Raw genomic sequence first — 576716 nt, forward strand, 5'->3', positions numbered from 1 at the left:
ATTGTATGTTCATGTGTTTATTCATTTAACATAGTTTGTGGTATTTGGCATTAAAATTTGGTGTTTTGGTAAATTGATGAAATTGTAATTTAAACAAAAAAAATGCTTGTGTATGTGAAATATATGTACAAGCTACATCATTTATAGGTGTAATTGTCTCTGTATGATCAAGCACTATTATTAGACATACAACATTTTAATCCCCTTGCTGGTATATAATACATCTTATATCTCCTCATTTTCAAAAAGTATAATTCTTACTCAACTTTGTGGCATTGTCCCATAATTTGACCTCTCTAGATCACTGTTTGTTTTAGTTCTGTCCTTAAAAATCTGCTTGCTTAGTTTTGCAGAACAGTATATTCTGTTTTCTCTTTCTTTTACATTTATAAAAATTCAATGATGTTTAGTTGGTTGGTGGATGCCTGGTTAATAGGGAAAAAAATCAAATTAATGAAGTGACGAAAGGTACACATCAGTTCAATGTCTGCAGATATAGTTCAGGCTGGTCACATATGCAACAATACACAGTGCAACATAATGAATTGAGTATCTGTTTTTTTTTTTTTGCTTTAAGTGTGAATATGTTAGCCTTAATGGCATTTATAAACTAGTTTTTCATTGACATTAGTTGTTAATTTACATAAATGTTTAAAAACCTAGTGTCTCATTTCCACCAATATGTATCAACAATTTTTATGCACTTCTGCTTCTTCAGGCTGAGGTAAATTTAAGGCTATTGGCTGTTTTAAGGGGGAAAGGCCACTTATTATATACTTACATAATTAGAAGAATGTACAACACACAATGAGAAAGAAGTGTATAATATAATATAAATATAAAAGTGCTGTTGTTATAGGTGTGTAATGTTCTTTTAATCAGGACCGTCACTAGTGTGGATTTAAATGATAATAGAGAAAAATACAATTTGGTGAAAAAAGTTTTCCAAATATATTCTCCTATTCCCTTCGTTAATTTCGTTTAATCTGATCCGAACGAGTTTTTGAATTATTCAGTTCAGTCAGTAACAAACATCAGAGGTAACCAATGAAATTGTAAGTCCTACCTTCAACTTCTGAACTTAACCAATCAAAGTGAGGCAGCTGCTAAAGCTCGTGACGAAGTTTAAAGTGAACGTATATTTACATTTTATGCATTTTGGCAGATGCTTTTATCCAAAGCGATTTACAGTGCATACAAGGTATACATTTCTGACGTGTAATGATGACCAATGTATGGAAGCCCAATTGGAATTAGACCTGTGAATTTAACCCATACAGTGAGTAGTAAACGCACGCGGGCGCGCACGCACGCACGCACACACACACACACACACACACACACGGAGCAGTATGTTTAGGCAGCCAGCTATCACTGTAGCGCCCGGGGAGTAAAAGGGGGACAGCAAGGTGCTTTGGTGGGACTCGAACCGGGTTACATGCCCGACTAGCTAACCATTAGGCCATGACTGCCCTAAAAGGAAATCTCCCCGTCGGGGAATCGAACCCCGGTCTTCCGCGTGACAGGCGGAGATACTGTCCACTATACTAACGAGGAGTAAAGAACCATAGTAGAGCATGACACTAACTATTACTGACTGAGGGGTGTTGGGAGAGCGGTTGTATCTCAGTCTTTAGCGTTCTATACGATGTTCTTTAACAAGACGTTAAAGACCACTGTCAACATAGTGTATAGTCATATCTTCGCCCGATTTACTTTTGTGGAAACAGGATGACTAAGTTAGCGGGTACCGCTTCCAGTGTTGTCATGTCATTTTCGTGTTTCTGTACAGGTTGTGTCTAAGTCTGTTCCTCTATGTGTTTCTTATAGCGTTTTCATCACGTTAGTTAAAGATCTGAATTGGTTATACTAAAAAAAGTTCCTGTATATATTGCTTACTTTTATCTTTGGTTGCACAACATGGGTTGAGCGTGTCAATTGGTAAATTGTAGGCAGCATCAATCTAGCGTTTCCACTTTTTAAGACGAAAACCATAACTTATCGATTTTCGAAAAAGATGCACACGTCTCGTATCCAGTATTTTGCATTTTAATTACTGAAAACTGTTCTTTTTTAATATTTTAAAAACAATTTCAGTTTAACATCGCAAGAACCCAATTTTAATAGTTCAACTACGAACATGGCACAAAAAAGTGTATAGAGCTTTTAAACTTCTTTTGTTTATAACTGTTTAACTTTCATACATTTTTACATTTCAAGTATTCACAACATATAGTCTTCTTCTAATGACTAAAATTGCATTTCATGTTTTCTTTTTAAATATTTTAAAGATATATAGGCTAAACCGCCTTTGAATTGTACACAACATCCAAACACGACGATCGAAGGTCGCCGCCTAGTGGCAGACGTAATTAAATTTCAGTTTAATCGTAAATCCAAGTCAAGGCAAGAGCCTTTAATCTAAGTATGCATACTTATAAATTTACTTATCAGGAATCAATCGTTTTTAAAGGATTCAAGTGTTACTAATAAAGTTAAACATAAAAGGATTAATAATTTTCACCCTGCACAGTGTTTTAATTGGAAAACACTGAAATGCACCACTTCCGGTCAGCGTGTCAGGCGGTTAGTCGCACAAGTTTATTTTTAATGCATCCAAATGATCCGATAATTACGCACCAGCAGATGGTTGGCTGGCAGCCCATTTCTGACTCTCTTTCCGGTTTATCGGCCGTCATTTGTCATGTACAGTGGAGAGGTAACCACGCTGATTTTGATAAAGATGATTGGAAGACCGCATTAGGCCCGCCAGTTAAATAGCCCTGTTTTCTTGTCCTCTACCTTGTGGCCTTGATTCCACCATCATTTTCCTAACTACACCTGCCACGCCCACTTCCCACCGCTAACTTCATAAGCGCTGCGCAGACCAATCGACCAATGACATCGAATTACCGCGAGAGCTGTGCTTTCGAATTCCTCTCGCGGTACTTTGATGTTATAGGCCGATGAGTGTGTGCAGTCGTAGTAGTAGTGCTAAAGCATAAAGTAGTAATTTTCACGTTAAAACACCGTCCCTGTCGTATCATTAAAAACCTGATTAATAGCAAGTTGGACTGCAATTAATTTTTTTTTTTAATGAAAATATATTAAACATATATTTCCAGTTATGCAATTTACAGTAACATATCAATATCATTCAAATTCTTGAACACAGATTTGAGAACAGAATAACAGTACAACATATATCAGGTCACCGTTTGGCATAAATGCTTTTTCTTTTTTCAACTGGATAAGGTTTTGACTAAATGCACAACAACATGTTGTAATACTTAAAAAGTTTAATAAGTATCATTAAACTACTTTGTCTCACATATTCTTAATTTTAAAATACAACCAACAGGGAGCTAAAAGACAAATGTGAGGCAGGCGATTCAGGCTTATAGTGGGCACTCGGTTCACAACAGCTCTTTAAACAGATAAGTGACTATACCACATAGGCACTGGGTCAATGTAGTGCATCAGAGGAAGAGTTTCTCAGACAAAATGGTTTTCAGGTTTATTTTAAATATGACCACTGAAAGCCTCAGTCTATATGAATGTGAAAGGTAAGTTTCAAAAGGAGGGGAAAAGTTTTTTTTTGAAAGACCTGACCAAAAACTGTACAATAAATTTCCAGGATATACATGAAATCAAGGACCCTGTTGCCACAATGCACCTGTCCAGCAGGTAGTGACGCTATCAGCTTTATGATGAAGGACCGCCCATGACTGAATGTTTCCTCTTTTCTAGAACATAATCAGTTATAAAACAATGCCATAAGAAATGTTTTCAAATTATCGTAGGGCATGCCAAAGTGAAAATGGGAGGAACTGTATTAATTCATTCACTGAGGTTTAAAGCAGACTTCATAACAAAATAAAGTTTTCTTAAACAAGTGTTACAGATTTTTCAAATTCATTTGGATTATTTCTTCTCCACAACTTTAAATAACTTTACATTTGCAAATTCTGGTAAAAAAAAACTCATCTTAACCCAAGCATTAATGAAGCCTTAATAAAGAGAGGTCGGTCTCTTGCCACAATGACAGTCTCATAGTAAATATGAATTTCTATTATGTCTGCCAGTCAGCTTACTCCCAGCATGCCTTATAACCAGCAACAGCAAGAGGATAAACTTCAGCTTCCAGCAGGAACAACTCATTAAAAAAGCCTTCAATGCTGATGCTTGTTGAAAAATGGTTGTACTTTGACATACACGTTTAAAATTTTAAACACCTTTAGTCAACATCTCATAATAATAGGGATGACAATTATAACAATCAAAGCAATAATTACAGTATAGCTATAATAATGCATAATGTCTTAAAACTACTTTTTAGATATTTTCCTTTTTCTTTCTCCTCCCCTGATCAAAACAAAAACAAAAAAACACAAACATTCCTCCACCATCTGTGTTTGCCCATTACAGTATCCCCGACATACAGCAACTTAAATATTTACAATGATTCATTTACAACCAATGGCTCTGCCCATTAACAATTTTTGTCCTTATTGAAACAGGATATGTTTGTCCAAAGAGTTTTAACTGGCTCTGTGCTTGTACTGTCCCATGGCCCGTTCACATGGCCAGTAGCTGATTGAGTGCCATGCGAAACTGTTGGGTGCAGCCTCCAAGTTCCCGCACCCTCTCTGTCATGTCTCTCGCAGCGCCCGGTGAGGGATACTGCAGGGCTGCTGTTTTGGTGCTAACCACAATGTCTTTGAGCTTTTCGCAAAGCGTGTTGCTGTGCTGGGCCACCCTGGTGCGCACCTCGGGAGACTTGGCTTGCCTAGAGAGCGTATCCCCGATGAAAACCAGCTTGTGAGCGCTGAGAATGACGAACTTGCTGTGGGCGACAAAGATTTTGGGAGGCTGGTTGTTGTTGACGGAAGAGTAGAAAGCGTCAATAGCATTGGTGAGTGTGGTGATGTTGGCCTCGCTTTGCTCCATGTAGAAGAGAAGCAGCTGCCGGTCACCCATGCACAGCTTACTGCGTGGTGTCTGTGGGTAGTGAGTGGGCGGAGTCCAGGCTGAAATGTCATTGTTGATTGGCCGGGAGACCTCCTGCTCTAGTCTTTCAAACTGCTTCAGCTGTTTGAAACATGAGAAAACAATATTTAAGTTTTTTTAATAGATGAGTGTATATGTAGCTCAACTGGTAGAGCATTGCATTAGCAGTGTAAAGGTCTTAGGTTCACATACTGAAAATGTAGAGCTAAAAGCACTTTTAAGGGATCATTCACCCAAAAAAAGAAAATTTTGTCATAATTTTCTCATCCTTATGTTGTTCTAAACCTGTATGAATGTCTTATTTCTGATGAACAAAAAAGAAGATATTTTGAGAAATGATGGTATGCACACAGTTGATGGTACCCATTGAATTCCATTGTATTTGTTTTTCCTACTATTGAAGTCAGTGGTTACAATTAGTTGTATGCTTACAATCATTTATCTAAATATCTTCTTTTGTGTTTATTAGAAAAAAGAAATTCATACAGGTTTAAAACAACATGAGGATGAGTAAATGATGACAGAATTTTCATTTTTGGGTGAACTATCCTTTTAAGTTGCTTTGGATAAAAGCATCTGCCAAATGTAAATGTAGATGAGCAGTAATGAAGTATAAATCAACAATCAAATATGAATACTGGTATATTGTTGGTATATAACATTTATAACAGATTACAGATGCTCATGTGAATGTTTTTCCTAAATGTGGTTGCAAAGAAACTTCATTTATGATACCTGTTGCTGTTCCAGCAGGGTTTTTTGTTTGATGCTCCCTTTCTCCAAGAGTTGTCTCTGGTTCTTTTCAAACTCTTCTTTACCCTAAAACAGAAAGTACATCCATATTCAGTATCTTGATTCATTTTTTTATATGTGACCACAAAACATAAGTTGCAAGGGTATATTTGTATCAATAGCAACAATACATTGTATGGGTCAAAATTATTGTTTTTATATGCCAAAAATCATTAGGATATTTAGTGAAGTGTTCCATTAAGATATTTTATACATTTCCTACGTAAATATATAAAAATGTATATAATATTAGTAATATGTTTTGCTAAAAATTTAATTTGGACAACTATAAAGGTGATTTTCTCAATATTTAGATATTTTGCATCCTCAGATTCCAGATTTTCAAATAATTGTGTTGTCAGCCAAATATTGCCCTATCCTAACACACCATTCATCCATGGAAAGTAGGGTGGTCCTTATATTTCAACTTTTAAAAGTTAATGCTCTCACCCCACCAATGTTAGAAAAAAGTAATAAATAAATTGGGCAAAATTTTATCTATATTAATTAATATTTAGAGTTTGCTCAAGACCTTTGACGTTTAACACATTGGCGTATTATGTGATACTTTGTGCTAGCATGTATAATTGTTTAATAATATATACTTATGGCAGCAATGGACTTATTTGACCATGCTCCATGGAATTAAAACTCCTGTTTTAGTTGTGATATGTCTTTCAAAGCAAGAAAGCTTCAATGTGAATAAAGCACAATAGACAATATACACTGAGACAATGGCTGAAGCAATACGAAGCAAGTCCGCTATGGTTACTCGGATCAGAAGAGACTGAAATAACTGAAACAAGTTACCCTCCAAGAAGCAAGTTTTATGTGTGTTTTTAAGTGGTACAGTTTTCGCAAAAATATGTGATTTCAGAAATATTTAAATGCTTTGAGCAACCTCTAGGTATTATAGGAACAATTCATAATTTTGCACAGTGTGTTTTTATTGATATCCTAACACATTTAGGGCGTGAGAATTGAACATTTAAAAAAAATTGACCCCTTATAAGGACCACCATAATGGAAAGCTTATTTATTCAGCTTTAAAATAACGTATAAATCTCAATTTCAAAAAAATCGACCCTTTGTGGTCCAGGACAGTGGTTTTCAATCTTGTCCTAGGGGACCCACAGCTCTGCACATTTTGTATGTCTCCCTTAACTGACACACCCAGTTCTGTTCATGGATCTCTCCCTTAATGAGCTGATGATCTGAATCAGGTGTGTTAGATAAGGGAGACATGCAGGGCAGTGGGTCCCCTAGGACAAGATTGAAAACCACTGGTCCAGGGTCACATTTATCATTTGTACCCCACCTGGCACAATGTTTTTGTCACCCTTTACTATATCTATATTGCATTTTGTGCAGTTTTCCAGTAAGTCCATTAGGGGGCAGTATATCACAGTGGAACCCTTTTTAGCTGGGTAAAAGATTAAGAAATATCTGTGTGACTGAACTGAATTTATCTTAACTGAGTTGTTTTGTGAAAGTTTGACAGTACCACACAGTGAATGTGCAAGAGCTCGTGCCTAAGAAGGATGTATGGAAACTTTAAGGAATAGCAAGCCTAAATGTGCAATTGGAGTGATTGATGATAAAGCCTAAAGCTTGACACAATAGGGATTAAAGACAGAGTCCTAATTGGAAGAGCACAGAGACCATTGATCACACTGATGTTTGAGAAAATACACCTGGTTCCTCTTCTTACCTTTCACAAATGAACCAGATTACAAATGCACGTGTATGTTTTCAGGGGGGTTGCAGGTGTAGTTAGGTTGATCATTGCACTAGTCGACTTAACACAACTCAAAATATTAAATTTATTTTTACTATGTACTCGTGATGTAGACAGCAAAAATAATTCCCATGCAATCCCTCACCTAAAAGTAGTATAATGTTTTATAAATGAAAGCTTTTTAATTTATTGCAATATAGAAGTATTTATTTTTGGTTTCTAGGTGTACTCAATTATAAAATAACTTATCCCTAGAGTAAGAGTGTTTCTTGTACCTGTAAATGCACATAGTCATAGTCCTCCATCCAACCCTCCTCTGTCGTCTCATACGGCCTGTCTGGAGTTTCTTCCTCAGCTGTGAATTTCGGAGGGGAGGGGAGCGGACGACACTGGATGTTAGCCCGTTCGGGTATGCCCGACTGATAGGCTGAGATGTTGTTGTTGTTAGTCAGCTGACCCAGCGTGTCACCAGTGTGCGGTACGGGTGGCAGAGGCAGTTGCTGCTGTTTAGTTGTCCGTTTAAAGAGCAAAGAGGCGTTGCCATGGAGAAATGATGCCAACTGCTTGGTGTCATCAGGTAAGCCACGGGCACACATTACCAACCGGTCCAGGTCATCTCCACCGGTGCCTGCAGGGGCTGCCATCAGAGCTGCCGGGGACCAACCTATGGCGTCCAGTGCCTGATTGTGCTTCACCAGACCTTGAAAGGCCTCCTCCATCTTCTGCAACTGCTTGCCCAGCTTGGTCTGCAACGTGCGGTCGGTGGCCTGGGTGGCGTTGGCCACCGCGCCCCTTGAAAACTCCAGGAGGTCTCTGACGGCCATGCGAATGCGGTCAACGGCTTGTTTGATGGCAGGCAGGTTGGACTCCATCTGAGTGTGGCTACGCCAGTTCCCACTGATGAAAGACATGAGAATGGACACAGAGCTCTCCACAGCCTGCTGCAGACGAGACAACCGTTCCATAGCCTGGTCCAGATCCAGAAGCAGCAGGCGGCCGGGCCCAGTAGAGTCCCGTACCGGCACCATGTCCAGAGAAGATGTGGAAAGGTTACTGCGAGTGCTTCCTGTGCTGGACGCAGACAGTCGTTTAAAGCTGACCGTAAGCTCCTCGGTGGCCGCGGCATCACGCACCACCTGTGGAGGCACGTCGTAAACGTAGTCATTCGAATCTTCTCCCGCCGAGCGTTCACGAGGGAAATCGTACACATCCGCAGAGTGGTGCTCCTGTGGGCCGCCCTTACGCAAGCTGGCCGGAATGTCATAAATCTCCTGGCCTTCAGGCTGACGCTTTCCTGTTAGCTGAGGCGGAGGTACATCATAAACGTCTTCCGGTATGGAAGGCTCCAGACCTCCGGGGATCTGGGACATATAGGGCTGGTTCTGATTCTCAAGGCTCTTCATCTTAGCAAAGTGCGGAGGAACATCATATGTCTCCTCTCTGATTGGACCATCTGGAACATCTTTACTGACAGATGGGGGAATGTCATACACCTGTAAAGAGGAACAATGAGTTTACTTAAAAAAATGAGCCGTGTACATTTATAACAGAACTAGTTTAATTACACCAAAATGAAGACAAAGTTTTAGAGCACTGGAAGAGATTGTCACACATAAAATGTCTCTTATTATCTGATAGCTATAACTGCAATACAAGCTCTGAGAAATAGCATCAGTGTGATATCTGTGTAACAGCCTAAATCTCTTATATGATCTCTCCCTGTGAAACATTTCACACATTTGGGTTTGCTGATTTGTCATCATAGGGGTTTTTGAGAGGGGAGGATTTGGTTGAAGATGTATTTAGCTTTGTAGAAGAATCTGTGATGTTCCTTCAGGAAACGTAGTGCAGATTTCTCTAACCATCATGCTTAATAAAATGATATATATAATTACATATACAATACATAAGATGACAGAGTAATTGATTTTTATCAGTCCTATATGGAGAGACAAAGATAAAGTGTTACCGTTTGTTGGTACAGCAGCTGACTCTTGTCCAAACTTGGTGGCGTGTCATAGATCTCCTGTCCATCTCGGCTGGGCGGGCCTTTCATAGCCATAGGGGGAGTATCATACACCTGTGAGCAAGAGATAAAGTAGGGATAAATCAATAACAGAAACAAACATCTAAATAAATGGATTACAATGTTTCCTACGATCTATAATGTAATAAGTACACATTTAATGCTGTGAGATCTTAACTCTTTAAAAGACTCTTTAAAGGGACACTCCACTTTTTTTGAAAATATGTTCATTTTCCAGCTCCCCTAAAGTTAAACATTTGATTTTTATCGTTTTGGAATCCATTCACCCGATCTCCAGGTCTGGCTGTACCACTTTTAGCATAGCTTAGCATAATCCATTGAATCTAATTAGACCATTAGCATCGCGCTCAAAAATTACTAAAAGAGTTTGGATATTTTTCTCTTGTAGTTACATCGTGTACTAAGACTGACAGAAAATTAAAAGTTGTGATTTTCTAGGCAGATATGCCTAGAAACTATACTCTCATACCTGTGTAATAATTAAGGACTTTGTTGCTGTAACATGGCTGCAGGAGGCGCAATGATATTTCGCAGCAGCCGAAAATAGTCCCCTTAGTATCTTTCAACAGCAGGGGATTTTTTTCTGGCACTACGTAATATCATTAGTACGGTCTTATTACACGATATAACTACAGAAGAGTCAAGTTTTAAATAAAAAAGCGTGATGCTAATGGTCTAATCAGATTCAATGGATTATGCTAAGCTATGCTAAAAGTGCTAACGCCAGACGCGGAGATCAGCTGAATGGATTCTAAAACGGTAAGAATCAAATGTTTAACTCTAGGGAAGCTGGAAAATGAGCATATTTTCAAAACAAATTTAATGTCCCTTTAAATAAGCAGATAATAGCCATCAGCAGTTCTTGGCACTAAATTAAATAATGAAATCTGGATTGATTGTTTGTTTATTCTTTACGCCATTCCACCATCTATTGCTTTATTCATGGCAAGAACCATATACAAGTTAATCCACACAGGTTAACTGAAATCTGGATTAAAATTTGTGTTAGTTAAATGCATTTAACATGGCTACAGCATCGACTCGAGACTGTGCACTTCTTTCTGTTTTTCTATCACAGTTTCATTTATCTTATACTACAGGACTTCTAATTCTTCCCTAATGACCATCTTTTACATATTTTGGTCTTTTTCTCTGCTCATTCCTTCACTTCTGAGCATGTTGGAGCAAAACAGAGCAATTATGGAGACAGATGAATGGGGGTCTCTCTCTCTCACAAACAAACTCAGAGCTATGCATGCATGCTCATCATTTCAGTTTCAGAATGTGCTAAAAATGAGGTGTGACATCCCGTCCCACTGCTCGGATTGACCTGTGACAGATATAAACATCCAAAAGGTCTGCAGCTAAACTGGTACAAGCGAGAACAAAATAACCACTCGTGCTAACAAATACACACGCACAGGGCCAAAGCTTGAGAGATTACAGTAGCACAACCTAAGACAGGAACAGCTTGAGAAGATCAGCAGGGCTCTAGAGATGCTTCCCCTTTACCTCAATCTCCATTTCTTCTCTCTGCTACCTGTCTAACAGCTCATTTAGATGCTAACTACAGGTAAAAGTAAAGGAGGGTCTTCTTTAGTTAAGGTATTTAGTTAGATTTTACCCACACACACACACACACACACACACACACACACACACAGACATTATTAAATAGCCACACTTGCAGTGAAACCAACCAAATTTTCTTTCGTTTCAGAACACGCTATGAATAAAGTGTGACATCCTGTCCCGTTTCTCTGATAAACCCGTGGTTGCTTATATGAATATAATATCACACATAGATACACAACCCACAACACACACACACACAAAGACCCAAAGTTGTGTAAGCTTGAATATTAGCAAAGGATTAAAAGTAAAATCCTATAAATGTTTTACGGTGCTAGCAGTAAAAGCGTAAGTTTTCCACGACTGCATCTTATAGGGGTGAAATGAGGATGAGGAAATTCGGTTTAGACCGCCAGCAAGTCTAAACTTGCATGGCTGTATGTAACTGTGACATGCTTAAGGACTGGTAAATTAAAGTGCATAGTAACAGTTCTTATACATTTATAGTTCAAACCTGTGGTTTTTGAACTGAGGTGTTATGTGGTGTAATGACACAAACTTTATCTCATAGGTGTAGCTGTGAGACAGACTTGTTGAGCTACGTGATATCACAATTTTGGCACAGGAAACAAGCATGAACTATTTTATAAAGTTCAATATAACATACAGTTTTTATACAGTAAAACCTTTTTAATTATTGCAAAGAGCTCACGCTGATGACATCATTGTAAATTATAACAAAAAAAATCCGTTTTCTCATACAAAGCAAATATTTTCACACACAATGCATCTGGTAACTTAATCATTTAAAATGTAGTTATGTCTCTTTTTACACATCTAGATGAGTTAATGGGGTTGTGTGTGTGGTCTCAAACGTTTGTGAATAAACCAGGAGAATTCAACCAGGAGGCATCCAGGGAGGAGATACACGAAAGCCCTGGTTTAATAACCCAAAGTTTAAGTAAAAAAATGCTAAAGCAGCACCCCTAACGTGCACACCCTTAATCTGGCCTGTCTGCTGTTTCACACTTTTATCAGTGCTGCACAAATCACGCACACATATTCTTACACAAACACCCATTAGCATTAATAATGTTGCCCAAACAATGGGTCTCAATCTGTTGTGTATGTCCTCAGGAGAGCCTGCAGTCTGCCAGAGAAGAAGCCATGAATACCAAAATCTCTCATCGAACATCCATGAGGCTCTGTGCCAGGTCTGTCTGGGTGTCTTCATTGTGATGAATATTTTGAGAGATTTTGACGTGAGAAACAGTGGAAAATGCAGTGTGTGTTTTATGTTGAGCTTTTGTGCCTGCGCTGGTACTCTGAATAAATCCCACGCTGCATTGGTTTTGCTGGACACACTACTATATGATTAGTGTTGTGCCTTCACTCACCAGTTAAATTGCAGATTTTCAACCCACTTTGTATTGTTAATGATGTAAATTGTAAGGTAAATAAGAGTAAATAAAGTTTACTCCCTCCACGTTATGAATTTTAATATCTTCTGGTGACATTCTTCGTCCAGGCAATTGTTCACCTACATATACTACTGATAATAAATACAGCACTGTTTTCCATCCTTTTTGGTACCCATCAAGGCTCAAGTACTTTTTCAACGCCAACAAATTTTTATGAACGTGCCAAGATCTGTGCGGCCATGCGTTTCTCTCATTTTATTGCAGTCTTTGTATGGCTGCGCTGCAAGCTATATGTGTGCACTGGAATTGTGATGTCTGGGTATGCATGGCCTTAGTTGTGAGTCAGGCTTTGTCTCTCGCTGCCTTGTGTGGGTATGTGCGTGTACTGCAGTGTGCTACATGGAACGACTTATCTTGCTGACAGTACATTCTCATATATACACAATGCACACACATGCGTGCATACACAGCGTTCTTGGGATATCCAGCTACACACACACACACACACACGCACACACACAGTGCTGACCTTCTTTTTGAAATGCCTCCAGACAGTAAAATATCTACTTCCACTGAAAGAAATGCATGACCTCATCTAAAAATAGGCATGAAATCATGGAGCCAAAAGAAGTTGGAAAAAACTAAAGACAAAGGAAGCAAGCAAGCAAGAAAGAAAGAAGAAATTTTGTGAAGGATTTTAAATAATCATGTCTTCTATTATTAATAAAAGCAGCAGAGGATCGATGACCAGCGTCTAGCAGATTCAAAGATGACCACTTATCACTCACACACATCTCACATTTGCAGACTATCATTAGTCATTATTTTATTCACAAATGACTAGATATCAAACAATCAATCTGCAGGTTCTGATTTGGGTTCAGTTTTGTAAGGTTTATCTTTACCTGTTGGTTGTACTGGGTGCGGGTGGGTGGCACGTCATAGATGTCTTGGTTGGGTGGAAGGTGTCTGGGGACGTCATACTCATCCTGTTCATTTTTCCCTGTATCGTACACATACATCTGGCCAACCCGTGTAGGAACAACCACCTGAGATAAAAAAAAAAGGGAAAGAGAGAGAGGGTAAGATAATTGCATGGGTCTGTTTGAATTAATGACCCATTTTAGATTTGCTCTGGGCATTTTCTGAGATGAGTTAGCTCACAGAGACTATGGAGGCTAAAGACTCTTATTAGGCAAACTAAACTGCTACGATGGCGCCTTTACACCAGGTTAACAAAGCAGACACTTCTGGGGTCCTAAAGGTTCAGCGTGGGAACTTGGGCTGTCCTTTTGTTCGCCTGTTTACCTACTGTCGTACGCTTCGAAGATTGTGTCAACCTCACGAGCATGGGAAATGAAAACAAGCAACGACCCCATATTTATACAATGTCTGAGACATAATACCAATCACAACACACAAATCCATCGCAATGAGAGAAGCTATTCAGGGATGAGGAATGTCTGAACAACAGCGGCATCCTCAACTTTGTTATTGCATTTGCAGCTATAAGTATATTGGTTTCACTGAATTTTGTTTAATATGTGCCTTATGACATATTGTGGTCCAAAATCTAATATTTATTTATTTAAAATAGTGAGAGGTTACATTGAAAATCTGACATTTGTTTTAATAACAAATAAACAAATTGTTAATGAAAAGTATAAAAGAAAGAGAAGTTATGAGCTATTTCAGATTCTGTAATATTTCTAGTTCAATATTCAAATAAGCAAGTTTATGACAGTAACTTTTTTATACTAAAAGGCTGTAAATCATTGTTTCTTAGAAATATCTTGTGGACGGTCCAGATGAAATGTGTTTCAATCACATAGTTTTCATTATACCCTGGATGATGCCTGTAACAGATGATTTCTGGCCTTTACTCATAACACTGGAATAATGAGATTATTTGCCATTCCCATTCTCTCTCCATCAGTTTGCACCAGTCAGTGTCTACAGGAAAGCACCGTGCCAGCCTTCATTCGGGTGTCTTGCATGCTAAACAACAGAAACTCACAGCACGAATACACAATGGTCACAACAGAACGGTCTCTGAGTGTGAATGTTAGAACATGTCTAGGTCATATTTCACCAAAAAAAATCTAAAATAACAAATTACATTTAAGCCAGTTTGAATGAAAATATACTTTTTGCATTATTATTTTAATGACAATTAAATGATGATGGTAAAAAATCTTCTTCTCATTAAATTAATGTAATTTTCTGTCAGAAAAAAAAATGGTCAAAATATGTACCCTATCTGTGACTGGGGCTGTTCCCTTTCAAAAAGTACACATTTGTACTTACTAGTACCTCAGAGGTAGATACCTAAAACGTGCATATTGGTATCTCAAAGATACATATTGGTACCTCAAAGATACATATTAGTACCTCACCGATGCATATTAGTATCTCAAAGATACATATTGGTACATCAAAGATACATATTAGTACCTTACAGATACATATGAGTATCTCAAAGATGCATTTTGGTATCTCAAAGATACATATACTGAGATGCATACTAGTACCTCACAGATACATATTAGTATCTCAAAGATACATATTAGTATCTCAAAGATACATATTAGTATCTCAAAGACACATATTAGTATCTCAAAGACACATTTTGGTATCTCAAAGATACATATTAGTATCTCACCAATACATATTAGTATCTCAAAGATACATATTGGTACCTCAAAGATACATATTAGTACCTCACCGATACATATTAGTATCTCAAAGATACATATTGGTACATCAAAGATACATATTAGTACCTCACAGATACATATGAGTATCTCAAAGATGCATATTGGTATCTCAAAGATACATATACTGAGATGCATACTAGTACCTCAAAGATACATATTAGTACCTCACAGATACATATTAGTATCTCAAAGATACATTTTGGTATCTCAAAGATACATTTTGGTATCTCAAAGATACATATTAGCTCACAGATACATATTAGTATCTCAAAGATACATATTAGTATCTCAAAGACACATTTTGGTATCTCAAAGATACATATTAGTACCTCACAGATACATATTAGTATCTCAAAGATACATATTAGTATCTCAAAGATGCATATTGATACCTCAAAGATACATATTTGTATCTCAAAGATGCATATTTCTATCTAAAAGATACATATTAGTATCTTCAAGATACATATTAGTACCTCACAGATACATATTAGTATCTCAAAGATACATATTTGTACCAAATGTATACATATCCTTACCCAATGGTACATATTACAAACTTTTTAAACTGTACTGAGACATATTTTAATATAAATCATGATACTATGTTTGATTTATTTCAAATTTATGATAAAAAATACAATTTGTATTAATTTCTTTTTGTGATACATGGGATACATTACAGGTTTTCTAGCAGCAGTCATGTGATCTAGCAGCAGTAGATGAGGTCAGAGTCCACTCTCTTCCAAATAAAAATTAAGAGGTGTGCTGTTCACCGCAGGTTTTTAGGAGGGTTTGGATTAAGTCCCTTCCACAACAAAGCAGCACGAGTCTTTACTTATTATATGAGAGGGCAGAGCAGTCTGATTAACCACACAGACTCCAATGGAGCTTTTGATTGTGAAGCCTTGATGCTTTGTTAGATTAAATCTAGTGACTATGGTAACCAGGCACAGAGGCAAGCACAATGGAAAGCGAAAGTGCTCACATATAAATGTTTTTAAAGGAACTGTTCACTCGCCCTATAAGAAAGATGCTATTAAACATCAAGAAAAGACTCAAGATGCTAAGCTCATGCAAATCACAGAGATCCTGTATTAATATTTACTTTCCTACTTACACAGCCTGTCACTTTAGATGTCACGTCCCAGCTAAGATCCAATTAAGCCGTTCTCATTAAAGAAAGGTGGCAATCTGTCACTGTTAATTCTTATCTTTGTCTCTCTGTAACCCTTCCTTTATTCCTCGCTCTTCCTAACCCTCACCTTCTTCCTGAGTCTTGACCATTTTTACAAAGGCAGGGCAAAAATCGATGATAAATTATTTCATATTGGTGGTCTGCGTGGTAAAAGTGTGATATTGGAAAAACCTGTGACACGTCAAACCCTGCAACAGTTTTCTCAGAACATTCCCTCACGACCTTTTTCACAAACATTGCTGTGGTAAATGGGTGCATTCTCCACGCTGCTGTACACTTTCACACACATTAAGACCGCTCTGCAGGTGTTTCATCTGACATATCCACACATACATGACCTCTGCTACCTCTCTCTCTCTCTCTCTCTCTCTCTCTCTCTCTCTCTCTCTCTCTCACACACACACACACACACACACGCACGTTCTGGTTTCCATGTTTTTTGGGGACATTCCATAGACGTAATGCATTTTATTCTGTACAAACTGTATATTCTATTCCCCTTACCTGCCCCATTCCCTAACCCCAACCATCACAGGAAACTGTCTGATACCTTAGATTTTCAAGAAACATCATTCTGTTTGATTTATTAGCTTGTTTCCTCATGGGGACATCAAAATGTCCCCATGAGGTCACAAAAACACTGGTATTCCTATCTTTGTGGGGACAATTGGTCCCCCCAACGTGATAATTACCCGGCCACACACACACACACACACACACACACACACACACACACACACACTTACTCTGCATTATCTCCTAGACTGACAAAAGTGAATCATTGATTTGAATCAATATTTGCATATTCCTTAAACTCAGGGCTGCACATTTACTTTTCTCAGTTTTGCCATTGGTGCTAGTAGGGGTAAAACTTATAAAAATTTATTAATAGATACAAGAGTATGATCAACATGTGACCATGTCTCTGAAAACCCAGCTACTGTAAAGTCAAATTTTTGATTTCCTGTTTTCTACATAAAATCACCATACATAATGTAAAGAATATTTGGTGAAAATATAGCATTGACCCAGCATTAGTTGCATCATTAAGGTACAAACCCTACCTGTTTAATTGTATTTTAACCTATACTGACCCTTTTTAACCTAAACCTAACCCCAAATGCTTTTTTTAAATATGAGCTCAGACTCATTTTGGTTTTGTCCATATTACCCAACCACGAATTTAAACAACCCAAGATATTTTTTAGAGTATGATCTTAAGTAATAGTCACTCCATCGTGCTGAGAGGCTCTGAAGGGCCGGTCGTAAACTACCATCGATCAATGATTTGAATTATCAATGAGGGCTGGCTTGGGGAACAGGGATGGGCACATATGGTGGACTGCCATCATCCAGCCCTCATCAATACAGCTGAAAGCCTTTAGTCATAGAGGTGGGTATGTTGGAGCCTCCAGCTGTCACAGCAATCTCTGGGGGGGCGGGGCTTAATGCCTGTAATGATGATGTCACAAAGAGAAAAACACTCCCTGGTGTTGACGGAAACAATGGGGAGCGGTGACCGTCTGAGTGCATTGCCCTGCGCAATGGCAGCTGGCCAAAAGTCACAATCACAGGACCAACACGGCCATTAGGTTCAGCCCTGAAGAGAGGGCGAGATCGTAAATACCCCTTCACAAAAGCACACGTACCCCCTGCTGCAACGACGAGCTGTGACCTCTTTACCCCAGCTGACACAATGACACATGCCACAACACTAAAGAGCACAGTCGAAGACATTCCAGCCAGGCCTGGATCCCTGGACGATTGATCTTGGTCATTTTAGGCTATAAATGAAGACCTGCTGCTGAGGATCCTGGGAAACCACAGAGGATCTTGATGATATTATTGGCTGCATTATGTATGCTTGACAAAAGCATGAAAGTATGAATAATGTAAATTCTCTATTTTTAAGGTTTCTTCTCAAAGCATTTTGTCTATTTTTGTGCTCGACTATACATGTTTTTGGACCCATGCTTATTAAAACATCATGCTGATATTGTCCTTCAAAGCTCTTTAGAATTCCCTCATAATCTTTTTTCATTCTCACAATTTTTCTTTTGTTTTTGCAAATCTTTGCAGGTCAGAGGCTACCATGCATTACTCCAACTCGGCAGCATGACATTTTTTTTTTGAGTAACACAAAACAGAAATGCAGTGCGATAGGGAATAAGAAATCTGATAAACATAACTCCATCCAGTCTTGCATTCCACACAGGTCATTCATTTTTCTCTTCGAAAGAGCTTTTCAACTTTTTTACAGTGTAGAACAGCAACAGTGTCCAAATGATCCCAGAAATGTTTTGATTCAAGGACGTTTTAGTTTAATAAACTCAGACTTGGTTAAGTTGACCCCAGCTTTGGCTTTGATTAAATGCAGTCTGTCTTATGAATAACTGAGTATCCGTGAGGATTCCACATACTTCACACATACTTGTGTGTACTGTAAGTGGTCATGCATAAGAATGAACCCCCTGTTACTCTCATTTTAGCCATCTGTGAATCAAGATGTCCTCCTCACTGTTTGGGGATGTACATTTTTTAATTGGCTTCAATCAATATATACAAAATCTTTTGAGGGGGCTTTGCTTGGCACTATAATTTTTACATTTATAGTGGGTGAAGTGCCACCATGCAACATATGGGAACATGTGGTCTACCCTTCACCCAAATGGCTTGTTAATGTTAAAAATCTCAGTGCGTTAACCCGCATAGATGCTCATTCAACTGACCAGTCCAGGCTTGCACTTTGCACTTCCTTTGCTAGACCTATGCATCCAATGTGTACCCCCACCCGGTAATTTATTAAAGGGTGGGTCTGTTTCTGCAATAATGCTTTAAATACAGGGCGCTGTCATGTTTGATTTTGCTTCATACATGCCCAGGTAAAAGATGTCCAAGGCATCTCCCCCAGGCTACAGCTGTGAGCTTGTGAAAATGGGATGTGGAGAGCTCAGCTGGGCTCTGTGACTTGATGTTATGCCAGTGGGGCTTCATCTAGGCCAGGGGTGTCAAACTCAAGGCCCGCGGGCCAAATCCGGCCCGCCCCCTCATTTCATCTGGCCCGCAAGAGTTTACAAATTATGTTAATTATGTGGCCCGCGAGAGTTTACAGATTATTTTATTGTTATTATAAGTTTTATTTTTGCAGGTTATTTCCTATATAGATTTTTTTAGCAGCCACAAAAACTAATTTTTGCCCCGCCAAAGTCTTTTTGTAATGTAATTATAGTGATAATATTGATGATTGCATAAGAGAGAACGAGCAGTGCCCCGCACGCGCGCACTACTAGAATGGGCGTGTCTGAATGCGAACGCTGCAGCGTCCGGAGCTCGCATTTCCAGGCTGCATACGTCATCAAGACTGTCTTGTTTCAGAATATTAACAATTATAAAGTTAAATATTATTCTTTGTTTATAGTAAATAGTTGTAATATGCGTATGACTTGCGAATGTAATGGTCAGTTAACTTAAATAAACCAGGCTTGATGACGCTGCCTATGCGACCTCCGCATATGGAAACGGACAGTATTTGCTCGTTCTTTCTCTCCCTCTCTCGCGCCCGCTCACGCGCATCCAGCGAGAAAATGTTTTCCGACTCGTGTACAGAAATGTTTCGCGATGTCCAGCTGGGATTAGTTTACAACGCGTCTATTTCCGCTGAATACGCGAACTAATGACCCATCTGACTCATTAATAAACGATTGAATCTATTGATCTGTAGCCTACAACAATGAACTCATGAGACGTCAGTCAAACAGTCAGACACTCAAAGCCAGGTAAAAAAATCACAGCATTTTTGTAAAGAGGGCAAGAAATGACAAGCGAGGGTAGATGCGTTTAATAAATGCCTAATTTTGTGGTGGAGATGGTAAAACTCTTTATTAGTATCTAAAATCCCTCTCATTTTCTGACCTGCACAATGAAGGATAACATAACATTTTGAGTGTACTGTACTCACATACAACATGTGTTTTTGTCACCACAATTATTTTAAAAATAATATGTAGAATAGTTGTACTCTATACACTTTGTCATTATTTGCCTGGGCTTCTACTTTCAAAGCTAGGTATTAATTGAGTTATTAACAAAACCAATAGTAAGCAAATTAAGAGAAAATTATGCAATATACAGTAATAAAAGAGTTGATAGATTCATACAGTCATTCAAATACAACCGGCCCTTTGAGATTAACCGTAATGCTGATGTGGCCCGGGATGAAATTGAGTTTGACACCACTGATCTAGGCCATGGACACACATATACACACACACTCATGCATGCTATTCCACAGAGAGTAGCCTCCCTTGGGCACATCTGCAGATGTGCTGCATGCATTTTTGCGTAAATCCCTTTGAGTTGGGTTTGAAGGTCCACTTTGAGTTATGTAAAAATTAGTGATCTGGATAAGTTTGACATTGGTTGTTTTTGAGGCTTTTGAGTGGAGTGTTTTATGTGGGGAGTGTACATCTTAAAATGCAGTGCTCTGCTGCAGTGCTGTTCAGAATCAACAGCAGCATGAAAAACTAAAATGATTGTGAATGAAACAATAAGATAATAATAACTTGGTCATTTTGTTTATTTTTTAATTTAGTTGTGATTAAGTGTGATGCAATTATGCAAAACCATAATTCATAATTTATATTTAAATGTATCACAGTGCATTATAAGCCATATATTTATGTGTGTGTTCCCTGGAAATCAAACCCTTGTCCTTTGCATTGCTAACCCACTGTTCTACCAATTAAGCCACATGATGTAAAAAAGTTACAAAGTTGCCTTAAAATTTTAAGTTTTGAACTTACAAAAATTAGTTGATACAATTGTCACACAACTTTTCTTGAGTTAACTAATATTTTTTAATTGAATAAACTCAACATTTTAAGGCAACCAGGTAACTTACTTTTTATGTTGAACCAACAAATCTTTTTTTAAAGTGCAGGAACAATCTGATCTCTTAGATTAGGCCAGATACAATTTTAAACTGCAAGGGTGGCTACCCATTTCAAGTCTTACATACAAAACATTTGCTAAACACCAAGAACCAGTTTGAGGAAGAGAGACATATAGTAGTAGGGGTGGGCGATAAACCGGTAGACAAAATTAACCGGTAGAAATTTGTCAACCGGTAGAGATTTTGGACTATCGTTTCTATCGAGGTTACGTGCCCACGTCACGCTCCTGTGCGTGTGGTCGCGAAAACGTAACGTTTGTACACGTATTTAAGCACTGCAGTTTTAAAACAAGTTATTTTAAGCCATTGAAACACAGACAACAGATCTGTATGCGTGCGTTCTTTCTGTGTGTCAGGAGCGGACAAGTCGCGCAACCGCTGCTCTTTCTGTCTGTGAGGAGCGCTGCGTAATATCTGCTTATTAAGCTCGTGAGCATTTTTCCCGCTTTATTGGCCTTAAATACACATCTGCGTCAAAATTCCCGTCTTTGCAAGCATCATCATAAACACGACCAGTAAGGTCTTAAGAGAAAGTAAACAGCTAAAAGAGAAAGCGCATGTGTAACAGTGTATTGGATCCGGACTTTGGTCTTAAAGGGGAAGTTACCTAATTTTGCTCCTGTCTGTCACTCGTGTTAATCAAACAGCATTGAGAAAAAAATCTCTCACTGCTCCTGATTAAATCACTTTTCTACCTTAAATAAAAATATATATAGGCCTATACATACATGCATGCATAATTATTTATTATCATTCTTATTGACTGTGTATCTTCAGAGAGCTTGAGTTTTGTTTGTTTTTATCTTCTTTCTATGCTTGTATATGTTTTTTGTGAGAATTATGAACATTTCTATGGTATTAAAGATTTAAACCTTATTAAAACATAAAAAACTCTACCGTGATACATATCGTTATCATGATATAAAATTAATCCTATCGTGATAGAAGATTTGTCATATCGCCCACCCCTATATAGTAGGGTGAGAATCATCGGATGTAAAATCAATCAGTCGCTCATTAGCCGCTTGACTGTAAATACACGTTTTGCTGGTTGCCAGTATCATGTGCCATGTGTGAGGGTGTGTTGGGATGGCTGGTGGGGCAGAAAGCCAAAGGGGCTCCTGTGGAGACAGAGAGACCCCTGGTACTAATCCACATAGAGTCTCTGAAAGAGCCCCAACAGCCCCTAACACATACCAAACATTACTGTTGTGATTAAACAGGGCGTGATCTGTCCTACTTTCTACCTTTAAAAGAAATCACTTGTACTACTGTTCTAAATAAAACTACAAAACTCCTGATTGGATTTGATTTCAGCCAATAAGCAAGCGCCTACCAGTAACTTCCTGAGAACACACTAGCAATCACATGGCAGTGCCCTGGTGGCAAGTTGTGCATAGTAGGGACAAGAGAGGTTTACAAGCTTATTATGGTGGGAAACAATTATTTGAACCCATGCCTCATTCATGGGCAGCACCATCAATTTATGAAGTCCAACTAAGGGGCTTTTTACACCTGGTCAATTCATGCGTTTTTCTCTGATTGTAAAAAGACCAGGTGTAAATGCCCTCTGAAACGTTTCCGAGACAGTTTTAAATCGGATCGCTCAAACCACTTTAGGAGGTGGTCTGGGACGCATTTTAGACGAATCTAGTAAGTGTAAATACATCTGGTTAATGGAGCCACATATCTGTCTGTCAGCGCTTTACTCCTCCCAAACGTAAGCATGTCACTCGCAAGTCAGCAAAAAGAGAGCCAAACAAATAAAGACAACATGCTGATTGCCTTATGGAGCGACGATAGTGGATAAAAAAGTGTCTAGAACCAATAAAATAGCTCAATGACAAACTCGATTATATTAAACAAAGAAATAAATTTGAGAGAGCGCTTTGTGAAGCACTTTTCCCCATTATGGTCCTGTCAGTTATCACGCTACTGTTTCACTCTCCTTCTGCTATGCACTGGGCGATCCAGCTCATGCAGAGCAAGGAGACGCACGTCGTCTGCCAAACACACAATAAACATACAGTAACTGCTGCCTCGAGATGCAAAAGCGTCAACTGTAAGGAAAAAAACACTGTTTATCAATATTTTACTATGTTCTTACCTCAACTTAGACAAATTAATACATACCTATCTTTTTTCAATGCGTGCATTTTTAATCTTTGTACAGCGCCTTGTATGTGTGTTAGCATTTAGCCTGGCCCCATTCATTCCTATGGCTCCAAACAGGGATGAATTTAAAAGCCACCAAATACTTCCATGTTTTCCCTATTTACAGACTGTTACATGAGTAGTTACACGAGTAAGTATGGTGGCATAAAATAAAACTTTAGTTTGGAGCCATAGGAATGAATGGGGCTAGGCTAAATGCTACACATTCAAGAAGCGCTGTAAAAAGATTAAAAGTGCATGCATTGAAAAAATATAGGTATGTATTAATTCATCTAAGTATAGGTAAGAACATCGTAAAAAATAGAAAAGCGGTGGTGTTTTTCTTTTAGTTTTTTAAGGCGAAGTAATGATCTGTGTATTTGCATTTTGCGCAGGAGTAGAAGACAGGATTGATATCCGTTTTGCCAACACGCATTTATGTGGCCTAATTTAAATGGAACAGTTTTAACAAATCAGATATCTGCTATCTGATCAGAGAAAACACATGAAGTTACCAGGTGTAAAAATGTCCTAAGATCTAAAATCCACAATAAAAATATAACCATTATTTTCATTGGTTCTGGTGACTGAGCTCATTGATTCATATTTATTGATTTTCATATTTCAGTGATGACCATTCTCAAAAACATAATTCTGTCTCCTCTTTTGGTTTGTTTTACCGTTTGCTGTCCTTCTTTTTTGTTTTTCTTTTTGAACAAACAATTTCCTGTATCATGCTTGAATGCCATTTATTCAAAACAGCTCAGGATATTGTGTCTTTAGGTTTTAGCCTCTTCATTGTCAGTTTCATCTCACTGCTCTTTCCACTTGTTTCTTTCTGATGCTAGTTGCAATGGCATATGTGACACACACACACACACACACACACACACACGCACATTCTGGTTTCCATGTTTTTTGGGGACATTCCATAGACGTAATGCATTTTATTCTGTACAAACTGTATATTCTATTCCCCTTACCTGCCCCATTCCCTAACCCCAACCATCACAGGAAACTGTCTGATACCTTAGATTTTCAAGAAAAATCATTCTGTTTGATTTATTAGCTTGTTTCCTCATGGGGACATCAAAATGTCCCCATGAGGTCACAAAAACACTGGTATTCCTATCTTTGTGGGGACAATTGGTCCCCCCAACGTGATAATTACCCGGCCGCACGCACGCACGCACACACACACACACACACACACACACACACACACACACACACACACACACACACACACACACACACACACACACACACACACACACACACACACACACTCCTCCTCTTCTGGCAACCCAACACTCAGACTGGTCCACAGCACCTATTAATAAGACTGAGATGAATATGTCTCCATGGAGACCACACCATCCCAGTGACCCGTGATCAAAGGTTAGTCAGTGCCTGAGATCACTATGTGTGTTTGAAGAAGTGAAAGACCATTATTCAGCATATTTAGCCATGAAAGTGCATTTCAATATCAGCGATTAGAAATATTAGCATTTACTATGATATCATTTTACTAGCATATTAGAAGTTCCTGTTCCCACTTTAATCTCTAACCTCAGGGAAAGATGGTAAAACTTCACAGAGATGGTTTAAATGGTGAGAGCCGAATTTAGCCTGTGGTGCTGGGGTGAGAGCTTTTACATGAGCCAATTAAAATCCGACACTGGGGTTCCTTTAAACCATCTCATCCACACATATGTGAATATGAATAGAATAATGAACTTGGAAACACACTGTCCCAACTCCTAGTGTGAATTATAAAACATGACAGACTCCTGATGTGAGGGCCATTCCGCAAATTAAATGTGATACACCCCAAAAAACTTAAAGTTTACTTAATGTATCCCAGTATGCACTGCACAGCTCAGCGAAAAGGTGAGAAAAATATTTATAAGTTGACCTAATATTTGTGTTTGCTTTACATACACTTGTTTTATGCATGTTAGATTTGTGGCATGTTAAGATGCTGACCAAGGCAGCTGCCAGACATCTCAATAAGCTTTGAAACAGAGCTAAAGGGAGCAAAGGTCGTATGTACTCCTTAGCAGAAGACATAAGGCGTATGTGTAAAGATGCAGTAAATTAGTTTTGCAGCTCCATTAGGCCTCTGTTCTTTTCTGTGATCTGTGTTGTTTCAGTCCTTTCAACTCCCCACAGTACAAAGTGAACCCTGTGGCCTCCTGTGATATTCCAGCCCTTTGATGAAGGCCACTGGAGCACAAATAAAAGCTCACAGTGGTCGGCTGTTTATGCTGAGGGCCCGTCTCCCCTCCTTTCCCTCAATGTGCTGCTGGCTATGTGGGGACGTTAATGACAGGATACAGTCTGCAGCTCGGCATGAGAATCGAAAACCTCCTCCAGCAGCTCCACCCGCCACTACGGCTTAGGGCCCTATGTCCCCTTTAATTTTGTCATGATGCTCTGTTTCTCTCTCTCACGTTTTCTTCTGTTCACTGCTGCTGTCAATCTCCAGTCCTCTCACTGTCTGAACGGAAGATGAGGGGGAAGCAGGTAATGGAGAAAACTGTGCCAGGAAGACTGTGCCTTTTCTTGTCTTTCTTGAGACATGCACTCTAACCTCCCTCTCTGCTTTCTCTGTTGCTTACTAGCAGCCACTTATGTTTTATCAACAACAGTCTAAAGACTGTGCCGAACAGTGTGGGTTCACGCTAGAAATCAGGTCTGACGTAAAAACATTGTGCTCGGTACATCACACATTAGGTCAGTAGGTGGAGAGTAGGCAGTCTTTTCTGGCTACTCGAACACATTCAACCACATAAACATCTTCACCACAAAAACAATCCAGTCCAATGCATTTTCGAATACCTCTGAAAAACCTCTTGAAAGTGAATGAGCTTAAAATGTTTACACCCTGTTTACATCTATATTTAGCGTCGCCCCATGTGATCCGATCGACCAAAATGCATCTAAATACGAGGTGTAAACAGCCCCAAGATATAACTTTGAGATGATTATGCATTAGTTGTATGTGGCACAAAATGAAGAGATTAAGAAGGAAGCATTACACTTCGAATAGATAAATACGAATAAAATACAAGTAACTACAGACACATTAATTTATATTAATCGAAAACAGTTATGGACAGCAACATCTTCATTACTTATTGCAAGCTAAAAGTTACAGTATTTTGAAATTAGCGGAACTACTTTCAAATGTTTTTCAGTACATTGCTGTGCGTTCACACCAGACATGAATAAAGCAAATAAATTGCGCAATTCATGCGTAGTTGACCCCTTTGAAAATTTGTCGTTCGCACGTGAAATTTGCGTTTTTTCGTGCGTGAAATTCAAACGCAAATATGCTTCATTTGCCGACTTTAGCTAGCTTGTAATCTCAATATTTATATATATATATATCTATAGCTCTAATTGAGTTAAGAGCGTTTTTTTCAACTTACCAGATTGTCTGACCTCCTCACTCACTTTCTTCCGAACAAGATCCTTTTTACTATAAAAGTATGAATATGTGTCTTATAGCTCCAGGTGTCCAAATACAGCGAAGATAGAAAGTTTCTGCCTCAGCCCGCTACGTCGTAATCACGTCACTACTGGAGCTAGTTCCTGATTGGTTAACTTGGCACAATTACCCGCCAAGGTTCAGATTTTTCAACTCTCGCAAATCACATTTACACACGTCAAATGGCCAAAATGATCAATTCGCACGGATTACGGTGTAGGATGTCTAATGGTGTGTTCACACCAGCCGCGGTAGAGGCGGTAAAAACACGCTAAACGTGCGTAGTAGGACGCTTAACCATTTTGAGTTTACACGCTTCGTTTGCGCATGAAATTCTAGTCATTCAAGACATTTACAAGGAAATTCACGTCATGGGAGGGGCTTCTGCAACTCCGCGGAGACTCCGCTCACTTCCTGTAATCACGTCACTACTATAGCAGGTGATTGGTTAACGTGGCGCGAAAATCCGCCGAAGTTCAGATTTTTTATCTTGCGCATTTTACGCGGCAACGCTCAATTTGTGGGAACGCCACAGTATGCCTAATCGACTTAACATGTAAATCACCCGAGCTTGCCGCCTCTACCGTGTCTTGTGTGAACGCCCAGTATCGCATCTTTGCATTGACTCAACATGTAAATCACTTGCGCTTAACGCTTCAATCACACAATAGTTATAGTAATGTACTTCTCAGTTGTAACTCATTTGTTAAAGCATGATGTTAATAGTGCAAATCACGAGGGTTCAATTTCCAGTAAACAAATACTGATAAAAATATTTAACCTTAAATGCACTCTAAATCCACTGGATTAAAGCATGTGCCAAATGTAAACTAAAAAGCGCTCAAAGCACATCGGTGGACCAGATGCACAGTATGCTCAGAGCTGCCCAGTCATCACCATACTTCCTATATCTGCTGCAGCTGCATGGGAAACATAGCATCAGCACGTGTTTTCTTCCTCAAGTCTCCCTATTTATCCACTCATCCGTCAGAGCCACATCACAGGACATCCGCACCCAAACACGCAGTTTATAATGAATGCCATGTTGCCTCCTGACCCGATCGCTGCACATTACTGCGTACAGGAGACTGCTGGTGGATACGTAACGGTTCAGAGTCTGAGTGAAGAGTAATGAGGCTTCGCTAAGACGCAGGGACCCTGCAGCAGCCGATGCCTCACTAAGATGTGCTGCCATCTGAGGCCAACAAGCTCTCAAAGCTCACAAATGCACCATAGCTTGGCCCATAGATACGAACTTTAAGTCTCACAAAAGCACCTGAGGGGAACTAAACAAACATTAAGAGCTCTCTATTTATTATTCAAAGTGAGAAGAAGCAGAGAGGGAGAGAGAGAGAAACAAAGAAAGCTAAGTGTGCCTTTGGCAGGGATGTCCAATTGGTGAATGATTTTTTTCTTCTGATTCAATTGAAGCAAATAGGAAGTGTTTGCGTGCCCGCATTACCACCTCGGGTGTGCATTATTTTCGAATGATTCATGGCCCGTCGTCAATTATTCCTTACAAACAAAATATTGATTTCTTTCTTTTCTTCATACATATTTAAAACCAGGTTACTAGAACTATACTAACCCTCTTAAATGAACACTATTCTTAATGACCGAGAAAGGGTGCTGTAAAGGCAGTGCAGAGTCAAATAGGAGTTACTCTGGAATTCAGGAATGTGATGGGAGAAAGAAGCAGAAGATTACAGTCTTGCCAGTCTGTGAGGGAAATTCCCACAGGATACACACAAGCAACCAGCTGGATTCTCCTTAAAATGAAATTAGTCTGGGACAACACACAGGAGATGTTCAGTTACCATCTGTCCTTTGTTTAGTCTAGACATTAACAGAGCAAAATAGGACAAAAACTCAATAATAATAAAAAAATTGGGAGTAAGTTAAGCCCTAAGTGAGGGTCTTAAGTAAATGCTCTCAGGTTTTTGATGAGTTGCAACCCTGGATCACAAACAGACAACGTACAAATAAGGAAAAGTCTTCAAGGATTACACATTTACTTTCCATTCAGGCACCGTGGCAAAACTACTTCAGAATTTCAATCTACTGCTAGCAATCTTTCCCTCTCTGTTACCCGGCGCACCCTGCTTTAATAAACCCGCGGCTCGCTGTACAGCATACTGAAAGGCTATATTCGAGGCCATTAAAGTGATAAGGCAAGACTCTTTCCAATACCTAGAGGCACACCTACGCAGTTCCTTTATACTTTCATTCTATTGCATCAATAATAGGGCTTAACCTCACACAATACCTGACTCACAAACCCCTATGTGCCAAACATAACACGCTCACATGGCCCTTAACTGGAAAAAACAACCGTATGCTTGAACCTTTTCTCATTCTTCGGTTATATTTACCCTAATGGTCAATGTGCAACTTGAGTTGATAGTGTAAGCTCGGTCTGGTTAATGTGTAAGCAGGACGGCGGGTGAGTCTTAGCAGTGGTGAGTCACAAGTATTTTGAAATCATATTTCAACAAGTGCAAGGGACTGTGGGAAGGTCACATTCGATCGTATTTCGCAAGTCAAATCTACGCAAATAGCTTTCGGCTTGATTGAAACCTGTTGAAGACCCAGTTTCTTAATGGTTATTGATCCCTGGAGTTTTTATTGGTTTGAGTCACTGATTTCAAGTACATGATGACTAATTAAGGCGAGCAAAGGAGGAATTTTACTGAGAATTTCCGCTTGTTGGAGGAGTATGCTGGGCTTTGGGGGCCACATGTTGACCGCATGACGCCACTTATCTTTAATATGACGTTAATTTAAATTGTTCCTGCTGTTTAATCACAAATCTCACTCCTAATTCTGAGCCTGTACAGCCAGACGGTACAATCCCTTCCAATGCTGCCCCAACTGTGCTTTGTTCATGGCTAAGTGAAACCACACCTATCTCCTTAACTCCCTCTCTGCCTGCTCCTCTTCAAAAAAATGGAACCCGATAAGGCTAAGGTTATGCAAGTATAAAACCCATTCATCTTCTCCATAGAGGAAGTGAATTTTAACAATGACCTACAAATCACCATGAGAGCCACCATGAGCTCTGAAGTTGTAAATCTTTGGTATATGGTTCTTTAAAACTTTGTTCAAGGCTTCAAACTTTTAAATGCTTTTTAAATACCTGTGGAGAAAAATGAAATTTAAAGGAAGCCAAAACCAAGGACCCAGCAAAACACACCCAATGCAACTTGTAAAGGATAAAGAATAGTTTTATCATGTGTTAGTCCTGAGAGAATTTGTCAATAGAGTATTTCTGGCCTGAAATACATTCTTTAATATTACTTTATTGCGCGGAACAAGAACATAAAGGTGTTTTTAAGATCTCGGCTATTTGAAATTGTGTGGGTGTTTGGGTGTGTGTCCATCCTCTCTTCTCTCAGTAAAAACTCTTATCTTATAATGAAAAACTGACAGTGATGGAAGAAATGTGGCCACAAGGACAAGTGATCATAATAGAGAGCATTGAGAAAATCATACATCAAAATATCCACAGATAAACCAGAAATAAATGTCTTTTCTATTTTTAGTCTTTTGCTTTGAAATTTCTTTAGCAACAGTGATCACAAATTTCCAGAAATAGCAACAAATTATTCTCAAAGCAGGCATGAGATTGCATTATCTTTGACTTTGACACAACACTAAACCAGGAAGACCGGCATTGATTCACAATGATTTCTTTCCTCTTTCTGCAGTATTCAGGGTGTTTTGTAAGGTCTTGGGTCACTGCCATAAGTATTGATCTCTTAGGTTTCCAGCACAGAAAAGCCTATCAATTTCCCTTAACTGTTTTGGTAGTTGAAGATAGTTTCCAGTCATTCCCGCATTTGGTAACACAGCTAAGAACTTTCTATCTATTGTGAGAGGCTGTGTGATTATTTGGTACTTTTTTGGTTTCTATACTGTCAGAAATAAAACTACAAATGCTGTCACTGGGAGGGTATCCTTTAAAAAATAATATTATTAATATATACCATTTCGGTACATGTGTACCATCCCACCAAGCAAAAACCGAAACAATGAAATGACGACTATTGGCGCTTTTCTATTGCATAGTACCCCACAATTTGGTTTGGTTTTTGCAAAAAAAAAAAAGTGATTTAAACATATACGCATCGTCTATTCTTGGGGTATGGTTAGATGTCTATTAGACTTTCACTGAGAGCCCAAATTTTACCGTGTTTTAGCCAAAATTGCTTTCTGGGTATTAATGTAACTTTTTTGGTACCACTATTAGGCATGGGCCGGTTACCGGTTTCAAGGTATACCGAGGTTTAAAACAGTCAAGGTTTCAAAACCACTAAAATGTTCTGTGATACCGTCTCCAAGGTATGAGCTGTGCTTATACAAAATTCATTAAATCATGAAGTCATGTGATTGATTTGATGTTTACATTTAATATACATTACGAAAATATTATATATGTGTTGAAAGCATATTATAATTTAAAGGCTTTATTGTACATGGCATTTGAAAATAACACATTTTAGTGTTGCAATGGCAATACCGCAACACTGTGAAACCGTGGTATTTTTGCTAAAGGTTATCATACCGCCAGAATCTTATACCGGCCCATGCCTAACCACTATGTATCTTTGACGTACTAATGCACTCTTTAGGTATTAATGTGGAATTTTTAAAATTGAACCACCTCAGTGACAGCATTGTACCTTTATTTCTGAGAGCGTAAAAAAACTACGAATTAATGTGGATACAAATGCAAATGTCCTTGAAACTCAAATGAAATCATTTTATCTGAGCTAAAGCATGTAAAAACTCTAAAAACATTCACATCTTGCAGATATTTTTATGTTTGTATTGACAATCCAAAACCCCAAATCAAACAAGATCTTGTCAGTTCTGTTATCCCTAACAGATAACAAAATATCAAACTAATATATATAGCTAAAGACAATAATAATTTATATTATAATATAAACATTTAATAATAGTTAATAACATGACACTGAATAATTTCTACATCTTTATGACTGGTAGGTCAAGCTGCATTTGTCAAGGGTAAATGGCTAAGAGTCAAAAGCCCTGCACCTGCATCTCTCTTTCCTTCATTCTGCTGCCATCCTCACACTTCATTGCCCTCAACGCTGCGGCAGACTCAGCATATGGCGCGGTGCCCAAAGACCTGCAAGTCACTCTCAGGGGAGCAGCATTGCCCATAGCATTACCTTGTAGTTACAGCTGAAAAAAATATGCTTACTCACCCTCCGCTGTCCACAGACACAGCCATTATCAACCTCTGCATCATTTATGACTGTCTTTCACCCTCTCTATCATACTACATCCTCCCATACTACTGTGTCAACATTCTCCTTTTTCTGTACGATTTCCATGCTGCTCTATTTATCATTTACCTCAACACCAGCCAAATCTGAGTTTTTGAGGTCAATGTAAAACAGCACTTGGTTCTACTTCCATAATGTAACAAATTTCAGAGTAAAACAAGATATTCAGTGAGAAAGTGTGAGGTCATTTCCTCCATCTTGAATCAAGTGGATACATAGTACTGGATTATTGGATAACCCAACTAAAGCCTTTTTTCTATTTAAATGTTTTCTTCAGTAACATGCTACATAATCTTCATATATTTAATATTGACTGAGTAAGGCCTTTAAATTAATGTAAAATCAATGACTGAGATCAAACTTTGATGCTCATAATTAAATTAAGACTTGAACCTGTATTCACATACAGGGTCACATATGTCTAAACAGAACATTCAGTCCTTACCTTCCCCAAGGGTTTAGGAGAGTCCCAGCCCCTCTCTATTGATGGGGGAATTTGGTAAATGTCTTGCGTCTGGTTCACAGAAGGCGGCACCTGGTACACATCTTGTCCGGAACTCGGACCTCCTACTGTGGGTGGCACCTGGTAGATGTCCTGGCCTGGAGCATTAATGGAGGGTGGCACTTGGTAGACATCCTGTGAAGTGGGGGCGTAATGTGCGTGGCTTTGCTTTTGTGCCAAAGCAGGGGCTTTGGGCTGAGGCGGGGGAGGCTGGGGGCCAGTGGGCACCTGGTAGAGGCTTGAAGATGGAGGCAGGCCATGGCTGGGCGGGAGCATATAGACGTTGTCAGGGATGGATGAGTTAGCAGAGCTGGGGGAGGAGAAAGCAGGGTGCATTGCCGTGTACTGGGAGGCAGGGGAAGGCTTGCTGTAGGCACTCTGAGGCAGGTTAAGCTGACTCTGGGTTGGACTGGATTGGGCAGACATCTGCTGTTTATCGTACATGCCCACAAGGATTTTCAGACGGTTGCCAGGGACGATTCCTTGACGCCCGTGCAGTGAACAAAGCCACCAGCCGTCCAATCCCTGCGTGTCCCGCTCCAGAACGGTCATGATGTCCCCCTTACGAAAGGACAGCTCGTCTGGAGACTCCGCCACATTGTCATATAGGGCCTTCGCCAACACATTCTATAGGAGAAGAGAAAAAAGAAAACTTATTTGTATAATCACATCACTTAGTTAGAACTTAACTTGGTTCAACATGTGTTGTAAAAAATGGCTTTTCCTTAATTGCCTATGAATCTGTGCTCAATTGGTTTCTGGTATTTACATTGCCGACACATTAACACAGCATGGACTGCATCTGTTCACTTGTTCACAAAGCCTCCCACAAGTGGGTCTGGTCTTTGACACTTAAACAAATATTTGCAGCCCCTGGACCAGTACCCCCTCCTTCTTTGGCACAGAAATGTTAGAGCCTGGCACAGGTCCAAATGACACGTGTATTACCCCTCGCCGTGCCCTCTTAATGAGACCATAGTGAGCCACTATCACTCCCCTGCAAACAAATTCACAGCGTTTGATTGGCAAATTGTGAGAGGGCGCTTCTTTTTCCATAGTATGAGTAAAACCGTATACAAATGTTAGCAAGCAGGAGAGAGAGAGAGAGAGCAGTTCAGCTTTAATCGGGACAAATCCTCTCCCCTTAGATTCTGTCCTAACCCTCCCTGCACTTTACGGAGTGTCTATTCAGCAGTTGAGAAAAGGAGAAAATGGCCAATTTCCGACGCAGAGCGCTCCATGTCTTCCTTGTACACCGTCTACAGTTCATGCTGGTTTGCGAGAGATTCAAACCCCAGCAAACAGGGAGAGAAAAGCAAAAAGATTGATGCACCACAACAGATAGCCAGCAGGTGTTTGATTACTAGAAGACCTCCGTGTCAGGACACACGCTGCTTTTAAGTCACGTTGGAATCGTCATATTTACAAGATGAGCAAACCACAATGTTTTCATTAGCAGTGGGTGATTTTCGAAGTGAGTCACGACTTTTAGTTTAGGGTATTCATTTAATTCATATTGGTCCTAATTAAGATACTGTGTGTGTCAAGAATTTACACTTCAAAATACATCAAGTTTTGTATGGTTACTTTGTTGCTTAGTTTGTATTCAGTGAATGCTTAATGAGGAATAGCAATAACGCTAAATTGTACTCATTTATCTGCTCATATGAGAATAACAAAATACATAATGCATGAATTACATACCTAATGCAAATAGTTTGAATCACATTGCATTTAGGACTACACTGTACCTTTTGTCACTAAGACGGTACCATTTATACACAGTGGCGGCTCGTGACTGCTCATATGAGCGGCGCTAATTCAAAATAAGTGTTCGGAGTGTCAAGTGTGTTGCTTGCGTTTTCAAAATATTAGGGATGCACCGATTTTTTTGGTCCGATACCGATTTAAACAGACAACTTCTGTCCGTTACCGATGCGGATACAGATTTTAAACACTTGTGTGCAATACTATACAGTTGGTCTATTAGCTAGTTTATTTCTGCATCAAATAATTTTTACTGAGCATGGATTTGATCTAATTAACATTCAACTGACCAACATAATAAGAGAGGCACAAATTAAGCTAAAACAAATATAATAACACAACATGACAACCTTCAAAGGTGGTTTTTGCTATTCAGCATTTATTTTATTAACAACATTAACTCATTTTTTACATATAATGGATTTCTTTATGCAGTTAATTAATAAACAATCTGTATCGGCCTTTCTCGTGCTATTGCCGATATGCCGATGGTTTCAAATTCATCAAAAATCGGCCGATAAATATCGGTGGCCGATAAATATCGGCGGCCGATATATCAGTGCATCACTACAAAATATGTGTTTGTTGCATCATTTAAACCATGTGCATCACGTGTTATGTCAAAATAAGTACCTGCTGCACACACTATGCAGCAGGTACTCTTTTATGATAAAAGAGACGCTCACGTTCACAAAATACATGCAAGACACTCCCTTAGGCTGGGTACACACCAAAAGATTTTTTACATCTTATATGATTTAAAAAATGTGATAGACCACAAACATGAGGATAAAAAATCCTAGATTTAACCGTTTTGCTCCTATAGTGTGTGGTGTCTCGACTGTGAACACAGGAAATCCCACAAAATCTCTAGAGACTTCAGAATAAGCATGGCGGACGATATGCAGGAAGACATTTCAATGATAGTCCTTGGAATAATTTTTACAAGACATGTTGTATAAACATTTGTGCTGTTGCCCCAAATCAACAAGCTGATCCTCCATCTCTGCTGTCCACATCAACTTCACTTTGGCCGTTTCTCAATCCGAAGACTGTAGCCTGCGGAGGTCGCCTATGCAGGCTGCATGCAAGTACTCGTACTCGTATTCCAAAAAAGTGGTATCGGTGCATCCCTACTGCAAACGTCATGAAACCTGGTTTATTCAAGTTAACTGAGCATTACATTCGCAAGTCATAAGTATATTACAACAATACACGATAAACTAGGAATAACTTTTTTATAACTTTTATAACTGTAATCTTACATCAGATACAGTATGGATAGTAAGCGAATTGGGATGCGATAAGCAGCCTGCGGCTACGTTCCCGATTCCTTCACTGTGAGACTAATTACGCACATTATCCTCATTCAGTGCCCACAGCAGTGTGTGTGAACATGATCTCCATAGTTCTGCCGAATGATTCACTGTGTGTTTTAAAGGTCTGTGTGGCAAGTGCCAGTGCTCTGATGAATGATGTCTCTGTGCTCCAGGCTGGAGGAGAGAGAGCAGAGGCTGACAGAGGACATATCGGACCGATGAATGCCACGACTGTGCTGTCCGAGTAGAGGGACAGTCCCCTTACTGTCTCCCTTAAAGCCAGACTAGACTTAGGCTGGACACAATAGCGCCTGAGAGGCTTTATTGCCTGCTAACAGCTGGCTGAGATGTCACCATCCACGGCTGGCACATGCATGCACGCACAACCACACACAGAGCACTGATGTATCACACATAGAGATACATATGTGTGCACACACACGCAGAGGAACGTGCGATTCTTCAATCGCTACTGCATATAGGCACGCATACCTCCACAGCCTCCATTCACACACGCACACAATGGCAAATAATGAGACACTTTCAGGCCAGCTGAGAGAGCTCATTAACTTCACGGGCAGCTAATTTTTCCATACAGACAGTTTAAGCCGTTCTTTGCAGAATAGGGGTCTTTGCAGAGGAATGAGATGTTCAGAGTTACGTCCTACTTTATTGGTTAGATAATAACGAATATGTTAATAAGGTAGGTGATTGATGTCATTAGATTTAAAACATCTGAAAAGAGTTTTGTGCGACTTGCCGTATGTGTCTTAATTCTTTTTTGTCTTATCTCAATTGTCTTGTCTATTCTTCTAAAAAGCAAGAAAATGGCAGCAGGAATGAGTCTTGTATGCTTTGGGCTATTCCATTTTTTCCCGTGAATATTTTCCTGCCATGTAAAAGACTCTAGGGGCCTGATGACATCACAAGCTGTTGAACTTTGCCTCCATTACAGAAACTATGCCAAACTTCTCTTAGCGTCTCGCTCCCACACTTTCCATCAGTCTCTCTCTCTCTCTCTCTTTCTGTCGTTCGGGACACAGGACGTATTTAGGGAGTGATTCACAGAGGTTTTATGTGAGGGTGAGCCGATTACTCTGCGATAAAATGTTTTTTAACTTGTTAGGAATGCACACATATGAATACAAGATGAAGAACAGTGAGACAAAGGTGAGAGAATAAATGAAGAAAAATAAGAGAGCTGGGAATTTTTGGATCAATGACATCTTCCATCTTCAACACTCATAAAATAAAATGTTAAAGTGCTGTGCATTAAACAAAGACAGAAAATGAATCGGTCCCTCAGGGAGTATATCTTCATTTATCAAGCAGCGTTGTTGAGGAAGCAACTACTTTAAAGTAGGGATGCACCGATAGGATTTTTTGGGCCGATACCGATACCAATTTTAACAGACAACTTCTGGCCGATACCGATGCCGATATAAAACACTTGTATACAATACTATACAGTTGGTCGATTAGCTAGTTTATTTCTGCATCATTTTATTTTTACTGAACATGGATTTGATCTAATTAACATTCAACTGACCAACATAATAAGAGAGGCACAAATTAAGCTAAAACAAATATAATAAGACCGCATGACAACCTTCAAAGGTGGTTTTTGCTATTCAGCATTTATTTTATTAACAACATTAACTCATTTTTTTACATATAATGGATTTCTTTATGCAGTTAATTAAGAAACAATCGGTATCGGCCTTTCTCGTGCTATTGCCCATTAGGGCTGTCACTTTTCGTTCGAAAATCGATTGCACAATCGATCGGACCAACCAAAAAAAGTTTCGAAAACGAAAATAGGCAATCGATTTTAACCAAATATGTACACTATTAATTTTAAAAGAATTAAACAGTTAAAAATATAGATGTAACAAAACTCACAAACAAGCAGAAAAAGAAAATAAATAATTCCGAAAGTGCAGTAGGTGTGCGAAAGCTAGACAGAAAATACCCAGCAATTTTACGCACCTATAGTTTCACGCTTTCAATCGCTGCATCTAGTGTTTTGCAAAGAAAATGGAGGACAACGTCAATAAACCTGTGCAACACGAGAGAGCGTCGAAATTGTGACGTTACAGGAGATGAAGGAGTTATGACAAGGAGCCACCCTTGCGAGCTGACAGCAACCCGCTTTTGTGATGGAAGATTGGCAGTACGAAATACGCAGCTGGCAACGAAGTACCCGAGTTTCCCTGGGACATCAGTGCGGTCGGAGTGCATCTTCTCAACAGATGGACATATAGTGAATGAAAAGCGCTCTGCTCTTGACCCCTAAAATGTTGATCGACTTGTTTTCCTGACCAATAATTTGTAATGCCCCTAGCCTTTTTGCGCATTTCATTATGCCTGCCTAGTGCCGCCTAAGTGTTGGTTACGTTTAATAAAAAAAAAAATACACAGCATGTTCTCAACTTCAAGTAAGTCTATTTAAAGTTTCACTTTTGAACAGTTGTTTGAAATGGATCGAATCATTATTTAAAATAGTTTTTTAATTGCCTAAATCATAAAAGCAGCCGGTTGAAGCCTGCAGTAATGTTTTTCATTTATGGCAGCAGTCCACTCTGCATATTTATTTTAGAGAATGTTGCACTACTGTTGCTGTTTTTTATTCTGCACGAAACTTAATGACAATGAATTAGAAATATTGCTGACTTGTGCGTTTCAGGCGCTCTCTTTACTGTTATTTGGCGTTGAAAATGGAAACGTCTTTTTAGACATGGAAAATCGATTTTACAATCGATTCAATGAACACTTATATATTAAAAATCGAAAATGATTTTTCACAAAAGTGACAGCCCTATTGCCCATATGCCGATGGTTTTAAATTAATCAAAAATCGGCCGATAAATATCGGCGGCCGATACATCGGTGCATCACTACTTTAAAGCTTCTAAAATTAAACATAGTTATGATACAGTCACGCTACCATTTTAAAAACTTAGTTAACATATCTGTTTTTCACTACATAAAAGACTATGCAAATTGGCTGACAGAAATGTCTTTACAGGTATTTATTAACATTTCCATTATGCATTTATCCAAAGCATCTTCCAGAGTATTCAAGCTGTATATTGTATCACTGTATTCCCTTAAGCTAGAAGTATAGTCCTGTTTTCATGCATACTCTAGGGTCGCGTACAGTGCACGTGATGCAAATTTTGTTCAGGGTTCCCACACCTTAGTTAACTTCAAATTCAAGGACCTTTCAAGGACTTTCTAGGTCCAATACCCTCAAATTCAAGGTCTTAGTGTGCGGACACATTTCAAGTGAGAGCAAGGTTACATCGAGTTACCTTTTGAGATCCATTGTTACAGTTCCCTTTCAAGGGAACTCGTGCTGCGTCACTGCGGTGACACTTTGGGGACGCTTCCAAGGTAAGTGCGTCTGATTGTGTATATCAAATTCAACCATTGATGAGGCTTAAGACAAAAACAGGGTGACACGGGAGGCAGGAAGTAAATTGCTATCTAAAACATTACCAAAGATGGCGTTACAGGGAAGTATGGCAAGGGAGACGCAGCGTCTCGTTCCCTTCTCAGGGAACAACAATTACATACGTAACCCGAGACGTTTTCATGTGTGAAACACAACTATGCAAAAAAGCATTTAGGTATGAATCAACATTCGCATATAGAAGATATAAGCATTTAAAGCTAACAGTTTAGCATGTGTGCTTAAAAAGTCTAGAATTTTTATGATATTATCCAGGGAATAATATGGATTTTTTTTTTTTCAGAAAACTTCAAGCACTTTCAATGACCTGTATCTATTTAGTATATTTTCAACAACTTCCCAGGGCCTTGAATTATCCACCAGATTCACAAACTTTCAAGAATTTAAAGGACCTGTGGGAACCCTGTTTGTTATAAGAATAGTACTTTGTATGCATCGGTCACGCATGCACGCACAGGAGAGTGTAGTATGTACAGAAGATGCATTGCATTTTGCCGCATTGTGCATGCGTTGAACATCTGTGTACACATAGTACAAGTAAAAAAAAGTACGGTTTGCAATGCTGTGCATTCGTCTGTGCATTCACGTTCGCGTATACATAAAAAACAGACTATACTCCAAGCTTAAGATCAAAGTGAGATACAGGAACTTAATTAAATCATTAAACTCTTCTTATTCACATGAGATGTATCAACAAATGAATTCTCTAAAATGAGGTACCAGCTTAACTTTTGAGACAATATGCTTTTTGCAACTTGTTGGCTCCAGTTTGTTCCTGAAAAGCTACGGTGTTTCAAAAGAGCTACACGTCACAGTATTAGTCCAGTTAGTAACAAAACTAAGTTTAGTGACAAAACTAACTCCTCAACACTGTTTTCAATGTATTGGTTGGGGAAAGTTGTAAAAACCAATGGGTTTTATTAGATAAATGGTTGGCAGGAAAGTTTAGCGTCATTTCACCATGGCGATCATTACCATGGAAATGTCCAGGTCAAACACTTTCCATGAATGTGAAGTGGACAGAGACTAAAGCCTAACTTTTATTATCTCAGGACACTGAGATAATGTGACAGAAGACATAAAGACACTGAGACAAAAAGAATAGATAAAAGAGAGCAAGAAAAAAAAACATTAGCATTCAAAAGGCTCATGCGAACAAGAGCTTCTCATGTCACACATTAAAGGGGTAGTTTACAAAAAAATTCATTTAATTATAGTTATGTCTTTCAACACCCATTATGACTCAGTTGGAACATACAGTATAAAAAGATAAGAGCTTAACAAAATATCAAAGCTGTTGTTTTCAATGGAGGTGAACTGGCCTGGGTCCGCATACAGTAAACACGATTCAAATTTAATCATAATAGTATGCTCGTATTGTACGCGCACCGTCAGATTTTTGTAACCATGCGTATTTTGTATGCATAGGGTGCACATGCGCATACAGGAGAATTTAGTATGTAGCCCAGGAGATGCATTTTGTTTTGCCGCAATGCGCATGTGTGTCTGTGTACATGTACGAGTCAAATAAACTAGGGTTTACAAGGCTGTGCATTTGACCATGTGCATACATTCTTGTACACATAAACAAACAGACTATACTACAGGCTTAAGGAAACACTAATGATTTTTGCTAGACAAAAGCTGTTTAAATTATATGAATCATAAGAAAAAAATATATATATATTTATGTTTTGGGGTGAACTGTCCCTTTAAGAAGTGAAGGCAATGGAGTGAGAAAGAAATGTCCTGAATCAAATACAGTTCGACAGGATGAAGAGGAATGAAAAAAGGATGTGGAGCTGTGCAGCAGAAAGGGAAGGAAGGAAGGGGCATTCACACAGAACCACTGAACAGGAGGTAATGCAGCAGATGCAGGAGCGAGCTATGTACAGCCAGGTCAATGAGTGTGTATGTGTGTGTGTGAGTTTGCATTGTTGTACGGTGAGGTGGAGGGGGTTGAAGTCGAACAGCTTTTGTCTGGTGCCTCTACATGACCCTGTGGGACAAACACTAGTAAAGTTTGTGAGGTGGGGGCAGGTTGTGCTTTTTTGTGGTTGTGCAGACTAGTTTCAAGGACATGAGGGCAGCACAAACTCATAGCAACCTTATAACTCAAACCTAAACACAGCACAGATGCATTTTATCTCATAAGCACACAACATATCACGTTCACAGACTTTAAAATTGATTTAAAAGATAATAACAGGCTCTAAGTATAAAACATTGCAAATCCATCTTGTTCAAATTTGTAGCTAAAATAGATTATGTATACGTTTCAGGTGAATGACTGAGACTGAACAATACAACAGGTTGACATATTGAACGGACTTCTGTGCCTGTTCACATCAAATTAACAATGGCATCTAATCTGACTGAAGTCTATTCTTATCACATTCGCACCTCCTGAGCCCGCTCCTTACCTCATCAAAACCAGAGTCGTATAATAACAGAGTTACGAAACGCTTTGATCTCGCCGCCGCGTGGTCACGTGATTCATGTAACGTTCTACAGTTCCAAACCAAGCAGGGCTGTCAATCTGTTTGCATAGGTTTTCAGCTATTTTAGGTAAATATTAGCTTGTAATGGGAATTGATCACTATACTTACTGTGTTTATAACGTTTTTTTTACTAGGGAGTGATGGAAATACAGTAAATCAGTTAATAAAGATAAACAGTTAATTGTGACCCAAATATAACTGTGGTAATCTATACCAACTACAGCAACACAGTTTATCTTTTATTTTTGTAGCAAAATATGGCTATATAAATGGCTTTCAATCTGCTAAAAACATAATTCCTACACTTTTACTATATTAAAATCACAAAAAAGATCGCCAACGCGGTTATTTGTAACAGTGAAGCATAACATAAACACACTAAATTCATATTTAATTGTATTTATAGTACACACATTAAATGTTAATATAATCATACATGATTTTCTAAGGAAACATCACTCGTATTACTTACCAAACACAATGAAACACATAGCAGCATTGTAAGCAGTGTGACTTTCTTATATAAGGCATTTAGCTTGTCGCGGTTGCACCCTAGTGTTACTCGTAATATATATAAAAGATAAGTATAAAGTAGATGGCCACCAGTAATAAAATATTAAACCATTAAATCTATATTATTCACACATTATACACAACTCATTAAAATATAAAAATTTTACTAGTTATTATTAACGAAAATCATTACCTACAGCAGAGTTCATAAAATATCACTGTTGACTATATTAATGAAATGTCCGAAAATGTAAAGAGAAACGGTAAATTCATCGATTTACCAGCAGGTGCCATTGAAATGAATGGGCTTCAGTGCTGCGTTTGGAACTATGCGTCACTACCGGTCACTACATGAAACGCTGTTACTTCCGCATTCCATTCTTACAACGGACGTCTATGTGAGTGTCGTAACTAGGGATGGGCACGAGTACTCGATTGCTCGAGTACTCGAACGTGGCATCGATGATCGATCAGAAAAACGATGATCATGTGGGTTTATTTATTTATTTATTGTGGATATGGCGGCATTTTGATGTCTGGTTAGCATTACAAGCGCATGTGGTAGTAAAGACTGGGTCTGGAGATGCGTGTTTGACGTCGTGTCAAGCTACGCAGACCGACGTATGACATCAGTAACATTACCATGCGTGATTCAAAAACAAACAGATAATTCCGCGCGACCGCACCGCAGAAACCCGCCGATCCGCGCAATGCGCGGCAACCCGCCAGCCCGCCGATCCCGTGAAGACAGCCACAACTCACATCACTGAGGCACTATGGTTTAAAAGGATGTCGTGATTTTCGGAAATACAGTCAGTCAGGTGCAACATGTACAGCGCCATCCAAAGTTCAATGGATTATCATCTCATATTTAAACATCAAATGTCAAGAGATACCAGAGAGCCATACGAGCATAACATTACATCTTGACTGAGGTAAGAGGACGACACGACACAGCTAAACGCTAAAATGACAGCAAAACACTTAAAGCTGCTTAATGTTATGAAGCTTGAACTTTGACTGGACGTGTTTAAAAGTGCGCTGTTTTAGATGCACATCCACAAAGGGAGTTAAACTTTCTTTTTTTTAGATAACTTAGTTGAAACCTTAGTTGAAGTCTTGCATTTTATGCAGATAGATGGACGTTGTACATTTATGTTGTATAAAGGCTTAATATTATGCAGAGTGCGTCAAATAGAAAGGGCTTCGGTTTGTGTTTATTAACCCTTTAGTTTCACTTCATCACGCAGCTTTTCCTGTTAGAGGTTTCTGTTAAAAACATTTGATTAATTAGGAATCTAGTATGTGTTCATTGTTCTGTCATAGTTTCTTCAAAATTAAGTTTTATTTGAGTGTTTTAATCAAAATATTTTCATTTTCACCATGACGTGTACGTCCCGCCCCTTTGATTGCCCCGCCCCCAGTTAATCGAGTACTCGTTCTTCAGACCTATGGATTAATCGAAATGAAAAAATGACATAAATGCACATCCCTAGTCGTAACTCTATTATTATACGACTCTGATCAAAACCTTTCATTGGTTTGAAAACAGATGGGCGCTTCAAATGAAACCTAGTCATCTTTATTTCATCATGTACATAAGGCACCTGAGCCCAAACAATTAGAAACGAATGCTAAACGTTCAGTCTGTTCTGTCCGAGGTGTGGGAAAACAACATTTTATTTTAAAACTCGAAATGTGGTTTGTAACACATACATACAGTACATGTAGTATAATGCCCAGGTTATTTTTCTGTGGTTAGATTGCTATTCTCAGTGATGTAGGGCTTTCATAAATAGCGGTTTAGCTGGAGTAATTAAAGCAGGTGGAGTTTAGTACGGTAAGACACATTTTCAGACAGGTACACAATGAGCAGACGCTGCATCAGACAGCAGCGATAATCATCAGGCAGAGAGATGTGACTCAGACCGGCAGGCGCGTGCTCGAGCGTTTGTCGTTATCGGTCGTGTCAGTCAGCAGCGTGTGACACACGCTCACGTGGAAAAAACTAACACAGATTTATTAAGAAGATTCCAGTTGTGTGTTAGAGGAACAGTTCACCCCAAAATTCTAATTTGGTTATTGTTTGTTCACCCTAATGTCATTTCAAATATGTATGTTTGTCGTTCCTTAAAGGAATGCAAAAGACATGATTTTGCAAAATATTCATCTTTGTGGTTTTTATACACTGAAAATAGACCAGTGGCTGTCAAGCTTAAAATACAGATTATTTGGGGTACAATGTTTTTTAATTTGAAGCTTGACAGTCTGTTGGTGAATATGTGCTTTTATAGAAAACAGAAGTGTGAACCATCATCACAGTATCTCCATATGTGATGCACAGAAATGACAGTTTTGAAGAACATTAGGATGTGCATATGAACAAAGTACTGTAGTATACTGCAGTATTTACTATAGCAAACTGTAGTGAAAAATTTGTAGTATTTATAAATAACAGTAAAAATAACAGTATTTAATACAGTTTATAATTCACTATAATCACTAATAATTGCTATAATGGACTTCTACTATTTTGTAGTCCATTATAGCAATTATTAGTGCTTATTAGCAATTATTAGTGCTTATTAAAATATTAGGACTTACGTTTTACTTTAAATACTGTGGTATTCTACAGTATTTTCCATGTGGGTGGGTAAATACAGTAATGCATTTTTGAGTGAACTGTTCTTTTAAGACTGAAATACACTGTGTCTATTTCTTAGAAGCAGTGATAACATTCATATATGTGTGAACCGGTTGAATGTTTCTTTAAAAAGAATAAAAGATGTCGGAAGTACACACTGCAAGTGGGGCAGGGGCGAGACCCAAAAATCTTGACAGAAAGTAGACAATAGCAGAATGTTGATGCAAAAGAAAAAACAGTGAGCCAATGGCCTGCTCTATTTTCCCTACAAAGAGTGAATTTACTAAAGACAAGACCAGACTTGAGTACTAACAACAGGCCTGTAGAGAATAAGAGCAAAGGGTGACAGGCACATCATTAATTGTTAGTTTGTGCGTGTGAGTACAAACCTAAGCAAAAAGGAGACAATAACAGATGATAGTCACGGAGAACAGAGATTCAATAATTAAAGGAACACTTCACTTTTTTTGAAAATATGCTCATTTTCCAGCTCCCCTAGAGTTAAACATGTGATTTTTACCGTTTTGGAATCCATTCAGCCGATCTCCGGGTCTGGCTGTACCACTTTTAGCATAGCTTAGCATAATTCATTGAATCCGATTAGACCATTAGCATCGCCCTCAAAAAAAAAAAACCCAAAGAGTTTCGATATTTTTTCTATTTAAAACTTGACTCTTCTGTAGTTACATTGTGTACTAAGACCGACTGAAAATTAAAAGTTACGATTTTCTAGGTATATATATAGTTAGGAACTATACTCTCATTCTGGCGTAATAATGAAGGACTTTGCTGCTGTAACATGGCTGCAGCAGGTGTAGTGATATTACGCAATTCCCAAAAATAGTCCCCATGGTGAATTTCAACTCGTTGGTCATTTTTGAGCGCGATGCTAATGGTCTAATCGGATTCAATAGATTATGCTAAGCTATGCTAAAAGTGGTACCACCAGACCCGGAGATCGGCTGAATGGATTCCAAAATGGTAAAAATCAAATTGTAAACTCTATTTTAAATAAAAGTGGAGTGTCCCTTTAAATATGAAGTAGTGCATACTCAACAGTAAAAATTATTATTTTAGATTTTATTTAATTTTATTGATAAATAAACACATATTTTTTTTCATGTTTTACGGTTCATTGTACGTCCACTTTAGCTAGGTCAGTGTCTGTCTACAGCAAATCTATATAGCATACTCTGTGCAAGTCTAAGCCCGTCCATTCATTCTTAAAACATTCCTTCTACCTAACTCACTCATACAGTATTACCTCACATATACACCCTCGACCCATCTCACAACCCACGACACGCATTATCACACTTCCATATCATACACCTTTCTTTATTTAATACATTCAGTACATTCTATATACAGTACAGTCTCTCGCTACAGTCTCTATATAACTCTCTCACATACGTGACAACACACACACACACGACACGCTCATAAAAATAGATGCCACAGTTTGATCATAGAGGTATCCACTTTAATTTATAGCCTGACAAATCCCGCAATCGCATCGCAATTAGGTTAGCAAATCATATACCCTTTATAAACACATGTAGCAAAGTAGCAAAACTACACTCCTATGTGCACTTTTAAACTCACTCATCCTTCTCACGTTTACTAGAAAAAAAACAAAGAGACATCCTTAGCCCCTCCTTACCTGACAAGGTGGGGTTGCAAAAGCCTCTTTGAAAAAGGCGGCTCTGATTCTTGTAGCTACAGGCTATAACTTAGTGTTGGTTTACTGCCAGTTTTTTTACCACACCTACACAATGCTGATGTGCAATCTTTCCGCTGAGATTACAGAGCTGGATCGGCCAAAAACAGATATACGTGAACATAGCAAGGGCACACAGTGGATATTTGTACAGACATTAGCAGCGTGTGCCATAAACAGTGAAGGACCTTCATCACTACGCAAACATGTACAGAATCTTCTCTATTCCAAACAAACAATCCAGACATAAATGATGTGATTTCTTTTCAGCAACTGCGACCTTAAACTCTCTGTCTGCAAGTACAATAACAGTGATGAGGTCAGAAACTCAAGATGGACTCAGATACAAAGACAAATACAAAGAATGTTTAGAAAATGTGATAATGTTTTTAAGTAAAATCACTGACAGTTGTAAAAGTCAAAAACACATTTCTTAATTGTTTTTGTTGTTTCATGGTTTAACCATTAATGCTGCATTTTTTATTCATATGGGTGTAAGAAAATATCAATACATGTGTGTATCAGGATATTTTGTTTTCCAGATGTTTTGTTTGCTGATACTGTATTGATTCTCGAAAACGAAATATAGATTTTTTTCTTTAAATTAAAATAATCAAAGCATTCGTCTTTTTATCTTTAAACTTTAAGGGTGACTTTAATTAATTATATATTATAATATATGTATTACACTTCATATCCTTCATATAAACTGCTGTCATTCTTTTATGTTTTAAAGATGACTTAATCTTTGTCTAGGAAACAACCCCAAAGAAAGTTAAATCAGAGCTTAAAAATGTAAATAGAAACCTTAAACCGACATAACAGCAACTACTATCCTAATATTTGTTGGAAACGCAATAGTAGCCAGCCAATCAGTGTGTCAATGTCAAATGAATCTTGCCACATGTCAAGTAAACAGAAACAACACATTTTTTTAAAAGAAGTGCATCAAGATTAAAAGCAACTAGTTGCTCCTATAAGGAAATGACAGTGTTCCCAACTCAAAAAGTATGATCAAAGGTCATACATGTCAATGTCTTTGATCCCACCCTAAGCAAACTTCTGTTTTCTCATAGCGTCTGAATTCCTTTGGACTTATGTCTCAATGTGTGGTGTGTCATTTAATGATGATATAATCCAATGCTTTTACACAAATAAATTACACTTGATTATGAAGCCATACATTTTATATACATATCTCTGGGAATGGAACCCGAGACCTTTTTGTCGCTAGCATAATGTTTACCAGTAAGACCAGTAAGAATTACCAGTAAGACCAGCAAGAAATACACTTTTCACCATCATAAAAAGTATCAATCCAACTGGTTTCAGTCAGATCATCATTAGACTTGTGATGACATCCATAATGTTGGATGATTATGAGGATTATGAGGATGAGAAGCATGCCCTGTCCGTCAGACCTCCCAGGAGAGGGTGGGGGGAAATTCCAACCTCCTAAACTTAAGAGGCAAGGGGTGAATCAGATCTGAGTCACGGGCAGTGCTGGGGGGGGGGCTCAGCTGTTCTCCAATAAAGTGTTTTTGTCAACCCTCATATTTAAAAATCCCTTCCCAGGCCCTCACAGTAAACCCAATATGAGTCAATATTCTTAATATTGCGACTGATTCAGTCTGGTTGCCTAATATCAAGAGTGACAAGTGTATACAACGGCCCACTTCCATTAATATGACTACCTAAAAACAGACCAATACAGACATTTCTGTTATAATAACATGATGGCGACATCCCTGTGACTATTGCTTTTCTACTATGCCAATACATTTTTTACAAAGCACTAAACCTAACTCTCAAGTTTGAAACCTTGTCTGACTCTTTATAAATGGTTATAAGTAGAATATAAATCTGACAAATTGCCATAGTATGAAAATTAATCATACAGACCTTTGTAACACTCTTAGAAAAGTTTATGGGATAAGCAACAAGTTATTTTTGAGACACAAACTCTTCACAGACTGAGAACTTGGGCAACCCAGTTATCAACACAAATATTATTTATTTACCTTTTTGTACCAGGAAGTCTCATTGAGATTAAAATCACTCTCACAAGAGAGACCTGGTCAAGGTAGCAGCCATACAATAAGAAAATTTTACAGTAAAACATTATAATTTTACAGTAAGACAATATATTTTTTCAATACAATTATACAGAAAATAAAAAAATTGTATTCTCTTTAATAAACTATTAACTGTCAACCACAATTAGTGTGTAGTTCAAGATGTCTCTATTGTGGTATGGGAATATCCCAGCGTCTACAGGAGGTGAACCCCAGCGTCCAGATTCCTCCCAGACGGAAATACAGCACGACTCTCACGTCCAAATACCAAGGGCTTGTGTCATCCCAACCCTTACAAGCTGAACACGGGCCAACACCTTTAAACAATAGCACATAACGGAGTCTTCGGCCAAAACCAGGGCCCAGTCACTTCTCTCTCTCCTTCATTCCTTTTCTCCCCTTGCTGCTTTCCATAAAACCTTAATCTTTCAGCTTTCTCCTGAGTCAGCAGACAAGCTCACAGCAGCAGGGTTACTTTCCTTTCATTCTTTCCCCACTATGCCTGCTTTCTCACACACTCTCCTAAGCTTTCCAAACTCATCGCTTCTCAAGAAAAGCCCATTTTTCAAAACCTTAGATGGCAAAGTTACATTCTCTGGTCCTCTTTGTGAAGTGTTATTAAAATCAGCCTGTGTGAAAATCATTTTTAAGAGCATTTCTCAGCTCTTAGTGTACAGGCTCCGATCAGTTTCAGTCACACGCACTTTATTAAAATGATAAACTGGTATATAACACTAAAACTTTGTGTACCAAATCTGAGACTGACTTTTGTGTTTCTTCTGTCCACCGAGAAACCAACTTAACTGTTACCTAGCCCAGAGATATAACGCAAAGCCATTTAAGTTAACCAACTTCACCGTTCACACAACAATGAAAACACACACACAAACACTCACCAGATAATTCATTTTAAGTCCTGCTGTGTGAGTCGCTGGGACTCCAGACAGCACTTAACTGCCTGTGATTTGACCCCCGACGAAAACTCAGCTCGGACCGTCCACCTCCGCTTGAAAACCTCTCCGCGTCTCCGTCGGGCAGACAGATCCTAACACATACTCCAATTCAGTGATCTCAGCGTGTAAGAATGACACTATTCCATACAGTTCTCTCTCTTTAACTCTCTCGCTTGCTCGCCGTGTCTGTCCTGTCCTCTTTCTCTTGCTTGCTCGCTCTCTCACTGGCAAAAGGAGGAGGGAAGTATGCATTGAGTAACTCGACACCCTGCCTCTTTCCTTCTGAATCCTGACATTCCCTTTCCTGGCTTCTGATTGGTGGAGAAACCTCTTCTTATGTTAATGAGCTGTACTCTCCTCCTCCCCCTGGCTGTGAGGAATGTTTAGTGAGACTCTCTGCAGACCTGAGGACAGACATTACTTCTTTTTTTTTTATCTTCTGTACCCCTTGCACATACAGACCGCTTGTCACCACAGCTTTGTCTAGAGTCTTTCAGAAAGCCTTAAATATGTTCCTTTTTGCATAATCGGACAGAGCAACAAAAACCAGGCAAATGACCTATCATTCAACTGTAAATGGAGCACTAACCTTAATTGTTTTGAATTGTTTAACCTCTTTTTGATATTTTCAGCATGTATCTGACCTGCAGTAAGTACATTAAAGGGATAGTTCACCTAAAAATAAAAATTCTGTTATTATTATTCACCTTTATGTTCTTCTAAACCTGTTTGAGTTTCTTTATACTGTTGAACACAAAGATATTTTGATAAATTATGTTAACCACAGAGTTGACGGTACCCATTGACTTCCATAGTATTTGTTTTCTCTACTATCAAATATATTCTTTTGTGTTCAACAGAAGAAAGAAACACATACAGGCTAAGAAAAACATGAGCGTGAGTAAATGACAGAATTTTCATTTGATGTAGATGAGATAATTTAATGAATCTCTATTAAAATGAAAAAAAAAAATTATTTTTCTGTAGCTCAATTGGTAGAGCGTTACGTTAGCAGCTCAAAGGTTATGGGTTCATAAAATATGATAAAATGTATACCTTGAATGCAGTGTAAGTCAAATGCATAAATGTAAATGTAATAATAAGGAGATACGGCTAAATAATTTTACAGAAGCATCATTTCCTGCCTTATTTATTTATACATGACAAATTATTACATTATTAAATTATAGCACGGGCTGTTGAATGCTATATTCTGATTGGTTTAGAAATGTACCATTATTTTTAAATAAACGCACATCAAACCTGTTAAATATCTTAAAAAAATCCAACAGAGCAATGTCTTAGCATGTCTATGAAAACTGTGATTGGTATAAGTGGAATAATTGATTTCAGTCCTTTGTTTTATTTGAAAACAATGCACACATACAGCATAACTCCACTTTACACCATGCCGCATTACCACCTTGGGTGTAGGCATGGGCCGGTATGAGATTTTGGCTGTATGATAACCTCAAGCAAAAATACCACGATTTCACGGTGTTGCAGTATTGCCATTGCAACACTAAAATGTGTTACATTCAAAATATCTGCAATACAATAACTTTTCAACTGGACAGGACACAATACATTTTATTTTTAAGCAACATACAACATGTATGCCAGGCAAAAATAAGGCCTTAAATTATAATATTCTTTCAAAAATGTTTAAAAATTGTAACATTTAAAGGTGCATTTTTGCGGTATCTAGTGGTGAGGTTGCGCATTGCAACCAACGGCTCAGTCCACTGCTCCCCCCTCGCTTTAGAAACGGAGAGAGGAGCTACATTAGCCGCCACCAGACAAACATTTCATCGTTGGAGAAAACTTAGTAAAAAAGTTTGTCCGTTAAGGGCTTCTGTAGAAACATGGCGGCACAAAATGGCGACTTCCATGTAAGGGGACCCTCGGCGTATGTAGATAAAAACATCTCATTCTAAGGTAATAAAAACATAACGGTGCATTATGAAAGGTCTTTATACACCCCTGATCATATAGTTTTGTATAATATTTTGCATTTATGTCAAGAGATCCTTCTAAAAATTAAACAACGCACCTTTAAATGTATTCATATTAATAATATTAAATGTAAACATCAAATCAATTACATGACTTAACTTTGAAAACGGTAACACACAAAATTTTAGTGGTTTTGAAACCTTGACTCTTTAAAACCTCGGTATACCTTGAAACCGGTAACCGGCCCATGCCTACTTGGATGTGCATTATTTTCTAACAATTTAACGGCCCATTGTCAATTATTCCTTACATATTTTATCACAATGTTATATTATTTATCTTATTATTAATTTAATATAACTTTTTTAAACTACCGACAATTATTTAGCGCATGCTAGGTAAAGTTATTTTTTACAGTAAATTTACAGTCGTTTTCTATTCAAATAGCCTACTTCTCGAATTTAATTTGAAATAATACTGGGCTACACATGTGTATAGAAACAAATGCATTCTGAATAAATACTTAACATCACTGTTACTACCACAAAATAAATAATCTCTGTCGTTGCCTGCTTGTGGATCAACGAGAAGCCATATCTCCAAGTATGACCTCATACTCCCATCCCATGAGGAATTGACCAGGTCAAGGGGTCAAACTGGGCTCCACATTTAAATCAATGTGGTGAACATAGAAAAGCAATGCGCCCTAATGGGCTGTCTCCTACAATTTACATATAATGGACAGAATATCCTGCCTCAGAAAAGAAAGAAAACAGCAGGGCATACCAAAGCAACTCTGCATACCAAAAGCAGGAATGTTAGGTGACGAGTAGAAGCATGTGACCCTGATACCTCCACAACATCATCCCATGGGCCGGTGCTGAGGTCAGGGGAAAGGTCAGCGAGGTAGCAGACAGCCAGACTCAAGTATTTCACATTCCAGAGAATATGGTCTTATTATGAGCTAAAGCCAGTTTTGTATATGACTTGTAGAAAGATGCTTTGCTATAAAATGCTTAGATCGGGATATGGGAATCTATTATTGTGTGGGATGGAGAAATTAAAAGGAATTAAACAACGCACAAGCAGGAGATTCCTTCAAACCGAAAGTGCCGTATGAATTTTAAGCCATTATATTCACGCTGCGCTTGTCTTTTCAGGACACAAGATGCTGTGTCTGGTCTCCATGACAATTGAGCGCCACTTCATTTCACTCTACGGGGTGACGGCTATCCAAGACAGACTTCACGGTTGAGATGCCATTCGCTCTCTTCAACGAACGTTTTCTGGGACTTTTTGTGTTATTTATTTTCATCGGCTAAGCCTGAGTGACATCGGCGCTGTCATTTAAATTAGCAAGTGCGTGTGGATTTTGTCACCGTAGAGATTAGGCTATCACATCAGACATCATTTCAATTAGCGCCCCACCCCCTCGCTCTTCAACTAATAAGCCCCCCTCCATCAGCGCCCGCTAATAACAATCCTGTTTTATAGCGAAAGAGGAGGATGGTTGCTGGTTTAGAGGTGAGAGGTCTAAATGCCTGTCACGGAGCGCTAGAGAGGTAAAAATGAGCTAATCTCTGCCGTTTGATACAGATCACTGCACCCTCTTGCAGAAAGCCGAAATTGAAACGGTTCTGCATAAAATATTCAATGGAAAATGTATGCATGCTGTGAATTGACGTCTACTGTACCACAGCTTCTGTTTGAGACTATTCATGGGTCTGCGAGTAGAACAGTAGATTCATTGTGGCCGAACAGCCTGGTCTTGGTTCGGTCAGGCTGTTACACCTACGCACAATGTTGTTCAGCTGGCAATGTTTCGGTCCTGAAACCTCGACCACTCGGCTGTGACATCTATAACCCCTGCATGCCGCACGTGTCGTGAGATTTAGCGCGAGCCAAAAAGCATGGATCTGGCAAGTAAGATCAGACCAGACCACCCTAGAACAGACCAAGCATTCAGAACAGCAGATCAGAGAATGTTAATAATGGAAATCCCATTTACGTCCTCAAGTTCAATGTTGTTTAACTTGCTTTTAGTCACTGAACCATTACAAGCCTTGAAATGTCTATATTAGTGGAAAGTAATGCGATAGCTGCGCAAATGTTGTGGGTTTTATTCCCAGGAAACATGCATAATGATAAAATGTATTGATTTGCATGCACTGTACACTAAGTCACTTTGGGGATAAAGAGTCTGCTGAATATAAATGCAATGTAACTTTTTGGCATCAGTTCTCTAAATACCAGAAGAATCTGCTGAAGACTTTCTAGACTTTCTGCCTACGCAACAATATTGTAACATCAACATGATAATGACATTTGAACTTGGTTGGGTCGACCTAGTGCCCTTTCATCTGAGATCAAATTTATAGTTTGTTACTATGAATCATTTCAGAACTCTGGCTAAAAAATAACCAAGTTCACTGTCCAAGTTAAATGAAACACTCGAAGCATTTCCTGTGTCTGAATAAGGGGCTGTGATGGGAGCTGAATTCTTTGTTGCCACATCATCAAAAATTACCAATGCAGCTCTTGAGAACAACAGCAACAGCAGCATCCTGCCCACGATGCACTGCTCCAGTCGCCGCTCAGAAAAAAAACAATGCACATCCTTGTATTGAGACATCCTGCTCCCAGCCAACAGCAATATTCATGCAGCTTTGAAGGACAAAAGAATAAAGAGTTCCTTTCTTTGTTGGGACTGTCAGACCCGCTGCGTATTCTGTCACCAAAGCCTTTTAACTTCTCAAGTGTGGAATCCTCTAATACACACACACACACACACACACACACACAAACACACACGTACGTAAACTTTCTTAAAGGTACATGTATCACAAAACATGCAAACATACTGCACAAAACCAGGACTACTATATTCCCTACACTGTGTCACTGCATCAGACAGTGGCCGGCAGCTTTCCAAAAACCCCCTTTGGAGTTCATGTGGTCTTTCCTTATCCGACAAAAAGAGGATAATCGTCCTGTATCTGTACCAAACAGGAAAAACAAGATCTTCCCCTTACTAAGTCACTGACAATTTTCATCACAAGCCTTGTTTACATGCTTAACACACAACAGGAGTGACAGAGTTGATAAGAACAAAAGCTAAATTAAATTTCCATACATAATAGTATTTGTTTATTGCAGATCTGAGTTCTCATTATTTTCTGTTTTCTTATCAGTCATTGTAATACGTTAAGATGATTAAAAACCACAAAGTGAATCAGTCTCCTCTCTTTTAATCTAAAGTTCATAAATGAGATTTATGGTGTGTGCAAAGCAAGCAAAACAAGCGCGCACACACACACACACACACACACACACACACACACACACACACACACACACACACATATTGAAACATATCAGCAGACTAACACACATTTCTCAGTCTAACTGCAATAAAAGATTAGCATTAATATGAAAGGAAGTAAATGGTATTATGTAGAGCATCAACATGTCTTGCAGCTCTGGGGATATTACTATTCTTCAGCATGTATGTGTGTTTGTGCCTTTTAATCGCCACCCCAATACATACACACACACGCTAAAAGTGGGGGATACAGAAGACAAAAAAAATATATTACATTTGATCTCTGATTAATTAGTGCCTATTTGATTTTTCCATTTCAACCTTATTTGATGCTCTCTGATTTCTACATCATATTATGAAATGCTCTATCTGTCTATCTCTCTCCCTATCTGACACACACATTTGTTTTTCTATCATAGTAAACACCATCCACTGATATCTGTAACATTTCTGCATTTTCATTAAGACATTATTTTCTGCATATGTAACTGGCTGATCCTAATGAGGACCATTAACGTCCACTGTTTTACATGAAGCTAATTATAATGACAATAACCCTAAAGGACATATTTTAACATTGTTTAAATATGCAAAGCATTTTTTGCCTTATGAATTATTTTTTGCACTTAGGGATGTGTCGAAGAGGATGTTCTGTCAGATTTAGATAACTTGTGGGGACAATTCTGCACCCAGCACACAGTATACCTAATAAAACCCCACACAGCACTTAGCAGCAATATGCTTATATAAAAACTTTTAACACAAAAAAGAAACCAAATAGATATGCATAAACACACAAAAACTAGGGATGGGCAATATAAACGATATGCAATATAAACGATAGAAAATTGGCATACGATAGAGATTTTAAATCTATTGCACTATCGCGATAATGCGCGTTGATGACACAATCTACCCGCGAACTTTAGAGCCACGAGCTGCAGCCGAATAAACATGGATGAAAGCGTCAGCGAAACAGAGGAACTCATGAAAAAGACCGATGCAACATCTATTATTTGGATTTAAGCCGTCCAACAAGCAGCAGGAAAATATACTCTGTAGAGCAAGGGTGACACTGTCCAATACGGCAATGCTGGTAGATTGCACATAAGTTAACTGCTGCTCCACGTGCGAAATTGGCATTATGGTCTAGTAATTGTGAAACATGCAGTATATATATGCCAGTATAGTCCTCACAAGCATTTAAAGTGTTTAGTGTTATAAAAATAATTAACTGTGTTTTTAGCAGATAGATCTTGTCGGCTTTATCATTTTAAAAGTAGATCACCACACAAAAAAGTCTGGACACCCCTGCTGTAGAGTGTGTCAGGCAAAAGTTCCAGCTAAGAGAGGTAACAAGACTAATCTGGTCATAACGGTTTACTTTTACTTACTTTTTTTGCAGTTTGGCTTTTCTAAGGGTCTATATAACCTGTTCTGAAACGAGTCTATTGAAATTATTATATCGCAATACATATCGCTATCGCAAGAGGCTGCAATGTATAACGCAATATGGATTTTAGGCCATATTGCCCATCCCTAACAAAAACAATCCAACATGTCTCTAGTAGACGGACACAAACCCAGCAATACCCTGTCTCCCCTCCCCCTGTCAGTGGAATGCAGGAATGCTGTGCTAACCCTAGCAGAATGCCACTCTCCCAAACCATCGCTTTCAGGAATCGGACTATTTTCCCATGGGCTAAGGTTTGTCCAAGAAGCCCATTCTGCTTGAACTCCACCTCATCCATACAAGTGAATCTAATGAGTGTTTCTACAACAATGGCCGTAATTATGCCGCCCCGTCCAAAATTATCTATCTGGAGAACAGCGAAGTAACATTCTGTTCAGATGTTAAATCTGTTATTACACTCTCTTACAGATAGATTCATCATCTGAAAGGTTAATTATTAATTGGTGAAATTTCCCATTTCCATAAATGGGCTTTAAACGATAATAAAACAGCTGTTTAAAGCTATCTGCGGGGAATGTTAAGCATTTGATATCAACTCAATTGTCTGATACAGTGCTTTATTACTTTATTTCTACTCCACTGCATTCCATTAAGTGTATGTTCGTTTCTGTATGGCCATATAAATGTTCGGATGGGATTAGTTTTCAAAAGGATTGTTAACAAAGGATGTCTGCAGTCACTGTAGTTACAGTAAAGGTTAGACTAGAGTATCTATTGTTTGAATGTAGATGTGCTGAATGCATGCATCATTAAACCCACTGAAATGAAAAGGTGTGTGTGTGTAATATAACCACAGCATTGGGTATATGGGTGATTAAATCATTGCGGGTACATTTGGTGTCCAAGGTTTTTACTGCTTTCTTTAAATGGTTATATTTTTGTATAATTATTTTAATAATTTGGTACTCATGGTCATAGATGACAACATTTTACAGGACATAACAATCTAATATTTTCTGTACAAAATGTCTTATAATTGAAAATCAGTTATTGTTAAACTCTGTTACCAAGGTAGAGCAAAAGTGTTGACTATATATAAATAAACAAATGTGAATTAGGTGCATTTCCATCAAGTTGTTCGAGCGAATTATATTGGTAACCTAGTAACCAACAGTAAATAAAACAAGACACGCTTAGAAAATGGAGACGGGACTGCATTTTGTTATGATTTGTAAAGTTATAAATTTACTAGCAGTGCAGCTTGTAAGTCTCAAACTGAATGCTGTGCATTCAGCAAAAGAAAAGCTGTGTCGAACCCCATATACAGGGTTCCCACACCTTAGTTAACTTCAAATTCAAGGACCTTTCAAGGACTTTCCAGGTCGAATACCCTCAAATTCAAAGACCCACACAAATCAAGTAAAAGCAAGGTTACATTGTTACCTTATAAGATACATTGTTACAGTTCCCTTTCAAGGGAACTCGCGCTGCGTTACTGCGGAGACACTTTGGGGACGCCTCCAAGGATAAGTGCGTCTGAATGTGTATATCAAATTCAACCAATGGTGAGGCTTAACGACAAAGACAGGGTGACGCGGGAGCCAGGAAGTATATCGCTATCTGAAATATTGCCAAAGACGGCGTTACAGGGACGCAGGAAGTATGGCAAGGGAGACACAGCGTCTCGTTCCTTCTTAGTGAACAATAGTTACATACTTAACCAAAGTCATTTCATGTGTCAAATACAACTATGCAAAAAAGCATTTTGGTATGACTCAAAATACGCATACAGAAGATATAAGCATTTAAAGCGAACAGTTTAGCACGTGTGCTTAAAGGGCTAGAAATTGTATGATATTATCCTACAATAAACAGGAAATAAAATAGATTTTTTTCCAGAAAACTTACAATAAAATACATTCAAGTACTTTCAATGACCTGTATCTATGTATGTATATTTTTTAAAAAACTTCCCAGGGCCTTGAATTTTTTCCCCACAGATTCACAAAGTAAACTTTCAAGGCCACATCCATATATATTTAAGACAACGACAGCAGAAACGGCTAGACGGTCAGTCTCATAAGTTTAATGTTCGCTACGTCAGAATTTCTTCGGCAAATACGTTTCCATCTCCTATTATTCGCATTTTCTCTTCAACCACCTCAAGCGAGCGTAAAGAGTTAAGGGATTTTTATTCGAAATTTGGCACTTCCATCACTCGTTTCTTGTGCGATACTTCAAAATGTGCATCTAAATGTGCATAATGACATTTGTACGTACTGCTTTTGATATTTTCTGCAAAGTTTTTTCGATTTGCAATGCTAAACGAATTCTATTCTATTCTACGGCAATTTTATAAAAAGGACCGCCCAAGTTAACAAACAGTAGCCAGTTTGCTTTGTTATTTAGATTCTGTTATCTAACTTCCTCAGGATAACCTTATCCTATCTAAATAGTCTTCAAAACTCACACTTTGCACTTAAAAAGAATTAGAGAGAGTGAGAAAGAAAGTCTCAGGTTCTGGGTCCCAGGTGTTGGGATAAGGTAATAACCGGTGGTCTTTGAGAAATGTTGAGATAAGCCCACCACATCCAGACCTGACAGGCCATCAGTAACCGCCATCTAATGTAATCTCATTACCAGTCTCTCCACAGTCTGACTCCTGCCTAATTTCATCTGATTAGCCTTCATGCCACTATTTACTGTCAAATATAGATTTGCAAGATATATTGAGGTATACTGGGGTGATACAGGGTTTGGCAAAAGCCATCACTCTTGTACGCATATATTTTTTATTTCTTGTTTGTTTTCTTGTGGATCTGTTTCGTATTCTCAGAGGAAAAATTGCTTGGCACGCTGGACCGACAAACCACAAAAGCAAAAAATAATAGGAAACTAGTAATAGAATAAGCTTGAGATGAAGGGGCAGAGATCATTTATGAGGTCTGATACTGCGGTCTCAGGTTTCCCGACACACACGATTGCTCTCCTTTCCTAGTTTGTTTAACACCATTATAGCATCTTTTGCTATATTCATAACAAGAACATGACAAGAGGGGGCAATTTGGCATCTCCATTTTACCTAATCTGCATGTTTTGGCCTGTGGGACGAAACGGGAGTACCCGGAGTAAACCCACACTGACACTGACACAGAGGGAACATGCACCACCTGACCTATAGCCGGGACTCGAACGGGGGACCTTATTGCTGTGCCACCCCTCCTTTCCTATATACAGGGTTCTCTCAAAAGCTCAGAGTTTTTCAAAGAAAATTAATAAATATTCAAGTGTAGTTAGTGTTCATATAGGGACCACTGCATATTGTCATTACTTCGGCTATTGGCTCTCTAGTTATTACACTGGCAATTGAGAAACCCATATTGGTAAATTGCAGGTCATTTAACTGACGATATTATCTGAAGCTATTTACAGCACACTTATTAAAGATACAGTACCCCTGGAATAACCTGTGGTTAAGTGCTCAAGCGGGATTTTAACCCACAATTGTTGGGTTTAAACACTACCCACAACTTCCAGAGATAAAGTACACCCAGATGATGCTCCATTGAACTAGCTAACAAACTATGTATGATAAGATCTATGAATTACACCAGGATCTCAAAATGAAGCCTCAAAGAGATGACAAACTTTAAAAAATTTCAAATTAATATCTATAAAGATATCAAACTTCCGAAACCACCAAGATAGACATGAACACACATCAGCCTCACTATCCAGCAATGCTTCAGTAGGGTCAGATAAAATTATTAGCTTTGGTGACCCAAAAATAAACATCACATTCATCTGTGTGAAAATTGGCACGACCCATGGTTTTCTCTATTTAATCATCACCTCATTGACACCATATGAGGAAGAGCATAAACACTCACAAAGACACCGAAATGTCTGGGTCTCAAGGGTTGTGGTGTTGTCACTGGGTCAGGGCAGTGCCAGGGTCGGGCAACCTGACCTCTTCTTCCAGCCACCCCCTGGAGGCACATCCATTTCCCCAGCTCAAGTACAGTGCAGCATGGGGTCACTGACCCCCGTGCACACTGGTGAAATACAACACCCATTTATCAAGGGTTCTGGAATGTAGCTGGGGGGAGAGTAAAAGGGGATGATTGGGTAAAGTCAAATGTCCCCCTGAATACCACGCATTTAACAGCCAAGCAAGCAATTTTGCAAGAGAAATATAGAATTGTGGAATGAAGGCCTTTTCTTGTTCGCTGTTGACATCATCGAGTCATAAGGGTGAGAGGTCACACAGAGCTGGTTCTCATCATGGTGCTAAAGCAGGCTTATTGACATGTATACAGTGCATACACTCCAAAGCTGTGTTTCCAAACCAGTAACACTTGGGATACCTGACACCAATCCAGAAATGTGTATTTCTTTTAACATAAATTATAATGAATGTCGCTTAAAGGATTAGTCCATTTTCAAAAAAAAATCCAGATAATTTACTTACCACCATGTCATCCAAAATGTTGATGTCTTTCTTTGTTCAGTCTAGAAGAAATTATGTTCTTTGAGGAAAACATTCCAGGATTTTTCTTGGACTTTAATGGACCCCAACACTTAACAGTTTTAATGCAGTTTAAAATTGCAGTTTCAAAGGGCTCTAAATGATCCCAAACGAGGCATACGGGTCTTACCTAACAAAATGATTGTCATTTAAACCACAACTTCTCGTCTTCCTCCGGTCCTGTGACGCGCCAGAGCGACCTCACGTAATACGTCATCATGTCAAGTGGTCACGGATGACGAATGCGAAACTACGCCCCAGTGTTTACAAGTGTGGAGAACAGGACCGTTCCAACGTTGTTGTATGTGAAATGATACTTATTAATGTCTTTGTGTCAGTTTATTGTTTAAAATGGTCCGCAAATGTTGCGTTTCATATATGTAACACGTGACCTTTCCACGGCATTACGCAATTACATGAGGTCGCGGTGGCTCGTCACACAGCCGGAGGAAAACTAGAAGTTGTGGTTTAAAAGTGCATATTTTTTACTTTTATTTTCAATAATGACAATCGTTTCGCTAGATAAGCCCGTATGCCTCGTTTGGGATCGTTTAGAGTCCTTTGAAACTCTGTTGAAACTGCAATTTTATACTGCATTAAAACTGTTACGTGTTGGGGTCCATTTAAGTCCATTAGAATGAGAAAAATCCTGGAATATTTTTCTCAAAAAACATAATTTCTTCTTGACTGAACAAAGAAAGACACCAACATTTTGGATGACATGGTGGTGAGTAAATTATCTGGATTTTTTTTTTTAGGAAAATGGACTAATCCTTTAACAAGTAAAGCATGGGACCAAAGCAATGCCAAGGTCATAGGTACACGTAAAGTTATAATGCCTGTTAAAAAGCTAAAGTCATAATGTAAAATATCTTTAATATTGACAAATGTACTAGTAAGGTCATGTCAAATATAGAAATCATATTGAAATCAATCTTTGATGCTTCTAATCTAAGCCTGGATTTCACAGACAGGGTCACAAATGTGGTTTAATATACTCCAAGCCACTTTAAACAGAAATCTGCCACATGCAGAAACGTAATGCAAACATAATTAAGCCATATCATTATATTACTAAATACATATTTAAACAAAAATAGGATACAAAACAGGAAACAGACTTAAAATAAACACACCCAGCAACTCATATTGTGCTAGTCACAGCCTGCATTTCCTTTAAAAAAAGAAATAGAAACATTTAACCTAAGATGAATCACAACTAATTCCTTTTATAATAATTTTAAATCTGTGGACAGCCATATCATAATGTCAGTTTAATAGGTGTAACAAAGCAAAATTGAAATCTCTTCAAGTGCCCCCTGGGGTACACAAACCACTGGTTGGAAATGACTGCTCTGAGTTGTGTTTTTGTGTGTGTGCGTGTGTGTGTGTGGTATGTAAGAATGTAGATATAATGGCCTCTAATAAGCAGATCAGCATCTTTGCTGTTCAGTGATGCTTTGCGTGCCATTAACACCTTATGGGTACTCAGAGATCATCTCAGGCCCATCACTTCCTACACTAATGCCGCCCGAAGCGCTGGAAATAAAGGCCTGACCAGCAGCTAATAACTCATTAGTGACCCACTGAGCTGCTGGTTAGATAAATGTAGAGGAAACAAACATGTCATTCTGCCTGGTGCCAAAACACGCACACACTCCAGTCACCAATTTAACACAGTTATGCCTCCTTATGACCTTGAGCGGTGCCTTGGCTTCAATTTAAAAATACATGGGGCCAAATAAACATGTTTCACACTGTTTTCACACACTGTTTAGACATGAGCTCATGCTGTGATGTGGACTGATCAACTAGATGCGATTGGTGGGCGTGTTATTTAGGAGTTTGATGTGCCAATATACAGCATTCACTGGCCAGCAGGGGGTGCCACTGCCGGCCAAACATCAATCCTTACCAGTGGCTCTGGAAAGAGCAGGTGATGCTCCAGAAGATTGGAAGGTTTTGATGAGGATTTCAGCCGTCTAGATGCTATCTATCAGAGATTTGCAAGAGAAAGAAATTACACTGATCTGGACAGGAGGTCACTGGCAAACTCTCTTTTGGCACACACAGGCCTATGCAGACACACATGTTAGTAATTTTTCATATTCATGCATCTCATCACCTGCTGTTTTATATCATTTTATTCGATCTTGCCAACTCCACACATACGCACTCCCATCTGCTGACAGTGCAAAAGCACATTACAGCTTTATGGAGAATAAAGATCTGTTTAAGGAATGAAGAATGCCCTCGCTGATGGGCTCCTAATTTCGGTTTCATTTAGAGAGGGCGTTTCCTCACAGCCAGGGTTTCGATTAGAGGGGTAACAGGGCAGTGAGAAAAAGATTGCTGGAAAGAACAAGAATTAAGAAAAATCAGCCAGCGGGAAGAGGAGAAAGAAAAGAGAGAAGAGAGAGGGGAAAAGGGTTCAGAAGATGCCACTGCATAGTGCTTAAATGGACAGCCTTCATGTTGTTCCAAATACTTTAGTGGAGCACAAAATGAAAAATTCTGATGAAACCGTGGTCTGCGGCTAGTAAATGATGCAAAAACTCAACTTTAGAGGGACCACACTAAAATGTAAACGATCAACTTCATGCATCACTCTCAAAGAGAACACTGCAAACAAAACAACCAATTCAGACCAGCCAAGCTGTTAGATCTGTTTTAAAACCAGAAATCACATCTCTTAATCTCATACAGTATCTATCCTCCACTCCATGCAGGGTCGTGCTGTTGCTGCTGTACCTACCTCAGCTGATGCTCCCTGCAGGCAGTCAAACATTTTACAGAACACCTAAAAGAAGGGAGGAGATAAGACTGCTATTCAGCTAAAATAAAAGCTATCAAGCCTGATCTAAAAGCACTGTGTGCTTCAAAAACAGCATGCTTGTCTCAAACTCATGACGTCTATGTATATATCTCTTATATATAAGATTCAGACCTTGTGATCTTGTAAATAGTTGTGGCTAAAATTATAAACAATACAGCACGAAACAAAGCGCCTGTTGTTTTGATGAAATAGTTACTATCACATAATAGAGACAATCCACTTTTTGTTATAAAATATGCTAATTTTCCGGTTTCCCTAGAGTTAAATATTTGATTCTTACCGTTTTGGAATTCACTCAGCCGATAGGGTGGCCATTCGTTGCAGTTCTGCCGGACACGTCCTGAACAGGATTTCGGGCGCGTTCTCCGGAAGTCGCGTTGGTCGACCGCATATGTCATCAAGGGTAATATTTCGGATTCAATTTCAGAAAAGAACAGTTACATTTCAAGGTAAGAATGAGACTACAATGATTGTATGTCTTAAAAGAAATAAATCTTAATTTTCTAATGTATTTTAACAGAAATGTGAGAACTTCAATGACGTTTGCGGTCGTATCCGGAGAACGTACCCAAAATCCTGTTTGAGACGTGTCCGGCGCAACTGGCACGAATGGCCACCCTATCAGCCGATCTCCAGGGGCCTCATTTATCAACAGTGCGTAGAAAATGTTCTATATTTGTACCTACGAATGAAATTTAGAATGTGTCTAAGTACAAAAAAATCGAGATTTATCAAACGTGCGCACGGGGTTCGTACGCACATCAGTAAGTAATCCTTAATGATAAATCCCACTTGTTCTTAAGCACCATGTTCGTGCACGTTCATGGTCATTTGCATTCCGAAACGCCTCCAATGAACTATATATGGTGACAACACCTCCCGTTATAAGTCACGTGGTTGTGCTTTTTCCCTCATCGCAATAATGACAAAGAGAGCGTAAAATAGGAACTTTACAGACACAGAAATTGAGTTACTGGTGGATGAGGTTAATAACACATCTGTTTGGTTCACTTAGTACGGGAGGAATGACTAACAAAAGAAAACAAATCTGCATGGGAACATGTTACCAGTGAGTTTAATTCCGTTGGGTATGAGAACACTTCTAAAAATAAAAAAGTGGTTTAACATTAAATTATCAGCCAAAAAAAAAAAAAACGCGTCACAGCACACCGACGTGAAATCTGTAGGAGGACAGACAATGACAGAACTTTCCTTGGACAGCCGCATAACCAGCATCATCGGCGCGATCTCTGAAAACGCGCTCCCGGCGGAATGGATGATTTGCCAAGTCTTCCAATAATGCAAGATAAGCCACTGTTTTAAGCATTTGACAGAGCTTTCTTATATAGGGTTAGACACTTATTTCATTAATTAACTTCAATACTGATTTGCAGTTACTTTATTAACAGTAATCATTTTTAACAGCTGGGTGGATAATAAATAGACAAAGTGTTCACTGGGGATGGACGGTCCTGTGTAGTATCGCTATTCTACCACTAGATGCTCTGCGTACGCATACTCCGAGGTGTGCGTATATTTACAAACATTTCTACGTATAAGTACAATTTGATAAATTCCACACTTTGCGTAAAACTGTTCCTACGCACACTTCTGTTCGTACGCACGCTTGATAAATGAGGCCCCAGGTCTGGCGCTACCACTTTTAGCATAGCTTAGCACAATCCATTGAATCTGATTAGACCATTACCATCGCGCTAAAGAGTTTAGATATTTTTATTTAAAACTTGACTCTTGTAGTTACATCGTGTACTAAGACTGACAGAAAAGTAAAAGTTGTGATTTTCTAGGCAGATATGGCTAGGAACTATACTCTCATTCTGGCGTAATAATTAACTCTTTCGCCGCCATTGACGAGATATCTCGTCAATTAAGAGAAAACGCTTCCCGGCCAATGACGAGTTTATCCGGCTTTCCGCAATACCGCTATTATCCCGCAATACACTTTATACACTTCTGCAACTTATACAACCCGGAAGTAGCACCTCACGTGAAAGAGAAAGAACTCCGTGTATGTTTTAAAGATCGCTCTGCATCTGATCTCTATCAAAAGTCCTTAGCAAAAATGGAATTATCCCAGCTTTTTGTTCAAAATTGGGTGTTTTTGAAGAAACCTACCCATGTTTGAGAGGTGATTACAAAAGAAATTATGAAGGTAGCATGAAACAGTTTTTTTTGTTTGAAAGCAGAGGGTCTGTTCTTTCATCTGATATATTGTTTGTTTATATATTTAAAGAAGAACATTTTCTGGAAGGCATTAAACTTTTGTGAAAATCATGAAAAATGATGGCGCTGGCTGGCAACTTTTTTTTAAAAACGCTGGCGGGGAAAGAGTTAAGGACTTTGCTGCCATAACATGGCTGCAAGAGGCGCAATGATATGACGCAGCAGCCGAAAATAGTCCCCTTAGTAACTTTCAATAGCAGGGGACTATTTTCGGGCATTACGTAATATCATTGGAGAATAAAGATCTGTTTAAGGAATGAAGAATGCCCTCGCTGATGGGCTCCTAATTTTGGTTTCATTTAGAGAGGGCGTTTCCTCACAGCCAATTTCGATTAGAGGGGTAAAAGGGCAGTGAGAAAAAAAATGATGGAAAGAACAAGAGATGGAAAATGAAGAAAAATCATCCAACAGGAAGAGGGGAAAGTAGCTACAGAATATTCAAGTTTTAACTAGGAAATATATCAAAACTTATGTTTGAGCTCGATGTTAATATCAAATTCAATGGATTGTGCTAAGCTATGCTAAAAGTGGTACTGTACCGCCAGACCCGGAGATCAGCTGAATTGATTCCAAAACGGTAAAAATCAGATGTTTAACTCTAGGGGAGCTGGAAAATTAGCATATTTTCAAAAAAGTGGAGCATCCCTTTAAGGATATTTTAATAATACATCCTTCTGTTAAAAAGTATAGTTTCTGCCATGTATACAACATAGTACTCATAATGATATACATATATTAGAATAGTGAACAGGTGTTTTGTGTCATCATCAATGTTATAAACTATAACATCCAGGACCTGTAATAGATTTACGCACAGGATTACCTTGAATTATATATAGCTAGTCAACTAGTCTAATTCTACGAAACTTAGTTAATGTGTGTGTGCAGTATGCAATGTTGTAAATTATTATAAGGCTTTTTGACTCAAATCATCTACTGCTGAGCAATAATGAGGATGCTTTGTAAAAATACATTCATATGCAAATGTATTCAGCGTGTGGCCCAGTGCGCGAGCAAGGTTTCAGTCTGAGGCTTCCCCGCCGCTGTGCCTCATTCCTGACCTGTTGGATCCTGTTTACTGGCTCTCCGGAGGCAGGCTTCACTCAATCTAATAATTGCTACGTGTTTCCATGACTAAATGCGGCACATTCCGCATTCAAATGTTTTTTGTTCCTGTTGTGGAGTTGCGGAAAATACAGGTCTGCGTGTAATATTTGCATTTATATTCTATCCAAAGCGGCTAGTATATTTCCTGGGAATCAAACCCATTACATTTGTGTTGCCACACTTTACTGTATATACACCCTGCAGTCATAAGTAGTTATAGACAAAAGTATGCTACTCAGGATGCTTCCTGTGCTTTCCATGTTTTTCATGCCTCCATGACTTCTATTCTGATTGGTGTTGCTATGGAAACAGGGCGATGGTCCAAACCTGCTCCTGCCCGCACAGGTAAAGCACGCGACGTGGCTTTCATGAAGCAACCTGTTGTTGACACAGCTGCCCGTTCTTTCTCTCCCTCTATCTCTCTTTCTCCGTTCAATAAAAGCCCAAAACAATGTAACCACACAGATGACAGATAAGAGGTTCATATTAAAAGCGTGGTAAATTAACTCATCTCTCAGTATGATAGCATTGGCAGCTAGTTGTCAAAAACTTTCAGGCTGAATGGATGTTTCGTGTGACACCGGTAAAAAACCAAAGGGTTGATATTATGTAGTTTAGACACACTTCCTCATGAATGTCTCACATAAAAACGTTTTGATTTTAATGCATAATCAAACTTAAATGCTTGAAATACGACTTAAAATAAAAAATCCCATATTTCCATTTGACTGAGCTTTAAAACCTGTGATTTTTATTATATAATATTATTCTAAACAACTACTATAACTATTCTAAATAATATAATTTAATATGTAATAATTACAAAATAGTAGGTTTGTCTGAACACTTTACTGGTGTCGGTGCTTAAAGCGTAACTAAACCCCTGGTCAGAGCCTGACTCCACCCACTGGCAATATTTGAAAAACGCAAGAAAAGTGGGCAGATCCCAACGGAGATAGAGGGGATGAACTAAGCTTGTACCAAGTGTGTGGTGAGATAGTAACAAGGGCGTGGTGAGCTTGAACCTGCTTACGTCACAAGTCATTTTTTGGACCCAACATCCAATAGGAAAATTCAACTGCAGTAGCCACCGTTCAACCTGAAGAGGGCAGCACTCAGACGTTTTTACACCATATATTGTAGTATTAAAACACTTTATATCCAAATGTCAAAAAATGGACTAAAATCAATGAACAGCACTAATAAAGCATCATTCTTACAGATCATTAACCAAAAAAAGTTGGTTTAGGGTTTTTGTTACTCTTTAAACACATCGTTTCTTGAAACAGTATAGAGTATATGCTGCTACAGATATATAAAGGGAACCTAGAAAAATAGATACTATTATGAGAATATCCTTAGGGCCAAGACCTAAGTTAAAACCAAGATGACGATCACGAAAAAACTGAAAGTCTTATCTTATTGTACACAGAACATTTTCTATTTCCTTCTCCCCCACACTGCCAGAGGCCTAAGAGCTCAGAGAGCCCAAGCATTTTCCTGATGTCTACATCAAAGCACACAGACATACACTGTCCCACTGATGATGTCACCGGCCCGAGGCCACACTTATGCATCATCAGCATGTGCCACACTTCGTCCAACCTGTCTCCAGAGACCACGAGAGGAAGACTACAAGACCGTAGGAGAGATAAAGAGGAAGAAAGAAAACACAGCTAAAAGCAAGAAGAGACTGAGAGCTCGGGAGAGACAGACAGAAAATGGCTTTAGGACAAATTGATTTGAGGTTTTATAATCTGGAGTATGGTACATGTACTTTAAAGAGCATCAGAGATGCCGTGTCCAGTTTCTAATGGAAGCAAGATCACATAAGATTGTCTTTGACTCAGGGAGGATAAAAACCACAGATGTGTCGAAATTTCCAGTGACTTCCAGTGGTAAAGTGTGCCGCATGCCTGCCACTGCTGAACATTCAGATTTTAGAAATCTACAACCAGAGATGCAGTGTATGACATCACATGAACATTGTGTCTACATGAATAAAACCAGCAGCTAGGAATATCATTGAAAAACACAAAGGCCTGGTTTCACAGACAAGGCTTAGTTAAAACCAGGACTAGATATTTAATAAATCTTTAATAAACATACCGTAAAAAGAGACGTCACTGGTGTGTATCTTAAGACAAATAAGTGGCACTGGCATATTTTAAGATCTGTCAGGGTAAGTTATTATCAATTGAGACAGCTCAAAAATATGTCTAACTGTGCTTTCACACCACCACCGGCGAGAGCGTCACAGTGGCAAGAAGTCATTCATTTTCAATGAGAGCTGGCGGCGAGCACCCGTGGAGCAGCGGCGCGGTGTGTCATGTACGGTGTGAGCGTCGAGTTGAGTTGAAATCAGCTCAACTTTATGGTAATGAGCTATGACGTGGTTCGGCAGCAACCAATCAGAAGGTGGAAACATTCGGCGGAAACCAATCAGAAGGCAGAAACCTCCGCTTGAGAGGATCCCAGAGAATGCAATCGAGCGTCAGAGCGTCCACTACATCTTTTCTTTGGCGTCATTAGTAGGGCAGCCAGAGCTTTTATTGACACCGATGGTGGTGTGAAAGCGCAGTTAGTCTAGGACTAGCCTTAAGCCTTGTCTGTGAAAGCGGGGGCTTGAGTATTTAAGAGATGAAATAGAGACATTAAAACACACTTAACAATAAGAATCACATTATTTACGTTAATGCATTTGGCAAACACTATCCAAAGCAACTTGCAATGCATTCAAGCTGCTAATTTTTTTTTTATAACTATGTGTGCTCCATGGAAATTAAACCCATGAAGTTTGAATTGGTCACCCAATGGTCTACCAATTGAGCTATAGGAATATATAATACCGGTTGATTTCTTAATAGGTTTGGATGCTAAGTAAATAATTACATTTTTTGGTGAACTATCCTTTTAATATGAATATTCCATATCGGACTTTGAATGGAATGCAGCAATATTGTTAACTACTCTATTCGCCACATTCCTACACACGCACTATCTGACACTGGCTACAGGGTCGAAGCCTGTTGCCATGGTTACCAGCCCCAAAGGACAGTGCGGGAGGAGAGCGGCAAAGAGGAGATGGATCAAGTTTGTCCAGTTCCTGTGATAACGGACTTCTGGCGCTGCGTTCCACATTCTCCTGCTGCCATCCATCAGCTCAGGTCACATGCGACACACAGAGCTGATCCCGCATCCGTCCTGACCTCTGAACCTGCTCATCACTCACCCTAACACAACATTTATCTGTGCCACACACACAGGCAGATGTGAAACATTGCTCTTTTCCAACACTCATAGCGAAGCTTTTCATTTTCAGTTAATAATGTTTTAAAGCACTTTATCAGCTGCAGGAAGCTGATGGAAAAGGCCCCGGAGAGGAAAGCTGTTCTTTGGGGGCGAATTAAATGGCTGTTCAGGCTGCCAAAAACAGGCCAGTAAACATGCCTACTCAGCACAGCATGGGCACTCTTTCTCCGATGGCATGCTATAGATTTCTCCCAATTCCAATTAACATTGAGGAAGAAAGATTGAGAGACTGTTTAAAAGTAATTTAATATTTTAGATCACAACACTGTATCACTATTCTTTTCACACTATTGTATTATTATTATATTGCTCCATATATAAGCAAACAAATATTGGTAACCCTTTACAATAAGTTTGTGTTTGTTAATTCACAAGACTTTTTTAAGATGTCAATTAAATATTAGGTGTCCTCAGAGAACGTAACGTTTTAGCTCAAAATACCCCATAGATCATTTATAATAGCATGTTAAAATTGCCGTTTTGTAGGTGTGAGCAAAAATGTGCCGTTTTGGGTGAGTCCTTTAAAATGCAAATGAGCTGATCTCTGCATTAAATGGCAGTGCCGTGGTTGGATAGTGCAGATTAAGGGGTGGTATTTTTTAATAAGATTCCCTCTGACATCACAAGGGGAGCCAAATTTCAATGAGCTATTCACATGCTTACAGAGAATTGTTACCAAAACTAAGTTACTGGGTTGTTCTTTATCACATTTTCTAGGTTGATCACTGGGGACCCAATTATAGCACTTAAACATTGAAAAAGTCAGATTTTCATGATATGTCCCCTTTAACATTTAGTTAATGCATTAGCTAACATCACCTAATAATAAACAATACTTATCCAGCATTTATACATATCTTAGTTCATGTTCATTTTAGGATTTACATAATTGAAATGATTGAAAACTACATGAACAATTGCACTGGGATTAAACAAAGATGATGTTAAAAAAATATATAAAAAAATATATTGCTTATTGTTAGTGCATGTTAGCAAATGGGTGATTCTCACGAAATCCAGACTTAGAAGGTGTCCAGAATCAGATTTTTTAAAAAGCCCTTGAAGTCAATTTTTTTTGCATTTAAGATTAATGTCTGAACTTACTATAACCATTATTTTAAGAGGATTTAAAAATATTTCCTACAGAATTATTTAAATTTTTTAGATTATCATTATCAAAAATTATCATTACCGCATCATGATATTACATTAATTATATGCATTTACAAACTTATGTTTCTGTAATGAGAACTAAAAAGTTGTCTAAGTACTATGACAAAGAAAATGTCAACTTTAATCTGGAGAGAAAAAATAAGAACTGCTTACCTGTTAGCCATCTTAAGTGTCACAGTCAATTATGTCCCTTCCAACAATTTTTTTTTAAAAGTTCCTCGAGGCTTAAACAATGATTGAAAATTGTTGTGGAGGATGAGAAAATTGGTCTTGGACACATTTTTATTCCTTATTATTGTCTCTACATTTACCAATGATCACCAAATACAACATGTTTCTTTAATGTAAATGTGTATAGTATAACATGCACTAAAGCTTTTTATTTTTTAGATTTTTTAATTGTAAATATTTCCATGTCAAAGAACCCAAATCCAGTCATGGACACGTTGCGGTAATGAAAATTTTCCACTTAAATGTGGAAAAAACAACAAAATTGGTTTGTATGATGTCATTTGAAATCATGTGCAAAATAGTACATGAAGAGATGTTTGTAACTGTATGCTTCTTATTTTGATACTCTTACTTTTTTATCAAAATGTTTCATGACACCTCATAAGTCTAATTTCGCGAGAATCACCCTAATGCACTTACTAATGTTATTGAATAAAACATTGATGTAAAGTGTTACCAAAATATTCCTAAAAAACATGCCTGGATTATTTTCAATAATGCTCTGACTGACAAAAAATTGTTAAAAGACTTTGACAATACATACATTTTATAAAAAAATATAAAATTATATTTTTATTGATTTGTGCTAAACACAGACCTACCAAGAATCCATCATATTATGTTCCACACAGTTGATATGATTACTGCTGGACTATAAAATCCTAAAGTCTCGTCAATAACCGAGGTAAAGAAATCTGTCTTGTCCAATCTGACTATTGCACTTCCTTTGAGTCCGTGGCTACAAGACAGTGAGCTCTTCCGGGCAGGTCTGGGGAACAGAGAAAGAAAAGTGCCATGGGCCACTGTGTTGGCCTGTTGTCAGATAGCCTACAAACAAACAAACACACACAGACTGAGAGAGACAGGGAGATAGTCAGTACTCCAGGACATGGAAGCTGACAGCTTAGCTATTTGTTCAACTAACACAGACGAGCCTTCCCTGCGGGCACAAGCACATACAACACGTTAGACTACGAGATCACACAAAAACCGGCAATGAACTTAACAAAACGCAAATACATGAACGGTCATTTTAAGAACATCACGTTGACGCGAACACATTCTATCTCTCACGGACAAACACGTGCTCGCACATACACGTCAGCAGGAATGAGCGTCACTCCGCATGCTGGGAACGGTGAAAAAATGAGGAGATGAGGAACAGTCTTTCCTCCGAGGGAAGATGAGCTTTTAATATACACAGAAGTGGAGTAGGCTAATTAGCAAAGCAGGCCTACTTAAATCATACTAATAACAGCTATGTTACCTCATTCAGCGAGAATGTGCGAGATCTGTATCATGCATAATAATATATACAGCGTCTCATACTATTGCTTTGATCGGGGGTCATCAGTATGGATATGCATTTGTGATTAATGGTGCTTGTAAGCATTCCTTTTTATTACAGCTTACACTTACGGAAAGGGATTTGTGCTACAGACATGAACGGAACCTCAAATCATGCGGCTTGATGAGAAGAGCCATGCATAAAACCATGCTAAAAGCCATTCAAAACACAAGAGAAACCACATAGCTATTGCTTACACACTTGAATTATAAAGTACAAGCAAGCAAATCTCAAAAACGTACAAAAAGCTTAGTATTAAATCATATCCTAGATGGACCACAAATGCTGACCCGGTCAAACACCAGATGGCCAGTTGTTGAGGTTGCGTTTGCGTGTGCATTTAGAAGTAATGGGCATCACTTATGGAATTGGGGTAACACTGATTTAGACTCAGTGTCAATCACCTCTACACACAGCTGCTAGGGTGTGAAAGAAAGAGAGAGATGGAGAGAATAGGGTGAGTTTTCCTAAGGGTGAATCCACCAACAATTTGAAGGTCACCTCCAGTCAGCTTTAAGAGAGACCGACCCTACATCCATCACTTCAAATGCCTGTGGACACTTCACTGACGGACAAGAGAGAGAAAGAGAGAGAGCGGGAGTGAGCGAGAGACTAAAACTAAAGGATTAATACCCTTCCCACGAACCCAAACAAACATCCAGCAGTTCATTTCCTTTGTGCCTGGTATTATGCCACATAAAGCTTGTATTTCCTCCTTGTTTCAATCAGCACTTGGTTGCGGAGCAAATGGTCAGACACGGCTCCCATCACATGCAAGCTGCGGCTTAGTGCAAGCTCAAATCCTTTCCCCCACACGCCAAACACTGTTCGGATGTAAAGAGAATAACATGAAAAATCCCTGGCTGCACAACTTACAAATCTGTGGCTGTGAAGCGAAGCACAGACTGAGCCTCTAGGGACACAATTTCATTATGATTCCATTCACCCATAAAATATTCCATCCAGACATCTCACACATGACGGCTTAACTCCACCCCTTAAACACAACTAGCATTGGGGTATCTACTTGCCAATCTGCTACCCCACATATTTTAAGCTATACAAAGATCAGGTGCGAGGTGAGTAACCTAACATGGTAAATGGACTGCATTTATATAGCGCTTTTAACAGACCTATGGCCATCCAAAGCGCTTTACAATTAGCCTCACATTCACCCATTCACTCACACATTCATACACCGACGGTGTTGTCAGCCATGCAAGGCGCCAGCCAGCTCGTCGGGAGCAGCTGGGGTTAGGTGTCTTGCTCAAGGACACCTCGACACTTGGTCCAGTGGAGCCGGGGATTGAACCACCAACCTACCGGTTTGTAGACAACCTACATGAACCACTACTAGGCCACTGCCGCCCCATCAAGTGCAGCTGTTTTCAGGTTCAGTTCAATACTTAAACTGTTATAATTATTCAATATTCATATAAATTATTACTTTTATAAGCTAGTCAATCTTAGAGATATGTAGTTTTGGTCATCCCTTACAAGCCACCATGCACAATGACTTTCTATCCGCTATTCAGCTGTCGCTGATGGATGTCACCGGGCAGCAATGGGTGCTGTACACTAGCACGCTTCAAGAGCAGGATTGCCTGACCAGCGCTTCCTCAATGGGCTGAATGTTCCTGTCAATCTCACACATATATAAACACCCTCCCATTCATACCCACCAACTATACTGAGAATCAAACTAGAGAGGAGAGGACCAAACCAGGCACTGCACAACACAAGAATAAAGACAAACTCCAGGAATGCACTGCCTACGGCAACATTTCTTTCAGTGTTTGCTTGTTCTGGCCTGTCTGTCGACTGTCACTCTTTGTTGCTCAGCATATACTTACTATGTACCACTTTATATTGCACAATTTGTAGTAAGTGTCACACTGTAGTGCTTAACCTGCAGTGCAATCTGTATCTTTGTGTTAAAAATTTGATAGTGGTGCAGACATGACAAACTTCAGCTTGAAGGCCTAAAATATACTTGCATTTTGTGTTACTAGTAATAATATTACTTAGAAATAATCAAGAGTCTATTTGTAGATTTGTAGTTACTGACATTAAATAACAATAAATATTCTGGTATGAATAGCAGAGCCCAGAGCAAATCACTCATCCAATGAAAAACAACTTGATTTTGCTTGAGTGGACAAAAGACAAAACAGTGGGAGTGGACGACTGGTTTGACCACTAAACACATACACACAGTGGCCCAAAATGTACTTTATCTGGGCCTGGAATCTAGAAATGCTGGGGGTCAAATATAAACTGATTCCGAGGTGATTTTCAGAGGATGCTCAAAAAGGTGCTGTTGTGAGTATTACCACACATGAAATTCATTACATTAACAGTGAACATAGTCTTTAAAGAGCAACTATCGTCTGATTCACGTTTTTACATTTCCTTTGGTGTGTAAATGTGTATTAGTACATGTTAACGATATGCAAAAGGTACATACTCCAAAGTAAACGATGGCGTGAGATATCATCTCCAACTGAAATCTCTTTTCTTACAACAAACAGATGGATTGTAGGCAACAGTTTACTTCCTCTGCTTGTTGACATAGACCGACATTATGATATTTCCTCCCGCTTTGACTCATAGCCTGTAAATTAACTCCTGTTAGCATTGCATTGTGAGCGAATCTTTCAAACATGGTAAGGAGCATCATATTTCCGACTGACGTCAGAGGTATTCAGCCAATCACAACAGATTAGCTGGCCAATCAGGGACACAACGCTTTTCAAATCGATGCATTTTGTACAAAATCAATGCATTTGAGAAAGGCAGGATATCTGGAGCTACAAAAATGTACGGTATGTGAAAAATAATTTGTTTTTAACCATAAACCACGCAAACACATTGTATTATACCAAATACACAAAATAACGTTGATTTTTTTGCAATGAAATAGGTGCTCTTTAAAAAAGGCACTTTGTTTGCTACTCTGTTATATAATGCAAATATATCAATAGCTTTTTATGTGTACAAATACTTTTTAAGGTCACATAGTGATCACACACTCAGGTGAATTTCATCCTATAATCTGGAATCTATATGCAGACATGCTTCACTGACAGCGAAATGGCAGATGAGACCTACTAGCACCATTTTCCCAAATCCACTCAAAGAAAAGCAATGTCTGGATGGTGTGACCACAATCAGAAGAAACCCAATCAAAGCTCATCCACACGGGCGACTCGCCGTCTCATTGCTTTCGATGATGGGCAATCATAGAATAGATGGAAGACAGAACTGTCCAAACTATATCTCACAAGTCCCTGTTTAACCTGCTTCTTTCATTTGATGTGAGGGTATGTGTTAAAGCAGACATTACTATTTGGCTCTAAGTGGGAAGAGTGGGCGAAGTATAAAACGTTAGATGCACGAGACAATCAAAATGACCTACATTTGGATAATGGATTTAGAGGGTTGAATGAAGGCATACACACAAATACATAAACACAAGTGTATAATCTCCCTCTAACTTTCTCTCCTGACATTTTACTATTTAAAAAGCAGACTTCCGTCTTGATGCATTCCTACTGGGGACAATAACATCTCTTCAGTTTGTACATGATGGGTATTCAAGATTTAGGGAGCTATGGAGAAGCCAACACTCAGTTCATCACTCTGAACTACTGTTCATCATAACTTTAAAAAGAAAGAAAAAATTCTCATGATTTATGAGCGAAGAGCACTGAATCGTTTAATGTTTCATTTTTTAAACCAGAAATACTGACATTACAAGTCTAATTATTTAAACAGGCAACATTTAGTGACCTAAATCTTACAATAGAGCAAAAGAGTGTGTTAGTGTAAAGTGTAATAAAAAAACATTTACACTTACTGTACAGTACCATTAAAGTCTACACACTACAAATATGTTGCTGTATTACAAAATTGTAATTTTAACAATCATTATTTTAGATATATTGAATAGCTGTAAAAATTAACTTATTTGTTAAAGTAATACATTATATATTTCAGACAAATACATTTTCAGATATTTTAGAAAATGTTTTAGATCTTTCAGTTAATTAAATGGGAAATTACGGGGTCAACGACCTTCAAGTACAAAAAAAGTGCGTCCATCCTTCACAAAATAAATCAGAAGCTGAACCTGTTAATAAACAGGATGATAAACAAAGGTCTTCTGAGGGTAATCCGCGTGGTGGTGTTGTAGAAATATCCATATTTAAAATTTAATTCACGAAAATAACTACCTTCCTGTAGCGCCGCCATCTTAGACTCCTCTGTATTCAGGAGAGAGCATTAGCGTAGTGTACTCACTTTTCTTAGTGACGTATGACAAATTCGGAGGGCGGGGGCACAGAGCAGCAGCAAAGTAACCTCTGTAAGTTGCGTAAAGCTCTGATATTGAATGCGGACGCGACTAAGATGGCGGCGCTACCGGAAGGTAGTTATTTTCGTTAATAAAGTTTTAAATATGGATATTTCTACAACAACACGGCGCGGATTACCCTCAGAAGACCTTTGTTTATCATCCTGGAGCCGTTTGGATTTATTTTGTGAAGGATGGACGCACTTTTTTGGACTTGAAGGTCGTGGACCCCGTAACTTCCCTTTGAATTAACTTAAAGATCTAAAACATTTTCTAAAATATCCGAAAATGTGTTTGTCTGAAAAACGATGGACATATGCAACTCGGACAGCTTGGGGGTGAGTAAATCATGGGTTTAATATCATTTTTGGCCGAACTATCCCTTTAAGAACATTGAGTGTGTTGTTTTTAAGAGTTTGTAGACTTTGAATTACGCACTGCACATTAGGTGATCTCTATCACTCGCTCTCTCTCATTTTATTTGTTTGTCTAGCTGTGTCCAGGGCACCTTCTTCTCTTCCCGTGTCCATTAGTGAGCATGTGATTTGCATTCCAGCAAAATTCCCTTAATGAGGTTTTGTTCACTATTGAGCACACTAAAGTACACAAACCCACACTTGAATTTGCCTGCAAAAGCCCACACATATTCAGTCTCTCACACGCACACACACAAATAAATGGTACATTTCCTGACCCTGAACACAGATTTGAATGAGCATGCCCAGTGCAGGGCTCTTGGATCCTCACAGGACTTCTGAGAGATGCTGATTATGATGATAAGAAAACTCCCATCATCATCAGGTCTTGTTCTTTAGACTCCTGCTGCAGAAATGTTTGTTATTGGAGGACTCCCGCCAACACTCCTCCAAAACAAAGACATCTTTTATGCCAGTACCATAGTAAATAAATCACAATGTTGAAAGGCATTGTTGACCTACAAAGTACCAACTTGCACCCTACTTGAAAACAATCTGGCACGACAGCTGCGTCTCAACACCTCACTATCAACTTAGGGCGCATGTTGGTAAGGGAGCATAACCCCATAGATAAGCTACAGGAGAGTGCATAATTTCTCAGGGTATCTCAGGGTAGGTCATCATCCCAGTGTTTGTGTTTGTTTTGCACTGCTGTTTCTGCTTTGTCCACAAATGAGCGATGGGCAACCTCTGAGCCATAATCCAGGAGAGGAAGATTTCCCTGTGGGCTCCGCCAAGAAAATCGAAGTTCTGCACAATTGTCAGAGGTCTGTCGGATTCTCTTCTTGAGAATGAGATCAAATCCATCAGGACAGAGAGGGAGAAGATGGGCAGATATTTTGTTAGCCAACAGAAAAGCTCAGATGCAACAACAGGTTCAGCTTCTGAATAAGCTTGGATGAATGTGAAGAATCACAATCAGTAATGATGGCATGAGAAGGTTGCATGATCAGACAAAAAGCTAAAGTAGGGGTGTACATGCAAGGTATGCAGTATATAGCACGGTATGACATTTTGGCTAGAGATCCAAAGAAAATGAATCAGAATGTTAACTAGGATAATCCAGTGAATTAAATACTCCACAGATAAAAGCTACTTGATTTTAAAAATGTTCTCTTTTTTAAATGGAACTTAAAGGGGCGTCTAATAGTATTTTATGCATTCTGATTTATTAACACAGTTAAAGAGTTGAATTCCTCATGCTGAACATGGGCAAAGTTTCAAAGAACGATTTGGACGTATGACAGATTATTTCTGTGCCGAATGCACATCAACAGGGTTTGTACAAGTTTTTTTTTACTACTAATTCTGTTACACAATGAGTGCTGGAAGTCCTTTTATGGGCACCTCTCCCAGAATAGCGCATGCACACACCAACCAAGAGCTGTCACGAAATTAACATCAACAAAAAAGTGTGTTTTTGTTTGTGAGGGAAATTTAAGCTTGTTTAGCTTCCCAAATAACCCAGCATAATAGATGTTGTTTGTTTTTCCATCGTATAAGCGGAGTTGTGCAAGTGTATTTGTTTAACTCTGGATTTCGTTGAAATGGGACAGTGCCAGTCATAAAATATCCAGGTCATGAATCACAGGCGGTAAGTAAAACTGCATCAAATGTCTGCGTTTTGTTGGCAACCGGTGCGTAAGTACATATAATGTAAACGACACAAACGTAGTGAATCATGAGTTTTCCAGAGATAGTGTGATAATGTATTGTGTGTGTTGCGTGCTGGTGACTCGCTCCGCCCATGGTAGCTACGCCTTTAGGTGCTCAGCTTTTTTCTGAAAGTAAAAGTACAGCTAATCTTTCTTTTATAAATCTGATAAAACTCTTTTGAGATACGAAGGATGCAATACTACTCTTAGAGGTTATCTGAAACAGTGTGTTTCGGCAAAATTTGATGCTCCTTACCATGTTCGAAAGATTTGGTCACAATGCAACGCTAACAGGAGTTAACTTACAGGCTGAGTCCGAAGCGGGAGGAATTATGAAAATGTCGGTCTTGTATAGGGCTGCAACTAACGATTATTTTAATAAACGATTAATCTGTCGATTATTTGTCCGATTAATCGATGAATCGTATAAAAAACAAAAAAGCATTAATTTCCAACCCCTTATTCAAAACAGAACTAAAATCTTTAGAAATTGCACAAACATGTTGCTCCTTGAACACACCTGAACTGTTACAATAAAATAAAATAAAATAAAAATGGACTAACACAAAAAAATACACATGTATGCTTTACATCTGCCAAATATATAGACTTTTTTATGATGCATTTCCCATCAATGAGGGGCTTCTTGATGGGAAATGCATCATAAAAAAGTCTATATATCAAAAAGATAGTACACGAGTACACTCTCATAAATAAAAGTACAAAAGTTGTCACTGGACAGTACCCTTTCAAAAAGGTACACCTTTCTACCCCAAAAGTGCATATTAGTACTTCAAAAGTACATATTGTATTTGTACCTAAATGGTACATATTAGGACCTTTTATAAAGGGTACTGCCCCAGTGACCGCTTTGTACCTTATATTTGACTTTATGTGTTTTCAGTGATCGGATAGCTATCTCATTTGTTAAAACTGTTCCATTTACATTTGGTCACATAAATGCATGCGTCTTGTGAAAACGGAAAATGCGTCTTCTACTACCGCGCAAAATGCAAATACACCATTCATTACTTCGCCTTAAAAAATGTAAGACGATGTTTATGCAACAAAAGGCGGCACTTAAGGTATGTTGTACCGTATGTTGGGCCGGGCACGCGCGTCTCCTTGCTCGGCATGAGCTGGAGCGTGCAGTACAGAACAGCAGGAGAGTGACGGCGCGATGATTTAACATACAGGTCCATGACGGGGAAAAGCGTTCATACAACTCTCACTCAAAGCTTTATTTCTTTGTTTAATATCATTGGAGTTGCTAATTGGAGTTTTTTATTCGTTCTAGAAACTTTTTTTACTCGCTGTCGTCGCTCCATAAAGCATAAGCGTTTCGTCTTTGTTTGTTTACCTCTTTGCCGGCTATAACTTCCAGGTGACGCGCTTACGTTTGGGAGGAGTAGGGTTTCTCTCTACCTTTTCTGTTTTTTTATCTTTTCTCCGCCGCCCTGTCATTTCTCCGCCCTGTCTATGAGGTGCCGAACTCTGCAAGCAACAGTGCGCGAGAGAGAACGACGCTCCGTCCCAAACCGCATACTTCCATACTGTATAGTAGGCAAAAAGCACTACTTCTCGTACTCTTTGCCTACTATATAGTATGGAATTAGGCAGTTTTGGACGCAGTGCGAGTGTGTTCACTCCTGAAGTTTTTCTTTTCTTTTTTTTTTATTAAACGTCTCTGCGTCACTCGACACAACGAATCGATTATGAAATTCGTTGCCAACACTTTTAGTAATCGATTTTTATCGATTTAATCGATTCATTGTTGCAGCCCTAGTCTTGTCTACATCACTAATCCCAGGAAGTAAACTGTTGCCTACAATCTGTATGTTTGTTGTTGTCCAAAAAAAGAGATTTACGTTGGAAACCATAACTCAGATCATTGTTTATTTTCAAGCCCTATTTGCACACACTAAAAATACAGGTATAACATAATGGCTAATTCCCAGGATCCTTTCTACTCGACTCACACTGGCCGTTTTCAAACCTTCTTTGATGGTCTCAGTGGCATTGAGAGACCATCAAGAGTGATGACAGGTCTGCTGAAAACAGACAGCGATTCTGAGCCTGCTGCTGCACCTATCCCCAATAAATATTTACAATCCATTTATTTCATCACACATGACAAGGTGTAAAATGGCCAGCTCAGCGACATGGAAGAGGAAACAAGCTAGAGACCAGAACAATACCTCCTTTCCAGCTGATGCCACCACCAGATCCAACGGTTTGTCAACGGCAAGAGGACGTGTGTTTGTGTGTGTGTGAGCCCTAGCACCTTCACTGACAAACACATCAGTCACATGTAAAGCACATCGAAACGCACAACATCAATCTGCCATCAAACAGACATTAGAACACACACAGATCAGTCGGCAAATACAGTTCAATGGCCATGTTCAGCTTGTGAAGCACATCAGAAAGAAACGGCCAATAGCACAAAACCTCTAAATTAAACTTTTTATTACAAGGACATCGGGAGAAAGATAAAAGTACTGACCTCAAAGTCAGTAAAGTACTGCAGTTAAGTTTAACTTTAGTTTAGTTTTAAATGCTATTAGTAAATCACACTGTCCAAGAGTTTTAGAGTATTTTATGAAATTTGCATATTACATATTGTTATATTGGTGCACATAAACAAAAATTACTTCATATCATTCATTGTGTTTATGAAATAAAAACAGTGTCAGTGGCAATAACAGCTGTTCGGTAGAAGGGGTAGTTTTAACCTTAAAGGAATAGTTCACTTAAAAATGAAAATTGTCATCATACTCTCATGTTGTTACAAACTGTATACACTTCTTTGTTCTGATGACCTCAAAAGAAGATATTTTGAGGAATGTCTGTAACCAAACCAATCGTGAGCCCCATTAACTTCCATAGTTTTCTTTTCTCCGACGACAGAAGTCAATGGGGCTTATGATAGGTTTGGTTACAAACATTCCTCAATATATCTTCCTTTGTGGACATCAGAACAAAGAAATGTATACAGGTTTGTAACAACATAAAGGTGAGTCAATGATGACAGAATTTTCATTTTTGGGTGAACTATCCCTTTAACCCTTTAAATCAATAAATAAATTAATAATAAGAGAAACTGTCAAATATTACACATATCAAACATATGACATAATGTCAAAAGGCAGAAAATATTTTTAAAATATCTTTGGTTAATTAACATTAATGGTTAATCTGAAAGCTCTCAATTTCTTTTTCCTTTCTGAGGATGATGAAAATTCTCCTCTCACACATAAGCATGAACGCTGTATCTAATCAATTTGGCAGAACATGTCCTGTAGTGTCAATACACTAGATACAAATCTCAGAGTACACTGTCCAAATTCAGTACAACAGCACAAGCCAAACTCTGGAACAGGCGGTGAAGGGAGACGTGGCCATCTAAGGTAAACGATCCAAAAACAAAAGGAGCCTGGCACATGACGACAATGTTTAACTATGAAATTGTATATACGCCGGCTCAGGTAACTCTGCCACATGCACGGAGTAAAAATATCTCTACTATTCCTCAGGGGTTAAGGGGAGAGGGTATTTTTGTAGTCTGTCTCTGCGAGACGAAGGCGATGTTTCCACAGGAAGTGTTTTAAATGCAAAAACATAACCTGTGTGGCGTGCACACCCCCTCAACTATGTATCTGTCTATCTCTGGACATCTACCAAGGGCATAGCCGAGACAAGCCCTGTTGACTAAAGGATCGTGTTTTTACACTCTGAAAAGACTTTCACAAAATGCCCACAACTGTGTAAACATCTTCGTCCAAGTAAATATTTTCCATATTATTCGCTTTTAATGTGATGTCACTGTGACATTCACATTATCATTTCCAACCATGATAGTAGCACAATTCTTGTAATCTCTGGAAAGATATAATCACATAGTAATAAGATGTTTGTGTTACTGAAATATCATGGAGCTCCCCCCCCAAAAAAAATTCAGTGGACAAAAGCTGATATGTGAAAGAGGAAACTGTTCCATGACACAATAGCTATCCTGAGCTCTATAGACCATGGCATTAGGGGATCTTCTGGATGATAAAATGATGGAGTGTGGAGGTGTGTGTGTATATTAGCAGCAGCAGAGTAGATGTTGACATGACATCGGCCCAGACTTATTTTGGCTGCTGGGAGTTTCCAGGCCCTGCTGAGAGCTCCTGGCCCGGTCTGAAAAAGGAAAAGAAATGGGGGAGAGAGAAAAAATGAAAGAGAGGAAAGGAAGCTCACATTCCAGTGTGGCGGTCCAGAAGTCTGCAAAATAGCTTTAAAACGAATTCAGGCAAAGAACCGACATTCAAAATTATCCCAATGTCGCAAAAATGATGTTCACACTTTTAAAGGTAATGTCAAAGAAATTATACAAAATAATAAACAGCTAATGGCTAAACAGTTCAAAAGGGCAAAGAGCATTTCAGTATAAGAAACTGAATACTGGAAAAACATCTTGGAATCTTAACAGGTGGTAAAATCATCATATTAACAAAGCTTTGTTCTGGACAGGAAATAACAGCTTTAAACTAGACTAATCTGGTCATGCTGGTGAGAACAACTGAACAACCATTTGAACATCACCTTAGCCAGGCTGGGAGACCAACTAAACCAGTTTCTTCCAGCTAAGACCAACCATTATAGGCTCAGCAGTTGGTGTGTATCATTCCCATTTTGAGATTCCTCACAAATACAGATCCTATAGCCAAATGTCACATATATATATTGCGTTACAATATTGCTTCTTTAGTTCTTCTCGCCACAATCTCTCCCCTCTATATATCCTTTCTTTTCCCAAACGCAATCTCTCCTAACTCCTCTCTCATCTCATTCTCTCTCTTTTCCTTTCTATTTTTATGTAATCCATTTTTTTTACTCTTTATCGCCCTCAATCCCTTCCCCCTCTTTTTTCTCATATGCTGAGGAATGGTCTGAGAATGAGCAGTAAATTGCTTGCCCTTCCAGTTCAAACCTAATTCACATCGCAGTTGAGCAGATTACCTGCCCAGTCGACAGGGCACAGGGACATAGGGCACGAACAGGAGATTTCTCCTGGACTCACTGAACACCACAGATTGGCCCACCTGTCCATCAACACTCATATTAATATACTCTTTTGCATATTCTCTCTTTAATGAACATAGTGAATATTAAAGTGTCAAACCACCTGGCAATATCAAGTCCTCGGCCCAAAGTTACAAATAGGGTTTGCATGCTAAATTCATTCTACAAGCCGTAAGAACAGAACAAAATGACATTAATTAATTCAGATTTTCTACTAGTTTAGGTTCGCACATTCACTACAAAACCTAAACACAACATTGTGTTAACACTGCAGAAACGTTTCTAAGGGAGACGCAAAATAACAAACAAGTTAAGAATCAACGGAGGTTTATACACAAGATGAAAAGCATTTAACTGTGCACTATAAAAATCTTTTGTGAGGTAATCAAAGAAAATGTGCTAGCCTAAGTAAGTTAAATTATTTCAAAACCCTTATGACCAATGCTTTGAACCGGTTCACGGAACGAAAACAAAAACCAGAAACTTTTGATGTTTTGCAAGGAACAGAAACGAATCCAGAAACCTTAAAAAAAATATATGTTCCGGAACAGAATCGTTTATAATGGTAACCGGTTAATACAGCAATTTTTTTTCGTTCTTTGACAAGATTTCTGTGCAATATGACTCGAGGAAGTTCACTTCCTGTCGCCGTAGACTCATCGGAGAAATGAGAAGCTTACCACCAGTAGCCTCCTCAAACCCAAGTGTCTAATGCTCAAAAATAGGAGGTAAATATTGTAGGCTACCAAGTATCTCAAGATGTTTTTTTTATACTAATTAGTGGTGTAACGGATCGCAGTTGATCCGTGAACCGTACAGATCACGACCCACAGTTCGACTAGCATGCGATTTTCAGATTAATACGGAAATTTAAATAGGGTGAAAGTTGATCATTTGCACATGTTTCAAAGGCTTGCAAATGTTAACACTTAAGTGATTTTAAACAATTTAACTGCAAAAAAGTGAGCAATTTTCTGTACGCACTAGGGGTGGCACGGTTCACAAAACCCTCGGTTCGGTTCGTGTCACGGTTATATGGTCACGGTTCTCGGTTCAGTACGGTTCTTGTTGTTATTTTTTCTTTAAATTTTTAACACACCAGAAATGTATTATCTTATGAATGTATTAATTATCCATAATTTAGGGTACAGTATTAAAAAAAAGTTATATCATGTAATCATGCACAAACTGAATTTGACTTTAAGCACATTATTGGGACCATCCCTGAGGAAAGCCAGATGAGATTTTGATAGAGCAAGAGGGAAGACATTTATGATTTCAACATGCTTTCATTTATTTGGCAAAAAAGAGAATGTGTGTATTGCCATCTACATGAACTTTATGTGCATTTTTAGCACACAAAGATAACTTGCATTTATTAAAATGCCAACTTCAGTGTAGCTCATAGATTTATCACTGAGGGGCTGCTTTAATACTGAGAGTATATGTGGACGAGAGAGAAACATAACCTTTACACCTGTAATATTTAAATCCGTCTCTTTTGTCCACTTTTGACCACTTCTGTCCTGATTACTTTGAGGGGAAATTTCTGAAATAAGATCGCGCAACTTTCACACGCTAGCAAAATGAAACTACGCGGAAATCAGCCGCTTTAATTTTATCAATGAAAGGCTAAAAATAGCGCTAAAGACGTAAAACAGTGTTCAGTACCTCAGATTTAATAATGGTAGCTGTTCGAGCACATTCAACCCATAGACTGCAGTTCAATCTATTGTTTTATTTCCGCTGTCATCATAGGTAACATGAAATAAAAATATGTTTCCAAAAACCAAACTTATACGACGCTGGCGCATCCTCCAACTGCGGGCAGACCTCCTTTTCTCTCCCACTTGCCATTTCTACACGTAACATAACCTGCAGTACTTATACTCCAAACCAGTCACCTCTTCTGCCGCGCGAAAGGGGAACACGCTATCTGAGGTCACATGCAGGGCATGAGACTACATTGCGCATGCCATGAACCGTTGAACCGTGCGGCACACACGCGATCCGAACCGAGACAAGCGAACCGAACGGTTCGGATTTTTTTCATGGACCGTGCCACCCCTAGTACGCACAGACGCACATGCGGTTGAATGTGCCTGGTCCAACTTCAAACAGGATTATCCCTATGCCCTTAAAAGATCAGAACTCTTGATGTATGAACTTGAAAGAGAGTTGCGCTACTGTGTCTCATACTGTAGTCCATTAAAATACATTTGGCGAATAAAGCACTGAAAAACAACGTAATTATCACTTTATCTGGAACGACTGTTTATGCTGCATCTTCTTCCCGAAGCACCGTTTGGAATTCATCTTCCATCTGTGTGTGTGCGGCGCGCGTGTTTAAGTGGACTCAACAAATGTAGGCATGTCAGAATTACAGTTATGCTGCTTACGTAGCCTTTATTAATGTTTGATGACAAGATATAGACTTAAGGAAAATTATATAGACTAATAATTTAAGTTAAATGACCTAATGATCAGCCTAATTATTTGTATGTCCCAATGCTGACATGGAACGTTATTAACCGGTTCGGGAACTTTATTTTTTGTTCTAACCGGTTCAGGAACATCAATTTTAGGGTTGAACCGAAAAACGTTAACGTTAAAATACTGTTTCTGTTTGGAACTAACCAACTGGGATAAAATCTGGTTCAAAGCCCTGCTTATGACTGAATGAAGAGATTATAGGGATGTGACGAGATCTCGTGCGACGAGATCTCGCGAGATTAAATGTGTATCGCGAGATTAAGTGTGTCTCGCGAGATTTCTTGTGTAGGTGAAATTCTGGCCGTTTCTCAAAAAAAAGGCTGCATCCTTCGGAGGTCGCATTTTTAAACTGCATTTACTTCATAAAGACTGTCTTTTTAGAGACTAACAATTATAAAGTTTACTAATAATTTAGTTAATCGCAAATTGTTGTAATATGCTCACGACTTGCGAATGTAATGCTCAGTTAATGATCTGAAATAAACCTTAATGACGTATGCAGCCTGCATATGCGACCTCCGGAGGAGGCAGTTGCAGGCGCCTTTTTTAAATGATATTCTATGGGCATGGAGCGTTTGCGCGCTGTTTATGCGCGCTGAGCGCCTTGCGGTTTTTGCCGGCGGCCGCAGCACGCGCCTTTGAAGGAACGCTGAGAGCGGAGAAGCGCCCGACGTCATTCGCGTCTTTCCATTGTCCACTCGAATGAGGGGAGATGCGGGCCTTACGTTGTGGTGAGGGAAGTTTACAGTTGCTTTGAAGAACCGGACTCCACTCCCTCACTCTCTCCTGCGTGTTTGTGCACCTCTCACCTTCAAACAAGGTCAGATCAAGCATCCTTTTTTTAAAGTTTCTGCTTATATGACAGTCAACAGCAAAAGAGCGCACGCTTCAATATTTGATTGACAAGACAGCTGACTAGGTGGTTGCCTAGCAATATTAAAAGCCGCGTCGACACGCACTGCTCTTTTTTTTTTTTAAAGGCAGTGCGTCGCGCCTTGCGTTTCCAAGCGTTTAAAGCGTGGTTGGTATAATTAGCCTCTTACAGTGCATGCATTATATTCTGTCTTTTACTGCATTTGCTTTTTTGTTTGGGTTTCCAATAATGTTCGTTTGGGAGCTCGTATGAAGTCTGAGACGTGTTGTGTTTTTCTGTAGATCAGTGTCAGATGTAGGCATGGGCCGATTACCGGTTTCAAGGTATACCGAGGTTTAAAACAGTCAAGGTTTCAAAACCACTAAAATGTTCTGTGATACCGTCTCCAAGGTATGAGCTGTGTTTATACAAAATTCATTAAATCATGAAGTCATGTGATTGATTTGATGTTTACATTTAATATATATTACAAAAATATTATATATGTTTTGAAAGCATATTATAATTTAAAGGCTTTATTGTACCTGGCATTTGAAAATAACACATTTTAGTGTTGCAATGGCAATACCGCAACACCGTGAAACCGTGGTATTTTTGCTAAAGGTTATCATACCGCCAGAATCTTATACCGGCCCATGCCTAGTCAGATGTGAAGTCTCAGCAGATTAAACCATCACAGAGTTTACATGATTTAATGTCTGCATGTTAATTTCTATTGTAAAGAAATGGACGTATATTAAATATTCAAATGGATTTAAACATTGTTTGGCTAAAAAATAAGCGTTTTTTTCCGTCTAAAGTGAAAGTGAAAGTGAAGATAGCATCCGAGACGAGTCTACTATCGCCCCCTGCAGGCATTTGTTATAATATATACATAATGCTATTTATTTATAGACCACAAATGTAATGTGTTTGTTAATGTAATGTTGTTTAATGTAACTTGGTTTTAATACTTTATTTGAACAAATTATTATTGCATCTTCGTTATTATGTAATTTTAAAGGCTACTGCTCACTCTATTTTTATTACCCAAAAATAACAAATTACTTCATTATCAGTTAGTAAAATAATTGTTAGGGGCAGTCCTTGATTAGTTAAAACATTTAAAAATAACATGATTTCAGTTTCTTATTCATTTATTTTATCATCGAGGGTTTCTTAAAAAGTGTAAAAATATCGTCTTGTCTCGTTCTCGTGAACCCAATCTCGTGTCTCGTCTCGTCTCGTGGATTAAGTGTCTCGTCACACCCCTAAGAGATTACATTGTTTACACCAAGCAGGTAACATCTGCTTTACACCACAGTTTACAGTAAAGCTAAAACACTAGAAAAACTGAGGTTTGCGTGCATAAAAACGCACAATAATTATTCCAGATTTCCTGGTCTGGTCTTAAACGCAGCAAACCTCTGGGAAACTAGTAGTCCAGAACCATGTAGCTAAATTCCAACAACAGGAAGAACACAGGTAGGAAGCCCAAATGGCAAATGTTTTGTCATAAATACAAGGCTTTCTTTTACAGATCTGGAATCAGCCAAGCTGGTTACTTTCATTTGTTGCCAAACCCAGCAATCATCCACGAGCCACATGAATGAACACAGGGCTTCCACCTGCTACGTAAATTAAAGACCTTGATAGACGCTGCCTCTACCTGAAACCCATTATTTCCCTGCTCCGGTGCATAGCATGTCCTATCATCCACCTGTGCTGATACACGCTTTGGTCAACCGAGCATGCCCTTACTACCTAAGAAACCTACTCAAATGCAACACAACAATATGAAACCATAGTATGAAAGATGACCATAGCATCGCATATATCTGAAAAATGTCTGTGGTACACATATGCAAGCATAAAAGTTAATAAGAACAACATGCAAAAGAGGCCTGCGAAGACATTATATGCAATAATATGACCAGCAGGTATAGCTATATAAAATTCCAGCTGTGGCGCGGTAATGTTTACTGATGAGTTTGCAATAGCTGTCTGGAAGCGTTCCGGAGACCATGCTGTGATTCTCATACAGCATTCTGAGTGCACTACAGGAAGTACATACTAGGAGTAGCACATAAACAGTCTAATAGCTACCTTCCTCCTGAGACAAACACACACACAAAGACAAACAAGACCTTGTTAAAGAATAAGATCAGCATACATCAAGATTAAATATGTATATATCATCCACAAAAGGATTGCCGCATTATCATAAAAGTGTATCCATTAAACAAAGATGAATAAAAGTCGAAGGAGAAAGTGATTTATATGAAATTAGAAAAGCTGCTGCTTATGTGTGTGTGTGTGTACTGTTTTGAGAGCGTAATAGACATCAATGGTAATCTGCGAAAACTAACAGTGACACAAATTCTAAAAAATCCTGCAGTCGCTGGCGATTCTATAAGAATAAGAGCCACAAAGTTTTGCAAGCCAATCTTCAAAATCAAATTTCTCAAGCTTCTTTGTGATAAAGCTGCATCCTTTTATTATCCTAGGCGAGAGCCACCTGTTCCTGGCACTGAAAAGCCAACTAACTGCTTAAAGGTCGCCCGCCTAGCGTATAAAAGGGAGACGTAGCATTGGGTTAGCAGGACACTGTCACTGATGCGGTTTCAATCCAGGGCGCTGCACTGATTGGGGAGAGGGACAATGGTTTGTTGAAAGGTCACATTATGGCTGCTGTGTGAAATGGAGTCACCCAATTCAACACAATCTCTCTTTATGGCTCGCTCTCCCCTATTTTCCATCACTCTGTCTCTCTCACCTTCCAGTCTTCCACTATCTCTCTCCCCAAATCCCCAATCAAACCTCAACTTCCCATCAGTGGAAAGGTCAACAGGAGGAGCAGGAACACATCTGCAATGACTTCCAATGAGATACATCCTCTGTGAAGACCATGCACAAACGAGTGCAAAGGTGATTATGGAGGTCAAGCAAAATCAAAAAGGGCACGGTAAATCCCACCCCCAATCTATTCCAAGCCAGAGTGAAATAAATTACATTAATTATGCATTGCTGTTTATCAGAGGGAAGCTGATTATAATACCATCAAGCCATGTTTGTCCGCATACACGGCACATTCATATGCATGCCGGAGAAGACCGATGACCCTGCATTCTGCAAAAGGTTGCAAACGGAAACCTGGAATTTAGTTATGAAATGGAGTTCTCCAATTCCAAAGCATACATTACGGCTTTAATTTCGAGAATGTAACGTAGAGAGCAGCAGTAACCTTCACATGGATTAGCAAGACTTCAACCGAGATTACAACCACTTCATGTTGCTGCACTGCGGCTTATGCACATCAAATAAGAGGCTTGCGCACACGCGCATGCACGTCAATGCCGCACGCTCACTCAAGCATCCTCATTAGCATTGAGAGTTCCCATGTGCTAATATGATATCATATTTCATGTGCGCACTCATACACTGACACATACACACATGGCTGTGTTGGTCTGATTAAGGTGCTCTATACAACATGTTCTTAATGAGGATCCAGATGAGGAGGTTCATTAAAACACAGGCGGACGCTGATGATGTCATGCTCATGCACTGCAATGAGGTTCAAGAGTAGAGGACAAACAACATCTCACTAATTCATTTCAACAGAGCAACACACAGACACGGCTGGAAAAGAGGCTTAGTCGATTAAGGGTCACTGTGAAGGAGATGGTGGTGTGTGGAGATACAGGTCGAGTTCCTGTAGCACACCTGGTAAGAAATAACTCTGTATAGCACTTTTCATATTATTGCCTCCGCAAGACAAATTTGTTTGCTGTTTACAAATTTTTTATTTTATTATTATGGAACTCTTGGTGTCTTCTGGATTTCTGTGTTTTCACTCATTTTCTTCTTGTTGACATTCTGCATTTATCCTTCCCTTTCTCGATATTATCTTCCTTTATATGATTTTGTTTCATGTCTAGTTTTTAATTCTAGTCCCGATTTCTTTTTCTCCACCATCCCCCTTTCTCCTGGCTCCAGCTGCTCATCTGACCCTTTCACTTCATCACTCATCACTGCCAAGCCATTCTGCATTTCAGATGGTGATCAATTCACAGACTGCCAGGGTTTAGCTTATCCTAGCTGGAGTGGACTGATGTGGGTTTAGCAGAGTTATTTTGGAGCTGGACTGGAGATGGACAAGTTGGTGGTCTACTGGGTTAAGTTCAGGTTTAAGTAATTAAGTAATAGTCTTTTTCCACCCAAGCACAAACAGCATAATCTCAGACGACCCCATTTGATTGATGAAGCGCCATAACATGAAGCCGTCACACATCAGACAGCAGATTTACAACGATGGGGACAGGATGATTTGGCACAGACAGTGGTAAAACCACAGACACACATTTACAGATGCACCACACACATTACTTGCGTTATCTATAAGCCTTTGACTCTCACAGCTGCAATATAATTAGGATCCACATTGGCTATCGGGCTACAAAGCGCATACCCACAATACACCATTTCTCTCTTATTTTCCAGACGCAATCACTCAACGCGGAATATGAAAAAGCGAGGGCTGCAAATGTTTTATGCATCCACATAATCTCCAGCCACAGACGAACGCGGATATTCCCTCCTCCCCCTTTTAATGCTGACGGGAGAGATTTACAGAGCAATGAAACAAGTGTAGGTTACGCAGAGTTCACATCATCATATGGTGAAAAAGGCCTTCGTTTCATTTGCAACTCAGCACAGCCAAGCCACGTAGACACAAGCACAACAGAAGCATGAACTGCTACTCTAGCTCAACTGGTTGGGCATTGTGTTAACAGCGTATAGGGCATGGGTTTGATACTGGGAACACACGTCACATACTGATGAAATGCATGCTTTGATTGCACTGTACAACGCTTTGGATAAAAACGTAAATGTAAATAAACTGAACCCTAGTGAAAGGCACACTCCTGCTAATAGAAAATCGAAATATTACAGGTTTAATGTGTGGCACACTCGGGTCAAGTGGTCAGGTCGTGTAACCCGTTTAGAAGGGATGTGTTGTTTAAATGACTGTCAGGTCCCATGAGAACCGAGCAGGGTGGGGATGGGGAGCTGAAAGGGGTCGTCTTCTAAGCAAACCACGACAGGTTGAGTAAAACGCGCTAGCTTTTAAAATGAGGGACCTACTTGAATTTCACACTGTGCTTGCCCCCCACTGCTGCAAGTATAAGGTTTGGTTCAGGTTGGTCAGCTCACCTCACTTTGGCTTGGTTAGCTTTGCCATCGAGTTTAGTAACACTTGGGGGTGGGAGGGATTATAGGCGTGTGGTTACATTTGCTGCCTACTGCTTTGACATCATTCATGTGAGAATGTCTTTGTACATTCCCATTCATTCATTTATTTCTCAGTCCACCACAAAATTAAAATTGACCACCACAAATAGATGTTTGCACATTGCGTTAATCACTACCTTTGTCTCACATGACAGTTTCTGTACAAACACCCATGGCATCAGTCGACATGCTCCGCTGAGCCTCATTTAAGTTGCATTTAAGCACAAACTGCAAGTCTGGAAAACACTGTTATGGTGTTTCTGATTCACAACCTGTGAAGCTAGCATGAAGCTAAAGGTAATTTTTTTACATTATAGCGATGACGCTGGTAGTGACGATTCTCTCGATTCAATCAGTGATCTACAGTGTTTTTGCATCGAGTTTTGGTACCAGCTCGGGTCGTTTGGAACCCCAGCTAAGGTGGTACTAAGAAAGTATCGGGTACTACTTACGGCACCCAGTGGAAAAGCCCTCAAAATTAAGCTGACCTGACCCAAACCGTGGGGTACTATGCAACGGAAAAGCGCCAATACTGTAGCCAAAGAGCTTCACTACACAAAAGCAGATACTATGCATAAGGGAGGCCCAAAATTACATAGGTGACCCTATTGGTGAAATTCAAGCTAAAGTGTCATAATGTAATGAGATTAGGAGCATCAAAGAGTGATTTTATCATTGATTTACATCGTTGACAGGGCCTTACTCAGTCGAAATTAAAGGTCCTGTTCTTTCAATGTTTTTGAAGTTTTGATTGTGTTTACAGTGCGCAATATAACATGACACATGTTTTAGTGTAAAAAATGCGGTATTTTTCAATTGACTTATCTCTATACCGCTGTTTTCACTGTCCTAAAAACAGGCTGATGTCTTCCTTGTTCTATGAAGTCCATCCTTCAAAATTACGTACTTTGTGTAGCTTGTTTAGTGTGTTATGATTTGATAGCAGCTTAGCTTCCCGTTAGCATAGCTGGTGACTGATGTATTCCTGTGGGCGGAGTTTAGTCAAAAAACTGTTCTAGTGACGTCATTAAAGCAGGAAGTAGAGGACTGTAGTCCAAACTGGCCGTTCACTGTAGGCTTTAAAAGGCAAATTTTGCTAAAGAAAATATATCGCCTAGCAGTGAATTTTGAGCTTTATCATTTTACAGGTATTATTTATGCTATTATAGCAACATTACACACTAACTAGGGTTTAAATGGGATCAGAAAGAAAGTGACCTTTCAAAGATATCAAGATAACATTTTCACAGAATGTTCTTTATATCATGTAGGATATTTTCACATAAACTGAGTAGAGGACTTTCTGATTAACTGGTCAATTAATAATATTTAGCGTTTTGGATCAGATGCATTTCTTGGGGTGTTTACATAGGAAGCGATCCTGCAGCAAGACAGAGCGCAATGAAATGGAATGCTGTCTTTTAAAAACCTTACTCTTTGGCAGGATGCAAGACGACGGATGGAAAATTGGCCAAAAACGTCCGTATGATTGTGTATGACTGGCACTGCAGTGGAAATCTGAAGAGAAAATGTGAAGCATGTGAAACTTGAGGAAGAAACCAAAGAAAGAGATGGGGAGGACAAATAGGCTGGCAGTATTTAAAGTTTTATTCAGAGAGAGAAAATGAGTATTTAATCTGAGAGATCTGCTTGTTTGCTAGCCCACAGACTTGCACATATTCAGTGCGCACAAAACCACAAATTCCTCACGCTGCATTCTTTTCCCACACTATATCAGCAAGAGATTTTCCTTCACAACCCTAGCACCCCTCCCTCACACGGCTAAATACGTGCACATACACACAGGCACAAACACAAGAATCAACACACACAGAGTGGCATCTGGTGATTGATAGAGATCTGAAGAATGTGAGCCACGTCCACACTTATTCACAATGCTTTTTATACATAGACGCATTTCTCCTTTACGCTAAATTCCTTGAGGATTTTGCAGCTCGAAGGGTAAAACACTGCATGAGCAACATCAAGGTCAAGGGTTCGACTTCGATCCCCAGAGAGCCCACATGTTGGTCTACACTCTTTTATCTGAGGATCTGAGCCTTGAGCTTTTCAATGCCCTGTGCAAATGACAAATAAACTGCAAAAATGTGTGCAATGTACCAAGACATTAAAGGGACAGAGGACTTTTCCAACACTTATCCACTCACGGCATGCATTGCATACTAATAAGTACAGTGTACAGCATTTAATCCATATGGAAATGAAATGTTACTTGTCAAGACTCGTGATCTAAACATTATTATTTACTTTGCTATTCATCATATATACACCTGCAGCAGCTTACGCAAAAAGATTTTACTCGGGAACTCCCAGCAATAAACAAATGAGTGTGTCAGCTAGATTAAAATGCCTCTAGTTTAAGTGTGTGCGTGTGTTCATGAGCAAGTAACAGAACGAATCGCTAAAAACAATGCATCTTCTGGGAGCGGCCAGGCCAAGGAGACTAATGGGTAACTGCATAAGGCAATAATGTCCATTCACTATGCAAGAAGAAATGAAGAAATATTGAAATTCTTCTTTCAAAGCTCTGTTTTCCCATGCATAAGGTATGTCTACCATTATACGTCATCATCAGTGAGCTCTGTCTGTTTACTACAACTCCGCCTGCCAATGAAGCTCATAAGTCAGAGACGTGGCAATCTGGTGGCCTGTAGTTGCCAGGGCAACCCACACAAATAGCAAAAGGTCTGTATCAGATGATTGAAATGCACAGGCTCACCTCAGCTAACAGTACCATCAGTATTAACATGTATGTGAAGTATCATCACAATGACAAGCACCAAATGTCAGGCGACTAAGAGATATCTAGCGAGAACCAGCGAATTTGTTCCCCACCGTCGTCCCGTTTAACCTCTTGCGGTGGCACTCGGCAGAGAAACCAAAGGACAGCAGGGGGGAATAAGCGCACGCTTGATCCCACAGCAGCGCGCACTCTGGAAGCCATCCAGGGGATGTGATAAAGATCTAAAGCCAAGGCAAATGACGTTAACAGCAAGAAATTACAACCCATCAATATGTATGAAGCCGAGCATGTGTAGAACTTATAAATTTTGAATGCAGGTATGGATGCATGCATACATGCTTCAATACATAAATTCATGTGCATTTGAATGCGGATCTTTCCAGACACATCTGTATAGGAAAAAGGGTCAGTGGCTGACAGCTACAAGTGATCTGTTTAAAATCCGTTTAACTCCATTTCAGCTGACTGGCAGGTGACTGTTGCTGCCAAAGTGGGTATTAAAGTACATGTTGATGTAGGGCAGTATTTTATTTATGGCAATGGCTTGTTTAATCAAATAAATATTACAGATTGTATTACCACATTCATTGGCGTCTTTGAATTAAATAGAGATTCAGACAAGAATTAATATTTAATAGGGAAAAAAAAGGAAGAGCAGAACCTTTTATAAAAAATGGACTATGAAAATTTTGATTTTAGAAAGGATGCCTTAAGAATTCTTATATTACTGTTTTCAAGTTGGTTAAGACCATCCGGCAGCCTGTATGTACTAAGTGACGTGGACCATTATTTTTAATTATTATAACAAAGTTATACTTTAAATATTATGACAACCTGAACTGTTGAACAGTGCACAATTGTGACCCAGACTGTTAAAACCGGGTTAGTAATTTTTTGAGGTTTCCCGCTTTCTACAGAAAATCATCCTACATAATGTAACCATTATATTATACTGAAAGACTTAAGCCTGCATTTTAAAGGCAGGGTCACAATTAGTCCTCCTGAAACAAGCCTTAAAAAATAAATGGGGTCATTTCTAAACCAGAGGCGGCTGGTGACTTCTTTTATCGAGGGCGCACGATGCAAAGTTCGTCACAACATGCATGTAGCCCCTCATGTGTGTGATTCGTAAATTCAAAATATGTGTTCGGCGCGTCGAGTGAACCTATGTGCATCACATGTCTTGTCAAAATAAGTGCCTGCTGCAGACGCGTCTAAAGGGGTTATGATAAAAAAGACGCTTGCGTGCGTTTGCCAGATACTCGCATAATCTCATGCGTAATCAGAGTTTACTGTTAGGGGAGTGTCTTGCGTGTATTTTGTGAACGTGAGCGTCTCTTTTATCATAAACGGTTTTAACGCGTGTGCAGCAGGCACTTATTTTGACACAACATGTGATGCACATGTTTCACATGATGCAACGAACACATATTTTGAAAACACGAGCAACACACATGACACTCCGAACACATATTCTGAATTTGCGCCCCTCGGAAGAGCAGTCACCAGCCGCTACTGCCATATAGGTTTTCTACAGAGTGTTCATGATGGAAATAAGCCAGTGCAGACAGAACCTTTACAATTGTTTGTTTTTGCTTTCTAGGTGACATCTGTTGGTCTCAGGTAACGGAATCATACTGGTTGCACAGAGATGAATGATTTCGAGCCAGCCGCATTCTCATCTGCGTGGCAGAACAGCTGTTGCGAACAAGCTCGATCACTCCAGGCAAAAAAACAGCAATCTGGCTTCTGTTTGCTGAAAATGGCATGGGACAGCACAGCAGTGCTGATACAAAGTGGAGTCTGAACAAACTCAGTGGCCAAGTATTTCCCAAAGAGTTTGACATGGCGATCACGAGAATGGACTTCCAAAGATTTCAAGTGCTGTTTTCCTACTCATATTTAAAAACCAAAAGTAATTCATAATTTTATGCATCATTAAGAAGCCACTTCTCATAAACCAAGGAAATGTATGAGTAAACAGCCAAAACATGCAAATCAACCTCATTCCTCCCACAGGATGTGTTATGTTGTTGGTCTGCATCATGTGCATTCACAGCTCTGCATTGAAATCCATAAACTTCCTCATTTAATTTTAGCCACCGAGGGGGAAACATTTAATCTTGTTGCAGAATGTTGAAATAAGATGGCAAAGGCAGCAGGTTGAGACTCGTACAGCTCTGAGCTAGGCTGCTATTTGAAGAAACAGGTACCTGGTGGTGGTGAAAGAACAGATCTTGCCTCAGGGTGACTAAATTTAACCCACCTGAATATATGCAATTTTATAATTTTTGCAATCTAAAGCAAATAAATGCAATTCCGCACTGACTAAACTGAAGTCTACTAGTAAGCTTACTTTTGATATTTAAAGGAGCATTTAACCCGTAGAAACATTAATCTTTATTAAAAGTGGATCATATTTGTAGTCGAAATGTAACATTAATTTAGAATTTGGTGCCTAATTGACCAAGAAAAGGAGTGTTTGTAGTCTGACCCCCTCTACAAAAATATAGGACTTCCTTCTTTCAATGATGCAAAATGATGATTTTTACATCATTGAAAGAAGGAAGTGCAACACTGAAATCTGTATTTCTCCGGTCTCAGCGGCAACTGAGGAAATGATGCACGACCATTCAAAAACATGACTGGGGTTCTAACTATACAAAGCTTAATGCAAATGGGTGAAGTGTCCCTTTAACACCACATACTTTGCATCTTCAACTCAAGTTCATGGACTTCAGGGCTGTTCCCAAATCCGCTGAGGGACCTTCACAGACGTTTTGGGCATCACTGTCGCGTGCAGCATTCTGGGCATGGCTGGAACGCGCCTACTGGACGATGCCCAAATGCTTCACGCGCAACCGTCGGACAACGATGCCGTTTAAGCAGGCAGGTCACTCGTTTCTCAGACACACCGCAAAATTCAGTTTCAAAACAGTACCGAGCAGCTGCTTTATATTCAATAAGCACAAAATGTGCAACGTTACCACTACACCAATATAACCGGAGCAAACACAGTTGTGCAATAAAGCAACCAAAGTCCGTTATAATATGCTAATAAACATGAAATAACATAAGAATATGCCTAGCTGAAGCAACCGGCTGTTCTTTCAAGCCAACATCTGTGTGATAAACGCAATGTATGTTAACTTTATCAAAACACAAGTACAAACTTACCGGTACAGACATCTTCAGCTCCTCTCAATCCACCACGAGCTTGATGCCGATTTTACACGGATGAGTTTCTTTCGCTCTAGCGTTTCTCAGCAGAAAACATCAATTTCTGTCTTGACGTCTTTCTACTCCATGCTGTCTATGAAGGGCGCAATCTGCGCGTGGATCGGGTGTGAAGTTTGATGTAACGTATTAAATGTTTCAGATGTGTGTCCGCCTCGTACGGTCAGTCAGCGCTGCGCAGTTATTTGAAAGCACAGTGTCAGTTAACCTTCACCGCGGATCTGCTGTTAGTCTTCATATAAATAGTTTAGTTTCACTCGTTTTTCCGTATAGAAACGACCTGTTCTCGGTTTGCCTGTATTGTGATGGAATACGCTGACACTTCACCGCACAGCCACAACACGCGTCTCTCTCTCTCTCTCTCGCTCTCTCTCTCTCTCTCTCTCTCTCTCTCTCTCACACACACACCTCTCTCTCATGGAATCATCAAGTTCCGTTTAAAGGGATAGTCGCCTCTTACCTCCGCGTGAATAAACAGTACATAACTTGTGCATAGATTCACAAGATGTTTATTTAAATACTATTTATTGTGGTCTGTGTGTGCTGCATGAGTAGTTTTATCCTTTTCACTTATTGTTCCCTGTTCTGCAATTAAGGAAGAAAATGTATTCCTATTTTATGTCCCCATATTATAAAATAGTGAAGTTTTTATGCATATGAATATGTTAGCCTATGAATATCTATAAACGAATACGCTCTGGAACATTAATAAAATTCACATTTAGAAGATATAAGAATTGAAAACCTACAGTCTCACTTCCACCAGTACGGTTCAGCGATTTTTCTTTGGCTTCTTATTACCGTCCATGCTGTGAGGTAAACTAAAGGCAACCGGCTATTGAAAAAAGCGGGAAACCACTAAATGTGTTCCACCTTAACTTCCTATTTAGTGGAAACTACATAATGCATTGAACGAAGCTGCACAATTCAAAGCACTAAAGGGCTTTAAAGGGACACTCCACTTTTTTAATGACTATACTCTCATTCTGGTGTAATAATTGCTGCTGTAACATATCAACTTTCAATGGCAGGGGACTATTTTCAGGCAGTGCATTACATCACTACGCCTGCTGCAGCCATGTTACAGCAGCAAAGTCCTTGATTATTTTGCTAGAATGAGAGTATAGTTCCAAGCCATTTCTGCCTAGAAATTGCAACTTTTAATTATCTGTCAGTTTTAGTACACAGTGTAACTACAGAAGAGTCAAGTTTTAAAAATAAAATTTTAGCGCAATGCTAATGGTCTAATCAGATTCAATGGATTGTGCTAAGCTATGCTAAAATTGGTAGCGCCAGACCAGGAGATCAGCTGAATGGATAACAAAATGGTAAAAATCAAATGCCGGAAAATTAGAATATTTTCAAAAAAAGTGGAGTGTCCCTTTAAACAATATCCAAAGCACCTTTACTGCCATCCCTACGTTTTTGTTGCTGCTATCCCTGTAAAAATAATATATTGACTCTTGACTTATATTTTAAGAAACACTTATATAACTTTAAACATTACAAGTGCTTACACTATTATTTTTGTTTAATTAATGCTATTCTGATTTAGAAATACTGTATTCTGTTCTGAATTGGAATTGCAGAGAATATTTTTTTTGTATTTATTTAGTTATCAGGGACATTAATAAAACACTTCTGTAAATGCACCTTTAAGGTCTGGGAAGCTTTTACAAAAACACTGTACTACAATTTACAAATGTAAATTCATGCATTTGGCAGACACTTTTATCAGAGCAATTTCAGTGCAAAGGTATACATTTTGGTTTGAACCCATGACCTTTTGTGCTGCTAACACAATGCTCTACCACTGAGCTATACCAGCACATTTTTTTCAAGCAGATTTCAAGTTGTTGGCATTTTCTAGCCATACGATCGGAAAAAACGGTTCTTATGGAAACAAGAATGTCTAAAGATATCTCCCTGACCTGACAACAAAAAGAAATAGTGAATAAAAAAATAGCGATTTTCTATTAACATGATAAACTGTTTATGCTGTCTGCAACCATTCTAGCACTCAGCATTGGCCAATCTGCATGATTAATGGTGTTTCTTTCAAAGGATGCTGATACAAAAAATAAATGTTTGGTCTTATAAACTAGCAGACACTGGGTGATGTTCAAAGGATAAAACATCCAAACAAAGATTTACCACATGTCTTCAAAAACACCTTTAGATGGGAACAACTATTGATTGCGTAGAGATTAAAAGTAAGTTAACAACAAAATCAATAGTATCTCAATTTTAACTTGTCATTTACAAAAAGAACAGTGCGTTATTTGGCAGACAGAAATATGCGTTGCACAGAACAAAGTTAACAAGCAGCTCCATTCCTAATGCACTAACATAAGCACTGTGTACATCTATTAATTATAAGGTCTTTTTCCTTCAGATGTGTGTTAAATTGGTGCCATGACACTCTTTCCCTTCATCTGCCAACTTTATCAGCCAGTGCTGAGTGGGATAAAATAAGGATAGAAGTCCTGGCTAAACTAGTCTGCCACTATAAGATTTTAATTTGCTGTGATTTGCTCTTATGGTCCACAATAGGCTTTATGCCCAGCTGCACTACTTCCTGAACCTCAGCCAGCTCCTTGTTTCCTGTCTGCCATTATTGGACAAACTGATTAATCCAGGTGTGCTTGACCTCAGTAGTCACAAACAAACTGATTAATCCAGGTGTGCCTGACCTCAGTAGTCACAACAACAATAATCAGACACACCTGGATTCATCAGTTTGTCCAATAATGGCAGACAGGAAACAAGTAGCTGGCTGAAGTTCAGGAAGAAGTGCAGCTGGGCATAAAGCCTATTGGACTTAAGCCATGAGCACTGCCATGGAAAGGGCAAATAAGGGACCATTTACTGTAGTGTTTTAACACATCTGCAGCATATCATCTCAAACTTACAATAAACCATCCACTGCAGATGTAAAGCTTTTGAATGCAGCTTTGACGGGATGTAGTAAATGCCCTGCAGAGCTTTAAAGTGTCTCTTTACTATGGCGACCTGGAGGTAGAAGGCATTTGGAACATTTTAGCCATTTGTTATTTAAAGTTCTCATCAAAATGATTGTTTATAATTATCCTCTCAACAGCACTGTCTATTTTTAATGTTTCTGCCCGTTTGAAGTCACACACTTGGTGACAGACAGATACACATGCCTGGAGGTGAAGTTTGTGCTATATATACTACAGGAATTCGGAACGGACACCTAAAGCCTTGTAGCTCTAAAGGTCTTTTTACATCGGATACTGCTAAGGGTCTACATCTCTATCATAGTTTTGGATAAGTGGGCTCTGACGGGAGTATTTCCGGGCTTTTTGCATCTAATGACTGTATTTTCATATGCAGCGCATTTCTCAAATGAAGTGCCCCATGTCTGAATAATAACACCACTATCCAACTATTTGATATCACGGTAAAACCACTGGTTGAAAATGGATCCAATCAGCAAAAGAAAGGCAGACTGAAACCGAAAAGGAGAAGAGGAAAATACAAGACTTTGAAGTGGAAGACAAAGTTGATGATAATGGCAAGGAGACAATTGTAAAAGAGAAAGTGGATGGAAAATCAGACTTATGGGTAAGTGTAATGCAAGATGAAAGCAGGGGGGGTGATGAAGAGATAGGGATGAGGACGTTATTTAGGGAGGTGACAGCAGTGCTCAGACCCAAGAGAGAAAGTAAAATCAAGAGAGGACAGGTGCATTTGAATAAAGATGAGGACGGCAGGCTTCTCTCCACTCAATATCACACACTTACCATTGACTTTGAGTGGAGGGGAGAGGACATGAATAAACAACAGCATTGCTACCGCTGTATAGTCCCACAATCTCTCGACTTTGTCTACAATCACTTGACATGAGTAAATGCATGCAGATTTATATCATGTGCATACAGCTGAGCCAAAGTAATGAGCAAAAACAAACAAACAAACACAAGAATAATAGTAATATGCAAGTAACATTTCAAACATTTTCAATTAGTAAACAAACACATTAAAAGAACAATATATGAACATTCTCAAGAAGATAAGCTTTACATTTTAAATCTACACCGCCAATCCGAAAAGTGCACTAAAATACACTTGGAAAATGTACCATTTTCACACACTAATTTCTTGTATATTAGGATAAACTGAAGAACATCTAAGTGTTCTCAACTGTGCTATTTTGAGACACTATTTATTTCAGTACACTAAAGTATTACTGGTATTCAGTATACTTTTTTAAAATGAACAGAAGTACTACTCAAATAAAACTTGAGTATACTTTTAATTAGTGTATTTGTTGTGCATTACATCGTACCACAAATATACTTGCTGGTATTTAAGTATATTTTTAGTACATTCAAGTACACTTCATTTTTACCTGGATGGCCTGTACAATGTCTGTTCCTGTATGCTCATATGCTGGTGGATCTGTCTGTGCCTGGAAAGACTTTGTGTAATGGTGCAAGGCCCGTTCTGCTATGCGGTTAGGAAAACCACAGAGCACAGCATTGAGAACATTGATTAAGTGAGGGAATTATGCCGGTGCTGTTAAAATTCCCACCTGCAGAGCCCGATTTCCACACAGCACCAATACAGGAAAACATTGGAGCATGGCGCACCTACCCATCTCCATTTGGAGAATAAGAAATGTTTGCAGTACAGAGGCAGGGGACTGCTGTGGAGGTCAGCCATTATAGAAATGTGGAGAGATGTGTGGAACACACACACAACGTCTATCTAAATGCTTGTTGGAAAGCAGGAAATTGCCGTAAATAAACTTTGTACCCATACAGGGCTACACACAGGATGTATATCATGTAAATAAGACCATTATCTTTCAAGTTAAAAGATGATACCACCATCGCACCTGCTATCAAAACACCTGGCTTAAATGTACACATCAAAACAGGGCGCACTGCAAATCAGCTTTAAATATACATGTGCTGCTTGTAAATGTTGACAAACTTGGGCATGTAACTAGTGCTGCACAGTCTATGCCAGAGGGTCAGGAACCACTGAAGTCGCTTTGCTGTTGTGGTGAATGGCACAAAAACAATTAAACCCAAAAAAGTCCAATTAATGACTAGCAGTGACAACGATTTTGATTTGATATAACTTAAATAATTTGATATTTCAATTAAGATTACATTACATTAATAAAATGACAAGGAAAATTAAATATAAAAGAGCTAAAATGTGTATTTTTATTTATCATATTTCCATTTAAAAATATGTTGGTGGGTCCCGATATTTGAGTGGGTCACAAAAAAAAGTTTGGAAATAGCCATTAATGATACATTGTGCAAGCTACTTTAGAAAGGTGTGCTACAATGCTTTTACTTCAGGCAAACAAACTATATAAAACTCTGCAATTACTTAACCTTCATTATTATATTGTTAAAAAAAAAACAATAGCAAACAATATAATTTTGAAAGTGAAATGCTTAAAGGGACCCTCTACTTTTTTGAAAATATGCTAATTTTTTAGCTGCCCTAGAGTTAAACATTTGATTTTTACAGTTTTGGAATCCATTCAGCTGATGTCCGGGTCTGGCGGCACTACCAACAGAAAATTTCTCATTCTGGCATAATAATCAAGGACTTTGCTGCTGTAACATGGCTGCAGCAGGTGTAGAGATATTACGCAGTGCCCGAAAATAGTCCCCTTGGTTACTTCCAATAGCAGGGGACTATTTTCAGGCGCTGCGTAATATCATTGCGCCTCCTGCAGCCATGTTACAGCAGCAAAGTCCTTGATTATTACGCCAGAATGAGAGTAGTTCCTAGCCATATTGGCCTAGAAAATCGCAACTTTTAATTTTCCGTCGGTCTAAGTACACGATGTAACTACAACTCATCAGCCTTATTGGACTACTTTATTATCAAATCGGCATCAAATAAAAATCCATTTAAAATGTGCAGTATCTTGAGAAGCTTTAGGAACAGTTTAGAAACCACTGCATTAGATTATATTTAGGAAACACAGGCCAGAAAGCACTGGGAAAGGCATTACGGGGCCATAAACTGGCATAGAGGGATGAGGGTACGAGTATCAACCCTCAGGGGCGAGGTGAAGCCATTAATTAGCATGTCAAAGTAATTAACAACCAGACACGGCTCATTTAAAATGAAAGTATCCAAACCAAATGACTTGATTTATTTATGTCAAACAGTGAAACACATTGTTTAAAATGACGGAGGGTTAATTACCATACCAAACTCTTACCAAAATAAACCGTCGAGACGTACAGTAGTATGTATATACAAGAAAAAAAACAATGGCGCCCTTTTATGTAACGAAATCATAATAAACGATGTCCCTGAATGTCTCTGTGTAGCCACAGTCATGATAATAAAATGCAGCATTTTTATTTCAAGTGAACACTAGAGACACTAAATGTCAGAATTAGGATGTGAATTATGCACACAAATTCAGTTTTAAAGTTGAAAATCCTCCATGAGTACTTTATCGAACGTTTAGGTGGATAAAATAAGGTTTTCGAAAATACAGAGATAAATGCTACTGAGCTACTTCATTCATGTTTAAGATGTCCTGATAGATGTACACATGCAATACTGGGCTAAGGAAGGAAGTCGAATTCACACGGGTGAATTATGTTGTGATCAGGTACAGTACAATGACAAATGACGTGTTTCTCGTCAAGGTATGAGTGCGGTCTATGAGGAAAATGTCCAAGACATTGCGACGGCAGAGCAGTCGATGATTCAGCATGGGTTTACATGACTAAAGAAATAAAGTGTGTATGCGCAGTGTGTGGAGGTGAGATAGTCTGTGTTGTGATTGATGTATCTGCTCTCTCCTGTTGTCATCGTTTCATGTTGTTGAGACGCACAGACTTCTCCAGCTCAAACTGCCTATGGTCAACTCGCTCCAGGAAGTTCTTTCTCTCCACGTACCTGCAAAAACATTTGACAAAGTTTGAGAGTTTAACATAAAACTATCAACCTTTGACTGTTTATCTTAAATATAGTGCAACGATTTGAGGTGCTGTTTCAAGGGATAAAACTAAAACTACTGTGAAACTTCAAATACTGAAAATAACTAGAACACCACTTGCACACAGCAGGGAGAGCGAGGATGCTGGGTAATGTGCACTCATAAAGGGAAACAAAACTTTCTGTGGTGTCTTCAAGAAAACACCATTGTATGAGCACAAACAAACAATCCTAGGAAAGGAATTACAATGACACAAACTTTGAGCCTGAGTTTGGTTTTGTCTGTGTGGGTTAGGGTTCAATAGCAAAAGAATGAAACTCTATGCGTTATATGTCATTGTTATGGCACACCACGTCTCTAGTGATGCTATTCTGCACTGCTATTATTGCAATCTTTCTTCTGTGTCCTGAAAACAGCACGACACAGCAAGCAAGGCAGCGGGGTGTTGGCAAATGTCGCCCTTTTCAAGGTGCACAAGTGATTTCACATACGTTTTTCATTTTTCAACTAGAAACCTGCATACAGCAGATATGTATGAGCTCCAAAATTCCTAGGTCCATGTATTCAGGATAAGACCTGACATCAGACTGACATCATCGGTGTCTGTGGTTTTCATCATAATAGCTACAATCTAGTTTCAGGTAAAGAGAGTCGGCTGATGACCAGCACAAGAGCATCTCCTACAGAAAGCTTTATATGAAATCTAAATGAATTGTGCTGGAGAGCGGCGCGCACACGAACAAAAGACGTGGAGCAGCTGCCATCTGAGGCTACAGAGCAGAGACAGGAGATTTCATTAGATATCGAATTACGCTGCTGTCAATGATGAAAAGACAGACAGAGAGCAAAAACTGATTGCCTGTGTCTTGTTTGAAGTCCTAATGGGATCTCTCAGGGGAAACACAAGAAGATACAAACATAAATCTTGATAGGAGATGCAACTTAATGCTACATGGTAAGTGAGATCATGTTGAGGTGTTTTTAAATACATTTTTTAAACCAAAAACCTTTCTGAATTGGTTTTTAGCTTTTTTTAAATATGCACATTTTCCATCTCCCTAGAGTTAAACATTTGCTTTTTACCGTTTTGGAATCCATTCAGCTGATCTCCGGGTCTGGCGGTACCACTTTTAGCATAGCTTAGCATAATCCATTGAATCTGATTAGACCATTTGAGCATTGCGCTAAATTTTTAAAAACTTTTTCCTATTTGAAACTTGACTTTTCTGTAGTTACATTGTGTACTAAGACCGACGGAAAATTAAAAGTTGCAATTTTCTAGGGAGATATGGCTAGGAAAAAATAATCTCATTCTGGCGTAATAATCAAGGACTTTGCTAACATAACATGGGTGTAGGAGGCGCAATATGACGCAGTGCCTGAAAATAGTCCCCTGTTATTGAAAGTAACCAAGGGGACTATTTTCGTCTGCTATGTAATATCATTGCGCCTGCTGCAGCCATGTTACGGCAGCAAAGTCCTTGATCATTACCCCAGAATTGGAGTATAGTTCCTAGCCATATCCGCCTAGAAAAACCACAACTTTTAATTTTCCGTCGGTCTAAGTACACAATGTAACTACAGAAGAGTCAAGTTTTAAATAGGAAAAAATATTGAAACTCTTTGGTTATTTTTTTTACGCAATGCTAATGGTCTAATCAGATTCAATGGATTGTGCTAAGCTATGCTAAAAGTGGTACCGCCAGACCCGGAGATCGGCTGAATGGATTCTAAAACGGTAAAAATCAAAATGTTTCACTCTATGGGAGCTGGAAACTAGGCATTTTTATACAAAAAAGTGGAGTGTCCTTTTTCACATTTTAAAAATGTAACCATTTCATTTTAAAAATCAAAAATCTCTGATTTCTCACAATGCGACCCCTTAAAAGCATTGATTTCTCTTAAAGAGCACCAATTATGCTAATAAATTGGCACGTTAGCACGTTATTGCAATATCCCATAGTACATACATGTTATTAAAACTTGAACTAATGCATTGTGAGTCTTATAAATTGCTTACATACCTCACCGATTTCCCACTGTCTGGAAAACGCTCGGTTTAGTTCCTGTCTCCGCCTCCCAAAATGTCTAGTGTAATCGGATTGGTCAGATGACTACTCAACTGTTATTGGTCAGCTGGGTTCGGCTTGTGTTTGAAAGGTTACGCCCCTGACTACGCGTGGGTTGACACAGATTCTGACTGAGAGTCACAGCCTCAGAGGCATCGTAAACAAGCGTTATATTTCTCTATAAACGATGGTGTCTGTACTGCCTTACCACTTCAAGCTCGATCCAGAGAGTTCAGACGGCCGTTTCGATATAAACGATCTCCGTCAATGAACGCGATTGGATTTAACTTTTTTAGGTGTCCTTAGCTCTGCCAGAATGCTAAACGAAGACGAAAATGTGTTGCAAAGACATCCAAAAGGTAATTATAACGTACTACATAACTATATGGAAACACCAAATGTAGCACATAGAAAGTATTTGTTGAAATGATTATAAAACGATTTCACTTGGTAATTTCTACATTATTTTACTCTAGTAAAATTTATTATAAGACTGCTTACATACTGTATTACTGTACAAACTATATGGAAACACCAAATGTAGCACATATAAAGTATTTGTTGAAATGATTATAAAACGATTTCACTTGGTAATTTCTACATTATTTTACTATAGTAAACTTAATTATGAAATACTGCTTACATACTATTTTACTGTGCAAACTATATGGAAACACCAAATGTAGAACAAAAAAAGTATTAATTGAAATGAATGTTAGTTCTACATTATTTTACTATGGTAAACTTTATTATGAAAGACTGTGCTATGTTTTTACTTACTAGGTTTTAAGGAGAATGCAACAGGTTCCAGGGCCTCTTACCTGCGTGATTCATCATCCAGGTTTTGCACAAATTGTCTAAATCCCTACACACAGAACATTTATTGTACCGACTATAAGCCTTTGAGGTGCAGGACTAGAGTAAGTTTTATTACATTTTTAAACCAATAACACTAAAGTATCATTATAGTAACAAAGTACCCAAAAGAACAAAAGATGTAACTTTAAAGAAAATATAAAAGTCAGTCAAAAGTTTATTTATTATAAATATATATTTAAATGTTAAACAATATACAAATAAACATACTTTAGTAACCATATTGTGCTCTTCTTTCAAAAATTGTTCAATTCACTTCTTACAGCTATCTATTCAGATAAATGGCATATCAAAGCTTTGTCAGCTGATGCTATCTAAGATGACACTTTAGGGTTATCATCCTGTCGTGTGTTGTTCTCCAGATACGCTTGGAGCTTCCTGATCGGAATGTTGGCTTCCGACGACCCCTGCACTGAAGATGGCATGCAATCACTTCCTCCTTTGAAGGTCTCTCAAACTGTGATGCCAGGTCCATTGGAATCGGGGTTTCCTTCAGCTTATCTTCAAATACCTCAGCAAACACAAGCCTGATCACATCATCCACATAACTGTACAAATATTGCGGTCAATAAATCTTTTGTTTTGATCATTTATTTCCCTGCTTCATACATTAAGTTTTTAATTATGAATGTATTTGAAATAAAACATTACTGCTTACGGTATGTCATTTGTGTGTTTTGGGAACATAGCCTTGTACTTTCCCTCTCCTGCTTTTGTTACGGCTTGGTGACATTGTAATGGATGGCTGCAAGGTACAACCTGTAAAAATATAAGCAAGCATAAATTTATTGTAAAAGTAAATACTACTTTATTTAACACAGTTACTAAAATACTTAAATACCTGCATAGCATTCCAATAAATGAGAAAATCAAATTTTTTTGCTGCAAATCTGAAATCTCAGGCTACGGACGGCAAAGGCATCCACTGATGATGGTGATGGAAACATTGTGAAACGATGCTACTGTCTGGGTTCCTATGATTATGCAGAGAAAAAAAACTTTGTCATCATCAGTTATACATTTAAGACTGGTATAGTGGTTTCATTAGCTAAATACATCATTTGTGTTAAACACCTTTGCTCCTCATATGCCAGTCTGACTCCTTGTACTGTGTGTTATGATGTTGCATGTTTGCATACAGTGTAGAAGGATGTGTCCAGCTGCGAATCTAAGATATAGACAAATAAAACAAACATGTATTCAGTCAAAAAGAAATATTATAACAACAGAGTACAACGACTATAACTCGTTAGACTATTCATTAAAACGTAAATGTATTACATGTTACATGGCCCAACATTAGCAACACACATTACGTGTTTACTTCGTTTCAAAATCTAAGAAAGCTTCAAGTAAAAACAACAGTAAAATACATATAACTTTAAACAAATCATCTGTACTTAGAGTTTCTTGAGTTTGATCATGAGAACAAATTTTACCGGTAACAGTTTAGCTGGTAACTTAGCAAGTTTGTAAACATGTCTTAACCAACATCGATAAAAAAAACGATAGTCTGCATAATTCAACATACACGTGTGTAAATATGGTACGTTGTTTATGAAATACAGTATTACAACACAAAACAGTTCGCTTGCAAGCTTAGCTCTACACGCACATTATGTTAATCTCCGGTTACCGGTTACGTAATGTACAGTAAAAGGCAAATAATAAACGTGAATACTTACAGCCTGTGATCCAGAAGTGCACAGTAATCCAATATTCAGATGGAGACGTCCAGCTTCGGTTCATGAGAAGCAGTTATTGTGAAAACTCCGTGAACAACTTTTCCGGATTTTTCCGGAACCGTATAAAACATGATGTCCTCTGTGTAAGTTCATAAAGTGCTATTTTGCCCTCGCATCTAAAGAGACAGCGTCTACTCGAGAGATTTAATCGCTTAAACGATGAAACAAGAGTTTGCAAACAGAGTCAAAGCAGGGACTCCCAACCTCCGCCATTTTAGCTCTCTTCTGACTCGGCGCTCCCCACCCTCGTCTTTGAGGGCGTACCCAAGCGAAGCAGAGAGGGCTGAACTATGATAATGTTGGTCTTATCTACGTCACTAATCCCAGGAAGTAAACTGTTGCCTACAATCCGAGTGTTTTTTGTAGTCCTCGAACGTTAGAGACGATAACTCGCGTCATCGTTTTCTTTGAGGTATGTACTTTTTGAATATCGTTAGCATGTACTAATACACACTTACACACAAAATGATGTTTAAAAACGTGTATCCCATAATAGGTGCTCTTTAAATAAACTACAGGAAGTCTTTGTATTTACCTAATTAAGAGCACAATCTGTCTTATGGCTCTTCTGTTCCCCCTAAATCCCAGCAGGGAAGCACTTTTCCCCAGGTTCTCAATCCCAACATGTACTGGAAGCTCTGATATCCAATCAACCATTTACCTCCTGGGACTGAATTTGAACACACTGTCAGAAAATATGATACCTAGCTGTAACTGGAGCAGTACCTTTCAAAAAGTGCACACAAAGAGAGCATACTAGTACATCAGAGGTACATATTTGTATCAAAGAGTGCACATTAGTACCTCAAAAGTGCATATTGGTACCAAATGTATATGTACCTAAATAGTACATATAGCTTATACTCCATTCCAGCTACGATCTCCGGTCTGAAGGTCCTCCACACCCTTCAGCAGCTCTTCTTCTAAACCGCATGCCTCTCAGTGATGCAAAAATATGGAAACAGTGGCAGACCATAATTTCGCCTGTTGGAGAAGTTTTATTTTTAACCCTCCAGGCCATGATTTTAATTTAGTAACTTTTCCACTCTCTACAGCCGTCTGCTTGAGAACAAACATGGCTCTTTTAATGTAAGTGGTAATGAAGAGACGCACAGTGTGTCCGCAATGCCTAGTGAGAGAGTAAAACAAGATAGACATTGCATGCAGAGATGATGTCACTGTACATTACCATCCCCTCGGGACAAGACCCAAAGTCTCCTCCCTCATCTCACTTCTTTTTGTGTTTACGCCAAATGCATCTTGGGAGTGGGGCAACATCATAAAATTGTGGCATTGCATTACCCTAGAGGAATGCCGGGCTCAGAGCCCCAAAACAGGGTGGGTAACTATGGAAACGTGGGGGGTTAAAAGGGGGGTATTCGCAAACCAAAAGAGGGCCAAGTAAACAACAAAACCAATGAGATAACCTACAGCTGTGGCACAAACCCAGAGAGACCTCACATTTACACACTTCTAGAAAGCACCAATCAGCACACATTTGTGAAAAGCCAGAATGGAAACAAACTTAGCCCAAGGATTGACCATCCACCAAATCTTTACATGAATAAAATCTAGGGATGTAAACTATGTGTGTATAGATCTTAATTATGGTCTTGTTTAATTTTTTACCCCTTTTTGAAGTCTAAAAACTGATCTGTAGATTACTGGTACCAAGGTCAGTCTTGACAGGGTAAGTATACTTAATCTATGGACTTTATTTTCAATCCTTTAAACATAATAATTTGTAACATAATGTTGTAATTTGCCAGATAAGACCATCTATTTAGGGTTGTGGCTGCAACCCTGAGGACAAACTGGTTTTGTGCATCCTACCGAGGGACAAATGAGCTCCCTATGTAAAGAAACCCTGAGTAAAAAAAACATACATTTTATAATGCATTCATCTGTGGGTGTACTTACACTTTACAGTAAATCCTATGAATGTTCAATCACAATATGAGAGCATTGTAATTAAAACAATTGTTTTCTTGTAAGCACCATTCCTTATTCGTAGGGAAGCAAGGGAACAGCATTTCTGCTCATATAATTAATTTCTGTTATTACTATAAGGGAACTTAAAAGGAGAATAATGTTTTTTTTTGTTCTGATGAACAAAAGTCACAATTGTTTGTTGAAGTTCTGCTTGTGTGTAAGTGTGTAGGAGAAATGTGGGTGTTGAGTATGTGCCTTTGTACTGCAGGTGTCTACCCACACACATCTGATTGGTCGATGAGCAGCACCCAAACTATGAAGATACATATATGAACATAATCGGTGTGGGGCTTTTAACAGCAGGTATAGTGCACTTAACCCATCATGGTCAACAAATGTTCCCCTTCCTGTGAAACTATAGGTACAAAAGGCTTTACAGATACTAGATGTTATCACAAAAACATCTACAGGCTGACCAAAAAGGTTGTGTTACAGACATTAGATTTTCCCTAGAGTGCTTTCAGCTTTATCGGTAGGATTCAAGTAGCCCTTCACAACCCTTCAAACCAAAAATCTGTTTATTTTAAATTGTACTCCAGTGGGGAACCTTCAGGGCCTTCTACGCCTTCAGAGAAGGCCTAAAGAAATTAACAAAAAGATTTTTTATAATAATAATACAAATAAATAATATAGTATTCAATAAAAATATGTTTTTACATTTTAAAATTTCTATTTAATTCAATTTAATACAATACATGTAATATATTTTCTCTCATCTGTTCTAACGTTAAGCTTACTGTCAGGTTCATGTCATGAAAACATCTAATCCAATCAGAATCGTCTGTCTCTATTAAGGCCCGGTTATCTGGCTCATTCATTGGTTAGGACTTCATGAATCCCAGGGAAGGCCAAGCTATGTGTTTTGGTGTGGAGAGTGACGGGCAAATCGACCAATCACGTTTTGATTTCAAGGGGGCGGGTAAAAAACAAAACATTGTAAGCCTTCATGAAGTCCTAAGCATGCAACAAACTGGATGCGAGCAGCCTTTGAACACCAAAGACGAAGATCATAGACCGTTAATATTAATACAGTCTAGTGCCCCGAATCTCTGCGGTGAGAGTGGTTGAGGTAAATGGCGGAAAACGTGATTGACGTTGTGGTTGGCTTGATAGGGCTGAGGTAAAAACGAAATAACTTAAGCGCGTACTCGTGAAGAGCACAGCCGGGAGAAGCGCGTGCAAAGGAGACTGTGCATATGACGCGAACACGAGTAAAATAAAGGGTTTAATTATACTTTTACTTCCTGACAGTTTCACTTGTTACGTGAGGATAGTATTGACTGACAGACGACGCCGAATTACATACAATATAATTTCCTAACAAAATCTGAGAGAATGCGAAAACATTCAAATATTTTTTTCCCCGCTATACTCAATGGGCAGGGCGGAGATACATTTTGGTAGCCCTCGGGGCTCGGGCTAGAGATTTTGCGAGCCCTGGATATCTTATAACAACAGTTATAAGCCACAAGGAGGTGCACTGAGAACGCAGGGTGCTATATTTCCCCTTATGAAAAAGGCTAACAAGGTATCCTACAGCTAAATATATATTTCCAAAAAAAAAAAAAAAAATTAAAGAACATAATTTAAGCTTGTTAAATGCAAATTTACAGAGCCCCTGACTGTCATTACAGAGCAGCAGAGTCTGTATTTGTGTTTAGCAGTTAGATTAAAGTAATTTTAAACTTTAAAACTGCATTTAAAGGCAGACAATGCCCATTCTGTAATTTAACTTTGCGTGCTCAGAATTTTTACACGTTCACTGTATGATTTAACGAAATACGAATAGCCTAGTATTATGGATGGAGAGGCATTTGGACTTCATTGCATATTTTGAAGGCCCAGCTGAAGTACCCACGGTTCGCCACTGTTGTACTCTATCCTATATATCCTTTAGCGCTATCATTAATCTAGTAAATATCTGATCTCCAGGTCTGGCGCTAGCACTTTTAGCATAGCTTAGCATAATATATTGAATCTGATTAGACCATTAGCAACATACTAAAAAAATTACCAAAGAGTTTCAATATTTTTCCTATTTAAAACTTGACGCTTCTATATTTACATCATGTACTAAGACTGATGAAAAATTAAAGGTTGCAATTTTCTAGGCTGATATGGCTATGAACTATACTCTCATTCTGGCATAATAATCAAGGACTTGACTGCCGTACCATGTCTGCAGGAGGCGCAGTGATGTTACACAGCGCCTGAAAATAGTCCCCTGATATTGAAATATATATTCGAGCACGGCGTAATATCATTGTGCCTTCTGCAGCCATGTTTTTTAATTTTCTGTCGGTCTTATGCTGCGTTCCAGGCAACCGGTAACCCGTAACTCACGAGTTCAAAACCACGACTCACGACTCTGAACTGGGAGTACATCGATCTAGTACGAGTTCACGGGTGGGAAGTCACGGGTTTGACTGCCGTTCCAGTGCACTTTCACCGGTAGAAGGTTGTAAAAACACGAGTTACAGGCTCCCTGGAACGCATAGGGTCGTGAGTCGTGGTTTTGAAGTCGTAACTCACGGGTTTAAAAGCCTGCCTGGAACGCAGCATTAGTACACGATGTAACTACAGAAGAATAGGAAAAATATTAAAACTCTTTGGTTATTTTTTAGCGCAATGCTAATGGTCTAATCAGATTCAATGGATTATGCTAAGCTATGCTAAAAAGTGGTACCCCCAGACCCGGAGATCAGCTAAATGGATTTCAAAATAGTGGAGTGTCCCTTTAATTTAGCCTACTCAGCCTCACAGGTATGTTTTGTATGCTATTGTGTATTGTGTAAATATCTGTTTATGCTACTTTAACATGTACAGATACCTATTCAGCCTGCTGTTCTGTGTTATTGTTTAGTTGAATAACTTGCCTTTCTAGATTAAATGTCTGTTCTTCGGCTTGGATTTTGTGAAATAATTTTCTACATAAACGCAATGTATAGTCCACTATGCCTTATATACGTTTTATCCTCTTCAAAATGCATATTTGACTGATGCAACTTATAGTCCGGAAAATACGGTATTTCACAATAAATACTTTCCATTAATTTTCAGTAAACACACTAAAACAGTTTTGACAATGTTTTGCTGTATAATGCTGTTCCTTAATCAAGTGGTACAGGTTTGCATTACCAGCAGTAAGTCTCATGTTCTGTTCCTCTGTCTGACCCCCGCTACAAGATAGCCATCAAGGCCAAGATAAGCGCTTTAAATGAAGTGCTATTGGCTTAGCTCCCACTGCATTCATCTGCCGCAGTGAGTAACTGAAGACTGATAGCAGACCAGTCTGGAGAGGTTCATCCTGGTCAGGTTTCTGAGACTTTAAATGTTTGCTCTTTGTAAATAACAATACAATCTCAGCAGGCAGTGAATCTTTCTTACGCTGTGATTCGTAACTGAGAAAGTAAGGGACCGTCACAAAATTTGGACCACAGAGAATCTGCTTGTTTTTTCATATGCATTTTTCTATATCAACATGTCTATCAAATGCACATAAAGTATGATTTTACCACATATGTATTCATTTCACTGTTCGTCAAACTTCAGTGCAACGTAATTAATGATTTCTATCATATAATCAAAATTGTGCTGAAATGCAATTTTTCAGCGCCCCCGTCACTTTAAGCACTTTGTACACTTAATGATATTTATTCAGCTCTGATGAAAACCTCTGAAGCTAGTGTGAGACACTAATGGGAGATAATATGATATGATGTGTTTGTCTGGGTCACTAATGAGGCTGAAACATACCCTTCTTTGCCTCGATTATGGATGGCCAGCTCGTCTGCAATGCCCTCTTCTGATTTAAAGGCATCCCAGTCCAGTTTAGACTTCTCCAAAGTGCTCATCTTCTGCTTTTTGGGCCCAATGCGATTCAGGAGGCTCGACATCCCTGCTGGCCTCTTTACACTGGAGGGAAGTACATTAAAGTTATAAGGTCACGTATTGTAAAAAGATGTTTTAACAAAGATGTGCAACGAATAGTTTTTTTTTAAGACACAAAAAGCAAAGTTACATTTTTGTTGGATTTGTTGGAGTGGAAACATAGATAACATGGATCAAAATATTTGGCCAGAAAAATGCAGATTAAAGTAACGAAAAAGAATTTGCGGTTGAGTAACAGTATAACTTTTATATTTGCTAGAAAAAAGGACTGAAAAGAAAAGAAACGATGTATTGAAGTCAAAGGAGGAATAATAATAATCTGAGGATCAGTGGAGGCTGTGATATGACAGTACTGCAACTGGTACGTCTGCATCTCTTGCAATGTGTTGCTGGAACAAAGATGCCAAAGTCATCTTGACACTAGGGTTGCGCTTGGCTGCAGTAATAAAATGTTAAACGATCTGTGGAATGAAGGAGCCAAAGACTCCAGACCAGGGCTCCTCCCTCTTACAAGGGTGCCAAGTGGAGGGAGGACCTGGAGTGTGGAGGGAGAATGGGAAAGGGATGCTGTAGGACCTTGGGGTGCATTAGGGGATGCTGGAGTGTCCAAGGACATATGGTTTCATGCTCAGATGAGTCTTAGGAGAAAGTCTGCCATGAGGAATGAGAAGGAAAATTGTTTGTACATGTGTGTGTGTGCGCAAGTAAAAGGAACAACTGTTTTTAAGGACAAAGAAATTAAGATTTATGGAATGGAAAGTGCCAGAGCACCAGCAAGCGGCATACACAATTCAAATACAGAGAACACAACCCAAACAAAGCATCATTAAATTTTCTTTAGACGAATCAGTTTTTAATGCCTCGTCTCGCTTCAACCTGGATGTATAATGAATGCGGTGTATTACTTCACTGTAGGGTAAAAATACTTCATTAATTTCTTAATGAACTGCAATTACTTCACTGAGATGAAGTCGATTTAGCTGGACTTACAGATCACATACACATGCTTATACAAGCACACATACAAATAAAAAGCCAACCTGCAAATAGACAAACAAGGTCAATGTCCAGAGGTCTTACAAAATGCATCTGCCATCTGTGCTCATGCTGTCAACATTATTCATAGAAGAAAGAATGCTTTTAAAAGAAAAGCAAGATGGAGTAGAGAGTAAATGGGATGCAGACTTTTAATACACAAGCTATCAGGTAATACTGTGCATATATAAGTGGGAAGGACTGTGAATAAGACAGGACCCTTCAGTTTCAGTTGAATTCCTTTATGCACCTAACACAATGCTCTACCAACGGAGTAATACTATTTGGGGTTAAATTGTGGAGAAATAATCTTGGGGTAAAAACAGGTACCAAATAATAGCAATGCTGCAATTATATCGTCTTACAGTTGCATTCACATTTGATCCTTTTAGAGAATGAAAATTCAGCAAATAAATAATAAAACCATCAAATAAAATGGGATCTCTTTTGTTACTCTACATAAATTAACAAAAGCTTACAAGCTACAATTTTAAATATTATGTTGTTTCTGAATTTATAAAATGACTTGTTCATAGCATCATATGTTGGCTTGGCAAGGAATCATTTCAGCACTGCAATTTATTTGAAGCCTTACACACCACTAGGTCTTTTAAAACCTTATTTTGTTTTGTGATAACTTTTAAAGCGGCTTACCGAATCCTTAGGCTGTGCCTGAATTACACTGACTCAATGTGGTTATTGGACCGACAACAAGCAACAAAAGAACAGAGAAAAGGTTGTGAAATGGTATTACTGTTACCTATAGCTTTACAGCTTAGTCAACAGAACCAGTATACACACACACAGGAACAGAGTTTAAACCTATCCTGACAGGGAATCAATATACAATCAGGGTTTAACTGATAGTCAATCCCGTGTGCCATTTGACAGTGTCAATATGAGTGGGAAACACTGGGCCAGGTGCCAACACCATGCACAAATCTGGACAGAATGCTAAACACAGAGCGCCAAGGTGACTGCGTACTGCCTGAGGTATCAGCCTCACCTAAAGTTCCTAAACAGAGAGGATGACTGATAATGTACAGCTACACATTTATATAAGATGCACACTTCACAAGCAAATTCAATTAAAGAGTCTATGGCACACTGCAATATAGGTACTCGAAAGAACAAACTTGTATACACATAAAACCAAATTTGATTCTTAGTTCAGTAGGAAGTGTATACTATTGAATGAGTGAGCCATTTTTAGAGCTGTCCCCCTGTTAAAATCGATCCAGTAGACAAAAAAATTTTTACTTCTAAAAGTTACAGTAAATGCCAGTAAGCATTGGCTGCTTACTATATTTATATGACATAAATTGGTTTCACTACAAATCATTAGCAGATAAGTGCAAATATAAATGATTATATTACTTTCCTTCATAAAAGATTGTTTGTAATTATCTTTAATCCCTATTGTGCTAGACAGTAAAATAACCCTATAAACTTTATAAGAGCTGTTAAAAAATAAAACAATTAAAATATTTATTTTTATTTTTATAAGTATTTTGTGCCTGTTTACTGAATTATAAATTGTGTTCTTATTATGTTTGCTTATTGTCTAGATATGTTTATGCAAATACATATTACTTTGCTAATAAAAATATGTCAATTTTATTTCTTTATGGACACACAGACAACTGTAGCAGTGGGCAGCTATCAATTCAGTGTCTGGGGAGCAATTAGGGGTGGGGAGCAATTAGGGGTAAGCGCATTTGTGGAAATCGGAACCTGCCAGCCAAGAAACTCGAACTCGTCAACTCTTGGGTCTACGACAGGCAGCGCTAGGCTACGACAGGCCCGCGCTAGGCTACGACAGGCCCACGCTAGGCCAGTTAGGCTTTTACGCATTTGTGGAAATCGGAACCTGCCAGCCAAGAGTGTGCTAGGCTACGACGGATGCCGCGCTGGGCTACGACGGACGCCGCGCTGGGCTACGACGGACGCCGCGCTAGGCTACGACGGACGCCGCGCTAGGCTACGACGGACGCGCGCTAGGCTACGACGGACGCGCGCTAGGACAGCTAGGCTTTTCTGCATTTGTGGAAATCAGAACCTGCCAGCCAAGAGCACGCTAGGCTACGACAGACGCGTGGTCGGCTACGACAGACCGCGATAGAAGACGATCATACAGCAATATTGGTAATAAATAGCAAAGGAGCGCCGCCTTGTCTTGCCTACACAAAAGGCACTAAATCACATTCTTGCTCAATTCTCCTACACTACTCCCTGCTGGTGGAATGATCTTCCTATAGGAGTCCGATCAACCACATCTCTTGCTACATTTAAAAATAAAAACTCATATTTTACAAAAATACTTGCCAAATTGATACTGACTGTAGACAAACCTCTTCTATCTTCTGTAGACAAACCTTTTCTATCTAATAATTAATCCTCTTTCTCTCACAACAAGTATTGTTTCAGAATTGTAAAAACTTGTAACTTGATATCAGCACTTCTTGTATTATTGCCTTCCTATGACAAATCGCTTGATTGTTTCCTTATCTTTGTAAGTCGCTTTGGATAAAAGCATCTGCTAAATGCCTAAATGTAAATACCAGCTAGGTTTAAACTCATAATCATTGGTTGGTAACTAATGTTAAGTAGTGCACGAATGTGTTTGGGATGTAGTAAATTACTTTATAGAGAACTGTGGAGCTGAATGAGACACAGCAATAGAGCAGAGTCAGAAAACCTAAGTGTGCTTATCAGCAGTCAGATTTCTCCCATGACTGAAATCTTATTAAGTCTCAACTAAAGGCACAAACAGAGCCACTGTGTCCCAGCATTCTGCGCAGGGGAGGAAAATGTCTGGAACATCATATTCCAACTCTATCCAAGAGAGGAAGTGAATTCCTGCAACTCATTATATCAGTTTATGTCATTGTGAGGTCACAGAGAGGGTGATGAACTCAGCATCAGCTCATAGTTGGTTGACAGTCACTCTTTCTCCCCTCTGAGTAATAACAGTCTTTGTGACATTATAAGAGAGGACATAACAGGGCATCATGGGAGATGGACAGCAGCTAACCCTGGATGTTTAATCTCCATTATCTCAGCCCGGACACGTTTAATGGTCTTTTTCTGCCTGAGGCGCAGACGCTGGCCTAGTTGCTGTTATTTACGAGTCCAGTACAGCAGCAGACCTGTGGACTGGTGGAGCTATAAACCAGCAGCACATCCAATGTGAGACACCAGCCCATGCTCATGACACACATTTACAGGTTCTGCAGAAACGGGAAGACATACAACAGTATAGCTTAAGACAGATATGCCGTCAGCTTTTTGAATGACTTTTATGTACTATGCGTCACTGCCTGCAGGAAATCTGACAATTGTCAAAGTCTCATGTAAATGCAGTTGTCTGCATAGCCGGTTTATTAATTTGCATTTAAACACATGAAAACAATTTTCTATAATAAGCAGATTTTTGATAGTTATCCGCACTCAATGTTTTTCCATCGGTCCTGTCTTCTAGTGCGAACCCATAGTGTACAGCCCAATCTTTAGGCTGTTACTGATAAAACTAAACCGCCTTTTTCATTTTTGTTTCATATTGCGAGCGTGTGCAAGTTGCGTGAGTTTATTTCAAAATTGCTCTGAAATATCTGAGAAAGCTCTTACATGTACAAAATGTTGTGCAGATTGTTACTAACAACACAAGCAGCAATACTCTCACATTATGTTAGTGTGCATCAAATTAAACCCTTCATTTCTCACACTTGTTTTAATAACTCGCTTATAAACCATCAGCCCAAAGTAATTAAGACAGAAGCGGTCAGGTTAAATTAACATGCATCTCTCTCGTCCAATTGTGATCCGATCGACCAAAACGCATCTTAATACCAAGGGAAAACAAGCTCTAAATGATCTATTATTAAAGCTATTAAAAGTTTTATTTTTTACCAGTGGTGCTTTAAAGATTTATTCAGAGCCAAAACATCTTGAGTGTTTTAACTGTTAGTGATCGTTGCACTGCTAAATTCCTTTCAGGGCCGTTTCATGTCTTAAATCATTCAGTTTAAAGCAACGATCAAACAACTGCTTCTGTAACAAATTCACAGCATTTAACAATACATTTCCAGACAATTACCGTCAGACTTCAAATGGCCTGCTGTGAGCTATTTTCCCATTATTATACATAATCCACCGGTCTCCATTTGTTTGTAAAGCCCATTATAGTTTTGCGCTGGCAAATCTTGTAGCTATTTAACTATTTATTTGTCAGTTATCAAATTGAAGTGCTATGCCTAGTGTTTGTATATCACTATCAAACATATTATGATCAGTGCCTGCGAGATAACAGAATGATTAAACAGCGTTTCTGAAGCTCAACTGATAGAGAACTGCATTACCAATGCAAAGATCATGGGTTTGATTCCCATAGCCTGAATTCAATGCAAGTCGCTTTGGATAAGAGCATCTGTCAGATGCTTAAGAGAAAGGCTTCCATAACACTACAATGTTATTCAAATCAACCATCAAACAACTCATTTTGATACATTTGTGACCTTGTCTGTAAAATCCAGGTTAAAGTCACATAACCTGGTAATGAGAAGCATCAAAGTTTAATTTTAATAATTATTTGACATGGCCTTACACATAGTCAATATTACATATATCAAGGTTATATTTTCACAAATGTTTACATAATTTAAGTTAATTTTAATTTTAAGTTATTTTTTCATAAGTTTCAAAATAATTGAATCTGTGATAGAGCAACAAAGTGTGTATTGCAGCATAGAAATTGGATAGGTTTTAAAAAAAGCTAAATCTTACACAACATAAGGCAATTTGTATAATGAACCAGCATACAACATAAACCTTGCTTCAATGCAAATTGCATACTGTCATTTGCAAAAGTCTCTTTTCCTGTGAAGGGCAGTCATACACAAATGAAGTGTTGCCAGTCACCCAGGGCTCTGTCTTGGTGTATGATGTGATCATTTTAAATATGATCTCCTACCTGACCATCCACTCCCCCTTATCATTTCAAATCCCATGTATTTCTACTCTTTTTGATCTTCAAAGACTTGAAGCTTTGAGCGTCTCCACCCCTAATAGGATAAATGACAGATTTACATCCCGAGAACAATTAGGAGCACACCTGCTCATGCATGACTAATGGATGTACATAAACACACCTGCAGTGTTAAGACCTAGAGTTCAAAGACTATATACACTCGGACCCCTTGCCCCTGTGATCAGCCACCTGGACATAGTGACGCAGCACATAATCCCTGATTTGTGTCTCACATATACACAAACACACACATAAAAAACGTGGGTCTCTGTTACCTACACACTCCCATGGGTGTTTCTTTGTTTTCTAAAAATACTTTGTTATTTAATGTTTAATACTTTGTTTTTCACTTATGTTCACTAGTCTAGCAGGCAAATCATTCTGATTGGCTGTTCGGCATAGGGATATAAAGCGCTGCTTTGTTTATGTTTTGTATCCCAGCAGTCACTAGCTCTTCTGCTTTCCCATTTAGTAATGAACACCAACTACTGCTACCTGCTGATACAGATGTTGTCTTGCGAAGGACGGACGTGCAACTTGGCCGCAAACCGGTGTGTTTAGACTCAGACACAGGCAGCACGTGGGCAATATGAACCGACATCTCAGTCTACGCTACTTTGTTGGCATCGGTTTGGCTTGTCCCTACCTTGATGGCTACCATTACTTGTTACAGAAGCGGTTGGAGGGAACAGCTGATGATGCAAATGCTCCTCAGGCTAGATGTCTCATTTCGGTTTCACTGAGATGCAGCTATACTGTGAAATAATAGGAGACTAGAATGCAATGATAAGCTCATTAGCAACAAACAACCAGCAATAAACTGGTGTGCTTTAAATGCTTGCCTCATTAAATATTTATATACTGTGTATAGTTTCAATATCTGAGAGAGAAACCAAACGACTAAAATATTTTCTAAAATGTCCTAGGTCTTTGCCTTCTGTTTTCTTTGTCTGCATCGTATGGTTTAAATATTAATAAATAATTTACATATGAGCTCCACAGATGAACTTTAACCCCACATGAAAATTGTTATTATGCAAACACAAGATTTTTACCCAGAGTTTGCAAACATGGTTTACAAAAAGATCAAGACTGAAGAGCTCAGATGCAAAACCCACTAAATGCATGTGACAAGGTTTCTTAATGGATTCTGCCAATAAACTGGTAAATCTGAATGGCCTAAGGCTGGGATTAAGAGGATTTAAAGTGAAAGTATTTGATGAACGTATAATACGTGCAGAGAGCATTCAGTTAAAGGAACAGTATGTAGGATTGTGGCCAAAACTGGTACTGCAATCACAAAACTTGTGGCTTAAACTGGTACTGCAATCACACAACTGGTGACCAATACACAACATGACAACATAAACATCAGTTGAGGGCTGCAACTCCACTTTTTAAATGAAAATATCCTGGCCGGACCACTGTTGTCAGTGATATAAGTATTTGAAATGAAAATTATTTCTTAATGTCTAGTGACATATCAGGGCCATTTTATGATTAATTGATATACATTTCTTACATACTGTTCCTTTAACTATCATTATTTCATTTTGTGGCGTTTAGAGGCTTTTGGATCTGTGCTAAAAAGTTTTAAGGGACAACACTGAATTCTACAGAGCTCTGCAGGTGTAAAGGGACATGTGAGGATATAAACTCTGATATCGCCAACACACACACAGACAGAGTTCAAATTCACGTTTAATAGATCCTGGGGCAACTGCATGAAAAACATGTGTGGCTTGTCCTTTGAAGGTTCACAGAGATTGTGTGACTTCTGTTTATGCACAAGACCACTCTTGCCTCGGGCCATCAGTAAGGGACCTTTATATTCTGTCTGTGTGTCGTCATATCTGTGTATATACAGTATGTGCATGTGAGGGTTTGCTTATCTCAGACAAGACATGAAGCAGACTCCAAATAATTGGAATGCAGGAAATGCAGAGTCGAGGTTTATACAAAACTCACTGCTGTGGGGATACCGAAGCCGACTGTGATTTAAACAAACTCATTAGATGCCTCAGACGCAGCTTGTGCATTATCATTTCTGTGCTTTCCTACAATTATAACATTTCCACATTTACCCAGCAGGTAACATAAATGAAAATAACAAAATAGATAAACACAAAAGAAAAAAGATGGATTTTTTTACAGACATAACTTGTAAAAGAAAGTGTGCATAGAAAACATGGAAATAAATAATTCATATCAGGCTAACTTTGTGAAATGTAGTGATTATTTTATACTCAAAAGCAGTTTCCTCAAATTCCATAAACACAACTATGTCTTCAGATGGTCTGATAAGACAACATAAAGCCATACAATCAGAGCTTGCCAAATCAAGTTATGTGTCCAACACATATTCGAAGACCATTGGTGGTTTATGGGTGTACTCGTCTGAGTAAACTACACCGTTGCTAACATAGTTCACAAGTAAGAAAATACTCCATTGTTGGTTGAGTCGTCTTTTGTTGAAGATTTTTTGGGACGTACCCACATCACATTCGGTGGTAGCAGCCGGTATCTCACAGTATCCTAAATATATAAATGATACAACAATAATCTGTGACTAAGTGAGTACTGTGTGTGCAATTGAAAACCGGGCTGTCACACTTTGTTCGCTTTACAAGCATCCCAAGTTCCAATCTGTCAGTACATTTCCCATCCTCGGAGCTATACTGCACGTCCCCTGCTCTCCTTCATCTTTCTCATGCACATACTGTTCCAGTCCTCATTCAATTCATTTAATAATTTTACAGTAAATGGCCAGTATGGTAGTTGATACAAACTTTCCCTTAGCTGATTAAGGTCGCATTATATCTGCATAACTGATAAGAGCGAGTTATCATAATCACTTCCATGTACCAAGGCTAATTTCCTTCCCGAAGGGGTTTTCTCTTTGTATCTCAAGGAAAACTGGCAGGGCAGTGAAACAGAGAGACTCTTTGGAGAGCTCTGGAGTGGCCCCCAAGTATAAGAGTCTTGACTTTCCCATCTGTTCTTACAATATCTGACTGGAGGACATCACCCCACTTTCCCCTTCAACATGCAGACTATTCACCGCCTCCACAGCTGCACATCCGCAAGGACGGAAATGCACTTCCTGTCACAAACTGAGGAGCCTTCACAAGCCCTGGTGTTTGAAGACGGTGCCTGTCGAGGGCTGAAGTGGTTTGGTTGTGTCTTATTGACGGATTGAATAGGGGCTGATGGAGCTTTGAGTACCTTCAGAGAAACAGAAGGGTGAAGTGCCTAAACAGCCAGGGCTGATTTGACATTTTAAAAGTGTATGTGAAAACTTTTAGCGCTGTTTTGGATATTGATGTAAACACTTATTTCACAAGCGAGCCTAGATTTAGAGATTACTTTTATTGAAAGTCACGACTTCTATTTAAAACGTTTAAGGAAATATTTAAGAATCAGTTCACCCAACATTTAAAGTCTGAACTGAAAAATAGGATTATGAAAAATTTAGATTCTAAACATCAGGACTAAAAAAACGTCAAAAACTTCATATGACTTTTACTTTGCTTCTCATGTCCCGCAATAAGACTTTAGAAATGTTACACATAGAAGAAATGTTAACATTGGATTCATTTTGTGTGGAATAGTCTTAATATGCAATATGCATCTGCACAGGCAGTCTGTCTGCTAACACACATTCAACACTAGTCTCATGAGACGATTTGCATTTTTTGGCAGGGGAACACACTTACGCTGGCACAGAGAGGAAGCTGTGCTGCCCGCTTTCTTTCAGGCCAAGGCACAATTTTAGATGCCAGAAGGGAGCGAGAAGTGGCCTGGTTTTGTCAGAAACATGAACCAGGAGATGGAGCACACGAATCTGTGCGGTGTCCAGTGTCGAGGGGCATAATATGGAACAATAACCATTATTTAAAACTTAAGGACCGACTGATACTGTATCCAGCTTTTAGGAGACATGCTAACAGGATATTCCAGGTCTGCTAATGAAATTTCCAGAAGTACACATTACCAGTACACGCTTTTGCTCATGGTGACCTCATTATAAGAGGATGGGTGTTGTGGTTATGCCAGGACTGCTAACAGAAAGATGGTATGTATGAAATGATTCATAAGTCATCTCAGTTTCATGCCTCAAGAACTAAAGACTTGCATGGCACAAACATGGAAATGCTGACCTCAGTGCGTTTAAGTTTAACAAGAGTGTAAAGATGTCATCCACTTTTCTAAACATATTGGTATTGTCTACATTAATTTATTTTTATATTATAAGTACTGACAGCATGTCTTAATTTGAGATGTGAACCAAACCAATCAGCTCCTTGTGTAGAGATACTGACTCAATTACACCATTTACAATAGGGAGGATGACATAAGACAGCGAAGATTATGTCATTTGCAAAATGTAATGCAAGTGTGCAGTCCCTGCAGAGCTCATCTTACATGATTTCATTTACCCAATTCGCTGATTGATTGGGTCATTATGGTATCATGGATAGTGTAGTTCTTTAAAGGGCACCTATTTTCCGATTCACAATTTTGCATTTCCTTTAATGTGTAAGTGTGTATTAGTACATGTTAACAATATGCAAAAGGTACATACTCCAAAGTAAACGATGACGCGAGTTATCATCTCCAGCATAAATCTCTTTTCTTGGACTACAACAAACACATAGATTGTAGGCAACAGTTTACTTCCTGGGATTGGCGATGTAGTAAAGGCCGACTCATTATTCCTTCCGCTTTGACTCATTGTAAGTTAACTCTTGTTAGCATTGCGAACAAATATCTTAAACATGGTAAGGAGCGTCACATTTCCGGCTGACATCAGAGGTATTCAGGTCAATCACAACGTACAGATTAACTGGCCAATCAGGGACACAGCGCTTTTCAAAACAATGAGTTTTGTACAAAATCAGTAAGTTTCAGGAAGAGAGTGAAATCTGGAGCTACAAAAATGTACGGTATGTGGAAAATAATGTAGTTTTTGAAACATAAACCACGCAAACACATTGTTTTATACCAAATGCACAAAATTACTTTTTTAGCAATGAAATAGGTGCTCTTTAAAAACATATTTTAAAACACCAATTATTTTATAACTCAAATTAAAGTCAAAGCTGTAGACGATAAATGACCTGCTGGTTAACATGGACTCGAGTTCAAGTTCGATCTCATCTCTCACCCTCTACTCTCCTGCCTACACTTTGCTTTCATATAAATGCTTATGACTTTAACAGAGCTCACTGTAGGTCTGTCTTTAAAGGTTAGAAAGATGTTGTTAAAAACAATTCCCCCATGACAAAACGAATGGGGAACCCAACTGTTATGCTCTATTACTCACTAATCCTCACAGTACAAAAACAACAGTCCTGTGCGTGAGAGATCAAGAACCAGATGGCAGAAATGACAGAAATATGTGGTGGACAAGGTTAAGTTACACTTTGACACATTTATCAACAACAGGCAAACAACACGAACCATTAAAATTATTGCTCAAACTATTCTCACTTTAGCAAAGTGAACTTAAAAGCTTCTCTCCCCGCAGTATTTTTACATATTTATGCACATGTGAATAAGACTTTTTCTCAATAAACTCAGATTTAGCAACAAACATGTTGATCTAGCAATCTAAATAAATACAGTGACCTCTATTGTTTTCCTATGAAGCTATTCTGTAACAATTTATGTTAAACTTGTATTAGGTAACATTAGAATTATTAATCTTTCTTTGTTCATGTCAGTTAATGCCAATACAATTTTTTCCCTAACCCAATCATTCAGTGTTCATTGAATTATGAATCACTGAAATTAACAAATAGAATTACTATTAATAACTGCTATAGTATTGTACATTGTTAGTTCATTAGTTCATGTTAATGCATTTAAGGAACGCGCCCAGATTTTGGGAATTTAGCTTATTCCCCGTATCCCCCAGAGTTAGATAAGTCCATACATACCTTTCTTATCTCCGTGCGTGCTGTAACTCTGTCTGACGCAGCCCCCGCTAGCTTAGCTTAGCACAAAGACTGGAAGTGAATGGCTTCAACTAGCATACTGCTCCCAATAAGTGACAAAATAACGCAAACATTTTCCTATTTATGCACTGCTACTTGGGCGGAGTGATTTGCTCACAGCACCCGAGAAGCCCCTGGTGAGGAGCAGAGAGTTCGGTCAGAGTTGTGCAAATCACTCCGCCCAAGTAGCAGTGCTTCACCTTCTGAGAATATAGTTCCCAGTATGTATAGTGTTAAAAGATAGCGGTGTCTCATATGACCTTGTTATTTGTACACAGTGTGACTATACAAATCACAACACATAAACAGGAAAATGTTCGCGTTATTTTGTCAATTATTTGGAGCAGTATGCTAGCTGAAGCCATTCACTTCTAGGCTAAGCTAGCGGGGGCTGCATCAGACAGAGTTACATCACGCACGGAGATGAGAAAGGTATGTATGGAATTATCTAACTCTGGGGGATAAGGTGAATAAGCTAAATTCCCAAAATCTGGGCGTGTTCCTTTAATGAAGTGCATCTGACATGTTTTTTATCAGACTCTTAAAGGTAAACACCACCGTTTTTCAAACTTTAACTATGTTCTTAGCTCAACTTAGATGAATTAATACATACCTATCTTTTTTCAATGCATGCACTTAATCTTTATACAGCGCGTTGTGAATCTGTTAGCATTTAGCCTAGCCCCATTCATTCCATAGGATCCAAACACTTCAATGTTTTCCCTATTTAAAGACTGTTACGAGTGGTTACACGAGTAAGAATAGTGGCACAAATTAAACGTTGCAATTTCTTAAGCAGATAAAAAATAAAAACTATATTGTCTGGCAGAAGAGCAGTAAGTTTATGTATTAATTAATTAGTCTAAGTTGAGGTAAGAACATGGCAAAATATTGAAAAGCGGTGGTGTTTTCCTTAAATGAATTCTGCCAACAACCAGTATTTCTGAATGGCCTGAGGCAGGGATTAAGCAGATTTCAAGCGTAAGTATTTTGAGGAACGTGTAATATTTGCAGAGAGAGCATTTGGTTAATATCATTATCTCATTTTTACAAAGATGGTGTTTAGAGGCTTTTGCATCTGAGCTCCTTAAATACAACCTTATTGTAAAGTGTAATTGAAAAAATATAGAGAAGTAAACCCACGCAAAGTCTTTTAGTGTTTCTTTTTCCTTAAATAGCATGCATGTGCACGTGCGCACACACACTCGCCCTGACCTGAGTATCAGTCACAGTATGAAGTGTGTAACTGCTCTGTTATAATGGAGGGAGCTGGGCCCTATTTTTAGGGCCCTGGAAACGAGGCTCTATAATTAGAAAAGCAGAGCTGTAACTGGCCCATGTGGAAATCATTACTTTAAACAGACATACATAGGTTTCCCAGAACTGCTGTACGCTGCTACTTACTCACATGCAACAAGCAAAAAGCAAAGCGGAACAGAAACAAAAAGACAGAGGGCAGACTTCCTCCCAATTGCTCTTTGTGAGTGTTAGAGAGTTAACAAACGTAAAAAAGATAGCAGCCGCCTTCTTTGATTTTCTGGTGGGGCCATTACAGCCCATGAAGTGTGCGTACAGGGATCTGTGTGTTTCAGAGAGCTTTGATGGATCTCAGTGTCAGTCAAGTTTTGTGATGAGACCACAGGGACACCAGACAGACAAATCAATCAAGCCATCAGTATAGCTCAGAACAAGCAACAGTAAATGTAGCTGCTCCTCCGATCGATAACACTTAGACGACACAAAATAACGCTGGTCCACACTGTGCAGGTTACATCTGTCTGTGGTGGCCCTACAAACAGTGTCTATCGGTTTTCATTCACACATTTATGCAAACTCAGACAGAGTCCAAAATTAACTTTATGACAGGGCTGGGTGAAATAAATACTAATGAACTAATTCTTGAAATTACATTTTGCATCATTTTTATTACACTTTTAGTTTTGTCTCCATGACAACCAGATCATTGATTCACCTTCACCATTTAGATCATTTTACAGGTCGATTTAAACCATGTAATGTTTCTTATGAAAATACTATTCAACTGGGAGGTAACTACAATTTGTTTACTTGCCAAAGCCAATTTCTACTCGCGTTTGGCACATGGCAAGTGTTAATTTTGGACACTGCTCGCACATAAACAGGCTGCTGGGTAAAATCAACAGATGGAGGAGCCAGGTGAAGTGTGTGTGTGCAGCACAGTGCACATTCCACATAAAAGGCTTTTTGTAAGTCTGCGACAATCAATAAAATAAATATAATTGATAATAAAGAGGTGACAATGAATATTAAGATAAGTCCTGTAACACATTTGAAACTTTTTGCACACATTAGGCTTCATTCATAAATACATAAAACACATTCGTGAAACCATTCTTTTCAGGTATGCTAATATTAAAGTGTTAGACGAAGCACTATTATGCTATAATTTTAAAGAGGTCATATCTTGAATATCTTTTTCTATGTTTAAGTGCTATAATTGTGTTCCCAGTGCTTCTATCAACCTAGAATATGTGAAAAAGAACAACCCAGTAACTTAGTTTTCTCTGCAAGCATGTGAAAAAATAGGTCATTGACATTTCGCTCCCCTTGTCAGAAGGGAATAATACCACCCCTTTATCTGCACTATCCAACCACGGCACTGCCACTTAGCGCAGAGATCAGCTCATTTGCATTTTAAAGGACATACCCAAAAACAGCACATTTTGCGCACTCCTACAAAGTGGCAATTTTAACATGTTATAATAAAGGATCTATATGGTATTTTGATCTAGAACTTCACATATGTACTCCGGGGACACCAAAGATTTATTTGACATCTTAAAAAAATCTTGTGAAATGTCCCCTTTAACTATAATAAACAGTTCTACATTGAGGCGCAGTGGGATAAGTAAATAAAACAGAAACCTTATTTACACAGCATGTTGATTCCAGAAAAGTCCTATAAAATTGCCAACATGCCTTCTGTGTGAATGCAAATTCGTCCCGTAATTGATTCTGGGATCGCTCACATAAAGGGGACCTAATAACCAGGGGCGCCGTAAAGGGGGGAAAAGTTAGGACGATTCTAAGGGCCCATTAACTTTTGAGGGCCCCAGCCAAGGACTGTGCCGCAAACGCAACCCCCTTAAGCTGAGCCCTCTTAGCTCCGCCCCCGTCTTTACTCTGCGTGTTAGCGCCGTCTTCAATCCACGGTCTCACAGTGCGCGTGAACTTCAGAAGAGAACAAGGTGTGTGTATCTACTGCTATTTGCTATGATATCTGCATATGTGCACTTCCTTACTAAAAATGCAGTTTACACAATGTGACGCTGGAGCAATACAATGCAGTTTTCTTTCCACTGTAAAGTCTTCGCTCTGTTCACCGCAGTTTAAAAATAAACAAGGTGATTTACGTTCCCTGTTTTGTGTTATGATTCTAACGCGAAGTCAGCCCTTATAAGCTGTTTAATTAACGTTGCCCGTATAAGCTAATTAACATAAACTAGAAATGCGATCGGTTACACACTTCAATGTTTTGCAACGCAATATGCCAAAGAAGGATTTTTATGCAGTCGTGAATCGAGTTGATTGTGATAAAACTGAAATGCAACTAAGGCTAAACTAGTCCAGTTATGTATATTAAAGCTTCTCACCTTGCAACAGGTTTAAGAAATCAATGGAAATCTATGTTGTAATCTGCTATAGTTGTCATTCATTTCATTTTAGAGCCCCGTTGATTAATAAACAGTCTGAAGAATCATTTAATAACAGTATAGCTGTTTTCTTAAGTTCACGGTTTCAATGATCTGTCGTTATTTTTGCTTTACTGAAGCTGCTGGTGTGTGAAACTTGTTCTTTACCTTATAAATAATGCTAATAATTATAATACAGGCTTTGATCAAGCATTTTTGATCCAGTCTTATTTGAGGCATAAGGTATAGAAAAGATGCATTGTTGTTGTTCGCCATTTTTAAATGTTACAATGTCTTGTGTGTAACAGCTCAAGTATACACTATGTCACTGAGACTGCATGTGAAAATCAGACTAAAGCCTCAAATCTTATTGTGAAATAAAAAGCATCACAGTTTAATTTCAAGCATTAATTTCACTATGATTTCAATCGCTGACATGACATTACTCAGTCAACATTAAATATATCAAGTTCATATTTTCACAAAATGTTCTTTACATTATATAGGATGATTTTATGTGGAAAACAGTAAATCACAAATAAATACTTCAGCTGGGTTTTCACAGGCATGGTCACATTTATCTTTAATCTTTAAGAATGTTGCATTTTCTCTGAATATTCGATTAATGTACTGTATTTTTCAATTAAATTTACATTGAACAATAAATTATCTTAGCTGCAGACATTGTAGGTGTCTATAAATACTGATAATTGTGGTCATAACAATAGCAAAATAAATAGTTCTGTATTATTAAATTACAGACAAAGATTTTGAATAGCTACAGTAGGTTGGATTGGATGTTTGGTGTGAAATGGGTATGGTGGGGGCCTGACCCCCTATTCTTTCATAGGGCCCAAAATTGCTAGCGGCGCCCCTGCTAATAACACTGCCGTAACATTTACGAAATGCACTCTGTGTTAAAGGTCTACTGTATAGATTTTAGCGGCATCTAGGGGTGAGATTGTGAATTGCAACCAACGGCTCAAGTACTCATTTTAGTTGTGCGCAAGTCCTACGGCGTAGCCTCGACACGTCGGTTTTCAAATATACTTCTGCATCACTATCGGCGTCGACAAAATGATGCAATATGGCAACTTTAATGTAAGAGGACCCGTGGTATGTAAGGGATAATGTAGAGGCAGCCTCTACATTATCCCGCTTATTACACGGCTACTTGTCACATAAGAAAAAAAACGGACATGAATATGAATTTGAAACAATTTTATTGGCATATTTGTTTTAAATTAACATTTTTATCCTTCCGCGAAACTTTGCACAGATGCATAAAATGATCGTAATACCTTATTAAGATCCTCTGCTTCATACTTGTCTGTCTCCATTTATTTGAGAAGTTTTAATGCCCATTCTGTATTTTTTTGTGTGTTGGCTTCGTAGCTGTCATGCTCTATTTTGTCAAGTTCAGTCTCAGTAGCTGTCTGTGTTTTGTCGTGGTTGTCCAGTGTTTGTCACAAGATGGCGCCAAACAGTAATCTTTATTGATCTTTATTGGCGCGGAGCGATTTTACTCGTACAAGTAGTACCGGCTATGCGTTATTACTTTGGAGCAGTTATTATTTGAAAAGAACGAACCTGCAAATGTCTCAACTGACCAATCAGAATCAAGCATTCCAGAGAGCCGTGTAATAAATTTAGATAAACAGCTCATTCCAAGGTAATAAAAACAATACAAGTCATTTTGTAGGGTCTTTATACACCTCTAATTATTGCATTTCTGTCAAGAGTTCCTTTTAAAAGTTACACAATGCACCTTTAAAAAAATGGCAGAAACAACGTTCACCTCTCTGACACAAGGTTTTAAATGCTGATTAACATTTACAACGAAACACGTCTGGAAACTGGAATAATCCCGGAGTTCCATCTGTGCTGAAACCGAGATAGTTTGATCAAATCAGAAAATATGTGCATGCGAGTAGTTTGTTGCAAGAGAAATAGCAGATAAAAGAGCTAAATTAAGAGGCTGTGGACAAAATCCACCAAGTGCAAAAATACAAACACGTCACGTGTCTTTCCTGGATATTTACGGGATGTGTGTGAAGTTAACGACCGCACAGATTCCAGAAAATCATTGGCAGTGGGAATGTACCAAAATAAAACAATCGCCGGACAAATCCTGGACATATTTTCCATGTATTTTCCATAATCAATGTGTGAAAAAGGCTAGAGAGACACTGTGTGTGAGAGAAAGTGCGAGAAACAGAGAAATAGAGAGAGAGAAAAAAAGGGCTTTATGAGGTTGAAGTGCTGAATCAACAACACCAATCTCAAATCACACAAGAGTGGCTTAAATGAGGAAAATAAGAGGTGTAAGAAAATATAGAGACAGGTAATGCGTTTTGCTTTTTTGTACATAGTGTAAGCAGCAACCCTACTGTGCTATAGTGTAACACCCATTGCAATATGAAGAGGCCAGATTTAAAGCCACAGAGACTTTAGGGCAACGATACGAGCATTTATCAAAGCCATCAAAATCAAAACCAGACGCGAAGCTCTCGAGTATTTTCAAGCTGGAATTAAAAAGCTACTGTCGTTTGGATGATAAAGGGATGAGAGAGGGGTGGGGTTCAAACTGCTTTCCTGCTGTGTAAGCCAACACCCCTACTGTATATCCTGTGAGGAAAATATGACTTCCTGTTCGGTAAACACTCACAATCTCAGAGGACAGAGAAGATGGTCTGTCCAAATTACCAACATGGCAAAGTTAAGTGAGGAGGAAGAACCTGAAGCCAATGATAACCTCTCCCTTTACCGAACCCTAAATGCAACTTTTGATTTTTTTGCAGAAGTGAAGGGGGGAATTAACTTTTATGCACACATCTGTGCACACTGTGGTTGAAGGATATGTCAGTAATCTCTGGTTATTCCCTAAAGCACACATTAAATTCAATTCTTAAAGTCTTGCTGTCATAGCTGTCAAAGATCATTGATGTCTCACATGACCACTAGTTCAGAACATATACAAATCCTCCCCCACAGATGCATTGATTAATTTACCAACCACAATAGCAACATCAGACGCAAAGGACTAATTACAGTCAAGCATTATTAACTAACACATATCTGAATCAGTAAAACTTAAAATGATAACATAAGAAAACACTCAAGATTGAATGATGGGGTCATACCTGGAACCAGAAGAGGGCAGTATTGAGGGCTCTGGTTTAGAGGATATGGGCTCCTTTTCCTTGTTCTCCTGTGATGTCTCCTCCTCATTCTTGAGAAAACTCTTGGCCTCCCGTGAGTTTGCATCCACTTCTTTAGTGACTCTGTGAAACCATAAGACGGTCATGGTATTTAAAGCTCAAGTCATCATAAGTTTCAGAACCATCAGAAATACAATTACATTCAGTAATATGTTCTTAAAGGGATAGTACAAAAAAATTTAATTCTGTCATTTACTCACCCTCATGTTGTTCTAAACCTGTACGAGTTAGTTTATTCTGCTAAACACAAAAAAATATATTGTGATATTAGATGGTACACACACAGGTGAAGGTACCCATTGACTACCATAGTATTTGTTTTTCATACTATGGAAGTCAGTTGGTACTGTCAACTGTGTGGCTACGGACCCGGTCATTTAAAGATATCTTCTCATGTTCAACAGAATAAAGAAACTCATACAACATGAAGTTGAGTAAATGATGACAGAAATTTCCTTTTTGGTAGACTATCCCTTTAAATTAATGAACAGGTGATTATGTAGATCACACTTGCATGCTTAAGGTCATTTCTGTCATATATCAATCATATATAAATATTATCAAGTAAAATATAGTTGTTCACTGTATACACAGATATTTAATAATTGGTTTATGCAGAAATTACTGCTGAGTGCTTTACATTGTAAAAATGAATCTGCACTGCCACCTGGTGACGGGATAAAAGAATAAAATACTTTTAAGGGATAGTTCACCCAAAACTTAAAATTCTGTCATCAATTACGCACTCATCTGTTGTTACAAACCTGTATACATTTATTTGATCTGATATACACAAAGGAAGATATTTTCAGGATTGTTTGTAACCAAACCGTCTGTGAGCCCCATTCACTTGCATAGTAGGAAAATAGAATACTATGGAAATGAATGGGGCTCATGAGCTCATTTCTCAAAATATCTTCCTTCGTGTACATCAGATCAAATAAATCTATACAGGTTTGTAACAACACGAGAGGGAGTAAATGATGATAGAATATTAATTTTTGACTGAACTATCCCTTTAAATGCCATTAAACTCACCGCACTTCTTCTCCAGCAAAATCAAACACCTGCGTTATTTTGATTTTGGATGATTCTTTGGGTTTAACCTCCTGTTGAGACGCTGTGGAAGGTTTACTGGGCTGATCTATGATGGCTGTGGATGTGGACTATGAAAAATACAAAAAATGTGCATATTAAAATGGAGAGTGTATGCATGCACACAATTATTAAATACAGAGGGACTGTTTGTAACATAGAATAAAATGTAAAACTGAACCATTTTGATACAGGAAAAAACACTTTTTGCACAGTACAGAACCATGGATATGTCCTTAGGACGCTTTGCAATGGATCCACATTAACATTTACAAAATTCTGATTATTATCACTGAATCTGCAAGATGATCACAAAAAATTGTAATGTATGTTTACAGTACTTTTACAATTAACGTTTTGACAAGGCAGGGGAATTAAGTAGGGGAGAGCGGGGCACAACGTTTTTTTGGTTTTGGTTCAATCATTTAAAAAATATTTGAGTTTGATGAATTATTTTTTTACACAAGCAACACACACACATCTTTGCTACAAATGAACATTTGAAGTTTGTTTCTAGTACTTACCATTCTTGGACAATTACACCAAACGTGACAGAAGTGCAAACGTTACAACTTACCCCATAGGTGGGGTTAATTGTAACAGGCAGGGGGTTAGTTGTAACACTTGCTAAAAATTAAGTTTGCACGCAAATGTTTCAATACTATTTTGTCTATGTACTTGAAGTGGATATTATTTATATATCTGTCTATAATAGACAGGTATCCACACTGTATTCATTCATCCAGCCCTTTTCTAACAATAGTTCAATTATAAATGGATACAAATGTCTAAATACATGAGAAAAAGCAGCACAATTATGACAAAACGTTTTTTTTTATATGTGACCCAGTCTGTAATAACCATACTACAGTTTCAAAATCAAATTCTAAGATAATGAGCATCAAAGTCTGATTTAAGCCATTCATTTCATTATCTTTGATGTGACCTTATTCAATCAATATTAAAGATATGAACAAAAATACATTTGACATACAATTTTCAATAAGACAGGCACATTTATTTTGTTGGCAGCCAGCAATCATTCGTGTGTAGCCTGTTTAAAACAATGGCAAGAATTATGCTAACGTTAGCGTTTTTCATATCCTGCTGAGGGGTTAGTTTTAACAGAGCTAATACCCCGCTAGGTCAAAATATTTTTAAGCCCACCAAAAAAAGTTGCTAAGAGCTGCAGACATATTTCAAAACGATGCTATGTTTTAGTCAACAAGACAGTGATTAATATGACATAGCATTGGATTTGGTATCTTACACAACTTAGAAACCGGAAAAAAAAACATATGACGAAAAATTTTATCTAAAAAACTTGTTCATTAATAACTCTCTGGAAAAACAATATATATTTACAATAATTTGAGGGAGATCGTCTTTTGGGAGCATGAAAAAAATACCACAAAAACAAAACGCTCAACCTTGTGCAACAACGTGTTACAACTAACCCTGCGTTAGTTTTTGCCCCACTCTCCCCTTCTAATGCTCAAAAAATGTAAATAAAATGTATTTTTGTTTCTATGACAACGAGATAATTGATTCAACTTGGCTATTTAGATAATTTTACAGTTTGATTAAACCTTGTAATGTTCCTGATGAAGATACTGTCCAACAGTACAATTTATTTACTTGCCAAAGTCACTTTCTACTCCAGTTCGAATTAATTTTAAACACTGCTAGCACATAAACAGGCTGCTGGATAAAATGAACAGTTGGAGGAGGCATGTGAACCGTGTGTGTTCAGCACAGTGTACTTCTTTACCTGTTGAGAGCCTGTGTTTGAAGTTAATGGTGCTTTAGGTCGAGGACCAACATCATTCAAAAAGCTAGCCCAAAGATCATCTGCTTTCTTCTTCTTTTCTTCATTCATCTGCATTGATCTGTCTGTAGAAACATCATCTTTCGTATCATCTTCAACTCCCTGTTGGTCTGCAGCATTTCCCGCAGCACTTCCCTCACCGTCTTCTACAAGTTTGAGGCCTCCTTTTTTCCTTTTTCTTAAAAAATAAAATAACAATGGAGAAATTTTTGTCATTTTATTTAACTTTGCATTCAAATTTGCCCTTTAAGTAATGTACACCATATTACCTCATAGGAATTCCCCCTTTGGTTTTCTTCATTTTCTTCTTTACACATTTTGAGTCCTGCTCATCTTGTTCCTCGCCCTCCAGACCATCTTCCTTCTCACATTCATTCATGTCATCCTCACTTAGATTATCATCTGACCCATAAATAAAAACAAATGAAAATCAACTGTTTTCATTAGAGCCAGACATTATAAACAAAGCTAAAAAAAACTATTCTTCATAATGTTAACCCATTTATTGCTGTCCTTACAAGATCAAGACAGCAGGACAGGGTGATAAAAGACCAGCAGGTGTCTTGGTGAGTTGCATCTTTCTTATCATTCTCACATCCTTAGAAATATCGTTCACAAAGCAGCAGAATATTAATACTCAGTTTAGCTAATCTCATAAAGCATTACAGTTTCTAAATCCAGCCTTTGTTCTGAACACATTAATGGCACTTCTGTAGACGTTAGATATTTCTGTAAGCCCCAAAGGAAAATGCCTTAGTTGCCACGTTTTGTTGTTTTTAATATACTAACATATTATAAAGTATTAAAAAAGAAATGATTTTGGCTAAATGGAGCAATGCACAGATCATTTAGCGACATTTTAGCTTTAGTACAATACATAACGATACAGCATTATGTTGCACAGCAAATGCTAACTTTTGATGCGAAAATATCTCTTACCGGATGGGACATAATCTTCATCCTCATTTGAGGCATAACCATCCGAGTCGTAATCTGAATAATTCATATTTTTCTAAATGAGATGCTGATATAATAGCTGCTAAATCGGATAAACACGCCGAGAACCACACACAGAAACAGTGTAGCTTTTCAGATAGCTTCGAGCATGCGTGTATGCTTTACTGGCTTCCCAACATGTCAGTAATTTGAATTATCTGATATATAAAAGGCCATTGGCGCTATTAAACAACGCTTATTTCTATCAGTATATTTTGCAGATCAGTCCTACGGAAAGCGCGAAGGAACAAAAGTCATGTTTTCTACAGGCCCCCCATAAGCTATTCGCGAATTCGTAGGCGAAAGAAATATGGCGTGTGCGGCGATGCGCAGATTCTTCCACTTATGACATCAAAGTACCGCGAAAGCGACTCTAACGTTGAGCTTCCGAATCGCTCTCGTGGTACTTGGATGTCATGAGGCGATCGGTCTGCGTACCGTCGTGTGATGTCGAACATACTTAATCTCAAGAGCACACAGAGTCTTGGTCGTTTAAACTATACTCGTTTTAGTATTTTTAAACTGTGCTGTATAACACAATTGGATTAGCGCTACGTTTAGTTTAAATAAAACAAACTGGCCTATTCACCCTTCTTTTTCACAGCTAACGCGGACGTTCACGGTTTCACGCGGACGGATGAGCAACTGTGCTAAAAACAAACCCTCACGTCTCGTTTCTAATGTTGTTTCTCGGGTTTGACATTTGCTTCACGCAGTATTGATCAGATGAGAAATGCAGGACTATAACGTGGAAGTAGGATTCGTGAAACAGATCCTCAGTTTGAATTTGGTGCCGAGGAAAAATGTCACCAACTGCGGGAGGAACGACACGTCTCTTTGCGATTTCTCCGGTGAGAATTCACACCACAACAGAGATCAAATATCACGTCAATCGGTTATTATGTTACAATACAATATTTTTGTAATGTATTTAATGCTGTGCAACAAAAGTACGATTGGCTTTTAGGTTACTGATGGGTTAGCTACGGTGTTAGCTTGTCATGCTAAGTTTACATATGTTTAAATGCTTGCGTTCAGATACAGTAGATACAGTTAAAGAGGCTTAACTTAGCTATATTAAGATGTTTAAGCATCTTTTATAAACATTCCTTTGAAAAAGATGTTCAATGGCACTGACATATTTCTAGATCTATCAGTGTACGTTGTTTTCATTGGAGACAGCTCAAACATATGTTTTAGTCTTAAGCCTCATTTGTGAAACTGAGGCTATACTGTTGGCTAATCTTTAGGATCTTTTATTTTGCAGAAATGTGGTATGGTGTGTTCCTGTGGACTGTTGTGTCCTCATTGGTTTTCCACCTGCCTGCTGCCCTCTTGGCTCTCACAACACTCCGGAGACATAAGGTGGCACGATTTTTCCCCATCGGCATCCTGCTAATGGGCATCATAGGCCCATTGTTTGGAGGGGTTCTCACAAGTATGCAGTTTTTATTTTACAACTGAAGTATATATACAATATGCAGACAGTCAGTCCTGATTTGTGTGCAATGTGAACAAAGCTCTATGTGTTTTACTTACAGGTGCAGCCATAGCAGGAGTGTATAAGGCGGCTGGAAAAAGCATGTTCTCTTTGGAGGCCCTTGTGTTTGGAGTGGGACAATCTTTGTGTGTGTTTATCATATCTTTCCTTAGAATTTTGGCTACCCTGTAGCACCAAGACACTGGCACACCAGGCTGCCATCATAAGAACTAACCTGGGCATCATATGCAAAACATGGAGGCCTTACTTTCCAAACAGTCCCAACTACTTGTTTCTTTTGATACGGAAGAATATTATTCTTTTGAAATGGGATTCCCACGAGTGTGTTGTGAAGAGACTGAGTAAAAGGTGACTTTGCATTTGATGATAAAGATGACATAAGAGCTACCTTGATGTCAGTTAGCCGTCGTCATCTTGCACATTTGTTATTTAACTGTAATTTTCTTAACACAAAATTCTTTTAACATCTTTAGATGATTTAAAGACTCTTGTTTGGATTCTGTATGATTTTAGTTATGCTCTGTACATACTAAAGCCCCTTTCAGCTTTCTTTTAAATGATTTGTGGGAGTAACTAAACAAACAAAACCACCTGCATTCTCTTTGCACTGATAATATTAATCTTTTAGGCCAAAGGCTTAAAATTTGTTTTAAGTTTCTCTCTTACTCACAATGTTTTATTTTTTGCCCATAATGTGGGCATATTTCATAGGGATAGTTTGCACAAAACTGAATATTTGCTGTTAGTTTACTGACCCTCAGCCCATCCAGTAAATTACCTTTATCATGTAAGTGCACCTCAATATATTGGGTTTTACTTTTATGTTGCTTGTATCAGTGTATTCGCAAATTTTTTATTTATTGTTTTACTGAAAAAGTCACCAACATGGCCTGAGGTTTAGTAAATAACAGCACATTTTCAATTTTGGCTGAACTGTCTCTTTAAGAGGTTACAGCAAAACACACATGGAGCTACATGTATGTACTGTTATGTGTGTGGATGTAATTTCTTCACAGCATAAGGATTCCTTGCTGAAGTTTAAGTGGCTTTGGTTGCATATTTTGTTATATATTTGTGACTTGTTTTAGCATCTGAGTGATTAAGGATTTGTTTTTGGCTTTGGATTGCTTTTCTGTATATATTAGAGTGATACCTAACTTGCCCATAATATTGTATATGTGGCAGCCTCACCTCTTATGCCTCATATGTGAATGTAAACGAGACTTAAGCTAAATCTATAACAAAATCTCTTATACCTTCACCAAAGAAACGTTAACACTACACTGTTAGTTTAACCTACAGTCATTTTTCTGTAGAAAATTGTTATGTGGAAATAATCAAATTAAATGACAACATACTGTCATTTAAAATGCTAAGAAAAATCAAAGTCAGAACCCCGAGTTTGTGTACAGAAGTATTTAAAATAGGATGCTTAGCTTATCCTCTTATGTGGATGTTTCATTTTCAACAATTTTGTGAACGTAATTAGATGCAAGGCTTAATAGAAACAACTGAAAGTAATTTTTTGGCAAATCTTAGTAGGGTGTAGCAGAATCTTTAAGCACTTATTTGAGAAATTCTCTAACTATATATAAATTGTTAAATTTCTCATTTATTTAATTTTTCGTTCTCCCTTGTTACAAGGCCTCAGGAAGTTCTTGTTTTCTGGAAGTTTCATTTAAACCTTGTATGTCGTGGGTTAATGGGAATCCGGGTGTTTTATGAATGGAGTCGTCTAGAGCTCTTACTTTAGTGGTAATGCTGATGGGTCCCACTGAAAGCTATGCTTTATTCCTCCGAGCCTATGGTCTCTCAATTGCACAAATGGATTTATTTTTGTAAAGTTCAGTCATTGGGGTACAGTGACTGCTCATTGTTCCTGTGGTTGTCTTTGATTGTACAGTCTTCTTGAGAAACGGACACTTTCCACCTATCTTTTTTTTTTTCAGGACAAGTTTAATTTTCTAACTGTATAATATGTGCCAATTGCTAGTATTTTCATGAAATAAAACAGTTTAAATTCTAAGATATATTATATCTTTTTTTACTTTTCCTAGCTTAAATGTTGATTTTGTATTAAAGATTTTCATAACAGTTTTGATGCTAAACCAACCATAAAACCGAAGGTTTTGACATGAACTAAAAGAACTTTAGGTTGCTGTAGTTTGTAGAGGTAATGTTGAAAGAGTTTGGTGCTGCATCTCTGTTCTCCACTCACAGATGGCTCTCCTGCTTTCTATTAACATTCACAAGCCAAATCTGCACAACCATCACATATACTGAAGGGAGTAATATAGTGTTACCAGGGTGTAGAAATGCATGCAGAATGATGACTCAAATCATGTGGGCTTTTCTGCAAACAGTATTGATATTTTAACTGGAATCTTTGTATTACAGAAATATTTTTACAGGTTTGGGAACATTGATTTGTGTCTTAGTGGATACCTCATTATCTCAAAGATGTCATTAAGTCTTGGGTGGTGTTTTTAGGTGATCTAAATGAGCCATCTGATTTTTTAGGTATTACAGTGACATTGTTGGCCACACCCTTTGCTGTTCTGCATCTACAGGGGTTTGAAGCTACTTGGATGTTTTGGTAATTTTGTTACAGGGACACTTTTTTCGAAAATTTGCTCATTTTCCAGCTGCCCTAGAGTAAAACATTAGATTTTGGAATCCATTCAGCTGATCTCCGGGTCTGGCGAAAATAGTCCCCTGCTATTGAAAGTTACCAAGGTCAAATAGGGAGAAAATCTAAATGACCTATTTTTTCACATGCTTGCAGAAAATGGTTTACTAAAACCACTGGGTTTTTCATTATCACATTTTCTAGGTTGATAGAAGCATTGGGAACATAATTATATATAAAGTCTGATTTTCATGAAATGAAATAAATTCCATTTGTGTATTTTTTCTTAACTAATGTAAAAAGATTCATAAGTTATACATGTGTACAACCACTTTGTGTTGGCACTGTAAGTAGATGGGGTCCATTTCCTCAATTATTTTATTTTTACAGGTTTCATTATAGGTAAATGTAACTCAAATTACTAGTTTTTGAGCTGAGTAAGAAAACAGAAATCAGCCATGACTCTTAATGACACAACAAAGTTCACTTTTTAATAATTATTAACAAGTATAGCTATTGTTTTACTCTTTTTTTTTTAAAACGCATTTGTTCATAATCCATTCTTTTGTACATAATCTTACGTGCAAGGCAAAGGTACACATAATCGAAAAATAGATTTGCATGGTCAGTCCATATGTGTCTCAGGTGAGGGGGATTCAGTTCTTTGGTCTGATGTTTCTCCCTGTGTTGTGTGCTGCTCTGTGACTGTCTCCCCCCTCTCCTGGTTGGTCACTTGATCGCTGGACCCGGTTGGGCTCTGCTCGGATTGGTCTGTAAATGTTGTGCTGTCTGTCTCATTGATCTGTCCAGTGCTCTCTTCTCGGTCGCCAGATTTCACTGTGACAAAAATGCAGGTAATGGGCAGATACGCAAGATGAAAAAGTGAAGTTTTCAAAACATTTAGAGTGGAAATAAGTAATGTTATGTGAGACATTTGTTATTCGAATGTTGTATAATATTTTTTTATTAGGGATCAGATCAGTTTTTGCTCACTAGGAGATTTTACTACCCAGTGATTATATCTCAAGTGCATAAGTAATACTGACAAAACTATTCTTAGGAACGGCTAGACAGTCATTTTATAAGTATTCATACAGGGAAAAATGACTTAAGTACTTTTATAATACAGTTTTTGTCTTTTCACACACATTTCCAGACTTATTATTCTCATAATGTAGGAGTGCCACCTCAATGCACAAATCTCTTCGATGTCCACTCACCTTCCTCTCCCTCAGGTAAATCCTCTGAGCAGGGCGTCAGTTCCCCCAGGGTTAAACGTTTCGGCCCAGGTGACCTCTGCCGCCTTGGCAATGCGGCTTTTAGCTCTGAAAGAAGCCATAGTAACAACTTCTATTATTTTAAATTATAATGTGGTGCTGTTTAATGCTTGATATTGATTTGTCAAGGGCGTCATTCTGAGATTTGTTATTCCCATACTGTCATATTGGCTGCTGTTGTTTAATACTTTTTAATTAAATAATTTAAATATGCATAAATAAACGTATATGGGATTTTATTTGCAAATGATTAGTGATTTCGGTTAGAAAAAGAGATCTGATTTTTGTGAATACAGTCAATAGTATCTTCATTGGCACTCGCGCTACAATGTCCTAACACACAAATTTAGAAAAGCTTTTGGGTAAAATTAACCAGTCAATCAGTGGCCATGGGCAGGGCTTTATCATCGTGATGTCACATTAACAAGAGAATAGAAACAGCATGTCCAATGAGACTGTTTTGGGTTAATGGGGATAAAAAAAGGAAGGAGAAGCTTGATTTTTCCATTGTTCAGTCCCTCCAAAAAAACGTGATTATGCAATCGCATGATTCAATGCATAATCAGCCAAAGTCCACATATTTATGCAGGGGAAGCATTTTTTAAATACGCAGCACTTTCGCCGCATAAATTGCAGATTTCTGCTCGCAAAATATGCGGGGCTTGCATGATTTCATAATCCCCGCATTTTCGTAGCAAAAAGTCATATATATCTTTGCAGAAAGTTTACACATGCGCAGCCATGTCCCCTGTTGTCATGGGAATGCTAGGAAGTGACGTAATTATGCGACATGAACATTAATGAAAAGCTGCAAACAGTTTTTGCAATTTTGGCAAGTTCCCGCAATTTCATCGCATAAAATTGCATAAATATCCCGCATATTCGTGCCGCAAGATCAAGGATTTTTGCCCGCAACAATCACAAAAAAACTGTGTTTTTCTGGAAGGACTGGTTGTTGTGTTCGCACACTGCCAACGCACATTTATGTCCAAACACCCTGTAAACGTAGATTTTGCATAATATGCCCTCTACCATATTTAGATTAAAACCTATTATAAACATTTTTTTGAAGTCAGAGGTGGTTTAGGCTCACCGTCAGGGTCAAGCATGGGTGCGTGCTGGAGGAGTGAATCTTCATGGACAGACACGGCACGGCGCTGGGGAGTGGGCTTCACGCGAGGCCTGGGTATAGGGAGGGTTTCTGTAAGAGGAGAGATCTGAGTTTAGTCTGTGTCTTCTCTCACAAAGGACATCACAACAGGGTCATTTAAGATTTAATTTATTTGTGTTTCATGCCTTTCATTTGATAGGACAGTAAATATTGACAGTAGAAATGGGGATAAAAGGTTCATAAAAAGGAACAGACTGTATCTGAACCTGTTAACCCACAGTGACGCTTTAAACCTTTATGGGGCGGTTTCTCTGACAGGCCTTACCCTAGTCCCAGACTAAAATGCAAGTTTGAGCTGCCTTAATTTTAAAACACCTTGCACTGACATATCTTAACATATATCAGTGCCATTGTTTTGTGTTAAAGGTGACATAGAATGATTGAACGGGGTATTTATCCTTGTTCTGTGATGTGACATGTAGACAAATTTTTTTTTGTTTGGGTCTGTAATGCCTTAGAAGCTTGCTAAAAACCTCTCTCAGATAGCTCTGTAGGGTGGGGGATTTTAAACAAGTGGTTTTGCACCTATTTGGCTCCCCCTAGTGGCTTAACTTGCAATCTCATTACTGATTGGCTGACTTTGCTGCCACTCAAAAAATGTAGCCAATTATTTTAAAGTCGAGGGGGAGTGAGATGCCTGTGATGTCATAAGCATCAGTTTTTCAGATTGGGCTGTTTTCTGGCTGACATTTCTAAAAGAGGAATTTCTATGAGACTGAGATGTTTAGGATGTCTAGCACTTTTTGTATGTTGTGGGTAGACTACCATTATTCAACAAAGACAAGATAAAAATGGTTTTCATTCTCTGTCCCCTTTAACATGCACGCCAGTATGTTTTTTAAGGTTTGTTTGTAAAAACTTCTTAAAGGGGACATTTCACAAGACTTTTTAAAGATGTAAAATAAATCTTTGATGTCCCCAGCATACTTATGTGAAGTTTTAGCTCAAAATATCATATAGATAATTTATAATAACATGTTAAAATTGCCACTTTGTAGGTGGTGTGAGCAAAAATGTGCTGTTTTTGGGTGTGTCCTTTAAAATGCAAATGAGTTGATCTCTGCACTAAATGGCAGTGCCGTGGTTGGATAGTGCAGATTAAGGGGTGGTATTATCCCTTTCTGACATCACAAGAGGAGCCACATTTCAATGACCTATTTTTGCACATGCTTGCAGAGAATGGTTTACCAAAACTAAGTTACGGGGTTGACCTTTTATACATTTTCTAGGATCATAGAAGCACTGGGGACCCAATTATAGCACTTAAACATGGAAAAAGTCAGATTTTCATGGTATGTCCCCTTTAAATGACCTAATATAACAAAGGCCTAGTCTTGAATTAATCTAAACCCTGCCATAGACAACATTTGGAGATACAAATAGTATTTGGACAAACACTCAAAGAATGAATATTGTTTCATCTGAGCCCATTTGCTGTATCGGACTCGCAAGCATTGAATTACATCACTGATGGGATGGCAGTAATTGAATTGCCATTGGGCGAGCCCTATAAAAAGACACAGACTCTAAAGCATTAAAACTGATCATGGAGGGAAGTGCTGAATGAATACATACTAGTTGAGTCATTTTGTTGAGATTCACTGTAGTGATGGTTATAATAACACAGCTGAGCGTTGTGTGTGTGTGTGTGTGTGTGTGTGTGTGTGTGTGTGTGTGTGTGTGTGTGTGTGTGTGTGTGTGTGTGTGTGTGTGTGTACCTGTTAATTGTCACGTTGTAGGGACCAATTGTCCCCACAAAAATAGGAATACCAGTAAATTTCTGACCTTGTGGGGACATTTTGAGGTCCCCATGAGGAAACAAGCTTATAAATCAAACAAAATGATGTTTCTTGAAAATGTAAAGTATCAAGTTTTTTGATGGTTGGGGTTTGGGGGAGGAAATAGAATGTACAGTATAAAAACCATTACGTCTATGGAATGTCCCCACAAAACATGGAAACAGAATGTGTGTGTGTGTGTGTGTGTGTGTGTGTGTGTGTGTGTGTGTTTGAGAAAAAGAGCTAGAAATGACAGAGAGAGAGAGAGAGAGAGAGAGAGAGAGAGAGAGAGAGAGAGAGAGAGAGAGAGAGAGAGAGAGAGAGAGAGAGAGAGAGAGAGGTGGGTAGTAACGAATTACATTTACTTCGTTACATGTACTTGAGTAAATTTTTTGGGTAACTAGTACTTTTAGAGTAAATTTAATGATGGGTACTTTTTACTCTTACTCAAGTACATTTCTAGTGAAAAAACTGTACTTTTACTTCGCTACATTCGGCTGCGTGTCTGCGCTACTTTCAAATGGTAATAATTAATGAATATATATTTTTTAAAAAGTTTATAGGGCGTGTTCGAAAGTTTCGCGAGACAGGCTGTGTCACTCTGTAGCGCGCGCGACCGTGCGGTCACCCTTTAGCGCGCGCGACCGCGCGTAGATGACAGGAGAAGCAGATGATGGCGCGTGTGCATTGTGCGAGATATCGGAGGCAGATCATGCATGGTGGCTTCAAGTTCGGTCTATGTTTTCAATCCAAGAGGTCAAAAAGAATAGTTTCATAATGCGATGCATGCTTTGTTCAGTAAACGAGCTGACATCTCAGCGTACAGGAATTAAAGATCCAACCTGAAGTAAGTGTCACAGTATTGTCTATTTGAACACTATTAATGGTCATTTCACACACTGTCCGAGTTTTTTTGCCATATGCACTCTTGTGCAAGCGATGACAAAACCTAGTGTAAGTTAAACCATACAAACAGCACGTTCATCTGCACATTTCCGTGTAATTTCCCCACTGAACACCAAAATGTAAGGACGTCTTGCATTTGTACACAAATCCTGACACCTAACTAATGTGTAGAAAATACATTCAAATAAACGGGATTGTATTTTATTTAAATCCTTCTAAAAGCATGAATGAATAAAAATAAAAGAATAAAGTTTGATTTTAAAGAAACATTTATTATATATTATAATAAATGTAGAGTTCATTTGCTCGTGTTTATGTTCAGTAATTGCACTTTTATGGCAATGAAAATAACCTATTCATATAAAACATGATAACAAACAGACACACATGTCCTTTTTTGTTTACTGTTTGCATGTTTAAAGGCAGATGCTGACAAGTTTTTGTTGTGAACATGAAAATAAATACAGAGTTAAAGGTGCAATTTGTAAGATATTTGCAGTAAAATGTCCAAAAACCACTAGGCCAGTGTTATATATTTTGTCCAGCTGATTACTATCAATATCTGTAATGTTTTCAACTACTTGTAAATCATGAGAAAATTTCCATTCAAAACATTGACACGGGGCAGTGCAGTCTCTTATCAATGACGTTAATATCCATGTGACCCTTTGTCACCGCCTTTACTGACGTAAACCACATGACAACAGTGGTCGAGCTCGAAAAAATAAAATGGCGGCCAAGGAAGCAGCTGGAGCACAAATTTAGTGAAAATAAACGTATATTTTCACTTTTTAAGCATTTTAATTGCATTTCTAGCGAGAAATTAGTATTGTAGTTTTCAAATATGTGATTAGTTATCACAAAGGCGCTCTCTGTTTATATTTCAAACACGCTGCCTTTGAAGTGCGTCAGAAAGCCTTTCTCTGAGCGGCCTTCAGGCCTCCGAAGCCGAAGTCATTTCCTCAAGAGGCAGCGAGGCAACAAGTCCTCACTGCCTTGAGTTTTCGGACGCAGCGAGCCAGTGTTGTGGACAAATGCGGAACTATGCGATAGCGCCTGTCGGGCTACGCGCTTGCTTATGAACTTATGGATATCTCTGTACCGTCTGCCGCTGGTTGTGTCAGCTCCTGTAAGCGTACGGGCCAACCAAACGACCCAAGAAGAGTTTGGAACAAAACAAGGGAGGATCAATTTGTTGCATTATCTGGATGGAGAGAGCTTCACGAAAACATTTAACTAGACCGAGATTCTGATCCTGCTTGTGTTTTACGCGATGGGTGAGTTGTTTTGATTCGTAACCCTTCAAAAAACGTATGCTATTATATTGATCACAACATTAGTGTGTAGATTGTAATCAGCGCGTCTTCCCGCGGACGATATGCACATCAAAGGTATTGTACAGCAATATAAATGGTCATTTTAAGACACTTCACAATAAGATTTGTACTGTCAATACATTATGTCAAAAATCATTGTAGATTGTAAGTTGAAAACTTAATTCTGTGCTGTGTTTACCATCGAATTTGGACTAATACTGTAATATCAATATGACTAACAATTTCGTTTTGAACATCACATATAAACTTACATAATGAAATAAACGATGTCATCAAACGCAACATTTATAAGACTTGATTACCTTACGTGATTTCTCGTTCGCGTCTGATTGATGGCCATCAGTGGTTGAGTTAAAGACTACAAATCCCATAATTCCACGCTGCTTCAGAGCGTCAGTAAACAACATCATTGTTATTGTTTGATCTGGCGCCATCTAGCGGCGAAAATTTTACAAACGGCATCTTTAACCGTCAGAAAACATCTGTGTGTGTCTGTGTGTGTTTGAGATTTTTTCTCAAATGACACGTTATGTGATGTTAATGTCCCATTGCAGGACCGAGAAAGGCTGCTTTACTTGTATATAAGCAGAACAATGAGACTTTTAAGGAGAGGTTTGTGAAAACCCTCCAAGTAGTCTGAAATTCAGTGCTTTTGCGCTACTTATTTATCAGATCGGAAGTAACGAGTAACTAACTACTTGAGTAGTTTTTTCATCTAATACTTTTTTACTCTTACTCAAGTAAATAATTAGATTGATACTTTTACTTTTACTTGAGTACATTTTTGTATAAGTACTTGTACTTTTACTTGAGTACAGATTTTGGGTACTCTACCCACCTCGGAGAGAGAGAGAGGGAGAAAGTTAAGCTGTCATACAAGTACTACGTGAAAACTGGCTATCCAAGAAGACCAGAATATCCCAACTGACTGACAGTGAATCAAACCTTCAGTGACAGATTGTGCTCTCTCTGCACGCTCCCTGATATCCGTGCTGAGAATCCTCCGTGGTGAGGGAGCCGGTGGCGTCTCTTTGCGGGAAGATACGGTTGGGGCTTCCTTCTGCTGGGGCTGGTAGAGCGAAGTGGTCTCTGGAACCTCTGTGTGGCCATCCTGAGAGGGACTGGGTAGCTTGGGAGTGGGCGTGGCTGTACGGACTGTCTCACTAGCTGGAAGTAGGGTGGGCTTAATAGGTGGTTTAGGAGGCAACAGGCCTATAGGACGCTCTGGGATGAGGGGTCTTTCTGTGCGGTGAAACTCCAATACACTCTGGGTCGTACGGGTTGGTCGCCTGGTGTCTGGGAAAAACGGGAGATTTAACTGTACTGTGAAAGTACTTAAGACAAAAAAGTCTGTGCTTTTGTTGTTGGGATTAATGTATTACCTGATGAGGTGGACATTGTGCGAGGTTTCATAAAAGTGGGCGGTGGCTCGGGTTTGTCGAGTATTGCCCCTAAAAAGCAAGCAGAATTTACTGCAAAGTAAAGAAAAAAATCAACAAAGCCACACAAAAATACTGCACATTCACATTATACAGAAGCTGAGCTTTGCTTATGCATAAAAATAAATACACTGAAACTAGCTTAAGGAAATGGCTTTGATGGCCGAACCTGCAGACGGCAATGAAAATGCGTTTAAATTATTAACACAATGCCCCTAAGGTATTCTTGCTGTTAGTTTGTTTTAACCATGGCGTGAAGACATGCAGACTTTTGCTATGTATCCATGGTTGGTTTAAAAATATATTACTTCCTTTCTATATTTAACTTCCCATAACTTTTATACATAAACACATACATTATTGAATTTAATTTGTAGATTTAAAAAAGTTAACATTTATTATAATTATTACATCAAAATAAATATATTTAAAGGGATAGTTCACCCAAAAATGAAAATGCTATCATCATTTACTCACCCTCATGTTGTAACAAACCTGTATCAATTTTTTTGTTCTGATGAACACAAAGGAAGATATTTTGAGAAATGTTTGTACCCAAACGGTTTGTGGACCCCATTTACTTCCATTGTATTCTTTTTTCCTACTATTGAAGTGAATGGGGTCCACGAAGCGTTTGGTTACAAACATTTCTCAAAATATCTTTCTTTGTGTTCATCAAAACAAAGAAATGTATGCGGGTTTGTAACAGCATGAGAGTGAGTGAATGATGACTCTGATGATGATTTTTGGGTGAAATATCCCTTTAATGTTTATTATACATTAACCTAACAGCAGGACAAAATCTTTTACAACCAAACAATTTGGCCATATTGATCCCCTGTACATAAATTATATATATATATATTAAAATCTGATTGACCTTACAACAACAGACTCACAGGCCATTACACCTGAAACCCCAGAGCAAAAAACCCTGAGATCACCACTGTCACTAACACAAGCATTTGCTGACACTGCACTACCAATGCGGCAAATTCTCCTGATCCCAGCACAGAGATCTCTGTTTTGTGGCATGACGACAGTAAGAAATGTGTCTTACCTTCAGAGTTGGCTTTCCTCAGTTCTTCATCCTTACTCTGTAAGAGGATAACAGTTTTTTAATTCAGATACCTAGTCAATTAAGTTTGTAATCCCTAACCCTAAACACCTGCACTTTTCTCATGTTAAACATCAGCCATATTTCTGATACGTGCCGTTTTAATATTTAAGTTTTAAAGGAAAACACTACGGTTTTCAATATTTTACTATGTTCTTACCTCAACTTATACATATTAATACATACCTATATTTTTTCAATGCGTGCACTTTATCTTTGTACAGTGCGTTGTGAATGTGTTAGCATTAAGCATAGCCCTGTTCATTCCTTAGGATCCAAACAGGGATGAATTTAGAAGCCAAACATTCATGACGCGCTGTACAAAGATTAGTGCATGCACTGAAAAAAGATAGGTATGTATTAATTAGTCTAAGTTGAGGTAAGAACATAGTAAAATATTGAAAACGGTGGTGTTTTCCTTTAAACTAAGTGGAAAAATATTACAGGGAAAGGTGTTTTCGCTTCATAATGGATGCACAGCATCAAATCCAATAATGTGTTTTATTAAATTATTTACAGCCATGAATTAAGTTTGAATGCTCTTAAGAGAGCTGATCTGTAAAACACTCTTGATTAAGTACAAAATTCAAATGTCAAAACCCCCACTAAATCACTACAAGGACATACAAGCACTGACCTGGTTCATTTTGGAGTCGGTAGGAGATGTTTTAGTGACTCCCATGCGGTGAAGCATGACATGAAGTCTCTGTTCAAAGCTCTCTGATGCATGTTTCTAAAGAGTGATCAGAGCAACAAAAGCCTCTAAGGACAGTTTTGTACCAACAGAACAAGAAAACAATTTCAGATCAATATTTATTCTTGGAACATGTCAAACACCCTTAAGGAAGCAAAATAAACCTATAAAAATGACCCTGTAAGAGTGCCCAGTCAGGGGTAAGAGTGTGTATTTGGAATATGAAATGCAATAATGGACATTCAATTTAAAGGGATAGTTCACCTTAAAATTTAAATTTTGTCATCCTCATGTTGTTCTAAACCTGTATGAATTTTTTTCTGATGAACACAAAAGAAGATATTATTAGAAATGATGGTCAGCACACAGCAGATAGTGACCATTGACTTCTATAGTAGGAATAAAAAAATATGATGGAATTTAATGGGTACCATCAACTGTGTGCTTACCATCATTTATCAAAATATTTTCTTCATCATTTATCACAATACTTCCAAACTATTTTTTCCTACTATGGAAGTCAATGGTCATTAACTGCTGTGTGTCTACCATCATTTCTAACAGAAAATTACTAAATCTAACAGAAAAATATCAGCATCATTTTATTCTCAGCAAGGGCTCAAGTTCACGTTGCTCCAGTATTGCACTTCATGTTCCTGACACATTCCTTACAGAGGATAAAAACACCTCAGTCACCAGAAAAACAAGGAAAATAGGGAATAGAAATCACACATAGAAGTGAAACATGTTATAACAGTAGCCAAAAATACCATGGTACTACCATGGCATCTTTTTCCACATACATGAACATTTTGTACCATGGTGTATATAAATATGTATCAAAATAAAATAGACGGACCATCACCATATCGAGTTACTGCCACAGTATTTACCTATATTTACTGTAATTAAAGGGATAGTTCGGCCAAAAATGATATTAAACCCATGATTTACTCACCACCAAGCTGTCCGAGTTGCATATGTCCATCGTTTTTCAGAAAAAAACACATTTTCGGATATTTTAGAAAATATTTTAGATCTTTCAGCTGATTAAATGTAATGTTACGGGATCCACGACCTTCAAGTACTAAAAAAGTGCGTCCATCCTTCATAAATTAAATCCAAACGACTCCAGGATGATAAACAAAGGTCTTCTGAGGGTAATCCGCGCGGTGTTGTTGTAGAAATATCCATATTTAAAACTTTATTAACGAAAATAAATACCTTCCGGTAGCGCCGCCATCTTAGTCGCGTCCGCATTCAGGATGAGAGCTTACGCAGCCTACGGAGGTTACTCTGCTGCTGCTCTGTGCCCCCGCCCTCCGAATTTGTCATACGTCACTAAGAAAAGTGCGTACACTACGCTAATACTCTCTCCTGAATACAGAGGAGTCTAAGATGGCGGCGCTACCGGAAGGTAGATATTTTCGTTAATAAAGTTTTAAATATGGATATTTCTACAACAACACCGCACGGATTACCTTCAGAAGACCTTTGTTTATCATCCTGGATCTGTTTGGATTTAATTTGTGAAAGATGGGCGCACTTTTTTGGACTTGAAGGTCGTGGACCCCATAACATTACATTTAATCAACTGAAAGATCTAAAACATTTTCTAAAATATCCGAAAATGTGTTTGTCTGAAAAACGATGGACATATGCAACTCGGACAGCTTGGGGGTGAGTAAATCATGGGTTTAATATCATTTTTGGCAGAACTATCTCTTTAAAACTCCTGTATAGCTCAGTGGTACATTGTGTTAAAGGCGCAAAAGGTCATAGGTTCAACCCAGGAAACACATGTTAATAAAAAAATGTATACCTTGTAATGCACTGTAAGTTGCTTTGAATAAAAGCGTCTGCCAAATGCATACATGTAGATTTAAAGGCAAATAGTCAACGGATATAGCCAAAGCTATTAAAAGCATCTAAAGCTCATGGCTGATGGCCAAAATAATACAATCAATATCAAAATGGCCAATCAGTCCACATTTACTTAACATCTAAATCAATCTGAATCCAGCACAAGTGCTCACTTACCTTAGCGTGTGCTGCTGTGCTGTCTTGCTCTGGCAAGACGTCCGAGAGCAGAATAAGAGACTGTGATTTTCCTTCTCTAAGTGAGCGACGGATAGGTTTTGGCCTTCGCTCTCCATCTGGGGTGCGGCTTTTCTCCAGGGTCCTGCTTTTCTCTCGCTCTGAGGGGGACATTGCTGGGACTGGGCTGGGGGTTTTGGTGGGGGTAGAGGGTGCAGCAAGGGGCAGTACTGGGATCTCTTCAGTTTTGCCTGGGGAGGACGCAGGGGGTGTGGGAGTGGATGCAGGTGGGGACAGAACAGGTGAAGGAGCCCTAGGTGACATTTTGTCCTCATTTACTGTTGTTGAATCTGTGATGGTGAGAATGGTGGGAGCGGCAGTGGTTGTGGCTGCCTTGAAAACTATGTCCTCTTCCGATTTCTCTTTCTCTCTCTCCTTTTCTTTCTCTTTCTCCCGTTCCCTCTCTTTTTCTCTTTCCCTCTCCTTTTCTCGCTCTTTCTCCGCACGCGCAGCCTCCCGGAGTGGTCGGATGAGATCTGCTATCGAAGTCTTTTTGACTTTGCCCTCGGGACCGCCCTCGCCCTTGGTCCCTCGGCCCGCGCGGACTTTCTTAAAGGCGAAAAAGTCACCAAACTTCTTCTTAATGTTCTTGGAGGGAGCTGTGGAGGGGATGGGGGTCGTGGTGGTGGAGGTGGTGGGAGGGGCAGATGTTGTGACACACGTGGGCTCTGCAGGTTGTGCTTTAATGAGGGGCTCTTCCCTCTGGTGCTTTCTGAACACGAGGAAAGCAGAGGAATGACGGGAAATGACTTTTGACAACCAGGAAGGACATTTCTTTGTTAGCAACATCACAAGCTATCAATATAATGTTCTGTGATTACAAGAATTCTACTTTTGAGTAAAACACTCAAATATTTTAATTAATAGAAATTAAAACACCAACCAAGTAAAAAAGGTAACTACACTAAACATGAATTTTCTGTAACACTATACAAAAAGGTTGTATTTGTTACAAATAGTTAATGAACAAACTATGAACAATACTTCTGTATTCAACACTTTAATTAAAGGGCACCTATTATGGCCTTTTACAAGATGTAATATAAGTCTCAGGTGTGCCCAGAATGTATCTGTGAAGTTTCAGCTCAAAATAACCCATACATCATGTATTATAGCATGTCCAAAACGCCCCTATTTGGGTGGGAACAAAAACGGGCGTTTTAAATGGATAGTTTACCCAAAAATTAAAATAATGTCATCATTTACTCACTGTCATGTTGTTACACACCGGCATTAATGTCTTTGTTCTAATGAACAGAAAGGAAGATATTTTGAGAAATGTTTGTAACCGAACCATTCGTGGACCCCATTCACTTCCATAGTAGGAAAAAAGAATACTATGGAAGTAAATGGGGTCCAAGATGGTTTGGTTACAAACATTTCTCAAAATAGCTTCCTTTCTGTTCATCAGAAGAAAACAAAATTATGCTGGTTTGTAACAACATAGGGGTGAGTAAATGGGTGGATCATTTTTGGGTGCACCATCCTTTTTATGTCTGTACCTTTAAATGCAAATGAGCTACAGCTCCTCATTCCCTTATAAACAGACGATGAGTGCTTTCAGTTAAAATAGATCTGATTAATACAGTCTGAGACAATAGTAGTGGACAGAGTACAACTCGATGAGGGTGGAAACTATGGTAATGCAGGACTATAAGTGGGCGGGGCCTTATCAATGTGACCTCACATTGATAAGAGAATCAAAATGGCATATCTAATGAGACTGCTTGGTTTAATGAGGATTAAAAAATAAGAAGAGGGTGATTTTTTTTCATTGTATGGTAGTTATGATCACACACTGCCAACACACATTCTCTCCAAACACCTTGTGGATTTTACATAATAGGTGCCACTTAAAGAGTGTATATACTGAAAACTAAAAGAAATCTAACTAGAAAATAATGAAGAAAACAAACATACAGTATAGTACAGTACAGTACAGTATAGTGTGCTATATAGTAAAGTATAGCATAGTATCTTTGTGTGTGTTGTATACTTACAGGGGGTCATCAGCGATGATCTTTTTGGTGAAGAACTCTTCTACACCTTCATCAACCCTCCCCATATTCTCATTGGCCTCATTCTCGCTCTCAGCAGCCTGCTCCTGCACACACACACATACAGCACAAACACAAGGTCATTCATTCCAATAAACCTTTATCTAGATATGTGATATCTAGATATCTAGATATGTGATTGCTCATCACTGATATCTGTCATGTATTTAGAGTAATAACAGACATGGAGGTCGTCTATTGTAAGGCATGCCAGTGCAAAACCAAAGATCAATTGTAAAATCATTTGTGTTTAAATCAAATTACCACAGTGTGATAAATGTGCACAATGTTTTTCAAGATGGCCATCATTAATCTTTTAATTTGAACAATGTGCTGCCTGTAAGGTAAGACCGTACCGCTAGTCTTCTCCATACAGCATCCAAAAACATGATTTGTGTTTGGATTAATGCCAGCATTAACAGATCGGGTCTCAATGTAAATATCAGTACAGAATTTGGAGCATGATCCCACAATTTGGATAAATGCATCTGCAAATGCAAATATTTTGATGTATTCATGGATCAATATTGACTATAAAACAATGCCAGGTTCGTATCTTACGGTTTAATGCACACCGTATACACACATAAACACAAAGTGCCTGGTGTGTTTTGCCTGTGTCCTGCTGCTACACAGACTGAGACCTTTGGGCAGTTTGGGTACTGCAGGATGAGAAGGAGAGAAAGAGCGAGAGAGAAAGAGAGAGAGAGAGAGAGAGAGATCACTGCAGAGCTATAGCAACCATATGCAAATGAGCCACCACGCACCGCATGACAAGCGGATTATGAATTATGTAGCGCCTCTCGGCCAATGAGAAGGCAAGGCACTCATCACTCCACCTTAAAAAACAGACACAGGGAAGGTGTTTCCCACACATCTTAACAACACAATCATAGTCTCCCACAAAAACACACATCATAAACAGCGCAACCATACTCATACAAAATTACATAACAATAATAGAAAGCAAAGCTTTTGTGTTCACTCGACCTGCTGGGTTTGTTAAACGTCTAAAAATGTTCAGGGTTTAAACTGCTAGGTGTATAGCTCTGAATGAATTATTTCTATCCTTTAAACAGCCAAATAAATAAGGCAACAATTAATTCCACTACTAGACATAATGTGCAATGGTTGGTGGTACTGTGGTTGTACTACATGCACCAAGATGTTGTATGTAATACCCGATGCTGATATGAGACTTGTTTGGTATCTGATACACTGGTGTATGTTTGGTTCTTACGAGGCTGTGATCAAGTGTTAAAGTAGAAAGCTGATGTCCGACTCACGTCACAACTCATTGCTGTGTATACACTGTGGTGAGTTTTTGTTGATGGTTCTTCTTTAAATTCAGCAGTAAACAAAGAGGAAGTGAATATGGTGTTCTTTCTCATGCCAGCTAATGTGTTTCAGACAGGACGTTTGGTTAAACTATCTGAACTGAGACCAGTGTAGTGATAATTATGACCACAAAACTAGTCACAAGTGTAATTCTTTTTGAAATTGAAATTTATACATCACGAATTTACACATCCGAATAAACAAGTTTTCCATTGATGTATTGTTTTTAAGATAGGACGATATTTGACTGAGATGAAATCCTATTTGAAAATCTGTAATCTGATGGTTGCAAAAAATACATTTTTAATATTTACTTGAGAAACTTAGTTTCATGGAACATGGAACATGATCTTTCCTTAATATTCACTTTTTTTATACAAATATTAATCATTTTGATCCATACAATGTATTGTTGGCTATTGCTACAAATACACTCTAAAAATGCTGGGTTATTTTAACCACAGGTGTCATTTACACTGGGGACGCTGGGGATTTTGTCCCCACCACTTTTTGAAAGCATTTGGTTAAAATGCTCTGAAAATCAAGCAATACCTGTGTGAAAATGCAGGGTTGCTTTAACTCATTTTTGGGTCAAATATAAAAAATTTTTGGGGTTAGTTTAACCCAACAGCTGGGCTTGTCCCTTTTTGACCCAATTGATGGGTTAAAATCAGGGGCGTCAGTTTGTGTTGAAAAGTGGTGGGGACAAAAGATCAGATGAAAAAACATTACAGCTGGATGGGAAAAATATTGAATTACGGCGCATCAACATGGGCATAGCGTAGGCCAGTCAACAACACAAAAATACTCAGCATAAAACCCTCAACAAAGTCGACTGCACATGTAACTGTCCTTACAACACCAGCTCAACCGAACAGTGCCAAAGCACCCTACTGTAGAAAACAGCAGCATGTTAAGTCAATGATTACAATGAAATTCATTACATATGTAAAAGAAAAGCCAACCCTAAGCACACAACGCAACATACACTCGTACACTGCAAAAAATTATTTTCAAGAAAAAAATTCTTTGTATTTTTGTCTTGTTTTCAGTAGAAATATCTAAAAATTCTTAAATTAAGATGTAGAGTAAGATTTAGACCAACAATATCAAATTTAAGTGATTTTGTGCATTAAACAAACAAACAAATCTGCCAATGGTGTAAGCAAAAAATCTTGAATTGTTATGCTTGTTTTATGCTCAAAATCACTTAAATTTGATATTTTTGGTCTTATAACTAAACTTAATTTTTCTTAATTTAAGAATTTTTAGATATTAACAAAAGACTAAGATTTTTTTTCTTGAAAATAATTTTTTGGAGTGTACACTGCAAAAAATGACTTTCTTACTAATTATTTTTGTCTTGTTTTCAGTAGAAATATCTAAAAATTCTTAAATCAAGAAGTCATAGTCATCAGTCATCAGTCACAGTCATTTAACACAAAACAATGTGTTAAAATTAACACATCCCTTTTTGACCCAGCCCTGGGTTGAAAATAATGCAACAGGGCTCTACACTAACTTTTTGCCCTGGTGCGCCTAATCTGAGGCCATTTACCTTTGTCTGTCTGACTCAAGCACATGCATTTTCGAACATACACACACACGGATGAATATCTAGACACCGCAAATCAGAGGGAGGGGTCCGACCTTCACTATCTCGGATTAGGTTTAGACCACAACGTGGGCCTAATTGCGGTCGCGGAGACTCTTTTCCCTCAAATGGCTGGACGCACTCCCTGCGAAAGTTTACTGGTTTGAGCTGGTCTGGTTTGCTGGTTAAAGGCTTGGTTTAGGCTCACCAAACCAACTGAATGCCAACTAGACCATACTATTTTATTTCAACAAGGAAACTGTAACGTCAGTAGGAGGCAGTACTGCATCTAAAAGTGATTCAATCAGATAAATTAAAGTATTCTTCTTCTGAAACACCTACAGGGGAATTTTAATATCGTTTAAATACTAAGTTATGAAGTGAAACCATCTCAAAATATCCCACACATGTACTGATATGGTACTGTCTGAGTGATGCTTTCAATTCAGAAAAAAACAAGAGGTTTCATTGTCGTGTGGTAATATGACGGGAAGTTAAATTCTGGAACGTGCTAGCTTGTCACACTAAGTAAGGAGTTGGAAGTACTATCCAACTCCAGTTGGAACTGGAGTTGACACTGCTGAATTGTGGGAGACAATAAATAAATTCAGCACATAGGAGCTTTAAAAGGGAATAAAGGTAATGGCAAAAATCACAGAGCCAAGAGAAAGTTATGGTGATAAAGCAGTGATTCCCAACCAGGAGTGTAATGTTATTAGGTTCAAGGGTACTAGGAATGATTTTAATAGATTGGAAAGATAGAAAAAAAAGTGTCTACTTCATATGTACACTTCAGGCAGCTCCATATCCCACAATGCATTACGATTGTGACGTCACTTCAGCAACTTGCGCTTTGCACATGGAGGGGGCGGTCTCCACTTTCCATGTGATCAAGGGCTTAGGGCGATCCATTTGAACCTACTTCAAGTGTTTCAGCAGTAGTGGGCACTCGTACAACGTAAGCAATAACGTACATCCAGGTGAACGAGACTGAGGAAAGTTAGCGAGGGAAGGTCATAAAAAAACGAACTGGAATGCAGGGCTGATATCCTCCAGGGTTAAGCTCCAGCTCTGATCAAGCACACCTGAACAACTAATCAAGGTCTAACGAGTCACCTGAAAACTACAGGTAGGCAAGGTTTTATCAGAGTTGGAGTTAAAATCTGCACTCCAGGACCGACGTTGTCTACCCCTGCTATAGAAGATCTTATCACAAGGCATTGGACAATGTTCCTGGTTGCTAATAAAGGCCTTGCACCAAACATATAGAAACCACACACACATGAGTTTCTCCCAGAGGTACCACCTGTCAACGGATTTTCACCAGCCAAGGAGTATCACCATCACACAATATGGACACACAACCTTGCCAACAATCCCGCTGATGAACATATAACAGATATGCACACATTCAAGTGATCCGGGGAAATGACAGTAGTATTTTCATCTCATCACTCTGATAACAGTGGCGCCAAACTCTCCGGAGAGTCTGTTGCCCTGCCTGACTGCACAATGACCTCAGAAGCACATACACAGATACACTTGCTAACAATAACACCAGACCAGTATACAGCTACACATTGAAGTCATAGTCATCATTTAATCATACTATTTCAGATCCATTACCATATTATTTCTTTCTTGAAATGCAGACATGTTTGCCACAAAAAAAAGTCATTTTTATCTAAAGCAACTTACAGTGAATTCAAAATAAACATTTTATCAGCATTTGTGTCTTTCCTGAGAATCAAACCCATGACCTTTGGATTGCTAAGGCAATGCTCTATCAAAAAGGCAAAATTAAGAGACCACAGCGGCGTAAAGGCTGTGGGTTTCGAGTCCCAGGGAACACACATACTGATAAAATGTTTAGTATGTGAAGTACTTTGAATGGACTGTAAGTCGCTTTGGATAAAAGCATCTGCCAAATGCATGAAAGTAAATTTATAATAATTTATGAAAACACAGGTGTGTGACAACATTTTTATTTGTAGGTGACTTGTCCCGTTAACAGTGGTATAATCACGAGACCTTTAGAAATCCTATCCCACCCTCCGTCAAGACGCACATTAACACATACCAGTGGCAGCCGGTGACTTCTTTTTCGAGGGCGCTCGATGCGAAATACGTCACAACATGTATATGTAGCCCGTCATGTGTGTGGTTTCTTTTTTCAAAATATGTGTTCAAGAGATCCTGTGTGCATCACGTGTTTTGTCAAAATAAGTGCCTGCTGCAGATGCGTCTAAAGGGTTAATGATAAAGAGACGCCCACGTTTGCCAGATACTCGCATAATCTTATGCGTAATCAAAGTTTATTGTTAAGGGAGTTTCTTGCTTGTATTTTGTGAATGTGAGCGTCTCTTTTATCATTAACGGTTTTAACGCGTGTGCAGCAGGCACTTATTTTGACAAAACACGTGATGCACACAGGATCTCTTGACGCGCAGAACACATATTTTGGAGAAAAAAAACACACACACACTTCAAACACTTATTTTGAATTAGCACCCCTTGGATGAGCAGTCACGAGCCGCCACTGACACATAGTACACACATATACACCTGTAACCATGGTTACGCAGTATGTGACGATGACATGATCAAATTTATTAACTTGTGATTACCTCTGTTGTTTCTGATTTTTTATGTAGATACAAACTTAATACAAACTGTCCATTGTGACTGATACATATCATAGGTAGGTAGCCATGACAATATTCAGCACTATGCCCACTATGCATGCTGGTTGTCATGACAACACAAGAAGAGTTCTTGTACACCGACAATGACATCACATAACAGTACAGCCATATATACAGCTAGCAAACACCGGACATCCTATAATATGTGACCCTGGCTGCCTGTGAAAACCCCAGCATAAGTCTTTTTTTGTGGTTTAAGTTACTGCTTACTACATAAAATCATCCTATGCACAAGCATTACGGTGTTATCATAGCTGTTCTAACAATCACAATGGAAATGTTTCTTGTTAACACCATGGTTAATAAAAATGGTATCCACATTATGGCAACATGGTACAAAAGTATTGTGAAATAACTTGTCAGGGAGGTCACAAACATGAAAAAATACAAGACAAGGACACAAAATAACCACAACGAAATTCACAATGGCATCCTTATCAAAAACGCTGTATAGATAAACAAATAGAGTCATCAATAAACATGCCACGGGAGCACGTTAGACAAACAATAGTGTAAAGGCATGTGTGTGTGAGAAGCTACAATTCAACACCGTAAAACCCATCACTATGGCAACCATTATCAAGTGACCATTCATTAGATATACAAGTGTTACCGATACACACAGATATGAAATATTTCTTTCTATCTCACATGTGTAATAAGGATGTAATAATTTACATGAGTATCATGGCAGAAACACACACTTCACAGGAACGTCAGCCTAAAAAAAAATCACAAGAGATGTGCGTGTGCCAGTGAAACCACACGCAGCCATTGCAGCATCAGCAGCAGAAATACCCCGACTGTCAAACATCAACCTGAACATCTCATTCACACAGCGCAAAAAAATTGAGCACACACACAATCAATTTCTTATTAATAAAACGCCCATAGATGTCAAGCTACAACAGATTGTTGACAAGAATGAAAGTGTACACACACACAGAGATGTTGGATAGATTTCGATCCCACGCTCGGGCACTACCCAGAGGAATGCCACCGATAGAGGGATCCTCCATTTCCGATGAAAGAAAGAGAGGGAGCGCAGGGGAGACAAGGGGGAAAAGACAGACCCTTCTTGATCTAGAAGCATTAATAATTAAAATGCTACAGCAGTCACACCAAGCAAAATCGTCCATAACCAGTGGACAGAAACTGTGCCCCGTTCTGACACTATACACACACCGCCCAGCTGAGCATCACATACACGCATACACACGCACACTGAAGATGGCAATGGTGGATACACACCCAAAATTTTTCAGCCCACCACAGCATCATTGCAACTGAGATAAAGCATCAAAATTTGAGATACACATCTAAATGAGAAGAGACCCCAGGGGTGTCGCAACCGACTGACACAACCCAGAAGATCAAACCTGAGCTCCCTCATCCAGTTCTCCCTCCCTTCCCATATTTCCCAATCAACAGCCTCCCCATCTCTCCCCCACTCAGCCGGCTCCTTCAGCATCCGTACACGGCTTCATTCTTCTCGCTTCTCAACCCTCCCCTGTGACCGTGAGCCTGTCTTACCTGCGGCTTGCTGGGAGGCTGTTTGTTCCTGCGGTTGGGTCTGGGCCTGGAGCGCGTGTAGTGCCTCAATGTGTGGCCTTCGATGGGCAGGTCCATAGGGGGCTGAGGAAGTGCAGGCTCCGAGCGCCGGGGCTCTCTGTTGCTAAGAGCAGCTGAAGCAGCAGCGGGAGCGGCAACAGCATCCGCCTCTCTCCAAGAGTAGGCGGGGCTTACTGGCTTCAGATGGCCTGCCGCTGTGATCGACGGCCTCGTCGTCAACGACAACGACAGGGCCCGCCTCCTCTCCTCCGCTCCTACCCTGGAGACCTGAAGCCCTCCCCCTCCTCCTCTCTCCTCTAGCTCCTGCTGGGGATGTGTGGCCGCACGCGCCTGCTGTTCTCCTTCCACATCTAACAGACCTGCAGAGAGAGAGGGAGATAGTGGGACGGAGATAGTGAGGGTGGGTGGGAATAAATCTTGTATTATATATATTTAGGCACTTATGTAAAATCGAAATTTAAAGAAGAAAAAATACACAGAGGCAGTCAGAGATAGAGGGCAAAGTGATGGATCTGCTGATATGCAATAGATGGGAGAGAGATGACTGCTTAAAAAGAGTATAGGAAACGGGAATAAGGAAGATAAAAGCTGTGAAGATGATCGCTGGACAGCATTGCAAGTTATGGACATGAACATGATAGATGAGGTTGTTAGTGACTCTCATGAAAATAGTCACATTTCAACCAAAAAACTAAAAAACTAAATCAAGCATATTTTGGGGATGTTTTCTTTTGTGGCATTAACATTATTTTGATATATTTTAAAAATGCATCAACATGCCTTTTTTCTGGTTTTTACTTTTGAGTTTCCCCTTAAGAGTTTTCACATTTTTCAATTGTGATTCTTATTACACTGCAATAATTTTGTACTGTTCTATACATGCATACTATACTACATCTTATCACAATACAATAATTTTGTGTATATACAGTACTACATAAGTATTGCATACTATACTACGTCACAATACAATAGTTTAACATATACTATATGTGCTGCATACTATACTACATATTATCCCATTACAATAGTTTTGTGTATACAATAATATATGTGCTGCATATCATACTACATCTTATAACAATACAATAATTTTGTGTATTTACAGTACTAAATATGTACTGCATACTACACTACATTTAGCATGATACAATATTTTGTTTATATACTATATATGCACTGCATACTATACTACATCTTATAACAATACAATAGTTTAGTATATAGTATATATGTATTGCATACTATACTACATCTTATTTCAATCCAATAGTTTAGAATATACTATATATGTACTGCATACTATACTACATTTACCAAAATTCAATAGTTTGTCTATATAATATACATGTATTGCATACTATATTCCATCTGATCACAATATAATAGTTTATTATATACTATATATGTACTGCATACTAAACTACATTTACCAAAATTCAATAGTTTGTCTATATACTACATGTATTGCATACTATACTACATCTTATTACAATATAATAGTTTAGTATATACTATATATGTGCTGCATCCTATACTACATCTTATCCCAATACAATAGTTTTCTGTTTACAATAGTTTTTTGTATATACTATTTATGTGCTGCATACCATACTACATCTTAACAATACAATAGTTTAGCAGATACTATACATGTGCTGCATACTATACTACATCTTATCCCAATACAATAGTTTTGTGTATACAATAATATATGTGCTGCATACCATACAACATTTTATAACAATACAACAGTTTAGCAGATACTATATACTGTATGTGCTGCATACCATACTACATCTTATAACAATACATTAATTTTGTGTATATACAGTACTACATATGTACTGCATACTACACAACATTTACCACAATACAATATTTTGTTTATATACTATATTTGTATTGCATACTATACTACATCTTATTACAATACAATAGTTAAGTATATACTATATATGTACTGCATACTATACTACATTTACCAAAATTCAATAGTTTGTCTATACAATATACATGTATTGCACACTATACTACATCTTATCACAAAATAATAGTTTAGTATATACTGTATATATATGTACTGCATACTATACTACATTTACCAAAATTCAATAGTTTGTCTATATACTATATATGTATTGCATACTATACTACATCTTATCACAATAAAATAGTTTAGTATATACTATATATGTTCTGCATACTACATTTACCAGAATTCAATAGTTTGTCTATATACTATACATGTAATTGCATACTATACTACATCTTATCACAATATAATAGTTTAGTATATACTATATATGTACTGCATACTATACTACATTTACCAAAATTCAATAGTTTGTCTATATACTATACATGTATTGCATACTATACTACATCTTATCACAATAAAATAGTTTAGTATATACTATATATGTACTGCATACTACATTTACCAAAATTCAATAGTTTGTCTATACAATATACATGTATTGCACACTATACTACATCTTATCACAAAATAATAGTTTAGTATATACTGTATATATATGTACTGCATACTATACTACATTTACCAAAATTCAATAGTTTGTCTATATACTATATATGTATTGCATACTATACTACATCTTATCACAATAAAATAGTTTAGTATATACTATATATGTTCTGCATACTACATTTACCAGAATTCAATAGTTGTCTATATACTATACATGTAATTGCATACTATACTACATCTTATCACAATATAATAGTTTAGTATATACTATATATGTACTGCATACTATACTACATTTACCAAAATTCAATAGTTTGTCTATATACTATACATGTATTGCATACTATACTACATCTTATCACAATAAAATAGTTTAGTATATACTATATATGTACTGCATACTACATTTACCAGAATTCAATAGTTGTCTACTATACATGTAATTGCATACTATACTACATCTTATCACAATAAAATAGTTTAGTATATACTATATATGTTCTGCATACTACATTTACCAGAATTCAATAGTTGTCTATATACTATACATGTAATTGCATACTATACTACATCTTATCACAATATAATAGTTTAGTATATACTATATATGTACTGCATACTATACTAAATTTACCAAAATTCAATAGTTTGTCTATATACTATACATGTATTGCATACTATACTACATCTTATCACAATAAAATAGTTTAGTATATACTATATATGTACTGCATACTACATTTACCAGAATTCAATAGTTTGTCTATATACTATACATGTATTGCATACTATACTACATTTTATCACAATATAATAGTTTAGTATATACTATATATGTGCTGCATACTATACTACATCTTGTAACAATACAATAGGTTTGTGTATATACTATATATGTGCTGCATACTATACTACTATTCTTACTGTATATGTATTGTAAATATATACTTTAGTTTATGTTTATGACCATTCACAATGTAAATAATGTACTTCTTATGTACATATAATATATGTATAATATATATACAACTTGATGCTGCCTGAGATTAAATCTGACCAAGACATGTTTTATGGGATTAACCAAAACACTTGATGAAGAAGAAGAAGAAAGGAAATATAGAGATGAGAGAACAGGTATACACAAAGGAGCTGAGGAAGAGGAGGGTTTGGGGGAGGGGCTCTGTCATGGGTTTGGGCGGGTGTGTCAGAGGAGCTCAATGATGTGAGAGTAACATGGTCACGCTCTAGTTTTCGGCCGCAACCAATGTGACATACAGCTGATTATATTTGGTTAACACACAGGGTGAGACCCCCAAAATCTCCCCCCACCCCCTTACTGCATAGAGACAGCAACAATTAGACAGGAAGGGGAAATCCCATGAGATGGGGATCCCCTCCTCACAGACCATATTTCAAACAACAAAACATGCTTTAAGTGAAACAGATGAAAAGTTGTCTCTTTATTATGGGGGGGATGAAGAATAAGAGGGTCAAAATCATCCAAACAGAGAAGTCAGTTCAGGGGTGGAGCAAGTAAAAAGTAATTTTTAATTATAAAAACAAAAATACCAGACTTTATCAGCAGCTGTGACTTAACCAATAGCATGTGCAAAAAATATAAACCAATAGAAGTTCATGTCTTTGAACTTGAAAGTCAGAAACAGTGACATACATTTGGTCTATTGTTAAAATATCCTGGCTGTAGTTTACATAAAAGCACCGACACCCCTCTCACCCTTCTGGCATCATTGATGACCGCATAATTAAACAGACCTGAACATGACCTCTGACCTCAACAGCTGTGATGTCTGGTGCAAGTGTTTACAACAACCAATAATTTTTCCAGAAACAAGCAGCTATGTCAGCTGTGTAAGATCCAATCAAATTTAATTCAGTAGGGTAAAAGCAGAGGTAGCATTGGACAGAAAGAGGCAGGATGCTCATTGCATGGTAAGATACAGCAGACCTACTTTTGATAGACGGGGCGGGACGGATGCTACGGGAGTGGAAGCTGCTCCTACAGACGACTGGAACGTACTGAGGACATGCAAAGACAAGTCAGCTTAATGCACAGCATACACAGAGCTAAAACCAAACTCAAAACAGGAAAATGTCATCTAATTTGATGAAACATGAAATCACTCTTCTAGGAAAATGAACATTTTCTGTTAAAAAATTTTAATAAATATAAAAGACCATTCATCTACATGATCATACAGCTAAGATTTTTAATTCTGATTTATAAAAATCTAAATATAAATGTCTGTGAGCTCATTGAAAATGTTTTGAGAAAATAATTTTCACTAAGTGGTCTCCAAAGTTGGTCTCTGCTTATTAATGCACTAAATTAGTATGTTGCTTGGCAACTGTAAAAAGCCTACAGGCTAATGAACTTAAATATTTTGGCTGAAAAACTGATTTTATATGATTTATTTTGATGAATTTTTTTCTGATTATTATTAATAATAAAAACAATGAAACATTGGCATATGTGCTGTGTGTGCCTCTTGTTTTTACAGCACTTGCATCGAGGGGCTTACTGCTTTAATTTATCATTTACAGATTGTAACGCACAACTAAAACTCAATGTAAGGAATTGTGAGTATGTATGTATTGAATTAAGCAGTGGTGCTCAGGTCTCACATCATCAGTAGGAAATTCATGCTCCATCACTCTGAGCTGAGGAATGTTGGCCTTCATATTACTGGATTGAGAAAACTCCCTCATGTGCTTGTCCTGAAAGTAAGCGAGATACGTGTTAGGTATCAATGCAATACTCATGTGCTCAATATACACGTTCATGAATGAAAACTCACCAGTTTTTCCTGAGCCACCGCCAGATCCTGAAAAACTTCATCAATTATACTTTCCACCAGAGAGACGCTGACAGACAGTTTCAGTTCACTGAGAGAGAAGAACGGAGTGAGAAAAATTATTACTGAGGATTCAAGAAATCATTATTGGATTATTTAGCAAGACTTTTTAAAGATATAAAATAAATCTTTGGTGTCCCCAGAATATGTGAAGTTTTAGCTCAAAATATCATATAGATCATTTATTATAGCATGTTAAAATTGCCACTTTGTAGGTGTGTCCTTTAAAATGCAAATGAGCTGATCTCTGCACTAAATGCCAGTGCAGTGGTTGGATAGTGCAGATTAAGGGGCGGTATTATCCCCTTCTGACATCACAAGGGGAGCCAAATTTCAATTAGCTATTTTTTCACATGCTTGCAGAGAATGGTTTACCAAAACTAAGTTACTGGGTTGATCTTTTTTACATTTTCTAGGTCGATAGAAACACTGGGGATTATATCACTTAAACATGGAAAAAGTCTGCTTTTCATGATATGTCCCCTTTAAAGGTGCACTCAGTATGTTTTATGAATGTTACAATGGTCTTGAACTGATAATGCCATATATACTGCAACACTGGATACTGCATAACACAAAAGCACATATTCCCCCTTTTTTTTTATAAACTGAGCGCACTTTTAAAGGGCAAACACATTTATATTTATGCATTTGGCAGATGCGTTAATCCAAACAACTTAAATTTCATTACAAGGTATACTTTTAATCAGTATGTTTGTTTCAAGGGATCGAACACATGACCTTTTGCGCTGTTAACGCAGTGCAATTGAGCTACAGAATCACAAAAATACTAAACTAGGAAAACTCTGACCTGAGTTTGTTTCTGATGCTGTTTTCTGCCTCTTTCATTGTGTTTTGAATAAAGTGTCCTGCATGTCGTGTCTTCTTGGCCACGCGATCTGCCAGCTGCTCGCTGACACTTGACCTCTGGACGACTCTGGGGCAGGTCAACTGCGCAGACTGCAGCACTGCCGTTGCCAGTTCCTGCAAACCATAAGAGAAAATCTGATTTCTAAAGCCATCAAACTCAAAGATGACTGCCACAAAAGCAACACGTACCTATTGCTTAGCAGACACTACACATACAGTACTGTGCAAAAGTCTTAGGCCACCATGCTACCATTAGATTTGTTGTTTTTGCAATTGTAAAGTGATCATATATAATTATTTCTCAGTCTCTTTATTAGAATGCAACCAGAAAATACAGGAAACGTGTATTAAAAACAGTATACAAGTATAAACTGAAGTTTCAAGTATTTAGGGTAAACTCCCCTTCCACTTTAGCAATAGCAGGCAGCTACAGGATCTCTTAAACCTAAATGAAATTAAATCCTAATTTCTAATTCCAATCAAATGACTTCATGACTTCAGTCTCCTCAAAAAAGCTCAAGATGTGTTTCGTGCCAAGAGAGGTCACACTAAATACTGACTGACGCATGAAGAAGACATTTAGTTCTGAAAATATTTTTGTTTTTAATTTCTTGTACATATTTCTTGTATTTTCTGTTTCTATCTTAAAAAAAGATTGAAAATTAATATGGATGGACATTAAAACTTTTCTAAAACAACAAAGCTGGTGATGGTGACCTAAGACATAGTACTAAGCATAGTACTGTACTTTTTATTTTTTAACTTTACCTGTATTTCCTCAGTGATCTCACTCTTGAGGGCTTTAGCTGTGTCATTGAGGATGTGTTTAAGCATGTCATCACTAGAGGGCGCTCTCCCCAGCTCATAAAGCCCTACAAAAGACTGAAAGGCAGTGATCACCCTATTAAAGCATCGTATAAACATTGTGAATTTGTTTGGAAGTATTACTTTGATTGTGTAGATGTGTAAGTTTGTACATTGATGGCTGTCTTTGCATGCTGGAGAGCTTCCTCCGCGAGCAGGATGTCTGACTGCACTTCTTGTATATTGTAGCAGGTTAGAGGATGTACACTGTCCTGTAGTTTTTTACAGAGATCCTGTACTAACTACACACAGAAAAAGAGACAGAATCACAAAGTTACAATCTGAACAATCAGAATACTGCGATGTTCAAAATGGCAACAACGGGAATACATAAAAATACCTGTTTGGTTGTTTAAAACACACATGCCTAAGATAAAGGTCACACTTATTTATTCCTAACTATATTCAGATGATATTCCTTCCTGGTTTATTATTTTATCACCAGAGACAGGGGACTACTAACCAGAATTGCGCTACTTTTACCACAGTTTGTTTATTAAAGAAAAACACCACAGTTTTTGAATATTTCACTATGTTCTTCTTACTTCAACTTAGACAAATTAATACATACCTATCTTTTTTCAATGCGTGCACTTAATCTTTGTACATCGCGTTGTAAATGTGTTAGCATTTAGCCTAGCCCCATTCATTGGATCCAAACATTGATGAATATAGAAGGCCCCAAACACTTCCATGTTTTCCCTATTTGAAGACTGTTACATGAGTAGTTACACGAGTACCATATTCCTCAAATAAAAGCCGTTATTCAAATAAACGCCGGGCCTCTGATAGTGGCCGGGGGCGTGGTCCTCGCGAACAAATAAAGGCCGGTCTCAAATTAAGGCCGGGGGACAATGAGTGAGAGCTTAGCGCGTCAACTATAAACGCCTCGTCCGTTTGGTGAGACGCGCGCGCGATCCGCGGAGGCTTGCGTTGCGGACCAAAGCGCGAGTTTAAACAAAGCTTAGCTTACGCGAACACTCACCTTCATCTGCCTTCTTTAAAACCTTTTAATGCGCGCAGCAGGGGTAGTGAATATCTACGGTGCAAACGCAACAGATCAACTAAGCGATATCATAGCTGTGAGAGGGCTTCATACGCAGGGGCGCCGTAAGGGGGGGAAAAGTTAGGACGATTCTAAGGGCCCATGAACTTTTGAGGGCCCCAGCCAAGGACTGTGCCGCAAACGCAACCCCCTTAAACTGAGCCCTCTTAGCTCCGCCCCGTCTTTACTCTGCGTGTTAGCGCCGTCTTCAATCCACGGTCTCACAGTGCGCGTGAACTTCACACGAGAGCAAGGTGTGTGTATTTACTGCTATTTCCTATGATATCTGCATATGTGCGCTTCCTTACTATAAATGCAGTTTACACAATGTGACGCTGGAGCAATACAATGCAGTTTTCTTTCCATTGTAAAGTCTTCGCTCTGTTCACCTCAGTTTAAAAATAAACAAGGTGATTTACGTTCCCTGTTTTATGTTATGATTCTAAAGCGAAGTCAGCCCTTATAAGCTGTTTTAATTAACGTGGCCCGTATAAGATAATTAACATAAACTAGAAATGCGATCGGAAATGCGAATGTTTTGTAACACAATATGCCAAGGAAGTATTTTTATGCAGTCGTGAATCGAGTTGATTGTGATAAAATGCAACTAAGGCTAAACTAGTGCAGTTATGTATATTAAAGCTTCTCACCTTGCAACAGGTTTAAGAAATCAATGGAAATCTATGTTGTAATCTGCTATAGTTGTCATTCATTTTATTCTAAGTCCCGTTGACTAAAAAACAGTCTGAAGAATCATTTAACAGTATAGCTGTTTTCTCAAGTTCACAGTTTCAATCATCTGTCGTTATTTTTGCTTTACTGAGGCTGCTGGTGTTCTTTACCTTATAAATAATGCTAATAATTATAATACAGGCTTTGGTCAAGCATTTTTGACCCAGTCTTATAAGGTAACTGTATAGAAAAGATGCATTGTTGTTGTTCGCCATTTTTAAATGTTACAATGTCATTGGTGTGTGTAACAACTCAAGTATACAGTATGTCACTGAGACTGCCTGTGAAAATCAGACTAAAGTCTCAAATCTTACTGTGAAATAAAAAGCATCACAGTTTAATTTCAAGCATTAATTTCACTATGATTTCAATCGCCGACATGACATTACTCAGTCAATATTAAAGATATCAAGTTTATATTTTCACAAAATGTTCTTTACATTATGTAGGATGAATTTATGTGGGAAACAGTAAATCACAAAGAAATACTTCAGCTGGGTTTTCACAGGCATGGTCACATTTATCTTTAATCTTTAAGAACGTTGCATTTTCTCTGAATATTCGATGAATGTACTGTATTTTTCAATTAAATTTACATTGCACAATAAATTATCTTAGCTGCAGATATTTTAGGTATCTATAAATACTGATAACTGTGGTCATAACAATAGCAAAATAAATAGTTCTGTATTATTAAATTACAGACAAAGATTTTGAATAGCTGCAGTAGGTTGGATTGTATGTTTGGTGCGAAATGGGTATGGTGGGGGCCTGACCCCCTATTCTTTCATAGGGCCCAAAATTGCAAGCGGCGCCCCATGTTCATACGACTAAATAAAAAACACAGACTTAACATTACAATGGGTTCCAGTGCTTTCCCTCCTGCTTTGCTCAAAACAAATGCATTCAAATGATGAAAGCTGGAGGGGTGACGATCGCGCTGGGGCATGATTTGGATAATGTGGGCGCGGTGTTATCTCCTAAATGCATTCAAGTTCATCATAATGCACAGCTGCCAATAGATGGCAGTAGCTACATTGGATGGGTCTCATTTAGTGCTAGTGACTGACTTGTTAAAAAATGAATGATCTCTATCCACTAGAACGCTATCGCTTTTAATTTAACGGCTAATTTAAAACAATTATTTATCAAACAGATGGAATTTGAAATAAAGGCCTGTCTATAATAAAAGCCTGCCTCAAATAAAAGCCTGTTACCTTCGGCAGTTTAGGTAAATAAAGGCCCCGGTCAGGAATTACGGTAAGTATGGTGGCACAAAATAAAACATGGGCGATTTTTAGGCTGATAAAAAATGTGAATTGTAAGGCAGAAGAGCACTTAATTTGCAGCACTTCGACCTCGGGCTCAGTGATATTGACTGAAGTTTGAGCGAGAAGGGGAGTAGTCAGAAGTGATTATGTTTCTGCACGCTGAGGTCGAAGTGCTGCAAACTAAGTGCTCTTCCGCCATACAATATAGTTCTCATTTTTTATCTGCTTAAAAAAAGCATTTTTGTGCCACCATACTTAAGCACTATTCGGACGGGATTAGTTTTCCAAACAACGTTTGAGTTTCAACGTGTCCCCCAGGACGTCTGTGATTTTATGTACCGATTCGGACAGGATTAAAATGATGCAGGCTATTCCAGAGATGGGAGTGTCTGTTTCATGCATTTGGGCGTTGCAGAAGAGCACGTGCTCTGGATACGCGTGTTTGTAATGTTTAATATTTTGCTTTAAATGTAAAATTATGAAAGAACATGTAATTTATTAATTTAATTTTAACAAATCAAAATAAAATATACAAATCCTACTAAAGTAACGTTAGCCTACGTGTTTTATATAACTGTCTGCTTATAATAAACCCAAAGAAATAATGATTAATAACAATTTATTATCTTTATTAATTAACATTACCATTCCGGAGTTGAAGAACTTTGAACGGAGTTTCTTATAACGTTACTGATATTACAGTGGCCAGTCTTAACTGTGTTTGATATTCAGCTCGTCTTGATTTAATTATTTTATTTTGCCGAATGCGAAAAAACATCCATATCTGAATGAACGGGACTCAGAAAATACAATATACGCGCATTAGTAAGACCTTACGGCAGATCACGTTGGCCAAAACACGAAATGAACCGCGTTTTCAAAAGATATTGCGGGCAAACACAGACATTTGCATCCGGACGGGATTACATTTCTCAGAGGACCTCTGAGTTCGGCGAAAAACAGTAGGTAAATTGCTCTGGAATTCTTACGGAGGTCCTCAGAGAAAAACACAAACATGGCCGATTCGGACGGGATTAAAAACACAGAGGACCTCTGAGAAGCACAATTTTCTCAGAGGTCCCCCTGTAAAACTAATCCCGTCCGAATAGGGCTTTACTTGTGTAACTAATCATGTAACAGTCTTTAAATAGGGAAAACATGAAAGTGTTTGGTGGCTTCTAAATTCATCCCTGTTTGGATCCTAAGGATTGAATGGGGCTAGGCTAAATGCTAACACATTCACGACACGCTGTACAAAGATTAAGTGCACACATTGAAAAAATATAGGTATGTATTAATTCATCTAACTTGAGGTAAGAACATAGTAAAATATTGAAAAACTGTGGTGTTTTTCTTTAAAGATGAAAGATTTTATTCAAGCAGCCCTGCATCTATCATATTACACAGTAATAATCATATTGGTGTATGTTGTCAAATCAAACCAGACTCAAACCTGTTCAGAGCGTGTGGTCTTGAGTCCATGCTGCAGATTACACACTTCCTCACCCATCTTACACTGTCTCTGATTGTTCCTTCTTAAACAAGCTTGAATCTACACACACACAAAAGAATTTGTTACACATCATCACCTGTTCTCCAGGTCTTCTATAGTACTGACATTTACAACAAACCTTCTGCAGAGCCTCTTCTGTTTTCTCAGGGTTGTTGCGATAGGCTTGTAAAACATCACTCAGTGGAATCGGCATGTTTTGTAGTGTTGTGTTCCTGTTTGAACACACACACAAACACATAAATAAGCAGTACATACTTTTGTTTCCAAAAAAAGTTACTGAAAAGTCTGAGGTAAGGACAATCCTACTTTTCCACGGCATTGGCTACATCCACGAACCCTACAGCAGTCACATTGTTTCTGTCCCAAATGAGTGTTCTGTTTCAGACAAAGAAGCAACATTTTAATAACCAAAACAATTGAAATTTTCAATAAACATTGCAAAATATGTATGCTGCAGTTCCCATGTATATAACAATTACTTTAGCTTGGTGTTGATCATGAGGGCTTTTGATAGCATTTTTGCACCCGTATCACCTATACTGTTTCCACTGATGTCAATCTTGGTAAGGCTGACGTTACTGCCCAGGCTGTTGATGAGGATGGTGGTACCAGTTTTCAATTTGGAGTCACATACAGAGAGAGACTCCAATGGCTAGAGAGAGAGAGAGAGAGAGAGAGAGGGAGGGAGACAAAAAGAGACATTTGCATAACCCCCCAAAATTTTGTGATATACTTTCAGATTCTTTCATTTAGAGTCAGTTTCATTTCATGCAGTCATTAACCTGTGGTTGCAATTTAGGATTGCTATCAAGGTCTATATATCTCATTAGCTATAAAAACAATTTCTACTAAATAGCATGTCGGGTCACAGGAGACCAGCATCGATCCATCGGCGAGCATAAATACTCATTGCAATGTGGATGAAGCTGTATAAAGCTGAGAGTGTATTTTAATGAGTCCTGTCTTTGAGTCGGAGCTCCGTGTGTAATTACTGAGCCCGGGTGTGTCTTGATGGAGAGGGATTCTGGGTAATTAAAACTCCAGGCTTGCTGGAGGGATGGATGGGGGAGGCGTCTCTGTGGATTTCCTCTCTTTATTGGTTCTAGTATTACAGACAGACTCACAGGCAAACACACATAAGCACACAGACCCACAAACCTCTGCTGCTAAGTGCTATTCTGTAGGCTGGTGTAACAGTCTCACCCCATGTCGTCAATATTTGACGACACTTGACCATTCGTCATATGTTGACGCGAAGGGTATACCTTTCGCGTCATTTTTTGACGAACTGGGGACTTCAATACTATTACGTCCGTTGCATTCTCTTTCCTATTTTCTTACCATTTTCGCGTCGGTTTAGGGTTAGATTACCCAAAATTAAACAGTGTACGCGAAATTAAACAGTTGTCACCTGGCGTTGGGGTTAGAGTTAGGTACGCGAAATGAAACAGTTGTCACCTGGCGTTGGGGTTAGAGTTAGGTTTGGGTAGGGATGTCATTATGTAAATCTAACCCTAAACCGACGCGAAAATGGTAAGAAAATAGGAAAGAGAATGCAACGGACGTAATAGTATTGAAGTCCCCAGTTCGTCAAAAAATGACGCGAAAGGTATACCCTTCGCGTCAACATATGACGAATGGTCAAGTGTCGTCAAATATTGACGACATGGGGTGAGACTGTGTTGCTTTAAACAGCAGCTTGTTGAGATCTATGACTGTAGGTGGACATTCTGATATTGAGATCATTGGCTGATGATCCTGTTTTACAATATTACAGACACCATTTCGGAGAGTCTGTTTATTGCTATGATGACAAGACATGTTTCTTCTAATGAAGTAATGGGAAGTGTGTGTGTGTAGTATAATGTTTCTGATTATTACAAATGATGTACTCACACACTCCTCTTCTTGGATTAGTTGTACGAGCCGGTGTAATACGTCGGTAAGAGCTCTGTGAGAAAGAGGAGGTGTTTAAAACATGCCTCAGGAATATAAATGAAAAAGCAGAACAAATAGAGAAGATGAGGTGGAGAGAGAGAGAGCTGGACAGATTAATTAAAGAGTGGATGGAAATCTGCTTTTACATGATTTTAAAAGGTAAATATAGGTTAAAATGTGAAGTGTGTCATTTCTTTGCCATTGGACAAAATGCAACTTGCATCTGCATATAAAATTGGTAAGAACAAAGTATTTCAATATAAAATACATCATCTTTGAAATCTAAACAATGTGAGGAATGCATGTTTTACCTTGACTTCATGGCAAAGTTACGTCCAATTGACAGGTGTCGAATACTTTGACTGCGACCAATGGAGAGAATTAAAGTAACCATATTGCTTTCAAAGCCTGTGGGAAAAAAAGAGAATAAAGTCTTTTATTCAGATTGTCACCTATTTTTTTCATATATTTGACACACTGTAAAAAAGTTGGTTCAACTTAAGTTACCTGGTTGACTTAAAGGAAAACACCACCGTTTTTTCAATATTTTACTATGTTCTTACCTCAACTTAGATTAATTAATACATACCTATCTTTTTTTTAATAAGTGCACTTAATCTTTTTGGTCAGCACGTCATAAATGTGTTAGCATTTAGCCTAGCCCCATTCATTCCTTAGGATCCAAACAGGGATGAATTTAGAAGCTACCAAACACTTCCATGTTTTCTCTATTTAAAGACTGTTACATGAGTAGTTACACGAGTAAGTATGGTGGCACAAAATAAAACTTTGAGATTTTTTAAGCTGGACTAAGATGGCGGCGCTACCGGAAGGTAGTTATTTTAGTTAATAAAATTTTAAATATTTCAACAACAACACCGCACGGATTACCCTCAGAAGACCTTTGTTTATCATCCTGGAGCCGTTTGGATTTAATTTGTGAAGGATGGATGCACTTTTTTTTGACTTTTTTTGGTCGTGGACTATGGGTGGACCCCGTAACATTACATTTAATCAACTGAAAGACCTAAAACGTTTTCTAAAATATCCGAAAATGTGTTTGTCTGCAAACGATGGACATATGCAACTCGGACAGCTTGGGGTGAGTAAATCATGGGTTTAATATCATTTTTGGCCGAACTATCCCTTTAAAGTGAGCTGCTTTAATTTACAGGAGAAACAGACCCAGACATGCACACAAAGTCAGGTTAATGCATCTCTCCATCTCTCTGCGTCAATGTATCAATTAGAGATTTCTAACATGATGTGAGACCCTGCAACCCCTCTTCTACTGCTGAGAGGTTAAAGAGAGAGCGGCTCTCTGTGAGAATGACATCAATATAACAGATCTGACAGGAGGAAAGATATGAAGGCACGCTATGAAAGTAATGGAGAATAGCATTGAGAGAAACAATTGGAAGTAGATACTGTACCGTTGTCAGACAGATCCAGACCGGAGATGGCCCTGGCTTCAAAGATGTGTTCCTGAATCACCTGAGCTCCAGCTGACCTCAACTGCACAAAATAACACACATGAACATTTACACATGGTCATATCTAAATGTCTGTGTGCATTCTTGTGGCATGTCAGCACATTATTTACCTCAACAACAGCATAAGGACCTTACTTTTCATGTAAAAAATTTTCATATCATGTCAACATTTGGCAGAAGCTCTTATCCAAAGTGACCAAGAATTTTAAGTTTTAACAGGAAAGGTCTGTTCATGTCTGTGGTGTTGCACTTGCAGCCACAATGATCTACCAGTTGTGCAATAGAAACTATTATAATTATATTTGTTCATGTACCTAAGGTTTAAGCTCAGAAAACAGATGAAAACAATGATGTGTGTTTGTATGTGTACCTCACAACAGCTAACGTCAAGCTCCAGCTCAGACAAATGAGTGTTGGTTGCCAGGCCCTGTAGTAACAATCTGAAGTACACAAAACTAATATAAGCCAACAGATGCTAAAGATCAATACCTGCCACAGGATATTAAGGTTATCTCTATACTGTATGTATATGCTCATATGCACACAGCCCATACCTGAGAGCATCAGGAGGTAGTTTATTTCCAGCCAACCCTACGTATTTCAACACAGTGCTCTTGCTAAAAAAATCCCTTACGCTTCGTGTGACCTCTCGCACTTTCCTACAACAGACATACACAGTAGATCGTTACATACATGATGTCTAAATGTATAATTCATGTAATTGCACATTTAACGGCTCACCTGTGGGAAAACGTGTTTCTGGAGATGTTGAGGTATCTCAGAGTAGTGCAGCAGCCCAAAGAGAGCGATACAAACAGCTAGACGGTAATAAAATAAACGAAAGTTTACTAAAATGCTGAAGAAATTATAATCCCAATGGGTTTTTAGAATGGTTTAAAAAGGTTATGTGTGTGTAAAGTCTTATTTTTGAATATATGAAGATTTATTCAATAATTTTGTGTTGTTGATTGGAGGTGACATGTCTTCAATGCGCAAATATAAAAGCACAGAGACATACAAGTATCTTTACAATGGGAAAGTCAGTTGAGTGTTTGTACATGGAATTTACCAACACTTCGTGTTTTTAACTTTTCAGGGGCAGGTTTAAAATGTCACAACTGTCCCTCTTGTGTGAGGTTTTTTAAACAGCAATTTTTTAAGGACTTGTTTATGGTGACACATCGAGCTTCACGCAGTCCGACACAGTCAGTTATTTGAACAAACCATAATAAACATATTAAACTACTACATGTATTGAGTATTGTTTTTGTTTTATGAAAATATTATTACATCGCTTCTGACGCATCAGGTGGAGACATGAGCTTATGAAATTATTTGCTTACTTTTTAAAGTATTTGCTTTTTGATTTAAAACATAACAAAAATACACGCAAACACATTACGAACTATTATAAACATTGACTAAGCAGATTATGTCGTATATATTCTGTAATGTAATCACATTTTTGTAATAATATATAGTAGCAGAATAAATAAACCAGCTAAATCAGCATATTTTTATCAGCATAATATTAGTTGTCTTTAAACAATTATTGTATTTATTGTTTACTGCAGTTTCTATGAAAGGACGGATGGAAAACTGGATGGATTTGTAAATACAGATCATGAGTGCATGTGCGCCACATACACATTCAGTTCTTGTGCATGGATTATGGTTAAAACAAATGTTTTATAGCATGGGTCTTCAACGGGGGTCCGGGGCCCCTTGGGGGTCCGTGGTGGTATTACTGGGGGTCCCCCAACTATTATTTGAATTTAATAAAAAAAATTAAATTAGACATTAATGAAAATGCATTAATAAACTAGTAACACAAATGATTAAAAAAACTTGATTGAAATGAATGTTCCCATATATAATATAATAGTTTACTAAAATAAAGGTTCCCTAATATGTAGTTATTTAAAGGGGCAATCAGTAGGATTTACCCCCATCTAGTGGTGGAATTGTATTTTGCATTCAAACGAACAGTGCTTACTAGCTCCTCCCCTTTCCAAATGCGTGTTGCAACTACGGTAGCCATTATGTAATCTCTGATCTCCTTGTCCGTTGCAGCTGGTTTACGTGTTCTGAATGAAAATGCGTTGGTAGGCTAGTGCTTTTTGTCCCTCTCTGCTATTATAGTTAATCAATACGGCAGAACAACATGGAAGCCTCTTTGGACTTACCCGTTCAATGTAAGTAAAGAGAAGAAATTCTAAGCTTACAAAGAAAAGTCAGATCACTGGCAGAGGTCATTTGACACCAACGAGGACATATAAAGACATTGATTTTAATTAATAAAACACTTAAAATCCTACTTATTGCCCCTTTAAAATGTAATTTTAATTGCAAATTTAAAGTATGTTAACAGTATGTGTCTATGTATACAAAAAAATTATTTTATATATTTGTAATGTAACCATCATAACAAAAAATATAAATCCAGTTTTAATTTGATACATGTATTAGGGGTCCTTGGTCCTCCTCTTTATCCAATAAAGGGTCCTTGGACTGAAAAAGGTTGAAGACCTCTGTTTTATAGAGAATTTGCGTTTGTATTAGCTATTATGGCAACCCCTAACTGCACAAATTATGTCGGTCTTCCTGGATTTCATAATAAACATTAAACAGCCAGTCAAAATGGCCCGCTTGTGTCCTACGCAGTAGACTACCATTAGCTTTAGGGGCTCACCAGAAGTCATAAACAGGAAAGCTTAAAGATGGCAGCGCCCACATTCACGTCAAGAAACAGGTGGATAATGGTTGTTCCGCCTCTCCCCTCATTCGATTGGTCAATGGAAAAACGCGTATGACGTCCGGCGCTTTTCCGGCCAGAGCGCTTCTGTAAAAACGCGTAGCGCAGGAGGCAGACATAACACGAGGCTCGCATAACGCTCACTGCCCATAGAAAATCATTCAAAAAGGCGCCTGCCACTGCCATAAATGCATTCTGTGTCATCGGCCCCAATGAGACTGCTTTGGTTTGATGCTGATAAAAAAATAGTAGAGTGGTTGTGTTCACACGCTGCCAACACACCTTTATGTCCAAAAGCCTTATTAAAGTGGAATTTACACTTTCAACTTCTATTTGACTCACAGGTCATTGCATATTACAAATTGAGCAACCACCGAAAATGAAGAAATGCAATACTGTAGAAATGTGATTTGACTCACTGTATCAAGTGGACAGTCTGTGGAGCTGAGATTCAGATGTAAAACTGCATTAGGAGCAGACAGGAACGTAAAAAGACTCTATAACAAACACAAGCACAAATAAACTTCAACCCATCAAACCACTATTTAAAATATAATAGGCACAATCCCACCCTGAACTCTAAAGCATTTAAACATTCACTCAAAAAGCCATTCTGGTGCTAAATAAATAAAACCAAAGAGACATATTCAACCATATGAAACCGTACATAAACAAGGAAAGGTTTCTGTAATCACATATATTTAATAAAAAACAAAACTCTAAAAGAGTCATAACAGGATGAAATATAGTTTGGATGTAACCCCGTCCACTCACCCCAGCCTCTCCTGTTCCCAGGCAACCAGTGTTTCCACTCAGGTCCAGGTGGGTCAGAGTGTTAGCGAGGGATGAACTCTGCTGGAAAACCTGAACCAAAGAACCCAGACCTACAGCAACAGGAGGAGGAAAGATGAAGTTCAAAAGTGAATTACACAACAACAGATGTTAATACACAAATGCATTGCATGTCTTTAAGGTTTGATATTGGTTTGACTCCTTACATTAAATTGATTTCAATTCATAATAATAATAATAAGCTGTCAAATCTTATGTTCAGTTTTTGAAGTGTGTGCTAAGGCTTGCTCAAGTGTTTTACATGGGAGATTAACTTGAGACTCTTTGTAGTTTAAAATAGATTCATGAAAGTAAATGCAAGTACTGTCTGCATTACCACAGCCAAAAATAAAAAGGACAAAAAAACATTTAAAACAAAAAATGTCCATAGGGACGCACAACACTAGGGTTAAATCACATGGATTGTTGAGAAGACGGTATACAGGTCTTTTATAACAGAGGATAAAACTGGTGAAAATTATCCAACACTTAAATGTTGGGTTGTTCCAACCTATGATTTGGTCAAATATGAACAATTTTCAAGTTCATTTAAACCCAATAGTTGGGTTTGTTCATATCTGACCCAACCAGCATTACTTAGAATGCATTTAAGTTGAAGGATCAGCTAAGCCATATATAGTGACCAAAATATCAGACATAGGGTTGGACTTGCTTGACAACTATCTAGCAACCAATCAGGACACTTTACTTAAAACAAACGGTGCTATATAACACCAAATGTGGTTCTTTGCTCGTAATCAGAAGAACCATTTTTAGTGCCATATAGCACCGGTGAAGCACCAGTGAAGCACCTGTGTAGAGCCATATAGTGCTATGTAGAACCATATGTGGTGCTATATGGCCCCTATATGGTTCTACACAGGTGCTACACTGGTGCTTCACCGGTGCTATATGGGACTAAAAATGGTTCTTCTATGATTACGAGCAAAGAACCACTTTTGGTGCTATATAGCACCGTTTGTTTTTAGAGCGTAACAACCACTGAGAAGACCTTAGCAACTGAAGAGCAGTACTTGTTATATTAGTGTACATGAAGTCTGTCTAAATAAAGCTGTTTAAGTGTGAAATGTTGTAAGAGACAAATGCAGTACCTTTCGGAGAAAGAGAGACCTTTGAGAGGTACAGCTGACTGAGGCCACGGGGCAATTTACTCAAGCACTGACTGAGAGCAATCACACCTGAACACATGAAAACAAAGAAACTAAATACAGGTTTATAATATTAGCAAAATATTGACTAAATGTGTCCAAGATCTGATCCTGGATTAAAATGAATCCATGCACAGGCACCTTTGTCCTCTATGGCATTGAGAGATAAGTTGATGATATGAACAGCAGAGGCAGAATTGTCCTGAAGAGCGCTGGCCATCTTAACAGCGAAATCCCTGCAGAAGATTTAAAAATGAAAGTAGGTACAAATAAATAATGTTTAAAACAAAATACATTGAGCAGATGAACTTGAACTCACATTTTGAGGCCACTGGCTTCCAGACTGACTTCTTCCAGAGCAGGAGATCTGGTGACCATGTATAGGACCTGCTCTTGCACATCAGGTGTCTGAAAACAAGAGGCAAATCAAATATACGTTGTATTGGTGGTGGAAATCTGGTTGTGATTCTAGCTAGCCAGTGATTTTATTTTTGACCTGTTTTATACCCAAGACTCTTATTTTGAGATCTATCTATTTAACTTTCATGCCTGTAATTTTCAGTGTTCAGTTTCATTCCCTATTTTCTCCTGTGTACATACAGACTTCTGTTCTTCAGTTCTCTGTTGGTTATTGGTTTGACTCTACTGTGTTTGCATGGGTTTCTGTTCGTGTAACCATCTGAGTATTGAAACCTTGCATTTTGATTCATTAAAGAACATTTTTTACCCCTTGTCCTATACAACCGACCGATCACAGTATAATGCTAAACTGCTTTTTATCATGTTCTGGATAAATGGTGCGTGTAGAAAAAACAAAAACAGAGTATTGAATTTGAAGTATTGCAAAACGGTGCATTAAATAGTTTGTATAAGGACATCTCATGTCAATAGGCTTTATGCCCAGCTGCACTACTTCCTGAACTTCAGCCAGCTCCTTGTTTCCTGTCTGCCATTATTGGACAAACTGATTAATCCAGGTGTGCCTGACCTCAGTATTCACAACAACAATAATCAGACACACCTGGATTAATCAGTTTGTCCAATAATGGCAGACAGGAAACAAGGAGATGGCTGAAGTTCAGGAAGTAGTGCAGCTGGGCATAAAACCTATTAACTTTCATGTAGAGTAACCTTTAATACATTGTATTAAATTGACAATGGAATAATTACACTAGCCGCTTCGCATCATGATAACAAAATTAAAACCACATCTGTGGTTATAGTTTGAGGCACATTGATGGTCGGACAACATAAGACATTGTCGCTCTCTGATTTGTCCTCAAAAAAGTGGCTTCATTTACAATCGATTGTACTACGTTTATCTAAATCATCTCTCTATTTCTTTCCATCTACTGCTGCATGTGAGAAACATATCACACTTAAAAAATGCACATCGCCCTTGAGTGGGTCTGCTGGTGTTGCTGCCATGTCTAATGGTGAGATTTTATTATCTGGCAAGCGGCCCATATCTGACCTTTCCATAACCAGAAAGGAAGAATCATGACATGGCTGGCTAAGTCATGAAATATAACACATAAAACTTCAACATAGCAAACTCACATTGTCTACTTTTATGTTAGGCAAGGCTAAAGTAACAAATATTGCAAATGTTGTTGATCTGTCTAAATTACAGATGGCAGCGGCTATTTACACTAAGTGAAATCAGCACATTTTCTTAACAATAGATGCTATTTGTTTTTAATAAACAGTAATTGGGCACTTTATTTATAAATATTTTCTTCATTTTAATTGAAAATAAATGCCTTTCGATGTAAAATGTGATAGGAAAAGTGAGAAGAGCAAGTTTGGTTCAAACCAGTGACATTGTGTCAAATTTACACTAAGTGTGAATAAACAATGCAGTAAAAGATTTGCATAATAACCATAGAGTATACATACATACCAGTTTAAAATCCTTGCTGTATATCTTGGTGAACCAGTGGCTGAAGGACAGGGCACCTACGGCTAAAGCTAGGTCTCTGTGGATTTATTGAAATCGAATATATTATTTGCATTACAGTAGTGTGTAAAAACCCACATGCAGGAAGTAAAATTGTAAGAAAGTGTAAATTGACCTACCTGTTGTCTAAATGGCTGAAGTCAATTATGTTAAATACACGACAGTTTTGGGCATGGTAAATATTATCAACATCCTAAAAACCACAAAAATGCATATTTAAAATAGATATCCTATATACAATATATAAAAACATTCATTTTCATTTCCCTTTTTCAAACATAAAGATTATAAATAGTGAATACCACAGACCCACTGTACTTCCTCACAACATGGAAACTCATTGAAGTCACACAATGAAGCGTACGTGTCTGAGAAACCTCCTGTGCAGGGTCAAACGGGACGAAGAAAGGAAAATATTGCACATTGGCTTTAATCTCATGATAAAATCTATACGTGATCATTTTATATTTAAGTGATGACATTATCATCTGACCGCATGGCCCAACTGTTCCATTTAAGTGTTCCTCTACTCTGGAAGTAAGATTACTCAGACGGTCTTGTAAGTCAGGGGGGATTTTCTTCAGCAGCTTCCTGAGAGAAAGAAAAGGCAAGATGTTGTTAATGATGACCTTTTATGCAAACCAAAAAGACCTTTTACCGCTGTTAATGGTAGGTTGATGTATTGTTGTTGGTTAGATATTTGTAATATGACAACCAGATCAGGCGCTATGTAGAAAAAAAAACATTTGAACCGAATGTCGACATTTGAATCCTTTCATGTCAGCGCCTCATGTCTGTAGATTGTGACACTTTAAATGTCAGATAAATTTGTTAAGGTTTTCCAGCAGAGATGAGTCAAAGTTGTAAAAACTTTATGATAGTTGCGCTCAACATGTTTGATGCTCAACATGCATCAAAAGCAAAAATCTGGCCAAAGGAAATTAAAGATTACCCACACTTTTAACCTCTTCATCTAAAAATTTAGATGAATAAAAAAGTTGAAGGATCACTCACTGACCCTGGAGATGAATCAGGAAAGATTTTTTTAAGCGAGGCGGTGACTTGAGAGACCATGGCTTCCAGGTCTCGTACAGACATCAGACTAAGAGAGTAGATCTGCCTGTCTGTCTCAATTACCACCTGACACACACACACACACACACACACACACACACACACACACACACACACACACACACACACACACACACACACACACACACACACACACATAAACAAAGGGTTAACATGCATGGATGTAATTGTCTGATAAAGACAATAAATTGTCTGCTTTCTTATAAACACTGTCAGAAGAAATGGACAATTAATAGTCCCTGTCACTGGGGCAATACTTTTTCAAAAAGTGCACCTTTGCACCTAAAGAGTACATATTAGTAACTCAGGGGTATGAGTACATAATGGTACCAAATGCATACATCTCTGTACCTAAATGGTACATATTAGCAGCTTTCCAAAGTGTACTGCCCCAGTAAGAGCTTGGCCCATAAAGGATCTTTAAAATAAAGTCATATACCACCAAAAACAGCCATTTCATTATTTTATATATATATATTAAACATTTATTTTACAGTGCAAATTACAAAAAACTTGAAATAGGTTAACTGCTGTTATACTGTAACAGTCTATTATACCACTGTAGATCTCTCACCTGCTCGATACTCTCAATGATGATGGCATAAATCTCTAGATAACTGAAGGAGCTTTCCACCTGCATCAACACACTGACCGTTGTTAACAGCACAAACACTCTAACATGCATATGCAGCAATTTACACTGGAAATACAGTGACTCACAAGTTAACAAAAAAAAGAGAAGGTGGGAGTCGGGGAGGCTGGGCCACTCATTGAAACTCAAACACAGACGATGAGCTTAGGAACAAGTATTTTTCAGATACTAGCACTGAGTCACACACTTCAATATCTAACTACATGCACAGTAGAAAGAGCTGTGCATGTTATACTTTGTTCATTTTATGCCATTCAGCATATATTTTAATTTAAACATTTATGTGAGGTCTCTAAAGTAATCTTATAGGAATAGTTCACTCAAAATAAAAATTTGCCCATATTTTATTCACCCTGAAGCCATCCTAAGAAAATATATGACTTTCTTCTTTCAGCCCAACACAGTCAGAGTTATATTGCTCTTGTATAAATCCTGGCTCTTTTTAGTTTTATAATGGGCACTATTTTAAAGCTCCAAAAAGTGCTTCCATCCACCAAAAGCAAATTCATACGGTTATTAAAAGTTGTATAAACTTTAAAATATAAATGTTAGACTTTTCATAACTGTGTGTATTGGTTTTTGATGGATGGGTGTGTGTTTTGGTTTAAGCCCTGTTTATCCCTGTAAATAAAATGTGCTATAAATATAAACTTGCCTTGGCTTGCCTTGTTTTGGAAGTTTAAAAATGGGGCACTATCCAATGCCATTGCAAGGCTGAAAAAGTAGGTCATATACACCTAGGATGGCTTGAGGGTGAGTAAAATATGGGCACATTTTCAATTTGGAGTGAACTAACCTTTAATACAATCAGTTGTAAGGTGTTGTCTTTATTTCAACCTGTTTGTACAATATTACTCAGAATCCCAGTATTTTATTTAATTTTGCTAAATATGAATCAAATGTTATAAATGTAAAAAGCTCTCTACTAAGTAAAAGTTCACCCTATGGTACTGTGAGTTAATATTGGACCTAGCCTACTGACCTTCCTGCTTGTAATCTGTTTGTTTTATCGGCTGCATATTTTCCTGACACACTGCTCAAGGTTATTTGCTGATTTTTGCCTCTCTTTCTTATTCCTTCTGAATAGTTAATATTTTAATAGTTTAACATGAAAATATCTTAAATGGTTTGTTGTTATTGAAAAATTTTTATTATTATAATAAAATGTCTTTGTGTTCAGTAGAACTTACTGTGGGTTCACACCAGATGCGAGTTCAACGAATTGCACGAGTAGATTACATACAAAGTCAATGCAAAGATGTGATCAGACGCGTCCTCGCATGGGGCGATGCGAATGACACGATATGGGCGGCGCGTTTGCCATGAAAACATGCGCTATTCGCCTCAAACGCATCTTAGTCCAAGTTAAAAATATTCAACTCAAACGAAAAATTAGTAATCTAGAGTGAGTAACGCTATGCCCCGCATTAGGTGTGTACGTAGCATAATGGGGCATACACACCAAGAGCGAGTTTAACGATTTGCGCAAGTTGATTACATACAAAGTTAATGCAAAGATGCGATCAGACGTGTCCTCATGTGGTGTGATGCGACTGACACGATATGGGCGCGGGTTTACCACACGATATGGGCGCGGGTTTGCCGCAAAACACGCGCTATTCGCCTCAAACGCACCTTCGCGCAAGTTGAAAATATTTAACTCAAGCGAAAAATTTGCATCACACAAAGTTAAATCTAGAGTAATCTGGAGCGGGCAACGCGATGCTACGTGTTTGGTGTGTATGTAGCATTAGACATTTATACAGGTTTGAAACAACTTGAGGTAAGTGAACGATGACAGATGTCATTTTTGGCCGAACTATCCCTTTAATAGGTATTTAAGACGTATGCTAACAAAGAGTTTGTTCTGTTTCATATGCATACCTGTAGTGTTTTTTGTAAAAACTTCTTAAATGACCTAATATAAATAAGACCTAGTCCTGAATTAGCCTAAACCCATGTCCGGGAAAACCGCTTTGTCATATAACACTATAAATACATAAACAAAACTATAATGTGTGTCCATATTTTGTTTTGATTTTAAACAATGTATCTACTATTTGTGAAATGTGCTTAAAAAGTGTGTGAACCCCACGGGTGCGCAAAAACATTTGAAAAGTGTTAAAAGTGAATCTGTGATGTTACACTAATGCCATTCCTGTCAACTTGGATTTAGGATATTTCCCACAGCAAACCGGAAATAACGTCTGTTTTATTGTAACTTTAAAAGTATTTAGTAACACACATGAATGTTACAAATTATTATGTAACATTAAAATATTTAAAGTACAGAGGGTATGCAACGACGTTATTGTCCCTTTTTACTTTTTTTGCTCACCCTGTTGAGTGCAAAATGGCTGGTTTTCATAGCGGCTGCTGCGACAATGCCAGTAAAACTGACTATTATCAGCTTGGCCTTTAACGGTGAACCTAACAACTTGCCAAACAACCAGTAGCCCATGGACATTGACATATGGCCAGACATTGCTTTTCCTGACATATATGTTTGTCAACCATCCCACCTTTGTAGAGCACAAGGCTCATCATAATGGATGTTGGCTCACCTGATAAAGGCTCACTGAAAAAACTTTGCAATTTCACAGAATAAGAGTATTATTGTTTTTTTATTTTTTTATAGGATTTTTTTTATCCCTACTGATTTACTTCTACTTTCGGTGTTTTTTGCAGTCTGAAAAAAGGCCGTTAGATGCGTTTGTCACGCTATGCTAATGATGTCGCTCAGACCATAGATATGTATATAAAGGCTAGATGGCTCAAGGCGGAGTCAGCTGTGTCGTCACTTGGCGGCCATCTTAGGTCAGTGCTGCCATAGTGCTGCTCCCTGCTGCTGTGGACGGAAGGTAGTGACATACGCCAACTAAAATGCTCGTAACTTGCTGAATTCTTGACGGATTTACAAACGGTTTGGTTTTTTACAAACGTTATTAACGTGGCTATAATTATGGATGCTTTAACATGTTTCATGAATTTTTTATTTATTTTTAGTATACGTATTCAGTATCATAGCTACATCTTTGACGTTTATAACAAACCAATCCGTTTGAAAATCGGTAAAAAATTAAGCAAGTTATGATCATTTAAAAGTACCTGCATCATTATAACTCAATGCTACGAGTGAGCGAGCGCCCTGTCCTAAGATGGCCGCCAAAATGCGGACGTTCAACTCAATTGGCCATCAGCGCGGACGAGCCATCTAGCCTTTATATCAGGGGCGTAGCAGCCATTTTAAAAGTGGGGGGGACAGTATGGTAATGTGACCTAAGCTGCTGTTCATAATAATACATTCTAAATAGAATACCAATTGGCATTTTACAGCACCCTAGTGGCAATTTTGGGAACATGCCATGATAGCTTACATGAACCTATATTTGTGAAATCATACTCACAATTTAAAAATACTGCAGGACTTTGAAACCAATGTGAGACCATCTATAGCCTACTTTATTTTTATGAAATGAAGATATTTTATGATAGTTACAATATTTCAGTTACACTACATTTGTATTTTGATGAATATACAGATTACATCTACACTAATTTTATACAACATACATTTTATGAAAATATAGCAATAAAACCTAAATCAATGTATTTACAAGTTTTTAATATTTTCAAGATGGAAGTAAGTTATTTAATCATACATGGCCGTGGGATATGGGGGTGCTGTGGGTGCTGCAGCACCCACTGTTGGCGAGAGGGAGATTTTTTTAAGTAAAAATATTTTGCACAATTTATATATTACTTATGAATATTTTAGGAGATTATTTTTGACACACGTAGGTTATTACGTGTATTTTGGATTTAAATTTCATTACTGTCTGTGCCTACCCATCTCCGTGGCCTCATCCGAGCGCACTTTCTCCGCCTTGCGTCTTTTGAAGACATGGGTAAGCAGCACCATGACCCAGAATAGACTCACACACCTTTGGCTAATGCATGCCCACACAGAAATTCTGAACTGCCTGGGCATTCGTCCCTAGCTCATGAGAGACTTTGGACTCTATTATACAACCGGCGCAATGCGCGGCGCGAGTGTCTTTTGCTATAGTAAAGAGCGCGTTGATATTATGCGCATACAGTATTAACGGGATGACAACGCGGGTTTGCTTATCACATACATGAATGCGAAGCAGCACAAAAACGCTTTTTAATATGAAAAATTAAAGGATTAAAATGTAAAAGATTATTATTGAGTCTCTTGGACATAAATGATGACCGATTATGAGACGTTAGAAGGAGTAAATAGCTGCTTCATCTAAGTAAATAAATGCTTTACTTTAAACGAATGCATCTATTTTTTTTTATTTAAATGCTACCCCACGAATTTATTGTATATAATGACTATGTACCTGTGGATATGGTGAGATGAGAACGTTTGTAAATTCTTTATCTCTTGTTTGTAACAAATAAAGAATTTTTAGAGTACAAACCTTATATAAAGCCTAATATATTCTAAAAATGTAATTATACACCATGTATTTTTTTATAAAAGTATACAATATCAGAACTAAACCCATTATTATTTTTGTTCCATTTATGAATTGTAAGTTAAAAAAAGACAGTAATAGTACTATTTAGTAAAAAAAGATCTATATAAAAATATACTAGGTATGTTACTGTGAGAATATTTTACCACTGTTAATCGACGTGTGATTTAAAAACGAAAGTAAAATATTTTCGTCCGCATGGATATTAAAAATTGTGAAGTTTAATTATTATTATGTTGTTATAATATTATATGTTGTATTAAAATATGTTCTATGTATGTATATCTAAAGTTATAATGAAAGTAATTTTCCCTGGGATTATTCAAAGTATTTCTGCTTCTGATTAATAGCGCATATATTTATCTGATAACTGATGATGTCTGTATGTTTCAGACCCTGGCTGTGTGCACTGAAGTGTATATGACAATAAAGTATTAAAACTCAATGTATTTATTTTTAAAATGTATTTTAAATAGGCCTATAGGCTCATAGGTTTTTTGTTAAAAAAAAATTATTTCACAGCACCCCCTGTTCAAAACATCAAAACTTCCAAACTTTTTACAATTAAACTAGATTATCTTTAATCCTGTTGCTCCATTACTTTAAACTTTGTTTTAAATCTCTGATTAACTTTAATGTTTGATGAGTTCAAATAGATTTTCTACAATTAAATATGTGGCTAAATCATCAGAAACAGACACCGCGAGCGTGGTGGCACTATTCAAAGATGCGTTTATTATAACGTCTCAACAGAGTGAGTTTGACGGCTTAAAAATATTACTTAACACTACCAGTGACAGCTCCCGATGCTCGTATGCGCTTCTCCTCTGTCATGCGCGCTCCAGTCAGAAACTGAGAGCAGTGAATAAACGGACACACGGCGGTGCTTCATGACAAATGCGTCGCGTCGGCACATCTTGTTCATTCATTATATCACAATAACTGAGCTTCGCAATATTTCCTGCCACATTGCTTCGTTAATCAATACAATTGATTGTTTTAATGATTGTCAAATGTTTTTATTTGAATAAGATCTTTAGATTACCGATGTATAGTGATTTATAATATAGGCTACAAAAAAATATATTACATTTGCCTGCATAAACTGTTTATTTTCTTTATGAAGGACAACGTCAACATTTGTTGCTGTTTAATTACACCGGCAGATTCATCAGCGCAGATGATGGGTTTAGCATAAATAAGTTTTAATCTATATTATAAGGTTTGTAAGCTGTGTTTAAATGTAAGTGGTGCAACACAACTCGAAGTAAAATTAAACTGAGATAAACAAACCATATTTTAGCTCTAAACTCTGCTTATTTTAATCTGTGCAACCCACGCTGAATCCTGCGCAGCGTGAGGAGGTCCATAGTGTATTTTAACTACAGTAGGTTAAATCATAACATGAAAACTTTATCTCGTGATTTGTGTCATCACGACATACTGCAACATTATCTAACGTGTGTTTGAAAAAATTATGTAGGCTAATCGTCCTTTGCTTTTTTCTGGGGTGCATTTTCCCTTACGAAAATTAACCATGGTTTTACTACAGTTAAAACCAAAAAACCATGGTAACTGTAGTAAAACCATAGTAACTACAAAATAACCATGGTTTTGACAATCATGGTTTTCAAAAACCATAGTTAAACCATAGTTAGTGAAGTAAAACCATGGTTTTGCTGATAGTAATCAATACACCAAAAAACCATGGTTACTACACTTTTACCACAATAAAACCATGGTTAATTTTCGTGGGTTATCCCAGACGGCGTAATAGCAAAAGTAAATGAACAAACGAAACTTCACAAGAGCAACAAGAGATTTGAAGCTCATGCAGACACGCTCTGTGATCAGTGGCGGAGCCAGAGGGGTGTCCAGGGTGGCACTGGACACCCTTGACAGGTCACTGGCCACCCCGTGTGCCACCCCAAATTTAATGCGCTACTTTCACTTAATCCCTATGTTTATTTTCGACGTGCGGCAGCGCAGCACATTGTTAAAAACATTATGAATATTAACCCTCCCTGCGGTCGCGGCGCAAACTCTTTATTTTTCAATCACTGCGCAAAGAGACTTGGATTACTCTGCTGATTTTGGACATACAGATATTAGTTATACATCATTTAAAACGTTAAGTTGTCATTTTTTGTATGTCTATAAAAACTGAATGTTGTGCTTTTCACAAAATTAAGAAAATACTGCGCGTTCATCGTGATGTCTTTTCAAAAACACGTCAGAAAAATTACTGTAACTTAACGAATACTTTTCATACCATCAGAATATAAATGTCATGTCTACATAATTGGAATCTCTTTAAAATTATGTAAGTGAAGTCGTACATTGCTAATACTACATGATTTCACCGTATGCTGGAAGTGTGGTAATTTTCTTGTGGACTGAATAAAGTCTAAGATTGCCAATTCTGTTTACAACAAAACCCAGCACCATGTTTTCATTCTTGATGTGATATTTATAGGCTACTGTATGATTGTTAATTCGACTGGATTGCCACATTGAACTTGAAAGAGCGTTGCGCATATCCGATAGAGCGCGTGGACAGCAAGAGCTTACGCCTTCATGCTCGCAACTTCGCGTCTTTTTGGTTTAAACGGACAAATGCTCATATGTCAAAATAGCTGTCTTGGTGATTTTCATACTTAACATTTGGTTACTGTACGTCTTAAACGAATAAACATTGTATTGCATTCGGATCTTAGCCTAACCTGTTGAAGTCTCTCTGTCATTAAAGTTAATTAAATATCAAAAGAAAAAAGAAAACTTTTGCATCTTCTGTATCTTCGTAAATAAACATCCTTGTGTAGAGCTCTGCTATTTGAAGTAAGTTTAAGGTTTATCATGGAGTTTAGATTTCCTGATCTTTTGCTTCATTAAAGGGATAGTTCACAAAATGAAAATAATTTTTACATCCTTATGTTGTTCTAAACCTGTACGAATTTCTTTTTTCTGATGAACACAAAAGAAGATATTTTAATAAATGATTGTATGCACACAGCTGTAACCATTGACTTCCATAGTAGGAACAAAAACAACATGATGGAATTCAATGGATATACCATTAATTGTGTGCTTACCATCATTTATCAAAATATATTCTTTTGTATTTATTAAAATAAAATACAGGTTTAGAACAACATAAGGGTGAGTAAATGATGACAGAATTTTCATTTTTGGGTGAATCCCTTTTACAGACAGTAAATCAGATGTAAGAAATACAGTAGAAAGATTTTATTTAGATTGATTATGTTTAGATCTAATGCGATCAAAAGATTAATTTATGCTTTCTTGATACATGGTTACACGTCATTTTCTTTTATGGACTATGGACCCCCTAAAGTAGCTTTGGCCACCCCCTGGCCACCCCATTAAAAAAATTCTAGTTCCGCCACTGTCTGTGATTGGCTGAATGTTAGTTCACTCAAATCTAAGTAACAAATCAGAGAACACTGTACATGACGCACTGCCCTGTTGCTCGTTGGAGCTCGCCTCCGTCTCTCATTAAAAATGTATGACTTCTGGCCACTTTGATGCTTGGTGGCCTTGTGAACGCACAGTAAAAGTGGGGGGGTCGTGACCCCCCCGTCCCCCCCGGTTTAACATGTTTCATGAATTTTTTATTTATTTTTAGTATACGTATTCAGTATCATAGGTACATCTTTGACGTTTATAACAAACCAATCCGTTTGAAAATCGGTAAAAAATTAAGCAAGTTATGGTCATTTAAAAGTACCTGCATCATTATAACTCAATGCTACGAGTGAGCGAGCGCCCTGTCCTAAGATGGCCGCCAAAATGCGGACGTTCAACTCAATTGGCCATCAGCGCGGACGAGCCATCTAGCCTTTATATACATATCTATGGCTCAGACTCTTTTTGCCACTCACTGTGCGTAACCCCATTTACTTTCGCCGAAGGTGACGTCACATGCATAACATTGAGTAACATTAAAAAGAGCGCCTATTTTAATTTTTTTAATTTTTAAAAATATATTATCTTTTTTGATGTCTTGTTAAAAATGTAAATGTTGTATGTTATGTTCAATATCTAATAAAAAAGCTGTTTAAAAAAACAACATTAAAAGAGCGCCGTTCCAGACATCATTTCTGGGTGAGGTAGAGGTAGGAAATATCAAATTCACAGAATTAGGCATTGCTCTTTGCTATAAACACTTATTATCAAGTAAAGTGTTTCTAACCTTTACTGGATGATTGCTGTGTAATAAATATGCCCTCCATTGAGACATGACCTGTAAAAAAACAAACACAACCAAAAACGTAAATAATGTATTGTTTTGGATCTAGCGCCATCTACTGGTGCATACAAAGAGTTCACAACGACAATGCAGCAACTTCCTTTCAGTTTTGCTATTAAATCAGGTTTTTTTAGCTAAGTAATCTATCTGATAAGATAGATGTTTATGTTAGTTTTTTTTAATAATACTTTTTATAAATATACACTGCCTGTTCACTGCCTATTCCTCTACTTAAGACAGTATAAAGCATGTAACCCTTAAATGATGAATAAACAGTTTCACAAATGAAAAATGCAATGCTGTCATCTTGCATCACTTCACCCTGATGCTTTGATAACCATAAGAGATTTCAATCTTCACCACTGCCAGTGTTGATCTATAGTGTGCAAAAAAACCTTCAGAAACACACTCAAGTGGTAAATTATACAGTACTTAAGCTTAAAACCCAAGACAACTTTTAGCCCTGGTTTCACAGAAAAGGCTTAAGGCTAGTCCTAGACTAAAACATAAGTTTGATCTGTCTAAACTGAAAATAACTTTCAGCACTTACAGATCTTAAAAAATGCCAGTGATTTGTATCAAGATACACCCCAGTAATGTCTTTTTCTGGAGCATATTTATAATAGATGCTATATATGTCAGAGGTCACACGCCTCTGGAGCAACTAGGGGTTAAGTGTCTTGCTCAGGGACACAATGGTGTATCACAGTGGATTCGAACCTGGGTCTCCCACACCAAAGGTGAGTGTCTTATCCACTGCGCCATCACCACCCCGGTTTAACTAAGGTATAGTCCTGGCTTTAGCAAATCGTTGTCTGTGAAACCAGGCCTTAGTGTGCTAAACCTGATCCATGTAATGCCAATATCTTGGGTGCTTCAATGAAAAAAAGATGTGACTTTATATGTACCACAAATACATATTTGTATATGTACCTGTACCACAAATAACTTAATACATTTTTGACCTAAAAAATAACTAAATATTTTTTGTTCTGAATCATGTTGTTGCTATATTTCAATTAAAATCTTAATCTGGTTTCAGTCTGTTGGACAGAAGTCTGTAATTACAAAATCTTTAGTCTGTGATTTAATACGCATTAAAAATGTGTTTATGACGGTTAAGTCAGTCATACCAAAACTCTGCTCTCTGCTCGTCCCTTGCACAGGTTTAGATGCACCAAACCCATGAACTTAACCCTTTGTGGCTTCAGATACTGGGTTATGCTTTCTGTAAAATATCCACACATAAGCTTTTAAACACATTTAAAAAAATGTAACATTAAAATAAACACATGCACAAACCAAGAACAGCTTTTTTACACAGCACCCAAATTAGTTCCTAGAATATCAAAGTTTTTAGTGAAGTATTAGGTACAGGCATGATATCTGAGCATCTCAGGATATAATAAAGGTTTAAATGATATCAAAGACTATTAATATCTGCATTTTAGTTGTAGGTTTTAATATGTGCCATACCTTTAAAGCAAAAAGGGACTTCTGTCTGCGCTGCCATGTCTGTTCGGTCTATTGGTGGCAAGACGGGCCAACACTAGCAAATTTCACATGCGTAAGTGACACACTCATACACACACACATCCTGCTGCTTTATGATTCATGCACATGGGGAAAACCACAGCTTGAGAGTACAGGTCTGAGACAGGATGTGACACCTGAACTACATGAAGAGCACCCTGTGACAGCTACATTAAAATCTGCAATGATATCCCAAAGACAGTTTCACACTGCTAAAATGTTTCACACATAAAACAATCTCTTCAACACCAATGCAGTGCAAATGTGAAAAAAAAACCAGTGCTTGCAGATTAACTTAGAAATTATGGTATATTAAAATGTTAATGTTGCATACTGTCCTAGCTAAAATATAAAGAGATGTGTTACTATATGGCTGTGCTGAACATAATCAGAATTTGTTGTTATAAATAACTAGATGCTTAAGAAAATGCATATTGTATTTTGCTAAATAGTCATTTCTCAACTCAGCATCTCCCCCTGGTGGAACAAAATACTCACTACACTCTACTTTAAAGGGGACATTTCACAAGATTTTTTTAAGATGTAAAATAAATCTTTGGTGTCCCTAGAGTACATATGTGAAGTTTTAGCTCAAAATACCATATAGACAATTTATTACAACATGTTAATATTGCCACTTAGGTGTGAGCAAAAATGTGCCGTTTTTATGTGTGTCCTTTCGAATGCAATTAAGCTGATCTCTGCACTAAATGGCAGTGCCATGGTTGGATAGTGCAGATTAAGAAGCTGTACTATAATAAAATGATCCCCTTCTGACATCACAAGGGGAGCCCAATTTAAATGACCTAGTAGGCTTGTTCGACTTCACATGGCACGGCAAGAACCAACAGGCGGTTGATACCACAAGTGCGACTCGAAGGCAGACTCCTATGCTTCGTATGCTTTTGAACTGCTCTCACGGTATTTGGCTGTCATTCGCCTGTTGTATCTTGTGGAGCCACGTAAAGCCGAACAAGCCAGTTTTTGTCACATGCTTGCAGAGAATGGTTTAACAAAAGTAAATTACTGGGTTGTTTTTTATCACATTTTCTAGGTTGATAGAAGCATTGGGGACACAATTTTAGCACTTATACATAGAAAAATGTCTTCACAACTTCAACATGAAGCCCAGCCGGTTTCAGACCAACAACCCCAGCTGCCCCCATCTTATGTACTTATCCATATATATATTTCCTCACTGTATATATATATAGTGAGGAAAATAAGTATTTGAACACCCCACTATTTTTCAAGTTCTCCCACTTAAAAATCATGGAGGGGTCTGAAATTGTCATCGTAGGTTCATGTCCACTGTGAGAGACATAATCTAAAAAAATCCAGGAATCACCATATATGATTTTTTACCTATTTAATTGTATGATACAGCTGAAAATAAGTATTTGAACACCTGTCTATCAGCTAGAATTCTGACCCTCAAAGACCTTCTAGTCTGCCTTTAAAATATCCACATCCACTCCATTTATTATCCTAAATGAGATTCACCTGTTTGAGGTCGTTAGCTGCATAAAGACACCTGTCCACCCCATACAATCAGTAAGAATCCAACTACTTACATGGCCAAGACCAAAGAGCTGTCCAAATACACTACAGACAAAATTGTACACCTCAACAAGGCTGGAAAGCGCTACGGGGAAATTGCCAAGCAGCTTGGTGAAAAAAGGTCCACTGTTGGAGCAATCATTAGAAAATGGAAGAAGCTAAACATGACTGTCAATCTCCCTCGGAATGGGGCTCCATGCAAAATCGCACCTTGTGGGGTCTCAATGATCCTAAGAAAGGTGAGAAATCAGCCCAGGACTACACGTGAGGAGCTGGTCAATGACCTGAAAAGAGCTGGGACCACCGTTTCCAAGGTTACTGTTGGTAATACACCAAGACGTCATTGCTTGAAATCATGCATGGCACGGAAGGTTCCCCTGCTTAAACCAGCACATGTTCAGGCCCGTCTTAAGTTTGCCAATAACCATTTGGATGATCCAGAGGAGTCATGGGAGAAAGTCATGTGGTCAGATGAGACCAAAATATAACTTTTTGGTCATAATTCCACTAAACGTGTTTGGAGGAAGAAGAATGATGAGTCCCATCCCAAGAACACCATCCCTACCTTGAAGCATGGAGGTGATAGCATTGTGCTTTGGGGATGTTTTCCTGCACATGGGACAGGGCGACTGCACTGTATTAAGGAGAGGATGACCGGGGGCCATGTATTGCGAGATTTTGGGGAACAACCTCCTTCCCTCAGTTAGAGCATTGAAGATGGGTCGAGGCTGGGTCTTCCAACACGACAATGACCTGAAGCACACAGCCAGGATAACCGAGGAGTGGCTCTGTAAGAAGCATATCAAGGTTCTGGGGTGGCCTAGCCAGTCTCCAGACCTAAACCCAATAGAGAATCTTTGGAGGGAGCTCAAACTCTGTGTTTCTCAGCGACAGGCCAGAAACCGGACTAATGTAGAGAAGATCTGTGTGGAGGAGTGGGCCAAAATCCCCCCTGCAGTGTGTGAAAAACTACAGGAATCGTTTGACCTCAAACAAAGGCTACTGTACCAAATATTAACATTGATTTTCTCAGGTGTTCAAATACTTATTAGCAGCTGTATCATACAAATAAATAGTTTAAAAATTATAAATTGTGATTTTTGGATGTTTTCAGATTGTCTCTCACAGTGGACCTACAATGACAATTTCAGACCTCTCCATGATTTCTAAGTGGGAGTACTTGTAAAATAGAAGTGTGTTTAAATTCTTATTTTCCTCACTGTACATATACATTATGTTTGAATTCACAAAAAATTGTTAAAATCGTACCTACCTAATATATAGAATCAGCTGGCTCTCTCCCAAGGGGTTTTTCTCCTTCTAGGACTTATCACCCACAGGGTTTTTCTAAACCCCTGTGGAGTCAGCTGACACTTGTTGGCTTAACTTAACACGCTCTTGTATATTTTAACTATACTAGCGAGCGAAGTAAAAATTTAATCTTAAAACATAAACAGCAGAATCTATGGGTATGATTTTAGTGTTTTTTCCTGCATCTATTAATATAAAGCTGCTTTGAAACAATTAGACAATTGTGAAAAGCGCTATATAAATAAAATCGAATTACTTTATAGCATAGGATTTATTTATCCAATTATTCATCTACCATAAATTTTTTGTTGCAAAATATGTAACTGCTAAGAGGAAATGGAGGAAAACAGACAAATGCTGACATAGGACAATATTTTTTATTAGCTGTACAGCAATACATTCTCCACACCATCTTATCTCATCTGCCCTTTATGACCCACCCAGCCATAACAAATGTCTTTATAATGTTGGTTTTCTGCCCATTGTAAAATTCACACAGTACAGCTAGGTAAAAAAACAAAATGCATATTAACCTAGAATTTTTAAGAGCTTAAAAAAAGAAAGCAATTTAAATGCAATTACATGTTGGAGGAAAACATCATTGTGAATCAGAAAAAGAAGATCAGAAATGGAAAAAAAATGACATGGCCTTTTTTTAAACAATTGACAAACTTTTTACAAATTATCCAAGCATCCCCTTCTAGAAACAGATCGTATCAAAATATCTTCCTCAAACAACCATATTAAACTACTTAAATAAGATGTGGTCTGATATATCTTTGTAAACTGCAAGACATCTTTTAATAGCCTATGTAATGTTTTAAATGACCAATTTTAAGGTTACATAGTTCAGTATTATGGGCTGGTTGTAGGCAACCACATCAAAACAGATTCAAATGATCTATAAGACAAGCAACTGTTGTTTTCCCAGTTCGATCCCTTTTCCTCCTTTTACAAAGCTAGAACAAAATCCAACATTGAAACCAATTCATCAGATGGAATAACAAAAACCACTCGTGGCTTTAAAGCGATGGCAAAAAGTTTATATTCAACACGAAGCCAAACAAGCTAGTCGAGCAGATTCAAATGCATCGATTCAAGCTACAGAAGGAAAAAAAGAAAATGGGTTATGCAGCCTACATGATTCCTCTGGCTTTAATTTTCCCTGCAAGTAAATGAAAGCTGTCAAGTGGTGTTGCATGTTTCCAAACAAACAACTACTGTTAAAAGCCATTAACATAGCAGTCAGGTCATCAAATCACTAGAAAAAGATTAAAATGTTCATAATAAAACAAAAAATAAAAATTATTTACAAGCAAGACTAGCAGAGATTACCTTTTTTGTACATCTTTATCAACCGCATTTTTTAGAAATATGAATGAATGTCCCTAGCTTGACAATTTGATGGCTACATTTCTACTCTCGCTAACATTATCAACTGCGACCAGTGAAACAGCACATGAGGAACAAACAGCGAATAACTGTAATCATAAAATGTCAAACATTTAAAGGATTTTCTTGGACAGATGGGTTAAAATAACCCATTTGTACAGCAGTGACAGCGATTCTAGATATCAAGGCAGGCACAAATTAAATATTTCTTAATATTGCCATAGCAATGTCCGATTTGAAAAACATACACGTCAGGTTAGCTGGAAAACGTTTAGATGCATGTAGCACACCAACTCGAGTCGCTCTAATCTCATCTCTCAAAGTACATAGTACACACAGCAAAAAAAAAAAAAAAAAAAAGTTAAAAAACTACTGCTATGACAGGAAAATGTATTTCCATGCGTGGTTTTGTAATCCTCATGAGTATAAATGTTACGAAAGACGAATTGTAAGAACTTTAAGAAGTCAGATTTGATAGGAAATGGGAATACAACATGTCTTCTTTGCTTTGACATCAGGCTATAAACACGAGGATTCAAAAGAAAAGAAGCGTGGTTTTGAAAGAGATAAGAAAAGAGAAGCATGTAAGCATGTGTGTATATAATTAGTAACACATACACGGATGTGTTTTTTTATGTAAGCAAGTGTGTTCAGCCTTGTGTGTTTAAATGAATCCCCAGATCACCGGTCCATCATGCTAAGGATCATTTCGGGAGTAAGGTCGCCATTAGGTGCAGCTTCAGGGATGGCTATCTGCACTGTTTCTACTTCAGCCTCGATCGCATCCACCTCTTCTACCACCGGCTGGACAGCAACAACAGCTGTATCAGAGGCTTCAGGCTCCTTCTTCACGATGATGTTCTCAATGGCCCCCGTGCTTTCATCCTCCACTTGGATGATGGCAGCAGTAGCTAGAAACAGAAAATGCCATTTACAATCACATTTTTTCACACATCCAAATGGTTTCTCAATATATGCGGCACCACGCGTTACCTGGGGTGGTATTTGGACCAGACTTGACAGGAGAAACCTTGGCTGCATTCTTGGGGGGTCTGCCCCGTTTCCTCTTAACGGGTGGTTCAACTGGAGCAGGGATAGGAATACTGGGTGGAGCCTGTTCCATATCCATCTGATCATCCTCAATAATCTCCTCCTCTTCCTCTTCATCAATGTCTTCCAAGTCAGGCTCTCCATGCTCATCTGCAATCATTTCATATTTACCATAATTCACACAGTGCAACCCATTCTAAAAGTCCTAATATAAGAGTTTTTTTGAAAACATAGCATTGTAAGCACTACAACCAAACACTCACCAGAGTCATCGTCGTCATCATCATCATCCTTTCTAGAGCGCATCTTCCTCTTTCTGCCTCCACGGCCTTTCTTTGGTGGAGTACCATTTTCTCCTTCAGCAGAATCCACGCCAGAGCAGTTTTCAGCATGCCTGGCCATGGTGTTCTATTAAACCACACAAATCAATTAAACTCTTCAATATATTCACTGGAACCTTCAAACATCGAATCTCTTCAAAAAAAAAAAAAAAAAAAAAAAAAAAAAATCATCTTACCTTCCGAGTGAAGGTCTTGCCACACTTGTTGCATACAAACGATGTGGGTACAAATGTAGGGTCATGGTAACGCCTAAAGTGCATGTCCAGGAGCTGTTTCTGCCTGAAGGTCTTATCACATTGGCTACACGCATATGGCTTCTCCCCAGTATGGGTGCGCTTATGCATGACCATGTGGCGCTCCTGTTAACAAAAGGTAGACAAAACTAAGGGAACCATATTTTTCAAGAAGTTAACATAATGTGAGCAGTCCAGCATGGTCTTCAGTAGATCAATAAAGACATTTTGCAGAAACTGGTGCTCTGTGATCCATTTAACGCAATTAAACAAGCTCCGGTTCAATTTCTTGCAAAAAACTTGTCAGTTGGCTTTACAAGTTGTATGTGGGTCACCAGGAGTCATGGGACTCGCTTTTGCATTGGATTTATCTGCTTTTTGAACTCTCAAGGTGCTGGTACCCATTTACTTGCATTATATGAACCTCAGAGCACTGGAGTTTCTGTAAATATCTTCTTTATTGTTCTACTGAAAAAAAAAAGTCGCCAAGATATCCACTGGCCTGAGGCGGAGTAAACAAACAGCAAATTTAAATTTTGGGGTGAACTATCCTTTTAACCCAAACAAAATTAGAGAGAATCCACTAACCTGACGGCATGCATAGTCACACTGGTCACATTTGAATCGCTTCTCATTTTTGTGGGACTTCTGATGCTGAATGAGAGCATAACGCTCATGAAACACAGCATCACAATAACGGCACTTCCTGCCCTGCTCAATGTAGGAATGCTGCTTACGGAGATGTACACCTGTAGAGGGATGCCGCAATAAAAACAACGTTAACTTAATACATCAGCTACGTTTGTAGCTTAAATAAACCACTGCTGAGAAGACAAGAACCGGCATAAAAGCCAAACAAACAGAAAAATTCACCATGTAAACCACAAAGAAAGGGTAAACATAGGCCATAACACTTGAGGGTCTTACCGAGATCACTCTTGCGGGCAATAACTGTGTCACAGTGGGGGCAGTGAAACTTTGCCACATTTTCTGTGTGCTTCTGCAGGATGTGCATCTTCATGGTGCCACTCTGGGTGAAACGTGCATGACAGATGTAGCACTCATAGGGCTTCTCTCCTGTAGAAACAATGGAGTTAATTTAGGACAAAATTGACTCGGACTCCTACATTTGGTAAACTTAGCCCGCGTTGCTGACCTGAGTGTGTCCTCATATGTCTCTTCAGCTTGTAGGTATCTCTGCTGGCATAGCTGCACAAGCTGCACTGGAACGGACGCTCTCCAGTGTGAGAGCGAATGTGACGCTTCAGCTTACTAACCTAAAAAAAAAAAAGTTAATGAGCAGGTATTAAGCAAAACGAAGAACATGAACACTTTCTGAGAAATGAAACAGGAACAATCATTGCTAATTAACAAACCTCCACACTGGCATAGTCACACATGGAGCACTTGAATGGTTTCTCATGAGTGTGCTTGTAGCGTCTGTGCCGCACCAGCTCTCCACTGGTGACAAAGGCCATGTCACAGTCAGTGCACTTATGTGGTCTGGTGCCTGTCAAGAATAAACAGCAAGTATTGGTTAAATTCCTTATTCCATATTATGCACTCTATATAACCCTTTCTTCAAGAGATAATGTACCTGTGTGGGTGTTAAGGTGGTTTCTTAACAAGGTGACGGTCCTGAAGGCTCGACCACAAAGATGGCACTTGTGAGGCCTCTCATCTGTGTGGCTCTTCATGTGGCGGTCCAAGTTTGAGCGCCGTGGGCAGGTGTAACTACACAGCTCACACTGGAATGTCTTCTTAACACCTACACACAAAGGAATATTGGGATTTAGATCTGATACTCTTAAACTTGCTCAAAATTACAAGTCACGCATATTAATGCAAGTCAAAAGCGCTCACCCTTCTTTTTGATTTTGGTTGGTTTGGGTGGTTTCATGTTGCCCACAACTTTCTCAGCATTGACCTCAGAGAGCAATCCTTCCTGCTGTTCTTCTTCAAAGTCATACACAGACACATCCATGTCTTTATCTCCCTCTGTGTTGTAGCGCAGCTTGCTTTTCTTTGTCTTCTTAGTCTTTTTAACAGGTGGTGCGTAGTCTGGATCTTTGGCCCAGTTGGGGTCTTCATTTTGGGCTTCACCCATCTCATCCTCTACTTGCTGTTGAGGCTGCTCCTCTTGGGCCTGGAGCTCATCCTGCTCCACGGTCTCCACTTCTCCATTTGCACCTACCTTAACCACCTTAAGGAGAAAATATCAAATTTAGATTTACCCAGAATAGTCCACATTTTCTTCTATCTACTCATGTTTTAATTGTAACAAACCTGAAAACCCTCAGGCAGCGGCAGAGTGTGACAAATGACCGGCTCTCCATCTTTAGGCATGGCAGTGGCATCCACCAGTGTTCCCTGCAGCTCTTCTACAGTGGCTGCAGTGACGGGCACAGCCGAAACAGGCACCTGCACCAGCTGCAGCTCTCCCAACCCCAACTGTTGCTCTTCCATGTTTACCACCTGTAGGGTGATGATCTGAGTGTCATCAACAGTGGTGACAGTAGCTTCATGCGCAGCGCCGGCAACACCAACAGCTCCTCCGACAGCAGCCTCCATAACTTCTGTCTTCATCTGAAGCAAGGCAGGGTCCAGGGAGTCCATCACCATCATTTCCACACTGCTGTTGACATTAACTACTCCTTCAACCAGTTGCTGCTGGGTCACTACAGCTTCTCCTTCAGTATGGACTTGTTCTAAACCAGCAGCCTGCAGCAGTTCAGCTCCCACCTCTTCATCCTCACGCCGCCTTTGGTATGTCTTACATTCCTTGGCCTTAAAAGCATCCCCTGCCTCTTCAACCACTGCCTCGGTCGGTCCCCCCTCCATGGGTATTACCTTTAGAGAACAAGAGCAAAGACTTGGCATCAAAATGTAGTGTTGGTACACTTGACTTCTCACTGTTGGCTCATGTATACAGTCCCTGCCATACCTCATGCCAACATTGTTTACATTCTAGATTTCTATTTGTTTATTATTATGGTTACTTTGTATTATTATTTCCTCTTTCGTTTCTTGGAACAGATCTACATTTCATTGCAGGCTGTGTGTAAATGTGACAAATAAACAAACTGAATTAAATAAATGACTGCACCCTAACTGTGTAACTTGCACATCAACAATGTCAATGAAGAACAAGCGAGTTGAGTTGACACCTCTATTGCCACCTACGGCAATCATGTTACCTTGGTCAGGGCTCCAGACTAACTTTTTTCACTAGGAGCACAGTAGCCCCCAACTGAAAATTTTAGGGGCGCAACCAGAAAATTTAGGGGCACACACCGCAAATCAACATGCTAACCAAATATTCACATTTCTACCAATTTTCACTGTATTACTAATAAATACTTTGATGACAGATGCATAAAGTACAACGTGCCGTTTCAAATTCAGTGTCACATCACAAAAAATTTACTGGTCGCACATGTGTGACTGGATGTAAAATTCAGTGGCACACTCTCAACTTTTGGTGGCAGTCTGGAGCCCTGCTTGGTGTTTACTAATGTGAGATTACCTGAACCGAAAAGGTATACTTCATCTCTCTACACCTGTGCCTTCACCACTTTCTGTCTCCGATGAGCTACCTGTCTCAATTCTTACTAACTACCTCAACCTGTTGGGGTGCAAATAAATCGAACAATCAGTCTTGATCTGCAGAAGACAAAAAAACATTACATTTCAGGTTACAGTTCATTCAGATCAGCCAATAGCATTTTCTCATCTTCTTCATTCCTTTTGCTGGTATGGAAGATTATGCAATGTAAATTGTTAAATAATAATACAATTCAATGCTATAAAGTCAGTTATTTACAAAACATTAATTATATCTGATTGTAACTCGTTGCAACACAAAAGCTCAGCAAAACTTGAAGCGTGGCTTTCATTTACACCAAGCCACGTTCATGAACTCTTGATCGGGCGCCAGAAAACATCTCATCCGATTTACTTCCTCACTAGACTGCATGATCGCTCGCCCTTGCCAAGACCAGTCACTGCCCAGTCAACCTATGAAACCCACAAAACGGTGCATATGCGTCCACTGTCTACACCACCACACGTTTAAAACACGCTTATGATTTTCCACAGCAAGAGGGCATTCTGAGATGGTTAATCGTGTTTTTGTACCACTACCAGTCGGGTTGTAGAGGGAGCTCTCTCAGTTTTTATCCCTTCAGTCGTTTGTAGCTTGAGGTTAGTCTTTCAATAAGAGCGCACGGACAACGAACACTGCGGCGATTCAGGTGTGTTTTAGGCGATAACCCGCGATACATGTGCGGGTCCGGGATCGCGAGGTAGCACGACTCGGTCTTCCTTTTTAGAAAATGGCCATCGGTATCATTTAGCAACGACATCTTCCTTGTTTGATTTTAATCTGCGCAATAAGCTAGCAGCAATGGAACTTACGCTACAAAACTCAGGACTTGTTTTTTTTTTTTACATAACTTTGACTTTTACTTGTGCTTTATGAGAAATATAAGGAAAACAAAGTGAGGCCACAATAATGGGAGTTTTTTTTATTACCGAACCGACCAAATGTTTCGTCGGCTTGGGTTTGAATCTACGCGAGGAGGGGCGAGATACGTGTGAAATAAATATATTTTACAACTTAAAAACACGCAAAATGTAGTTTCTGAATTTAAAATATTTGTTTTAGACTGTTTGGGTGTGGCATGGTTTGATATTTGTTAAGTTTGAAAGGCATATTAGCTTGGTTGGCTAAGTGCGCGTGCAGAAACGGCGGGTTTCTAAAGACAGGAAACAAAGAGAAGAAACAGAAAATGGACGCCTGGCCTAAAGATTGAAACAAACATCCTGTTGTTAAAATAAGTCATTTTGGCGAAACGTCGTCTAATATAGTTTCAATAGTGCTTAATAGTCGAGCAGAAGCCCGAACTTCTGGGTTATAAATGTTTTTTGCTAAATTTTCGATAACGATAGAGGGAGACAAACACCCCCCGCCAGCCGCCTAGACTGGGAGCCCCATCGTGACACCTAGAGGCCGATTAAAGCTCCTGCAAAACTCCCCCCTTCTGAAAAGTAGTGCTGTTTTACCTGCGTTTGGTGATAAATCGTCGCGTTGAATTCGACAGAAAGCCCAGGGTTTGTTCTTCCTTCAGTACGAGACGAAGTAAAATTGCGTCCTTCACCTCCGACGGTTTTAATCCTCTCCCGCTTTTGCAGAGTAGGCTCCGCACAAAATGGCGGCCCTTAGCGGCTGTTGCGCATGCGCGTCGCTTAGGGGGGCGGTGGCGAGGGGGAGGGCTGTAAACAGAAGCACTGTGCGGATTGGCCGTGTGGGGCGCTACTTTTGAATTACGGATGTGGGCTGTTTTTTTAAGGTTGACGTCTGATCGTTTAGGTTTGTATGCATACTAGTACGTAAAAATGTTTAATCAATTTCCTTGTTTCACGTCTAAACTTGGTGTAAAAATAAGTATTTTGTTATATGTTAACAAAAACAGCAGCCAGGTTTTAGATTTTATCATTTTAATAGTTTCCTTTACAGTTGATGTCAGCAATATCGTTGTCAGACAATATACATATTTAGAGGAAATAAAAGTAAATCAATTCTTTAATGCTGCACAACCTGTAGATAATAATGAAAAATATATTTAAATCTGTCCTGCAGTTTTGGAATCCTAAACCACAGTCTTTAGTTTTAAATAATATCTATCTCAATCTCTTGCTCCCCATACTAATTTGAGGCACTTATACACTGAAGAGGCATTCTTTGTCATGTAAGTCTGAAACAAAGCTAGAAAATGGTGTTATGTAAAAAATAAACCATGCCTGGTTCCAACTCAGAACCTTTCTGTCTAGCAGCACTGGGGAAATGCCCGAGATAAGCATGACTAAATATCACAAAAGCATGGAGAGTTTTACTGAACCTACTACTGCAAAAGGCAGAATTCACCACAGTTGACATCTTTCACTCATAATAATGGTGACATCTTCAGAAAAAGAAAGAAAGAACAGATTCACCACTTTTACAGCAGATATTACATTGCCAGTGGCATAAATCTAAGGAAGTGCATGGTGAATCCAACAAATGCATTTGCTATTGAGTATTTTAACATTTAACTTAAACACAAAACATTTACACTTCCAATGGGATATAGATATATAATCTGCATCAATAAACAATATGACATTATGGAATGATGGCACTGTTACACTTGGGATGGCAACAAGGTCCCCATGATATTTTGGGATTAAGGAAATGCTTTCCGTAATCCCCATCCTACTTTCTTGAGGCGTGACCCCCTAACTACCAACATACATTCTCCAAACAATATGTACACACATAAGCAATCTTTACAAAGTGGAAAATCACATACTGCCTGTTTGCATCAAGAAAATAACACTTTTCTTTAATCTCCCATCACTATCAATACAGTCACTGCTTGTATTGCTGTCCGGGGTCCTGCTTTCTTGAATTGTGAAGGCAACACCATTGGGCCAAAAAATAAGGCAGCAAAACATTCTTTATAAACCTCTTCCCACCCCATTCTCTCTATGTATCATCTTTTATCACTTTACAGTAGTTTATCTTAGGTCATCGTGAAAATTTTAACAACAAACACACTTGACGTACAAATCTTCTCATTCATTGATTATATCAGTCCATGTCTTGGAGGACACTGGTGACACTCTCCGTGAGAGCGGGAGTGGGATCACACTGATTTGTCATTTGAAACTGCACTTGTACGGTGAATAGTGTACTTTTGCGTTTTTAATAGTGTACATTTAATAGTTTTAATTGGCATGATCATGACAGTGAGTATACCGAGATACAAGTATATTTTTTCTGATCTTCTGATTGTGTTAGAAAGCTGTACTGGCCATACTGCCAGGTGAAAAAAGGCGTGACATTCCATCTTGTGACGACTCGATCTGTCTATGAGCAACCTTCCCCTCCTCACCTGTAAATAACAGAAATTACACAGAAATTAGAGACAATGTCCTCTGTTTACATACATTTTGACCAAAGAATTTTAAATATTTGACCATGATTTTCAATGACTTTTTTGCAATTACGAAGACATTTAAAAAATTATTTTGATGCAAATTGCTTCGCTAATAAGTAATTCAGACTAATTTTCAGAAGACCGTTCAATTCAGTGACAGACAGAAAATTTTGCATGTATGTTATACCAATATCTTTAAAATACTTTACCGCAAATCGTAACTAGAAAAATGTATGCTCACTTAAAGGGACACTCCACTTTTTTTGAAAATATGCTCATTTTCCAGCTCCCCTAGAGTTAAATATTAGATTCTTACAGTTTTGGAATCCTGATCTCCAGGTCTGGTGCTACCACTTTTAGCATAGCTTAGCACAATCCATTGAATCTGATTAGACCATTAGCATAGCGCTAAAAATAACTAAAGAGTTTGGATTTTTTTCCTATTTAAAACTTCACTCTTCTGTAGTTACATCGTGTACTTAGGCCTACAGAAAATTAAAAGTTGCGATTTTCTAGGCCGATAAGGATAGGAACTATACTCTCATTCTGGCGTAATAATCAAGGACTTTGCTGCCGTAACATGGCTGCAGGAGGTGCAATGATATTACGCAGCCAGAATGAGAGAATAGTTCCTAGCCATATCGGCCTAGAAAATTGCAACTTTAAATTTTCCGTCGCTCTTAGTACACAATGTAACTTGAGTCAATTTTTAAATAGGAAAAAAATTAAAACTCTTTGGTTGTTTTTTAGGCGTGATGCTAATGGTCTAATCAGATTCTATGGATTGTGCTAAGCTATGCTAAAAGTGGTAGCGCCAGACCTGGAGATCAGGATTCCAAAACCGTAAAAATCAAATGTTTAACTCCAGGGGAGCTGGAAAATAAGCATATTTTCAAAAAAGTGGAGTGTCCCTTTAAGGAATTAACATGATGTTTCCAGGACTTTAATTTACAGGAATTTAAACCATGGGAGCTCACTTGATGACAAATCCATTCTCACTTGCATTCCTGATCTTTTCTTTTCCTGTTGTTTATTTCATTGCTTACCTAGCACAAGCAGAGCTTGTTTGGCAGCATCCCGCACATCCTCTTTATCTGTCCTGCACAGATACACCAGCTGCTCAATGCTCTCTTTGGCCTATGATGTAAAACACAGACAGCAAGGGATGTAACTTAAATTCCTTACACTGAGGTGTGACACCGCATATAATCCAATTTCCATATCTTAGCAGCACAAGTGGGCTTTCAATGTTATTGTATACTGGATACAAACAGTTTTTCAAGAATCATCTGATGTTGGTAATGAGTTGTGGAGCTGAGGATGAGACTAACTGAATGGTTTTGGAGTGTTGGGGGCAGAGTTGTTTAGAGATTATGCACTAACTGACCTTCAGACATGCGAGTGCTTTACATCCACACACCCGAGTCTCAATGCTTTTATCCTCCAAAAGCTCCAGACAGCTCACCAGCGCCTGAAACAAAAGTGTAAGAAGAAATTGAGTGGATTAAATAACCTTTCCAAATAAGAAAGCATTCAAAGAAATGCAACTGACTGATGCTTTGATCTAAAAGGACATACAGCGCATTTATGATATACATTTATTTGTATGCGTGTTCCTCTGTATTGCTTATTCTCTACCAACTGAGCTACAGGAACACAAATTAAATAAATAAATAAATAAAATGCTTCACTACACTACCAGACAAAAGTTTGGACACACGTTTTTGGGCACCAGCATCTTACCCTCTCCCTGTGACGGGTTTGATCGGCTAGACTCCGTAGCAAGGAGCTGGCAGCACTGGAAACCTTTCCCCTAGGGTCCCTCAGCAGCATACTGACTGCTCGTAGGCCCTCCCTCTTCAGACTGCATTCCGGAGGCTTCTTCAAAGACCTCACCAGAACATCTTGATCTTCAGACTGTAGGCATTGAACAAGCCACACTAAAAGAGAGAAAATTGGGGTAAATTGGATAAATGGATGAAACTGATACACTGATGGGAAAATGTGTTTGTGGGGGGGGGGGTAAAATACATCAAGAAACCACAAAGACAGAGGAGTGTGATGGGACGATGGGATGGGTCGATACTACTCCAGTTGTATTTGCACAATCACTCTTGCTAATGAGTACTTGTTTTTTCACAACAGAGGATTTAAGGGTGTAGTTCATTTACACTTAAAGCTCCAGCACACATTTTATGCCCAAAAACTGCTGTCAATGTGAACGCTTAAATGTACCTTCTTCAGCAAGCTCAGGAATGTGTGCCTCCAGGTCATTCACTCCATCTGCTTCCAGGTAGCTCCAGAACTGGAAGAGCGTGAGAGTCTCTTTGGCCGTACCTCCACGTCTAGGCAACTTTCTCTGCAGGATACGTTCCACCAGATGCAGGAACACTAACAAACAACAAAGTTTAGTGTCACCAACTACTATCAAAGACTACTGTATATTCTAGACCAGTCCTTCTCAACCTTTTTTTCAACCTTTGTTACCCAATAAAATATACTTGAGCTTGACATGACTACACAGATGTATATTTGTTACAAAAATAACCAAAGGATAAGAAATGTCATCCATTTTGGTTGTTTTAGCTTAGTTTAATGCTTGATTGGTCTTATTTTGAATAATTTCTAATCTTCGTAAGGCCCCATTGGAAATTTGTTGGGGCCCCGCTGTGGACCCCAGCCCCCTGGTTGAAAATGTAGTTTCATGCAGACCAAAAATAAGGTCTAATCCTTATCAGTTTATTTTCGTTTATCTGAACCGCAAGAGATCATCTGCCTGACATGTTAAAGGGACACTCAATTTTTTTAAATATACTTATTTTCCAGCTCCCCTAGAGTTAAACAATTCAGTCTTACAGTTTTTAAATCCATTCAGCCGATCTCCGAGTCTGGCAGTACCACTTTTAGCATAGCTTAGCATAATCCATTGAATCTGATTAGACTATTAGCATCTTGTAAAAAATAACCGAAGAGTTTTGATATTTTTTCTTTTTAAAACTTTTCTGTAGTTACATCGTGTACTAAGAACGTCAGAAAATTTTAAGTTGTGATATTCTAAGCCTATACTCTCATTCTGGATAGGGCTGTGCAAAAAATTGATTTTTCGATTAATCGTTTTTTTTACGTGGTTGCTTCAGAATCGATTATCAAAGAGCAGAATCGTTTTTTTTTCATATTTTTTTCTGCAAACATTGAACGTAAGATTAGCGTTAATCAAATGACTAGTCTTCTTCACTTCTTCACCCTCTTTTTTGCCTTGCACGATGTTACCAAGGAGCGTGTCATTCTTTCACTTACTGCTTAAAATGGCGGTTTCAGGTGCTTCATCGACTATGATGCCTCCTTCACATAAAAAGTAAGAGGTATGGAAGCATTTTAGATTTCGCAAGCAAGACGACAACGATAGTGTTGTGGCTTTTAATTTTTTTTATTAATTACCCACTTGTAAACTTCTGTTCACTGTTCTTTTTTTATTAATATAGTATTTGTATTAAATCTATATTCATTGAGTTGAATCGAGTATAAAAATCGACCCGAGAACCTGAATCGAAAATTGAATCGAGAATCGAAATCGTTAGCTTGTGAATCAAAATTTAATCGATCTGGAACATCTGAATCGATACCCAGCCCTAATTCTGGAGTAAAAATCTAGAACTTTGCTGCCGTACCAAGGGTGCAGCAGGCGGAACGATATTATGCAGTGCCCGAAAATAGTCCCCAGCTTTTAAAGTTACCAAGGGGACTTTAATAAGGTGCTGCGTAATATAACGGTAAAACTCAACTGTTTAACTCTAGGGGAGCTGGAAAATAAGCCTATTTTAAAAAAAGCGGAGTGTCCCTTTAAGCAACCCATCACAGTGCATTTTTTAAATGTGAGCTAATCAAATATATATTAATATTAATAAGTTGATTGGATATAGAAAAGTAGGCGTTTCATTCAGATAGGGAACTCGCAGAAGACTTGACAGTCGGAGGGGGCGGGGTTAACCGATGCTCCGCCCAAGCAGTCACGCTGACCTCATCAGAGGTGCACCACAAGAGGGCGGAAGTACTTTTAGATTTTGATTAAAAGTTTAAAAGTTTTTCATTAAGTTTATAAAAGCACATGAATTTAACAAATATATAATGACCCACAAAGATCAATTATTTATAATGAACACTGTAATATTCTACTAAAAAATTAAAATTTGAAAAAAAAATTATTTCATTAATAATTTAATGCAGGTCCATAATGAATCATTGTTAAAAATTCAAAGCAGAAATAAATAGCAAACATAGTAGCACACCACACTTAAAATCTAAATATCATTCAAACATTTGATACTGAAAATACATTCAGTTTCTTTTTTATTTTAAAGCCAGCCAAACAAATTGAAACTGGTGATTTTAGCCAGTTGTTGTCTTCAGTTTGTATTTGCAAAATATAAGCTGATCAGTGAATAAACTGCCTGAGATTGAGACTAGTCAATATTTAATATACTGTACAGGAAGGTATGTTTCAGAATGCAATTTATGCTGAATGATTATTCAATTAATTAAAGTTACAGTTTAAACAAACGTGTACAGGCACACACGCACGCGCATAAATATACCTGTATCCGAAAAACCAGCGCCTCTCTCTGGGAGTCTGCTGGCATAAGCATTGCTGAGTGTCTGTATGAAAGTCTCTGTGGAGGTGCTGTACACACTGCAGCCATCCGTACACTGCCTCCATAGCAACACAGCCCCTTGACACTGATCTAACTGAGGAACAACTGCTCCGACATAGAAAAGAGAAAGAATATAAAACAGAAAATGTCAAGAAATATTTTATGAAACAAAGACACAAAGACATATTTTATGTGAAATGAAACAATTAAACAATCTCGACCAATCCCAGCGAGTCTTTACCTTCCTCTGGTTGGCTGTCCCCAGTCTTTGAGTCCTTGACAACCCATCGTATGAGCTCGAGGACTCGTGCCTCCCTGAGAAGACGGTCAAGAGCATACATCTCCCCACAGCGTAGAGGCCCGAATGTGCCCAACCTCTGTTCATAATAACAAAACACAGAGCATGAATGAGTTAAACACAGACAAGTCATAATGTGAGAGATGAGTCGAAGAATAGCAACTACAAACCTACTGGTAAGAACATAAAAAACAGTGTCCATTCTTAAAGTTTACACAATGATAATTAAAAACAATTAACCTTTTTATTACCAATAAAGTGCCAAGATATTACCATCATGTGATTAAAATGTTTTTGTTTTTTTTAATGCTTTGTTTATTAAAACAAGAGTAAAATACCATTTAAATTGCATGGAAAATGGACTTTGGTAATTATTTAGTACCATCACAACAATTATTACACATCACAACACCCTACTGTTGAATACAATCTCTTTACCGTGGTACCAAGTTGATTCAATTGCATTAAGTTAACTACTTACATTACAAACTGAATTCTGCACACAATGTAAATATTTTTTGTTGGTGCAGGTATTAAAGGGACGAACGTCTACATGAAGTGACTGACCAGCAGTTGTGAGCTGCAGTTCCTCAGATGAACCAGCAGGGTGTGATCTAGAGTCGGGCATCCTGTGCTGAGAGGAGTAGAGGGAGTGTCCCAACATGGTGCTTCACAACCTTCATCCTCCTCTGTGCTCTCCACAGCCGCTGGCTGCTCCTCGGTGCTGTATCCATCACAGCACACAAACACACATCAGATAAATACCAATAACCAATATGATACCATTCTTTAAAAAAAAAACAAAAGATGAGACTGAACTGGAATTAAATTGTAAAACCTTTTTTAATAAAGTTTTCCTTCTAAGCACTAGGTGGCAGTAGTGTTACATAACATTACATAGAGATGCATTTTGTTTTTCTACTACTAACCAATAGCATGACAGCATAAAGGTGAGACATATCTCAAGTTCTAACCTGTCTGTCACATGCTGTCTCTCACCATCCTCCTCCTCTTCCTCGTCATCCAGGTCTGATGTATTGAGAAAGTCGAAGCTTCCAAGTGCTGTCTCGACCGTCAAACTGACACTGGACGAGCGACTGCGACTCCGTGCCTTTAGATACACACATTAACACGTACACATAAGAGACTGACATTTACATCTATAGCATCTACAATATTTCTGTTTATATTTAAAAATGATATATAAAATGGCAAATAATGTGTATAAAAATCCATCATAAATAGGATGGCATCCGGTCATGGATGCTTATTGTTTAATACAGTATTTTAGTCTGGTTATAATACACCGGCTTGCAATATAGAAATTCCATATTCCAAAGTACCCAATACTTCTTACCCATTCAAGCCCATTTAAATGCTAATTCAACTGAATGAAATCCTACAATCTGACCGCCCCAAAACCAAGTCAGGGCTGGTCCTGGAAAAAGACTGATTCCCATCTCCTTATGTTTAGTCTATGACTAAGTTCACTTGTACAAGGAAAACCTGCCCTTAATAAACCCCTGAAACACGCCTGACAAATTCTTTTGTTTTGAGGCTTTGATGGCTATCGCAGGTCATCATGGATATGTAAAAGAGAAACACCCAAAAGCCTTTTCTACGCAAACACTACCAATTTAACATCTTAGTCAAGCAGGAAGAGTTACACCCTAACACTGAAGCCCCATTGCATGAGGACAGAGATTAAGTCACGTTTCCTCCGCTTTTAACCTTCCTGACCCTCTGTACCCCACAAAAGGAAAAAGCTGATCACAAATGCTGATCTAAATATGAAGAGCTCAGAAGTAAAAGCCGTTAGCGCCACCTCCGTCAAAAATGAGATACTGCTATTGATCGAAAACTCTCGGCACGTTCTTCAAATACTTTAAATCCACTTAATCCCGGCTCATGCCATTTAGAATTTTTCAGCAAAGTCCTCTAAGTGCATGGAAGAAGAATTGGATGAATGACGGTGTATATATGAGTCAGATTTTTTTTATTTGTTAAATACTAATGAAGTGAAATATAGATATATTTGTGAAAATAAGGCATTTCAATTACTGACTAATAACCTTTTCATTGCCATTAAAGTGACATTACTGAACCTCACATTTTGTTGAGGTAGACATAGTGGCGCACACATGCGTACATCGAAAAAACAAACTCTCAAACAGTAAATAACTTGGCTACTCACTCTTAGCGCCTCTTCTAGTAGTTTCAGCTCTTGTTCTAAGACTTGCAGTTCTGGGAACTGGCCTCTATAATCATCAAGGGAGGACATAACAGCACTAAGAGCCTCCCCCAAACAGGAATCTGGCGATTGTGCCTCCAAACTGTCCGTAGGTCTAGTTTCTGATAAAGAATCAGACTTTTTGACTAGTACATTGTTCGTTTCTGTCTTTGTGAGGTCATCAGTCCTACTAGCTTCAGTGTCCATCTGCTTTGACAAAGCATTAGGAGAAGAGTTGTCCTCTTTGCATGTGTCGAAGACAGAGCTGGGTCTAGCTTTTTCAGAAGTAGCTGATTGGCACGTTTTGCTACTTTCTGTACAGTTCTGTGGTTCAGCGGTGCAGGTTGGCTCATTGGTGGTGGCATCAGGAATGGGACAGATCTCCTGAGATTCTGGAACAACAAAACATGGTTCTGCCCGATGTGGAATATCGTCAGTTTCTAATAAACAGGGGGCTGTCGAGGTCACCTCAGTGGTCTCCAAGGATTCCCCACACAACCTGTCTGTCACAACACCATCTACACTTTTCTCGCTTATGTGACTGAGAGAGCGAGAATACCGGGGATGACCATTGGGCACTTCCTGTTTCACAGGAGCAACAGTGGTGTCTATTATAGTGGCTGCTGGTTTCTTCAGATCTTCCTCATCTTCGTCCTCATCCTCTTCCTTCTGATTGGCCAGGCGGGTGGGAGTGGAGGTGGCTGATTCACGAGGGGCAAAGGAGATTTCGATGGCTGGCGGAGCAGCTTGTACCGCAGGCTGAACTAAGTTTTTATGAGCGTGCCGCATTCCGGCGGAAAGCTGAGGACTGGAGGAATCGTCTGAGGATTCGGAAGAGTTTGACCATGCTGTTCCGTTCTCCATTTCTTCCTGTCTCCTCAACATATTCTGTGAGAGAAGAACAAGATTATGAGAATGAAAATGTATCAAAAATTTACAATAATGTAGTTGGTAAAGGTGTATATGTTGTTCTTTAAAACATTAAAGGGATGCTCCACTTTTTTTGAAAATATGCTCATTTTCCAGCTCCCCTAGAGTTAAACATTTGATTTTTTACCGTTTTAAAATCCATTCAGTTGATCTCTGGGTCTGGCGGTACCACTTTTAGCATAGCTTAGCATAATCTATTGAACCTGATTAGACCATTAAAGGAACAGTATGTAAGAAATTTATATCAATTAATCATAAAATGGCCCTGATATGTCACTAGACATTAAAGCAACACTAAAGAGTTATTGCTCTTTGCTCCCCCTACAGGTTAGAAGCGTAATTGTTCATTAGCACTGTCGTAAATACTGCAGCATAGCTGGCTCTGATTAGTTGTAGGTCTGCCGTAAAGCAAGTTTTTGTAGTTTTCACTCGAACTACAGGACCACTACCCGACGGTTGGAAACTTCTTTAGTGCGGTTTTGGCCGATAGAGGGCTGCAAAGCGAATGTGAAAGTGCCATTCACCCTGTTTTGAATGGATGAACCACTGAAACTTTTTTGGAAACTTTATTTTAAGGTAAAAAAAACTCTTTGGTGTTGCTTTAAGAAATCATGTTCATTGTAAACGTTTGGCATGGAGATTGCCCTGATCGCGTAACGTTATGCATTCTCCACATTAGACAATTGCACAATTATTGAAAAAAATATGGATTGAGGATTATTTTATGCAAAATCCGATGGAATATCAATATTTCACGTTTGGCATGGAGCAGCGCGAGCCTGGAATTGGACTATGGACGTGCTGTTTCATAATAAAGGTATGATGTCATTTTATGAATGAACATTTCAGATAAAACCTAGTTTCATTAAATGTATTATTAATTTTGCTAGAGCATTTATTTCATGAAACAGCACTTCGAAATGACATCTAAACCCTTTGTAATGATATATGGCATGACAAGTTTAATACCCTTCTTCATCAATATGATACATTGTAAACTTAATAGTTTGTAAACAAAGACTCGTCGGGTCCGCCAGTGTGGCCAGGTTGGCTAAAAAGGTTTAAAAGAAAAAAAAAACTTAATGTGTAGGACTCGTCACTTGCCATTGGCTTCTTGTAGCAACCAGTACGTTCCTGTTGGATCCTGCAGCCTATACTATCTGGCAACCTCGAGTCACGGGGGAGGGGAATGGGATACACCTCTACAGTAATTTGAAAGTGATTGCAGTACCATTTTTGGCCACCATCCTACATATGGTTCCTTTAACATTGCGCTAAAAATTACCTTTTATTTACTTTTAATTACTTTTGTTATTTTTAAGCGCGAAGCTAATGGTCTAATCAGATTCGATGGATTGTGCTAAGCTATGCTAAAAGTGGTAGCGCCAAACAGTAAAAATGAAATGTTTAACTCTAGGGGAGCTGGAAAATGAGCATATTTAAAAAAGTGGAGTGTCCCTTTAAGTTAAGTGACATTTCAGATTTAGTTTAGGAATTCAGTTGGTAGTTCACTGTTTGCAATGCACAAAATCCAGGTTCAATACCCAGGGAACGTTCAAATGTACCTTGAATGCACTTTAAGTCACTTTGGATAAAAGTGTCTGACATATGCATACATTTGCATAGATCTTGACATGCTTTGGAAACCTTATCCAGCTGAAAAAAACAGCATCAAACCAGCATGGACCAGCATGGGAATTATGCTGGTCTATGCTGGTTTAGCTGGTGGTCACAGCATAACAGCACCAAAACACAACATATGCTGGTATGACCAGCATGGGATGCTGGTGCTAATGCTGGTTTGGTGCTGGTTTAGCTGGTGCTAATGCTGGTGCTGATGCTGGTTTGATGCTGGTTTAGCTGGTGTTCACTAGAAAACCAGCACCAAAACACAACATATGCTGGTCTTGCTGTTTTTTTTCAGCAGGGTACTCTATGTAGGAACCTCTTCTAGCTGTACTACTTTACTTATAGGTACTTACATTAAAGACAACTGCCTAGGGAGGGACATCTAAAGGGAATTAAGCTAGGAGTAGAGGGGAGTACAGTATGACGGCAAAAGTGTGTTCTCAGCATTAGCAATGTAACTTCTGACACAGAGCATCATTATAGCGAACACCAGACTGGCATTAGGCCCAGAGAGCCAACACATTCGCTCTAATTAACTTAGGCTATAGTCACTCTCTGCCTCACTGGATAAATGTGACCACCCTTCAAAACAATAACAGCAATCTGTTAATATGTTACTGAAGGCTTTTGCGTTGATCCTTCTATTGTCTATCACAAACAGACTGACAGAGACTCTGCAAAACAATATGTAACTACAAACAACAACATGCACATGCAATTACAATATTACGAAATTACATGACACCCAACGATAACTACAGGACACTACAAAATCACTACAACTATAATTTACAAGATCTGAGAGAACTGCAGACACTGCTAATTATTAAAACTATGATTAAAGCATTCAAACCTGTTTTTCGTGCCCTCCGTCGTTCACGCTCTTTCAGCCAGCTACGGACTACAAACTTAAGCTATATGACTACACACACACGCTAGGCTTATGAGCCGACCGCACTTACATGGCTGGAAGGCAGAGCGCACCCCATGCGAACCGAGTTGACATCACTGCAGGAGCAGCTCTGAGTCAGTTTCTCTGTCAAAGTGTCCCGGAAAACGTCCAGTAGGGACCAGCGATGTTTGGACATCATGCTCCGTGGAGCTGTCTGCATGCAGTTAGTGTGGGATATTGGGCATGACTGCTAGCTTTGTTATGTAAATGCACTTTTGGTCTAAGTTGAGGTCTATGCAATCGTGTCTAACTATACGATTTGGTATTTCATGACCCGGGATGAAAATATTCCTGAGAAACTCAATCATATGTGGAGCCTATAGCTCTAAATGAAATCTTATGGGACTGTAGAGCTCTCCATTAGAACAGAGAATAAGTGGCATATTCATTTTGCAGTCATGCACTTAGCAGAAATGCTTGTTTGAATCAATTCAGATCACATTAAACACCCACAAATGTCAGACGCAAAGTGCAGTTATGAAAACAGATACAGATATAGATTTTAAAGGATGGGTCAATCATACTATTATATATGCATTTAAACAGAGGGCAGACTTACATAGAAGGCCTGCTCTCGTAGAGAAGGTGTGTCCGGAGGACTCTGGTTGTACGTTGAAAAGCGTTTATTGACGGTAGGAGCCTTGTTGACTGTGCTAGCTGAAGATGACTGGTCATCTTTGTCAAATGGACTGCAAAAAAAGACAAAACGTCAAAGTTGGCTGTGCATTTAAATGCTTTTTGTTTTCAAAATTTTGCAGAAGATGCACTGGTGTGCATATCCTAAAACAATATATCAAAAGCTATACTTACTTCCAAGAGACTTCTAGACTGAGTTTGATGGTGCCCAGGTCATTGATATCCACAGCCACTGTTTGGGGCAGGGCAGCAAACAGGTCCTTAGTCTCACAGGACACACTCCCAACTACCACATGATTGGCCAGGCTCTTTAGCTCAGTCACCTTTTAAACAAAATAGAAGATAATCTTACACTAACATAACCTATTTCAGACTTTGTCATCCATCTTAAAATTGTTAAAATACAGATTGGTTTACTAATTTGGAAGCCCATCTCTAGACAAGCCCATTTCTTAGACTTCTTAACAGTTTTGACAAATATAAGCTGCATTCCCATAATTTCTCCCCTGAAATTTCCTACCATTTACAGACTCTAAACTATCTATCCTTTCATACAGATGTGTCACACAACCAATGAGAGAGGAAAAACAAGTCGAAATCCAGCTGCTCTTCACTGCTGTTGTGTGCATTAATGTCTCACACTGACGTGACTGCGGTGTGTGTTTGACAAAAAAGAATCAAAGAGGGACTGTGTATGCGTGAGAAAGACAATATGAGCAAATGTGACTGTATATTCAAAAAAAGGTACCTTTATAGACAGGAACTCTGTGATGAGGGGGAGGAAGACCATCTCCTCACTGTCCCACACTTGCTTGCTATTGATTTCAATCCGACCCCGTAGTTTCCACCGCTGTCGACCATACTTCATAAAAATCTGTGGAGGTAAAATACAGTGGCCAGGCTTAAAATTAGGGTCTATATAAATTTGTCTACGGCACTGAATGAAGTTAATGCAAATACACCAAGCTCTAAAAACAACATTATACTGATTATTAGAGTGAAGAGGGGAGGAGTAAGATAAACATGGCAACATGGCTTTTGTCCGTTTTTTTGCAAAGTAGAGTCAAAGAACAGAGTGGGAATAACAGATGGGCCTAAAAAAACAAATCTCTACCACCCACTCAATCATTTATCTGAAGATAATCTCGAGTGATTTTCTTGTTCTTTTCTCACCACCTCCCTTCTGTCACATCCCTGTGGGCTCCTGTTGAGCAGGCTGTGCTTACTCACTGCACTGAATAGCCTGTCAGTTCTTATGAAGCACTTGCATATTAAACAGGTGGCGGTGGGGCTGACACATTAGCACTCACCCCTCTTTAAATACCCTTTGCCTCCACAAATCTGTTCTTGACTGCACACAGCAGAAGTGGTGCTAATGTTAGCCTTTTATTGTCCTCTGTTAGGTCATTTAGCAGACACTTTTATGTTGAGATGATAATCCATAATTTGCTTATGGTCACAATAGATCACATACATACATACATATATACATAGACAGAGAGATAAAATGTATACCTTGGATGATCAGCAAGTTGCATTGGATGAAAGTGTCTGCCAAATAACCCCTAGACCAAACTATCACTTTCTGTCATATGTCTCATAGACAGCAAAAAGCAGATGATGTCAAGACAACATGCTGGGACATATTTCTGAGTAAGACAGATTATTCAATGAGCAAAAAGTTGGACGGTATTTGCTTTTATCCATCAGGAGCTTATTGGGCCATAATTTGGTAGAGAGAAAGAGAGGGTGGTAATGAATAAACATCATAAACATAGCATAAACATCTCACCTCATATTGATCTCCTGCACAAAGCCGTGCAAAACCCGCTAACCCTAAAACAAAGGAACACATCATTATTCAAATACACATTTTGGCTCCCTATTTAAGCTAGCTTGAGGAAATATGATCAAAACTGTAGGGAACAGAGACAAGTAGAGATAAATGGATAAGGTAGATTGAAGGCCAGTTCTGTCTTACCCTTCATTTTGACGTGGAACTCCCCCAGCTGATTCTCCAGCTCACTCTCTAACATGCACATATTCTGCAGACAGACAGATAAAGACACAAAGCTTAAATAAACAGATAAAGAGACGGTGCTTAAATACACAGAGACAGAAACAGATTAGGGTTGCAGATGAGAGAGAGAGAGAGAGAGAGTTCATGGAAAATTCTCTTCCTATAGATAAATGCAGATCTTGATGTGACCATTAGGGTAATTAAAAGCACTTGACTGAGAACGGCCATCCACTCTTAATCAGATTGCTGGCCTGTATTATTTCCATAAGCATATCGAATTAGTATCATTGATCTAAGTCTCTGCATCCATCTGCCCGAATACAAAAATCATGTGGCCTAAGCAGAGTAGACGCCATAACCTCCTGACAATGTCGTACAATATAACGAGGAGCTGTCATTAACAAAACTACAGTACTGTGCAAAAGTCTTAGACCACTGACACCATTAGATTAGTTGTTTTTGCAATAGTATAGTGAACATATTTATTTATTTCTATCCTTATTATAATACAACCAGATCATACAGGAAATTTGTATTTAATATAAAAAATAACAATTAAAAGCTAAATTATTAAGTGTGAGCTCCTCTTAAAGGTGCCAAAGACTGGATTTATACAATATGTTACACTGTAACAGGGTATGTGCAAGATATGTAGCTTATTAAGTGCACAAAATGGTTTAACATGTCCATTTAAAATGCTAGGATTTGTCCCTGGAATTAAAAGGTTTATTATTACCCTATTTTAAAGGGTCATGAATATTAATATTGAGCTCTGCTTCGATTGGCTTTTTCTCAGAGCGGCTCATTTCAGTACCTCTGTGTGTGTGTGCAAACAGACCGTATGTTTAAGCCTGTATCAGATGTATATACAGATTTAAAATTAATAATTATTATTATTTTTGAAATAATTATTAATAAAAAATCATTCTGAGATTGGAAATGGACCTTTCTGAGTGCTAAGTTTGTGTTTTTTTAGAATGGACCTGCAAAATGTTACTGTAATGTCAATAGTAGAACAGAAGCCATTTTGTTCTGAAAATTGTGTACATACTTCCTGTATTTTCTGTTTGTATTTTAATGAAGAAAAATACATTTGGATGGCCATTAAAACTTTTCAAAAACATCAAAGCAGGTCGTGGCCTTAGACTTTTGGAAAATACTGTATATATTAAAATTGGGTAGTAATCCATTCATGTTTGTGTCAATTATTTTACAATGTATATAATTTACAGTTCATTGCATAAACACAACTATAATCAGTGATGCCCGGGTCAATGTATAAACAACCCGCACTCGACCGATGTTTTCAACTCGTCTGTAAAAAAAATAAATATTGTACCCGACCCCCTTCCTGGCCTGCATTTTTCAAAAGTAGTAATTGTTTAAAATAGTTAAATGGCATCTTTTATTTCAAACGATCTGACCGACTGCGACCCGAAAATCATTACAAATATTTTTGGATGACTCGTTACCGTGGTCACCGCAGGCACCCGCTCATTTTGGATCAAACCGCGCATCACTGACTATAATCCCTAAATAGCTGAAGTGGATTTTATTTAAATCCATTTCAGTTTTGAATTGATCACTACCACTCAGGTACACTATAAAAAAATCCAGCATGAAGTTAAAACAACTTGATTTTGCAAGTCCATTTAACCTACTATTTTAAGTTTTGGCTTGTGAAAAGTTGACATAACTTATAAAAATAAGTTGAAATTGTAGCATTCCTAAAAAAGGCAACAAAAAAATGCCTAAAAAGGACACAAATTGTACCTGCTGTGTTGATCGTATCTTAAAACGGTTTACATCATTCGAATCACAAGAATTTTACCCTCCCACGGTACACTGGAATTTTAAGGGGTTTTTAACCTAATTATTTAAGTTAAAGTAACTTAAAATGTATATGTTGATTTGTCAAAAATGCTGCACATTTTTACAGTGTACATTTGAGTTTTTTGAGGTGCATTTAGTTTACTAATCCTAAATCAAGCACATTTTACTTCTAAAATGGATTTCATGTCAGAACTGAACTTCATTAACCTCACATCCCACCTACAGTGTTTCCTCCTAACTTCTTGTCTTTATTGTCACGGTAATCACATTTCATCTTCCTCTTCCTGCTGTTCGCTCAACTGCCCACACCCTCTTACCTCAGTGTACTCTTTAAAGCTCTTGTTAGCTTCAGACAGACTCTCTCTGGCCTCCCTACTGCCTGGAGAGGCCGTGTAAGCTTTCACCATCTTATTGGCTCCATCTCTCAGTCTGCGCTGCATGCAGTAGGCCTCATAGAGTTCATCGATCTGCACATAAACACAACAACACAGCGTTTACTAAAATAAATGAGCTATATTACCTACGTGTAATACTGATGTGTGTGTTAATAAGAAATGTCATGTGCATTTTTATGATTTAATGAGGTAGCCCAACCAGCCACACAGTAAATATCCAGATGGTGATGTTGACCCGATAAATCAACTGTATGTACATATGCACACACAAACACACAGACAAACCACAACTTCTTGTTGTTAGTCGCTTATTGCCCAAGTACTTCCTGCTGGGCCTCACTGTCTACAATACAAGTAATTTAGATTTTAATGATCTATACGCACAACCATGAGCAAGTTTGCAGATCTGGAAGTCAATAATAAGGCAGAAAAGAGTTCAATCGTTACCATCTACAAACTATTGCCGAGCTTATATAAATATAAATGTTTAGGCAGATGTTCAGAGTAATACACACTGTGATAGCTATTTAAGCAAACAGTTATTCAAAACGTATTTACAACACGGGTTTACAACGTGTTTACAAAGCGTGTATCCATTTCTGGATGATGAGTCGAAAGAGGATGACTTAACTAAACCCTCTACAATGCATCTGCAAAATACTGTATACATATACGCACATAATCATAATAGGACAGGCACATGAACACACACAAGATCGAGAGCTAACAGCTAAACAGTCTGCAGCGCCTTAAAAGGTTTCCTGCAATAACTAAAAGAGAGAATGAAGGCAGAAAGAGAGAGAGAGAGAGAGACAGAGAAGGAAAATATCTCTCCCTCTATCCATCTGGAGGTGGTTAGGAGTCTTTCAGTGAGCATGCATGCTCCACCATACTGGCAGTGTGTCAGCGAGACAGTCATAAGTTTCACAAAGTTATGACAGGGCCACAATTGCTACAAAGCTGATATCAGCACACCTCTTCACTTGCATTTATTTTAGGTCATAGCCAATACCCTATTTCACCTTCACGATATAAAGCATCTAAAAATGAAGCACTGGAATGACACCTCAGCAAAGCTGCCTAAATGGACGTTCACCTCAAAATAATATGGAAAAACAGCGTCAGCACTCTTTAATAGTTCCCCTCTACAAAATACAGAAAGTAACGCCACATAAGGGTGTGCATTTAACAACAGAATTTCATTTTGGTGGACGCAAACCTTTAACCATAAAATCCATAACTTGAAGGCCCAACATATCTCACCCAGCAATAGCAAGCAGTCTCTTGCTGTGTTATCCCCCCATAAAAACACAGCCCTAATTTATGTGTTATTAGTTTATGGAAGATGAAGAGGACAGAGGAAAACATATTCCTATAGTGCAGCTGGCTTAGTTTAGTTTAGACTCCAACAAGTCCAGCAAAGGGTTTAACTGCTCCCCAAACGGGTCAGGAATGCGTCCTCTGTCTGTGACCCATGTCCCTTGCAGTGTGTCTGTAAATGTGTGCTATATATCTTATAGATGAGTGTGTGTGTGTGTGTGTGTGTGTGTGTGTGTGTGTGTGTGTGTGTGTGTGTGTGTGTGTGTGTGTATATATATACACATCAGAAAATATATATATCAGAAAAGTTGTGTTTAGGGAGAGATGTACGTGCATGAAGGCATAAACACCAGCAGGCAGCTGTTATCAGAGCTACTGGGCCATGCAAAAACAATCACTGACACAGTGACGTTTGAACAAGAACAGACCCGCTGTGCTCTTTTGACTATGGAGTCGCGGTGTACATGCAGGCACACAAACACCAAAGTTGGACCAAAGTGTCATGTCGTGTTGTGCACAACTGCACAAATCATGATGTAAGGTTTACGTTTAAGTTAAACAATAAATGAATCAATAAATACTACATGACCAAATAAGAAGATCTGTATGCTGAAATGGGGAGAGAAAAAAGGGGAGAAAGCAAGACCTTTGCAGTCACGTTTTTTAATTATTTAATGCCATTTACACTATAAGTAGGGTTGGGTGAAATTAAGCAAAATTCATATCTTTGTAATTTTGGTATGAATGGCGAAATATACATTTATGCATTTGGCAGATGCTTGTATCCAATGCGACTTACAAGGTAAACATTTTATCAGTTCATGTGCTGCTGGGTTCAAACCCATAACCTTTAGCACTGCTAACACAATGCTTTACCACTATACAGAAGGACAGCACCCAAAGTGAAATAAATGATCACTTGCAAGTCAAAAAAGGAGTACTTTTGGTCAATCAGCTTTTTCTTATAGAGCTGTACGTATATGAATACTGTGCCTCTTGAGATAAGGGATATTGTACCTTTTATTTCCTTTTCTACATTTGTTAAACAGTGGCTATATTGGATAATCAAATGTTTACTTATATTTTGAGGTAATATATATGTGTTTTGATAGTTATAATTATGCTGGTTGGAAAAAGTCAATTGTGATATGATTGGAAATTAGATTTTTTATGTATTTGTGATATCAACATGCATGAGACTACAAATGAAAATGAACCTACAGTATATGGCTACATTTGGCATATTTTTATGTGCCTATGTGTTGCATGGTTATTAATGTGCATTGTCAATTTTTTTAAATAAATAAACTCAGTCTTTATGCCTCAAGTATACAATTTAAACTAAAGACAGTGTTTTCTCCTTACAGCTGCACAACATGTGACTTGGTTGGAAAGCTTTCATCTGACCTCAAAGTACATTTCTGGCAGGGCTTCTGTTGCATAGATGTAGGGGTGGGCGATATGACCAAAATCTTATATCACGATAGGATTCATTTTATATCATGATTACAATATGTATCACAGAAGAGTTTTCAGAATCTACCGTGCAAAAGCAAAATTAGGTAACTTCTCCTTTAAGACCAGATCCGATATATTGTTACACATGCATTTTCTCTTCCAGCTGTTTACTTTCTCTTAAGACCCAAATGGTTATGTTTATGAGGATACTTGCAAAGACGGAAATTTTTACGCATATGTTTATTTAAGTCCAATAAAGCAGCAAAAATGATCACAAGCTTAATAAGCAGCGGGTGCGCGACTTGCACGCTCCTCGAACACAGAAACAGCATGAACATAAAGCACTGTTGTTTGTGTTTTAATGGCTTAAAATCACTCGTTTTAAAACTGCGGTGCTTAAATACATGTACAAACGTTAAGTTTTCGTGAACACGCACACGGCAACGTGACGTGGGCGCATAACCTCAATAGAGACAATAGTCCGAAATCTCTACCGGCTGACAAATTTCTACCATTTTATCATTTCTACCGGTTTATCGCCCATCCCTACATAGATGGACGGTCATATATACGACCAGCCCTTTTACAAAGTTTAAAATCCTCTAAAAAAGTAAAATTAATGTGTGTACACAGCTTAGTGTTTATTTATATTAACAGGTTTTCAAACATTAAAAGTGTATTTTTATTATCATGTGTTCCTGGGGATATACCATATCACAAAATATTTGCATGTTCACATGATTTGCATATTTCAGTTAAACAGCAGACTTTACCTTACTGAGATGGAACTCCAGCCGTCTCATAAATCTCTCAATCACTTTCACTTGCTGGGGAACGACAAAATAACATTTTATTTTAACATCAATCATAATATTATTTTAACAGGCATCAACAGCTACACAAAACAAGATTTCATAATGCTTTATCGGGTCTTTGAAACTGTGCAGTTTAACTAGAGAAAGAAGATTTCACTCACCTTGTCAAGTTCATACAAAAACCCCTGTAGCAAAATAAAAGAAAGACTTCATATCAAAACTCAGTACTATTAAATTGCTCAGTACCATGACAGCACTGTCATCTGTACAACTACTACAAAGGTTTAGGTTACGTTCACTGCGTCATCAAACCCAACCAAATTCTTCAAGTTCCAAAATCTTTTAGATATTCATTCACTAAGGTTCTTTATTATAGAGGGCTCAAATGTTTGTCCTCGTTGTGTAAATTCAAACAATGACCCAACACTTCAAATGTTGAATTCTAATGTTTTCGCTCACATGTTCACACTTACCAAGCGTGAATTTCTTTTGGATTCCTTCATTTGTCTGTTCAGACTGTCCAGCTCCATCTGATGGACCTGAATGTAGGATCTGTAAGAGTGTAGCATAAATCAGACACTTTCTATATTTCTATTAGGGACTAAGAGCTCCACCTCTGTGCAATTAACTAATAACAAACTGTATTATGGCGTTTAAATGAACTGTAATGCCTGGTGTACATACTGCAGTCCTCGCTTTAGGGCCTCGTACACTTCATCCAGCCTCTCTGGCTGGGGCACCTTTGGAGGAGGTGATTTAGTAGACAGGGTGAACATTCTGCTTCCTCTGGAGGGTGTCTTCCTCACACACCCTGGGGTGCTGAATATAGAGAGAGGCCTAGAACACACACACACAAATGCATAAAGCTTTAGTATACATTACACACCTTGCCTATGAAAAATGTTAAAATACTTAATTTTCCACTTGCTGGGTATTACACAGGGATGAATATAGCACACTTAACACACTTAACCATTAAGTATGAAACAAATAATCTATTAATGTGACATGAGGTATTAAGATGGACTGAGGAAACATACACTTTCTTAATCAATAGTGTTTTAAAGTAGCACCCGAGATGATTTATTCAACTACTGTTCCAATATGACAGAAAGCTCAATATAATGCAGAGATAAAAGTAAAGTGACTTGGCAAAGCAAGTATACTACAACAATGGAGGAGAATAATTCTGCAGTATCTGCAGGTAAATAAGGTATAAATTCAAAATACAATGGCCATATAAAAACATTTTATATAAAAAGTGAGATACATGTAATGCAGTATAAAAATGCTAAACAAAAAACAAAATGTTGAATAATAAAAAAATCATAAAAGCTATTTTTGCACCAAAGTGTTACTCAATGCATGTTTCTAATATGTTATTTATTGCATATTTTAATGTGTCATTAAATGCTTGCTTTAACATTTTTTATTTATTGCATGTTTGTAATATGTTATTAAATGCATGTTTTAAAGCGTTACCCAATTCATGTTTGTAATATGTTATTAAATGCATGTTTTAAAGCGTTACTCAATGCATGTTTAATATGTTATTAAATGCATGTTTTAAAGTGTTACTCAATGCATGTTTAATATGTTATTAAATGCATGTTTTAAAGTGTTACTCAATGCATGTTTAATATGTTATTCAATGTTTCACAGTGTTACTAAATGCATGTTACAAATGTTACTTAATGCATGTTTTTAATATGCTATTCAATACATTTTTCAAAGTGCTACTCAACGCATGTTTCAAAGTGTTACTCAATGCATGTCTCAAAGTGTTACTCATTCAATGCACGTTTTAATTTAATTCAATGCATGTTTTTCTTGAATGTTTCATGCATTCTCTGTTTCTGTTCCGTTTACCAGGGATATAAATGAGGCAAATGACATGAACCAGAAGAGTCAGCACGTGAGAGCTACTCTGCCCTTTAGAAAAATTAACATGATGCCACATACTTACTTTCAGAACACAACACACACGCACACGCACACACATACACTAAAAAAAGGAAGTGAAAATCAAAGTTTATTTTAATATACTGTAACAAATGTCTACTTTCCTGCAGCCATGAGGAAATGGCATGCTGGGTCTGCAGGACGTCCTGTCAGCTGTCACTTCCCTTGAAAGAAGTTAACTGCCTTTGGCTATAACTGAATGGGGAAATATGTGCATGTGCTGGTATGTACATGCTTTAACTCTTTGTTTGCTCTTGTGTATACAAGTCTTTCACTTCGGATGCCTATTGTTTATGCATTTGTTGCTTTTAAATGAAACATGCAACCTTAACAAAAGGGTACTTGAAAAAGATATTAAGACTTCTTAGAAAATATATAAAGAGCTCTGATGCAAAAGCTGCTACAAACAAAAATGAGATGTTATTAACTGAATGCTCTTGGCACGCATTATACATTCATCAAATACTTAATCCTGGCCTCAGGCCATTCAGAAATACCAGTTTGTTGACAGAATCCGATCAAGAGTCTGATAAAAAAGCACAGTTACAAAAAGTGTCAGATGCATTTAGAGGGTTTTGCATCTGAGCGCTTTACATCTGTGGTGAAGTCTTTTTTTATATAATTAGCTAATTATTTAGAAGCCCGTTTAAACAACGAAAAACTATTTGTAAAATAAACAATTAAAGATATAAACTATTTAAAAAGACGAATTATCTTAATTCCATTTCTCAGGTTGTTTAGACTGGAAATAATACAAACTAACCTACTCATGAAGTTAATGATTTCTGCATACCTGAAGGATTTATCGTAGGAGTTGACTCCGGCGAAGGACTGGCTCCTAGTTATGGATCTGCTGAGGACCCTGCGCGTAGGGCGCACAGACAGGGACATAGTGGAAGTGGCTCTGGAGGGACTCCCTGCAGAAAAACAAAGCATACGTTCGTTCAAAATATGGTATGATGCAATAAGAACACAACAATGTATCATTACAGTAAATAAGGTTTGATTTAATTTGCAGAAACTTTTAATAAAACAGAAACAGGCCGCTTGAGTTTATTAAGGCAAGGAGGGAAGGTCAAACACTTTATTAAGAGCTTGGCATAATTTGGTTTGTTCTGCACTGATAAAGTTATGGATTTGTGCTGACCAAAGCATGTCTGTCAGCTGAAAGCTATTTATTTAGATAAGCACAACACATCAGTTCTCATAAATTGAAATATTCAGACAAAAAACTTTAGCTGATAATCTCTATATTGTCTAATAAATTGCATGCATGTTAGGCCTTCCTGACTGGCATAGATTAAGGTTACAGAGGACACTGCATGTCACTGGAAATAACAAATCTTTAAAAGAAAATGAAGACCTTGTATAATAACATAGAGAGGCAGACATGTAGTTGTAACTATTGTAGGAAAAGGGCACTTCTACTATCACACCTGTTAGTAAACCACTGTCAATGATCCTGTGTGATCTTAACCAGAGAGAGATAAAGAAAGTGATCTTGCTCATCCGGCACAGATAACAGCCTTTTATTTTAGCCACACATGATGTTCCTTGTATATAATCAGTGAGGTTTGCTATCATTGACCCTGTCATGACCCTATCAGACATCACAGCCACAAAAACACTCCTTGGACACCATGTGGGAGGACAAGACAGGCAAGATAAAACAAAACCACACATGACAGAACCCAAATGGACCAACTCAGCCCACAGCTTGAACAATAAGCCAAAAACCTGTCAGGAAAGATACAAGACCAGAATGATTGGCCCAAGAATGAAGTTTGACCAGAGACATCTAGACTAAGTAAGATGGACGAGTACAACAAATCAAATCACATTTATCGTTGTCGTATAGATGAGGTCATCAGTGTAAGAGAAAGTTAGCAGCAGTTTAGTGAACAGAAATATAAAAAATCTGTAGTGCCTTAAAAGAGGACCCATAATGCAAAATCCACTTTTACAAGGTGTTTGGACATAATGTGTAAACACAACCACCCTACCATGAAATAAAATCCACCCAGTCCTTTTTTTAAAACCCCATTAAACCAAAGCAGTCTCAATAGACATGCTTTTTATTCTCTTATCAATGTGACATCACATTGATAAAGCCCCGCCCACGGCCACTGACAGTTCTCCATTGCCATAGTTTCCGCCATCAGCGAGTCCCCCATATCTCAATAGTGAGGTACTATTGTCTCAGACATATTCACAGGAATCAGATCTATTTTAACTGAAAGTCCCCACTGTCTATTGTAAGGGAGTGAGGGCAGAACGTCATTTGAATTTAAAGCTACACACTTGAAAAAAGATGTTTTGCTCCCACCCAAATGGAGGCATTTTGGACATAATATTTCTGATTATTATATTTTGAGTTAAAACTTCACAGACATATTCTGGGCACACCTGAGACTTGTATAACAAAATAGGTCATAATAGGTGCCCTTTAAATAAAACTGCTTCCCATACACCTATCCAATACTTCAATAAAACTCTTATTCATCCATTTCTTCCAAAAACTATTATATAACCACCAATACTGTTTGTAATTACATCATAGTTCATCACAAGCCTGTGCAGATGCATTGGATGCATTAATACTTGAATTAAGACTTGATTTAATAGTACAAGAGAAATACAAAGCAGACAAAACTGTCTTAATCCAAAACTGCTATGAAGTCCCGTTACAATGAATTACACTTCTGCAAATCTAAGGTGTGAGCCAGCATATTTCTGTCCATGAGATCACTGGCCGTGACACGTCAGCACATGCTTTAGTCACTAAAATGTCCCTTACTAAGGTGGTCAGAGTGTTTTGCTCAACACAAATCGGCGGCTTCCTAGACACCACATTGCACCCTGTATCAAGGAAGGAAGAGGTTTTTTTTTAAAATAACTTTAAAAAAGAAGACACAGGAAATGACTCCGGTCTAACTCTTACACTTTATGAAGAGCTTCAGCTTGGCAAAGTAATAAAACCTATAAGGTCCTGGACTGACCATAGTATGTCAGCTATGTGCCATTCATTCAGAAGCTACCAGGGTTGCTTAAGGGTAAATTCCTTGCTCTGCATCCAAAACAAGAGCAGCACAACTAGGGTACAGCTACTGCCCTCCAGCCATAAATCTCCACAGAGACAAGACTCCAGATCGTTTAATGGAATTTTTTATTATTATTAATATTTATAAAAAGACTCTAACTGAAATATAATTCTGAGCAAAATATGCTAGTGCAGAATGCTTACAGTGTATGATTTGCAAATTGTATAACTCAGTTTAAAAGGATTTTGAGGAAAGGAAGGACATAACCAAAAGTGTTTCAGATTCAACTATTCAAGTATTCCTTGTTTGTCTGAGCATTACTGCTGTATGTAAACAGTAAGGGACTGTTGATGCTGATGTGAAACAAAAACCTTTGTGCTTATGCCAGCCAAGCATGGAGGGGAATCAGTTCAACACTGAAGGAAGTGGAATTCTTTCATTTCCCGCACGAAATTCCACCATCTCTGAAGACAGAAAAATAACATCAGCTAACCATTGGTAGATCTGCACCTACCTTTCTCCCTTAATTAGTGAATCTTACATAATTTGGGCCAAGCACCATAGGTCACTATTTGTAAATAGGTTTCACTATTTGTATTGAGCAGTTTCATATCATGAAAATCATATTTTGGTCACAATTTCATTCTTTTTCGGAGCTTAATGCACTTAAACCCTAAACATAACTCAAATATTGCTAAAACGCAGCCCTGTTACTTTCAGTCCTGTTACTAACATGCATACATCCTACATTACGAAACCATGTTAAAAAAATAAAACTAGGTACCTGAGATTGACCAATACCCATTTTAAATAGTAAAATATGTATGTTATTAGATTCAGTGTTGAAAAAAGATAAAAAAAGAACTTCAACTTTGACAAGTTACAATACTGTGCAAAAGTCTTAGGCCACCAGGCCAGAATTAGATTAGTTGTTTTTGCAATGTTTTAGTGTTCATATATAATAGTTTCTCAGTCTCTTTAATAGAATAAATCCAGAAAATACAGGAAATGTGTATATAGTATTAAAATCTGTATAAAAATCTGTCAAGTTTTTAGGGTAAACTTCCCTTTCACATGAGCAATAGCAGGCAGCTGCAGGAACTCTTAAACTAAAATGAAAATAACATGCAAATGTTACCGATTTGGGGGAATGGCTCAAATACATTTCACATACATATAATAATATGACTGGATGGATAAGCCACATTTGAAGCCACTGTAAACACTTGTTTCAAGACATTTTGAAAAAACATGGTGAGAACGCAAGCTTCAATGAATAGTTGAAACCGTAGCTCACCACACATACACACCTGAAAGTGCGGAAAGCGTGTGCAGAAAGTGAACCTAGGGATGAGCACGTACGACGGCCTTACATCAACATATCACCAGAATGATTGACAACTGGGATGACCAAGTCTAGATGATCCACCCAGAAAAAGAAATATTCTGCTATACCTTTAAGTGTCTATCATTAAGTTGCATGCTTAGATTGTTCAAATTAGACCAATCAAAAAGGGCCTTGCTAAATACCCACCAAGTAGGTTTTATACTGTTATACTATTGGCTAGACAGCGTGCACAAATGTGAACCTTGCGGCTCAAAGCAGAAAATGGAAAATAAATATGGCAGGAGTAGAGACAAGCAAGGAAAACTACAGCAAAGAACTTGTGCCTAAAAAGAATGGTATGTCTGAAAGGTTTTTTTAGGCTGAATGAGACTTAATTATATCAGAAGTATATGGATTACCTGTTTATTTCAGTATCATAATTACATAGAAGATTATAAAAAATAGCTTATAAAAAGGGCATTTCTCTAGGTAAACGATATATCGCAAGAAATACAGCTATCGCAACACTGAACAGTAGAATCATATATCGCATATTTATTCAATACCATGCAGGCCTAATGAAGGTACTGCATACTACATTTAAGACATGCTTATTGTAATTTTAAATGCTATTAAAGACCTATAGTATGCAAATTTGGATGAAGAAAGTGTCTGTACTGAATGTCTGGCATGGCATGATGTCAAAATGTGTCAAATAGCTTTATTTACATTCTAGCATTGTGCAAATAATGTAGAAAAAGAGATCTTTGTGTTTGTAACAATCACTTCGATAGGCAGCATCAGAACACACATCAGAAATCAAGCAAAATTTCTCTCTGTGATCTCCATAACAAATAAACATAATATTCAACACAAAAACAATCATGCACACCTTTACATGAGCCTCCTTTCTCCTCTGTGTCACCAGATAAACAAGGTAAGTGACACATTCTCCTTTTCCATGGCTGGAATGGAAAAAAAAACTATATTCCGTTGATACACTGGAATCTTCCACCAAGTCAATCGAACATCATAAAAGCCCCACCCTTCCAACAGTTGCTCTGTGGGTTCCCACCAATCCAAAAGGCTAAAAGACAATTTAGCGTAAAAACATTACAACAACTACACTGGTGAGGCTTTACTCCTCTGAAGCCTGTGCATCAGTGTGACTACACTCTTCTGGTGGTCTTTTTTCAGGATTATTCCAGAACAACAGAGCACCTGGGGGCCTCTCCAGCCCCACCCATCACAAACCAACAGCAACCCAACATAAATACCCTCATGCATTACCTCCAACTAACAACCCGTGTGATGATTTATCAGGCTATATTCAAACAAACACATACTTCGATTTCACAGTTAATACTTTTCGACTGGTTGGAGACGGCACCTGTAAAATAAAAGCAAGTTTTCAGTGCTTTCTAACGTATAGTTTGTGATGATAGGACATCCATTATGTTGGAGCCAGGAGCCTCTCTCTCATACACATTCCATTCATATCAGAGATTACCAGGGCCTGGTGTCCATCAAAGACCCAAAGCGGTGTCCAAAATAACCTCTCTGGGAACGAGCAGAGAGAAACGTTTGGCTCTCAAAACAACACAGCATGATGTCTGGGGTCAATCCTGCAACTTTCCAAACCCACTTAACACCCTGCCCTGTAAACTGACCCCTACTTAGGGAACAAGAAGAAAAGAAATAAAGCTGTGTAATTACTTATAAGCAGATATTAGCAAATGTGACTGACTGGTAAAGATGCCATTTTAAAGAATGAATATTAACTAAAGATGTTGTTGAAAATAAGAAATTAGAACTGTTATACTATCCAGACAGTAATGGTCAATATCATATCTTTATCCATATTAAATTAAAAAATGTAATACAAAATTGTGATGTATGTATGTACTACATAAAGTACTGCAGGGAAGACATATTTTTGTAAGCCAACCCTGAAGTTAGTGTGACACTGGTTCCCTTGCAAAAAGCCTATACATTTTTCCATTAGACTTTTGGATTATCACAAATATAAGCTCTATTTTTAATAAAAGTGTATGACACTTGCACGTTTTTTCCAACAAGTTCAATCTTTACAGACGAACACAACTTTTATGAATTTTGAAGTCTAACTGCATTCACTAGAAATGAAAAGCAAAACTTAGGCACAGTCTCTCGACATCAACGTCATCACCACCAAGCATGTTTCCTGATAAGGACATACTTTGTGGATGAATCTTTGTTGGGAATTGTGCTCATGTTGCAAAGTTTTTGAGAACTTCATGCGTGATGATTCAACAAAAACTTTTGCACCAAAATTTCTTCTAAATGTATAAAAGATGTAAGAACAACTAATAACACACATACACAATAATCACGTATGCTTAGGGCTGGGCGATATATCGAATACGATTGTCAGTAAAGCCGATTCCTTGATTAGTAGTAAATCGCCATCACCTGTTTTCAGATAGAGCTGCATTTACTACACAGAGCCGTAGTTCACTGACAAGCTGGGCCATATCACATTAATTATCGCAGGCGATAAGTCCTCGATTATAAATGCGAAATTTCCCCGATTGTCAGCGAACTACGGCTCTTTGTGCTAAATGCCGCTCCATCTAAAAGCAGCTGATGGCAATTTACTACTAATCAAGGAACCGGCTTTACTGACGAGATGCGCTTGACAATCCCCCAATATCGCCCACGCCCAGCCCTACGTATGCTATAATCAAATACTAGGCTAATTATAAGGTAGCCTATATAATAATGTTGATTTATAATTGACATTATTATGTTGTATATTACAATATTTTCCATATTATTTTATATTATTATAACTTACAGTATATTATACATTAATATATAGGCTATATGACAAATCCTCAGGCTTTGCTTCCAGACTTTTTAAAATCTCTATAAAAAGTCTGCTTAATGCCTAATGTAAACGTAACGTAATGAGAAGTCCAAACGTCAATTACTTGATCTAGGCCTCTTGTCTGTTTTATTTTAGATACAGATATGTGTCTCTGGTAAAGTCATATTAAGTCTTCGTTATCGCATCTCATATAATTTATTTTACAAATACCTGTTACTCAGGTGAACACACAGCATATCTCCACCAACAAGCAAAACCTCCCAAATCGAAAAAGTAAGCAAAACAGAACTTTACCGATAATAAATATTAGGGATGCACCGTTAGGATTTTTTTGGGCCGATACCGATTTAAACAGACAACTTCTGGCCGATACCGATATTACACACTTGTATACAATACTATACAGTTGGTCTATTTGCTAGTTTATTTCTGCATCAAATTATTTTTACTGAACATGGATTTGATCTAATTAACATTCAACTGACCAACATAATAAGAGAGACACAAATTAAGCTAAAACAAATATAATAAGACAACATGACAACCTTCAAAGGTGGTTTTTGCTATTCAGCATTTATTTTATTAACAACATTAACTTGTTTTTTACATATAATGGATTTCTTTATGCAGTTAATTAATAAACAATCAGTATCGGCCTTTCCGTGCTATTGCCGATATGCCGATGGTTTCAAATTCATCAAAAATCGGCCGATAAATATCGGCGGCCGATACATCGATGCATCACTAATAAATATCATCATGGATTTTTTTCTAGCTCTTTTGCTTCGGTGTGACAAACTGCTCTAAAAAATTTTGTGGACAAGCACTGTGCTGCGGAAAGCCCTTAGATGGAGCTGGTTTGGGTGTGTTTTATGCAAATTGCCATTCTCGTGCATGTGGACGCTCATGTAGAACGTAAATCAGAGTAAGAACAAGTATAAGAACCAATTCTTGTTTTACAAAAACAATAGTGTCATTTACAAAAACTTGCATTTTAAAACCCATTTACAAAAGTTTGTGTGTTCAGACCCCCAAAATACTGTTGTGGTGTAAATGAACAGCCAAATGAAAAGTTTTCTGTTTTAGTTAAAAAAGCAGTGTTGTGAAAACGCCCCTTCGCCTCTAATAAATGACAAGGCTGTTGGCAGATTTTGAAAGTGACACTGGACAGTACTGGCCATATATATCTTTCAATCTGGACCATACTGTATATTGATCTATCAAAGTTTATGATAACCTCTACCTATAATCATATCATATAGAAAAGCGTTCAATACCAGGAAACGACCAACAAACACCATAAGAGTTAATAATAGTCATGTGATTTTTAAAATCCCTGAGCACTTAACATTTGCCCCACATGGTATATCCTTCCTTTCATTCTCTAAGCCAAATGCTGAAACAAGAAACTCTGTTTCCCTTCACCTCCCCCTCTTTACTGCAAATCTCCTTTGGATTACCTCAAGTTAAGGAGATATCATTACTAACTCAATACTTTCAACACTCAGAGATGAAGTTCTCTAAAGTTCAGTACGGCCTGTGGTCTGGATCGGTAAAGATCTTATAGCTTCTCCAAACCTGACATATTGCCCTGGGGGGATAAGTTCAACTTTCTGACCTCCCTGTGTGTTTGTTCTAGATGACCCCTAAGTGCCAGGCTGAACTGTGGCCCAACGTAAACATACTTTGACGGCCTACTCTCACTCATTCTCCAGTCCCAAACACACAACCATCAGATGAGAAACGAGACGGATGAGTTGCCCATGACAAAGATTTCCCCAAAAACAGTGTTGCACAATCAAACCCACTGTCATTCTTACAACACACACAACTCATGGTGTGTGGAACTAGATCGAGTATCTTTTCTATCTACTTTCACTTAACTGTAGCTGCCAACATTAGAGACCAAGGCAAGTACCTATATCATATTTCCCACTGTACTTTACTGTAACTTTTGGCACAGTTGAATGTTAAGTGCCATCTAACAGTGGCATCAGAAACGACATCCGTGAAACATTTGGCTTGTGTACTTTAACTAGGACTGTCAGCGACCTTGGAGAGTGAAAACAAAATGTGCCCAAGCCAATGCTAATGATTTCCTAAACTTACAAAGGGGGGGGAGAAAGGAATAATACATTATTACAATAAAACTAAAGAAGAAAATTTGTTGTTTCAGCCATACCGTACCTGAACACAACACAACACATCAACCAATGTACACCTACCCAAAACCTCTACAACATGAGTATTCATATAACAAGCCTGAACAAACCTAGCCTATACCTAATAGCAAATCCAAGATCATATATCTAGAAAAACTGTCATTAATACACTTGGCACTTATTCAGAAGTATAAGAGATATGAAGTACCTCCATATCCACAGTACATGTTTGGCAGTGTCGTCTTCTGATAAATGCAGAATAAAACAGGATGTGTTCCAGATATTTTAAAAACTCTTTAAAGCAAATCAGACATGAGAGAAACAAATCACAGTTCCAGCTGTGGTGGTCCTCATCTTCTAATCGTACTCTCATAGTACTGATGGAAACAGAAAGAGAAGAACTGCCAGGAAATGGGTAGGTTGTCGCCCTCCCAGCAGCCCACTTCTCCCCCTTCGCCTGTTTCCCGTTCACTTCCCTGTCTGACATCACAGACTTCCTGCCTCTCCCTTTTCCAGCAACGGCTGCTGTTTGTTTCTTTATGATAAACATAGTACGGACTCAATCTAGAAGTTTCAATCTTTCCAGCAGTAAATAATGATGCTAAATATACATAACATGGCTACCATGATACAAACAGCACAAACTTGAATGATCAAAATTACTGAATCCTTTCAAAAGCTTAGGATTTTAACTCATTATGTGACCTTCGAGGTGCTGTTATTTTTAACCTAAACTTTAAGGGGCTGTTTCCCAAACAGGGCTTATCCTAGTCACAGACTACAATGCATGTTTCAACTGCTTTAATTTAAAAACACTTTGTCCTGTCTAATTTTAACATATCAGCGACATTCACTCAAAAACTTATTTTTGATCCATAATGGGTAATATTGGACAGAGCACACCGCTGGGTTCAAATTGACGCAATGCTGGGTTGTTTTAACCCAACTGCTGGGTTATTATACACCATGGTTGCATAACATCAACCAAACATAAGGTAATTTTTAACCCAGAATGGGGTCATTTTTAATCCAGCATGTGTTCTATTGAATATTTACCCATTATGGGTCAAAAATAACCCAGCCATTTTTAGAAGTTGTTTTGTCTCAAGATGCACACATGGTGTGTTTTGTAAGGTATGTCTTTAAAAACTTCACACAGCCTTGCAAAGTATAGTTTATACACAGACGTTTGATGCATGTACATTGCCACAAAATTCAATGCATCTCCTGGGCTACATACACCTGTAGGCACATAAAGCACACGTGTACTCTTCTGATGACAAAAAATGCGCCACAATGCGTAAAAATTGACAATACTTTGGCCTTAAGACTGAACCTTATGTCTTTCCAGCCCACCCAACTTCACCATCCAGCCAGGCACCATAACAATAAAACCAACCAGGACAGCTGGAAACCTTAATGTAGTCCTTCACTAATCACATCGCAAAGACAACATGGTCTTTCAGATTTGCTTTATACAATATCAGGATTTACCTTACCAAGCATGCGGCACATCTCCTTGTGCAGGCCTTGTAATTCCTAGACCAGACTACTGCAGAGCTCTACTAGCTGGTCTTCCTGCACAGGTAATTAAACCCCTAAAAATGAAAATTTAGCAGCTCGACTGATCTTCAAAAAGAGTACAAGAGCACATCACACTTATTTTCATCTCTATTCTTTGGCTGCCAAACGCTGCCCACATCAAGTTCAAGTCATTGCTGCTTGCATCGAAATCAGGCAACAGACTTTGCACCTACATACCTACAATCCCTGCTGCGAACCTACACCCCACCCAGAATTCTGTGCTCAGCGAATGAAATAAATGGCAAAAAAAATCACTTTCTCGTTCACCTTCACTATTCCTTGCTGGTGCAATGATCTTTTGAGCTCAGTCTGATCAGCCACCCTAAAACATTGAAAAAAAAACATTTTGACGAGGACTTGACAGGAACAATGTTAAAAGCTTTGCCTATTAAAAAAATAAACTAATCCTTCCTCTTTTCCTAACAGGTTGTGTATTTAATGAATGCTAAAACTGTAAGATGAGAGTTGCTTTGTATGGCACTTCTCATACTATTGCTTCCCTATAAATAACCACTTTGTTGTTTTCCTCACCTTTGTAAGTCACTTTGGACTTTAAATGCCTAAATGTAACAATATTTCATTAGGATTATTTATTACTATTAAAATGGCCGCATTCAATTCCATTTATTCTTATTCAAGGCACAATAATTGGTCCTGATTTAAAACGGTTTCCTATCAGTGTTTAGACACCCTTCAGGGAAATTTCCCTTCTTCCTGAGGTCATGTGGCATACGGTAAATCAGATCACTATCTAAGTGATGTGATTTTGGCTGTGTCCGCTCAGCCCCCCAGATGGCTTTCAGTTTAAAAAGTCAATGTCAGTCATAACAGTAAAATTACTATAAATTACTCAAATCTGGCACATAATGGCTCCTTGACACCCATAAGATCTGGTTCTAAAGTGACAGAAGTTTTAAAGGGGACATATCATGAAAATCTGATTTTTTCCATGTTTAACTGCTATAATTGGGTCCCCAGTGCTTCTATCAACCTAAATAATGTGAAAAAGATCAACCCAGTAACTTAGTTTTGGTTAACTATTCTCTGCAAGCATATGAAAAAATAGATAATTGAAACCTGGCTCCCTTTGTGATGTCAGAAAGGGATAATACAGCCTCTTTATCTGTACTATCCAAACACGGCACTGCCATTTAGTGCAGAGATCAGCTCATTTACATTTAACAGGACACACCCAAAAACGACACATTTTTGCTCACACCTACAAAGTGGCAATTTTATAATACTATAATAAATCATCTATATGATATGTTGAGCTAGAACTTCACAAACATACTCTGGGGACACCAAAGATTTATTTTACATCTTTAAAAAGTCTTGTAAAATGTCCCCTTTAAAAAAATCTAATCGCACTTGTATGTGGATCTGTATAACAATGCAATCGTATAAGACAGCACTGGGGCAGTCACTCATGGCCTACTAGTTAGAGAGTCGGCTTCTACCCGAAGGTCGTTGGTTCGAGTATCACGGCCGATGGGTTGCGAGTGAGGTGCCCTTGAGCAAGTCACATTTTCCCAATTGCTCCCTGGGCACTGCAGTGATATCAGCCCACAGCTCTGGATGTGTGCGTGTGTTCACTACTCACTGGGAAGGGATAAATGCAGAGTTCACATTTTAAATATGGAAAATCATGTCACTTTCATCTCATTGTGAACTTTATATCAACAGCACCATGTCTCCCTAAAAACATGGCACATCAATTATTATATACCGAATCAAAAAAATAATGCACAGCTGTATGTTGAAAAGTTAAAATTCAGTTTCAATTTCTATTAAAAATGTATTTCAACTTTAAGGAATTAAGGAACATTGCTTTGGCTCGAAACAACAAATGTAGCACTTATCAGATGACAGTCAACATAGGACAAAACAACACAATAACATATTATTAAATGGCTAAAATGACAAGTCCATAAAAACATGTTAAAGTGAGAATATGTGCAAAGGAAAATGTTTGAGACAAGCAGCTCCTATGACTGTTTTTTTTTTTTAAGTAAACCTAGACTTAACACTTCACCAGTTTCCTCATAACAGCCCCTAATAATATGTTTTCATGTTAAGGTCAAATTCCCATCTCTCATTGTTGCTATAGAAGCTTGTGTTCACATTTCTGAAGTCTTTAATTGTCATTTATGTGTGTTAAATAAACATGCATTTACATTTTAGTCATGGCTGAGAACTTCTCGACATTTTATTTATTGACATTCAACAACAAAATTATTTTAATGGCTGTCATGTGCTCAGATAAAACTGCACCGCAGCACTACACTGCGTGGGCAACACATTGGATATTTTCCTACTCAAGATATCCATCATCAACTACCAATAACACTTACTACTATTACACCCAAACAGCTTTCATGTACATTTCCTCTAGACAAAACCAAAAATACACCATGTAAAGAGATTCATATCACACACAGATCCTCATCATCTCATAAACTGAATATAGCGTTTGATTGGACAGCTCAACATGCAGCAGCGGGTGAGCTGAATGTTTCGGGGTAAATGATTGGTTCTGGTTCTAGTTCTGAAGAAGTTGCCGTGGTGATTAGTAGTCTGTCATATTCTGCGAGTCTGGAGAGGAACACTAGTCAGTCCCACACCACAGACGACTGTCTAGACCTCTGATCGGCAGTAATAGAAAAACAGCTCTGAAACGTTCACACACCCTGTCTTTATGAATGTTTGTCCATTTCTGAATATTTGTCTAACCATTATCGAATTATTCTAGTGCAAACAATCATACTAAACAATTTCACAAACATAATATTGTGTATACTACGATTAGTCAAAAATGTATCAAAATATCATGAATATTGCTGTTATTTTAATGCTATTTTTATTTGTCGGCTAAAAGACTGTCATTAGACTTATTTTGTGAATCTCCATTATTTTGTGAAGCTTGACACTAAATTATGTGTGTATAGGCAAAAATCGTATCACTATACATGAGTTAAGGTGCACAATGTTGCGATACTTTAAAACAAGGCAATATATTTTTTGATTTTTTTATTTTAGGAATATAATAGGATATAATTGTAGGAAAGCGGTCATTTTTTAGAACACACCACCATATGCAAACTTTAGCAAAACATTTGTGGCATGCCCCTATGCCAGTACTTCCTATCACTGTGTAAGTTCAGAGATAAGAAGAATGCTATCTAGTGGTCGGGATGTAAACTCCAAATGAAACAACTGGCATGAATCCTGTATGACTTGAATCAGTTTTTACAGTTTTAAATAGTAACTTATGCTAAAGGCATAGTGGTTTACGGTAAGCACCATAAGGTAATACCAGATGTTTAGTCTAACAATGTCATGTCCCAAAGGTGCTTAGGATGATCCTACAATGAGTCACAGCAAGAGACATCTGGACCAATACAAAAGAACAGCAGGTGGAATATCCCTTGCTATCTCCAAACACATAAACACAGGATTACAATCTGACCTAAAAGTTTAGCGAAGGTCCTACTTTTTGAAAGATGACCTCACAATTGCTTTAAAAGTCAGATCTGTCCTCAAGCCTGCATTTCAGTGTTTTCCCAATTTTATGTTAAACATGTTATACACTAGTACTATAGTGATGCAACAATACACTTAGTTCACGGTTCAATACATATTTCGGTTCTTTTTGCGTTCCTCAATCAAGATTACGGGTGGGATTTATTTTAGCATCAGGCGCATTATCTTCTTGAGTTGAACTTTTTCAACTTGCGCGGAAGACGTGTTTGAGGCACATAACGCGCGTTTGCATCAATAACAAGCCCAATTTGCGTCATTCGCATTGCCCCACGCGGATTTGCATCTTTAATACATTGATGTTGTATGTAATCTACACGCGCAAATAATTAATCCACACCTCAGATTTAAAAAGACAGACTTCTGTTGGGTGTGTGTGCACGCGAATCAAATCTGACACCAGCATTGCAAGCAGAGTTCAAGCAGAGTTAACGCAGCTAGCGCACAGTGTATATCAACTCGCTGTGGCGTCTTTAAGCGTGCAGATCACGCGGACGCGCACATTAACAAAAGTGCAGGGAATATAAAACTGACAGATTTGGATGGATAAACCGAAAACTGCAATTCACATGCGCGTATTGGACCGTGGGGGTCGAACCGAACGGTTCAATAATGTATTGAAAATTGTGGCATCCCTAACTAGTACGCTATTAAAAACTATTAAAAGAGATGTCTTGTGCTTTTGCTTGAACCTGACGGCTTTTTCAATATACTAATGCACAGAATATTCGGCCACGAAAATTTTTATCCGAAAATGTCCCAAAAGAAAGACATTTATCACAGAAACAATGTGGCTAAAATGTTGTGATGACACAAACAGAAAACGCGACCTGCACGTGCTTGTCTGAAGCAACATGTCTGCGGTGTGAACGTATTTCAGTATCCCTGTGTCTCAATTCGTTCCCTTGCTCCCGAGGTCGTGAATCAGTATATCATGTATGCAGATAGAGGTACAGTGGAAATACTTGTGGCGCACTTCTCACCAAAAAATATTAAATCTAATAAAACTAAAGACACTTTAGAGATATGAGGGATTCAATACTAATCTATAGGTACCAAACATTAACATAAGATGGCAGAAATGGTGTGTGTTATGTGAGCATTAAGCACAGGGTTTTTTGTAATTGCAATAAATGTATAACACATTGTCATTTATTTACCCTAGGACAACAGTGACAAAAGGTTTGACAATGATTTACCGTCATACAATTCTATATGGTGATGTTAATGGTGCAGAAAGTATACAACTCTAAGTAAAGAATCTAATTCCTAAAAAAAAACATTCAATACACTTTCAGGGTATCAAGAACTGAAGCAAATGCTATGATTGGCCCATCTTCTGTTCAATACCACGTCTCAATTACACTGTTAACACATGGAAAAAAAATGAAATATGACTGTACTAGGGTTTTGCCAATAGACGATACTATCAAATTAGTGTTGTGCCGATAGACGATAGTATCGTGTATCGACGATCGTCCGACATATCGCCAATGGCAGGCTTTTATGGCGATAGTCATGACGATAGTTGGCGAATGGTTGTTATTATCATCATCATCATCATAGTTTTGCATGCTTTTCCTCGCATGAGGGTTTGTGCTTCACTTTACGCGGAGAGCTTGTGTAGAGAGAGAGTTCCTTCTTGCACGCAGATGCACTTAATGCGCGCGTCTCGGACTCGTTCTAGCACCTAAATCCAGCTACGCTTCCCTCTGTCTCACATGCACGCGCTCTCGCATCTGTCCGAAGTCTAAACATAAACTGAAGTAGTAATCCTTATGTATTTGTGCGGTTTAATGCGTTTCATTAGCCTGGTTAGCCAGACCTACATCAAGATGTAAGGTCTGGCAACTCTTCACACAAACGGCTCAATGCAAGGGGCGGGATATAAGGTTGTCCCTCAAAATGCCTCTGCACGCAATAGGATAGCGCTATGACGGATCAGAGCAACGAAGAAGGTGACGTAGTTACCGTAACCAGTCGGCAAAACTCCAAACACATCTTTCTTGCTTAAAAAGGACTTCAGTAGGGTTTATTTGCTCTTCTCTCAAAGAAAAACATAAGTCTAAGTCCTCCAGAGTCGCGGCCAAAGCCGCTTCAAAAGATAGCTGTTCGCCAGCAGCAGCAGCCATTCTCTGTTTTCAAGTAGGAACCGTTGCAGCTCTGTCGTCATCATGTTAAGCCCGCCCCACAGACGCTACACACGATGTGATTGGCCTGACCAAATTTTGGTTTTTGGACCGGTTAAGTGTATTGTGAGTGCCTAGACTAAACCCTGGCAGCAAATATATTTTGCGGCCGCTAGGGTGCGTCTAGATTTCTAGGCTAGCGTTTCATGCGAGCTGAGGCAAACTATTCCTTTTGTTTAAAATATAACCCGCTGCACAGAGCTGCGCTCTGTCTGAACTTGAAGTCAGATAGTAATCCTGTTTATGATATGCTTTTCAAGGAGTTTTAGCAATACATCCCTCGTGTTTAAAATATGATTGTGTTCCGCTGGACCAGTGTGTTTAAAAAGGCACCTCTGAGAGCACCACTGCTTGACACGTGTAACCTTCTGCAACAGCACTAAACAAATGCATTTAATTATTTTTATGTGCGCTGCGTGTGTCTGCGCAGGTGCATGTTTTTACAGTCATTAAGTAATCGTGTTAAAAATCAGGATTATGATTTTTCCCATAATTGAGCAGCCCTATCTCTGACATTTCCTTGCACTAGAGAGGTTGTTAGCGCGCAGAGGGTTAAAACCAGCGCGTGTCCTGTTCTCGCTCTCTGGCACGCAAAGAGCGTCTGGGCTTTAATGACGCACTCAGATTAATGGCATTAGTTTTAAGAAAGATGCATTCATGACGGTGTTGCTCTTGTTCTTTTTTCCACCAATCAAGTCTTGTCATAAATGAACAAATAAATAAATGAGTAAACTACTGCCCCGCCCCCCGATACTATCGTGTATCGCCGATCTCACAGGCTGACGATAGGACGATCTCAAAATGGGGCATATCGCCCAACACTATATCAAATATCGACGCCATATGGTAGCCATATAGTGCTAGCCTTCATGACGATAGTTGGCATCTTTGCCTATTATAGTACAATCTCACTATAGGGCATATCGTGCAACACTAGGCTGTACAATAAATACAGAAATTAATTCAGCAGTCCATCCCTCTTGTCAAGTCTCGACTCCCATCAATTTACAGTGTCTCTCTTCAGGCACTAAATTATGTCCTCGCAATAAGACCCTTATTTCCTGCAGCACTTGCCTCCACACAGAATAACAACAAGTGACTGAGGAAGTGAGGGAGGCAGTAGAGGAATAAACTCTTAATTTATTGGCCATTTTAAGAGTTGTTGAGGCTTACGGTGGAGGCACGCTGTTGTTTGCCTAACTTTGCATTCTGAACAAGAGACTTATCACCACCTCTGAATTCAACACAGTCAGATGGGTTTACAACAGCTGGCTGAAAAATGCTAACAAAATCTGAAAAAAAAATGTCTTTGCACAAGAGAAAGGCTGCTTATAAAGGATAAAAAAATATTATTCACTAGAATCTAGCAACAAATGAAAACATTCTTTTTTCTTTAAAAAGCAAAGTTATTTTATAATTCTGTGTTGCCACTCCAGCCCATTCGTTCTGCTGTACTGACCTAGTTATTTTTTAACATCGGTAATAAAGAAGGAGCCTCCATACCGTCTTTACACAACTGAACCATAACACAGGAAATGAACTTTCATGACTTCAAAGCAAATCATTTCAGTGAAGTTTAAGAAAAACTCCCATGTTATGGATGATCATATAGCCCACATGCATATCGGAAAACAACATACTGGTACTGACACAAAGAGATCATCAAACAAGAATCAGCAAGCTCCAAAATCCATGGCATGCTGACTATGATCGTGTAGAGATAGTGATCACTCTTATAAGCTAAAATCTCTGCAACTATGAACTGTTTTAAATAGTGAAAGATATCAAACATCCTGTGGATCATCTCAGCTTAAAGGCAAGTTTTTGTGTCTAGAAATCTAAAAACTAGTGTTTAATCCCCAGCTGGACATTAAGAGGCTTATATAGTTCACTCGATAACCCTATGTTGTAGAAGTATAGTGAGCCAATGGCTTTACCCACCCAATACATTATACAGCTCCATACATTATGCCCTGATATACAAGATCATGGGCTGCTCATACTTTCCATCGTATTACCTTTAATCTAAAAGGCATTTAAGAGTGTTTAGCTTTTCCAATAGACCTTAAAAGATGTTTATTTATGTCAAACAAATTCCATGCATGTTTTGCAATAATGCGCCTGCAGTGCTGTCTAATTCCATCTAAAATAAATGAGCATTACTGTGTCCCATCTTCTAACTCCCATTAAGTGTTGTAATCTATAAGCGTATAAGGGGATACAAGTGGTCTCTGATCTTCTCCAAAGACATCAGGGTTTAGATAATGGCCTATATACATGGGTATAGACACACACACATACTGAAGGAGGTTGTTTTTCTCAGCTTGGTCTCCTTTCATAAACAATGAAGTGATCATTTTAAAGCCAAAGGGCTCTGGGAGCACCCCTGGAGAAAAACAAAGGATCAGACATGAAAATCTACACTTCCTGTTTGTTTAAACCCATCTGAACCAGCATAGCTTTAAACTAGTAACTAGCTACAGTTTATTCTTCTGTAGCTACAATGTTTTACTATAAAAGCAAACATGAGCAGCCAACTTAACTTCTGATTGGTTTATGAATGTATAATCTGTAACCCATAAAATAAACAGCAGCAGTGTATGCAGTATTTAAAGGAGCATTTCACCCAAAGAAACATTCATCTTTATTGAAAGTATGTCATATTTGCAGTAGTGATGCACCGATGTATCGGCCGCCGATATTTATCGGCCGATTTTTGATGAATTTGAAACCATCGGCATATCGGCAATAGCACGAGAAAGACCGATACCGATTGTTTATTAATTAACTGCATAAAGGAATCCATTATATGTAAAAAATGAGTTAATGTTGTTAATAAAATAAATGCTGAATAGCAAAAACCACCTTTGAAGGTTGTCATGCTGTCTTATTATATTTGTTTTAGCTTAATTTGTGCCTCTCTTATTATGTTGGTCAGTTGAATGTTAATTAGATCCAATCCATGTTCAGTAAAAATAATTTGATGCAGAAATAAACTAGCTAATAGACCAACTGTAAAGTAGTTGTATACAAGTGTTTAATATCGGTATCGGCATTGGTATCGGCCAGAAGTTGTCTGTTTAAATCGGTATCGGTATCGGCCCATAAAATCCTATCGGTGCATCCCTAATTTGCAGTCGAAATGTAACATACATTTAGAATTTGGTGCCTTTTTGACTGAGAAAAGGAGTGTTTGTAGTCACACCCCCTCAACAAAGATATTGGACTTCCTTCTTTCAATGATGCAAAATGATGATTTTTACATCATTGAAAGAAAGAAGTGCAACACTGAAATCTGTATTTCTCCTGTCTTAGCTGAAACTGAGGAAATGATGCATGGCCATTCAAAAACATGACTGGGGTTCTAACAATACAAAGCTTAATGCAAATGAGTGAAGTGTCCCTTTAACAGACAAGCACTAAAAATGTTTTATAAAAGAAACACACATGTTCCCATCAATGCTAGCAGGTCCAAAAAGGGTTTCTGAATTTTTTTTGCTGTTGTGCTCTTTTATTGAGTTTCTGCACATCTTTTGAGGAACAGCAAGCATGATTATTATGCAAGAAGACACACCAGCTTGTTTGGAATTTAAGTACGCTTTGTTCCTACCATATTTGGGTCTGTGTGGCAACATGAGAAACTGTGCAGGACATTTATCAGGTTAATTAACTAATGTTTTTTTACATTTATGACAAGTATTTAAATATCTATAGCTCTGAATACCTGACTGTTGTCTGGGCATTACATTTTGACTGTGCATTTGTAGCATACGACACAAATCCAAATTTGGCTGGTGTAAGATGCTAAATAACTTGTGTGTTGATAACATATGCAAGTGATGCATAAATATGATGCATTTTCTAGATAGACATACTGTTGTCTTATAGCGGTTGTGCAAATGCCATCATAATACGTCCTTGGTTCCTCTACTCATCTATTGAGTCCCTGGTTTTACACACACACACACACACACACACACACACGCACGCACGCACGCAAGCACGCACGCACGCACGCACGCACGCACGCACGCACACACACGCCAACATTTGAAGTGTATCAAAAAAGTCAAAGTTCAAGTTCATCAATCAAAGTTGTCCTAAGACAAGAATGGGTACACATTTTGGTTTTAGGACCCATATAAATCTGGGAACCCATCACCTTCAAACAGTCACAGTTAGTAAATGATGCCAATGTTCTTGATACTGGACACATGTATTGGCCTATTGCTAATATTACATTTACATTCATTCATTTATTTGGCAAACTCTTTTATCCAGGTTATAGTGCATTACAAGGTAAACAAATATGTGTATTCCCTGAGAATCGAACCCATGACCTTTTGCCCTGTTAAAGCAATTCTCTACCAACTAATGGCGCTTTTCCATTGCATAGTAGTACCCCACGGTTTGGTTTAGTTTTGGTCGGGTTAGCTTACTTTTGGGAGCTTTTCCATTTGGTGAAGTACGTAGTACCCGATACTTTTTTCGTACCACCTCGGTTGGGGTTCCAAGAGACCCGAGCTGATACTAAACGCGACGTGAAAACACTGTAGATCACTGATTGGTCTGAGAGAATCGTCACAACCAGTGTCATCGCTATAATGTAATTAGCTTTAAAAAGCTAGCTTGCGCTGTCTCGAGCAAACAAGTTGTCATCTGTGCTCTGCTGCTATAAGTTCCCAAACTCCATTTTAGCGATGAAAAACATCCACAGGTTGAGAATCAGGGACACCATAACAGTTTTTTTCCAAACTTGCAGTTTGTGGCGGAACATTCGAGACAAGCACCTCAGAATTATATGCTTAAATGCAACTTCAATGAGGCTCAGCGCTGCGCCGTCGACTGACGACACCACGGGTGTTTGAACAGAAACTGTAATGTGAGACAGAGGTAGTGATAAACGCGATGTGCAAACATCTATTTGTGGTGGCCAATTTTAATTTTGTGGTAGACTGAGAAATAAATGAATTTATGGGAATGAACGACGCTCTCTTATATGATCACAGCAGTAGGCAGCAGCGCAAATAACACGACACACCTATAATCCCTCCCACTGTGAAGTTATACTAAACCTGATGGAAAAGCTAACCACGCCAAAGTGAGGTGAGCTGACCTGACCCAAACTAAACTTAACCGTGGGGTACTATGCAATGGAAAAGCGCCATTAGACACAGGCACCAAAAGAGACTGTGGTAATGGTCTTCTGTCTCTACCCGAAGCAACAATTGTCACAAAACTTATTTGTCAAAGAAATGTCCACAAGTGCATCTTAAAATGCTGTGGCTTAAGTAAGCCTATATGTTTCTCTTCTCCTGAAAACATTACATATTCAGTTGTTCTGCAACACTATAACTCATAAGAGACACAATAACAAGCACATTTGCCCAATAAGATAGGTCTGTGCTCGTGGTGATTTGGGTTTATCTGTGCATGGGCCAGCCATGAGGCCTATGTGTATGAATGTGCCTTGGGAGAGAATGAGTCACCCTTTGCAGATGCTCCTTCTCTCTCCTGTCCTGACTCAATAATAACACTTCTCTCACTCGCCGTGTAATGATACACTCCAGAAATACACATCGTACTGTAACACACAGCCTACCCAAGAATTACATAGTGCACTGGGCCAAATACAGCTCTGTTATGCATTTCTGACATACGCAGAACTTTGATGCATGTTGTTCAATCCAGAGCAACCCTATAATGACAATCAGCTTAAACCCAAAGTCAACCTGAGTTGAGTTTATTATAAGCAACGGCAAATTCCCTTCTATCAAAACAGCAATCAGTGTACTGCCAAATCCATACATGTTTAAGTTTGTGCGTTTAAATTGTGTAACATCCAGACATTGCTCAATATCCCAATATTGCGTAACAGACTACAGAATACAAGTGTGACTACTACAATTTGATGAGCATGAAGTAAAGCTATGAGTAACGTGTGACTTAGCTGTAACATATTGGTGACCCTGTCTGTGAAATCCAGTCTCATAATCTGATTATGAGATTAGGAGCATCAAAGTTTGATTCCCATCATTGATTTCACTTTAATTTTTGACACGGTCTTAGTTAATATTAAAGCTATCATGGTTAGATTTTCTCAGAATGTTCCTTACATATTTGTTCCTGAAATAAAAAAATGCTTCAAGCAAATCAATGTCTTGGGCCTCTCAAATTTCTTGATTTCTGAATAAAGAAAGAATATAACTGCACACTTATTTAAAAGTTTCAGCAACAAGCTAAATATATGGGACTATTATATGTCCCCACTCCTGGAAAGTGCAAAACCATACCATCCACAATTATGTTTGTCTATGCTTCACAACGCCCCACACTCATCAGAGACGTTGGGAATTCGTTTGCCTACTCAGTCAGAAAACAGACACATTTTGCATGTGTGGGTGGTCAACCAAGCCACACTCGGGAAACAGAGCTGAGCTAAACGGAAGGCATGCTGGATAGACGAATGGGTGGAAGCTCTAAAAAGAGGTGGAGAATGAGGAAGAAAAATGAAGACTTAATGACAAAACCATCCTGAAAAATTTCTTTTGGCGAGAACAAATGCAACACTGCGTGGCAATAGCCCCACATTGCACAGTTCTCATAACAGTGTTAAACAGAAAAAAAACACTCCAGAATGGCCAATGTATAAAGTTTGATCTACAAGCTATACATTACCCTTTTTAGTGTGTTATTGTTCTGATTCAAAAGAACATCTGACTCTGAGAAAAGAGTATCTTCTTCAAATATATGTGTCCACTGTGTTACTGTGTCTAATGCTGCATGCATTTGAACATGTGGGTTAATATGTTTGTGATTAACTACAGTGCTAGCATTCTTTTTGCTGTCATACTTCATAGACTTCCCATTCTCATTGCACAGCTCTGTCGTCTCAGCAGCTTCCTGTTTATCCAATAGATCTGACAACTATGTTGGAGTCACACACCCACTGGACAACCCCTAGGCTGTCTTTACAAAGCAGGCTGTTCTCAAATAGAGCAACACGGTTATAGGACCTACTACTAGTACTAACCACCAGCACTGTTGTCTGATTCATGAACAAGGAAATCACATGGGCTGTTAATTTTCAACTAAAAACTATTAAAAATATATAATTATTTTAAAAGTACTCTTAAAGCACGTTCTTTCTGATCCCATTTTTTAAACCCTAGTAAGTGTGTAATGTTGCTATAATAGCATAAATAATGTAAAATGATAAAGCACAAAGTTCTAGCTCAAAGCCTAGAGCGAACGGCCGGTTTGGACTACAGCCCTCTACTTCCTGCTTTAATGACGTCAGTAGAACAGTTTTTTGACTAAACTCCGCCCACAGGAATACGTCAGTCGCCAACTAAGCTAACCTGCTGTCGAAACACAACACACTAAACAAGCTACACATTCAGAACTCGATACATATTTCTGAGGGAGGTACTTCATAGAACAAGGAAGACATCAGCTCAATTTGAGGACAGTGAAAACAGCGCTATACAGATAAGTAAATTGTGTGAAAAATACCACGTTTTTTACACATGAAACATGAACACATGTTATATTGCTCATTGTAAACACAATCAAAGCTTCAAAAACACATAAAGAACAGGACCTTTAAAATATAGCAGTTTTAACGCAGCTTTAAAGGGCTCTAAATGATCCCAAAGAGGCATAAGGGTCTTATCTAGCAAAATTATATTTTTATTGCCGAAAATGACAATCGTTTTACTAGATAAGACCAATATGCCTCATTTGGGCTTGTTTAAAGCCCTTTAAAGTTGCGTTGAAACTGCAATTTTAAACTGCATACTGTTGGGGTCCAATATAGTCTATTAAACTGAATGTTTTCCTCAAAAAAAATAATTTCTTCTCGATTTTGAAATGACAAGGAGGTGAGTAAATATCATGCCTTTTTTTAAGAAAGATGAGTAATCCTTTAAAGGGATAATTTACCCAAATATGAAAATTCTCACTCTTAAGGATGACAGATTTTAATTTATTTATTTTGGGTGAACTATCCCTTTAAGCTATTGTTTTGAATCACTAACAAATAATTATCTCAATTTATCAGAGCCATAACTGAATTAAGATTCAACTCATTTATCATGACTTACAGTCCGACTCAAGATGAACCCAGAATGTGTTATGATGTTACATCTACTCCAAATGGTAAGATTAAAAGAAAAATGGATGGTTTTCAATCGTGCGCAGCCTGACACGCACCTCACAAAAATTTAAACTATGTGTCCATTCTGCACGGACCGCAAGTGCTGTGATTGGTCCACCAGAACCCCTACCTATTCAGAACTATAAATGAAAACCGACGCGTAGCTAAGAGTGTTAAGGCTACGCCGTAGGAACTACGCACAACCATAATGAGCCCTTTATGGTAACTAATCACTGTACTTGGTTGCCACAGTGATCAATATATCCTGTGTTTACATGAGGTTACAATTTGATGAAGTGGTCACTGTAAATATGAGTGTATATTGATAGATGCCTGCCATTGCTTTCCCTCACTGGGGACAGAGGCACATACGTGTCACAAAATTCACAAATTCATCTTTTTCTGACGCCATTCTGTAGAAGCATAGCCCAGGATTGTCTCCTCATCAGTGCATTTTATTTCACAATAAATATTTATTAGTAATTAGGTTAAATTTAAGAAATCAAGACTTCTTAACCTGCGGAGAACAGCAGGCCCCGAGGGGGATGTTCCCCTAAAGGGCTCATTATAGTTGTGCGTACGTCCTATGGCGTAGCCGCGACTATGTAGGATACACATCGGTTTTCATTTTTACTTCTGCGCCGTCGTCCGTGTCGACGTGCAAACACACATGCAGACTGCTGGTAGGCAGTATCAATGCGTGTAACCACAGTTGCCGTTCAAACGAAGAAGAAACAACAGCTTGTTGTGTGTTTTGAGAAGACCAGCAATGATGGAAGTAAATAAACAGCGACTTTTGTTTCAGTTCCAGCTAAATCACTCCTCAACGTGGCCCATCTTTGTTCTCACCGTTGCAAACGGAAACACCTATAACGCAGTTTTTTTTCCCTGACGGGAGAGGTTCTATTGGACCAATCACAGCGCTTGCGGCCTGCGTAGAACTGACACGCTGTAAAAAATTTGGCGAGGTGCACGTCAGGCTATGCAGAGCTACAGATAACCTATGGTGTAGACCTTACAGACGACTATAAATTAGACTTAAGTGTGTGACAACACATAAACTATCAATAGACTTATTTGTTTAGCAAACCAAATAATAGGGTCCCTCCTTTCACACCAAATAAAGTGTATTCCTTAAAACATTCAGACTTTGTAGCAGCTCAGAGCAGACGCGAGTCTGATCTATATAAAAACACCACCTACTGAGTGAGGAGGCACACACTACAATCTAACATATTAAACAAATCCTAATAAGACACTTTGCGTGCATGTGTTTGTCTACACAGAGAGAGTAGTTTGTATTATTAGTCTCTGTAAAAATACTGTAAAGAATGAGACATTTGCTGTAAGTCTCCAAACAACTACTGCCATATGAGGTGGTTTGAGGTACAGAACTATGGAAAAGTTTGTGTCTTGGACTGGCACATGCAACCCAATGCGTAAATGCAAGAGGACCATCCAGCATTTATATTACCATTTATTGCTCCCAAAACATAGCATGAGCCATGTGCTGGAGACTGTAAGAATCATTTGTAACCTCCTACACAGATCCAGAGACTTATTTCAAGATGTGCTCACTTCCTCTGAAACTGGTAGCTGTCTGACCAACAGGAAGAAACACTAATGCACTATCTGCTTTCTTTAGGAGGAAGGGAAAGCATTATAAAAGATAAAAGGCCATAGAGATGCATGCAGCTAACCTACATCCATTTCTCAGAAATAAAATCCCGCCATAGGAAATGGAGAATAACTATCATGGATTGTGTGCATTTACTACAGCCTCAGCCTGTAGTATATGGCTAAAAAAGGTTGGGTTTTACTTTGTGTCGAAGAGCCAGTCAGGCCATACAGTTCTGAATAAAAGCCAGGGGCAGTGTTCAAATTAAAGTTAGAGTGATGATTCATACATTTTTGCCAGAAACAGTCGACTGGTCCCTGCTGAAGGTGTGTCTATTTTCATAATGGTCAGCCAGGACAATTTTTCCTTTGCGGGAGGACATGCATTTCTTTGGGGAAAGAAAACGAAGAAAGAAAATAAGCTGAGACTGTGTGTATATGGAGAAAGGGGAAGGAAAATGCCTATGCATTGGTTTCTGACTGACATAGCCCAGCTAGCCTGCTTAAACAACATCTTAAACTGGCCTAAGCCAGTAAACTTGTCTGGTTTAAGAAGAAGGGTACATGTTCAGACTGCGAGTTCAAATTGTCAGCCAGCTGAACATCAGCTAGGTCAGGTTGAAAAACCAGATTAAACCACCTTATACAACAAAACAGTTAGTTTTAGTCGGTTATATAAACAAGTACACTTTACACGTTTGACAAACACTGCTTGGATGAGCCACTGAGATGTGTGACCATAGAAATGACTCATGTGGATAAGCAAACAGAAAAGCCAAATGTAAACATAGGCCAAATCTATTATTTAAGCAAACATTGAAACATTTTATTAAGTAAATATCAAACAGTAACAAAGATGGTATGACTGACAACACACTTTTGCTTATCAGTTTCTTCGTTTTGTCAATTAGATCATAAGCTAATTTAAACTCATTCATGCCAGTCCAACTTCGCACAAAGGACAGATTGTGTGACCCATGGTGCTGTTCACAAGCCTCTGAGTTTTCCAAAAGCGTTCCCACACCCAGAAAGTACAACTGCTGGTACAGCTGCCTCACAGCTAGAGTCACAAGATTCACAGCAAATCTCACATCCCAAATAGCACGACACACAAAGTGGCACTAGAATAAAGTCACATGTAAAGACAACCAGTACACTAAAAATCTTCCTCATGTAAATAACGGATAGTACTACTTTATGCTAGTGTTTACTTCTGCATTTCACATCCAACTAAACTACTCAGTTGTTTACAAGCATCAGATCAACCCAAACTCTTTAGTAGTGCAGAATGCATTATTGATTTGAGTACCTACGACAGGTATGAAAGGAATATAGCCTACATTCTCTCGTATGCATAAGGAAAGAAAAATAAGAGGGATTAGGCTGTGGAGGATTAGCTCCAAGGGATATTCTCCAAAGCAACTGAAGAGAAGGACTTCAAAGCAATAATACAAAGTGCTGAGGACGAAATGCAACGTATGATGTGGGAAACTAAACGTCACCAAAATACATCTGGTCCCACAACATGAGTCTGATTTCACCAACTGTGCTCGCTTAAACCAAAGGGAAAATGCCTGACATTTTCTTTCCGCTAATTCTTCAGTATTAATATCCGAGATTACGCGACTCTTCTGTCACATCTATTACACACAAATAGAAAACAAAGCTTTCTTTGTCATCTGAACCCAAGACAGACTCGCTCCACATCTCGTCCATGCCACGGGTCTACACACTCCCTTGTACACAATTTAAAAACATTTGTTAAAATGTGTATATACACAATTCACAAATACTACACGTAGTCTTGTCAAGCATCTTAAACATTACATTAAACACACAAGTCTCTGCATCATACTTCACTGTCTATGTAGATGTCTCTTCGTACATGCTTTGGGATTTTCGTCATATTTACTCATTTTCAAGTAAATGCTTAAAATTATAGCCAATACATGCTTGTTTATACCACACACACACATTATTGAAATGATTTACTAAATAAAACTACATACATGTCTGTCGCCGGGGCTTGTACCATCGATGTTTAAATCCAAATCTGCGTCCGTTCAATCCTTCGAAACGAATGCAAGGAAATGACTTTCCCGCGAAACGACGCGCAACGGACACCAAATATCTCCTCAGCGTATTTACAGTGTATCTTCGATAGTCTGTGTGCAGAAGGCGAGCCGTGTGTCAGTTTCTCCCTCTGAAGGCAAGACTACTGTAGGCTTGGTCCTGTCGTTATCTCACAAGGGGTGTGGACAAAACACATGCAAATGAAAAGACGTCCATCCTCAGCGTGTCCACTTCACACCCGGGCGGCCAACGTGGACAGTATCGAGAGAAGACGACCCGTGTTGTATTCAAAGGAAATTGGGTGCATCATTGACGTAAATCGTGTGTGTCAAGTCTTCTTCAGAAATGGAGGCTACACGCGCACTGTGTACACACATCCAAATAAGACTTTGAAATACACTTCATGCACGAGTCTCATCCAAAACAGAGGGGGAAGGGAGAATGGGAGGGACAAAGACTGTGCTTTCCTTGGATTCATTCAGTGAAACCCAAAAATGTAAATTACACCCCCACTCTTACCAGCAACACCACCACCACCATCGAAAAGGTAAAACTGGCATTAAGATAATTTGCCTTTTAATGGACACCTGAAACAAAATCTTAACCAAAGACAAACTGTAATCCTGACAGACTCATCTTAAGCCATGTTTTGTGATTTGCTGTTTTATACATAAAATCATCCTGTATAAATGTAAAGAAAATACTGTTAAAATATAACAGTATTATTTTTAGTATTGATTAAGGTCATGTTAAAGATTGAAAAGAATGCATACATGAAACTTTATCCTGGATTTTACAGGCAGGGTTCACAGATATTAGGTGAAAACATCCTTCTGACCCAAGCGTGCTGAAATATTTGTCAAGCTGTACAGGGAAATAAAGATACATTTTTTATTGCTATATAAAACTAAATCTGGCTAACACATTTATAGTCCACATGGTGTATATTGTCATAATGAGCAATGCAGCCTAAATTATAGTCTTGCTTAGTGGCTTGCTATTGCAATTAACACCAGGCTGTAGACAGAAACTGTATAAAGGCAGAAAATAAGAAACAGGGATTCTAGGACCCAGTTTGGAAGGAACATTTTCACAAATGTTGGGGCAAAGTTTAAACCGTTGCCATGTTAATATTACACAAATGTGTGACTAAATTGTCTACCTCGCAAACCGAGAGCTGTCATCAAACTCAAACGGGGTTTTTTTACATTTTGTGTCTGTGAAATTTCAGGTCTCATATTATCAAAGTCACATAATCTCAAAACAATCTTTCAATCATTGATTTTTTACTTTCATTTCAATCTCGAAAGTTATAATTACCAGAATGTTCTTTACATTATGAATTTATATAGAAAACAGCAAATCACAAAAATGACTCTGGCTGGGCTTTCACAGACAAATGTGAGTAATGCTTACAATGAAGTAATCTGTTCATCCAACTAACAAGACAGGTAATTGGGAATGATGCTATACAAGCACACGAATGACACATCTCACCTTGAAGGCAGGTGGATAGAGTATGTGGTTTTGGACTGTATACAAGATCTATTAAATAGCTTTAATACGTAGGAAGATGTTTGACACGTGTTAAAGCTAAAGCAACCACCCTATAAGCCCCAGAGGAGTTGTGACTGATCTCATAGGCTTCAGCCAGTTGTTGCTGCGGCAACACTCCCAGCAGTACCAAAGGTGATGTCATGCATTTGAAGAGAGGGTCGACAAGGCCACCTGTCAGCAATAGATATGCCCAGATCCTGAAGAGAGAGATCAATAGAGTATACCCTTAACCCCGCTCTTTACCCCTCCCTTTTGCCCCTATTCAAACCAATGTGCCTATTATCTTACCCATTCTGGTAAGTTCTCTTCTCTTATTTAATCACTGCAGCATGCACCCCCACAGTGGGTTAGCTCGGGCAAGCACACTACAATGTACCCACTGCCCAGGGCTAAATCATGGCACCTCAATTATGTAACTGGGTCCAGAATGCAAAGAGAAATCCAGGCCATGTGCTGATATAGAAAAAACTTGAAAGTTGCTGATTAGATCAACTAAAATGGCTATCTGTGATCTGTATATTGTTGGTGCTTTAATAAAGCAAGGAAAAATTATGTTTTGGGATGCAGTGGCATCGTCTCAAGAAATATGTGCTCACGCAAAACCACTGAAACCGCATTAAATCGATGTATTATACATGCCAGACCAGTGTGTGGCGCTGTAATTCAGAGATACACTAAAAACAGAGTAGACGACTTGTAGCGTGCGCATAAACTTTGTTGTCGTCCATAAACATGTTGTTGTTCACCGTAGTAGCAAAGGAGCAAAAGATTTTGCTTTAGTAAAGCTAAATAGGCTCACTACCTTCTATGGCACGAAAACAAACATGTAGTTCGCAATTGTTGTTGTTGCATGACGTTGTGGTGTCTGAATGTTGGGGTCCCGACATCATCGTATCACAAAATATACGGATTGGTGTCATGTTCAGATGTATCCAATTTAGGACCGGTTTAAAAAATAGCAGTTTCAGGCTCCTAAGAGGCTGAATCTGTCTGGACTAGGGTGGCAACGATAAATTGGGTGTCCCGTTAAAAAGACCTGTCTAAAATCGATTCTGCATCACAAGGCTACGATTCTGTGTTTCATGCGCAGCTTGTGCATGTACTATGGAGTTTTGGTTAGTAAGAAGTCCTTATAAATCTAAAATCACTATGAGTCGTTTATAGCGTGCATTTAAAAAAGCAACACTCGTTAGACAAAATCATTAAAAATATTCTTTATTATTATGAAAATACATGAAACAATCTGAAGAACGACAATATAAATATTCTTCTAGACATTTCCTGGAATAGGGTTTGTAATGCTACTTCTTCTGTGGCATAATTGGAGTTTCTGCACGAGAGCGCCCTCTGGCTTTTAGATGTGGCGACATTTCACCGTAATTCATTCAAATTCATCCATTGAGAAAACGCGCATTTGCACGATAAATCGTTACAGCCCTAGTCTGGACTTAATGCCGATACGGCTAAACGTATACGGTCTCTGTGTGTTTGGGCTCTTTAACTGTCCTCAGTAATATTACTTTCTTTAGCCAGTGTGAATCTGGTTGTTGAATAAATGCAAAATGTCTTATTTGGACAAAACATTTATGTATTGTTTAAAGTTTTGTCAAGACAAATTCAGAGTTCAACCATGAAACTCTATTTGCATAATGATTGGTCATTTCCAGAAAATTTTCTCAGCCAATCAAATTCACATTTTCAGGATTTCCCTTTCAATTTACACCACCCCAAAATTGATTATTTTCTCTGTGTGCTATGAAAATCTCAATCCTAGCCTTCCACCTCCCCAGCACCACCTCTCTAAATCTGCTACAGGGGTCTCCCTCTCTATAGTAGCTGAGAGATCTTCTGAGTATCTAACACAAGTAAGTTTCATACTTGCTTCGCAACAGCAGCTGCGAAGCAGATGTAGTCTGCCAAGACCAAACCAATGTACATTCTATTTACATGAATAAATGTATTTTAATGTATAAGTCATGATTGAACTACAGAATTATTATTTTTTTTTAAATGACCAATTAGCAATAAACAATAATGCTAAATAAAATGTTTTTTTTTTATCAAACTATATGGTCTCACACATGCTTTTCTACCTGTTGATCTAACCGTGCTCAGCAACAGCCCTTATTTATAGCTTTTGGTTTGCACTAGAAAGTTGCTGTTGTCTGGCTGTCAATCTCACTTTGAACCCAAGCCCTTATCCCTTCTCCACCTACACGCTTATTGACCTCTGAACCGCAGTGCATGCAACCTGCCTCTCAGACTTCCTCTGGGAACGTCCAGTTTAAGGAGGAGACAGCATCTAATCATCACTTTTTGTCTTTCCTTCCTCTTTTTCGTCTCATTTTATTGGCAACTGAACTCATTTTTTGGATGTTGCACTCTGCTGAAACCAGAATTATAATTCAAAACATGCGTTTTTCTAATCAAGGGTGTGCCAGCAGAGGGTATAAATGTATTTATATACACGCTTACATTTCTTTCACATTTTCTCTGCATCTCCTTTCATTTGGTCAGTTATGTATTCCTGCCCAGTTTATGGAGGGATTTTATTTGTTATGGGGTTAACGGGTTTCTTTTTTACTGCCACAGCTCACCAAGTGCCTCCAAAAGCTATAAAAGAAAAAAAATCAAAGACATCTGTAAATTTTACTTTAAAACTAGGTAGTCAAGAAGTTGTTTGAAATGTCTAATCAGTTTTTTGGTCATTAAAGGAGCTCAGCACAGCTCTGTATTACTTATTTTTCTGATCTACTGTACAAAAAATACCCAAGCACATGAGCGAGACTCATTCACTTACTATAAAATAATGTGAAGCACTAGCCTTTTCTAAAACCTTTGCAGCATTTAACTACCCACCCACTTACTCAACATAACACGCTGACCCACGCAAAAGAAAGAGAAATGCGTGCAACCCACGCACCCATCACACCACCTGCTCGCTCCATCTGCTACTTTTGCATTTCATAAATGGCACGCACAAACATGTCGCATATAACAAGCACACCAACATACCTTATCACACTTTATGTAAGCCAATTTATAAATCACTTATACTTTAAATGGCTAGACAAAATCTCTAATAAAAACTGTGTAGTAAATTGATACCCAGAAGCATGAGATAGTCCATGTACACTCACACAATGCTTTTACATGGACTTAAGCATATTGGCAGTTGAGTTAAAATCCAAAGAGAGCAGAAAATCCTGTTATGGACATGTGAGATAAAGGTCTCAGAGATTTCTAAAATTGGCCCTAGAGGAACGTTATGGGATGCTAATGTCCACTGTTTTTATTACTTGATTCTCCAGGGCCCAGCAAGCACTCTGTATATTGACCTTTGAAGATAGTGGTACTTAGACCAGGCTAACTCAATAGTCCATCACTATCGCCTAGCACATCATTAAGACTACACAATTCTATCAGTGAGCTTTAATGGGGATGTCAAAGGTCTGGAGTCATGAACTAGTCAAAAAACAGCTGTAATAATCGCTCACATTACATCGAGTCAGTGTGCTCTGCAATCCAGTTTATTTTAGTCTGTACTCTCTCTGACACCCCCACCACCCCTGAGACCTTCAAGCAGGACACAGCACCCAGGGGGTGGATCTCTGACCCCTCAGCCTACTTAAACTGTCTTTCCAGCCAAATTCCTCTTAGATTAAAAGCAGGGTGGTTCCCTGCCGACCAGGCCATAATAATCTGCTGATTAGTCTCTTCCCTTGGGCATGATGCTCAGCAGGCGGAGAGGAATTGTGAGTGATGGCATCACCCGTGACCCGGCCTGTGAGGACATAGTTGGCACGTAACCATGCTCAAGAGAAAAGAGTGTGTATCTTCTGGTACATATAGGTATATATATTTTTGGCTTTTAGTTAGCATTAATGCCATCTATATTTCAGTGAAATTTACAAAACTTGAGCAAATAAATGATTTTTACATTTTTCTTTTTTTGCTGCCAAAAAAAGGACTGAAAAATATTCATGGTGCATATCCTGCACTCATAGGCATATGTATTTTTTGTCCAATAAGACTTATTTATTAGAATGAGAATGCTCCTCCCCCAAATACTGCCAGCTTCTAACTAAAAATATCAAGTAGTAAATCATATTTCATTGCTGCTTCCCCAAAATGTGCCCCATTGACTGGGCCAATGTTGCCATGACAGACTGGTCACGATAATCAAATAAAAAAGCAATGCTTTAATATGCACAGCTTTGACCCTTCTCATAGGACTCAGTGCCTAATATTAACCAGAAAATATTAGGCACAACTCCGTGACAAGGACATTTTTCCAAAGAGTTGGACACTGACAGGGGGTTTGTGGTGGGCGTGTGGTGTGCAGCCAGTTCCCCAAAACCCAAGCATGTGGAGTGTGGTGCTGTTCCAAGCCTGGTAATTAAGCTCCAACAAAAGGTTTCACCCTCAGTCTCATTTTAATACTCCTATTCATGGCAGTGAAACTGCCGAGTGTCTGTAATCCAGAGAAAAGTGATGGTAATGAATGAGAGGGTGGGGGAAGCAGAAGTGAAAGAGAAAGTGAAGAGTACAAGCAAAGTCTGCATTGAGGATGCAAGAACATGGCTGCCAATGAGCTCATGCATATTGTTTCTTTTGCATGGGCTGACCCACTTGGTTGGATTCATTCTGAAAAGAAAGAAAATGAAAATGAAAAAGAGAGAAAATAAAACAAGACAGACACTCTGTATATTCGGTTTCAAAATTTAAATCAGATGCCATTGACACTTCCATGGTGCAGATAAAGGAATTAATTTATTCATTTGGCCTTCAGAGATGGGAAAAAAATATTTTTCCTCTCTTTCACTTTGCATTTAAGGTTCCCATCAGGCCCTAAAATAGCTCCAAATAATGTAGTTCAGCCAGTAAACACGGAAGGCAACACTAAGAATGCATTTGTAATTTTTTCTCTTTTTCTGGGAGCGTTTTCTGGTGACGAGGCATTTCCTGTTCACTCTGAACTTCAATGCTCTATGAAGCCTATGTTTATCGTTTCTCTGACTGCAATGGCAGTCATGTGAGGAAGGAAGCTGCCAAAGCAAATTATAGATGCAGTACGTCTCAAATTCATGATATGGGGTGTGCATTGTAAGAGCCAGTTTAACTTGACTTTTATCTATTTGTAAAACTTGTGTGTGATTTTACTAATACAGATTATACAATTTTAGGAGTGGTTTCCCGGACAGGGATTAGCTTAAGACAGGACTAGACCTTAGTTTAATTAGGAAGTAGTTTGAACAAATGTGCATTACTAAAAACATTACTTGTGTGCATTTTGAGGCAAATCAAAAGGCACTGATGTATTTTAAGATATGTCAGTGCAAGTTGTTTTCATGACAGCTCTCTCATTTATTTTAGTCTAGGATTAGTCTAATTTAAAAATTAAAAAAATATGGTAATTTAAGTAATATCACACAAAATGCTCGATTGTACCTTTTTTTTGCATTCATCTCACTGACCTGTTCAGTCCCTTTATCTAAAATCAGCTCTGAGATATTTTGCAATTTGAAAGGCTCTCTGTTAAAGAGCACCTATGGTCCGATTCACGATTTTACATTTCCTTTGGTCTTTAAGGCTTTGTCCACACGAAGCCGGTGCATTCCATATCCGATCATTTTTTTTCCTCGTTCTAAAAAAATAATCCTTAAACACGGCGTCGTCTCAAGAAATATCTGCGCACACACAAAACCACTGAAACCGACTGAAAGCGGTGTAGTATATATGCCAGACCAGTATGGGGCGCTGTAATTCTGCTACAGATATACACGGAGAAGAAGACTTTAAGCATGCGCATAACCTTCCGCGCTGTATACGAACCAAGAAGAAGAAGTGATGGCAAACGCAACAACTTCAAGAGCAAAAGCGGAGTCTTTCTCCTGGTTCCGTGGTCGATCTAAGAGCATGTGGCGTATGGTGTTGTCCATTATCGCTTGTTGCTCACCACAATTGCATAGAAGCAATAGATTTTGCTGTAATAAAGCTAGTAGGCTTAGTAGCTTCTGTAGCACGAACACAATCATGTAACGGCAAGGGTGTCGATTTCAGATTTATCCACTTTAGGACCCGGTTTCAAAAAATAGCGGTTCCAGTCTCCCAAAACGCCGGATCTGTGTGGACGAAACGCCAATACGATAAAAAATGTATACGTATACAGTGATTCGCGTCTCCGTGTCCCCTAAGTGCCCCTAAGTGTGTATTAGACATGTTAACGATACCCCAAGTAAACGATGACGCAAGTTATCGTCTCCTGCGTAAATCTCTTTTCTTGGACTACAACAAACACATGGTTTGTACACTGTCAAAAAAAAAGGTACAAGTTGTTCCCAAACAATGTTCTCTCCCAAAAATGAAAATTCTGTCATCATTGACTTACTCTTTGTTGTTACAAACCTGTATAAATTGCTTTGTTCTGATGACCACAAAGAAAGACATTCTGAGACATGTTTAAAACCAAACCAATCATGAGCCCCATTCACTTCCATAGTATTCTTTTTTCCTACTCTGGAAATGCTAACGACCAGTTGGTTTCAAACATTCCTCAAAATATCTTCCTTTGTTTACATCAGAACAAAAACAATTATACAGGTTAGTAACAACATGAGAGTGAGTAAATGATTACAGACTTTTCATTTATGGGTGAACTATCACTTTAATAGAATCTGTCAACAAACCGGTTTTCCTGAATGACCTGAGGCCGGGTTAAGCGGGTTTTAGGCGAAAGTATTTGATGAGTGTATAATACGTGTCGAGAGCAATTCAGTTAATATCATTATGTAATTTTTAACGGAGGTGGCATTTACAGTCTTATGCATCTTAGCCAATACATACTCATTATCAAAGTAAAAGTAACAAAAATGAAACAATTAGATAAAGCAAAAATTTAAAGGCGGTGCAGAATGTCTACAGAGAGAGGGAGAGAGAAAAAAAAGAGAGAGATAGAGACTAAATGTAATCTTTCTCTTTACACAATACAGTGTCCTGCTCCCTTTCACAAAGCTTCCATTATTAAACGCCGTGTTGGGCAGGTGTTGTGTTGATGTAGTTGTTTTCATTTACCATAGGTGCTTTTTTGTCCTGGTTGTTGCTCTTTCCACTTACGTCACACCCATAAACAGCTGAGCTTTGCATGGACCCCACATGGCTGGGAATGTGAAATACCGCACTGACTCATTGGCTCTAACAGACAGGCAGGAAGAAATAATAAGAGGGGCATACTAACAGAAAATTTAAGTTATTACTTAAAAAACTGATGCTCCAAATGTTAAAACAAGACATTCATAATATCTGGTTAATGTGCGACTGTGTGTGTTATGTATATATGCTTAACTGGTTTATTTAGTTGATTTATTTATAATCAAACAGCACAGGTGATGAAGGCAAAAACGTGAATATGAAAAATCTATGTGACCATATGACAATCATGAGACTCGTAACCCCTCCCTCTAACGGTTATGAATACAAAGACAAAACCAGAAACTATAAAATAATCAAACCGGTAGCAACACCGCCCTCCACTGGACAACCTAATGAGTGACTGGATTTTGCCCCCAGGGTTCCCACACCTTGGTTAACTTCAAATTTAAGGACCTTTCAAGGACTTAATGTGGGGACACATTTCAAGTGAGAGCAAGGTTGCATCGTGTTACCTTGTAAGATACATTGTCACAGTTTTCACGTGTCAAACACAACTATGCAAAAGTATTTTGGTACGAATTCAAATTTGCATACAGAAGATATAAGCAGTTCAGCACGTGCTTCCAACAGTTCATATTGAAATAAGTATATTTTGATATACTCAGACCCATATCCTAGTTTGTCAAAACACCTACAGCACTGAACAAAGTCAACTTGGCAGACAAATATACAATCCTTTGAGCAACCATGTTGAATCAATGAATAAAGATCACAACATCTTTGATATTTTATTAAATATTACTAAACATCTCCATCTCTAACATTTCTTCTCCAAAAATAATTTCATCTTCCGGTGCTTTCGTCAGCTAACATGCATCATAAAAGTTCCTAAATAGTCATTTTGAAGCCGTTGTATTTACTCATTGTTTTATCTGGACACGTCCGGTCAACACAGACATTTATAAACATTGCAGAGCAGAGGGAAAAATGACCAAACGTTTCCTCTCATTGTACTACACATATCACACCACCAAAGCTCTACGTTTCCCATGTCTTATATCAAAGTCAGTGTGTGGAAGCAAATAACTTTAGACTCGATAAACGAAGCCAAAAACAAGCATGGGATATTTTTATCTGTGAGAAATTGGAGCCTGTTGCCATATTGGTGAAGTCTTTTTGCAAAAGGCCAGTGACCTCAAGGGGTTAACAGTCCAGGTCTCATTACTAATAATGCTGGCACTGCAGGTGTGATCAGATAAGAGAGAGACAGACTACTTAAGCAAGCTTTACCGTAACACTTCTCAATGCTTTACCAAATGTGTTTGGCCATTTCTGTGAGAGGAGGAAGCTGCACCTCACTGTCACCCTGCACATCTGAACCAATAAACATTTCCTTCTGTAACCACAGATAGCCATCCCTCTATCTGCCTCACACAATGGGGGTTTTCTAGCCAACTTTCCTTACAACTGTATATTTTACTACATTCACTAACATTTGCTTGGTTTCGCCAGTTCTTATTTCGCATGTATCAGCTCTAATGTAAAAATACATTATGTCATGTAAACTGTACAGATTGGACACTATTCATTCCTTAGTGCGGATTCAGTCGATATTTCTGCATTACATATTCCCGAGATACTTTTTAACCTGTCTTTATACATTATTATTTATTTATGAGACTCTCCTTTGTTTTTTTATCTCTGATGCATTTATGGCCAATTTTGTTGGTGTCTAAAGCTTGGATGAATTTGTGAAAATAAGCTTTGCTTTCTTCTTATATGTACATTATAGAAAACAATTTAAAATGTTCCACAGTTTGATGAGGTATAAAATAAAATCGATATCATAATGTACTAAAAAGGTTACATAACAAGAATAAATGACTTAACATGATTGCATTGATATGCTTGAACACTATCATACCCAGAAATCGATTTATCCCGATCAACCTTTGCAAAAGTATTCAGCAGAACCTTAAGGACGTTCTGTACATTACTGATTATAAATGTGATCGATACTTTTAGATAAGGATGTGTACTCTCCAATTTAACCATGATAAAAAACATGCAAAGCATTTCTTAAAAAAAAAATTTGTTCTGCATTTTAAAAAGAACATTTCACAAGACTTTTTCAAATAAATAAATCTTTGGTGTCCCCAGACTACACATGTGAAGTTTTAGCTCAAAATACCATGTAGATTATTTATTATAACATGTTAAAATTGCCACTTTGTAGGTGTGTGCAAAAATGTGCTGTTTTTGGGTGTGTCCTTTAAAATGCAAATGAGCTGATCTCTGCACTAAATGGCAGTGCCGTGGTTGGCTAGTTGAGATTAAGCCGCGTATTATTCCCTTCTGACATCACAAGGGGAGACAAATTTCAATGACCTATTTTTCACATGCTTGCAGAGGCTGGGTTGTTCTTTTTCACATTTTCTAAATTGATTAAAAGCACCGGGGACCCAATTATAGCACTTAAACATGGAAAAAGTAATGGGAAAGTCAGATTTTTATAATATGTCCCCTTTAAGTGCTAAACATTACTGTTAGCCTATGGAATGTGTGGGACCTGACGGAGAATAAAAAGCTGAGTAGATGAGTTACCAAGTCAACAAAAACTGAAGAGGAGGAAATAAAGCGTGAGAAGAACACACAGAAAGGAAAAAACACTTCTTTAGTTTCAGAGGGTAAAACATGGCTCTGGTCATATAGTCATCTACATGCTCCTGTTTTTCATCTGCAGTGCTGGTTGTTTTCTGCTGACCACTACAAGACCGAGGTCAAAGGAAGACCTGCTGGAACAGCTGCCAAAATCACTGACAAGCAACACTGCTAAAGGTCTCTCTGGATTTACAGTAAAAGACCTGCAAGCCTTGACTAAGTGTTTCCTATAGCATTAAAGTGAAATCAACATTGCATAAAGATATAGTGAATGGGTGGGTGTGTGTTTGGGTAGGGGGCGAGGGTGACCGTGACATTTTACATAAAAAGCCGAACCCCAGGGCCATATCACTTCCTCATAGTCTGCTTGAAAAAAGTTCAACTTGTTTATCTCTCATTTTTTGAGTCAACTGTGTTTCAGTTAAACAGTAAACCAAATCACTGCACCACACTTATCATGTACTTTAAATAAACTGTAAATCATCTGGAATATATTTACATTGATGCATTTAACAAACTTTAATTTAAATTGACAACATTAATGTTGCACTGAGTTACAAAAACACAACATTACTCCTCATTTTGCGGATCACTGTGTACATACTAATGAACTTGTTCGCTCACTGTGACTTTTTATATGAGGAGGGGCCCACTAAACAAACACAGCAAACCCACCACGTGCTGAACAGACATAGGACTGGAGTTTGATGTTGACTTCAATAAATTTCACTAAATTGACATTAATTGTCGTCTTTAAAGGAAGCCACTTATAAACCTATGAAAGACACTGAGCAAAAAAAAACAGAAATGTTAAAAGCAATAATAAGAAAACAACATTATCGCTCTGGAATACACATTTCTATGTCCAAATCATTGTCATAGATAAGAGATACCATAAGCTAGCAGTGTAAATTTATCATATCAGTTGCAAATATTTCAAATCAAGGAAGTAAATACTTATGTAGGATAACTTTACATCAGTATCTCTTACACTTCCACATAAAAAAATGAAGACTGAGCTTCGCTTAAAAAGTACAATACACTCTCAAGATGTCTGGGTTGTTTTCAACCCATACTGGGTAAATATTGGACAGAACACATAATGCTGGGTTGTTTTAACCCAACGACTATGTTATTAAAACTCATGGTTAGGTAACAACAACCCAGCATTGGGTTGAAAATAGTGTATGATTCTAGCTTCCCTTTTGAAATTAAGGTCATCCAAATAATTATATATGCAAATATTTAATAATTATATATTTAAGAATTTATATAATTTTATGCAGAACCATGTTTGCTAATCCAAGGCCCATTAACGGGATACTTCAGCCAAATACCAAAATTACTCAATGATTTACTCACCCAGCAATCCGAGATACATATGTCCGTCATCTTTCAGACAAACACAATTAGAGTTATTTTAGTAAATGTCCTTGCTCTTTCAAGCTTTATAATGGTAGAAAACAGGGATCAGGGAACAGCTCTGATTTCCGGTAACAACGCCATCTTGGACTCAAGACGGGGTCGTTACCAGAAGCTAGTTTTTATAGTTTATTAAGTTTAAATATGGATATTTTTCTTACAAAATCGCATTGATTACCCACAATAGACCTTTACTAACCCCCTGGAGCCATGGTGAATACTTCTGTGAATGATGGATGCACTTTTTTGGTGTTTAAAGTCAGAAGTTGTATCCTGATCTCTGTTTTCTATCGTTATAAAGCTAGGAAGAGCAAGGACATTTACTAAAAAACTCCAAATGTGTTCGTCTGAAAGATGTGTCTCAGATTGCTTGAGGGTGAGAAAATCATGAGGTAACTTTGATATTTGGCTGGAGTATCGCTTTAAGCTGTTGGTCAATACTACATACTTTATTTAACTAATACAATATAAAAAAATCAGTCATCACTTTTTAGCACAAGCAATCAACTTGTTTATTAAACAATTGGGTTTCTCGAGGGAATACGATGGGTCACTTGGCTGTTGCAGTGAATAACACAAAATTAATAACTACAGTACTTGGTATTTTATCAGGTATTTTGTTAGGGTAATTAAACATAAAATTTAATTAATTTAATGATAGGAAAAATAAAACTTCCCTCCACTAAAACAGAATTTTTATTATTTCTATAGTGACGTTTTAAAAAATATATCCCAAAAATATGACAAAAAAAATAGTTCCTTGACATATTAAACATATTTTAATGGCTCTTATAGATTATATTTGACTATATTATAGATTATAGCTGACTAGGAGGTTTAGCCTGGAATGAAAAAGTTGGAAACCCTGTCAGAGTGTCTTTTATATTCACATCAGAACCTCCTTACCATTAGCCAACAAACTCTCAGTTTCCATGACGACCTCTGTTTGACTGATACTGGGAGTAATACGTTTGGAATATCGGGAATATCTCAGCCTGGCGCAAAACTCCCCTTTGCATTAAACGAGTCATGATTAACGATTAGCATTGAAACACTACAGCACCACTGATGTGTCATGTCACAATGATCCATGTCAAAATATTTCACAGTACAAATAATCAAAAATTATGGTCTTAGACATCCTGTCGTTGACACACCAAAACATTGGCATATACCTTAATAAAAAGTTTAAGGTAAACAAACATAACAGATGGGCTACTCTTAAGATTTGTCTACACGTTATCCATTATGAGTTCCTACCTTACTGTATGTCAAATCCAGTCTAAATCCCGTATAAACAAATAAACGTGAAGTCAACGCAAATTAATAAAGATAACGTTAAATGTTTAATGCGTTTAAAGTTAATAGACTGCGCACGAGCGCACACCCTCCGCAGTCCAGAAGCGTCTGCTCGTGCCCACCTCTTTTACTTTTAACGCTGAAAGAAAAACTAAACCCTCCTGTACTTGTTTTCACAGGACAAGTGGGAGTACATCACGAAGCAGCTGATAGTTAATGAAAACTCAACAGGGCATATCAGCCAAACATTTCCATCAAATAACAAACAACGACCCAGTCAATGAATCACAGCATTTAACGTTACTGACGGTAGGCATTGATTCTGTCGTCAGATTGAGTGATTTATTAACTAGGATTTTTCTTGTATTATTGTTATATTATTTTAATAAACAATATCTGGGAGTCCACATTTCTATACGAAATATGATCTTCCTTAAACTAATTTGAACAGAAGATTTAGGACATATATGCGTTTAACACTTAACGTTACTGGCAGACGTCAATCATTTTAACTGATTTTTATATTAAACTGATTTACCTTTTTGAATATGCTTACTAACAAAGTTAATGAGCAGTAAAAACCGGTTAAATCCGAGACGATATGCTGGACAACCTGTAACGTACCTTTTCGTTCCACATGCTGCACTGATACCAAGCATGCGCACAATGTTTACACTATTATAAATATATCATACCGTCCAAACACTAGAGGGCGCGCTGACCCTATGTTATTGTTTATCAGGGGTTGCTAAATAGCAAATTTAGCTTTCTCGTTTTTGGGACATAACTTTAAACAATGTACCACAAGACTACATTAACTAAGTAAATTAAATAAAAAATAAAAAATACAAGAAAGATAGGCAGTTTGTGTTAGCTGTGTAGGCTACTGCTGCCTTGTCCATCTCTGTAGATCTATTTCGTTTACTCTTTTATTTTTTTCATTTTACCAAAATATGTTTTAAATATGCTAAATAGATTTTGTAGAAAGTAAAGCTTAATTAAAATTAAATATATAAATATATTTTTATTTGAACATTTATTTAGTTTTAACATTCTTATTTCATTGTATTTCAGGGGCAACAAATACATTTCTAATTTTACAACCCATACGGAAAAAAATATATAGAGATATTTTCCTGGACAATATTTAAAAAGTTTGTATGAAAAGTATAAAATTATATGTATATTTTTGCAGTTGAAAATAATTTATTAAATGTTATGTTTACAGGTTTGTATCATGCAAAAGTTTTCCAGGGCGACATGAATATAAATGCTTTAAAATATATTTATTTTTAAAATATATTTCGAAATATACAAAAAACGGCCAAAAAATATATTGGTGAAAAACACATTTTTTAAACATATTTCAAAATATATTTCAGCACTTTTTAAAAAATATATTTAAAATTATATCCTATTATAATCACTGATATTGCCAAACCTGATATGTACAAAGTCTGTAATACAAATAGAACTGTGAGGCAAATAAAGTTTTCAAAAGATTTTTATGATATTTCATATACAGTATATGCAACATGCACTATAATGAGATGACTGCAAATGCCTTTGCACAATCTGCACCGTAATATTACAAACTTCTGATTCTTGAGTAATCACCATGGGATGCTTTCGCCTTTCCAATCTAAAAGAGTTCCACTGTCTTTCTCAGTGAGGCTTGTGATGACTTCCAACATGCCTTTGACACTTTCAGCTGTTGTTAGGGGAGCCTGTGGGTGCCATGAAAAATGACAGATGTAAGAAAGTCAATTAAAGTAAACCATTTTGGTGATTGTGAAAGCACATTTGTAAAATGTAAACTGTTTTGTGTTACCGTTGAACCTCCCATCTCTGTTTGGACCCATCCTGGATGTAGGGCCATAACTAGAATGCCATCCTTTTTAAAATCCTCTGCCAAGCAGCGTGTTAACATGTTCAGTGCAGCCTGGGGGGAGATGACAAACAGTTGTAGTTTTCTCAAAGCTGTGTGAGTTTTGTATTTTACAGTTATAGGCCGAGAGCGGTACCTTGCTAACCCTATAGGCATACATAGGAGCGGTGGAGAAATTTGTAGGGCATAGGGTGATGGAAGACACGTATGTGGAGACATTGATGATAGCTGATCTACTACAAGACATGCTTGTTTCATGAGGAAATTGATTTGCAGCTTTGCATAGGAGAGGGTGGAAATCCTGAAAAGGAAATACTGTCATTCACCATATAAGGAAACAAAAATACAATTAGGTCAATGATCCAGTTTACTGATATACAATTGACAGTTAATTAGATACATAAAGTAAAAAATTTTGGAGCAAGGAAAAGACTACTGTTTATATTTACATACAAAAATACCTGTAATAAAAGTTAATATGGTCAATGTTATAAAAGTACACCAACCTTTGCGACAAGCATAGGTCCTACAACGTTAGTCGAAAACACTTGAACCATCTCACTTTTTCCTGTGTCTGCTAATGACCTTTTAATATTTACACCTGCATTGTTAATAATCAGATTCAGGCCTTTGTCCTTCAGTTTGGCCTCCACCAGCTTCAAGGCTTTTGTAATACTATCCGGATCATTAATATCTTGAGAAATGAAAGGAAATTTCTTTAATATCAGATCATGACACCATTAAAGAACTAAATCATTTTATTTGGTTATGCATTTCTCACCAAGTTGGATAACTGTGATCACATCCTGGTGCTTCTGAGCTAGTTCCTGGAGTTGCTATATAAGGAAACGTTGGAAGTTATTGATGTTTCTCAGAAGGTTGTTAAATGTACAGAATTATCACTAAATAACACATCTTGCAGATACATCTGACATGCGTCATAATTCAGCCTTATACTGTACAGAACAGCACAGTTGCCTAACTAGTTTCATTGTAATAGTGAGTCATCTGTGTTTACTTTGTAAAACTGAAACATTTCGGAAAGTGCAAAGTTTCACAAATTTGGTATCTAGTATATAAGAATTTATTAAATCATATAGACATTTATTGACTAAATCAATGAATTCGATACAGAACTATACATAGAAAACATGTATACAATGTGGTTTGATCTTCTTTGTTTCTTACTGTACCTGTGCCTTTGGTTCATTTGGGTGTCTACATCCAGCAAATATCTTGATTGGACGTAAATTTGAATCAACCAACTGACGAACCAACTCGAGTCCAATTCCACGATTTGATCCAGTCACAAGAACACTGTCACATATTCTAGATGCCATTGTCAGTAAGAGACTTTTTCCTGTCACTACACCCTATCAATAATGAAAGGCACATACATGTATGTGTGTAATCAGCTGTTATGAGGTATTTAACTCTATGAAAGTCTATGAATGTTTACTGTGTGACTAAGTCCCTCCCAGGCTACAACGCACTTCTCTTCGTAAGCAGGAAGGAAATATTTACATCACATTTACATATACATTTACATATTAAAGCTCTCAAATGAGAACATTATCATCTGTAAAATAACTGATTTTTAACATATTGTAATACATTAAACATTGATGTGTCATCATTCTTGTGTTTTTTTACTGCAACAAGCATATGTCTATTGCCTGTGTAACTAGGAAGATCAAGGAGTGTATAGTGAGATATTCAATCACTTGACAATGTGTAAAACATCAGATAGTATAGCCACACAGTAGGACCTGTTTATTTAATATATTTGCAAGAATACATAACACAAAATAAATAAAAGGAAAATCTTTCAATATAATTCAAAGTTGATTATATGCACATACTCTGCATTAATTCAGTTCCTGTTTTTTTGTTACAAACTGCAGACATAACCACAGTCATGTGTTTAACATAAGGAAGTTAGTAGTTACACATGCAAACCTGTTTTTTTACAATCTATGATGCAAACATCACTTGAGACTGACTCTAGTAATTTACTGTAAGATGTTGTTAAACATATAGAATAAATCTTCCAGTTAAATTGGGGGTATAATAAAAGTTATAGTAATTTATTTTAGTGTGCAAGGTAGAACTCACAAAATAATTATAATTAAAAAAAAAATTTATATAGGGGTTTGAAACCAACATTCAAAACCACTGATAATTGTGATCTGGACTTAAAAACTGTACAGTTACTAAGATATAGCCCTATTTATACCCGGCCCTGTTTATATCTATTCTAAATGTCTGCATCTAGGTGACATGTATCTCTAACATCTCTATAACTTAAACAAGTGTATTTACAAGAAATATGTATTACAATGCATTATCTAACTACAACACAGATTAAAGCACAGTTGACCAACAAGTTTCAGTGTCATAATGTGTCACAGTGTCACAATGCCAGATATGGTGTTCAGATCCTTTGTATAGCAAATACTGCACGTGTACTAGTGAATGTACTAATGAAAACATGTAACAATATAGTCCATAATAAAAGACACAGGGATATTCTTGAAGTTTTATCTTGTATCTCTTTGTTTTGCTTTCTTTCTGTGTCCTTAATCCTTTTGGGTCTCTACAGGCATTAAATATCTAATCTTGAATCAACTGATATGTGATTCAGAATAATAGATACTTTATCTTTTTGAAGTTTTGTAATGTTTACATACTGAGTGCTCGCGCTTAGTGACTCCCTCCCTGAATCCACAAAGCAAACAATGTGTTTCCAGACATAGATGAACAGCTAACAACTGAAAAGCAACTACTAGTGCACAGTGTTGTTTTATTTGTTTATTAATGAAATTTTTTTCTGATTTTCATAACCTTACTTTGATGATTGTTTGACATTTTTTATAAAAAATAATAGGCTTTATGCCCAGCTGCACTACTTCCTGAACTTCAGCCAGCTCCTTGTTTCCTGTCTGACATTATTGGACAAACTGATTACTACTGAGGTCAGGCACACCTGGATTAATCAGTTTGTCCAGTAATGGCAGACAGGAAACAAGGAGCTGGCTGAAGTTCAGGAAGTAGTGCAGCTGGGCATAAAGCCTATTACTGTATATAGTCTAAATCCTGCCTTTTTTGGCCATGCTAAATCTTAATTCTTTATGAATTTACTGTATTTTAAGTTTTGGAGACACCAAATCACAGCAGCATGTTTTATAGCACTGGTAGAATAACTGCACTGTAAAAATTATTTGCTAGCTAAAACCGATAGTTCACAAAAGAAGATATTTTGAGAAATGATGGTAAACACACAGCATATAGTGTCCAATGACTTCCATAGGAGGAATAAAAAAATATGGAATTTAATGGGTACCGTTAACTGTGCACTTTCTATCAATTATCAAAATATTTTCTTCATCATTTATCACAATACTTCCAAAATATTTTTTCCTTCTATGGAAGTCAATGGACAATATATGCTTTGTGTTTACCAACATTTCTCAAAATATCTTCTTTTGTGTTCATCAGAAAAAAGAAAATTCATACAGGTTTAGAACAACATAAAGATGAGTAAATGATGACAGAATTTTCATTTTTGGGTGAACTATCCCTTTAAGTGGTTTTGTTTAATAAATGTTTACTATTATTTATCTTGACAAGAGTTGAGTTATTACAACTTATAAAATTAAGTTGACATATTTCAACTTTATTTTAGAAGTTATAACAACTATTTATAGTCCATATAAATATTAGTAATTTTTAATGACTTGTAAATGAGCTGATTAAACAAAAAAATGTAAGGTGATTTTTTACGTGTGATAGAGTATGTGGAAATGGTTTTGGATTCCATATTCTAGAAAATATATGGACCGGCACAAATGTACACCTCAAATGTACACTAAACTTATCTGTATTGAAGAAAAAAAGATCAGAGACCCTCATTGACTTCCATAGTATATGTTTTCTATGGAAGTCAATGGGGCCACTGATGATTTTGGTTACAAACATCCCTCAAAATATCTTCCCTCGTGTTCATCAGAACAAAGAAATCTACACAGGTTTGTAACAACATGAGAGTTAATAAATAATGACAGTATTTTCATTTTTGGTTGAACTATCTCCTTAAAGTGTCAGCCAATTGTAGAAATGTAACACAGGGCTTATAAAAAAATTATTTGTCATTTTGACCACTAGATGGCAGAGGTCAAGTGTTTATGTCAGTAGGGCTGTTTGATGAAAGGAGACCCTATCTGAATGATCAAGGACACAAAAAATACACATATGACTAAACACAAAAGATCGTCACGTTACTAAACATACTGGTGGCCATTAAACGTAGTCATCTTAAATCTACACAGTAATCTTTCTTTTTCTTTCACAGTTTCTCGCTTTACTTTGGGTACCAGTCTGATCGTTTAAACTAAAGTGACTTTTTGGGAACAAAACACTTTATAAATGTTTCAGGAACATACTCTCATACCTGTTCACAAACACAGAAAGAAAACACAAAACAGCTTCTCCTCTCAAACTAGGACAAAGAGCAGCTGATACAGACATGTAACCATGGTGACCAGGTGACGTCTCACATTCCGACTTGAGCTCTCCAATTTCAGGGGACAGGACTACTCGTTCACCTCAATCAAACTTACTAAAATTCTTCCAGTCTGGGGAAGTAGTAAACAAGTCGACTACAAGCCAATCAAATTCAGCATTGTGACAGCAAATTGATTCTGTATCTCCACAGGTGGTTTACAGGTGGATACAAATTTAGATTTCTCTACAGTCAAGATGCTGATCTAGGGCACTGGGATCTATGTGTATGCATTTAGATTAAATTTATCTAAAGCGAGTTATACTGCATTCAAGCTAAACATTAGCTTATCAGTTCAAAAATACCTTAAGACTCAACCCTTTACTGTTTGAGTAATATTTGCCATGGCTCGCGTTCTTATAGGTTGTGTGACATGTCAGAGGCCAATCATACCATGTCTTTTTCCTGGACCTAATGCCTCTGGAATGCTGGGTAGGCAGCCGAGAGGCCGACGGTATACAGCCTGGGTCTGTAACCTGCTGAGGGATGTAGGAGAAGCAGGGGAATGCAGAATCTTCAAAGCTAAGTGTACCGGCCAGTCTGGCAACATTCCTTACACACAGATACGCACAGACGCACACATACACACCTCAAAAACCCACACAAATACTCTGCATCTCTTCCCTCAAAACCAGGACATTGCTTTTTAATTAGTGTTTCGAATCACTGAGTGTCCTTGGTTCTTATCCAGTATTAAAAATATCACCAGTCTTGTTTCTCATCAAACATTAATGAAAACTGGTCTAGATTGACCATTTACAATCCTCCTCAATGCAACAGTGGACTACGTGTTCTCGTCATGTTTTATTTGTGATCTGATAAACTGTAAAAATGTGACTACAATGAACATTTGCCAATAATGATAAAATCAACACTTGAGAGGTTGAGTGAACAAGGCACTTTTGTACTTAAAGTTGCTCTTTGCTCATTTCTGGACGATATGTGCATTGCAAGTGAGGTGTGAACAACGGAACCATTTATAATTCATTTAAAACATTTTTATTTTGACTTTGATTTGATTTTGCATGTTTGATGACCATTAAAGTGATAGTTCACCCAAAATCATTTATTCACCATCATGATGTTTAAAATCTATTTGAGTCTCTTAATTCTGTTGAACACAACAATGATATTTTGTAAACACGCAGTTGATGGTACACATTGACTTCCATATTAGGACATACAAATGGAAGTCACCTGTGTGCTTAGCATTTAAAATTAAAATATCTTTTTTTTGTGTTCAACAGAATAAAGAAACTCATACAGGTTTTAAACAACATGAGGTTGAGTAATGACAGAATTTTCTTTTTTTTCTTTATGTGCTAAATGATCTCAGTGGGATTTTTGTGTGATCGCTCACAGGCAGGTCAACAAGGTTCAATTGGACGTAAATATCAGGCGTGAAAAACTAAATACATGGTTAGAGAATAAAGGAAATTGTTATTCAAGACAGATATGATTGGCATGTTGGTCCATTCAGTCGACATGGCTAAGGTATGAGGACCTGTCCTGTTAAGATGCTGTCTTTTTCTGTTGTCTTAATGTCACTTGTCAAAATCACAATTTGTATTCCTAATATTCATGTAATTTACATTTATGCATGCAACAGTCAGCTTACCTACTGCCTGCACTTAAGCTATACATTTCTGGGATTTTGCCTTTATTTGAACGCCAGTATTTAAAGGGACATTCCACTTTTTTTTGAAAATATGCTCATTTTCCAGCTCCCCTAGAGTTAAAAATTTGATTCTTACCGTTTTGGAATCCATTCAGCTGATCTCCGGGTCTGGCGCTAGCACTTTTAGCATAGCTTAGCACAATCCATTGAATCTGATGAGACCATTAGCATCGCTTTAAAAAATAACTACAGAGTTTTGATATTTTTCCTATTTAAAACTTGACTCTTTTGTAGTTATATCGTGTACTAAGACAGACAGAAAAATAAAAGTAGCGATTTTCTAGGCAGATATAGGTAGGAATATTTATTCTCATTCTGGCGTAATAATCAAGGCCTTTGCTGATGTACCATGGCTGCAGCAGGCATAGTGATATTACGCACTGCCTGAAAATAGTCCCCTTGGTTACTTTGGCCCTGTCCCAAATGGCGTACTTCATGTGGACTTTCGGTCTCGTGGCCTTAAATTGCGCATGCTCGCTTAGTCTACGAGTCCGTAGGGTGTCCCATCTGTAATTTTTACGCTTCGAAGTGTCCGCATCAGCGCCCCCTTTGCCCCCTTGATGCGGCCTTTGGCGAAGCCCGCACTGCAGCAGGCTTTGCGCACTTTACCAACACAGAAGTCCTTGCGAAAGAGTAATCAGACGATGGAAGGGAAGAGTTCAAACTGACAAGCAACTTCTCTTCGTATTTCCGGCGTGGTGCTCGAGTCTGTCCCAAAATACGACTCCGGTGCACCCATGTGGACTCGCATGAAGGGTCCCTAAAGTCTGCACTACATTATGTCACTACATGATGTCAGTGGAGGACCACAAGTCTGGAGTGTGCCATTTGGGACAGGGCGTTTCAATAGCAGGGGACTATTTTCGGGCAGTGCGTAATATCACTACGCCTGCTGCAGCCATGGTACAGCAGCAAAGCCCTTGATTATTACGCCAGAATGAGAGTATAGTTCCTACCCATATCTGCCTAGAAAATCGCAACTTTACATTTTTTGTCGGTCTTAGTACACGATGTAACTACAGAAGAGTCAAGTTTTAAATAGAAAAAATATCGATACTCTTTGGTTATTTTTAAGCGCGATGCTAATGGTCTAATCAGATTCAATGGATTATGCTAAGCTATGCTAAAAGTGCTAGCGCCAGACCTGGAGATCAGCTAAATGGATTCCAAAACGGTAAGAATCAAATGTTTAACTCTAGGGGAGCTGGAAAATGGTGGAGAGAAGGGTATGGGATCTAATATCGGGATTCGAACTTGGGTCGCCGGAGGTGCGTCTCCACCATATGTCGGAGCACTGTCCACTACATCACCGATATCTTTTGCACTGTTACACATTGCTCTGTCAGTTATGCTATAGGAACTTCTGTCAGTTTTGCTTCTAAACATTGCATTTACCTGAAAAATATGCTTGGGTCAAGATGACAACATTTCAGCAAATTACTGATAATTAAAGTCAAGTTGTACCATGTTTTTCCTAGTCATATGAGGTCTAAGGAGAACCAGCAATGGGAGTATTTCATATCTTATCAGCTCATATTAACCAGACCTCTCTTGAATAACTTACATTCTTAAACATTCATCACCTAAGCGGTTAAAGCAATGTCTCTCTTTTATAAGCCAAATTAAATTATCTCACACAAGTCTGTGTGAGGAAGAAATCTCATTTTGGTGAGAAACTAATCCTCTGTAGGTGCACGTTAATGGATATTCAGTTCGCTCATATACAGTAGCCTCGTAACAGATCCGTCTACCTGTAAATGTGTTTATCTCACACCAGGTTCATCACTTGGCTTTCAGCATTTAATGTGGATAGAAGATCCATCCATCTCCCTCACCTCTGGCTTACTTTGTGATGTAACTTCCTATGATGATATAAAACCAAAATGAGTCATAATAGAAAGTACAACTTAAACAGTTTAATCTGTTAAGTTTCTGTTTTTCAGACAATACACCCTGAGTCACTGAATATATATAATGCACGGCTCAGAGTTAAATACTTTCTTTATCAGTTCACCCAGGTGGAAACATAGCCTACTTGGTCAGATGTCAGACAGACATTTGAAAAATTGCTGTATGCTGACAAATAAGGCCAAATGGTGATTTCTATTCAGATTTTGAAAAAATAGTGCTCACCTGAGTCACCATTTCCTATGTGGGGTACAACATGAATACAAACTTTTAAACTATATTCCAGGAATTGGTTGGACCTGCATCAAATTGCAAAGTAAGATCAAACTACTGACTGTTGTGATGAGCAACAGGATTATCATCTGCCTCCACATTCCTGCATTCCTCTGCTTTCTATCATCATCTGAACTGGACTGAGGCCCACAGTGAGGGTGAGCAGAGCTGAACAACTGAACAGACCACAAGGAACACAAATGAAAGTCTTAATAAAAAACAGTAGACAGTAAATGACATAGCAGTAAATCACAGGAAGAGATAACCATGATTAAAAATGGAAACAAATCAAATATATGTTTTTACTAATTTTTAAAGTTAATCTATCCAGAATGGTTTTTCTATCCAGATTTTTGGGAACCTTAACATTACACTGGAATGCGGAATAGTTCAATTAAAAATATTTTTGCTATAATTTTCCAAACCTTCATGATTTTCTTCCACAGAATACCATTGGAGAAGCTCAACCTTAGGCACTGCTGAAAAGAGCTATGTCAACATTCCTAAAAAAAATCTGGATTTGAGTATTTGATGAATGCTTTAGTTCATAAATCTTTAATAATATTCACTTTCGATTGCAGACTTGGCAAATGCGAGCTTAGTTTGTGACATTATTGAGACCTTTTCTGAAAGACATTTGTAAAATATCCGTGTCTTTGTCTCTGGAGAAATATCTGAGATGCAGGAGGCTTTTGTTTGCTCTTCATTCAATCTTATTGATGTTTAAGAAAAAAGAGGTATTACACAAATATAATCTGAAATTTTTCTTTCTTATGAAAGATTGCCAGATAAAGACACTGATAGTTGAAACAGCATAAGAGTTTGGATGCTCCATTCAAGTATATAAAAAAAAGGTTATCTGAACCCTCCATACTAAAAGGTTGTGGAACGGAATATAGATTATAGCAGGAATTAAATCATTCATTGTAAAAAAGAAAGGCAGATCAAACAGAAAATGTGTCAAGAGGTGTCAAATATAAGAAATATCCTGGCACTGGTGGCAAGATTTCCATAAATGGATCACCAGATTTCGTCTCCACTTTTAAAGAAATGTTTCAAAGTTTCGTCTATTGTGTCATGCCATCATCTGACATAAATTAATAACCTAGGTGTGCTCATGCGGCGGTGCGCAGATATATCAGCCTATGACATTGAAATTCCGCGAGAGCTATTCGAAAAGCACAGCTATCGCGGTACTACAATGTCATAAACTTATCAGTCTGCGCAGCGCTGCATGAAGTCCAACACCTATTACTTTTGACATTACGCGCGCCCCACACCACGCCTTCTAGTGGCGGGGCCTTCTGACGTAATTGTTGTTGAAAGCACTAGACCACGCCCACAACCGGGAAAACGGCTCTAACACAAATCAGTCCGTGCTTGGAAAGCAGTACTGCGCCTTCACCGGCCGCTTACTCCTGCATCTAGTGTCACGCGCGTGTGAAACCGCCCGTGGGAATATAGGCTACGCCACGAAAATGTCACGGCATCATCAGCGGACGCCGCTGAAAAACGAAGAGAGTGTGGTGGAGGTGAAGAGCAAAGTAAGTCAATGGCATCAGTGTTGCATTGCGTGCTTTTGACAGCGTGTGTATGTAAACACCGGTGTTCACGCGGCGCTCGGCGGGTGCGCGCAATTGCGCGGCGCGTTTTTGGGGGGGTTTGGGTACTAATCCTGCCATTTAGAGAGAAACGCTGATGGTGCTGATGGGAGATTTGTGTGTATGTCAGCCTCATTGAGGTGTCTGTGTGTGATGTGTGATACACGGTTCTGGTGCAGTGTGACGAACCGTACAGATAGACAGACGTGCGCAATGAGGCGATCGGGCCCTGCTGATCAATTATACATGTTAACGAAGAGCCAAATCCCGCAGTCCTGGGTTTAATAAGATCATAAGATTAATGTAAGAGACCTGAATCATTACATAAACCTGATAAGACGCCCATATAGGAGTTTGTTTTTGGGTTGCGCGTTACGCTTCGCCAGTTTTTTATTCATTTACAAGAAATAACCAGATATTAACGGTATTTGACAGTTCAACGTTAAAATATCAATAAATAACATGTAATTATTAGGAAATATTAGGCTTTACTGATATGTAAACAAACCTCATGTGTGGGGGAGCGCATAGTAGTACTTGCTATACTGATGGTCCATCCATTAAATTAACTAATATTATTATAGTAAAAGTATAGTAATTATGGTTTTGAATAATTGATTGTCACTTATATTAATCATGAGTTTACTACAAATATCACAGTTTAACTATCATAGGGACAATGTGGTTACTATGAGTTTCCTACAGATAGTTTAAATGTTACTGGGGTAAATCCATGGTTAATTTTAGTAAGGGGTGCATGAAGCAGCCACTATAACAAACAAACGGTTATATACTGTTATTCCATCAGAGTATTTCAAGTATTTCATATGTTTACCCGTAATCACTTTTCTTATGGTCTGTTATCACTTGTTTTTGATGTCTGGTATGTTGAAATCGATTTGCTCAGTTAACTTATTGGAAAATATTATCTACAATCTGCCAAACTGAGCGGGGTATGTTTTATTATTCTTCCATCTTGAAAAATGTTAGGTAGGCAATGTGTATGAAAGATGAGAATAAAAACAAAACCGATCTACATTCCATTAAAATTACAGGCCACCATATGAACAGAAATACTGCTGAATGTTGATAGTATTTTTGTGTTATTCTTGCCTGAACTGGCTAATTGAATCATTTCAGGCCTCCTGAGGTTCTGGTTTTCATTACAGTGAGTGTATAGTGTTTGGTGACACTCTTCACATCCTAAGAGGAAATTGGAAGAAATTGTTCTCCTCTCCCTCATGCTTTTGACGGATTTCTGTCTCTGTTTTCGCTTATTCATTGTGATGACATTTTTAGAGAGCAAGTAGTTTAAGGTTTGAGTGGAACTGACGTGATGAAAATGAAGTGGAATTTTTTTAAGAACAGGCAATGTTGTCATAGTCAAAGTATGAAAGGTATGATTGTTTTTGATCGCATGTATAACTGTGGTCACGCATAACATCTCCAATACACTTTTTGTGATCTTACTTATGCCAAGTGGCTATATTGTGTAGGGGTGCACTGAATATATATTGCCCGATGATGCTTGCTATGCTTCTCAATGAATTACGGTGAAATGCCACTACATCCAAAAGCCAGGGGGCGCTCTCGTGCAGAAACTCAATATGCGCTGGAGACAAAGAACCATACACACAACACGCTCCTACAGGAAAGGGCTTAAGGATATATTTATATTGCCGTTCTTCAAACCTTTTCAGGTATTTTCATGATAATAAAGAATATGTATAATGATTATGTTTGACAAATGTTGCTTTTTCAAATGCATTTTATAAACGACTCAAACTAACAGCGATTTTAAATCGATAAGGACTTACTGATCAAAAGCCGTAGTACATGAAATGGCTAAGAATAATATCGGCTGTGCGATTCAGAATAGTTATCGGCCACATATTATTAGCGTATATCTGCATTTATCGGTGCACCCCTAATATTGTGGAATCACAGCTCAAAGTTGCATGAAAGACCATTGTCACATGTTTTGTATGAGAGTTAAATGTTATTTTATTTTACAGATCACATTTCCATATTGACAAACATGCAGGCTGCCTATGAGAGCAAGTGGTCATCTCTCTTGCTTTAGATAATTTTTTTTAAAATAGGAACACATTTTTGAAACACCTGCAATACTTTTAAATTAAAATGATTTTCAAATTGACCTCTCTTATGATTTTTAGTAGTGTATACCTCATGTCTGTTCATACTGTGTTCTCCACCATGAACTATAGTATTGAGACGAGAGGAAGTCATTGGCCTAATTTACTTCTTCCTCATAATCTGACTGAATATGTCCAGTATTCTCAACGGTGACGAGAGCTCTTGAGATGAATTCCCGATCCACTCTGTGTGGCCCGGGGAAGCTCAGTGTTTTAATGCCACTATTCTCATCTCTTTATCTCTAGTACTTGATTAGATTGACCCTCCCCTTGTTCCTCACAGGTTTTTTCACCCTAATGGCTTTCGTAGAGTTGCAAGTGCACATCAAAAAGCTTTACAGCTTCAATAGCCAATAAAATTGCCACTAAGAATCAGCTCTGAATATGAGCATGTTCATTTTCCAGACAATCCAACATACTGAAATGCCTTTTCAAGTATACACTACTATAATCTGGTAAAGGCATGATTGATCTAGCGAGCTAAGTGCTTTGCATCAAGAGCCTGTTTTTTGTTGTTGCGTCATGTAATGACTAACATGATTGTGGTTTCGCTGCAGTTTGAGGCAGAGTACAGACGGTTTGCTCTGAAGAAAAATGGGGCCGGAGGCTTTCAGGAATTCTACCAGCTCCTGCAGACCATTCATCGGATCCCGGGAGTGGATGTGCTGCTGGGCTATGCCGACATACATGGAGATCTACTTCCTATCAACAACGATGACAACTTCCACAAAGCACTGTCCTCAGCCAATCCGCTGCTTCGGATTATTATTCAAAGGAGAGGTAAGATGCTACGCTGTCTGTATCATACAAAATTATTTTCGGTTTTGGCCCCCAATGGAATGGGGGGTCTGTTTGTCCAAACCATGATAGGCAGGATATGTTTTCGAAAAGTATATGTGATGCTGGTTGTAGCAGTACAGAAATTCAGGTTCAGGCCAGGACATGGGATATTGATGTATTATAGGTACAATGTTAAAGATTTATATAGAGTCTTGGTGATGTAAAAGAATTGCATTAGTGTGTATGTGAAAAAGGGAAATTCATGCATGTAGTATGCACTGTAAGAGAGAAGCAATGATTGCAAGTACTGAAAACTGATCATTATTTGCTGCCATATGGCACTGAAGTTATTTTATTCCAAACGGAATATAAAATCATCCCAGCAGTGTGATGATGTGCATGTGGATGAGCACAGTTATGGGTTATGATGTCATGTTTTGATAGATGGGCGTCAGCACTAGGTGCCAGTCAGACCCATCTCTGTTTCATGCCTGTTATGGTACAGTGCCAGCCCTGAGGTGTTGAGTTTGATATCTGTGCGGAGGAGTGATGGATCTCTCTCTCTCTCTCTCTCTCTCTCTCTCTCTCTCTCTCTCTGCTTATCTGTATGATCCTTTGTCATTTTTTACCACCCCCTCTGCCCACCCTCCTGTTTCTTAATCATCCTTAATGTCATATAACAGTGTTCAAATCTAAATCTGAACTGTAGCATTGCAGCATTGAGGAAATGTTTGTGTAACACTATTAAGATTGTTTTTCTCATTGTCAAATCTTTCTTTCTTATTTTAATGTTCTGTTTGTTTACGCCGCCTGTTCTAATCCAATGTGAAAGGAACTGGGTACCATTGTTTTGAGTTTAAAGGGTTTTTGTAATTCAAAAGAAGATCGATTTAATTTAGTAAGAGATTAAATCTGATTAACATTGCATTTCATGTCTAACTATGTGAAAAAATCCACTATTTGAGTCTCGATTAGATAATACAGCTGTTGTTTACGAACCTTTCACCTTGTCATTTGATGTTTTGTGGTAACTCTATGTATTGTTAATAGGAATGCACAGATAGGATTTTTTTGGGCCGATACCGATTTAAACCGACAACTTCTGGCCGATACTGATATTAAACACTTGTATATAATACTTCCCCCTATTGATATTCTCGTTGCAAATGGCGATTTTGTTTTTTCTTTATCCGAGATTTTGAAGAAAGCCCAGACCGCAGACATTTTCCCGAAATACTCTAGACCGCATGGATCACGTGAATGAGTAATCTCACGTGATTAACTACGCGATTTATTATTTTTTCCCTCATCGCATGTCTGACAAACTATGATTTATACAACTTAATTTGTTTTGGGAAGTATTTAATTATTTTGATAATTATTGTTAAAAATGCTGGATTATGCAACAGACATGCAACTCATTGCCTTTATGCGGTTAATAAATAAACAATCGGTATCGGACTTTCTCGTGCTGTTGCCGACATGCCGATGGTTTCAAATTCATCAAAAATCGGCCGATCGGCGGCCAAAACATCGGTGCATCACTAATTGTTAACATTACAATCATAGGGATTTCGTCTGAAAGAGTCTAGAAACAGATGCTTGTGGCAGGTCAGATACATACAGGTGCACATGTACCGCTTTGTTGGATTGACGGTTCGGTGAGAACATCAAATGTGAGGAATGCAGTGCAAAGGCAGGTGGATTATAACAGGAACTTATGTCTTTGGTGAAAATTAGGCAGGGTGAGTTCTTTCTGAACAGGTTAGTTGTTTCAAGTGTGTGTGTGTGTAGGGTTGCCTCTGGTTTGACCTGGGGCAGGGACACATGGATTATGGCTATTCAGACGTTATTTCCACTGTGTGGTAAGTCATAAAACAAAAAGAGAGAAAAATAAGAAGAGAGAAAAAATGTGGAAAGCGGATAAACCCTTTATGCCTGTGCTTTGTGTGAGAACGAGACAGAAATAATACTTTGGTTTTACATAATCTGAATTTGCATAACAGATGGACCTCATTTTGTGTATGTGTTGTAATGACAAACATATTTATTCAGTGGTATCCAGACAAACCTTTTACACGCCCTTTGGGGAAATGTAATAAATAACTGTATTGTTACTGTAATTGATTCTGAATTTTTAATTGTTGTCAATTTAACCAAAACATTTCATTTATTCGTATATGGGGTTGCGTATGAGTAATGCAATTTCTCTTGAGTATAAAATCAAATAACTAGTAGTTACGTAACATCCAACCAAATATGTGTGGTGTTTTATTGCAAGCTTAGAGTATAACTGATGTGTGAAACCATATTAACCAAAACAGAAACCTCAAGCATTTTCAAACAATATGTTGGAGAGCAGTCAACAAACCCAGACACCAGAACTGGCACTGCTTTTGAAGAGTAGACGTATCCGGGCCAAGCATCAGAGGCAGAAGTGCATTATGGGTAGTCAGCCAAGAAATTGGCAGCCGCTGCTAAGAAATATGAGTTTACACATTGTACCAAAGTGAGTAGGAATGTGTTAAACAATTTTCCTAATGACTTTTAGGACGTTTCTTAAAATTACTGACATTTTAACACCGTTTCTCTTTTATAATGCATTGGATAGTGCCCCATTCTAAAATGCATATATGCATCAAAAACTAATCTATACATTTATTAAATGTCTTCCCAAGCGAAGCGATGGGTTTTTTGTAAGGAAAATTTTATATTTTATATTTCAAACTTTATAAACTACGGTCAAACCCTAACCCTAACTTTATTAACGAAAATAAATACCTTCCGGTAGCGCTGCCATCTTAGTCGCGTCCGCATTCAGGATGAGAGCTTACGCAGCCTACGGAGGCTACTCTGCTGCTGCTCTGTGCCCCCGCCCTCCGAATTTGTCATACGTCACTAAGAAAAGTGCGTACACTATGCTAATACTCTCTCCTGAATACAGAGGAGTCTAAGATGGCGGCGCTACCGGAAGGTATTTATTTACGTTAATAAAGTTTTAAATATGGATATTTCTACAACAACACCGCGCGGATTACCCTCAGAAGACCTTTGTTTATCATCCTGGAGCCGTTTGGATTTATTTTGTGAAGGATGGACGCACTTTTTTTTGGACTTGAAGGTTGTGGACCCCGTAACTTCACATTTAATCAACTTAAAGATCTAAAACATTTTCTAAAATATCTGAAAATGTGTTTGTCTGAAAACGATGGACATATGCAACTCGGACAGCTTGGGGGTGAGTAAATCATGGGTTTAATATCATTTTTGGCCGAACTATCCCTTTAAGAACGAACCTGCACTTTTTTGAAGGATTTTGTTTATGTAGATAAGCGTTCTCAGCACAAGTCTTGAGTCTTGTGGTTCTGCATGTTGTCAAATTTAAGGCAAAGAAATGCTCACTATTTGTGGTTGAAAGTATTAGTAAATGCCTATTTTTCTATTTAAAGTCTAAGCTGGCTTTAGATTAGCCCCTCTTTCCCAATCCTTGTACCAAACTCCAACCCCAGTGCTCAAGCACCCTGCTGTACATTTCTGGGCTTAAAGTGTGGATCTGTTTAATGAAGCCCTGTTTGAAGGACGGGGGCAAGATTTCAAAGGGGGCTTATCACTGTTTCAGCCAGGCAGTCTTGGAGGGGCTGTCAGTAGATTACAGCTTCATCTGTTCTATGGGTGAAATGTCATTTTTCTGTTGTTGTGGGGGGATTCTTTCATATTTTTGTGATCAAAGTCTGGCTTTTGCATTATGCTGTTGCATTATTATGGTGTCAGCATTAATGTTTGGTATGTAGACATCCCACAATTCTCATTTCATCTTGTTGTTTCCACAGACAGGCTTATCCTAGTCCCAGACTAAAATGCATGTTTGAGCGGCCCTAATTTAAAAAAAAAATTTAGGTCAAGAATGCACATCGGTATTGTTTTTTTTTTTGGTATGTTTGTAAAAACTAAACTTTTTGGCAATCATTTTTGGCCCACTGTGTTTAGGCATCTATGTATCTGGATTGTTGTTGTTTGTTGTTTCAAGTAACTGCTTATGAATGAATGAGTTTTTTCATACAAGCGTTTGTGTGATTTTTGACATTATGTAATTTGTGTCATACATATCGATGTTTTTTTTTTGCTTTTTGACTCCAATGACTGATGTGCTTTTTCACAAAGGAAATAAAACACCAGGAACTAACAACTGGTTAGACCCGTTCTTAGGAATGGGTTTTTTAATGCGTCATTGCAATGCTTTCTGCGTATTGTTACAGAAATGTCCACCATTTTAAAGAACTGCTGAACACATGCAACTGTTGACCTTGATAAACATTTTACATTTACGTTTAGCATTTTGGCCGACTCTTTTATCAAAATTGATTTGCAGCTTATCAAACATACAGTCCTAAAAATAAAAGTGCTTAAAATGCAATTCCACAGAAGAACCATTTTATTCCTTGTAAAATATTTTTTTTTATTGTAATACTATTAATACTATGACAAACACAGATGCTTTGAATATCTAACCATACATTTGCTAACCATATGTATGAGACAGTTCTGGATTGATTGACATGAGGATGTGATGTATCCCGTGAGCTGGTGGGATTATCCGAGGTCCCTAATTAGATCTCGACCCCACCCGGATATCTCAGACCGGGGCTTTTAGATTGAGTCTGAACGGAGTACAGAGAGAGATTGATCTGGCTTTTAGCATGAGCTCATCGCATTCGAGTGTTTGCCGGCCAGATGGGGACCAGTTATAGACAAAACCTTGCACCTTTTAGAGGACTAATGGGAGGAAGCGTAATTTTGTTGATGAATTTGGGGTCATTTTTATTTTTATTTAGATGAGAATACATAATCTCTTCTGTATCTCTGATATGCACGAGTCATTTCATTAATCTTGTTGATATAGTTTTTTAATCTTTTGATGAGGTTCATTGAGCGGCATTAAGGAAGTGTTTATCCTCAAGACAAATACATTCCTGTTTTCTTACATATGATGCAGGACATCAAAAAAACATTTGGTTCACTAATGCACTCGCCTTTTCTCCACTACTGGCTAATTCCCCATCTGACGAATCACATAATGTTAGGGAAATAATGGTGTTAGATATATTACAAATATCTTGCTTGCTTTCTTTCTTTCTTTCTTTCTTTCTTTCTTTCTTGCTTTCTTGCTTTCTTGCTTTCTTGCTTTCTTGCTTGCTTGCTTGCTTGCTTGCTTGCTTGCTTGAAGTGGGATGGGGTCTCAACTCTGTGAACAGTTTGCTTAATAAGATGACAAGCTTGAAGAAAGACCCCATGAGCCAAGAGATTTTATTTGTAGCTGTCACGTCTCAGGGGTGTATAGCCGAATATGTGTGTTTCTGTGAGGTTGAGCTAAATTTAAGAAAAACTCGTCATCTCATGTGGCAAGTGTCTGTTGAAAACTGAACTTTCCCTTTTCTCGTTTATATTGGTTGAATGAGTTTAGCACATAGCGGTGTGGCTTTGGCTAATAAGTGAGAAAAAATGTATGTGTCAGGCTGGTGTAAATCCCATTGCTACAATGCTGGTGAAAGTGATAGAATTGGAAGAATATTTCTAACCATGCAGATTTTGTATGTGCAGAATGATCTCAGGATTCAACAGCTGTTCTGCACCCCAGGGCCCTGGATTTGTGTGTGTGTGTGTGTTTGTGCTTGCACTTGTCTATGCTTAATGAGAATGCTATGTATAGTTTGCAGGGTTATCTGGTCGGCATGTCGGTGTAACATGCTCCTTGCAACATGCTGTTTTTGTTTTGACATCTCAGATGATCACATTCACATGGAAACATTGTCCTAACACCATAGCATTGAACTCCCCTGATGTGCAGAAAAAGCACATGAAGAGAGGATATTGTAGCATCTTCATGCATTTTTTAGCTACCCCAGTCTAGATCTTTCATTGTTTCACAGTTATCAGATTGTCTTTGCTTTCCTATTTAAGGATGTTTAGTGAAATAATGTAACAAAAAAGCTAAGTTATTTTAGCATGAGACTCAAAAAGGCATCTTTCTTATACAAGTAAAAAAATAATGGTGATCCCAGTTGTGAAGGTCACAACAACACCAGAAGCACCATAAACATCCATATGATTTGTGTTTAATTCCCAGTCTTCTGAAAAAAAAAAAAATACAATAGTGTGAGTACCCCACTTATGGACTACTTTTATTTTTATTTTATTTATATCTTTTTGGCCCTGACACTTTGTCAGTGACGCATGTATCATTCGTATTTTGCACCGGCGCACACCAGGTTTTTCCCTCCACAGACGCACGTCGGCAAACTAGGGAATGAACTTGCGCTCCCTGGGCGGTTCAGCGCAAAAAAGGAGGCGTGTTCCGGCGCAAACCATCCCTGATGCTATTTTGCAGTTTCAAAAAACAATTGCACGAAAAAAAAACTAATCTAAAGTTAGTGGCGCGTTGCGTGTTGTTCATTATGCTATTTTAAGGGCGCATGCTTGACCGTAATGTATAGCGTGCACAACGCGCACACACTTTGCTTATCTAATCTACACAGATGCAACAGTTATTTTTGCAAATCATAAATTGTTACAATAAAAAATATTAACACATGAGAAAAGGGGAATCATAGTGGTGAGCATTGTGGTGATAGTTTTTATTTATTGTGTGGCTGCTTTAAAAAATTCTCATGCAAATAACGATTAAAATATTTTCATAAGTTTGTTGTGTGGCTGTATTATGTTTGTTTTATGTAAATAATAATTAAAATGTTTTCATAAGAAACCTTAATGTATATGAGCTTGATTTGTAAGAGTACTTTGGGGTTGGACCTTGCTTGCGTTTCTTGGGTCCAATTTCAAAGCCCCCAAACCCTTTCAGCGGTGAGGGTGGACGCAGCGATGTCCTCTGCTGGCGTCAGGTCGTAGAGGCAGATCCACCTCCCGTTACACGGCGTGGCCGATTTATGCTGGCAAGCTTGGGATTCCCCCGTCTCCTGACATCATTGTAGCGCTTGGCGCAACGATGGGGATGCCAGCTGATGAGACAATTGTGGCTATTTCCTCCGACGCCTGTTTAACCTTCGCTGATTTGGGCGGGTTTCTCCCATCCCCATACAAACAACTTCTCTGTCTTTGACTGCTCTTACAAGAACGTGGGTCTCCTCGGCTGTGAACCACTCCTGGCGTGTGCCTGGTAAATCCGTCATAATAATAGCAACCCGCCATGGAACTTGCGCCCTTGTGTTTAAAGGGAATGTTGGATAGCGTTCTGATTGGTTTATTTGACGTTACGCCCAAACCACACCTATGAATTATGAACCTACTTCAGACCAACCCCTTATTGATTTGCGCCTGGCGCAAGAGTTATTTCTCCCGCCGGGAAAATAGCAACAGTGCCCAAGATCTGCCCACAAAGTCACTTGCGCTTTGGGCTTTGCACTTGCTTTTCAGATTGTTAAAATAGGGCCCACAGACTCTATCAATTGCCGTTATATGAAAAACAACTGCAAAGTTTTTCAGGTCTGGAAAAAGCATGGAAGCAAATAATCAGAAACTTTTAAGGTCATTTTTTTAGGTTGATTTAACCTAAAAAATAAGTTATCTGGTTACCCTTTTGACACAACTTTTTGAGTTAACTAATATTTTTAACTAAGAGTTAACTCAAAATTAAAGCAACCAGGTAACTACATTTTTACAGTATACCTAAAAGTTTTTAAATAATTAAAATAAGACAAACTTTATTACACTGTAAAATGTGGATCAACTTTACAAATTACTTTTAATAACGCTTAAAAAGTTTTTTATTCAACTTAAAATTTCATTTTAGTTTTACTGTAAAAAATATGCAGCAAGAAGTTAAAACAACTTGGTTTTGCAAGTCAATTAAACTATAATATGTTTTTGACCTGTGATATTAAAACAAGTAAAAATTGTTAAACTTATATTTTAACCTTCTAAGACTTGGTGTGTCCGCATACGTAGACATCGCATTTTTTTGTTGTTTGCATAATACTTAATTCTGTGTAACTGGAACCTGTTGTACACAAAAAATGGACAATAACACTGCTTCATATTCAAAGAAAAAGATTTTGTTATTATATTTATTGGTTCTTTCTAACCCCAAACAGCTGGAAGAAATCTAAAATGCAAGTCAAACCAAAGCTCAGGTCTTAGGAGGTTAATGTTACTATAACTTAACAAATTATGTTGATTTGACAAAAATGCTGCATTTTTTTACAGTGATAGTTGTTTACAATTGAAGGAATTTTTAAGGTGATCCAACTTTTCACATTTTTCAGTGTATATGGGTTGTGATATAATTGATACATATGCTGATATTTACCTGTTTTTCAGTATACATACTGTATGCTTTGTCTTGGTAACCTACAGTATCAGCAACTATCCTGTCGGCCAAAAGCGATCAGAAAGCAAACCAAAGAACAAAGGCTGGCTTGAGTTGAGCCGACCGGTCTGCTCCACAGGTGCATATCATACGGCCAATCGCCATGACAACCATACAAATGGAAGGAAGTGTGTGGAGAACAACAGAGTAAGAGGGAAACTCTGGAGCTAGGAATGAGACAGATGAGGAGAGACTCTGTGACTGGGATGACATTGCTCCTACTTTTAACCGTGTACTTGTTAAACTGGTTTCAGCTAATCTTAGCCTGGATTTTTATACTGGCCTGTGTGCACCACTCCCTATGTGAGGCACGCATGTTTTCTCATTCTTAGGTTATTTATAGGACCGTTTGTGAGCGAGGTTTAGGAATCTATGCTATGAAAAATTCTTGATGGGTCACGGCTACTGTACACGCGGTGGCTTACTGTTATTTGTGCTCTGTCTAAAAGCGTCCCAGTCGTATAATGTGTTGCGTTACAAGCTGAGCACACGGATGTGTTTAACATTTGAGAGAACATTTGAAATACTTGCTCGGCTAATTCACATGTGGATTAAGGAGAGAATGAGCTGTTCATATATTCATTTCCTCTGTAGTGCTGGGAAAAAGTTGTTTATCATACTTTCCATCAAGCATGACATTAGTGCAGACATCTCTATAGGAATTATCATCAGCACGCAATATAGAGGAGGACACAGGTGAACTTTTGAGTAGCGAAGAGCATTTATTTGAGTAATGTTTAGGGAAGCAGAAGCTGTGTTTCCTCATTAACTCAGGGGGGAGGAAGTGAACATGGATGGATTTTTTGTGTTAGTTCGAGAACTTCACTTTACAGTTCCACTTCAATGCAGGTGGGAGTTGTAAAACAAAAGCTGGTTTATCTTTGAGCAGATATTCGTGGGCAGGCATTCAAATAAAGATGATTCAGTGGGCTTGGACACAGTCCTGTATCTTTAAACTGATAGTTTTGACTCTACAATATGTACCGTAGCTGAAATTGTAGCTTAACAGGTAGAGCATTGTGATAGCAACACAGGTCATGGGTTTGATTCCCAGGGAACACACATACTGATATAATATGAAGAGTTTGGTTCCAAACGTGATAAATGCCATTAAAAAAATAGTTATCGCCAAAATCAGTATTGTATCAGGTCAGTATTAAAAAGTCAATTGTTCATTTTACGCAAAATTCGATATCCGGCGTGTTATTCTGTCATCTTTTCTCCCTTTTCTCGCGAGTCTTCCTTCTCTGCAGAATGCAATAAATCTAGATTAGATGGCACAGGTCACATTTACTGGCTGCGTCTCAATTTATCAACCATCGGCTAGACCAAGGTCAAACAGAAATTGCGCGTTGCGTAAATTGTACGTTAATAAAATTAGTAGTGTTAAAATGAATTTCCGTTAACGCGTTCATTTTGATAGTCTTATTAATAATACATTTTTTTTTTACATTTTCTTGTATCATATTGCTGATATGCCATAAACAGCTTGAAGACATTCTATACAGTGATTTTAGTCACGGCTGCTCATGGTTTATTTTTTATCCTAAAAAACAAAGAGCATGAGTTTATCTCTTAGGATCATTACACAGCCATCAGACAAAAGCAGGACACTTGATGTGTACGTGCAAATGCATGTGTGCTTGTATGTCAGTATTAATCATGTGGGATTACAACCAGCTCTCATCAGTCATGATGTAATCCCAACAAAACTAAAATAAGCATGAAGGTCTGAATGCGGGTACAATGAGTTCACAGTATCAATCCCAATCATCGAAACTTTGTTTATTTGCATCGTGTAATGTAAGTGGCTCATCTTTTAGTCTCAAATTTGAATAGATCTTAAACTAATGTTTGACAGTTTCATTGGGGATTCCCATTGCGGGGACCATATGGTTAAGTGTAAATCTCCAGATGGTGGTGGCATGAGGTCAGACGGTCAGAACCAGGCATGAACATCATGTCTGTCTGTGAATGCGTGTAGACAACCACACCCAAATAAATTGTTGAGTGATGAAGTAGATCAGAAGCAGATCTAGGCTCACATAACATTTAATAATGCATCAGAGATTAAAGACATTATTGACAGTTCTTTGTGATTTTATGAAATTATAAGGTTGTGGTACTCTAAAAAGCCAACACTATCTCATGGCAATTCGAATGTATTTTACAAGGTGGCTAATTCGTATTAATTCATACGATCTCATTTGTATATTTGCCCCTGTGACGTTGGCGTAAGGGGTCAATTTTGTTATTGTTTTTTATGATAATCGTACGTTTTTACATTATTAACTTCATACAAATTCATATGACTTAAATATGTAAAATGTTTTAAAATACTGTTTGCCAGTAACTTACTGTAGATTTAAATTTATGTTACTTACTGGCAACATACTTACTGGTTTGTTCAAAGTTAAAGGGACACTCCACTTTTTTTGAAAAAATGCTCATTTTCCAGCTCCGCTAGAGTTAAACATTTGATTTTTACAGTTTTGGAATCCATTCAGCTGATCTCCAGGTCTGGCGGTACCACTTTTAGCATAGCTTAGCATAATCCATTGAATCTGATTAGACCATTAGCATCGTTCTAAAAATAACTAAAGAGTTTCAATATTTTTCCTATTTAAAACTCGACTCTTCTGTAGTTACATCGGGTACTTAGACCTACGATAGCGATTACGAAATTGCAATTTTCCAGGCCGATATGGCTGGGAACTACTCTCATTCTGGCATAATAATTAAGGCGTAGTGATATTACGCACTGCCCGAAAATAGTCCCCTAGGTTACTTTCAATAGCAGGGGGCTATTTTCAGGCGCTGCGTAATATCATTGCGCCTGCTGCAGCCATGTTACAGCAGCAAAGTCCTTGATTGTTATGCCAGAATGAGAGTATAGGTCCTAGCCATATCTGCTTAGAAAATCGCAACTTTTAAAGGTGACATAGAATGATTGAACGGGGTATTTATCCTTGTTCTGTGATGTGACATGTAGACAAAAAAATTTTGTTTGGGTCTGTAATGCCTTAGAAGCTTCCTAAAAAACCTCTCTCAGATAGCTCTATTAGGGTGGGGGATTTTAAACAAGTGGTTTTGCACCTATTTAGCTCCCCTTACTGGCTTAACTTGCAATCTCATTACTGATTGGCTGACTTTGCTGCCACTCAAAAAATTTAGCCAATTATTTTAAAGTGGAGGGGCAGTGAGATGCCTGTGATGTCATAAGTATCAGTTTTTCAGATTGGGCCGTTTTCTGGCTGACATTTCTAAAAGAGGAATTTCTATGAGACTGAGATGTTTAGCATGTCTAGCACTTTTTGTATGTTAGTGAATGCGGCTAGACTACCATTATTCAACAAAGACAAGGTAAAAATGGTTTTTCATTCTCTGTCCCCTTTAATTTTCCATCGGTCTTAGTACACGATGTGACTATAGAAAAGGTCAAGTTTTAAATAGGAAAAATATCGAAAATCTTTATTATTATTTTTTTGCGCGATGCTAATGGTCTAATTAGATTCAATGGATTATGCTAAGCTATGCTAAAAATGGGAGAGCTGGAAAATTGGCATATTTCAAAAAAGTGTAGTGTCCCTTTAAATGAACATTAAACAATAAAAAAAGAGGATTTCTGGTTCCCAGAATGCTTTGCATGAGACTATTATTTTATAGTTTTAAAAAAAATATTGTTTAATGTTCATTTAACTTTGAGCAAACTGTTGCCAACATGAATTAAAATTCTTGTGGGATCAGGCAGAAATAGCCTACGGTAAAATTAAAGGTAGGTAACGAATAACAGTAAAGGACAGTTTCCGGCCACTAGGCCATGAAGGTAATGAGATCCAGATGAAGCAGAGAAAGAAAGATGAGATCCACGTGAACACACACGTGATGTAGCTGTGACACCTGCTGTCTTGTAACATCATCAGGTGTCTGATTCTCTCTAGCCAAAACCAGCTGCTCTCGACATCTTGTTTTATTTATTTTGACAAGCTTGTCCACCTGTGCTTTGTACTGGTCTTCAGCCTACAGAGAGACTGACCGAAACAGCACTGTCCAAAAATCTGGGAAAAAATCTGGGATGTTTTTGAAGACCAGAGCATTTGTACCTTGGGTGAATATAAAAAGTCATGCTTAGTATTCCAATTGTAACCCTGTTTGTGAAATCATAACCTTACCTGGTCAATATATAAAGATATAATTATTCTATTACCAATTAAGCAAATTAAAGCATCAATAGTGTTAGATGTACAGTACATTATCGTCTTTAACACAATAGCACACGTTGAACTAATTAATGATTTAATTGCTTGGCGTTGGTCGAATTGTTTTTGTATTAGATGCATTGTCTCTCGATAAAGGACCTGTATCACATGAGCACATGGCCAAACACACAGCAGCTGTTTCTGCTTATAAAAGACTCCATCTCTACATTCAGCGTGATATATGACTGTACTAATAACCTACCAATGTACTGTGCAGAGTTACAGTCAATAAGCCGTCCAGCCTTGCCATAACATAACATTATTAGGTGTTAATGCTTGGTAAATAAGCTATCCTATACTAAAATAACACACTGCCTGGAGCTAGTGTCACTGAGTCAATAAACGATCCGGTTCTATAATAATATACTTCAGCAAGGAACTGGAGAGGAAATAATGATTCTGATAGCAATTTGAGAAGAAATTAGGTTTTGCTGAACGGTTCTCGTACTTCAGTGTTATTTATTGTAGTAGATGTGAGTTTTCTACAGTATTCATGTGATGCAGTACCTGTGAGAGTGGAGGAACTTCATACATCACATAAACAGCTGGTTAGAAGTAACTAACAAGTCAAGTGACGTTTGTTCTCTTGGTTAATTTATTTTGCAGTTGTCACTTGGTTTGATATTTTTGACCCATTTATTTATTGTACACTTAAATTATAGAGAGCATATCAACGGTTACAATAAAAAAATAATGTTCATGATTATGATGAACAATCCTGAGCTATTTATTTAGTAACTGGTTATGTGTCTAGTCTTCAGACATAGATGTTTCAAAGGGCTTCTCCAGTTTGCTGTCAGGGGAGTGGAGATTTCTAGTCTCTCTTTATGTTTGTAATCCAGAGAGCAATGTTCATGAAGCTCAGTTCAGTCTGTGCCTGTGGGCCTTAAGGGGTTCGCACACCGGATGAGAAGCGCTCATCGCGTCTAGGACAACTCTGAGGTATCGTACACTGGAAGTGCACATTAAATTGCGCAAGCTTAGTCAGATAGAGTCTACTTCAAAATGCAAACGTTTACGTTAGCAGCCAATGTTAATCGTTAATAACAATTTTGGACAATTATGATGTTATTTCATGTGGCGCGACAGGGATTTGAGGGGTGTCCAGCGTCACAGCCGACAGCCACCGCCAGGTGCCACTGGTGTGCGTACATTCATAGAAAATAATGAGTTCTGTTTTTAGATTCATGGGTCGATGCGCGCTGCGTTTCTCGTCCAGTGTGCGACCCCCTTTAGGCGCCATACAGGAGGTTTTAATGTTTTTATTGTATTTTTCGTGTGATAATGAGAAAACTTTCACTATAGTCAGGTGTTGGATTGTGAATACATCTTTCACTGTCATTTAGACAAGATTCCTGAAATGTTTTTCACACTTCAGTTACAGAATCTGTTTCAAAAGAGTTGTGAGCTTCAGTCTGATTTGAATGTGATAAAGCAAAAAAATACAGTCTATTGCAAAATAATATGAATATGACACGGCTTCGCTGACTGCTCTCAAAAACCTCTCTAAAAACTAAATGAAAATTATACATGTTGATTATTTATGCATTTGGCAGAAGCACCCCTCTAATTTTCAGAATAATGTGAGAACGTGTCATAAAGTGTTTTTCATTTCTTTAATCTTTTAAGCACTACATTTATCAAACTGTTTTATTTCCCATTCCCTTTCTAGTTTTATTAGGTTAACCAATGGATTAAATTTATGTTAAAATTTAATGAAAAATTATGCAAAACCACATTTTAAGGCAGGAAAAATGTGTTGTTGTTGTTGTTGTGGATGCAATAATTTATTTAAAAACCCTCCGTTTTTGGGATAACACAGGATAACAGTTTTGCTTTCTCCGAAGGGTAAACCGCAAAACCCCCTAAACTTAAAAAACTTCAGATGAACACCTCCTAGATTTCCCCTCTTATGAACTAATTCATATTATGTATTTCAATGCCTAAAGCGTTAATACCCTACAAATCAGCTGCTACAAGAAGGTCAACAGACGAACTACTAAGCAAAATAATTTAATTGTTACATCATTTTTAAATAAATATGCATCATGTTTTCATGATTTGAAAACTAAATTACAGTGTAGTAGAGGACTTACAAGATATACAGACAGTTTACTTTAGGTACTTTAACAACTCCACTTTATAACTTTGTCTAATGCTGTTAGTAGTAATTGGTGGACTAGTGGTGGTTATGGATGCCCCCCTCCAAGCCTGAGGCCCTAGGCATTTGCCTGCTCTGCCTATATTTGATCCAATGCTGTTGAAAATATCCCAGCATTTGTTTGTGCTTTTATCTTTTCTATCTATGCTCTACCAATTGAGCTGCAGGAACTTTTTATAAGGATAACGAATCCTTAAATTTGAGTACGTACTTAAATTAAATTGATATTATTACTGACATGGTGTTTATATGAAAACATATTAATAATAACATATATTCTAATCTATGTGTATTGTATATATTTAATCTTGTTTTACGTGTTTTCTTTTTCATTTCTAGCTGGCAAAACAGTGCAACATTGTAAAAAACAGCGCTATAAACTGAGCTGAATTAATCTGCTAAATGTCTTTGTAATAAGTGATGACTTTAATAAAAAAGAAATTATAAGCAGGATTGGGGGTGAACAAGGGACTCATACGTTGCAAAAACAAATTCTTAAAAAAAGTCTTCCCCTGTCTGCATGTGGTTATATACTATCTTCTAGTTTTTCGGACTAACTTAATTGGATAAATGGTTTAGTAATGTTGTTATTATGGTCAATCGCAAAGTCGAAAATGCATTGCAGTCGGACTGAACCCAACCAAAACTCCCTCACAACACTCATCTGGCAGGTTTGCAGCAGTAATGTGAGGTTGCCATGGAAACGTATTGCACATAAGTGGGGTCATTTGATTACTTGTATTTTGTGGTTACATGACATGCAGGTTAAATGATTAATGGTTGTTTGGGATGGTTGCTATGGGGGGATTGAGTGGGTTTTCAATCTCGACGTAGACTGCAATGAATCGGACATCATCTGTTGTGCGGGTGAGCGAGAGAGAAAGAGAGAGATCTGGGATGGTATGTCTTAATCAGCCCTGAGAGCCCAATGCATTAGCCTTTGCTCTCTAAGCAATACATCACATCATTTACTGTAACTAATTACTTTAGTGTTTACCAAATACATTCATAGATCTCATATACACACATAGACTCTACCTGCATGTCTTTACACAACAGGATGCCGAATTTTAAGGCCCAAGAATGTTGTTAGACCTGCTGTAGACCCTAAAGTCACCTCCATTATCCCCAATCTCTGACCTGTCTGTCTAGAAAGTTCCCTACTTGACTCCCACTACCCTGTATGACCCGGCTCTCTCACTCTTCAGCCCTTGAGCTGGTTTAATATCGAAAGCTGCCGTGCTCTCTGTGGGTGTCCTGGCACTCAGACTAATGTACAGAGGCAGGCGGGGAAGCTTTGTGTGTTGCATACTATATAAGCTTCATTTCAACTAATAGCCTTCATAAACACTCACATGTAGGCGGTCACAACCAATGCACTTCAAGACACAAACACACTATGACTGTGTCCTTCATAAGCATGGCCATGTATTTGAGCATCGGGGTCAGAGGTCACTGCCCATCACTTCGTCGGGGCCCTGGGGTCTGGTGATAATTAATTCGATGTGAGCTGGTTATTTATTGTTTTGTTCTCTGAAGGCTCTCATACAGTCTATTTAATGTAATTCCCTATCATGAGATCTCTACTAGAGGTGCATTCTCGGCTGGGTTTATTTAATATATGGCACAGATGGTTTGAAATTTTCATGTTGTAGATTGTAAGATCATTTTACATTTATGGGTCAATGACGTGACATTAATTATTTTGTGTCCGTATGGTTCAATTAAACGTAAAAGGGTTAAAATTTGCATACATTCTCTTTTTTGAGGACGAAGTCTAAAATTTCTGGTTTTATTTCATTTTGAAAGAATATTTGGGGATTATTGTAAAAATGTGGTGTAACTGGTTTGTGTCAATTGGTGTAACTAGTTTTTTATATAAATATAGTCATAAAAAAGTGGAATGAAATATAATCATCTAGTTTAGTGTAATATGATTTTTTTAGTGCTTGGCAAAGATTAATCAAGATTAATTGCATACAAAATAAAAGTGGATTTTTTTTGCATAAGATATGAGTGTGTGCTGTGTGTTATTATTATGTATATATAAATACACACACATTCATGTATGTATTTAAGAAACATTTTCATGTGTATATATATTTATTTATATTTTTATATGTTATATATTATATATAAACAAAAAATGGATATATAATAAAAATGTTCTGAAATGTATATTATGCAAAAATGCACTTTTATTTGGTATGCGATTAATCTTTGCCCAGCACAAATTTTTTACAAACATTTTTACATAATTTGTCGAAGATTATTTTGAGCTGTATTCAGTATGTCAGGACAAATATTAATATTAAACGCATTAAAATTTACATTTGGAAATAAATGAAGAGTTTGGTTCCAAAACGCAATAAATCCATTTTGACAAATTTCGGTAAAAACATGTTTTCTATACCAAGAAGGTGACAAGATGAAAACCACTATTTTCTGTTACAAACTTTCACATAGCATCTTTAGGTTATAAAAACATAAAAAATTCAAATCCATAACTTGATTTTCAAAGATTTATTATAAAAACGGATTATTTTTTCCACAAAATGCAATAAATCCATGACAAGTTTTTATTCAAAATGCTATAAATCTATTGAATCAATCGCCTTTATAAATGTGCATTCATCTTTGCCATGTTATATTCATTTAGTTGATTAGTTGTACACACTAATTAAAAATATAAACAGTAATGTCATTAATCAAAACACTTATGATATTAAGAACACTGTTATTGCTGCAGTTATACTTGATGTCGTCGCTTAACGTTTTTCACAGCGATCAGCTGTAAAATGTTTTGGTCCTGCTCGATTTTCGTGGACTTTGAGTAACATTTTGGAAAGTTTTTCATAAGATCCCCTGGGGTCAATGTGTTATCATGACAGAAACTTGATGCTGTCAGCCCGGGCAAACAAGCACCCGTCTACCGAGTGCCTCTTGCGTAAATTATTAGATGTTGATGGCTTACGTTTCTTTCCCGTCACAGAAAACCATCACAGGTTTATCAATGCTATTAAAGTATTATTTTGTTTTTGTTTGTTTGGTGATCACGAAGTACATATAGTAGATGAGGAAAACTAGGATTCCGTGTACTCAACGCTCTACAGCAGTGGTCTCCAACATGGCGCCACTTTATTTATTATGACTCAACTTGTATTAGCCTAGAAATCTAGACGCAACCCTAGCGGCCGCAAAATATATTTGCTGCCAGGGTTTAGTCTAGGCACTCACAATACACTTAACAGCTCCAAAAAACAAAATTTGGTCAGGCCAATCACATCGTGTGTAGCGTCTGTGGGGCAGGCTTAACTTGATGACGACAGAGCTGCAACGGTTCCTACTTGAAAACAAAGAATGGCATTATCGTTTTCTAGTAACAAAAAGGCTATAAAAACTCTAAATGTATGCACACTTTTTGATGTTTTTATATAATCTTGTTTCGATTTGCTTTCTTTGAACCCCTGGATTTTCTTTTTCTTTCCCTTGGCTTTCTATTTTATTTTTCTTCAATGATGCATTATTGTTTTCACCTGTGTTTTATAAATATGTTTATCATAATAATAAAAAAAAACAAAAAAAAACAAAGAATGGCTGCTGCTGCTGGCGAACAGCTTTCTTTTGAAGCGGCTTTGGCCGCGACTCTGGAGGACTTTGTTTTTCTTTGAGAGAAGAGCAAATAACCCTACTGAAGTCCTTTTTAAGCAAGAAAGATGTGTTTGGAGTTTTGCCGACTGGTTACGTCACCTTCTTCGTTGCTCTGATTGGTCATAGCGCTATCCTATTGCGTGCAGAGGCATTTTGAGGGACAACCTTATATCCCGCCCCTTGCATTGAGCCGTTTGTGTGAAGAGTTGCCAGACCTTACATCTTGATGTAGGTCTGGCTAACCAGGCTAAACTTGTATACTTAAATGTTCTGATTTCTTTGTATGAATTCAATATTTGGCTTTATGGCTACATATGGTGGAAATTTTGTGTCAATAGCCCACTTAGAAATCCCCTTACTGATAAAAATGCTGATGTGTCAAATACTTATTTTCCCCACTCTGTTAACATTTTAAACAATGATAAAACATCTCAACAAGTAAAATAAAATCAGTAAAAGAAAAATTGAGTGGACTATATCAAAAAGTAGCCCTCCAGATTGTTTTATCTATTGTGGTAGCCCTTGCTTTCAAAAATGTTGGAGACCCCTGGCCTACAGGAACCCATTAGCAAGCAACCTTACAGCAACGCCCTGGCAACCACCCAACACTGTTCTGGCAATACTGGACAGCCACGGTTATCTTGTATGTTTGTTTGTTTATAGTGCTATAGAACTGCGCACACTACAGAAAAGCTCATCGCACACCCGCAGTTTAATGTTAGTCAGCAGACTAAAGGGAAGGTGTTGATGACTTCCTGATATTTTGCTCCCAGCAGGATTTGCACTCTGCTAATCACGAAAAGACTCGCACACCAAACCCCTGCTGCTTTTTAAAAATAACCAAAAAAAAAAACTTTCCCTATTGACGCATCACCACCCACCACAATTTCTTTGCTATATTTTCTCTCAGCTACCTGCCTGTCAGTTGAAGCAAGTCTTGTTTTTGTCTATTTCTAGTCGAAAACACATCGGCTGTGAATGTTTGGATGTTTTGTACAGTGAATACAATGTACTTGGAGAGAGGCTTTGATTCATCCGCCTTATATCTGTTTTGATCAACTTTGCTTTTTCCAAACGTGCTTGATATGAACAGTCATCAATATTATATTAGATCCATTCAGAGAACGTTGAAAATAATGAATTTAAACGTGATTTATAGGGGAAGAGTTTTATAAATGAGGTCACTCTGTGATTCGGGCAGGACAGATGGTGAAAGACAGTGAAGGTCTTTGTAGATCTGTTTGAAATTCATTTTTAGGACTAGGCAAGAGTGTCTTATCCCGCTGATAGATCTGAAGTGTGCAGTAAATCTCTCTAAATTTGCTGGACACTGCAAGTTTGTGTGGAGATGTAAGAGGTGGAGCTGTCTGCCCTTTATGACTGAATGATTAAATGGAAAAAGATCAAAGCTTTTTTAAAGTCCCCCTTTTATTTTTTTGCTCCTGTATAGCTCAGTGGTAGGGCATTGGGTCGAACCCAGGGAAAGTATATTCTGGAAAAATGTATAGCTTGAGATGCACTGTAAGTAGCTTTGGATAAAAGCATCTGCCAAATGCAGAAATGTAAATGTGAGCTTTTCCTATAAATATATAACTTTGTTATAATCTGTATGTTGGGCCACACGTCTGTAAGATGTGTTTTTTGTATTCATATGATTTATTTTAATGTATAAACTTTAATATGCCTCTCTGTCTCTTTCTCTTAAGATGAAGATGACCCCATACCCTTCCCCACCGGGTCTCTCCAAAGAAGAAAAAAGGGCTTAGCAGGTCTGCGTCAAGCACAGCAAAAGTCCAAACCGGCACTGCTCATCGGCCTTCCGCAGGATTTCCGACAGATCTCATCTATCATAGACGTGGACATCTTGCCCGAGACGCATCTCCGTGTCCGTTTGCACAAGCACGGCACCCACAAACCTCTTGGCTTTTACATTCGCGATGGCATCAGTGTCCGCATCACTCCCCAAGGCGTAGAAAAAGTTCCCGGCGTCTTCATCTCACGCCTTGTAAAAGGTGGACTGGCGGAAAGCACGGGATTGCTTGGAGTGAACGATGAGATTCTGGAGGTTAACGGCATTGATGTGGCGGGGAAGTCACTCGATCAAGTCACAGACATGATGGTTGCCAACAGCCACAACCTGATTGTGACGGTCAAACCCGCCAATCAGCGCAACAACGCGATGCATCGTGCGAGCAAAACTTCGGCAGGCAACAGTTCAGTTGGCTCGGTGGGCTCCGCCCTTTCTCATGACTCCGCCCCCAGTCCCGCTTCACAGAACGCTAGCCAATACAGCAACAGCGTGGCTGAGGGAGATAGCGATGACGATACAGATCTCATCATAGAGAACGACAACCTGCCTTCGTACACGCCACACCGCATGACTAATGGCAACGGCGTCCAATCAGGGGGGTTCGCACACAGGCCAATCCCACAAAGTGTTTCCTTGCCCAGTAGCAGCTCTTTATCAGACAGCAAGGCTTCCTTAAGCTCCCTGACCACACCTACACACAATGGCAGCCCGACCAAGATGAGCAGCAGTCAGGAAAGCATGCGAGAGGATGGGAACTTCATTACGTTATGAGGAGTAGGACGCAGTATGGCGACTTTATGCACATTTACACAAAATGAAGGAACTTACTATTATAATTATTATTATTTTTTGCCATTACTGTCACGAAACTACATACTGTTCATAAGCCGGTGTACAATTTAGCCGGCGACGTGTGATGACGCATGTGACGCTCATCTTATGGAAGTGCCTTATGGCTCTCCACTTTTCTCGCCTTAGTGTATGTTTGAACGACTGTATTCATTTCGCACAACCCCAGACTCAACAACGGACTCAACAACGGACTCAACAAGTCGTTCAGCTCACAATGACTGTGAATATAATGCGCTAGATACTACTGGATGCCTGATGTTGCTGTTTGCACATCTCTGAGGATGTAAGGGGATGACGTCACCTCTAGGAAAGTGATTTGTCTCTTACTGTAGATTCAGCTCATTTTTTATAATCCCTCTTGCATTGATATTAATAATGATGGATGAAGAAGATAATGGTGAAAGTACAGGGGTAGGTTGCTCATATCACCTCATACTGATATAATAACCATGGTTTCTGTTACTCAAGATAGCCTCCAAATATCTGTTCTACGTGATGATTCAAAAGTGGTGTCAAACTTTCCATCCGCACAACATAAGACGGTCACAGAAAGTGTTGCATTTGTGAATCGGCCTTACACTGAGACAGCAATTATTTATTTTCCCTCTCAGTTTATACTGTAACAGTGCATTTGTTAAAGAGCACATTTTTAATCACCATTTACATCATTCTGATTGCAAAAATTTGGTTTTTCATATGTATGGATAATTTTAAATATCTGTTCCTTTGTTCCCATCTTCTGTTGCATTTTCTCAAATGTTTTTAATCTTAAAACAGCTTCGAACACGTTTGCTCTTCTTAAGCGCTCTTAAAAATGGTGCTAAAATGTACTAAAAGCTCATAATCATAGGGAAACATTTTTAGCACTTTATAGCACCTCTGTTGAACCATAAGTCGTGCTAAAGCATGACAATAGCACCACTTATGGTTCAACATAGCGCAATATCACAAATAGCACTAAAAGTGGTTCTTGGCTCGTAATCATAGAGGAACCATTTTAAGTGCCATATAGCATCTGTGTAGCACAGGTGTAGAACCATATTGTGCTATGTAGAACCATATGTGGTGCTATATGACCCCCGTATGGTTCTTCATAGGTGCTATATATCACTTAACATGGTTCCTCTATGATTATGAGCCAAGAACCACTTTTAGTGCTATTTAGCAGTTTGTTTTTAAAAGTGTATGGTTCTACATAGGTGCTGTTTAGCATGGTTCCCCTAATTACGAGCCAGTGGACCACTTTTGGTGCTATTTATTTAGCACCATTCTTTTTAGAGTGGTTCAATTCATATCTTATGTTTATATCTTAGGTCAGTCCTCTTTAATCCATTCTCCCCTCCAGAAATATATTTAATTGGCACCAGTTTGTCGCAACTTCAGAAAAACTCGACCTCTTAAAGACTCGCTCTGTCAGTTTCTTCTGTGTGCGATATCTGTTTTTCTGTAAGAAAAAGCAAATTCCTTTCATGTTTGGAAAGGCCAGAATTCTGCACTTTGGGACCTTTTTCACACAGTTCATGCCTGATTGCAAAAGCTGTGAGGCTTTGTTTGCCATGGTGTGTTCAGTCGTATTTTTTAAGTATAATCTTACAGAAATGGCACTGAGGTAGATACTGTCAGACTTGGAGCTAAATATTGGTTTCTTTAATGTCTAACAGACCCAAGCACTGAACAGCCAATGGTTTCCCAGGTGAATGCTTGTTTAGACTGTAGAAATACCTGCCTCAGGACTTCCAGGGCTTCAAAGGCTGTCTGTCAAACCATGCGCTATAGACAGAGGCTATTTTTTATTTTTTGTTGCAATGTCCTTGTGAGGAAAAATTATATCTAGGGATAAATCGAGTGAATGTGCTACTAATATATTTATTTAGTTTTTGATAGACATGCCAAGTTCTACATATTTGGTTTTTGAAGTAGGCATTGGTGAAAGTGGATTTTTCCATGTCATTGGATGGGCGTGATGGAAGAAGGTGTGGGCTCATCTGCGTTATCTGGTTTAACTTGATCGGCATAACAAATGAGGTGTAATTTTACCGCAAAGCTGACATCACTAAGGTAGCCTTGAGTGTAAAAACAACATAGTTTATATGAACCGGTCTAGACATAACATCTGCACAACTGACACCCTTTGACTCATAGCAACATTGTTATGAGCAATCAATGAAAAGTAATAATGGAGGATGATTTTGAAACCTAAAGAAAGAGATTTTTGGTGAAACGTGAGTTCAGTACAATCCTGAATTAAGTTTTATTGTTGATTTCTGAAGAGAAAACGTATTGGTCTACATCTAAACAATTTTTCGAACACACAGAACAGCACATAATCGGAGCACTAATAATACCACATGAGCATTAATTTTTTGTGTATGTAAATGTATATGTATAAATAGAAATATTAAATGATGGAGACTTTTGTATACTAGGAGCCCTTTTTATAAAAAGAGCATTTTATATATATGTGTAAAATATGGAAAGTATTTTTCTTATTCTTGTACTTTTGTATGTATATTAGAATTCTGGAGAGGAGGTTTCTATTTCTTATCAGTATCGTGAACAAAAGAAATCTTTAGAAGCTTGTGTTTTTATTTTAATCTGATGGGTCAAGGTGTACAATACTGTGAATGATATATTATGATTATAAAATGTTCTATCAAGATAATAAAAGTATTTAAAATGAATGTTTTTTTTCTGATTTGAAATGATTACTTACTGCAGTACACATAGGCTACTGTATGAATCAAATATGAAGCAATTAGTGAGGTTGCTCACTTCTAATGGTCTCATCATAATGAACAACTTGTTTCGTCCTAAAAGTTATTATAAGCTTATTAGTTATAAAAGGGATAATGTATTGTTACATTTGCTTGTTTTGCATTATACCACAGTTATTTACCTCATAAGTAAGCTAAGGCAGTAGTTCTCAAACTTTTTTGGCGTGCCCCCCCCCCCCCCCCCCCTAAAAAAATGTATGACATAAAACATGCTAAAACATAACATTTTAATTAAACAAAACTTAAAAAATACAATGTAGTGCTGTTGGTTAGTAGGCTTATTTTTCTGAAGTTTAATTACACAGAATTCATAATAAATTAATGTATTTTATAAAATGTCATAAAACTGGGCCCCCCCCCCAAGTGGGCCACGACCCCCAGTTTGAAAATCACTGAGCTAAGGATCATTAAATATTGATTTGAAATATTTATTTGCTCATTTTTAACGAATCAGACCTTCCGTGAGAAAAACACGTTTATTTTTGGATAATATAAAGATCATAAGACAAGACGTTCAAATGTTACGAAAACGATATTTGGTTCAATAATTAAATAAAATGTCCAATGTGTTATTAAAAGACATATTTATATTTAATTTTGTGTAATTAAACTTTTTCTGTCAAAATGATTCGCAGCATCCGGGTTACCGTGTGTTATTATTTTTGTCGCAACAAGCCAATGAGAATTAAGCATTCCAACGAGCCATGTAATATACATTTAACGTAGTTATAATTGTCTGCATTTTTTAAATTACCAAAATGATCTTAGAAAAAAGAAGTTGGGCATTATTGCATTACTCACTGCCTTACAAACTTGAAAGGCTACCTAAGCCTAATGCATAAGATACCATCAAGCAGTGCGTTCTAAACTGTGGGCTGCAGGGGGCGTGGTTGTGTTGCTTCTCACTTTGCTATCATATAATATAGCTAGATTTGCTATCATATAATGTAGCTAGATAAGATAATAGTAAAAAATAATTATCTTACCTTCGCCAGAATAATCTGTCAGTTATATGGTAGGGCACATAATTCACACATAGAAATTCACACGAAATCCTGCTGGTTTAGACTGTAAGTTAGAGACACCTGCCTCAGGACTTCCACAGCTTCAGAGGCTGTCTGTCAAACTATGCGCTATAGATGGAGGCTATGTTTTAGGTTTTTTGTTACGATGTCTTTGTTCAGCGATTTGACATTCATCGTTTACTACCATAAAAAAGATGGGCATTGCATCTTTTGATACGTTTTTGCGTGGTCATATTTCTTTGAAGCTTCTCTCAATGCGATGTAAGCCCTCTGAATAGAGGAAATTGGCGCCCTCTGTCGTTCATGAAGATCATTTTATTTCTATAGTTACCTAACAGCTCATGTGATTCACAAAAAGGTACGTTTGTAAATTGTTACAGCACAAGAAACCGCAAGAATGACAAAAAAAAAAAAAGGATAAAAATATGCCATCCAAAAATATTGAAACATACTCAACAACAGCATTTAGTTGTTATTAATGATCCGGAAAATGCTTTTCCGGTATGGATGTGTAATGTGTTGCCATTACAAACTTCCAGCTTAATGCATCCCATTTTTTTTTACTTTAAAGCCCACTCACACAACATTTGAAGGCCCCTATTTATCATTTTTACCCAATTGAATATTAAAGAGCTTGGTAACTATAACGATGTATGATTATCGTAAAAATAACCCAACACTATAAGACACTTGCATAGATCTTGCATTTTAGTTGATTTAACGTTGACAATGCTTTTGATGTTTATTTTAAACACTTGTCTAACGTTATGGACAAACTCCTCAGCTGGTTAAGATGGGTGTGCTCTCCCAACCTGGCTAAAACAGGGCCTTAAAGGGATAGTTCACCCCAAAATGAAAATTCTGTCATCATTTACTCACTCTCATGTTGAGTACATGACGACAGAATTTTAATTTTTGGATGTACAATCCCTTTAACCCCCTAAACAAGCTAAGACTTTTTCTTTTGGTCTGTGGTTGTCAACGGTGAACTTTATGAAGAGGAATTTAGTAGATGCAAACTCTACATATTTAAAGGGTTAAAGATGTTGCTGCCCTTCATGCCATTTTGTTTACTCATGACTTTAAGAGAATGGCAAGGTATGTTTTTCAGTTAACTCTAACAAATGCTGATGAATCTAACAGCTCACCTATAATATATGGGGGTTGTTATGGAAAAATGAATAAAAAAATGTACCAAGTGCACATTATTTTCACATACTAAATGAAAAAGTGTTGTTAATGTAAAACTATAAGTTATCATTATAACACCTTAATGAGCATTGTTGTTACAGAATGTCCAGAAATGAAGTCCAAAAAGGGGCAAAAGGGGGTAAATCAGGGGTGTCTGGGCCCGGCGCTTATCCTCTGAGAAAGACCAATAACCCCAATGCTTCATCCAAATACCTGTGTGTTTTATCTATTCCCTTACATGTAGACTGTAAGGGGAAAAAATGGTCCCTGGGGCAGTACCCATTAAAAAGATCTAATAATTTAGGCACAGATACATTTGGTACAAATATGCACCAAATGTATCATACTACTAATATGAACTATTTAGATGCAACGGTGTACTTTTTTAAAGTGTACCACCCCAGTGACAACTAGGGACCCTTTTTCCTGAAAGTGTATGCATAATTTATTTGAATCATAATTTATTTTTCCATTGAAAATATTGCTTTATTTGCAATGAACATTTGAACCAATCATAAAGTTTTAATCTTTATAACCTTTGCATAAAACATGAAAACACTTGTAGCTGCACCATTAATTGATATTGTTACAAAACTGCATGACTAAACTTAAACGCAGCATCACTTTTCTTCCCTCTTCCAACTGCAAAGAGAAGAAATACCAGGGCCCTATCAGTACATAAACTATGAGTTCATTTGTCGGCCAGCCAGAATTCACAGGAGACACATGAGACTCGCCTCTCTTCTTCAACCTACATTGGGATATCTTTAACAGCAGGCAATGGATCTGCACACACAATCACATAGTACACAAAATACTGTTCTACATGTATCATTGTGTAATACAACCTTATCACTAGTATTAGTATTTTTATTACATGCAAAGAAAGAACTGTAAAAAATGATACACGACAGACACCATATGCTCATGGATGTGTATTTTAATAAAAATAATTCTGTCAAAATTAAATGAGTACAATATTTCTTTATCATTTTTCCAGTACATAGGTATGTCTCTTTTTATATTTTTTATTGTTTTTCTTTTTATGTTATTTTAAAAGTTTTTAAAGGTTCATGCTAAGTAGAGGGTAACTCATTTCACAATTGCTAAAATAAAACTCAAATAAAATCAAAATTATTATAGAATAAAATTGTGCACAGCTTGCTGTAATCCATTCCGGTTTTCCCACCCCACATCATTGGAGACAGGAATATCACCATGTGACAAAGATGATATTGACGAGAATGATTTTGCCTACTTTCTTCCCTTCCACATATGTACGTAGGTCCCTATTTAAAGCCAATATTAATTTCTAAGATGGATTATTTTAAAACGTCATTGTACATTTTAGGTGGTTACAGGCTATGATGAGTTCCAAATGTATTTGGCATTAAAAAGCCGCCCCATGACAATGGATCTTAAACGTACAGGTCAGTAGAAGTACAAGCGGTTCTCTATACAGCCATTTTACAACATTAAAACAGTTATGGCTCACACGATGTCTCCATGCAAAACCACCATTTAATAATAAGATTGATCCATCTATTTAAGTGAAAAGGTTTAGTAAGTTAACTAAAATCATCGAGGGTCAGATTTTACTCCTATTTTCATAAAGTAGTTCCAAAATTGGAAAAACATTTTATTTATTGAAGAGCATGTGTGGTCTTAAATGGGGACCCAATTCCTTCTGGTGACCCTGGGACCTTTGACCTTTAAGATTATCCAGACCAATATAGTTACTGTACTACACACACCTTCTACCTGAACACCTGACATAAAACAACAAGCTAGACAGCACTGTCTAAAGAGTAAATGAGGTATAACTGAAGAGTCACAAAAGCAGGTGATGCTAAGGGAATGTAACAAACAATCTCATAATGGCCAGCAGCAAAATGGGGTAAAACTGACTAAGCTACATTCAACACCATGGCGGCGCGCTGGCTGAGTGAAATGCTGGGTCGACGTGTGGGACTGATTGACAGTTTTCCTTCATGGACCATCAGATTCAAAGAAACTAAAGGGAGTGAAGCAAACACCCAACAGAGAAAAAAACAGGCTGCTGCTAAAATGACATAAAAGACTGTATAAGTGCCTGAGCCATTGTTAATAATATCACACTTAAAAGATTGAGGAAAAAACAAAAAACAGCACTTATATGAGGTTTGCGGTAGCGACAAACACGACTGTGATTTAAGGTGATGTTCAAATGACCAAATAAATAAATGGTTTATTTCGAAACGTAAAATAGACGTTTTGTTAGCGTTTCCTGTTCATTTGTAGGAACCCTGGGTCAGTCAATTGTCTTGCATGAAGCAAGCTTTCTGCCCCTCTATTACTGAAGAGGAGAGGTAGACGGATACAGTAATGCGCCATGTGCATCAACTGAAGTACAGTGCATCCAATGGTAACAAAACTTTAACAACAGCACTTAACAGCCAATAAAACATCCGATAACAAACGTTGAAATGGTGTCAGTCTGTAGTCATTAATCTAACAGAAGGACTATAAACACAGTGACACTATTCACATGGGTATAAAACATACAGAATTAGCATAAGAAGTTAGTTTCAGCGGAGCATCTCGATAATCAAAGTATTTTTTTCTCAGAAACTTTATGGTTTTATTTGGTACAGCCACAAAATCAGAAAACCACGCTAACTTCAATATACCTAACTTAAAACAAAAACTGAAGGTTGATAACATTTGCATGATACCCACTGCTATAAAGATGGTAAAATATCATTAAAATAGATCATTTTGGGAAAAGGTCTACTGTTCAAAATATAATCACTTACATTGGACCCAAAGGCAAGTTTGTGTCGTCACTGTGTGATTGTGTTTAATGAATCTCATGCTGGTGCCTCAATACTAAGGTAGCTTAAAATGTGAGATGCAAGGAGCCATGCAAAACATCTCAAGTCACACGAAACTCCCCGAAGCGCAACATCAATATCTGGTAACTTCCTAAAGGGCCGGCTAAGATTGACACAGAATTGGCTTTTTGTAGAAAAGGACCTGCTTTAAAAACCACAGTGGTGTGGTAAAGCAACATCGGTTTCTGCTAATGTCCCACTTTGAGGACAAAACATTTGTCTAAATACCTGAGCTCTGACTGAGAAACTCATATTTTCAGTAGGAACTTACCATTTATGTATATTCTTGATATGGTATAAAATACTACGCACTGAATTCACCCATGAAATAAACTGGGGAGCTGATTTGATTCGCGATGAGCACAACAAATGGACAAAATATGAACTGAAAAATAAAAACGACTAGATAAACAGAATAATTAATTGTCTTTAAATAGTGTCACACAAATTGTATTTGATAATACTAAATTAAAAAGAAGCCTCTCTTCTCATGTTTCTATTCATTCTGCATGGCTGCTTCATTCTGGCAAACGGCAAGCGACACACCAATTCAAACGCGTGCTCTCGTCATGGCAACCACTTGGAAAAGTCCTCTTCTTAGCTGTCCTGATCATTGCCTGAGGGAAATATACATGCGTGAATGACAGCAGTCAATATGCTTTCCTTCTTAAAATATCACAATGCTATTGTAAATTTGTAATGTAAAGGTGTCAGTGGACAGATCTCTACAAACTTTTATAATTCAAGACTATTCTGCATAAGTATTACATCCTGTTAAAAAGTAGGGCACGTTTACACAACCATGAATGTACTAAAAACAGAAATGCGTTTCTTTTTCCGTTTAAAAAAAATTTATGTGCACACCATGATGTGAACGAAAGGATCCCAGTTCACATGGATCCACAGAAATGACTAAAAATGTGTCATTTTTCGTGACCGACCAGTAGATGGCGATGTTATCTTGTAAAGAAACACTACGTGTTTGCCTACGTACATGTTCTTACACAGCTATTAACTCTTTTCCCGCCATTGACGAGTTAACTCATCAATTAAGAGAAAACTCTTCACTGCCAATGACAGGTATTTCGGCTTTCCGCAATACCGTTATTATCCACCAGGTGGTCTTTTCGCAACTTATAAAACGGGAAGATCGCCCTAGGGCACTGTTTCCCAATCCTGGTCCTCGGGTACCCCCTTCTAGAAAGTTTTAGATGTCTCCTCATTTAAAACACCTGATTTAACTTATCAGTCTCGTTTCATAATGGATAACATGTCTCCCTAACAAGCTGTTGAGTTAAATCAGGTGTGTTGGATAAGGAGACTTCTATAACTTTCTGGAAGGGGGACTCGAGGACCAGGATTGGGAAACACTGCCCTAGGGTAAACATCTGTATGTCCGTGTATGTTTTGAGGATCGCTCTGAATTTGATCTCTATCAAAAGTCCTTCACAAAAACGGAATTATCTCAGCTTTTTGCTCAAAATTTTGTGTTTTTGAAGAAACCTACCCATATTTGAGAGGTGATAAAAAAACTAATGAAGGATGAATGAAAGTTTTTTTGTTTGTTTGTTTAAAAGCAGAGGGTCTGTTCTTTCATTTGATATATTGTATGTTTATTTATTTTATGAAGGAAATTTTCTGGAAGGCATTAAACTTTTGTGAAAATCATGAAAAATACTGGCGCTGGCCTGCAACTTTAAAAAACTGGCGGGGAAAGAGTTAAAGACGGGGTGCGTGATTTTTGAAAAACACTTTGGAAAAGGGAGTCGGGTCGACTACCAATACACACTTTTAGCCATTCAGCAGTAAGGGGCGTGTCTACTAACCGACATTGTTGCCTGTGTTGGGTATGTGTGGGGCGGGTCTATCAAAAGAAGGTCCAGATTTTATTGGGGTAGGGGCGTGTTTGTTTAGGTGATTTCAAATATCAACATTGGATTTCAGAGATCATGCTCCCCACCTTTAATACAAACAATTAAGATGACAAAAGCAATTTTGTATGTTTGGATGATGAGGTAGGTTTATTACGAAAAGTGACCCTGGACTAAAAAGCAGCCAAATTTTTTAATATTTTTTGGAAATATTTTAATAACCCTGTATCTTGAGTAGCACAAACACAGTCCTGTAGGCAGCCATTGTTCGTATGTTTGTGATGAACTTGAACATGCCTGCAGACTGAATACGTACAGTAATATGTATGCGCATGATGCCACCATTGTCACAGATTTGTTATTTACACGGAAACTATAACAGCATTGAAAACTTTTCGAAAATGTGCACTCTGAAGCCCATTTTGCATTTTCAGGCTGAACAGCTAAAACGAATGAACAGCCAAAACGCATAAAAAGGTTCTAGATTTTGGTTAAAAACAATGTCATGTAAACAGCCCCCTAGTGCCTAGACAACAGATAAACAGTGTAAAATAGACAACATGGGTGATATCAACAGCAGTGTCTCTCTCACCTGGACTGGGGCTAGTGCAAAAAGTTGTCAACTCTGGCGAATGAACAAGACCCAGAGCGGACCCTGGCCATCAGCTGCACACACTCAGTGGCCTGACCCAAAGCCAGCATGAGAGGAGGCTGTTTGGGCAAGTTCTGAGATTCTGAATAAAGAGAAAAGTGTCGACAATAAGCAATCACAATAATTAAATATATAAGTTTTAACCAACAAAATCTTTTTGAGTGATTTACATGTTTATTTATCGTCGTCTTGTTGTCACAGTTACATAAAAATCATTTAATATTTGATCTTTACCCAGAATAGCGCTGTTAAGAGCGGAGCAGATCGCCTCTCTCTGCATGGGATCCAGCTGCTGGCCCACGGGGCAGTTCCAGGGGTCTGAATACGCCAATAGACTGAATGCATCCTAAATCACACAGACAGATATGTGGGCACAGACGATACAACTATACTGCTGCCCACAGAGCTAATAACCTTTACACTTCCAACATGTCTATTATCATCAGCAACAAACAGGAGGAAGGAGTACAATAGCAGCAGGGGTCTGAGTAATGCAAGCTGTACAAGCAAAGAAAATTTATGATTGCCTCTTGACAACTTCACCAATATTGAATGTAAACAAAACGCAAGCAATCAATGTACACTTCAAACCGAGTTCCTCATATGCTGAATTTCAAGTTCCAATGAAGTTTCACTAAATCAATTTCCATCACTTTAAAGTTCTGAATAATTATTTAAGACTTGTTAAAACATTGTAAAATATTTTCAGATTTTTCATGATTGTGGGAACGCTATGCACCTGCTTCTCTTACCTGCAGCATCTTTTTGTGTGTGGCGTTCTTGCCATACTGGCGACAGAGTTGTTCGCTGAGGGCCTGAAGCTCTCTGCCAAACTGAATCATCCTTTCTGTGGCCGCCTGGTTTCCTCCACACAGCTGTCTGGAGCTGCAGTTGTCATCTAGTAATACAAACATGTTTGCATATTGGCACCTCAGTACATATCTGTACCTAAATGGTACATATTAGGACATTTTAAAAGATACCATCTCAGCGACAGCTTTTATAAATTTTGACAGTTGTGTACCTTTTTTTTGACAGAATTTAGCCAGTGAGGCTATTGGGATATAAATACTGTAAAAAAAAAGATTTTGATATGTGTAGGAATAACCGATGTCACTACATCCAAAAGCCAGAGGGCGCTCTCATGCAGAAACTCATTTACAAACGCATCTTCAGGAAATGGCTTAAGCATATATTTATATTGCTGTTCTTCAAACCTTTTCAGGTATTTTCATGATAAAATAGAATATGTATAATGATTATGTTTGACAAGTGTTGCTTTTTCAAATGCATGTTATAAACGACTCAAACTAACATTGATTTTGGATTGATAAGGACTTCCTAATGATTGAGCTGTGCATAATATCGGCTGTGTGATTCAAAATCGTTATCAGACAGGTATTATTAGTGTATATCGGCATTTATCGTCCCATCCCAATATGTTTTCTTTTGTGATTTAATGCCATGCCAGCTTTCATGAATATTTTTAACCGACATGATTCTCTATGTAATAGGAAAAACAGCTAAAGGTCCTCCATCCAAATAATGCTTAAAGGTGGAATGCATGATCTCTGAAATCCAATGTTCACATTTGAAATCACCTAAACAAACAACGCCCCTACCCCAATAGAATCCGGACCTTCTTTTGATAGACCTGCCCCACACATACGCAACCCAGGCGATGATGTCGGTTAGCAGACACGCCCTGATTACTGCTGATTGGCTACAAGTGTGTTTTGGTACTCGGCCCGACTCACTTTTTTTCAAAAATCATGTACCCTGCCTTTAAAGTCTGTGTAAAGTCTGAATGGGTTCTCAGTTTGTGACATAGGAGAAAATTGTGATATAAACCACCCAGCCAAATATGAACGATAAAAAGAACAGAAAATAAATAAAATAAGTTATCAAAATCTTGGAAAAACAGGAAGGATTCTCTGTCGTCAAACGCTGGGGCCGTGTCCAGTGTCTGCACTTAAACCACGCACACTCGAGGGAAAGCTGCGTTCTCGCTCAACTTTCAAATAGCGATACAATCTGAATGGATGCTCACGATCGTGTTAGGAGCAGGGCCATACGCACAACCGCCGCAATATCATAGAATGTCTATGAACAGGTTCACGCCCTCTTTTGGCGGAAAACAAACTAGACTTCCCATTGACTTCCATACAAAATAGCGGAAAAATACACAAATTTGTTGCTGGGAGAATGAAAGGGACATGTTTTTATATTGACCAAATTAAATGTGTTAAAGGAATATTCCATTTTTTTAAAAGAAAAATCCAGATAATTTACTCACCACCATGTCATCCAAAATGTTGATGTCTTTCTTTGTTCAGTCGAGAAGAAATTATGTTTTTTAAGGAAAACATTGCAGGATTTTTCTCATTTTAATGGACTTTAATAGAGCCCAACACTTAACACTTAACTCAACACTTAACAGTTTTTTTCAACGGAGTTTCAAAAGACTCTAAATGATCCCAAACGAGGCATAAGGGTCTTATCTAGCAAAACGATTTTCATTTTTGACAATAAAAATAACAAATATACACTTTAAGCACAACTTCTCGTTTAAATCCGGTCGTGATGAGCCAACGTGACCCCACGCAATACGTCATAACGTCAAGAGGTCACAGAGGACGAACGCGAAACTCCGCCCCAGTGTTTACAAATGTTGAGAACGAGGACCGTTCCTACGTTGTTGTATGTCAACTGATACTAATTAATGTCTTTAGCACTATTCGGACGGGATTAGTTTTCCAAACAACGTTTGAGTTTCAACGTGTCCCCCAGGACGTCTGTGTTTTATGTACCGATTCGGACGGGATTAAAATGATGCAGGCTATTCCAGAGATGGGAGTGTCTGTTTCATGCATTTGGGCGTTGCAGAAGAGCACGTGCTCTGGATACGCGTGTTTGTAATGTTTAATATTTTGCTTTAAATGTAAAATTATGACAGAACATGTAATTTATTAATTTAATTTTAATAAATCAAAATAAAATATACAAATCCTACTAAAGTAACGTTAGTCTACGTGTTTTATATAACTGTCTGCTTATACTAAACCCAAAGAAATGAAGAAATAATGATTAATAACAATTTATTATCTTTATTAATTAACATTACCATTCCGGAGTTGAACAACTTTGAACGGAGTTTCTTATAACGTTAATGATATTACAGTGGCCAGTCTTAACAGTGTTTGATATTGTGTTGGATATTCAGCTCGTCTTGATTTAATTATTTTATTTTGCCGAATGCGAAAAAACATCCATATCTGAATGAATGGGACTCAGGAAATACAATATACGCGCATTAGTAAGACCTTACGGCAGATCACGTTGGCCAAAACACGAAATGAACCGCGTTTTCAAAAGATATTGCGGGCAAACACAGACATTTGCATCCGGACGGGATTAAATTTCTCAGAGGACCTCTGAGTTCGGCGAAAAACAGTAGGTAAATTGCTCTGGAATTCTTACGGAGGTCGTCAGAGAAAAACACAGACATGGCCGATTCGGACAGGATTAAAAACACAGAGGACCTGTGAGAAGCACGATTTTCTCAGAGTTCCCCCTGTAAAACTAATCCCGTCCGAATAGGGCTTTTGAGTCAGTTTATTGTTTACAATGGTCCGCAAATGTGCGTTTTATATATGTAATACGTGACCTCCCTACGTCACTACGCATTTACGTAAGGTCGCGCTGGACCGGATTTAGACGAGAAGTTGTGCTTTAAAAGTGTACATTTGTTATTTTTATTGTCAAAAATGACAATCGTTTTGCTAGATAAGACCCTTATGCCTCGTTTGGGATTGTTTAGAGTCTTTTGAAACTCCGTTGAAAAAAACTATTACGTGTTGAGTTAAGTGTTAATTGTTGGTGTCTATTAAAGTCCATTAAAATGAGAAAAAATCCTGCAATGTTTTCCTCAAAAAACATCATTTCTTATCGACTGAACAAAGAAAGACATCAACATTTTGGATGACATTGTGGTGAGTAAATTATCTGGATTTTTCTTTTAAGAAAATGGAATATTCCTTAAATGTATCTTTCGCGCTTTCTGGCAGGCAGGGTGGACAGATAATTACTCAAAATGTTTAATCTGAGTGATATCTTAAGTTATTTACGCGCCTGCCGGCTGTGTATGAACGCAACTTTGTTCCGCTATTTTGTATGAAAGTCTATGAGAAGTCTAGTTTGTTTTCCCCAAAAAAGGGGCGTAGACAAAATTCACAGTCAAGTTTCCGGATGTGCCGATAGTCCGTATGCTCGGTGGCTTCAGTGCATCAGAGCCACTCCTGAACACAGAAATGTGAAGAAACTGTTTAACGGTATAAAGCCGCGTTCACATTACATGTTACATGTGTGTCCCTTGTCTCTTTCAAAGAGGTCATTAGGAGGCTTTTCTAAATTTAGTTGTCATAAACAAATGAGTAACGTCCACTCCAGTAACTGACGAGAGACGGATGACGTGAACTCCACTGCTTGGCTCTCATTGGTAGTCACTCCAGAAAGTCACTCATCATTTGCATAAAGTTAAACTTTTCTCAACTTTGTCGCGTGACTGGACACGCCCCATCCGGTCGCCAACGGTCACTGTCGCCGGAAGTCGCCAAGCTTCCATTAAAATAAATGAGATCGTGTTGTCTGCTACTGCTAGTTGCTGCTGATGTGAATGAGGTTTAACTCCACAATTCAGTACTACATAGTTCACAGTCTATCGTCTTACAACAATACATTTAGATATTTAAAGGCAGTTCTTTGAAAAGACTTTTTACAGATTACAAAACAATACAAATAAATTCAATCACACGCTTAAAATATCCCAAAAAACCACAGAATGTATGAAAAAAACTAAGCAGTGCATGTCAGGCTACTATTAAAAACTACAAGATCACTCTCTTCTCTTTGTAACCTTGGAGAAAAAAAAAACAATTAATGCACTAAATTAAACGAGAGCTGAATTTAGCAGCTCTCAAGGGGAAATGAAAGGACAGAACAGAGAACAAGCAGTCACATCAGAATGAAGAATGAACAAAGAATGACTAGAACACAAAAGAGGAAGATGCCATGGGTTCTCAGATCTTTGCACGAGTACGCATGATGTGAGCATGTTCTGTACCTGCTACTCCATTGCCAACACTGCTGTCATCCGCCTGGAGGATCTCCTGGTGTTTGTATGTCCCGTTCATAATGCGTGTTGAGCTCTCGGTCACGCCATTGCTGTAGTGTTCTGCCTCAATCTCCATCTCACTATCACTGTCAACACACAGCCAAAGGACAGTTGGACACTCCACCATGGAAATAAAATCAGTGATAGGCTTATCTCTCATGATATGGAAATAAAAAGTGACTTTTACAGCCACTTTTTGCATCCTTTCACAAAGCACACACAAATACAGACCTAGTCTCCTGGTTGCTGGTGGCACTGTGAGGCTGTGATTTAGTGGAGTCAGTAGAGTTTGACTCGGAGTAATTGACGGAGGAGGGGGAGGAGGATGGAGAGGAGGAGGCGGAGCTTACACCTGTGTACTTGTTGTGGCTCTTATTTTTGTTAGGAGGGGTGACCCCATTACTGCATGTGGGGCTGTCTGCTCCTGTGTCGAGAGGAAAGAGAAAAACCATATGAAGAGACCGTATGAATAAAAGTCTATTACTACATAATACACCCCACTGCAGTGCGAGTGATTCAATTAAGCATCTGTTCTGCATCTTAATAAGAATGTGTGTTCTTGAAGCTGGTTCTTTAGTGTGCTCACCTCAAAGAAATCCTTAGGAAGCTTTGCAGATTTCCACAGAATGCGAATATCCATCTTTACAAAGTTCTATGTGTTTAATATTATAAATATTTCTGTTAATCAGTGCTGAAAAGTGTGTGCGTTACCTGTGTTGTGCAAGTGAGGGTTGGTGGCTCCATGCCGCGGGCTCAGATTGGGTGAGCCGGGGTAGCTGTCCTGGGATTTAGGAGAGCGAACACTAAAGCACCGTACCTCACTGTCTGTACCATTCACCATCTCTACAAACTGCCGACACCTGAGGAGCGACAACAACATTACTTTTTCACCTGATATCACACACACCCACATACACCAATAAACACTCAGAGCTGCCAATCTTTTGAATTGTCTGACAATCAAGTTTCTGTCATCCATTGCACTGGATGACATTGCCGGCTCAGCAATCCATAAAACTGTTGGGTTGTAATTCAACTGTTACCCATCAGAGACTTTGCTGCCTCATCCCCATAGTCCTTGAGATTGAATAACTGACATCTGCTTCCCTGTAAGGTGACGGGAAGCACTCCGTATAATCTTAATAATATTTTCAAATCTTAAAGGGATAGTTCACTTTAAAATGAAAATTCTGTTATCATTTACCCGTTCTCATGTTGTTCTAAATCTGTATGAATTTCTTTTTTCTGATGAAAACGAAAGAAGATATTTTAAGAAATGACGGTAAACACACAGCAGTAAGTGACCATAGACTTCCATAGTAGGAAAAAAAGTATTGTGATAAATGACTAAGAAAATATTTTGATAAATGATGGTAAGCACACAGTTGACGGTACCCATTAAATTCCATCATATTTTTTTATTCCTACTATGGAAGTCTATGGTCACTTACTGCTGTGTGTTTACCATCATTTCTCAAAATATCTTCTTTTGTGTTCATCAGAAAAAAAGAAATTCATACAGATTTAGAACAACATGAGGACGAGTAAATGATGACAGAATTTTTATCCCTTTAAAATAAAATCTGCCAATTCTCCTTATATGTGTGCTGCAAACAGATTTCATTAGCGGCCAGGATTGAAAAATAATTCCTGTAGCGTGAGCCTAACATAAGTATGTGCTATTAATATGATCGTGATGAATTTACAGCAACCCCAGGGTCCCCGATGATCGTTTTCGTGGTGGAGTAAAACATTGTTGTAAAACATGTTTAATATTTACAATCAGAAATCCTGTTGTGTGGGGGAACCCCGAAAACGTACATGCACGCTGTAGACTGCCACGTGAAACGAAACAATATCCAATCAGAAAGTGAGCTGATGAAAGATAACTATAATAAACACAGTCATGGCACAGCAGGCAAAGAAATCTGATATGTAAAATGAAGTCCAGAGAATTAACTCTTTCCTCGCCATTGACGAGTTATCTCATCAATTAAGAGAAAACATTTGCATAAAAAAACATGTTCTGATGAATTTTTATCCACTAGATGGCACTTATCCAATTTGTGAAAAAACTGAAGCCAAAACGTTATTTACTTATTTTAAACTCTGTGTATGTTTTGATAATCGTTTGGATTTGGTCTCTTACAAAATTCCTTCACAAAAATGCAATTATTTCAGCTTTTTGCTAAAAAATTTTTTTTTAAAGAAAAATACCCATATTTAAGAGTGTATAAGCAGAGAAAAAATATAGATATGATGAAACGTTCCCCCCCCCTTTTGTTTGTTTGTTTGAAAGCAAAGGGTCGGTTCTTTCATTTGATATATTTGTATGTTCAGTGGAAATGAATTACACACAAGTGAACGGTGAAGATAACTCACTAGAAAATGTCTTGTTGTGCTGTCAAGTGTCAAAATAGGAATGCCAAAAAAGTACCATCGTCGAAGACACCATTTGAAGATAAACGTAGGTGTTTATGATTGTAATTTGCCCTTAAACGGACAGACTGGAGTAATGAAATCATCTGGAAATCTTTTAATAATTAGAATAGAAAATAGTTAGAGAAGATGTCTGGTGTTCTGTTGAAGTCTGATCCCTCTATGTGTTTCTTATATCGTTTTCATCATGTTAAGCTTATTATTTATTTAGAAAGATTTTATATTTAAATGGGTTATACTTAAAAAGCAATAATATCACCATTTATTAAATATTTCATACTTTATCCGTTTTCTATTATTTATTTTTACCTTATATCTTGTCTTCTTCCTCTTTGTTCTAAAATTATTATGTTTACATACTTAATAAATATATAAATATAGCACACACACATGATGTAAAGTGTTATTAATATATAAACAAGCCTATGCATATTAATTTGTATGTAAACATAATAGTTTTAGAGCAAACACGTAGGCTATAAATATAAGGAAGAAATAATAGAAAACAGGAAAATAATGAAATATTTCATAAATGATATTATATAGAATACATGATAGTATTGCTTAGTTTTTATATGTACTTTAGCGATTCATAATGGAAAAATAATTGATTTACCAATAAAGAACCATACATACATGCACATATATCAGTAGCCAAGCCATTTAAACATTTAATTTATCTAAAAAATAAACGTAACGTGATGAAAACGCTGTAAGAAACATAACAGTAAGGAGAAACAGACTTCGACAGAACAACCGTTCCATAAAAATCACAGTTTAATGCTAAAACACTTCACACCGCTACTGCAGAGCTGTGGGCTCCTCCCACAAAAAAAAAAGGTCATCATTGTTTGCAAACATGCAAAAGGTCTATTGAAGAGGTCTGTATGGGGTGTGTGATTGTGGAAACACTCACTTCAACATGAAGAGTAAATTGGGGTTGTGTTCTAGCAGTCCGGGATACAACTGCTGTGTAGCTTCAATAGCTTCTCCAACACGCCCTGCCAATACCAGCTTCTGTATTCCTGTGAAGACAATGAAAAGATGAAAGATGTGATTTGTCATATACACAGTTTTGACTTGGAAGTCAGATTCCACAACTAGCTTCACTAACAAAATAAGTATGATATGATCCCTAGTTATCTAATTTTCTTTATCAATAGATGAATACTGTTCAAGGTGGCCATCTTAATCATGCTCCTAATAATGCCAGGATTTTGTGGCCATATTGGATGTCCTTCAGTAAGAAGCATTGTGTCAAGCACAGTAAAACTTTAAATTTCCCATAACATACATATTTACTTATATGATCCACTTACTCTGTCTGTTTTTTATTGAGGTTTGGTCCTCTTGAATCATGGTCTCTGTGGCTCTGGCAAAGGCCATTGCTGTGGCACAATACCCATGATGCACCAGGTAGCTGGACACCATGCTGTAAACATCAAAAAACACAGTGTAGTGATTATATAGTGATATTATACCAGGTGCATCCTAGACAGTTTCAATGTATTTAACAAAGCACATATTAATGTCATGACATTGATAGTGGCTGCTCACTTCTGTAGCACTGCCTGCCAGTCTCCCAGTCTTTCTCCGATGGGGAACCGGGCAATCATGCTGTGGATCTTAGCTCTCCATTCGCTCATATAGTCTTCAATGTCAAACACAAAAGGCTGTTGGCCAAAGTTAGCATCTACTATCTCTCCTGGAGTCTGTAGCCCTACTGTGGGGTACAGGTTAGGCTGAAATTAAAGCCAGAGAAAAACAAAGATAGAACATGAGATTGCATAAAGGGTTTGTTATGTAACATCATGATACATTCCCAGAAATCTTGTTTTTAGTACACAAGAACCTGGAAACGATGCAGAATCTTAAATGCATTTTACATCATAACCTTTTTTTGTAAATGTATTCGAAATCCAGGTTAAAATTAGATTTGTAATCCCAGGTTTGTAATGTAGACGATGACTCCTGTACCTTACTGTATCATTAAGAGAATGACTGAAGATCCGTTTACTTACTGGGAGATCTGTGAACGCCACACCTAGAGAAACACAAAAATTCAAGGCTGCTTAGTAATGTTCATTCAGAGGTTACATAAGCAAACTAGTAAACTAGTAACACAGCTAGAACAAGTCTGTAGCTGCTTAGTTTATCATTCGATACTCAATGCTGTAAAAGTTAATATGATCATAATAACCAATAAAGTATTACCTAAACTGTGTCCATTCTTGGTGTAAAAGCATGTGTTATTGATAAGGTTCACGCAGCAGCCTATAACGTCACCCGTTGTAAAGGTTGGCCCATACGGTTGGCCAGTCCCTGAGGAGCAGAAGGAGTGTCCGTCGTCACCATGGTAACCATAGGAGTGCTTGTCCCAACCTGAAGGGAGCAGAAAAACAAAGTGATTTCAAAGTCATTCCTTTCAAAAAACACTAGAATCTGCTGACTTTAGTTCTGCACTGATAATGAAGAAAATGTAAAAGTTAAACTATAAGAAATGAATGAGTTTTGCAGGTATACATGACAAATAAATGAATCCTCTATACTGATTTATCAATTATAAGCCTACAATGTTTTATAGTTTGGTAAGTTTGATAACTTTATACATAAATTATGAGCCCTGCCCCGTTATCATAATTGTGCAGAAAAGAATATGTGGTGGACTTTCGTGTGAATTTACTAACCCAGCTGACAATGAAATTATAAGAGTCGGTCACATGCGCTCACTGGGTAGGATGACCCTTACAAGAACCACTGAAATAAGCTTTGTAGTGTATAAAAAGTGAACTTAAAATGTGTATGTCCATCTTGAAGCTGGCTTGGGGAGCTGCTGGAACAGTCATTATAAATTTTACAAGACCAGAAAGTCACACTGCCACCAAGAGGAGAGGCCTGACTACATTACTGACAGGTCCTTAAAGGGATACTTCACCCAAAAATAAACACAAAAGAAGATATTTTGATAAATGATGGCAAGCACACAGCTGTTGTGACCATTGACTTCTATAAGTAGGAAAAACAAATGCAATGAAATTCAATGGGTACCGTCAACTGTGTGCTTGCCATCATTTATCACAATACTATGGAAGTCTACAATTAGTCATGTGCTGCTTACCATTTATCAAAATATCTTCTTTTGTCTTTTTTCTGATAAACACATTCATACAGGACAGGTTTAGAACAACCCGAAGATGAGAAAATGATCAAATTTTTATTTTTAGTTCAACTATTCCTTTAAATGTGACTCAACAGCTTAAACATGATCAGTACACGGTAACAAACAGTATTTATATTTATATTCTATTATATTATATTTGAAAACAAGTAAACATCTGCATTCTTTGAATGACAAACCGAACAGATGCCCAGATAGTGATGAAAGAGAAAGTGTGGGCAGCGGGGTCATGCATTGAGGTATTAGATTAATCTGTCGAGCCGTGCGGACACGGTTATTACTGCTAAAGCAAAGCTCTGTGTACCCTTCATGCTAATGAAATAGGCAGGGCTCCAGTATAGGATCAGAGACAGAGGTTGATGCTTAAAAACATTACACTTAGGCCTAGTCCACAAAGACATTTTTATAAAGAGGTTTTCCCTCATTTATAAAAAAAAAAAAATTTCACTGCGTCCACATGGACATGCAAAAACCTGGTGTGAAGGGCTGTTAAGAGCATGCCAAACCAACAGATGACGATATATCCCTTGGCCAAAAAATTTTGTTAAACTAAACTTTTTCAACCTTTTTACTCCAACCAGCCCGTCTGGCACCAACAACCATGCCACGTTCAAAGTCCCATTTGTTCCTTATTCTGTTGCTCGGTTAAAACTTCAGCAAGTCATCTTTATCAAGTCTATATCACTAAATGCATGAGTTGTTGCCATGAATTGCCTGATTAGCGATTTGTATTAACAAGCAATTACACAGGTGTGTCTATTACAGTGGCCAAAATATAAAAAAACTAAATGTAAACTAAACAAATAATACACCAGCAAAGATCCAGTTGAAAAGGCTGTAAATGCTCGGACCAGTACAATTCCACCATATTCTAAAAAGCACTCAGCAAAGGTTTAACATAGAGGGCACAGAGGTCAAATCACACAAGCTATAGCCAGCACACACATGCAGAATTGACTAGATTGCTCCAAAGCATTTGAAAGGCTTAGGCACAGTGGAGAAGCCAAAAAGCAGGTGACAGTATTATGTGATAGGTCATGGAGAGAGACATAAACCAAACAGTGTCCAAATGAATGGTGTCTTTTGCTGCATATTTGACCTACTGTTCTTTCAGGTTTTCGTTTACTATACAGCAACTCTATTTCTTATTTATGCATGTAGAATAAGCAGCCGTAAAGCTTTATAGACATCAAAAAGCTAGTGATGTTAGGTCAAATACAGACTCCTGAATCTTTCTTATTATTTCTCTAGATTACTTTGCTCATCTACCTTAACGAATTTAGTTATACGAGCTGTTCTTTATATTTAGCAAGAAATTATAAATTCATTTTAAAAGGTACAGTGTATAACATTTAGGAAGATTAATTAACATCCAGCCCCTTCCTTGGCCACCATTTTTCGAACTCGACCAGGCTCGACCAATTACATTCCCCGGCACGACCTCACACAGAATTTTGGGACAAGACGATGATGGAGACAGCAAGTAAACCAAACATTTGATTCGGACGTGCCTTAATGTTTTCCTGCCTTGGAAAGCTGCCTCAGAAGGCATGATTTTGAGTTTTCGGCCCCAGTTGTTGTCTCAGACGATGACGTGTTTGTCCTGTGGCGACTAACGAAGCTTTACTATGCGTTTTGAAAAGTATGGGTGACAATTGGACTGAGCCATTTGTTGCAATTTAAAGTCTCACGACTAGGTGCTGCTAAAACTTCCTGATTATACCTTTAATCAGAGACCTCACTAATATTAATCAGTCTATTAAACATTGTTAGTATTCACTTCACATTCACTATTATTTCAATAAAACTATTGAATTCATCACTTATTTATCAATTTACTATTTGGGACATTCCATTTATTTTGGGATGTTTCATTTATTTGACAGCCTTACTGTGCAATCTCTGTATGCCTATTAATGACAGGACACACATTATTATTTTTCCAAAGTGCTTAAGACTTTTAGAGGTAAAGTTTTATCTTTTTATCTTTTGCTTTTAAATTATAATGACTTTGTGATGTCTTCTTCCTTTGCTCACTCCTTTGTTTAATAACTTCATGGGTAAAAAAGATTTTTGGGATTCACAGAAAAAAAAAACTCAAGAAGAACACTCCACATTTGCAAGGTCATTTTCAAAGCCGCCTCTTTTTCTTTTTCAGACATGTTGAGACATGTTTCATGTCACATTTGAGAAAGGAAAAATTAGATTTACATTTATTTATTTAGCAGATGCTTTCATCCAAAGCTACTTACAGGTTAGATAAGGGTTAAATAATAGACGAAGCAGAGGTGTAAAGTACTCAAGTAAATGTACTTCGTTACTGTACTTAAGTATTTTTTGGGCTACTTTGTACTTGTACTGAGTATCAAAAATATAGGCAACTTTTACTCTCTACTCAATTACATTTTTGATTGGGTATTTGTACTCTTTACTCCACTACATTTGAAATGACACTTAACGTTACTCGCTACATTGTTTATTCGTCAAATAAAAACAAGACGAAAGTGTCAGAGGGTGATGATGGATAGAATCTGTGGTCGCGAGGTTACACGCACACACACAACTGAGGGACTTCATTTGGCTCTGCGCAGAGCAACCGTATGAAATCAAAGTACTGCGAGAGCGAATCAAATGCATATGGAGAAGTCTGGTCTCGCGGTACTTTGATGTCAAACGCTGAATGGCTTGCATTGAGCCACCGTAGCGGGACATCTGCGTGCTGCGTATGTCATAAACTGTAGAGAAAAGTTCGCGTCTGGTCTGAGAGAAGAGATAAAGAGCAAACATATGGATGCATATCACATTTGCTTCAGTCAAGGGACCATTTTTTAAACATGTGATGCTACAATCAAAACAAAAGTGATGCGCGATTGCAGGAGGGTCATCCCGCAACTCAAAGGCAAGCACAAATGTTTATATACTCTGATGCTACCTTATCAGCTAACCTGAGCTGGTACATAACTTGATATAACTTACTATATAAGCCAAAATAAACCAGCGAGGTCCTGTACTGATTGCCCAAGTAACTTAAGTACATTATAAGATTGATAATAAGTGTACAATTTTACTGTCCTCACATTTAATCAAGAATGCTGTAATGTATTTACTGTAAAGAGGGATGCATGACGGAAGAAATGTAGTGCACTAATGTGAGAGAGTGGTGTTACGTACTACATGTGTTTACAATTAATCTTTTAAATGAACAACTTCACGTTTTTAATATGCATTATCATATTTCTGTTGGTGTAATTTTAGTTTACTGGAATTTTCTAAATATAAAAATTATATCTTTTTTAGGATAGGCCTATATAAGAATATTTGGTAACACTTTACAACAAGGTTCATTAGTTAACAGTAGTTAATGTATTAACCAACTTGAACAAACCATGAGCAATACATTTGTTACATCATTTATTCATCTTTGTTAATGTTAGTTAATAAAAATGTAAGCTTTAATTGTTTGTTCATGTTAGTTCAGAGTGCATTAACTAATGTTAACAAGATTTTAATAAAGTATTAGTAATTGTTGAAATTAATATTAACAAAGATGAATAAATGCTGTATAAGTGCAGTTCATTATTAGTTCATGTTAACTAATGTAGCTAACTAATATTAACCAATGAACCCCACTGTAAATTGTTACCATATATTTATATCACAAAGTTAGGCTATATATTTTTCAGCATGGCACATTCAAGTACACAATGACACTAGACTAAAATTAAATGGGTTTAAATTAAATGTAATTTAGATTTCTAGACTAAAATCTTATGGCATTTAGATGAATAAAATTAGACAAAAAACTAAATAAATTCAGATGACAAAAATATGACTAAAACTAAATAAAATTTTAGTCAAAAGAAGACTATGACTATGTTTAATCTGTGTTTGTTCTGCCAGGTCAAAATTTTGAGGTGTTTGATTTCTTTTCTATATTAGGAAATAAAACCTCATAAATAAACTTTCTTAGTTTTCACTGCCCAGACCTACAATGTCTCTTTGTGTTGAGGACTAGTGCATCTTTGAGCCAACATTCAGTACGAGTAAAAATACTTGAGAACTTTTAAATTGGGTTACTTTAATACTTTTACTCAAGTCGTATTTAAATTGGTGACTTTTAACTTGTAGTGGAGTAATTTTTACAGTAAGGAATTTGTACTTTTACTCAAGTATGGCTTTCAGCTACTCTTTACACCTCTGAGACGAAGGCTCTGAGGCTACTTAAAAGGCATGAGATGTACATTAAAGAGTAACTAAACCCTAAAGCAACTTTTTTAGTTAATGATCTGTAAGAATGGTGCTTTATTAGTGCTGTTCATTGATTTTAGTAAGTTTTTTGACATTTGGATATAAAGTGTTTCAATATATGGTGTAAAAACGTCTGAGTGCTGCCCTCTTCAGGTTGAACGGTAGCTACTGCAGTTGAATTTTCCTATTGGATGGTGGGTCCAAAAAATGACTCGTGACGTAAGCAGATTCAAGATCACCACGCCCTTGTTACGATCTCACCACACACACTTAGTTTGTCCCCTCTATCTCCTTGGGATCTGCCCACTTTTCTTGCATTTTTCAAATATTGCCAGTGGGTGGAGTCACGCTCTGACCAGGGGTTTAGTTACGCTTTAAATATAATTACTTATACTTCTAATGCTTTTGATTTATCTTTTTGTAACCGATTCATCCATTTGTTCTCTTGAAATAAAAAAATAGAACATTACAGTAGTTTGACTGTATGCTCTTGTTAACATAATAAACCTCCTTAACAACTCTCCATAAAACGAAATGAAACAAAAAACATATGATTTAGTTATTGATAATGTCTGTTACAACCCGCAGTGAGCACCTCATCAGTGATCACAAACACCCCTGTCTTCTGCTAACTCACCAGGCAGTCTGTTCATGTTCACCCCTTGGGCGGATAGTCCTATTCCCATGTACCTGCAAACACAGACAGAGGTATGACAAAGGTGAGCTTGACTAAAAATGAAGATCAGAATAGTGGTGCATCTTCTTAACATGTTCATGTTTGGTGTGGTCCCATATGCTTGAACTCTATTGTATGTAAAATACAATTAGGACTTTAAATGCTCACTTATAATGATACCTGTTAAATTATCATACACACTAGTGACTTACCCATCTCTTCCTTTGCTTACGATCTTCACCTCGAAGTAATAGATGCCACAAGCGGCAGGAATGGGATGGGTTGCCCGAACGGACGCTGCATCCTTGTGGTTTTTTCCATGGCCTGCGAGCAAGACGGAAACATTGAGGGAAGTGAGTCACTGACCCGAAACACACCCTTTGGTATGAATGACGGTCTACATCAATGATAACATGTTTCATGGTCATATATACACAAGGCTTTTAGTGATACATTGTGAATCTGGGTGAGTTATTAATGTGTCTCACAAACAAATTGACATGGAGCAACCATAGCTTCCCTTGACATCTAACATAAGCTGTCATAGGGAAGGGAAAAACTCTGGCATGAAAAGATAATAAGCATACATGGGAGCTGTCAAGTGCTGCAAAGACACAATAGCAGCCTCAACAGACCTCTTTACATACTACATCTCCTACATCACCGGTTCAGTAAGGGACAGTGATCGCACACCACATAAAGGTTCGTAAACTCAGACACGGACTACAGCAGAGAGGTTTTTTATCACCCTGAAGGGGTTTCATTTGCAATAACAACTGGCTAATTGTAGACTTAGTGACTTGCTAATTGCTACATAGTATGGAATTGAACACAACATGATTTTAAGATTAAATTATTTATTAGTTATTTTGAAATCTGAAACTTTTAAGTAATACCAGTAAAGCAGCCAGGATAAGGGTGGATGAGTAAAGAAGACAGGATGAGTCCACTATATCTTAATTCTTAGAAGTGTGACGGTGATTGAGTAATATCAGACTCCTGGATGGGGTGTTTGACCAATCAGAATCAAGTATTGCACAGGGCGTGTAAGAGCAGGCAAGGCAATCTGGTAGTAAAATCTATTTCAGGTGTATTTAACAAAGACACATACAACTGGTGTGAAGAGTACATTTGTGATTACGTACCAAACTGCTCTTATGTAAAGCTCAAACTTTAAAACTTTAAAATATTATAAAAGTCAGCACACTACTGCACTTTAAAATTTACACTGCCAACATGACATTGTATGTTGATGAACCCTATGTTCATGTAGCTCAACTGGTAGAGCATCATAGATATGTACACTAGATGTCGCCTTGGCTACAGCAGTTCATTGAACCGAATGCATCAACTAGAGCCGCCATCTTGAAACAGGGGAGCCCCGCATCAATGTCATTGTAGGCATTTGTGTAAAGGAAATAAAATCACCATAAATCGTCATGAATGCAATTTTCCTGGTTTTCTTTTTGTTCGTTTCAACAGTCAGACATGTATTTAGCATTGAGTCCAGAAAAAAATTAGTTTTGATATAATGAAAATCTACTTTTTCTAACTATAATGCATAGTGCTAGTAGGCCTAACATCCATACGCAGCACAAAAGTCCGGCATCCTGCATGAATTCGAAGTACAGGCGGAGATAGCAGCTTTACCTAGCTACTTCCTATGACCCCTGTTCTAAGATGCTTGACGCATGCTTAGAACCCCAAGGCGACATCTAGTCAAGTGTATATATCTATGGTAGAGCATTACGTTAGCAACACAAAAGTCATGGGTTCGATACCAAGGGAACACACATACTAATAAAAAGTACAGCTTCAATGCACTGTTACGGCCAAAGACAAAGTGTAGTCGATTTTTATCAGTACACGAGGGTCTGCGTACAGCGCACGTGGCGCAATTTTTATCATCAGAAGAGTGCACGCGTACTGTACTTGCACCGCCAGATTTTTGCAATATTGCAGTTTATTGAATGTCAGTGCCAGGTATACATGTAAGTAAAATAAACTATGCTTTGCAAAGCTGTGCATTCGACTGTGTGTGTTCGCTCGCGTATGCGTAAAAATAAAGACTACACCAAGGGCTTAAATCAAGTGTATGCAAAATGCATAAATATAAATTCTTGTTGCCATCAACCTTTTATATTAAATGTAACTGTAAACCCTTGTGTAAACAGGTCAAAAAGTAAAATTTTAGGGCTGTGAAGGTGGCAGTATTTTACCACTGCAAAGGTAATGCACCAATTTACTGCGGTGGTGCGGTTGTTATAGAATGCATGTTTGTATATGCATGTATGCGCACGCCACTGATCTATATAAATGTCTGTATAGCACATAGAACGCTTAACGTAACAGCATGAGGTGAAGCCAACACAGAGTTTGAGCGGCCATCTTGGTATGTCCAACCGCACAGAGCGCCACTGACTTACATTCAAAATCATGATCTAAATTCACCCAGTTTACAGCGTATCAGTCATACAAGCTTAATTGTTAGGATAAATTAATTGTTACTTCTGGTGTTATTTTGATTATCTGATATTGTAATGAAGATAAATGTATAGTAACTTACTGTTTAAAAAGCTAAATGTACTTTCAGTAAATAACTATACACATGCTTAGGACGTTTGCGTTGTAAGAATGTACAGGAAGACTTCTGATATAAAAAATGGGACTAGTAAAGTGATGTTTTATCAGTAAAATCTGATAACGTCCATTGATTTAATAGAATGTTTGGCATACCAACATGGCGGCGCAGAGACTTCAGAATCAGATATAAAAACGGAGACTAGTAAAGTGATCTTTTATCATTGAAATCTGATAACGTCGTCCAATGATTTAAAGGATTAGTCCATTTTCTTAAAAAAATCCAGATAATTTTCTCATTACTTATTTACTATCCAAATGTTGATGTCTTAATTTCTTCTCGACTGAACAAAGAATGTTTTTTGAGGAAATCATTCCAGGATTTTTATCATTTTAATGGACTTTAATAGAACCCAACACTTAACAGGTTTTTCAACGGAGTTTCAAGGACTCTAAACGATCTCAAATGAGGCATAAGGGTCTTTTCTAGCGAAACGATTGTCATTTTTGACAAGAAAAATAAAAAATGTGCACTTTTAAACTTCAACTTCTCATCTATCTCCGGTCCTGAAAGCGCCAGCGTGACCTCCCGCAATACGTCATCACGTCAAGAGGTCACAGAGGACGAACGCGAAGTGTTTACAAATTAGGAAAAAGAGGACCGTTCCGACGTTGTTGTATGTCGAATGATACCAATTAATTTCATTGTGTCAGTTTCATATATGTAACACGTGACCTTTCTACGTCACTACGCATTAACGTGAGGTCGCGCTGGCGCCTTCAGGAACGGAGATAGAAGAGAAGTTGTGGTTTAGAAGTGCATATTTTTTATTTTTCTTGTCAAAAATGACAATCGTTTCGCTAGATAAGACCCTTATGCCTTGTATGAGATCGTTTAGAGTCCTTTGAAACTCACTAACTTAAATGATAAAAATCCTGGAATGTTTCCCTCAAAAAACATAATTTCTTTTCGACTGAACAAAGAAAGACATCAACATTTTGGATGACATGGTGGTGAGTAAATTATCTGGATTTTGTTTTAAGAAAATGGACTAATCCTTTAATAGAATGTTTGGGCATACCAATATGGCTGCGCGGTGGCTTCACAATTGTGATGTCATGCTCAATCCAGTCTTTTATATAGATCAGTGGTCCATGCGCACAATTGATGCATATAAGCTTATATATAATGTATACATATATTTTGAAATATAAAAATGTACACGAAGATCAGATATCTGATATCAGTGAAGCCAGTGGGTCACTCATCACTGAAAACAGTTGCCTCCCCCTCGCAAATAGCGCACCAACTCTGAGTCTGCTGGCCGTTTGCGTTCACACAAACTTGAAGACATCTCGCTGGGCAAGAATGTACTTTATATTTTTCATAGTTTGTGACGCCCACTGCACTACCATGACATGACAATCTTCACAGCCCTAGGTGAAACTGTTATATTAGTAATGATAAAAAAACAGTTAATGTGCAGAGATAACTGTAGGAAAGCTATTCATCGATGTAAATGTTAGGCCTCTACAACACTTATTTATCTGTTTAAAGGTCACGTTCTTTCTGATCCCATTTTTAAACCCTAGTTAGTGTGCAATGTTGCTATAATAGCATAAATAATACCTCTAAAATCATGATAACGCTCAAAGTTCACTGCCAGGCGATATATTTTTTTTTTACAGAATTCGCCTTTTAAAGCCTACAGCGAACAGCCGGTTTGGACTACAGCCCTCTACTTCCTGCTTTAATGACATCACTAAAAAATTTTTTGACTAAACTCCGCCCACAGGAATACGTCAATCGCCAGCTAAGCTAACGGCAAGCTAAGCTGCTCTTAAATCACAACACACTAAACAAACTACACAATCAGAACTCAATACGTATTTCTAAAGGAGGGACTTCACAGAACAAGGAAGACATCAGCCCGGTATACAGCTAAGTAAATTGTGTGAAAAATACTGTGTTTTTACACATGAAACATGAACACATGTGAAACATGAACACACGTTATATTGTGCACACAATCAAAGCTTCAAAAACACAGAAAGAATGGAACCTAACGATTTGACAAGTCACATTTGTGAAAATATGAGAATACAGAGTGTCATTGCTTTCTAAGCCTTCATACATCATGCCAATGTGCTCCAATTTCCTAATCCAGTTTCCTGCAGGTTGCTAACACTTGACACATTAATGGACACACAGTGTTCGATTCTGTGGGGCCAAACGCACAAAGCAAATAATTTACTCAAGCTTCACTGCTAAACTTTCCAAATATCATGTTTAACTTTTCTGTGTACATTTGGTTGTGTGTCTCAACCCACAAGTTGGAGTGCATAACACATTAACATCCGATCATGATGTGTTAGTGTGATTTTAAGAATGCATGTGTAAAAAAACATCTTAATTCCCACAGTCATAAAGAATAACAAGCTTATACATTCATCATCATCATCATCATCTCTGATTACTGTAATAATATTAATCACCTTTATTTATAGCATCCCCAGTCCTGCTACCAAGCCACAATAGGCTTGCCTGCCAAGCCCAGACAAGCATTCATAATAAGCAACGCAAAAAAATATCTATTTATATCCCGAACTCACACGACATGACCAAAGTAAATGACCCTGTATGTGCAAATCCCTGACTCTCTTTTCACTCCTACACACAGACATGCACACAAACTACAAATGCACATATGTGCAGATGCTCCTCCCCGCCCCCTTGCTCACACACTCAAATCTATTTATACATCATACCATGACCACACCATTCTAGGAGCCGAGAAGAGTGAGACGACCCTGGGTGACTCTCGCCCTCTTTAGCTCCTTGTCTTTCTCCCTCCGAACATGTTTAATGCACAAAGCAACACAGACACACACACAGCTTTTATACAAAGTCATCCTCTGTAGTGCACAATCACAGGGCTGCTATGTGTTACAGCAATGCCCTATCCCTGTGTAGGTAGGACATCATTTTATGGTATGTTTTGCATTAGCACATCTTTATTTATGTGCAGAGTTTTTCGCTTGCATTTGTAATAGGAGCGAATCATAATCCGGTTAACCCTTTAGGGCATGAATGTGCCGCTTATCCTCTTGACCCAATGGTTAATCACTTGAAAACTGTCACGGCATGTTCATGTCATATTTCAACTGGAGAAACTCAAGAAATTCTGCATATACTGTATGAAACTATAAAATCCTTATTATGTTTTATATTGCCGGCATTACCCTGTCTGGGCACTGTGTATTTAGGGATGTGGTGATTTAAAGATTAAGGTATATACAGTATGTAAAATGTATATTAGGTAAAGAAATAGTTCAGCCAAATATGCACATTTTCTCATAATTTACTCATTCTCATGCAATCTCAGATGTATATGACTATAACGCTTTCCCTGCCATTGACGAGTTATCTCATCAATTAAAGGTATAGCGGAAGATTTTCCCAAATTTTTTAAAAGAACCGCCACTACAGCGCAATACTCTAGAGAGAGAGAGCATGCACGAGCCTAGTTCTTCTCTTCGCTCTCTTTACAAGTTGCTGTCGGCATGTTTACCGTGTCTGCGTGGTTCGTGACTTGTGCCAGGGCTAGTATCGCTAATTATAGCTTACATCAACTTTTACTAGCAGTGATTTTTAATTGATTTCTCCAAATAGCATGCAAAACTTTACCTGTCGAGTAGAAAATTCACGTGGGAAACCTAACCTGTGCTTTTTAGTCCCAAAACACTCTGGTCTTGTTTCTTTCTTCATATGCCTTTCTCTTCTTGTCATACAATTCTTAGACACTTTTTCTCTTGCGACCCTCAGACATTTCGAAAAAACACGATGAGAACGCGAGCTTCAATGAATGGCTGAAACAGTAGACCACCACACATATACACCTGAAAGTGCGCATGAGCGGAAAGCGAACCTAGGGAGCACCTACGACGGCCTTACATCAACATATCACCAGAATGATTGACAAATGGGATGACAAATGGGATGACAAATTGTCTTGATGATCCACCCAGAAAAAGAAAATCTTCCGCTATACCTTTAAGAGAAAACATTTGCATGGAAAAACATGTTCCTGATGAGTTTTCATGGTAACACAGCGATTATACACTAAATGGCGCTTATACCAATTTATAAAAAACTGAAGCAAAAAAATTATTTGTTCATTTTACACTCCGTGTACGTTTTGATAATCGTTCAGAATGTGATGTCTAACAAAATTCCTTCACAAAAATGCTATTATTTCAGTTTTTTGTTCAAAATCTTTAAAGAAAAATACCCATATTTAAGACTTTATAAACAGAGAAAAAATAAAGATAGGATGAAACTTTTTTGCCATTTTTTTGTTTGAAAGCAGAGGGTCTGTTGTTTCATTTGATATATTTGTATGTTTATATATTTTTAGAAGAACATTTTTCCTGGAAGGCATTTTGTGAAACTTCTATGAAAATCACAAAAAAATGTTGGCGGACAACTTTTTAAAAATAGGCTAGTGGGGAATGAGTTAAAGACAAACAAATAATTTTGAACTAAAATGGCATCATGTTATGAAATGGCAAAGCACTGAAAGCTCATTCAATAACACAAACCTGAAATGTAAATAAATGAGCAATAAATTCAAACATTGTGGCACTTCAATAACTTCAAATTTCATTGGTTTTTGTGACGGAACATGCATATGACAACTGGTCACCAATGAAACTCGTCATGCTGCCATGTTTTGGACATCAATAAAATCTGTTTGTTTACATTTCAATTTTGGTAAATAAGCTCAAAATATAAATTGTTGTCTTTCAGAAATGTATCATATTTCACTTCAGAAGAGACATATGAGGAGCTCAGATGCAAAAGCCACTAAAAGCCACCGCCGTCAAAAATGAGATTGGTTTACTTTGGATTTGAAATTTGGAGTACTTTAGTGATAGATGTTTGTGCTTTTCTGAGCTTCACCATGCGGCTCCCATTTAAGAAGGTAATATGACAACATTTAAAAAAATAAAATTATTAGTTTGTGACAAGATAGGAAGTCATATACATATTTGATAGTATAATTATGAGAATGTTTTGTATACAGTAGATGAAAACTAACTGAAGTCAATGGGGCAGTCACAAGCCACCCGGTTTTCATCCAAAATATCTAAAAATGTGTTCTGAAGACAATCAGAGGACTTGGTCTGTGAGAGTGGTTTAGAACAACACAGGGGTAAGTGATTTACGATAAAATTATCATTTTGGGGTTAACTATTCCTTTAAGACTAACATATTTACACTAAAAGACAGAATCTTCCATTCTGATTTAATTTGGACCTGAAGGGTCTGTCAAAACACATAAGGGAAATGGTGGAAGCAGTACAAAGCTACAGCTGACATCCATAATAGCCAAGCAGACAAAACAACTACAATATGAAAGAACAGAAAGAAGATTGAAAGGTGTTGTGCTAGTGTGAGCAAACAGGGCTTTAAAGCTTCAGAGGAACTGGGGGAAACGATCACAATCTGGTGATGTCATCATACTGAGTAATCATGCGTGATTGGTTCCTCAGACAGGCAAAAGCCCTTCACAGGCAAACATTACAGTTAGCTTAAACTAACAGCAATCCAAAAACAACAGAGCAAAAATCTGTTGATAGGCATACCAATATGGCGGCGCGGTGGCTTCACAATTGTGACGTGATGGGCAATCCAGTCATTGGTTTGTGCCCAGGGAACACACATACTAATAAAGTAATATGTTCTTTATTTGATTGCATTATTTCTTTGCTTTAAGCTTCTTAGTTCTTACAAAAGGTGGTGTTGTCATAACGTACGACAATGTCTGCATTTGTGAAATGCAACAAAAGTTAATTTAGGTGTTTTCAGACGTGTAGATGTGGACCAGACTTTGTTTATACAAGTCACATGTGAGTAAACTCTATTAACTCTCTTTAATTGGTGGAAAGTGCATCTGTTTATTTTCTGATTCTGATCAAAGTTGTCCATTAGGATGAACACACAGCAGCTTTGTGGGATTATTGTGTGGCTTTTTCGGTAACTGCGGTTATATTACGGTACTTCATTATTTTAAGCAGGAATTTAAAATGTGACAGGACAAAATTCTTACTATGTACCTATTGTAGAGAAGACCAATTAGAATTGCATATCAGAATTCGTCACCAAAGAGCTATCAGGTATGTTCATTGTTAATAAAGTAAGCAATTAGATAGCGTGTTCATTGGTCCGTTGGGTCGGATTGGTTATACACGGATCCGTTCAGGTGGTCTCGGAGTGGTTGTTTCGGTGCGGACCAGAGCGCGACTAGCAAACTGCTCACAATAAGTGACAAAATGACGCAAACATTTTCCTATTTATCTGTTGTGATTTGTATACTTGGGTGGAGTGATTTGCTGCAAATCACTCCGCCCAAGTAGCAGTGCTTCGCCTTCTGAGAATATAGTTCCCAGTATGTATACTGTTAAAAGATAGCTGTGTCTCATATCACCTTGTTATTTGTACACGGTGTGACTATAAAAAACACAACACATAAATATGAACATGTTTGCGTTATTTTGTCACTTATTGGGAGCAGTTTGCTAGCTGGAGCCATTCACTTCCAGTCTTTGTGCTAAGCTTAGCTGGCGGTGTCAGAGTTACAGCACGCACAGAGATGAGAAAGGTATGTATGGACTTCTCTAACTCTGGGAGATACTGTGAATAAGCTAAATTCCCAAAATGTGGGCCAGTGGCTCCATTATGGTGATAGAGAGTAAAATGAGGTTCATAGTTCTGGACACACAGAGTATGCAACTTTCAAAATAAGGCAAAATTTACATGACGTGACGTAACGTAACATGCTTTGCACATATTCTCTTTAAACATTACATTACTTTACAGAGTTTGCCTGAGGTACAAAAACCACTAAAGTGGTTCATCATACGTGAACAGTCATGATGGCCATTATAAGAGAAACAGACAACAGATTAAATCATCCATTAAGTGATGCTGCTTTAAGTATGCTGGTACAAAATGTGCCTATTGATTCTATTAAAGAAATAAATTTGACCCTCATCCTGCCAACGTCATTTTTTTTCATTTTTTTTATTATATTTACTATTTTCTAGATAACATTTTCCTACATAATATAAATAACATTTGTGAAAATATAACCTTGATCCAAAAAAATCTATGTAAAAACCATGATTGAAATTAAACTTTGATGCTCCTAATCTCATAATAAGCATACATTTTACAAACTGGGACACATGAATTACAGTATCTATTTGTTTCATCAAGACTTAGCACTGCACACTTGTTTCATGGACATATTGACCAGTAAGTTAACAGTACATAACACCCTTCTTAATCCAAACACAGAAATCCTTGAAAACTAAAAGAAATCAATATGAGTATCACCTGACTCTTCCCAAATCATCTTATAGAGTTCCTAAAACAAAATACATGGTTAACATCAACCACTATAAGAAGTGGAAAACATACCCATGCCCTGAAAGAAGATCTTTGCTAATGAGGTCCAATTTTCCACAGACACAAAGCAGTGTACATTACCAAAATAATAATGTGCAATTCATTACTGAGTTAAAGGTGATAAACTAAAGAATAACAATAATATTGAAGTCCTCACTAGGCCTAAGCATTGACACAATCGTAATATCTATCTGACAGCTGTCTTGTGTGAAACAACACATGATGTAGGACAATAAACAAACAATTACGGTCGTCACACCAGTGACCCTCAAACGGTCACTATCCTAATGTATTACACAATACACAACAGGCCCACTGACACACACACATCGAATCAGAACCAGGGGCCTCATTTATAAACGTTGCGTACGGCCGTACGCACAAAAGAAGGCGTACGCCACTCTCTACGCAATAGTTGTTATTTATAAAAAGCAAACTTGATGGGAAAATGTGCTGTCCGTCACGCAAGCTCTGACCCAGGCGTACACACAAAAACGGGTGAAATGAGAAATGGCGACACTGTCGGCAGATGGAAGAAACATGTGAAAGTGACAACCCTGCCTCTCATAAATAACATGAAGACTTTACAAAGCAAGTCTTACAATTAACAGCCTTACACGAACACCCGTTTGATCGATCAGCAGTGAAACAAAAAAATAAAGAAATCGAAAATTACAACAGAAATTCATTTCAAATGAACACATATTTGCTAAAAGAAAAGTGAAATATGTTCTGCAATAATATTGGCATGTTGTGCAATTCATCCTCATAAAGAATATAATTCACAGAACGAAATAATGTACAAAACTGATATTCTCGAATGTGTCCATCTGGCGGAGCAGATATAGATGCAATTACATAGACAGATAGATAGATAATTAAGGAGATATATAGATAGATAGATAAATAATTAGATAGATGTATTAATTGTCCACTGGGGAAAGTTGTTTTCATAGTAAACCATATCTTCATAATCTACAGAATTATGGTATTCATGCATATGCCTTTAGTGCGTTTTATTTTTGATAAAACAATGTATGGCGTATGTCTAAACCATTCAGAAAGCAACAAGAAATTAAAGCTGCAAGCAGCGATGTAAGGGGCCCTCGCACGCATGTGCACCGCTACCCTATGGCATTAGTAAAGTAAGGCGTATGTCTAAACCATTCAGAAAGCAACAAGAAATTACATTTGCGCTGAACAATGTCCCCTTTCCCCCACCCGTGGCAGACACACTCTGGCGATGGAGTGCTAGACGTTTTTGTGCCTCGACTTTGATGTCCGACCATTTCTTTATTTCGGCCACGGTCCGAGGTTGTGAGGCTACAGCATTTACGGAGTCTGCCACCATTTGCCACTCAAGTGCCTTTTTTGGCATTAGTAATGCCCACACTGTGCCCTCCAAACAACATTTTTCTCCTCTTTTCCACCTCGCCAACGATAACTTTTACTTCACATTGAGTGAAGTTAAGTTTTTTTGATTTCCTCTCTGTGTTTGCCATGATTTCGCAATCAATGCATATTAACTTGTGGGCGTTTCACGGACTATTTATGGATAACTTTGGGCGTGTCATGAAGCCGCAAAAGCTGTGCTACATTTAGAATTGATTGTGATTTATTAAGGGAAAAATGCGTAGGATGTGCGTGCGCACGGTTTTATAAATCCGATTATTTCTGTGCGTACGCGCGTCTTATGTTTCATCCGTACGCCACTTCTGACGCAAATCCTACGCAAAGTTTTATAAATGAGGCCCCAGGTGCCTTCAGAGTTACCATTCACTGCAACTGTGCCCAAACTAAACCAGGGTGTATGTTGTTCTGACAACACAATAAAGTCTTTTTACAGGCCATGTAGGTGCTTAAACAAGAGTTCTCTGTTATAGTAGCTGCACAGACAACTTTACATTTCCAAACTGTGGACCTGCTTGTGGTTCCTGTAGCTCAGTGGTAGAGCCTTGGTTTTAGCGATAATTTGCATGCGATAGACAGAAACCAGTTCCTTGATTAGTAGTAAATCGCCATCACCTGTTTTCAGATGGAGCTGCATTTACTGCACAAAGCCGTAGTTCACTTATAATAAGACCGACCTGCGATATCTATGCTCAGCTTGAAAGTGAACTACGGCTCTTTGTGGTAAATGCGGCTCCATTTGAAAACAGTTGATGGCGATTTGCTACTAATCAAGGAACCGGTTTCACTGACGACATGCGCAATTGCAAATTGTCGTGCATCCCTACTTGGGTTAGTTGAACAAAAGGTTGTGGGTTTGTGCCACTGATCTAAATAAATGACAGGATTAAGCATAGAACGCTCAACGTAACAGCGTGAGGTGAAGTCAGCGCAGAGTTCAAGCGGCCTCTTGGTATTCCCAACCGCCAGAGGGTATCATTGACTTAGGCCCTGTCCCAAATGGTGCACTTCATGTGGACTTTCGGTCTCATGGCCTTAAATTGCGCATTCTTGCTTAGTCTACGAGTCCGTAGGGTGTCCCATCTGTCATTTTTACGCTTTAAAGCATGCTCATTAGCGCCTCCTTTGCCCTCTTGATGCGGTCTTCAGCGAAGCCCACACTGCGCAAGCTTTGCGCACTTTACCAACCCAGAAGTCCTTGCGAAAGGGCAATCAAACCAATCAGACGACGGAAGGGAGGAGTTCACACTGACAGGAGGTGTGATGCTCGAGTCTGTCCCAAAATACGACTCCGGTGCACCCACGTGGACTCGCATCAAGGGTCCCTAAAGTGTGGACTCTGAGGAGGACCACAAGACCAGAGTGTGCCATTTGGGACAGGGCCTTAGATTCAAAATCATGATGTAAATTCACCTGGTTTACAGCGTATCAGTCACACAAGATTAATTTTTAGGAAATGTGTACGTAAATTAATTTTTACTTCTCGTGTTATTTGCAATTGTTATGTTTTAATCGGGCAGGATAAGGGATTTATAAAAAACATTATGGTGAGTGTGTCTGCTGCATTCTGTTAATGACACGGGTATAAATAAAGTTTTTTGACATTTACCTACACAGTCAGCGTTATTTCTCTGAATAAGTTAAGGTAACTTGTAAAGATAACATAATTACAAAACCAGCTAATTGTTGCAGGCACATACAGTACAAACAAAGCATGATAATTTATTTAGATTTCAGAATGAGCACGTTTGTCATTAATACTAAATATGCTGCCGTCTGTCTGCTGATCTGATACTGTCAATCTGATACTGTAATGAAGATAAATGTAAAGTAACTTACTGTTAAAAAGCAAAATGTACAACATTCAGTAAATAACTATGTACATGCTTAGGACGTTTGGGTTGTAATAATTTACAGGGAGACTTCAGATATACAAACTGAGACTAGTAAAGTGATGTTTTATCAGTAAAATCTGATAACGTCCATTGATTTAATAGAATGTTTGGGCATACCAATATGGCGGCGCAGTGGCTTCACAATTGTGACATCATGGGCAATCCAGTCATATTTATATAGATCAGTGGTTTGTGCCCAGGGAACACACATACCAATAAAATGTATAGCTTTTAATTTACTGTGAACTATAGATAAGTGTCTGCCAAATGCATAAATGCAAAAATGTAAATAAGGTGGGTTGTGCAAAGTCGCTTGGGCATTAGGTGAATGAGAGACAAAATATTTCTAGTACTAGTAGCTACAATAGTTTTGATCTCCTACTATAAAATATTTTGGTATTACAATTATACATACTTAATAAAATAAAATAAAAATTATACATACTTAATTTAGACAATGACAAGGAAAGTAAAAACTACTACATCATTGTATTTGTATTTTTCCACATTTCTATTTTAAAATATTTTGGAATAGATTTTAGTGGGTCCTGGAATGAAAAAGTTTGGGAACCCTTGGTACAGTGTTTAAACAGGGGGCTGGGCCCCAATAAAAGGCCTCAACAAACATCCAAAGGTCCTCAAGATAACTTAAAATTATTTAAAATAAGACAAAACAAGCATTAAAATAAACTAAAACACAAAATTGTATAACAAATGTATATATTTCTAATTATGCCAAGCTCTACAATGTTTTAACAAAGAGAAATTATGAGTCGGGGGCTTTAAAGTATTGTTGTGGGGGGATCATGTAGACAGAAGTTGAACTGCACTGGATAAATTCAGAGTCTTCGTGACGCAATGGCTGGGTCTTTAGAAACGCAACAACTGTTTACACAGCAAGCGCTGTGGAATTCGGATTATTATAATGCGATTTATTAGACGTGACATTTTACGTGGTCCAAAATCAACCAAAATACGCATCTCGACAATGGCAACAAAAAATACAAAAGTAAATCTCCAGCGTTTTTGTTTTCATTATAGTGTAGCTCGTGCCCTATTAATCACCGATCTCTATATAGCGGATAACAAATACGCTTATGCAATGCGGTGTAAACTATGCGATTGCAATGGTGTAGCTGGTTAGCTGCCTTTACTGCGGCTAGCTAACAACAGCATCGATTAATTTCCCGAAAGAGATTCATGTCAGTTCAAACAATACGCTTGGCAAACCCGAAAAAACACTTTATGTCCTCGGGATTGCAATGGGTACAGAGGTATGTGTCCAAAAGAAGGACTGACGCGATGGGCTCTCTAGCCGTCCTAGGCTACTCTCGCTAGCCGAATTCTGACATTGTTTGCTAAATGTCAACCCATTTGGACATCCCTCTTTCCTTCTAAACAACAAAGCAAAAGCAGTTCAAACTAGATTGTGGAGTGCAGCTAACCACAACACCCATCACCACCGGGATTGTCAAGGCCTAGGAGCTGACAGCTCAGCAATGTTGTAGCGTGTGTGTCACATCTGGATACCTTTGTAATGCACCCGCAGATTATTCTGTGAGAGCCCGATGTAGCTGTATTTATCCTTGGGGCTCCACGATCGGGGTAAGGGGGTCTCTTCCTCATTCACGGCCGGGTACAGCCGCTTCAAACGTTCGTTTAGCTCATGCTCTTGATAATTAAAAGCAGGATCTCCTGTTAGCAGGCTCCCCGCTCCAAGCTCTGCCATTTTTAGTTATGTTTTTATTCCTGCTAGTAATTTTACCCTGTTGTGCCAATCCGCTAAAAAGGAGAGAGCGCTAGACTAAGGAGAAACAGCAGCAGCGGTGAGATATCCCCGGATAAGCAGCCGCTCTACAGTGACGTGTGGGTACTGTAGTTGAGCACAAAGCCCTGCGCAGTGCACACTGATGACATGAGGGAAGTGCCATTAACTACATGACCCATAAATAATAGAATTTTAGTTCGTCGGAAAGAAAATAGGGCTGTATAACTGAGTCTAGGATTTTATCGTTTTTAACACAACCCCATAAACATGTTTGTTAAACGCCAATGAGCGATTATTTAAATCCAAAGTTAGCTATTATTTAAACGTGTAAGTTACAGAAACTTCATGTCATTACATGTTTGCTATAATTAAAAACAGTTGTATCACTCTTTGCTCTTTATGTAACAGATTTCATTTAAACCATATCCCACGACTGAGTTCGTGCACAATTAAAGCAAAAGCATTATTTAAATAATGCCACTTGTTAATAATAAACGGGATTTATTTTCTTTTAAAAAATAAATTTTGACCTATGCGGATAGATAGGCGTTTAACATCACAGTTCATAATCAATGACATGAGGTTAATACCAGATCACATCCACACTCATTGATCAACGTTTTGTTCAACAAGTTAAGTACCCTTGGGAAGCTTTCTACTCTCTAAACATATGCGTTTAGAAAAACAATGAGCCTCTGCACTGTAGTCCAGTAACGTTAGCCATTTAATTTTTGCCATGAGGAAATAAACGACCACCGCTACCATCCACGAAAAATTTTACAATGTAAAACACTTTGACTATTTTATAAATAACATGAACACATCTATTTACATATATTATTAAGTTTCTTATCACACATTTATTTTTTAGACGGCTATTCGGATTTTTTCAGAGAGGCACGCTATGGACACCTACAAACTGGAGGTCTTTTTCAAGGTCCTGCGATGCCATGGCAACCGCATCTCAAACAACAACAATACCACGCCGTTGAAGATTCAGTCAGATGGACGCTAAGTTTACGATGTAAAATAGTTATAATAATCAAAATGTCGGTACAGAAAGCACTACAGCTGCCACCGCTGTCACACTCTGAAAGGCAAGCTATACGACTGTTTTAGAATAGCTTATGCTAATTAGAACACTACTAAGAATACTGCAACCCAGTCAGTAGTATCAAAGTCCTCATGTATTACTGAATGAATTAAAATAAATCTATGTGTAGATTTCTGTATTTTTCATTTAAATCACCTTTTAGTTTTTTTGTAGTAAGCTTAAGTAGTCCTTTGTTGTGAGATTTGTGGTGTTTTTTTTAACGTTGGACAATTTCATGTACAGTGTCATAAACACTGAATGGGAATTATAATTATACAAAATTTAGTAGTGGTTTGAACTGTTTGTTTCTCTGAAAGGTCGTCATCACACTTTCTATCTAATGATGAAAGACAAAGCAGGAGAACTCATCAGAAACAAGTTATCAGTGGAATTGCCATGTCAAAGTTTATGAAAGTAAGTTGATTATGAATTTGTTTTCTAAATTCTTAACAGATGAAAAAAAACAATAAAAACATCAAAATATCCAGCCTTAGCAGCCTTACAGCCTTGTGCTGATATTTGGCCAATTATAAATGTTTCACCATAAATAAATCCATGATTAATACAAGAAATATAAAAATAACAAAAAATAACAGGGCAAATGGATAAAATACTGTGACTTTAAATTAACAACATTTACTTGGCATTTTTTTTACATAAGTTTAATACATTTTAGATAATTTGTGCTAAATTATGTTGTATCACTCTAATTATTTTCAGACAAAATTCAGAGAAACAGCAGTTCAACATTTAACCTTGCCTGCTCATGGGTATGGCGAGTTCAGCACATACATTATCATAGGACTGCAGTGTTTATTAAAGCAATGCAGTACAGAAAAGATTTCTGTGGTTTAGTTGTATTCTAAGTATGTCTTTCCCATTTTTCTTTTTTCATAACTGTGTCTTGTTTCTAATGATTACATGAAATACGTCAGATCTCTTACCAGGCCTCATTTCTTGGAGCAACTGGAGTGCTATCTCAACAAAGAATTAGAAGCTTTAGACACAGACGACCCGAAAATTCAGGAGCTCAAACTTCAGGTTATAATCTCACATTGGGTTTTTGTGGTCCATGAGTAAATGGATGTATGGCTAGACTATTTAAAAAATCCATATAGTATCTACAAAATAGTTTATAATTAAATTTTATTATATATAATTCTTTGTCTTCTTTATCAATCATTTTATTGAGAAATAATTTTGCTGCCTATTTTCCTTTGCCGTAAAGGTTTACCAGGAGGTCTTTGGATATTTAATAGAAGAGTTCAAAACATATAAGCCTATTTTTTCATCCATCAAAAGGGAGTATGACATCACATTAGGTTTGTACACTTTTTTTTTACGTTTGTGGAGGGGAACCTTTGTTCTAGCAGCCCACATCCTTAACCTTTTAACAACTACCCATTCCAGTTTCTTGTCAATAAATAAGTATTGTATTAAAAAAGGAACCATGGTTGCAAAGAAATGCATATTTTTCATACCATGTCAGTATAACTACATAAAGAGATTTGGTTTTGGTTGTTTTCTTGCAAATTCCCCTAGTTTTGTATACTTTTACAAACCTTAATTTATATAACCCATAGCAGAGGTATATTGATATCCCCTGCAGCATGCCTTCGTGAACAAATCAGGGATCTGCTACCTCTGCGAGCGAAACTGGTGCTGGTCACAGAACAATGTGAGAAAAGGGTTCTTGATCTGATGATACAGGAGAGGGATGAGATCAGAGCTCTGAAACAAGAGTGTCAGCGTTTGCAGCGAATCATTGAGAGTTCGAGGGGACAACAGTGCGCCCTGCAGATTCAGGTGGAGCTGGTTTTAGTGTTGAGATGCTACATTGTATTTGAATGTTGTGGAGATCTGGGTGGCTTGGATTATTCAGAGAAGCCTAGTAGCTTGCTTTGAGTAAATGTATTCCATATACTTAATGTTTACAACTGTATGTTATGTCTTCAACAGGTTGATCGTCTAAAAGAGGATTTAGCTATCCAGTATGAGTTATACAGGGATGAGCGTGATGCACGAAAGCTGCTCATAACTAAATACAGCATGATGCACTCTACCCAAGATACTGAACACGGTGACACAAAGGAAGGTCAGGATTATCATTGGTTGATCCCTTCAATTATGAAAATGTTAAAATGTTTGCTTGATTTTGTATTTAATGTTAAATTCACTTATATTTACATTTTATGTTTAATGTGTGTATATATGTACTATTAATATATAATATTTGTATAATACATTTCCAGAGATTACTCAATTTACAAACATGTGTTAGGAACACAAACAAGACATCTATGAGACATGAGAGTATATTGAATATTAGCAACAGTGTAGGATTCTGCATAGGTTTAATTTCAAATATTTTATTTTGGTCAATTTTATTGGGGAAAATCTTGAATGTATACAATGTTCTCAGGAGAGTGAGGTTCAGTGAGGAGAAGTTTGCTTGTTCCTTTCAGATACGGAATCTGAAGATCCTGTTTTGGTTAAGATGGCTTTGCAAGTATGTAGAGAGGATCTTACTAAAGCCCAGGTTGAGCTTAACCGCATGCAAGCAGAATATGGTGATGTGGTTCCACGACGAGACTGGGAGAACCTTAATTGTCTCTATGAGGAAACTCTGGGGAAGGTATGAAAAAATGCTTCCTCACTCCAGTTTCCACATTTAATTTTAAATTACTTTTAATAGCCATATTTTGTCAGACATAATACAGGTAAGATGATGTTGTTTAAACTAGCACATCTTAAAGAATGACTCTTATGTATCAATATACTTTGCCATGTCCACAGACACCAGTATAGGCCACCCCAATAAAACACTAAGAACTCAATGTATACATTTGAACTTTTACAGCTGAAGAACTTACAGGCAGACTTCGATCAGATGAAGTCCGAATATGACACGCTACTTGAAGTTCATCGGCAGGTGGATATGCAGAGGAGGCCACAATAATAAATAAATAAATAATAAACTTGGATGGGCAGTTTGCATGTATTTGTTTATTGAACATTATTATTGTTAACAGTCAGAAGTGCTACACTCTAATCAGGCCATAATGCAACGCAGTTTAACTCCCAGACCAAAATGGGAACATTGTTCAGGTATGAGCATCTTATTTTTGCAAGAAGCAGTCATAAGCTAGATTTTTCTATTGTCTATGTCGCCCACTTGAGCAGATGTTAGAGGTGATCTTGTTACATATGTGTTATAGACATTATTGTGGGCAATGAGCGCTGTGGAATACTCTTTGAAGGTCAGTCCAGTCAAAATAAGTTGGAGATTTTGCTGCAGCAGATGAATAGACAGGATGAATTTTTCCTCGGACTTGTAAGTGTTTATAACAAATAAATAAGTACCAATTTATATATTTAACATTTTCAGAATGCATACTTAAAGCTCACATAACACATGCTGTTTCTGCTTATCTCATGTTGAGTATTTATAGAAAAGTATTGTAATACTTTCATATATCCAGAGAGTCTTTAGTTTTGTTGGGTTTATATACAATCAATAAGTAAGACACATCAGTTGTTACCGATTCTTTACGAAAAAGCCAGAGCTTATTATCAAAACATTATGATTGACTACATGTTCGTGTCATTTACATTATATGCACTTACGTGCCGATTGCCAACAAAACTGACATTTGGTGCAGTTTTGCTTACCACCTGCGACTCATGACCTGGATGGGACAGCCCCATTTCAACGAAATTCAGTTTTAAATAAACACACTTGCACAACTCCGCTGCTACCCCGGATAAACAAACTCTATCCATTGATTCCATGTGGTTAGGTTCTTTAAACAAGCTTAAATTTCCTTCTTTGGTGACATTGTTTTCAATGTTTTTTGGTTGGTGTGTGCATGCGCTATTCCAATGTAAATCACCTATAAAAGAAATTAAGCAAGATTTTTACATTCGAAAAACACTTTCCGAAACTTGTTTGAATGGTCAAGTGGCACAGAAATACTCTGTCATATGTCCAACTGCTTTTTTGACTCTTTAGCATAATAATTCCTTACATTTATATAGCGCTTTTCTCAGTACTCAAATAAGATGGTGCAACGGCAGCCATATTGCGCCAGAACGCCCACCACACACCAGCGTATTAGTGGAGAGGAGACTGAGTGATATAGTCAATTAGTATGAGGGATGATTAGTAGGCCAATGGGCAAGTATGGCCAGGATGCCGAGGCACACCCCTACTCTTTTCGAAGGACATCCTGGGATTTTTAATGACCACAGAGAGTCAGGACCTCGGTTTAATGTCTCACCGAAGGACGGTGCTTTTTTGACAGTATAGTGTCCCCATCACTACACTGGGGTGTTAGGACCCACACAGACCACAGGGTGAGCACCCCCTGCTGGTCTCACTAACACCACTACAAACCACTACACCACTACAGCAACCTGGTTTTCCCAGGTGGTCTCCCATCCAAGTACTGACCAGGCTCAGCCCTGCTTAGCTTCAGTGGGCAAGCTGTCTGGGGATACAGGGTGATATGGCTGCTGGCTTTGAGTTATCCAACTCTTAACAGTGTTAATAAGTCACAATGCATGAAATAGCTTTCTACAAACCCTTTAAAATGTAAATACTGATTTACAATATGCTTGTTGTTATAGCATCAGTGTTTGTACAGTTTGTCAAACTCAGGTTGTTTTAACAGGGCTTCTCCGATTACGTCCCCATTTTTCTACGTTATGAGGGAAAGTTTAAAAATCTTAAGCTCAAGAAAGCTGATGTGGTTAGAGTTATAAAGGATACCTGGAAAGACAAAACTGCAGACAATGAGAAGGTATAACGTACCCTTATCCTCCTTGACATGTCAGTGAAGGACAGCATTCAATAGTTAGTGCTTCTGTTGTATTCATAATCATATTTCTATGTTCTTTTTTCTTCAATAAAGAATGACGACTGCGTAGATCTGAAGGTGTTTTTTCACAACTATCTCGTGGATCAGTACAAGGAAAAGGCAGGAGAGTGGGCTTATAGCTTAATGGAAAGAATCAACAACAATCTCAATGATGATCTCTTTTGTCTTTTCAACGATATCCTGACTGGGAAGGTTTGTGCTTAATCTAAGGCTGTACAATAGCATCTTGTGACAACTGTCTGTAACAATGTTGAACATCAATATGTTTTACCCTTGATTGGGCCACTGTATTTCAAAGGGGATAGGTTTGAAAATGAAGCCTTTGAACATGGCATGGTTGAGGGGATGGCTCAGTTAATTTAAACATTATAGGGCAGTTTCCCAGACAGGACTTAGTCCCAGACTAACTTAAACGTTAGTGTTGTGTTGATTGACACATCTTAAAACATATCAGTGCGCGCGTGTTGTGTCTCAAGATGCACACCAGTAATGTTTACTTATTAATTATGCTTTTAAAAATGACTTAAATATTCTAATAAGGCCTAGTCCTGGCTTAAACTAATCCCTGTCCGGGAAACCGCCCCTATATATACATTTTATAATATATATTGTAATGCCTTATTATATTTGCTGTATATGTTGATGAGTGTAATGCCGTGGCAGGTGGATGAGAGTATCTACCATGGACAAACACAACTGCAATCTCACTTGCTCAAGGTTTTAATTCGAAGTGACACAACAGAATGTGGATCACTAACTGTTTTAGAATTTGGGTAAGCATTCTTTGAAAAATTTAACCATCTGGCTTAAATACATTTATAATAATGTTTTAAGATGACATGTGACTATTGTAAAATCCACATTTTTAGTGAAGCATTGAAGGCGGCTTTCCCACTTAAGTCAGATCAGGATATACAGGAGCTGTTGACGGTGGCTCAGACACAGCTTGAGAGTAATGGTGCACGCATAGCTTATCAGACACTTTACACAGAGGTCAGTTCCAAACATTTGTATGAATACATGAAGAAAAATCTATTATGTATTAAACAAGGTGTACTGTGAAGTTGACGACTGACACAAAATGATTCCCAACGGATACTAAGATGTTGTTTCCACTCCAGGACACAGATGGAAAGCACAAAACATTCCTGAGTCTAGTGAAAAGCCAGGCTACTGCTGAAAGACTTCAATACATCAATGAGCTGAGGGTACAACTTGAAGGGAAAGGGTGAGAGTTTATGATCTACTGTTTTCAAAATTTCACTAATTACAAATCTGAAAGTAGACCAACATTTTACACATATCTTTAAGTTTAAATTTGGCATAATTGTCTGTCTTGTTTTGTATGCCATTAACATAGGACGGTGAATGCAAAGCACCTGAGGACTGCTTTTAAAACCATAGATCCTTCACTGGATTCTGAAACTCTTGACTGGAACCTCCGTATAGCTTTTCAAACAAAAGCCCATGAATTAAAAGATATAGATGTGAACACGGAGGTCGTGCTACAGCGTCTCTCTGTGGCTAATGTGAAAAGGGCAGGGCCAAAGTAATGACCTTTGTCTAAACAAGCACATTACTTTTCTTGCGTGGTGTATTTATAGCAGAGTTATAACAAGCACAATGAACAGCAATCTATCATATTAAATAACCATTTAAATAATTTAACAGACTTCTTAATTTTTTATGTCTCTTTAAAGATAAGAATCCATAAGAATTTGTAGACATAAATTAACAAGGTTAATGAGTATTATGTGCAATGAATCATCATCATAAGTCATTTATATAGTGAGTTACCTGTCATGTTATTTATGTTGATTTTTTTATGTTATAATGGTTAAATTTTAATTTAAAATTAGGATTTTTTTAAATAAATACAAATAAATAGTTAGTTTGATTTTGTGGGAGCTGTTGAAATTAAACAACTACATTGAAAATGAAACAAAAATGTCATTTCATCTGTTATTTTCATCTTACACATTATACATACATTTTCATCTGTTATTCCTCATTTAGACATTATTGATTGCAAACATAAATTGCAAAAAGCAGGAAATTGCTAAAATATGCGTTCAGATGGAATATATTTGTGAGCATTTAAAGCAAACTATTCTTGGATACTGTTTGAAGCATTCTGGATTTGGAAGTGTTTACTCGTTCAATCTGTTGACCGCCTGTCAAAGACTTCCACTGGCAAAATTGAAACTCGTGTGTAATCGTTCTGCGCATGCTCTGTCCGAGGAGGCCGCTCAACTTGTGTTCACCGCGCGCGCGCCGCCATAACTGGAACCGGGATACGGTTTAGGGCTCACGGAGGTAAGATTTTAGCAACGAATTGTTCAAGCGCAAGTGCTATATTTGCACGGGCTTTAACTACTTTATAACGACTTCGTTCAAAAAGCAAAACTGAGGGTCTTTGGATAAATAATCTAGGACTAGCAAGCAAGACACGCCTATGTTGTAGCGCAGGAGCGTGTACGGGCCGCGCGATGGTCTCGCGTCTGCATGCAGCTCATATGGCTCTGAGGTATTTTTAGATCGGAACGAAAGCGCGTTTGGTCTCGGAATGTACTGTCGACAGTTGTTTTTCAAACGTGAAAGGCAAGGTTTAAGTCAACGCCGTTTTAACGTAAAACACAACTTTTTAGTCTATGGGTTTAGCCGGCGAGTTGGTTCTATTGACAGACAGACAGACAGACCAGTGTTAGCACGTCTTCTGCTAACGCTGAAATGAATCAGTCAGGAAAAAGCCAGGCCAGTGGAAGCTAGCTAATGTTAGCATGGTGACTTCATCTTTCAGCAGTTAATGCTTCATTTTGTGCATTCCTCTTTGTGTTTCAATTTGACCACAATAAGGAAACATTAGTGTCGCCAATGTCGTGATTTATGTGAGCTATGAGTTGGTAATAAACTAACTAGGGTTGTACGATGGCTCTCTTTAGAATAGTTAAGTTAGCTGAATTAAGTTGATGTAATAGTGAGTGATACTAACGTTAGGCTAATTCAAGCTTAATCGAAGCTTTGAAAGTAGTTATTGTCACCCAGACTATAATTGCAAGAAAAGTAATAATAGTCTAACTGTTAAAGCGACTAGTCTACTGAATCACAATGTCAGAGAAAACTAATATTGACCAAAGGATCTTTGAAAAATGTACTCACTTTATTCATCATGGCTAAAATACCTGATGTATTAAACAGTCATTTGCTCACATATTCATATGGATGTTTGGGAGGGTGGAGCATGAGTGTGTCAGATTCCTGAAATTCTTGAATATTCCAGAATATACAAAGATTATAATCCACCCTTAATTTGACCTGTTTTGCACTTTTGTTTATGCTGTTTTTCTGCATAGCTCAGATTATTTTATTTAGTTCTTATCTATGTCTTAGGATCTTTTTCAAAGGATGTCATCCATCATTTTGTCTTATAAATTAAGTATAGTTTTCTATATTGACCAGTGCCTGTAGCAGGGTGAATCAGAATGGGAGACAAGCCGATTTGGGAACAAATAGGATCCAGCTTTGTGCAACATTACTATCAGCTGTTCGACACAGACAGGACTCAACTTGGATCAATATATGTGAGTATTTAGTAAAGTCATTTTGTTCAGGATAGTTCCCTCCTGCCATCATTTTAGTGTTCAAACCATCCCCTGGTTTATGTCTTGCAGAGTGACGCTAGATGGCCACTAACAAACAAGTTTTGTCGTGCATTCAACTGAGGAATCTTTTCAGGCCAGAAATTTGGTTCTGTACTGGACCTTTTAAAAGAGCCTAAAGTGCTCATACTTGGGATTCATGTATTTTTAAGCATAATTGGATAGAAAACATACACACAATGTTAAATTAAATAATACTGTATTGTACTATAGGATATTTGTTGAGGAAATCCAGCAAACACAATTATATATTGGTATGTTAGTAGATTCGAAAATACATGCTTGTCTGATTTGTCTTCACTTAAGAGTTCATCTGTCCGTTGTTACGAATTGAATTAGACTAATTTTACAGGCGTGAGATTTATATACATTTTGTCGATATATAAGAATAATGGCCACAGCATTTCTTTATTACCTTCACATTGGCATCTTAATCTCATTTACATGCTGTCTTTTTACTTTCTAGATTGATGCGTCATGCCTTACGTGGGAGGGTCAGCAATTCCAGGGAAAAGCAGCAATTGTCGAAAAGCTCTCTGTAAGTATCCATTAAAAATGGCAACAGAGACACCTGTGTTGATAAATAGTTCTGCATTAAAGGAACACGCCCATATTTTGGGAATTTAGCTTATTCCCCGTATCCCCCAGAGTTAGATAAATCCATACATACCTTTCTCATCTCTGTGCGTGCTGTAACTCTGTCTGACGCAGCCCCCGCTAGCTTAGCTTAGCACAAAGACTGGAAGTGAATGGCTTTAGCTAGCATACTGCTCCCAATAAGTGATAAAATAACGCAAACATTTTCCTATTTATGTGTTGTGATTTGTATAGTCACACCGTGTACAATAACAAGGTGATATGAGACACAGCGAACTTTTAACAGTATACATACTGGGAACTATATTCTCTGAAGAAGAAACACTGCCACTTGGCGGAGTGATTTGCACAACTCTGACCGAACTCTCTGCTCCTCACCAGGGGCTTCTCGGGTGCTGTGAGCAAATCACAAAAAAAAATTTACACATGAAATATGAACACGATATATTACACATTGTCAGCACAATCAAAGCTTCAAAAGCTCAGGAAAAATGGGAACCTTTAAATTGGTTGATACTGGACACAGTAAAAAGGTCATTAAAAATTGACGCGGTAAAACTAACCGTTTACCAAACATCTTTATTGCAGTCAACCACTAAACTGGTAATCGTTACATCTCTACATTCAGTTAGACAAATTATGCAAACTAAGCTGTTCAGTATTTACTTTGACACTTTAACAAGTTTATATTTGTTTAATTCACTCTGCAGTCATTTGTTTTATTACTGCATGTGTTTAACTTGTTTTTGCAGAGCCTGCCCTTCACAAAAATAGCTCATAGCATAACAGCACAGGACCACCAGCCCACCCCTGATAGCTGCATATTGAGTATGGTAGTAGGTCAACTAAAAGTAAGTATTTTTTAGATCTAATTTTTGCCTTTGAGCCAGAAACATATGCCATTTCATCACTGTTTAAGGTTAACACAATTTGCACATATGTGACCCTGTTAGTGGAATCCAGACTAAATTCTCATTCTAATTCTAATTATGAGATTGGGAGCATCAAAGATTTCACATTGATTTCAATCTTTACTCGGTCAATATTAAAGATATCAAGGTTGTATTTTTATAAAATGTTCTTTACATTATATAGCATGATTTTATGTAGAAAACAATAAATCCTAATGACGTTGATTTAGCTGGGGTTTCACAGACCGGGTCACGTATTTACTCAATCATAGTCTAGAAGTGCACTTTATTTTACTCCTCCTAAAATGCTTAAATTGACTTTATTCCCAGTTGCATTTAATTTGAGTGTCGTCGTAAAAGTTTTAAGTTCGTAATTGCCTTCTCGTGCCATCTAATGTGGTGTGATAGTGCATAGTCATAAATATCATAAGCACAGGGAAGTGTGTGTGTTTGTCTATCAGGCTGACGATGACCAGGTGCTGGGTTTCCATCAGACCTTTCTGTTAAAATGTCTCAACACTGCCTGGGTTTGCACCAATGAAGTCTTCAGGCTTGCCCTGCACAACCTTTGAGCCTAAAGACTCTTTGTGGTCACATGGCCTTTCCTCCTTCTCTTAATGTCTGTAAGGACTCGAGTCTGTTTGGGTTCACGCACTGTGTACAGGCCTACTTTACTAATGAATTAAAGCTGTGATTAGATTGAAGATCTTTGTGAATTTAGTATTGTGGGAATGCTATGACATGTCAAATATGTTAGGTTTGCTTGGTGTGTTTTAATGAAATCGTACGTACGTGTGTGTGTGTGTGTGTGTGTGTGTGTTCTTTATGGCCCGTTCACCCTGAAAGTAATTATATTGCTGAAAGGCAGTGTGTATGGTTGGTTGCTGACAGGCTTTAACTTAACTGACATTGTTTTCCAAATGGGGGCAATAGTAGAAGTCAAATAGAAGAGTTTTTGTCTTATTCACAGATGTGGGCTCAACCGTCACATTGCTCTTCATTTGCATGAAGTTAAACTTTTCTTAGCTTTGAGCCTCTGGATATGCCAACATCCTCAACGGTTGCTGACGCCCATGTTGCCAAATATTCAGGGGTTGACATTCACATTTTTGCTCACCAGCCACAGTGGCCGGTGGTTTTCCAAAGTTACCAGCCACTCAGCATTTTCGCTGGCCACAATTTTGCTGTTGGAATTTTTTTTTATATTATTAAAAATAAAATTGACTTTGGCATGCTAAAATTACTTTTTAAAGATTGACACCCAAATTGAGACTACATATATTAGTTATATACTTTTTAAAGATTGACACCCAAATTGAGACTACATATATTAGCTATATACCTGTTATTAATACAGATCATATCATATATATATATATATATATATATATATATATACATGTGATATGATCTGTATTAATAACAGGTATATACCAGCTAATATATGTAGTCTCAATTTGGGTATATATATATAAATAAAAAAACATGCAGTTTACACAGCAAAAAAATGTTTACTTGGATATTTGTACTGAAAACAATACAAAAATACTAACAAATCATAAATTAAGACGCATTTTCTTGATCAGCGAAATGACCTAACAAAATAAGTCTAGACAAAACCGTAACATTTAAATGAATTTGTGCTCAAAACAAGCAAAAAAATTTGTCACTGGGGTAAGAAAAAATCTTTCACGTTTTCTTAAACACTTAATTTAAGAAAAAGTTGCTTACCCGTATTGGCAGATTTTTTGCTTGCACAAAAATTCACTTAAATTGTGTTTTTTTTTTTGTCTAAAAACGAATTAAGGTCATTTTGCTCTTCAAGAAAATTTTTAGATATTTATACTAAAAAAACAAGACAAAAATGACAAGTAAGAAAGTAATTTTTTATATTCAGCCAACCAAAATGGCTGGTTAAGTGACTGTCTTACCCGCATTTGGTGGGTGTTAATGTCATGCCCTGCAAATATTAATAAATATCTAGCTTTTCTAGGATAAAATGTTCTTGCAAAACTAATTTATCCCCGCTACTTGTTTGTTGGCAATATGTGAAACGTGAAATGTTTAGGCCTTAGAATTAGGCAAGGTTTGATAAGGAATTGACAGCATTTTGGAGCTTTTCCTTAGGTTTTAGCAGTGACTGGCCTTGTGTGCTGTTGTATGGTGTGCATGAGTTATGCTACACCTAAAGAAACCCTGTAACCTTATTTTATAATGAGGTACATCGGTAAATAGCATGTGTGTGTTTAATAAAACATGGTCATCTAATATAAGGACAGTTTACTTCATACAAATGGGATTGAATTGGCATGTTTTTCTTGTTTTGGTTTAATAGTATATTTACCTTTTATAGTACTTGACTGATTATTTCCCCTCTTTAATGAAATGACATGATTGTTCTGCCTAAGCTCTTTGTGTTTCTACTTTATTTAGGCAGATGATGACCCCATCATGGGATTCCATCAGAGCTTCATCTTGAAGAACATTAATGAGGCGTGGGTTTGCACCAATGACATGTTCCGCCTGGCGCTGCACAATTTTGGTTAAACACCCTATGGCTGGCAGGAAGGAAGTGGGGGAAGGTGGAGGACAGGGATCTGCCCTGCTGATGCCTGAACCTGTCAATCGCCCCTTCGCTCATCACACTCAAGAGAAACGGCACCGGATTACAGCAGTCAATCAAAGAAAACATGCAGGCACATACAGTACTGCCTGCACTCCAAAACTGATGTTTCTTTATAGAATGCCCATACATTCATCAAACTGACCCTTTTCCCTTCGCCAACCTGCATGTTGATGGGGAGCTTAAATCTGAGAGGACGCCCTGACCAGGACAAAAACCCTAACCTCAGCCGTTTGAAATGTACAATTTTAGTTGCTGATTTTGACTTTGATATAACATCTGTCTTATTCTCTGTCTTTGCTTTAGTACAGTGTTATCAGCTTGTTTTTAGAGTTTGCTTATTAAAGTTTAAATCTTTTTTGCCCCCGTAAAAATTGGAGTCTCCATTTAATGTGATGTCAGGTTGCTCTAGTGATCCAAAGAACACCATGCTAATTTCCCCCTCCCTTCAGACCAGTGTGCTTCCCATTTTCTGCTCACTGCTCTCTGTAACAATAATTATCAAGCCACGATACACAATAAAACCTTTGACTTTTTCTTAACAATGCTATTTTCTTGTTCATCCCCCTGTTTGTTTTTGCGTCTTTCTTTTACCCTTTCTATGCTTGCCTGTTCGTTATGCTGCAGCTGCTTCATATCATAAAGCAAATTCAGTTTAGCAGAATGCAAAACAGTTTCTTGCTAAAAATGCTCTGTCTTTGTAGATGTGGCCAATTTGTTTTGCAGAAGCTCTTTGCTTATCTAGTACAACAGAGCAATCCCTGATAAACACTAGTTAGCAGTTTAACTAAGCAGTGGGCTACAGGATATTATTTTTCAGCTTTTCAAATTATAAATTCTCTAGTTGAAAAGAGTTTCAGCATATTTTTTTTTAATTTACTCTGGTCTTATCACTAAACCAATACACTTTATCAGTAAAGCGAGTTTCATAAAGGTTAAGGAGTTTGAGACTTAAAATATACAGCCCGGATTACCCTTTTGAAAGGTGTTTTCAATTTTGAATACCCTTATTTACCTTGACTAAAATTTAAAAGTAATGGAATGTGAACAATTATTTAATAAGGTTGTACGAATGTACATTTAATACCACGTGTAGTGTGGCCAAATGTGTTTGTTTTGCTCAGTTTTTGCATTACTAATATGAGAAGTGGTAACATTAAGGACGCCTGACACATGAAAATATACTAGCACATTTCTTATTCTTACAGACTAGTATATCTAGACTATTATAGATATACTAGTGTGTAAGAATAAGAGATGTTTTCACTAAAGAAATAATGTTCCTTTCTTAGAATCAGAACAACATTTGCCAAGTTGTAGTACCAATATTTTTAATAAAATAGTCATCTGCATGTAGCTTTTGCACTGAAAGAACCAGACAAAACTGAATGAACATAAATATAATGATGCACCTTCTTGCATGATATTTTTATAGACAAATATAAATGTTCAATACTTTCTAAATCTTTGCCTAACCCTGCAGACATCCACTTTCTATTTTGTGGTTCAAGGTTATGAGCAACTTCTTGATTCTCCTCTCAAAAACAAACATTATTTGGTAAAACAACATCAATAGTTCAAATGAGACTTCTTCAGTTGCCCAAATATACAGCTCTGGCCAAGTGTTGAGAATGACACAAATATAATTTTTCACAAAGTCTGCTGCTTCAGTATTTTTAGATGTTTTTGTCAGATGTTACTATGGTATACTAAAGTATAATTACAAGCGTTTCATAAGGGTGACAATTATTAACAATTAATTTAATGAAAAGTGTCAATATCTGTAGTTTTGACCCTTTATTTTAAGTCCTCTGCAATTCACCTTGGCAAGTTGTCAGACACCACCTTGGCCACATCTTGACTGATGGTAGCCCATTTTTGCATAATTAATGCTTGGAGTTTGCCGGAATTTGTGTTTTTTTTGTCCATCATTTCTTAAGGATTGACCACAAGTTCAAAAAATGGGATTAAGTCTGGGGAGTTTTCTGGCCATGGACCCAAAATTTCGATGTTTTGTTACATGAGTCACTTGGTTATTACTTGTGCTCTATGGCAGGGTCCTCCATCGTGCTGGAAAATGCATTGTTTGTCTCCAAAATGTTGATGGTTCGGAGAAGTTGCTCTCAGTAAATCAAACAAATTCTGACAAACGCCAAGCATTGATTATGGGGTGCCATCAGTCAGGATGTGACCCAGAAGTTGATTGACAGCATGACAGGGCGAGTTGCAGAGGTCTTGAAAAAGAAGGGACCAACACTGCAAATATGGACAATTTGCATAAACTTAATGAAATTGTCAATTAAAGCCGCCGGCAAATGCTTGTAATTATACTTCAGTATGCCATAGTAATATCTGACAAAAATATCTAAAAACACTGAAGCTGCAGACTTTGTGTTTGTGTCATTATCAACACTTTTAGCCACGGCCGTATATGGAAATCTGGTGTAATTGTTATATGTCCAGGCATGACTTTTATTAAATTTTTTCTGATGTATACAAAATATGTTTCTAAATTAATTTAAAAATGTATTATCCATATAAAAAAGATTACCATTTAATAAATAACAGAGCTGCCCTGTCTTAATTTTTAAGTCAAGTCATTAATTCCGGAACCGAAGAATCCGGGCAGCAGGGGAGGGGGAATGAATTGAGCGCAACACTCAACGGAAGTTGAGGAAAGGTTGCAAGCTTTTCATCGGGGCAAGCTCAGACACAAATTAAAACTATTGACAGTTTGGCTTTTCCAGAGGTTTAATCCCCCTTCCCCACTTTATGGCTTCCAGTTCCAACATGGATATAGAGGGCGCGACCCAGCACCTTAGGGACATCTTGAAACTGGATCGTCCTGGTAATTCGGCCGGTAAGTTGCCGGGAAAAGGAGCAGCTAGGCCGCGGCGGGATGATGTTGCGCACTCGCATTCCGCATGGCTGTTGTCGCTCAAAAATTTTGATTTTCTAAGTAAGGAACATCTTGTTTGTTCAATGTTGTTGTTAAATAAATGGGGAAAGTGATATTTTAAATTATGTGGCGTATTTGAGCCAAATCCTTGGTTGCACTAGCAACATCTTTGATAACACATCACTTTACAGACAGACAGACAGAAAGTGTGCATTTTAGTCCAAAGTTGCATTCCACCAGACTAACTAGAAAACTACTAGAGATTTCTCGAAGGTTTGCATAGAAAATTCAGGAGTTGTTTAATTTATGTAACGCTTAGGCAACAAGACGTCACGACAGTAGACTTAGTGAGCTGCCTATCTAGACATAATTTTTGAGCAACGTAAGCGCGGTCTCTTAAGTTATTTTTTTTTACATGGATCCCATGTCTTTATACACAGCTCACAGCTGATGTAACTTTACAACCTACATTTCAAAAAAGCATTTTCAGAGGTGTCACATCTTTGGGACCGACTGTATACTTGTCCTGCATCGACACTAGCATCATTTCAATCACTGCACATAAACTCTAATACATTTGTTTTATTTGCTTGATTTAATGGTCATATGATTCCACAGAGTCCTCTTTGGTTGAAAGCCAAAGAAAAACATCTTTCAATGGAGAGTTGAATGGAGTTCTTGGAGCTGAGCTTGGAGCAAGTGGACATATGTCGGTGGAGCAGAGTACTCACAACTCGGACAAACTCAATGGACAGGACACACAGACCATGTATGTTTATTCTATTTCTTAACACTATATGTTAGGTGTTAAATACAACAGGGAGATGAAACATTTTAATTCAGTACTTTATCATTAGTCCAATCTTTCTGTTTGTTTTATTTGAACAAGGTTTTTAATGCTACTGGAGTTGGACCAAAATAAAAAAAAAAATTCGGACTGACGTTTTGGCTCAATTTCAAGTGCATCAGTACTGGTTATGTATAATATGGTGCATTCAAGTCATGTCAGATATATTGTATTTACAAAATTAGCGTGCGTGAAAAGTCGTAAGTACCACTGGGAAACTTGATAATTGCTTAAAGTTAGATGATGAGTTGGGGGTGTGCCTTAAGAAACATGACTAATATAAGCAAGCAAGCTGTAGTTCAGTGTTTCTCAACCCTGGTCCTCAAGGACGCCCTTCCAGAATGTTTTAGATGTCTCCTTAATTAACACACCTGATTTAAATTATAAGCTTGTTAGGGAGACATTGTGGAAGGAGGCTGATGAGTTAGTGTAGGTGTTCTAAATTGGGAGACATCTAAAACTTTCTGGAAGGGGGTCCTTGAGGACCAGGGTTGAGAAACACTGCGTAGTTGATGGTTGTTAAACTTTTTTTTTACAAAAGCAAAAGCAAAATCTGTATAAAATGTGATTGCATTGTAATTAATATAATATTTACATTAAAGGAGACATATGAGACTTTTTTAAGATGTGAAATAAGTCTTTGGTGTCCCCAGAGTGGGTATGTGAAGTTTAGTTCAAAATACAATATAGATAATTTATTACAGCATATTAAAATTGCTTCTTTGTAGGTGCGAGCAAAAATGTGCCATTTTGGGGTGTGTCCTTTAAAATGCAAATGAGCTGATGAAATGCAAACACTGATCGCCATGATGGTGGTTTGTTAAAATTCAATTGTGCTGTCAATTATTTTCTCGTTCTCTCTCTCTGCTAGCCTGGCTAACACCAGACCAGTCTCATGTGGCACTAGCCTGGTTAGCCAGACCTACATCAAGATGTAAGGTCTGGCAACTCTTCACACAAACGGCTCAATGCAAGGGGCGGGATATAAGGTTGTCCCTCAAAATGCCTCTGCACGCAATAGGATAGCGCTATGACCAATCAGAGCAACGAAGAACGAAGTTTTCAAGTAGGAACCGTTGCAGCTCTGTCGTCATCATGTTAAGCCCGCCCCACAGACGCTACACACGATGTGATTGGCCTGACCAAATTTTGGTTTTTGGAGCTGTTAAGTGTATTGTGAGTGCCTAGACTAAACCCTGGCAGCAAATATATTTTGCGGCCGCTAGGGTGCGTCTAGATTTCTAGGCTAATGTGGCACTTTTCCATCGCATAGTACCCCACGGTTTGGTTTGGTTTAGTTTGGGTTGGGTCAGCTTACTTTTGGGATCTTCTCCATTGGGTGCAGTACGTAGTATCCAATACTTTTTTCGTACCATTTCGGTCGGTGTTCCAAGCGACGCGAGCTGATACCAAACGTGACGTGAAAACACAGTAGATCCCTGATTTTTCTAAGAGAATCGTCACTACCAGCGTTATACATCGCTATAATGTAAAAGATTAGCTTTACCTTAGTGCTAGCTTGCACTGTTTTGAGCAAACATATTGTCATGTGTGCTCTGCTATAAGTTCCCAAACTCCCTTTTAGAGATGAAAAACCATCAACAGGTTGAGAATCAGTGACACCATAACAGTTTTTTTCCAAACTTGAAGTTTGTGGTGGAACATTCATGACGGGCACGTCAGCATTATAATATGCTTAAATGCAACTTCAATAAGGCTCAGCGGAGCGCCGTCGACTGACACCACGGGTGTTTGAACAGAAACTGTCATGCGAGACAGAGGTAGTGATAAACGCGATGTGCAAAAATCTATTTGTGGTGGTCAATTTTAATTTTGTGGCGGCCTGAGAAATAATAAATGTATGGGAATGTACAGTGACACTTGTTTGATGGCACAGCAGTAGGCAGATCAAATAACGACACGCCTATAATCCCTCCCACTCTGAAGTGATACTAAACTCAATGGAAAAGCTAACCACGCCAAAGTGAGGTGAACTGACCCGACCAGCCCAAGCATGGTTTTAAGATTTTTAGAGGAAATAAATTTGAAACATCTTTTTTAATCATCCTTTGATTTATACTTTATTCTCGCCATGAATATAGCCTTTGAAGCTGGTATTGCATTAAGAAAGAAAGAAAGAAAGAAAGAACTGACCCGACCCAAACTAAACTAAACCAAACCGTGGGGTACTATGCAATGGAAAAACGCCAATAGAGAATGTAACGTGGTCTGGGAACCACATGCTCATTTCCTCGTATTTGAGGCGTGTTTTACAAATGCCTAGAGGCGTTTATTGGGCACTACGAATGTCTATCAAATGCATCTGTTACGTAGCTCATAGCCAATTGTTTCAATTATACCAGATGACGTATGTAGAGCGACATAAATTCAAGCGTGTCCAACTTTTATCGGGTACGTGTGCACACAGCTAAAGGCTATGCAACTAAACCGGTAGCTGTATATTAATATTGAAAAGCAACACAAATTAGTGGCACTGTGACAACCACAGTACAGGCATAATGACAAATTTACTTAGCTTCCTCTTCTAGACGTTGCTTTAGTAATACGTGCACTTATAATATTGAGTCATAGCCGCAGCAAATTTATTTTGTATTTTGTTGTGCTATCTGTCGTTTTTCTGTGCTTTTCACTGCTTCTATTTATGTAAAGCTGCTTTGAAACAATTGACTTTTGTGAAAAGCGCTATATAAATAAAATTGAATTGAATTGAATTGAATATGATATTAATAAATACCACTTACCATTTATAAGTTAATTGTACTTAATCCACAATGATGCCTAGCAGGTTGGTCCTATAAAACTCTGTGGCTATCATGTCTTGCCATTTCCAAACATCCTTCTTGGATATGATTTGTTTAACGCCAAAAGTTGCTCTTTAAAAAAAAAAAAGAACACTATCTAAGGCTGCATTGAAAAGTAACTTTGCATCTGCTGCCGTGTTGGATAAACAAAACTGCTTCGGTGTGTCGCATAGACGTCGTAATCGTCTTGGTGTCCCCTCCCCGTTCTTTGATTGGTTCCCTATTTCAGGGGAAAAAAGGTCCATAGTTTCCATGTTAGACTTGCAGCATAAATAAATTTGCGCGCAAGGCAGCATGGGGAGACCCAGGCTATCTCTCTGCACCAAATGGTAGTGCTGTGGTGGAATAGTGCATATTAAAGGCGGAGTGCACAATGTTTGAAAAACGCTTTGGAAAAGCGAGTCTGGCCGACTACCAAAACACACTTGTAGCCAATCAGCAGTAAGGGGCGTGTCTACTAACCAACATTCTTGCCGGGGTTGCGTATGTGTGGGGCGCGTCTATCAAAAGAAGTTCCAGATCTGTATTTTTAGGTGATTTCAAATATCAACATTGGCTTTCAAACATTGTGCTCTCTGCCTTTAAGGGGTGGTATTATTATAAGATGATCCCCTTTTGACATCACAAGGAGAGCCAAATTTCAATGACCTATTTTTGCACATGCTTGCAGAAGCACAGTGGGGACCCAATCATAGCACTTAAACATGGAAAAATTCAGATTTTTATGATATGTCTCCTTTAACATGCATGCATTTGGCAGATGCTTTTATCCAAAACCACTTACAGTGCATTACAATGGAACCCATGACCTTTTGTGCTTCTAAAGCAATGCTCTACCACTGAGCCATACAGTTTACAGTGGCTCCATAAATTAAAAACAAAAAAGCAAAACATGCCTGATGTACATAGATTCCTTGTTATCTGTTTTCTGTTATTGGAGTGTCCAAACCTTGCAGTATTTTTGTGTACATCATTTAAAGAAGATAAAGGTACACTGGCAACTTTTACCAACGAAAGTAACTTGAACACACCTGACATTGTAAATACGAATAACCACAAAAGGACTTGAACATACCAGTGATATTGACTTGGTACCGAAGGAGCCATATCTTTGACAACAACTTTATATTTTTCATCTAATGTTTTGGAAGTAGGTATGCTAAACAATTAATCGCGATTAATCGTTAGCAGAATAAAAGTTTTTGTTTACATCACATATGTGTGTAAACTGTGTATAATAAATATGTATATATATAAAAATGAACACATTCATGTATAATTTTAAGAATTTTTTTATATATTAAGTATTTATATTTATATATAATATAAATTATACATAAATATACAAATGTATATACACATGTAAACATTTCTAAAACATATACATGCATGTGTGTACATTTATTTATACAAAGTTATTATACACAGTTCACACACACATATATGATGTAAACAAAAACTTTTATTCTGCTAACGATTAATCGCGATTAATCGTTAAGCATCCCTATTTGGAAGGCAATGCTTAAAAAAAAAAAGTTAATAGTTTTTTTGTTGTCTTCTAGTTGCCTTTCAGGAGATGATGAGTCCACCTATGTACCCATCAGAGCAAACAACGTGGAAATTGTGTCCAGTCGTGACTCTAGCATTGACAGTAAGGCTCGTGGTAGCAACAAGGTGTGTGAAATGCAATGCAAAAATGTTGTGATATCATTATCCAGTCATCAGGCAATTTAAAAGTCAAGACAATTCAGTATTTAAATGGAGTAAAATGTTGGCAAATTATAATGTTATACCAATTGTAATGCTGAATCTCTTCTGTATATCTGTTAAAGGTGAAAATTCAAACAGTCGCCAAATATGACTGGGAGCACAAGTACTACTATGGCAATTTAATAGCCGTCTCCAATGCATACTTGGCTTATGCCATCAGAGGTTGGTTCAAAAGTTTATCCTAAAGCTGCTTTCACTGTGTTCGTATTTAGATCACTGAAATTATAAGTTTCGAATAGTTCAATCAGCGTTTGTAATTGCTTTAATTACTCACAGGTGCAAACAACCACATGATCCGTGTGTTTCGGTTGGATTCTGCTGAACGCTCCCTATTAAAGGGCTTCACTGGTGCAGTCACAGACCTTGCCTTCGCCCACCTGGGCTCCACCCTGTTGGGCTGCGTGGATGAGGCTGGAAACATGTTCATTTGGCAGCTCACGATCCAAAACAGCAAAATACAGCATCCTTTTTTGGCAATGCCATCAGCCGAATCGGGAGAATCTTTATTGTATTTAACTATTCTTTGCTAAGATTCTTCATGATCCCAAAATTAGTTTTTCCAGGTTTAAATGGCAAAATGTCTCTCTGTATCTCCCTCAGTCTGATTCTGCATGTAGCATTGTAAAGTGAACAGGCAGGGTTTCCCGCAGCACTTTGCAGTTCGGGCAGCCCACCTAAGCTGGGAAACCCTACCACCTTAACTAGGTTGTCCAAAAAATAATAATTTTGCAGCACAAAAGGCCGTCAAGTGCATCTCGGAGAATAGCACGGACACACTTCACACCGCGAGCGGGCACGCATGCCACACGGCCTAAATGTTCTACAACATCTGCTTCAGTTTGTGTTTATTAACCCTTTAGTTTCACTTTATCACGCAGCTATTTTCGTTCGAGGTATCTGTTAAAATCATTTAATTCATTAATAATCTAGTATGTGTTCATTTTCTGTCATAGTTTATTCAAAAATAAGTTTTATTTGAGTGTTTTTAATAAAACTATTTTCATCATGACACGTACGCCCCGCACCTTTGATTGTCACGCCCCCCAGCACCACCCACCGCCCAACCCTACCACCTTAACTAACACATTTTCTGCAGGAAACCCTGAACAGGTGTGTCTTGATGTTTCTCTTTAACATTGCGTCTCAGAGATGAAGTGATAGTTCACATCCGTAGGCCTGAGGACACACCACTGAACTCCAACCGCAGACTGATCTGGTGTCCCTTTATCCCAGAGGACAATGAGGAGAACCCAGAGGATGCGTGTCAGACGTTAGCCCTGCTTCACGAAGACAGAGTGGGTTTCCTGTAGAATGTGACATTTTTATCACTATCTTTTATCATCATTTTAATTCGCTCCTAGATTAGAGGTTGTTTCTCACATTGTCACTTTGGTAACTGGATTTTCACTCATTACCTGCAGGCCGAGGTTTGGGATCTTGATATCCTCCGTTCCCATAACAGCTCGTGGCCTGTGGATGCCACAGACCTGAAAGAGGGCTTCATCACCATCAAAGGACACACGGCAGTAAGCCCTGCTCGTCTTTTTATAGCCTCTCTCCATACATTGCTGTATTTAGTGATTGTGAACTTGGATTAAGTGGATTTAAACCACATCATTATGAGATATGTGTTATGATGTTTAATTTAATCTCCGCAGCGCATTAGTGAGGGAGCACTTTCCCCTGACGGCACAGTTCTGGCCACAGCTAGTCATGATGGTTATGTCAAGTTTTGGCAGATCTACATTGAGGGACAGGACCAACCCAGGTACATTTTTGTGACACATCTGATCCTTCAATAGGTGTGCAGTTAGTTAGTAGATTGCCTGAGGGCAGATACTTGTATTTTTTTAATAAAATTTTTTAAAGTAACCTCACTACTCTTGCAGATGCCTGCATGAATGGCAGCCACATAATGGACGTCCTCTTTCCTGCCTGCTCTTCTGTGACAACCACAAGAAGCAAGACGCAGAGTAAGTATTGGGTTTGTTGACACTCTTGGGTATTCCCAATTTTTTTTTGTCACACACAAACTGATTATTTGAATATGATGAATTTACTTGTCTTTGCAATTGTGCTTAAATTATTTCTGTTGTGTTAAAGCGTTCCTTTCTGGCGCTTCCTCATCACTGGAGCTGATCAGAACCAGGAGCTGAAGATGTGGTGCACAGTATCATGGACCTGCTTGCAAATTATCAGGTTTGGTCTTTTTAGCAGAAATCTGGATAGGAATATGTTTGTGGTATGTGCTATGATGTTGTTAAAGTGTAGGTGTAACACCACCAGCAATGCTTGATGTTTAAGTCTCTGAATAAGACTAAAAAAGATGTTTATGAACACTTGAAGAACTTCTAAATTGTGTGTTTCAGATTTTCTCCAGATCCATTCAACAGTAGTGTGCTACCCAGCCTGAAAGCCAGTTTGGACCTATCTGCAGAGCTTCTTATTCTTAGTGATGTTCAGAGGAAGGTCAGAGCTCAAATTCAGATTGCTGTCACAATTTACTTCCTTTCCTGTTGCTCCAATACTGTATCATTTTCTTCTGGAGAACACAAAAGCGCTTCTTTCAGCTGATGTTTGCCATGCAATGCAAACAAAATTTAAAGGATTATTCAATTTTCTTAAAAAAAAATCCCAGCTAATTTACTCGCCACCGTGTCGTCCAAAATGTTGATGTCTTTCTTTGTTCAGTCTAGAAGAAAGTATGTTTTTTGAGGAAAACATTAGAGGATTTTTCTCATTTTAATGGACTTTAATAGAGCCCAAGACTTAACACTTAATTCAACACTTAACAGTTTTTTTCAACGGAGTTTCAAAGGACTATAAGCAATCCCAAACAAGGGCAAAAGGGTCTTATCTAGCAAAACGATTGTCATTTTTGCGAAGAAAAATAACAAATATACACTTTTAAAGCACAACTTTTCGTTTAGGTCCGGTCCAGCGCGACCTAACGTAAATGCGTAGTGACGTAGGGAGGTCACGTGTTACATATATAAAACGCACATTTGCGGACCATTTTAAACAATAAACTGACACAAAGACATTAATTAGTATCAGTTGACAAACAACAAAGTAGGAACGGTCCTCTTTCACCACATTTGTAAACACTGGGGCGGAGTTTCGCGTTCGTCCTCTGTGACCTCTTGACGTCATGACGTATTGCGTCGGGTCACGCTAGCGCATGACGACTGGATCTAAACGAGAAGTTGTGCTTTAAAAGTGGATATTTGTTATTTTTATTGTCAAAAATGACAATCGTTTTGCTAGATAAGACCCTTATGCCTCGTTTGGGATCGTTTATAGTCCTTTGAAACTCCGTTGAAAAAACTGTTAAGTGTTGAGTTAAGTGTTAAGTGGTGGTGTCCATTAAAGTCCATTAAAATGAGAAAAATCCTGCAATGTTTTCCTCAAAAAACATAATTTCTTCTCGACTGATCAAAGAAAGACATCAACATTTTGGATGACATGGTGGTGAGTAAATTATCTGGATTTTTCTTTTAAGAAAATTGAATATTCCTTTAACACTTAACAGTTTTTTTAAACAGAGTTTCAAAGGACTCTTAAGACGAGGCATAAGGGTCTTATCTAGCGAAACGATTTTCATTTTGGACAAATAAAATAAAACACTTTTAAACCACAACTTATCGTCTATCTCCAGTCCTGTGATGCGCCAGCGCAACCTCACGCAATACGTCACCATGTCAAGAGGTCATGGATGACGTATCGAAACTACGCCCCAGTGTTTACAAGTGTGGAGAAAGAGGACCGTTCCAATGTTGTTGTATGTCGAATGATACTAATGTCTTTGTGTCATCACTCTACATCACTACGCAATTACGTGTGGTCGCGCCGGCGCGTCACAGGACCGGAGATAGACGAGAAGTTGTGGTTTAAAAGTGCATATTTTTTATTTTTCTTGTCAAAAATGACAATCGTTTCGCTAGATAAGACCCTAATGCCTCGTTTGGGATCGTTTAGAGTCCTTTGATATTCTGTTGAAAAAACGGTTAAGTGTTAAGTGTTGGAATCCATTAAAATGAGAAAAATTCTGTAATGTTTCCCTTAAAAAAGTGATTTCTTCTCGACTGAAGAAGTCTTTTTTTTTTTAAGAAAATGGACTAATCCTTTAACTAGCACCTGTAAATCTTTAGAAGTTGCCCATATGAGATACGGCTTAAGGTTTCCTTTAGGCTTCTGTTGACGATAGTGTAGTTATAACAGAATTGCATTTCTTTCATCAACTTCCTTTTAATAGCTTTACATAGAAAATATGTAAATGAGGTCATTTACTTGCTTATCTAGAACTTTATGACCAGGAACCATAGCAATTTTTTTTAAATCATTTTCTCCTACCAGAAAGCCCAGAGATGTCCATATGAATCTTCATCTCTTGTTACTGTAGTACTGGCATGAATAAGTGCAGGAAGTAGAAAAATAAATGTCTCGTTGGTTTGCCAACTGCAGAATGTGTACTGCTAAATAGGTTTTTTGAAGTCGGGCCAATGTTGCTTTTACTACAAGCAAACAAAAGCTATGGATTCAGAATAGGCAAGTGAATTTGTAGTGGAGGGAGCGGAGTGTGTAATAAATTTTTTACGATTTACGAAACTGGTTTCATAGTCGTTTCAAAACAGCCTTTCATGAACAGTGACTAAATACTTAAATGTTTTGTCTGAATTCATGTTATTATCTAAATGTGGAATGTCTTTTCAGGATTATGAGTAGCTGAGGTTATTTATTAACGGCACTTATTTGTTCACATGTAGGTATTGTACGTAATGGAACTTCTACAGGATCAGGAAAAAGGTCACGCTAGCTTCACCGCAGTTTCTGAATTCCTGCTTACACACCCTGTGCTAAGCTTTGGTGTGCAGGATGTCACCCACACACGACTGCGCCACACTGAGGTTCTACCACCGGATGAGGAAAGCGAAAGCATGACGGCAGGTCTGTATTTTTTCTTTATTTAATACTACTGTTGCTTGTGCGAATGCTTTTTTAGTCTTGTTATGTTGTTGAGCTTGTTATAAACGGCTGTCTTAATGTGTTCTAACAGAAGGAAGCCAAGGACCTTCAGAGTCCAGATCAGGAATCCAGATTAAACTTTACTGTGTGCATACAAAGTATGTATCTCAGATTGCGGGCCTCTGCATGCCGTCATCAGATTTGATTGCAATTCTTTTTCATTTGAAAGACATGACATTGTTTTGTAACATACCCTTATTGCCCCCAGATCGCTACAGGATGTGCAGATTTGGTTCCAACCCAATCAGGGTGCCACATCATCCCACTTTATGCCTCAGACTGGATCTCAGGGTGGCTTTGGTGAGTCTGGAGATGCAATTTTTAATCACTTTTATATGATTATTTTGTACATTCTGTATACCAATTATTTCTGTACCATAATTATTTTGGCAATTACAGAATTACCATCTTGTCTATTAAACAATAAGGCGTCCTTTACTTTTTACGTGTATGCAAATTTAGTATTCCGAATAGTATACACATACTGTAGGCACACCACCGGATTTTTGGTTGTGCATGTGCGTTCAAGAGTGTATAGTATTTCAGCCAGGAGAGGTGTTGCAATTTGTTGCAACGTGCATGCGTTGAACGACTGTGTATGCATACGAGTTGAATGAAGGCTGTGCGCATAGCTGTGTGTTCGACTGTACTTGTACGCTTGTGTACGTAAAAATGGATAAAGTATACTTTAGGCTATGTCCACACGAAGCCGGTGCATTCCCTATCCGATCATTTTTTTCCTTGCTCCGTAAACACGAAACCACGTATGGTGTTGTCCATTATCGCCTGTTGGTCACCACAATTGCATAGAAGCAATAGATTTTGCTGTAATAAAGCTAGTAGGCTTTAGTAGCTTCTGTAGCACGAACACAATCACGTAATCCGCCGTTATTGTTGTTGCTGTTACGTGTGACGCTTCCGACACGTGATGTGATGACGTTTTCGCTTCACAAAATATACGGATTGGCTGTACAGACGAAACCGCAAGGGTGTCGGTTTCAGATTTATCCACTTTAGGACCCGGTTTCAAAAAATAGCGGATTCAGTCTCCCAAAACGCCAGATCCGTGTGGATGAAACGCCAATACGATAACAAATTTATACGTATACAGTGATACGCGTCTCCGTGTGGACAGCCCCTAAGTCTTATGTCTTGCTCAGCTCTAAAGGAGGTTTTCTGTACTTTGAGTAGTATTTTTGGTTGTGCACCACCAGATTTTTTTTTGGTTGTGCACCACCAGATTTCTTGTTTTGGTTGGCACCCCAGGTTGTTTTTTGGTTGTGCACCACCAGATTTATTTATTTTTTTGGTTGCGCCACCTGATTTTTTTGGTTGTGCACCACCAGATTTTTTTTGGTTGTGCACCCAAGATTATTTTTTTTGGTTGTGCACCCAAGATTATTTTTTTTGGTTGTGCACCACCAGATTATTATTTTTTGGGTTGTGCACCACCAGATATTTCTTTTTTGGTTGTGCACCACCAGATTGTTTTTTTTTTTTTTTGGTTGTGCTACCTGATGTTTTTGGTTGTGCACCATATTTTGGCCAGTACAGTATTTTTAAATCTGTATTTGTTGTTGTGCACCACCAGATTTTTTTTTTGGGTTGTACACCACCAGATTCTTGGTACAGTATTTTGGCCAGGGGAGGTATTGCAAGGTATTGTAATGTAATTTGTTGCACTGTGTACGCATTGAGTCAAATGACAGCTGTGCGCAAGGCTGTTCATTCAACTGTACAGGTACGCTCGGATATGCAGAAAAATGAAGTATACTTTAGTTTTATGTCTTGTCCAGCTCTAAAAGAAGATTTGGGTACTTTGGAGTAATTAAAACAGTATTATTGACTGGTTGTTCATTTGACAACTATAATGAAATTCCTTATTCTGTTGGAGACCCTGTATAAACAATGTTTCTCATGTTTAATTTATTTTATGCTCCTTGCAGGCTTCTCTGACCCCTTGGCAGATCTGAATGTGGAGGCCATGAGCTCTGACAAGGAGTCTGCAGATAGCGGGTCACAGAATGACTTGAGTAAGATTCTGCCTCTCCCATCTCCAGCTGACTTCATGAGTCCAGCTCCGTCAGCAATGCCCACCCTCATGACCCCGGACGCCTTCATGACCCCCAGCACATCCGTAAGCTCATCATAGTCCATTTAAATGACCGGTTTCTTCTTGGCCCTTACATCCCTGCTTTTTAGCTGATTATTGATCCTCGCTGTCTTTATTACAGATGCCCGCCTCTCCTGGCAGCAGTGCCAGCAGTCTGACTATCGTAACAGCCATGAGCAGTTCAGACAGCGGAACAAGGTAAGGAATTCACATCATCTTTTCGATGTCTCGAAGGTAGAAGTCGATTCTATCACTTGGGATGGGATATATGAACAGTGTAGTTTGCTTTTTGCATGATATGTGATGATAAATGTGTAAGTCCAGTGTTTCCTCTAGGATTTTTTTCAGCTGTGGCGGCAGGGGGCGCCCATGATGATTATAAATGTAAAAAAAATTTAATGTAGAAAATAGGCTACAGTAAACTAACATGTATTTTTTTATAATTTTCACGCTGTCATTTACTTTTCCTTATATTTATAGCATATTGCTTTTCTATGTTTGATCTAAACTGTATTTTCTTAAAAAAACGTTACACAGCTACGTACGTAGTTCGTATATTTTATTGTAGTTTTAATGTAGTTTGCATTGCAAGTTCGTCCTCGTGTTTAGCGTACAGAGCTGTTACAAAGTCATGCAGTCCTGTTTGATAATCCGCACCGCTGTGATTGACAGAACAACCGACCAGTTATCCGACATCAGCAGCAATTTTATTTCACACCCGTACCATTTGACATAAAGACTGTGACCCCGAGCCGGTCACACCGCAAATCGCGCAGTTAAATATAAACCTTTACCGGTCTTCAGACAGATCTTAAACACAAATAAGCACGGGACATTTAAAAACGAGTCGAATTTTGGTCTTGGATGTTAGACCCGCATTTTACTCTTGTCTATTGAGTCCCGACCTGCATCTACAACACAAATGACACACGAATAGCCTATTACACCCGTTAGATCAAATATTATGCGGTTTACCCGCGGGTACCCCGACCCTGCTGTTTCGTCTGAAAACAGATAAAACAGTCTCACCGTCTGCCTCAAGTTTCTATTACCAACGTTCTTCTCTTCCACGGGAATTATGTAAGTTTCCTTACAAACAGATTCGACTATTAATGTCTTGCAGTCGCATATAAGTAGTATTCAGTATTTAGCCTTTTGTTTTTGGACAAATATCTTATCATTTAATGTGAAACTTTGTGAGTGTCGATCTAAAGCACAGACGATTGACTGACAGCTGAGCGATCAGCAGCGCGCTGCGCTTATAGCCTATACTGAATAACTAATGGCCAGATAAGTTGATAATATGAGTACAGTGATTCCAAATGAATGTCCAAAAAACTCGTAATATGTTAAATCAAAAGTTTAATAATGTCTTTTCTCGCAGCCCTGCGCTGTGTTGGTGTAGATATGCGCCGGTGAACATCATATGCGTGATGACCTTGCAGCTTAAATTACCCTAAATTTATAGCCATAAAGATAAAAGTAAAACAACATTCGAAACTTCAAATGATGTATTTTTATTTGTGTAAACTCACAATAAGGAGAAAACCTTGTGCTTATTTATAATCATTAAAAACATGACGTGCTTTCTGCTGGTTTGGTTTAAGAGCGCGTCACAAAAAAAGAACAGAAACTCAAATATTTTTTTATTCGTTTTGTCAATTTAATAATTATTTAAGTGCAACATATTTCGTATAGGCTTATTTATTTAATTATTATTTCTCAAACAGAAACGTAGCTTAATAATCCTCTGTTGATTTAAATCTATTTGTGCACGAAACTAAACCCATGGAGGAAATTATGATATTTTAGGAGATTTATTTATAAATGAGTGAACAACGCAAATCCGGAAAGGAATTTATTTCTAGACAGCCAGTCTCGCAGAGCGGACATTTCGGTAGCTTTTTTGCGAGCTGCCGCTGTGGGTTTTGTCTAGAAGGGATACAGCAAATGCCGAAAAGTTAAGGATTAGATTTGGAGGTAGGATTATTAGGATGAAAACAGCGGTTCTGGCTAAATTAGATACAAATACATCCTACAATCGTGTGAAATTTTGTGTTTAGAGTTGGGTTTGGTTAAAGGATTAGGATAAAACAGTGCTCATCCAACGAGATTTCGTTTGCTGTATCCCTTCTATCCACAACCGCAGGCGTGGCGGGGATGTTTTAGCAGTGGCGGGCCGCCACGGTTGAATGTATATAGCGGAAACACTGAAGTCTAATGTTATTCTGAATTTAAGTGTTTGAAGTAGTTATCACTCATTTTGTTTGATACTTTTAGGGGTGGAGATGATCTGGCCCAGAGCCCCAAAATGTCTGTGGAGTGTAGCAGCAGCAGTTTGGCTCTCAATGCCAGCACAAGCAGTCCAAGATCCAACTCCATCCTCATCTCAGGCCTTGGGGACAACATCCAGGTAATGATGAATATGGCAAACTGCATATAGTATCCAGTTCTGTCTTTTTGTTTGTTTATAAAATGTTACGTTGTGTGGTGGATTTTACTCCTAGTTTAAAACTTTGTTCGAAGAAACTGATCCAGTTTGTTAGATTTTTTTATTATTATTATTTGCATATCCAAATTCATCCGCAACAGTTATGGTTTATTTCTTTTGTCACAAGAAGGGACTTTTTGTGTATCTAGAATTCATTGACTCTGCTATTGAAGCAGTTGATGTGTGTATGAGTTGAATGTTTAAAACATGCTTTAGGGCATGATGTCACACACATTTCATCTGAATTCCCACTTGCGGTTTAATTTGTTGTGGACTAGTAAACTAGTATAGACATGTTAAGATGCATCACTGTAATTCAGTAATCTTTGATGTTTCATGGATCTCTGTAAACACTGGGAGAGATGTCATGCCATGCACATAAACCCAGGAAACATTTCAGAACAAGCAAATCAAAATAATTTGTACCTGGAGATTAGTTTAGTAGAGCTGCGTGAATAAAAACCTTAGACCTTATTTAACAATTCTTCTTTTATCTGGCACCCTCCATCCACTCCATTTAAATCCTTTTAGAGTTTTTCTCCCCCACTCCTTCTCTCTCCATCTCTTCTTCGAGAGGCATCTCTTCTATGCGAAGCCGCTCCTTATTCTCACGTTCTTCCCCTCCCATATTTCCCCTCTTTCCCTCCACAGGTTTCCCCTCCAAACCCCCCTCTCTCCCTGGACCTCCAGGCTATAGATCCCATGGTGGTCCCCCAGGCCTCTCCGACCAGAGCTCGCTCTCCGGATGTCATCTCCTCGGCATCTACCGCCATGTCCCAAGACATCCCCGAGATCGCCTCTGAGACCTTGCAGAGAGGGCTGGGTGGTGCATCCGCCGACCCCATTTCCGCTCTGCATTCGGACAGCATGGCATCAGCTGCATCCGTCCTCCACCTGCTGTCCCCAAGACGTCGGAGCGGTGCGGAACACAGCATGCTGCCTCTGGATCGGGTCGTAACTGCTGTGGATGGAGAGCAGAGACTCAATAACACGCCCTCCCTGCTGGAGACGGCTCTTTCGCAGGAGAACGCGGCTGCTGCCGCGGGATCCTGTTCAGACAACAGCGTGAACCATGCTTGGCCTGCGGCTCCGGATATTACACGTGAGACTCGCAATAGCCTGAGAGACAATGGTCTGGGAGACTGGTAAGAGTCTCTTCCTGTCTGTGTATAAAGCTTTTATCTGTTTTGTGTATTGATTTTTGTTAAGGGAATTTTACAGTGTACTTTGTCTTTCTGTGCTTTGTGCAGAGGACTGATTGATTCTGAACAGTCAGAAGACTTTTACTGTTAAAGGAATAGTTAAGCAATTATAAAAAAACGATTTTGGTATTTTGGGCATGTTTCCGATGCCTCCGAGCAGTCACACAAGGCTAAAGTCCTATCTACTTGAAAAGGGATAGATGGATATCTTTAAAATTGTGTGATTTAAGATTACAATTAGAAAACATTTTCCATACTGTTGTTTTTTTTTACAGAGCAACTATCATTCGATTCACGATTTTACGTTTCCTTTGGTGTTTAAATGCGTGCTGGTATCTGGTTAATGATATGCTAAAGGTACAAACCCCAAAGTAAACGGTGACGAAAGTTATCGTTTCCAATGTACTGTAAATCTTTTTCTTGACTTTTCTCTTGAATTTTCTTGGACTACAACAAACAGACAGATTGTAGGCAACAGTTTACTTTCTGGTCCTGTTGACATGGACAGGACCGACATTATCATAATTCCTCCTGCTTTGACTCGCAGCCTGCAAGTTAACTCCTTTCAGTATTGCATTGGGAGCAAATCTTTCAAACATGGTAAGGAGCGTCATATTTCCGGCTAACGTCAGAGGTATTCAGGCCAATCACAACATACAGATTTTAGCTGGCCAATCAGGGACACGGAGCTTTTCAAATCAATGCGTTTGAGAAAGGCAGGATATCTGTAGTCACAAAAATGTACAGTATGTGAAAATGTTTTTTAACCATAAACCACGCAAACACATTGTATTATACCAAATACACAAAATAACATTGTTTTTAGCAATGATATAGGTGCCCCTTTAAGCTCAAATAGCCACACAGGTGGACAAGCTCCATACACAACTCTGTACCCCAGAAAATCATCATTTTGTGTCATTATCGTTGCTGTCATGTTGTTCCAAAATTTTTTTTTCATGGAAAATGCACAAAAACAAACTTGTTTCACTTAAATAACAGTTCATAGTAAACATTGACAGTCAAGCTCCACTAATGTATAAATGTGACACTCCCTCAGGTACACATGGCGATTGAAGTTATTGTTATTTGTTGTGCGCTACATAACCTAAAAAAAGTTGAAGATTATCGGTGACTTAAAGCTCATGTAACACACGCTGTTTCTGTATTTCTGATGTTAATCTGGAGAACCTATAGAGTAGTATTACATCCTTTATATCTCAGAGTCTTTAGTTTAATCAGATTTATAAAAGAAAGATAAGCTTAACCGAATCTTTCCGATAACGTATGAAACAAATGAAGAAGGAGGAGTTATACCGCGGGGGAGCGAGTACGAGTCTTGCACACTTTATACAACACTGTTTAACTTATAATTCACTACATGTTCGTGTCATTTATATAATATGCACGCGCCTATTTCCAACATAAGACAGAAGTCTTACTTGCCGCATGCAACTCATGACCCGGTTGGGAAAATCCAGTGCATCAAACACACACGCAAAACTCCGCTGCTACCCCGGATAATAAACTATATTTATTGTTTCCATAAGGCTGGCTTTCTTCTCCTTACATCCAAAAACACACTTCTTTCGTGCCATTGTTGAGTTTTGAAATTAAACAAAGCTGTGTTGCGTGATAAGATGTTTGCAAGTTCTAGCATCTCCCGCTGATTGACGGGTGGGCGGGGTTTTCCGGGGGAAGTGCCCATATAAAGAAGTGATGCGTATAGAAACCCCTGAAACGTCAGCTGGACCTGTAATCGAAAAAAACTTTCAGAAACTTGTACAAACCCTGGTGAAGTGCATTCGGCACAGAAATACTCTGTAACACGCCCAACTGCTTTTTTGACACTTTGCCTATGTTTAGCATGAGGAAACAACTCTATAACTGTGTTAATAAGTCAGAATGCTTGAAATACCATTGAACCACACCTTTAAATTTCTTTTAAATGTCTCTAAATTAAACCAATTTTTTGATTAGATTAGATTACAAACAGGATTACACCATCGTGTGACCTCACTAGATTTACAAAACATCGCGCATAAAAGTAGTCACATTCACTTCTTGTTCATATTTTGTCCTTTTTCGGTAATGACAGCCTATAATCGCTATCATATTCTGTTGTATAGAAGATATGACATAATGTAAAGATTATTTACCAATAATTTTGTGGACACATTCATGAAAACACTAAAACATTTGTTTTGAACGTATCATTCCAGCTCCAGGGAGGAGATAAAGGACAGACACATTTCTTCACCATACCACAGACGCACTTATCACCTGACACAGAACGACAGTCAAGATGCAAGCGCAGAGCAGAGGTACATGACAAAGTCTGAGATCTCATTACTCTATTGTACTCAGGAGGTGTTATTTTTTTGCAGTTTGTGTTAGGGGTCAGTGTTCATGGTTTCGGTTTAAAGTCAGATATTAAATGTGTTCTGAGTTTGTGACACCACAGAAAAATGTGATATTAACCACTCAGACAAATTTTAATGTTTTAAAGAAACCAAATAAATAAAATAGGTTATCAAAATCGTGAAAAAACAGGCAGGATTCTCTGTTCTCAAACACTGGGGGCGTGTCCCCTGTTGGCGCTGACACCACGATTGTGTTAGGGGTGGGGCCATGCACGGTGGCTCAATTGTGTCATTGAGCCATTGTTTTAGGCCTGCCCAAAATTCTGAACTCAGAAATGGTGAAAAAGTTTTTAATGATATAACTCTGCAATTTAGTACTACATAGTTCACAGTCTTTGTGAAGTGTTTCAGCAATAAATTTATTTATTTTATTTTACCATTTATAATGTGTTTAGAAACAATCTTCAATTGACTTGTCTTCCTGAGTTTTGCATACAGTCTCACTATTAGTTTCCATTGTTACAATTTTTGCTCGTCTTTTCTCTCCCTGCTCTGACTAACAGCGATCATGATGATGAAGTTGCCAGTCTGGCCTCATCCTCTGGAAACTGTGGCCCTCGTGCCTCTCACAGACTTCCTGTAAAAGACTGGAAGACGTCACCTCGCGGTTCTCCTAAACTCAAGAGGAAGAGCAAGAAGGATGAGGGGTAAGGGGATGACATTCGACACTGTAGAAATATTCTGATTTATGTGTCTCATATGAATTTGTGCGGTTAAGCTGTTCAGCCTCATAATCTGATTAGACCGTATTCGTTCTCTCCACATTCAGCGAGTCCTCACAGTCAAGACAGACTGACAGCCAGGTAAGTCTTGTTTGATCCCCTGCATTACTATAAGAATACATTTCTAAGTATTTGTGTTTTGTAAACGCCATCAACATTCATAAATGGCTCTAAAGAGAAAGTTTGCTGAGTAGGAACATTAAATGCATGTCTAGTGTCTGATTCATCACATAAATGAAACATAATGCTGTGGAGATGAAAACAAAGAATAGCATTTGAGTGTTCTGCTGTGATAGAGTTTTTGAGCTTCACAGATAAGAGATATGCATGTTGTGTCATCAGATGAGCGTGGAGGTACAGGACGAGCTCTTGCAGATGCTCAGGACTCAGCAGAGGGAGATCGCTGAGCTCAGACAGAACCAGCTAGACCTGCTACAGAGGGTCACAAACCACATGGATGCTGTACAGAGCTCAATCATGGCTCACATCGAGCACGCCATGCTGGCACAACAAGAGCAAGAACGTATCCTTCCACCAGGTGGTGACTCGCAGCCACTTGTAAGATAAGAGCTAAGATAGATAAAGAAGAAATCCGCAGGGATGATGTATTTTTGTAGGTTAACTCGGTAGTTTGCATTATGCTGGTTTCCCCGCAAAGCAGGCCATTAATTTTTCATATAGACTTTAGGATTATCGCAAAAAATAAGTTGTGTTTAACAAAAATTTATGACACTTTTGTCCATCTTGTGCCGAGTTCAGGCTGCATGATTTTAGCCTTGATTTTGACTCCCGTTGTGAAAAATCGCAGAGAAATGCCAGTAATCACAGACTAATCAGTGCTCGTGAGTGACAATCATAGTGTTAATTATCAAACATGCGTTTTGAGAGAATCGCTGACGAATTGCGATCAATCAGCGATTCAAAATCATGTAGGAAAAGAATGTGTTAATAACATTGACAATTATCTACAGCCAATGAGTGCGCAACGTACAGGGCAGCTGAAAGTTCGGAGAGGAGTTATGATCACAGTCTCACGTGCGAACTCCGGTCTTGCACACGTGACCCCATGTTGTTTTCTTGTCACTTCTCGCTTTCATTTGATTGCGAGACATAGTTTGCTGACCGGGACAAAGTTGTCATTGATTCTTCCTATGGTAAAGTCTTGCCGTGTGAAACCACCTGTTGCCGATCCATTGTGCAGTGTGAAAACAGCAGCGACTGAACGCTATCCCTGATAGTCATTCAGTGTGAAAAGATCTGTGACCAGACTACTTTGAAAATCATGCAGTATGAACTTTGCGTTAAGTTAACTCAAGTTAGTCTTTACAGGTGAATATACATTTTATGAATTTTAAAGGGGACGTTTCACAATACTTTTTTAAAAATTTATCTTTGATGTCTCCTTAAACGTATGTGAAGTTTTAGCCCAAAATATCATCTAGATACTTTATTATAGCATGGTAAAATTGCCATTTTGTAGGTGTGAGCAAAAATGTGCCGTTTTGGGTGTATCCTTTAAAATGCAAAAAATCTCTGCACTAAATGGCAACTTTGTGGTTGGATAGTGCAGATTAAGGGGCTGTATTATCCCCTTCTGACATCACAAGGGGAGCCAAAATTCAATTACCTATTTTTTACATGCTTGCAGAGAATGGTTTTCCAAACTTAGTTTTTGGGTTGATCTTTTTCACATTTTGACCTTGATAGAAGCACTGGGGACCCAATTATAACACTTAAACATGGAAAAAGTCTGATTTGACTCCTTTAAAGTGTAAATGTGTTTACTAGAAATATAAAAGGTTGACTTTTGACTTAAAAATTCATAAAAGTTTAAGTGTCAAAAACTTCTGTTAAACGCAGCTTATTTTTTGACAAAATCCAAAAGTCTACTGAAAAGTGAATTAGCCTACACGGCACTGTATTCATGTTTGAATGTCCCCAACTTTTAATTTTTTTAAACATTTACTGATTCTTTTTTACTTGAGTTCATCAAAGCAGGTTTTTGAAAGGAATAATCCTGTATGTAATATTCAATTCAGTTTTATTTCTATCAGGCTTTCACTGTATGCATTTGTTCACAAATAGAAACTTTAGGATCAGGTTTTTGCAAAGTACTGTCTGTTTTATGATGATATCTATTTTATATGACAATAATGGGTGATCACTTTGGAATGGTCATGCCCGAACAATCTGTGGTTGGCTTTAACTAACTGGTTTAATAGAGAGAAGAATGGAACGATTTTTGGCAGAGGGACAAAGCCGGAACCAACAGCTTCAAGACCAGCTGGTTCAGCAGCTGGTCCAGACTATGAGCAACAGTCTGTCCAACCGGCTGGACAAAGTTGTACGTGAAGAAATGAAGAAGACCGTCCCACAGAGTGAGTGCCAAGCATGTTAAGTTTTCTGTTTTAGCTCTGAATGACAGCAAAGTACATTTTGCTCGTCTCTATGAAAAACTAATTATTGATTTTCCTGTTTTAATACAGCCATATCAAAGAGTCTCGAACCCATGACTAGCCAAATGAGCAGCACCATCGCTGCTAAATTAACCGCCGTCGAAGGAGCATTGAAAGAAAATGTCACCAAAGTTGTTAAGTCCAAGGTTAGTGGCTTATAAGTCTAGATAAATGTGTTGTTTATTCAAAAGTCTTAACTACATTAAAATGAGGGTGTACAATTGTTTTTGAATTCTCTATCAGAAGAAACATGAAGTTTACAAGCAGAGCATCCTTAACCCTGAATAATTAATTGTTAATAAAACCCAAAATAAGCACAAACTAGGAAAAACTGTTAATTTCTCCATCCGTTTTTGTCCCGTCATTGCATTCACAGAACACTACAGATGCGATCGGCCGTGCTGCTGCAGAGGCCATGCAGGGTCCCATCCAGGCAGCCTACAAAGAGACCTTCCAGAGCATCGTCCTGCCTGTGTTTGAGCGAGGCTGCCAGTCCATGTTTCAGCAGATCAATGACAGCTTCAAACAGGGGACCAATGAATGTAAGAACTATTGCAGTTAAAAGCATATTATTAAATACAGCATAGATTTGTGTAAAATGTCATGCATACACATCAAGGCCAAAGACTGTCACCTTCCTACAAAGTCTGCATGTTTGTGAGACCCTAACCAGTCACAGACTTAACCATAAATTTCAAATGTTTAAAATCATGCCTTGTCGTCTGGTGTCCCGACTAGCGAGATATCAGTGATTAGTGAGGTTGTGAGATCTCTCTTGATGTTTTCTAGCACATATTACATAGTAATGAGTAAACGTGACTTATACTTGGTCTGTGGAATTAATAGAAGTGAATACTTATTTAATAGTTTTCAACAAGCAATATGGGGTCAAAAGTGTTTGCTGTAATGTGTTGCTGTGACTAAATATCTAATAATTCTACATTCCCTACAGACATTCAGCAGCTGGAAACTCACATCAAGAACAGGAAGCAGCAGGACCAGGATGCACGGGATCCTGTGATTGGCCAGCTGCAACAGATGATTGACACAGTCCAGAGTTCCCAAGACCAGCTGGCCAACACTGTGACAGCCAGTGTGCACTCTGATGTTCAGCATCAGCTCCACATGATCGTTGGAAAGTAAGGCTTATCATCACACATACAATTACCTATCCCTCCTGTTTATTAATGGAAAACTTAACTGCAAGCACACAGAAAGCAATTGATTCAGGAGTTCATGCAGAGTAAGCCTTATAGCCTTGCTGTAAGTTCCTCACGAACAGATTGGCATTGATGGTACCCAGCTTAATCCTGAGTTTAAATGACCAAATGATGCTGGTTTGTTTCTCCCACAAATGCAATATATGTAGCATTAAATCCAAGCTGAAGGCACTTATTTTAAAACCGCAGGAAGATTTGTTTTACAATTTGGTTATTGCCATTTAATTTGCATTAAACTGCAAGAGTGTGCACTGAGGTACTCCGTTAGCTTTATTCAGTGATGTTTGTAGAAGCTGAGTAGTTTTAAGCTTTGTAATTCTCTCTCACTGATAATTAAACTAAAGACACCTAAAGATATTTTAAAATCAGGAAAGTCCTTGCATTGTGACCTCATAGGAAGCCTGTTTTGTGTACTTAATGTGATGTTCTCTTTGCAGTCTCCAGGACTCCATTTTGACGCAAGTACAGCGCATAGTTAAGGGAGAGGTGAGCCTGGCAATGAAGGAGCAGCAGGCAGCCGTCACCTCCAGCATCATGCAGGCCATGCGCTCGGCCGCAGGAACACCTGTCCCCACAGCACACCTGGACTACCAAGCCCAACAGGCCAGCATTCTGCAATTACTACAGCAGGGCCAGATCAACGAGGCTTTTCAACAGGTAACCACTAAACTTGTGCTTTATAGCGTATAATGTTTCCTGTATAGCTCAGTGGTAGAGCATTGCGTTAGTAGTAGGGATGGGCATTTTTCAGTAATATATAATTTTCAAATATTTAAGCTCATAAAAACAAATATTCATATATTAGTTTATTTATATGACATTAATTAAGACATACTGTACGTTTTTTAATTTTTATGTATTTTTCATTTTGTCACAATTTCCCAGAAGGCTTATATGCGTATTTTTAAGTTAAAAACATTGTAAAAAAAGATGTTTTTAAAATTCCTCTTTAAAAAAAAATCAAGATAAAGGGCATTAAAACCTTGCATGGCACGAAGGCGGAGTTAAATCTTTGGTTAAAAGCTGGTCGTTTCACGAATTCGGTACTGTTCGATCTTACAAATATAATATATTATACCAAAAATTATACCCTAACTCCAAACCCAAGCGAAGTTTGAGGACGCTATCATCATGTAAACAGACTCCAAATACCAAGTGAGAGCCCGGAGCGGACGAAGAAACATAATAGGGCTATGCAATAGAGCTAAAATGTTTATCATCGATATACATCATGTCATATCATTCGATAGCGATAATTATTGATACATTTTATTAAGCTTTAAAAAAAAGACAAGTAGAAAAAAGTTTTTATTCAACCCCTGTATGTTTTATTTACACACTTTATTAAAGGTGACATAGAATGATTGAACGGGGTATTTATCATTGTTCTGTGATGTGACATGTAGACAAAAATGTTTTTGTTTGGGTCTGTAATGCCTTAGAAGCTTCCTAAAAACCTCTCACAGATAGCTCTTTTAGGGTGGGGGATTTTAAACAAGTGGTTTTGCACCTATTTGGCTCCCCCTACGGGCTTTACTTGCAATCTCATTAGAGAATGCAAGGTTGGCCCTCGGTTGAACACTGTCATCAGCGCGTCACCGCCTTGAAAGCTGCGCTGACACGTGCAGGGCATATAATAGGCTGTTTAAGATCCAGGAACGGTGATGTAATGTAGTCCAATGCAGTTTTAGCAATGCATTAACAGACATCTTACAAAAGTTTTTTTTCCTATCATTATCGATAAAGGAGTATTGACGGTACATATTGATATTGTTTTATCGCCCAGCCCTACTACATAACAGACTGCACAGTCGGTATATGAATCTTTTTTTATTTAGTTAAAAACATAGACATGCTTTTGTGATGAAAGACAACCATATTTAGCCAAACGCGTTCTTGTTAAAGCTTGTTCTTCTGACTACAATAATGCCAGCTGCGGAGAACAACACAGACGGAGCTAATAAAAATATCTGAATTAAAAATTATTTTACAAATAACGTAAGCTGGCTTGATACCTTATTGCCGACTGTGCAAAGTTACGAGCTTAATTTAACAACACTTCGCAAAGACTGAGCTATTGCTGTTAAGCAGACATCTGCAGTTATCCGGTTCGTTGTCCACAGAGCACCAGGTATAATAAATGTTTTCAGTTTAGTTCTTCATGTCTTAGTCTCGTGTAGCTGTATTAACAAAATAAAGTAGGCTATATAACAAGAAGCTAACAAATCTCTCATGATGCGCTGATGCGGCAGAGAAACACGTCTAAATAACACGTGAGCCGATGGCCAAAAACATACAACCCAGCGTTAAAACTCTAAATACTTAAATATTTAAACCTACAGATGAAGTGAAAAAGCATTAAATGAGCAGTAGCCTTAACCCTGCGGTGGCGCATTAAAAACAAACGGATAGCATTTTAAAATTGTTATTGCAGATCGAATATTTGTAGATAGTAAAAGTGCAAAATGTCATGGGTTTAAACCTAGGAAACACACATACTAATAAAAATGTGTACCTTGTAATTCACTGTAAATCGTTTTGGATAAAAGCATCTGCCAAATGCATAAATGTGAAGGGTTTCAGATTGCTGTCAAAAGTCATTCACACTATACAAGTTTGTTCTCTCCAGGTTTAAACTGTTCTTTTTTTCTTCCAGGCTTTGTCTGCAGCCGACCTGAATCTGGTGCTGTATGTGTGCGAAACCATCGACTCTCAGCAGGTCTTCAGCCAGCAGCCCTGTCCACTCCATCAGGCCGTCCTCCTGTCGCTCATCCAACAGCTCTCCACAAACCTTAGCACACGCACAGAACTAAAGATCAGGTGTGTTTCTTAAAACAACATCACAATGAATATCTTTCATTCATATGTCCTTAAAGCGTAACTAAACCCCTGGTCAGAGCCTGACTCCACCCACTGGCAATATTTGAAAAATGCAAGAAAAGCGGGCAGATCCCAAGGAGATAGAGGGGACGAACTAAGTGTGTGGTGAGATCGTAATAAGGGCGTGGTGATCTTGAACCTGCTTACGTCACGAGTCATTTTTTGGACCCACCATCCAATAGGAAAATTCAACTGCAGTAGCCACAGTTCAACCTGAAGAGGGCAGCACTCAGACGTTTTTACACCATATGTTGTAGTATTGAAACACTTTACATCCAAATGTCAAAAAACTGACTAAAATCAACGAACAGCACTAATAAAGCCTCATTCTTACAGATCATTAACTAAAAAAAGTTTGTTTAGGGTTTAGTTACTCTTTAAAAATAACCTATTCCTTTAGTCACCCCATAGGTGCATTGAGTTTCTAAAAGGATGCACGTGCATGCCCTCTCAAAACTTTAAATGATAAAACAGATAAGTATTTATTTAAAATCCTAAGTAAGGCTCAAGGGCGTACAGATCTTTGATATCAAAGTCACTACATCTCTCTGCTCTTTAATCCTCTGTAAATGACCTTGTTTGAAGGGGACATCCTGCTACTGTGGTATGGCAGTGCTGCATTGGACTGCAGTTATTTAGGTTCACTCCTCTACAGCGTGGGCTGCATTAGATTTCTCTACTGAAGGAATAGGACCAACTCCCGTGAATCACAGACTAATGCTTTGCTTATGTGCTGCCAAGTCCCTTTACTGCTATAAACTGCTCTTTCTACGAGTCCTACCTCTGAATTACACTCTAAAACACTAGTGTTTTATACTGCCCATATGTGCAGATACATTACCATCTGTAAGTGTGCGTCCATTCTCCGTGGGAGAATACGGATGTCGTTTTAGTGGAGAAAGATGTATGCTTATGTATAGGAGAACAGACATAAATGTAGAACTTTGTTAAAACAAATTCTTGGTTAAAGCTTTGACACAGTGCCATTGAAAGATAGATGATACTATCATGCCACCTAGGTTTTATAATTTTAACGGGGGGGATTCATTAAAGGGACACTCCACTTTTTTTGAAAATGGGGGCACATTTTCCAGCTCCCCTAGAGTTAAACATTTGATTTTTACCGTTTTGGAATCCATTCAGCTGATCTCTGGGTCTAGCACTACCACTTTTAGCATAGCTTAGCATAATCTATTGAATCTTATTAGACCATTAGCATCGCTCTCAAAAATTACCAAAAAGTTTCACCTATTTAAAACTTGATTCTTTTGTAGTTACGTCGTGTACTAAGAACGTTTTTTTTATTGAAAGGGGACTATTTTTTGTTGCTGCGTAATATCATTGCACCTGCTGCAGCCATGGTACGGCAGCAAAGTCCTTGATTATTATGCCAGAATGAGAGTATAGTTCCTAGCCATGTCAGCTTAGAAAAGCCCAACTGTTAATTTTCTGTTGGTCTAAAGGGTGATTTATAGTCGTGCGTAGGTCCTACGCCGTAGCTACGTAGCCTGTGCGTAGCGCTGCGTAGCCTGACGCGCACCTCACAAAATTTCTAACAGCGCGTCGGCTCTACGCGGACCGCAAGCGTTGTGATTGGTCCACCAGAACCCCTCCCGTCAGGAAAAAAAAACTGCGTCATAGGTATTTCCGTTCGAGACTGTGAAAACAAAGATGAGCCAAGTTGAGGAGTGATTTAACTCAAACTGCAACATAAGTCGCTGTTTATTTACTTCCATCATTGCTGGTCTTCTCAAATTATACACAACAAGTTGCTGTTTCTTCTTCGTTTGTGGGTTAACTTGCTTAGCTTCTTCTTCTGTGACTTCTTTTGCTGCTACTGTGGTTACACGCGTGATTACTGCCTACCAGCGGTCTGCGGGTGTGTTTGCACATCGCCGTAGGACCTACGCATGACTATAAATCGCCCTTTAGTACACGATGTAACTACAGAAGAGTCAAGTTTTAAATAGGAAAAATATCACGTGAGTGCGATGCTAATGGTCTAATCAGATCCAATGGATTATGCTATGGTATGCTAAAAGTGGACCGCATGACCAGGAAATCAGCTGTATGAATTCCAAAACGTTAAAAATCAATTATTTAACTCCAGGGAAGCTGGAAAATAAACCTATTCTCAAAAAAGTGGTGTGTCCCTTTAAAAGTAACATTAAATGAAAACCTAATGTAAATATATATTTTATGTATATTAATGTTACGTGTAAAGCTGTTGTAAAATAGGCAATACAAGCACACCTTACGATGTGACTTTGCAAACAAAAACAACAAACTCTGCCTTCGCATTACAGGCCATTTTTAAATATTTTTCTGGTCTTGACTGATTTGGGACACTTCATGCACGCGTCATTCTGTTTATTTACACTATATCGTGTTTCTTCTTCATTCACGTTTCAGTAATGTAATACAGTCTTGTCCATTGATCATCATGTAATTATAATGGCTGGGTAAGACTCATTACCTAACTATAAGATTAGGAGCATCAAAGTATGGTTTGACATGACCTTACTCAGTCAATATTAAAGATATCAAAGAATGTCCTTTACATTATGTAGGATGATTTTATGTAAAAAAAATTAAATGAGACGTTAGCTGGGTGTTCACAGGCAGGGTAACAAATGCAAACGCCGCTAAATGCCACCTCTGTCAAAAATGAGATCCTGATATTAACCGAATACTCTTGGCATGTATTATACGTTCATCAAAGACTTTTGCTTAAAATCTGCTTAATCCCAGCCACGGGATTATCTAAAAATAATTATCAAAAATCCTCATTTACATGAAAATTTTTTTGGGTTTTCATCTGAGCTCTTCATTTTTTTACCACAGTACAAGTGGTATAGCAAAATCGACACATAGTAAATACTTTTTGACCTTCCAGCTCCACATGTCCTCCAAATTTTGACATCAGCCCTTTCTTTCCTCAATGAAAGATCAGAACGTGAGGGTTCAGGTGTAAATGGTAATATTTTTGCTGAACATAGAAACTAATGTCTCTCAGGAGTCAGGACTGGTGGATTATAGTTGAGATAACAGTACTGCGGGCTTAAATGAATTGGAACAGGGCCTACACATGTGAAAAATAGACCAAAGTGATATGAAGCATTAAAGCTTAGCCATCTGGATAGGAATCCACTGCATAGTCCTGGGGATATTAAGGTCATTGTATTACACTTTCATCTGATTTCAATCGGGAGCTTTAAACTTAATGATCGCCTGTAAGGTAATTAAGGTGACCTCTGTTTAGTATGTAGCTGAAGTTTGTGTGATCATACCGCAGTATCTGTTAGTGTTAAAGGAAGAGAGATTTGATTAGAGAGTTTTCCCAGGCATGTGGTGTTTTACTAATCCTTGCTGGACTATATAGAGCCCAAGCAGCCTGAAGGGAAGACAGTAATGCTTTACTCTGTAGTTCAAAGAAATAACAAACATGGTCTGTTTGTACAGCTGTCAGAAAACATCAGCTTTCCGTTATGTGACCAGAACAGATGTGTGCTGTCCAGAGATGCGATGGGTGCTTTTTATGCCCTGATCTATTTTTTATGCCCTTTGTGGTTTTTTGTTTCATTATTAATGCATTGTTGAGATCAGTACCTGTGCTCAGTAGGAACAGGGAGATATATATTTTAACACACTGTAATATTGTGCTAAAAAATATTCTTGGTGAGAGATCATCAATTTCATTGAAAATAAATAATTTTGACAACATACTACATGGTCGACGCATTCAGTTAGTTTCATTTTAAGCAGAAAGCTTACAGTGGAAGATGAAAACAAAATGAATTCAAGATTGCGATACACTGAACATAAACAAAATATCCTGCTTTGGTCCCTGTTGATTCCCATCCTTAAAGGGATAGTTCACCCAAAAAGGAAATCCTGTCATCATTTATGCATTTGGTAGACGCTTTTATCCAAAGCAACCTACAGTGCATTGCTAGGTGGGATACATTTTATCAACACGTGACTTTTTGCACTGCTAACACAATGCTTTACTACAGAGCTACATATATATACAGTATACAGCTCACCCTCGTCTTCTAAATCTGAATGAATTTCTTTATTTTGTTAAACACAAAACAAGATATTTTGAAAACCACACAGTTGACAGTACCCCTTGTCTTCCATAGTAAGAAAAACAAATACTATGGTAGTCAATGGGGATCAACTGTGTGCTGAACATCATTAATCAAATTTTTATTTATTTTTGCATTAAACAGATGGGTAAATTATGACAGAATTTTCATTTTTGGTTAAACTATCCCTTTAACACAAACTGATTCCAACAGTAATGAGATTTGGCTTAGAGATTTGGAGATCTAAAATGAGAGATTAAAAGAAACTCGGTCTTCCTAAAAAAAATGCTTTAATCGCATAAATTATGTAAACTGTGCCTGCGGTTGACTAAAAACTGAAAACTGTCTGGCAAGAGATGAAAAATGAAAATATTTGCTGCATCATGGCGCAAATGATGATACCGATGTTATCAGCCACGTAAATATGTGCGTTAATCTTTTATCAATTCTTTTTTTACGTATTCACGTACAGCTATCTGGAGGATGCTGTGATGAACCTCGACCATGGGGATCCAGTTACCAGAGACCATATGTCTGCAGTGCTGTCCCAGGTACGACAGAAGCTCTTCCACTTCCTGCAGCAGGATACCCACAGTCCCCTGAGCAAACGTGCTAGGCGCCTCATGATGATGCTTCAGGGTCTGGTCAATCACTAGAGCTAAGAGCTGACACCATCCAGCCCCAGATGGCGCTGCTGACATCTTCATAACCTGTCGGTCACTGGTCTGCAGTCTCATTGACAGTCATTATGACCCCACACCCCCAGCAATGCTGTTTACTTACTTTTTTGTTTTGTGCAGCTCATTGTTACTCTCAGAAGCTCTGTTCGGAGTTGTAGTCCAGACTTGGACTTTGAAATTTGATTTATCATGTATTAGTTTTGGACTACATCACTCCATCCCGCCGCACCTTCTTTCGGACAACTCTGTATTCGGTCTCGCATGGTATTTTGAGTTTATTTTTTCTACTCAACTTGTAAGTTCATCCTCAGTTCGTATGCGGCAAAGGCGATTCGAGTTTCCGCAGGATGAAACATCATGAACAAGTGTGAAGACAGTTTCTGTTGTAGAGATGATGATCTCACCGTCCTGCCTCTTTTTGCTTTATGCCCTTCTGTTTATTGTTCTGAAATACGCTGCAAATAGAGACATTATCGTCACCTTGTGAGCATTTACCCTTTATTGGTTGAGGTTATATTTAGGCCACTCATCTTTCTCGCTCAGCCAGCTTACTGAAAGAAATGCAAAACTTGCTGCTTCTTCATGTCAAAGTGGAGCATCAGATGTGTTCCTTAAATTTTTCTTTGCTTTTTGTCATGGTTCGAGAGGGACGCGATACCCAAGATCAAAGCAACTGGACAGTGGAATTCACATTTTTCAAATGACTTATTGATTTGAGAAATGCTCGCAACATTGCTATTTAGTATTTCTTCAAAAGGAACATTGAGTTGTAACTTGCAGTACATCCACAAGCCTCTAGAGGGCAGGCATTTATGTATCTTTCTAATTTTATATACTGCTTCTGTGATTTTCTGTTTGTCTGTGAAATTACACTACAGAAAATGCAAGGGTTTTCTTTTATAACGAAAAAATGTTATTTTCCCTGTTAAACAGTTGTCTTGAACTTCCCAAATATTTGAAGGTGGCTGAAACTAGTTGGAAAGCCTGCTCTGGGATATTTGGTTGACTGTATTTGTTTTAGAATGAGAACTGCTAAAAGGGTATATTTAGTCATGTCCCCAGATAATGAAAAAACAAAAAAGTGCCTTATCATACTATTGTGTATCGTATACTGGTAAAACTGGTAACTTATAGATCGACCACAAACACATTGGCATCTACTAAATAGTTTTTTTACTAAATCAAAGAAATACAAATTATTAGGAATTGACAGGTCTGTTACAGAATAATTTTGTTAAAAGTGCTGTAAACCAAGTGTGGTCTAAGTTTATTTTCAGCCATTATTTCTTCAAAGTTTCATGCTGGTGTTGTTGGGAAGTAAAGGTCCTGTTGATTGTGTTGTTGTTAACACATCCGTTCCTGTCATGTTTATTTTTGGAGCTCTCTGCATATCCATAGCCATTTGCAGCAGTTACCGTGGCTCAAAAAGCATTTTTACAGAGTATAGTCAGGGTGTCGTCCTCTTTTGCTTATTCTCAGATATAGGAAATGCTTTATAACAGACTTGAGCCTGCTGTGTAATGGAGGGTAATTCTAATTTAAGGATATATTAAACTCAGCATGCTTGCATGCTACTGGTGACAGCCAAGAGTTAACCTACAAATACAACACCTCACCATTAAAGTTCAGACCTCAATGCTCTGTAAACCTGCATTAATATCTTTTTTTTTCCTTACGCTATGGTGACCCATGATCAGTTAGAGTTTTCTGTTTTATTTCAGGTTATATGTTGACAACGTCGTCTTGCACATGTGAACAGCTATAAATAAGTATGGGTAATGTTTTAATAAAGGATTTAAAAAGTGCAAGGTAAATTGTTTTCGATGCTGTTTTAGACACGTCTGAAGATGTTAGAGTTATTATACTAATACGTGTAGCCTTGTCTGAGGCTTGCACAGAAACTTTAAACCCACATTTTCCCTTTGAAAGTCGTATTTCAAATTGTTTGACAATTTAATTGTTTGTCATTTTTCCATTGTGTTTAAGTTTTTGTTCTCTGTGTTTGATAAATATGTTGTATATTTTACATGTTTCTTTCATCCTAGACGTTTTGGAATAAAAAAAGAAAAACAACATTGTTCAGTGAAGGCTTTGTGTGTGCTTGTGTTTTGGTTTCCCACAGTCATACTTAAATTCTTGTACATGGAACCTATTTGTATTTATCCCAGTATTGTACAACTCCATATATTTATTTGGCAGTGTCCCCCTTAATGGTTAAAACCTGGACGTTTGAGAAAAGAAACTTTCATAATTAAAATTGATGTGTACACTACCGATGGATGGATGGATGCAGACATTATGCTTCCTTATGTAACGTTAGCCTATATTCAAATAGGTAGAAATGTCATTAATTTTTTTTATACGTTAAAATATATTAATATGCTTTTTCCTGATTTAATCAAATGTCGTGTGAGCTGCTAACCAGCAAACAATTTTGTCTACGCAAAGATGAGTATACTGAAAAGTTCAGCAATAGATGAATCTCAGTTGAGCATCACTGTACCCGCAGCCTCCTCCCCTTTACTACGGACACGAGCTCTAGTGAATCATTCATCGCTCGAGCGCAATGCGAGCTGACTTTACACACACACACACATATCTGTAGTACACTACACTACCTTCAGTTCTGATCATCTGCATTTCTTCAGGATGACACATCTTATTTGCAACGCCTGCTTTATCCTGCCTGTTGCTTTACATCTGCGTAAGTTAAATACATTTAATTAATTTTCTTGCGTTGTTTGTCGGATGGCAAAGCATGAATATTGCTCAGAATTTAAACGAAATGTTTGGTCGCGTATTCTTTCGCGCGCACACGCACCTGAGTGACACAATTGGATTTTTTTTATTTAAACAACGATGAATCAGCATCAGTACTGTAACGACAACGATTATGTTATTCATGCGGAATGTCCACTGGCTGTTTTGTAGTTAACAGTTTGGAGATATGTAGCAAACATACCGGCTTTAAAACACGACTCGACCCGCGTGAGTAGTGTACGGAGCTGCTGTGAGGAGTGCTGCAGAGTTTAGGTTTAGAGGAGTTCACGCGACCTTTTTTATTATTCCAAGTAACATTAGAATCGATAAACAAGTCAATAATAACCTACATATCAAAATAGCAATTTACTGAAGAAATCTATAATAACGAAAACAGTTCACGCGAGCTGTGGGGTTGCCGGGGCATCGCTGACGTACTGTAGATCTCTCTGTGTATATGGAGTCAATGCAAATGTGAACGTCACACTTTATTTCCCTCGAGGATTTAGTCTGAAAAAAACACGTAACTATAGAGCGCAAATCATGAATAAAACCATCTGCTCTTTTCTTCACTGATTTCTCTCTAGAGAATAACCAGTTTTGCCCTATTTTATAAAACAGAATATGGGATGCATAAGACATTAAGTTATTAGGTCGTTTGTTTTAGCCTACTAGAAATATTCTTAATCTGATTAGCATTTCACATAGATTTTTTGTAGCATTAGCATTCAAATAGTATACTGCATGGATGAAAAGTAGATTTTATAAAGTTAGAGGAGGACCCAGTATTACACACACAGAGAGAGAGAGAGAATATCATCAAAACAGACAATTATGCGTCACAGTAGATCAGACAACAGGTGCACGCAGCTACATTATGGTCCAGGCTCATATACAGTACCACTGCACCACAGCTATTGCCGAGACACCCCATTTATCATGCATTTAAAATGCCACAAAATATGAGCTAACTCTCCACAAACATATGTAGGAGATCCAGTATGGCAGGCTTTAATGCACTCTAAACTTTAAATTGAATTGTGAAAGTATTTAGTAACATTGGAGAAAATAATTGCATTGCCATATTCACCATCATAAAATTAACTTGTACGTTTTTGCTCATAGGTGACGGTTTTACTCCTAACCCAATTATTTAAAAGTAAAAATAGTTTATTTACAGTTATGGGAATTTATAACTGAAAACAAACAGACCATTATTAGAGACACCATGGAGGAAACAAATAAGAGCTGCAAATGAACTGAACTAGTCTTAGAGCTACTGTCACATCGCTACTGTACACAGACATTGTGACTATACAGATGCGTCTAGACAGTGAGACAGTACAAGTGAATCATGTAAATCATTTAGAATAGACGAAGAGGAGTGTCTGGAGGTTGAAGTGTGGCTGAACTGAAGAGTCAGATGTTTTCACGTTTATTAGTTATTACTCCACCAAGGTCATGGATTTGATTCCTGTGAAATGTATACATTAAGTGCGCTCTAAGTTGTTTTGGATAAAAGCATCTGCCAAATAAATGAATGTAAATGGATATATTATAGTCCAAGGAGTGCTTATCAGCTCCCGGGGTAAAGGGTAGACATCCTGTTTCATGTCAGACATCCTTACTAAAATTGCAGATGGAGAATTCATATTATCAGTATAACAGGAATATGATAGCAATGTTATTGGCAGAGTGTTCAGAGTGATCTGGTGTAGGTGGAGAAAGTGATCTATCCAACCTGAGCCATTTCAACTCTTTCTGCTGTTATACAAGAAATTAAGGACCCAAAAATGACCATCTCTGTAAAAGTTCTTTAAACTCTGAATATATTTTAAATGTTAATAAAATAACAACGAAAATCCAAAGCAAGTGCTGAATTTGTCAATGGGAAATCTTCATGTATCAGAGCTGTCTCGGCAGAGCAGTTTTAAGGTTGATTGATGGGGTTCTAGTGGGATGTTAATGGCAAGAATAGCCAGTGTTACAAAGCTTTAGCTGTCAAATGGAGTGACACTGGTTGGACATTTCTGGTTCCTTGAGTAGTTGTTGAGGTCATACGGTGTCTCTTAAAGGAATATTTTACCAAAATTCTCACATACAACACCCATCATCATGCCATCCCAGGTGTATATGACTTTCCCCAAACAATGATATACAGGTAAAAATATTCTGTCTTTTTGTGACATTTGAAAGAAGTTATATTCACAGCAGCAAATGCTTTCTGCCTCTGTTGGCATTGCCTGGCATGTCCAGCATGAATCTTGTGGCTGTGCCTCTGCTGCAGTCCCCTCCATTTCCATCTTCTATCTGTTCATCAATTCCAGTGGAAACTCGACCTTCTTGTAAATGGCAAAAGTGAATGGTTAAAAAGTTATAATATTTATATTAGTTTTTATACACAAACGTATCATATATTAACCTATTGGAGTGGAATGGATTACTTTATGATGGATATCGGTGCTTTTGAAAGCCTCAGGAATTTGTACATGTTAGGACATAGAGGGGGACGTTTCCTGGACAGGATTTACACTCACCTAAAGCATTATTAGGAACACCTGTTCAATTTCTCATTAATGCAATTATCTAATCAACCAATCACATGGCAGTTGCCTCAATGCATTTAGGAGTGCAAACTGAATGTCAGAATGGGAAAGAAAGGGGATTTAGGCGATTTTGAGCGTGGCATGGTTGTTGGTGCCAGACGGGCCAGTCTGAGTATTTCACAATCTGCTCAGTTACTGGGATTTTCACGCACAACCATTTTTAGGGTTTACAAAGAATGGTGTGAAAACGTAAAAACATTCAGTTTTGTGGGCGAAAATGCCTTATTGATGCTAGAGGTCAGAGGAGAAAAGGCCGACTGATTCAATCTGATAGAAGAGCAACTTTGACTAAAATAACCAATTGTTACAACCAAGGTATGCAGCAAAGCATTTGAGAAGCCACAACACGCACAACCTTGAGGCGGATTTTCTACAACAGCAGAAGACCCCACCGGGGCCACTCATCTCCACTACAAATAGGAAAAAAAGGCTACAATTTGCACAAGCTCACCAAAATTGGACAGGTGAAGACTGGAAAAATGTTGCCTGGTCTGATGAGTCCAATATGCATTTTAGTCTTGGACTAGAGTTAATTCCTGTTCGGGAAACTGCATTAGATAGTTCTTCGTCTGGATACAGTTGTAGAATGTGATATAGATGTACAGGGGACAAAGGTGAGATGATTAGCATTTTTTTATATATTTGATAGGACAGGTTCGATATACAATGAGAGATAAGGCAAAAGAAGATCAGAGATCTTGTGGGTGTGGAAGGACAGGTGTTTGTAGACTGATAAAAAGCTGGAGTATTTCAATGTCATAAAAAACATAAAATGAGCAAGCTGGTATTGAGGTAGCCACAGCGATATTGTTTATAAAAATCTGTTTTAAAATACTGCAGATGACTGCATAGCACAAATATAAGTGGATATGCTTTTGCACTTGGTGCTTTATAGAGATCAAGGTCAATAATGGGACAAAATAATAAAAAAAATTGAAGATAAAATTAGACAAAATACAGAATCCAGATACTGAAGATACAAGAAGTGATAAAACCAGCCTTGACTGTGATAAGTGACATGGCATTTTGTTAGTCACCATTAGCTAGTGTTGTTTCCTTTGAATCGAACAGGGAGGCACAAGACTGCAGATTTAACTTTAAATATCTTCTGATTGTTTGTGATAGTGTGGACGATGTGGACAGGAGCTATTGCTTTTAGATGGAAATGTGTTGACCACAGCACTATCCATAGTTAAAACTGTTGTATTATTTATTGAGTTTACCATAAAACAAACTATTTACTGTTTAATGTCATGTAGATAGAAATAATCTTTCAAGTTAAAATCATAAGCACTTCATCTTTATCTGTACAAACCTCACAGCAGGTGGTGAGAATTGTAGAAGTAGTTTAAATAGAATACTTTTTTTGCTTAGTTTTATCTTCAGCAAAAATCCCCTCAGTCTTTTTCTCTCTCGTTCTCTTCCAACCTCACTTATACATTCATACGTCTTTGGTTTGAAATTTTAAAGCATGCTCTGTCTGTAGACAGTTTGCCGCATTGGAAATAGTAGATGTGACTTCTGAGTAAGGATAGTTTTAAAACTCCCTGAAAACTAGGACACTAATATTTACTGCCAAGTTTATCATGCACACATCCTTTATGCTGCCTAATGTGCATTTAAGCAACCATCATTTCAAAACTGTTCATTTACATTTGGCAGACACTTTTAACCAAAGTGACTTATACTGCATTCAAGGTGCATTTTATAATGACCTTGCCATTGTAAGAAATGTGCTCTGCTAGTTGCGCTACAATCAGTTGCTATTCACATGCTGCTAATCCCCATGTGTCACACTTCAAATCTACTTTAGGCTATGTATTGACACACACAGAGAATAGTATTGTTGGTGTGCTGTATGAAGGGTCAAGGTCTTTCTCCCATTCTTAACATGTTATATGTAAATGTGCAATAAAAATCTCTGAGAAGCTGTGATAACAATCTAAAATAAACAGTTAAGCATTTTCAAAAATGTTAAACAATTGAACATTAAAGCATAACATAGATGAAACCAAAGATCTTGGCTATAACAAGATTGAGCACTTCTACAGGGTGACAATGCAAAGCTCAATATGGCCACTCTGGCGACAGAAGCCCCCGCTTTCCAGTTAAAGGGGATGTTTCACAAATCTTTTTTTAGGATGCCAAATAAATCTTTGGTGTCCCCAGAGTACATATGTGAAGTTTTAGCTCAAAATACCATATGGATAATTTATTATAACATGTTAAAATTGCCACTTTGTATGTGTGAGCAAAAATGTGCCGTTTTGGGTGTGTCCTTTAAAATGCAAATGAGCTGATCTCTGCACTAAATGGCAGTGTCGTGGTTGGATAGTACAGATTAAGGGGTGGTATTTTCCCCTTCTGACATCACAAGAGGAGCCAAATTTCTAGGACCTATTTTTTCATGCTTGTGGAGGAATAGTTTATCAAAACTAAGTTACTGGGTTGATCTTTTTCACATTTTCTAAAATTTCTAGGTTGATAGAAGCACTGGGGACCCAATTATAGCACTTAAACATAGAAAAAGTCATATTTTCATGATGCAGTATATCCTCTTTAAAAGAACCAATTAATAGAGACTTACAGTATGATTCTCTGGGAGAGGAGCTCTACACAGCTCTATTTGTGAGGCACTGGCCAACCTGGTTACAAAATTTGTGGTAAGTTGATGTTAGGTTAAATTGTTGGATGAAAAACTGTTTTCATGTTATCACACAGATAGTGATACCTGTCTTTCACCATACAAGTAGATAGGACTTTAGTCTTGCAAGACTGAAATAACTACTTGGAGGTTTTGGAAAGATGGCCGCCAAGTGGTGTGACTTCCCTAAAGGGACTTTGATAAAACACACATGAACTTCTGTATTATTTCTGGATCTAATCAAGTATCCAAATATGTGACACTGATGAAAAATCTTGCCAAATGTCAGACATTTTATTATATTACAACATTTTTATGAAGAGCTGAACACGTACAGTATAAATTGACACTGTGTGTCGTCCCACTCCCTGATTTTTAATTATAGACTCAATATATGACTTGAGTCCCCAAATAAGCTGAGGTGTGACATCCCCTCGACTCTCCACCCCATCTGACACTGACAATGAATATTCATGAGAAAAACGCCATACTACTATTGAAGTTTCAGGAACTTGTGTCCTCTAGCACTAATGAATCTTAAGTGATTCACTGGCGTAAGCATTTGTGTGCATGTCTACAGGTATATATGTGTGTGTGTGTGTGTGTGTGTGTGTGTGTGTGTGTGTGTGTGTGTGTGTGTGTGTGTGTGTGTGTGTACCTGGTAATTATCACGTTGTGGGGACCAATTGTCCCCACAAAGATAGGAATACCAGTGTTTTTGTGACCTTGTGGGGACATTTTGATGTCCCCATGAGGAAACAAGCTTATAAATCAAACAAGATGATGTTTATTGAAAATCTAAGGTACACGAAAGGTTTTTGTGATGGTTGGGGTTAGGGAATGGGGTAGGTAAGGGGAATAGAATATACAGTTTGTATGGTATAAAATGCATTACGTCTATGGAATGTCCCCACAAAACATGGAAACCAGAATGCGTGTGTGTGTGTGTGTGTGTGTGTGTGTGTGTGTGTGTGTGTGTGTGTGTGTGTGTGCGTGCGTGTGTGTGTGTGTGTGTGTGTGTGTGTGTGTGTGTGTGTGTGTGTGTGTGTGTGTGTGTGTGTGTGTGTGTGTGTGTGTGTGTGTGTGTGTGTGTGTGTGTGTGTGTGTGAGAGAGTAGGAGAATGACACAACTTGCAGGGTAATTAAAGGGACTGAAATGGACACAGATTCTGCAGTGCATAGGGAACATTGGTGTTTTACTGGATATTCAAGGTCAGTGCAGTCTATTTCCCAGGTGGTTAATGCTGTGTGGGTTGAATATCTGCATCAAAGGTAGATTAAAGACTCATTGTGTGCTTCAGGGCATACTGAAGCTAAATACAGTCAGCACACTCTACATTTTTTTTTCAATAAAAAAGAGACTCTTTAATATGGTCTACGTCAATAGCGCATTTGACTAAATTGCTGTTTATTTATTACAGAAGGTTATTAAAGGGACACTCCACTCTTTTGGAAAATATGCTCATTTTCCAGCTCCCCTAGAGTTAAACATTTGTGCTTACCGTTTTGGAATCCACTTAGCTGATCTCCGGGTCTGGCGGTACCACTTTTAGCATAGGCAAGGTAAGGCAAGTTTATTTGTATAGCACATTTCATACACAGCATAGTTTAGCATAATCAATTGAATCTGATTAGACCATTAGTATCGCGCTCAAAAATAACCAAAGAGTTTCGATTTTGTTCCTATTTAAAACTTGACTCTTCTGTAGTTACATCGTGTACGAAGACTGACAGAAAATTAAAAGTTGCAATTTTCTAGGTCGATATGGCTAGAAACTATGCTCTCATTCTGGCGTAATAATCAAGGACTTTGCTGCCGTAAGATGGCTAAAGGAGGCGCAATGATATTACGCAGCACTTGAAAATAGTCCCCTGCTATTGAAAGTAACCAAGGTGACTATTTTCGAGCAGTGTGTAATATCATTGTGTGGTTACATCATAAGTACACGTTGTAACCACAGAAGAGTCAAGTTTTAAATAGGAAAAATATTGAAACTCTTTGGTCATTTTTTAACGGGATGCTAATGGTCTAATCAGATTCAATGGATTGTGCTAAGCTATGCTAAAAGTGGTGCGCCAGACCTGGAGATCAGCTCAATGGATTCCAAAACAGAATTAAATGTTTAACTCTATGGGAGCTGGAAAATAAGCACATTTTTTTAAAAAGTGGAGTGCCTTTAAAGCATCCTCCATAAAATAAATACAGTTTTGGTTTGTCTTTTCTGATTCAGTGGTGTTATGGGGAGGTGGACATTAAAAAAAAGATTAATCTGGCTGTCAGGATGGTTTGCTTACAGTTGACTGACTGCTCCCTCAATGACTGAACCCTCTGAACCACCTGAGCAGAGACAGCTACACTCAGACAATGCTAGTTTGATGGAGGTGATATGAAGTGAAAACAGTCTGAGGTAACCGAGAACGAAGAATATATGCAATACGTGGGAGGACAGAGTTTAGTTAAGCGCAGAATAGAGAAGAGAATAATATTGCAGACTATTGAGAGAGAAACGCTGCAATTGGAAGTAAACCAAACTCTATGCCTGGAAGCATGCACTAACCCTGATAAGTTACAGCTGGGAACTTCAATGTTGCAGTCGATAAAAACTCATTAGAGCAGGACTGGGTCACTGTGTTAGTGTCCAGTGCAATGAACCTCGCATTTACTCTCCATCAGAGGGGGTTGAGAGGAGCCTCTATTGATCTTAGCAGGAAGCTCATTTATTTGCCGGATGGAAAATGGTTTCAACATGGGTCTTAACCTGCATTTCAGCTAAGCTCTGCATTCTTATGACTGTGTACTTGGAAGAGATAAAGAGAGACATCATACTTTATGTTAACAGTGGGTGTATGTTATAGTTAATTTCTGCCGGTCCTTTGTTGTATTTCTAAGTTTGCAAGTAAAAACAACTTCAGCATTGAAGTTGCTTATGCACGTCATTAAAGCAGTTTTTGTTCTTCTGAACAGACTGCTAATGCTTTGGTACATTCATTCATGTAAAATTGTCTGCTGTTTTCTACATAATCAGTTGCAATCAAAGTGCATCATACCAGACCTCTGTTAAGTAGTCATACATTAGTTAATTGCATAAGTCATCCAATGCAAAATGTTTGAACAATTGTAATAATCTGTCCAAGAAGAAAAATGGTCAAAACATGCATAACAGCTGTCATTGAGGCGGTACCCCTTAAAAAGTATGCCTTTACACAACAGTTAATATTAGTACCTTAAGGTACATATTGATACCAAATGTACACAAATCTGTACCTATCTGTATATTGTACATATTAGAAGCATTTAAAGGTGCCAAAGAATGCATTGAAATAGTATGTTAAATTGTTCTTTAATATTCACATAGAAGGTATGCAACTTTATTAATTGCAAAATTATCTAGAAATGTTCTCAATTTTAAACCCTAGGATTTGTCATTTGAATGAAATGGTCTGCTCTGATTGCTCTGCTCTGCTTTGAGGCTCATGCCAGTAGCTCACATTAGTAAACAGACCGTATATGTTTAAGCCTGTATTAGATGAAAATACAGATTTAAAGGAACAACTAATTGTTTAGAGATTGTAAATGGATGTTTCTTTTTTTGATTATGGACGTGCAAAACGTAACTGTAAAGTCAATAGTAGAACTTCAACCCTTAACGTTAGCATATAGCATTAAGTAGCATGTAGTGCTACTGCTAACTCAGTAGTCACAAATATTTTAACAACTTTATAATTAATTTAATGTGTAATTTAATGTTGGGGGCGTACATCTCGACTGTGACATCGATGTTGAGATTGGCCAGTTTTCCAACAGTCTTTTGCATGCACAAGGTTTACATACAAATGAGGAAACAGACACGTTTGAGGCTCACGATATATCATTGCCAGGTACAATAACTCTTAATTGTCGATAAGAATTAAATCGATAAAACTTAACGATTGTCGAAAAAGCAAGCACGTGTGTCCGGCGCCTGCGCAAAGCACATACACAGCTGGTGAAAAAACTAACCAAGCGCGAAGAAGTTAAACTAGCCATGATCACAACGATGCTCGATGCCAAACACACATTTGGGCTTTTTGTCCTCATTCGAGACCGGGCTGGCTGCTAACGCAACTAAATGGCATCCGCAGAGGATCTGAGAGGGTCTGATGCCGAAAATCTAAACACAGTTAGGATACTGAAAGCAAAGACCCTCTTCAGGGAAGCCTGCAAGATTAGCATAGCAACGCTGCTAACGCTGCTTTACACAGGGAAGGCGTCCAGAAGCCATTTTTAATAAACAGATTAAAATGAAAAACTTAAATTCTGGCAAGAAACTGTTAAATGTAAACTGTAACTGACTGTCGTTACACTCTGAACGCCCGCAACATATATCATTGATCATCATCATGACTGGCTGAGACGCTACACGCTAAACACTGTTGCGGGTTTTCTAATGGAAGGTTGAAGTCTTCATAACATAAGCATCTTTGCTGAAAGTATGCCGCAGGTCTAAAGCTGAGGTAACGACGGGAAAAGTGCCCTTTCGTGTGCTTCTTGGATATAATTACATCAAGCGGTGTATCGACGACTCAGAAAGCGAGGTGAACAACTAGAAAAATAACACTTGATGATAATGAAACTTTTTTTTGTCATGGATGCATGCGACTGTGCGGAGTGCCCGTTATGAGGCGGAGTTTACTGTGTCTATTAGTCATTATATTTTGTTAAGAGATTAAATTGATGATTTTTATCAAAACACCAACTACATTGACTCATTTTACAATCCCACTAGCATATTATTTAGACAAAATAAAATCTTTTAATTCGCGTGAGGAAGCTGGCGTTTTTACACACACTTTTATGTCATTGGCTATATGCCACTTCTGTAATGGCTTATTGCACTATTACTGTTAACGATTATTCGATTGATTGATCGTTAATTTAAATGATCATCGAATATGGGAAAATGCATAATTTGACATCCCTACGTTGCACAATGGTGTTTTTAGTGAAAGTAACTCAGATCTTAATATTTTTAGCCATAAATATTTCACCTACTTGATACTTTACAAGCATTTCATTGCTGATGATGAGAGAGGTCTTATTCAGGTTAATTTGCCAAAGTATGGGTCAGTTTGGCGCATCTATTTCTATTACTGCATTGCAAGGGAAGATACCCTGACAGCTTGGGATGTAGAAAGACAGCACTGTTTCTCTATATAGCGCTGTGTGTATAGTTATGTATAAGTGTTGTTTCCTATGTTTACCTGTATTATTTTGAAATTATTTTTACAGTTTTTCTGTTACATTGTACAGACAGACCAATAAGTAAACGCATAAATGTGAATCCTGTCCAATTTCTTGCCATCAATACACCACATACAGTCAGTTTTATGTAACTTTCTACTGTTTAAATTGAAATATAGAAAGAGTATACAGGAAAAATGCAGCCCTGTGCATCAAAACTGTACATCAGGAAATACTGACACATGTTCCAGTGTATATTTGTTATATTGACAACATGGCTAGCATTTTGACTGTCTTGTTTGTGAACAGCGACACAGGAACTTGTCATTCTGACAGCAGAAAACTTGGTTTCTCTCTTCATGTGAACTCAGAGGTTTTGTTTGAGTGCTAGTTTTGTTGAAACAGGTCGTTCCCAGAATATTTAGCTTTATTCAGCTTCAATTGTGTCTCTATTGTATAACAAAATCTTTTGTCAGTAAAGGTTGAAGCTTTGCTGAGAAAACTATGCTCTACCCAAATTAGCAAAATGCCTTCCCTTCATTCCATCTCTGAATATTAAAAGCATTTCAGTCATGTTTACCCAAATTAATTTAAAGGAGATGACTGGAAAGCCTCAGAGTGTTTCCCCTAAGCAGTCCTCAGGATATGAGCGTGTTAAACCCAAGGTCTATAATACCTGAGCAGAGCTGTGCGAGAGCATTCTCATTGTAATAGCAGCTGCTTAGAATTGAAAATTAACTAAATTTATTTTTTTTAACCTATCACTAAAGCGATAAATAGCTTAACAAAACTAACTAGTAGATTGTAGAATGACATAGTCAGTGTGCATAGTCCCAAGCGCTTTACCAGCAACTGTCCTAGGCTAACGTGACAGACTGGAGAAAAATGCATTTTGGATAATGTATACAGCATTTACCAGCATGGGTTAAGTGGACCATGCTAAATTTTGACCCCTTTGATTCCTTCTGAGTCCCTTTCCTTTAGCAAAAAACATTTTCAAACATGTCGCTATTGCAGAGCCGGCGCCAGACCATAACTAACAGGGGGCATTTGGCTTCCAATGGGGGGGCACGCAATAGCAACAATAACTTGCAAAACAAGACATTAAAACAACAAATACAGTCCAGCACACACTCATACAACTGGTACAGACTGTCAGCTCATTTCCCGTAGTGCAAAAGACCACAAACTATGTGCAAAACTATTGAACTTCGACCGCGGCGTGAGCGCAAGCTGAGCTCCGCTGCGCTCGCGCTTTGCTCGACGCAACAACAAACCGCCCTCGCATGGCGCAAGCCATTAAATGAATGGGTTTCATAGCGCATAGCGCAGCGCACACCGCGTCCTAGCTTGAAAAAAGCCGCTTTACCATAATCACGTCGTAATGCTGTTAACGGTCTATTTGCCACACTTCACATTTAAGCTTACGTAATTTAAAACAACGCTAACTTACCTTTAAAATAGCTGAAGACGGCGTGTACGAACATTAAACTTCCCTAAAACAGTGTCCTGTAGATTTGTAAATTCCACCTCAACCTCTAATCTCTGAGTTTGAGCCAGTCTGTGTTTGCATGAAGTCAGATGAAGCAGGTGGTGCTGGTTTCATTCTAAATGTTCTAATATCCATATTTTACACGATCCATAAAATGCCGCGAAAAAACACGTCGCTTGTATCAAGTCACAAACATGCTAAAGACGTAAGACGGGTGAGACACAGCAATACATCCAATCAGAGAAACTGGTCTATTTTAATTAAAGAAAACATATATCAACTATATTTTCATCATTTGATTACATTACAAGTCAGGAAACATTCAATGTTTAATTTATTTTAATTATTCTTGATATATATTAAATTAATAAAAAACTTTGTAGGGGGGCACAACAACCTGTTTGGGGGGGCACTGCCCTCGAATGCCCCCCCTTGACGCCGGCCCTGCGCTATTGTATAATGCATTTCTCCACCTTGTGTTTTTTTTTTGAGAAACTTTGGCAACTCGAAGAGGACCACAAAAAGTGTTTATTGAATGCACATAACACGCGTTTACACTTTTTGTTATTTTATTTTATATAACCTTTTAAATTGCATCCCATTAATTCTTTACAGTGTTGCACAGTGGATTCCCGTTTAGTTTTGATTGTAAATAATGTAACGCTGATTGCCAGATGACTCTGTCTACTGTAGGTATAGGCCTTTCAAAACAGCTCGCATTGAATCGACTCTTAACACATACTGTATGCCGTCATTTAAATCCCATTGTGTCACTAAAAGCCAATCAGGCTGCATAACTGCCATCTTTGTTATTTTTTTTTTTTTATATTTTTCCAGTTTTGTTTTACACATACATTTTAATTGGCCAATTTCTCATTGGCTAAGAGTTAGCAATGAAACAAATAATATGCTAAAAGTGTTTTGGGTTTGATTTGAAAATATTTTTATTACTTCATGGACATTTCATGTAAATAATGGAGACAATTTAAGTTGAATTCCAGCAAATTCTAGCAGTTTTGGTCGCTGTGCCATTTATTGAAGATCTAAACGTAGGTTCGGGAGGAGCCTAAACATTCAGTCCTGTCAATCATCATTACGTACGTGCCATATAAGCCGCAAACTCTGTGTTATTTCCTTTACAAATTTATTTTCGGCAACCCTCCTCCTCTTTAATTTTATCTCTTCCGCTACGCAGCTCAGGGGGTTCTTAACTCTTTCCCCGCCAGCGTTTTTAAAAATAGTTGCCAGCCAGGGCCAGCGTTTTTCATGATTTTCACCAAAGTTTAATGCCTTCCAGAAAATGTTCTTCTTTAAATTTATAAACATACAATATACCAAATGAAAGAACAGACCCTCTGCTTTAAAAAAAAAACGTTTCATCCTACTGTCACGCCGGGAAACAGGAATTAGGACACATATGCAGGGTTCACATAAAATGATAACATTTAATATAAATAACACAGAAAACAAACACGGGAATCAAACAACGGGCAGAATAAATAAACAGGAACAGACAGGATGTAGACAAATGGTGACAATGATCCGGCAAGTGAGTATAGCACAAACAGGGTTATAAATACAGACAGACTAACAATGCACAGGTGTGATGAGGAAGGTATTAATCAATGAATAGTCCAGGTGACAGTAATCGGGACAGACACAAAACATGACACGGATTTAACCGTAACATTACCCCCCCTCAAAGAGTGGCTACCAGACACTCAAGACAAAACACAAACAAAAAGTCTGGTAGGGTGAATCCAGGGGAGGGACGGAGGGCTCGGAGACCACAGCAGAGCCGGCGGAAGCCGGGGCGAAGCCGGCAGTGTAAAAAGCCGGGGTGAAACCGGCAGGGCAGGAAGCTGGGGAAAAGCTGGGAGAACCGGAGTGGCCATCTCTGAAGATTCGATCCTCCTGGGAACCGACGAGTATCCGATAGTTCTGGGAGTCAACTCCCTCCATATCAGGAAAGCAGGCTCCTCCACGGTAGCGACCATCCCGGGGAAAAATCGAGCATGGCGTCCGTGTTGAGCCCCAAATTGATCATGGAGGTGGACCTCCCAGGAACCGACCCAGACGACTCGACCAACAGGAGAATCACAAGAACCGATTGGAACCTTACATAACCTTGCTCGAGTGTCGCAGCCACCACCCCGGGGAATGAATCGGGCGTGGCGACGGCTAACTCGAACCCGGCCTGGAGTTCTGAGCGTTCCCTCACAGTAAGCTCCAAGGGACCTCCTATTTGAACCCGCTGCATCCTTGAAAGGCCGGATCATTCTGTCACGCCGGGAAACAGGAATTAGGACACATATGCAGGGTTCACATAAAATGATAACATTTAATATAAATAACAGAAAACAAACACGGGAATCAAACAACGGGCACAATAAATAAACAGGAACAGACAGGATGTAGACAAATGGTGACAATGATCCGGCAAGTGAGTATAGCACAAACAGGGTTATAAATACAGACAGACTAACAATGCACAGGTGTGATGAGGAGTCCAGAATGAATAGTCCAGGTGACAGTAATCGGGACAGACACAAAACATGACACGGATTTAACCGTGACACCTACCTTCAGTGGTTCTTCATAATATGGGTAGGTTTCTGCAAAAACACCACATTTTGAGCAAAAAGCAGAGATAATTCCATTTTTGTGACAGAGTTTTCATAGAGATCCCATTCAGAGCGATCTTTAAAACAGACACGGACATGCAGCCGCTTGCCATAGGGCAATACTTCTGGGTTTAAAAAGTTGCGGAATAGCGGTATTGCGGAAAGACGGAAAATCTCGTCAATGGCGGTGAAAGAGTTAAACTCCAAGCTTGAGCCCCGCCTTGGGCTCGAGGTTCCCTCCGCGGACAGCAAGGCCATTGTCGTTTTACCATTTGTTCATTTAAAGGTAGGGTAACACATTTTGAAAAATGCTAACGGTAGCCGCCTAGCAATGAAATCCCGATCCCACCCTCACGTCAAATCGCCATCCAAAGTCACACCTCTTTCCAAACACATGAACACACACAGATCAGACGGTCACATCTCATGTCTCATTCACCAGTGAGAAAACTTTGCAGTACAAAGTGAATAACACTTCCAAAATAACCAACATAAACAACTGGTTTACATCAGAATTAGTTTAAGCACACGTTCGATTGTGTAGACGTAGTAACTATATCGTTATGCTAATCCGGAAAACGAACACAAATTTCATAAGCAACACAACGTTTCATCAAAGTAGAATATCTGAATCCATCTCAATACAAACATATCGCGTACCTTACCAAAATAAACAGTGCAACGACCCTTTCAGACCCTTTGCCTCCTGTAGCTGTTTGCATCTCGCGGTAAAGCAGTAAAGTTACCGATGTTAATTTGGGTTTTTGATCTTGCTGATCCAGGCAGTTTTTGCTTTTGTTGTTTTAAAAGATGCGTTTAGTTTTGTTGCTCCTGTGTAGGTTGTCAATTCAGCAGAAAAGTTAGCTTTTCTCGCTGTTTACAGACAGAGCGCACGTGAACGCGCCGATGACGTATGGTATCTGCGTAGACTCGCTGCGCGGTGGGAATTCAAATTACGCTTACGTATGAGGGACATAAAAGGAAACGTCCGTTCGGACCGAAATCTATGATTTGTTGAACATTTTTTGGTCCTACGCCTTTCACAGATGACATACATTTTTACAAATACTGTACATTTAAACAACTTAACACAGTGATTGCTATCAGAATGTGAGGAGACTTTTAACCAGCATAACTAAAAATGTTTCAGGATCAAATCTGTTACCCTACCTTTAAGATTGAATGGACAGTCGAACTTGTGAACATCCATTATTTCAGTTCAGCTGTTCCTGCTTATGTAAGGAATAATTGACGGCGGGCCATTGTGTCGTGCCACATGTGCACCTTGGGTGTGCATTATTTTCAAATTAATCCTCTTATACCACGGTTACCACAAACATTGCTTTGGTGGTTATTTTAAGACATTTGACAGGTTAGCTGTGCATTTACAGAAAAATAATCAACACCCATGGAACATTTCTCAACCAATCAGAATAAAGCATTCAACAGGCCTGTGGTATAACATTTTGATAATTGTTTATCATTTTCTTTGATCATCCCAGAAAAAAGCATCCTCCATTGGTTAGATTTTCCACTGTCGCGGCAATGATTTCTGTTCAATAACATAATTGCTTTTCAGCCACATGGTTAAAATTATATTCCAATGCCAAGTGGGCACCCAAAGAGCTTTGATTATTTTGTAGCGTACTTCAGAGAACCATACTTCAATGAAAAATAAAAGTGTGTCCTGGCTGCTTCCTGGTAAATATCATTGAAATATTATGACTCACTAGCTTGTATAAAGCTTATATGGAGCTTTTTTAGTATTTAGCCTTGCTTGCCCCTTTCACTGGCAGAACAAACATTTCAACATAAAACTTGTATTTTTAAACTGTTTCTCTAGTCTTTATTTTCTTTAAATAGTTCAAATTTTCATTTCTTGATAATATGTTCAGCGAGAGGCGAAACAGCAGGTACATGTATGGTGTATGAATGCATTAGACCACTATTATAAATTTAGATTTATGTGAGCAAATCATGTAATGCACTTGCAAATGACTTTTCTCTGTTAATTTCTCTGTATGGATTTCTAAACAAAGCAAACAGATATTGAACTTAATTGTGGATATAAAATGCCACATAAACCAAGTGACTTACAGTGCCTTTATAGTAAATAGTTTTTATCAGTAGTATGAATCAAACCCAAACATTGTGCTGTTAACGCAATGCCCTTACTTAGCTTCTTGAACAAGAAATCTATGATTTCTCTGATTTATGAAGATTTTTTCTGGATTTGGGGTAGTTATATTCTTCACTAGAATCCATTTTATGATCACACTGGCTGATGGCTGTTTACAAAGGCATACCCCACCAAGCTTACGATAGGTCTGTCTAAAATGGTTTATACCTTAATGTTAAAAATCTATTTCTCAATGAAGAAAATGAATGGGGTCTTTATATCCGGAACCCTGCTCTGTTGTAATGTAATTGAGAACCACTTATCCCTTCTCACAGATCATCCACAATCCCCAGTGTGTTTATTTAATGCTTTATTTATCCTATGTGTACAGCATTTCAGAATTGTGCTCTCATCAGCATCATATAATCGCTGTTAGAAATCACAATTATTATTATTTTTGGAAGGTGAATTTTGCTGTGTGCTTTACTTTAGGCTATTTAAACTTTTGCTTGATGAGGCAAGTGAGGTTTTGTGTTCGATGTCTAAAGAAAGCCAAGTTCACCAAAACATGACCAGATGAAAGAATGTTTAAAACACATCATTTGCATATGATCATAAAGGCTCTTAGAATCGTCTTCTCTTGGTAGTGCAGGGGGACTCAGATGTAAAGGTCTAATATTACTGCTTTAATGCAGCTGTAATTTTTCACCATCCGTCTGAAGTGTGTGTGAGAGCATAAAACATTAATTTAAACATGACGGATGTTTTAAGATCTTGGTGTTTTGCTTCCATACTCTATACAACACCCAAGTGCCCTACAGATTCTTTTGGTTGGTTGAGTATTGCCTTGTTTGATCACCACCACATTTTTCAATTAGATTTTGGATTTATTTCGCATAGCTTGCTGGTTTGTTTATTTAAAGCTTTTAGAAGATTTCTGGGTTTAGTTTCTAGACATGAGTGAAATAGAGAAGGAGAATCACAGCAACTCGTATAACAGCTTAGATTTAGCATACACTCTCAAAAAATAAGGTGCTCATGATGCCAAAGAAGAAAAATTTTTGGCTGAATGGTTCCACAATAAATATTAAACATGCAAAAATCCTTTCTGTTTCACAAAAGGTTCTTTATATGGTGAAAAAATGTTATTTAGGTTATAAAAGGCAAGAAAATTTTTTGGTTTTCTCTCTCTCTGTCTCTACCAAAGTTGTTGATGTTCCTAAGTGTGTTCCCCGAAGTGTCTCTTAGGAAGCTTCTTAACATGCTGCCTCTAAGTTCGACGTACAATGGCGCTGTCCCAAGTGAAGGTGCTGAATTATTTGCGATCGATCACTCAGGGATCGATTTTCCACTTCACGCGAATGTGCATTAAGACGTTAAGAAAGACAACACGTTATATACAAATGGAACATTACTCAAATTATTCCAGTCACATTTATTTTAACATAGTTTAAGTTATCCGTAAAATATAGACTATTAATTAAATGATCAAATTGTCAGTAATACGGGTAGACGAACCGGGTATCCCTCGCTTTTATCCACCCTCCTTATCCCGTTGTGCCACTTGTGCCGCTTCTTGACATGGGTTTTGACTTTAAAAAAATATGTAATACACTTTTATACGAATGTTAAGGTACTTAACAATCAGAATTGATTGGCAAGCAGCTGCAGTATTTCTGTTTAATGCGGTATTGCTTACCATTAATGTTTTCAATATAAAGCAACCTAGTTAGATAGAGAATATGGTCTGAGAAGATCAAGCAGCTCCATAATGAGTTGTCTTGGCAGGCGATTTTTTTATTTAGCCACGTCAGGCAAAATGTCAAAAGGTATAAGGGTTGACGAATAAAAAATAGGCATGGACTAAACAGTTACGCGGCCGGTGTTGTGTGGAAGTCTGTTCCCCCTATGTTTCCCTTTAGTGTAGTGTTTTTATAGCATTTTTATCACATTATTTGTTTATTCTTTATATACATTGAAAGTTTTAATGGCTACTGAGATGAATATGTGTGCATTTATGTAATGTATCTTGACTGTTCTTGATTGTAAGTCAATTATTTTTACAGTATGAATCATATTATATGTATGATATATATTTATTATGTTTGGAAACATAACAGTTTTAAAACAAACAGTAGAGAAAAAAAGAAAAGAAAAAGACAGGCTATATGTTAAAAGACATAAAACTGTCAAATATGAAATATTTAATAAATTGTATATTAGAATACATGATATTATTGCTTTTTAGTATAACCAATTGAAATCTTTAATCTTTCTAAATAAATTATAAATGTAACGTGAAGAAAACGCTATAAACATAGAGGGAACAGACTTCAATGAGGAACAAACACCGGCGCCGTCTTTGATTCATTAGTTCTGATACCAAATAAAGTCAACTGCATAAATAGCCCTGTATCCATTACAAACATATTTTATTATAAGTCTTAAAAATGTCCATAACATAAAATCATTGTCAGCATACCATAGTTTGACTTGTACTGCGCTGCGCTGATTTCTAAAGACTGGGGCGATAGCGTTTTGCGCTTAAACAACGGTAAGAGAGAGCTTACGAATGGTCCAGACCAACCTTACGAAAGTGTGACTTACAGAAGATATACTTAGCGTACGAACATTTTGGGAATCGTGCCATAGAGTTAAGAGAGAGGTTAAGGAATAGGTTAAGACCTACTTAGCGATAAGAACGTTTTGGGGAACCGGGCCTTGATTCTTACCATTTTGGAATCCATTCAGCTGATCTCTGGGTCTGGTGCTAGCACTTTTATAATAGCTTAGCATAATCCATTGAATCTGATTAGACCATTAACATCGTGCTAAAAATAACCAAAGAGTTTAGTTATTTTTCTATTTAAAACTGGACTCTTCTGTAGTTACATCGTGTACTAAGACCGACGGAAAATTAACAGTTGCGATTTTCTAGGCAGATATGACTAGGAACTATACTCTCAAACTGGCGTAATAATCATGGACTTTGCTGCTGTAACATGGCTGCAGCAAGCGTAGGCATATCACACAGTGCCAGAAAATTGTCCCCTTGGTTACTTTTAATAGCAGGGGACTGTTTTTGGGCACTGTGTAATATCACTACATCAGCTTTCTTGAAGAGGCTACATTTCAAATAGTCAAGAATTTTTAAGACTTTTATATGAATACACGAATGGCATGATTTGTTCATGTAAGTTGTCTGGCAGACTCAGAAACCTGATAAATAATGCTTTACAGTTTGTCATCTGAGACATATCTTAATTCTAAAACAAAATATAATTTATATTCAAATTTGCATTGTATACTTAACTCAACACGATATAAGAAATGGCTTATCCATATTTATTTTATACTCTGTAAAAGACTGTCAATTCAGGGTCTAAACTGCCTGTGGCCCAAGATGCTGGGATAGGCTTCAGTAGACATGCGCAGGGTTTCCCGCAGAAAATTTGTTAGTTAAGGTGGTAGGGTTGTGCAGGTGGGTGGGCCGGGGGTGTGGCAATCAAAGGGGCGGGGTGTATGCGTCATGATGAAAATATTTTTATTTAAAACACTCAAATAAAACTCAATTTTGAAGAAACTATGACAGAAAATGAACACATACTAGATTATTAATGAATTAAATGTTTTATCAACCGGCTAGTTATCCTCCAGACATTGACGAACCATGTCTTTCTCTCATTTCGGCCATGTGGCGAGATGCACTTGACGGCCTTTTGTGCAGCAATTTTTTTTTTTGGACGACCTTGTTAAGGTGGTAGGGTATCCCAGCTTAGGTGGGCCGCCCGAACTGAAAAGTGCTGTGGGAAACCCTGTGCATGGATGGATATTTACTTCATTAGTACATGTACTGTTTCTTTGTCTTTTGCATGTTATTCAAAAAAATGTTTGTCATCTTATGGAAAATAATTTTCCTTTTTTGGCTGATATTGCTCATCTAATGCTCATCTAATTATCCCATTCTGGTATTAAGTGGCCTACATTAATGAATATCCTGCATTACACAAGTACAATGGGTACTTATAATGGAGTATGGGTGAGAGTAGGGGTGTGTCCCGGAATTCTTGCCAAAACTTATTGGCCTACTAATCATCCCCTCATATACTAATTGACTATATCTCCACTAATAAGCTGGTGTGTGGTTGGCGTTCTGGAGCAATATGGCTGCCGTCGCATCATCCAGGTGGATGCTGCACATTGGTGGTGGTTGAGAAGAATCCCCCTTTCACAAAGCGCTTTGAGTGCTGCAGAAAAGCGATATATAAATGTAATGAATTATTATTAATGGGTTCCATACTTGTACACCTGAAGTTGAATGCAGACCACCAAATTTCCTCTATTTTTGTCCTCCCAGCCTGTTCTGAGCCACTTTTATCTGGTAATTGAAATGCTTTTGCCGTGGTTTAACAGAGTAAAGTTGTATTTGATGTGAAAATGAATTTAATTGGGTATATTTACTGCCAAGCATTTCCACCAGACCAAAATGGGAATTTAATTCGAACAGCATTTAAAGTCTCGGTGAAGGAGGTTTATCTGCGACCTTGTTCTGGACAGATAGCAGCTGTCAAATTAATGCCAACGGAACCATGATGTCTCTTTTTCAGTCTTTGTGAGCATCGGCGTGCCTCATTTTTATCCTACAAAATCACTGAACCCTTGCATCCTCTCCGTTCCGAGCGAGAGATAATGAAGAGATAAAATTAAAAGCACGTCTCGTCTCATTTGCTCCGTTACTCCTCTCACTTCCACTTTAAAAAGCGATACACTGCCGCACATGTGAGTGAATGTTATTGTGGTATCTGCTCGTGGTTTTCATCTTGTAATCAAAGTGAAAACGTTCCACACATTAGGGATGGGAAAAACGCAGTCCGCCCGGCTTCCTCTCCCTTACCTCCGGTTTTGTCTGGTCTCCATATAAAACCACAATCCCAGTGGGATTGCAAAAACTGCAGGAACAGTTCTGGGAATTTGGTGTGTTTATGCGTCACATCTTTAGAAGCATTCGAGGGCATGCGTGTGAGAAAAGCATCCTTTGAAACAAAATTTTAAATAGAGAAGATCCTTCTTTCAACCGCTGGCCTTTAAGCAACACAAAACAAATATTTTTCCCAGCATGCAAGGATGAGGTAGGACATATTTATTCCTTTCATGTCATTCAGTTGGTTTGCAATGCGGCGTCTTTTAAGCCACACAAAAAGCAAGATGACACAGTTGTGGTGGATCCATCTCACTCAATGCTACTGAAAAATAATGTGGAAACGTCTCTACTAACAAGCAGGAACCTCATCTACCACCTTTTTCATGAGCTCGGTTTTGTTCCAATTAGTCGTCCTCACCTGGAGAACAATCCGGGCTGTGAAGGCCGGCTTATATTGCCGGCTATGTCACGTTGAGTCGAACATGATTTTTCTCCCTTATTAAAGAGGATTAATATTATGCCCTTGTCTGTCCCTGCTTCTGAGTTTTCTCATTAATACCTTCTACTCCATTAATTCAATAGCAAAATGTTACTGTCTCAATTTACACTGTTCTCTGTCTTGTACTGTATCTGTATCACACAGAGTCTTTCCCCAACTCAGAAAAGAAATTAACAGCTGGTGAATGTGCTTGTTCTCATCCCCCGCAATCCTCACTCCATTCAGTGTTCTTGGAAGAAAGGTGTGAATGGAAAACTGGAGAGGTTAACCAATCACTTGGAAAGGGGGCTTTGCTGGCATGAGCTAATTATCGGAATTTGTTTGTGCTATTCCAGGTTGTTTGCCTTGAAGCACTGTTTCGGAGTAAGCTTGGGGAATAGAGGCTCTGCTCGCCTTTCGCACGCTATATGCTGTCACCGCTAGGCTTATTAGCCTGTCGCCCTTAACGATACTACGCAAGAAAGGGACACAGTTACCATAGGAAAAGTTGCCATAGTGCTGAGAGAAAACTTTACAGCAATGCGCACACAGGCTTTGATCTTAAACACAGTAAGAGAGTTCAGAGAGAAGCAGGACTCGCTTCATCAATCACTCCAAACATACTGCATAGTGACGCATACTGCATGTGCTTTTTGTGACCCACTGAAATGTTATTAAAGAGTTTTATTTTGTATAAATGCTGCTAGGATTTTTTTAAATATACTCTTCCATTATAATAAAAAGCTTTTAGATAGCTTGTAAACATTGTGAGCGAAAACAGATTTTTTCCAAGAAGCATCTTTATTTGTGACTTGAAGAACTCCAAATTTGAATGCATATGAGAAGCTCTGATGCAAAAGCCACTAAATGCCATCTCAGTTTTTATTGTATCATCACATAATCCCGGCCTCGGGTCATTTAGAAATCCATTAAGTGTCTGATAAAAATGCTAATTTACAAGAATCTTGGGGAGTTTTGAATCAGAGTTCTTCATATATATGCTTATAGTCAGGGCTGTAGCATATTTACTCACGTCATGCCATATATCTCCCTATATATATTCCTGTTTGATCAATATGAGTTTCTATCTTCTTTCTAATATGAGATCAATCATGCATTTTCTTTTTGTTCAGTCCTGAAACTCCTGAAAGTTTTCAGTAGTCCTGAAATTTGTTAATATTTGCATTTGGGTCAATGACGTGACGTTAATTATTTTGTGTCCGTGTGGCTCAATTAAATGTAAAAGGGTTAAAATTTTAAATACATTTGCAGATAACTTGCATACATTCTCTTTATTAAGGATCAAGTGTAAAATTTCTGCTTTTATTTCATTTTGAAAGAATATTTTGGGGGTAATTGCAAAAATGTGGTGCTTTTAAAAATTTAAATGTGGTGTAACCGGTCTGTGTCAATTAGTATTTTTTAAATGAAAATATAAATATATTCATAAAAAATGTGGAATAAAATAATCTAGTTTAGTGTAATATGATTTTTACATACATTTTTACATCATTTGTCAAAGATTATTTAAAACAGAGCTGTTTTCAGCATATGTCTGGACAAATTTTACAAAAAACGCATTTAAATTTACATTTAGAAATAACTAATAAAATGATATTTAAAATATATTTTTTTTTGATGATCACGCTTACATGCCATCAAGGTGGATAAAATATTTAATATTTCTCACTTTTTGGCGCAATTGGTGGTTACACATTTGACATTTTCAGGTCCATCAGTGTTAACTTTCATAAAAATGGTGCAAATGTAATTTTTTTATTGCATAAAATCAACATAAATACACTATGTGCTTTGAAGTTTTTTGAATTTCTCGTCGTGCCAAACCGTTTTTGTAACTAACCTATTTATGTTTATGCATGTAGGATGCTTTTAGGTGATTCATAATGCATTCAAGCTTTTTCAAAATGATGTTAGTTCCCTGGGAATTGGACCCATGACTATTGTGCTTCTAATGCATTGCTCTACTAATTAAGCTACAGCAGTGGTTCTCAAACTGGGGGGGTGCGAGATGGTGCCAGGGGGGCTTCGTTTTATGATATTTTATAAAATAGATTAATTCATCATACATTTTGTGTAAAAATATAGATACCAGCAGCCAGTGGTGGACAGTAACGAAGTAAATGTAATTCGTTACTGTACTTAAGTAGTTTTTTCGCGTATTTGTACTTTACTCAAGTACTTTTATTTTGGGAGACTTTTACTTTTACTTTACTACATTTTAAAGTCAAATATCTTACTTTTTACTCCACTACATTTTTAAAAAATCTGTCGTTCCTTTTTATTTATCAGTGGATAAAAAACGTAACTGGGCAAACTAAAGCTGCACAAAAAAAAAAACTAAGATGCACACGTGATGCGTCTAACCACCAATCAGGGTACAGCATGCGCTTCGTTTTGAACTTGTTTTGGTTGCCGCGCTGTTTCACATAAGCTACGCGAGTCACGCGAGTGCAGCAGCCAGCCAATGCATCGTTTGGAGAATCAAAAACAACGGAGGAGATAACTGACCCGTCACAACAACAATGGCCTTATTTACGCGCGTTTTTTTAAGTCCTTGAATAAAAGAACGAGTCCTTCGTGTCTTCTCTGCCTGCCTTGAAACTGTGCTATTTCGTTTTAAAAGAATACTCTTTCAAATCTAAGGAAACGCGTAGAGGTAAGCCATTTTTATTCTGGTTATATTTTTAAATGAGCAATCTTAACAGTAGCTTGCAGAAAACTGTTAATTGTGTTGCTAAAATATATAGGACGTTATCATGAATGAACTTTAAGCTATGCAGGCTGAAGCTATTTTTAGCCGTATAGTTAGCTGTTTCACTTCTGAAGCTCAGTGCTCTGTTATTTTGAAATGACAATTAATCACTATCAACACTGTTGTAAAATATAAATGACATTTTGACTAGCCATGCAGTGTATGATGCTTAAACAGGCAGGTGGATTGGAGTGCTCCCTATTAACTGAGATTGTTATTAATATTTTCAAAAGTTTTGCTTCCAAAATATATAAATACATTTAATTATGTATTACAATATACATATGACATGCTAAAGCACATGAAACGTTTCCGAAATTATATTATGTAAGGCTTGTTTTATTTGTCAAAGAAAGGGAGACTGATTTCTAGATAACGTTATGTATTTAATGTTTTGAAAACTATTGTGAACCTGTGCTTAAGTCAAGTTTTTATTACACTTAAACTGTTAAATTATTTAACAAATAAATCTTGAAATCAGACTTACTGCTGTCAAATCCTGTTATTTCATTTGATGCTAAAGGAAATTTTTTGTTTTTAAGGTTTTAGGCTTATGATAATTTTAATAGACATCAGTGTCTGATTTATTAATGTCCTTCTATTAATAGATTGGTTAGCCAAGAGAGTTATTTCACATAATTTGAGTTTTGTGACAAAAATGATACGGCCATAATAAATCACAGTACTTTTGTACTTAAGTACATTTTGAGGCAGATACTTTTGTACTTTTACTCAAGTAAACATTTTAAGCAAGTACTTCTACTTTTACTTGAGTAATATTTTACCCTGGGTATCTTTACTTTTACTCAAGTACACGATTTGTGTAATTCGTCCACCACTGCCAGCAGCACTACATTGTATAACTGAATATGTTTTGTTTAATTAAAATAAAAAAAAACAGCATAATTGCCATTGTTTCATTTGTCTTATTCCATAGTTTTGATGAGTTTACTATTATTCTAAAATGCAAAAAAAAGGAAAAAGAGAAAGAATAATTATATATAAATATAATGAAGTATGCTTTTGATTGAGCTCTATTCCCAGCAGGCACTGAGGTGTTTTAATGACTTCTGCCCAATATATCTCTTACATCACTGTTACTTGTCTTCTCTAGCTTTCCCTTGATTTTCTCTTTTGTCTTGATCAGAATGTGTCTGAGTTCAGCAAATGTCCTGAGAAATTATTTTTTCGGGTACTAAATCCAGTACTGAATTCTGATTTTGTCTTAAGGAGTTATTCATATATTGTTACAATTTGTCTCAGGCCCACAAATCTTAAAATACATCAGTGCCCTTTGTTTTGCCTCAAAATGTACAGAAGTAATGTTTTTACTAAGGCATGTATTTTCAAGCTATATTATATTTCCTAATTAAAATAAGGACTAGTCTTGGCTTAAGATAACCACCCCTTAATGTTTGCCTGTTGAGATTGAAACATGAATGCTAAACTAAGCTTTTTGTGATTTAGCAGATTTAGATTTCTACCTACTACAAAATATAACCTTGACATCTTTAATATTGCCTGAGTCAAAAATTGAAATCAGTGTGAAATCAGTGATTGATCACTTTGATGACCCTGATCTCATGTTTTGTGTGTTTAATATGTATGTTAATATGTGTATATTTGCATTGGGTGGAAAATGTAGGTGTCAGTGGTATATTTTAGTATGTGTGTACACAGCTTGAGTACAGTCTGTGAAAACAAATGTCCTCCTTGGAACAATAAAGAATGCATCTGAGACTTTAGCCTACATTTCACAGACAGGGTCACATATTCTCCTTTCACATCCTGAACAGTTTCACTAAACGTAAGCTAAACAAGAAATTATTTACTTTGGCAGTCTGCCTGCATGTTTCCTTCAACGCACAGTGTTTGAATGCACCGCTACACTCCTATATGTAAATCCTCGCAAATTGACAAAATGTTTTTATTTTTTATTTTGATGTGCTTCCCATGGGATGTCTAAGATGGTGACATGGAGTGGCTAACCTCAGCAGCAAATATGTTTGCTCAGCACTGATCTGACTAAAGCATAAATAGGATACACCTTAATCATTATTTGGCCATTTCATGCTCAAAGGTCACTTGAGTTTAGCATCTTTAAATTTGTAATGAATTTGAGGATTTGTGTCTGTCAGGGTACAGGGCATAGAAGAGGAGCTCATGGACAGGTCATATATTTGTGACCCAGTCTGTGAAAACACAGATAAAGTAATTTTTTAGTAATTTACTGTTTTCTACATGAAAACATCCTTCTTAAAGGGACACTCCACTTTTTTGAAAATACGCTAATTTTCCAGCTCCCCTTTTTTTTTTTACAGTTTTGGAATCTATTCAGCTGATCTCCGGATCTGGCGGTACCATTTTTAGCATAGCTTAGCATAATCCATTAAATCTGATTAGACCATTAGCATTGCGCTCAAAAATAACCAAAAAGTTTTGATATTTTTCCAATTTAAAACTTGACACTTCTGTAGTTACATCGTGTAAGACAGACAGAAAATTACACTCTCATTCTGGCCCAATAATCAAGGACTTTGCTGCTTTAACATGTATTGATATTACGCAGCACCTGAAAATAGTCCCCTTTTAACCTGGAGATCAGCCGAATGGATTCCAAAACGGTAAAAATCTAATGTTTAACTTAGGGGAGCTGGAAAATGAGCATATTTTCAAAAATGTGGAGTGTCTCTTTAATGTAAAGATCATTTTGTAAAAATATATATTTGATATGTTTAATGTTAACTGAGGAAGTTCGTGTCAAAGATTAAAATCTATGTAAAATCAATGATTGAAGTTTAACTTTGATGCTTCTAATCTCATATTATAAGACCTTACTCTGAATTTCACAGACAGGGTAGCATATGGTCATCATGTCTAAAAATAATGATTCTTGCATGGTGTTACATAATGCAGGATCATGCTTTGTGCAGTGTTACAAAAATGTGACCAAAAAAAAAAGCAAAACTAAAATGAGGTTGCAGCTTTTTTTACTTGTCATAGATGGGTGCGCAATGACCAAAACACATAACAAAGACCTACAAAATAGAAAGAGAGAGAAAGATTCACTTCTATTCAACCTTATTGTGTCTGGGTCTCTCTCGGGACAAGGATTATGCAACTGTTTTGCTCTAAGTGGTCCTTGGGGTTTAAAGCGCTACATTATTTATTATGACGTGTTTCGTTTCATAACCTGCTCTTTAAAACCATGATGTAAAATTGCTTCATCGTGTATTGTGCAATGGCCCAAATACCTGCTTCGTAATCTACTGTGATTTATACAAAATTAGTGAATTAATCTCTGCTAAAACAACAAACATCTTTTTTCTGTTTTACTTTCACATTTACTCTCTGCAGATTCGTCTCGTGCAAGTTCTCTTTTTTTATATCATTTATTTATTTATTTATTTATTAAGAAACCTCGTGGACTCCCCACGGTTCACTGGCACCACAGATTAAAAATGAATGCTGTGGTTCAAACAAGCCCTGTGTCTGCTGCGTGGGTCACAGCGGCTTGCTGAGCAGAATGGCCCGTGTCAGATCACGCTCAGATATATCAGTAATAACATTATTGTTGCAGACTGCACTTCAAGCTTCTTGAATGGCAGGAAGCGGTAGAAAATCTGAGAAATTTAATTGGTGGTGTGCATTTACTGCCTCACTTCTCATTCAATAAAGCTGGGTCAATTTAGCTTTTTAGATGATTTGATTTCTTGTTTTCTTCCAAGCTGTTCACTTTTGTTGCTTGTTTATGTTGTACTGTGTGTACATTTTAACTATAACTATTATTTTGTTTCTTTAATGTTGGAGGGATTAAATGAGCCATCTAGTTGGGTTAAGGTTGTTTGATTTCCATAATAAGTGAGAGCTGACCACTTGGCTCATCTTGGTGATTTCGAACAAGATCTTTGTCTTCTTGTCTCATGCACTACTTGGTTTCTTCTTCTTCTCTAGATCTTCATTAAATGTTGATGGCGATGAGTGAAACCAATAATCCTTAGACCTCACTGCAAAAACATAGCTAGAAATCAATAGGTTTGCAGTAGTGTGGGAATAAAACTAGCAGGGAGAGACAGAAAGAGAGAGAGAAAGACTGACAGACACTTCTTGCCTATCAAATATTAATCGTGCATTTCCTCAAGGGATTTTGAAGAGTGCTGGTGATTTGCTGTCTGACCCAATTAAGATCTCCCGCATATCTCGTTGGGGTTCACTGTTACTTCCATCTGTGGTTTGATGTCAATAGGTATGAGTTATAGAGATCTAGAGAAGACTATAGTCTCTTGAAAAGAACCAGGATGTGCCCCTTTCGTTACAACAGTGAAAACATATTGTAGCTATATATATTGTACATAAGCAATGTATCATTCATTTCTTATTTAATTCAGTTGAGTTTTATTGACTTTTTCCTGCTTTTCCTCAAGGTTAGAACTGTATTTATTTTTGCACATCAAGCTCCAACTGAGCTCCAATTCCCCATTGTTATCAATACTGAATATTAAAGGGACACTGCACTTTTTTTGAAAATATGCTCATTTTCCAGCTCCCCTATAGTTAAACATTTGATTTTTAATGTTTTGGAATCCACTTAGAAGATCTCCAGGTCTGGCGGTACCACTTTTAGCATAGCTTAGCATAATCCATTGAATCTGATTAGACCATTAGCATCGCGCTCAAAAGTAACCAAAGAGTTAGATAATTATCCTATTTAAAACTTGACTCTTCTGTAGCTTCTTTGTGTACTAAGACTGACGTAAAATTAAAAGTTTTAAAAGCGATTTTCTAGGCCGATATGGGTAGGAACTGTACTCTCATTCTGGCGTAATAATCAAGGAATTTGTAACTACAGAAGAGTCAAGTTTTAAATGGGAAAAATATTGAAACTGTTTGGTCATTTTTTTGCGCAATGCTAATGGTCTAATCAGATTCAATGGATTATGCTAAGCTATGCTAAAAAACGATAAAATCAAGTGTTTAACTCTAGTGGAGCTGGAAAATGAGCATATTTTCAAAAAAAGTAGAGTGTCCCTTTAAATGAGATTTTGCAGATTTCCCCAAATACCAAAAAATTTACATTTATATTCACAATAGTACATTTATATAATATGCCTACATTCTGCAGTCATTTTACCTAAAGTTAACATGTCTTGTTGCAATGCTTTTATTTCAAGATGTTTTGCCTGTAAAGCAGAATTTGTGTTTTTTGCTACTTTTATTTAGTGCTTGAAAATATAGTGAGTGATATTGTTTGTCTTTCTTTGTTCTAGTGTTATTCCCCAGTCCATGTTCTGCTGCAGCCACTAGGAAGTGCGGCTCCATCTATAAAGGGTTCGCCCAGTGTCTGCTGGCTTTAGGGGACAGTCTTTCTGTCACCGCCCAAAGAGACGAAGACACACAGGAGATTGACTCTATTTGCAAGTAAGACATTGTCCTAAACCTACTCTCACATGCAGCTTTACATTTAGGCATTTAGCAGGCACTATTTATCCAAAGCTACTACAAAAGCGAGGAAAATAGAGCATGAATCCATGATACTGTACATATGTCCACAGGAGTTTGTGGTTAATTTAGAACCGCTGTCATTCTCGCCATGCAAAGTGTTTTATGTGCTGATAATTCAATTAGTTGACATTAATGCATCATAAGCTTTCCATTGATGTATGGTTTGTTATGCAGAGTTCACACTAGATGCAGTAGTGGCGGCAAAAACGCGCTAATCGCGTGCAGTTGGACGCTTGAACATTTTGAGTTTATGCGCTTCATTCACACGTGAAAGCCGCACGTGAAATTCTAGTGATTCAATATTTGGCCAAGATACAACTACTTGAAAATCTGGAATCTGTGGGGTCAAACAATTCAACATTTGGAGAAAATCCCCTTTAAAGTTGTCCAAAGACCTTAGCTAAACATATTATTAATGATAAATAAAGTTTATACATGAAGAGTTTGGTTCCAAAACGCAATAAATAAATTTTGACTAATTTAGATGAAAACCACCATTTTCTGTTATAAACTTTCACATAGCATCTTCAGGTAATAAAAACATACAAAATTCAAATCCATAATTTGATTTTCAAAGATTTATAATAAAAACTGATATTTTTTTCCGCAAAAATTCAAATTTTGAAATTCAAAAAAAGTTTTTTTTTCAAAATGCTATTGAATCAATATATAAATGTGCATTCATCTTTGCCATGTTATATTCATTTAGTTGACTAGTGGTATAAACTGATAAAAAATTGTCATATTTAGAACTCTGTCATGGCTGCTATCATCCCTGGGACATCCTCACTGAGTTTTATTGACAACGATCAGTTGTAAAATGTTTTGGTCCTGCTCGTTTTTTGTTGACTTTGATTTTGAGATCCCCTGGGGTCAATGTGTTAGCTTGACAGAAGCTTGATGCTATTGTGTCAGGACAAGAAACAGCCGACATTTTTCCTTCGCCTGAGTGCCTCTTAAATAAATAATTCAATTTTGATGGCTTATGTTTCTTCAATGCCACAGAAAACCACCACGGCGTTATCAATGCCATCAAAATTACTATTTTGTTTTTGTTTGTTTGTTGATCACGAATTACAAAGTAGATGAGAATTATAGTAATGATATGTATTCATAGCGCCGCCATTATTATTTATAATGCAAGTGATTTTGGTGGTAACTTTTTTTTTGCGTTTATTGTGTTTTGGAACCAAACTCTTCAAATATGTACAGTAGGAAATTTACAAAAATGTTTTTAACTTAATATCCTATAGATTTGTGGCATTAAAAAAAAACAATTTAGACCCATACAATGTATTGTTGGCTATACAAATATATTATTTATGACTGGGTCCAGGGTAACATGTTGTATAAAGCAGTGGTTTTCTTATTTGGTCCTGGAAAGCCACAGCACTGCACATTTGGTATGGTTTTATGACAATATTGTTTTAATTAATTATTGAATATAGGTTTCCCTTTGTCCTCGCTATCACTTTTCATCCTGTTAGTGTTTTTAATGAGAAAAAACAGTTTCTTAATGACATCATCCTCCTTGATGATCCATTTTTTATGGGAAACAACAGAACAAACATTGGTAAATTGTATTTTATTGTCTTACTCTAATATATTTACAGTTTGTATAAAACATCTAATCCTGGATGAAATTACAAACACCATAAGGTGGTTAAAAATTCAACTGAACGCCCCCACGTAAGCTAAATCTTAATTCCTCACTGAGCAGTGTCTAACTTTATAAGCCCTTGTTTCCATCCTAATAGGTTTCACCTGGTTAACTTTCTTTCCATGGAGGATAAAGAGTACTGCATAATAGGAATAACCACATGTACTGTATAGTCCAGTCAAACTGGGGTCTGGGGACCCCCAGTGGGCCTCAGGAAGGTTCTCAGGGGTCTCCAGAAAATGTCTGTGTAAAAAGACAAAGTATTTTATTTATTTATTAGGTGTTTATCTCTCATTTCTTGCTACATACACTCCAGAATCATTTATATTTGCTTTGTATCTATCTAATGTGTTTCCTTATTACAGTCCCATTTAACTTATTCTCTGGGGTTCTTAATGCAGTATTCCCTGGAATGTAAAGCTGCTATGAAGCAAGATTTATTATCAGTCACTGCAGTAGAAATACATTTCAATTGAAAATGTTTCTCTTTAGGTTTATACATCCAATACTTCAGGTTTAGCCAATTACTAAAAAATAAATAAATTAATATACAGAGTATTTTTTTAAGGTACACTTTCAGAAAAAGGTACAAATGTTGTCACTATGACCGTACCTTTTAAAAAGGTCCTAATATGTACCATTTGTGTACCTTTATGAACCAATATGCACCTTTTAGGTACATCCTGACAACAATTGTACCTTTTTTCTGAAATTATAGGGGGTCCCTCACAAAAGGTTAATCATATTTGGGGGTCCTTGGGTTTATAATGTTTGAAAACCCATGCTTTAGTCGTTATATACAGTGTATACTTTTCAACATACGTATTTACCAGTTTAAATGACATGAAACAACTCGTTCACACCTTAGAATAACTACCGTACACGGTTCATTGTGATGAAGCATCACAGTTCACTGCCATGACACCTCATTCATTTCCCATCTTCCATTGTTTCATTGTATCTTATTCTGCTTCCTTCCCCTTCTGCAGGTCTTTCTCTGTTCCCTCATCTTTCTTCTCCTCTGTGTGCTCGAGTGAATATTCTAATTAAAGTCTAGCTCTCTCGTTCTCTCTCTCTATTTCCATATGTGTCTCTTCCTGTCTACCACTCTATAGATCATACATCTATGATCTGTCTTTATGTCACACCCAGGAGCTGCAAGAAGTCTTTAAGTATTCACTGTATAGCAGGATGGTGTTGTTAGAGAACCGTCTCTTGTTTATCTTGTAGTCAGGCTCGATCAGTTACACATCGCCTGTTTACACAACTTACTGAATGAATCATGATACAGACGTTTGGTCCTACCTTAAGCATTCAAGTCATACACAGTCAGCCAATAAGGACACTCTATGATTCATTCAATGTGGATTTTTAAGTGTTATTCCTTACAGTACAAATTGTGCTCAGTGAACACAGGTATGCAACGGTTCTCCGAAAGTTCGTCTGATGTTCTGTCAGGGGATCTTCTGGAATGTTAGCATTCTCCCACCAGAATGATGATACAAGGCCAAAATCTTGAATGAATGTCACATATACAGTACATGAATGCATTTGGCAAAATGGTTTTATACTAATTTCTTTAATTTGTAGGAATCAACCCTATGACCTTGGTGTTGCTATAGTACCATAAGTTGGGCTACAGGAAGTAATTCTCACCTAATATTAAATCCATGATGTGACATTTCCTTAAAAGTCATTTTTTAGAAAGGTAGTTGTGAATGACATTTGTGGTGTTGATGAAAGACAGACTTCCACTCTGAACTGCCCATAATACATCACGTTTAAATAGGCAATGGTCTCTCTGTCCTTCAGTCTATGCAGTAAAAGTGATTTTAACATAAAAACAAAACACAATTTTTCATATCATCATTCATTCCAATCGTTTCCAATTAACAAGGACTCTTAAAATAAAGGTGCTAAACGTTGCCATGGAAGAATCATTTTTGGCTGTATAATTATTATGTGAACTGTATATGTTTTATAAAGAACAGGATCGCTTACCCGAAAATAAAAATTCTGTCATTATTTGAAGAGTTTGGTTCCAAAACGCAGTAAATCCATTTTTACTAATTTTGAAAAGTGAGAAGATAAAAACCACAATTTTCTGTTACAAACTTTCACATAGCATATTTAGGTTATAATAACATTAAAAATTCAAATCCAAAATTTTATTTCCAAAGATTTATTATTTTTTCGCAAAATGCAATAAATCTATGACAATTTTTTTTTCAAAATGCAATAAATCTATTGAATAAATATATAAATGTGCATTCATATTTGCCATGTTATATTCCTTTAGTTGACTAGTGGTATACACTGATTTAAAAAATAAAAATGTATGGCATTAATCAAAACACTTACTTTGTCATATTAATAACACTGTCATTGCAGCTGTCATCCTTACCGAGCCCCTAAGGTGACATTGGAGTAAAAAAAATCTAAAGTTTAGTTTCATGTGCTCAAGTGAAACTTTCATGTGCTAACGCGAAAGTTTCATGTGCTCATGCGAAACCTTCATGTGCAGAATTTTTTTTTAAAGTTTAGTTTCGTGTGCTCACGTGAAGCTATCACGTGCTCACCTGAAACTATCGCACGTGAAAGCGAAAGTTTCACGTGCGCGCGCGATAGTTTCACGCGAGCACACAATAGCTTCACGCAAGCACGCAAAACTAAACTTAAAAAAATTCTGCTTGAGCACATTCTGGTTTTGCGTGAGCACATGAAAGTTTCACGTGAGCACATGAAACTAAACTTATGATTTTTTTTTACTCCAATGTCACCTTAGGGGCTCGGTACATCCTTGGGATGTCGTCGCTGAACTTTTTTGACAGCGATCAGCTGTAAAATGTTTTGGTCCTGCTCGATTTTCGTTGACTTCAAAAAAATTATTTAAAGTTTTTCATAAGATGCCCTGGGGTTCATACCTTTATGCTGTCATGTGAGAACAAGCATCAGCCAGCCCGAGTGCCTCTCAAATTATTCAATTTTGATGGCTTCCGTTACTTCCCCGCCACAAAAAAAACACTGCAGGTTTATCAATGCCATCAAAAGTATTATTTTGTTTTTGTTTGTTTGTTGATCACGAAGTACAAAGTAGATGAGGAAAACTAGGATTCTGTGTGTATTCAATGCACCCTTATTGTTTACAATGTGTGGAATGGTGCGCTGTGATTTGTTAAGCCGATTTATTGCATTCTGCAGTGAAGGAGGACTGGCGTTTGTAGCGTTTTGGGAAACAAGGGTGAAAAGATGACACAATAACACAGGATTTTGCGTAAAATGGTTTGGTTACTATGATCAGTTTGGTTACAAACACTACACAAAATGATCTTTGTAGTGATAAAAGTTTCTTTAGATTATTCAAATTAAGAAAGAAATGCCTCTTATAAGGAGCTTTGAGTAAATGGAACCAAAATTGAAAATCTTATGCAAAACCCTCTAAGTGCATCTGACATGTTTTCTTGTAAATAAGCATTTTTATCAGATTCTGCCAACAAGCCAGCATTTCTGAGTGGCCTGAGGCCAGGATTAAGTGGATTTGATGAATATATAATACCTACTGAAAGCTCTGTTTTAATATCATTATCTCATTTTTGATGGAAGTGGCATTTAGCGGCTTTTGCATCTGAGGTCCACAATTGTTCTTCTATTGCTGTGTAGATCCTTTAGTAGCACCTTTTCAAAAGTGTAGAGTTTAACTTTTTCTTCAAGTGTTTATTATTGCTACTGTATGTTATTCCAGCCCATATCAGTTTATGACTCCAGAAGTGCTTTAACACCCAGGACTGGTTTGTTTTGATTGCTTGGTTTTGCAATACTGATATATTTACTTCACAGTGGAGAGCAACATGATCAACTAAAGGTCCATTTACACAACACCGTATTTGTTTAAGCTGTTCATTTACACAAAGCTGCATTTTGGAAATGCCAACTTTTGAAAATGGGTTTTTATAGGGCAAGCTTTCAAAAATGGCATTATTATTGTCCTTGTGTAAATGACAGTAATGCAAATTCGTGAGAATGGTGATGTCATACACAATTGCACATGCATATTATGTGTTCAGACATCTTGTGACATTGGTAACTACTGGCCTGGCATGCACAGTACAGCCTTTATAGAGGTTTTAATGTGAATGGGGTTTGTTTTAAAAACTTTAGGAAAGGAAAAACTTTACATTGTTGTTGTGTAACTTTTGTTGTGTACTTTAAAACAACACTATAATCCTTTTTATGATTAAAGGGATAGTTCGGCCAAAAATGATATTAAACCCATGATTTACTCACCCCCAAGCTGTCCGAGTTGCATATGTCCATTGTTTTTCAGACAAACACATTTTCGGATATTTTAGAAAATGTTTTAGATCTTTCAGTTGATTAAATGTAATGTTACGGGGTCCACGACCTTTAAGTCCAAAAAAAGTGCGGCTATCCTTCACAAAATAAATCCAAACAGCTCCAGGATGATAAACAAAGGTCTTCTGAGGGTAATCCGCGCGGTGTTGTTGTAGAATATCCATATTTAAAACTTTATTAACGTAAATAAATACCTTCCGGTAGCGCCGCCATCTTAGACTCCTCTGTATTCAGGAGAGAGTATTAGCGTAGTGTACGCACTTTTCTTAGTGACGTATGACAAATTCGGAGGGCGGGGGCACAGAGCAGCAGCAGAGAAACCTCCGTAGGCTGCATAAGCTCTCATCCTGAATGCGGACGCGACTAAGATGGCGGCGCTACCGGAAGGTATTTATTTTCGTTAATAAAGTTTTAAATATGGATATTTCTACAACAACACCGTGCGGATTACCCTCAGAAGACCTTTGTTTATCATCCTGGAGCCGTTTGGATTTAATTTGTGAAGGATGTACACACTTTTTTTGGACTTGAAGGACGTGGACTATGGACCCGTAACATTACATTTAATCAACTGAAAGATCTAAAACATTTTCTAAAATATCCGAAAATGTGTTTGTCTGAAAAACGATGGACATATGCAACTCGGACAGCTTGGGGGTGAGTAAATCACAGGTTTAATAGCATTTTTGGCCGAACTATCCCTTTAAATAACCGAGCATTTTTTTCAAAGAAGCTAAAAACAACGTTTTCTAAGAAAATTCACACAGTAGTCCACTATTTTTGTGTGGTGTTTCAGAGTATAACTTGCATCTAAGTTGTTAATCTACTGCAATGCAGGATAACCAGATTTGAAATGCATTACAAGCACTGTAATGCCATGAGTATTTAAACACAGTTCTTGTTATTTTTTTCACCAATAGCACACCTCCTTTGTGTGTAAATTAGAATTGAACTTTTTCACAAAATTAGAGTCTACAGTAAGGGAGCGTTGTTGTATATCATAGACTATAGGTTTCCGATTTACTCATTAGCATGTAGATTAGGTTTTCTATATTCTGAACATAAGCCTTAAATTTATTTTGTTGCAGGTCCTGGGATGACTTTCACGACTGCGCAAATGTCGCCATGGCCGGCTGCCCGGATGAAGCTGCTGCAGTGTGGGAGTCTCTGAGACAGGAGTCCAAAAAGATGCAGTTTTCTGGGAACCTGTATGAGATGTGCTCCAGTCGTAGCCAATCAGCGGCGGCCTCTGATTCCCAAAGCCCGGATGAAACAAATCAGGAATCATTAAAGGGTCGCGCTAGTCATACAAGTCTGAGCCATTATACCCTTTTGACCTTTTGTTTTCCTATACTACTGTTTCCATGGATATAAATACATTTCTCTGCTTTCTTAAAAAGACTCACCTCAAAGCAATCCAGGACATTGACAAACATATTGACTGGTTATGTTCTTGCATCATGAATAATAATGTTTTTTTTGTTCAGTCAAACTTTTCAGAACAACAAAAAAAGTTATTTTCACACGTGGGAAGGCAAAATCTTACTCTTAAGTACAATAAACATTAGGTGGACCATAATGCTCCTCTCTATTGATGATCCTCTATAGACCTGATGAGGTAAAAATAAAGACCCACAATAATTTCAGACAAGTCCATTGTAGTACAATGGGTATCAAAGCAAAGACCTCCCAAAAAAGTCATTATTTCGCTTCATACTTTTTATAGACCCCTAAAAGGATTAGGTGAAATGATTACTACAAATAAAAGTAAATCTAAGCAACACATCTCACCTATAGGCTTTGCTTAATAAACCCTCATCAGACTTGAGGTGTTTAGTTTGAATGCCTTTGGGTGACAGTTTCATTGATTTAGCTTAACAAACAGCACGGTATTGTGCTCAAAGGTGTTTTTGTACTAATCTGAATCAGCATAGAAAAGGCGTTCATTTAATGTTGGTCAGAGTGCAATGTATATATTGTATATACTTACATACACATACACTCCTCATAGATACTTTTTTATTTTTTCAAATATTTGTAATTACACATCAAAAAACTAATTTATTAGCTTCAAACAAATCACCAAACAATGATAATATATTGTAAATATGACCGAAATGCTGTAAAGAATGGCTTATTTCATACTGTAGTTCTAAACCTGTCATTTACTGTAGGCGTGCAACAACTGAATGAGCAAATCGATGGGGGTTAACAGCATAAACCGATTAACAACTAATGATTACAAATTGAACGACTGCTGCCATAAATATGAGCGTCTAGTTTGTTTTGGGAGGACATGTGGTGGTTTAATGTATAAAGTAAATGCGCTGTTACAGAGGTTGTTACCCAGATCAGCTTTCATTATCTACACGCACTACACTGACTCTGCTCGGCTCAGCGGATTTTTAAGTCAATGTGATTTATGTTTAATTTTTAGATTTAATTGGCAATCAATCATGTTTACCAATGCAGTAAACTTATTAAGGAGGGCAAAAGCCATTTATTTAGTCAAAGAACAGAAAACTTTAATGAGGGGGAATTGCACTACAGTGTCACAAAATTTGTTTTTGTTTGGTAATAGCGTTTCCTTGAGAAATTGTTTTGATATTGTTTATGACATGTGTTTAACACAGCATTGCGGCTTGATCAAAAGCAGACTCTTAATGCTCCGACCTGTGTTTCTTTGCTAAAAGTCCAATTAAAATTTTGTCATGATCAGTGAATGTAGAAAAAAAAGTCTATATAGTGACAGTCTCAATAATATAGAAAGGGCTAATATGTATTATGTCAATCCTTGCTACTAAATAGTGTTCATCCATAAATACCTCCTTTATTGAAACTTCTTTAATAATATATAAATAAACACTGTTATAATTTTGCTTGACTGATACATGTTAAATGAACTGCATGTATAAGACATTTCCTGTCAAAAGTGTATTTATTTAATTTAGCTATCTTATATATTGCCGATTGCATACTTTTACGCTGTTACCAGAAAAAAATTCACAAAAAATAAATAAAATCCACTTAATTTTAATGCAGATGTTCTTTGCTTTAAATGCTTTTTGTTTAGAAACATTGGTCCTATCATACAACTGTCTATATACTATTTGCTAAATGGCAATATACCATATATTACAAATAAAAGGTGCTGGTAAATACAGTAAATAAAACACCCTTGCCTTGGTTTATGCCCATAAAACATGTTGTTTTCTCTGCAAGCCTTGTAATATGTGAGAGCTCTCAAACAGAATGTGTGTAAATCACCGTTTGTTATTTTTCTACCTCTTCTAGATATTAATATTTTATTGTTCACAAATGCCTCTGTAAACACAAACCCATCTTTCTGTTAGTAAGACAGATTACCTCCAAACACAAGTGAATCTTACTGTGCACTCCTGCAGTGCTTGTCCAATCGTTTTTAGGGCATTGGTAACTCTTGCTTCATGCTTTTGCATTTAACCAAGTGATATTTCTGTAGAAGTCATGCATTCTGTACAAAAACCTTCAACTAAAACGTTTTAAAAGTCAGTGCAGCTCGTTTTATATGGGACTTTGGGCCAGGCTTGTGTTACAGTAAGGGAGCTAAAACACTTATTGATGTTAGTGTACTCTATGGTGAGATGATGATATATGTCTTGACAGTAATCCAGTAACAGTGTAAAGAGTAATGTGGATGCACTGTGGTTTTATTGCTTGTTGGTGGCGTTTTAATTGCAGGAAGGCTTACCGTTTTGCATTTCCTTTGGTCTTCCTTTGGCAGAGATGGAAGCAGCATCGTTTTTTGGCATTGTGGTGCGTTCTGCTTGTAATTTCCAAGGACAACGCTCTCTAATTAAATTAAAATGTTTATACAGTAAAATAATTATAGGAAAACTGATCCAAGCCTGGCATTAGTTTATGCAAGGAGTTAGACAATCTTTGAGTAGCAACCAACCAGCTGGCATTCCAGCGTACCCTACATGTGGTCAAACAAACATCCAGCTAATTACCAGCTTGTGCCAATCAATGCAATGCAAAGGTCATGGGTTTAATCCCAGGTAACACTTATACCTACTGATTAAAGAAACTGTATAAATAATAAACTGATTAAAGATTGTGTTGTAAATTGCTTTAAATAAAAGCATTGGACAAATTCATACAGTGTAAAAAAAATTGGCATGACGTTTAAACAACTTAAAGGACACTCCACTTTTTTTGAAAATATGCTAATTTTCCAGCTCCCCTAGAGTTAAACATTTGATTCTTACAGTTTTGAAATCCATTCAGCTGATCTCCGGGTCTGGCACTAGCACTTTTAGCATAGCTTAGCACAATCAATCTGATTAGACCATTAGCATCGCCTAAAAATAACCAAAGAGTATCGATATTTTTCCTATTTAAAACTTGACTCTTCTGTAGTTACATCGTGTACTAAGACCGACGGAAAATTAAAAGTTGCGATTTTCTAGGCAGATATGGCTAGGACTATACTCTCAAACTGGTGTAATAATCAAGGACTTTTCTGATGTAACACGGCTGCAGCAGGCGTAGTGATATTACGCACTGCCCGAAATAGTCCCCTGCTATTGAAAGTAACCAATAGCCATTTTGTGTTGATTTTGTGTCAAAATGATACATTATGTGTTAAAGGCATAACGCAAAAAAAAGTGTAAAAAAATGAACACATCCTTTCTTAGAGTGCACCACAAATCATACATCTATAAATAACATCTTAAACTGCACACCTGTAAACATCACTTGTAAATAATATATCTGTGCAATAACATATGTACAGACTGATCTCACGGCAAGTCGTGTTATAGTCAGGAAATTTTTTATTAATTTATTCGTGTCCATGGCACGAAATTCAGCTTTTTTCCGTGCTTTGAGCATGAATGTCTTTTTTCGTGTCAGTCGTACGAATTTCTATAAATAGTTTTTCGTGTCGGTGGCACGACTTTCTTTTTCGCGTCATTTTATGTATTGTTTTCTCATAGTTTTTTCCTATTTTCTTTTCATTTTCGCTTGGGATTTTAGGTAAGAATTACTTTCTGTTACATTTTAGACATCCTAACCCAAACCCCTACTCCAGGCGAAAATCGTTTTAAAAGCGGAAGAAAAACATGTAAAAACATGTAAAAACACCAAAAAATACATAAAAGTACATCCTAACCCAAACCCCAAATTAGGGATGCATATCAATTAATCGCGATTAATCTATAGCAGAATAAAAGTTTTTGTTTACATCATATATGTGTGTGTACTGTGTATAATAACTTTGTATAGTTAAATGCACACACATGCATGTATATATTTAAGCAATGTTTACATGTGTATATACATTTGTATATTTATGAATAATTTATATTATATATAAATATAAATACTTAATATATAAATATATTTTTTTCTTAAAATTATACATGCATGTGTGCATATTTATATATACATAATTATTATACACAGTTCACACACATATATGATGTAAACAAAAACTTTTATTCTGCTATAGATTAATCGCGATTAATTGATATGCATCCCTACCCCAAATCTAACCCCAACCACAAAACGACAATGATTTAAAAATAGGAAAAAAAAACATAAAACGACATGGAAAAGAAAGTCGTGCCATGGGCACAAAAAACTATTTTTATAAATTTATGCTGAACGACACAAAATAGACATTCCTGCTCCAGGCATGAAAAAAGCTGAATTTTGTGCCATGGACACGAATAAATCAACCAATTTTTTTGTGACTATAACGCAAATTTCCATGAGATCATGTTGATTTGTACTGTAGTTGTGTTAAAAGTAACACAAAGTGTGTTGTTCCAATAATAACACAGAGATGTGTTGATTCTGGGACAGCGTATTCAGTGATGTCCCTAAACTAACACTAATGTGTTATTTTACATCTGTTTTAAGAGTGTTACAACTCATGATAAATGTGTAAAGTTATGGAAACTTTAAAGGTGACATAGAATGATTGAACGGGGTATTTATCCTTGTTCTGTGATGTGACATGTAGACAAATGTTTTTTGTTTGGGTCTGTAATGCCTTAGAAGCTTCCTAAAAACCTCTCTCAGATAGCTCTATTAGGGTGGGGGATTTCAAACAAGTGGTTTTGCACCTATTTGGCTCCCCTACTGGCTTAACTTGCAATCTCATTACTGATTGGCTGACTTTGCTGCCACTCAAAAAATGTAGCCAATTATTTTAAAGTGGAGGGGCAGTGAGATGCCTATGATGTCATAAGCATCAGTTTTTCAGATTGGGCCGTTTTCTGGCTGACATTTCTAAAAGAGGAATTTCTATGACACTGAGATGTTTAGCATGTTTAGCACTTTTTGTATGTTTGTGAATGCGGGTAGACTACCATTATTCAACAAAGACAAGATAAAAATGGTTTTTCATTCTCTGTCCCCTTTAATTGTTCAGACTTAGCCTGAACCTTTTTTATCAGTAAATGTGTTCCATGCGAATCAAACCCACAACATTTCCTTTGCTAATACAATGCATTGCTAATTGAGCTACAGGAACATCTGATATCATCCAGTATGATTTTATCACTGGAAACCTGAAACGTTCACATCTCAGTGGTGAGGTTCTGCACTTTAATCACCCATAGTGCAGACAGTTTGTGCTTGATTTAGGGAATAGTTCTGCTGGGCCTGCTGCCCTTTGCGCAGATGTTACACACACACACACACACACACACACACACACACACACACACACACACACACACACACACACACACACACACACACACACACACACACACACACACACTCAGATATAACACTACTTGCATTAATCAAATGCCTGTCGGATTGATTAGGGGAGGATGAGCTGTTTGATCACATTCCACCCTTCACTTCTCAGCCCGTCTCCACTGCTCTTGGCAGCTGTACTGATCTGTCACATTACTGCTATAGGGAGGCCAGGTGATATTTTATGAATCCTCTGAAGAAGAGCAGTCTAATGTTTGCTCAGATCTTGCTTTGAATTCCATTTCATCTTCACATTTTTATATTTTCGTTTTTTTTTGTACTTAATGTAAATGCAATCCTGGACAGAAAAGAAAGGTGAACATCTTTGACTTTTTTTTTCAAAGGAAATGTTGTGGGTTTGATTCGCATGGAACACATTTACTGATAAAAAAGGTTCAGGCTAAGTCTGAACAATTAAAGGGGACAGAGAATGAAAAACCATTTTTACCTTGTCTTTGTTGAATAATGGTAGCCTACCCGCATTCACGAACATACAAAAAGTGCTAGACATGCTTAACATCTTAGTCTCATAGAAATTCCTCTTTTAGAAATGAAAATTCGAACCCTGCTCTCTTGAAATTGAATGTTTATACTTTACCCTTCAATGATGCAAATAATTAATATCTTTAATAGCTTAGAAAGCTTTAATAGCTAAGAAAGATAGCTTAATGTCCTAATCAGTGGCGGCCGGTGACTTCTTTTATCACTCGATGCAAAGTTCTTCACAACATGTATGTAGCCCGTCATGTGTGTGGTGCGTAATTTCAAAATATGTGTTCTGCACGTCGAGTGATCCTGTGTGCATTACGTGTCTTGGCAAAATAAGTGCCTGCTGCAGACGCGTCTTAAGGGTTAATGATAAAAGAGACGCTCGCATAATCTCATGTGTAATCAGAGTTTAATGTTAAGGGAGTGTCTTGCATTTATTTTGTGAACGTGAGCGTCTCTTTTATCATAAGCGGTTTTGACACGTGTGCAGCAGGCCAGGCACTTATTTTGAAAAAACACGTGATGCACACAGAATCTCTCGACGCACAGAACACATATTTTGACAAAAGGAACCCCACACGACATTCCAAACACTTATTTTGAAATAGCGCCCCTTGGAGGAGCAGTCACGAGCCGCCACTAGTCTCAATATAACTAAATCCTAGTCCTGAATTAATTAAAATCCTGTCCCAGAAAACCGCCCCAAAATGTTTTAGTAAATGCTAAAATTAACTTGAAGTGCTTTTTTGTTAATTGTTAGTTCATATTAATTAATGCATTAACTAATATTAACAAATATAATGTGTTACTGAACTGTAAATTTTTGACTTGAAATATTTGTGCTTTCTACAAGGTTTACAGGCCCTTTTTCAAAGTATTCAGTATGATGTATGATTGCGTCCCTTTAAATTTTGTTGTCTCGTAGACTCTCTATTCTATCAGAGTATACACGCAGCACTGCATATCTGTGTCAACAATAATGTTTAAAATCATGAATACTTTCAGTTTCACACAGGGTATAGCCTTTTGCTCACGCAGCAACAATTGTGCCATGATAGATAATAGTCTTTAAAAACCTTCTCCACATTCACTCATTAAATTCACGAAGACATAAAAGTAATTTATCACTCAGGAAATCCTGATATTGCCCATTCCAGCTTCCAGCAAAACTAGCACAAGCTCCCTTATTAAAACTCTGCCCAAGGGGTTAAATCTAGTTTACTTTCTGGACTTCTTTTCTCTTCAACCAGAAGAGTGCTAGAAAGAGAAAATTTGTATCACTCGTTTCTTAGTTGTGTGCCTTTTTTAAGTTTTAGGCTTCTCTCATTCCTCATACTTTGATTGATTTATCTGAAATGAATGGAGGTGTCTGATGTGTTGAGGTGGACACAATGAAATGTAAGAAAACATGGAGGAGTATTTAAAGAAAGAGAGAGCGAGAGAAAGAGCAGATAAATATTTGACATTATACATTGAATTATATATTAAATTTTATTTATTTATTTTTGCTGTAGCTTTTTTAACAGCAGTTTCAGCAGAAAATACAAACATGCAAGAAACACATTGTTTAAAAGTTCTGCAGAAACCTATTAAACATTTATGAATGAAGCAAAACCTGGTTTTACTTACCTATGGTCGATATGTCACTATATCCTAAATCAATAGTCTTGTACACACATGCCCCCCCACCTGTTTTCCTATAGGGCAGTTTTCCAAGCCTGATCAGATCCTGTTCCTTTTAGTTTTTATATGCACATACACAGTTCATATCAGTTATATTATTGCTTTTATAAGTATCTCAAAATAATCGATTACAGGGGAGCTCAGTGTGTGTGTATTTGTGTGTGTGTGTGTGTGTGTGTGTGTGTGTGTGTGTGTGTGTGTGTGTGTGTGTGTGTGTGTGTGTGTGTGTGTGTGTGTGTGTGTGTGTGTGTGTGTGTGTGTGTTTGTACCCTTACAAAGCTGTGATTCATTTTTTCACCACTGCCATATTTTAATTCCCTGCTGAGATAAGAATGGTCCTCGGAAGAGTCCCTGTGGAAATCACAGGAGGCAGTGGTGGGCCTGCAATTGCTTTGCGCTCAGGAAAACAGTAATGAATAATCTATTGGCACCACAGGAGGGATGGGTTAAATGGATATTGGTTATAGGAGGAAAGATACGAAGACCATCAGCAAACATTGCAGTGTGATGCGTACATTTTGGTACTTGGACATACAATGACCTGTTTTGTAGGCTATATAGTACACACTTTTCTATGATCCCAATGGTATTAGCCTACTTTCTATAGTTCTAAAGCTACTTTTCTCACCATTGTCCTTCCAACGTTTTATATTTGTTTTTTCAACGTTTTAAAACAAAGGCCTCATAATTTCATGTGTCATTTTATTAGACAAATATATATCCACATTTATCTTATCAGAGAGCAAATTAATTCCCTTAACATATAATTTGGTTTTGCAGGTTACTAGGAGGCTCAGATGAAAATAGCTGTATTCTAAAAATACACCCAGAATGTTGGATATTAGCTTTCTGAAGGGTTATAGTGATTGTGGGTGACAGGTTCTTCATGTTTAATAGCCCGTCCACTGAGACATTATTCACATTTAATAAGTCTGGAAATAGCAAGATGTGGTTGCTTTGAGAGAAAAATGCCTCAGATAAATTTCACTATACACTTGGATTCAAACTGACGTGGAGTTTTGGCCAAAACATGATAAACACATTACAATAAATGAAACATATTTAAAGTACTCAACTAAAATAAAAATCATTTCAAATTATATATTTATATAATATCATTTTAGATTTAAATTGTCAGATTAATTTTATTTTTATTTGTGTGCAGCAAGAATTTCTCAAAGAAGGCATTTTCTTAAGTTTATCTTTTTCTTATGATAGAATCCAGATATCAGAAAAATATCCATCTAAACTAAACATGTATGCATTATGGATGTGACAAAAAAGAATGTTTGAGAGACAACATATTTGTAGGAATTCTGTAAATTAAAATGTACAAACCAGAAGCAATACTGCCCAACAGATGGAGAAGGAACGGCTCTTTAAAGAACAAAAACAAAAAATATATTATTTTTATTTTTTATGCAATTTAAGAGGAATAAACAAATGTTACGGATGTGACATTTCTCTGTTATGGAAGTGACAATTCTGAGATTTGCACTTACTTAAAGGTGGGGTGCATGATTTTTGAAAAACATTTTGGAAAAGGGAGTCGGGCAAAGTACCAAAACACACTTGTAGCCAATCAGCAGTAAGGGGCATGTCTGCTAACCGACATCGTTGCCTGGGTTGCATATATGTGGGGCGGGTCTATCAAAAGAAGGTCCAGATTCTATTGGGGTAGGGGCGTGAATGTTTAGGTGATTTCAAATGTCAACATTGGCTTTCAGAGATCATGCACCCCGCCTTTAACTATTGAAAATAATATGCCAAGAGACTTTGTATGGGTATTTAAACACCAAATATTGACATCTGAGATATCAGTATGGTTACAACCTTTGGGTAAAAACTTTTAATAATAAGGTTTACATTTGCAATTGTAATATGCAATATGTAAAAAGACTGTAAGGATGTAATTACATTCAGATTTACTGGTCCAGTCAATATTTATATTTTATATTTTTTAATCTTCATAAATATACCACACTTTTATTCTTCAAGTACTTTAAACTGCCCACTATTGCATTACTCATAGTGAACAGAAAGTCTATCAGAGGTCATTTAACATGACATGGTTTCAGCACCACATACAGAATTAGATTTTACTTTGCTCCCATGAAACTCAGTTATTGAAACACTTTGACTTCTTCACTTTTCCCCATTAGTGCCTAAAAGCAAATCCCGAACGCAGAGGTTTCCTACCCAAAGATCCTTCACTTTTAAAACCTTGTCTATACAGTATCTCAGTTCACTTTTCTTGTCTGGGGACCCATGTAGGCCACCTTAGAAATTGAAAAACATAGTGCGAACCAAGAATAGCAAGTCTGCAAGAAAATGTGTCTAGAATTTAAGCTCTTTCATATAACAGATTATATAGTGAATTCATATTCACTGTGCTTCTCTACAACAGAAGTTAAACTGTGGATTTGAAAATGTCATGTTGAAATATAATGCATTTAGGCCACGGGTCTTATGTTTTTTTCTACTCACGTAAATATTTGGATATATTAATATCTAATCTGCATGCATGAGGGTCGTAGCTTGTAATTGGTGCTCCATTTATTGCTCTGGCTCCCTCTCAATATCATTTTAATCGTTATCATCCCCCTGTGCATGTGGACCCCTAGAACAGTTCCCAAATTCTACCCCAGCTCAAAAACGTTCAGACATCACTAAAGATTTTCAAACTGGACTTGTACTCAGATGACTGCCAAATTTAGTGCTCATATTGTCTGTTCCAGCACTCCAGCCCTGACAGCACCATAGGGTAAGACTGATTATCATGAGAATAATTGAGAGAGAGGAAGAGTCAGAGCCGCTTTTAATAGAGCTGTTTCTATCTTCATACTGATAAATAATGCACACCAGTCAGCATATTTGGATTTAACGGATGATATTGACCTTTTTGGGCAGATAGTGAATATGGAGAGGGACGAGGAGGGAAAGAGAGAAAGAAATTGAAAGAAAGTATGTGAGATTGTGAATGAATTATGAGTGAGTGAGAGAGAGAGAGAGAGAGAGAGAGAGAGAGAGAGAGAGAGAGAGAGAGAGAGAGAGAGAGCCTTGAAGGCCAAGCAATCAATCATGTTGATATTGTTGGTTTGCTTTGCATATGTTATGAAAATATTAAAGCAAACATAGATTATAAGGTGACAAAGTCGATTTACCATTGAAGAAATCAGTCCACAAGTGATCAAGTGACACGTATTGGTTAACATATCATTGTAAAAAAAATAAACCATCAGTTTATACTACATTAAGGTATCTGTGAGATACAGGTTGACAGAATTTTTGTCAGTCTCTATGCAATGTAATATAAAATAAAACAGGTCATTTTTTTAAATATTGCCTAAAAGCTGTAATACCTGTGCAAGGTAATGTCTAGATCAATGCAAGAAGACTGGAGGTGAGAGTGCCTTAGTGAGTGAAAAATATATATATATATTTATATATAGTCTCTTTTGTTGTAAAGGTTATCGCACTGTCCACAACACTTTTCCATTGTGCTTGTCTACTGTATGTGTTCAATACAATTAAATAGTTGGTGCCCTTTTCCAGTAACTGATGGCCCTCATCCAGCGTTTCTCTACTGCAGGGATACAAATCCAGTGGCATTTTTTCTGAAGATGTTACACCGCATTACATCTTTCCTTATTGAAGCAAGTTGCATTTTTGAGTATTAATATCCCAAAGTAATATGAAGCAGGGGTAAGTCATATAAAGTACATAATAACTCTACAACATTGTTAGATTAATATAGTAACACATAATATTTAACTACGACCATTAGCCTACTATTACGTCAAAATGAAAAATTAAATAAAGGTTTTCAGAGAGGTACAAATGATTTGAATGATTTTTATGATTGGTTATGAAGTCACCATGTTTCCTTGATTTAGCATTAATAACAATAAATGGTAAGCATACAGCTGATTTTTAACATTGACTTCCATAATAGAAATAAAAAATATGATGGAATTCAATGGGTACCATCAACTGTATGCTTACCATCATTTATCAAAATATCTTCTTCATCATTAATCACAATACTTCTATAATATTTGTTTTCCTACTATGAAATTCAATGGTTACAATCAGCTGTGCTTACCATTATTTATCAAAATATCTTCTTTTGTGTTCATCTGAAAAAAAAATCATAGTTCATACAGGTTTAGAACAACATGAGGTTGAGTAAATGATGACTGAATTTTCATTTTTGGGTGAACTATCCCTTTAGAACAAAACAGCAAATCTAAACAATAAATACGATAATAGGACGATAATAAATGAGAAAACTGTATGGAGTCTTCCAATAACTGAAGAACAGCACCATCTAGTGGTTGTGTCTAAAACCGTGAGGCATTTTGTATGACATTGTTTTGTACACAACTTTGCAGAGTGTGCAATTCTTTTAACAAAGAAAGGGTAACTGCTTTCAGAGATCTCACTGACTGTTAATAATACCTACTAAAATACTTTTAAAGTATTTATTTTGAAATCATCATCATTAGTATGGCGAAATTGTTTCTACTATACACTATATACATTGTCCTCTAATGGATATTGTTTATAAACATTTGAAAGATTAACATTTTTTCCACATTTCTAAACTTTATTTAGCAAAGATAAAAGTTGGATTAGCACACATGAAGCAGGCTGCGATAAATGCCGGTGGAAAACAGATTTTGTAACATAAAAGTCCTCAAAGTCAAAAAGTAAAATTGGAACAATAAAGTTTCATATTTTGATAAAAACTGTCAAAAATGAATTCATAATAATTAATTGCATTTTACAGTTTTACCAGAGATTATTATTTTTGTAGTGATAATCCAACTTTACAATATTCGCTTTAAACATTTGCATCAAGCTTTGTATAAAATTTAAAATACCTCAAATACGTATTGAACAACAAGGTTTGTCTCATGTAAATACTGTAATACATTTTGAGGAAATAATTTTTGTACTACATATGGTTATTTTACTAAAGTTTAACAAACTAACGTTTGTAAACTATATAATTTGGTACAAAAAATATTCAAAAGTTGTTTGAATGGCATGTTTCATACATTGCAATACAACTGCTGTGAATGTATGAAGTTGTATAAAACTAATAATAATGTCAATTAAGGATATCACATTTTCACAGCATATGGTTTTCTCACTCCCTCAGAAAGAAGAAAACAGAATGTGAAACTGCAGTTATAAAATGTACAATATTCATAACAGCAATAATAAAAGCAGGCCATTTATTATATTTTACAATGTTTCATGTTATATTTAAACACACGATAGGCTGCATTTACATTGTATTCAGAAGACAATTAACATTATTTCTAGTTTGTTTCTCGAACATTTTTATGGTTTTGTCTTCACGATATTTGTTGCAGGGGTCGAAGCAGCGGAGGTCTTTCCCTTTCTAAGAGAAAAAAAAGAAGGGGGAGAGAGAGAGAGAGAGAGAAAGAAAGAAAGGTCTACACAGGAAAAAAGGTAGTCCCACTCCGAAAACACCGTTTCCAAGCAGGCGGTCTCAACTTTTTCTCTCCCGTATCGTTTCTTCGCTAAAATGATACAAATCCATTACCAAGCTTTCCTTTTGGACACAGCATGTTCTTGTTATCAGTCACTTGGAGTTTAGTGTCTGTTCTGTCGGACTAAAGTTTTATAAATCTGAGGTAAAATGGAGAGAGGAGCTGAATTTGGGCTGAGGAGGCTGGCCCTGGGAATCTCGCCTTCTTCTTACTCCCTCCATCGGCTGTAAGAAAACCCCTCTCGAGGTAATTTTAACCTCTTTTTAGACTTTAAAAGTTTGGTATTATGGTTATAAATAGATACGGTTATCATACAAGCCGCATATTCACCAAAATCACGAAGCTTGAGTTCGTTTTTTTGTTGATCCGGGCCTCGAGAAAACAATTGATTTATGCTGGCCGGAGAGTTTTGGGTTTTCAGGGGGTAACTTATATCCGCTATCGGTCAATTGTCAACATTTTGACGATAATAACATCCATGTAACATGCCTGACTCGGAAAAGGCCTAGCGGCGAGTAGACTTGAAGAAAATGTGTGTAAAGTTTTGTGTTTGAGCGGTGAATAAGTGAACAAGTGTCTCAGTTTTGGTCTTTGTGGGGGGCCAGTGGAATTTTTTGTGTGGTAAATGTTAATTTCTATCTCATACAGAATATACATACATAAAGTGCTGAATTCATGTTTTGTTTAGTGGTATCTAGGTTATTCGTTTTATTACCTTACTTTTCTCTGATAACTTAATGCCCAAATAAACATTCTGTACAGTAACGACGTTATATAAATACTATATGTATTTACTATAGTACAATTCCTAAATGCTACAGTGTTTTTGAACTTTAGTAAGTACTAAAATATACTACAGTATTTACTACAGTTTATCAACTTATAGCATACTAATAATATAGTACTGATAAAGTACAGTATGCTATAATTTATTACAGTTTTCAATACTATACTCCATACTGGTTTGCAGCCCAAATGTTAATGTGAACATCTTAAAACCAGTGCATTTTAACATTATTTACTAAATAACTACTGTCTCTATCTATCTATCTAACTGTCTATCGGTCTGTGTGTCCATCCGTCTTTCTTTCTGTCTGTCTATCTGTCCAATTAGTTAAATTGCAGTTATTATATAATAATTATATATTTATTAAACAAAATATGCTGTTTTTTCCAAATCAGTATCAAAAACTATTAGTAGGATTGACACTTGACATCAACAAACCTGTATATCTAACTTTTCACTTTCCTTAAATATACGATTCTTAAATATTTACCAAATGACAGCGTTTCTCATTTTCTTTGGAGCATTTCTCGAATTATATTTAAAATTTGGTACTGTACTTTTTTAATTTCAGTAAGTAAAGTTACACAATATTGTACATGAAATCTTGAAAATTCATATTTACACATTTGGTTTTGCTCTGTAAACAAATTACAAAGACATTGTGATACAATGCCTATTTCACAAATTCACAATACAGCATTACAAAAATTTAATAAAAAATGTTATACTAATCCTATCCTATCTAGCCTGTCCTGTCCTGTCCTGTCCTGTCCTGTCCTGTCCTGTCCTGTCCTGTCCTGTCCTGTCCTGTCCTATCCTATCCTATCCTATCCAATATATACAACCCTGTCCTTTACAATACTATCCTATCTTGTCCTATCCTATCCTATCAAATCCTGTCCTGACCTATCCAATATATCCAATCCTATCCTTTACAATCATGTCCTGTTCTATCCTGTCCTGTCCTGTCCTATCCTATCCTATCCTATCCTATCCTATCCTATCCTATCCAATATATACAACCCTTTCCTTTACAATACTATCCTATCCTGTTCTATCCTATCCAATCCTATCCTGTCCTGTCCTATCCTATCCTATCAAATCCTGTCCTGTCCTATCCAATATATCCAATCCTATCCTTTACAACCCTATCCTTTACAATCATATCCTGTTCTATCCTATCCTGTCCTGTCCTGTCCAATCCTATCCTATCCTATCCTATCCTATACTATACTATACTATACTATCCTATACTAATCATATCCTATTCTATGTACTACTGTACTTACTCTTTGCTCATGTGAACAAAAAACAAATTTTTCTGAGATCTGAACTTTTATTTTGAAAAATAAAATTTCCATTCAAGAATTGAGCCAAAGAGATTTAGAAAAAACTGTAAGGATATATTAAAGCAATAAAACTTTTTTCTTTTGGTTTCAGATCAACAGCAAATTTCTCATCGCCTCTTATTTGGACAGGTGGAAGCACTGAGGTTCATTGTTGAAGTGAGTGTGGGACTGGAAGTTTCCTCTCGTGGCATTTGCCGGTGTGACTCTGCACCGGGCACAGATTGGATATTGCCTGTGAGATGAGGATGTGCTGTTGGCAACAGGAAGGAAGGATTTTGACGTGATGGGGTGCAGGACGAGTAAAGTCCTCCCAGAGCCACCCGCTGATGTCCAACTAGACCTAGTCAAAAAGGTAGAACCTCATCAGACTGATGTCTACAAAAACTTTATCAAATATGACGGTGGCGCTGAGAAAACGGCGTCCGCTCAGGACCAATGCCAGGCTGCGGCAAAGGTGAGTCAATCTCCTCCTCCGGCTACCGGCCAGCCGGAGCCGGCTGATCCACACCGAAAGAAAGTTGCCAAATACAGGGCCAAATTTGACCCTCGAGTGACCGCTAAGTATGATATCAAAGCTTTGATAGGTCGGGGCAGTTTCAGTCGGGTGGTACGGGTGGAACACAGGAGCACGCGGCAGCCGTACGCCATCAAGATGATCGAGACCCGTTACAGAGAGGGCAGGGAAGTGTGCGAATCTGAACTCTGCGTCTTGAGACGCGTGCGGCACACCAACATCATCCAACTGATGGAGGTGTTTGAGACGGCCGAGCGGGTTTACATGGTGATGGAGCTGGCCACTGGGGGAGAGCTGTTTGACCGCATCATCGCCCGTGGGTCTTTTACAGAAAGGGATGCCACACGGGTACTGCAGATGGTTCTTGATGGGGTGAAGTACCTCCACATGCTGGGCATCACGCACAGGGACCTAAAGCCCGAAAACTTACTTTACTATCATCCTGGTGCTGATTCTAAGATCATGATCACAGACTTTGGCTTGGCCAGCACGAGGAAGAAAGGAGATGAATGTCTGATGAAGACTACCTGTGGAACACCTGAGTACATCGCTCCAGAGATTCTCGTTCGCAAGCCATATACTAATGCAGTAGACATGTGGGCACTGGGAGTCATCTCGTACATACTGCTAAGTGGTACCATGCCTTTTGAGGATGACAATCGCATGCGCCTGTATCGACAGATTCTCAAAGGGAAATACAGCTTCTCTGGGGAGGTAAGCATGGTGTGACTATATGCTATACTTTAACATTGGCCAACCGGCTTTTCAACAAGGTGAAGACACATAGATATGAAAATATAGATGATGTACAGAGAATTATATATTTAGTAATGTTTCATTTTCCAAATAAGATGATTTGTTTTGATTACTGTAAGAACATCTTTCAGTTTTTAATTCTGGAAGTCCCTGGGTGACTGACAGTGTGGGTGAAAACACCTGATTTGATCAGTATGTGCATGTTTGTGTTCCCTGGGAGTTGATCTTTTAAATTTGTTGTTGCTACTGCTTTATGATCTACCAGTTGAGCTTTATTTCGTTGTTCAAACCTCGACCTGAATGATGCGCATACTGTTTAGTGCATATGTGTACATCACAATATACATGTAACATATACATGTCCTTAAAGGTCCCGTTCTTTCTGTGTTTTTGAAGCTTTGATTGTGTTTACAGTGTACAATGTGTTCATGTTTCACGTGTAAAAAACGCAGTATTTTTCACACAATTTACTTTTCTGTATAGCGCTGTTTTCACTGTCCTAAAAAAACGGGCTGATGTCTTCTTTGTTCTATGAAGTCCCTCCTTCAGAAATACGTAACGAGTTCTGATTGTGTAGTTTGTTTAGTGTGTTGTGATTCAATAGCAGCCTAGCTTGCCGTTAGCTTAGCTTGCTGTTAGCTTAGCTGGCGACTGACGTATTCCTGTGGGCGGAGTTTAGTCAAAAAACTGTTCTAGTGACGTCATTAAAACAGGAAGTAGAGGGCTTTAGTCCAAACCAGCCATTCGCTGTAGACTTTAAAAGGCGAATTCTGTTAAAGAAAATAAATCGCCTGGCAGTGAACTTTGAACTTGATCATTTTCCAGGTATTATTTATTCTATTATAGCAACATTACACACTAACTAGGGTTTAAAAAATGGGATCAGAAGAACGTGACCTTTAAACATTTTATATACCAAACGCTATATAAAATGTGACCCTGCCTGTGAAAACTTACTTTCTACATTAAATACATATTGGAAAGAACATTCTGTGAAAATATAAAGATATCTTTAATATTGTCTCAGTAAAACCTTGTCAAAGATTGAAATTAAAGTAAAATCAGTGATTGTAATAAAACTTTGATGCTCCTCATCTGGATTTCACAGACACTTACAAGTATTAGGGATGTGCATTTATGTCATTTTTTCATTTCGATTAATCCATAGGTCTGAAGAACGAGTACTCGATTAACTGGGGGCGGGGCAATCAAAGGGGCGGGGCGTACACGTCATGGTGAAAATGAAAATATTTTTATTAAAAACACTCAAATAAAACTTAATTTCGAAGAAACTATTACAGAACAATGAACACATACTAGAGTTTTAATGAATTAAATGTTTTTAACAGAAACCTCTAACAGGAAAAGCTGCGTGATGGAATGAAACTAAAGGGTTAACAAACACAAACCGAAGCGCTTTCTATATGACGCACTCTGCATAATATTAAGCCTTTATACAACAAAAATGTACAACGTCCATCTATCTGCATAAATGCAAGACTTCAACTAAGTTATCTAAAAAAAATAAAGTTTAACTCCCTTTGTGGATGTGCATCATAAACAGCGCGCTTTAAACACGTCCAGTCAAAGCACAAGCTTCACAACATTAAGCAGCTTTAAGTGTTTTGCTATCATTTTAGCGTTTAGCTGTGTCGTGTCGTCCTCTTACCTCAGTCAAGATGTAATGTAAATGCCCGTATGGCTCTCTGGTATCTCTTGACATTTGATGTTTAAATATGAGATGATAACCCATTGAACTTTTGACGGCGCTGTACATTTTGAAACTGACTGACTGTATTTCCGAAGATCACGGCATCCTTTTAAACCATAGTGCCTCAGTGATGTGAGGTGTGACCGGCTTCGCGGGCTCGCGGGCTGCCGCGCATTACGCAGACCGGCGGGTTGCTGATGCGCGGTCACGCGGAATTATCTGTTTGTTTTTGAATCACGCATGGTAATGCTACTGATGTCATACGTCGGTCTGCGTAGCTTGACACGACGTCAAACACGCATCTCCAGACCCAGTCTTTACTACCACATGCGCTCGTAACGCTAACCAGACACCCAAATGCCACCATATCCACAATAAATAAATAAATAAACCCACATGATCATAGTTTTCGTGATCGATCATCGATGCCACGTTCGAGTACTCGAGCAATCGAGTACTCGTGCCCATCCCTAACAAGTATGTTTCAAAATGAATTTGAATTAACCTAAAACTGTCACACACAACTAAATTCCCTTCTTACATACAAACTGTGCAAAAGTGCAGATACAGTATTTTACCAAAATTAAACATGACAGTTAATGCAAAGAGTAGAGGTTTAGGGTGAGAATAATAAACAAAGTGTAGCGAAACCCTCTTTTGAATAATCCCTCTATGCCATCTATGGTGATATATCAAATCTGTATGCATAGACAAACATAAGTTTAATATGGTCACCATATTAAACTTATGTTTGTCTATGCATACAGATTATGGTGTAAGGATAATATATGTGGAAATCAGAGCCTGCTGGGAGATTGGAGAAGCAGATGTTTCTCATATAGTGTAGAAGGGCAGTAATACAGATGCTAATATTACCTGGTGTTGTTTGTACATAATACATAATTTACTGTGTGAGATTAGCATCATGAATGTAAGAGCTTTTATGAATCATCTATTTATAAATGTCATCTTTTTTAAAGGTGTCATTTGGGTTTTTTAGCGGCATCTAGCGGATTTCGAAAAGCAATGAGAAGCTATGGTAGCTGCCACAGGACAAACATGTCATTTGAGACAACGTAGGGCCGAAATGCCCTCAGTTTGTCCATTTAGGGTTACTGTAGAAACATGGTGTGACTTGAACCCACGGTGTATGTAAATAGAAACAGCTCATTCTAAGGTAATAAAAACCAAACAGTTCATTATGTGAGGTCTTTATACATCACCAATAAAATAGCAATGCATTTTATATCATAAGACTGCACAATTAATCGAAAAACTAATCGGGATTACAATTACAGTTGAAACAATTACATAATCGCCCAAAGCCTCAAGTACAGCTGTCCATTTGTGCTCATTTCTGTGCGTTTCGGCACCAAATATAGCGGTGAATCAGAGATTTTAAAATTGATAAGTTAACGTGTCCTTTAGCCATTCGTTTTGGATTTTTTTTTTTTTTGAATTATTTGTTATTTACATTATATTATTTAGTTTCGGATGCTTCAACCATCTTTTACCATCCAGCTGGTTCACCGTCACAAGTCATAAAACATTTCAAAAACTTGAATGTAAAACCTATTAATCTGCAATAATACAAAACCAAGTAGAATAATCGACAATTATGATTATTTGTTATAATCGTGCAGCACTATTATATTGCATTTCTGTCAAGAGATCCTAGTTACACCATTTATAGTTTTCATTGGCTGATGCTAATACACATTGCGTGAAAGCTGGGCGACTGATAGCTGGAATAATGCTAAACAAGATCACATAATTGTTTATATTTTCGCAATATTTATTTAACTGGCTTAAAAATCTCTCATGGGTCTATCACTACTCTATTACCTCTCTATAATTTAAGGTGAAATGTGTAATTTTCTCTGGTGAAATGGAGGTTGTTGTTCAATCTCAGGTTACCTGTTTTGTTAACCTGTGCTCTAGTGACGTGATAGATGTCCGTGGTCTAGTAAGTGTGTGTTTATGACCGGTCTGAAAGAAATCTGTCTACTGTTGTACCACTTCTTGAGGTCACTGAGGCTTTACTCAATCCATTCAGAACTGCATTCCTCAATGGAAATATTCCCAACAAAGCCACCAACACAAAAGGCTATAATAGTCCTGCCTCTACGTCTGGCTTTTGCCTTCATGCGCTCTGTTTCTATTTATCACAAAGTCTTTTCAGACACTTTAAACTATTGCCAAATTTTTCGATTTGATTTGGATTTATTGATGAGTTTATTTGTGCGCTTTAATTTTCCGTCGCATGTATATTTGTTTGTGCTTGTGGTTTGGGGTGTATCTATGTGTTTGTGTTAGCTGGATGATAACCAGAACACTTTTACTATTGCGTGTTATGCCGCAGTAACCCCCTGCGTGAGCGTGTGATGCAGGGCCGCAGAGTTCCTGGCAAAGCGTCTGCGTCAGGGCTTCATTGCTGCTGTGAGTCACAGACAAGACGAATGTTAGCTTTACAGGGAAAAGCCCTGGAGGAGTCATTCTAACCAACAAAAACCGAACAATGTTTTGTTTTCTGTCTTGCTTATAGATGTGCTAGTGTGTGGCCAGTTGTCATAACATACCGGGATATGCATTGCTAGTCTAAAGATGTGACCTGATAAGTGAAAAATTAACTTAAAGTAACTAGTTCATACTTTTTATGTTGCTGTCTGCTGAAACGTTTGGTGTAAGCTGAATAGGCACAGGTGATACATGTCTTTCTGTTTCAATGAACTTGAATTATGCTGGCCAATATATGCATTTTATAGTTGATTGTGTCTTGCATATTTTAATTTCTGTTCACTATTTCTTTCAAAGGAAAAATCTGTAATATTATAATGTTTGCAATGATCTAAAGATATGCAAACATACAGCCACGGGAAATATTAAAAGACCACTCCAGTTTTGACTTTAAGCATTATATGTATTGTGACCATTTTAGTCCAGTGTCTTTTGAATTTCAACAAAAGCAAAACTCAGGAGGGACATAAAATCACCCAACAGCCAATGTATAAGACTGAGAGCATGACAAGACCCTTGAAAGATGTGACTAAAATTCAGGATTTTTCCTAATACATGTAAAACATTAGCATTTTGTTATTGAGAAATAAATGTAATCTTGTTTTCTCTGTAGAATTGAATATTGGAAAACGCTGCATCTTTTTTTGTTATTTTGCTTATGTTTTCCAAAATTCGGGTTTAAAATGCAATGAATGCAAATAAAAATATTATTTTTATTAAGAATTTGGCAGAAAAGTTGGCGGTAGTTGACAGAATGAAAAAAAATTATAATTTTACTTAAACACATACCTATAAATAGTAAATCTAGAAAAACAGAAAGGAACTATTGAAATGATCTCTCTCTATATCTATCATGTCTACAACCATGGAAGAAACCACTCCAGTGTTGCCTTTAATTGTCATTTCTACTACACAATTCAATCCAGTTTCAAATTCTTCTGAATTTCAACAAAAGCAAACCTCAGGAGTGACAAACTCATCCAACAACAATGTAAAAGACTGAGAGCATGCCAAAACACATGAAAGATGTGATTAAAAATCAGGGTTATTCCATTACATTTTCTTTTTTTTGTGTGTTAGTGTAGCAGTAGTGCTGTTTAAATGCATCATATATTTGTTTTCTTTGCAGTATTCAAGATCTGAAAACATTGCATATTTTGTTAGTTTGCCTGGTTTCAGTTTTCTGCAGATAAATGCAAATTAAAACATTATGAAATGTTGTCGGTAGTTGACAGAATAAAATACATCTGTTGATCCTTCACATGTGAAGCATCTCAGTAAGATTAAACCCTCACTCTGGGTTTACATGATTTGATGTCTGCATGTTTTTGCTCAGGAATTACAGTGGCTATATCATTTCTATAGGAAAGAATTGGACAAATATTAAAGATTTAAATGGATTTAAACATTGTTTGGTCAAAAGCACGGCTGCGTCTGAAACCGCATACTGTATAGTAGGTACTGATTAAGATGAAGTACCTAATTACTTGCCGTTAAAACAGTAGGTACTGTATAGTATGAATCCTGGTAGTATGAATGAAATTTGTCCGTACTACATCCACCATGTTGCTACATCACGTGACATACGTCATCATCACGTCATGTCATTCCAGCGCGAAAACAGCGGCGTGCCTCTTCTTCTTCGTTGGAGAACTTCTCTCCAGGGGCATCATGGGATAGTGAAGTGACCATCGTATGCACACTGCAAAATCTAACCGGAAGTAGTAGGTCATCCGGGTACTTTTCGCATACTGTTTTTCGAATACTATGTATTCAGACATACTACTCGCCTAGCCTATTGCATTTCGCGTACTAAATAGTATGAAGTAGGCGGTTTCGGACGCAGCACAAGTGTTTTCTCAATCTAAATTGAAAGCAAAAATAACAATCATGAGTCCGCTGGCACCCTCTGCAGGCATTTGTTATAATACATAATGCTGGTTTTTATTACATATAATATCAATGTTCATCGTCATTATTATATGTAATTTTCAAAGTTATTGCTCACTTAGGTCTATTTTTATTACCAAAAAATATCAAATTACTTCATTATCAATTACCAAAATAATTCTTAGGTAGAGATTTCTGTTTCCCATTCATATATTTTATAATTGAGGATTTCTTAAAAACTGTAAAAATCTTGTTTCATTTTCGTGAACCCAATCTCGTATCTTGTCTCGTTTTGTGGAAAGTCTCATCCCTATGCATTATATCTGAGTGTATGTCATGTGTTAAGTGATCTAAAAAGACTGTGAAGCATAACTAACAAGGGCTCTTGTGGCTCAGAGAGAAGTGCATGCAGCTAGCAACAAAAAGGTCATAGGTTTAATCCCAGGAAATGCATGTAAAATCTATAGCTTGAATGCACGTAGTCACTTTGGATAAAAGCATTTACCAAATGCATAAAAGAAAAAAGTCATTATTTGAAGGAAGTGAGTTTTATTTTATTAAAACTGTTTTTTCTATCATCTCTCTCTGTCTGTCAGCCATGGCCAAGTGTTTCCAACCTCGCTAAGGACTTTATCGACCGTGTCCTCACAGTGGATCCTAATGAACGGCTGACTGCGGGCCAGGCACTTAAACACCCTTGGATTGTCAGCATGGCTGCTTCCTCCTCCATGAAGAACCTGCAGCGATCCATTTCCCAGAACCTCCTGAAGAGAGCCTCATCACGCTGTCACAGTACCAAGTCAGCCCAATCCACTCGCTCCAGCCGCTCCACCAAATCTAGCAAGGCACGACGCGTTCGCGAGAAAGAACTGAGGGAACTCAACCGAAGATACCAGCAGCAGTTGTAATGGTTGACAATATGTGTCCTACTAGTTCAGACAAACAGTGGAGAGCGTTGGAGAGCGCAGAACAACACTGCATCTCGATTAAGATGTCAACTTTCTCATCACGGAGCCAATTAGAAGAAAACTTCCTTTGAAACTTTCATACGTTTTCTCTTTTTCTGCTGTTTCTCTCGTTTATTACCTGTGTTTTATTTATTTATTGTTGGTGTATTTTCATTGTCATGTTGTCTTTTGAAATTGTCTCATTCATCCTTTTATCTGATTGTATCTGTTGAACAGAAGTTTTACTTTGCTGGAAGGACTGAGAATACATGTTGACTGTTTCAGACCTTCCTGATTTTTGCTGTGAATTATTTGTTTTGGTACACTGTCAGACAAAATAGTCAAAAATAATTTCTCAAGCTGTCACTGGGGTGATATCCTTTAAAAAGGTCCTAATATGTACCATTTACATACACTCTAAAAAATGCTGGGTTGTTTTTAACCCAGGGCTGGGTCACTATTGGACAGAACACACTGCCGGGTTAAAATGACCCAACTGATGGGTTATTTTAACCCAACTGCTGGGTTGTTACAACATGGATGATTGACAGTAAGCCAGCAATTGGGTTAAAACAACCCAGCAGTTGGGTCATTTTAACCCGGCAGTGTGTTCTGTCCAATAGTGACCCAGCCCTGGGTTAAAAACAACCCAGCTTTTTTTAGAGTGTACAGATATGTATACATTTGGTACCAATATGTACCTTTGTTGTACTAATATGCACTCGTAGGCACCAATATGTGTTTTTGAGGTACCAATATGACCTCTTTAGGTGCAATGGTGTACTTTTTGAAAGGGTACCGCCCCAGTGACAGCTAGGGACCATTTTTTCTGACAGTGCATCCACAAAGTCAGTTGCTCTTCTGAGAGGGGAAATGTGCTGTTTATGCATTATTAAAAATAAACCAAATGGCCTTAGAAAAGTAACCATGCAGATCACATTTATAATGACAATGCAATCTCTTGATATCAAGGGGCTACAATTGTTTTTCTTGTGCCTTCATTTTGTTAAACTTTTCCTGCAACCCAGCTAAGAAAGAAAATTTAAATCTTAAGAAAAATTATTTTAGTAAAATAGTTTTAAGACTCTTAAGTCTCAAGATTTGCCTTAAGTCTTAAGATTTGGTAAGTGAAAAACTCACTATTCAATTTTAACTTTAAAGTTTGTAGCAGAATTGTGGCAGTCACCTTTGTAGGATGATTCATGACTTACACTGTTGGATCTGTCTTAACATGCATCCTGGTCATTTATCATACTAACTAATATTGATCACTCTGTGACAGTGGGTGGCTCAGTGGATTAGAAGCCTGAGCTTTATGCTTTGGTTTCTTTCATTGACCCCAGTTATTTTTCCTTGGATAAGCCACTTGAACCACCATGAGGTTTTTGTGACCCTCACAAGAAATATGCCCCCTGTTAGAAAAGAGCAGAAATATGCCAAAGACATTCTCATGTGCCTATATAAAAAGAGAACCATTTGGGGAGAAATTACTTCTCATAAAAAATTATACTTTTAAAACTGTGATAATATTGAGAATTCTGGAAGTATATGTTTTAAATAAATCAATTTTTGTGTAATTTTATAAAAATAGCAATATTTTGGATATTTTAACAACAGTATTTGACAAAATAAATACTTAAAACTTTGTTTTCTTTAACATTATTTTACATCTAAGCTTGCGTAATTCTCAAACAAACTTTAGAAAATAATGTTTTTTCTTCAATTTTTTATGTTTATTAATTAAATTCAACAGTTTGTAAAATAACTTTAAGTATTCTGGGTTGTTTTTTCTAAGTTAAAAGTTATTAGAAACACATTTAACATCAGTTTAATGTTGCTTGAGGGGTCATTTATGAGTGTAAGGTCCATCATACAGTACATTTTTCTTTCAACAAAATCCACTAAAATGCCTTGGTGCCAAAAATGACTTTGGGTAATTATATGTTTTGGGAAGACCACTGTTGTTATTGTCTCTATACCCCAAATAGTTTTTCTTAAGAAAAGTGTTATTGTAGCCTATACAAGTGTTTGTTGTTCAGATTTATTCGATTTACTATTGAGTCTTATTGAAAATGGCAATGAAAATACTCTTAAAAGTGCAAAAATATATTTGATTTAGTCTTTCATCAACATGCATGTAATGTGTGTTTGTAGCTACAGTTGAAATAAAACTTCAACTGTTGTTGGTTTATTGAGTTTAATCCAACAATGTCTTTTGAAAAGATTGTTTTTGTCTTTTTTTAAATGAATTGTTATAGAAAATGTTCATTAACTTTTCAAAATAGTGAAATCATTAATATTTTGTAAAATTTGGGAATTAAATAATCCAAAAACAAATGTCTGCACAGTAATTCATCTATCTTTAACACGTTCACCACCAAAAATTCTCAGTCTCCAATGTGGTGAAGCTTGAAAATTCTAAATGTAATTTCTTCTGTATTCTCCCAGGTGTGTAAGGCTAATTCATATTTCCACATGTGCAGCATTTACATCATGATTTGGTTTTCAGTAATGGAGATGTGACAAAATAGTAAAGGTAACGTTAGTCTGAGAAAGTGGACAAGTCTGTTTTCTCGATAGAGCGTTAAAAGTTTTCACATTAAGATACATTTTAGTCATATCTTTGCTTTTTTATAGTATAGGTATGGCTCAGCATAATTTTTTTTATTATTTCTCAATTGTACATGTAACTTTACCGCAGTTAAAAATTGCAGCATTTAGCAAAGGCGGACACTACTTGAGTATTTAAAGTACATTTTCCAAGCATCTGTGCTTTATCAGAGTGTTTGCCTTGGGAAAAATTTACTTTTCTAAAAATGTTCCCTACATTCCTACTGTGTATTCCTTTAATATTGCATATTTCAATTTATTTAATACCTAATTACATAAAAATTGTGAACTTTTGACTTTTCTTGAGTAAAAGTACAGAAGTACTTTTTACTTAAGTAAAAGTAAAAAAACACTAGATGTTTAATGTACTTAAATATTAAATATAAACCAAAAACTTGAAATTATGAAATGTAGTGGAGTCAAAATTATGATAATATGCTTTGGATTGTGTATTTTTTCCAAAGAAAAACACTGATAAAATATGAATACTTAAAAATTTACTTTTATGTAGAAAGTGTCCGCATTGTCCAAAGCGATTTACACAAAAAAAGGATGAAGCAATTCAATAAACATTATCATAAAATAAAAAATAAAGTTAATGTTGCTGTTATTTTTATTCATAAAAATCAAATGTAACGTCACCCTTGGTCAACAAAGGCCAGAAAAGATGATTTTTTTAAAGACTTTTATTTTGAAAAGAAACACAAGCGTTACAAGGCGCCGTATTCTTGCGGCTGGCTTCACGGTTTACACCAGCGCCAGACAGGTCTGTATGATTTTCTATCTTCAGTTTTATTTGCAGTCCCAAATATTATTAAATCCTACTTTATTAACTACATTCCTCCTTATGTTAGTCTTATTTAATTTATGGAATAGTTAATGCATTTTGTTATAACTGTCAAATTTCAAGATTAGGGCACATCAAATAAATTGCAAGGTATGAAGGTGTAGTTAATTAATGTATTGTATAGCAACAGTTATCTCTGTCTGAACCACTATCAGATGAGTATCATTCTCCTTTACTAACCGTTTTGTCTCCTATGTACTGTATGTGTACTTTCTCGCAGGTTTAAAAAAATGTGTGTGAGCTTGTCTCACATCTAGTTCAGGGTTACCTCATCCATACAATGTGTCCATGTGATAACCTATGAATGCAGTCATGGAGTCTCAGGTTGGGAGAGGCAGTTCATCTAAAAGACTTTCAATGACAAAGAAAAAGAGTGCCAGCGCAGTCAAAGAGAGATTAAGCAACGGGTGCCAGACTGGTTCTATAACTTCATTTTTCAGGAATACACCACCATGTAAACTGGCCTGCCCTCTATGTGGTGAACTTGTACCTCTATACAAGATAAATGAACACATAGACTCACAGTGCCAGGAATTTCTCAGAGAGGACGGTGAAGATGCATCGACTGTCAGTGGTGATGACAACAAACAGGAGGAAATGATCAAATCACCCTCAAATGGGACGGTTACTCAAACTGAGAGAAAAGAGAAAAAACCAGTGGAGAAAAATGCTGAAATGAGTCCATATTTCACAAAAAACTGTGTCTTGAAGCAAGATTTATCTGAAACTAATTCGCAAGCTAAGATCATTAAGAACATTGGATTTGGAAGCTTGTCCGCCAAACTGTCAAAAAGAGCGCTTAGGCCTCCAGAAATGGATCTTTCTCATGTCTCCGCGGATGATATGGCCAATAATGCAGATTTAAGCAGTTCACAGAAAGAAAACATGACTTTTGAAACTACATCCTGTGTTGTGGAAACAGGTGAGACGTTTTCATCTGAACCTGCAGCTTGTAACCAAGTGAAAAGCGCTGTGGTAGTTTTGACAGAAACACCAAGCAGTAGCGTTGCCTCTCAGTCAGTCAAATCCACATCCAGGAGGGTCCTGAAGAGGGGGTCAGATGACAAAACGAAAAGCGAAACAAACACTACAGATACCATCAGCAAACGCAAAAAAAGTAAAAGTCAAAAAAGTTCATTTCCTATTTTCAAAGGACAAGAAACTAATATGATCTCAGATCAAGCAGAAGCTTTGTCAAGTGTGTTTGAGGTTTCATCATTGGAGAGTCGAACTGAAAAGGAGACAACCCACAAAGACATTGAGAAGTATCCTGAAGCTGTACCAATGGATGAACCCGAAATGCTCAGCACTGTGACATCTACCAGGCAACCGTATTATCTGCGAAACTTTCAGGTTGTGCTTGAGGCAGTATTGGAGAACGAGGATGATCGGATGCTTTTTAATGAAGAGGATTGCGCAACCATTCACGCTTTTCAGAACCTTTCAGGTAGAGGACAAATCTTAAAAAACACATCTTAGTTCTGTTCTTGGTTTGTTTGTTTTTGGAATTGAAATTTGTATATGCCATCTGTCTTTCTTCTGTAGCACCGGGTCAGATGCTTTATGTACGGCTGTTTCAAAGGAAACTGAAATGGCTTCAGGTCAGTAAGCTGGAATACACGGAGATCAGTCCTGACCTCAGCCCTGTCATTCAAGAGCTGGTTGCTTGTGGCTTCTTGCAAACAGGTTAGATTTGACACTGCTTTGATTTTTAAAGAAAGAAGAACTACAGATATATTAACTACAGATATATTCTTTTCTTCCTTTCCTAGAAAAGGAGCTTCACGACATCCACGAACTCTTAGATTTGCTGCCAGCACCAGATCTCAGAAACCTGGCCAAAACATTTCACCTTGGGCGTGGCGGGAATGGGACTCAAAAACAACAGTTGGTGGAAGGACTTCTCCAGTTGGGAAGGCAGCGGTCACTATTTGGTGGTCAAAACAACACAGGTGCTGTCATTCTCAAGAGGTGAGATATAGCTACATGCACCACCATTACATACAATATAGAGACAGAGCACCATGCGTCATAACCTGAAAACCACGTCCACCGGGGGGGGAACAATGCATTCGTCTCCATTGACTTTGTTTTGCGAGAGGCTGCCTCCTTGTCATTTCTGGCTTATAACAAAAAACAGAATATGCCTAAAAGCTGCTGTGTGACAAGATGTACAGCTAACAAGCCAAAAAACACAGAAATATGTTTTTATAAGCTGTCAACCCCAAAAAACGAGCATTTAAAGACACAAAAGTGGAAACAGGCAACTTTTCATAGTACTACTATTACTGTATTAGAACTGCGCTCACTGGAGGGAAACATAGTCGGCGATCCACTTTTTTCTCCTTAGAGGCTGGGTTTTACGGCTCGACAGCTTATAAAAACTAATTTCTGTTTTTTTTTTTTGGCTTGTTAGCTGTACACCTTGTCACACAGCAGCTTTTAGGCATTATTCTGTTTTTGTTATAAGCCAAAAATGACAAGGAAGCAGCCTCACGTAATACAAAGTGAATGGAGACTGTTGGATTGTTCTCAAACATTTTCAAATCTCTGTCTCTATACCTCAGTGGACTGATGCTGGCAATTCATGCGCAGTTGTTTTAGTTAAAAGCAAATATTCCTGTAAAGTAATTAAGAAAAATATAGCTTAAATACTAAATAAATTTAATACTTTCTTTTGTGATTAAAGTTATTTCTGTACGTAAAACACTCTAGGTCATTAATTTTGCCATGGCTTACTGTTGCTTTTTTTGCTCCTGCAGGGCCAAACAGGCAGCAGGATCTTGTGTGCGTCTCTGCCGCAGATCTCGTGCCGTGTTTTCTCGTCTGCTTCTCCTCTTCTCCCTAACAGACACTTTGGATGAGGAGGAGATGGCCGCTGGAGGACAGGGACAGCTGTACACTATTCTGCTTGTCAATTCTGGTCGTTTAGCTTTCCCCGAGTACACAGTGCATCGTTCAGCCAAACTGTTTCAGGACAGGGATGACCTCATCAGGTTACTTTAAATGTTATTTTTCTTCATCACAATAAAATCTAGCACAATCTAATAGGCAAAAATTGACAGAATATCAGATGAAAGGGTTAATATTATCAATAATATCTTGACATTTTCAGATGAAATGTTTAAGTGTTTTAATGAGATTGAATTATTTTTACTAATATATATATATATATATATATATATACACTAGGGGGTTAGTTATATTGGGGGTTAGGTTCAGGATTTGAAATAGATTTCTTTTTCATATGAGAGATTGCATAATCTGACACCAGACTCAGACAAAAAAAAACAGGATATTCATCATACTGTCTCTTAGCCTGAAAAGTGCATCATCCTGGCCACTGCGCTTGGGTTGGTACCCCAAGGTGCCTGGAGCTATGAGACACATGATGTCCAATTAAGTGGACAGAGGATTAATCAGAATATTCTCCCAATCTAAAATCAATACTAGGAAAATGTAGGTGTTACTTGATATTACTCTCCTAATTTCTTAGGATAGAAGGAATGGATCGATATTCCAGAGTAACTAGGCACTTCTTCATCTTAGTTTGTAGAAAAAAAAATTCCTCATACAACGGCTTGTCCCTAAAGTGGCAGTGTATGGATAATGCACCAGTGTCTCCTGTAATGGTTGATTGCAGCTATGCCTTCATAATCCATGCATATGCAAAAAAAAGGCTTTTTTAAAGGGGACAGAGAAAGAAAAACAATTTTTACCTTGTCTTTTTTTTCAAATGGTAGTCTACCCACATTCACGAACATACAAAAAGTGCTAGACATGCTAAACATCTCAGTCTCATAGAAATTCCTCTTTTAGAAATGTCAGCCAGAAAACAGCCCAATCTGAAAAACTGATGCTTATGACATCACAGGGATCTAACTGCCCCTCCACTTTAAAACAGTTGGCTACATTTTTGAGTGGCAGCAAAGTCAGCCAATCAGTAATGAGATTGCAAGTTAAGCCAGTAGGGGGAGCCAAATAGGTGCAAAACCACTTGTTTAAAATCCCCCACCCTAATAGAGCTACCTGAGAGAGGTTTTTAGGAATCTTCTAAGGTATTACAGACCCAAACAAAAAAAAATTGTGTACATGTCACATCACAGAACAAGGATAAATACCCCGTTCAATCATTCTATGTCACCTTTAAGTACTTGTGACCACTATTTATGAAATTATTAATTATATTTTGCTTATATATGTCTTCAATTGGTCTTTTTATAGTGTTGATTGTTTCAGTTTTCTTCTACACAGGTATGAAATGGCAATGCGTACGCTGCAGGAAGTGATCACTGCTATGCAGGCAGGCAACTGGGAGGACGCCCATGGTCTCTACACCACAGCAAATGCCACCTGGCAAGATATTAAACACACTTGTGACTTAAGGTTTGAACTTAAATTAAGTAAACATATCTTCATTTTATTTTTTCTACTGTTACAAGATGATTTATTAGAAATGTGCCATTCGTGTAGCCATCAAGAGAAGCTGCCAGTTTTCCTGCGTTGTTTCACTGTTGGCTGGACCTACACCCGTATACAGTCTCGAGGAGTTGAGATTTTACAAAGACTTCGATTCTATGAGGTAGAAGGAGTACACATGCATTAATTTTTATTTGCAATTGATTTTACATTCAATTACTTATCATTGCATTTCTTAAAATGTAGGAGGCGGTGGTGGAGCTCAGGAATCTTTTGTCTCAGTCTTTGTATTGTGTAGACAGCAGGGGGCGCTGGTGGGACAGGCTGGCTCTCAATCTCCAACAGCACCTTAAACAACACGAGCAGGTTCAATTAATCAAGTTTCAAGTTTAAATTGAGTTTTCGTGCCTGCTCTGGGAGTATCACTCCAGAATAGCTCTAGTCCTAATCGAACCCATCCCAATTTATTCTGCTTCAGGTGTGTTTTATTAGGATTGGAGCCAAACACTATAGGACAAGCCAACCGGATTTAAAGCCCTAGCCACAGATCACGCCTTTGCTTTAATGTTAGATCTAGATTTCATATTAGCCATTCTTTCAACCTAATAGATTGATGACATTTTTCATATCTAGGCCATCTGTGCCATTCGGGATGGACTCAGTGACCCACTGGTTCGAACAGGCCACCAATTAGCACTTCATCAACGTGCTTCCCGAATGAAGGAATCTGCCAGCTTTAAGAAGTATCGTCTGATGCTTCGAGATTTGCCAGCTGTGCACGTGGAAGATGTCAGTCATGTGAGTTTTCCACATAATGTTTGTATGGGACTGTTACTGCACAGTGATGTAATGCAACCTGTCCTGTTTTTCATCATAATTACTTAATGTTTCGAAAAAATAAAATAAAATAAAAAGATATGTAGTACACAACATTTTAGTAGGTCTGTTTCTGTCACAGGTGACGATCAGAGGACAGCTCTTTCCTCATGAGGGTGGTACGGGTAAATCAGTGTTTCTCAGAGCAGCCAATGAGGACGAAGGCTCCAGAACGGAAAGAGATACTATGGTCATGTGCTCTGTTGAGGATTTGGCACTGGCACACTACAGAACTCTGGGATTTGATCAAGGTTTGTAATTACATTGTTTGCACACCACCATATTCAGGGAATAGAGTTACTTAGCATTACTATTGCTAATGGATTAAATTAGAGAGCTTTCCTATAAGCATAACTGGTTAAAAATGTTTTTAAATCGTCTGCAAATTTGCTCATAGCCCTGCTTTCACAAAGGCTTAAGGCTAGTCCTGGACTAAAACACACGTTTGAGTTGTCTCAACTGAAAATAACTTGCGTATGCCACTGTCATTGATTTGTCTCAAGATACACACCAGTAATGTATTTTTCTAAAACATCTTTATTTAACTAAGGCCTAGTCCTGGCCTTAGCTAAACCTTGTCTGTGAAACCAGGCAATAATGTTATCATGAGATTAGGAGCATCTTTGAATAAGTTTTATACTAATCATTGATTTCACATTCATTTCAATCTTTGACTTACTTAATATTAAATATATCAAAGTTATATTTTCACAGAAATTTATGAAGAAAACAGTAAATCAAAAAAAAAAAGAAAAAATTCATTTTTCATACAAACAATGTAAATAATCTTGGTTTCAAATAAAGGTTTCTGCTATATCTTCTACGCTTTACCCCGAAGGTATTCACGGAGAAGGCTCTACATTTTCCTCTCTGTTTGGACTCCTCATGTGGGACATCGTCTTCATGGATGGGGTCCCTGATGTCTTTCGAAACCCCTACCAGGTACAAAGCAATTAGGGAGTAAATGCAGCATGTTTGACGCAGTTCAGGGTCAGGGCACACCACTGCAATTCAGATCAATGATGGTTTCGATTCTGGCCTTTTCCCCAGAGTTGTCCTTTGGATTTGCACACTGATTGTTTCTATGGTAACCGTCGGGAAGCCATTGAGTCTCGCGCTGAGATGTTGCACGAGGCGTCTGCAGAGACACTACAGGAGCTGATCGCTGATGTGTGGAATGAGCAGGAAGGGCGAATGTGTGCGCTTATAAACTGGGAGCGCTTCTCCTCTCTTCAGCAGGCACAGGTAACCACAGATCAGTTAAAGGAAAACATCAGCGTTTTTCAATATTTTACTATGTTCTTACCTCAACTTAGATGAATAAATACATACCTATGTTTTTTCAATGCGTAGACTTAATCTTTGTTCAGCGCGTTTGGAATATGTTAGCATTTAGCCTAGCCCTATTAATTCCTTAGGATCCAAACAGGGATGAATTTAGAAGCCACCAAACACTTCCATGTTTTTCCATGTTACATTAGTAGTTACACGAGTAAGTATGGTTGCACAAAGTAAAATGTTGATTTTTTTTTAAGCGGATAAAAAATGAGAACTATATTGGATGGCGGAAGTTAGTTTGCAGCACTTCGACCTCGGGCGATATCTACAAATAAGTAGATAAGTAGTGTCGAAGACATGACCTTTGCACTTTTAATGCAATTTTTTACATCAATTGAGCTATTGGAACATTTCAAATTGATAACATGACATTGCAATGAATGACATGTGACAAATGTGTTAACTAGGCACCTCAAGAGACCCCAGAGTCTTAATTGGACCCATTGTCTTTTTGCAGGCTTATTTTGAACCAAGAATGTGTCATGAGTGAATGGCTTTTCCTTTTGGTTAAGTATGGTTTGACAAGGCGCGGTGCCCTCAGTAGCATTTATTTTATTTTTGTTTATGGTTACAGAGTCTGGTGGCATGTCTGGGTGGTCACTTCTTGAGTGGTGTGGTCCTCAGAATGGCAAAGGACTACAGGCACTGCAGAGCAGGACTTCCAGATCTAGTAGTCTGGAGCACTTCCAATAGGACGTACAAGGTGAGGAAAGAATTCTGATTTACATTTATTCAATATTTAAATGTATTGGCCTTAAAAAGAAATTTTATATAACCACTTTTTTGATGTTATGAGCCATTTAAATCTTCCACACCCCCATTAAGAGGACCAAACACACATTCTTCTGTCTTACTCAGTTACTGATATTACTGTAACTATTTATTTCCCCATAGGGATACATTTTTGTTTATATTGTCCTCTCTTTTCTACTGTATTATTTACAGTGTATTCTTACAGTAATGTCTGTTCTCTCTAGTTTATAAGATGTCTGGACTGTAGTAATTTCTATTGAAAGCCATGCAATATTGTAAAATAAACGTTGACTTTGAAGTGCTGTTTAAAAAGTGCTGTCTTTATAATGTTGCATTGTGATCCTCTAGCTGGTGGAGGTGAAGGGCCCTAGTGATCGCCTGTCCCAGAAGCAACAGATCTGGCTGGATGAGCTACGTAAGCTTGGGGCTGATGTCGAAGTGTGTCACGTCACTGCCATTGGAGCACGAGGAGCTCGGCTGGAATAAAGCTGCTAACATTACAAATGAAAACTGTGGATTTGATGATTGTATTTAAACCTTTGTTTGGCACTGGTTCTTGTGATCTAAATGAGTATTAATAGACACTAAGAGGACTTATCCTACTCATCTGAATCCTAATAAATGTTGCTTTTTAAATTGCCTCATGGTGTTGCCTGACTATTTAATGATTTTGTAGCTGTTCATTAAAATTTATTGATGATTGTTTTTTAACTGCATTTCTGGAGTCAATAATTTTTTAAAGGCATGTAATATTCTAGGTAATAAATTTTAATAAAGTTTTAATATTTGCCTATACATTTTTTATATATATCAGAATAACCTCAATTCTTTCTGACTAAAGCTTTTGTCTATTATTGTGTTCAAAACTATTGTTTGTTGTTGTTGACCTTTAGAGGTAATAGATGGCCAAATTCCAACACTGAAATGTTTTTCATTTTATGTCAAGCATGTCTTTCTAGTCTGAAAGAACAAAGACAAGCTGAAAAAAATCTGTAATAAACAGGAAGTGGTACATATAAACATTTTATAGTTTCTATATTTATCGTTTAGATGTCAGTAAATGGAGCCTTGAAATTTGATTATTCAATGAATCTCTTGTCCCTTGCTATTATGACCAATCACATACAAGCGTAAAGACATGGGCGTCTTCCGATTGGCTAAACGCTAATCCCGCCCTACTGGAGTCGTGACACATCGATCGATGATTGGCTACTGATTGTTTTGTTTAATACCAGTTTCTCACGTTACAGCTCCTGAAGCAAATGGGTTAAATCTTGTCTGTCTTGCGCCATTAGGATGGAGGAGCGTTATTACGTGCAATTCCGATAAATACCGAAGCAGAAATATGAAGAAAGTGAAACGAGAAGTTAATCATCGTTGTTAAAAGCGTAGAGAGTAAGTATTACGTGCTGTTATTAATAATGTGAGGACTCTTATACTATGCTAACTGTTAGCGCGTAGCAGGATGGTGTCGAGGCCACATGCTTGTCTGTTTAGCGAGTTAAACATTTCTATTAAAAATATATTACCCTTAGCATTGTGATACGCGAGTTAAGTAAAGAAGCACTGTGGCAAAGTTTTTCATGCAGCGCAAAGCCATGCTTTGGTGATACAGGTAGCAAGGATGCTATCGTTATTGTCATTAGCAAGCCACTCAGCAATGTTTTTTTGAAAGCATAATATTAACGTTAAATCATTCACGACATGAATATTGCTGAAAGGAAAGTATCACATTCATGTACTGACTGTTGGCCATCTTTTACCTTCAATACGAGCCGCAGCAACTATATTCAGTACAGAAAGCTGTGTCAATCAAACTCTTTGTGCTTTGTATATAGAAACAGTTTGTACTCTGGTCACTGTGTAGTTAGGCATCACGCCAAAATTAACTTTTTTTAGCTAAGTGTACAGTCTTGTTTGACCTGTTTGTAGAAAACAAAAATGTTATTTTAATTTACATACACTTTTTTGCTTATAGCAATAGGCCTATTATCCTCTTTGTTTATAAAATAGACTAAAACACATGTTCCCTAATTTAATCCTGCTTTAACAGCGGTCACACCAACCTTCTAGTTTTGAGTTTTCTACAAACAAAACCTTACCTTAACCTGACAATAAAATAAACATTGCCTTGTAGGCTGCAACTAATGCTTAACCTGAAGTTTTTTTTTGTTTGGTGTGCTTTAATACAAGTAATAATAACGGCACAGTAGTAATTGTGTGACGTTTAAAGCTTAGTTAGTATATGCTTAAATATTAATGTATAATCTTTTAGTTGTGGGGTTTTCTTTGAGATGTATTTTGCGACAGTTTGGTGACGTCAGTACAGATAATTTTATTCTCTTGGACCCATTTTATATGTAGCTGGGATGGTCTGGTTTACCCAAAGAGCCATATGGTTTGCATTTTGGGGGCTTAACTTCTACTCCAGGATGTCATGTAGGCTAAAATTACATAACAGCCCAGTGCTATTTGATGTAAACCCATCTCTTGTGTGACAACAATTTACAGCCTGGATTTGGGAAATTATCTGGAACTGTGCTTGTGGGTGGGGGACAATATTTTCCACGAAAACACCCCTTTTAAAATCATGACGTAAGACATCTAAAAGCATGTTTCTGGTTTAGTGTGTAAATAATTTAAATATTTTAGTATAATAATGGCTTATTTATTATCCTCTAAGGAGCCTAACAAAAGCAGTTTTATTAGATATCACTTTTAAAAGCCAAACAGTCAGGGATTGTAGAGTAGAATTGATGTAACAGTAACATCAAATGTACTGACTGAATAAGGGACTTTTGATATTCATGTTTTACAAATTCCTGTTAAGCTAAGCTATTGTCTCGTATGCCTACAGGAAGAAGAGACACACCTTGCCATTGTAAAGAAGCCCATCACCAAATTACCCCCCAACCACCACCACATCTACTGTGTCAAAGTGAAGATGGCCCATCTCCTTTTTCTCCTGCTACCACACTGATCACCTCCACTGGAACACAAACACACAATGGAGAGGAAACGGAGAAAGAAATGAAACCTCGAGCCATGTGTTATTCGGGCTTCTCTGTGTTCTGGACTTAACCTAATTCAAAACTTCACATTACACTCTTTGTTACCTTTAAGAAGAAATGTATCTCTGGATGGGTGATGAACAGAAACGGAGCACAGGGGCCATGCGCCTGTGGCTGTGCTTGCTTGTGGCCTTATTAGTGGGCCAGTTGTCTCTGGTGGGCACTGAGGAGAAGAGTGGACCTTTTTCCACTCCCTTTCATCAGTCCCTGAATTCCGATGCACACTTGAGCCCAAACTGCTCGGAGCTCACTGTAAAAGTGGACTTTTCTACCAAAGTGGTCAAGCATGGTAAGTGAATGCCGTTCATTGAACAGAGTGCTTGTTTTGGTTGGTTATTGTGATTATTTAGTTTAGCTACATGATTTTTGGGGTGGTTTAGGAAATATATATTATATATAAAAAATTGCACTGACCAGTATGCATTCTGTGGTTCTGAGTTCAGAAAGAATGCTTGTAAACATCTATGCACATATGATGTTTTGTTCTCCATTTTGGTACTATAACTTTTGTTATTGTGTCTGTGTGAGCAACAACTATTTTGTAATAAAAAAAAGATTTATAGATTTGCAATCACTTTATAATCCGTAAGGTTTGTTTAAAAACAGAGATTATTGGCTTGAGTTTGCAACCTCAAGGAAAGCGCCAAATTCCCTAGAGACAATTATGTTCACATTTTAATAAATTATGTTGAAGTGTATGATTTAGTGCCCCAATTTAGTTTTTATTGTTGATAATGACATTTCATTGCACTGAGCTATCGGCTCATTTATGGTGTTGATTGTGGGTTTAAAGCAGCTGTTGCCCTGTCCTGTGTACTTTAGGGCAGGACAAAACGTGAGAGCTGCCAGTAGGTCAAACAGTCTTTCTCTGTGGGCTGGTGTAATGTACTTCACTATAATGCAGCTCTTGTCAGCATGCCCTCTGATCTGATTTTGTGTGTGTGTGTTCACTGGCGGCTGGCCCAGGGTGTTGGTAATGCATTCCTAAGACCTTGTCTGAATCCACTGTTGTTTTCGAGGGCCCATATTTCACTACATTGGGTGTGGTGCTTGTGTGGTGGGTATATAAGATCAGAACATAACGCAAGATTTATAGTGCCCTGATTACTGATCTTTATATGCGCACTTTGTTCCAACAGTTTTATGTTTATTTCATTCCGGTTTCCTTTACCCATAGCTATGAATTGTGGGATTGGCAAGATCGCTTTGCAATAATAGTTTAGTTTGTGGTAATTAATTCACACACCATAGCATGTGCCTGATTTAGCTGGTTTCTATAAAATAACAAATTAATTTGCATCCAAACATTATGGTTTGAGTAAACAAGTAACAAACTAGTAAACAGGCGTCATGCTAAATCACTTTAGCATTGCTGTAACTTTTGGGTCTCGAGTTTTGCCATGGCAAGCATCAATTGCACACTAAATGAAAACGGATAGGGTTTTTGGGTTATACATATGGTTAAGGGCTGCAACGATTAATCGCGTGTCCTATTAAAAATGCCTCTGAAGTCGATTCATAATTGATTTTGAATCAATTCTATGTTTCATGGACAGCTTGTGCTCATACTGATTTAAGATTGATAAGGAATTCCTACTGATCACAGAGCCGTAGTACATGCACAAGCTGCGCATGAAACACAGAATCGGAGCCTTGCAATTCAGAATCGATTTCAGGCAGGTCTTTTTAATGGGAAACGTGATGAATCGTCACAGCCCTAATATAAATATTCCTATAGACATTTGCTGGAATACCGTTTGTAATGCTACTTCTTCTATGGCACAAAGGGAGTTTCTGCACGAGAGCGCCCCCTGTATTTGGGATGTTCCGGGATTTCACAGATATTCATTAAAATTCATTCATTGAGAAAACGCATATTTGCACGATTAATCGTTGCAGCCGGGCCCTAATATGGTTTATTATATCAAACAGTAGCTAGTAGTTGGTGTTGTCACAAAATCTCTGAACACGTAATACACATGCGTGCGTGACGTCACCGTTTTTACAAATGGATGAAATTGGTAGTTTAAAACTTTATTTCAAAAGCATTTTCAGACAGTCGCTGCATCGTCCCAATCAATTTATTTGTAGTGCAGTTAGTGCATTCGATAATTCGATAACGATAATTTTACGGTATAAACATTTTCCCGATAAACCGATAAGGACAGTTCGATAAGTGCCCGATAATGTTTATGCACTGTGCGAATTAAGATGATTAAGATGAGTTATTAATTTATTAGTAGAGACCTATGATTTTTTGCGATGCGGATAAAGCGGACGGAATCACGGAATCCAAATGCGCGTAAACATTTTCTTTTTGTATAATGTTGGACACCCAAACAGGTTTCATCACAGCAGACACAATAGGTGCAGTTTACTGTACTTTCTTTCAGCGTTCGCCTTGCGCACGCACATGTCCGCACAGCTTCAAAAGTATATTTACAGAACATTTACAAATTCAGGAAACTGAGGAAAAACAGCAGATCCACCACTGCAGTGAATAAACTGTATGAGTGTCCGCTGCCACAGCAACGTGACGCTCTTGGCATCCATTTAGCAGCGTGAATTGTATATAAAACACACGCGTGATCACTGAACTAAGTTTTCTTTCTTGTTTAAGTGAGCATAAACAGTTAGATGTTACTGAGTATATTGAAACTTAAAGCAGTCTGTCTTGGGTCTTAAAGTGACAGTAGCCTGCTGCTTTCTGTGTCAGAAATGTGTTGATTTCATAACAAATATATTTACATTTAGTACAGATGCCTGAACATTAAAACAAGATTTTAGTATTTGTCATGTTCTGAATAAAAAGTAGTTTAAAACCAGTGTTTCCTCTAGGATTTTTTTCAGCTGTGGCGGCAGGGGGCGCCCATGATGATTATAAATGTAAAAAAAAAATTAATGTAGAATATAGGCTACAGTAAACTAACATGTATTTTTTTATAATTTTCACGCTGTCATTTACTTTTCCTTATATTTATAGCATATTGCTTTTCTATGTTTGATCTAAACTGTATTTTCTTAAAAAAACGTTACACAGCTACGTACGTAGTTCGGATATTTCATTGTAGTTTTAATGTAGTGTGCATTGCAAGTTCGTCCTCGTGTTTAGCGTACAGAGCTGTTACAAAGTCATGCAGTCCTGTTTGATAATCCGCACCGCTGTGATTGACAGAACAACCGACCAGTTATCCGACATCAGCAGCAATTTTATTTCACACCCGTACCATTTGACATAAAGACTGTGACCCCGAGCCGGTCACACCGCAAATCGCGCAGTTAAATATAAACCTTTACCGGTCTTCAGACAGATCTTAAACACAAATAAGCACGAGTCATTTAAAAACGATTCGAATTTTGGTCTTGGATGTTAGACCCGCATTTAATCTTGTCTATTGAGTCCCGACCTGCATCTACAACACAAATGACACGCGAATAGCCTATTACACCCGTTAGATCAAATATTATGCGGTTCACCCGCGGGTACCCCGGCCTGCTGTTTCGTCTGAAAACAGATAAAACAGTCTCACCGTCTGCCTCAAGTTTCTATTACCAACGTTCTTCTCTTCCACGGGAATAATGTAAGTTTCCTTACAAACAGATTCGACTATTAATGTCTTGCAGTCGCATATAAGTAGTATTCAGTATTTAGCCTTTTGTTTTTGGACAAATATCTTATTTAATGTGAAACTTTGTGAGTGTCGATCTAAAGCACAGACGATTGACTGACAGCTGAGCGCTCAGCAGTGCGCTGCGTTTATAGCCTATACTGAATAACTAATGGCCAGATAAGTTGATAATATGAGTACAGTGATTCCAAATGAATGTCCAAAAAACTCGTAATATGTTAAATCAAAAGTTTAATTATGTCTTTTCTCGCAGCCCTGCGCTGTGTTGGTGTAGATATGCGCCGGTGAACATCATATGCGTGATGACCTTGCAGCTTAAATCACCCTAAATTTATAGTCATAAAGATAAAAGTAAAACAACATTCGCAACTTCAAATGATGCATTTTTATTTTTGTAAACTCACAATAAGGAGAAAACCTTGTGCTTATTTATAATCATTAAAAAACATGACGTGCTTTCTGCTGGTTTGGTTTTAGAGCGCGTCACAAAAAAGAACAGAAACTCAAATACTTTTTTATTCGTTTTGTCAATTTAATAATTATTTAAGTGCAACATATTTCGTATAGGCTTATTTATTTTATTATTATTTCTCAAAACAGAAACGTAGCTTAATAATCCTCTGTTGATTTAAATCTATTTGTGCATGAAACTAAACCCATGGAGGAAATTATGATATTTTAGGAGATTTATTTATAAATGAGTGAACAACGCAAATCCAGAAAGGAATTTATTTCAAGACAGCCAGTCTCGCAGTAGCTTTTTTTGCGAGCTCCCGCTGTGGGTTTTGTCTAGAAGGGATACAGCAAATGCCGAAAAGTTACGGATTAGATTTGGAGGTAGGATTATTAGGATGAAAACAGCGGTTCTGGCTAAATTAGATACAAATACATCCTACAATCGTGTGAAATTTTGTGTTTAGAGTTGGGTTTGGTTAAAGGATTAGGATAAAACAGTGCTCATCCAACGAGATTTCGTTTGCTGTATCCCTTCTATCCACAACCGCAGGCGTGGCGGGGATGTTTTATGAGTGGCGGGCCGCCACGGTTGAATGTATATAGCGGAAACACTGTAAAACCATTATTAACTGTCTGGTTTTTACAATTTTCATTCAGGAGCAAAAATCTGCCTTTAAATTTGACAGGAATAAAGATTTGTTATTTATCATGATAATTATCGATATCGACTGATATGGAAAACATTTTCTTGATAATTTATTTGGCCATATCGCCCAGCCCTAAGTGCATTCCCATTTCAAGTTTGTTGCATTATGTGTAGAGTCAGAACATGGGTGTTTCTCACTCACCCCACAAGCTTGTAATGCAAGATTGTTTACATTTTTATAATGATTGAGTTGGTACCTTTTTCTGCAAGCCTAAATAAATGCATGTATTTGCTGTCTGATTGTTTTTATTGTTTTGTCTTTGTCTGTTCCCTAGAGTACATTGTTGCATTTAACGGTTACTTCACAGCCAAGGCTCGCAGACACTTCATCAGCAGCGCCCTGCGAGACTTGAATGCAGTGAACTGGCGCATTGTGCAGCGGGACAATCCTGCCAGCGATTACCCCAGCGATTTTGAGGTAGTGGAGATACGGCAGGATGCCCGCAGCAGCCTGCTTACCCTGCAGGATCACCCTTACATCAAGAGAGTGACACCACAGCGCATGGTTCTCCGCAGCCTTAAACTAACTGACTGTAAGTAGTGCTGTGCTCTCATAACACTCACATTCAACACATGGTATGGGTATATAATGATCTCCTGTATAATACTGCACCAACCTCATCAGCTGTGACTATATTCCTCATAATAGCACAGCCTTGAGTTACTTATTGTTATGGTTAGGACATAAAAAACAACACAAAGTGCCTCTGACATGTTTTCCTTGTAAATTAGCATTTTTATCAGACTCTTAATGGATTTTGCCAACTTGAACTCTTCAGGCAGCTGTCGGGCGAGTATGTGGTAATAAATTTTACTTTCCTGAGATCTTTGTGTTTACTGTAGGGAAGGGATGACGTCCGCATCAGTGGGGAGTGAATTGAGTTAGAAGTGTTTATATACTGCATGTGGTGGAGGAAATGGCTCTCAGAAGAGTATTTCTTTGCTCAATGAGTTCCCTAGACTGAAAAAGAAATCTCACCTCCTTGCAAGTCCACTGTCAGTGTGGAGAGACTACGGAAGAGTGCTAACTGTTTACAAGCTCTGATCTTGTACAATAATGGCACTTTTCCATTGCATAGTACCCCACGGTTTAGGTCAGGTCGGGTAAGCTCACCTCACTTTGGATTGGTTGGCTTTTCCATCGAGTTTAATAGACTTGTCGTTATATTTGCTCTGCCTACTGCTGTGACATCATACAAGTAGGGGCGTTGTTGCTATACACAAAATTAAAATTGACCACCACAAATAGATGTTTGCACATCACGTTTATCACTACCTCTGTCTCACGTGACAGTTTCTGTATAAACACCTGTTGCGTCAGTCGACACGCTCCGCTGAGCCACATTTAAGTTGTTTTTAAGCTTATATGCAGACGTGGGCATTTCTCAAACTGCAAGTCTGGAAACAACTGGTATGGTGATTCTCAACCTGTGGATGTTTTTCATCACTAAAAGGGAGTTTGGAAACTTACAGCAAAGCACAGATGACAACAGGTTTACTTGACAGCGAAGGTAAAAATAATCTTTCACATTGTAGGGATGACGCTGGTAGTGACGATTCTCTCAGACCAATCAGTGATCTACAGTGTTTTCGTGTCACGTTTTGGTATCAGCTCGGGTTGCTTGAAACCCCAACCAATGTGGTACTAAAAAAAAGTATTGGGTACTACGTACTGCACCCAGTGGAAACGCCCCCAAAAGTAAGTTGACCCGACCCAAACTGTGGGGTACTATGCAATGGAAAGCCCCATAACACAACCACTTCCTCTCTGTTCACATCTTCATTTACCAAAATACTACACAAGTTCACTGCTTCTGTATAAAGCTTTTGTAACAACCCTTTAAAATTTAGTTTTTGTCCTGACGCTTTCAACAAAACCATAAATCAATGCTTAATCAGTTGCAAATATTAATCTTTAAATACAAAATGATGCCACATGTGTTCCTGTAGCTCAGTTGGTTGAGCATTGCCTTAGCTTGATCCCAGGAACAAACATACTGATAAAATATATACCTTAAAAGTCACTTTGGATAAAAGCATTTAAGTGACGTAACTATCAAACTTTCTTTGTACCACATCTTAGGGCAAGATACCAACTAAAGGATTACTCCAGCCAAATATCAAAATAACCCCATGATTTCCATGTCTCAAGCAATCCGAGATGCATAGTCAGAAGTTAAGAGTACAAAAGTGTAAGAGATTTAAATGTAATACCAAGACATTATACATGTATTGCTCTAGATGGAATTAATGAGCAATAATCAGGTGAAGTAGCAGCCTGGCGTGTTCGAGCTGGTCGAAGTGGTTGGCTAGCTACGAAATTCAACCATACGCCTACATTTCCCTTTCAGTGAACCAATGATTTCTTACTCTTCACCTCCTCTCCTATGTATATATGTGGTCTTTCTTAAAGGCTTGATAACTGCTATCATGTCTCCAATTTTTTTTAAAGAGGCAAGCTGTTTACTCTCCTGTTGTTCAAGTGGCCAGTAGATATGCTAATAAAGATGTTAATGCCTTATACTTTTTTTTATATATTCAGGTCGATTTATTTTTTGTATTTGTTTAAATAAGGTAGTTTGGGGCTGTGGGATGAGAGTGTTTTTAAGGTGGTATAACGTGCTTTTACTCATGAGAAACAAAATTATGTATTATGTTTTATGAAGTGGATTCAAATGCAGATCAGATAGCTTAGATAAGGAAGAATATTGCAACTAAAGTTTTATGTCACTTTTAAGTTATAACATGAATGCTATAGTATATCCATGTCTGCCAAAAAATTGAGTCGTACTTTTATACGTATTTTTTATCTGTGATAAAGTTGTGGGACACATTTTATATCTGTCTATATTGAACTTTAGCTCTCTTCTCAATCCATTTTCTTTGTTTTCAGCGGGCAATGATGGAGGATCCCCATGCAATGACACGCGCTGGGTCCAGAAGTGGCAGTCATGGCAATCATCAAGGCCGCTCAGGAGGACCAGTCTTTCTCTGAGCTCTGGCTTTTGGCATGCCACAGGCAGACACTCCAGTCGCCGTCTTCTGCGGGCAATCCCCAGGCACGTCGCCCTGATACTGCAGGCAGATGTGCTCTGGGAAATGGGACACACTGGTACGTATGCCTGTGGACTGGTATCGTAATGTTGTTGTTGTATGGTAGATCAGGATGTCAGTTGTATTTTTATTTTTTTGTGATTTTATACAGGCTCTGGAGTGAAGGTTGCAGTATTTGACACTGGGTTGAGTGAGAAGCACCCTCACTTTAAGAATGTTAAGGAAAGAACCAACTGGACCAATGAGAAAACACTGGATGATGGTAGGGCATCATGTCAGTTTATGAATGTACAGTTCTTTGTTGAGCTTTCAGTGAGGTCCACCCAGACGAACCGTCTTTGTCTTTTTGACATTCTTTCTTCAGGGTTGGGTCACGGTACCTTTGTTGCTGGGGTTATTGCTAGTATGAGAGAATGCCAGGGCTTTGCTCCTGATTCTGAGCTACATATCTTCAGGGTTTTTACCAATAACCAGGTACCATTCAAACTGTTCTGTTCAATATAGTTCAATAAGATTTACAAAGTTATTTGAATACATTCTTTTTTCTTTTAGGTGTCTTATACCTCCTGGTTCTTGGATGCCTTCAACTATGCCATCCTGAAGAAGATCGATGTCTTAAACCTCAGTATAGGGGGACCAGATTTCATGGATCATCCGTTTGTTGATAAGGTAGATGTACAAAAAGAAAGCAAATGAAATCTGGGAGAAATTGCAGCTAATGCTTACTATTACATGGTAGAGCTTAACTTTCCTGTCTGTGTTTAACAAGGTTTGGGAGCTCACGGCCAACAAGGTGATTATGGTATCTGCTATTGGCAATGATGGTCCTTTGTATGGGTAAGTGCATCAGTTCAAATGCATTTGACCAGTAGTCCTAATAGTTTATTTGATTTATTTGTTGTAATGTGCCTTCCAGGACCCTGAACAACCCAGCAGATCAGATGGATGTTATCGGTGTGGGAGGGATTGATTTTGAGGACAACATTGCCAGGTTCTCATCTCGCGGCATGACTACATGGGTGCGTTTACATCTTTTCTGCGCAGCTGCCTTGAGGCTTGTTAAAACGTGCCTGCACACTTTGATAAGACCTGAAAAGGCAGACGTCTCCTGTCTGCATTCACAAAGCTTGAGTTTTCATGGTCTCCTCACCTCTAGGAGATTAAAGAGGTTTATAAACACTTCACAGGGCTGTTTTATAGTGCTTTATTGCACCTTTGAAGTAGTACTCAGAATTTTAGTCTTCATATTTAAAAAAAATTAAGGTTCTCAAAGACCAGAATTTATATAGTGTTTATAATTTGAATTATGAAAATTCAAAGAATTAAGATTTTCTTGATTCAAGGTCCTAATTGTAATGTTTGTTATTTTTGTCATAAAGTCAGGCAAAAGTAAATTCTAGAGATAAAAATTATAGGCCATGAACAATTAATGAGCTCAGATGCAAAACACTTTTTTTTGTCTGACATGTTTTCTTGTATATTAGCATTTTTTATCAGGCTCTTATTCTGCCAACAAATGCAATTTCTGAATTGCCTGAGGCTGGGATTAAGCGGTTTTGAAGCGAAAGTATTTGATGAATGTATAAAATGTGCTGAGAGCATTCGGTTAATATCTTTTTTATTTAATAGATGTGGCATTTAGCGGCGTTTGCATCTGAGCTCCTCCGTCGTCGTATTTTATTTCCATCTGGAGGCATTGAATACATCGCTCTTTCCCACTCATCACACTTTCTGTCAATCTTTCTTGTCGGCTCGGTTTCATCATTGTTTTGACTGGGTTGCTATCTTTTCATCAGGAATTGCCGGGTGGCTATGGCAGGGTGAAGCCTGACATTGTGACGTACGGTTCTGGTGTGCGTGGCTCTGGATTAAAGGAGGGCTGTCGTTCTCTTTCTGGCACCAGTGTTGCATCACCTGTGGTGGCTGGAGCTGTCACACTGCTGGCCAGGTAAGTGTAAGCATGTAAAACCGAAAACAACTTCCCATAATGCTTTGCATGTGACATTCACAGACATGCAGAATGGGGTTAATTGTATTATAGTTTTTTTGTAAATGTAGTGGTGATTTGCATCCATGGTTGTTGTTAGTTATGTGCAAGTTCTGACAAAAAAAAACAAGTCAAGAGCAAAAGCTCATGCATGCCTATTTGAAAAGCAGTACCAAAACATTACTTGAACCCATTCACACCTTTGGCTTTGTGGCATCTGACATACCATATGTTAATAATAATAATAATCCCCTTTATCAAACAACATCCTATTACCTGAAACATACGAGATGATCTGTGTCATACTTTTTTAAACTAACTATGTTTAAATGTCTTCTTCTAGCACTGTATTGAACAGAGAGTTGATAAACCCAGCCAGTATGAAGCAGGCACTGATCGCGTCAGCTCGCAGACTGCCGGGTGTCAACATGTTTGAACAAGGCCATGGCAAACTTGATCTTATCAGAGCCTACTATATCCTAAACAGCTATAAGCCGCAAGCCAGGTATTTTTCAAACAATTTCTTAACTAGCATTCTGCTCACGTAGTGTAAACTCTCATCTCCATATTCATGTATGCTAACACTGTCCATTAAAATGTAGCTAGCGCCTCTGTTGCACCTTGATAAACAGGCTGATTATGGAAGGGATTTAACCTAGTTCAGTGAGGTCATCGTCGTCTCATGAATTTCCGATGTTGTCTTTATTTTTAGCTTGAGCCCCAGCTACATAGATCTGACCGAATGCCCGTACATGTGGCCCTACTGTTCACAACCTATTTACTACGGCGGCATGCCAACTATTGTCAACGTGACCATTCTTAATGGTATGGGTGTGACTGGAAGGATTGTGGACAAGGTAGGAAATAATTAAAAAACTAAATCTTACTCACTTTGCTGTCAAAATAAACCAGCGCTGTTTTATAGACTTTTATAGTATTTGTTTTTAGACATCTATGTAACTTTTTGCTTTGTCACAGCCCATCTGGCAGCCATACCTTCCTCAGAATGGGGATTATATTGACGTGGCAGTATCTTACTCACCTGTGCTCTGGCCATGGGCTGGATACCTGGCTGTCTCTATATCTGTGGCCAAGAAAGCTGCATCATGGGAAGGAATCGCTCAGGGTCACGTCATGGTCACGGTGGCCTCGCCAGCAGAGAATGATGTGAGTAACCGTATGAACAGTGACTGTACAGTAAGATCTCAGTAATGTGTCCTATAGTACATAGTACCTCTTCTAAGAGCTCTAGGCAGTTGAATTAAAGCTGATGATGTCTCTGTCATCTATGTGCAGTCAGCTATAGGTGGCGAGATGACCTCCACGGTGAAGCTACCAGTGAAAGTGAAAATCGTCCCAACTCCCCCACGTAGTAAAAGGATTCTGTGGGATCAGTACCATAACCTGCGTTACCCACCTGGCTATTTCCCCAGAGACAACCTGCGGATGAAAAATGATCCTCTTGATTGGTGAGCCACAACTATAGCACAAATCCATAGGGTCACCATTATACATTTTTGGTTCCATTTTCTAATGTAATGATTATGTTGATGACATTGCTTTTCTATCGTTTCTAAGGAATGGTGATCATATTCACACCAACTTTAGAGACATGTATCAGCATCTTCGGAGCATGGGTTACTTTATTGAGGTCTTGGGGGCACCGATCACATGCTTTGATGCCAGTCAGTACGGTAGGTGTTCATCCGTTGTAGGTTCTGTTAGTAGTTCCTCTCCTAATGAAAGATGATTTGTTTTTCCAGAGAGGTAGTAATGGACCTGTGTGGTTTTTGTTAGGGACCTTGCTGATGGTGGACAGTGAGGAAGAGTATTTCCCAGAGGAAATCTCCAAGTTGAGGAGAGACATAGATAATGGGCTGTCTCTCATCGTCTTCAGTGATTGGTACAATACGTCAGTCATGAGAAAAGTCAAGTTCTATGATGAGAACACCAGGTACTGAACACCACAGTCACTTAAAATATTATTTCAATGTGCTACACATGAATGTAATGTACAATTCGGTCTAAAACTTGTCAGTATTGCTTGCTTTGTGTGTTCCTCTTATACTTCAATGTCAGCTTGTACTTAGTCTTAGGGGCCAGTCACACCAATAGCGTTTATGGCAGTTGCAGGCGCCTTTTTTGAATGATATTCTATGGGCAGGGCGCGTTTGCGCGCTGTTTATGCGCGCCGAGCGCCTTGCGGTTTTTTGCCGCCTGCCGCGGACGCGTTTTTGAAGGAGCGCTGAGAGCGGAGAAGCGCCCGACGTCATTCGTGTCTTTCCATTGTCCAATCGAATGAGGGGAGAGGCGGGCCTTACGTTGTGGCGAGGGAAGTTTACAGTTGCTTTGAAGAACCGGACTCCACTCGCTCACTCTCTCCTGCGTGTTTGTGCACCTCTCATCCTCAAACAAGGTCAGAGCAAGCGTCCTCTTTTTAAAGTTTCTGCTGATATGACAGTTAACAGCAAAAGAGCGCTCACGCTTCAATATTTGATTGACAAGACAGCTGACTCGGTGGTTGCTTAGCAATATGAAAAGCCGCGTCGCACTGCTCTTTTTTTAAAAAAGGCAGTGCGTCGCGCCTTGCGTTTGCAAGCGTTTAAAGCGCTTTTGGTGTGACTGAAGCCTTAGTCTTCAATACTGAAGGTCTGGTGTTTTTCGCTGCTTAGGTTTTTTAGACTTAAATGATATTAAAAGCATCAAAGTTTGATTTTACTTAATTAAATTACACTTTTAATTTCAATATCTGACATGTCCTTACTTAAAGATATCAAGGTTAAATTGTCACAGTATGTTCCTTGCATAATATTGCATGATTTTATGTAGAAAACAGACTTTAGCTGGGTTTTCACAAACGGGGTCACATTTTGCAAATTTTACATGGTCAGTGTCACAAATTTGTTTACATTTTAAAAAGTGAACAACAAAAATGAGAGAGATTTGGTTATTTTCAGTGTTTCACTGTGGTCTCAGAATTTTGGACGCTGTTGTAATGAGAAAATAGCTTGTGATATTGCAAAAACAGTTAGCAATTCAATAAATTGACTGCCTCACTAATTGCCCCAGTAATGAATTGTATGCCTGTGTCTAATTTTCCAATTACCATCTGTTTTTCCTGTCCTAATTTGAATGAATGCGTGCTTCCCATTAGGGGTATTTTAAGCGTTCAGTTTCGTTTAGTGCATCTGACAAGTACTTTTCAAATGGTGTTTTTAGTCCCCTATTCGAGGCAAACATATTTTGTTTATCAAAAATAAATGTTGAAACTTTGCATTTACAGACAATGGTGGATGCCGGACACAGGGGGCGCTAATGTACCAGCTTTGAATGATTTGATCTCTGTCTGGGGTATGGCCTTTAGTGATGGACTATATGAGGGAGACTTCACAATGGCAGATCATGACAGTAGGATGATTTCTCTTTCTTTGTTGTTGCTTTATATACATGCATAAATATATCTTCTGTTATATCTATAGGTTCTTGGTAGAGATGCACAGATATACAATTTTTCACAGATAGCGATAGGGTGATTCCCACGAAATCCAGATTTTGGTGTTCAGCATCAGAAGTTTTAAAAAGCCCTTGGAGCCAATTTTTTTTGCACATATAAGATTAAGGTGTGAACTTACTATAACTATTATTTTTAGAGGATTTAAAAAATATTTCCTATAGAATTATTAAAATTTTTTTAGATTATCATTATCAAAAATGATCATTACCGCAACATGATATTACATTAAATATATGCATTTACAAACTCATGTTTCGGTAATGAGAACTAAAAAGTTGTCTAGGTACTATGACAAACAAAATTTCAACTTTTATCTGGAGAGAAAAAATAAGAACTGCTTACCTGTTAGCCATCTTGAGTGTCACAGTCAATTATGTCCCTTCTAACTATTTAAAAATAGTTAGTTCCTTGAGGGCTTAAACAATGATTGAAAATTGTTGCGGAGGATGAGAAAATTGGTCTTGGACACATTTATATTCCTCATTATTCTCTCTACATTTACCAATAATCACCAAATACCACATGTTTCTTTACTGTAAATGTGTATAGTATAACATGCACTAAAGCTTTTTAATTATAACTATTGCCATGTCAAAGAACCCAAATCCAGTCATGGACACGTTGTGGTAATGAAAATTTTCTTTTTAAATGTGGAAGAAACAACAAAATTGGTTTGTATGATGTCCTTTTGAAATCATGTGCAAAATGGTACACGAAGAGATGTTTGTAACTGTATGCTTCTTATTTTGATAGCATTTACTTTTTCTTACTCTTCTTCTGTGTAATTTCGCCAGAATCACCCCATAGTGATATAGTAATATCCTCTTTTAAAAATTGTTTTTCAAAATCAAGCACCCCGCCTTTAATATTGAACATTAAAGTAGTGATGTTTCTTAACATATTCTGTACAAGGAGCTCAAATTCATTGCATTTTTCAGTCCTCTTTTAATTGCTAGGATATATCGTCCATGATTATCGGCTGTTTTTAGACTATTTATCGGCCCTTAATGATTATTGGCCGAAACATCAGTGCATTTTTAGTATAGATATACAGTAAACAGCCATATTGTAAATGTGTTTTTCATATACACTGTCTCTTTGCTTTTTAGTGTATTATGCTTCTGGATGCAGCATTGCCCGTTTTCCAGAGGATGGGATTGTTATTTCTCAGACCTTAAAGGATCAAGGTACATATGTCATCTCATTGCTGTATCCATGGAGACCGACTAAAAGCGCTCTCTGTTTCTTCATCCTCTTGTTATTGTTATCTGACATCCTCAAATTTCTAGGACTGGAGGTCTTGAAACAAGAGACAGCAGTGGTGGACAACGTGCCTGTGCTTGGACTGTACCAAACACCCACTGAGGGAGGAGGACGCATAGCACTCTATGGAGACTCCAACTGCATTGACGACAGTCACAGACAGAAAGGTAATGTTTATTTCGTATAAAGAAATGTACTGTATGTAATTGGACACGTTACAGTGCAATGTAAAATACTTTCTCTATTTAGACTGTTTTTGGCTGCTGGATGCTCTTCTGCAATACACTTCCTACAGCATGACTCCACCCAGCCTCATCCACTCTAAAAACAGAATGGTGCCCCCTACCGGCACAGACAAGCCATTACCACAGAGATTAGAAGGTAAGCTATATCTGTCTTTACAGGTATTCATGACGATGTTCAGAGTCATCATTTGTTTACCTTTACTTCTATAGGTAATCACCTCTACCGTTACTCCAAAGTGCTGGAGGCTCATCTGGGTGACCCTAAGCCACGTCCTCTTCCTGCATGCCCTCATCTGTCTTGGGCTAAACCCCAACCACTTAATGAAACTGCTCCTAGGTCAGTAGTACGGATGAAAACGGAGCTATTCTTAATTACTGCGGTTTGAATAGATATGTATCTAGTTTATAGATTATACTGACATTTTCCAATACGTTTGTACAATTATTTTTTCAGCAATCTGTGGAAGCACCAGAAGCTACTGTCAGTGGACCTGGACAAGGTGGTTTTGCCTTATGCGAGGCCATATCGCCCTCAAGTTCGACCTTTGTCTCCTGGAGAAAGCGAAGCTTGGGGCATCCCAGGAGGTGAGGAAAAGATGGATTGTCAAAAGGTCTTTTTAGCATATTTAACACTGCATTGCAGTAATCCATCTTTGTGTTTTTCTCAGGAATAATGCCAGGCCGCTATAATCAAGAAGTTGGCCAAACGATCCCGATGTTTGCATTTCTCGGTGCCATGGTTGTGCTTTCCTTTTTCGTGGTGCAACTGACCAAGTCTAAGAGCAAACCCAAGCGCAGGAAGCCCAGAGTGAAACGTCCACTTTACCTTCAACAACAACAACAGCAAACCCCTCACACAGGCCGAACCCCCACAGTATGACTGGCCACATGCCATCTGGACAAACAACAAACAGGGAACAGTCTTCCCTAAAGTGTGCTTGTGGTGATGAGATTGAACTCTGAAAGGTTCTTGAGATTAACCTGCCACCTGCGCCCAGAATGGGGCTTGGCCTGGACATGAGTGTTCCTGTCTTGGTTTTATTCTACACATACTTTTCAATTCAATGACCAAATGGAGGAATGTTTCCGTTTTTTAATTTATTGATGATGAATTGACTATTGACCCTTGTTTTGTGTCAAATTGGACAACCAAAACCAGCTATCGATTTTCCCTGATCTACATTTTGGACAATTGGCCTTGTTTTTGTATTGTCAAAATGTGTTTTTATATAATGGGTGAGTACCTACATCTTTTGTAAATAGCCATCAAGATTTCAATGTTGTTGATGTGGAAAATCAATGTTTAAAATATATCTTATTCAATATAAAGCAGAAAACCTGTCTCTGTCTTTGTAATGTGGCTGAAATGACAGTCTTGAGATAAGGGTTACAATGAAAAACTACTACAGTTTTCATCTTGTTTATCTAAGGGATGATTCAGATAAACTGTCAAAAGTATATATATGACTATAGAATATGTTTATTTTGCTACTTTCAGTGATGGATGAACCTATTCATCTTATGTGTGCATAAGATAAATTAAGTTGTCAATGTTTCTGTGGCACGCTGGTTTGACATTGTGCATCTCAGAACTTTATTTTGGACGAGAGCCATATTTGGCTTGGGTCCATTTCTTTTTCGTAGTTATCTTTAATACACAAAGAACAAGCATATACTAGTGATGATATATGTGAATAATACAGTTGGTTTGACCACAGCCTTTATACACTCACCTAAAGGATTATTAGGAACACCATACTAATACTATGTTTGACCCCCTTTCACCTTCAGAACTGCCTTAATTCTATGTGGCACTGATTCAACAAGGTGCTGAAAGCATTCTTTAGGACTGTTGGCCCATATTGATAGGAAAGCATCTTGCAGTTGATGGAGATTTGTGGGATGTACATCCGTGGCACGAAGCTCCCGTTCCACCACATCCCAAAGATGCTCTATTGGGTTGAGATCTGGTGACTGTGGGGGCCAATTTTAGTACAGTGTACAACTCATTGTCATGTTCGAGAAACCAATTTGAAATTATTAGAGGTTTGTGACATGGTGCATTATCCTGCTGGAAGTAGCCGTCAGAGGATAGGTACGTGATGGTCATAAAGAAATGGTCATGGTCAGAAACAATGCTCAGGTAGGCTGTGGCATTTAAACGATGCCCAATTGGCACTGAAGTGCCAAAAGTGTGCCAAGAAACCATCCCCCACACCATTACATCACTACCACCAGCCTGCACAGTTGTAACAAGGCATGATGGATCCATGTTCTCATTCTGTTTACACCAAATTCTGACTCTACCATCTGAATGTCTCAACAGATATCGAGACTCATCAGACCAGGCAACATTTTTCTAGTCTTCAAATGTCCAATTTTGGTGAGCTTGTGCAAATGGTAGCCTCTTTTTCCTATTTGTAGTAGAGATGAGTGGTACCTGGTGGGGTCTTCTGCTGTTGTAGCCCATCCGCGTCAAGGTTGTGCGTGTTGTGGCTTCACAAATGCTTTGCTGCATACCTCTGTTGTAACGAGTGGTTATTTCAGTCAAAGTTGCTCTCAGCTTGAATCAGTCGGCCCATTCTCCTCTGACCTCTAGCATCAACAAGGCATTTAAGCCCATAGGACTGCCACATACTGAATGTTTTTCCCTTGTCACACCATTCTTTGTAAACCCTAGAAATGGTTGTGCGTGAAAATCCCAGTTACTGAGCAGATTATGAAATACTCACACTGTCCTGTCTGGCACCAACAACCATGCCACGCTCATTATTGCTTAAATCATCTTTTTTCCCCATTCTGACATTCAGTTTGGAGTTCAGGAGATTGTCTTGACCAGGACCACACCCCTAAATGCATTGAAGCAACTGCCATGTGATTGGTTGATTGGATAATTCCATTGAGAAATTGAACAGATGTTCCTAATAATCCTTTAGGTGAGTGTATATATTATATAGCAGTATTATAAACTATGTGTGGTGCCCATCTATCCAGCTCCTCCTGCAGGCATGAAGTATGTCTACTTCACCACACCCTTTTTACTGGGGGCAGTAAAAGGCGGAGGTTAGAGGAAGTTTTTTGAATGTATTTTTAGTCACTTTTTTCATCGTTTAATTTTGTGCAAAATGCTTTACATGTTTGCAAAACATCGTTTGACAAAATTAGGTTTAAATAGTAATTTACTGTCTCTGCATTTCAATGGACCCATCTTAAACATCTGTAAACAATATTTCAGTCTGATTTGGAGGTTAACGGTAGTGACATATCTAAACTCTCTATCTTATGAAGCACAGATAACAAAAGTATCTGACAGTACCATTCCCATCAGGATGTTTCCCCTGCTTTTATAGACAAATTTAACAATAGAATAAAGCTTTTTTATCAGAAGCACAGTGGCATAGAGGGTCATTGGTTTGAGTCCTGCCCCACTGTTTCTTTACCTTGTTAAACATAGGAAAACATTATCTGACAGAAACATTTTTAGCTATCAGGATGTGTGCTATATAGGAACAAATTTAGTGATAGAACAAAAAATATAAAGATCTATGGTGTAGTGATTAGCTCTGTTGGCTTAATAATTTGAATGATGTTAATTTACCTTATTGAACATAGGGACACCCCACATGATGGTAACATTATTGGCTATCAGGAAATGTTCCCCCTGCTACAATGGACAAAATGCTGAATTTTATTTTCGACAGGTTTAAAGTCGAGATGTGTGAACTTTCTATCTTGTGGGGCACAGGGGAACGGTATCTGACAGTAACAAGAAATATAATAAATCCAATCTTCCAAGCTACAATAGGATTTGGCAGACTAGTCCATGCCATCATAAACTGAATAGACAGGTAAAAAAAGACATTTGTTCTTCAACCTCATTCTAAATCCTATCAACCCATTCTGCTAAAATCAGTCTTGTAGTAGTCTGTGCTTTCTGTGCCCAAAGCCAGTGTAAAATCGAGTCGACCAACTCCATCAGAGGTGATGGTGTCTGGCTAGTCTCTAAATCTCAGCATTGATCCATTTTTAATGGGAAGGATAGCCTGTTAAAATGTCACCAGTCTCTTCTCAGTGGAGGTTAATGACACAAGGAACATGGGAACCAAGTCTGACCAGTTATCTGTGATTAAACGGATTTCCCAAAATCTTGTTGTAAATGTGGTCACATGTCCCACGTGTCACCCGTATCTAATAAGTTCCCAGACGTAATTGTGAGTTTTTCACCAACAGTCCAGACTCAGACGGAGAGCTGATCTGATGTTCAGTGACGGTAAGCTTGCAGCACCAGGCTCCAGAATTATACCCAGTGTCCCGGAAAGCATGCTGTTAATGTGGGTTTAAAACTTACCCAGAGAGTAATGATCCTTTGCTGCATCAGTAGTTAACTTGTTTTAAATTTAATAGTCATGCTTTGGACAAAAAAATGAAAGAAGTGAAAAGACACACATGTTTCTAACACTGTTTAAAATGAGATACTATATTAGTACAGTACTTGATATTAATAATAGATATAAAAGTTGATGCAAACTCTATGGATTTTATTTTAAGATAAGTTGTTAAATTAGCATTTTGATTTTGGACTTTGTTAGCATATTAATATTCTGGCAAGTAATTGAAGAAAATAATAGTTAGGCATTACACTACACTAAACTGTCTTAAAATTGAAAACATATTGCGAATATTAAAGGTTTTATACTCTCATCTGGACCTCTTCTTTTTTTACAGCATATGGTCTCTGTTTGTTTAATGGTCTGACTAGTGGTTAAACTGATGTCTGGAACAAATACCTTGTCAAAAATAAATGTTTTGGTTTCGTAAAGATGAGGGGAGATGCGATCATGGATCACCGGTATGTAAAGTTTGTTTTAGCAGCTGATCTGTAGTTAACATTGTATAAATTAATTTTACATAGTAATGTTAGATCAGTAGTTTTTGATACGCTTTAGCTGGGATTTAAAGATAATGTACTTATTTATTTTGCTTGTTATCAGAAATAAACTACTCTGAAAGGACTATTGATTCTTTTTGGAAGTTTACCCAGAAGTTACGCTTGTTCCACGAAAGCCGTTTGTTTATGTTGTTAGTACTGCTGAAACTGGCAAGAAAGATGCTCCGTACATATCTGGGGTATTTTTTACATTTACTGTAAGAACACAACAAAAACATAAACCATACAGAAACGGAAAGAAACAGTTATTTAAAATAATGAGATAAAGAAGTAGGTTAAGAGCATTATTTAAATTAACAATTTACATATCCATTAATGTGATGAGGTTAATTGTGGGCATTGAAAATTATTAAAGTTTTTTTTATAAAAAAATAATGTATATATATATATATATGTTACATTTGTGGAAATTCTACACAGAAATGTATAATGTAACAGTTGCAGCGTGCGGCCACGCCCCTTTTACGAAATATGCAGGAAAGTGAAAACATTGATTGGTCCTCAACCTGGTCAATTTTCCATGAAGATCAAACCTCGCCCCTTTCACCTGACCTAAAGCTTGAACTCGCCAGACAAACAGATCCGCACAGGGTAAAGCATGGAAGAACTAGCAATAGAGAGCATTAACATTTTAACTAAATCATCGCTGGACACAGTTGGATCAAAATTAGGTTGTTTAGGAGCGATTTTCATTATGCTCAAGTCCGCCCTGGGTGCAGGACTGCTTATTTTCCCATGGGCGTTCGCGAAATCTGGAGGAATTCATGTCGCTGTCACCGTGGAGCTGGCAAGTACTTAGGTGTGTTCACGGGGCGCTGGGAAGACAGATCCACTTGTGAGTACCGTGAGAGCGATTCAACAACAAAGCTTTCGAATCGTTCTCGCGGTACTTTGACGTCATACACCGATCGGTCTGCCCAGCGTCGAATGCAGTCGAACACACCAGTTGTTTTGTGTGAATGCTGCAATAAAACCCTTGTTTTACACTTGCCATCAATTTATATTCTTAGATGTATTGATCATATCAACAAATTTTCTATTTACTGTTAAAATTAAAGTGTGACTCTCTTCTGTAGGTTTGTCTTGTGTTTCTCATAAGTGGTCTGATCATCCTGGGCTATGCGTCTTCTGTAAGTGGACAAAACACATATCAGGCTGTGGTCAGATATGTGTGTGGTCCTTTCATAGGCAAGCTCTGTGAAATCTGCTATGTCTTCAATCTCTTCATGATTTCTGTTGCTTTCCTGGTGATAGTTGCTGACCAGCTTCAGAAATGTAAGGAACGTAATGCCTTTGTGGCTTTATTCTTGTTCTGGGGTTTTGCACCTAAAGTGCTAAACTTATTGATACAATGCAATTGGTTGTCCACCCTTTGTGTTGATCCATCTCCATATATTTTTCCCAGTGTGTTTCTCCATGTACGAGTTAATCACAGGCTCACCGGAATCTGAGATGCCGTACCACTGGTACACTGACCAGAGATTTGCACTGTTTCTACTGTGTCTCTTTTTGATTTTCCCTCTTTCTGTACCCAAGGAGATCAGCATACAGAAGTATACTAGGTGAGATATTTTGTTTAATATTTAAAATGTATGACTGGAAAAGTCATGGGACAGTCCTTGAAAAGAAGTGTGATTTGATTTGAGGAGTTGGAAACCGGTGTGTGAAGGAAAAGCATCCAGACTGTAGGTGTATTGTCTGTGTTTTCACTTATATTATGGAGAAAGAAGACAGGCTTTTAAAAGGGGATGTCAGGGTTCTTAAAGGGGCCATTTCACAAGACTTTCTTAATATGTCAAATAAATCTTTGGTGTCCCCAGAGTATATATGTGAAGTTTTAGCTCAAAATATCAAATAGATAATTAATTATAGCAAAAATTGTCACTTTTTAGGTGCCGTTTTGAGTGTGTCCTTTAACATGCAAATGAGCTGATCTCTGCACTAAATGGCAGTGCTGTGGTTGGATAGTGCGGTATTATCCCTTCCTGACATCACAAGGGGAGCCATATTTCAATGACCTATTTTTTACATGACTGTGGAGAACGGTTTACCAAAACTAAGTTACTCGGTTGTTCTTATTCACATTTTCTGGGTTGATTAAAGCACTGGGGACCCAATTATCCCACTGAAACATGGAAAAGTCAAATTTTCATGCTATGTCCCCTTTAAAGGGACATTCCACTTCTTTTAAAAATATGTTTTGGAATCCATTCAGCTGATCTTCAGGTCTGATGCTAGCACTTTTAGCATAGCTTAGCACAATCCATTGAATTTGATTAGACAATTAGTCCCATGCTATTGAAAGTAACCACGGGGACTATTTTTTTTATGCCTGCTGCAGCCATGTTACATTAGCAAAGTCCTTGATTATTACGTCAGTTTGAGAGTATAGTCCCTAGCCATATCGGCCTAGCAAATCACAACTTTTAATTTTCCGTAAGTCTTAGTACACGATGTAACTACAGAAGAGTAAAGTTTTAAATGTGAAAAATATCGAAACTCTTTAGTTATTTTTAAGCTATGCTAAAAGTGCTAGCGCCAGACACGAAGATCAGCTGAATGGATTCCAAAACGGTAAGAATCAAATGTTTAACTCTATGGGAGCTGGAAAATGAGCGTATTTTCAAAAAAATTGAAATGTCCCTTTAACTAGGCTTGGGTTAGTGTTGTGCTGATCTAGTCATTTGTAGCACCATGAATCTGTTTCGTTTTTATTGCTCATTTAAGCTCGACTGACCTGCTCCACTGGAGTTCTGCTGTTCTATTAAGTGTACTGTATAGTAACTGCGTCTGTTTTTCATTAGGACAGTTATAGTCAATTGCCTTGCACAGTCCATTTAACACCACAATACTGAATAGATTTAAAATGTCTCTTTTTTATGTAATAATCTTAAAATCTTTTTATGCATGCTGGGAAGACATGCAATCAAATGCATTTATGTATTGGACATTACAGTAAATTATGGCCTATAGCTGACTGTTGTCCAAGTCAATGATTTCCCAAACAGTACTAGTTTCTTATATCTTATCTTAGGTTTTTTGTATTAGTATTTTTTATTCTCCTATATGCAATCTCTTTACTTTGAGAATGACTATACATTATTCCTTTTTTATATTTACTCTAATAATCTTTGGTTTTGTTTAATTTTTTCAGTGTTTTTGGAACTGTTTCTGCTGCCTATCTCACCGTAGCCATCATTGTTAAATACCACACAAGGCCGATACATGTGATCAATCTGTCACCATTTTACAGCAGTGGGTAAGTTTGGACTTTTAAAAATCTTTAAAAAGCTTTTAAAATTCAATTGTATTAACAAGCAATTTCATCATCATCTCAGAGATTTAGTGCCATAAACATTTTTTGTGTGTGTGTTAGACTGAAATGTGTAAAAAATGAATAGCAGAATATAGCCTCATGCAAAAAATGAAAATAACACTAATTAAATGATCATATTTTTATTAGAATAAGCCCATGGGCTTCAATGTTCAGCGTTGTCCCGACCATCTGCTTTGGCTTTCAGGTTAGTGGGCTAGATACAATACTTCTGATTGACTAATACTGCGTGGTTGTGACCTTTTCTAGCTTTTATCCAAAGTATTGGCATCTCACCTTCGAGACAAAGACTTTTACTCTTTCACTTGAATGTCATCGCTCATAGAATGACCAGAATGGGAGTCAGATGTTTAGCTCTCACTTCATAATTTACGGTCAGGTCAGTTGCAAGAAGTAAAAATGTATGCAATCTGCTCCTTAGGATTTATTTGTTAGTTTTGCTGTAGCCAATAGTCATGGTTAGGGGACAGTCAAAAATGTAATAAAAGTTTAGTGTGGTGGCACAGGCAAATATAGCAGAATTGTCCAGTGTCCACTGCCTGAGGCTTACTGATTTTGAGTCAGGAACAAAGAGAAGAGGGAATAATAGATATGAAGGGCCATATAGCTGAGGAATATATAAGAAATGTGGATTTAATGTTTTGTCATTACAGCAAAGCTTTTTGAGACCTTTTTAAGGTAAATTGATGTAAAAACACAGTCACTTAGGAGCTGATATTTTATCACATCTGTTTCAGTGTCATGAGGCCTGCATTGCTGTCTACAGTAGTATGGAGAACAGGAAGCTGTCCCATTGGGTCTTCATTTCTGTGGTGTCCATGTTCATCTGCCTCATCATCTATTCACTCACTGGTCAATTTTCCTTCTTTTTTTTACTTTAAAAAGCTTTAATGTGATTGACACTTTTCATTCATAATAATATTAATCAGAGTTCCTTTATTTATTAAACATGCACGATCACATTGTTCAACAAATAAGTCCATACTTGAGTGCAAACAGGACTGTTTTGTAGGAGTTTATGGATACCTGACGTTTGGGAACAATGTTGCTCCTGATGTTCTGATGTCATACAGTGGGGATGATGTAACAATAATCATTGCCAGACTGCTGTTTGGGATCTCAATAATCACAATCTATCCCATCATTGTCCTGCTTGGAAGGTACTGTGTAAGCATCATTGTTGCTCACTACAATGTACACTATTACGCATCACTGTCTGTGTCAAATGTAAGACACAAAACGTTACTTCATGTGACCTTGCAGTGTTTAATTGGAGATAATATTGTATTATAATTGAGATTGTGTGTCTGTAGATGTGTGATTCAGGATCCGTTGTTGCAGTGCAGACGCAAACACACAGTGGTAACCGAATCGTACGAGTGCTGCATTCGTGTTGGTCTGACCACAGCCTGGATAACATTCACATTTCTCATAGCAGTCTTCGTTCCAGACATTAGCAAAGTGATCAGTGTTGTTGGAGGAATCAGTGCTTTCTTCATCTTTATATTTCCAGGTAATTCTACTTGCTGTGATTTGTATTGAGTAGTCATTGTTTTGGTCATTTTTTCTCATTTGTCTGCATAATTCATTAAAGGGCTTTGTCTAATATTTGCTGTGCAGTCAGAGACAGTTTCTCCATTACTGAGGTGAGACAGATAGACTTTTCAAGTCTTTCTTTTTATGTGGTTTGTTTAATGAATACTTATTATATCACACAAACAATCCTATACTGTACTTTTTTTTCTTATCTTTTGTTCAGATATCTTCTGGTTATATGGGGTATGATCACACTCTTTTGTGGTTCCTATATCTTCGGGCAAAGCACTTCAATCGCAATCATGCAACTCTTGCATGAGCTTTGAATATCTGTGGAAGTGCCATAAAATAATTTCCCAATTGTGTCACGATTCAAAAATTGAATTTTTATGGTTTGGGCATCATTTTCAACATTGCTCCAGTATGTTTGGAGTAAAACAGTCATGTCTATGTAATAATTCCTTTAAAAATGGGTTACAGTCTGCACAACTGTTGTAATAATCCAACTTTATGAGATACCTCAGACAAATATGTATGTAAATCTGTGCTATTTATATCTTGTCTTTTTTCTAATGTTCGGCAATTTTAATGTACATTTTTGCTCAGTATCATTATCATTTAAATAAAATGACTGTGTGTGTGTGTAATTTATATGTGATATGAATGATTTATGTGTTTAAGTTTAAACCATTGTTGAAATGTTCATGTATAAACTACATTGTAAAACTACACTTTAACTTCCAGTAGACTAGTTCCTGAAGAGTAGGGGGTGTCAAACTCATTTTAGGCTGAGGGCCTAATTGTGTTAATATTAACTTAAACTACAAATTAATTAGCAAGAAAACTAGAGAAACGCACATCTCAGAAGTCACATTTATACTGTACATACTATACACACAAATTTACATCAGTAAAAACCCACTGGCCTTATGTTGAAAGCCTTAATTTAACTTCATTTGCGAGGAACCTTAACAGAATTATAACTTTTTACTGACAAAATCATTCATAAACCATTCACTTTTTTGGAATAGATTTGTAATGAGAACAGTCATTTAGAAAATGCTAGATGGGGCAGTGGCCCAAACCAAAAAGGACATTCAGATGGTACAATTTATAGGGTTTTATAAAGTATTATACATTTGATGTGTTACAGATTACTAGCATCAACTAAGAAAAGTGATTATAATAGGAAATATATTAAGAATTAAAGTGTGACAATCTAAATATTTTGTGATTTACCTGCTGGCTTAATGGAGCTTTTAATCCATGTTTGCAATCTTCAAATTGAAAAAGCAGAGGCATATGCAGGGAAATTCTATGCCTAGTTCAACGCTGTTTTTAGTTTTTTATGTGCGTACAACTTTATGCAGCGACGCAAGAACTGACAAGCAGATGACATCAAAGTACTGTATTGTAGAAATGATTTCAAATCGCTCTCGCGGTACTCTGATGTCATCCACCTGTCAATACTTGTGGGCCACGTGAAGTCGAACACAGTTGATCTGACGTCAAGACCCAACGTTGCTCTGACGTCAAAATACAATGTTGTCCTGATGTCAGAACATTGTTGGATTTTGACATCAGATTAACGTTGAATTTTGAAATCAGATCAACGTTGGATTTTGACATCAGGCCAACATTGTATTTTGACATCAGATCAATGTTGGGTCTTGACATCAGAACATCATTGACCTGACTTCAAATCCAGCGTTAATCTGACACAAAATCCAGCGTTGGCCTGATGTCAAAATTCATCATTGATCTGACGTCAAAATATACCGTTGATGTGAAGTCAAGACCCAACATTGCTCTGACGTCAAAGGCCAATGTTGAACTGACGTCAAGACCCAAAATTGCTCTGACGTCAAAATCCAACGTTGGCCTGACATCAAAATCCAACGTTGATCTGACGTCAAAATCCAACGTTGATCTGACGTCAAAATCCAACGTTGATCTGACGTCAAAATCCAACGTTGATCTGACGTCAAAATCCAATGTTGATCTGACTTCAAGACCCAACGTTGATCTGACGTCAAAATCCAACGTTGATCTGACTTCAAGACCCAACGTTGATCTGACGTCAAGACCCAACATTGCTCTGACGTCAAAATCCAATGTTGGCCTGACCTTAAAGTCCAACGTTGAACTGACGTCAAGACCCAACATTGCTCCGACGTCAAAATCCAACCTTGATCTGATGTCAAAATAAAATGTTGTCCTGATGTCAGAACATTGTTGGATTTAGCCCTGGCCAATTTAAACCCTGCATATAACCTCTTTTTAAGCATTTTGATTTTATGATTCCAGGATGAAATCACTCGACTTTGATCACAGACAATGAGAGCTAATGTTGGGGAATATAGCCAAATGCGTCCTAAATTATTATTGATTCAGTCAAAAACTTTCCAACTGCTTTCCAACCAAAAGCTTTAGCTTACATGAAACTAAGGAACTAAGTACAAGATGCTTGAAATTAATAAAAGAAGTAGATACTGAAACTGATTCATGGGCATTTCACAGACGACATGTGGCATAATCGCCACGCAGCTGACGCTATTCTCTGCGCCTGCATGGCAAAGAGCCATGCCCACAGAAACGGCAAAATTTTGGGCACCGCATCTTCGCCTTTAAACACTGGCTAATTAATGTAATTGACATATAAAGAGCGTCTATCAATGTTTAAACCCTTTTCGAGAAGCAAGAATGTCTTATATTTCCAAAAACCTGCAGCAATCTGACAAACAAAAGTGTGTATGACTGCTCAGACCCAGACGTGGCGCTAAGCACTTTTCCACGTCAAAGATGTTTTTATAAATATGGACTTTGATGTGGATCTTTTTGTGTACACAAACTTTTGATCAAATCGGTGCATGTGCACACTTTATAAATGAGGCCCCAGGCGCGTAACCATGGCAACGCGCATACCTCCGATAAAACCGTCCATAATGTACAAAAACGCAATGGCAGTTCTTTTTTCAGTACTTTATTGAATAGCAGCACTCTACATAAACTAGAATTTTAACAAATTTAAGACGAATATAATTTGCATCCCTGCAATAAATCTCTACACTCATAAGAGAGAAAGCCAGTTTACAGAAACATACAGTATAAGAAGTATTTCATCAAACAATGCCATTAAAAGTGACTTCTCATATTTTAAGTTTGATTCATTTCATATATATATATTCATTTTTGTTCCATACTGGAATCATATAAAAGAAAATAAGAAATGCACAAAATCCAATTTAAGTAGCATAGCTAAATTCTACGGCAAATCATTTACTGGACGTTCATTTGTAACATGCACTCACTGTGAGGAATTAAACAGAAGGCAGGATTGGTGGGAAAGCGAACAAAGGAATGTTGCAGTTTGGGCCACATGACGTTTGTTCCACTTGGTATTGAGTTGTTCATACACTGAGCCAACCAAAGTCTTTGTGCACAAATTCAACAACCTTACTGATCAATAATGTTTTAAGCAATTCACTTTGAAATCTTTTCAATGCGGAAGTGAAATTTTGCTTGTCCTGAGGCATCATCGGGTACCGAATGTTCAATAATGAGAAATGAAATGTCCATCAGGTGAGAATAACTTTCAATGATATTGTCTATAGCTATGCACTTCAAGGTCTTTACACTCATTCAAAACATCTGTATGATTGATGATAATTTTGTCCTCTTAATGCTAATCATTTAAGATCTTACAATGAGTGAATAGCATTTAAATAAGCATTTCATATATGAAACTCCAGGTATATTGTGCTTCTGGACCAGATGTTTATTTGGTATATGATGTGATTTTAGGCCCTTTAACTATAGCAGTATGCATCATGCCATTGTTTGAAAATAATAAACCCATTCACTCTACATGGCTCAGTGCATTACACATTAAAAACAATCAGTTCAAAGTACCTATAACACCAACCTATAACAAGCATAACAATAACAGAAATGCTATTATCCATAAACAACTGTGTTAATACTTTGATGCAGACTTCAGTCTTCTCAGAAATTATACTATTTGTAAACCGTATGCAAAGTGGATGCAAATGTTCAATGAGATGAAATATTAATCAGCCTGGGCTTGTTTATGCAAGTTGATATTTTGAATGCAAATGCTTTGCAGTTTTCCTGAACCAAGTGCAACATTTTCAGGAGTTTTTAGACGTCATTTCTGTATTCTGCAGTAGTAAAGTTGAAAAGGGAATCGATTTTATGTCCAACATTCTCTGCAGTTAACACTGTACGTTTGGCTCCATATCAAATAGATACTGTGTAAACAAGTAATTACAAAAGAGAGAGAGAGAGAGAGAGAGAGCAAAGAGAAAAGGGGCGTGTTAAGACAGCAGGAGTTTTGACAGAGAAATGAGGGAAAAGGGGTGGAGGAAGAGGATCAGAAAAAGATATTCAGGCATAAGACAGGGTCGTTCCACCCATAGACTGGCTCACTTTTCATCAGTCTCTGTTAAGGCTGCACCAGGCGGCTGGAAATAGAGATGATCGATCAACAATAGTTATTAAAGAGATGAAGCATTGTAAAAAATAATACGGTTTTCTTTATGATTACAACTATGTTAAATCAATAAACTTTTTGTATTTTTGCACCAGAAGAGAAGTCTAGCAATATAGTGCACTACAGAGTCTCTTAAGGCAGAGACTGTACAATATTTTATTGTTAATATATTTTCATTACATGAAATATCTTGTCAAATTAAACTGCCAAAGACACCAGACATTTTGCCGCAAAAGGGGGCTGGATTGGTTCCAATGCCCACAGCAGCCCCTACAGCGGACAACACTCACCAGGCACGGCGACAGTGGACACAGCCTCAGGCTGGCACAGCGTATCCACTTTCACATGCTGGAAAGCCTTGCAAGCTGCAGTTTGAAGGTGCCTGACAGAGAAACAGGGAAGGTTAAGTAAGAACATAAACAAATCCAGTTCCAAGTACAACTCAAGTGCCTTAATGTATGACATACTGTAAATCTGACTTTGGGTTTGAAATTCAGGTAAAGTCTGATAATCTAACTATATGAGATGAGGCGCATCAAAGTTTGATTTCACTTAATCTTTGACATGGTCCAGTCTTTATTATATCAACGTTATATAGGATGATTTTATGTGGAAACTAGTAAATCGCAATGACTACACAGGCAGAAGTAACAAATGTTTGGCATTTAGATTTTAAATGCAACTTTCACAAAAAGGCACCTTTAAATACAGATGTGCAGAGAAATAATTCAGGTGCTAAAAGCAATTGACAAAGTTAAGAGATTTCTTTTTTTTTTGGTTCACACTCAGAATAAAAGTTTTTTTACCTCTTCCACTCCTCCTCTCCATCCCAAAACTCATAGACCACAAAGGACAGTCCATCAGGCAGCCGGACAGCAGTCACACTGCAAAGTGACATGAGCAATGATCATCAAACTTGACCAAACAAACATTAAAGATAAAGCCAAAATATAATGTCTTCAATCAAATGAGTTTACAAGATAATGAGGCAATCTAGTCCCTAGAAAAAGCAACCTAATTGTTCATTGCACTATATGTTCCTCCACATGATGGCAGTATATCATCATATATGTCTGTACTACTACAGCTGTACCTCTTCGGGCAATAAAACAGAACAATCATTAGCTTTAATTAAATCAAGCATCTGTCTTATTAACTTACAGTGGCTTTAACTGCTAGTTAAAAGTCTGTCTAAATTGTCTAAACACAATATAAATGTAAGGAATGTATTGCTGAAACACAACGTTGACTCAATGACGCACTGGAACCATTGAGCATGGCCCCGCCCCTAACACAATAGAGGATATGCACGTGACAGCGAAAGTGTGAAATCAACGAAAACACGGGGAACTGTACTAACAAGAATTCAGAGCTTTCATTTTACAGACTGCCAAAAAACAGCGAAAGGAGAAGTAAATTGATCGTTCATGCCAACGTCCACAGAGCACAGGTGGGTTAACAAGTTGCTGTTCACCATCAGGCAGAGGTGGACACTACTTAAGTATTTTACTTTCTACTTAGAAGTATTTGTATTTTATCAGTGTTTTTCTTTGGAAAACATACATTCCAAAGCATATTATCATAAATTTTACTCAAGTAAAAGTACACAATTTTAATGTAATTAGGTATTTAATAAATTTTAATATGCAATATAAAAGAATACACAGAATGATTCATGCTTAGAATGTAGTGTAGAAAATGTTTTCCCAAGACAAACACCCTAAAACAGATGCTTGAAAAATGTAACTAATGTAGCTAAGTATTGTCCACCTATGATATCAAGTCCAACTAAATTTAATTTAAGCTGATAATAGTCAGTTTTACTGGCATTTTCGCAGCAGCCGCTATGAAAACCAGCCATTTTGTTGAAAGTTTGCCACTCAACAGGGCGAGTCACATGGAAAAGTGACGTCAATGCATACCCTCTATTGTAGTAGTAGTAGTAATAAGTTTATTTGATCATGTAATAAAATAAAAAATACATTCAATACAATCCCTCACATAAAGCCCATTAATTTATAATAAAATAAAAGTTTATGAAACTTACACTTTACGTTTTGTCCGATACTACACAATAATCTTCACAGAACACAACTGTTGTGAATTTTAAAGTCTAATTTTTTCATTACACATTTAGACTTCAAAAGTCATAAAATTGTGTTCATCTGTGAAGATTAACCTGCTGGACAAAACAAGTGGGTGTGGTTTTATTGCTGACATGCGCCCAGTATTTGAAATCAGAGACCCCTGACTGTTTTTCCATGATTTTAATAACTTATTTTATTCATATGGTGTTTTTTATCATTCGAATTTGTCTGTGTGGTAATCAGTTTTCTGTGGTGTCACAAACTGAGAAACATTTAATATCTGACTTTACATTTTTATTTCCCATAGACCCCTTATTGTAAGAACAGAAACATGACAGCAGGGGAGGTCCTAAGATGGCGGAGTGAGAGGTTGTGTTTTCAGCAGGCTCCAATTCAAAACTTATAAATAGCCAAGTCCTTAATCTTGTTTGTTTTGAAATAGCCTCTTTTTATCTATCAATAATGTTGTCGGACCATGCTTACGATTTGAATGCTCTCAATGAAGCCGAAGCGTGTGATGAAGATGTGATCATGGAGTTTGAAGTGGAACAGGCTAAAGCTAATGGTAATGTTGACATGGCATTATTAAAAGAAAACAAAAAGTTAACTGGGACCACACGCCAATAAAAAAAAAAAGATGACAGCAGGTGGGGAAAAATCGTGTGGGGGTGTTTGGAATCTGGAAATGACTCTAGCTGGATAAAACCACTTTGAACATATATAAGCACAGGCACTACCCACCAGGTTGCTTTTCCTATATCTGAGGTTTAGTACTTTCATAGGGTGTTTGTTGTTGGATGAATCACACAGTGAATAATCACAAGCAGTTCACTTATTTGGGTGATGCTAGTGTGTTATAAGAGCATTTCAATGACTTTAACATCTTCATATTGGCAATATTTTACTTAATATAAGACTTTAAAGATATGACACTTATGCAGCAATGGGTTATTGTGGGTTCTTAAACTAATCAATTATTCACCAGTGTGATGTAAACCATGACAGCACTACAAAATACTGCCATCAACACAAAGCACTCGGTAAGTATGGAGCTTCCATAAGAAAGCCTACAAAGGAAACTATTTTACTAACTGCTCTTACATTAATATTTCATCATGTGGGATTGAAAAAATGGTGTCAGGTGTGGCTTGACCGAAAACTCAAAAATAGCTATTTTTAACTAGGTTAAGAATTTGACCAGGGAATATAATATGTCCTTTAAGGACTTTAGGCAAGGCAATAAAAAGGCTAAATAGTGATTATTATTATTTTGCTATTATTCATGAACCAAAAAAAGCACCACTCCCCTCGGCTCGTCTATACCCTCTTTAACCAGGAGGTAAATGATGCAGTGTGATATTTTAAAACACAGACATGAAATCAAAGATTGATACACATTGTATATGCATTTACAACATACTGTATGGATCAATCTCAGAGAGTACAACAATAAAGCTTTTATTGCAGCACATCAATGGCATTATTATGAAACATCATACTATAATGCAACAAGGTGTATTTTGAGAAGTACTTATGATAAACCACATGTGTTGGTTGCTATGTTTAGGAGCATGCTTTCTAACTGGAGCATGTGCTAAAAAAACAGGTACTTTGGTTTGGCACACACACAAAGCAGAGGTTTGTGTTTGTACTGTCACATAACTATTGGCTTATCCTGGTGTATTCAATCAAATGGATTGAGACATACTGTAAAAGAGTCACTAAAAGGTCAAGCTTAAAATAAACAACCAGGTAACTTACTGGAAACAGTCTCTCTGGGTAGACACATCCTTCAGGTATTGTTTCAGGGCCTCGCAGAACTCTCCCAATTGCTTCTGAGAAACCACCATCTCCTGACGGATCAGGTACAGAGACTACAGAGAGAAAAAAAAAGAGATGATTGTTTGTGTGTTTTATTAGTTTCCAGGAATATAGTCTGTAGAGATTATGAGTATGATATTACACTGTCAGAACAAATGGTAAAAAAACGGTCTCTAGCCATCAACCATTTAAAATTATTCTAATAGGTCACTATTTATGTATTTGGTACTAATATGTACCTCAGAGGTACTAATATAAACTCTCGGAAATGTGTACTTTTTGAAAGGGTTGTTTATTCCTGACTGTGTATAATTAGAATGCATTACTTAAAGTAATCTTGCGAGTCATATAAATAAATGAAAAAAATAAATCAGAGCTCTTTAGAGACTCGTGTCACAGAGAAAAGTTATAAACATTTGGCAACAAGCTCTGTTTCTGAGAAATGCCTTGGGCAAGCAAATTCCTTTAAAAGCTTTGACCCTCTCGTCCTAAGAGTCATGATCTATATCGAAGTTCAAGTTACTCCTCCAGGAGAAAGAAAAATAAACACAATACTAGACGGTAAAATCAATACAGCCACACTCTTCATTATAAAAGTCTTCTGGAACATCGCCTAACTAACTAATTAATTCCCAATTTAATCTAAGTAATGGCAGAAATGTGGGAGTGTGGTTGGCTAACTCAAATAAAGGAAAGTAAAAATCTAATAACTCACATACAGTCTCTTTTTAAAGAAACAAGATAGATGTATTTTATAAGGTTTTTAGTGATCAATAAAATTTAATGGAAAAGAAAAAATTTGCTTTTGGCTTCTCTGTTTGAAACGGTTGTAACTTTCTCATGTAACCTGCCACTCAACTCTCCTACGCTTTTCTAAATTAGTGGTGTTGTCTAGAATCAATTTAATTATTAGAGATTTATTTCATTAAATTTCTGATTTAAGCCTGTGATAGACTATTATAGGTTATAATTATAGGTTTCAATGTAATGATCCTTGTTTGGCAGAATATGTCCATACTGCAGTGCACAAGAAGAGCCTTGAGATCATTATAATGTCAGCACTTAGACTTACTTCTCAATGCATACAGTATTTGCTAAAAAGGTTAAATATGCATGTACTCAAGTAACTGTAATATACCGTATTATCCTCCATCTAACATGTTAAATAATTTACATTTACAGTTATGCATTTAAAGGTGACATAGAATGATTGAACGGGGTATTTATCCTTGTTCTGTGATGTGACATGTAGACAAAAATTTATTTGTTTGGGTCTATAATGCCTTAGAAGCTTCTTAAAAACCTTTCTCAGATAGCTCAATTAGGGTGGGGGATTTTGCACCTATTTGGCTCCCCCTACTGGCTTAAATTGCAATCTCATTACTGATTGGCTGACTTTGCTGCCACTCAAAAAATTTAACCAATTTTTTATGTCATAAGCATTTTCAGATTGGGCTGTTTTCTGGCTGACATTTCTAAAAGAGGAATTTCTATGAGACTGAGATGTTTAGGATGTCTAGCACTTTTTGTATGTTCGTGAATGCAGGTAGACTACCATTATTCAACAAAGACGAGGTAAAAATGTTTTTTCATTCTCTGTCCCCTTTAACAGACGCTTTTATCTGCAGTGCATTACTAGATATACATCTTTTATCAGTATGTGTTCCCTGGGTTTAAACCCATGACCTTTTGCGCAGCTAACTCAATACTCTACCACTGAGCTATATAGGAACAGAATAAAGACATGAAATGCCGATAAATAAATAAAATTTCAGATAAATCTTAAATATCAATATTTGTCGAAAAAGCAATGTAAGCCTTGTGCCTGCTGCCTTGATATTATGACACTTTGAACATTATTAACACATTACCCCCCCCCCAAAAAAAACCAGATGTCTTGTTACTACCAAGCCCATTCTCATGAATTGCACACCTTTTGAAAAGTCCTGCAATACATATGCTAAAGTCCAATTTTGCGTGCATATGATACGCTAGTCCTTTTCGTTCACTTAATACCAAACATCTTTTCGTGTCATTTTATGTATTGGTTTCTCTTTTTTTTACAATTGTCGCTTGGGGTTGGGATAAGAACAACTTTTGCTGTGTTACAACTGACGTCTCAGCACATACGATATGAAAATGGCTAACATTAGCGTAATTCTTGCCGTTGTTTTACATAGGCTAGGCTACACACGAATGATTGCTGTCTAACAACAAAATAAATGTGCCTGTCTTATCAAAAATTTTGTCTCAAAATGTATTTTTGTTCATATCTTTAATATTGATTGAATAAGGTCATGTCAAAGATTAAAATCACAAGGAAATTCATGGCTAAAATCAGACTATGATGTTATTAAAATGTCGCTTTTTCTCACTTGTATCCATTTATAATTGAACTATGGTTAGATGAGGGATGAATAGAGTAGATACCTGTCTATTAGACAGATATAAACAATATCCACTTCAAGTATATAGACAAAATAGTATTGTAATATTTGCCTGCAAACTTAATTTTTAGCCAGTGTTACAACTAACCCCCTGCCTGTTGCAATTAACCCCACCTATGGGGTAAGTTGTAACGTTTGCATTCTGTCACGTTTGGTGTAATTGTCCAAGAATGGTAAGTACTAGAAACAAACTTCAAATGTTTATTTGTAGCAGAGATGTGTGTGTTGCTTGTGTAAAAATATAATGAATCAAAACTCAAAACCAAAAAGCAGTAGGTTGTGCCCTGCTCTCCCCTAAATTTAATGACACAAAAAATGAGTATTAAGCGAACAGGAAGGACTGGCATATCATATGCACACAAAAATGGTGCAGCTTTAGAAAAGCATAAAGTGTAAAATAGTGCATACAGGTACGTTTTTGGAAATGTCAGGGTATGCGTTACATGCTTTAATTAAGGTGTCACTTTCTTAATAGAGCATGTGTTTTTCCCAGCAGGTGAGTAATGGCGCTTTTCCATTGCATAGTACCCCACGGTTTAGTTTAGTTTGGGTCGGGTCAGCTTACTTTTGGGAGCTTTTCCATTGGGTGCAAGCAGTGCCGGCGCCAGCCGAGCGCTGATGAGGGGGCGTCTAAAATACCAGAGGGGGCGATCACATGAATGCATATAATTCCCCCAGCTAGAAAATACATAGGTTTGGTACATTAAGTTTTAAAGTGTTATAAACAAACATCTCTGTAATACAACCACAAAAACTACAGCTATAGTGAGCAACGTACAGAGCTCTGAACAATACAACAACAACAAAAAAACGCATACCTAACGTTTCATATTAGCACAACACTACTCATTTGAAGTTCAGACCCAGAGGTAAGTTAGAAATACATTTTACGTTATGGTGGGGGGCAGTGTTGGCAAATAGAGTTGATGGTTTTCAGCCCAAAAACGGTCCAAACGCAAGATTTTATCAATATTTTGGTTCAATTTGATCATATAACGTAGTTATTTTAACCGCCACAAGTAATGCACCATAAGCTAGCGATTAAGCAGCTAGAGAACTACAATAGCAAAATGACAATAACTCGTTTACATATACAGCTATGCTGTAGGATAGGCTAATTCAAATTCGTTAATTATAAATTTAACAATGTCTGTTTTTATCTATTTACTCCTGATAAACAGGTGTGTGAGAGAGAGAGATCGTACAGGCTTACCTTTAACGTTAAATGCAGAACAATAATAGGCTGTTGGTTGTACGTTGACTTGCAAGGATGCTGGCGAAAAATGAACATCTGAACTTTTCAAAACTATGTACAGTCTGGCTGAAGTTCATGGTGCCCGAATTGACTTAATGACAGCCGAACATTTGGATCTTTGCACCTGAAATGCTCCGATAGTTCATCCACGCCACGGCAATCCGGAGTCCGGTTTGTAGAACTTCCAATGCTATTTTCCATATATCCATTGCTACAGGGCAGGCCCAGGTCACTCTCACACTCCTGTCTTTAAATTTTTATATAATTTCCCACTTCGACAACTTGATTTCCCTCTGAGACTCAGAACGCGGGCTCATTGTCGGCGTGCCTCAAGCCGTCAACACAAACTTGTTCAACTTCAGGCGCGGCTGCAAGAACCAACAACCACATGACGTCAAAGTACCGCGAGAACGATTCGAGAAATCATACTATGTGTCGTTTCGTCTCGCTCTCGCGGCATTTTGACGTCTTCGCTTGATGAATTCGAACAAGCCTATAGGCTACACATGAGTGGGCGTGTGTCACGGTAGAATACATGCACACTTGTTTTTTTGTTTTGTTAAATAATTAGACTTAAAAATTCACTTTAGGAAGACAATACACAAGGCAAACGTGATTTTTAAATAGCGCATTTTATCATTAAAATCCCATTCAACATTAATGGTGATCTGAGGGGGCGGGATAGTGCCAGTGAGGGGGCGACGCCCCCTCACGCCCCCTCGTGGCGCCGGCCCTGGGGTGCAGTACGTAGTACCCGATACTTTTTTTCGTACCACCTCGGTTGGGGTTCCAAGCGACCCGAGCTGATACCAAACGTGACGCGAAAACACTGTAGATCACTGATTGGTCTGAGAGAATCGTCACGTCATCGCTTAAATGTAAATATTAGCTTTAGCTTACTGCTAGCTTGCGCTGTCTCAAGCAAACATGTTGTTATCTGTGTTCTGCTATAAGTTTCCAAACACCCTTTTAGCGATGAAAAACATCCGCAGGTTGAGAATCCGGGACACCATAACAGTTTTTTCCAGACTTGCAGTTTGTGGCGGCACATTCGCGACGTGCACGTCCGCATTATATATGCTTAAATGCAACTTGAATGAGGCTCAGCGGAGCGCCGTCGACTGACGCCACGGGTCGGGTGTTTGAACAGAAACTGTCATGTGAGACAGAGGTAGTTATAAACGCGATGTGCAAACATCTATTTGTGGTGGCCAATTTTAATTTTGTGGCAGACTGAGAAATAAATGAATGAATGGGAATGTACAACAACGCTCTCACGTGTATGATGTCACAGCAGTAGGCAGCGTAAATATAACGACACGCCTATAATCCCTCCCACTCCGAAGTGATACTAAACTCGATGGAAAAGCTAACCACGCCAAAGTGAGGTGAGCTGACCCGACCCAAACTAAACTAAACCGTGGGGTACTATGCAATGGAAAAGCGCCAAAAGTGAGGTGAGGTGACCCGACCCAAACTAAACTAAACCGTGGGGTACTATGCAATGGAAAAGCGCCATAAGATGAAACTAACCAAAACCAACAGGCACTCTGATTTGACAACATTACCGCTATCCAAAAACCGGGGCACTAGGGAGCCTAATAATAAACACTGAACCTACACTCTAAAAATGATTAGTTGACTTTATTTTTAAAAAATGAGGAAACCTGTTGCTTAAAAAATACTATGAGGTATCCTTTAGTACACATGCAGCAACCTTACGTACCAGAGGATATGTAACAGTATGGAAATTGCTTACTTAATTTTTTTAAATGCAACAAGTTACCTAAATTTTTTCAAGTAAAGTCAACTAATACCATGCCACCCAACTACATCACACTGAATGTAATCAGAAACACTACATTACCCGACCTACACAAAACTTAATAATTATCAGTCCCATTCATCTTCATTGGAGACCTGTTCTAAAGAGCGGACATTCCTTGTATAATGATTTGACAACATGCTGCAATGCAGCTGAATGCCCTAATGTCTCTTGTTAGTCTTAAAGGGATGGTTCGGCCAAAAATGATATTAAACCCATGATTTACTCACCCCCAAGCTGTCCGAGTTGCATATGTCCATCGTTTTTCAGACAAACACATTTTCGGATATTTTATAAAATGTTTTAGATCTTTCAGTTGATTAAATGTAATGTTACGGGGTCCACCCATAGTCCACGACCTTCAAGTCCAAATAAAGAGCGTCCATCCTTCACAAAATAAATCCAAACGGCTCCAGGATGATAAACAAAGGTCTTCTGAGGGTAATCCGCGCGGTGTTGTTGTAGAAATATCCATATTTAAAACTTTATTAACGAAAATAAATACCTGCCGGTAGCGCCGCCATCTTAGTCGCGTCCGCATTCAGGATGAGAGCTTACGCAGCCTACGGAGATTACTCTGCTGCTGCTCTGTGCCCCCGCCCTCCGAATTTGTCATACGTCACTAAGAAAAGTGCGTACACTACGCTAATACTCTCTCCTGAATGCGGACGCGACTAAGATGGCTTCCTTGAGACCCAATGCAGTGGATTCAATTTATAAAACCGAGCAAATGTGACCCAGAGATTAACTGTTAAAGCGTCTCTGGGCTGTGTGAACTTACTGTCTTATTAAATTCCATATTTTTACCGTTTTGATGTGAACCAGTTTAATTTATTTTTATAATACTTCTCAGTTTTATTACAATGTCTTTCAGTTGAAGTTCAGGTAGAATTGGAATCCTCTGTGTTTCAATGAAGCTCAGAAGGGAAGCTAAACTAATGAACCCTAAAAAAACCACATGCAGAGTGAAACTGCTTCACTTCTACATTATGCATCAGACTGGGAAACACACACATGCGCGCGCACACACACCCACACACATGCGCGATGCTATATACAGTAAGTAAGGGACCTATCACAGATATTTATGATGATTTTTATATTGAAAATAAAAGATGATCTATGTTTCAAACGGTACCACTCCAGAATGTCTGTTTTTACTTTAAAAGACTTTTTAATATTTCACCCATGAACACATACATACATATACAGTACATTTTTTTCCTGTTCATGTGAGGAGTAAGTCTAAGGTACAGTATGAGCCTGTAAAAGCGGTAGGGACCTTAATAGGGTTTGAGAAATTTCTCCGTTACCATGGAAACTGGGGAACACCGTCCCATTTCATTGCAATTGCAATCTTTCAGCCCCTGTTTTTCTTTTTCCGAAAACATTTACTCGTTGCATATTCACCCCCCCCCACCCCACACCCCCCCTGAACTTTATCATCTCTGTAAATTAGCTGCATTGTTAATTCTAGATTAAAGCACTACAGTATGCCTAAAAGACATCATAAACAGGAGTATACTGCAGATAAAAGCAGCTTGCATCTCTCTCTCTCTGTCAGCATCCGTCCCATGATAATTCTCTCTAAATGAGCACAAAAGGCTTTCAGATATGTAGTTGTATAACCTCTTCAAATGACTCGTTCTTCGTTCAGTGGTTTTGTCAGCAGACAGCTGATTTATATTCCTCTATATGCCATTTGAGGCAAGCACTGCGGGTGGTGTGAGAGACTATTTAAGTCGGTGAATGCTGCCAATGAAGTAAACTGCTGAGCTAACAGATGCACAGAGATGCTGGACTGATCAGTCATAAGTCCAGTGTGTGTAGATGAAAGATAAGAGAGAAGACTGCAGCGTCTTGACTTTCCTATCCATCAGCGATCTGTTGGACTTCAAACAGCCTATGCATTTTCTAAAGCTGTGTATTTTGTGCTTAAGTAATGCTTAAACATTTTGTTTTTATAATCACTGACATCTGTGGTAACTGCAAACTCATTAAAAATGTATAGTTTGTATGTAGTTTGTATTATAGGGATTTACAAGTAGTAGTAATAAGTATATGCTAATACAGTAAGTGCATTCATAGACATACAGTAATATGGAAAAATAAACATTACAGGGCCATATAATGTGTCCAATGCAATAACACATAGACCGTGTTGTAACTATATCAGTGTGTGGATGCAAACTATGATATGGTACTTTATATTTGTTATTTTTTTATTTACATAAACATGTTCACTAATCTGTATTAGCGTTGCATTTGTGAAGATGACAGAATGCAATAACAATCTACAGGCAACACAATTATCTTGAATTGCATCAAATGGCACAATCCATTCTTTTCTGTTTTGCATAATAATTTCTTATGCACTGTGTGAGATTGTTATCATTGCAGGTGTGATGAACTAAATCTAAAAACCTCCTCTGGGTTACCCATCAAATACAATCTCATGAAGGCACACAGTGAAGGTGTTGGGTGGAACTTGTTTAATCCTTGTTTTGTCTTGAAATTTGACAAGGAGTAATAGATGATAAGGGAATGATTCAATTTACTGTGATCCCTCCAGTGACAAGATGAAAGGAAATTTGATGAGAATCTGTGCACTACACTTAACACGGTCAACAGCTCAGTTGAACCAATACAGACAGGGTTCATTTTGGTAAAGATCTATTATTTGCAAAATAACTAATGCTATAAGTTTATGACTGTTTACATTTTTTCTATTTTAACTGACCAAAACTGTATATGATATTTCTGCTGTGTATCACCAGACCTGAACTGATCTGTGGCCTGGCATGTTGTGATACTGCTTATCTTTGAGAAGCCAGAATGCCTCTATGAGGTCCTATTGAACACATGGAGCCGGTGCTGATATGCAAACAAATGTTCCTTAATACTGAGAAACAGATGGCAGCGGTTCTGCAGGTGTGAACATCTTAAAACCGTAATGATACAGCATGAGTAGCTCCATAGAGTACTAAAGAACATTCATTGGTTATCGTGAACTAACTGTCTTTTTACATGTAGGGAAAAGGTGATTTTGGTCATGCATTGTCTGAGAGTTTCATTTATTTGCTGCATGCTTTTTGGTATAAGACATGCTTTAGTACTTACTGCGCTAGTTGTGCCATCAGTGTCTGTTAGTCGCTGATGTAGGTCAAACCAAACTGTCTGCAACACAAACCAGAACAGAAAAGCCACTAGTGAATTTACATTCCCCCTCATCTGCCCCTGACTGCTGCTGTCGAACCGCAAACATTCAATTAAGTGAGCTGACACACAGATGAGACACCAAAGCACACCTGCCTGGTCTTCAATATAACAGGAGGTAAGGATAGAAAATGTGTAGAAATTAAGTTCTCTCACTTAATTATTATCAACATCTACATAACTCTCTATACATTAACTAACCCTAAAGCTAGAAGTATAGCCCAGTTTTTACGCATACGCGAGGGTCTGCGAACAACAGTGAAGCAAATTTTACACTGTACGTGCACCGCTAGATTTTTGTAACCGCGCGTACAGAAGAATGTAGTATGTACATGCGTCAAATAAACTATGCTTTGCGAGGGTGTGCGTTTGAATGTCTGTGTATGTTCGTGTACATATAATCCAGGCTTAACGCTAAAAGTATAGTTCAGTTATGATCCGTATACATTGCGCGTCATCAGAATAGTATGCTCACACTGCATGCGCACCGCCAGATTTGTGTAACCGCACTTACTTTTTAAGGCTGGACTACTTTTTATAGTCTGTTTTTATGTGTATGCAAGTGTACGTAAACGGACGAATGCACAGCTTTGCAAAGCACACACCTGCTATGTTTTAAAAATTCGGCATGTGCATACAGTACGCTCGCACGCTCTTCTGATGATGAAAATTGCCTCACACACACTGTGCGTGGACCTCGCGTATGGGTAAAAATGGACCATACTTGTAGTATGTAGTCCAGGTGTTGCGTTGCATTTTGTCGCAATGCGCATGCGTCGAATGACTGTGTACACGTATGAGTCAAATAAACTATACTTTGCAAGGCTGTGCGTTCGAATGCGCGTGTACATTAGCGTACATGTAAAAAAACAACAACTTTACTCTAGACTTAAAGGATAACTCTTAAAAACAAATCCTAATAATTTACTCACCCCCATTTTTTCTCAAATGATGTTGTTTTTCTTTATTCAGTTGAGAAGAAATTAAGTTTTTTAAGAAAAACATTTTATGATTTATGATTAATAGACTTTATTGGACCCCAACACTTTACAGTTTAAATGCAGTTTAAAATTGCAGTTTCAATGCAGCTTCAAAGGGCTCTAAACGATCCCAAACGAGGCATAAGGGTCTTACCTAGGGAAATGATTTTCAGCAAAAAAAAGTACTTTTAAACTTCTCGTCTTGCATGTGCCAGTGCGACCTCACGTAATGCGTGGAAAGGTCAAGCATGACGTATGCGAAAAACCGCCCCAGTGTTTACAGTTGTGGAGAAGAGGACCGTTCTGATGTTGTTGTATGTGGAATGTATTAATTAATGTCTTTATGTTAGTTAATTGTATAAAATGGTCCGCAATGTGCGTTTCACATATGCAACCCGGGACCTTTCGATGTCATGATGCATTACGTGAGGTCGCGCTGGTGCGTCGAACGGATAGTGCAAGTTGTGGTTTAAAAGTACATATTTTTTAGTTTTCTTCACGAAAATGAAAATCATTTTGCTTGATAAGACCCTTATGCCTCGTTTGGGATCGTTTAGAGCCATTTGAAGCTGCAATGAAACAGCACTTTTAAACTACATTTAAACTGTAAAGTGTTGGGGTCTTATTAAGTCTAAATTGAAAGAAAAATCATGGAATGTTTTTATTAAAAAACTTTATTTCTTCTCGACTGAACAAAGGAAGACATCAACATTTTGGATGACATGAGGATGAGTAAATTATCTGGATTTTTCTTTTAAGAAAGCAGAGTAATCCTTTAACCCTCTCAGACAGATGTTAATGCTAATGAAATTATTTAATTATATCAAAGTGTTCGTAACTGCAATTATTTTTTGACAAAATAAGCAACTTAAATTTTATAACAGTAAGATGGAAATTACTTAATAAACTAAACAGTGTATATCATCACAAACAAACAATTATATACTGCATTTGTTTATACAGGGAGATAACAGACAGTTTGCTTAATTAATTATGCCTAATATGGCCTATTACCACCAAACTATTTTAACTATTCATTGTGCATTGTCTTGCAGACTAAAACACAGAAAGAAAGGGAAAGTGCCAAAATAGACCTAACTGAACCAAGAGATTTTTTTTCAACAAGCATTTATCATTTTGAAGGGTAAGAAATACTGCAAGTTGCATTACCCTTATCTTGTGTAAAAGCTGGAAGCTGAGTCTTTGGTAATGATGCACAAAATGTCAAAAAGTGACCACGAATATCTGTCATAAGATATGTTCACATCTTCACAGCAGAATGTCCACACTTTACAAATGAGGCAGAAGAGAAAATAATTTGGAGCCTTTTAATTTTTCTCATACGATGCCACTTCACTCCTGTCTCCACTGTTTTATTGTATGTTATGAGAATAGCAAACATTTGGCCAAAAGATTATTAGATCAGAAAATAGGAAGTCACACAAATTTGAATATGATGAATAAATGAAAAATGTTTAAACCTTTTTTTATAATACTCTTCACTTAAGATACAAACAGTCTTTACATGATGTGTACTAAAAGCTAATAGTTTCTCTAGATAATTTTTTCAACATGAACTGAATACTGATGGTGATGGTGGGTAAAATTCCTCATTCCATAATGGAATGACAGAATACATAATGGCCGGTAATGATCGCACACATTCATGCAGCTGTTTCTCTCGCTGAGGAACGCAATGGAGGTTTATCCATCAAAAAGGATATCAAGAATGACACTCAGCACCTTATCGGAGATGCAGAGCGGAGAACCGGCATTAGTCTCTACAATGATTGGAGCCTATCAAGATTCCACAACTGGATAGAAAAGGAAATGATGCGTTGCTTAGAGCAGCAGGAGCGGAGGGTTGGGGGGCCATTATGAAGACAACAAGAGACCTCTGATGACTGTTTCAACTCTGAGCCAAAGACAGTCACCTAAGTCACACTGCCCTATCTAAAAACAACAGAATAGATTTGAAAAAATTTTATACAGTAAAGGGAAAGTTCTGAGGATGGATGTTCACAGGAGTCCTGTGCTAACCCAGGTGTACTGCTTTTATTGATTGACCATGGGAAATATTACAGTACAGTGAGTGAAGTTTGACTTGGTAACTAGAAAACACCAATTTGAGATCCTGGAAGGCTTGAACGAAGACTAAAGTGTGTCTAGAAGCATCTAAATGTCTTCTGAAAGTATGCATAATGTTTTCACAAGCTAATTTTGATCCGATATATTGGGTAAAGTATCGTACGGATGAAAAGTTCAAATGACTCTACAACAGTAAGGTTAAGTCAAAAGCATTGTTTAGGTTGAACACTAATGAACCTCTAAGCAAAGAACTGATCTTCTCTATTTAAAGCTCTACAGCTTATTTCTCTTCAGAGTTGTACGGTAATTGCAAGTGCATGTTCTCGTATTAAATGTAAATCTGTGCTTGGATCCGACACCAAAACCTCTCAGAGTGCCACAAGAGTGCAGCTGCTAAACCCAGATATCCTTTCACTCATCCCCTATGTGTCATAACCTCCTCTTTATGCCTCAACCAGTTGGTTGATTTGGCTAATCGTAGCTGCTGCAATAAAAACTGCCAAAGAAACACTTGCCAAAGCCTCAAAGATTAACCGACTCTATAAGTCCACAATGGTTATAGTTTAAAAAAGAAACTCTTAACTGGTTCTGCTTCAACCCAGATTGCACTTTGCAAGTGGTCTGGGTGATATAAATTTGCCGCGTGAGAGGGTAAGCAGATGTGGTGTGTTGTTGTTGTTTTTTTAAAGGCATGAAACACAGAATTTGGCTTGGGTGCTTAAACCCTGCCAGACCCTGAACTTTGGGACTATTTCATTAAGATATACAGTATTATTATATTATTGTGGTAATAAGTAAAATGTTAAGAGAAAGTGGAAATGAGGAGATGGGGGGGGGGGTTCCTAAAAGAAATTTCAGTGGAATAAGCAGTTGTTTATAATCTAAAAGTACAACTTTGATTTTTTCTACTTGACTATTGATGTGTTGCTGTAACTTATATAATAAATGTATTATGTTAACTTTATTTTATAAGTTACAGCAAATCATCACTTGTCAAGATAAAGAATGACTTGAAATGACTTGTATATCCAAGTTGATTATACTTCAAAAAGTAAGTGCAATTTTTTTCAGTGTACAACATGACTGACAAGATAAGATGAATAAAATCCTATTGAACAAACGTTTGACGTTTATCTAATCTGGCTATACAGTATCTTCTGAATTTGATTTATTTTACAGTCTTTGAAGTCAACAACAAAAACATGCACCAATAAAGGGGAGGAAAAGTGAGACCAAAAAAAACGTTACATAAGCCATAAGTAAGTATAGTCAGAGTAAAACTATGTATTTTACTAACAAACGTTTGGTTGTCTGATTTGTTAAATTGCTTACGTTTGTTTTACCATGTTATTTACCTCTTGTCCCCCCCCTGCTCTCCACTCAGGGCAGTAGAAGTAATAACTTTAGGAAAAACAGATTAGTGGGTTTGTAAACGCGATCTGACTCTCATCTCAGTCCTTTACATATAAATGTGTGTAATTATTCTAAAGTGTGTGCATGTGCAAGAGTAACAGAAAACACAAAGCTGGAGAAGATGAAAAACAGCTCCTTAACCAATAGGGCTGGGTATTGTTTAAAATCTTTCGATCCGGTGCCAATTTCGATACTTCAGTTTCAATAACGGTTCCTAACGATACTTTTTTCCGATACCATATGTTTTAAAATCCATTTAAACATCAACAAAAATACATTAAACGCAAAACTTTTATTTTTCAGCTTAATTAAAACAAATTCTGGTAACACTTCTCACTCAGGGTAACATTATTAATAAAACCGGTTGTGCTTTTTGGATAGGGGTGCGCCAGCAGACACACTTATCAGTTTTTTTTTATGAAAATAAGGAAACAAAAATAAAGAAATGAAGAATATAATTAACACTGCTTTATTTTATGAAATGTAAAATGGTCTTTAGCTTGGACTAACAGTATTTGTGGGTTCATTATAGCTGCAACTTTGTATGATTTGTATGCATGTTTGTTTTTTTAAACAAAGAACTGTACTCAACTTCATAATTATCAATATATTAAATACATTTGGGATTTTTAAAATGAGTAGAAAATGCGTTCAATGTCATTTCATTCAAGTGAAATTAGCAAACCAGTTAAACGGATTTTAGTTTTTTTTTTAAACGAGCCAGGTTTGTAAGCAGTGTTGGGCTGCCATGTGCGTCAAGTTTAAACCATAGACTGTAAAAAATAGGTTTAAACGCATCGTTCATTTTGGGAGATGAGGGCATGAAGTCTTGCGATGCGGAGATACAGGCGCGAGTATTTCATAAGTTGTGGGAGACGCAAGTAAGAAGCATTGAGAGACACGGGCTGCGTGCATGCTTTAAATTGAAACCCCTCGCCACTTTAGGAAAAGCGGCGTTTGGTTAACGTGCCTTTCACGGAGACAGCACGGCCATACATGCGCTCACTCAATTGGTTAGACTATCACAAAGCCTTTCTGTATATTTCTCATATTGCGTCCTTTCTACACTTGTGTTGGGTGATTGCGAGTATCTTTAGAAATCCCCCCGTTACATGGTGGTGGACAGCCAATCACAGGTGCTTTAGGTCCTTAAACGCAAGAACAGGCTCACACAGACACAGCCGCTTGGCTTTTTTTTTGAAAATTGTCACCGAAAGATAAATAAATTTTCGATACTCAAAGTATCGGAGTTTTTTGTTCAATACCATAAAAGTATCGACGTTCGGTACCCAGCCCTGTTAACCAATAGTTTTATGTTTCAATATCTGTAGTGAAATAAAGAGGCATAAGCTTTTTGTCCAAAGTTCATATTGGTATTTGTTTATTTCCTAACACTATTCCAGTATCTATATTCATGGCAAGAACTGGTAATCTACATACTATAATTCTATATTTGGCATCTCTCAATTAACCTACATGTTTTTTGGACTGTGGGAGGAAACCAGAGTAAATCCATGTAGACAGAGGGAGAACATGCAAACTTCAAACAGAAAGACGTCCCAACTCTGCCGAGGCTCAAACTGGGAACTTTTCTGCTACCCACTAAGCCAATGTGCTTCTATTTGTGGTCATCTGTTTATTAAGATGGGACGCATTGAGTATGGTTCACTGGATTATACTGGATTTTGAACTTCTTGCTGTATTCCACCTCTGGAAACTATAAGATGAACTCTTACCTTGTTCTCCAGACGTCCAATCAGCTCAGCCAGTCGGTTGATCTGTGCCTCAAGTCCTTCTTTTCTCACCTCCACAGCTCCTGAGAGACAGAGAGATAGAGAGAAAAACACTGTATAATTTGCAGATAGGTTCAATGAGGTTTAACTCTACCAGGCACTTAAATCTCATCTCAGGGTGGCCGTCATGGCAATGAAACAGAGCGACTCAAACGTTCAGACATTATTACCAAGATGCATTCGTTGTATTGATCGGCTACACATTGATCTGTGATCATTAGGGGAACATAATTCAGTATAAGAATATTGTGTTTTGCTGTAAACCAAAATTAAAGAGCGTTTAAATTTATTTCCACCCTTTTTTTTTCTTTTATGCAACTACAGATCCTATTCATGAGGCAAAAGGTTTTTCTGCCTATGAAATCAGTCCCACTTGAGATGCCAAACCAATTAGACTCTAACATTCCCTTTGTGTTGATGAGGTCTGAATAATGTGGAGGAGACACACTTTGGAAGGCATAAACTGTTACCATAGCGATGAGGGGACTGAGTGAACAGGAACTGAAACCATATTTTATTTAGAGAGATGGTCTACAACAAATTCAGTCTTATTTTGTTAAGGTATGTTTGGACCTAAGCCAGTTTCATTTAATCCAAAATGTTCTCTGTTTTTTTTGTAAAACTGTACTGTAATTTGCAGCATGATGATAAAGACATAACAGCATGATTCTCATAATGATATTACTTCATTATTACACAGAGCTCTAAATGTTTGATTCTGATTGAGCAGTGACAACATTCGAAGCGTTGTTATTCCCAGTAACAACCCCTGAAACTAATAACACAGCCTAATCTGTGAGTCATCTTGACAGGTGCAGTTTAATACTTAAATTCAAATATAAATATTAGGGATGCAATGATAACTGCCGATATACACTTATAATAACTGGCCGATAATCATTCTGAATCGCACAGACTATATTATGCACAGCTATTTTATGTACTACTGCTTTTGATAACATGCATTTGAAAAAGCAACCCTCGTCAAACATAATCATTATAAATATTCTTTAAAATACCTGAAAAGGTTTGAAGAACTGTGATATAAACATATGCTTAAGCCATCCAGGAGCTGCATAAAGGTTCTTCGTCTGCAGCGCATATTGAGTTTCTGCACAAGAGCGCCCTCCGGCTTCTGGATGTAGCGGCATTTCACCGTAATTCATTGAGAAGCATAGCAAGCATCATCGGCAGATTTTTCAGTGCACCCCTAATAAACATGCATCAATAATATCAGTTTTTTTGTACTTTAAACCAAATGCATGTTTGTCTTGTTTGAACATTTGAATGCTTCTTGTTAGGAAACATTTTTCCTAGTAAATTAGCTAATAAAAAAATCAGATCAATATTTTGGGTCCATTTATGTACTTGTGTGCCAAGTGGCCGTGTAATAAGTGAGGAATAATTGACAGGCCGTTAAAAAATTCAAAAATAATATACACTCAAGGTGGTAATGCAAAAGTCAATTATTCTGCTAAAAACTGCTAAGACACTGCTCTGGTTGTTATTTTAAGACATTTGACAGGTTAGGTGTGCGTTTTACAAAAAAATAATCAACATCCATGAAAAATTTCTCAACCAATCAGAATAAAGCATTCATTAGCCCCATGATATAAGTAAGCAATAAGGTACGAGAGCCTGTGCTGTTTCCTGAATAAGTAACGGCTGCAGTACATGTAAAAAAGAGAATATATATAAAACGGTAACCAGACAATATTAAATAACAAAAATTTATTAGTGCAACTTTCATGAAGTTAAATCAATAAACGCATTCCTTCCGCTAGAAAAAAGTAGTCCCTGACTGTTAATAACAAAGTTCCAATGTGTAATATGCATCAAAGCTCAGATAAAAGCAACAAACCGTTCTCAAACTGATACATGTGGTTGCTAAGGGTGTTGCTAAGGGAGCAGTGATCAATAAAACCGTTGGGTGAAGTGGTCTTACTCTTAGCCGTGTTTTGTTGTGAATAAAGAACCGCTATTGACCAATCAGAATCAAGGATTGGAACTAACAGTTTTATAATGCAAGATAATGTACACTCAGTCGGTTGTGATTGCAAACAAATCTCCATTCAATCCCTTTATTCTGCGACAATAACCAGCTGGCTGTAAATTATCTCTTACATTACACTTTTACAGATGAGCACTTTCAGATTATGCCACAGAGTCTTTTATTTTTTTGACATTTTATATAATTTTATGTTGCAGTAACTATCTTAGATGTATCAACCATGACAAATGACTTGGTAAGAGTTTTCAGGCTCCAGTTAGGACAAAATTGGGTTGAATTGTCCAATTAATGTCATGCCAACATGAAATAAGTCCAAATGTTTTACTATATCTTTTCAAATCTATAAGCATACTTTTGTTAATTATTTTGTAAGAATTTCATTGTAGTCTTAAAGAAAAAAATATAAGTACATATTTAATATTAAATTCTGTATTATAATATTTTAATATTGGAGTTCATATAGCATTAAGCATGTGTGTTTGTGCAACATAGACAGAAAAAGAGAAAAAAAAAAACAAGTGTGAGAGAAGCAATTTGAAAAAAGCCAACGATTGACTGATGTGAAAAAGTGCCAAGTCTAAAGCAGAAGTATTGATCAATTCTCGTACCGGTGCTCATAAAATATAGCATGTACGCAGAACTCTCCAGTCTTGACATGTCGTATAGCGGTTTTATTGTGTGCCGAGTCTGCTTTATCTTTGCCTAGGGAAAATTTAAAACTAGTGCTAGCGTTTAAATCTCGTCCATAAAACAGGCCTTTTTGATTCATCACTGCTATGTCACTCATTGGACAGGTTGACTTGACAATAAAAGTGAATGAGATCTATATTAATTACCATCAATAATGCTTCTGCATATCTGTGAGAGCTTCTATACTGTGTGTTGAAATGTCAAATAGCGTCTCCTAAGCTATGCCTCAAAATAAAAGCACTTTTTTAAAATATGATTACTTGATTTTTTTGTTCTTTTTTAAAACTATTATAAAAGAGTAAAAAGTAAATAAAGTTTTCTTCTCAGGTAAACTATTCCTTTAATTTGTTTTAACCATATCTGCAGTATAGCGCTTTAACTCCTTAATGAAGCTCAGGAATGGTTAAAGGGAGACCTTTTTCCTACAGTACCCTTTCCTCATTAAAAGCTCACACATTTTTCTAGTTACATCATGCACACAAGGCTGTCATGAGCTAGCGGTGCATGTTGATGTTTTGGCCCATAAACAGCTCTGTGTTTTTTTGTGCATCTTTAGGATGGTTCCATAAATGACTGTAGTTCAGTCCTAAACCATTAATAATAATGGAAATGAGGAGTACGATGATGCAGAAACCCCACAAAAAGAGTTTAACTTCACTTATGAACAAAATGAAGATGCCGGGTAAGATAATGCAGCCGGCCACCAAATCTCAGCAACAAAGGAGATCTGTACCACATTGATTTATGCGATGTTTGTAAGGTAAAAACAAGAAGAATGGAAGTAATTTGGTATTGATCAAACAGACCATTAAACAAGTGCTTTAATAACCCCCGTTAAAACAGTTCTGAAAACACTGTTTGTTTCTCATCTATGTGCTAATCTTTCTGGCAGGAGAAATACAAGTGAAGGCAATCTTTCATTCACACAGTTTGTGGCTGAGGAACAGCCACCGCACCTCCGTGAAGATCCCGTTTCTTTGTGCCTGACTGACTGAGATGATATCAATTAGGAAATAAATTATAGGTTGCTAGGAAAGCGGATTTGAGGGATTTGAGGCAGGAAACTAATTTTGATGTTTATCTCAACTATTTCATCACACCTTGTTCAAAAAGTCTCTCTTTATCACAGCTGGCTCAGCTCTCACAGACAGATGTGTACTGCATTAATTTTGAAGCATGATGATTTTACAGCAGTGGTTCTCTATCAAGTAAGTACATGAGATGTTTTTTTTTAAAAAAAGTACAATGTTGAAAATATACTTTTTATCATGTTTTATTTTAAAACAAAGTCTATGTTTTCATGCAATATATGAATAGATAAGATTCAAGATGCTACAGTATGTGTCACTATGACAACACTAATTAGAGTATATGGACTGCTGTTTATGACAATATTATTCACATCTACTGTTTTAATACACACTTAAAGTTATATTCACATGTAGTCTTTAGTAGATGCTAGTACCCAAATTAACCTACAGATTCATAACTTCACAAATTATCGTACAAAGGTCAGCAATACCTGCAGTACAGATGTAAAAAAAGAGAACAAAAAAGTTATTTTCAAAAAAGAAAAGATATGTTTCTTTTCTTTTAAGTCAAATTTCAATAGAATTGTGGAACCTCTCCAGTAACTTTATACGGCAATAACGTTATCTTATTATATCACGTCATGTTGAAATTATGTGTATTATAAATTTAAAGGGACACCCCACTTTTATGCTCATTTTCCAGCTCCCTAATTTAAACATTAGATTTTTAACGTTTTGGAATCCATTTAGCTGATCTCCGGGTCTGGCGCTATCACTTTTAGCATAGTTTAGCACAATCCATTGAATCTGATTAGACCATTAGCATCGCACTAAAGAAATAACCAAAGAGTTTCAATATTTTTCCTATTTAAAACTTGACTCTTTTGTAGTTACATCGTGTACGAAGACCCCCGGAAAATTAAAAGTTTTGATATTCTAGGCAGATATGGCTAGGAACTATACTCTCATTCTGGGGTAATTATCAAGGACTTTGCTGCCGTAACATGGCTGCAGGAGGCGCAATGTTATTACACAGTGCCTGAAAATAGTCCCCTGCTATTGAAAGTTACCAAGGGGACTATTTTCAGGCGCTGCGTATCATCAATACATGTTATGCCAGAAAGAGGGTTCCTAGCCATATCTTCCCAGAAAATTGCAACTTTTAATTTTCCGTCAGTCTAAGTACACGATGTAACTACAGAAGAGTCAAGGTTTAAATAGAAAAAAATATCGAAACTCTTTGGTTATTTTTGAGCGCGATGCTAATGGTCTAATCATATTCAATGGATTATGCTTAGCTATGCTAAAAGTGGTACCGGCAGACCCTGTGATCGACTGAATGGATTCCAAAACTGTAAAAATCTAATGTTTAACTTTAGGGTAACTGGAAAATGAGCATATTTTTTTAAAAAGTGGAGTGTCCCTTTAACTCTTTGCAATACTGTTATTATCCACTAGGTGGTGCAACTTATACAACCCGGAAGTAGCGCCTCACGTGAAAGAGCTCCGTGTATATTTAAAGGATCGCTCTGCATCTGATCTCTATCAAAATTCCTTCACAAAAATGGAATTATCTCAGCATTTTGCTCAAAATTGGGTGTTTTTGAAGAAACCTACCCATATTTGAGAGGTGATAAAAAGAGAACTAATGAAGGTAGGATGAAACAGTTTTTTTTAACTAAACCCTTAACCAACTTTTTTTAGTTAATGATCTGTAAGAATGGTGCTTTATTAGTGCTGTTCATTGATTTTAGTCCGTTTTTTGACATTTGGATATAAAGTGTTTTAATACTACAATATATGGTGTAAAAACGTCTGAGTGCTGCCCTCTTCAGGTTGAACGGTGGCTACTGCAGTTGAATTTTCCTATTGGATGTTGGGTCCAAAAAATGACTCGTGACGTAAGCAGGTTCAAGCTCACCACGCCCTTGTTATGATCTCACCACACACTTGATACGAGCTTAGTTCATCCCCTCTATCTCCGTTGGGATCTGCCCACTTTTTTGCGTTTTTCAAATATTGCCAGTGGGTGGAGTCAGGCTCTGACCAGGGGTTTAGTTACGCTTTAAACTTTTGTGAAAATCATGAAAAATGCTAGCGCCGGCTGTCAACTTTTTTTTAAACGCTGGCGGAAAAGAGTTAAGTTATAAAATAAAAACATATGAAACTCCCCTGACATTAAAAATGTTATGTGTCAGGGGAATTTTAATAGCTCTAGAATTGACTCGTACTGCTCTGTTAACCAGGTAACGTTTCCATTAAAAATAAAGTAGCACCATACAGGCTACTCAGTTCAAGTGCTCTTCACACAGAATTGAACAGGCCTTAGTGATGCACACTTTAAAATAGACTTTTGAAACAGCAGGAGTCTGATGATAAGAATAGTGATGATCTCACCTGCACCTGTATTGATGTTCCTCATGCTCTCCTTCACGCTGACTCTGTTGTTGGGAGGATAATCTGGCACCGGGGTATCATAGCGTCTATCTGGGACACGTGGGCTGGTTTTACTGGGGTAGGATCTAGGTCAAAAAATAGAGAACAAGGTCAAGAAACAAAGCACAATGTTTAAACTGAAATCATAGGTTTTTTTCCGTAATAATTGTCCTTTTACTGAATTTGGTAATCAAAAGTTTTAATAATAAATCATAATAACAACTTTCCGTGAGTAAATCATTTTAAATGTGTAGTGAGAAGCTCAACTATCTAGCAACTATAGCAGAGGTTGCATTTTGCATTCTGTGTAGGGCTGAGTTAAAAACTCTGCTCTGTTTTCATGCTTATATATCTAAATTGTGCAATAAGTAAAATGTTGGGGACTTTAATTACTAAAGCATCTGCTACATACTAAAGTTATGGATATAACTGTACCCTAGATAGACATTTCACATACTTTTGGCCATCACAGGTCATTCTCTGAGTACTGAGATAAAGTCATCTATCACAAGAAAAATGCTCAACAGTCCTCACCCCACTGATGAATGTTGCTCATCGATGGCATCCACAGCACTCTCTACAGAGCTCAGTAGAGACTGAATCTGATTGGCCGATTCCTTCAGCAGGAAGCGGGTCACAAATTGTTCAACGTTAGTTCCACGTTCATACACCTGCAATAGGTGAGTGAGAAACAGAGAAAGTGAGACAGGAAACAACAAAAAATAAAATACCGAAGTAGGAAATGCAGATAAAAGCACATCAGGGCTTTGATGAGGATCTTACGCATGAATATTTATAAAGGTTCTCTTGTTTAAGAAACTCTTTCACTTCAGCTCAATACCTTTAAACAGAACATATGATCAAGAGGTGCCACTGTTGAAAGATTCACAAAGCTACTGTAAATAAACACATCAACAAATTGCCTGAAAACCAGTATGTGCACAAGATACAATGTGGGTACTGTTAAACCTACAGTATGACAGGTTAAATTTAAAAAGCTTTTAATAGTATTGATATCAGAGGAGCCGGCACACATTGATCTGGTGACATTTTGACTGCTTTTGTAATCAAACATCTAACAGAGCTGCTGTCTGAACCACCAATTTTTGCAATTTTCTCATACACTCTCAATTGTTTAAGATCATTAATGTGTGATGATGGCTATGTTAATGGTGTAAACACACACACACACACACACACACACACACACAAAGTAAAATGTACTTATTTGGAGTATAATCTAAAATCCCACACCGAGGCATCATAAGAGTCAACATCCAGTCCTATACTTCTTCACAAAAGGCATGCTAAAACTAGGTGCACTAAATTTGCACCGATTGGCAGAAAGAGTCACAGTAAGCATTTAAAGCAACTCTGGCCTTCACAACTGATTGCAATTGAATATCCAAATGGAAAGGCAGCATTGGCAGCAAAGACTGAACTGCAGTGCTGGCCTTTACTGTAAATTATGTCGCAATGGCACGCAGACTCAGGACAACAGTGTATATAAAACATTACATTAGAAGTAATAAAGTAAATTGAGAGCATTGACAGCCTGTAGGGCTCCATCAGTACAAGAAAACAGAAAGTGTGGAAGGAAAAATCTGAATTAGACAGAAATTTATTGTCAAGTGTGCTTGCACACAGAGAATGCAAATGAAAAATGTACATGAAGAGTTCAGAACTTCCCTATAATGATACTTTGTGTGATTAAAGAAAAGGGCCGCACTTTGCATATAAAAACGTATTTTTTATTGGCACAGACGCGTTTCGGCTTTGCGCCTTCCTCAGTGTGCTTAAGTGAATGAACATTCCAAACTCATTCATGTATATCTACCCCGCCATACACCCACACAATCGACCAATGATAATGTAGTGTCATCCCATTCATCAATCATTCAATTAAAACAATTAATATAATCATCATTTTTTGTTTTTTAACACATTGTACACAGAACTACATCAGAAGTACACCAAAGTTACTCAGATCAAGTGAACCAATAACAGTTTTTTACAAAAAACAAGTCAATGACAATTCTTCATTCATGCCATTAGGTGTGCATGTATTCAAATTAAAAATATACCACGCCTCCCTCTGTAGAAGGCGGTTCTCACGATCTCCTCCTCTCATAAGCCGACTAACTGTTTCTAAACCCATAAACCTAAGTGTGTTAGCATCATGTCCTGCGCTGTTAAAGTGTCTTGCTACTGGGGACCTTTCATCATTCTTCCTAATGTTGCACTTATGTTCACAAATTCTGGTTTTCAATTGGCGTTTAGTTTTGCCCACATACAATAACCCACATGGGCATGTCAGTAAATACACCACAAAGGAAGTTAAACAAGTGATTCTGCCTTTCACTCTGAACGTCCTGTTAGATTTTGGATGCGTAAAAGTTTTTTCAGTGAGCATGTAATTGCATGCCACACAATTAAAGCACTTAAAATTGCCGTCTGGAATTTTGAAAGAAAGACGCAGCGGACTCGGCGCAGGCAAATACGATCGCACCAAACGATCTCTCAAATTAGATGCTCTTTTATAACAAAATCGCGGAGGGTCTTGGAAAGCATGACCGATTGTGGGGTCACTGCTTAAAACGTGCCAGTGTCGTTGAACGATATGTTTTAATGAATGTGATATGTGTCCATAAGTAGACACAAACGTAATTGGAGTATCTGTATGTGGTTTCTGCGCTCTGTCAGTCATTATATTTGTGCGTTCGATGTTGCGTACCCGCTCAAGGCAATCTCGTAATAATGTGTTATCATATCCCCTATTTGCGAATCTTTGACATAGCTCTCCTGCCTGTCTTTCAAAAGCCTCTTCACTGTCACAAATACGGCGTACCCTTAGTAACTGACTATACGGTAAACTGCGTTTCAGTGATGGTGGGTGAAAACTCTTGTAATCTAGAAACGCGTTACGATCTGTATCTTTTCTGTAAATCTCAGTGTGTAGTACATTATCACATTTTTTAACCCATACATCCAAGAAAGCCATGGCATTGGGATCAGAGTTTAAGGTGAATTGAATGGAAGGCAGTCTAGTGTTAACATAATCATGAAAAGCTTCCAACTCTTCCTTCGTTCCCTTCCATATAAAAAACACATCATCAATATATCTGTACCATACCTTAAGATGTTTTTTGAATTCATTATCGGAATAAATAAAATCATGCTCGAATTTTCCCATAAACAAATTGGCATAATTGGGTGCCATTGGCGAACCCATGGCAGTTCCTTGTGTTTGTAGATAAAATTTATCCTGAAACATGAAATAGTTTTTGGTCAAGACATCATTAGCCAATGAGATTAAAAAATCAGTGTGTTCCACATGATGGGTCTGCAGATAGTACTTTAAAGACGCTAAACCCGCTGTGTGTGGAATGTTCGTATACAAACTTGTCACATCCATTGTACATAATATATCAGATACATTCACTTCTCCTATACTAGATATTTTTTTTCAAAAAATCAGTCGTATCCTTCAAAAAAGATGGCAGTTTATACACAAGATCCTTTATATGGCAATCAATGTATTGTGAAAGAGGCTCTGTTATAGATTGATTGCCAGACACAATAGGACGGCCAGGTGGATCATTTAGCCTTTTGTGAATTTTTGGAAGGGTATAAATGACTGGTCGTACTGGGTTAATCTGTAACAAATATTTATACTCTTTGTCATCAATAATTGCATCATTCAGTGCTTTTTTTAATTTAGATTTTATCTCATTGCTAAATTTCATAGTCGGATCAGCAGATAAACACTTGTATGCATTTTCATCACCAAGTTGTCTCTCTATCTCTGCAACATAAGACAACTTGTCCTGAATGACAATAGGTCCACCCTTATCAGCAGGTTTAATCACAATATCATTGTCCAGCATCAACTGTTTTAAAGCCTCTTTTTCAGAAATTAAAAGGTTGGGCCTAATTGAATAGTCCTCTCTTCTCACATGGCTAAATGTGTCTTGTTCCACCAATCGACAAAACGTCTCTAGTGAGGGACTGTTAACCGGAGGAAGAAAAGTACTTCTTTGTTTAAACACAGTCTTTTTTGCGACAGGGGTGCATTCCTGGGTTAGCGTCTCTTGTTGAGTATACAGTCTATCCGTCCCTTTCAAATAAAACGCCCTCAGGCGAATGGATCTAAAAAAATTTAAACATTTCTACTTTCAAAGTGAAAGGGTCATTTACCTTTAAAGGAACAAAAGAGAGGCCCTTGGATAGCACGGAAAGTTGGTCTTCACTTAACTGTTTAGATGAGATGTTAATGACGTTGGTACTGTCACTTACTATCTTCGCGTGTTTATGTTTCTTCTTCCCCCTCCGCGTCTTGCGGCTGTGTGTTGGTCTGTTACTGGGGCTGCCATAGTAGGCGGGCGCCGGTTGCGTAAAAAACGGGTAGTGACGGATGAGTCGGTGTCGGTGCTCAAATCCCCAGATGAGGCAGTGCTGGGTGCTCTACGCTGTCTTTCAATGACTCTGTTGGGGCCTTGTTTTCCTCGAAGCCAGGGATACACAGTTTTGTTCCTATAATCCATCGTATCTCTCCGGTATTTATCCATTTTAATGCGCTGTGTTTCAGTTTTATATGTACTTATTTGCGCTTCACACTTATCCAAAAGTTCTTTGAGCTGTGTCGAAGAAAACCTGCTCTTAAGTTGTGTCTCGAGATCGGCAATCTCCTCACGAACTGTAGTCAGCCTATTATTTTGGTTATCAATGATAAGCAGCATCAGATCAAGGGAACATTTGTTAAGTATATCGCACCACTTGTTGCAGAAATCCGGATCATCACGACCCAAAGTGGGTTCCTTCATGATGCGTAATCCTCTCGGTATACGTTTGTTGCGCCAGTATTGTGAAAGTACGCTACCATGGAGCAGTGCTCTTGTTTCTTTCTTTCGGAGATTTTCCAGCAGATTATATTGCATCTCCCAGGTGTCGTTCGGCATTTCCATAGTAGTAAGAGGGAAGAGAATTCGTGTAGAATCCTGATCGGTGTATGCGAAGGTGCTGGCTCTCACATTAGTGAGGCGTTCAACTTCTTCATATGACATAGTTGGAGGAGCTCCGCTCAATGATTTCTCAAACAATTATTACGTAGGAGCAGGCTTCACTCAATTTATTATATATTATAAGAGTGCTTGACCAGACTTATAAATGATCTCAAAGAACAAAGAAAAGGGCCGCACTTTGCATATAAAAACGTATTTTTTATTGGCACAGACGCGTTTCGGCTTTGCGCCTTCCTCAGTGTGCTTAAGTGAATGAACATTCCAAACTCATTCATGTATATCTACCCCGCCATACACCTGATCTCTGATCCCAATGCCATGGCTTTCTTGGATGTATGGGTTAAAAAATGTGATAATGTACTACACACTGAGATTTACAGAAAAGATACAGATCGTAACGCGTTTCTAGATTACAAGAGTTTTCACCCACCATCACTGAAACGCAGTTTACCGTATAGTCAGTTACTAAGGGTACGCCGTATTTGTGACAGTGAAGAGGCTTTTGAAAGACAGGCAGGAGAGCTATGTCAAAGATTCGCAAATAGGGGATATGATAACACATTATTACGAGATTGCCTTGAGCGGGTACGCAACATCGAACGCACAAATATAATGACTGACAGAGCGCAGAAACCACATACAGATACTCCAATTACGTTTGTGTCTACTTATGGACACATATCACATTCATTAAAACATATCGTTCAACGACACTGGCACGTTTTAAGCAGTGACCCCACAATCGGTCATGCTTTCCAAGACCCTCCGCGATTTTGTTATAAAAGAGCATCTAATTTGAGAGATCGTTTGGTGCGATCGTATTTGCCTGCGCCGAGTCCGCTGCGTCTTTCTTTCAAAATTCCAGACGGCAATTTTAAGTGCTTTAATTGTGTGGCATGCAATTACATGCTCACTGAAAAAACTTTTACGCATCCAAAATCTAACAGGACGTTCAGAGTGAAAGGCAGAATCACTTGTTTAACTTCCTTTGTGGTGTATTTACTGACATGCCCATGTGGGTTATTGTATGTGGGCAAAACTAAACGCCAATTGAAAACCAGAATTTGTGAACATAAGTGCAACATTAGGAAGAATGATGAAAGGTCCCCAGTAGCAAGACACTTTAACAGCGCAGGACATGATGCTAACACACTTAGGTTTATGGGTTTAGAAACAGTTAGTCGGCTTATGAGAGGAGGAGATCGTGAGAACCGCCTTCTACAGAGGGAGGCGTGGTATATTTTTAATTTGAATACATGCACACCTAATGGCATGAATGAAGAATTGTCATTGACTTGTTTTTTGTAAAAAACTGTTATTGGTTCACTTGATCTGAGTAACTTTGGTGTACTTCTGATGTAGTTCTGTGTACAATGTGTTAAAAAACAAAAAATGATGATTATATTAATTGTTTTAATTGAATGATTGATGAATGGGATGACACTACATTATCATTGGTCGATTGTGTGGGTGTATGGCGGGGTAGATATACATGAATGAGTTTGGAATGTTCATTCACTTAAGCACACTGAGGAAGGCGCAAAGCCGAAACGCGTCTGTGCCAATAAAAAATACGTTTTTATATGCAAAGTGCGGCCCTTTTCTTTGTTCTTTGAGATCATTTATAAGTCTGGTCAAGCACTCTTATAATATATAATAAATTGAGTGAAGCCTGCTCCTACGTAATAATACTTTGTGTGATTAAAGCATGTCCTTTGTTCCCCCCTCGAAGGGATTAAAGGGACATTCCACTTTTTTGAAAATATGCTCATTTTCCTGCTCCCCTAGAGTTAAACATTTGATTATTACCGTTTTGGAATCCATTCAGCTGATATCAGCATAGATATCATATAGAAGACTAGATGCCCTATTGGCCGCTGGGGACTGAGAAATACGGCGGCCATCTTAAACCGGTCGTTCTCCTAGTTTCGTTGCATGGCAGCAGATAAGATGTCAGAGCACTGTGGAGCATTTTCCTTTTCTAATCGGCGGACGATCGCAAATAGAGCCCGGAGGATTATTTTCACAAGTACTTTTTAACATCGCGGTACTATTGGTTGTATTTTGTGAATAGAATATTATCAGAAAATTGAGAAAGAGCCAGCTTATTGATTTTACTGTACTGAAATCGTAGCCAGCTAACGTTCGCTAGGCTATGTTTACTGCACCAGCCGCTGTTCACCCTGCAAGGAGAGTGGGGTAAAGTAAAGTAATAATTACAAGAGTTTATCTGTTGTGAGTATTGTGTAAAGCGCTATATAAATGTGTATTATTATTATTATTATTATAAGGTGCTGTGAGCTGCGTGATCCGCCGAGCTTTAAAAAGCTGAGATGTCAACAGGAACAGAGGATGTTTTCCTTCGTAGGGAGGACATTGAGGAGACTCGGTTTGGAATCGACAACTATCAGTCTGACTCGTTGTCACTGGTTGTGTCTGTGTTTTTAAAGATAAGGCTCCACCATGTTGCCAAACTCACCTCTCTTGAACTACAGAAAGGGAGCACGGGAAAGAAGCTCTGGACAGGGGTGTGTGTGTGTGTGTGTGCGTGCGTGCGTGCGTGCGCGCGCGTGTGAGTGTGTGGGGGGGTTTACAAATCATTTTAAATTGTTTCTTCACCATATTAAAAAGTCTTATTTTATTGCAACTATCTGTTTCTGCATCTTTGTCATATTTATAGTGTGTGATTTATAAAATATCTTATGTCCTACACCACATATTTTGATTTTGGACTCACTTTATATCTTATATCAGAATATTTTATTACTGTTTAGTGAATATTCATTCATTCCTACTATGAACATTAAGTGGCGCTGTCCACATTAGTGTTGGTAACACTAAGATCCTAAACCTAAATATTGACAAACTATATATTGTTGGAAAGCTCAAATAGTATAATTTTCATATTTCATTACCATTTGGGGAAAATTATGACACAGTGAGAGTCAGTTTCTAAAAATGTTACGGGCCCACAGGTAGGCCAAATTTGTTTTTGCATATAACACTAAGGGCTCTATCTTGCACCCAGCGCAATTGACTTTGTCAGTGACGCATGTATCATTCGTATTTTGCCCCAGCGCACAGCGGGTTTTTCCCGTCACAGAAGCACGTCGGCAAACTAGGGAATGAACTTGCGCTCCCTGGGTGGTTCAGCGCAAAAAAAGAGGCGTGTTCCGGCGCAAACCATCCCTGATGCTATTTTGCAGTTTCAAAAAACAATTGCGCCACTGACCAGAAAAAAAAAGTTTAAAGTCAGTGGCGCGTTGCGCGTTGTTCATTATGCTATTTTAAGGGCGCATGCTTGACCATAATGTATAGCGTGCACAACGCGCATACACTTTGCTTATCTAATCTACACAGATGCAACAGTTATTTTTGCAAATCATAAATTGTTACACTTAAAAATATTAATACACGAGATAAGGGGAATCATAGTGGTGAGCATTGTGGTGATAGTTTTTATTTATTCTCATGCAAATAACGATTAAAATATTTTCATAACTTTGTTGTGTGGCTGTATTACGTTTATTTTATGTAAATAATAATTAAAATGTTTTCATAAGAAACCTTAATGTATATGAACTTGATTTGTAAGAGTACTTTGGGGTTGGACCTTGCTTGCGTTTCTTGGGTCCGATTTCAAAGCCCCCAAACCCTTTCAGCGGTGAGGGTGGACGCAGCGATGTCCTCTGCTGGCGTCAAGTCCTGAGGCAGATCCACCTCCCGTTACACGGCGTGCCCGATTTATGCTGGCAAGCGTGGGATTCCCCCGTACAAGGACGTCGGTCTCCTCGGCTGTGAACCGCTCCTGGCGTGCGCCTGGTAAATCCGTCATAATAATAGCAACCCGCCATGGAACTTGCGCCCTTGCGTTTAAAGGGAATGTTGGCTAGCGTTCTGATTGGTTTATTTGACGTTACGCCCAAACCACACCTATGAATAATGAACCTACTTCAGACCAACCCCTTATTGATTTGCGCCCGGCGCAAGAGTTATTTCTCACGCCGGGAAAATAGCAACAGCGCCCAAGATCCGCCCACAAACTCACTTGCGCGTTGCGCTTCGCACTTGCGTTTCAGATCGTTAAAATAGGGCCCTAAAACCCTACTCTAAACCTAAAAAATCATGGCAAGCTATATATCATCGGAAAGCTCTCAGAATGTAGTTTTAATATTTCAAAATCTTTTTGCATGAATAATATTGCGGTGACAGTAATTTATTAGTTTGTGAGTATACAAGAGTACAAGAGTATGTGGCAAAATCTAGTGGCAGTTGTTGGTAAAACCATTAAAATTGTGACCCAAACATCATTTTTTTGTGATTTGGATCACAACTACTTGAGACATATTGCTTCATGTTAACATTATTTATTGTGTGAAACATTAACTTTTATGTAATTTTATTTATAAATTATTATGTTACTGCATAATTTGATATATTAAAATAAAGGTAAACGGCTATAAAAGTATTTATATTTAATATTTTTACGTTCCAACTCATTTGTGAAAAACCATAAATTGTCTTCTTTAAAACAAGACCAAGATTAGGTTTCTAGCCCAAAGAATCCCAGAGAAATATTCATTTAAAGATGTACATCACATTGTCACCCCCACTCAAACGGGATTTGCGGCACATAAGGGGTTAAAATACGCCGAACCATGTGTCCTATATCATAGCTCCATGAATGACCTTTGCAGCAAAAAACCCGCGTGAAAATCTGTTCGGTATTCACTGAGATATGATTAATTAAATGCGCTGATAGCTCATTCCACCAGTCATACAGATTACACTGAGTGGAGCGGGTGACCGATCTAAGATGGCGGCTCCATATCTCACCGCGCCAGTAGGCAGTAGCGGTCGATAGGGCGTCTACCTATATGATGTCTATGGATATCAGAGTCTGGCGCTAGCACTTTTAGCATAGCTTAGCACAATCCATTGAATCTGATTAGACTATTAGCATCGCACAAAAAGAATAACCAAAGTGTTTCGATATTTTTCCTATTTAAAACTTGACTCTCCTGTAGTTACATCGTGTACTAAGACCGACGGAAAATTTAAAGTTGCGATTTTCAGGCCAGATATGGCTAGGACTATACTCTTAAACTGGCGTAATAATCAAGGACTTAGCTGCTGTAACAAGGCTGCAGCAAGTGTAGTGATATTACACAGTGCCCGAAAATAGTCCCCTGCTATTGAAAGTAACCAAGGAGATTATTTCCGGGCAGTGCGTAATATCACTACCCCTGCTGCAGCCATGTTACAGCAAGTAAGTCCTTGATTATTATGCCAGTTTGAGGTTATAGTTTCTAGCCATATCTGCCTAGAAAATCACAACTTTTAAGTTTCTGTCGGTCTTAGTACACAATGTAACTACAGAAGAGTCAACTTTTAAATAGGAAAAATTGTCATTTTTGAGCGCAATGCTAATGGTCTAATCAGATTCAATAGATTGTGCTAAGCTATGCTAAAAGTGCTAGCGCCAGACCCGGACATAAACTGAATGGATTCCAAAATGGTAAAAATCAAATGTTTAACACAAGGGGAGCTGGAAAATGAGCATATTTTCAAAAAAAGTGGTATATCCCTTTAAGGCATAGAGAGGAGTCCTTCAGAATGAAATGCAGGATGTATCTAAACATGTTGCTGTTCCAGAGCAATATTAATAGGAAGCTGCAAAAAAATCTGCTGGCCTTGGTGCTGTGCTTATGAATAAAGATTCAATTCTAAGGGGAGGACGCTAGTGTTTGTCCTGTCCACCTGGCTGAACAAGAAGCCACCAGGTGTTAATGGTGATGGCTAGGATGGCTCAGCATGATTTATGCTAGCGGTATAAGAAGTCAGCAGCTCAACACGGTGCCAACGAAATCCTTAACACACATCAGCGAACAGGGAAATGACACAGCATGGACAAAGTTCATCACTGGTCTGAATAAAAAGCACAACCAAATGTGTCTGAATTCTCAGGACATCACCATGCTTCAGCTGCTCTAATAATTGCTCAGACGTCATGAGTGATATGGGTTCAAATCTGTCATAAAATATTCATTTTTTCCTATTATATCACCAGCAACAAACATACCCCCCAAAACTACCACCCTCCTGTAAAATATGCTCTAGGCAGTTTTGAAAGTGTTACTGATGAGGTGAATTACTGAATAACAATGAGTGACATACTGGACTGAGGCACCCAAGCGCACCTGTGCTAAAGCAAAGACTGGGAGAGCATTATATCTGATGCATAAAGACAGGCCCTCAACAGAATAAACAATGGCACGTACAAGACAATTCATCATGGGGGCTGAAAGGTAATACAGAGGAGGAAATTGGCTCAGTGTGTGATATCATAATTGGAGATTTTACACAGGTAGTATATGTCACCTTTAGTATAAAAATTGAAGGTGGGACACCTAACAGTTTTTGTCTTTTGCAATGAAAGCATTAAATAATAATAAGGGCGGCACATGCAAACAAGTAGGTTATTATGAGGTGCATAGTATTGCCACTTAAAGTGAAGGGCGGCATTATTTTATAACAAAAAGTATAAAAAAATGCCCATATCATGCTTAACATCCAATGCTGGTGTTTCAAAACAGCCAGCGGCGAGGTAACCCAGAATAAAATGCCACATTTTATTGGGACATGTTGTATGTCCCAGCCTTTATAAATGCAATTTTGCATATGACAAAATGTTGTTGCTAAGAAACATATTGACTGCTGTTGCTAGGATACGATTAATTGGCTCATGTCTGAGTAGAGCTGTCTAGTATGCTTGTCTTAAAATAGATGAAAGCTAACAGTTATGCTACGATATTTATTAGAGAAGTCACAACCACCCCCTTGCATTTGTTGATAAGTCCATATGCAATCATGTGTGAATCATTTCATAATAAACAAAGGTCATTCTTGACCTTAAATGCATTTTTATGTCCTCAAACTCCCATCATGCTTTTTTAAAAATGCAAACAGGGATGAATTTAGAAGCCATCAAACACTTCCATGTTTTTCCTATTTAAAGACATTTACATGAGTAGTTACACCCAAGGTCGAAGTGCTGCAAACTAAGTGCTATTCCGCCATACAATATAGTTCTCATTTTTCATAAGCTTAAAAATCGCCACTTTTTTGTGCCAACATACTTACTCGTGTAATTACCTATGTAACAGTCTTTAAATCGGCAAAACATTGAAGTTTTTGGTGGCTTCAAAATTCATCCCTGTTTGGATCCTAAGGAATGAATGGGGCTAGGCTAAATGCTAACACATTTACGACGCGCTGTACAAAGATTAAGTGTACGCATTGAAAAAAGATGGGTATGAATTCATTCCTCTAAGTTGAGGTAAGAACATAGTTAAATATTGAAAACTGTGTTGTTTATCTTTAATAAACAGGAAAGTGCCTGCACTTGATTATAAATAATAATTTCTGTCTGGCATACGCTTTCGAAGAAATATTTTCTTAAATTACAACACAAGCATATTTACTTTTTAAAATTACAGCGCCTCTGCTCATCTCCGTAAACCGATATATTAAATTGCTTTTTAATAAATTGTTTTTCATCTCTGGTTGAGCATTGACCTCTTGCTGATCAAAACATCTTTAACATTATTATGCCAGCTGTCTCTTCACAGTGCTAAATAAAATGAGGTTTAACAGTTCTCAAGAATGAGCCAAAAGGGTAAACAACTAAAAAACAACAATTACAGAACACAACAGAGTCAACTTAAGGTTCTCTCCCACCTTTGGTCCAAACCTGCAGCTCAACCTAGTTAGACAAAGCTTCTGGGAATTGAGGGAAAAGATTCAATCACAATCGCATTAGCTGAGCCTGAAAACAGAAGTTACGGTATAATGCTGTTATTGAGCTGGGGACACATCCATTCACAACACCGGATCACAGTTGTTGAGAGTTTACAAAGCCAGGATTAAATCCTAGTCTGGTAGAAAATGAAGAGATGACAATACAGACATCCTATTGTAGGAAAGGAATGATTGAGCCGTGTATCCATTATTGTCTGTGAGCGTCTGTATGTGTGGGTGTCCAATGCAGAAAGATAAAATTCACACTTGTTTTCCGCTGGGGTCTGCAGGTGTCTTACACAAAGCATTTTTGGTTCACCCAACACAGTTTCTGAAATCTTAAAGATAAAAGTTAATTTGATACAGTTACTGCTTTCATTTGTCTCTTGTCTTCTTTTTAATATAAAGTATAGAAAAAGTGTAGGCATAGTCACGCTATCAGCCATTTCATGTTTCTTCGACCAAGTGAGTGGGATTGGATTCAGCACTGGTAAGGTTACAAAGAAAGTTAGTCAAGCTACAGTATACAGACAAGAGGGCTCTATCAAACACCTGGTGCAATGTAGCGCAATGCTCGGCGCAAGTGTCGTTTGCTAGTTTGAACCCGGCACAATGATCATTTTCACAGTTAGTGCCACATTGCACATTGCAAATGCATTTGCGCCCATGGGCGTTCTGGTCTGAAAACCAGGTGTGTTCAGGCGCATTGTTGGTGCGTTGCTATTTTGAGGAAACTAAAATATACTACACCACTGACCAACTAAATCCTGGTTTAAAGTCTAAACTCAATGGCGCAATATTGTTCTTGTTATTTAATAAGCGCGTTAGTAATATGCTCCTATAAACGGGACGACAACGTGCGATTGCTTATCACACACATGGATGCGCAGCAGCCCACAAACGTTTTTAAATATGAAAAATAAAGGATTCAAATGAAAAAGATTCTTATTGGGTCTCTTGGACATAAATGAGGACCGATTATGAGATGTTAGCAGGCGTAAAGAGCAGCTTCACCTGTAGCCTGGTAAGTAATTAAATGTTTTGCTTTAAACAAATGCAAGTATTGCATCTATTCTGAAATGTTTTTGTTTTTATGCTACACGTTTGTAAATTCTTTATCTCCTGTTTGTTACAAATAAAGTATTTTTAGAGTACAAACCTTTTCTTGCATATTTGTAAAAATGTTTTTAAAAATCCATACATGTACAGCTATTAAAAGCCTGCTAATTTTACTTCCATGACTGAAAGAAAACGACTTTTAAAGGTTTTAATACAAAAAAAAAAACATTTTCAATACAAATGAAAACAACACAATTTTTTAACATCAATCTTAAACTGATGATCTTCTTCCTCAGCTTAGGTTTTCAGTTTACAAATTCCGCCATCTAAATAGGGAATCGGCATGGCGCCAGCGCAACTTACTTTTAAAGGGGATGAGAACTGAGACTCTCATTGGTTGCACGTTACGCCGAAAACACACCCATTACTCATTACGAGAATAGGAACAACCCTTTAAGATTGTGCGCTTGGTGCACAAACCATTTTTCAGATCATTAAATTAGCAAAAGTGGAATCGGAAAAACCTTTTTACACCGTGCGCCTTGCGCTTTAGACAATTCGCTTAGATTGTTAATGGCCCAGGATGTTAGAGGTTAGATGTTGATCTTGTTTAGAAAGATAATTAAAAACAAGTAAATATTCAACTTTTGTGTTTTGGTAGCTCAATACAGGCACAAGAAACATACATGATTAAAAAATATAAAAAATTTAATACACCATCAAGTCGCTTTGCATTAAAGAATCTGTCAAATGTGTAAATGTAAACTTTTGTAGACTAAATAAAACTGTACACTGTAGTTCGATGGTTTCATTAAAATATTCAGGTTGTTAAATAAAATTAAATGTATTTTTTAATGTCTTTTAAAAGAAATAAATAATAAATCCTTTTAGGGAAGTTAGGTGTCACTAGATGTCCATCTTTGTAGCACCTCTGGGCATTTATTTTAGTCATGGGGAAAGACAGATATCTCTAAATTCTCGTGCAAATAAACAACATATTTCTGACAAACAATTTGACCTGACCTCAACCGTAACATTTTTTGACATTGTTTCAGCTATTGTGCATGGACCCTTCAACTTTAGTAGCCAGAGCGGTAATATTGGGCGTTGCATTGTCCCCTATATATCGTAATAGATTATCAATATGATCAATCTTATTATATCCAGTATCTTTGGCCAGACACACATTGCCTTTCTAGATTGTTAATTGTTATTACTTAGCCTACGAATATGAATATGAGCAACTACTAGTTAACAATTACTGAATAAAATACTTTTATTTTACAAACAAAAACATTACACAAAATCATACAATATTCATTCAGAATTGTGAATGATTACCTGATACTATAATATTTGTATTGCACTCATCATATCAATGCCTCCATAATAATCGCTTTATTGTTTTTTTTTTACTATTGTAAGTCACCAAATGCCCAAATGTAAATGCCATCCATTCCCTGCACCTGTGACAACTTTGTAATACAGCAGTTGAGAGAAGAAAGGGTTAGATAGATTTAAGAGATCACATATTGTTTTCCCCCGTTTCAATGTACTTATATTAAACAAAGCCAAAAATGTAAAGAAAAAAAATCTCAATGGTGTAAACGCATTAATTACTGTATGAGAAAAGCATAAATTATGCAAAGCAGCAATCAACGTGAGGCATCATAATTTCAGCTTATGCCTCTGAATTAGAGGCTGGCAACACCGCAAACCACAATGTAATTCAGTAATGAAAAGAACACAAGCTCAATGTGCAGATGCACCTAACAATCATCTTTTTTGCCAAATAGCTCCCATCTTTCTTGTGAAGGAAAGAGAAAACCCCAGACAACAGCTCTATTCTCTCAATCACTCTGTTAAGCAAACCTTATTAAATCAGATGACTAAATACATGTCAATCAAATACTCGGTGGGTTTGACCTTTTACGGTTTGACATTTGAATTCCTGAGGGCATCTCACAAGGTTAGGCTTCATAGCAGGTCATAGCAGGGTACTTGTTTAAAAAAGTGAATATATATATAAAGTACTCTAAAACAAGCGACTGCAAAGTGCAAATCTTTCTTCACACCCCACATGCAGTGGGAGGCATTGCTGAGAAAATGATTGTTCTGAAACTGTAGCCACCACCAGCAAACAAGAACATGGGCTCTAATTATAATCACCTCTTGCAGTGTTTTCCAGGCAATTTTAATCAGGCGTTTTGATGTTGGGGAATTATCCTCACAAAGACAGGACTCTATAACAGTGACAGATTTAGTTTAGGTGATGAGCAAACATGGGTCCAAATATCTGTGTCACGGTAGGACAGTTTCGTAAGCTCATTGATTGAGACAGCAGACAGGAAATCAGCGGCTCCAGCTGTGGGCTGCACTATTGTGCTTACCTCTATAAGCCATGATGATGATGAGGCAAGTATTTACAATCTGTACAAAACACAAAGCATCATCAGACTTTCCTTCTTCATCCACACAATGCATGCGAAGCAGTGATGAAAGGGAGTGTTTTAAAAGGACAGCGGGGCCCTAGATTAAAAAAATCAAGTTTCTATTAAAGGTGCATGGAAAATTGCTTAAAATTTCTCTGTGTTCCTTAAAGGGATAGTTCGGCCAAAAATGATATTAAACCCATGATTTACTCACCCCCAAGCTGTCCGAGTTGCATATGTCCATCGTTTTTCAGACAAACACATTTTCGGATATTTTAGAAAATGTTTTAGATCTTTCAGTTGATAAAATGTAATGTTACGGGGTCCACGACCTTCAAGTCCAAAATAAGTGCGTCCATCCTTCACAAAATAAATCCAAACGGCTCCAGGATGATAAACAACGATTTTCTGAGGGTAAACCACGCGGTGTTGTTGTAGAAATATCCATATTTAAAACTTTATTAACGAAAATAAATACCTTCCGGTACCACCGCCATCTTAGTCGCGTCCGCATTCAGGATGAGAGCTTACGCAGCCTACGGGGGTTACTCTGCTGCTGCTCTGTGCCCCCGCACTCCGAATTTGTCATAGGTCACTAAGAAAAGTGCGTACACTACGCTAATACTCTCTCCTGAATACAGAGGAGTCTAAGATGGCGGCGCTACCGGAAAGGTATTTATTTTCGTTAATAAAGTTTTAAATATGGATATTTCTACAACACCACCGCGCGGATTACCCTCAGAAGACCTTTATTTATCATCCTGGAGCCGTTTGGATTTAATTTGTGAAGGATGGACGCACTTTTTTTGGACTTGAAGGTCGTGGACCCTGTAATATTACATTTAATTAACTGAAAGATCTAAAACATTTTCTAAAATATCCGAAAATGTGTTTGTCTGAAAAACGATGGACATATGCAACTCGGACAGCTTGGGGGTGAGTAAATCATGGGTTTAATATCAGATTTTGGCCGAACTATCCCTTTAAAAGGAAGAAAGTCATATAATGGTCAGTAAATGTCATCTTCTTTTCTTTTAATTCCACCATAAAGAAAGGGACCACACAATTACCACAATATTAAGTCTCTTATGATAAGACTAGGAGCATAAAAATTGAATATCAAAGATTTTACTTACTCTGTCAATATTAAAGATATCAAGGTTATATTTTAACAGAATGTTCTTTACATTACGCATGACGATTTTATATAGAAAACTATAAATCACTAAAAAGGACTTTAGCTGGTAGACTGTTTGCTTTGTAGGTGTAAGCAAAGGTCAGCATATCTCACTGGGATTGTTTTATTGACACAGGCAATGAATTTGACCAGCAATGAACCTTAATGAAATGCCGTGTAGGATTCAGGCAATAGAGTTCACGATTCTCAAGCCATCGCAATGAGCCATAAAACACAACGTGAGACAAACATCTCGTGCTGTGGATTGCAGTTTATCATAAAATGCAGTAGCACGGAGATTTACAGAAGGAGCCTCAGCAGTTTAATAAACAAGTGAAGCGCAGTGGTAGCCCTTAACTCTGACCGGGCTGCGCTGGAGCGTATGGAGCGCAGGCTGCATTTCACACACACTGGCAGGTGAGAGATGAATGTCAGGACAGTAATGAATGACGGCTGAGATTTCCAGCATAATGCCGACAGCTCCACATGCCTGTGACATTACCACTTCACACCTTAGATACAGTAAAGAGATGGAAAGATACTGAATACTGAAATACACTAAGAGGAAAGCAGCAATCTTGTATATATTTACAAATCAGGGCCGAAAGAATACCCTTCTATTTTGCAAAAGATTTTCAATGCATATTGATTTTGTGTAGAAAAATTACTTTGGAAACATTTCCATTTAAAACAATTGTGTGATTAACTGTGTTTCCTGGAACTGCCTCTGGCATGAACTTTCTCATATGAGACCAATACGCAAGTGATGCCAAAGCAATGTTCAAAAACAATTTATAACATACGGCAGTTCTGGACATTGAACCAGACTAATTAGTGCTGAACCATGCAGCTCAAGGAAATCCTTAAGCCATTGGCAAACATAAAAACATGCACATGCATCTGAATTCGAAGCTTGCCTCCTCATACATATTCATTAAACTTTATATTCATAAAAAAATCTGTGCTTTAATGCTTAAAATAAAGAAAGTTCAAAATGAATCTAGTTATTGTTTGTGAAATGTTTTTGATCTTTACCTTAGCAGTGGGCATTTATATCCTTAAAAAGGTCTAGTACAGTACTGCCCACTGTATGTGATAGCTGGATACAGCCAATGGGTGAAAACACAGTATACTATAGTCTTCCACAGAAACCCAATGAGTAATAAATTAAATTACCTCTGCGTATAGTAGTAATTCACCAAAGTGAAATGCACATCCAGACGATATAACTGCAGATTTATGTGCTGAAAAGCACTATTAGTTTTTACTTTCTTGTTGTTGTAATTCGTTGTTCTGAAGCAAAGCTGTATATTATATTTGGATCACCTGTTTAGTTCTCAACTTGCAGCTATAGAAAGAATTCAAAACATGAGTTTACTCAAAAGATACTGCAATGATTTACTCATGCTCATTTCATGCAACACTTTTTTATATTTTAGAGTTGAACAAAACCGTAATACTTTCACTTGACAACCTATTCATATCTACTACCCTATGCTCTTAAAATTTAATTTTAATGACTACATTTAGCAGCGCTGCATGACGTTTAATTGTTAAGTATCATTCAGCAATCAAAAATCTGCAGTATGCTGTGTTCTTTACAGGCGTCATATAATTTTTTCTTAAGTAACCTTTGAATGCTATAAGTGGTTCCCAGGGAAACTAGGTAACCGAGGTACCACGGTAGATAGATACAAAAGCAAATGAGCAAAAGTGAGTGTGACTGTGCACAGGGTGTGGACACTGTACACATAATAGGGTAACGGCCAAATCTCCTCACCTCAGGTCAGCATGAAATGAGAAAGAAGAACAGTTCTGCCCCACCTGCAGCTTAGAAAATATTATTTCCCGGAAATATATTTCACCTCTATTTGGGACATCAGATGTTCACAGAATCACAGCATTGCTCTACATGGGACAAAGTTTAAAATAGAAACAAAAGGCACCAAGGTTTATCACCAACAAATACACATTGTCATTAAAATCCTGCTACAGTACATGGGTATATTCTATTGTTGCACGCTCCAATCCTAACATGCAGCACGACAGCCTTCCCATCCCCATCAAGCGTATATAACGTATATATCTCTATTGCAGAAATCCTGATCAATGCATCCATAAAACATTAAAGGAATATTCCATTTTCTTAAAAGAAAAATCCAGATAATTTACTCACCACCATGTCATCCAAAATGTTGATGTCTTTCTTTGTTCAGTCGAGAAGAAATTATGTTTTTTGAGGAAAACATTGCAGGATTTTTCTCATTTTAATGGACTTTAATAGAGCCCAACATTTAATACTTAACTCAACACTAAACAGTTTTTTCAACGGAGTTTCAAAGGTCTATAAACGATCCCAAACGAGGCATAAGGGTCTTATCTAGCTAAACGATTGTCATTTTTGACAACAAAAATAACAAATATACACTTTTAAAGCACAACTTCTCGTTTAGATCCGGTCGTGATGCGCTAGCGTGACCCCAAGCAATACGTCATGACGTCAAGAGGTCACAGAGGACGAACGCGAAACTCCGCCCCCACTGTTTACCAGTGTGTTGAAAGAGGACCGTTCCGACGTTGTTGTAAGTGGAATGTTACTAATTAATGTCTTTGTGTCAGTTTATTGTTTACAATGGTCCGCAAATGTGCGTTTTATATATGTAACACGTGACCTCCCTACGTCACTACGCATTTACGTTAGGTCGCGCTGGACCGGATCTAGACGAGAAGTTGTGGTTTAAAAGTGTATATTTGTTATTTTTATTGTCAAAAATGACAATCGTTTTGCTAGATAAGACCCTTATGCCTTGTTTGGGATCATTTAGAGTCCTTTGAAACTCCGTTGAAAAAAACTGTTACGTGTTAAGTATTAATTGTTGGTGTCTATTAAAGTCCATTAAAATGAGAAAAATCCTGCAATTTTTTTCCTCAAAAAACATAATTTTTCTCGACTGAACAAAGAAAGACATCAACATTTTGGATGACATGGTGGTGAGTAAATTATCTGGATTTTTCTTTTAAGAAAATGGAATATTCCTTTAATGTACAAAAGTAGTAATAGATTTATAAAAAAAAAAATAGGATTTAATCTATGCTTCAAGAATCAAAAACCTCCAGAAACTCTTGTACATTACCACCTTAGTGTCAGGACAACTGCTAAGTTGATTATATTACCAAGCGATCCTAAAACCATCTGCCACATCCCTCAATGAACAATCCTTGTCAATCTCTGCAAATCCAGGTAAACTTGTATAAAAAAACTCCCAGCCCACCCTGTTCCATGCTACCAAAGTCCCATCCAGTATGCATAATTACTGTTTGCCATGTGACAGCCTCATTAATATCAACTCAGGCATCAAACAAAGGCTTCGGGGTGCACCCTGTTCAAAAGGCGCTCTGCATTCAAATGAATTTCTGCATTTCCATTTTAAACAGCAGCAACACCTACGATAACTGTGCTTTCTTCTACCGACAAGTCACGCAGTTCAATGCATGGAAAAACATGCTTATAGCACAACGTCGAACAGGAGCCTGAACAGGAAGGATAAAAGACTACTCAAATAGAAGACAGATGGATATGTGAGGAAAAAGATAAGAAGAAATATTCAACATGCAACGCTTTCAATCGTTTTGAAACTTGTATCATTGTTAACACTGTTAAACCCAAATCTTAGCCCTAAATAAAAAAGCAGAGAAAGGGAGCTCGATACGCTTCTCTATTTTAAGTCCTAACAAGAAGCTCAGAGTTAAAAATGTAAAGTCCAGGCATACTAAGAACTAACTAATGAGAGTAGCTCATTAAAATGGTTTGTGCAGGACAGGCAACGGATAAGAAATATGAAATGTGTTTAATGAATTCTTGCTATTCTCTTGTTTCTAGCATCTTCCCCAATGGCATCCTGATTTAGCCACTTCCAGTCGCTAAATGGCCAATTAAAACCATGTTCTGTATAAGTATTATACTTTAGCTTCACCATGGCAGAGGTAATGATGGCCATTGTGTGTTTGAATAAAGGCTTTTTTATCTGTTACTTGCCTGCGTGGTTTTTTCGAAAATGACACACAAATCTTAAACAATCAACCATTGTTGCTTATGAATGTAATGCTTTACTATTATGCATACTTTGTCAGAATTCATCTTACAACACAAGACAGCATCACATATAGTATAGTAGACAATCTGCCAGCAATCTTTACAAGATGGGCTATCAGTGATCTGCAGCGTCGCTGATGTTGTCAAAATGTTGCTTTCATCCGTTTTCTATAAATAGCACATCAAACACTGACAATATACTGTGCTTCTTCTGCTCACTCCAAAACACACAAGCCGGTACAACATCAAGATGACTCGTCCGTGAACAACGACAACTGAGCGAACAAGCTCACGGATTTGAACGACAAATCAGTTGTGCGTACAATACAGATAAGACAGTCGGGAGGTTTTTGACTTAATCGTTGGCACTGATCTTGGTACCTTGCTCTGTGGTTCTGACAGGTTGAAGCAGAAGAAGAAAAATGTTCTCCATTCTGACATCAGTGCTCTTGTGTTGTTTACTCGGTGGAGAGAATTAAAGAGGCAGAGAGAAGGAAGCGTTTACAAAAGACACTGCAACAAACCTCCATTAAATATAGGCTACAGCTGTCAGTTCTTAACTAACTTTACTAGATGTATTTTAATTGTGACTTAATTAAAGCATAACTAACTAAGTCAGCGGACGCAATGTCGAGTGACCGCTCTCGATAGGGAACCAATAGAGACCATAAAAAGAAGCATCAATAAAAACTAAATCTAAATCGGTTATAGCACACGACAGATACCAACTTCAGATGTGTGAGAAATAAATCATTCATTCTCACTGAGTCAAAACACAAGTGTGTCCCTACACATAATCACACAACTAAAAATGCACGTATAAGCTCCTGTGCAAATTGATGCCTGGTGCGCAAGAACATGAATATTTCATGTGTGGTATGAAAACACATTTACATTAATAATTAGCAGCAGCCTTTAACCTTCTCTAGAGAACAGAGGACTGGGGAGGCATAAGAGGACCGATACAAGTGCCTGCGACAAACATCTCTTTGGTTTCAGACTGGGATATTGGATTATTAACATCATGCTCTCTCATGCAACTGAGATAGAGGAAAGGTTTAAATCTCCACAGATATGGCTGTGATAGAGGAACAGGGAATAAATTGAAGCTGTAGCCCATGTATCATTGTGTAATGTCAAAAAAAAAATTATTTCAGTTTTGTTTAGTGAGTGGGGTGAAACAGGCTTCTAGTTGCTCAACTGTCTTAGGTCTTCTTTGTCGCATCTTCCTCTTTATGATGCGATCAATGTTTTCTATGGGTGAAAGATCTGGACTGCAGGCTGGCCATTTCAGTACTCAGATCCCTCTTCTATGCAGTCTTGACATTGTAATTGATGCAGTATGTGGTCTGGCATTGTCATGTTGGAAAATGCAAGGTCTTCCCTGAAAGAGATGACGTCTGAATGAGGGCATATGTTGCTCTACAACTTGGATTAACCTTTCAACATTGATGGTGCCTTTCCAGATGTGTAAGCTGCCCATGCCACACGCACTCATGCAACCCCAAACCATCAGAGATGCAGGCTTCTGAACTGAGTGCTAAAAACAACTTGGGTTGTCATTGTTCTCTTTAGTCCGGATGAAATGGCGTCCCAGTTTTCCAAAAAGACCTTCAAATTTTGATTCGTCTGACCACAGAACAGTTTTCCACTTTACCAAAGTCCATTTTAAATGAGCCTTGCCCAGAGAAACCGCCTGCGCTTCTGGGTCATGTTTAGATATGGCTTCTTTTTTAACCTATAGAGCTTTAGCCGGCAACGGCAAATGGCATGGTGAATTGTGTTCACCAACAATGTTTTTAGGAAGTATTCCTGAGCCCATGTTATGATTTCCATTACAGTAGCATTCCTGTATGTGATGCAGTGCCGTCTAAGGTGCCCGAAGATCACGGGCATCAAGTATGGTTTTCCAGCCTTGACCCTTACGCACAGAGATTGTTCCAGATTCTCTGAATCTTTGGATGATATTTAGCAGCGTAGATGATGATAACTTCAAACTCTTTACAATTTTTCTCTGAGAAACTCAGCAAACTATTTTTCGCCGCAGCATTCGGGGGAATTGGTGATTCTCTGCCCATCTTGACTTCTGACAGACACTGCCACTCTGACAGGCTTTTTTATACCCAATCATGTTGCCAATTGACCTAATAAGTTGCAAATTAGTCCTTAAGCTGTTCCTTATATGTATATTTACATTTTCTGGCCTCTTATTGATACCTGTCCCAACTTTTTTTGGAATGTGTAGCTCTCATGAAATCCAAAATGAGCCAATATTTGGCATGACATTTCAAAATATCTCACTTTCAACATTTGATATGTTATTTATATTCTATTGTAAATACAATATAAGTTTATGAGATTAGTAAATTATTCCATTCCTTTTTTACTCACAATTTTTACAGTGTCCCAACTTTTTCTGATTTGGGGTTGTAGGTTGATATGTCAATGACACCAATATGTTGCGCAAAAAAATTATCCATGATCCCGGGCTTGTGGTTTTGCTGCTGTCCTGTATAATGGATTACAGTTTCTGTTAGCCTGACACTATGCAGAGTGTTGCTGGTGTGTGTATGTGTGTTTGTGTGTGTGTGTATAACTACATGCTTACCTACATGCATACATAATACATACATACATATATACATAGCCAAGTGGTTGACACACAGTGTGTGTCCCCATTTATCTCCATCCCACACACAGACATCTAAACATACTGTATATATGATAATCTTACTTTAATCTGTTAATAGAGAGCAGCAAAAATAATTATTTGCTAATTTAATAAATAATTTCCTCTAGTGACACCAAAAGGAAAAGGCAAAAATATTAATTATTAGAAAACAGTCTGTTATTGGCTGGACTAAAAGAATGAATGCTAATGTTCATAAAATGATGGTGCATGCTTGAGATTACTTACACAACGAAAACAATATTATTCATTTGACAGCATCTTATGGTGCATTCACACACCAGCCGTGGTAGAGGCGACAATAACGTGCTATTCTCGCGTAGTTGGACGCATGAACATTTGAGTTTACTCGCTTCACTTTCGCGCGGCTTGAAATTCTAGTCATTCGAGACAAACACACGGAAATTCGCATCATGGGAGGGGCTTCTGCAACACCACCACTCCGCTCGCTTCCTGTAATCACGTCACTACTACAGCAAGGTCCTGATTGGTTAACGCGGCGCAGAAATCCGCTGAACTTCCGATTTTTCAACTGCCGCATTTCCCCCGGCAACGCTGAATTCGCCGTTCGCGCCACGCTTACCGTGTGTACCGCGCCACAGGATGCCTAATCGCATCTTTGCATTGACTTATCATGTTAATCACTTGCGCTTGCCGCTTCTTACGCTTCTGGTGTGAACCCTGCATTAGACTCAGGGCCAGTTTCCCTGGACAGGGCTTTTTAAGTCCCAAACTAAAAATGCATGATTGAGCTGCTTTAATTTAAAAACACTTCATCCTGTTTAATTTTAACATATGTTGTTGACATTGTTTTGTCTTAAAATGCACACCTGTAGTATTTTTTGTTAGGTATGTTTGTAAAAAATTCCTAAATGGCCTAATATTAATAAGGCCTAACCTAAACCCTGTCCAGGAAACTGCCCCTCAGTGTTTTATTTTACTTTTTGGAAAGAAATAAACCTACAAGACATTACTTATAGGTACCTCTGCATATATTAGTATTTTCCATCCAAAAATGTGCACACGCCCAACACTTTTAGCTCTCTTAGTTTGAACAGGTAACTGGATGTTCATGGTGTTTTGTTTTCTTATTGAAAAGCACAGACAAACACCTGTACTCTCTTTAATCACATTTTTCAATCTTTTTCTAATATTATAAAACAACATTGTAACAATGGTGTGGAATGGTACACTGGTGAAATTTAACACCTGAGTCCTAAAAAGTTCAATCACAAGGAAGACATTGCTGCAGCTGCAAAAACATTATACATATAGCAGGATGTCAGGGGTGGATGAAGAAACAATAGAGAAAAAAAGGAAAGAGATAAAAAAGCCATATTGTGCGCTTACAAACACTTGTTGAGACCTTAACGCACACATAGTGGTAAAAAAAGAATCACAGGGGTCTGTTTGCATTAAAACACACAGTTTTGGATCTCAGAAGCTACTGCTGCAAAGCTTCAAATAGGCAACAAAAGCGTGCGCCCACATACTGTACACAGACAAAACTAACACTGACCACTGTTCCCTAAAAGGGCCATACATTTTTAACAATCAAATTCGGTTTGTATTGGGCCAGATATTTTACAGCTATCGTTCAGCTAGGTATTTAAAAACGCTAACCTGCAGTAATAATAAGGATCACAGTGACATCAATTATTTTTGCCAGCATTGCTGGGTGGGGGTGTGAAATACAAGCAGAAAAACACAAGACAAGCAGAAGGAAAATAAGAGCTTTAGTACAGAGAGAGAGAGAGAAAGAGAGAGAATTTTTATGTCTGCTATAAATCAGATTACAGTACATACTCATTTAGAAACAAGTGGGACAGAGAGAGTGGCTCAGTTCTGTGGTGGCTAAAGCTCAGTGTTTTTCTTTGCTGTCTAACTGAGCACCAGCTTGCTAATGAAGAAAACCACAAACAAAAAATGCAAGCCAAGCTTCGAAACAAGAGGTGATACTGTGGGAGAGACTTCGCAAGGAGAGCATAAGCATGCTCGCTTTCTCTCTCTCCCCCTCTCGTCCTCAGACACACACACTCTTAACTGTCTCACCGCATCTATTCCTCATCTGAAAAGGGATTTACTGTAGTATACTTATAGATAATGGCTTTCTGTTTTTAGACCTCTAATAGAAAACACATTGGGAGATGTGATTTACAATAATTCACCAAGCTACCGCAATCTATCAAGATTTACAGTAAGAATGATGCGTTTATAAAGTTTTGTAAGAGTTTGAAAATCTTAATAGATCTTATGGTAGGTGTTAAGAGATATCTAAGGGTACTTTTATCAAAGATAGCTTAAAAAAGACACAAATGTGACCCTGGACCACAAGACACATCATAAGGGTCAATTTTTTGAAGTTGAGATTTATACATCATCTGAAAGCTGAATAAAATGTATTCAGCTTTCAGATGATGTATAAATCTCAATTTCAAAAAATTGACCCTTATGAGGTATCTTGTGGGCCAAGCTTTCCATTGTACAATATTTGGCTGAGATACTGTACAACTATTTAAACATCTTAAATCTGAGGGTGAAAAAACAAAAATCAAAAGATCGAGAAAATCGCCTTAAAAGTTGTCCAAATAAAGTCATTAGCAACACATTACTAAATGATAAATATTTTTTATATTCACGGTAGGAAATTTACAAATTATCTTCATGGAACATGATATTTATATATCTTAATGATTTTCGGCATTAAAAAAATGTATCATTTTGACACATACAATGTATTGTTGGCTATTGCTACAAATATACCTGTGCTACTTTTGACTGGTTTTGTGGTCTAGGGTCACCTGACCTCCGGCATTGTTTTGCCGCAATGACTTCTGGGGCGTAAAGTGATTTCAGTGCACAAGTCTGCACTCGATTCATCCTCAATATCAAGAACACTTCCGGTTATTTTCATGCGTTCTTTGAACTTCAACGGCTAATGATGACGTAGAGCGAGAACACAAGGACGCAAGATCGCTGAAGAACGCATTTTAAGAAACAGCCAAGGTCTTTCAATTGTTTTATATGCTATGATTTCCTTCTTCACTTTTTTTTACATTTCTCATAAGGAATTTCACAAGAAACATCTGAGACAAGATTTATATTGAGAATGCCTTTAAATTTCAAACTATTAAAAGTTAACACTGAACAACAGGAGTTTCCTCATGGTACAAACTCAGTTTGGTTAATGTTTAGGACACTGACCTTCTTGGTGAAGTCCATGGCTTTGAGGATTGCCAGGTTGAGGGTCTCCAAAGATGCCAGCACACCTTCATAATCTCCCATGTGGTTGGCAAAGTAGTCTGATTAACAGAGGGCAGAGGTGAAGCAAAACTATTAAAGATCTTTCAGAAATGTACAAACGATAAATTAATAAAAACAAAGGGCATGATTTTACTTTAAAGGACACTCCACTTTTAAAAAAAATATTTATACATACTTCATATGTATATGAAGTATTTTACCATCCAAAAATGTGCACACCCAACACTTAGTCTGAACAGGTGACTGGATGATCATGGTGTTTTCTTTTCTTATTAAAAAGCACAGATAAACACCTGTACTCTCTTTAATCTTTAAGCATTTGGTCAGAGGCATCTAAGCACTCCAATCCAATAAATAATTTGACCATCAATGGTGATAATCTCAAAATAAATATCCAAATATAAGCCTGATGGTCTGTCAGCCAAAATAAAACAAATAAATCCATGCAAATAAAACTTTTCCAGTCTTATAAACAACATCCAGTTATTCTGATACTCACCGCACAGTTCCTTGGTGTCAACATTACTAACACATCACAGGAAATAGGCAGCATACAGAGAGACAAAACAGAGGAGGCAGGAAAAGAAAGTGATAAGAAACAGAGGGAAAATCCCAGCATGCACAAATCACACATCACTGCTGCCTCACAGCATCAATGTGCATACAGAAGCTGACTAAAACTAAACCAACTACATCTGTTCACATTGATCCTTAAAAGAATAAACCTTTAGCACATCAGAAACTCAAGGTTACTGCACTTAACTGCTAAATCAGAAAGAAAGGCCATTTGACACTGATCTAGACTGATGAATGGAAAGATTGAAAGAAGAGGGTATTGCATAATATTTCAATGTCTTATGAAGAGCAGCAGGTATAAAGTAAAGCACATCTTTTCAGATCAGGATTCTTCTCTGGTTTCTTCACAAAATAAATTCTGATGCTTTACAATGGATTAGTTTAATAAAATATCAGTTTAAGGGAGACATTTCACAAAACTTTTTTAAGATGTAAAATAAATCTTTGGTGTCCCCAGAGTACATATGTGAAGTTTAAGTTTAAAATACCATATAGATAATTTATTATGTGAGCAAATATTTGCCGTTTTGTATGTGTCTTTTTAAATGCAAATGAGCTGATCTCTGCACTAAATGGCAGTGTCGTGGTTGGATAGTGCAGATTAAGGTGTGGTATTATCCCCTTCTGACATCACAGGGGGAGCCAAATTTCGATCACCTATTTTTTCACACGCTTGCAGAGAATGGTTTATCAAAACTAAGTTACTGGGTTGATCTTTTTCACATTTTCTAGGTTGATAGAAGCACTGGGGACCCAATTATAGCACTTAATCGTGAAAAAAAACAGATTTTCATGATATGTCCCCTTTAAAACTTTTGATGACAACCAATCTCTGAGGACAATAAAAAGCTTAAAATTAGTATTATGCCTCGTTATAAATATGATGAGAGTCTCATGTTGCAACATTAAAATATAAAAATACATTTAAATGTAAATACTAAATATTTCAATTTATTAATTTAACATAGTTCTTTAACATTTGCCTTAAAGGGATAGTTCACCCAAAAATGAAAATTCTGTCATCATTTACTCACCCTCAAACTGATCAGAAGCCCCATTGACTTTTATAGTAGTCTTTTATCAATTATGGATGTCAATAGGGATTCTAATCGGTTTGGTTACAAACATCCCTCAATCTTCCTTTATGTTCATCAGAACAAAGACATTTATACAGGTTTGTAACAACATGAGGATGAGTAAACTGAATTTTGGGTGAACTATGGGTGAACTATCCTTTTAATTTACAGTACATTTGTGAAAGTTTGATTAATCACATTTTCATGTTGCATTAGGACAATATAAATTATTCCCATGACTTAGAGTAAACATAGCATTACTGCAACAGACTAGTGTTGGGTCAAAAAGTGACAAACACATCCGTTGGGTTAAATTAACCTAATTTTTTATATTTGACTCAACAATGGGTTAAAACAACCCAACGAGTTGATGTTGTCCCTTTTTGACCCAACACCTGGTTGAGAAAACAGCATTTTTTGGAGAATGTGCTGGGTTTGAAGAAGACCATGGTGTAGTTTCACTCAAAGAGCAATTCCTGATGCCACAGACAGCGTATAGGTGAACAACAACAGAATAGAGAAGGGTGAACAAAAGAACAGAGGTAAGCGTAACAAGACCTTTAAGGACAGGTTTCTCTTATCCAACATTCGGTTCTCCAAACGTCTTACCATCTTTTGCACTTTTCACCTCTCAAGTCTTTACACTAATAGCCACGTGTTTTCAAATACAGATGCCATCAGCATAAATGAGATCATCAAAAATATATCCATGACATTTACAGGTGCATATAGCATGACTTACAAACCTGTCTCTGTTCACTGACACTGAGCTGTTGATGCTTGGCCTGTTTGCCCCTTCCTCCACTGAGGACAGACTGTGTTAATGTCATAAGTCTCTTTCTTTAATGGTATATCCCCTGAATACCCATTAGTAGTTTGCTAGATAAGCTATATCTGTAATTATTTCCTGTCCAGTATGATGATGGATGAGTATACAGTAAATAATGAAATGAGTCAAAAAGCAGGAAGCAGTGGAGAATCAGGAATATGGTAAGAGCTCCTATAGACCATTTCAAAAGATGTAAACAACACTGGTCCAGAAGCACTTCCTGTTCCAGTTTATGAATGTTTTTTTATTTCACACATATATCATTATCTTTAAGATGTTTGTTTAACTTTTTGACTCAGTTCTATGTGTTCTGTTGGTTGTATTTTATCCCAACGTTTATCTAGTATTAAAAAACTGAAACAGGAAGTGCTTCTGGACCAGTGTTGTTTACATCTTTTGAAATGGTCTATAGTGAGGCAGGATGTAACATTTTTTGTTAGCAGTTTTGTCCATTACCTGTCTATTTATCATTCAAATGAAATTACAGGTATTTCTGACACCTGTCCATTTTTTTTTAAATGGCTACATTTTATGTAGTGTCATCTTTCTATTTTGAAACAAATTATTACAGTATTTACTGTAGCTGCTTCAATGCAAATTTGTGAAATAGAAATAATTTAATTTGAATTGAATTGCCAAACTGAGGATAATTGTCGTTTAAACATTCTGGATCATTTGTACACTTTGAATCCTCTAATTGAATTTACGTGAAGTTTTAAGAAGCGCTAATATTTTGGGTAAAGGCATTCGGACAAAGGATGGGTTATGTATGCTGTACAGTATTTAAAAACAACTGTGATAAAGACACAAATACAATCCCTAAAACTCTAATTTATCCTCCTCTGTTTGATCTCTCCCTCATCCCTGTGTCTTTTCCAACCCTCCCCCTTCCCATCATGCCGTTCTCTTGTCTCCATCTCTTTCTCTGCACCAATTCTTATGGGCTCTGGGGGTTCATTATTTAGAGAGAAGGCTGTGCTGGACCTGCAGAGCGGCAGACCCGTCCTAGCACCAGCAGATTTCTCCCTCGTTTTTACATAATTCATTCTGAAATGTGATTAAAGACAATGCACACATTGGAGATGCTCTGCCTCTAGAGAGCAGATGTCTCTCTCTCTCTCTCTCTCTCTCTCTCTCTCTCTCTCTCTCTCTCTCTCACATACTAACACTGAGAAATAGGGTGTGTGAGACAGAAAGAGACAGAGAGACAAGATGTAGCCTTAAAGTAAACCCAACTGTTCTAACCCACATTGCACAAAACTTACAGTCACTGAAGTAGCCTACATTATAATAATGTTCAACGTATTAAAGAGTAACTAAACCCCTGGTGAGAGCGTGACTCCACCCACTGGCAATATTTGAAAAATGCAAGAAAAGTGGGCAGATCCCAACGAAGATAGAGGGGACGAACTAAGTGTGTGGTGAGATCGTAACAAGGGCGTGGTGAGCTTGAACCTGCTTACGTCACGAGTCATTTTTTGGACCCAACATCCAATAGGAAAATTCAACTGCAGTAGCCACCGTTCAACCTGAAGAGGGCAGCAATCAGACGTTTTTACACTATATATTGTAGTATTGAAACACTTTATACCCAAATGTCAAAAAACTTACTAAAATCAATGAACAGCACTAATAAAGCATCATTCTTACAGATCATTAACTAAAAAAAGTTGGTTTAGGGTTTAGTTACTCTTTAAGCTTCCCCCAACAGTCAAACTACAATGGGAAAGATAATAATTACAAAATTAAATCAGTGAGGAATTGAACGAATAAAGCATTGATGTTTCAGACTACCTGTTCTGTAAATTGTAAAATAAGTCAATATGAGTGCTGCATACATATAATAAAGCACTGTTCTGCTCCACAGAAGCAAATGTAATGCTTTTCTAATGGATCCATTCCTATCCAGTCTCTGTTTCTTTGTTTTTTCTGTGTTCATTACTCTCGAATGCAATCTCCCCCCATACTAAGATCTAATGATCCTGGTCCCCTAGGCAAGATAAGAATGACCCAACCATCCAACCCCCCTCAAAAAGCATGCAGCATAACCACCGTACCTGCAAGGCAGCACTTTATTGATTTTTTTCAGACATTCAGAGGCAAATTCACTACACCACTCTGTCACATTAGTGCAACATGCTGTATTTCAGCAGAAAGCCCTTTGTCTTATTGATTAACCAATACCTGCAATTTACTTCAAAATGCACTAAAAACAGTGCTCGGCTGTATTTACAACCTTGACGGTACAAACATATATTTTTTCTATTATTGATTCCACCTAAATCACAAAATTAACGTTATTACTGCGTGTGGAGAGGCGGTGAGCAAAATGTTATTTGAAAGTTAATTTATGTACTATTTCTACAGGTTGTGGCAGTGGTAGGTTATTAAATTATGATCAAATGATTGTGAACAGTGCTATAAGCGGAATATCCAGACACTCGGTGGAAATGAGCACTCTATGGGCATTTCAAAGAGCTGCTGTAGGCATCAAAACTGCAGTGTTGAAGTGATGCTGTACAGCCTCAGTACATAAATATGCCAGATTGTGGCAGCCTGCTGCATCCTCCACAATCAAGCACTCAAAACCGGCCTGCAACATGGGAATTTCAATGTCGTGGGAATGGCAATTAATTCAGCGGAAATCGCTTAAATTTATTCAAACTTTCAAAACTTTTTAGTTAAGCCTGTAAAGCTTCTTTTTTTGTGTTTTACCTTAAAGTGACACTTTGTAGTTTTTCAACCTTCATAATATATTTTCAAGACTTAAAATAGGTTGAATGACATGTCTACCATAGCCTGATGGGGTCTGTATTGCTTTTACTCGTACTTTTATACTTAGGGTTTCAGACAGTGTTCGAATTGAAGGGGGTCTGGGGGGTCCCGGACCTCCTATAAGCCTTAAGGGACCCCCCATAAAGCACAAAAATATAAATTAGGGGGTCCCCTGGTTTTTATTAAAATTAAAATACTATATAAATTTAAAATCCTCATTTTGCGTGTCACAAAGCGATACTGTCCGTTATTTGTCCCAATTTCGCAATAAAATAATTCAAATGACTTCTGTCTGAAATATAGAAACTCGCAAGTGCGCCTCAATCTGTTTTCTGGAGGAATTGACAGACGAGTTAATGTCTCTATCTGCGTGTGGAGTATTTTTTTACCTCAGTTGCGGTAAGAATCTTTAGTAATCTTAAGGGTTTAAGGGTTTTTAAAAAAATCTTCTCAAACAATTATTTCATAACAGTGGCAAAGCTATCCACTCAGACTGACGGCTGGTCAACCCAGTCACACAAAATATTTTATTGGGAAAGCAGAAGAAATCACGCTTAAATGATAATAAATGATAGTCTGTTTAATACTTAGCCTATCGCTCAACTACGCATCTTTCAGAAATAAATAATTATTTGTAAAAAGTATCTTTTGCATGTGTTTTTTTAAACCTTTGAAAAATGTCACATGCATGGCCGAAGTGGGACTCATTTTCAGCCCTGGAGTTTCATGTCTTAGACCGGCCCACTTCAGTTCACCACTGACTATATTAAAATAATATAATTACATCATCAGTGCACTATTCTTTGCAGCCTTGCAATTAATATATTTTCCAAAATATCATTTCCATTTCAATGCAAATAGTCTAAAACAGTTATGATTTTGCCATAATCGTGCAGCCCTACCATAAGGTATTTTAATATTATTCAATTAACCTTATTCAAAAACTGCTGAAAGGGAACAAATGTTTTCCCCTATATTTTTTCCCCTAGAGTTTTGCATGAAATAGATGAAGAATAACTATTAATAGATTAATCATTGTTACATATATAACTTACCGGTAGATATAAAAAAATACGACATTTACCTTTTAGAGGCCGTTCGTATCAAGTTGCGCTCAAGTTTATTTTAAATCTAAACGTGCAGCAAGTGCACTCAAATATAGACGCGTCTAAAACAAAACTCGTGTTCACAGGTGACTGCTTTGAAAAGCAGAAGGCGGCGGCGCGTCATGCGTTGTCCATGCGTTTTAAATGAATATGGACCCTAATTATGATTATGAACGCAAGAATTACTCCGTGGTCGGAAGTTGGGGCACAATCAACTTGGTCATAAAGCGGTGGGGACGTATATCACCCGCAAATTACACGAATGGGGCTGCTGTGAGTGCTGGGGACAGCAAACTTCAACCTGGTGGCATGATAACTATCTTTAAATTATGTATCTTTAAAAAGATTAATTATATTTAATTTATACAGTGAAGAAAACAGTGTTATTATTCATTTGATTCTATTTATGTACCTAAATACTACTGTTAGATCTTGCTTTATTTGTAACTTTGTTCTTTTCTATTTTTATATGCTCATAATTTCCGAAAATTATTAGATCTATGACTCAAAAAACGCAATGTAATCATCCATTTAACCACTACTATATAGTAAAATTATGTAATTTAAGAATGAGTCCACCCTATTTCACCCCTATTCTGTTTAAAAGTTCTGCCCTTGCCAGTGTTTCACACTAATTTTAGGGGTAAACATTTTTTTAGAGTTTGAGTTAAGGGTAATTTGGGGTTTCTTTGATTAAAACCAGGATCAGATGATTGTTGATCAAGGACGATCACATCTTACGTTGTGAAATCACAGCGACCCTATAATGAGGGGGGAGGAGCTTGGCCGGGGGGTGGGGCTTAGCTAGGGGACCCCCCATAAGCTTTGACATAATTCGAACACTGGTTTCAGGTAGTAACCCAAGCACAAAAAAAACTACAAAAATCTGCTTTACAGCATATGTCACTTCCTCCACTTCCTCAAATACTGACGTGAGAGCGCAACTATTTATTTTCCTAATGTTTTTGTCATGGCGAAGCAGTAACTAAGAAAAATAAACCCAAAGTTTTATCGGAGGAGAACAGAAAGAGAAAATGGGAGAGTAAAAAGAAGGACGAGGATCAATATTGGGCCAGCGTTCGCTTGCTGGCGTGAGCTAAGGCCGGTGACACACTGGATGCGTGGCGTATCTGTTGCGTGTCAGTTGCGTGGCGGCTGCGTCGCGTTTTGTGTGTCTGTACATACCAGAAGCATGGCTGACTCGGCGCTGACGCGCTGCTGTTGCTATAGGTGACATATATTTTGGCTGGAAACGCTTCCAAGACGCTTGCTTGTGGCGTGAAAAATAGGCGTCGGTTCTATTTCTAGCAAGCACGCGTTTTCCGCGCGGCTCGAGACGCGCGTCTCATGCAGACAGTCTGCAAGCTCTAACCTGTTAACATGGAAGCCGAATTAAAAACGGACACACCACGCAGCTGAGACGCTCACGCCACGCATCCAGTGTGTCACCGGCCTAAGGGAGGAGGAGGGGTTCCTGACCGATGCTGACTTGGCCGTCATGACTAGTAAGTAATGTTATATTGATTGCATATATAACTTAAGTCCTGTCTGGCGCCCGAACACTATTTTTTTACGTGAATTTTACTGGAGGCTACTTGGAGAGTTTAGAGAAAAACTTGTATCATGTGACAATGTGGCGCCGTGGTAGCGTCATGGACCTACGTCACAGGCGATCCGGGTTTGATTCCCCTTTAAGGCAAGTTTTTTATTTAAACTTTAACCAAGCGACCACCATTACAACTGGCTTGAAAACGTGAGCTATGCCATCTTTTGGCGTTTGAAATAAAAGAAAACCCATGAAATTATATGCATATGACATGCTGGAAGGCACACTTTGTGACCTAAAGAGTTGTCTTCTTTTCCTTTGCGACAGTGCTGCGGCGCTTGTGGCCTCTAGGGGCGCTAGATGTGAAAAAATACATGTCTAGCACCCCCTAGTGGCCAAAAAGTTCCACGGTGTGCATTTAAAGGTGCAATGTGGGACTTCTAGCGGCATTTAGTGGTAAGATTGTAAATTGCAACCAATGGCTCAGTACACAGCTCACCCTGCTTTTTCGGAACGCATAGTGAAGCAATGTTAGCCGCCACAGGACAAACACATCATCAACTGGGACAACGCAATAACAAAACATGATCTATAAAACAGTTTGTTCATTTACGGCTACTGTAGAAACATGACAGTGCAAAATGGCGACTTAAATCTAAGGAGACCCACTGTGTATGTAGATAAAAACGGCTAATTTTAATGTAATAAATTAAAAACAATACAGTTCATTTTGTAAGGTCATAAATATGCGGACTTTGGCTGATTATGCGTTGAATCATGTGATCGCATAATCACGCTTTTCTGGAGGGACTGATTTCTGTCAAGATATCCTTCTAAAAGTCCCACATTGCACATTGTGTTGTATATACAGTATTTGGTGCAATAAACAAACATTAAATGGTCTGATAAGAGCAAGGTAGAGATGCACCTTTTGGACCAGCCATAAACCAGTTTGTTTAATTTCAGTCGATCTGTGTTACGGACACAAAGCTGTTATAGGAATGTGTTTGTGAAGGTAATCTCGAGAAATGTTTTGTTTGCATTTTCTTTTCATCCGATCTCATGCCTGATAAAGTGCTCTTTATAAGTGTGCTTCATTTACAAGGGTTTATTACAAGGGTGTACTTTAATTCAGCCCATCTGGTGTTTTTGTTTTTTTAGGTGTTCGTTTTATTTAGCCTATTTCCACAGAGCTGAAGTCTACTGTTCTGTTTTATTCTTTAAATCTTGAAATTATAGTAAAATTTACTTAAGCAAGATTTTTTTATGACCTGTTAAGAAGCAAATAAATATATTGTTATGTAATCCTTCATTCTTTCTTTAATTTGTCTTGTCTGTATCGGAATTGGCCCATTTGCTTGTAAAAAGGCACTGGAATTGTCCATGAAAAATCATGATCGTGCATCACTAAATAAGTGGTTTCAAAATAACCCCAAATTTACCACCTGTCGATGTCACATTGCTTAATCTAAACCATCCAATACAGATCTAAATCCTGGTCACTGAACGTGTTTTCAGCGCTGTGTCAGGAATCACCTGGTGTTATCAGAGTCAATGGTGTGAAACAGTTTCTCCAGCTCCTCTTCATTCAGAGTCCCATCGGAAAAGAAAGCCTGGAACTCATCGAGGGAGAGCTTCCCATCATCTGCAGGAGAAAACAGATGAGATTTTAACTGCAGGCCTAATTTAAACCCAACACTACAGCTGCGTTAACTACATCTTAATAGGTAGAGGCACACTGTCATTACTGACAACATTACAAGTGCAACCATTATTCTGGGTCAAAAGTCTATGAGATTAAGAGCATCAATGTTTGATGACTTCAATCATTAATTTCAATTTCATTTCAATCTACATGAATTTGCTTAGTCAATATAAAAAATATCAAGGTTTTATTTTCACAAAATGTAAATGTGATAAACATTCGTAAAATGATTAAAAAAAGCAAATTACAAAAAATGACGTTAGCTGTTTTTTTTACAGGCCAGGTCACAAATGGTAGCTGATCTATAGTTTGCAAGAGCAATGTGTGCAAACTGGATAGCTGTTGAGACATTTAGGAGGTATTGCATTTTCTTTCTTTTCGGTGGGGTCGAAAGAAAAGGGGGTTGTAGCAGCAGGAGTCTCAGATGTACTAAGAGCTGTCAGAAATTAAATATTCATCACCCTGAATTTGCCCTTGAAAGTAGCCTTGTGCTTATTGGGCAAACTGAGGCAGAAATACAATACAAGTTAGTTTAATGCTTTTAGTAAACAAGAACCGCTGCTGACTTGTTAGTGCATTTTTATATGTAGTACACTTCCAACACACCTACAGTACACAACCAAATATACTTCCATGATTTATACATTGGATTTAACCATTTTGCTCTTTAAATAAACAACAGCATGCCCTACAACACCATATATTTTCCTTTGTGTTATTGCTTTGATTTTGCTTTCTGTACCCCATAATGTTCTCATTTAGTTTCTCCGTCACCATCATATGCTCCAGAGATAAACTAAACCAGGTTAGGAGCAAAAAGGACAAATGGAAAAGACATTTTCACAAACAAAAAGTAGGTCTTTGTCTCAGCTTTGATATAAAGGGTATGCATGTCTCTGTCTTTTCACATCTCTGCAGTATGTGAGGCTGGGGAGTGCAGGGAACCCAGCCTTTAATTAGGCACTGACCCACTTTTCTATTTGCCTCCTCTGAAAGGAGTGCTTGCTCAGGATTCAAACACTTCAAGAGTTTCTCATCCACTTCCATTATTTTGTTTTGGTGACTTATGTGGAATAGTAACATCACATCTGTAATATATTTTTATGATTTTATAAACTTCTGCCCATGGATGAGTTGTGAAATGAATCTTAGGCAATCCCTAATGATGATCAGGGTAAAAATAATCAATGACGCTTCTTGGAGTGCTATTTAAAGGAGTCAAATGATCCGTTTTCTTTTGTCTTAAAGGGGACATTTCACAAGACTTTTTAAAGATGTAAAATACATATTTTTCCCCAGACTACATATGTGAAGTTTTAGCTCAAAATACCATATAGATAATTTATAATAACAACATGTTAAATTTTGTGTTTAAAATGTGCCGTATTTGGGTGTCCTTTAAAATGCAAATGAGCTGATGAAATGCAAACACTGATCGCAATAATGGTTGTTTGTTGAAATATTATAATAAGATCCCCTTTTGACATCACAAGGGCAGCCAAATTTCAATGACCTATTTTTTCCACATGCTTGCAGAGAATGGTTTACCAAAACTAAGTTACTGGGTTGATCTTTTTCACATTTTCTAGGTTGATAGAAGCACTGGGGACCCAATTATAGCACTTAAACATGGAAAAAGTCAGATTTTCAAAATTGACGCGTTTCAGAAAGGCGGGGCAACAATAATGTAATATGTGAAAAATAATGTATTTAAAGTGGACATCATGTATTATGAAAATCTTACTTTTTTCATGTTAAAGTGCTATAATTGGGTCCCCAGTGCTTCCATCAACCTAGAAAATGTGAAAATGATCAACCCAGTAACTTAGTTTTGGTAAACCATTCTCTGCAAGCATGTGAAAAAATAGGTTATTGAAATTGGGCCCCCTGTGATGTCAGAAGGGGATAATACCGCCCCTTAATCTGCACTATCCAACAATGAGTACGTTTACATGCGTTTACATGCAAATCAATAAACCGCCTATGCAGACAACTGCGTTTACATGGGACTTGGAGAATTATCAGTTTTCTCGCAGGCTGTGACGTCACTGCCTATAGTACATAATAGTCGATCAAAAAGCCAACGGCATATCTGTCTTAAGCTGTACTGTTGTATCTCTTCTCAGGTCTTCAGAACCTGTAAATGTAACATAAGCTTCTATTCTCACAGTTTCTCTGCCAACTGCTTTAGTCCAGCGGAGACTTTTATGCATTACTTTGCGCTTACTTCAGCGTGTGACGTTTTTCTTTCATACGCGGGGACATGCGCACATGGACAAAACCGTGAGAAAGCGGGTTAAGGTGTTTACATGCCACGCGAAATCAGCGTAATGAGCAAAAAACTAGCTGTGCCGATCGGTTTTTGCTTACGCCGTTTATGGGCTTTCCCTGATAAAGGAAAACCATTTTACCCGTTTACCTGACCCCACACGTTATCAGTTTATTGAGCATAATCGGCGTAAGACTATAAATTATCTGTGGGGTATTTTGAGCTAAAACTTCACATGTATACTCTGGGGACACCAAAGATTTATTTTACATTTTAAAAAAGTCTTGTGAAATGTCCCCTTTAAATCTCTAGAGAACATACATACTGATCAAATGTACAGTTTGAAAGTCACTTTGGATAAAAGCATCTGCCAAATGCATAAATGTAAAAACATGCTTCTTCAATGGGACGCTACAGCCAGTCGAATACTACTCACTAATTTAAAATACTGTAATTATACATTTTATTTTTTTCCGCCTAGTTTTTGTTACATTTGCTTCAGTGTAACGCTCCATCCCTAACACTAGGCGTCAGTATGCAAGCAACTCCCATAACATCAGCGCAACTTAAACAACAAAACTACTGAGTGCACTTTAAAAAAAAAAAAAGAGCGAACGGTCCTGTTGTGCAATTCCCTCAAATTGATGTGCTTTCTGAAACTGCAGGTGGGCTACTGTAATGCTGCTTGATGGACATAAATGGTTTACCTTTCAAGATAATCTTGTCTTTCAGTAGGATCTAAAAGTGCAGAGTCTCATTTGGTCATAAAAGCATCAAACAAGCAGCTCAGATGGATCCATCTTGAGAAATGGATAAAGCTCCGTTTAGTTGTTCAGTGGGGCTTTGGAGGTGGAAATGGACCAAGAGGTGAAGTTTGGCTAATGTGCGTAAGTCGGCAGGAGCCTGCAGGGATCAGACACTGACTTCGACTTTTCTGCTTCCCATGAAAGAGAAGCAATTAGCACTTTTCACACTCAATAGCCCTCGTACATCTTTGCACCTTCTAACAAACAGATGTCTCTTCCGATCGCCCATTTTTCTCACACGGCATTTCGGGGAGAACTGGGGTGCATGTTGCCATGGTAACCACAAGAACAAGAGCAGACCTTTGGGATCTGAGACATCTTAATCGTACGCACACTTGCTCTTTAATTCTGTTCTTCTGTCTTTCTCTTCCCCATCTGTCCATCTGTTATGTGTGCTGAACTACTGAAACTAGTACTTGGCCAGTGTACATTCAAATTTCATTTGAAATATAAAGGCATTAGGATTTCGATTTTCAGTACACAATCAACAAAAAATCAATACCTCAGATTAAAAATGTTACACTGATAACCCATTAAACCCATGACTTCTTGTGCTGCTAACACAATTCTCTACCAATTGGGGTTCCCTACTTTATATAACTTCAAAATTACAAACTAGAATAGTACAACAACAGTTGAATTTTTTTTTAAAAACTGTCCAGGAAAGCATTTTTCATCCTCTCAGAGTATAAACAAGGACCCTCGTCATATTGAGTATTGAAATGGCATTTTTAAAGGTGACATAGAATGATTGAATGGAGTATTTATCCTTGTTCTGTGATGTGACATGTAGACAAAATGTTTTTGTTTGGGTCTGTAATGCCTTGGAAGCTTCCTAAAAACCTCTCTCAGATAGCTCTATTAGGGTGGGGGATTTTAAACAAGTGGTTTTGTACCTATTTGGCTCCCCCTACTGGCTTGACTTGCAATCTCATTACTGATTGGCTGACTTTGCTGCCACTCAAAAAATGTAGCCAATTATTTTAAAGTGGAGGGGCAATGAGATGCCTGTGATGTCATAAGCATCAGTTTTTCAGATTGGGCTGTTTTCTGGCATTTCTAAAAGAGTAAATTTCTATGAGACTGAGATGTTTAGCATGTTTAGCACTTTTTGTATGTTGTGAATGTGGGTAGACTACCATTATTCAACAAATATTTAATCTATTTGAAACATGCTGTCCATACTAGTACATCCGTAATAAAAGCTACAGTAAACTAAATCGAAAGTCCCACATTCCCTATGGCCCATCCCATAAACCGCAGACTGACAGTAATGATGGATGAACAGTAAAAGTACCTTTCACACGCCTGTCAGCTTCCCTCCCACTGTGACATTGATCAGTACAGAAAAAAGCACATCTCACTGTAAGTCTGCCTGTCACACCATTACTTCATTTATCAGTCTTCAAATCGCCCGTATCACTATCTGTCTTTGCGAAACATCAAGAATGCTGGCAATCGGCAGGGATTCGATTGAGCCATATGTCCGAACCGTGTGATTGTGGCATGGGAAGACCCATCGGCACATGCTAAACATTTACCCAACTCATCCTCCTACCTCCATATGTCACCAGCATAGACTTGATTTACTAACAGTGTAGCTCGGCTGTGCACAGTGAGCCAAATCAGAAAAAGTCGTGACTGAGACAAAACATTCAGGCTCACTGAATTCTCACAGAAATGGCAATATCTACCGGGACGCATTTCTGGTTTTTGGCTACTAAAAAGAACAAAGCAATCCCACTCTGCAAGCACAATTAACTTTGCATGAGCAAAATGTGGAAATTTAAATGATAGCAATTAATTTATAGCTTATTTTGTCTTGACCAGGCACAGTTCAAGTTTCCAAATACAGAGATTTTTACATGAAAAACTGATGGGAGATTGGATTATGAGAATGGGACTTTTGGGCCAACCAGATGTCAGAATGGTCTACCCAGCCAAACAGTGCAGAAAGAAGAATCTAGTTATTGTAATCTAGTTTGGCTTTCTCGTGGTTCTGGCTTCACTTGTTTCAGCCCCATGGCTGTGTTCAATATGGAAATTGGTTAGACCAATCGTAAGGTTTGTCAATATTTCACCCAGCCATAGCGATGCTGTCTCACAAGAACTCTTACATTTTTTACGAGTTGGCTAATCCGTATGAATTCTTACGACCACATTTGTAAGTTTTTGTACGATTGCCTTGACCCCTGTGACGTTGGGGTTAGGGTTTGCGATTTGTTGTTGTTTTTTAAAAGAATCGTAAGTTTTTGCATGATTAACTTTGTATGAATTCATACGAATTAGCCAACTCATAAAATATGTACAAATTCTCTTGAGATCAGGCTGGCCATACATACTCTTTGAAAAGGCACCTTTGTACCTGAAGAGTGCATATTAGTTCCTAGGGCAAGAATCTCGTAATATGATGCATATTAAAATACAGGAGGTATCAGCGCAATTTATTGCAATACGTTGCGGTAGACTTGTTGATGTATTGGGATATATTCCTATTTTAGGAATATAATAGGATATAATTTTAGGAAAGCTGTCTTTGTGAATACACCACCATATGCAAAACTTAGCAGAACCCCTATGTTAGTACTTCCTGTCACTGTTTAACTTCAAAGATAAGAAGAAAGCTATCTATAGTCGGAATGTAAACTCCAAATAAAACAACTGCCATGAATCTTGCATGATTTTTATTTTTTTTTGTAAATTATCGCCATTTCCCCATAATCGGCACCGTATTGTCAAACAGAATATCGTTATACCCATGTATCGGTATTTCTTTACCTCGAAGGTAATTTGTTGTACCAAATGTATACATTAGGGGCAGCAGTGGCTCAGTGCTTCATGTAGGTTGTCTACAAACCGGAAGGTTGGTGGTTCAATCCCTGGTTCCACCAGACACCTAACCCCAGCTGCTCCCCCCCAAGCTTGAAGGTGCCTTGCATGGCTGACACCGCCGTCTGGGTATGAATGAGTGAGTGAATGTGAGGCAACTTGTAAAACGTTTTGGATGGCTATAGGTCAGTTAAAAGTGCTTTATAAATGCAGACTATTTACATATCTGCACCTAAATTGTACATATTACGACCTTTTTAATCTCTACCATCCCTGTGACAGCTTTTGTACTCTTTTCTCTCAGATTATAGGTTGAAACAACATAAACATAAACTTTAACATTGATGCATTTTCATTTGTGCAGACGTTTTATCCAAAGCAATTTATAGTGCTGTACAAGGGATACATTTGAACCCATGACCTTTTGGGCTACTGATGCAATGCACTATACCAATGAGCCACATTTAGATTCTGAATCCCAATTTTTTTGCGTGGTCTCAGACTTTAAGACCAGTGTTGGGTGTAACTAGTTACAAAGTAACTAGTTACTGTAATAATATTACTTTTTTCAGTAACTAGTAGTGTAAGGCATTACCCGTCTGAAAATGGTAATATTATTACAGTTTTCCTGAGCTAGTTACTTGAGTTACATTCGCCAGTAGCACCTTCATCACACAAGGCACAAAACACAGAGAACAAAAGGGAAGGGGAGGTGGGCGTGAATGGAACAGTGATTGGTCTAAGTTTGGCACGAGGTATCATTTACCATCACCGATTGGTCGACACCCGGCAGCCAGCAGCACAGAGCGGCAGCGGCACACTCAAAGACAGATCGGGAAAATGGAAGCGTCAACAACGGCAAGCTCTTTTTCAGAGGAAGGTTCCCAGCAACAGAAAGCTAGTTTCGACGGGTGGAGATTCAGTCATATTTTATTACGTTCAACGGAAGGAAAATAACTTGACGGTGAAGTGCACACTCTTTAATGTTTCTCCGAATGCTGTGCCCCACGTCTGGTAGCGGGTAAGGAAGCCAGCATTTTCTTGGCCGTGGCTTGCCCAAATAAACATTCTTGTCCAGAAAAAAAATGTAACTAGTAATATAACTAGTAATATAACTAGTTACTTTCTCCAGGGAGTAA

At 37.9% G+C, this 576716-nt stretch overlaps 18 protein-coding genes and 2 long non-coding RNA genes across 41 annotated transcripts in view; 11 read left to right on the top strand and 9 right to left on the bottom strand.

Annotated features, from left to right (window-relative positions):
• Window positions 1–3505: 3505 nt before the first annotated feature.
• On the bottom strand, window positions 3506–99906 carry bcar1 (BCAR1 scaffold protein, Cas family member). 3 transcript variants are annotated; one of them, XM_065283176.2, is made up of 9 exons: window positions 99489–99906; window positions 63856–63900; window positions 63016–63093; window positions 32857–33540; window positions 13486–13629; window positions 9510–9620; window positions 7816–9033; window positions 5746–5829; window positions 3506–5091 (listed from the first exon to the last, which is right to left on the bottom strand). In XM_065283176.2, the coding sequence occupies exons 1-9, from the start codon at window positions 99498–99500 to the stop codon at window positions 4579–4581; spliced, it is 2889 nt and encodes a 962-aa protein (XP_065139248.1). In that variant the 5' UTR covers window positions 99501–99906; the 3' UTR covers window positions 3506–4578. The 3 variants fall into 3 exon arrangements, with proteins under 3 accessions (XP_065139248.1, XP_065139250.1, XP_065135150.2); XM_065283178.2 differs by lacking the exons at window positions 63016–63093; window positions 63856–63900; XM_065279078.2 differs by lacking the exons at window positions 63016–63093; window positions 63856–63900; window positions 99489–99906 and adding an exon at window positions 49824–50134.
• A 5760-nt stretch (window positions 99907–105666) lies between these two features.
• Window positions 105667–140109, bottom strand: cfdp1 (craniofacial development protein 1). 2 transcript variants are annotated; one of them, XM_065283180.1, is made up of 8 exons: window positions 139891–140047; window positions 139470–139549; window positions 139221–139353; window positions 138895–139129; window positions 137067–137194; window positions 135951–136091; window positions 116942–117100; window positions 105667–106463 (listed from the first exon to the last, which is right to left on the bottom strand). In XM_065283180.1, the coding sequence occupies exons 3-8, from the start codon at window positions 139328–139330 to the stop codon at window positions 106373–106375; spliced, it is 864 nt and encodes a 287-aa protein (XP_065139252.1). In that variant the 5' UTR covers window positions 139331–139353; window positions 139470–139549; window positions 139891–140047; the 3' UTR covers window positions 105667–106372. The 2 variants fall into 2 exon arrangements, with proteins under 2 accessions (XP_065139252.1, XP_065135146.2); XM_065279074.2 differs by lacking the exon at window positions 139470–139549 and having other exon boundaries at window positions 139891–140109.
• Window positions 109611–111157, bottom strand: LOC135773206 (uncharacterized). Of its 2 annotated transcripts, XR_012337277.1 has the most exons (5): window positions 111134–111157; window positions 110523–110616; window positions 110290–110422; window positions 110107–110207; window positions 109611–109996 (listed from the first exon to the last, which is right to left on the bottom strand). It is a non-coding gene; the product is annotated as an uncharacterized lncRNA (long non-coding RNA). The 2 variants fall into 2 exon arrangements; XR_010543473.2 differs by lacking the exon at window positions 111134–111157 and having other exon boundaries at window positions 109615–109996; window positions 110523–110675.
• A 261-nt stretch (window positions 140110–140370) lies between the features above and the next one.
• On the top strand, window positions 140371–143474 carry tmem170a (transmembrane protein 170A). Its single transcript, XM_065279073.2, has 3 exons — window positions 140371–140798; window positions 141215–141385; window positions 141489–143474. Exons 1-3 carry the CDS (start codon window positions 140681–140683, stop codon window positions 141617–141619), a joined length of 420 nt encoding a protein of 139 aa, XP_065135145.1. The 5' UTR covers window positions 140371–140680; the 3' UTR covers window positions 141620–143474.
• A 1072-nt stretch (window positions 143475–144546) lies between these two features.
• On the bottom strand, window positions 144547–199090 carry carmil2 (capping protein regulator and myosin 1 linker 2). 4 transcript variants are annotated; one of them, XM_065283183.1, is made up of 40 exons: window positions 198966–199090; window positions 198623–198717; window positions 197433–197483; window positions 188634–188693; window positions 187983–188104; window positions 187458–187555; window positions 187274–187344; window positions 187084–187157; window positions 186908–186983; window positions 185324–185412; window positions 185146–185240; window positions 184948–185034; window positions 183779–183888; window positions 183424–183501; window positions 180991–181067; window positions 180804–180908; window positions 180620–180689; window positions 180190–180271; window positions 179068–179164; window positions 178715–178769; window positions 177298–177470; window positions 177125–177193; window positions 176937–177030; window positions 176759–176857; window positions 172371–172499; window positions 172162–172275; window positions 171335–171507; window positions 170467–170554; window positions 170294–170386; window positions 169621–169687; window positions 165121–165518; window positions 157894–157997; window positions 155837–156605; window positions 153740–153835; window positions 153046–153082; window positions 151929–151997; window positions 151492–151842; window positions 146448–146555; window positions 145298–145402; window positions 144547–144914 (listed from the first exon to the last, which is right to left on the bottom strand). In XM_065283183.1, exons 1-40 carry the CDS (start codon window positions 199000–199002, stop codon window positions 144703–144705), a joined length of 4977 nt encoding a protein of 1658 aa, XP_065139255.1. In that variant the 5' UTR covers window positions 199003–199090; the 3' UTR covers window positions 144547–144702. The 4 variants fall into 4 exon arrangements, with proteins under 4 accessions (XP_065139255.1, XP_065139254.1, XP_065139256.1 ...); XM_065283182.1 differs by having other exon boundaries at window positions 151929–152018; XM_065283184.2 differs by lacking the exons at window positions 197433–197483; window positions 198623–198717; window positions 198966–199090 and having other exon boundaries at window positions 151929–152018; window positions 187267–187344; window positions 188634–188916.
• A 3161-nt stretch (window positions 199091–202251) lies between these two features.
• On the bottom strand, window positions 202252–210130 carry ctcf (CCCTC-binding factor (zinc finger protein)). Of its 2 annotated transcripts, none has more exons than XM_065283187.2 (12): window positions 209974–210130; window positions 207196–207759; window positions 206773–207112; window positions 206507–206677; window positions 206286–206419; window positions 206066–206186; window positions 205837–205986; window positions 205498–205658; window positions 204853–205035; window positions 204599–204743; window positions 204279–204485; window positions 202252–204196 (listed from the first exon to the last, which is right to left on the bottom strand). In XM_065283187.2, the coding sequence occupies exons 2-12, from the start codon at window positions 207748–207750 to the stop codon at window positions 203967–203969; spliced, it is 2397 nt and encodes a 798-aa protein (XP_065139259.1). In that variant the 5' UTR covers window positions 207751–207759; window positions 209974–210130; the 3' UTR covers window positions 202252–203966. The 2 variants fall into 2 exon arrangements, with proteins under 2 accessions (XP_065139259.1, XP_065139258.1); XM_065283186.2 differs by lacking the exon at window positions 209974–210130 and adding an exon at window positions 208436–209371.
• Window positions 210131–211013: 883 nt separating this feature from the next.
• On the bottom strand, window positions 211014–275799 carry ripor1 (RHO family interacting cell polarization regulator 1). Of its 5 annotated transcripts, none has more exons than XM_073815745.1 (23): window positions 275629–275799; window positions 233810–233933; window positions 231739–231891; window positions 231528–231606; window positions 231216–231239; window positions 231013–231066; window positions 227384–227533; window positions 225195–225258; window positions 225006–225049; window positions 223962–224087; window positions 223388–223536; window positions 223137–223266; window positions 222588–222731; window positions 219031–219954; window positions 217811–217947; window positions 217404–217560; window positions 216780–216915; window positions 216482–216643; window positions 214125–214280; window positions 213633–213829; window positions 213277–213360; window positions 212936–213026; window positions 211014–211844 (listed from the first exon to the last, which is right to left on the bottom strand). In XM_073815745.1, the coding sequence occupies exons 2-23, from the start codon at window positions 233905–233907 to the stop codon at window positions 211747–211749; spliced, it is 3357 nt and encodes a 1118-aa protein (XP_073671846.1). In that variant the 5' UTR covers window positions 233908–233933; window positions 275629–275799; the 3' UTR covers window positions 211014–211746. The 5 variants fall into 5 exon arrangements, with proteins under 5 accessions (XP_073671846.1, XP_073671845.1, XP_073671844.1 ...); XM_073815744.1 differs by lacking the exon at window positions 275629–275799 and adding an exon at window positions 261513–261974; XM_073815743.1 differs by lacking the exon at window positions 275629–275799 and adding an exon at window positions 242624–242780.
• Window positions 275800–277155: 1356 nt separating this feature from the next.
• LOC135773209 (C-signal) lies at window positions 277156–278963 on the bottom strand. The gene is made up of 6 exons (XM_065282689.2): window positions 278749–278963; window positions 278337–278391; window positions 278062–278249; window positions 277692–277856; window positions 277499–277609; window positions 277156–277394 (listed from the first exon to the last, which is right to left on the bottom strand). Exons 1-6 carry the CDS (start codon window positions 278893–278895, stop codon window positions 277281–277283), a joined length of 780 nt encoding a protein of 259 aa, XP_065138761.1. The 5' UTR covers window positions 278896–278963; the 3' UTR covers window positions 277156–277280.
• An 8348-nt stretch (window positions 278964–287311) lies between these two features.
• Window positions 287312–314278, top strand: pard6a (par-6 family cell polarity regulator alpha). Its single transcript, XM_065279062.2, has 3 exons — window positions 287312–287519; window positions 290290–290512; window positions 310670–314278. The coding sequence occupies exons 1-3, from the start codon at window positions 287454–287456 to the stop codon at window positions 311542–311544; spliced, it is 1164 nt and encodes a 387-aa protein (XP_065135134.1). The 5' UTR covers window positions 287312–287453; the 3' UTR covers window positions 311545–314278.
• A 3259-nt stretch (window positions 314279–317537) lies between these two features.
• Window positions 317538–352950, bottom strand: ranbp10 (RAN binding protein 10). Its single transcript, XM_065283195.2, has 15 exons — window positions 352615–352950; window positions 337938–338049; window positions 337687–337739; window positions 331838–332005; window positions 331645–331667; window positions 331181–331365; window positions 330943–331055; window positions 330540–330648; window positions 327896–328044; window positions 327416–327608; window positions 327134–327270; window positions 322764–322909; window positions 322246–322357; window positions 321952–322093; window positions 317538–320105 (listed from the first exon to the last, which is right to left on the bottom strand). The coding sequence occupies exons 1-14, from the start codon at window positions 352811–352813 to the stop codon at window positions 321963–321965; spliced, it is 1830 nt and encodes a 609-aa protein (XP_065139267.1). The 5' UTR covers window positions 352814–352950; the 3' UTR covers window positions 317538–320105; window positions 321952–321962.
• Window positions 351886–360730, top strand: tsnaxip1 (translin-associated factor X interacting protein 1). 3 transcript variants are annotated; one of them, XM_065283193.2, is made up of 18 exons: window positions 351886–352689; window positions 353724–353949; window positions 354263–354359; window positions 354666–354715; window positions 354881–354986; window positions 355174–355267; window positions 355555–355751; window positions 355905–356040; window positions 356411–356580; window positions 356806–356877; window positions 356978–357053; window positions 357164–357279; window positions 358619–358747; window positions 358859–359017; window positions 359489–359598; window positions 359695–359818; window positions 359947–360053; window positions 360186–360730. In XM_065283193.2, exons 2-18 carry the CDS (start codon window positions 353798–353800, stop codon window positions 360376–360378), a joined length of 2088 nt encoding a protein of 695 aa, XP_065139265.1. In that variant the 5' UTR covers window positions 351886–352689; window positions 353724–353797; the 3' UTR covers window positions 360379–360730. The 3 variants fall into 3 exon arrangements, with proteins under 3 accessions (XP_065139265.1, XP_065139266.1, XP_065139264.1); XM_065283192.2 differs by lacking the exon at window positions 351886–352689 and adding an exon at window positions 353137–353636; XM_065283194.2 differs by lacking the exon at window positions 353724–353949 and having other exon boundaries at window positions 352593–352689.
• A 256-nt stretch (window positions 360731–360986) lies between these two features.
• Window positions 360987–367165, top strand: nutf2 (nuclear transport factor 2). 4 transcript variants are annotated; one of them, XR_010543539.1, is made up of 6 exons: window positions 360987–361141; window positions 362285–362406; window positions 362951–363022; window positions 363834–363932; window positions 364454–364615; window positions 366426–367165. XR_010543539.1 is itself a non-coding variant. In XM_065283196.1 (5 exons), the coding sequence occupies exons 2-5, from the start codon at window positions 362308–362310 to the stop codon at window positions 366537–366539; spliced, it is 384 nt and encodes a 127-aa protein (XP_065139268.1). In that variant the 5' UTR covers window positions 360988–361141; window positions 362285–362307; the 3' UTR covers window positions 366540–367165. The 4 variants fall into 4 exon arrangements, 3 of the variants coding, with proteins under 3 accessions (XP_065139268.1, XP_065139269.1, XP_065139270.1); XM_065283196.1 differs by lacking the exon at window positions 364454–364615 and having other exon boundaries at window positions 360988–361141; XM_065283197.1 differs by lacking the exons at window positions 360987–361141; window positions 364454–364615 and adding an exon at window positions 361210–361352.
• A 2120-nt stretch (window positions 367166–369285) lies between these two features.
• edc4 (enhancer of mRNA decapping 4) lies at window positions 369286–402343 on the top strand. 2 transcript variants are annotated; one of them, XM_065283199.1, is made up of 29 exons: window positions 369286–369574; window positions 370133–370283; window positions 374746–374857; window positions 375016–375115; window positions 375230–375413; window positions 376101–376248; window positions 376375–376479; window positions 376612–376721; window positions 376843–376926; window positions 377057–377152; window positions 377323–377422; window positions 379720–379900; window positions 380010–380076; window positions 380187–380278; window positions 381925–382115; window positions 382213–382289; window positions 384372–384504; window positions 385234–385727; window positions 388007–388108; window positions 388711–388854; window positions 388977–389010; window positions 389272–389452; window positions 391152–391307; window positions 391416–391531; window positions 391762–391927; window positions 392338–392524; window positions 393043–393262; window positions 395262–395425; window positions 400049–402343. In XM_065283199.1, the coding sequence occupies exons 1-29, from the start codon at window positions 369388–369390 to the stop codon at window positions 400230–400232; spliced, it is 4266 nt and encodes a 1421-aa protein (XP_065139271.1). In that variant the 5' UTR covers window positions 369286–369387; the 3' UTR covers window positions 400233–402343. The 2 variants fall into 2 exon arrangements, with proteins under 2 accessions (XP_065139271.1, XP_065139272.1); XM_065283200.1 differs by having other exon boundaries at window positions 369286–369475.
• A 475-nt stretch (window positions 402344–402818) lies between these two features.
• Window positions 402819–443654, top strand: nrn1la (neuritin 1-like a). The gene is made up of 3 exons (XM_065278627.2): window positions 402819–402960; window positions 433162–433312; window positions 440498–443654. Exons 1-3 carry the CDS (start codon window positions 402906–402908, stop codon window positions 440781–440783), a joined length of 492 nt encoding a protein of 163 aa, XP_065134699.2. The 5' UTR covers window positions 402819–402905; the 3' UTR covers window positions 440784–443654.
• Window positions 443655–453804: 10150 nt separating this feature from the next.
• Window positions 453805–466614, top strand: pskh1 (protein serine kinase H1). Its single transcript, XM_065279051.2, has 3 exons — window positions 453805–454108; window positions 456090–457226; window positions 463983–466614. The coding sequence occupies exons 2-3, from the start codon at window positions 456282–456284 to the stop codon at window positions 464292–464294; spliced, it is 1257 nt and encodes a 418-aa protein (XP_065135123.1). The 5' UTR covers window positions 453805–454108; window positions 456090–456281; the 3' UTR covers window positions 464295–466614.
• A 1050-nt stretch (window positions 466615–467664) lies between these two features.
• Window positions 467665–475816, top strand: fan1 (FANCD2 and FANCI associated nuclease 1). The gene is made up of 14 exons (XM_065283203.1): window positions 467665–467709; window positions 468011–469237; window positions 469336–469476; window positions 469563–469761; window positions 470553–470786; window positions 472045–472176; window positions 472264–472372; window positions 472456–472575; window positions 472843–473007; window positions 473168–473336; window positions 473924–474027; window positions 474136–474330; window positions 474998–475126; window positions 475525–475816. Exons 2-14 carry the CDS (start codon window positions 468091–468093, stop codon window positions 475660–475662), a joined length of 2982 nt encoding a protein of 993 aa, XP_065139275.1. The 5' UTR covers window positions 467665–467709; window positions 468011–468090; the 3' UTR covers window positions 475663–475816.
• A 589-nt stretch (window positions 475817–476405) lies between these two features.
• mbtps1 (membrane-bound transcription factor peptidase, site 1) lies at window positions 476406–494438 on the top strand. The gene is made up of 23 exons (XM_065283202.2): window positions 476406–476571; window positions 478034–478536; window positions 483314–483571; window positions 485932–486150; window positions 486244–486354; window positions 486457–486566; window positions 486645–486761; window positions 486862–486929; window positions 487009–487111; window positions 487889–488040; window positions 488423–488584; window positions 488792–488936; window positions 489058–489246; window positions 489376–489548; window positions 489658–489773; window positions 489877–490033; window positions 491363–491487; window positions 492703–492780; window positions 492883–493023; window positions 493106–493237; window positions 493312–493438; window positions 493556–493686; window positions 493770–494438. Exons 2-23 carry the CDS (start codon window positions 478305–478307, stop codon window positions 493979–493981), a joined length of 3258 nt encoding a protein of 1085 aa, XP_065139274.1. The 5' UTR covers window positions 476406–476571; window positions 478034–478304; the 3' UTR covers window positions 493982–494438.
• Window positions 494439–498511: 4073 nt separating this feature from the next.
• On the top strand, window positions 498512–503500 carry slc38a8a (solute carrier family 38 member 8a). Its single transcript, XM_065278626.2, has 10 exons — window positions 498512–498836; window positions 499126–499324; window positions 499455–499611; window positions 501204–501308; window positions 501513–501570; window positions 502121–502235; window positions 502396–502543; window positions 502697–502896; window positions 502978–503029; window positions 503143–503500. Exons 1-10 carry the CDS (start codon window positions 498648–498650, stop codon window positions 503243–503245), a joined length of 1326 nt encoding a protein of 441 aa, XP_065134698.2. The 5' UTR covers window positions 498512–498647; the 3' UTR covers window positions 503246–503500.
• Window positions 503501–505886: 2386 nt separating this feature from the next.
• The window catches only part of necab2 (N-terminal EF-hand calcium binding protein 2), a 107729-nt gene continuing 36899 nt past the window's right edge, over window positions 505887–576716 (bottom strand). Inside the window, exons 3-13 of one of the 4 annotated variants that reach the window (XM_065279047.2) lie at window positions 569505–569613; window positions 560560–560585; window positions 560001–560098; window positions 533060–533196; window positions 532493–532611; window positions 526301–526380; window positions 519988–520044; window positions 511281–511393; window positions 508239–508316; window positions 507723–507814; window positions 505887–507403 (exon numbers count right to left, since the gene is read on the bottom strand). In XM_065279047.2, the coding sequence (XP_065135119.2) occupies window positions 507375–507403; window positions 507723–507814; window positions 508239–508316; window positions 511281–511393; window positions 519988–520044; window positions 526301–526380; window positions 532493–532611; window positions 533060–533196; window positions 560001–560098; window positions 560560–560585; window positions 569505–569613 (938 nt within the window). In that variant the 3' untranslated portion in view covers window positions 505887–507374. Of the gene's footprint in view, window positions 507404–507722; window positions 507815–508238; window positions 508317–511280; window positions 511394–519987; window positions 520045–526300; window positions 526381–532486; window positions 532612–533059; window positions 533197–560000; window positions 560099–560559; window positions 560586–569504; window positions 569614–576716 lie in introns of all 4 variants that reach the window. The other 3 variants (XM_065279046.2, XM_073815747.1, XM_065279048.2) reach the window with 3 other exon arrangements.
• On the top strand, window positions 539420–540261 carry LOC135773211 (uncharacterized). The gene is made up of 2 exons (XR_010543475.2): window positions 539420–539745; window positions 539838–540261. It is a non-coding gene; the product is annotated as an uncharacterized lncRNA (long non-coding RNA).

Source organism: Paramisgurnus dabryanus, chromosome 9 (genome assembly GCF_030506205.2).
Source record: "Paramisgurnus dabryanus chromosome 9, PD_genome_1.1, whole genome shotgun sequence".
In the NCBI taxonomy this organism is placed as follows: Eukaryota; Metazoa; Chordata; class Actinopteri; order Cypriniformes; family Cobitidae; genus Paramisgurnus; species Paramisgurnus dabryanus.

What these genes read in the sequence shown, in the direction of transcription:
- mbtps1 (XM_065283202.2), top strand. Translation starts at nt 478,305, where the DNA reads ATGTATCTCTGGATGGGTGATGAACAGAAACGGAGCACAGGGGCCATG. An exon ending in CTCGCGGCATGACTACATGG is followed by an intron (nt 487,112 to 487,888) that starts GTGCGTTTACAT and finishes TCTTTTCATCAG; the next exon opens with GAATTGCCGGGTGGCTATGG. An exon ending in CGACAGTCACAGACAGAAAG is followed by an intron (nt 493,024 to 493,105) that starts GTAATGTTTATT and finishes TTCTCTATTTAG; the next exon opens with ACTGTTTTTGGCTGCTGGAT.
- tmem170a (XM_065279073.2), top strand. Translation starts at nt 140,681, where the DNA reads ATGCAGGACTATAACGTGGAAGTAGGATTCGTGAAACAGATCCTCAGT. An exon ending in GTCTCTTTGCGATTTCTCCG is followed by an intron (nt 140,799 to 141,214) that starts GTGAGAATTCAC and finishes TTTATTTTGCAG; the next exon opens with AAATGTGGTATGGTGTGTTC. An exon ending in GTTTGGAGGGGTTCTCACAA is followed by an intron (nt 141,386 to 141,488) that starts GTATGCAGTTTT and finishes TTTTACTTACAG; the next exon opens with GTGCAGCCATAGCAGGAGTG.
- ranbp10 (XM_065283195.2), bottom strand. Translation starts at nt 352,813, where the DNA reads ATGGCAGAGCTTGGAGCGGGGAGCCTGCTAACAGGAGATCCTGCTTTT. An exon ending in AATTTACTCTTCATGTTGAA is followed by an intron (nt 328,045 to 330,539) that starts GTGAGTGTTTCC and finishes GTCGCTCCTCAG; the next exon opens with GTGTCGGCAGTTTGTAGAGA. An exon ending in TCTTAACAGCGCTATTCTGG is followed by an intron (nt 322,094 to 322,245) that starts GTAAAGATCAAA and finishes CTCTTTATTCAG; the next exon opens with AATCTCAGAACTTGCCCAAA.
- nrn1la (XM_065278627.2), top strand. Translation starts at nt 402,906, where the DNA reads ATGACACATCTTATTTGCAACGCCTGCTTTATCCTGCCTGTTGCTTTA. An exon ending in GCCTGTTGCTTTACATCTGC is followed by an intron (nt 402,961 to 433,161) that starts GTAAGTTAAATA and finishes TCTTTGTTCTAG; the next exon opens with TGTTATTCCCCAGTCCATGT. An exon ending in GAGATTGACTCTATTTGCAA is followed by an intron (nt 433,313 to 440,497) that starts GTAAGACATTGT and finishes ATTTTGTTGCAG; the next exon opens with GTCCTGGGATGACTTTCACG.
- pskh1 (XM_065279051.2), top strand. Translation starts at nt 456,282, where the DNA reads ATGGGGTGCAGGACGAGTAAAGTCCTCCCAGAGCCACCCGCTGATGTC. An exon ending in AATACAGCTTCTCTGGGGAG is followed by an intron (nt 457,227 to 463,982) that starts GTAAGCATGGTG and finishes TCTGTCTGTCAG; the next exon opens with CCATGGCCAAGTGTTTCCAA.
- bcar1 (XM_065283176.2), bottom strand. An exon ending in TGCTCTTTCCAGAGCCACTG is followed by an intron (nt 33,541 to 63,015) that starts GTAAGGATTGAT and finishes CTTCTCCTATAG; the next exon opens with AATGTGTTGGCGAAGGCCCT. An exon ending in ATGACTATGTGCATTTACAG is followed by an intron (nt 5,830 to 7,815) that starts GTACAAGAAACA and finishes TTTCTGTTTTAG; the next exon opens with GGTAAAGAAGAGTTTGAAAA.
- LOC135773209 (XM_065282689.2), bottom strand. Translation starts at nt 278,895, where the DNA reads ATGGCATCTAGAATATGTGACAGTGTTCTTGTGACTGGATCAAATCGT. An exon ending in GACCTATGCTTGTCGCAAAG is followed by an intron (nt 277,857 to 278,061) that starts GTTGGTGTACTT and finishes TTTCCTTTTCAG; the next exon opens with GATTTCCACCCTCTCCTATG. An exon ending in ATGCCTATAGGGTTAGCAAG is followed by an intron (nt 277,610 to 277,691) that starts GTACCGCTCTCG and finishes ATCTCCCCCCAG; the next exon opens with GCTGCACTGAACATGTTAAC.
- fan1 (XM_065283203.1), top strand. Translation starts at nt 468,091, where the DNA reads ATGAATGCAGTCATGGAGTCTCAGGTTGGGAGAGGCAGTTCATCTAAA. An exon ending in TTGTGGCTTCTTGCAAACAG is followed by an intron (nt 469,477 to 469,562) that starts GTTAGATTTGAC and finishes TTCCTTTCCTAG; the next exon opens with AAAAGGAGCTTCACGACATC. An exon ending in AAACACACTTGTGACTTAAG is followed by an intron (nt 472,177 to 472,263) that starts GTTTGAACTTAA and finishes CCATTCGTGTAG; the next exon opens with CCATCAAGAGAAGCTGCCAG.
- slc38a8a (XM_065278626.2), top strand. Translation starts at nt 498,648, where the DNA reads ATGGAAGAACTAGCAATAGAGAGCATTAACATTTTAACTAAATCATCG. An exon ending in TCGCTGTCACCGTGGAGCTG is followed by an intron (nt 498,837 to 499,125) that starts GCAAGTACTTAG and finishes TCTCTTCTGTAG; the next exon opens with GTTTGTCTTGTGTTTCTCAT. An exon ending in CATCATCTATTCACTCACTG is followed by an intron (nt 502,236 to 502,395) that starts GTCAATTTTCCT and finishes ACTGTTTTGTAG; the next exon opens with GAGTTTATGGATACCTGACG.
- cfdp1 (XM_065279074.2), bottom strand. Translation starts at nt 139,957, where the DNA reads ATGAATTATTCAGATTACGACTCGGATGGTTATGCCTCAAATGAGGAT. An exon ending in TGAAGATTATGTCCCATCCG is followed by an intron (nt 139,354 to 139,890) that starts GTAAGAGATATT and finishes TTTATGGGTCAG; the next exon opens with ATGATAATCTAAGTGAGGAT. An exon ending in CATAATCGAGGCAAAGAAGG is followed by an intron (nt 106,464 to 116,941) that starts GTATGTTTCAGC and finishes ATGTTTTTGCAG; the next exon opens with GTACGTGGAGAGAAAGAACT.
- nutf2 (XM_065283196.1), top strand. Translation starts at nt 362,308, where the DNA reads ATGGGAGACAAGCCGATTTGGGAACAAATAGGATCCAGCTTTGTGCAA. An exon ending in CTCAACTTGGATCAATATAT is followed by an intron (nt 362,407 to 362,950) that starts GTGAGTATTTAG and finishes TTTACTTTCTAG; the next exon opens with ATTGATGCGTCATGCCTTAC. An exon ending in CAATTGTCGAAAAGCTCTCT is followed by an intron (nt 363,023 to 363,833) that starts GTAAGTATCCAT and finishes TTGTTTTTGCAG; the next exon opens with AGCCTGCCCTTCACAAAAAT.
- tsnaxip1 (XM_065283193.2), top strand. Translation starts at nt 353,798, where the DNA reads ATGCCATGGCAACCGCATCTCAAACAACAACAATACCACGCCGTTGAA. An exon ending in AGTGCGCCCTGCAGATTCAG is followed by an intron (nt 355,752 to 355,904) that starts GTGGAGCTGGTT and finishes TGTCTTCAACAG; the next exon opens with GTTGATCGTCTAAAAGAGGA. An exon ending in AAACTGCAGACAATGAGAAG is followed by an intron (nt 358,748 to 358,858) that starts GTATAACGTACC and finishes TCTTCAATAAAG; the next exon opens with AATGACGACTGCGTAGATCT.
- ctcf (XM_065283186.2), bottom strand. Translation starts at nt 208,459, where the DNA reads ATGAAGTATACCTTTTCGGTTCAG. An exon ending in CGCTGCCTGAGGGTTTTCAG is followed by an intron (nt 207,113 to 207,195) that starts GTTTGTTACAAT and finishes TTTCTCCTTAAG; the next exon opens with GTGGTTAAGGTAGGTGCAAA. An exon ending in GTGACTATGCATGCCGTCAG is followed by an intron (nt 205,036 to 205,497) that starts GTTAGTGGATTC and finishes TTTTGTTAACAG; the next exon opens with GAGCGCCACATGGTCATGCA.
- ripor1 (XM_073815743.1), bottom strand. An exon ending in ACTGCAGCTCACAACTGCTG is followed by an intron (nt 216,916 to 217,403) that starts GTCAGTCACTTC and finishes TATTATGAACAG; the next exon opens with AGGTTGGGCACATTCGGGCC. An exon ending in AAACCCGTCACAGGGAGAGG is followed by an intron (nt 213,361 to 213,632) that starts GTAAGATGCTGG and finishes CTTTTGTTTCAG; the next exon opens with GCGCTGGTGAGCTGTCTGGA.
- pard6a (XM_065279062.2), top strand. Translation starts at nt 287,454, where the DNA reads ATGTCACGGCATCATCAGCGGACGCCGCTGAAAAACGAAGAGAGTGTG. An exon ending in TGGTGGAGGTGAAGAGCAAA is followed by an intron (nt 287,520 to 290,289) that starts GTAAGTCAATGG and finishes GTTTCGCTGCAG; the next exon opens with TTTGAGGCAGAGTACAGACG. An exon ending in GATTATTATTCAAAGGAGAG is followed by an intron (nt 290,513 to 310,669) that starts GTAAGATGCTAC and finishes CTTTCTCTTAAG; the next exon opens with ATGAAGATGACCCCATACCC.
- carmil2 (XM_065283182.1), bottom strand. Translation starts at nt 199,002, where the DNA reads ATGGCAGCGCAGACAGAAGTCCCTTTTTGCTTTAAAG. An exon ending in ATCATCGCTGATGACCCCCT is followed by an intron (nt 156,606 to 157,893) that starts GTAAGTATACAA and finishes CCTCGTGTTCAG; the next exon opens with AAAGCACCAGAGGGAAGAGC. An exon ending in GAGGAAAGCCAACTCTGAAG is followed by an intron (nt 152,019 to 153,045) that starts GTAAGACACATT and finishes TTTACTTTGCAG; the next exon opens with TAAATTCTGCTTGCTTTTTA.
- edc4 (XM_065283199.1), top strand. Translation starts at nt 369,388, where the DNA reads ATGGCTTCCAGTTCCAACATGGATATAGAGGGCGCGACCCAGCACCTT. An exon ending in AAGCGAAAGCATGACGGCAG is followed by an intron (nt 379,901 to 380,009) that starts GTCTGTATTTTT and finishes GTGTTCTAACAG; the next exon opens with AAGGAAGCCAAGGACCTTCA. An exon ending in GGCACAACAAGAGCAAGAAC is followed by an intron (nt 389,453 to 391,151) that starts GTATCCTTCCAC and finishes CTGGTTTAATAG; the next exon opens with AGAGAAGAATGGAACGATTT.